The sequence below is a fragment of the Peromyscus maniculatus genome, chromosome 14, assembly GCF_049852395.1.
Source record: "Peromyscus maniculatus bairdii isolate BWxNUB_F1_BW_parent chromosome 14, HU_Pman_BW_mat_3.1, whole genome shotgun sequence".
Taxonomy (NCBI): domain Eukaryota; kingdom Metazoa; phylum Chordata; class Mammalia; order Rodentia; family Cricetidae; genus Peromyscus; species Peromyscus maniculatus.
In genome coordinates, this window is record NC_134865.1 from 72,713,210 (window position 1) to 73,275,042 (window position 561,833).

A 561,833-nucleotide genomic window follows, 5' to 3' on the forward strand; every position below is an offset into this window, starting at 1 on the left:
CTCCATGATGGAGTTATCGTCCCCTCTTATTAGGTACCACAAACAATTTGGCCTTCTTTAAAAAACCGAAATGACTTGTTCTTTTTTATTTCCTACAAGGCTTTGAAAACATCCACTGATTAGTCTCTCCATGTCTGACTCCCACGGTGTAATGGTACCCTCATTGTACCACTATTCTATCTAGAACCTGGCCCTACAAAATGAACTCTAGACCATATGAGCTGAATAATGAAGAAAACCCATTGCACAGAGAATTGGTTATCATTTTATATTTTCCAAAACAATCTAAAAAAAAGAAAACCATGTAAGTGCTAAAGTAATTTTCTATGTATTAAAAATAAGAAAATGGAAATTGGAACTACTGACTAACAGCAACTAGAATTATAATAGTATAATAACTCAATAGCATTGTGCCTAATGTGCATTTATAAAATATAAATATATTGTATGGACATGTTTAATAGAACTAGGAAATAGATATAATTATCATTTGTTCACTATCCAGACTTTCCCTTCTGAGCTGATACTTATAGTTGATGGGTTTGCAGTATCTCTTTTAAGGTATCTCTGGAATGCTCTCAATGGGTGGATGTTACGGAGTTGCAATATAAATGCTACAAAAATTAATCCCCCTAGAACTACAGATGTTGCAACAGCAATTAGCATATGTCCTGGAAAAGGCAATGGTACTTCATCGACATAAATCTGAAAAGAAAAAGCAAAGTGGTTACATTTTCTGGATGCGGTAATGTAAAATACTGGTCATTGTGATACCACAATAAACCACACAGAAGAATTCTACCCAGAATTCTGTGGACATTCAGCATCCTCTACCACCCACACTCTCATTCTTGGCCACAGTCTGGCCAAGCCGGACTTGGCACACAAATTCTACCCATGTTTTCATCCTGATCCATAACTTGGATTGACAAGTGCTGTGCCACTTTCTCAGTCATTATCTCATTCCATACTTTATGAATTTACTGTACCTGAAATTCTTCTTCTAAGTTACAAAAGCTGACCCCAGGAACCACAGACACCTTGAAATGAAACAGCTCAGAGCCCTGTGGAACAAACACAGATGGTCATTATCAATGTGTGTGTTCCTTAAACAAAAATATCGATGGGAGCCACATTCATAGATGTCATTTATAAGGACTGCCAAGGATTCTGACATGAACATCATGTGTAAAATGAAGAGGTATTAAAACAGGAACTCAATGATGTAGTTTTATTTTCAGATTGATACTAAAACGTAAAACAATTTGGCTTTCATGAACACTTTGAGTTAGCCTTCATATCTTTGGTTTTAACATATCTCTGCATTTTCACTGTTTTTCACACTTACCTGTGCTTTAGATATCCCTGTGACCCCAACTTTTGGACACAACTTTTCTGCTTCCCTTTAGCCAATTGATCTGACCTATCTCTTAGAAAACAGTCAATTAATGTTCTGTTCAGCATTCAGATTCCTTTAGAAATGGGACAGCCAGGGAATGAAGAAAAAAGAAACCCTTTTTATATATCTAAAGCTGTTCTTCCCACCAATCACCAACATCTAAACGCCAAGTCTTCCTTTAGCATACATGTTTAACTCTAAACTCTACATGGTAAAAATGAAAATGCTGTCAACTCACCCTTATACTTATGTTGAGACCTAAAGGATTATACACTGAAGTGTTAAGCAGTGGCTCTAAGTAATCCTTCATTTTCTTAACGTTTTCTGGCATATTATGTTCTGAAATATATGAAAAATGTTTAAAGCACACTTACATTTTCATATTTTACCTAAAAGTTGTTATAGATAGTAAAGAGCAATGAAATTTTCTATTGTGTAATATGGTGATATTTTATTTGGGCTGAAACATTATTTTATTTGTATGTTAAATAATAAAGTTGCCTGGGGGTCAGAGCTAAGAGCAAGCCATTTAGCAGAAGTCTGGCAGTGGTAGCACACACCCTTAATCTGATCACATGGTAGGCAGAGGCTGTGTATTCAAGGACATAGCCTGTTTGGTGACATATGCCTTCAATCCAACTACCAACCATAGAGACCTGGAGGTCTGTATAGACAGGCAGTGAAGAAGAAGTCATGTAGTTGGTTTTAGAACCAATGAGAAGGCAGAACAGAAAGTCAATAAAAAATACAGACACACAGGAAGTAGCTCTCTTTTCTCACGGGAAGGACAGCAGCAGCTGGTAAGCTTAAGGCTATTTGCTAGTGCTCTGACCTCTTGAGCTTTTAACTTTTTATTTGGCTCTGTGATTCTTATTTAATAAGACTGTTTAGAATTACATCTACAGTGTCACATTGCAAAGGTAACTCATACTCTTAATTTTGGCTGACTTTGTAAGGACCTTTAGAGTTGCATTTTACTAAAGAATGCTTAAGCAGAAGAGCTAAGAGAGAAAAAGAGACACTCAGAGGAAAGCAAACTGTATACCCCAGATCATGGGTATGGACATCTCAAAGAGTTACAGAAAATAAGATATACCCAAGTGTGGGTATGGGCTCAAGGGAGAATTTCCTATTTTCATTTTTAAAAAGTATTTGGTACTTAGAGGCTGGAGAGATGGTTGAGTGGTTAAGAGCATGTGCTGCTCTTGTAGAGGACCTGGGTTTGATTCTCAGCAGCCATGTAGCAACTCACAATCATCTATGACTCCAGTTCTAGATGGCCTCTTCTGGCCTCTGAGTGTACCAGGCATGCAAGTGATGCACAGACATGTAGCAAAAACACCCATATTCAGAAAAACATAATAAATTTTCTGGTACTGGGTATTGAACCCCAGTGCCTTGTTCACACTAGAAAACACTCTACCACTAAACTTTATCCTCACTTCTCTTCAGGGAGATTAGACTGACTGCCTCCCATTGCTCCAGTGCCCTCCTCAAGAAGGAGAGAGTGTCTGACTACCTAGCTGTACTCTGAGTTCCTTCTAGCCTTTGACTCATGAGAAACCAATCCTGACACGTCATGGTTAGGGTTTTTCATAGTGGTAGGCAAATGACTTTCCTAAGATGGCGGTGGAGTTGCACCATAGGATCGCTTGAGGGTTCTCCAGGAGAAGTAAGCAGCTCTTCCTACCCACCTTGTCATTCTTTCTAAACAAGTGAACCGATGTACGTGTTATCAATTCTCGTGGTATAATGGTGAGAGGAGCTAACATGAATAACTCAAGCCCTGACTCTCTCCTTAGCTAATTTCCATTGGGAATATTCTCACCATGGCTAACTTAATAGTTTCAGAGTCAGCTTGTAAAATGCTTCCATTAAAAGTCAATGCTCCAAACCTGGTAAGAGCCACCAGGATACCACAGAAACTATAAATATTAATCATGGAATATGGGAGTTTTACTTTCTTTCCTGGAGTTTTCACTTCAAGAAGGTATTAAATTTGCAGACTAACATTTCTGAAGAGAATGGAGAAAGAGTGGATGGTGGGGGAAGAGGGGATCATGTGAGGAGCGACTGAGAGGAGAGGAGGGATGGGAAACTGTGATCAGGCTGGGGAAAGAGAAAAACATTAAAGAGAAAAAGAACAAAAATTAAATCTATCAGAGTAAGACTCACTGACTACCAAATGTCTGCAAACTCAGTAATACAGTGATGATTAATCAAAATTCCAATTAACTTCATCTACCCACTTCACCAGACCTATCTGCCACCTCCCTGTCTTACTGTGGGACAACAATGGGGATTGAACCTAAGGCTGCAAACATTCTAGGCAAGCATTCCTACCACTGAGCTATAGGCCCAGCCCTTACATATCTGTCTGTCTGTGTGCCTATCTATCTATCTATCTATCTATCTATCTATCTATCTATCTATCTATCATCTATCTATCTATCTATCTATCTATCTATCTATCTATCTATCTATCTATCTATCTATCATCACCTGAAAATAGTCACACAAGAATAAGCACAAAATATATAACTAAATGTTGTATTTTGAGGTAAAACTGAATTTAAGTAAATTTCCTTTTTTATTTTAAAATATGTCTGTCTCTTTTTAGCTCTTTACCATAAAAGCCAAACTTTCTTTCTGTTCTTTCTTCTTTTTGAGACACTGTCTCATGTAGCCCAGGTTGGTCACATCTCACTATAAAACTGAAACTGTCCTTGAATGCCTGCCTCTACCTAGTAGGTACTGGGAATACCACTGCATATTACCATATTCAGCTAAAAAACATAGTCACCAAACTTCCCTTACATAATTAGAAATATCCTACAGGATATCTGGCAACACCTAGAACATTTAGTAACTGTTGTCATAGTAAATAATAAAGACACTCAACTGCTATACTGCACAAACTTCATCATTGTCACTACTGATCCACAACAGGACTTTCAGATTCATTTTATGCTACAAATTATTTGTTAGAGAATTATTTTTTTAAATTTATTTAATTTTATTTTATGTGCATTGGTCTGAAGGTTTCAGATCCCCTGGAACTGGTGTTACAGACAGTTGTGCACTGTCATGTGGATGCTGGGAATTGAACCCAGGTCCTCTGGAAGCACAGCCAGTGCTTATAACTACTGAACTATCTCTCCCGTCCCAGAGATTTATTTGTGATTATGTTTGTATGTGGGTATGTACAGGCTCCTGCAGATATATAGGCATAAGATGCACTGGAGCTGGAGTTACAGTTATGTCATCTGCTTGACATGGGTCCTCTGCAAGCAGTTTACTCTTTTAAGCACTGAGTATTTTCTTCAGCCCTGCAGTTCAAATAAAAAAATCTGGCCTTATACCACTGAATCTAGGATACTGGAAGTGATGAGAACATAAAAGGAGATGAGGGAGGTAAATGTCAACATGCCAATGATTCAAATCCTTTTCTACAAAACTCCTGGCTATTTTTCCTGTGAACAGGCTTTGTAATCCACTCATTAAAAAACACGCTAATGATATAATGGCTTGTGAGATAAGCATAGGAGACAGAAAACCATACTTAGTTGCCAGTTTTGCCTCATATTCACTTCGGTCATGGTAACCAAATATGGAGGTTCCACCGCAAATTTTTCTTTTTCAGTGAAAATTTCCAAAGCAACTGGGTATTGTATGACTGGAAACTTGAAACGATGAACCTAAAATACAAATTCCATGAATTCATATAAGTCTGGAGAACTCAATACTATTATTCCTCATCAAGTAATGAATGGCATTTTCACAAAATCTTGGCTATTCTAAGGGGAGTGCTTCTTAGGGTCTCTGTCTTTCAGACATGAAAATAGACTACCACAACACAATCCATACATTCCAAGGCAGCAAACATGGTAATGAGATTCACAACTTTTAGAAACAATGTTTATAAAGTTAGCATACAAAGTGATAGGTGTCATTATGGAATTTTCCATATATATTTATCATGGAATAAATAAAGTCATTATACTTTAGGTGTTTTTTTTTTTTCACTCCTCTTCAGGTCCCCTTCTTCTTTCCAGACAGATTTCTCTTCTGCTTTTTCTTTATTTTTCCAGACAGGATTTTTCTGTGTAGCCTTGGCTGTCCTGGAACTCATTCTGTAGACCAGGCTGGCCTGAAACTCACAGATATCCACCTGTCTCTGCCACCAGAGCACTAGGATTAAAGGTGTGTGCCACCACCACCTGACTTCTCTTCTGCTCTTAGGTTACATCAATTCTCTTAAACACCCCATTTAAGATCTCTTCCTCCTCTTGTGTGGTCTCTATTCTACTTTCTACTCCCCCAATATAAATTTAAGTGTGGAGTCTTTGTATGAGGAAAAAATAGCACTTCTCTTCTAAGTGGGACTTTCTTTACTTAACATAATGATTTCCAGTACATTCCATCTTCCTGCAAATGTCATGATTTAATGTTTCCTTATAACTGAAAAATACACTTGTACAACATTGTAGCTGGAAGGTTTCTCTGGTCCTGCCTGGTCTGCGGTTCCACAGCCACTTATAAAGTAATCACTCAGAGGCTTAATATTAATTAATTGCTTGCTAGGTCTTATATCTTAAATTAACCCATTTCTACTAATTTATGTTTTGCCACATGTTCTGTGGCTTTACTACTCTGCTGGCATCTTGCTCCTTGGGTGGTTGGCTAGCATGTCCCCCATTCCATTTTTGTTTTCCTGTCTCTCTCCTTGGATTTCCCACCTGCCTCTAAGCTGCCTTGCCATAGGCCAAAACAGCTTTATTTATTAGCCAGTAGGAGCGACACATATTCACAGCATTCAGAAAGACATCCCTTAGCACAACATATTGTTTATCCATGTGTCGATTGTTTCATTTCTTAGTTATTGTGAATATTGCAGTAATAAACATGCTTGTGCATGCATCTCTGGTGGTATAGTGACCAAGTTCTTTGGGTTTATATCCAGGTGTGGTACATCTAGGTCACACAGTTCTTAACAATTACATTAAGTTAAATTAATTTATTATTATTATTATTATTATTATTATTATTATTAATTGTGTGTGTATGCATGTGTATGCAAGTGCTTAAGTGCTCAAGTGTCACAGAATGCATGTGAAGGTCAGAGGATAACTTGGAGAAGTAAATCTTTCTTTTTACCTGGTGGATCCCACAGACTGAACTCAGCTTGTCAGCCTTGGTGACAAACTCAACAGATGCCCCTGTCCACTGATCCACCTCATTAGTATTGATTTTAATATAAACTGAGATGAGGCATTATGATCTCTTCATCGATGCTCTTTATGCTTAAGCTGCCTGTGGCTATTCGAGAGTGTTAGAGCATATCTATGGAATTTTGGAGTGGTTCCTACTTCTGTAAAGAATGTCATTGAATTCTGATGGGGATTACATTGAATTTGTAGATTGCTTTGGGTAAGCGCCACTTCACAACATGAATCACATCAGTTCATGAGCATGGGAGACACTTCCATCTTCTGGTGTCTTCTTCAGTTTCAGTCTTCATTGTCTTATAAGTTTTTAATTAAGAGCTCTTTTATTTTTTAGGTTAAGTATCCTTCCTTCCTTCCTTCCTTCCTTCCTTCCTTCCTTCCTTCCTTCCTTCCTTCCTTCCTTCCTTCCTTCCTTCCTTCCATTCTTCCTCTATCTCTCCCTCTTTCCATCCCTTCCCTCTTCTCTTTGTTTCTTCAGATACTATAAATAGGACTTTTTTTCTCAGAAAGCTTATTATTGGTATAATAAGCCAGAACTGTGCAGTAAAAGCTTATCTCAAACAAAACAAAACATCTTTGTGTGTTCATATGTATGTGTTTGTGTATTGGTGCACTTGTGTGCAGGTGTCTCTGTGTGGATGGCAGGAGTCAAGGTCCAGTGTTATCCACAAGCACTTCTTATATTATTTTTGGAAGAAAGGTCTCTGATTGAACCTGGGCCTCAGTGATTTGGTTAGACTAGCTGGCCAGTGAGGCTCTGGGAGCCTCCTGTGTCTGTCTTGACAGGTGAGTGCCCTCATGCCTAGGACTTTTTTAAGTGGGTGCTTGCAAGGAAAAGTTTATTGATTTAGCCACCTCCTAGACCATCCCCCATTATATTCATTTATTTGAGACAGGTTCTCTCTATGTAATTCTATATGGCCTGGGACTTGTTACATAGACCACACTGGCCGCAGACTCTCAGAAATATGCCTGCCTCTGCCTCCCAAGTGCAGAGATTAAAAGCATGTACCAAGAAACCCAATACTTTGTACATGTTAAACAGGCACTCTACCATTGAGCTAAATCTCAATCTTCCTCACCTTCTTTAAAGATACAAACCGTGCAGTGGTAGCTCATGCCTTGAATCCCAGCACATGGGAGGCAGAGGCAGGGGGATCTTTGTGAGTTTGAGGTCAGCCTGATTACAGAGAGTGAGATCCAGGAAAGGCGCAAAGCTACACAGAGAAACCCTGTCCCCCCAAAAAAGATACAAATAGTCTTATATAGACAAGGCTAGCCTTGAACTTGCTATGTAGCCAAGGCTGGCCTTGAACTCTTGATCCTCCTTTTTCCATTTTCCTAGAGCTGAGTGTACAGGCATCAGTTACCAATGACTGGATTTGATCAGCTGTCACTTGAGGGTTCAATTTCCCATACCACTTTTAGATGAGACTTCTGTCCCCTCCCTCCCTGCTGAGAAGCCATAGTTGGAGCTGCATGTGACTTGGCTTCTTTATATTGTATCTCTCACTCATCTTTTTCTCGGTAGTTTTCAGGTGTGCTTTGTGAATTTTCAGAACTTTTTTTGTTTTTCTCTTTGTCTAGTATTTAGTCTTAGTCTAGTATTTCTCTTGCTGACTCTTCCACTTAACTAGGCCACACAGAGGTATTTTCTAGTCTTTCATCTCATGTAGAAATTCCCCAAAAAACTTTTTTCAAAGGGAGATCTTTTAAGACAGGGTCTTGCAATGTAGTCTATGCTGGACTGTAACTCACTAGTTAGCCTATGCAGGCCTTGAACTTATAGCAATATCCCTTCTCAGATTCCCAGGTGCTGAGATTACAGATGTGTGCCATCATATATGTTGAAACTCATAACTTTTTGTTTTCCTTTTTCACAATGATTACTATGAAGAAACTTGAACTATTTTGGCTAAATCATATCTTATACAGCCCTCAATCAATGGAGTCTTTCCTGTCTCTTTTATACCTTACCCCATGTCTCTGCTTGTCACACTCTCTCACACATACTTGGTAACTCAGGCTCTGGATTCAGCATTCAAATCCAGCTTTGGTGCCTGTTAACAGTATGGTTTGCCTGAAGAATGTATAAGGAAAATGTAGTACATTTACACAATGGAGTATTACTCAGATGTAAAAAACAATAACCTGACCCATCTCTGCCCCAGTTGCCAGCCAGCAGGGAAAACTCCTGTGGCCAGACCCTCCACCGAAACCCCCTAGTGGACTCTTCCAGCTACAAGACCCACACCCTAACCCAACACCCATCTGCCTGCTACCTAGTAACTTCCTGAGATAAGGAATCCACCAGCTCTCATTGGACCAAGAGGTGAGTGACTCTTCTCCTACCCAAAGAGTCCTGCCTCTAGGACCCAGGCCCTGGGACACAGCCAGTCCTCAGGAATCCCCAACCATCTCTGCCTGAGTTGTCAGCCAGCAGGGAAGATTACTGCAGGCAGACCTCCCCACCAAAATCCCCCATTGAACCAAGCAATCTATAAGACCCATGCCCTATCCCAATACCCATCCTCCTGAGATACCAGTGGCTTCTTGAGACAGAGAATCTGCCAGTTCTCATTGAACGAAGAGAGGCTTCCTGAGACACAGATCCACCAGCTCTGACTGGACCAAAAGCCTTGATAAGACCAAGAGCAGCTCCCTGAGTCAAAGAATCAGCTAGCTTGGATTGGACCAAGAGCAGCTCTCTGAGATACAGAATCTGCCAGCTCCAATTAGACCAAGAGCTAAGATTGGTCCCAGAGGGGCCCCCTGAGACACAGACACAGCAAACACAGAGTAAACAATAGCAGCTTACTAAGACACAAGCACCTCTTACACCTATTAGAGGAAGAGATGGGTAGACGTCAGTGCAAAAATATATACAACAACATAAAGAACAATATGGCATCACCAGAACATAGCCCTCCTACAATAGCAAGACCTGAACATCACAATGTAGAAAAGAAAAAAGTGACCTTAAAAATAACTTCATGGAGATGCTAGAGGCCTTTAAAACAGAAATGAAAAATTCCCTTAAAGAAATTGAGGAAAAGAAAAACAAAAAATTGGAAGAAATCAATAAAGAAACTGAGGAAAAGATGAATAACAAATGGGAAGAAATCAATAAATCCCATGTAGAAAGCAAAGAAAACCATGAAAAACCAATTAAACATGTGAAGGAAACATTTCAAGAACTGAAAAGTGAAATAGAAACAATGAAGAAGACACAAACAGAGGGAATTCTGGAAATAGAAAATCTGAGCAAATGAACAGGAGACACAGATGCAAGCATAAGCAACAGAATACAAGAGATGGAAGAAAGAATCTCTGGTGTAGAGGATACAATAGAGGAAATAGATTTGTCAGTCCAAGAAAACAACAAAGCCAAAAAAGTCACAACATAAAATGTCCAAGAAATCTGGGACACCATGAAAAGGCCAAATCTAAGAATAATAAAGATAGAAGAAGGAGAAGAATATCTACTAAAAGGCACAGAAAATATATTTTAAAAATTCATACAAGAAAACTTTCACAACTTAAAGAAATACCTATGAAGATACAAGAAGCTTATAGAACTCCAAACAGACTAGACTCTCAAAAAGTCCCCTCACCACAAAATAATTAAACCACTAAACATACAGAATAAAGAATATTAAGTGCAGCAAAGGAAAAATGCCGAGTGACTTATAAAGCCAGCCCTGTCAGAATAACTCCCGACTTCTCAATGGAGACTTTGAAAGCCAGAAGGTCCTGGACAGATGTAATGCTGACACTAAGAGACCATGGATGCCAGCCTAGACTAATGTTAATATACCCAGGAAAATCACCATACACAGAGTGAACAAGACATCCCAAGACAAAACCATTTAAACAATACCTATCCATAAATCCTGCCCTAAAGAAAGAACTAGAAGGAAAAATCCAAAATAAGGAAGTCAGATACACCCACAAAACACAGGCAATAGATAACCCCACAGCAGTAAATCCCAGGGAGCAGAAATACTCACACTCTACCACCAAAAGATAACAGTAATTAACAATCACTGGTCATTAATAACCCTTAATATCAGGGAACTTGGTTTACCTATAAAAGCACACAGGATAACATAATGGATATGAAATCAGGACCCATCCTTCTGCTGTATACAAGAAACACACCTCAACTTAAAGACAGACACTAACTCAGAGAAAAAGGCTGGGAAAAGACTTTCCAATCAAATGGACGTAAGAAGAAAGCTGGTGTAGCTATACTAATATCTAACAAAATAGACTTCAAACTAAAATCAATCAAAAGAAATAGGGAAGGACATTACATACTCATCACAGGAAAGATCCACCAAGATGAAGTTTCAATTCTGAACATTTATATCCCAAATGCAAGAGCACCAAAATATGTAAAAGAAACATTAATAAATATGGTGATATTTTATTTGTGCTGAAATGTGATTTTATTTATATGTTAATAATGTTGCCTGGGGATCAGAGCTAAGAGTAAGCCATTAACCAGAAATCTGGTAGTGGTAGCACAAGCCATTAATCTGATCACATGGCAGGCAAAATCACTGTGTTCAAGGACATAGCCATCATGGTGGTACACATCTTTAATCCCAGTACCAACCATAGAGTCCTGGAGGTCTGTGTAGACAGGCAGTGACGAAGAAGTCATGTAGTTGTGTTTAGAACTAATGAGAAGGCAGAACAGAAAGTCAATAAAAAGACAGGACACAGGAAAAGTTCTCTCTCTCAGGGGAAGTGACATCAGTGAGTGCTAAGATAAGGTGGTCTTAGCTCTTGGCTATTGCTCAGTCTCTGAGCTTTTAACTCTTTATTTGGCTCTGTGTTTCTTATTTAATAAGACCATTTAGAATTACATCTACATTTGGCACCCATGTGGCAAGAATTCATTAAAAACCATTGGTGGTTACAGGCCAGGCTCAGCATTGCTCACCCCAATTGGGTCTGGTCTGGCCCCGACTGGGCCAGAGTTTACAGGCCCTAGGCCTGGCCAAAGTTACTTGTCCGGTTGCACTTAGTACTTAGAGCTGTACTCGATCCTAGCTGCAGCTGAAGCTGCTTGTGGCCAAATTACCAACTCATGTGGTCAGAGCTTAAGGAAGCCGCAGCTCAGGCTTTAATCGGCTGAAGCGGGAGCACGTGACTGGATTTCAGCTTTTAGCCAGAACGCATGGCTACCTTTCCTTCCTTCCTTCCTTCCTTCCTTCCTTCCTTCCTTCCTTCCTTCCTTCCTTCTTTCCTTCCTTTTTCTTTCTTTCTTTCTTTCTTTCTTTCTTTCTTTCTTTCTTTCTTTCTTTCTTTCTTTCTTTCTTTCTTTCTTTCTTTCTTTCTTTCTTTCTCTCTTGCTCTTTGGATTCCTAACTCAGACACTAGGTAGCTGTTTGGAAATTCCCTCAGATTTCTACTGTTCTACACAGACTTGGTAAGTTAATTAAGATATCAGATAGTTTAAAAGGAAAACTACTTAAAAGAGAAAATTTTTTCCACATTAAAAAAATGGGTATTATTTGTACATTAGAAGGAAATTGGTCTTTGTTTGATAAAACTTTAGGCAGTCTGAAAATGGAACAATTATATGAGAAGCATAATGTTGATGGGATATACATTACATTAATTTTGCATATTATTCCTTTCCTTATCCTTATTTTACTATTTAAAAAGATAGTCAATTTAAGTGCCAGGATAAAAGCTTAGAAAAATATGTTACAATGAATTATAGAGAAATTCAGACTCAGACAGAAGAATTTAATGGTGAAATTATTACAGGATTGGATTATAAGCTTATAGAAAGAAAGCCTGTTTTCAAACAATCAAACTTAATTTACGCAATGACCATACAGCAGCTACCTGATCAAGTGAATGCACAAAATAATTGACTCCCATTGAAATGTTAGATTTAAGAAGGTTTAAGGAGGCAATAGTATCTTATGGTATGCATTCCCCATTTGTAAAGCAAATGTTAAACTCCTGGTCAACTTGTAATAAGATTAATCCACAGGACTGGAAAGAGCTGGTAAATGCTGTCCTGGATTCCAGTACACAGCTGCAGTGAAAAATGTGGTTCAGAGATGATGTTAAAACTATAGAAAGTCAGTGGAGGGCTAGAGGTGTGGAAATGTTCCAGGGTCAGCTTGTTGGAGAAGGCCAATATGCTGCAATACAAAGACGATGTTTATATGATAACCAAACCCTAATTCTATGTCGAATGGCAGCCTTGAATGGGCCTGAATTGAGGAAGCAGGAAAGAAAACTTAATCATTCACAAAAGCTATACAGGGCCTAAAAGAAACCTTCATGGATTTCTTACAAAGACTGACTTCAGCAGTAAATAGAATGGTCCTGAATTCAGAAGCTAGCCAGATAATAACAAAATCTTTGACTTTTGAGAATGTGAATGCAGCATGCAAGAGAATAATCAGGCCATTAAAGGCAAGAGCTTTGCCATTGGAAGATTGGATTAGAGACATGTTTAATGATGAGGCTCATGACCATGATGATATGTGGATAGGAGAAGCAATTTCAAGAGGTTTGAGGAATGTCAGATGTTTTGGATGTGGAAAGCAAGGACATTTGAAAAGGGACTGTAAACAAGGCATTCCTAGAAACAATGTTTCTCCAAGGAACAATGGCAACAGAATGCCCCTTCCTTCTGGAATATGCAGAAAGTGTGGTAAGGGTAAACTTTGGACCAACGAATGTAGATCAACAAGGGACAGACAAGGTAATCCTTTACCTCAGTCTTCCGGAAACTCCCAGAAGGGCCTCAGACAGGCCCCTAAAGCAAATCCAGTTCAGACCTTTCCTGCAGTCATAGAAGAAACCTCTACTCAGAGCAATTAAATAACCAAATGCCTATTGGAATAAACCAGGCTACTTGGGGTGATGGAACAGCTAAGACAGAGAAAACAGAAAATTCAGGAGAAACCATAAAGAAAATTTTTGGCAAACTTCTATAAAGAACAAGTACCAAAATTACCAATAAGAATAAATGATGATCCCAGGAAGTGATGACAGAAAGCAGAAAGGTATATAAGGCATGAAGACCAGGAACTAGCCTGGTTAAGATTCAGGTTTTCAAGAAGAACAGTTCAGCTGAGATCCATTTGGATGAGCACTCAGAAGCTTCCAGTCTGAGGAAATAGGATCAGCTGAGGAATTGGCAAGGTGAGGTAGCTGTGGCTTGTTCTGCTTCTCTGATATTCCAGCATTCACACCAATACCTGGCTCTGGGTTTATTTTTATTACTAAGAACTTTTAAGATTCATGATACAGCATAATGCTCTATTAACTTTGAATTTTCTCAGTGCTAATGAGAAAGGAACAACAGTTGCAAAGAGATATTGGAAAATAGAAAAAAACTACAGATTTAAATCAGCCCATATACTTTAAGGATGTGCTGACCTCAGAATGGAAACCAGGATATGTGTTACGTTGGGGATGGGGTTTGGCTTTTGTTTCTATAGGAGAAGATAAGCTGTGGATATCATCAAAATTGATAAAGGTTTGATCTGAACAAGAGAGACCTCTTAATTAGAGGAGGTGATAGTTCATCAGCCAGCGTGACCATCCAATTTAAACTAACTTACAATTAATACATGCCTTTTCAATTAATCAGATATAACTTGCCAAAAGGGAACCTCTCCAAAGTTAGTTTTGAGGAAAGGTTTTTGTTTTTATCTTTTAGGAGAATGAAGGCTAAGAAATCTGAAGAACCCTGGACAAATGAAACATCTGAAGAAAAAGGACAAATCCCCTAAAATAAAGGTCCCAAGAAAAAGATTAAAATGGCCTATTGGTCTATCATCTATAAAATTTCATAAGTCTTCCTAAGTGTTTGTTTCTGCTCTTCTCTAAAGACATTGAACACTATTGGTCTTCTTGTAGTCCCAATTCAATTAAAAATTAAAGCTGGCTTTGGAGTTGGAGAATTGCTGTCTCCTTCTTTAAACCCAAGCATGTTGTTAAAAGGAAAATACAAACTCCCTGTATCATGCCAGAAGAAAGAGCCATCTTCTGATATGGGACAGGAGGAAACAAACAAACAAACAAACAAACAAAAATTTAAGGGACTATTCTATTACTATTAATCTCAATTCTTTCATTCTATTCTGATTCTTTAAACTTTTATTAAAGTATGAATTTTATATCAATTTACAAGATATATATATATATATATATTAAACTTCTTTAAGATATTAATGGTTATACAGAGTGTTAACTAATTCTAGAAAAAAAAGGCTGTCTATACATGTATTTGTGTTCGATTCTTTATCAGTGTTCTTCAGGAAATCATGGCCAGGCCTAATATCAAATTTGAAGTCTCCAGGAAGAAGATGGGGCCCCACAATAACAACAAGTATTCTACGTGGACAATAATAATACCACTAAGCTGACAAACATCATCTACAGAGCAGCTTTGGACTACAAACTACTAAGAGCAAATTGAGATGGCTAGCTGAGATGATCCAGTTTCACAGACTACTTGAATAAAGACTTGAAATAAGCCCTGAACTTTGGCATTACACACAGACTGGACAACACAGGATATAGCCACCTTTCCTAGAATTTGACAATTAACCCAAAATTTTTCTTTTCATAATAAAGATACCTTTGCCCATATCCAGCTTGAAGCAATTTTAAGAATATGATACCCACATTCCCAAAAAGGTGGTATGGGATGCATGTTTTCTTGGTCTTTTAATGGGTTTTGTGTCTGGGATAATTTTCATTGTTTTGGAGGGTTGGCCACAAGTTGTTGTTAAGGGTTAGGAAAAGGGCTAAGCAAAGGAGATTAGATTTAAGGTTCTTGTTAAAAAAAAAAAAAGGATATTTGGAAATGATGGAATAGAGGATAGGTTAGTGAATCTACTTGGAAAAATAAAGAGAAGATATAGATACGATATAGATAAAAAGATAGATTTTTGAATCTACTTTTAAAAAACAATTACTAGTTTTAAATACTTTACATTGGATTGGATTTTTGTATATTGTATACAAATTATATATATTGAGATTGATATTTTTAGAAAATGCTATACTTACATATCTAATCCTGTTCAAGATATTGTACTTACACCATTCAGTTAACAATAAAATGCAATTTGCTGATCCTTGAATGTTATTAGTACCGACTCTTAGGATATAAAAGAATGAAAGTTTTTAGTTAGACATTACAATCGAACTTATAGTCATATTAGATAAGTTTTCAAATCAAACAGATATATTTTATATAGACAAGTCATCTTCAAACCCTTCAGAGATCTGCAGAATATGGCACTTAAAATGTTTTAATAACTTAGAGATTTTTTCTTTTTTTATGACTATGAGATATGTAGACTCCTGGCAGTACCAATCTACTTCAGAAAAAATATGAGCCATTGAAGAAACTGCATATCGAATTAACTTTCATTGTGGCAAAAGTCAGCCACTAGACAACAGAGTATCCTCAAATTGACTGCTGACAAACAGGACAAAATGGACAGACAGGACACAAAACAAAGGACTACTGATTCTAGCCAAGACAAGTGTGGTTGTGGCTTTAACAAAAGGCATCTTCTGAGGCCAGGACAATGTGGTACCATCCCTGAAGTGGCCTTTACAATCCAGAAAAGGTACATTGCCCCTTTCTTTGAAGGCAGCTGAACTGGCAGTGGACCGATGGCTTCTGATGTACAGTGCAACAGCAGCTGAAACAGTTATTCTTGAAAGAGTAACTAAGCTGACAGAGTCTAACCTCTCAATGGTAGACTGACATTTAATAGAGGGATGTAGAGAAGGATGGGATGCCGAGATGAAGCCATACACACATACCAAGAACAATGGACAGCTGAATTAAAAAACATCAACAATTTCCAGAATTTAAAATCCTAAATCATGACAGGACACTAGTAGAATTCAGGTGTTTCTGGTACATGGACTACTCTCACCAAATGTGAGGTTGAACTGTTGGCCTTGTGTACATTCTACTAGTATCACAAATGAGTCTGTCAGGTATGCTAAGCCTATAGGCTGAAGATGATGCCCCAACACTGCAGAGGAACCTCAGGTGACTGTCCAGGCAGCTGGATGTTTCTGTCAACTCACATTTTTTTGGAAGCTGTTTATGTGCACCTCCTGTTTTTTTAGGTAATATTATTTCCTTCTTCGGTCTCTGAGGGAGTTGAAGATTAGAAAGTTATGATTATAGTTATAGTTAGTTAAAGATTAGATAGTTATAGTTATAGTTTTCCTTGTTAAGAATTTTAGAAAAGGAACTCACTAAAGAGGTGTAAATGTATAAATTTGAAAGACATTATAAGATAGTTTTGTTAGTAATATAGGTTAGGATAGAAAGTGAATCAGGTACATTTTGGATTTACCAAAAGAGGATAGATAATGGAATATTTTCTATGAATTTGTCAAATGCAAATGGACTAGACATTGTTTAGGTATTTATTGCTTATAATTATTGTACTTATTGTATATAGTTTTTCTTATATTAGTTATAACTTTTTTCCTTTTTTTATTAGGATAGAAGCGGGAATTATGGTGATATTTTATTTGTGCTGAAATTGATTTTATTTATATGTTAATAAAGTTGCCTGGGGATCAGAGCTAAGAGCAAGCCATTAAGCAGAAATCTGGTAGTGATAGCACATGCCTTTACTCTTATCCCATGGCAGGCAGCATCTCTGTGTGTTCAAGGACACAGCCAGCATGGTGACACACGTCTTTAATCCTAGTACCAACCATAGAGACCTGGAGGTCTGTTTGACAGGCAGTGATGAAGAAGTCATGTAGTTGTGTTTAGAACTAATGAGAAGGTAGAACAGAAAGTCAATAAAAAATACAGACACACAAGAAGTAGCTCTCTTTTCTCATGGGAAGGACGGCAGTGGCTGGTAAGCTTAAGGCTATTTGCTAGTGCTCTGACCTCTTGGGCTTTTAACTCTTTATTTGGCTCTGTGTTTCTTATTTAATAAGACCATTTAGAATTACATCAACAACTAAAGCTTACATCACACATCAAAACCCACACATTAATAGTGAGAGACTTCAACACCACACTTTCATCAGATTGAAACTTAACAGAGAAATAAGGGACCTAAAAGATGTTATGACTCAAATGGACTCAGTTTTTATCTACAGAACACTGCACCCTAACAAAAAAGAATATACCTTCTTCTCAACACCCCACGGAACCTTCTCTAAAATTGATCACATACTCAGTCACAAAGCAAATCTCAACAGATACAAAAAAATTGGGAAAAGTTTCAGTATTTTATCGGACCACAATGGTTAAAAGTTAGATTTCAATGACAACAAAAATTACAGAAATCCTACAATCTCATGGAAAATGAATAATGCTCAACTGAATGCCAATGGGTCAAGGAAAAAATAAAGAAAGAAATTAAAGACTTCCTATAATTCAATGAAAATGGATGTACTACATACCCAAAAGTTATGGAACATTGTGAAAGCAGTGCTAAGAGGAAAATTCATAGCACTAAATGCCCACATAAAGAAGTTGGAGAAATCTCACACTAGTGACTTAACAGCACACCTAAAGTTCTAGAACAAAAAGAAGCAAACTCACCCCGGAGGAATAGAGGCCAGGAAATAATCAAATTGAGAACCAAAATCAATAAAATAGAAACAAAGAGCACAATACAAAGAATCAATGAAACAAAGAGTTGGTTCTTTGAGAAAATCAACAAGATAGATAAACCCTTATCCAAACCAACCAAAAGGCAGAGAGAGGCATCTGAATTAACAAAATCAGAAATGAAAAGGGAGACATCACCACAGAGATGGAGGAAATCCAAAGAATCATCAGGCCATACTTCAAACACCTGTACTCTACAAAACTGGAATATCTAAAATAAAAGGACAATTTTTTTGATAGATACCACATACCAAAGTTAAATCAAAGCCAGATAAACTATTTAAATAGACCAACAACCCCCAAAGAATAGAAAAAGTCATTAAAAGTCTCCCAACCAAAAAAAAAAAATGCCCTGGACAAGATGGTTTCAACACAGAATTCTACCAGATTTTAAAAAAATAGTTAATACCAATACTCTTCAAATTCTTCCACACAATAGAAACAGAAGGAATGTTACCTAACTCCTTTTATGAGGCTACAGTTATTCTGATTCCCAAGCCAAATAAACATGCAACAAGGAAAGAGAATTATAGACCAATATCTCTCATGAACACTGATGCAAAAATACTCAATAAAATATTGGCAAACCAACTCCAAGAACACATCAAAAAATTATATATTTTGGAGATCAGCCATTTGTCAGATGTGGGGTAGTCTCCATCCTCAAGATGCAAGGATGGTTCAACATATGAAAGTTTGTCAATGTAATACATCATATAAACAAACTGAAAGGAAAAAGCTACATGATTATTTCATTAAATGATGAAAAGGCCTTTGACAAATTCCAACACCTCTTCATGATAAAGGTCTTGGAGATATCAGGGATACAAGGAACATACCTAAACATAATAAAGGCAATTTATAGCAAGCCAAAAGCCAACATTATATTAAGTGGAGAGAAATTCAAACTGATGCCAATAAATCAGGAACAAGACAAGGCTGTACACTCTTCCCATATTTATTCAATATAGTACTTGAAGTTCTAGCTTGAGAAATATAACAACAAAAGGAGATCATGGGGATACAAACTGAAAAGGAAGAAATCAAACTTTTACTATTTGCAGATGATATGATAGTACATATATGTGACACTAAAAACTCTACCAGGGAACTCCTACAGCTGATAAACACCTTCAGTATTGTGGCAGGATACAAGATTAACTAAAAAAAAAATCAGTAACCCTCCTATGTACAAATGATAAATGGGCTTAGAAAGAAGTCAGAGAAACATCACCCTTTAAAACAGCCACAAATAATATAGAATACCTTGGGGCAGCTCTGACTAAGCAAGTGAAAGACCTGTATGACAAAAACTTTAAATCTCTGAAGAAAGAAATTGAAGAAGATATCAGAAAATGGAAAGATCTCCCATCCTCCTGAACAGGTAGGATTAATATAAAAAATGGCAATTTACCAAGAGCAATCAACAGATTCAATGCCATTCCTATCAAAATCCCAACACAATTCTTCACATATCAGGAGAGAACAATATTAAGCTTCATTTGGAAAAATGGAAAACCCAGGATAGCAAAAAAAATCTGCACAACAAAGCCACCTCTGGAGACATCACCATTGCTGACTTCAAGCTCTACTATAGAGCTATAGTAATAAAAACAGCTTGGTATTGGCATAAGAATCGCCATGTGGAACAATGAAATCAAATTGAAGACCCTGACATTTACCCACACACCTATGAACACCTGATTTTTGACATAGAAGGCAAAACTGTAAAATGGAAAAAGAAAACATCTTCAACAAATGGTGCTGGCATAACTGGACATCAACATGTAGAAGATTGAAAATATATCCATATCTGTCACTGTGCACAAAACTCAATTCTAAGTGGATCAAAGACCTCAATATAAACACAATTACACTGACCAGCAGAAGAGAAAGTAGGAAATAGTCTTGAATGCATTGGCACAGGAGAGCATTTCCTAAATATAACAACAGTAGCACGGACACTGAGAACAATTAATAAATGGGACCTCCTGAAACTCAAAGGCTTCTGTAAGGCAAAAGAAGCAGCAAATAAGACAAAGTGACAGCCTACAAAATGGGAAAAGATTTTCACCAACCCCACATCTGACAGAGGGCTGATCTCCAAAATATATAAAGAACTCAAGAAACTAGGTATCAAAATACTGAACAATCCAATTAATAAATGGGCTATAGAGCTAAACAGAGAATTCTCAAAGGAGGAATTTCAAAAGGCTGAAAGACATTTAAGGAATTGCTCAGCATCCTTAGTCATCAGGGTCATCAATGCAAATTAAAATGATCCTGAGATACCATCTTCCAACTGTCTGAATGGGTAAGATCAATAGCATAGCACTGCAGATAGCTTATGTTGGAGAGGATATGAAGCAAGGGGAACACTTCTCCACTGTTGGCGGGAGTGCAAAATTGTACAGCAACTTTGGAAATCAATGTGGCAGCTTCTCAGAAAATTGGGAATCAATCTTCCTCAAGACCCAAGGATACCACTCTTGGGCATATACCCAAGGAATGCTCAATCATACCACAGGGACACATGCTCAACTATGTTCATAGCAGCACCATTCATAATAGCCAGAACCTGGAAACAACCTAGATGCCCCTCAACTGAAGAATGGATTAAGAAAATGTGCTACATATACACAATGGAGTAGTACTCAGCAGAAGAAAACAACACCACCATGAAATTTGCAGGCAAATGGATGGAACTAGAAAATGTCATCCTGAGTGAGGTAATCCAGACTCACTCATAAGTGTTTACTCACTCATAAGTGGATACTAGATGAAAAGCAAAGGATAACTTGACAACAACCCACAACTCCAGAGGAGCTAACAAGAAAGACCCAAAGAGGGATACATGGACCACCCTGGGAAGGGGACATAGATAAGATCTCCCTGAGTAAGTTGGGGATGAGGGGTGGGCAATGGACGGTAGGGGATAGGGTATGAGAACATAAGGGAATGGAATGGTTGAGCAGGAACAGGGATGGAATGGGAAAGCAGTGAAGGAGATACCATGATTGAGGGAGATATCATGGGGATAGACAAACCTGGTGCTAGGGAAACCCCAAGGATGACCCCAACTTGGACTACTAGAAATAGTGGAGTGGGTACATGAACTGAACTGGCTTACCCCAGAGATCAGACTGGTGAATACCCTAACTGTGATCACAGAGCCTTTCTCCAATGACTGATGGAAGCAGATGTAGATATCCACAACCAAACACCAGGCAGAGTCCAGAAGTCCAGTCAAAGAGAGAGAAGAGGGATTCTATGAGCAAGTACATCAGGATCATGATGGGGAAACCTGCAAAGATGACCAAACCAAACTCGTGGGAACTAATGAAGGTTGGATCAATGGCTGTGGGGCCTGCATGAGACTGGATTAGGCCCTCTGTATGGTGAGACAGTTGTGTACCTTCATCTGCTTGGGTGGCCCCCTGGCGGTACGATCACAATCCATCTCTGGTGCATGAGTGGGCTTCTTGGAGCCTACTAACTATGATGGAACAACTTGTACCGCTTTGAGGCAGAGGGAGGACTTGCCTCTACTGGATGTGCCTCCCCATGGGAGGCCCTTGCTTTCTTGTGGTGAACATTGGGGAGTAGGTTGGGAGTCAGAAGCTGGGGTGGCAGAAAGGAAGAGGAGGTCTTTGATTGGTGTGTAAAATGAATGAAAAAATTTTCTTAATTAAAAGAAAAAAACAATGACCCTAGGAAATTTTCAGACAAATAGATGAAAGTAGAAAAAAATCATTCTGAGTGAGATAACTCAGACCCAGAGAGACAAACATGGTATGTTCTCACTCATAAGTAGATATATATATATATATAAAGCAAATGATAACCAGCCTATAATCCACAGCCCCAGAGAGGCTAGATAACAAGGAGTGTCCAAAGAGGGATGCATGGATTTCTCTGGGAAGGGGAAATAAAAGACCTACTTAGGGTAAACCAAGGGTGAGTGTTGGGAGTTGGTGATGGGAACTTGCGGGGGCAGGTTGCTTAGGCTGGGTAAGGGAGGCAGGTTGGGAGCAGGATGGAGGGGGAGAGTAATGAAAGATTCATCTTGATGGGGGAGCATTTCAGGGTTAGGGAGGAACTTGAAGCCAGGGAATCTCCCAGTAGACTTCAAGGATGACCCCAGCTAAGACCCTAACAATAATAGAGAGGGTTCCTGAACTGACAATCTACTGTAATCAGATTGGTGACTATCCTAATTGTCATCAGAGAGCATTCATCCAGTACCTGAATGAAGCAGATGCAGGGATCCACAGCCAAGCACTGGGCTGAGCTCCAGGAGTCTTGCTGAAGAAAGGGAGGAGGGATTGTATGATCCAAGGGTTCAAGGTCATGACAGCTGACCTGAGCTCTTGAAAGCTCATAGATTCTGGACCAACAGTTAGGGAGCCTGCATGGGACTGACCTAGGCCCTCTGCATGTATGTGACAGTTGTGTAGCTTGGTTTGCTTGTGGGTCTCCTAGCGGTGAGATCAGGACCTTTCCTTGGTCCTTGAGCTGGCTTTTGGGAACCTATTCCCCATGCTGGATTACCTTGTTCAACCTTGATGCAGGGGGAAGAGCTTAGTCCTGCCTCAGCTTGATATGCCATGCTTTGTTAACTCCCATGGGAGGCCTGCCTATTTCTGAATGGAGACTGAGGAGGACTGGATGGGGAAGGGGATAGATGGGAGGAAGAGAGAGAACAGGAGGAGAGGAGGGAGGGAAAATTATAGTCATATATAAAATAAATGAAAAATGTTAATTAAATAAAAAGAACAGTATGGTTTTCAGTCTGCCTTCTCTGTAACTCAAATACAATGAGTTAAATAAATTATAGGGGAGACTTGAAGAAATGTATAGTAGGTAGAAAATGCTCAATTATTCTTTCTGGATTTAGGAGGTTGTAGCAGGATGATTAAGAATTCAAGGCCAGCCTGGGTTACATATCAAAACTCTATCTCAAAACCACAAAAGAACAGGGCTAGAGAGATGGCTCACTGGGTGAAACACTCACTGTTTAATCAGGAGGACCTGAGTTTGGAATCCCAGTACCCACTTATAGTCTGTAATTCCAGTGATGCTGTGGTGGGATGAAGCACAGACGGGATCACTGAGAAGCTTGAGGGACAGCTTGTCTTCCATGTGCAGTGACAAGTGACAGCAAAATGGAAGGTAAGTACTGACACCCAAGGCTGTCTTCTGAATACCACACATGTACTACAGCATATGTGCAAATATGCACACCACATCACACATCCACACACAGATAACAAAGGAAATACTAATCTAAGTTAGTGTGTAAAGTGACAACCACCATGATATCTGACTGCTAACTTTATGCCCAACCCTATATGTTGTCTAAAATCAGAGTCTTATTTGTAGTCATATGTGTACTTTCCATAAAACATGAACATTTACATAAAACTCCATCATTAGGTAATTACAAATTGTTTTACCTTTTCTTTGCAGTCTGAGAAAGCAACAGCATGTGAAAACTTTTGATGTTCTGTGCAGTTGCACATTTCCCTACTGGGAACATTATTACACTGCTTGAGTTGGCCTGTTACCTGTAGACAGAGGAACATAGGTTGACTTGTTTTCATACTTTGGAGTTTTTCCAAATTAAGTGTTTAGGAAATATTTATTATCTGAAGAATAAAATTGCAAGAAGAAAAGAAAATTCATTAATGATAAAATAAGAGGCACTGAGAGTGTAGATCTGCATACAGTGCTTGTCCAGGAGGTGAGATTATGAAAATCATAATGCAACAATATTTCTGAAATGTAATTTAACAATTCCATTAGGTTACACATGGACATTCTGTTCAGAAACACTGCACAAAAACACAACTTCCTCTTGGTAACTTTTTATTTCATAGCGAGTTTCTCTGACTAGAGTGAAAGCCCATAAAGATACCATATATCATGCATATATCATGTCCACAGTCAGGACAAATCTTTGTCACCCGCCAGTCCCACAGCCGCCCAACCAAGTAAACACAGAGACTTATTTTGCTTACACACTGTATGGCCATGGCAGGCTTCTTACTAACTGTTCTTATAGCTTAAATTAATCCATTTCCACAAATCTATACCCTGCCACGTGGCTTGTGGCTTACTGGTACTTTACATCTTCCTTGTCCTGGTGGCGGCTCCAGGCAGTGACTCCTTCTGCCTTCCTGTTCTTTTATTTATCCTCTCTGTTAGTGCCGCCTATACTTCCTGCTTAGCCACAGGCCAATCAGTGTTTTATTTATTGACCAATCAGAGCAACTTGACATACAGACCATCCCCAGCATAGCCAAGTGCAGACCATCTCAGACACCTGCACTCAGGCCCATGGTCCTAATCATCCTCTATGTGGACCTGCTGGGTAAAGCCACGAGGAACCCGAGTACAGGCTCCCATAGGACATACAGAACATCCCACAGCATGCATGTGCAGGGCTGTAACTTAGAGGATGCTGATCAGTGCCTGATAACACCAGAAGTGCTGACATGTACAGCTGTCACAGCCCCCAAATCCTGCATTATAAACCCTCTTCAGGGGTAGCTGAGGCAACACATGTCAGCAAACTCAGCACTTTGATCAGGAGTTCTAAGTCAGCGTGGACTGTACAGCAAGTTTGATCCAGCCTGGACTATACAGCAAGACCTTCCTCAATTATACAAAACAAAATAAAAAGTCAAATCTCCCTCTTAATTACTTGGTATGAATTAAATATATTTCCTACTTAGCACAGGGAAACCATGGAGGAGGGGGACCCTAGGAATGCAAGGATATACAAGCAAAAATGTCTTATGTCCATAGATGGAATGGTATAGTAACAAAACAGATTTATCTTTGGGAGAAAATGGAGTTGGAGAACTCAGTGTCCTAGTGGCTCACTGCTTGGAGCAGAATTTCTTGCCCTTAAATCCAAGATTCAGCAAGGAGTTGTTTACCTCTGAATATTTTGTGTATATAAAAACATGCATACAATGTGTATTATTAGTTTGTTCAACTCTTGTTTTTTTTGAAACAGTGTCTGTTTATGTAACTAAAAGAGGCCTCAGATTTACCTTATCACCCATGCTAGCCTCAAACTCCCTATGTTCCTGACTTTGGCTCCTGAACTGCTGAGATTACATATGTGTGTGCCATCATGATAAACCCATTCAACAATTTCCGAACACTCCTTTGTCTGATGCGTGTTGGGATACTGGGGATATAGTAGGAACAGTTCAAAAAAAAACAAAACCCTGACTAGCATGTCCAAGGCTTTGCCTTGACCTTCAGTATCAGGAAAATAAAGTACACCAAAAAGAAATCAGTCTTGTTCCACATCTAGTGGAACAAGGATGACTGGACTGCTACTCACATCACCAGTGAGGGAGGCCACCTGGAAAACAGGACCCCAAGAAAGACACGGAGATCACCCAATGACCTAGAAATGGATGAGATCTACATGAACAGCCTGAACATGAGTGGGAGCAATGAAGGGCGAGGGTCGAGGGAAAGAGAGCAGGAGATCCCAGCTGGATCAAGAAAAGAGAGGGAGAACAAGGAATAGGAGGCCATGGTAAATAAAGACCACATGAGAAAAGGAAGAGACAAAGTGCTAAAGAGGCCCACAGAAATACACAAAGATACCCCCACAAAAGACTGCTGGCAATGGTCGAGAGACAGCCAGGACTGACCTACTCTGGTGATGGGATGGCCAAACACCCTAATAGTTGTGCCAGAAACCCCATCCAAGGACTGAGGAAACTGGATGCAGACATCCACAGCTAGGCGCTGGAAGTCTAATTAGTGAGAAAGAGGAGGGTTTATATGAGTGAGAATTGTTGAAACCAAGGTTGGATAAAGCACAGGGACAAATAGCCAAATGAATGGAAACACATGAACTATGAACCAAAGGCTGAGGGGCCCCCAACTAGATCAGGCCCTCTGAATAGGTGAGAGAGTTGATTGGTTTGATCTGTTTGGGAGGCATCTAGGCAGTGGTACCAGATCCTGGGCTCATTGCATGAGTTGGATGTGAAACCTGGGACTTATGCAGGGACGCTTGGCTCAATCTGGAAGGAGGGGACTGGACCTGCCTGGACTGAGTCTATCAGGTCGATCTCAGTCCTCGGGGGAGACCTTGATCTGGAGGAGGTGGGAATGGGGGTTGGGCTGGTGGGAAGGGGAGGGGGGCAGGAAGGGAGAGAACAAGGAAATCTGTGGCTGTTATGTAGAACTGAATAGTATTTTTTTTTTTAAAAAGAAAAATAAATAAATAAATAAAATTATAAAAAAAAAAAAAGAAACCAGTCTTGTTTGATTAGCTTACTTTCTTGTGGGGTCAGAAGGCACAAAAATAAAGCAAATAAGTAAAATGTATAGACAAATAATACATGATATGGAGAAAATGCGAGGAAATGGGGAACCAGGGATGGTAGAGGTGGGGTTATCATTCTATGTGGATTGGTCAGGGAAGGCCTCACTATAGCAGAGCATTAAAGTGGAAACCTGTCAAAGGTGACAGTGAGGTGTGACATCTGACAGAAGCAAGAAGGTTTTCCTGCAGCTGCAAAGGCCTGAGGTGAAACATATCAGAGAAACAGAAAAAGAGGCCAACATGGCTAGGATAGAGTGAGCTCAGGCACTCATGTCAAAGCATGGTGCAAGGACAGAGAATATTAAGGGAACAGGGGAAGGGGAAGTCCCTCACCCCAGAACCTAATCTGTATTTGTCTTTGGCTTAGTGTCAAGAACTTCGATACATCTGAAAGAAATCAAATCTCTATATGGATTTTGTACAGAGACAATAATCCTTCTTTTGAGTGATCTTTTCCACCAGAACAAAGTGTGATTCTATTTAGTCTTATCAATTAAAATCCAGGAGTCAAATATTGGGGTAATAACCAAAAGATCAGAGAAGGAAAGGAGTAGCTGCTAGTGGCTTCTTTCCTCTACAAATCCTTAGACCGATTAGGGGTGAGATCCTGTCTCCACCCACCTAATATTCCTGTCTCCACCTCCCGATTGTGCTGGGATTAAAGGCAGGCCTCCCAAGTGTTGGGATTAAAGGCAAGAGCCTCTACTGCCTGGCCTCTATGGTTAACTAGTGGCTTGCTCTACCCTCTGATCACCAGGCAAGCTTTATTTCTCAGAACACAAACAAAATTACACAACACCAGAATATTGAAACAAATGGGCCATGTGTGCTTAGGGCCAGAACTAATATGCTCTTTGAGTGGAACTATAGTAGCACACCATCCTCACCTTGAAACTTGAACAAGGAACCTCACAAAACGTCTTAATATTTCATTTACAAAAGGAAATTCTCTCACTTGACCACGCTGGACTGGTCAAGACCTTAGCTTGACACCTCACAGAGATTCATCTTCCTTTGCCTCTAGCATGCTGGGATGTTGGTCCCAACACATCAGGCCAAAAAGAAATACATAATGGAGATAAACCAACAAGTACATATGCTTTTTAAAAGCTTACTTTTAAAACTTGGCCTAATTTTAAATTTTACTGAGTCTTTGACATGGCTGTAAGTCACATCTTTTAGCAATGTAATATTGCAGGCCACAGAATCATGCATATGACACCTCAGGTCCCTCTCTGAGCAACAGTGCTTAACAATACCTAAGGCTAAGGTGTGCAGCATGTCTTGATTTCACTGAGCTCCAAACTGAGCTCTTCTCTCTTCTCGGTTCTGATTCATCCTGGAATGCTCTTCTGTGGCATAGTCAAGATTTCAGCTTCACTTAGTGGAGGTCCCTGAGGGGAAACTCCTCAGGCTTTGTCTCCCTGACTCTCATTGACAAGGGTCAGTGTGATGCCAAAGTCAAGTTTTCCCTTTGAAAGTAATGGGAAGACATTGACTTGTTTTCAGCAAGAGAAATGCTAATTTGTGTAGTGCTTGTGTATGTCCGTTTGCATATTAGGCACCATAGGTGTTCTCCAGATAATACACCTTTTCTCTGACCCCTAATGCTTCCCTGTGTTCTATCATGCTCACTTCACCCCCTGGTAGGTGTCAGCCAACTCCAGGGGGCCAGCCTACTTTCTACTAATAACACAGCAGGAGTTTAAATGTGCCTATGTCAGGACAAAGGGTGGCCTTTCCTTTTGGACACCATTCCTTTTACAAGGATGAAAGACCTGAGATGGTCCTAATTCCTCCTTTCATTTAAAAACAGAAGGGTATTCCTCTACCTATGTCCTTTGAAATCTACATGGGAGCCGAGAAGTCAAGGAGAGCATCCATATGAGCTTCTTGGCTGCTGTCTTAGTCAGTGTTCTATTGCTGTGAGGAGACACCATGACCACGACAACTCTTATAAAGAAAAACATTTCATTGAGGTGGCTGGTTTACAGTTCAGAGGTTCAGTCCATCATCACCATGAAGGGGAACATGGCAGCGTGCAGGCAGATGTGGTGCTGGAGCTGAGAGTGCTATATCTTACAGGGGACAGGAAGTCAACTGAGTATCACACTGAGTGAAGCTTGAGAAAAATACTTCAAATCCCACCCCCATAATGACACATTTCCAACAGAAGGTGTGGCCCACATTAAAGGTGTGCCCTTCAGCCTTAAGGTCTGGATTAAAGGTGTGTATCATCCAGCCTCCTCCAAGAAGACCACACTTCCTCCAACAAGGCCACATCTCCCTATGAGCTTATGGGGCACAGTTACATTCAAAAACTACCACAGCTGGAAAGTAGTGTGAGAGCAGTTGAAAGGGCCAAAGCTGGAGTAGCTGAAAAAGGGACAGCAGTAGTCCTGGAGTAATAAAAATGGATGCACTTTCTCATTAAATTCCCATAACTGTGCCATTGTACACTCTAAATAAAGGGTATCTCTTTTAAAATTGAAAGTAAACAAGTAAACACATATACATATTACATATATATGTTAATACGTATGTATCAGGCATGTATCTGTGTGTGTGTGTGAGGTGCATATGTCATGAAGTGGGTAGAGTTTAGAGCAAACTAGCAGGAATCATTTTTTTCCTTCTACTGCTTCCTGGGGGTCAGACTGAGGTTCAGGCTTGATGTCAAGTGCCTTTACCAGCTAACCCATGAAGTCAGCACAGTGATTTCTTAAATATAAAACAAACACTGCATTAGTTCATTTAGAGACAAATTATTTACCTTTGACTTGTGAAATAGACTTCTTGGTCTGGGTTTGCTAGGGTCTGCATGATAAATATTATCTGTGAGAGGAATAGAAATTCCCATATTGGATGGAGGTCTGTAGTTTATCTGCAAGTGTTTAAGCAAAGAAAGAGGGCCACGTGTTATTATTCATCAAGGCACAAATATTTTGTTTTTCTAGACAACTGTTTCATGCAAATATTTCACATTCAGCTCCACACATTACAGTAAACTTCTCCTCTTCATTATCTGTACCCCTAAGTTTCTATAGTTTCAAAAACCTTACCCTGTGATGATGTAATCCTGACCTGTAATGAGGTGAAAATGACTTTCACTACTTAAAACAGCTGTCATAAAGTTGATGCAGGTGTATCCAAGCATTTTACAGAAGAGGCTCCATAATGCACTTAGAACACACCTTCAAATTTTATTATTTTTTTTTTCTGTCACAAAACTAAAAGTAGTATATCAGCTAATTTTTAGTTTTAAAATGGTCATAGGAATCCCCAAATAAAACAAAACACAACAAAAATGGCTGATCAGATATTTCAGCTCTTAGTGTCTGCTACTCAAGTGTGATGGCCTGAGTTTGGATCCTAGTACCCAGGTGAAAATTAATTGTGGCGGTATGAACTGGTAACCCCAATGCTAAGGACAGAGACAGGCCTATCCTGGGAGCTTGTTGGCCAGTTTAGGGAAAATGGGAAATCTCTAGGCTCAGTGGGAGACCTTGCCTCAGAAATAAGGCAGAGAAACAATTGAGGAAGACATTCTGATGTTAACTGCTGGCCTCCACACCACATGGGCAAACATACCTGCACACACACTTGCACATGTGCACATTGGCCACTCTCATACACACAAAAACAAAATTATTTGTTGGACTCACAAGTCTAACAAAACAAAAGAAAAAATTACTATATTGAAATAATATTGTCTACAGCAGAACTGAAAGTTCAAGTTCAACATTTTGTAACTTTATCTGAGGAAAAAACAACAACAACAACAAAACCAAACAAACTTAAACCCAAAGAGAAATAGGACCAATCAGATGCATTAGTTTGAGACACGTTATTGTAAGTCAAAACAGCTGCATGTATCACAAAAGCCCAAGATTATACCATCATTGTATGATGATACTAATAGTGATGAGAGGAGTTAGTAAGAAACACCGTTAGTTCAGAAGGTTTTCTCAGTTTACAAATGGATCCTCACCATCATGTTCTCAAAATGACCCAGTTTGAAAATGATGGCAGTGCTAGAGCACCTCAGAGCAGAAATGCTAACACAGACTGTCCATGGGAGTACACAGGAGAAACACATCACTTGTTCTCTTAAAGGTGCTACAGTAAAATTCTTACCGGCAGAGTTTTGATCATATTGAAACCCTGACTGTCCTTGTGAACTCCACTAATCCAGTCTTCACGTGGTATTTGTCTGCCAGGAATGTGTTGTAGAGTCTTGAGGTAGCTGCAACTGCTCTTCATGATGGGCAACACTGTAGTTATAGAGCATGAAGTTGAGGCTTCCCATATAATCATTGATAGTGAAGTAGAACCCTGGAAAGATCAAGGAATGAAGGTTAGAATCCCTGGAACACCCCCAACATTGTTTGTAATGATCCAGAGAATGATCTATGGTAGTTGTGTTTTTGGTTTTGAATGAATGAGTTTATTAAGCATAGAGCAAGTCAACAAGTAGCAGATGCAAAACAACATTAAAAGAGCTATTTAAAACCCTTGACACAGACTGACTGAGGTAGTCTCATGCTTTGTGGTTAGTTTTTTCTACATTTACTTGTGTGTGTGTGTGTGTGTGTGTGTGTGTGTGTGTGTGTGTGTGTTGTACAGATCAGAGGGCAACTTGCACGAGTTGATTATTTTCTCCTGCCTCTACTTTCTAAGTGGTGGGACTATAAGTAAGTATTAATGTACCTGGTATATGTAACCCCAGGATTCATGCATGCCAGACAAGCACTTTACCAACTGAGCCACATTCCCAGCACCAAGGGTTTTTTGTCTTGATGATTGTTAATATTGTTTCTCTGTTTTCTCATATCCAGGGTGGGTATTGCCACCTCTGTTAACCTAATTAACAAAATTTTTCTTAGGTATGCTCATAGGCCAACGTGATCTAAACAAGATTATTGAGACACCTTTCCCAGGTGATTGTAGATTATGCCAAGTTGGTAGTTAAAGCTGACCATTAGACCCTAGCAGGACGTAGGCGGAGGGAAATAAACTGACATATGCATAGCATTATCAAACTAAATCAGATATAGGAATATAACAAAATATATTAAAGCCATGTACTATGTTATCAATAACCATATACAATAAAATGGCTAAAAATAATTTGGAGTGTGGTTTGAGGTTCAAAACATTTAAGGTAAAATATGGAAACAGGAAGGGGCATGGGACAGAAATAAGAAATCAAAAGAAGAAAAAGAAAAAGAAAATGAACTGGAAGGGCACAAAAGAGCAAGAGAGAAATTCTGATTATCAATAAAGAGAACACAAAAGATAAAATTATAAAAAAGACTTAAAAATGTAAAAATATAAAAGCTTTTTAATTTTTATTCTTTTAAGATTCTCTTACTACATAGTGCTGACTGGTCTGTAACTCACTATATACACCAGGCTGGCTTCAATCTCTCAGATATCTCTGCCTGCTCCTGCCCCCCAGAGTGCTGATATTAAAGGTGTACAACACTCCTGAGCAGAACTCATGTGTCTAGCCATTATCAAAACATCCACCCTGCCTTATAAAATATCATACATGTTAAGTGTACTTTATACCCTTGATGGAAGGATTAAGCTTGTCTTTCATAGCTACTAAGTCTATATTTTCTATTTTAATAGATTGCTTTGTAATTTAAAAAACTCTTACTTTATGGAAAAATTTGCTAGCTACATGAGTATTCAAATTGTAACTATCAGTGACATCATAATAGCCTTCCGTCTTAACTTCCAGTAAGGCTGGGTTTCCAACAATCACAATGACTGGTGGGACTTGAAGTAGTTTCATACCTATGGAAACAGTGCCAACAGCTAACATTACATAATGAAAATCGTAGAAACAACTCAATAATGATTGGCAATTTAATAGTTCTTAGAAAAGTTTACCTTCACAGATATTTCCCTCAGAACATGGATTTCCCTTCCACTCCTCACTTCTCATCCAGGTTCTCAAATGGATAGCAAGGTCACTTGGATACTACTGGTTATGTTTGGTACCAGGCAGGTATTTGTACATTACATACAACTATGGAGCTGAGGAAGCTGATGCCCTTTAAATGACTATTGATATCCCTGCAAAGTTTTTGTGTGTGCTGGGAACTGAACTCAGTTCTATAAAGAGCCATGTGAGCCGTCTCTCTAGTGCTCCTTCAGAGACTTGTAGGTGATACTTACTGGTTTGGGAAAATCTCCTCCAGAGAAACCTAGGAATCAGAAAACATCCCAGTCTCTCTGACTCACTCTTTTTAGGCAACCTAGGGTAAACTTTGCCCACTGTAATACTACATTTTCTGCCCTGTAGAATTCCTAGATGCCACCCCCTCTTTTGAACAACTCATGACCTTGAGCTTGAACTGAGAATACTCAAGGATGTTTCCATCTAACAACATACCTATGTAAGTATGGATACGTTTTCTCAGTAAAGGAAAAGAAAAGTACAGCTTTTTGCCTTTTTTCCCTGGGAGAAATTGCTTTGGAAATTATTCCCAGTGTGTTCTTTCTTGCTGGAAGAAGAAAGCCTTTCCTTCACTCTGTTATCTCCTGGCATCGTTTACTGGATTTGTACCCATACAGAGGCAAAGCCAAGGCAGTTAGTGACAGCCAGGGGATAGAAGACAAAGAAACTCTGGGCCCCTTACCTCTTAATAGATAGGTGGCACCTATAGAAATTAAGATAGTATGAATTTTGGATGTCATACATTAGTGTCTTCACATTTGTCTTTATGTGGATAAGACCTCTGCTATGTGAGCTCTAACAGTTGTGCATGCCACTTTGTAGGGCTTCAAAGCTTTGCTAAAACTTGCAGACATCTGAAGAGTGACTCAAATGGGATAAAAAGTTTGACATCTCTGACTTGATGTCGGATAAAAACGGGCACCTAGAAACTGCTTTTGTTAAAAAGCATCAACTTTCACTAGGGTTCACCAGGAAACCAAAAAGACAAAAGCTTGGCATTCCCATCTTCATTTTAGATCTGTCCTTTACTTTGGGCCAGACTGTTGCAGCTTTTTAATCACACTATGTAAAGATGTGTCACTGTTTTACCTTGCCTGCTTAAGGCACCTATTGTTTTAATAAAGAGCTGAATCATATAATAAAGTGCTGGCCAATAGTTAGACAGGTGAGTATAGGCACACAGAGAAAGGAACTCTGGGAAAGACTCTGAGGTGCATGGAATTGGCCATCCAGACACTGAGGAATTTGGATGCAGGTACAGAGGAGAGGTAATGAGCCATAGGAAAGAATGTAGATTAATATAAATCAGTTAATAAGTTATAAGAGCTAGTTGGGAACTAGCCTAATTAAGGCCAAGCTTTCATAATTAATAAAAAGCTTCTGAGTCATTATTTGGAGTCTGGCAGTTCAAAGAAAGTCTGACATCACCAGACTCCTGTTTAACTATATATGTACATATTAACTATTCAAAGAGTGTACATATACAAATAAGGAATATTATAAGAAATAAAATATGTTTCATTTTCAATACACAGATGTCTTATGGCTTCAGAGAAACATCAGATGCTGGGTCTCCCATCCCAAAGGCTGACATCTGCTTGTCTGCCTTTTGGTGAACTTCTTTCAAGGTTTATCTCCAGTGGGAAAATACAGGGTTAGGGTAAAGGCACTTGCCCTTTACAATACAGATGACCTGAGTTCCATTCTAGGGAACCATAGTGTAGATGGAGAGACCTTACTCCTGAAAGTTGTTCCCTGATGTTCACACATGCACTGTAGTCCATGTATGGAATGATATACCCTCACAAACACAAACAAAATGCAGCTTAATAAAATAAAAAAAAATCCAGACAGCATACTCTGTGACTAAGTGCATGCATCAAAAGAGGTCAGGGGTGGGGCCATGACTAAAGCAGATTCTGGGCCAGTTACATCACAGGACAACTTCACAATAGCTGATTTATAAGACTGAACATCTGCAAAACAGGATTAGGGAAAGAATTTGGAATGGTGAGAGATGGGGGGCATGAGGGATGATGAAGCTGAGGTGTCAGATGGGAAAGTCTTTACCTTCTGCAATATCCAACCAATGGGAAAGAGGGGGAGTGGACTTGCACTCAGTGATGGAATGGATGTTTCACACTCAGTGTGGCACCTGCCACTTTGGGTTGGCAACTGACTTTGCCAGAATTTCACTGCATCTCCAGGGCCTCTTATTATGAGGCAGGAGGCCTGAAGCCCCCACAGCATCTAATCTGTCTCAGGTCCTTTCAAAGATGAAGTAAGAGTAACTGAAGCATTTTTCCCTGAGCCTTTCCATGTGCTGTTCAGAACTCCATTCCCAATCATTGTCCTAAACCTGACGTTACTGGGAATAACAGGAGCTGTGCACACAACAGGAGCAATCATCTCACAGGAACTGGTTTGTCTCTTCTGGCTTTGGCAGCAGTATGAACTCTGAAGGAACATGTAGGCCCAGAACTGAGGATGAGCAACCAGACCACACCTTGACTGAAATTGTTAGATTATTTCTACTGCTCCAACTCATCCTCTATAAAAACCTGAAACATGTCAGTTCTCAAAGACAGACCTAGGCCTCTTTATCTAATTTCTTCTCAATGTGCCACACTGACTGCACATCTCTCTTCTGATTTCTCCAGTACTCATCTCTTCAGTCATATTTAGACTTCTAGCCCTTCCTTAGCAAACTAGTATAAGGGCAAAATCCATTATGATGTTCTAGAGAAGACACAGACTCTTCCTTACCAAGCCTGTCCAGCCTGCAGCCTCACTGACTCTGCCCATAAAAACATCCTTTGGCCCTGTCTTAGCTCTTCCTTGTTGCTATGATAGAAACTCTGACAAGAGCAGCATACAAAAAGAAGAGTTTATTTCAGCCCACGGCTCAAGGTACAGTCCATGCTGGTAGAGAAGTCAAGTTGAAGCAGCTGGGCATTTCATCCACAGCCAAGAAGCAGAGAACAGTACGGCTTGCTGCTCCACTTCCCACAGTCCAGGTGAATGGGCCCACCAAAATTAAGATGGGTCTTCCCACATCAATTAAGGTAATCAAGATAATCCCTCACATGCATGCTCAGGCCTTTTTCCCCAGGTGAATCTTATTTGTCAAGTTGACAACAGAAACCATCACAAGCTCTGAGCCTGAGATGACAGCTTTAAGGAACTAGCTCTTCCTTCTTCAGGGTACATAATAAACCTGATTCTTACCTGCCAACACTTGTCTCCTGAACACTGGAGATTCTTTCACAATGACAATACATGCATATACATTGGAAACTTAGTTAAATCATAATGGTTACCAGCAGGTGCAACTCTGTCCTGCATATGGATATAATTTCCATGTTATTAACTCTAACCAGCAAAGAGGTCTGGCAACCTCAAGCAACAATTACTTCTTGTTGATGATCGATCTCCCTCAAAACTGCCCCTGTTTTGAGTTCTCTCACTGCTCTTATCTATAATCTATGTCATTTCAATGTACAGAACTTATGCTTTCCTTTCTCCAATTGCTATCTAGCCCTGCTGCTGGTAGTTGTCCCAGGACTTGGTCCTTTGCTGGCTAGTATCTGTAATGATTCAGCAAATCCTATTACTACAGAGAAACTTTAGCCCTGACAGTTGTGGTTTTGAATACTTTAAATTCTTAAAAGTTCTTATATTGTTATTTTTTACTAATTCATTATTATTGTGTGTATATGATGTGTGTGTATGTGTGTGTGTGTGTCTGTGTGTGTGTGTGTGTCTGTGTGTGTCTGTGTGTGTGGGAGTGTGTCTTGCATAATAATGTGGATATGTGTGTGAGATGGTGCTCTTTGGAAAGTTGGAGGACCACCTGTGGGACTTGGTTCTTAGTTCTTTCTCTTTACTATGTTGAATTGTGGTTCTGAGGTAACAGTCTTGGTGGAAAGTGCCCTAATTTCGACTCGTGTTGCAGCCGTAGAGACTAGAAGGAGGACTTTGGATCTGGCTTGGCGCTTGCCCTCACTCGCCATGGAGAAGACTGAGCTTATCCAGAAGGCCAAGCTGGCCGAGCAGGCCAAGTGCTATGACAACATGGCCACTTGCATTAAAGCCGTGAGTGAGCAGGGCACTTAGCTGTCCAAAGATGAGCACAACCTGCTGTAGGCTGCTGTGGATGACTGATTGATAAATAAAGCTCTGATTGTCCAGTAGCCAGGCAGGAAGTATAGGCTGGACAAGGAGAGAGGAGAATTCTGGGAAGTGGAAGGCTGAGGCAGAGAGATGCTGCCAGCTGCCTCCAGGAGTAACAAGATGTAACATACCGGTAAACCATAAGACATATGGCAAGCTATAGATTTATAGAAATGGGTTAATTTAAGATGTAAGAGCTGGTCAATAGTTAGCCTGAGCTAAGGACCAAACAATTTTAATTAATACGAGCTTCTGAGTGATTATTTTATAAATGGGCTGCAGAACTGCCCCCCCCCCAGCAGGACTGGAGAAATCTCCAGCTAGTGAGTGGCCTACAAGAAAGTGGTCTGGGGCCGCAGAACTGCCTGAAGGGTCATCTTGAGCATCGAGAAGAAGACCGAAACTTTCGAGAAGAAGTTGCAGCTGATCAAGGACTATCGGGAGAAAGTGGAGTTGGAGCTGAGGTCCAACTGCACCACAGTCCTGGAATTGTTGGATAAGTAGTTAATAGCCAATGCAACTAATCCAGAGAGTAAGGTCTTCTATCTGAAGAGGAAGGGAGATTATTTCCAGTATCTTGCTGAAGTAGCATGTTGCGATGATCGAAAACAAATGATAGATAATTCCCAAGGAGCCTACCAAGAGGCATTTGATATAAGCAAGAAAGAGAAGCAACGTACACATCCAATCCTCATGGGGCTGGCTCTTAACTTTTCTGTTTTTTTTTTTTTTTTTTTTTTTTTTTTTTTTTTTTTTTTTTTTTTTTTGGCTTTTTGAGACAGGGTTTTTCTGTGTAGCTTTGTGCCCATGCTGGCCTTGAACTCACAGAGATCTGCCTGGCTCTGCCTCCCAAGTGCTGTGATTAAAGGCATGTGCCACCACCGCCCGGCTAACTTTTCTGTGTTTTACTGTGAGATCCTTAATAATCCAGAGCTTGCCTGCACATTGGCTAAAATGGCTTTTGATGAGGCTATTGCAGAGCTTCTTACACTAAATGAAGACTCCTACAGAGACAGCCCTCTCATCATGCAGTTGCTAAGAGACAACATAACATTATGGACATAGGACAGGAAAAGAATGTGATGCAGCGGATGGGGCTGAAAACTAAAGGCATGCCAGGTGTTGTCCTCTGTCCCCTCAAGAAAACCTTTTTACATTTCCATTCCTTATTCCACTTGGATTTCCTCTAGCAAGGAAGCCCGTTCATGTGTATGGGATCAACTGTTTATAGTCTTTTCACACTTCAGCTTTGGGAAAACTCTATCCCTTGATTTGTGTTGTCTTGGCATTCCTGGTGTGCAGTTACTGCTATAGAAAAGTATCAATAGTTTTATTTCATACACACACAAGTAAGTTCCAGACACTTGTGCAGAGGACTGACAGTGCATTTGGTATTTATGGCATCTGAACCAGTTCTGCAAGTGGCCATGTTTGTTTTACTGTGAAGATATGGAAATGTAGTGCATTGTAATCAAAAGTACTCTGTGTGTTCCAGGCCAGCCTGGTCTACAGAGCGAGATTCAGGACAGGCACCAAACCTACACAGAAAAACCCTGTCTTTAACGCCCCCCACCGCCCCCCGCAAAAAAAAGAAAGAAAGTAATTGTAATAATAACTTCCTGATTTCTACATTCCCTCTCTGACCCTTCTTTAGAGAATTCCTTTCAGAAGCAACCTTTCAGTACTCTTCCTGCATACTCCTTTTTAGTAGGAATCCAGAAGTGTTAGATAAATGGGAAAAGCTCTTAATGCATTCAGTCTTGAGGTCACAGATGGAAATGTCTCCTGTGTCACATATCCTTGGGGTCATGTCTGTGACAACAGAGTTTCCTTCATGCATTCTTCATTTGCTGCTGTTTGAGTTGACAACTTCCTTCCCAATAAAAATTCACTTACACCTCCTGCCTTTGTAGCTCTGGTATTCCCTTTACCTTGTAATAGAAGTAGCATGTTGCTGCCAGAACATAAGCATTGCTTTGGGCAAATTAAAATGCATGTCCTTTCTTAATACACTAAAAAGGAGAAATAAGAACACAAGTCCAAGTCTAAAGTTGAGTACTTTTCCATGCAGATTCACACACATGTGAGAGGGTGTCCAGTGTGTCCAGTGACTGTTCTTCAGAGAGCTGTGTGTTTGCTAATCATTGACTGTAGTCCCAGAAAAGCCTTGTGAAATGTTATGCCCTAAGTAACAGCAGAGTAACATAAAATAAAACTACATTTTATAAAACCAAAAAAAGAGAAAGTGCCCTAATTTGCTGAGACATCCTACCAGCCTAGCTTTACATGTTTTTACAATAAATATGCCGAAATATAAGACATAATATAGCATTTTATGTAAAATCCATTTTGCTTGAATTCAATACCTGAAATAGGGGCTAGAGAGATGGTTAAGGGCACTTGATGTTCTTGTAGAGGATCTTGGTTTGATTCCCAGCACTCACAGGTTATCTTACACATGTGTCACTGAGTTCCAGGGTATTTGATACCCTCTATTAGCCTCCATGCACAGACTTATGGGGAAGATATTGCAGGCAATACACTCATAGACCCAAAATAAAAATAAATCTATTTAAAAATACCTAAGAGAAATTTTGCCATAACAAAGAAATTAAAAGGGTTTCATTTAGAAGGACAACAACAACAAAAAAACTATGCTACAATTTACCTTCATTTTCTGGTTTATAAAATTATTATTATCTAGACTTTTAGGGTGACTGCAAACATTAAAAATGTCTAGAAAACATTTAATACAGAGCCTAGAATGTAGTCATCAACCATAATTAGAATTAACTCTGTTAGTAGTAGAATCCTAGCATCACAGAGCCAAACTGAATATCAAAGAGTTATGTTTTATACTTAAGAAAAGAAATAACTCCTTTTTCCTTTTCTATAAATGAGAACTTACCTCTTGTATTAGGGATCAACTTAAGTCCATAATTTGCTTTGTTTCCCACATCAAGATACTTCACAACATTGAGGGATACAATATCATGATCATCTTGTTGAACCCAATAATTACATGGTTTTAAACTTATGGTCCAATTCCGTCCTTTTGTTGAGCCAAAGCTGTATAAGAACCAAGAATTTTCTGGGAAGTTCAAAGGTGATTTTATTTTATGAGGCATAGTAGCCAGGGATAAAACATTCTTTAGATCTCTAACTTCTGTGATCAGGAAGCTACTGTAGCCCGGTCTCACCACAGTCTTTTCTACATCTGCATCTGAAAAATTTGCTAGGGAACCTTGAGATAAAACAGAAGATTTGGTATAAAAGAAAACAGTTAATGTTGACTCAGCAAATATGACCATAATTAGCAATGTTTCATCTGAATTTTAAAAATATGATAATGGCTTGAGAACACATTTTCCAAACTTCAACTACAATTAAAACACAACATTTCATAGAAAGTTCATTAAGAATATGTGGTACACAAAGCTATACTTTAATGTTTACCATTTTTCTATAAAATTCTCGGCAGAAACCTGGAGAGATGGGTCAGTAGTCAAGAGCTTTTGCTATTCTTCATAGGACCCAGGTCTGGTTCCCAAAACCCACATGGTGGTTACAACCATTTGTCACTCCAGTCCTAGGGACTCAACTTCCAAAGGTAATGTGTGGATAGCACACATATGTAGATGTAATTCTGAATGGTCTTCTTAAATAAGAAACACAGAGTCAAATGCAGAGTTAAAAGCCCAAGAGGTCAGAGCAGCAGCCAAGAGCTAAGACCAAGACTGCCTTCTTACCCCTCGCTGTCCCGGTCATCCTTCCCCTCAAAAAGAGACCTACTTCCTGTGTGTCTGTCTTTATATTGATTTTCTGTTCTGCCTTCTCATTGGTTCTAAACCTAACCGCATGACTTCTTATTCACTGCCTGTCTATAAGACCTCCAGGTCTCTATGGTTGGTACTTGGATTAAAGGCATGTGTCATCAAGCTGGCCATGTCCTTGAACACACAGACTTTGCCTGCCATGTGATTGAATTAAGGGCATGTGCTATCATCACCCAGCTCCTGCTATGGCTTGCTATTAGCTCTGATGCCCAGGTAAATTTATTTATTAACATGCAAATAAAATCACATTTCAGCACAAATAAAATATCATCATATTTTCTCCTTCTATTCTAATAAAAAGAAAAAAAGAAAAAAGTTATAACTAATATAAAAAAACTATGTGCAATAAGTATAATAACTATATTTAATATATACAAGCAATAAATACCTAAACAATGTCTAGTACATTTGCATGTGACAAAGTCAGAGAAAATATTCCATTATCTATCCTATTTTGGTAAGTCCAAAATATACCTAATTCACTTTCTATTCTAACTTATATTACTAACAGAACTATGTCTTTCAATACACTTACACCTCATTAGTGAATTTCTTTTCTAAAATTCTTAACAAGGGCCCGGCGGTGGTGGTGCACACCTTTAATCCCAGCACTCAGGAGGCAGAGGCAGGGGGATCTCTGTGAGTTCGAGGCCAGCCTGATCTCCAAAGCGAGTTCCAGGAAAGGCACAAAGCTACACAGAGAAACCCTGTCTCGTAAAACAAAAAAACAAAAAACAAAACAAAAATTCTTAACAAGGAAAACTATAACTATCTAATCTTTAACTATAATTGATTTTGAACTATAACTATAACTAATCTTTAACTCCCTCAGAGACCTAAGAAGGAAATAATATTACCTAAAAAAAATAAAAACAGGAAGTGCATGCAAGCAGCTTCCAAAAAATTGTGAGTTGACAGAAACAGCCAGATGCCTGGACAGTCACCAGAGGTTTCTCTGCAGTGTTGGGGCATCATCTTCAGCCTATAGGCTTAGCGTATCTGACAGACTCATTTGTGAAGTAGAATGTATACAAGGCCAACAGTTCAACCTCACATTTGGTGAGAGTATTCCATGTACCAGAAACACCTGAATTCTACTAGTGTCCTGTCATGATTCAGGATTTTAAATTTTGGAAATTGTTGATGTTTTTTTAATTCAGCTGTCCATTGTTCTTCGCTTGTGTGTGTGGCTTCATCTCAGCATCCCATCCTTCTCTGCATCTCTCTATTAAATGCCAGTCTACCACTGAGAGGTTAGACTCTGTCAGCTTAGTTACTCTTTCAAGAATAACTGTTTCAGCTGCTGTTGTACTGCACATCAGAAGCCATAGGTCCACTGCCAGTTTAGCTGCCTTCAAAGAAAAGGGCACTGTACTTTTTCCGGATTGCGAAGGCCACTTCAGGGAGGGTGCCATATTGTCCTGGCCTCAGAAGATGGCTTTTGTTAAAGCCACAACCACACTTATCTTGCCAAGAATCAGTAGTCCTTTGTTTTGTGTCCTGTCTGTCCATTTTGTCCTGTTTGTCAGCAGTCAATTCAAGGATATTTTGTTATCCAGTAGCTAAATTTTGCCACAAAGAAAGTTAACTCCATGTGCAGTTTCTTCAATGCTCATATTTTCTCTGAAGTAGATTGGTACTGCCAGGAGTCAACATGTCTCATAGTCATAAAAAAAGAAAAAAATCTCTAAGTTATTAAAACATTTTAAGTGCCATATTCTGTAGATCTCTGAAGGATTTGAAGATGACCTATCTAAAATATATCTGCTAGATCTTGAAAACATACCTAATATGACTACTAGTTCGATTGTAATGTCTAACTATTAACTTCCATTTCTTTATGTCCTAATAGTTGGTAAAAATAACATTCAAGAATTTGCAAATTGCATAACATTGATAAAAGAATGGCCTAAGTACAATATCTTGAACAAGATTAGAAATATATGTATGGCATTTTCTGACAATATCAATCTCTCTCTCTCTCTCTCTCTCTATATATATATATATATGTATATATATATATATATATAATTTGTACACAATATACAAAAATCCAATCCAATGTAAAGTATTTAAAACTAGTAATTGTCTTTTAAAAGTAGATTCAAAAATCTATCTTTTTATCTGTATTGTATCTTCTCTTTATTTTTCTGAATAGATTCACTAATCTACCCTCTATGCTATCATTTCCACATATCCTTTTTTTTTAAACAAGAACCTTAAATCTAATCTCCTTTGCTTAGCCCTTTTCCTAACCCTTAACAACAACTTGTAACCAAACCTCCTAAACAATGAAAATTATCCCAGACACAAAACCCATTAAAAGACCAAGAAAACACGCATCCCATACCACCTTTTTGGGAATGTGGGCGTCATATTCTTAAAATTGCTTCAGGCTGGATATGGGCAAAGGTATCTTTATTCTGAAAAGAAAAATTTTGGGTTAATTGTCAAATTCTAGGAAAGGTAGCTATATCCTTTGTTGTCCAGTCTGTGCATAATGCCAAAGTTCAGGGCTTATTTCAAGTCTTTATTCAAGTAGTCTGTGAAACTGGATCATCTCAGCTAGCCATCTCAAAATTGCTCTTAGTAGTTTGTAGTCCAAAGCTGATCTGTAGATGATGTTTGTCAGCTTAGTGGTATTATTATTGTCCACATAGAATACTTGTTGTTGTGGAGCCCCATCTTGTTCCTGGAGACTTCAAATTTGATGTTAGGCATAGCCATGATTTCCTGCAGAACACTGATAAAGACTCAAATACAAAGACATGTATTGGCAGCTAATTGAAGCCCCTTTTCTAGAATTAGTTAGTACTCTGTATGACCATTGATATCTTAACAAAGTTAATATATATATATATGTATATCTTGTAAATTGATATAAAATTCATACTTTAATAAAAGTTTAAAGAATCAGAATAGAATGAAAGAATTGAGATTAGTAGTAATAGAATAGTCCCTTAAATTTTATTTGTTTGTCTGTTTCTTTCCTTTGGTCCCATATCAGAACATGGCTCTTTTTTCTGGTATGATACAGGGAGTTTGTATTTTCCTTTTAACAACATGCTTGGGTTTAAAAAGGAGAGAGCCATTCTCCAACTCCAAAACCAGCTTCAAATTTTAATTGAACTGGCACTACAAGAAGACCAATAGTGTTCTATGTCTTTAGAGAAGTGTGGAAAAAAAACATTTAGGAAGACTTATGAAATTTTATAGATGATAGACCAATAGGCCATTTTAATCTTTTTCTCTGGACATTTTTTTTGAGGATTTGTTCTTTTTCTTCAGATGTCTCATTTGTCCAGTGTTCTTCAGATTACTTAACCTTCATTCTCCTAAAAGACAAAAACAAAAACCTTTCCCCAAGACTAATTTTGGGGAGGTTCCCTTTTGGCAAGTTATATCTGATTAAATGAAAAGGCATATGTTATGGTATAAGTTAGTTTCAATTGGATGATCATGCTGGTTCATGAACTATCACCTCTTCTAATTAAGAAGTCTCTCTTGTTCAAATCGAACCTTATCAATTTTGATGGTATCCACAGCTTATCTTCTCCTGTAGAAGCAAAAGCAAAACCTCGTCCCCAATGTAACACATATCCTGGTTTCCATTCTGAGGTCAGCACATCCTTAAAGTATATAGGCTGACTTAATTCTGTAGTTTTTTTCTATTATCTAATGTCTCTTTGCTGTTGTTCCTTACTCATTAGCATTGAGAAAATCCAAAGTTAATAGAGCATTATGTAGTCTATTTCTGGGGGTTTTTGTTACTGCTTTCTGTTTATTTAGCATATCCTTTAGAGTTCTGTTTGCTCTATCTATAACTGCTTGGCCTGTAGGATTATGTGGTATACCTATAATATGCTTTATATTGTAATAAGCAAAGAACTGTTTCATTTTAACAGAGACATATGCTGGAGCATTGTCAGTTTTGATTTTTGCAGGTATACCCATGATGGCCATAACTTCTAGCAAATGATTGATTACAGAATCAGCTTTTTTTCAGAGCTCAAAGCAGTTGCCCATTGAAATCCTGAACAAGTATCAATGTTATGGTGTACATATTTCAATTTTCCAAATTCTGCAAAGTGAAACACATCCATCTGCCAGATTTCATTCCTCTGAGTACCCTTTGGGTTACATCCTGCTGGTAATGGAGTCTGATTGTAAAAGGAACAAGTAGGATATTTTCTTACAATTTCCTTGGCTTGTTGCCAAGTTATGGAAAAATCCTTTTTTAAACCATTACTATTGACTGATGCTTTTTATCAATTTCTGAGGCCTCCAGCGCATTTTTTATCAATAATTTATCAATCTCATCATTACCTTGTGCTAGAGGGCCTGGCAGACCCATATGGGATCAAATGTGAGTCATATATAAAGGATGACTGCTTTTCCTGACTATATAATGTAACTGAGTAAATAGTGAAGTTAATTCTCATGTGTCAGGGATAAATTCTGTAGTCTCAACATGTAATACCACTGTTTCATCATACTTAGAGTCAGTAACTATGTTGAGAGGTTCTGAAAAATCCATTATTACCAACAGAATAGCATACTATTTTGAATTTGGAACTGCATTATACCATCTTCTGGATTATATGGTCTTCTTCCCTTTGCATTAAAATCCTGGAGGGTAAAATGACAAAAATGCAGTCGAGCTTTGGATCGATATGATCCACCTGTCCTTCATGTACTTTCTTTTCTACCAAGGCCAATTCTTTCTCGGCTTCAGGTGATAATTCTCTTGGACTATTTTAGTCCTTGTCACCTTTTAAGGTTTTGAACAAATTATTCCGATCATCATTTTTTTACTCCAACAATAGTTTGTAGATGAGAAATGTCTCCAAATAATCTTTGAAAGTCATTAAGAGTCTGTAATTGATCTCTTCTAATTTGCACCTTTGGGGATCTAATTTTTTGTAGACCTATTTTATATCCTAAATAATTAATAAAATCTCCTCTTTATATCTTTTCAGGAGCAATTAATAATCCCCAGCAAGGCAAATTTTCTTTATTTCTTCACATGTTCTTTCTAAAGTATCTGCATTTGCATCAGCTAGTAAAATATAATCCATATAATGATAAATTTTGAATTTAGAAAATGTTATTACGTATCACTTCCAATGGCTGTTGTACAAAATATTGGCACAGGGTTGGGCTTTTCAACATTCCCTGTGGGAGGACTCTCCATTGATATCTTTTAACCGGTTGAGAATTATAAGTATGCACCGTGAAGGCAAATATTTCTCTGTCTTTTTCTTGTAAAGGTATTGAAAAGAAACAGTCTTTTAAATGAGCAACTACAAGAGGCCATCCTTTAGATAACAGAGTAGGCAAAGGAATTCCAGATTGTAGAGAGCCCATTGGCTGAGTTACTTTGTTGAATGTTCTAAGGTCTGTTACCATTTTCCATTTACCAGATTTCTTTTTAATAACAAATACAGGAGAATTCCAAGGACTGGTTGGTTGATTCTTCAATATGCAGAGCATTTAACTGCTCTTCTACCAGCTTTTCTAAAGCCTGGAGTTTCTCTGTTGTTAAAGGCCATTGCTAAACCCATATAGGATTGTCTGTCAACCATTTTAAAGGTAGAGCTGTTGGTGTCTTTGGAAGATCATCAATTGTTTTGCCCTGTTCTTGTACATTCTGGATGGCTGGTGACCACTCATTAGAATAATACCTTCTAATATTTCTCTCAGAAACATGTGTTAATTTATGGTTTGTTTCTGAGGTTGGAGGGATGCTAATCTGTGTATTCCATTGTTGTAATAGGTCTTGACCCCACAAGTTCATATCTATGTTAGCCACATAGGATTTTAATTTTCCTCTCTGTCCTTCTGGACCTATACATTAGAGCCATCTTGCATTCTGTTTCACTTGACATAATGTTCCAATTCCTAACAGCTGAACGTTTACCTCCTGAAGATGGTTTATTCCAATTGGCATTTGGTTATTTAATTGCTCTGAGTTAGGTTTCTTCTACAACTGCAGGAAAGGAAGGAACTGTATTTGTTGAGGGGTCCTGCCTGAGGCCCCTCTGGGAATTTCCCAAAGACCAAGGCAAAGATTACCTTGTCTGTCTCTTGTTGATCTATGTTTGTTGGTTCAATGTTTACCCTTACCACACTTTCTGCATATTCCAGAAGGAAGGGGCATTCTGTTGCCACTGTTCCTTGAATAAACATTCTTTCTAGGAATGCCCTGTTTACAGTCCCTTTTCAAATGTCCTTGTTTTCCACATCCAAAACATCTGACATTCCTCAAACCTCTTGAAATTGCTTCTCCTATACACATATCATCATGGCCATGAGACTCAACATTAAACATGTCTCTTATCCAAACTTAGAAGGGTGCAGATCTTGCATTTAACAGCTGATTATTCTCTTGTATGCTGCATTCGCATTCTCAAAAGCCAAAGATTCAAATATTATCTGGCTAACTTCTGAATTCGGGTCCATTCTATTTACTGCTGAAGTCAGTCTTTGTAAGAAATCCATGAAGGATTCTTTTGGGCCCTGTATAACTTTTGTGAATGACTCAGTTTTCTTTCCTGCTTCCTCAATTCTGTCCCATGCATTCAAGGTTGCCATTCGACATAGAATTAGGGTTTGGATATCATATAAACATTGTCTTTGTATTGCGGCATATTGGCCTTCTCCAACAAGCTGATCCTGGAACATTTCTACACCTCTAGCCCTCCACTGACTTTCTATGGTTTTAACTTCATCTCTGAACCACATTTTCCACTGCAGCTGTGTACTGGCATCCAGGACAGCATTTAGCAGCTCTTTCCAGTCCTGTGGATTAATCTTATTACAAGTTGACCAGGAGTTTAACATTTGCTTTACAAATGGGGAATGCATGCCATAAGATACTATTGCCTCCTTAAACCTTCTTAAATCTAACATTTCAATGGGAGTCAATTATTTTTTGCATTCACTTGACCAGTTAGCTGCTGTATGGTTAATACATAAATTAAGTTTGATTGTTTGAAAACAGGCTTTCTTTCTATAAGCTTATAATCCAATCCTGTAATAATTTCATGATTAAATTCTTCTGTCTGAGTCTGAATTTCTCTATAATTCATTGTAACAGGTTTTTCTAAAGCTGTTTTTATCTGTAGCTAGAGTTTTCCTGCCTTGCCTACAGTCAGGACAAATCCTTGTCACCTGCCAGTCCCATAGCTGCTCAGACCCAACCAAGTAAGCACAGAGACTTATATTGTTTACAAACTGTATGGCCATGGCAGGCTTCTTACTAACTGTTCTTATAGCTTAAATTAATCCATTTCCATAAATCTATACCTTGCCACATGGCTCGTGGCTTACTGGCATCTTCACATTCTGTTTGTACTAGCGGCAGCTGGCAGTGACTCCTTCTGCCTTCCTGTTCTTTCTTTTCCTCTCTCTGTTAGCCCCTCCTATCATTCCTGCCTAGCCACTGGCCAGTCAGTGTTTTATTTATTGACCAATCAGAGAAATTTGACATACAGACCATCCCACAACACAGCCAAGTGTGGACCCTCTCAGATACCTGCACTCAGGCCCGTGGTCCTAATCATCCTCTCTGCGGACCTGCTGGCTAAAGTCAAGAGGAACCCGAGAACGGGCTCCCACAGGACATACACAACATCCCACAGCACTCCCCCCTTTTTTTCAAAAAGGAAGCTTCTAACCTTAACAAAGTAAAATTACATATAATTTGGGAATTTGGGTGCAGCTTCTCTTACTACTTCCTGTTGGAGGGTGGCGCTGTATCTTATGGGGATACAAAGAAAATGTTAGGATTATGGAATAGTCCATGAAGCTGTATTGTCTGAGCCAGTTGTCTTGAATCCGATCTGGATGTTGGATCATCTGGGCCATGGTGACATTGGAAAACTTTCAGGGAGTCTTGGTTGGTCAAACCTGATATATCTTAATCTGGAACAAATCCATAGCCTTTGGCTTTCTGTGGGAACAAAAGCAGAGTCTCTTTTCCAAAGCAACACATCCTTACATCCAACTTTTGAAGTCAAGGTATCTTTAATATATACATATTGGTTTAACTCAATATCTTTTACGATCAAATGTTTTTCTGCAGCTAAAATTCCCAAAGACAACACAATCCAGATTCTCTGTGTAATATTCATCTTTACATGGCTTATTTTTATATTAATTTTACTGTCTCTTTAAAGATTTTATTTTTAATACCATGTATTTGTTTATATAACTGTATATATCACTTTTTTTGTCTCTTTCAAGCCTACGTATATTTTACACACATTGTAAAGCATTTAAAGTCTTGTTCCATCTGAATCTGTCTTATTGTGAATCTAATCTGTCTTATTGTGAATCTATTGCTTTAAACTGCAGCATTTGTAAGACTGAATCAGTGCTATGGCTGCTGGCTCTGCCCACCTCAGCTTCCCAACATGGCACGTTTACCGCCAGCTCTGGGAGCTATCATGGGTCTATGCTTTTATCCAAACAGCATGTAGTCCAGAAACCTCTTGTTTTGTTTTGTACAAGCAAAGGCTAATTCTACCACGCAGCTTAATGTGCCACTTGCAGAGGCCTCCTTCCCACAATACAGCAGATCGAACATACACGCTAGGAATGCACCAGTAGCTCAAACTGGCAAGCTGCTGCTCATTTGAGAGAGATAATTAGGAAACTGTTTTTAGCTCTGTTTTAGAATCCTTTCTCAGGTTTTAGGTGGAAACTCTTGCTAACACATTGGGCACCATTTGTAGCTAGAGTTTTCCTGCCTTGCCCACAGTTAGGACAAATCTTTGTCACCTGCCAGTCCCACAGCTGCTAAGACCCAACCAAGTAAACACAGAGACTTATTTTGCTTACAAACTGTATGGCCGTGGCAGGCTTCTTACTAACTGTTCTTATAGCTTAAATTAATCCATTTTCATAAATCTATACCTTGCCATGTGGCTCATGGCTTACTGGCATCTTCACATTCTGCTTGTCCTGGCGACAACTGGCAGTGACTCCTTTTGCCTTCCTGTTCTTTCTTTTCTCCTCTCTGTTAGTCCCTCCTATACTTTCTGCCTAGCTACTGGCCAGTCAGTGTTTTATTTATTGACCAATCAGAGAAATTTGACATACAGACCATCCCACAGCACATCCAAGTGTAGACCATCTCAGACACCTGCACTCAGGCCCATGGTCCTAATCATCCTCTATGCGGACCTGCTGGGTAAAGCCAGGAGGAACCCAAGAATGGGCTCCCACAGGACATACAGAACATCCCACAGCATTTATCCTGGCACTTAAATTGTCTATCTTTTTAAATAGTAAAATAAGGATAAGGAAAGGAATAATATGCAAAATTGGTGTAATGTATATCCCATCAACATTATGCTTCTCATATAATTGTTCCATTTTCAGACTGCCTAAAGTTTTATCAAACAAAGACCAATTTCCTTCTAATGTACAAATAATACCCCTTTTTTTAATATGGAAAATTTTTTTCTCTTTTAAGTAGTTTTTTCTTTTAAAATATCTGATATCTTAATTGACTTACCAAGTCTGTGTAGAACAGTAGAAATCTGAGGGAATTTCAAAACAGCTACCTAGTGTCTGAGATGGGAATCCAAAGACCAAGAGAGAAAGAAAGAAAGAAAGAAAGAGAGAGAGAGAGAGAGAGAGAGAGAGAGAGAGAGAGAGAGAGAGAGAGGAAGAAAGGAAGGAAGGAAGGAAGGAAGGAAGGAAGGAAGGAAGGAAGGAAGGAAGGAAGGAAGGAAGGAAGGGTAGCCACGCGTTCTGGCTAAAAGCTTAAATCTATTCACGTGCTCCCTCTTGAGCTGATTAAAGCCTGAGCTATGGCTTCCTTAAGCTATGATCACATGAGTTGGTGATTTGGCCTCAAGCAGCTTCAGCTGCAGCTATGGTCTAGTGCAGCTGTGACTGAGTGCAATCGGACAAGTAACTTTGGCCAGGCTTAGGGCCTGTAAACTCTGGCTAAGTTGGGGCCAAGCCGGACCCAGCTGGGCTGAGCTGGGCTGAGCTGGGCCAAGCCTGACCTGTATCCACCAATGGTTTTTAATGAATTCTTGACACATGGGTGACAAATGTAGATGTAATTCTAAATGGTCTTATTAAATAAGAAACACAGAGCCAAATAAAGAGTTAAAAGCTCAGAGATTGAGCAATAGCCAAGAGCTAAGACAACCTTATCTTAGCACTCACTGATGTCACTTCCCCTGAGAGAGAGAACTTTTCCTGTGTCCTGTCTTTTTATTGACTTTCTGTTCTGCCTTCTCGTTAGTTCTAAACACAACTAAATGACTTCTTAGTCACTGCCTGTCTATACAGACCTCCAGGTCTCTATGGTTGGTACTGGGATTAAAGACATGTGCCACCATGATGGCTATGTCCTTGAACACAGTGATTTCGCCTGCCATGTTTTGGGTTAAGGGCATGTGCTACCACTACCAGACTTCTGCTTAATGGCTTACTCTTAGCTCTGATCCCCAGGCAATATTATTAACATATAAATAAAATCACATTTCAGCACAAATAAAATATCACCATATTTATTAATGTTTCTTTTGCATATTTTGGTGCTCTTATATTTCGGGTATAAATGTCCAAAATTGAAACTTCATCTTGGTGGATCTTTCCTGTGATGAGTATGTAATGTCCTTCCCTATTTCTTTTGATTGATTTTAGTTTGAAGTCTATTTTGTTAGATATTAGGATAGCTACACCAGCTTGCTCCTTAAGTCCATTTGATTAAAAAGTATTTTCCCAGCCTTTTTCTCTGAGTTAGTGTCTGTCTTTAAGTTGAGGTGTGTTTCTTGTATGCAGCAGAAGGATGGGTCCTGATTTCATATCCATTCTGTTATCGTGTGTGTGTGTGTGTGTGTGTGTGTGTGTGTGTGTGTGTGTGTGTGTTTGGTTTTTCGAGACAGGGTTTCTCTGTGTAGCTTTGCGCCTTTCCTGCAACTCACTTTGGAGACCAGGCTGGCCTCGAACTCACAGAGATCTGCCTGCCTCTGCCTCCCAAGTGCTGGGATTAAAGGCTTGTGCCACCACCACCCGGCCTGTGTGTTTTTTATAGGTAAATTAAGTCCCTTGATATTAAGGGTTATTAATGACCAGTGACTGTTAATTACTATTATCTTTTGGTGGTAGAGTGTGTGTATTTCTCTTCTTTGGGATCTACTGCTGTGGGGTTATCTATTTCCTGTGTTTTCATGGATGTATCTGATTTCCTTAGTTTGGATTTTTCCTTCTAGTTCTTTCTGTAGGGCTGAATTTATGAATAGGTATTGTTTAAATAGTTTTGTCTTGAGATGTCTTGTTCACTCTGTCTATGGTGATTTTCCTGGGTATATTAGTCTAGGCTGGTATCCATGGTCTCTTAGTGTCAGCATTACATCTGTCCAGGACCTTCTGGCTTTCAAAGTCTCCATTGAGAAGTCGGGAGTTATTCTGATGGGTTTGGCTTTATAAGTCACTTGGCATTTTTTCTTTGCTGCTCTTAATATTCTTTATTCTTTATGTTTAGTGGTGAGGGGACCTTTTTTGGGTCTAGTCTCCTTGGAGTTCTATAAGCTTCTTGTATCTTCATAGGTATTTCTTTAAGTTGTGAAAGTTTTCTTGTATGATTTTTTTAAAATATATTTTCTGTGCCTTTGAGTAGATATTCTTCTCCTTTTTCTATCCCTATTATTCTTAGATTTGGCCTTTTCATCGTGTCCCTGATTTAAATAGGAAACGTAGTCAAATGCAGAGTTAAATGCCCAAGAGGTCAGAGTAGCAGCCAAGAGCTAAGACCAAGACCGCCTTCTTATCCCTCGCTGTCATCCTTCCCCTCAGAAAGAGACCTACTTTCTGTGTGTCTGTCTTTTTATTGACTTTCTGTTCTGCCTTCTCATTGTTTCTAAACCTAACCACAAGACTTCTTCCTCACTGCCTGTCTATACAGACCTCCAGGTCTCTATAGTTGGTACTTGGATTAAAGGCATGTGTCACAAAGCTGGCTGTGTCCTTGAACACACAGACTTTTCCTGCCATGTGATAGGATTAAGGGCATGTGCTACCACTGCCAGACTTCTGCCATATGGCTTGCTATTAGCTCTGATGCCCACGTAACTTTATTTATTAACATGCAAATAAAATCACATTTCCCCACAAATAAAATATCAGTATACACATACATGTGTGCAAGCAAGATGCGTACACATTAGCTAAACAATATAAATCTAAAACAAGTTTCCAGCAGGTAAAAACAAAACAAAACAAAACAAAACAAAACAAAACAAAACAAAACACCCAGAAGAATCTTCCTTTTCTCTCCCCCTTCATTCTTTACCTGTCTTTTTCTTCCTTCCTTGTGTTCTTTTTCAATAATTTCCTGTATTTCAACCATGAATATTTAGACTTCTAATTTAAATGAAAAAAATTAGATTTATTATGCGTATTATTGTTTTGGCTGCATGTATGTAAGTATACCATGTACATGCCTGGTGCTAGCAGAAGCATAAGAGGATGTCAGGGCTTCTGGGACTGGAGTTACAGATGGCTATGAGCCACCATATGGATGCTGCAAATCAAACTGGTTCTTCTGTAAGAAACACAAATGCTTTTAACTGCTGAGCTAACTTTGCAGCTCTAGATTTCAAATTAAAACTATAGCATCAATCATGTAACATCAAGAAAAAAGGAGAAAGCAGAGAAATTTGATTCTGAGGCTGAACTTGGATATATAGAAAAATATGGGAGAGAGGGAGAGTTTGAAAGATTGATATTTAATACAATTCCAAATAAATCCTAAAAATTAATTTTATCAATATTCAAAATTTAGTTATAAATGTTACATGGACAGACAAAAGATGAGAATAATTAAAATAATAATATACTGTAATACTATAACATAATATCAATTCTATAAGTTTATAAAACAAATTTTTAGAATTGTTACTAACATTTTCAGGACTTACCATATAGCTACAGTCATTTAGACTGTGTGTTTTGAGGGGCAGACCGGACATTAAGGAAATTGAACAGAAAATCTAGAAGTAAACTCATACGAATACTGACACTAATCTCTCAGAAAGAAGCAAAGGAAATTGAAGAAATTAAGTATAGTCTTTTTAACACATGGCTGGAAGACTAGGACATTCAGAAGCAAAGAAACAACTTAGATAAAGAACTTACAAATTCATAAAATTTAGTCAAATGGGCCATTAATATAGATGTGAAGTGCCACAGTTAGATCTTTTTTTTAATTTTTAATTTTTTATTTATTTATTTTTTTTTGAGACAGTGTTTCTCTGTGTAGCTTTGTGCCGTTCCTGGAACTTACTTGGTAGCCCAGGCTGGCCTCGAACTCACAGAGATTCACCTGCCTCTGCCTTCCAAGTGCTGGGATTAAAGGCGTGCAACACCACTGCCCAGGTATATCTTTTCAAAGATAACTCTAGACACGTTTTAGTTTGGCAATAAGGTAACAGATGGACAGCTAACAACAGGTCTATGAGCAAGATACTTAATTTCATTGAAATTAAGTTTCTGTTTCATGACATTGTTAACTGAATTACTAGACAAGTCATAGACTGGGAAAAATTTTGCAATACACATATCTGATAATAGACTCATATCTCAAACATACAAAGAATTCTTTGAAAAGTTTAAAAAATATTTTTAATTACTGGAGCATCTGTGTGCCTCTGCATGTGTATGAACATACATGTATGTCTAGGTTTCCAGAGAGGATAGAAGAGGTCATTAGATTCCCTGGTGCTTGAGTTACAGACAGTAGTGAGACAACTGACATGGGTACTGAGATCTGAACTTTGGTCCTCACCAATAGACAGGTCATCCAGACAAAATTAAACAGAGAAATGCTGGAGATGAATATCATAAATCAAATGAACCCAAAAGACATATACAGAGTAATTCACCCCCACACAAAGAATATACTTTCTTCTCAGCAACTCATGGAACTTTCTCCACAATTGACCACGTACTTGGATACAAAGAAAGTCTCAACAGATATAATAAAAGTGAAATAACACCATGCATCCTATCTGACTGCCATGGATTACAGCTGGATATCATCAACAACAGGAAGTATACAAACTCATGGACACCAACTCACCACTGAATGAAAAAATGGGTTAAGACAGCTATTAAGAAAGAAATAATAAAAATGAAAACACAACATACCCAAACCTATGGGACACAATGAAAGCAGTTATAAGAGGCAAGTTCACAGCACTAAGTGCCTACATTAAAAATTGGAGAGACCTCATATTAGTAACTTAGTGGCACAGCTGAAAGCTCTAGAACAACAAGAAGAATTAACACCCCAAAGGAACAGACAGCAAGAAATAATCAACCTCAGGACTGAAATCAAAACAAGAGAAACAATACAAAAATCCTGAAATGAAGAGTTGGTTCTTAGAGAAAATAGAAGATTGAAAAATCATTAGCCAAATTAGCTAGAAGATGGAGAAAGAAGATCCAAATATATAGAATATATTGTTATGGAGAGACAAAGGGAAACAAAAATAGGAAGATTAAATAGGGATATGGATTAAAGAGAAGGGTAAAAGGAGGGAATACATGGGAGGAATAATTAACATCAAAGTTCATTTAAAAATCATATGGAAACCTACTACTGTGCCTAAACTATATTCATATATAAAAGGAATCTAAATGGAGTCAACAAATAATAAGGAGGACAATGTTCCAACTAGACATCTTATGCCACCATGTAAAACCTTCAGTGCCAAGAATGGGTTACATCTTGTTGAGTTGTTGGCTAAAGGGCCCCATGAAAAGCCACAAGCATCACAGGCTATCACCAAGGGCATTGGATACTCTCCACAAAGTGCTGGTAAGGCCTTTTGATGAAGACAACATTTAATATATCTCATTAAACACAGAGAAGACAAGCTGGTACCTAACTAGAAGCTTCATACCTACCGATTAGTGTTCATGGTACTAGAAGGTACTCTGTGTGCATGCTACCAGAGGAGATAGTTAATTATCAACCCTGCTACAAATCCTGTGATTTACAACAGTGACCTGTCTGCAAGACATAGTGGCACTACACTGCCACAAACATTATGGAAGTAATTAACCACTTTTTGAATGGATTTATGGCCCACTCCATGAGATGGAAGTCACACCTGACACTGATAAAGTGGTGAAGAACTTGAAACTATATATGCTATGGCCTAGGGGAAAATCAAATACTATTATTCTGCTAAAGGAACATAGCAATAAAATGACTTTCAGTGACATTCTTCTATACACACATGTTAGTGCCTCACTACTATAGACACTTCCTGTAGTAGATATGGGAACACACCCACACACAGAGCCTGTTCAGGCAGGGTAGGTCTCATGCCCAGGAAGAGTCAGCAAACACAAAACAAACTCAACAGTATTTTTGTAGATTTTTTTTGTCTTATTTTGTTTTGTTTGGGCATTTTTTCTTATTGTTCCTTTGTATATTTTGGTTTCTGTTTTTGTGGGGGAGTATTGTGTGTTTGTTGTTTGTTTTTAGGGGGGAACATAAAGTTGGAAGAATAGATTGTTATGGAATATCTGGGAAGAATTGATCAAAATGTATTTTTTGAGGGGAAACTTGATCAAAATATATTTTGATTTTTTTCAATAAAAGAGAAAAACAGTAAGGCTCTTGCTTTGTAGCTGAGGCTTACCCCAAATTAATGATATTCCTGTCTCAGAATCCCAAGTGCTAGGGTTCAGAAGTGAACCACCTGGTGGCCTTCAGATTTACCGCAGTCCTTCCTCCTCTCTTTTTACCCCTCCCTTCATGTGCTGGAGATTGAACCCAGAGCCTTGTGCCTGCTTGGCCTGACAAGGTGCAGGTTTGACAATTGGAGAAGAAATAGGAACCTAAGGTTTGACATGATCTCCCACCCAATGACTTGCCTTTGGCTGGCTTCTCTGCCTTCCTCTGTGGCCTGTCTATATTACCTGCCTAGTCACAAAGACAAAGTGATCTTGTTAACCTCAAGTCAGACCAGTCATTTTCTAGCAAAACCTTAACAGTTACTCAGAGTAAAAACTAAATCCTTCACTAAATTAAAAAGGTTTTAATTTGCCGGGTGGTGGTGGCTCATGCCTTTAATCTCAGCACTTGGGAGACAGAGGCAGGCAGATCTCTGTGAGTTTGAGGCCAGCCTGTTCTTCAGAGTGAGTTCCAGCACAGGCTCCAAAGCCACACAGAGAAACTCTGTCTTGAAAGACTAAAAAACAAATTAATTATGTGTAGTTATTATGCGTTTGTGTATGTGGGTATAGGTACCCTCAGAGAGCAGAGGCATCGAATCTCCTGGAGTTGGAGTTTCAAGTTGTTCTGAGTGCCTGAGGTTGGTGATGGGAACTGAACTTGAGTTTTCCACAAAAGCAGTATATACTTTTAATCATTGAGCTACCTATCTAGCCTCAAACCCTATTAACTTTGGTTTTGTGTCTATCAGATAATACTTAGAAACAGAAACATCCTTTATGACAAAGATTCAAATTCTCTCTCTCTCTCCCTCTCTCTCTCTCTCTCCCTCCTTCTCTCTCTCTCTCTCTCTCTCTCTCTCTCTCTCTCTCTCTCTCTCTCTCTCTCTCTCTCTCTCTCTTCACTTTTGTGTTTTGTTTTTGAGACAGGGTTTCTCTGTGTAGCCATTTGTCTTGGAACTCACTCTATAGATCAGGTTGGCCTTGAACTCCCAGTAATATCCCTGCCTCTGCCTCCAGAGTGGTAGGATTAAGGGCGTTCATCACCACCAACCTGTTCAAATTCATTTATATTATGTAGGGCAAAATTGTCATATTCTTTGAAAAAAATTGACACAAAGTCTCTCTATACCTCCTTGTCTAGCTTGGAACTTGATATCTATACCAGATTGACGTGAAACTCACAAAGATCTTCCATCCTCTTCCTCCTAAGTGCTTAGATTAAAGGTGTTACATCATCACTCCTGGCCTCTTTTATAAAAAATTTTTTAAAAAATGCATTCCAAATGTATTTTTAATTGACACAAAAATCCTATTTTCTCTTACTTCTTCTGATCACTGTTTAAGACAAAGTGTGACTGTAATGCATAATAAACACTACTTCTGAGGACATAGTAGTGAAGTTGTAGGTATGTTTTATTATATTATGAACAACTGATCTTGCAACCTAAGTATCTGTAAATTTTGGTTAACTGCCAGTTGAAAAAGAATTTGAGAGTAAGGATAATACTGTAGTGGTAGAGTACTTGCCTAGTATATTCAAGGCTTTAGGGTCAATATTCAGACACACACACACACACACACACACACACACACACACACACTTTAAAACATAAAAGAACATGATGTCTTCTCAAAAGGTGACTTTATTTTTTATAACCATCAGAGATAGATTATATTTTTATACTTACCTGCTGTTGTAATTTCAATGTGGTAGAAAACATTTCCAGTATATGAGATTTTAAGAGAACCAGTTACAGAAGAACTCTTCACAGATTCTTCTACTCCAAATGGTTCTATTATTTCTGTGAGAACTGAGGTATGAAATCCCAAAGGACCATTGGCATGTACTAGCAATTTTCTGATATAAGCATTTCCATTTTTACTAAAAGCAAACCAACAAACATATAAAATGGATATGCCAGTGGCTTAAATAAGTAGGCATATTAACATATAGTTTACAAATAAAATATACCAATACTAGGATTGATGATAGTAATATACCAGCTAACAAATGACTATTTAGCAAACAGTTGTTCAAAGTTTTTAGATGCCAACAAAATGGCCTATACAACATACATTTTTACACTTAAAATGGACAAAGATTATCTATCTATCTATCTATCTATCTATCTATCTATCTATCTATCATCTATCTATCTACCATCTATGTACCTACACTCTATGTGCCATCTATCAATCATCTACCTATTTATCATCTATCAACTATCTACATATCTATCTATGTATCTATCTATATCTATCTATTTATCTATTATCTATCTATCCATCATCTGTGTATCTATTTATCATCTCTTTTGTGTTGGAGATAAAACCTAGCATCATGACTGTTAGGCCAATGCTATACCTCTGATCCACATCCCCAACCTATAAATATCTTTAGCTGTCAGAATTCCACAGAGATAATATTTTAATGGAAATAGCTGCACATTCACTACTGCTGTGATTGTAAATTAAGACAAGTTTCCTAGAAAGCAATTTGACACTTTACATTCGAATGAAAAAAATAAAAAATGAAGAAACATGACTCCTCCTAGGTATGGTGAAGGAGATTTAGTGTAGCTAAGGAGAGAATAATCAGAGGCATCTGGAAGAGTCCAGACGAAAAGAGAGAGTGGAGAGTGAGAAGAGAAGAAAGAGGGAGCAAACAGAATAAGGTAGAGAGGTCTTATAATTCCAACACTGTGGAGATGGGTTCAGACACACACACACACACACACACACACACACACACACACACACACACACACACACACGAGAGAGAGAGAGAGAGAGAGAGAGAGAGAGAGAGAGAGAGAGAGAGAGAGAGAGAGAGAGAGAGAGAGAAGGGGTAGATGGCAAGCAAGCACAGAAAGAGCAACACATCATAAATCATCAGGGGTTGGAAATTTAAAATAACAAAGCCTTAAAACACTAACAATGTCAAATGTTGGTAAGAATGTATGAAAGAAATTCTAATTCATTGCTGGTGGGAATGTAGAAAGGTATGGTGAGTTAGGCATTTTCCTTTAATTTCAAACATATTCTTACCACATGCCATATTCTTAGGTATTTACCTAAGTGAATTGAAAAGATATGTCTATATCAAAGACTGCATGTGGATACTGCTAGCATTTTGTTCATCAGGAGCAGCCGGAATGTCTTTCAGTTGGTGAATAGGTTGGGGCTGGGGAGATGCTCAGCATTTAAGAACACCAACTGCTCTTCCAGAGGACCTGGTTTGATTCCCAACACCCACATGGCAGTTCATAAACATCTATAACTTCAGTTCCTGGAGATTCAATGTCCTCTTCTGGCCTCCATGGGCACTGCATGCACATAGTGCACAGATAGATGCATATATAGGTAAAAAACCCACACATAAAACAATAAAAATAAATTAAAACATTGGGTGAATCCTATATAATGTTTTCAAACACACAATGGAATACTAGTCATCACTAAATAATTATCAAGTCATTAGAAAGTAATAGGTATCTTTTAATTTTTTGAAATTAAAAAATAATGAAAACCTTTCCCACTTTCTTTTCCTCCCTCCAACTCCTCTCACATTAGCTCCTCTCTCATCTTTCTCCCTTTCAAATTCATTACCTCTTTTCCTCTATTTGTTGTATATTTATAATCTGCTTAGTCCATTTAGTATGTACATGATGTCAAGGCTGACAATTTGGTATTGGATGACCAATTGAGGGGCTCATGCCTTAGGAAGGTGATTTTCCCACCTCTCTAGTTGCCGCTAGTTCTTTATTTACTAGTGGGGCCCTATGATATTTCCCCTTCTGTGTTAGCATGTTTAGTGATGTAATAACTGTTCAGGTCTTGTTTAAGCAGGGTAATAGGAATCTTACAGGCATATTTCAAGAGGAAGAAGCAAATCTCAAAGGGGTGTGTAATCCAATTGTGTGTCATTCTAGAAATGGCAAAACTAAGGAGACAACAACAACAACAACAACAAAGAAGTTCCCAGGAGCTGGGGAGGCAAGGGTTAATAGATGAGACACAGAGGAATTTTAGTACACCAAGACTGTTATGTATGTGCTATAATGCCGCCAGACATTTGTTCCAACACTGAGAATGGGTATCAAGAGTGAAGCCTGGGGGGGGATTGTGGTACATGCCTGTTACACTGGCACTCAGAAGGATGAGGCAGGAGGATTGAGGGTTTGAGACCAGCTTTGGGCTACAGAGCAATTTCCTCTCTCTCTCTCTCTCTCTCTCTCTCTCTCTCTCTCTCTCTCTCTCTCTCTCTCTCTCTCTCAAAAAAAAAAAAAAAAAGTGAACCCTGCCACAAATGTTGAACTCTGGGTGAAGTTAGGTCTGTATAAGTTATCAGTTGGAGCAACTGTACAACTTTGGGGCTGTGGACAGTGTGGAAAACAAAAGAGTAGTGGTGGAATCCATGAGAACTTTCTGTTCTTTCTTCTCAATTGTGTTGTAAAGCTCTGATAAATTAATAAAAACCACAGTTCATGAATTTTTAAGAAGTTAAGCTCTTTGTGTCTGAAGTCAATGGCCAGGGCCAGCAGCCAACTCTATTACCAAAGCTGTCCTCCAACCCCTCTCATTTGGAGTCTCTAAGTGTCAAGAATTGCTTTAGGTGAGCACATTCTGTGTAGTTCAAGGGGAGGAGAAAAATAATCCTTTAAAGAAGAAAGAAAGGGGACTTGGGCAGTAAAGGATGGGCTTACATTTAGGGGTCAGTGTGTTCTGGAGGTAGAGTGGAATAACTATTGAGTGGGCAAACACTGGATAAAGTTGACTGTCAGCAGTGTGAATGGGTGCATTGGAGGCTCCCATCCAATAACTGCTCTATCTCTCTAGCTCCTTCTATCTTCTGCACCTCACATCAATGAAATTGCTTTCAGCCAGGTTACTCTACTCCAGAGTGCCTCCGATTCCAAAGTGACTTCTTGGTCTTTATTTTAGCTACTCCAAGCACTGGAAAGCTATTTGAAGCATTTCTTGTTCTGGGTTTAGAGGCCTCCTTTTTCTAGGCTTTTCTACCCTTGACTGCTCATCTTCAGCCTTCACTCCAGGTGCCAATCTCTGTTCCTGGAATGCCTCTTCTGTATTTACACAATCTCCTGCAGTACAACTACCCATACGTATGTGAACAACTGCCACATGCTGGGTATCTGATCTTTCCTGCACAACAAATTCATACATCCAATTGTCCATGTTGTCTTCGTCTCATCTTTTAAATACCCAACAGGCATTTGGAACTGCATATGTCTAATGTGAAATTTACAGTTATCCTGCTGAATATCCATGCTCTTCACCTCAGAAAATGACAACATTCACTTGAGCTGCAGACCAAACGCCTATATGACTATTTTTGAAAATGGACTTATTAGGATGCTTAGTGTGTGTGAGGTGTGTGTGACTATGCCACCTGTGTGTGAATCTCAGAGGATAACTTTTTGAAATGGGTTCTCTCCATCCCTTGTGGGATACAGAGATCAAGTGCAAGTCATTAGGCTTATACAGCAAGTGTTTTACTGGCTGCGCCATCTTGTCTGCCACCTACATGGCTCTTGACGCCTCTTCTCATAACTACCATAGTCCATCAGGGCCTCCCTTCTCACAGACGCACCTGTTTCAGCACCATTAATTCTCTTTTCATAGGTCCTAAGGTGTCAGACACCTTTTACTCTTATCTTGTTTCATCCTTTCCATTACAGTCAGAGTGAATTTTCAAAAAATGCGAATGTTTCATTCTCCAACATAACATTGTACAGTGGTTTCTGATGACATCCGCATGTAGCCTATACTATCTGTCTTAGTTTTGGTTTTTATTGCTGTGATAAAACACCATGACCGAATAGCAAGTTGGAGAGAAAAGGGTTTGTTTGGCTTACACTTCCATATTGCTATTCATCATTGAAGGAAGTCAGGATAGGATCTCAAATAGGGAAAGATCCTGGAGATGGGATCTGATGCAGAGGTCATGGAGGGGTGCTGCTTACTTCTTGTTCCCCTGGCTTGCTCAGCCTGCCTTCTTATAGAACTGAGGACCACTATCTTAGGGATGGCACTGCCCCATCAATCACTAATTGAGAAAATGGCTTACAGTATTAGACCTATATATGAAATATTCCTAAAAGGGCAAAAGGAAAAAATGCTACTCCCCTCAAATATATTCACAATAATTGACTGTATAATAGTTTTATTCCTGAGACATAGAGTAAATTTCAATTTCCACAAGCAACCTTTCAAAGCACAGAAAATTACTATCCTGATTTTTCTAGAAGATAATATTTATGAGGTTTTATAATCTTGTTAACAGACCATAAAATATTTCAAGGACAAAAATATTTGTCTAAAATTGTAACTTCATTTTTGAACAGAGATCTAAAATTCTATGTTAGCAAACTAGTCCATAAGTGTATGATGGATAACACAAAATGACTGAGATAATATCGTTAAATCCAGACTATATCTCATAATATTCATCAAAACTAAATGTAAAAATTGAGTGGATTAGCTCAATATATGCTTAAAAAAATTAAAAACCCAAGTATTCAAATCTTTGGCAATTGTGAGCTGCCTCCTGATTGGCGTGGAACTAGTAACTAGACTCGGGCCTTTTGCAACAGCAGTGGGAGCTCTTAATTACTGAGCCATCTCTCCAGCCTCATCTCCCTCTTTGAAGGGGGCAGGGTCTCTCCATGAAAGTAGAGATTATGAATGGACTAGACTGATTGGCCAGTGAGCCTCTGGGTTTCTCCTGCCTCTGCCTTCCTGAGCTGGAATCTCAGGTACACCATTACATGCCTGGATTTTCACATGACTGCTGGAGACCTGGCCTCAGACCCTCATACTTGTTCAGCAAGTTTCTTACTCACTGATCCATCTCTCCAGCTACCAAATCACAAATCTCTTAACAAGAAAAAGCTTTTTAAAGGGTGAAAAACTAGAAAAATCACATCATGGTGAAATGTTAAAACTATTCTTTTTTTTTTTTTTTTTTTTTTTTTTTGATTTTTCAAGACAGGGTTTCTCTGTGTAGCTTTGTGCCTTTCCTGGAACTCACTTGGTAGCTCAGGCTGGCCTTGAACTCACAGAGATCCACCTGGCTCTGCCTCCTGAGTGCTGGGATTAAAGGCGTGCGCCACCACTGCCCGGGTAAAACTATTCTTTTAAAAATCAGGAGCAACAAGGAAACCAGTTTCTACTTAAGGTGCTTATTATTAGACCTGCAGACTGTAATAGGAAAAAACTATAATATGCTAGGAATGTTAAGAAAGAAGCAGAAATTATTTGCAGGTGATGTGATTATTTACTTAGAAGTATATCTATGCCTACTAGGAAAATCTAAAGGAATATGTAGAAAAAGCACCAGAATTATTAAAAGAATTTAGCAATAAAAGATTACAATATAAAGGGAAACAAAAGTTTTGCTTTTATTTCAATTACAGGAAAAGAAAATATTAATTCGTCTCTTCCCTTATAGCCATTCGATAGACATACTTTGAATATTATTTGTGGCCACTGAGACTCATGCTGAGACTTTATCCTCCACATAGCAGTGCTGTAGAGTGGAGTCCAGTGGAGATGAGATGGCTTTTGTTTTCAACTTGACTACATCTGTATTCAACTAAAACCCAAGTGGCTGTGTACACCAGTGAGGGATTATTTTCTTAACTAAATAATTTGAAGTGAGAAGACTCACTTTTAATCTGGATCTTTTGAGGTGGGAAGATACACTTTTAATCAGGGTTACACCTTCTGGTTGCAGCCTTTATAAACAAACAACATGGAAGAGAAATATTTTAGCTTTTTTGCCTGCTTGCTCTTGCTCTCATTGGCAATTCCTTCCTGGCATTAGAGTGTACTTCTTTGAAATTCTGGAATATACTGAAGACCTGCTGAGACATCCAGCCTCGTGGGCTGAAACAGCTCTTGGATTATTGAACCTTCCATTAGTAGATTGTTGGACTAGCTGGACCACAGCCTGTAAGACATTCTAATACAAAGACTGCGGCAAGACAGTGACTAGAGACACTGGCAGCCCAGTCAACCTGGGAACAATCAGAGAACAGGAAGAAGCAGGCTACTGCATCACCTGATTCTCTGAACTTTATTTCATGGAAAGCAAAACCAGTAATCCACAGAGTATTGGGTATCAGAAACTTGCACACAGGCTTCAGAAAGTCAATCAGGGCTGTCTGAGGATTCTCACTCTCCAACTCTGCCTTCCTCCTCCCCCTGCCCTTCTTCCCTAGGAAGAAGGTGTAAGAGGTGTAAGAAAATGAAGAAAATCCCCTCGAGTGCACAGGCTAGTACACTTTACAGAAGAGGGAAGTGTAACACAATTCTTGACCCACTAAAGAGTATCAGGAATGTGTCTTGTTTCTAAATTTTTAAGGGAATTAAGTAGAATTAGCAGCCAGCAAGATGGCTCAGTAGTTGAATCCCTGAAAGTTGTCATCTGATGCCACATGTGTTGTACACACACACACACACACACACACACACACACACACACACACACACCCTCAGAGTGAATAAAAATTTCAAAATAAAAGAAAAATAAATAAATAAATGGAATGATTAAGGCATTTGAGAAAGATTATTTCTACTCACAAACTAATTACAGACATAAAGCAGAATTTAGTTGCTTCAAGATATAATTTCTGTTAAGTGACTTTTTTCTTCCTTATGGAAACCTGACAAACTGAATCTCATAGTCACACAGATAATCAAAAGCCAAGGAAATCCAGTAATAGGCAGAGGTAAGGAGATCTCAGAGAAATTCGGGCCAGCCTGGCCAACATAGAAAGTTCTAGGTCAGCAAAGACTATATAGTGAGATTCTGTCTCAAAATGTATTTTGTCAGGAAAGATATTAAAAAACTTATTAAAACAAAAAAATCCTAAAAAAGTAGGTTATACTTTTAGATCTGAAAACCAGTATGTATTCTAAGTAAGCATGAAGAAATCATCAATTACCTGTAGTTTATCACTTTCCCAATGTGAATATTTTTGAACTTCCTTTTGTATATCATGTTTTTAGGTTCATTCAGAGGTACGTATGCAAAGAAAATCATTTCATTGGGGGAGAGATACTGTGGAGCTAGTGCAGTATCAAATCCCAAATCAGGTGGCTGAAATTGGAGAAAAGGAAATATTGTATGTTGAATATCTTATGCTTCAATTATAATGCAATTCGAACAGCAAACTTGTTTCCCATTCATATCAAAACAATTCTGCTTTGCTTATTGGTTGGAGCAATATACCTATATGCTCTTTGGATATTTTTGAATATTTATATATGTGAAAGGGAAAACTCAGTTTTCTGCAGTGGAGGAAAAGGAAGTCTGATAATTAAGACACAGTTTGAAGTTCTTGTGCCCTTTGTAGGAGGCTGAGGTGATGAGTTTGGAGGTGCAGATTTTAGAGTTGGGTCACCATCATGAACACAGAAGATCTTGTCATAATGGGGTTCTTCCTGGGAGTTTTAACTGGGTCCAATAAAGGGCCTCTCCTTTGAGCACTGCTGCTCTGAGTCTCAAGGTCTGTGCCTTGAGCCTCCTGGTTCTGCTCTCTGCTAGTATATCCTACTCCTTGGACTTTCATAACTTACAGACTCCCTTAAGGCAAGATTTTCCTAGATTTCTGAACTCTAATTCTTTCATTATGAACTGTCCAGTTCTGGGATTTTTAGTTCATGAAAATAGAGATGAATACTAGCTTCAAAATGGTTTTTGGAGTTGTTCCTGTTGCTTAGGAGACCAAGTGTGTGTGTGTGTGTGTGTGTGTGTGTGTGTGTGTGTGTGTGTGTGTGTGTGTTTGGGCTTGCAGATACTGTAGTCTCTTTTGGGTTATATCCATCAAGTACTGCCTCCAACAAACATTTTGTCACATTTTCCTTCCAGTGTTTGAATTTAGGGTACTCACCAAGAATGAAAGAGATAGGAAAATAGGGTGGCTGAAAGCAATCAACTGCCTCAGTGCAAAGTTTGATTCTAATATCCCAAAATAATTTGGGTAGTTATTTACTCTGTGTGCCTTGCTTACCTCCTAAGTAAATGAGGACAAATAGTTGTTATAAAATAAAGAGTCCACAACAGTGCCTGACACAGTAAGAGTTAATGATTGCTTTTTTTCCAGAGAGGATGGATGCATGTATCATTTGCAGAGAAATATATAAAAAGAAATAGAGCTGTTGAATCATTGTTCTTCAAATTTGTTCTGAGTATAAGAATTTCTATAGTTTCTCCATCTTAACAATTTCAACTTTCACTTAAGGGAACTAAGGTACTTTCTGCAAAACTGTGATGTTAGTGAACTTTGACATGGCTGTTTTTTAGGTTATGTCTAGCAGACTGCTCACATCATCTACTGTGCACATTTGCAGAATCCAGACCCAAGGATCAGAGAACATGTTGGCAATCCCTCTCATGGATTCCTCTCTTTCATTTGTGTGCATGTCTCAGACAGAGGACGCGAGAGCACCTTCCTCTCCGCCTGTAGCCTTGGCTTGGTATACAGATTGATCTTTTATATAATGTATATTTTAATATAATTATTCTTATCATATGTGTATGATTACTTTGCTTGTGTGCTAGTTTATTTTCTCATGCTGATCATAAGCAACTTGGGAGGAAATGGTTTATTTCAGATTATAGCTTATAGTGCACCAGGAAGGAAAAATAGGGAATGGCCTTGTCAGGAACCTAGAGGCAGAAAATGAAGCAGAGGATATGAAAGAATGCTTCTTGCTGTGACTGCCCACATTAATCAGTTATCAAGAAAATGTCCCAAATATCTTGCTCCAAGCCAGTCTGATGAGACCAATTCCTCAAATGACATTATTCTTCCCAGATGTCTCTGGTTGACAAAACCCAACTAGCACAGCTTGCATATATGTGCCACATATGTGCACTTACTGCTCTTAGAGGTAATAAATGTGTATTGGATTTTCTGGAGCTATAGTTATGAATGATTGAGTCATCATGTGGGTTCTGAGCACCAAATTCCGGTCCTTTGAAAGAGTGGTAAGTGCTCTTAGGCACAGAGTTACCTCTCTATGCCTGGACTTACATATAAAGAGACCCATTCTATTTTCTGTTTTTTGTTTTTTTGTTTTTTTTTGTTTTGTTTTTTTAAGACAAATGACAGTTTTACCAACCCCTACTAAAACACATTTTACTCTGGGCTGCTTTCTTGATGAGTGTTCATTTTCTTTTTCTTTCTTTCTTTCTTTCTTTCTTTCTTTCTTTCTTTCTTTCTTTCTTTCTTTCTTTCTTTCTTTCTTTCTCTCTCTCTCTCTCTCTCTCTCTCTCTCCCTTCCTTCCTTTCCTTCCTTCCTTCCTTCCTTCCTTCCTTCCTTCCTTCCTTCCTTCCTTCCTTCTTTCTTTCTTTCTCTCTCTCTCTCTCTCTCTCTCTCTCTCTCTCTCTTTCTTTCTTTCTTTCTTTCTTTCTTTCTTTCTATTTGGTTTTTCAAGACAGGCCCCAGGTTGGACTGCAGCTAGAGCTACTTGGAGCCAGAAGGCTTAAAATAAAATAAGCCGGTGCTACGAACAACTCATGCCCTGCCAGAGCTACCAGTCCGGGTGCACTCCACTGTAATTGCAGCAGCTACATGCAACTGCAGATAGAGCTGGTTTTGGCCAAAACAACAACTCATGTGGTTAGAGCTTAAGGAAGCCAGAGCCCAGGTTCAACTCAGCTCAAGCGGGAACATGTGGCTGGGTTTAGGCTTTTAGCCAGAACTTGTGGCTACTCTTTCTTTCTTTCTTTCTTTCTTTCTTTCTTTCTTTCTTTCTTTCTTTCTTTCTTTCTTTCTTTCTTCCTTTCTTCCTTTCTTCCTTTCTTCCTTTCTTCCTTTCTTTCTGTCTCTGTCTTTCTCTGTGTCTCTCTCTGTGTCTCTCTCTCTCTGTCTCTCTCTCTCTCTCTCTCCACCTCCCCTCTCTGGATTCCCACCTCGGATGCTAGGTAGCTGTTTTGAAATTTCCTCAGATTTCTACTGTTCTATGCAGACTTTGTAAGTCAATAAAATATCAGACCTTTTAAAGGAAAAAACTATTTAAAAGAGAAAAAATTTCTTTTCCACATTAAAAAAAATGGGTATTATGTGTACATTAGAAGAAAACTGGACTATGTTTGATAAAATTAGGCAGTCTGAAAATGGAACAACTATATGAGAAGGTGAATGTTGATGGGATTATGCACATTATTACTTTCCTTATCCTTATTTTACTATTTAAAAAGATAGTCAATTTAATTGCCAGGATAAAAGTTAACTGAAATGTTAGATTTACAAAGGTTTAAGGAGGCAATAGTATCTTATGGCATGCATTCCCTATTTGTAAAGCAAATGTTAAAGTCTTGGTCAACTTGTAAAAAGATTATACCACGGAATTGGCAAGAGCTGGCAAATGCTGTCCTGGAACCCAGGGCACAGCTGCAGTGGCATATGTGGTTCAGAGATGAAGCTAAAAACATAGAAAATCAATGGAGAGCTAGAGGTGTACAAATCTCCCAGGATCAGCTATTTGGAGAAGGCCAATATGCTACAATACAAAGACAATGTTTATATGATAACCAAACCCTAATTCTATGTCAAATGGCAGCCTTGAATGGGCCCGAATTGAGGAAGCAGGAAAGAAAACTTGATCATTCACAAAAGCTATACAGGGCCTAAAAAAAAACCTTCATGGATTTCTTACAAAGACTGACTTCAGCAGTAAATAGAATGGTCCTGAATTCAGAAGCTAGCCAGATAATAATAAAATCTTTGACTTTTGAGAATTTGAATGCAGCATGCAAGAGAATAATCAGGCCATTAAAGGCAAGAGCTTTGCCCTTGGAAGATTGGATTAGAGACATGTTTAATGATGAGGCTCATGACCATGATGATATGTGGATAGGAGAAGCAATTTCAAGAGGTTTGAGGAATGTCAGATGTTTTGGATGTGGAAAGCAAGGACATTTGAAAAGGGACTATAAACATGGCATTCCTAGAAACAATGTTTCTTCAAGGAACAATGGCACCAGAATGTCCCTTCCTTCTGGAATATGCAGAAAGTGTGGTAAGGGAGAATATTGGATCCAGGAATGTAGATTAACAAGGGACAGACAAGGTAATCTTTGCCTCAGGCATCAGGGAATTCCCAGAGGGTCCTCAGGCATCAGGAAATTCCCAGAGGGGCCTCAGGCAGGCCTCCACAGAAAATCCAGCTCAGACCTTTCCTGCAGCTATAGAGGAAACCCCTATTCAGAGCAATTAAACAACCAAATGCTGATTGAAATAAACCAGGCTGCTTGGGGTGATGGAACAGCTGAGACAGAGAGAACAGAAAATTCAGGAGAAAACATAATGAAATTTTTTTGGAAAACTTCTATAAATGAACAAAGACCAAAATTAACAATAAAAATAAATGGTGTTTTGTTGTCTGGTCTGATAGACACAGGTGCTGATGTGACCATAATTGCACCAGAATTGTGGCATCTTCAGGAGGTAAACGTTCAGCTGTTAGGAACTGGGACATTATGTCAAGTGAAACAGAATGCAAGATGGCTCTAATGTATAGGTCCAGAAGGACAGAGAGGAAAATTAAAATCCTATGTGGCTAACATAGCTATGAACTTGTGGAGTCGAGATCTGTTACAACAATGGAATACTCAGATTAAAATCCCTCCAACCTCAGAAACAAATCTTAAACTAGCACATGTTTCTGAGAGAAACATTAGAAGGTATGATTCTAATGAGTGGTCACCAGTCATGCAGAATGTACAAGAACAGGGCAAAACAATTGATGATCTTCCAAAGACACCAACAGCTCTACCTTTAAAATGGTTGACAGACAATCCTATATGGGTTTAGCAATGGCCTTTAACAACAGAGAAACTCCAGGCTTTAGAAAAGCTGGTAGAAGAGCAGTTAAATGCTCTGCATATTGAAGATCAACCAGTCCTTGGAATTCTCCTGTATTTGTTATTAAAAAAAATCTGGTAAATGGAAAATGGTAACAGACCTTAGAGCAATTAACAAAGTAACTCAGCCAATGGGCTCTCTACAATCTGGAATTCCTTTGCCTACTCTGTTACCTAAAGGATGGCTTCTTATAGTTACTGATATAAAAGACTGTTTCTTTTCAATAACCTTACAAGAAAAAGACAGAGAAATATTTGCCTTCACAGTGCCTACTTATAATAATTCTCAACTGGATAAGACATATCAATGGAGAGTCCTCCCACAGGGAATGTGCCAATATTTTGTACAACAGCCAATGGAAGTGATACGTAAAAAATTTCCTAAGTCTATAATTCATCATTATATGAAGTATATTTTACTAGCTGATGCAAATGCAGATACTTTAGAAAGAGCATGTGAAGAAATAAAGAAAATTTTGCCTTGCTGGGGATTAGTAATTGCTCCTGAAAAGATACACAGAGAGGAGCGCTCTCTGTGCGCTCTCTGTGCTGGGACGCTGAATGGTGAAGGTGGACTGTGCAGAGCTCCGGAGAACACCGCTGGACTGCCATACACCTTCCCCAGACCCTGCGACCTACCTATTACTTAATTTATGAGTTACGCCATTAAATAAATATCCTTTTAACTACATGGAGTGGCCAAAATAATTTCTCCAATAGAATATGGCATTTAAAATGTTTCAGTAACTTAGAGATTTTTTCTTTTTTATGATTATGAGATATTTCAGATCCTGGCAGTACCAATCTACTCCAGAGAATATATGGGCATTGAAGAAACTGCACATGGAGTTAACTTTCTTTGTGGCAAAATTTAGCCACTGGATAACAAAATATCCTTAAATTGACTGCTGACAAACAGGACAAAATGGACAGACAGGGCACAAAACAAAGGACTATTGATTCTTGGCAAGATAAGTGTGGTTGTGGCTTTAACAAAAGGCATCTTCTGAGGCCAGGACAATATGGTACCATCCCTGAAGTGGCCTTTGCAATCTGGAAAAGGTACAGTGCTCTTTTCTTCGAAGGCAGCTGAACTGGCAGTGGACCAATAGCTTCTGATGTGCAGTGAAACAGCAGCTTAACAGTTATTCTTGAAAGAGTAATTAAGCTAAAGGAGTCTAACCTCTCAATGGTAGACTGGCATATAAAAAAAGATTTGAAGCAACTACAAGCTGAGAAGAAAGGGATGTGGAGAAGAATGGGATGCTGAGATGAAGCCACATACACACAGCCAAGAAGAATGAACAGCTGAATTCTAAAAAAAAAAAAAAAATCAACAATTTCAAGAATTTAAAATCCTGAATCATGGCAGGACACTAGTGGAATTCAGCTGTTTCTGGTACATGGACTGTTGTCACCAAATATGAGGTCGAACTGTTGGCCTTGTGTACATCCCACTTCACAAATTAGTCTGTCAGATACACTAAGCCTATAGGCTGAAGATGATGCCCCAACGCTGCAGAAAAACCTCGGGTGACTGTCCAGGCAGCTGGCTGTTTCTGTCAACTCACATTTTTTTGGGAAGCCACTTGCGTGCACTTCCTGTTTTTATTTTTTTGGTAATATTATTTCCTTTTTGGGTTTCTGAGGGAATTGAAGATTATACAGTTATATTTAGTTAAAGTTTAGATAGTTATAGTTTTCCTTGTTAAGAATTTTAGAAAAGAAACTCACTAAAGAGGTATAAGTGTATAAATTTGAAAGACATTATAAAATAGTTCTGTTAGTAATATAAGTTAGGATAGAAAGTGAATCAGGTACATTTTGGACTTACCAAAATAGGTAGATAATGGAATTATTTTCTCTGAATTTGTCAAATGCAAATGGACTAGACATTGTGTAGGTATTTATTGCTTGTATATATTGTATATAGTTATTGTACTTTTTGTATATATTTTTTCTTATATTAATTATAACTTTTTTCCTTTTTTCTTTTTATTAAAATAGAAGAGCAATATATGGTGATATTTTATTTGTGCTGAAGTGTGATTTTATTTGTATGTTAATAAATAAAAGTGCCTGGGGTTCAGAGCTAATAGCAAGCCATAACAGAAATCTGGGAGTGGTAGCACATGCCCTTAATCCTGATCACATGACAGGCAGATCTCTGTGTGTTCAAGGACACCACCATCATGGAGACACATGCCTTTAATCTCTATAACAACCATAGAAGACCTGGAGGTCTGTATAGACAGGCAGTGACAAGGAGGTCATGTCCTTGGGTTAACAACCAATGAGAAGGCAGAACAAAAAGTCAATAAAAAAGACAGGCACACAGAAAGTATGTCTATTTTTCAGGGGAATGACAGAAGCAGCAGTGAGGGGTAAGAAGGCAGTTTTAGTCTCAGCTGTTAGCTACTGCTCTGAACTCTTAGGCCTTTAACTCTACATTTGGCTCTGTGTTTCTTATTTAATAAGACTGTTACATCTACAGAGCCGAAAAATGGCATTAAATAAGGAATAAACTAGGGAACAGGACTATTAACATGCAGGTGAAAGTTGAGTCAAAAATAATATTTCTTCAAGACTAACATTGGAAGGTAGAAAATAAACTCCACCAGGAGCTGAGTTGCATGTAACAGATCTGTTTTAGACATGTTGTTATTCTGCTGTGAAATCTTGTATGAGTATACCTGTGGGGCTCAGAGAAGATTTTGGAGGTGTTCAATGTTATAGACAAATTTTTCCCTTAGCAAAGAGTATTTGTCCTGATGGTTCTGGAGATATGGCTCAGCTGTTAAGAGTACATACTTGCTCTTGCAATGGACTTGAGTTTGGCTTGCAGGTACCCTGCCAAGTGGCTCACAACTGCCTGTAACTCCAGCTTTAGGGCAGACCCAGCACCTCAAAGAAACACCTGTCCTTATATGTACATACACACACATACATAATTTAAAAACTGTACAAGGGTTTGTACTAAGGAAAACACGGTCTCATCGGCCTGCACATAGAATGTAGCATCTTTGTTCTAAAAAAAAAAGGCAATCAGCTTTAGTGCATCATGTTACTGACCGTTCCAAAAATAGTAGAAGACATTCCAGAGCCTGAAGATGATGAATCAGTGTCAAAGCGTTCTGGAGTCAGTTTGTGTATGAATCCCAAATGATCATAGTATAATGTGAAAATATTATCCCCAAGTCTTCCACTCTTAGTGTATCTTGTCAATCCTGTTAGGAAACAAACAGAACTCTCTTGATACTGCTAAAATATAACTAGAAGAAATTTTATATTATACCCGTAAATATTTTGCTCATTTAAATTAAGGGTAAGAGCAGGGCTATGAGACTTCTAAATTAGTAAAAATACATGCTACTTTGTGTTACATCCTTGGACAATCTTTTGCAGTTCCACTTCATTACAGAACATGTCCAGCAAAGTGGGCAGGTAGAATGGAACAAAGGGATTGTCTCATCAAAGCATATGGAAGAAAGATGTTGAGTCTCCCTTGGTGGTGTTTCCTCTTCCCAAAACTATCAAACTAGATTTCTGTCTATCTAGGATCCCTTGTGCTTCTGTATGAACTTTTTTTTTTCGGTTTCTGTGATGAACAGAACTGGACTTTGATTGTGATTGTATGGAATATGTAGATAGCTTTTGGTAGGGTAGCCAGTTTCAAAACATTGATTCTTCTAATTCATGAACAATTAGAGCAACTCTTTCCATTCTCTAGTGTTTTTCTCAATTTAATTCTTAAGTGTTTTAAAATTTTCATTGTAGAGATCCTTCACATCCTTTGTTAAATTTATTACAACATAGGGCTACCATGAATGGTATTCTTCCATTTTTTTAATATGTTGCCCATAGGCTTTTTATATATATTCCTTATTATATTGATATATGTTCCACTGTATTCTCAGATCGTTAGGACTTTAAAAATGAAGGGATGTTGGATTTTGTCAAATAATTTTTATGGTGACCATGTAATTTCTATACTAGAGTCCATTATGTGATTTTTTTTTTTTTTTTTTGGTTTTTCGAGACAGGGTTTCTCTGTGTAGCTTTGCGCCTTTCCTGGAGCTCACTTGGTAGCCCAGGCTGGCCTCGAACTCACAGAGATCCGCCTGCCTCTGCCTCCCGAGTGGCAGAGACTGGGATTAAAGGCGTGCGCCACCAACGCCCGGCTCCATTATGTGATTTTTAATATTTATAGCATTACATATACTGAGCCATTCCAGAATCTCTGTAGTAAACCAACTTTGATGATGGTGAGCAATATTTTTGATGAGTTCTTAAATTTTGTTTGCAAGTGCTTTTTTTGAGAATATTTTTAGTCTACGTTCATCAGATAAATTTGTGCTTTTGTTGTATCTTTATTTGCTTTGTTATCAGGGAATACTAGTTTCAATAGGAATTGAGAAGGCTTGGCATAGTGGTGCACACATTTAAACACAGCACTTGGGAGGGACAAGAATGTGTATTTCTGTGAGTTGAGGCCAGCCTGGTATATTTCTTGGGTTCTAGGTCAGTCAGAGCTACATCAAATGAGGCCCTGTTTTTTAAAAGAGAGAAAGACTGCCCCTGACTTCCCTTCTGGACCAGAGGTGAGTATCCGGGCCCAACCCAGACCACATACCTGGGCACCAGCCACTCCGGGAAGACCTGCCCAACTTGGCCCCAGGTTCTGGCCACCGGGCAGGTCCCCTTCTAGCCCCACTGGGAGGGATCCCCTTTTCTAAGCCCCCCTGCCCCCGGCAGCCCCTGCAATCTCCGCACCCTGCCCCCACACCCATCTGCCTGAGACCCCAGCCACTTCCTGAGACTTAGAGACCGGCCCCCAGCTCCCATCCTGCCCCCGACTTCCCTTCTGGACCAGAGGTGAGTATCCGGGTCCAACCCGGACCCCATCGCTGGGCACCAGCCACTCCTGGAAGACCTGCCCAACTTGGCCTCAGGTTCTGGCCACCAGGCAGGTCCCCTTCTAGCCCCACTGGGAGGGATCCCCTTTTCCAAGCCCCCCCCACAGCCCCTGCAATCTCCGTGCCCTGCCCCCACGCCTACCTGCCCGAGACCCCAGCCACTTCCTGAGACTTAGAGACCGGCCCCCAGCTCCCATCCTACCCCCAACTTCCCTTCTGGACCAGAGGTGAGTATCCGGGCCCAACCCGAACCCCATCCCTGGGCACCAGCCACTCTGGGAAGACCTGCCCAACTTGGCCCCAGGTTCTGGCCACCAGGCAGGTCCCCTTCTAGCCCCACTGGGAGGGATCCCCCTTCTCCAAGCCCCCCAGCAGCCCCTGTAATCTCCACGCCAGACCCCCATGCCCATCTGCCCGAGACCCCAGCCACCTCCTGAGACTTAGAGACCGGCCCCCAGCTCCAATCCTGCTCCCAACTTCCCTTCTGGACCAGAGACTTCCAGTCCAGATAAGAACTTCCATCCTGCCTGGGAGTTCCCATTTGGACAAGTGAACTCCCTTTTGGACAAGAGAGAGAGACTTCCTGAATCTGTCAGCTCTTTCTGAAATAAGTACACTGATAAGACCAAGAAGGAACCACAAGGAGATGGGCAGACGTCAAGGCAGAAGTACTTACAACAAAATGAAGAGCAATACAACATCACCAGAACCTAGCCCACCTCCAACATCTAGACCTGAACATCAAAAATTGGAAGAAGTAGAAGAAAGTAGCCTTATGAGTAACATCATGAAGAAGGTAGAGGCTTGTGTAGAAGAAAAGACAAGAAAATTGGAAGAATGCTGTAAACAACTAGAGGAAAGGGCAAACAAATTAGAAGAAAACAATAAAGCCCTGCAAGAAAACAATAAAGTCCTGGAAGAAAACAATAAAGTACTGGAAGAAAACAATAAAGCACTGAAAGAAAATCATGAAAAAGCAATGAAACAAACAAAGGAAACAGTCCAAGACCTGGAAAGGGAAATTGAAAAAATAAAGAAGACACAAACAGAGGGAATGCTGGAAATAGAAAACCTGAGTAAAAGATCGGGAACTTCAGATGCAAGTATAACCAACAGAATGCAAGAGATGGAAGAGAGGATTTCTGGCATTGAAGATACAGTAGAAGAAATAGTTTCATTAGTCAAAGGAAACACTAAAGCCAACAAAGTCATGAACCAAAATGTCCAAGAAATTTGGGACACCATGAAAAGACCAAACCTACGAATTATAGGGATAGAAGAAGGGGAAGAATACCTACTCAAAGGCACAGAAAATATATTCAACAAAATTATAGAAGAAAACTTTCCCAACTTAAAGAAGGAAATGCCTATGAAGATACAAGAAGCCTATAGAACACCAAACAGACTAGACCCCCCAAAAAAGTCCCCTCGACACATAATAATTAAACAACTAAATGTACAGAATAAAGAAAGAATATTAAGAGCAGCAAAGGAAAAAGGCCAAGTGACCTATAAAGGTAAACCCATCAGAATAACACCCAATTTCTCAATGGAGACTTTGAAAGCCAGAAGGACCTGGACAGATGTAATGCAGACACTAAGAGACCATGGATGTCAGCCCAGACTAATATACCCAGCAAAACTTTCAATCATCATAGACGGAAGGAACAAGACATTCGAAGACAAAGCCAGATTTAAACAATACCTATCCACAAACCCAGACCTACAGAAAGCACTAGAAGGAAAATTCCAATGGAGGGAAGTCAGATACACGCTCGAAAACACAGGCAATAGATAAAGCCACAACAGTAAACCCCAAAGAAGAGAAGTACACACACACTACCACCAAAAATAACAGGGATGAACAATCACTGGTCATTAATATCCCTTAATATCAACGGACTTAATTCACCTATAAAAAGACATAGACTTACAGAATAGATACAAAAGTAGGACACATCTTTCTGCTGCATACAAGAAACACATCTCAAATTCAAAGACAGACACTACCTAAGAATAAAAGGCTGGGAAAAGACTTTCCAATCAAATGGTCTTAAGAAACAAGCAGGGGTAGCCATCCTGATATCCAACAAAATAGACTTCAAACTAAAATCAATCAAAAGAGATCAAGAAGGACATTACATACTCATCACAGGAAAGATCCACCAAGATGAAGTTTCAATTCTGAACATTTATGCCCCAAACACAAGGGCACCCACATATGTAAAAGAAACATTACTAAAGCTTAAACCACATATAAAACCCCACACATTAATAGTGGGAGACCTCAACACCCCACTTTCACCACTGGACAGATCTCCCAAATCGAAACTGAACAGAGAAATAAAGGACTTAACTGATGTCATGACCCAATTGGACCTAATAGATATCTACAGAACATTCCATCCTAACAAAAAAGAATATACCTTCTCAGCACCCCATGGAACTTTCTCTAAAATCAACCACATACTTGGCCACAAAGCAAATCTCAACAGATACAAAACAATTAGAATAACCTCCTGTGTTCTATCAGACCACCATGGTTTAAAGTTAGATTTCAACAACAACAAAAACTACAGAAAACCTACAATCTCATGGAAACTGAATAATGCTCAACTGAATCACCAATGGGTTAAGGAAGAAATAAAGAAAGAAATTAAAGACTTCCTAGAGATCAATGAAAATGAAGACACCACATACCCAAACTTATGGGACACTATGAAAGCAGTGTTAAGAGGGAAATTCATAGCACTAAATGCCCACATAAAGAAGTTGGAGAAATCCCACAATAGTGACTTAACAGCATACCTGAAAGCTCTAGAACAAGAAGAAGCAAAGTCTCCCAGGAAGAATAGACGCCAGGAAATTATCAAAGTGAGAGGTGAAATTAATAAATTAGAAACTAAGAGAATAATACAAAAAATTAATGAAACAAAGAGTTGGTTCTTTGAGAAAATCAACAAGATAGACAAGCCCTTATCCAAACTAATCAAAAGACACACTAGAGAATCCAAATCAACAAAATCAGAAATGAAAAGGGGGACATAACAACAGACTTTGAGGAAATCCAGAGAATTATAAGGTCATATTTCAAAAACCTCTACTCCACAAAACTGGAAAACCTAAAAGAAATGGACATTTTTCTGGATAGATACCACATACCTAAGTTAAATCAAGACCAGATAAATTATTTAAATAGTCCAATAACCCCTAAGGAAATAGAAACAGTCATTAAAAGTCTCCCAACCAAAAAAAGCCCAGGACCAGATGGTTTCAGTGCAGAATTATATCAGATCTTCAAAGAAGAGTTAATACCAATACTCTCTAAATTGTTCCACATAATAGAAACAGAAGGAACATTACCAAACTCCTTCTATGAGGCTACAATTACCCTGATTCCTAAACCAAACAAGGATGCAACAAAGAAAGAGAACTACGGACCAATCTCCTTCATGAACATTGATGCAAAAATACTCAATAAAATACTGGCAAACAGACTCCAAGAACACATCAGAACAATTATCCACCATGATCAAGTAGGCTTCATCCTAGGGATGCAAGGGTGGTTCAACATACGAAAGTCCATCAATGTAATACACCATATAAACAAACTCAAAGAAAAAAACCACATGATCATCTCACTAGATGCAGAAAAGGCATTTGACAAAATCCAACACCCCTTCATGATAAAAGTCTTGGAGCGATCAGGAATACAGGGAACATACCTAAACATAATAAAGGCAATATATAGCAAACCAACAGCCAACATCAAATTAAATGGAGAGAAACTCAAAGCAATTCCACTAAAATCAGGAACGAGGCAAGGCTGTCCACTCTCCCCATACTTATTCAATATAGTACTTGAAGTTGTAGCCAGAGCAATAAGACAACATAAGGAGATTAAGGGGATACAAATTGGAAAGGAAGAAGTCAAGCTTTCCCTATTTGCAGATGACATGATAGTATACTTGAGTGACCCCAAAGATTCCACCCAGGAATTGATAAAGCTTGTAAACACCTTCAGCAACATAGCAGGATACAAGATCAACTAAAAAAAATCAGTAGCCCTCCTATATACAATGGACAAAGAAGCTGAGAAGGCAATTAGAGATACATCACCCTTTACAATAGCCAAAAATGACATAAAATACCTTGGGGTAACACTAACCAAGCAAGTGAAGGACCTATATGACAAGAACTTTAAGTCCCTGAAAAAAGAAATTGAAGAAGATTTCAGAAAATGGAAAGATCTCCCATGCTCATGGATAGGCAGGGTTAACATAGTAAAAATGGCAATTTTACCAAAAGTAATTTACAGATTCAATGCAATCCCCATCAAAATACCAACACAATTCTTCACAGACCTGGAAAGAAGAATACTCAACTTCATATGGAAAAACAAAAAACCCAGGATAGCTGAAAGAAACCTGTACAATAAAACAACTTCTGGAGGCATCACAATCCCTGACTTCAAGCTCTACTATAGAGCTACAGTAATAAAAACAGCTTGGTATTGGCATAAAAACCGACATGTGGACCAATGGAATCGAATTGAAGACCCTGACATTAACCCACACACCTATGGACATATAATTTTTGACAAAGAAGCCAAAAGTGTACAATGGAAAAAAGAAAGCATCTTCAACAAATGATGCTGGCATAACTGGATATCAACGTGTAGAAGGCTGCAAATAGATCCATATCTTTCACCGTGCACAAAACTTAAGTCCAAGTGGATCAAAGACCTCAACATAAATCCAGCTACTCAGAACCTGCTAGAAGAGAACGTAGGAAGTAGTCTTGAACACATTGGCATAAGAGATCACTTCCTAAATATAACACCAGTAGCACAGACACTGAGACAAACAGTCAAACAATGGGACCTCTTGAAACTGAGAAGCTTTTGTAGAGCAAAGGATACAGTCAACAAGGCAAAGCGACAGCCTACAGAATTGGAAAAGATCTTCACCAATCCCACATGTGACAGAGGACTGATATCCAGAATATATAAGGAACTCAAGAAATTAGACATCAAAACGACCAACAGTCCAATTGAGAAATGGGCTTTAGAACTAAACAGAGAATTCTCAACAGAGGAAACCCAAATGGCTGAAAGACGTTTAAGGAATTGCTCAACATCCCTAATCATCAGGGAAATGCAAATCAAAACAACTCTGAGATACCACCTTACGCCTGTCAGAGTGGCTAAGATCAAAAACACTGAAGACACTTTATGCTGGAGAGGATGTGGAACTAGGGGAACTCTCCTCCACTGCTGGTGGGAATGCAAGCTTGTACAACCACTTTGGAAATCAATATGGCGCTTTCTTAGAAAATTGGGAATCAATCTCCCCCAAGATCCAGCTATACCACTCCTGGGCATATACCCAAGAAATGCTCAATCATACCACAAGAGCACTTGCTCAGCTATGTTCATATCAGCATTGTTTGTAATAGCCAAAACCTGGAAACAACCTAGATGCCCTTCAACTGAAGAATGGATAAATAAATTGTGGCACATATACACAATGGATTACTACTCAGCAGAGAAAAACAATGACATCATACGGTTTGCAGGCAAATGGATGGATCTAGAAAAAATCATCCTGAGTGAGGTAACCCAGACTCAGAAAGACAAATATGGTATGTACTCACTCATAAGAAGATGCTAGATGTGGAACAAGGATGACTGGACTGCTACTCACATCACCAGTGAGGCTACTTGGAAAACGGGACCCCAAAAAAGACATGGAGAAATGGATGAGATCTACATGAACAGCCTGGACATGAGTGGGAACAATGAAGGGCGACGGTTGAGGGAAAGAGAGTGGGAGATCCTAGCTAGATCAAGAAAAGAGGGAGAACAAGGAATAGGAGACCATGGTAAATGAAGACCACATGAGAAGGGGAGGAAGCAGAGAGCTAGGGAGGCCCACGGAGATCCACAAAGATACCCCCGCAAAAGACTGCTGGCAATGGTTGAGAGACAGCAGGAACTGACCTACTCTGGTGATGGGATGGCCAGACACCCTGATAGTTGTGCCATAAACCCCATCCAAGGACTGAGGAATCTGGATGCAGACATCCACGGCTGGGCCCCTGGTGGAGCACTGGGAGTCTAATTAGTGAGAAAGAGGAGGGTTTATATGGGTGAGAATTGTTGAAGCCAAGGTTGGATAAAGCACAGGGACAAATAACCAAATGAATGGAAGCACAGGATCTATGAACCAAAGGCTGAGGGGCCCCCAACTGGATCAGGCCCTCTGAATGGGTGAGACTTTCATTTGGCTTGATCTGTTTGGGAGGCAGCTGTGCGGTGGTGCCGGGTCCTGGGCTCATTGCATGAGTTGGCTGTTTGAATCCTGTGACTTATGCAGGGACGCTTGGCTTGGTCTGGGAAGCGGGGATTGGATCTGCCTGGACTGAGTCTACCAGGTCGATCCCGGTCCTCAGGGGAGACCTTGATCTGGAGGAGGTGGGAATGGGGGGTGGGCTGGGGGGAGGGGGAGGGGGGCGAGAGGGGGAGAACAGGGGAATCTGTGGCTATTATGTGGAACTGAATGGTGTTGTAAAATAACAAAAAAATTCAAAAAAAAGAGAGAAAGAGAGAGAAAGTTTGGTAATATTTCTTCATTTCCATTTTATGGACTAGTTTGGGAAGCACTGGTGTTAGTCCTTTGAAGGTGTAGTAAAACAAACCAGTCAGTGCAACAGGGGCTGGGCATTTTGTTGTTGTTGTGGGAGGTTTTTATTAATTGCTTCAGTCTCATGACTTGTTATATATATTCAGACTGTTTATTTCATCTTGGCTTAATTTGGTTGGATACACATACCCAGAAATTTAAACATTTCCTTTAGATTGTCCAATTTAGTAGAATATATGTTTTTAAAGTAAGACCTGATGATTTTGTGAATTTCATTGGTATTTGTTGTAACAACCCCTTTTGTCTCTAATTTTGGTCTTCTCTTTCTTTTGGTTAGTTTTGTTAAGGGGTTGTAAATCTTGCTCATTTCTTTAATGAACTAACTCCTTGTTTCTTTGATTCTTGGTACTTGATTATTCACATTTTTATTAATTTCTATGTTGATCTTAGTGATTTCTCTCTGTATACTGATTTGGGGATTCCTTTCTTTTTGTTTTTCCTGGGCCCTAAATTGTATCATTATTTGAAACCTCTCTTGTTTGTCTGCTTGTTTATTTATTTATTTAAGATTTTTTATTCATTTCACATGCCACTACAGATATCCCCCTCATCCCTCCTCCTGCTCCCTGCCAGCCTCACAGACATTAAGAGCAACAATTAATAAATGGGACTCCTAAAACTGAGAAGCTTCTGTAAGGCAAAAGACATGGTAAATAAGATAAAATGACAGCCTACAGAATGGGAAAAGATCTTCACCAACCCCACATCTGACAGAGGGCTGATCTCCAAAATATATAAAGAACTCAAGAAACTAGACATCAAAATACCAAACAATCCAATTAAAAAAAATAGCTACAGGTCTAAGCAGAGAACTCTCAACAGAAGCATCTCAAATGACCCAAAGTCATTTAAGGAATTGTTCAACATCCTTAGTCATCAGGGAAATGTAAATCAAAATGACTCTGAGACACCACCTTACACCTGTCAGAATGGCTAAGATCCAAAACACAGATGACAGCTTATATTGGAGAGGATGTGGAGCAAGGGAAACATTCCTCCACTGTTGGTGGGAGTGCAAACTTGTTCAGCAACTTTAGAAGTCAGTATGGTGGTTTCTCAGAAAATTGAGAATCAATCTACCTTAAGACCCAATGATGCCACTCTTGGGAATATAACCAAGGAATGCTCAATCATACCACAAGGAAACTCTCTCAACTATATTCATAGCAGTTAGAAACTGGAAACAACCTAGATGCCCCTCAACCAAAGAATTGATAAAGAATATGTGGTACATATACACAGTGGAATGCTACTCAGCAGTAAAAAAAATTACACCATGAAATTTGGAGGCAAATGGGTGGAAGTAGAAAATATCATCCTGAGTGAAGTAACCCAGACTCGGAAAGACATACATGGTATGTACTCACACATAAGTGGATACTAGATATAAAGCAAGGGATAACCAGACTACAACTCACAGCTCCAGAGAAGCTAGGTAACAAAGAGGACTCTCTCTGGTTTTTAGGTACTTAGAGCTATAAATTCCTCAGTTAGGACCATTTTCAGAAACACTGTATCCCATAAATTTTGATATGCTATGTTTTCATTTTTATTTGATTCTATTTTATTTTTTTCTACTTATAGGGGCAGGAGAGATGGTTCAATGAAAAAAGATCACTGGCTGGACTTCCATAAGGATCAGTTTTGATTCCCAGCACCTACAGGACAGCCCACAAACATTTGTAACTCCAGTCCCAAGAGGTCTAAGACCCTTTTCTGCCTCTGGGTACCAAACATGCAACTTGTACACAGATATACATGCATGCAAAACCCCCATACATATAAACTATAAAATTCTAAATTAAAAAAAATTAAAATGTTCTCCTTTGTTTTCTTCATTCATTAGTATGTTACTCAGTCTTCATGAGTTTTTGTATGTTCTATGGTTCTTCTTGACGTTGATTAAAATTCTTATTCCATTGTGATCAGGTATAATACATAGAACAATTTCAGTTTTCCTGTAATGGTTGAGATTGCTTTGTGTGGTATATTTGGAGCAAGTTCCATGGATTGCTGAGAAGAATGTATTCTGGAGCATTTGGATAGGACATACTGCATTGTGTGCTCAGTTCTTTTGACTTATGGTGTCATTGAATTAGCATGCTTTTCTGTCTAATTTTTGTTGGGAAGACTTGTTAGTTGGCAAGAATGAGCTAGAGAAGTTGCCCTCTACTTCTGTTTTAGGGTTAATCTGTGGCTTAACAGCTAATAGTATTTGTTTGATGTATGTTGTGGAATATTACTTTAACTGTGTAAGGGTGTGTTACATTTGTTTATGCTGCATTTGTTTAATGATGCAAAGATGTGTTGCTTTACCTGCCTAAGGCACTTGATTATTCTAATAAAAAGCTGAATGGCCTATAGCTAGGCAGTAGAGGGATAGGCGGGACTAATGGGCAGAGAGACTAAATAGGAGGAGGAATCTAGCCTCAAAAACAGAGGAGGAGAACAAGGGAGAAAAAGAAGGAGATGCCTGGGGCCAGACTCTTCAGTATGAAGGAATCCTTCAAGTATTTGCTGTAGAGTTGACTTAGTGGTCATACGTTATGCTAGCCTATTTTTATCAATGAAAACTTTATTTATTTTCCATGCAATTATTACAGATAGCTTTGCTGGAAAAAGTAGTCTGGGGTTGGCAGCTATTGTTTTTTAAAACTTACAATACATCTTACCAAGCCATCTTTGCTTTTAAAGTCTTAGGTGAATAATTTGTTCTTATTTTGATGGGCTTGACTTTATATGTGACTTGGTCTTTCTTTCTTGATAGTTTCTTTTGTTATGTATTTTTAATATTTTAATTATAATCAAATGGGTAGTTTCCTTTCAAGTCTGTCTGTTTAGTGTCTAAATGCTTCATGGATCAACTGCCATTTCTTTTCCTACCTCAGAGAAGTTTTTGTTATGATTCTTTAAAATTGGTTTCTATGTCTTTAGAACCAGATTCTTCTACCTCTATGCCTATTATCAACAAATTTGGTCTTTTTCAGAGTATTGTATATAACTTGAAATTGCAACTGGTGTCCTTTTATTATTTCATTTTGTTCTTGTTTTATTTTTTTAGTTTTATCACTTGTCTTCAAGCTCAGCTATTTCATCTTCCTCTTAATCTATTCTATTGGAGAGATTTTGTGTAGGGCTTTTTATTTGACTTAAGTTTTTCATTTCTGGCAATTCAGATTGTTTTACTACCTTTGTTGACTTCATCTTTTATATCTTGTATTGCCTTCCTTATTTTCATTCATCTGTTTATGTACACAATCGGGAATTCATTTTATTCTTTGAACATACTTAAACCATTCTATTGAATTCTCTGTCTGGGAATTGAAATAACTCACTCTAACTACATGCCAGAACTGTAGGATTAAGAAATTTTGAGTTATGTTGTCATGCGTTTGTGTGTTTCTTATGCTATTGAATTGGGATTTACTCATCTGGTGTTATTTGCTTGTTAAATTCATTTTTTATCAGCTCTATCATTTTAGTTGAAATACTTGTAATGTTCACATGGGACTTGGATGTGGTAGAATTGGGTAAGCTAACTGAAGACCTTCAGCACTCCCTTCTCTCTTCCAAATCCTCTCCCCTAGTCTCATCCCTAGCTCAGCATCCCTATAACACCTGCTGTAACACTTTACCCCCACCACCTCCATCTACTGTGGATCCCACAGATCTTCCCCTCCTAATGCCCCTCTTGGACTTGTTGCTTTATCTCAGCCTGCAACTTCAGCAGGCACTCCCTGATTACCCACAGGCCATTCCTGCCAGGGAAGTAGGTAGGCTGACTGTAGATCTATCTTCCTCTTTCCTTCTGTTTCTCCAGATCCAATCTCCCCAGTCTCATCCCTAGCACTATAGCAGACTTTCTGTGACTTCTCTTCACTGTCTACCCCCATTCCAAGAAGACTAAATAAGAAAAGCCTGGTTGAAGACTCTGTTCGCCTCTCTCCCTTCAAACCCCTAGCCTATCCTCATTCCTAAAGGTCAGCACCCAATACCCAGAAACACATTTACCTGGAACCCCCAGTGCCCACACCTATGAGGTCCACAGAAAATTTTCTACCAGGTAACACACAACCATCACACGCTCCTAAAATCCAGAGAGGAAACAGAAACGGAACAAAACACTAACCCAACAAAGACAATCAGAAATCATCACCTAGACCTGTAATTATCCCAATCCCAAAAGCTGCCATGCCAGTGTGAAAATATAATCAATAATGGTCAGGACAATATTCTCCAATAAGAGCCCAGCAAACCTACCACAGCAGGCTATTAATATTCTAAGAGCTGAGGCACAAGAAAAAGACCTTAAAACTGCCTGTATGAAGATGATAGTGGTCTTTTAAAAGGACATGAAGAAATCCCTTAAAGAAATCCTGGAAAACACAAACAAATAGAAGAAGGAAACAAATTAAACCCAGCACTCAGGAGACAGATCTCTGTGAGTTTAAAGGCAGCCTCATCTACAAAGCGATATCCAGGACAGGCAGCAAAACTACACAGAAAAACCCTGTCTCGAAAAACAAAAAGCAAACAAACAAACAAAAAAACTGTTCAAGACTGGAAAATGCTACTTCCTTCAGCAGCAATCTACTAAAACTGGAATGATACAGAAAAGAATAGCATGGCCCCTATGCAAGGATGACACACAAATTTGTGAAGCATTCAATATTTTTATAGATAATAGCACACTAGCAAAACCCAAAGAAAGGAAACACACACACACATACACACACACACACACACCAACCACCAGAACCAAAACCAAAAATTAACAGGAATTAATAATCAGTGGTCATTAATATCTCTTAATATCAATGGACTCAATTCACCAATAAAAAGACACAGGCTTACAGAATGGATATGAAAACAGGATTCATCCTTCTCTGCATACAAGAAACATACCTTAACTTCAAAGACAGACATTACCTCATCGTAAAGAGTTTGGAAAAGATTTTCTGACAAATGGATCTAAGAAGCAAGCTGGTATAGCTATCCTAATATCTAACAAAATAGACTTCAAACTAAAATTAATCAAAGGAGACAGAGAAAGACATTTCATATTCATCAAAGGTAAAACACATGGAGATGAAGTCTCAATTCTAAACATCTATGCCTCAAATACAAGGGCATCCACATTTGTAAAAGAAATATTACTAAAGCTTAAATCACAATCAAACCCCACATGTTAATAGTGGGAGACTTCAACACCCCACTCTCACCAATGGACAGGTCTGTATGACAGAAACTTAACAAAGAAACAAGGGAACTAACAGTTGTTATGACCCAAATGGACTTAACATACATCTACAGAACATTTCACCCAAACACAAAAGAATATACCTTTTTTTTAGCACCTCATGGAACCATCTCTAAAATTGACCACATACTTAGTCACAAATAAAGTCTCAACAGATATAAAAAAATTGGAATAATCTCCTGTATTCATTGGATCACCATGGTTTCAAGTTGGAATTCAACAACAACACAAACTACAGAAATCCTACAAACTAATGGAAACTGAACAACTCTCTACTGAATCATCACTGGGTCAAGGAAGAAATAAAGAAAGACACTAAAGACTTTCTAGAATTTAATGAAAATGAATGTACAACATACCCAAAATTATGGGACACTATGAAAGTGGTGCTAAGAGGAAAGTTCATAACACTAAGTGCCTATATAAAGAATTTGGAGAAATCCCACAATATTGACTTAACAGTACACCTGAAAGTTCAGAACAAAAAGAAGTAAACTCACCCAGGAGGAGTAGACAGCAGGAAACAATCAAATTAAGGGCTGAAATCAATGAAAGGAAACAATACAAAGAATCAATGAAACAAAGAGTTGGTTCTTTGAGAAAATCAACAAGATAGACAAGCCTTTATCCAAATTAACCAAAGGCAGAGAGAGAATACCCAAATCAAGAAAATTCAAAAATGAAAAGGAATACATAACAACAAACATGGAGAATATCCAGAGAATCATTAGGTCATACTTCAAAAACCTGTACTCCATAATGTAGGAAAATCTAAAAGAAATGGACAATTTTCTTGATTGCTATCACATACCTAAGTAAAAATCAAGACCAGACAAACAATTTAAATAGACCTATAACCCCTAAGGAAATAGAAGCAGCTAGTAAATGTCTCCCAAACCAAAAAAGAAAAAAAAGGCACAGGGCCAGATGGTTTCAGTGCAGAATTCTACCACAATTTCAAAGAACTATACCGATACTCCTCAAATTGTTCCACACAATAGAAACAAGAAACATTGCCAAACTCTTTTTATTAGGCTACAGTTACCATGATACCCAAACCACACAAAGACCCAATAAAGAAAGAGAATTACAGACCAATCTCCTTCATGAACATTGATACAAAAATACTCAATAGAAACTGGCAAACCGAATCAAAGAACATGTCAGAAAAAAAAATCAACCACTATGATCAAGTACACTTCATCCCAGAGATGCAGGGTTGGTTCAACATTTGAAAATCTGTCAATGTAATCCACCATATAAACAAACTAAAAGAAAAAAACCGCATAATCATTTCATGAGATATTAAAAAAGCCTTTGACAAAATCAACACCCCTTCATGATAAAAGTCTTGGAGAGATCAGGAATACAAGGTACATACCTAAACAGAATAAAGGCAATTTACAGCAGGCCAACTGTCTACAAAGCTGACACATATCAGGACACAAAGCAAGTCTAAACAGATATATAAAAAAACAACAAAATAGTACCATGCATCCTGTTTGACCACCATGGATTAAAGCTGGCAAAAGAAATGGCAGAAAGTACAAAACTCATAGAAGCTGAACAATTCACTAATGAAAAAACCAGTTCATTACAGAAATGAGTAAAAAAATGTAAAACTTTTTAGAATTGAAGAAAATAAAAACACAGGCAAACTCAAAACTATGGGGCACACTGAAGGCAGTTCTAAGAGGCAAATTCATAATCCTAAGAGACTACATAAAATACTATAGAATTCTAATATCAATAACTTAGATACACTTGAAAGCTCTAGAAAAACAAGAAGATATACTTTTTTAAAAAAGTAGATGGGAAGAAATAAACTCGGGCTGAAATCACTGAAATTTAAACAAACAAAAACAACACAAGGAATCAAAGATATGAAGAGTTGGTTCTTTGAAAAAAATAAAAAAGAATGACAAACCAATAGCTAAATTAGTCAAAATATGGAAAAGATACAAAATAATAAAATTAAAGATGAAAAGTGAGACATTACAATAGATGCTAAGGAAATTCAGAGAATTATGACATATAAATCTGCATACACCAAACTGAAAAACCTAAGATAAATGAATGAATGTCTGATATATATATATATATATATATATATATATATATATATATTAAATCAAGATTAAATAAATAATTTAAACAAGCTTATAACACCTAGTGATATAGAAGCAATAATTAAAAATAAGCCAAAAAAAGCCCAGGATGGATTGAGTGCAGAATTCTACCAGATCTTCAAAGAAGAACTAATGCCAAAGAGTCCTTAAATTATTCTGAAAACAGAAACTGAATAAACATTCCCCAATTAATTTTATGAAGCCACTATTACCCTGATATCAAAGCCATGTAAATATCCAACAACTAAAAGAAAATTATATGACCAATATTCCTTATGAACATATATGTAAAAATTCTCAGTCTGTCATGGCACTGGGTGGGAACATGCTTTCTCTTCGGAGCCCAGGGTGGTCCACTCCCGGCCTGAGTGAGGGTCTCTTGACCCTACTCATAGCTGGCCACACCCCCTTGTCTGCCATGTGGTGGTGAGGGCAAGGGAAAGATGCCCTCATGTACCACAAATCTTAAAAGGTCTTATTAATAAAAACAAACCCGGAGCCAGGTATTGGAGTGAATGATGAAAAATCACAGAAACAGAACAAGTCACATTCAACCTCACCTTGCCAACCTCTCAGCTGATCTTGTTTCTTCAAACTGGAAGCCTCTGAGTCCTCACCTGAATAGATCTCAGCTAAACTGCTGCTAAAAGCCTAAAAGCTTAAAAGAGCCCTAGTTCCTGGTCCTCATGCCTTATATAACTTTCTGTTTCCTGCCATCACTTCCTGGGATTAAAGGCATGTGTCTTTCCCAGGCAAGAAATGAGATCTCAAATGCTGGGATTAAAGGTGTGTGTCACCTTGCCTAGCCGTTTCCAGTGTGGCTTTGAACTCACAGAGATCCAGATGGATCTCTGCCTTCGAAATGCTAGGATTACAGGTGTGTGTCTATCTAGTGGCTGTTCTGTCCTCTGTCCCCTAAATAATTTTATTGGGGTACACAATATATCAGTCTCCCCCCCACCCCCGCCTTGTCCCTGCCAGCTGTGGTGAGTGAAGGAGCTGACCCTCCCCCATACCAGCTACAGCACTAGGGAATGTGGACCCTGTACCTTGCCTGGGCAGCAAAGTAGAACTGACTTTATTGATGGGGGTGCAGATGAAGTGCCTGAGAATGTGAGCATAGGAGATCTGCTCCGCCCCTCATCTATCATATGGTGGTGTGGTTGTCTCCCCTCAGCCCCTGGCTGCCTGAGGCAGGTGGAAGTGCTGGGTCTGAGGTCATGAGAGCAGGAAAGCTGTCCCTGCCCCTCAACAGCTGCAGCACTTGGGAGAGTGGCCCCTATACCTCACCTGGGCAACATAATAGAGCTAGCCCTGAAGGTACAGGTGTGGGAGAATTGGCTCTGAGGATCTGAAAACAGAAGAACTGGCCCTGCCCCTTGCTCATTGCTGCAAGGCATGAACTAGCAAGGGGAATTCTGGAGAGCTCACCCTAGTGGTGAAGACAGGGGAGAGCTGGCAGACCCTGCAACTATCCAGGCCCAGAAAGAACTAGGGATATGAGGTGGCCTACCCCAATATCCACCCCATCTGCTGGAGCATGTGAAGGGGATGTTTCTGTAGGCTCATCTCAGAGATGCAGAGACCATTCAACATATGTAAATCAGTAAACAAAATCTACCACACAAATAAACAATAAGACAAAAATTACACAATCATATCATTAGATACAGAAATGGGCTTTGACAAAATCCAACATACCTTCATGATAAAAATCTTGGAGAGACCAAATATACAAGGGACATATCTCAACATAAGAAAGGCAATTTATAGCAAGCCCACAGCCAACATAAATCGAAATGAAGAGAAAGTCAAAGCATTTCCATTAAAATCTCAGTCCTATGAGACAAGGATGTCCATTCATCTCCATACCTAACCAATGTAGTAATTGAAAGTACTTAAAGTCAAAGCTACAGCAATAAGAGAAGTGAAAGAGAGCAAATAGTATAAAAGCAGGAAGGGAAGAAGTCCAGGTATCATAATTTGAAATTATATACATACATATATATATATATATATATATATATATATATATATATATAAAACCTAAATATTCCAATAGGAAATTTCTACAGCTGGTAAACACTTTTAGAAAAATTAGGATATAAAATTAACACATCAAATCAGTATCCTTCCTATATGCAATGACAAACATACTGAGAAAGAAATAAGAGAAACAGTACCTTTCATAAGTGTCTGAAAAAATATCTTGGGATAACTGTATCCAAACAAGTGAAAAACCCATGTTATAAAAAATTTAAGACATTGAAGAAAGGAACTGAAGAAGATAAAAGCATATGGAAAGATCTCTTATGCTCATGATTGGTAAGATTAATTCTGTGAAAATTGCTATCCTATCAAAAGCAATCTACAGATTCAATGCAATCCCCATCAAAATTCCAACACAATTCTTCACAGAAATTGAAAGAAAAATCTTCAACTTCATATAGAAACACATACACACATACACACAAACCAGGATGGATAAAACAATCCTAAATAATCTAAGAACTGCTAAAGGTATAAGCACCCCAGACTTCACGATGGACTACAGAACTATAGCATGGTATTGGAATAAAAACAGACACATTGATCAATGGAATCAAGTTGAAGACCAAGACATAATTCTACAACTTATGAACACCTTATGAACACCTTTTTTTTTGTTTACAAAATTGGAAGCCAAAAATACACAGTGGAGAAAAGACAGCATCTTCAATAAATGGTGCTGGTCAACCTGGATAGCTCCATGTAGAAGAATGAAAATAGATCCATATTTATTACTCTGTACAAAACTCAACTCCGAATTGATCAAGGACCTCAAAGAAGATAAATTTTGGTAGATGCTTTAACTCATTGGCAAAGGAAAAGTGTTTCTGAACAGAACACTAATAGGTACTAGGGCCAACAATTAATAAATGGGACCTTGTGAAGCCGGAAGCCTTTTGTATCACAAAGGACACTATCATTCAGAAAAAAACAGCCGTCTACAGAATGGGAAAAGATCTTAACCAATTATACATCTGATAGAGGGTAAGTATCTAGAATATATAAAGAACTAAAAAAAAGTTCAACAAGAAAAAAATTTAAAAAAGGGGTATTAAAACTAAACAGTTCTCTCAAAAGATGATGTCTGAGAAACACATAAAGGAATGTTCATCATCCTTAGACATCAGGGAAATGCAAATCAAAACTACTTTGAGATTCTAAAAGATGAAACACAAATGGCTGAGAACACCTTTTAAAAATGTTCAGCATCTTCAGTCATGAAAGAAATACAAATTAAAACTACTTTGATATTTCCTCTTACACAGCTTGTACTGGCGAGGATGTGGGGAAAGAGGAACACTTAATCATTACTGATGGGAGTGCAAACATATATAGTCACTATGGAAATCAATGTTGCAGTTCTTCAGAAAGCTGGGAATAGATCTACAGGAAGATCCAGCTATACCACTTTTGGGCATATATCCAAAGGACTCTACATCTTACTCCAGAAATATTTGCTCATCCATGTTCATTGCTGCTCTATTTATAATAGCCAGAAATTGGACCTCCTTTCCCACCAGTTCCCTTAAAGGCTACCTAACCTCTGTGGTTATTCAAGTTGAAACACACATGTCCAAAGCTTAAAAGCTAACCTCCACATATAAAGGAGAATATGCTATATTTGTCTTTTTGGTTCTGGGTTAACTCACTCAGAATGATTCTTTTAGCTCCATCTGGTTTTCTAAAAATTTAATTGTTCTTAACAGCTCAATAATATTTTTTTATTGTGCAAATGTTGCATGTTTTCAATATTCATTCATCAGTTGATGGACATCTAGATTCTATCCAATTTCTGGCAGGTGCCTTGCCTAGGAGTAGTTGGTCAACATAAAACAGACTCCATTTGTGTGTGTGTGTGTGTTTATTGTTTCATTTTGGCATTTTGTCTTAATTTTTATTTTAATTTTTGGGTTTTATTAAGAGAGGGAGAGAGAAAGAGAGAGACAGAAGGAACATGAAGTTGGATGGGTAGGGAGGTGGATAGAATCTGGGAGGAGTTGGGAAAGGTAAAGAATATAATAAGATATTTTGTATGTTAACATTTTTTCTTTTTTATAGTATTATTATTTATAATTAACTTAATTTCATATATCAGCCACGGATTCCCCCGTTCTCCCTCCTCCCAACCCCCAGCCTCCCTGCCCCCCCAATCCACCCACCCACCCATTTCTACCTCCTCCAAGGCAAGGTCTCCCCTGGGGAGTCAGCCCAGCCTGGTAGACTCAGTCAAGGCAGGTCCAGTCCCCTCCTCCCTACACTAAGGCTGAGTAAAGTGTCCCAGCATGGGCTCCAGGTTCCAAAAAGCCAGCCCCTGCACCAAGGACAGGTCCTCGCTCCACTACCTAGGGGCCACCGAAACAGTTCAAGGTAATCAACTGTCTCACTGTTCCAGAGGGCCTGGTCCAGTTTCATGGGGGTTCCTCTGCCATTGGTTCACAGTTCATGGGTTTCCACTAGTTTGGCTTTTTTCCCTATGCTTTTTCCAATCATGGTCTCAATATCTCTTGCTCATGCAATCCCTCCTCTCTCTTGCTGTATGGACACCTATAGCTCCACCTAGGGCTCGGCCACTGATCTCTGCATCAGCTTCCATCAGACACTGGATGAGAATTCTATCATGACAGCCAGGGTGTTCGGCCATCATATCACCAGAGCAGGTCAGCTCAGGCACTCTCTTGACCATTGCCAGTAGTCTACAGTGGAAGTATCTTTGTGGATTTCTGGGGACTTCTCTAGCACTCTGCTTCTTCCTATTCCCATGTGGTCTTCATTTATCATGGATTCTCTTTCCTTGTTCTCCTACTCTGTTCCTGATCCAGCTGGGACCTCCCGCTCCCTTAAGCTCTCTTTCCCACAACCATTGCCCTCCATTACCTCACCCCCACCCCCAGTTTGCTCATGTAGATCTCATGTATTTCTCTGTTGTTGGGTGATCCCTGTGTCTTTCTTAGGGTCCTCTTTACTAGGTAGCCTCCCTGGAGTTGTGAGTTGCAGTCTGGTTATCCTTTGATTTACATCTAGTATCCACTTATGAGTGAGTACATACCATGTTTGTTTTTCTGAGTCTGGGTTACCTCACTCAGGATGATTTTTTCTAGTCCCATCCATTTGTCTGCAAACCTCATGATGTCATTGTTTTTTGGTGCTGAGTAGTACTCCATTTTGTATATGTACCACATCTTGTATGTTAGCATTTTTAATAAAAATTAATTAATAAAAAATGTCCATTTGGCCGGGCGGTGGTGGCGCACGCCTTTAATCCCAGTCTCTGCCACTCGGGAGGCAGAGCCAGGCGGATCTCTGTGAGTTTGAGGCCAGCCTGGGCTACCAAGTGAGTCCCAGGAAAGGCGCAAAACTACACAGAGAAACCCTGTCTCGAAAAAATCAAAAAAAAAATGTCCATTTGAAACCAAGCATATCCAACAATAAAAGGTAATCTTTCCTCAATATTTTGCATTAAAGGACCTTCATTAATGAATTCATTACAGAGGACCTTGACACCTCTTATGCCACAACCAACCTCTTCACATCTTATGGCAGGCACTAACTGGGTGAGTACACCTGATCTTTCCTTCCATTCACCCTCCCCAGCCCCCAGATCTACCCCCAAACTCTAGGCTTGAACTAGGATGTACATCCTGCAGAGCAGCCTTGCCCCTGAGTCTGAATTCATTCCATCTAAGCCATATCCAATCTGCAGCCTAAACCTGACCCACATATTCTGTATTCTGTAACAGTCTTTGACATCTAATATAGACACAGAACTAACAAAAGAAGTCCACATTCCTAGATCTTACTGCAAAAATACATACTATGAAAGATCTGGGCAGTATTTCCTTCTCCCAAATCCACCAGTTCCATACAAATGTTATCCAACAAAAAATACCTAGCCAAACCCCAGGACACAGAATTTAAAAGGACAATCATAAACGTCACCAAGAGTTCAAGGAGTTTAAAGAAGGCACACAACCTACTTGGTAAACTCATAGAGAAACTGTAAGAGAGTAAGTGCCAGAGTGATGCCAAGAAAACACAAACATTAAGGATTGTGGAAATGGTGAGGAAACCCAGAACTTGAGAACATAATTCAATAAAGAGAATCGGTGAAGAGGAGTCATGCTAAAATGATTATGGAATTGAAAAACCCAATAACACAACTAGAACATTGTAAAGCCTTGCAAGTAAAGTGAATCAAGCAGAAGAAAGACTATCAGGATCTGAAGATAAAATAGAGGATCTAGACCAAATAAGAAAAAATAGGAAGACATTTTTAAAACACAGGAAAATAATGTAGAGGAAGTGTGGAACACTATGAAAAGACCAAATCTTAGAATTCCAGATAAGGGAGAAGAATCCCAGCAATGGTACAGACCAAATTGTCTATAAGATCATAGAAAAAAACTTCCTCAAACTAAGAAAAGACACACACATACAAATACAAGGAGCACACAGAACACCAAATCAACAAAAGAGACCAGAAAAGAAAATCCACACAGCATATTATAGTTAAAACACTAAGTATACATAATAAAGGTAGTCTATTGAAACCTACAAGAGAGAGAGAGAAAAAGAAGTCATATATAAAAGAAAACTTACTAGGATAATAGCTAATTTCAGTTGTAACTTAAAAATCCAGAATAGCCTGGAACAATGTATTCCAAGTTCGAAAAGACCACAACTGCCAGCCTAGATAACTGTACCCAGTAAAACTAGCTGCCATAGTTGAAGGAGAAAGAAAATCTTTCCGTAATCCAAACAGCCTTAAAGAACTTATACCCAGTGGACCAATCCTAAACAAAATACAGGAAGCAGTACTTTCAGCTGAAGAGAGGAATAAGCACAGCCAGGAGACTTTACAAAGAAAATAAAAGAAGCTATAACTACTGAAACACAAAACACAAACAGTATCACTGCAAACAACACATAGATTTTTTTCAAGAATAATTTCAAATATTAACGGCTTAAATTCTTCAATCGAAAGATAGAGGCTGGTGGAATGGATCAAGAAACAAAATGCACCTATTTGTTGTCTACAAGAAACTCACTTTAGCATTAAGGATAGGTACCACCATAAAGTGAAATGGTGATAGAAAGTCAAATAAGACCAGGAATCAAATAAGTGCAGCCATACTAATATTTGACAAAATAGACTTGAAACTAAAACTAACCAGAAGAGATAAAGAGAGAAACTTCATTCTAATCAAGGGCACAATTAACTGAGAAGATACTATCCTCCTAAGCATAGGCATACCAAACTCAAATGCATACACCTTCATAAAAAGTATACTATTGGAATTAAAGATACAGATTAACATCAATCCATCCATAGTAGGTGATTTCAAAACCCATTTGTCCAACAGACAGGTCATTTGGATGTAAAATAAATGCAGAAACATCAGAATTAAATGGCATCATACATCAAATGGACTTAACAGATATCTACATCACATTCTGCCTAAACACTGAGGAATACACTTTCTACTCAGCAGTATTGTGAAAGCTTTTCTAAAATGACCACATCATAAAAAATCATATTATTATCTATTTACAAAAATTGTGTGTGTGTGTGTGTGTGTGTGTGTGTATGTGTATGCGTATGTCTGTACATACATATAATTTTTGAAATGAAATTTCTCACCTGGGCTGATAATGCTCCAAGAGCCACAGACTATCTAACAAAAACCCCAATACTAGGCATGAGAAACTCTCAATTTGTTGGTCTGGGAAGCCCCAAAATCTCCCAAGCATTATAGGCTATTGCTGTTGCCCTTGGTTGCTTCCCAGAGGTTGATGGTAAGTCCTATTGCTGAAGCCACCTTGCAGTTTGAACAGAGGATCCATGCTGGATCTGACTTGAAAGCATTTAGAAGGTATCATGCAAGCTTCCAAGGGAGGGAAGCAGCCATTAGTTCCACATAGCTATCAAACCTTTATAGCAATTGCAACAATTACCAGCATGACATGATAACCCTAAGGGTACAATAGTGGCATGTGGTTTGAAGGAAAATGGCCTCCAAAGGGAGTGGCATTATTAGGAGGTGTGACTTTGTTGGAGGAAGTGTGTCCCTGTGGGGGTGAGCTTTAGGTCTCCTATGTGTGGTGATATTTTATTTGTATGATAATAAATAAAGTTTGCCTGGAGATCAGAGGAAATAGCAAGCCATTTTATGTAAACATAGAAGTCAGGCAGTGGTAGCACATGCCCTTAATCTGATCACTTATCAGGCAGGGTCTCTGTGTATTCAAGGCCATACTAGAGGACAGAGCCAAGAGTGGTGACACATGCCTTTAATCACAGTATCAACCATAGAGACCTGGAGGTCTGTACAGACAGGCAGTGACAAGGAAGTAAGGTCGCTGGGCTAAGAGCCAATGAGAGGGCAGAACAGCAAAGCAATAAAGTCACAGGTAGATAGGAAGTAACTCACTTTGGAAGCTGTGGAGTGGTGAGGTAAATTTAGCTGGTGGCTATTCCTATTTCCCTAATCTCTAAGGCTTTCACCCCTATATTTGGCTCAATGTTTTTTTTTTTTATTTAATAAGACCACTTAGAAATTCGCTATACCTATGCTCAAGCTACTCCCAGTGAATCAGACCATTTCCTGTTGTCTGCAAGATGTAGGACTCTCAAGCAACATGTCTGCCTACATGCCACCATATCCCACCATGACGATAATGGACTGAACCTCTCTCTCATCTGTGAACTGCTACAATTAAATGTATTCCTTTATAAGATTTGCCTTGGTCATGGTGTCACTTCACAGCAATAGAAACACTAAGACACATATCTTGGTGGTAATCAACAGCTCTTTTACTATTCCTATCAATAAGAGGAAAGACACGACTGGTAGAAATCTAAGTAACTACTCTGGGTTTCTGAGATCATGGATCTTGGATGGGAATTTATAACCACCACTTTACTAAACCAGCATAATTCCTAATTGTATTCTAAATATTTATCATTAAATCCATAGTTAAATGTAGCTTTCAGCCCTTGTCAAAGAAATTTCTATTTTCAATGGACAGCCATTACAGGGAAGCAAACTAATCAAAAGGCAGAGAACAATGGCCATGTGGTTCTCAGCTACAACTGATATACTGACAATACAACTCTTGCACCATATGCTCAGGTAGTATTGTGGAAGAAAGACTGGAAGAGCCAGAAAAGGGAGTGAGGGTATCTTCTGTGTGTTATTTCTACCCACTAGAAATATCAGGTGAGATACACCTATGAAGTCCCAACAATATGACTCCCAAACAAAACTCGAACAAATTACCAACAGAGGAAGAACTACAGGCAAGTAAGGAATACTGAGAGAAGGAGAAATAGCCTTCCCCAAGAAAGAGTATCCTGATACATTTGTCCATATCAAGTGGTCAGTGGTAAATTTATATGTATATATGTATATGTATATATGTAGTATCACATTATATATTATTATATACAGTATATGGACTGAACAGATTGTGTGCCTGTGGGTATACATTTCACAACACTTAATGAATGATAGAATTTGAGAGAAAGAGGGGCAACATACATGATAGGGATTAGAGGGAAGAAAGGGAAGGGAAAATCATGTAATCATATTTTAATAAAAATCATTAACAAAATAGAAAAATAATTCACTACAAGAAGATTTCAAAAACTCAATGAGAGAATAAGAAAATGAAAATGCAGATCAGATGGATACAGAGATATGAGGACCATTCCCTTCATGATTCAGGTCCTGAGTCTGGTTGGCAGCATTCAACTGTATTGGAAGGGAACAGGCAACAGTAGGTTAGTTCAGTCACTACTAGCTGTTTTTTTCACTGTGCAATTAGCTGACAGCCTTGTTGCTTGATGAAGGACTGTGAGAAGATGGAGGCAAATAATCATTCGTATAGTGCCACCTCTTAAGTTTCTGTGACCTAAAATGATCTACTTTATCAGCAAGATCAAAGCAAACACCACCTTCTTTTACACTGTGTTTGTGAGTATTAAATGATATGTTGTCTATAACATGTGGAGCAAATATCTATCTCCATTATGGCATGTACAATTATTTGGTTTGGGAAAAGTACACAGCACTGAGAATACAGCATGCTAACCCAGGGTTCTTCTTTTATTATGGCTATTTATATGATTTGTCTCTGTAGATACAACAAATCCATTACCCACTATATTTGTGGCCTTATTATTATTTGGTTAATACAATATTTTTTTAAACATTTGTGACCCACATGTTGAGTGAATTTAGAACCCTAAATTGAAAAATCCTTACCTGCCTTTGTCATGTAAATCTTTCCATTTTTTGTAATCAAAGATATTTCTGAAGTATAAAAACTATGAGCAGTCTTCCTTACATAGTTACTTAGAAAGTCACACACTAATTCAAAAGTATTGCCACCATCCATTGAAAGCCATACCTAAAGGAATAAAGAGATAATACCTTGCTAACAACTGCCTCTAATTTTCAAATTTAGCTATTAGCCTAATTTTCCTACAAAAGAAAAACCATGCAGTACTATTTTCTTCATATCTCTATATCCATCACAAACTCAGTCACACATATACAGATGGGCATGTGTGTGTGTGTGTGTGTGTGTGTGTGTTACATGCATGGGAAAACTACAGGATGACGTTGAATGGATACCTCTATTTTGCTCTCTACCTTACTGAGGGAAAGTCTTTTACTGAACAGAAAGTTTATTGCTTTGGACGCATTGGCTGGACAGTGACCTCTCTGGATCTGTCTGTCTCTGCTCCCTAGTGCAGTTGTTTTATATATATATATATATATATATATATATATATATATATATATATATATATATATATATATATATATAGGCACAGTCATGCTTTTTACATGCCTTTTACATGGGTGTTGGGGATCTGAACTCAGGTCCTCATGCTTTCAGAGCAAGTGAAACCAGCTGAGCCAACTTCCGAGCCCCACATACTGCATTTTCTATTTGTATTTTTATGATACTTAGGAACTGTACTACCTCTGCACATGTTTATTAATATTTTCATTTCACTGAAATGCCTCTTCATGTCATTTCTCTTTTTAGCTATTAAGTTTTCCTGTTAAAAATATTTTGCATGAATTCTTTCATTATTGTTATTTTTTAATTTTCCCCTCCATTGTCAAGCCTATATCCTTGAATTCCTTAAATATTGTGGCATCTATATTGTGGTTTTTCATCTCTCCAAGCTGGGGATAGAGTTACAATTCTATAATCCTAGCATTTGGGAGGCTGAGGCAGGCAAGTTCAAGACTAGCTTTATCTGTATATTGCTGTCCAGGCTAGCCTGTACTAGAGTGTAATACTCTGTCTCAAAGAAAAACAAAATATAGGAACACAAGCCCAAGTGACTAGTAATACACCAGATCTTTTATTCCCAATATAAGTGTCATTCACAGTATAGCTTATGTTAACAGGGCTTTTTTTGTCAGCATTCTTAAAATCACATCAATATTAGCCATTACATATTTGTTTCCACAAAAGTTGTTCTGATTATTTGGACTCTTAATTCCTCAGTCCATAATGAGGGTTGGGACTCTGTCTCATCTCTTAGACTAGTTTTGTTGAACAGCATCTAAAGCCTTTTCAATTCACTTCCAGCTATTTATTGCCCATAGTCAAAATATATATATGAAAAATTTGAATCATAGAGTCTATTGGCAATATCCCTGATTTACATACATTCTAGCCATGAAATCTGACAGGTACATTAAACTCTTCCAAAAATAAGTTTTATACACACAGCCTAAGAATTCTAGAACAAAATACAATGAAGCAGTCACAAGGAAAAAAATGAGAGCAAAATTAGCTAAAGTTGGAATTCTACCTCAGTCAGGGTAATACAGAGAAATAAAAATGGACAGAGATTGAGATAAAGCAAGCTCAGGGGTGTTAGACATTTGCTTAAAGGATGTGTGAAGCAATCTAGACACAGTAGGATGTATGGGTAAAATGAAAATGGCCAGTGGAGAAATTAGAGGTTCTGAACTGTTAGTATAGGAACTAAAATAAGGGAGTTTCAAGAAGCCCTAATGCCAGGATGTCACCTTATACATCTGCAATTTTGTATACAGTAGAGACTGTAAGCCAAGAAATCATAAGCATTGTTAAAATGAAAATGGTTTCTATGCACATATACACTAGACTTGTAAGTTGGGAGACACAGATCCAGTAGAAATCAAGTATGTGTTATGTCAAGGTGACAGAGACTGAATGAATTAACAATGAGGTAAGGTGCTAAAAATCAACCTGAACAACTTCTGGTAGGCCTTGTCAGTTGCCCAAGTTGTTTTTCTTTGAGACAGAATCTCATACTGGAGCCCAAACTGGCCTTGGACTGACAGCAGTCCACCCACCTCAGCCTCCAGTCTGCTGGGATCGCAGGTGGGAGGCACTGTGTTTTGCTTCTCTGTTTTCAGTGAGTTTAGAATGGTACTGCTTGTCTTTCCGTATGTGTGATTCCTAGAGGGAGTTACTTATAAGAAATAGATGTCCTGAGATAGCCATCAAGTTAACAGCAATTCTAGATTAGACTGTCAATCTAGGGAGTCTTTAGCCACTTTCTATCAAAATAGAAATCACACTTTAAAGTTAATGATTGAGGAGCTTGTATCCTTCAAGTAAAACTGTAACCTGTCATGTGGATCTCACAATCTCACAGAGAAACTCTGTTCCCTTTCTTGACTAAACTGCAGCCATCATAATTTTCATTTCCAGGGGAGAAATCCCACTGTGCAAATGAACTGTGTGCATTCACTGGAAGTCACCACAGTGCTTTCTTGGTACTGAATTTCTTCATGTGTCATATTTTGTGCTCCTGACTTTGAACACGGCTGTTGACAGAGGTGTTTTGCCAAGCTTTACAAAGCTTTCAGGCTATCAAGACTGGAGGCCCAAGAATGGAGAACATCACCAGAAAGAGCTCAGATAGCAGTAGAGTCAGAAGAGAATGTATAGGCAAAGTCAGAGAGAGAGAAGGCAATGTCAAGTGCCAGAAATACCAGATAAAACATACTTTCAGTGGATTAATGGCAACATCTAGGTCCTAGAGTTGTAAATAGATTACACCTGACAATATTCAGAACCATGGTGCACCATGGCTCATTTTTATTATCCAGTGATTATCCAGTGAACAAATTGAAAGTTTACAACTGACTACAGACCACTAAGCTTAACCCAAACAAACAGTTGATAAACATGTATTGTATTCCTGTTGCAGGAATCTTAAAAGTTCTTATTAATAAAATCAAACCTGAGGCCAGTTATTGGGGTGAATACTGGAAGGTCAGAGAGACAGAACAAGCCACAGCTATCTCACCTTGCCAATTCCTCAGCTGGTCCTGTTTCCTCAGACTGGAAACTTCTGTGTCCTCATCCCAATGGCTCTCAGCTGAACTGCTGCTCAAAAGCTTGAAGCTTAACCAGGCCAAATGCTTAACCAGCCAAATGCTTAGCCAGCCAAATGCTTAACCAGCCAAATGCCTCTAGTTTCTTGTCCTGACGCCTTATATATCTTTCTGCTTTCTACCACCACTCTCTGGGATTAAAGGCGTGTGTCACCATGCTTGGCTGTTTCCAATGTGGCCTTGAACTCACAGAGATCCAGAGGGATTTCTATCTCTGGAATGCTAGGATTAAAGGTGTGAGTGCCACCATTTTCTAGCCTTTGTATCTAGTGGCTGTCTGTTCTCTGACCCCAGATAAATTTATTAGAGTACACAATATTTTGGGGAACACAATACCACCACATATTCCCATCTACTTCTCCCCTCCATATCAGCAGAGTCCTCCTGTTCCTTATGTACATAGTCACCCAGTCTAAAGAAGCTGGACTACTTACTCTAATTACAAAAGAATAAATTTTATGGCTTCATACCTGATTGCCATAAACATACAGAAAGTGGCTTCGGGGATGGAACACCATTCCAACTGGATGATAGAATGAGGAGGGAAATTGGAAATTTGGAAATTTTGGTTGAGAATTTGGTATCTCATTCTTGAGCACTGACACAGAGACAGAGATTCTTTTGGAATTCTAGATAAAACACAAGAAGTCATAAGACTTATTTTGTCATACTTTGTCCACGTTATAACTTCTAGACTTTCTCATGATTCAGTTTAAATTAAGATCGGGGCATACCCTCTATCATATCAAAGAAATGGAAAGATTAGCAATGACTGGTAACTCTACTCATTAACCCCACCTGTCCATTTTATAGATGCTGAGATATAGTATAGGAAACTAAGGAATTTGTTCAAAGTTGTATCATAAATGGCATTGAGAGGTTTGTAAGTCATTACTAAAATAACCAGATAAACTCCAGTGTCCATACTCATGCCTTGCATGATGCATGTGGGTACCTGGCAAAAATCCCAATTCCATTGGGTCATAGTCTTGGAAGGAATAAGACTGTGACACCCTGTAAATACCATCTTGGTATAAAGATAAAGTTAAGATGAAATCTTTCACTGATACCACAGCGGGGAAAGCTGTCTTAGCTCTTTTCTTGTTTGACTAAAAGCAGCAAATTCTTGGAAATGAAACTTCCATCCATTTTCACAGCAGATCTACTCTCAGAAAAAAAGAGAGCAAATAAGATCTATCTTAAATCCTTTTTCCAGGGAGTCTTAGGGCTCTGAGAGAGATAGTTACATGGACAAACACTACTATCTGCTCCTCTTCTGTTGTTCTCCTGAAAGCTTTCTACCATAAAAGTAACACTTTTTCCCCAGGAAAACATCAGTTTAATCTAAAGCATGTTCATCATAGGCAGGCATGGTGGCACATGCCTTTAATCCTAACACTCAGACTCAGGAGAAGGCTTATTACTGTGAGCTTGAGGATACCCAGTGCTGCATAGGGAGACCCTACCTTAAAAACAGTGCAGATGAAAAAGCAGCTTATTTTAATGTTACATGGCCTTTTGAGGGGTGATCTATATGTCACACTTAGAAATGAGTGAACAGCCACTTAAAGAACCCCTAAATTTTCTAACGATTCTGAGAATAATTCTCATTAATAGCCACATTTAAGGACTTATACAACAGAAAATATGTATCTGTGACATGGGTTCCCTTTTTTTATTGTTGTTCATCTAAACTAACCCTTTCAAGGAACTTTAGAATTGTGTGAAAAATATTCGTTGTATACTCCTCTGGAGATTGAGTGTAGAACAATCAGGAAGCAACTGGCATCATGACTTTAATTTTCACCACCTTGAATGACAAATAATTAAAAAAAAACTTCAGTGCCAAACTATTCTATAGAACTTAAGTGATTTTTTTCAGTTTCTATTCCTGAGATCATGACAAATTGGAAATGATGTCTGCTAAGACAATTTGCAGTGCTTGGTGATAGAGCAAACAGCTCTGAGCTGTAAGACTTACCTGATTATGGAAGAAATAAATTCCAGTTCTAGTTTCTTGGTCAATAAGAAATGTTATTACATATGGAAGTAATCTTGTACTTTTTGAAGTAGAAGGTAAGCAAGGCAACCAGTGAAGAAATGGTTCTTTACTATAAAAACAAGAACTGGACTATAAACAGAGAAAAGAAGAGTTAATATTGTTAACACAACTAGTTATTGTAGAAAATAAGCTAATGAATCATTAAGTTGTTCTGACAGGCCACATATAAATCAGTCACTCTCTTTCTCTCTCTCTCTCTCTCTCTCTCTCTCTCTCTCTCTCTCTCTCTCTCTCTCTCTCTTTCTCTCTCACATGCACATGTGCGTGTGCGCGCGCGCGCGCGCGCACACACACACACACACACACACACACGTATACAGAGACTTTTTAAGACATGTTCTTACTATGTGAACCTAGGCTGGCCTAGTTTGTAATCCAAGTTCATATTGAATTCATGATTCTCCTGCCTCCACCTACTGATTGCTAGAATTACAGCTGTGTGCCACCACACCTGGCTCACAAATCATAGTCTTAATTCTTTAATATCTATTCCTTTCTTCAGGGTGGATTCAATTTCAGAAAACACTTTAGAGAAACTTTCTTCTCTGGTATGGATCATTTGGCTAGACTCACTGGGTTTTAACAAAAGTAGGTATCTGCTATTAAGTCTACCAGGAGACACCACTGGGGGTGGTTAAGTTTTCCTGTGTGTTTAAGTACCATAGTTTAGATGAATTGTTATTCTTGAAATTATGCTTAACAATATGTCCTACCTTTGAAAGTGTTCTATGTCATACCTCACTTAGGGTCCTGTTTCTGTCGAAAGTGATAGTAACATAATCAACTGTAAGTACAAAGGTGAAGAAATTATGAATGACATCTACACGTACAGCCTTAGGAAGAGTTAGTGTTAGTAAAGCTGCCCATGAAAAACCAATGCCAGTAGTGCACCATCTATTAATGGATCATTTAGGCAGGAGTGTCACTCCCATTCGTTTTTAGAAAAGCTGTCAGTTTGTAGCCCAGGGTAGCCTCAAGTCTGCAGTGTCCTGTTTGTGCCTCCAGAGTGTTAAAGGAATAACAAGTATAAACCACTTCCAAGCTTGGCTTTATCATTTTAAGGTCACTAATTCATATATAATCATTATCACATTTTATTAAATTTTGAATTTAATGCATTTATGTAATCTATAGTGATAAAAGTCTGCTAACATGACATAAAATTTACCTTCAAAACTTTCTCTGTTTGCAAAACATTTTTCATTATACCACAGTTTTCCCTTGATATAGTCAACCTATAAAAATACATAAATGAAAACAGTAATTGGGACATATCTGAAGTTAGGATTTTAAACAGAAAGAAATTTATGATGGGCGAATGTCTTTCTTTAATGCTGTGATGATACATTGCTGTGATTGGTTGATAAATACAGCCATTTGGCTTATGGCATGGCAGCTTAAAGGCAGGCAGAAAATCCAAACAGGTAGAGAGGAAGGAGAAAGACAGAGCAGAGGATACCTTGCCATCCACTGCCATGAGAAGCAAGATGTAAAATTACTGGCAAGCTACAAGCCACATGACAGAGTATAGATTTATAAAAATGGGTTAATTTAAGATATAAGAACTAGATAACAAGAAGCCTGGCATGGCCATAGTTTCAAAATAATATTAGCCTGTGTGTGTTTATTTGGGTCCGAGTGGCTGTGGGACTGGAGAGTTAGGGAGACATTTGTCCTGGCTGCAGGCCAGGTGGGACACAGGAAAACTTTAGTTACAAATTTACTTTAAAAATTCCAAGGATTTGATAATCTGTGGCCGTGAGGCAAATTAAGATAGAAAAACTGTGCACATGTAAGAGGTTGCAGAATGGAGACAAGAAACTGGAATGCACATTGTCAACAGTCACTAAAGGAAATACAAAGGCATGATGATGTTCTTGGCTATGAATTATCTTTCTGACTCCCCCACAAGAAACTCCTTAAGCCTTTCACCACAAACTCTGCCTCAGTTGCCACCCAGCAGGGTAAACTCCTGCGGGAAGCCTCCCCCACCAAAACCCCACATCGAACCAACCCTGCAGCCTAGACACCCTGCCCTAATACCCATCTGCCTGTGAATCCTGGAATATTCTGACACATGGAAACCAAACCGCCAGCTCTCATTGGACCAAGAGGTGAGTGACTCTTCTCAAACCCAGAGAGTCCTGCCCCTAGGACCCAGGCCCTAGGACATAGTCAGCTCCCCAGGAATCCCTACCCAACTCTGCCCTAGTTGCTGGCCAGCAGGGTAAACTCCTGTGGGAAGACCACACCCCACAACCCCCCCATAGGACCCTGCAATCTAAAAGTTCCACACCCTGCTGAAATACCCAACAGCCTGTGACCCCAGTAACTTCCTGAGGTAGGGAAACCATACCACCAGGTAACATTAGAACCAGAGTAACTTCCTGAGACAGGGAATCCACCAGACCTCATTAGACCAAGAGTGGTTTCTGAGAGACAGAATCTGCCAGCTCTCATTGGACCAAGAGAGGCTTCCTGAGACACAGAATCTGTCATCTCTGAATGGACCAAGAGCCCCAATAAGACCAAGAATGGCTCCATGAGTCACAGTATCGACTAACTTGGGTTGAGTTATGAGCAGCTCCCCGAAACACAGAATCTGCCAGCTCCAATTAGACCAAGAGCTAAGTAAGATTGGACCCAGAGGTGCCCCTGAGACACAGACACACAATAACAGAGTGGACCAATAGCAACTTGTTCAGACACAAGCACCTCTTATACCTATTAAAGGAAGAGAGGGGTAGATGTCAATGCAAAAATACATGCAACATAAACAGTAATACAGCATCACCAGAATCTAGCCCTCCTCCAACAGCAAGACCTGAACATCACAATGTAGAAGAAGCAGAAGAAAGCAACCACAAAAATAGCGTCATGAAGATGGTAGAGGCCTTTCAAGAAAAAAATGAAAAATTCTCTTAAAGAAATTGAGGAAAATGCAAACAAAAAGTTAGAAGAAATCAATAAAGAAATTGAGGAAAAGGCAAACAAAAAATTGGAAGAAATCAATAAATCCCTTTAAAAAAGCCAAGAAAATCATGAAAAAGAAACTAATCATATGAGGAAAACAATTAAAGACCTGAAAAGTGAAACAGAAACAATGAAGAAGACACAAACAGAAGGAATGCTGGAAATAGAAAATCTGAGTAAATGAACAGGAAACACAGATGGCAAGCATAACCAACAGCATAGAAGAGATGAAAGAGAGAATTTCTGGTGTAGAGGATACAATACAGGAAACAGATTCAACAGTCAAAGAAAATACCCAAAGCCAAAAAAATAATAACACAAAATGTCCAGGAAATCTGGGACACTGTGAAAAGGCCAAACCTAAAAGTAATAGGATTAGAAGAAGGAAAAGAAGACTAACTCAAAGGCACAGAAAGTATATTCAAAAAAATGGCAGAGAAAACTTTCCCAACTTTTTCTGGTGGAAATACCTATGAAGATGGAAATACCTATGAAGATATAAGAAGCCTATAGAACACCAAACAGACTAGATCCCCCCAAAAAAGTCTCCTTGACACATAATAATTAAATAACTAAACATACAGGATAAAGAAATAATATTAAGAGCAGCAAAGGAAAAAGGCCATCTGACTTAAAAAGGCAGCCCCATCAGAATAACACCCAACTTCTCAATGGATACTGTGAAAGCCAGGAAGACCTGGACAGATATAATACAGGCACTAAGAGACCATGGATGCCAGCATAGACTAATACACTCAGCAAAACTTTCAGTCATCTTAGACAGAATGAACAAGACATTCCAAGACAGAACCAGATTTAAATAATACCTGTCCACAAATCCAGCCCTATAGAAAGCACTAGAATGAAAATTCCACCCTGAGGAATTCAGATACACCCATGAAAACACAGGCAATAGATAACCCCACAGCAGTAAATTCCAAAGAAAAGAAGCACACACACACACACACACACACACACCCCAAAAGATGCCAGGAAGTAACAATCACTGGTCATTAATATCCCTTAATATCAATGGAATTAATTCACCTATAAAAAGACACACGATAACAGAATGGATATGAAATCAGGTCCCATCCTTCTGCTGCACACAAGAAACACAACTCAAATTCAAAGATAGACACTACCTCAAGTAAAAGGCTTGGAAATGACTTTCCAATCAAATGGTATTAAGAAGCAAGCTGGTGTAGCTATCCTAATATCCAACAAAACAGACTTCAAAGTAAAATCAATCAAAAGAGGTTGAGAAGGACATTATATACTACTCATCACAGGAAAGATCCAACAAGATGAAATTTGAATTCTGAACATTTATGCCCCAAAGGCAGCCACATATGTAAAAGAAACATTACTAAAGCTTAAATCACACATAAAACTCCACACATTAATAGTGGGAGACTTCAATACCCTACTCTCGCCACTGGACAGATCTGCTAGATCGAAACATAACAGAGAAATAAGGAGCTTAATGTTATGACTCAAATGGACTTAATTGATATCTACAGAACATTCCAACCTTAAAAAAAAAGAATGTACCTTCTTCTCATCACCTCATGGAATCTTCTCTAAAATCAACCACATACTCGGTCACAATGCAAATCTCAACAGATAAAAAAAAATGGAATAACCTCCATTAGACAACCATGATTTAAAGTAAGATTTCAACAACAACAAAAATTACAGAAATCCTACAATCTCATAGATACTGAATAATGCTCAGCTGAATCACCAATAGGTCAAGGAAGAAATAAAGAAAGAAATTAAAGACTTCCTAGAGATCAATGAAAAAGAAAGTACTACATACCTGAACTTATAGGACACTATGAAAGCAGTGCTAAGAGGAAAAGTCATAACACTAAATGCCCACATAAAGAAGTTGGAGAAATCTCACACTAGTGACTTAACAGCACATCTGAAAGCTCTAGAAGAAGAAGAAGCAAAGTCACCCAGGTAGAATAAAGACCAGGAAATAATCAAATTGAGAGCTGAAATCATTAAAATAGAAATAAAGAGAACAATACAAAGAACTGATGAAACAAAGAGTTGGTTCTTTGAGAAAATCAACAAGATAGACAAGCCCTTATCCAGACTAGCCAAAAGGCAGAGAGAGCATCCAAATTAACAAAATCAGAAGTGAAAAGGGAGATATAACAAATGACATGGAGGAAATCCAGAGAATCACCAGGTCATACTTCAAACACCTGTACTCAAAAAAAAATTGGAAAATCTAAAAGAAATGAATAATTTTTCTGGATATCTACCACATACCTAAGTAAACTCAAGACCAGATAAACTATTTAAATAGACCAATAAGCCATAAGGAAATAGAATCAGTCATTAAAAGTCTCCCAACCAAAAAAAGCCCAGGACCAGATGGTTTCAAAACAGAATTCTACTAGATTTTCAAAGAATAGTTAATACCAAACTCTTCAAATTCTTCAACACAATAGAAACAGAAGGAACATTACCAAACTCCTTCTATGAGGCTACAGTTACTCTGATTCCCAAGCCAAACAAAGATGCAACAAAGAAAGAGAATTATAGACCAATCTTCCTCATGAACATTGATGCAAAAATACTCAATAAAATATTGGCAAACAAACTCCAAGAACACATAAAAAATTTATCCACCATGATCAAGTAGGCTTTATCCCAGAGATGAAAGTTTCATTCATCATACAAAAATCTGTCAATCTGTCACCATATAAACAAATTGAATATGCCAATATGTTCAAGACTACTTCCTACTTTCTCTTCTAGCAGGTTCAGAGTAGCTGGCTTTATGTTGAGGTTCTTGATCCACTTAGACTTAAGTTTTGTGCACGGTGACAGATATGGATCTATTTGCAGCCTTCTACATGCTGATATCCAATTATGCCAGCGCCATTTGTTGCAGATGCTTTCTTTTTTCCATTGTACACTTTTGGCTTCTTTTTCAAAAATTATATGTTCATAGGTGTGAGGATTAATGTCAGGGTCTTCAATTTGATTCCATTGGTCCACATGTCAGTTTTTATGACAGTACCAAGCTGTTTTTATTACTGTAGCTCTATAGTAGAGCTTGAAGTCAGGGATCGTGATGCCTCCAGAGGTTGTTTTGTTGTACAGGATTCTTTTGGCTATCCTGGGTTTTTTGTTTTTCCATATGAAGTTGAGTATTATTCTTTCCAGGTCTGTGAAGAATTGTGTTGGTATTTTGATGGGAATTGCATTGAATCTGATGATTGCTTTTGATAAAATTGCCATTTTTACTATGTTAGTCCGGCCTATCCATGAGCATGGGAGATCTTTCCATTTTCTGACATCTTCTTCAACTTCTTTTTTCAGGGACTTAAAGTTCTTGTCATATAGGTCCTTCACTTGCTTGGTTAGTGTTACCCCAAGGTATTTTATGTCTTTTGTGACTATTGTAAAGGGTGATGTATCTCTGATTTCCTTCTCAGCTTCTTTGTCAATTGTATATAGGAGGGCTACTGATTTTTTTGAGTTGATCTTGTATCCTGCTATGTTGCTGAAGGTGTTTATAAGCTGTATCAGTTCCTTGGTGGAATCTTTGGGGTCCCTCAAGTATAGTATCATGTCATCTGCAAATAGGAAAAGCTTGACTTCTTCCTTTCCAATTTGTATCCCCTTAATCTCCTTATGTTGTCTTATTGCTCTGGCTAGAACTTCAAGTACTATATTGAATAAGTATGGGGAGAGCAGACAGCCTTGCCTCGTTCCTGATTTTAGTGGAATTGCTTTGAGTTTCTCTCTATTTAATTTGATGTTGGCTGTTGGCTTGCTGTAAATTGCCTTTATTATGGTTAGGTATGTTCCCTGTATTCCTGATGTTTCCAAGACTTTTATTAAGAAGTGGTGTTGGATTTTGTCAAATGCCTTTTCTGCATCTAGTGAGATGATCATGTGGTTTTTTTCTTTGAGTTTGTTTACATGGTGTATTACATTGACGGACTTTCGTATGTTGAACCACCCTTGCATCCTTAGGATGAAGCCTACTTGATCATGGTGGATAATTGTTTTGATGTGTTCTTGGAGTTTGTTTGTCAGTATTTTATTGAGTATTTTTGCATCAATGTTCATGAGGGAGATCGGTCTGTAGTTCTCTTTCGTTGTTGTATCCTTGTTTGGTTTAGAAATCAAGGTAATTGCAGCCTCATAGAAGGAGTTTGGTAATGTTCCTTCTGTTTCTATTGTGTGAAACAATTTAGAGAGTATTGGTGTTAACTCTTCTTTGAAGATCTGGTAGAATTCTGCGCTGAAACCATCTGGTCCTGGTTTTTTTTTTTTTTTTTTTTTTTTTGGTTGGGAGACTTTTAATGACTGTTTCTATTTCCTTAGGGGTTATTGGACTATTTAAATAGTTTATCTGGTCTTGATTTAACTTAGATATGTGGTACCTATCCAGAAAATTATCCATTTTTTTTAGATTTTCCAGTTTTGTGGAGTAGAGGTTTTTGAAATATGACCTGATGATACTCTGGATTTCCTCAATGTCTGTTGTTATGTCCCCCTTTTCATTTCTGATTTTGTTGATTTGGATTCTTGCTCTGTGTCTTTTGGTTAATTTGGATAAGGGCTTGTCTATCTTGTTGATTTTCTCAAAGAACCAACTCTTTGTTTCATTAATTTTTTGTATTGTTCTCTTTGTTTCTATTTTATTGATTTCACTTCTCACTTTGATAATTTCCTGGCATCCATTCTTCCTTGGAGACTTTGGTTCTTCTTTTTCTAGAGCTTTCAGGTGTGCTGTCATGTCACTAGTGTGAAACTTCTCCAATTCTTTATGTGGGCATTTAGTGCTATGAATTTCCCTCTTAGCACTGCTTTCATCATGTTCCATAAGTTTGGGTATGTGGTGTCTTCATTTTCATTGATCTCTAGGAAGTCTTTAATTTCTTTCTTTCTTAACCCATTGGTGATTCAGTTGAGCATTATTCAGTTTCCATGAGATTGTAGGTTTTCTGTAGTTTTTGTTGTTGTTGAAATCTTACTTTAAATCATGGTTGTCTAATAGAACACAGGAGGTTATTCCAATTGTTTTGTATCTGTTGAGATTTGCTTTGTGGCCAAGAATGTTTTTGATTTTAGAAAAGGTTCCATGAGGTGCTGAGAAGAAGGTATATTCTTGTTTGTTAGGATGGAATGTTGTGTAGATATATATTAGGTCCATTTGAGTCATGACATCAGTTAAGTCCTTTATTTCTCTGTTAAGTTTCGATTTGGGAGATCTGTCCAGTGGTGAAAGTGGGGTGTTGAGGTCTCCCACTATTAATGTGTGGGGTTTTATATGTGGTTTAAGCTTTAGTAATGTTTCTTTTACATATGTGAGTACCCTTGTATTTGGGGCATAAATGTTCAGAATTGAAACTTCATCTTGGTGGATCTTTCCTGTGATGAGTATGTAATACCCTTCTTGATCTCTTTTGATTGATTTTAGTTTGAAGTCTATTTTGCTGGATATCAGGATGGCTACACCCACTTGTTTCTTAAGGCTGTTTGATTGGAAAGACTTTTCCCAGCCTTTTATTCTTAGGTAGTGTCTATCTTTGAATTTGAGATGTGTTTCTTGTATGCAGCAGAAAGATGGGTCCTACTTTTGTATCCATTGTGTAAGCCTATGTCTTTTTATAGGTGAATTAAATCCATTGATATTAAGGGATATTTATGACCAGTGATTGTTCATTCCTGTTATTTTTTGGTGGTAGTGTGTGTGTACTTCTCTTCTTTGGGGTTTACTGCTGTGGCTTTTTCTATTGCCTGTGTTTTTGAGGGTGTATCTGACTTCCTTAGGTTGGGATTTCCCTTCTAGTGCTTTCTGTAGGGCTGGGTTTGTGGATAAGTATTGTTTAAATTTGGCTTTGGCTTGGAATGTCTTGTTCACTCCATCTATGATGATTGAAAGTTTTGATTGGTATGTTAGTCTGGGCTGGCATCCATGGTCTCTTGGTGTCTGCATTACATCTGTCCAGGTCCTTCTGGCTTTCAAAGTCTCCATTGAGAAATCGGGTGTTATTCTGATGGGTTTGCCTTTATAAGTCACTTGGCCTTTTTCCTTTGCTGCTCTTAATATTCTTTCTTTATTCTGTACGTTCAGTTGTTTAATTATTATGTGGCTAGGGGACTTTTTTTGGGGGGGCGTCTAGCCTGTTTGGTGTTCTTTATGCTTCTTGTATCTTCATAGGCATTTCCTTCTTTAAGCTGGGAAAGTTTTCTTCTATGATCTTGTTGAATATATTTTCTGTGCCTTTGAGTTGGTATTCTTCTCCTTCTTCTATCCCTATTATTTGTAGGTTTGGTCTTTTCATGGTGTCCCAAATTTCTTGGACATTTTGGTTCATGACTTTGTTGGCTTTAGTGTTTTCTTTGACTGATGAATCTATTTCTTCTACCGCATCTTCAATGCCAGAGATCCTCTCTTCCATCTCTTGCATTCTGTTGGTTATACTTGCATTTGAATTTCCCGATCGTTTACTCAGATTTTCTATTTCCAGCATTCCCTCTGTTTATGTCTTTTTCATTTTTTCTATTTCCCTTTTCAGGTCTTGGACTGTTTCCTTCATTTGTTTCATTGCTTTTTCATGGTTTTCTTTCAGTGATTTATTGTTTTCTTCTAGGACTTTATTGTTTTCTTCTACTTTATTTGTCCTTTCCTCTAGTTTTTTTTATAGCATTCTTCCCAATTTTTATTTTGTCTTATCCTCTATATAAGCCTCTACCTTCTTCATGATGTTATTCATAATGCTGTTTTCTTCTGCTTCTTCCAATTTTTGATGTTCATGTCTACTGTTGGAGGAGGGCTAGGTTCTGGTGATGCTGTATTGCTCTTCATTTTGTTGTATGTACTTCTGCCTTGATATCTGCCCATCTCCTTGTAGTTCGTTCTTGGTCTTATCAGCGCACTTGGTTCAGACAGAGCTGACAGATTCAGTAAGTCTCTCTCTTGTCCAGATGGGAGCTCTCTTGTCCAAATGGGAAGTCCAGAGCAGGATGGGAGCTCTTGTCCAGACGGGACGTCCGGGGCAGGATGGGAGCTCTTGTCCAGACAGGAAATCCAGGGCAGAATGGGAGCTGGGGGCTGGTCTCTAAGTCTCAGGAAGTGGCCGGGGGTCTTGGGCGGATGGGTTTTGGGGCAGGGTGAGGAGATTGCAGTGTCTGCCAGGGGTCTTGGAGAAGGGGATCCTTCCTGGTAGGGCTAGAAGGGAACCTGCCCAGTGGCCAGAACCTGGGAACAAGTTGAGCAGATCTTCCCCGGAGTGGCTGGTGCCCAGGGATGGGGTCTAGGCTGAGCCTGGACACTCACTGCTGGTCCAGAAGAGAAGTCCGGGGCAGGATCGAGAAGTGTGTTTTACCAAATGCTTTAGAAATCTATCATATCAGTCAAGTTGACAATCAAAATCAATGATCACAAGAAACTTGTGTACCATTTCTCTCTAGTCTTCCAGTTTAGGAGAATTACTAGAATTTGAGCATATGTGCTTTTTCCCCTCAAGCTTGCCATTCATTCAATATTTTTAAAGACTGAATCTCATGCCACCTAGGTTGGTCTTTAACTTGCCATGAGGATGACCTTGTAATCTGAGTGCTGGGATCACAATTATGCATAATCATGCCTAATATATGAAGTGCTGGGAATGGAACCCAGAGCTTACTGTATATCAGCCACATATCCTACCAACTGATCTAGATCCCTAGACTCAGATCATTTTCAATTTCAGTGCAATTGTCTTCTATTATTTTGTTGCTCTTTGTTTTCTTTTCTTTCTGAAAATTCTATTTCTCTTCCAAAGTAAACTGCTAATCCATTTGTTCAACAGTGTTTACTGAGTGCTTACTTTAGCATGACTCTGTTGCCAAGTCAGTGGGTTCCTTCATCATCACAAGAATCAGACAGAGATGCAATTCACAGGAAGAAGGAAAAAAACACGTTGTCTTCTACTCGAACATAAAAGAACCAACACGCAGGGACAAAGAACTTCCAATCATATTCAAATCAGAAACAGGCAAGCAAAGGTTTTACGATGTTCTCAGGTGTGAGGGACCTGGTCTCCCTTCTGAGAACTGTATCACTCATCTTGTAGAACTTCTGGACCTCTTCTTGAAGGATCATCACTGCTCTGAAATTTCTAGCAACTTCCCCCAAATATGGAGATGTTTCTTCATCTTCACCTTCTATGGCACTAGTCTGAATCTACTCAACGGCTATGTTATCCGTCACTTTATTTTACTTTTAACTACAATTGTGGAATTTAGTCCCAGAATGTGTTTTTGTGCTACAAAAACTCCTAATGCATGTTGTTTGCCTTTCTTTTCTGTTCCTCCTTTCTTTTTCTCTCTTCTGCTTCTTCCTTTTTTGTTTGTTTTGAGACAGTGTTTCAGTCCTGACTGTCCTGGAACTCATCATGTAGATGAGACCAGGCTGGCTTTGAACTCACAGAGATCTTGCCTGCCTCTGCTTCCCAAGTACTGGGATTAAAGACATGTACCACCATGTCATGCTTCCTTTATTCTTTTAACATCTCAGAGTCAATAACAATGAGCATGGTAGTAACCCTGTTTTTATTTATTTTAATATCACAGAGTCAGTAACAATGAGCATAGTAGTTACTCTGTGTATGATCATGATTTTGCTAACTAAATTTTGTTGCTCTGCTTCACCACTACCATTCTCAAACATCCTTGATTTTAGTGACTGTGTTCTGCTGGAACCCCAGATGAGCTCAGACATAGTTTTGAAGGGAGAACTCAAGAGTGCTTTTCTGAATACATCAAACTCTGGCAATGCCTGAATATGAGAAGGCAGTGATCTCTACTCCTTTGAGTGGCTGTATCCACACATTGGAATTTCACCATGGAAAGCCTTCTTTCCCTGAAGGTGTCCTTCAGCCTGTCACATGAGGCTCCAAAAAAACTCAGCTCTCCTTTGTAGTAGTCTTCTCTCTTGTCTCTCAAAGTCATTCCCACCCAACCCATTGATAAGAAAAGCCATTTGATAGTTTCTGGAGTTCTGAGGGTGAGTTCTCTCTGCAGGATCCTCTACTTGCCTTTTCTTTGCTGCCCTGTGTTGCCACGAGCCATGATCTCATTATTGTAGTTCATATTCTACTGTTTAAACAGAGTGCCCTGAGTTTGGGAAAATAATTTCCACATTCTATTTTAGTAAAACCACAAGTCAATGTTTGTATACACTGAATACATTGGTATTGTTGATAATTGAACCCAGAGCCCGAGCATGCAAGACAAAGTCTCTACCATTTAGCTACATCACTAGCACACTAACATTTTTGATTGGCAGTTGGCTGAATCAGCATGCAAATTTGAGATAAGACATAAACTATTTCCATTTGTTCTTTTCATCGTTTATTTGTTTTCTCTACTGATTTCCCAGTTCTCTATTTCACTTTTCCTCCCACCAATACTTAGATATCACAGTTAGTTCTATTTGGTTCCTGAGAAATAAGTTTGGTTTCTTTCTTGTAGTGACTGTGCACAACACAGGACAGAATGGAAGGGGACATCCCAAGGCCTGAGAATGAATATTTTTAATTTTCCTTGCAGTTTCAAAACTGACAATGCATGCTTATGTTTTGAGAATGGCCTCATATGGCAGACTGATTTTGTAACAGAGAAGCAAACTAATAGAGGAAAGAGTGCCCCCAAAAGACAGAAATAGAGTTGTGGTTAGATCCCATGGCAGTTTTTGTCCAAAATGGCAGGGCTCCTTTTTCTGGGTAGAGTCAGGGCAGGTGGATTGGGAAGTAAAACTTTTGCCAGATTCAGGCCTCACCCCTCTCCTTCTGGTCATCTTTGTGTAGAGCATGGCCTGAGCAATCTCCACAAGCCAAGAGAGAACCCATTAGAGTAAAGATGCCCGCTGAGATGACCAGGGTCTGATAGTTATGGAAGTATGTTTTTAGTATAAACTGAAAACAATTTTATGGTAGCAAGAAATATCTAGATTGTGAATTATTGCTTCGAAAGTTACCAAGTGAATGTGTATCTTCTAAACCATATTAGGAAATCAAAAGTCTTACCCTTTCAAAACCACAAAAGTCTGCTCTTGAAAGCTGGAGGAAGAAGAGGAGGAAAGAGGAAGAAAAAAAAGAAAGTTAAAAATTTAGTTGCGTTTCAAAAGGTGTAACTGTAAGGAGTCTGTCCTTAATTATGTCATCAGCCTGTGATGGCGTCCCAGCCTAAAAAGCAGGTGGGCCCTCTGTGTGTTCTCTCTTTCCTTTCAGCTCCTTCAGTCTGTCCTCTCTCTCCCTGTCTCTCCCTCTCTCTCCCCTTGCCAATAAAGCTCTAAAAAAGTAACCATGGCTGTGATTCTTCCAATCAGCACTGTCCTCTGCCAGTATGGCTGCCTCTGGCAGCAGCCAGCCAGGAGCAGTGCACCATTTAGCCAACAGTAACAAACCTTTTTATTTAAGGCTGCACCACACACTCACACAAAAACACCCCTTGCTTTCTTTTGTATTCCAGCAGGTATATGGCCAAATGTTAATGTAGCTTCTCATCCAGTCTCTTGATGGAACTTCATTGTATTCTTCTCTCTGTCCTACAGTTATGTTATCTTTTTTTCTTCCTATTCTTCCACAGATAGATGATGTCTTTCCCATTGTACATGTTTAAAATTTACTGTAAATGTACGCAATAAGACTAATGCCAATTTCAACTTATACTTCAAATACTATGAAGCAAAGGAAAAGGTTGTGGTATCATGCTATGCATCTTTTTAGTTTTTAGTTCTAAGATATACTATTCACAACTAAATTGAACACTATTTCTTTTTATACCACAGAAGATATTAAGAATTATCAATGAATTACAAAGAAATTTTCATACCTGTATGTGTGAAGTTTCTGGATAACGAAGATCACTACTTACATAAAGACCCAAAGAGGTGAGGATGACTAAAAAATGATTTGTTAAAACCATATCTATTATTGTAAGCCCTTGGTGTTCTGAAGAAAGAAATCAAATCATACCATAGGTTAGAAACAGAGAGATCTTTAGAACATTTCAGAAATACTGAATGAGTTTCAAAATAAATAAAATGATGAAGATAACCTTGATATCCTCCCTATGCTAATTTCCTGCAGGGTTCCACCCTCCTGAATGCTTAAGGGAAGTTCCTTGTCTGTGTATCTGCATGGTCGTTAACAGCTTAGATGCAAGATTGTAAGCAGCGATCTTCTGCCCTCTGGGGTTCTCCCATTGTGCTGTAAGCCTGTATTTAAGACCTCCTCCCTCCAATAAACTGCATTCTGTATTAAATAAATAAATAAAAGAAAATAAAAAAATTAAAAAAAAAAGACAGCCAGAAAAGTTACCATCTTTAAGTTGTGAATAGATGATATCTGTCAGGTCATACCATATGGTTTCATTATATTTCCTAAATCCAGAAATGGTTTTGCCTATGTAAACACCTACCATGAAAGAAAAAAAATATAGTCAGGCAACTTTACAGACCTCAATTCTGTGAACACAACCTACTCCATCTTCTAACCCAGGTTCCTCCATGCTGAATTAGTCAAGGTTCTCTAGAACTGATAGAATGAATCTATTATCTATCTATCTATCTATCTATCTATCTATCTATCTATCTATCTATCTATCTAACTAACTAACTAACTAACTATCTATTGAACATATATTTAGCCATCAAAAATCCATGTTTCCAAATGAAAATAATGTATAGTTATAAATACATACATATTATATTAGGGGGATTTATTAGAATGGTATATGGCTGTAGTCTGGTTAGTCTAACAATGACTGTCTACCAATGAAAAGTCCAGAAATGCAGTAGTTGTTCAGTCCACCAGGCTGGATGTCCCAGCTGGTCTTGAGTATATGCCAGAATCCTGAAGAAGTAGGCTATAATGCCAGGGAAGGAATGCACTTGCTACAATTGTGATGGCAAGCAGGTGAGGAACAAAAGTTTCCTTCTTTCATGTCCTTTATATAGGATGCCATCAGAAGTTGTGGCTCTCAATAAAGGTGAGTCTACTACTTCAAATGATTTAATTAAGAATAATCCTTCACAGGTATACCCGGTACTTTGGGTTTTAATTTTAGATGTAATGAGGCTGACAACCAAGAATAGCCATCATGAGTCTACCCTCTGTCAACTTCACAAACAATCATATCTCCTATGTCATGCTTAATTTTGAAATAAAACCAATAACCAGGTCATAATTATGCCTCACATAATATAACTTTTCTACCCACAACCACAAACACATTGTATATTTAACCAGGTCATAATTAGTCCTAACATACTGTAATAATGCCTCACACAACTGCAAACACATTCTAAATATTAGGATAGGTGGTAATGGCTCTTGAGGGACATTCAAACAAGGAATGAAAATCCAGTGGCCCACTAAACTTTGAGCTTCATTCTTGGTGTTTCAAAGGTATAATAACTTATCCTTCACTTTAGATGTAATATTTCTGTGTGGTTCACACCACTACACTTCTAAAAATTTCACTGAGGTAGAAGGCCCTTGAATGTGCAGCAGCAGTGCATTTCTGGATGGTGCCTGCATAATGTGCAGAATCATTGGTAAACCAGGCCCTAGTCTTCCCTTCCTTTTTCTGCTGATCACAGGGCACACCCCATAAAGCTGTAGGAGCAGCCGGGCGGTGGTGGCGCACACCTTTAATCCCAGCACTGGGGAGGCAGAGGCAGGGGATCTCTGTGAGTTTGAGGCCAGCCTGGTCTCCAAAGCGAGTTCCAGGAAAGGCGCAAAGCTACACAGAGAAACCCTGCCTCGAAAAAATAAAACAAAACAAAACAAAACAAAAACAACAACAACAACAACAAAAGCTGTAGGAGCATACTTAGGAGCAAGTAGCATGTGATGAAAGTAGAAACCACAGGAATTTCGGAAACGTCTTCATGTAACTTGCTTGTGCATTCACAACCTACTCAGGCTTGCTTATATATATTCCACTTCCATTTGCTAATAGATTGACCTGTGCATATCTTACTTTATGGCTTGTTGGATCACTCAGATCATAACGAGCAGCTCAGTTTGCATGGTAATTTGGTGGCCTATTGTCAAATGTTCAGTTTCCACTAAAGTCCATTAGCATGCCAAGAGGTGTCTCTCAAAGAGAGAATGGTTGTCTACAGATGATGGTAGAGCCTTGCTCCAAAATCCCAAAGGTGCCTTTTGTGATTCTCCTGTAGGGGTCTGCCAAAGGCTCCAAACAGCATCCCCATCTGGCACTGACACCTCAAGTATCATTGGGTATGCTGCATCATATTGTCTATGTGGTAGAGCAGTCTTTCAAGCAACCTTGACCTGTTGAAGAGCCTCTCCTGTTTCAGGCCCCACACAAAGCTAACTGCTCTCTGAGTCATTTGGTATATGGGAAAGAGTAACACATTCAAACAAGGAATGGGAATCCAGAGGCCCACTAAACTTTGCACTTCATTCTTGGTGTTTGAAGGGGCCAGGTATGATAACTTATCCCTCACCTTAGACAGAATATTTCTGTGTGTCTCACACCACTGCACTTCTAAAAATTTCACTGAGGTAGAAGCCCCTTGAATTTGGATTTATTTTCCATCCTCTGATATGCATATGTGTTATCAACAAGTCCAAAATGACTGCTACCTCCTGCTCACTTGGTCCAATCAGCATAATGTCATCAAGATAGTGGACCAATGTGATATTTTATGGAAGAGACAGATGATTTAGTTCCCTTCTAAGTTATGACACAGGATGGGAGAGTTAATATGTCCTTGAGACAGAACTGTAAATGTATACTGCTGGCCTTTATTGAAAGCAAATTGCTTCTGGTGGTCCTTATGGACAGGTACTATGAAAAGGGCATTTGCTAGATAAATAGATGCATACCATGTACCAGGAGATGTGTTAATCTGCTCAAGTAAGGATACAATATCTGATACAGCGGTTGCAATCAGAGTCATTACTGACAGCTTTTGATAGGTAACTGTCATTCTCCAAGATACATCTGTCTTCTGCATTGACCAGTTAGGAGAGTAAAAGGGGGATGAGGTGGGAACCACCACCCCTGCATCTTTCAAGTTTTTGATACCAGCACTAACTTCTGCAGTTTCTCCTGGGCTGTCATAATTGTCTTTGATTCACTATTTTCCCTGGCAGTGGCAACTCCAGGATATTCCATTTGGCCTTTACAACCATAATAGCTATCCTTCCACAAATAGGGAACCAGTGGGAATTCTGGCAACTTCTAAGTATCTATCCCAATTATACATTCTGAAGTGGAGAATAACAATAGGATGATTCAGGAACCTACTGTATTCCTGTCTTCAGTCAAAACTCTATTAATCACCTGACCTTCCTAAACCCCTTCTTTAACTGGAGCACCACAATGCCTCATGGGCTCACTGGGAATCAGTGTCAATTCTGAACCAGTATCCAATAGACCCTGAAAAGTCTGATATTTTCTCTTTTTCCTAGTGTACAGTTGTCCTTGAAAAGGGCCATATGTTGCTTTGGGGAAAGACTGAAGAAAGGCTAATAGTAAAAACTCCCAAGTATTTTAGCAAAGTCCTTCCTAAGGAGGACTTGGCCTTCTCTTCATTCAAGGGGTTCTGGGTCTGTAAACTGGCTCAACTCTGGAACTTGGTTACCAGCTGAAGATTTCTTTTATCCACAATCCAGAAAGAATGTATGTAGTGGGTAGCCATTCCAGCTTTGATATGGAAGTTCCAATATCCATTGAGACTTCGGTAACTGTCATACCTACAAGGTGGGGCTGAGAGAGGACCCTGAAGACCCAATATCCAGATGCACTGCCTTTCTTTGTTCCTGGATCGTGGAGGCTGGAGGTAGACCGAGCAGAGTTCTCCAGAGAACACCGCCTGACTGCGCCATGCCTTTGCTAGACCCTGCAACCTACCTATCCCTTCATTTGTAAGTTACGCTGCTAAATAAACCTCCTTTTTAACTATGTGGAGTGGCCTTAATAATTTCACCAATAAATGTAGCCTTTCTTTCATTTAAGAATGTTTCCTCTTACATAGATCAAACAAAATTGCAGTAGGCCTCTTATCTATTTCATACCTGGAAATATCATGATTGATTAACCAGTATTAAAGATCCACACCAGTCATACCATCATAAAAATGATCCTGCCTGTGCTGCCCATTATGGGTCAGGTTATAATGGCTATTGCTTTGTCTATGCTGTCCATTATGATAACTAGGATCACCTTGTCTTTGGCAATTCATTGCTACTACAGTCCCCCTGCTACTCAAGTCCCAACTAAACCCACTGCATTTAATTTATCCAACTGAGCAGGCAATGTTTCTAACCCAAAGACCTGGCACAAGAAAAGGGGTGTCAACAAAGCTCTTCAAATGTGCTGGTGCCCCCTCCCCATTTTACATCTTAAAAGATCACTAGTGGGCATTCTGGGTTTTCAATTGTGAAGGATTAAGTTTTACACAGCATACCCACTCTAACATTGCAATTTCCCTGAGCCTTAAAAGCCCTTTATTAACTCTAAGACAAGCAGTATCAGGCATCCCCAACCCCTTTCAGGTAGGCCATCAGGTAGACAAATGCCTCAGCCTACCATTCCAAAAAACATTTGACACCTTTCTTTTGAACTGTGTGAGCTTCTATTTTAAACCTAGAATCTCCACCCAATGGGCCCATATTGATAACCTCAACCTGATCCAGTTTTATGTTCTTTCCACCATTATTCTACACCCTTAAAATCCACTCCCACACATATTCCCTAGACTTCTGATTGAATGAATTAGCAAACTCATTTAATTCTTTAGTAGTGTAGAACACCTTCTCATGGACTACACTTTCTACCTCCCCTCTAGAAGCCTGCTTGGCCTTAAATCTGGCTCTAGGTCTAGAGGTAACTTTTGGACCCTGGTGTCTTACCTGGCATATTCTTCAGGGAAAGTCACTGCTGATTTAGCAGACTATTATAGAAGAGGATACGACTATTTAAAGGAGGATAAGGCAATTTTGGAGGAGTTAGGTTAGGAATATATCTTCTGCTGAGGGTGGAGAGACTACTTCCTTGGGTAAGATAAACCCTTGAGAATCTGAGGCTTCAAAGTTCCCAGCCTCAGTAGGGTCCTCCCATGCATCTCAATCATAAGATACAGAACCCCATTCTTTACCAATTAATGCCCCTATTTTAATCACCAATCCTGCCCCCTCCCCCTGCAGCTGGGACATGAATTTTTGTTGTAATCATGTCACTCTTATGATGAGGCTTCATTTTAATTTTCTGTAACTTGAGCTCTGTGACTGCTGGAGAAAAGATTCTCTTCTAGGGCAAACTTAGAAATCTTTAAACTGTTAATGCACATCTGAAGTTAGTCAATTTTACATTTAGTTTATTGCTCTTTCAACACATTCCTAGATGCTCCAAGTTGGTTTATCTTATCATGAAGCTCATTCTTTTCCTTTGTCAATTTATCCAGACATCTTGAATCAACCAATCAGCATCATTATTTTCCCTTTTTTCAAAAATTGTCAGAAGTTTTATTTACAGTCACTAAATTCCTTGCATTGTTAAATCAGCAAAGCAGTATAATCAAATGCATTAATTTCAATAAGTGTAAAATAATTCACACCAGGGCTTTCAGCATTCTCTGACCTTCTAGGGAAACCTTCAGTAACTGTAGGTGTCAGTAAATTGGAAAGCCTGTTCCAGATACTTAAAGAATCCATCTATTTCAGTTGCTCTAGAACTATTTCTGTTACGAAAATCTGTATTGGTCATGGTTCTCTAGAGGAGCCAAACTTTATATGTTGATATTTTATATCTATCTATCTATCTATCTATCTATCTATCTATCTATCTATCTATCTAATGCAGGCTGTGGTGTAGTTAGTCTAACAAAGGCTATCTACCAACAGGAAGTTTAAGAATCCAGTAGTTGTTCACTCCATGAGTCTGAATGTGTCAGCTGGTTTTCAGTGTATACCAGAATCCTAAAGAAGTTGGGTCTAATGTCAGTGAAAGAATAGAGTTGACAGTGACAGCAAGGGCAAGCAGGAAAGGAGGAAAACTTCCTTCTTTTGTGTCCTTTACAAAGGCTGCCATCAGGAGGTATGGCCCAGATTAAAGGTGGATCTTCCCTCCTCACATAATCTGGATTATAGGTGGGTCTAGTTACTTCCAATGATTTATTTAAGAAAAATCTTTCACAGAAGTACCCATCTACTTGGGTTTTAGTTTATTACATATGCAGTTAAGTTGGCAACCAAGAATAACCATCATAACAACTCATATCTTGTCTTTGAATCTCACTTTCATCCTCCCAAGGTATTGAGAGGATGAAGTAGTTGCAGGGTACACCATAGGATTTTATGAATCACCTCATTGATTCCTAGAATAGTTATCTCTGTGAGTACTACTTTCTTAGGATAAATCCTCTTAATGTATTGGTTAATTCTAAAAATATCATTTCAGCTATATTTTAGTAAGTATTTGTTTATGTTGGAGAAGACCACAATGTGCCACTATAGACTATGCAACTCTGGCTTAATGATTATTTTGAGGTAAAAGCAACAGAATCAAGAAATGAAGGCTCTGACCACATAAAAATATGGCATAAATTACCTCTTGTGGGAAATAAAGAGGACTTTCATTCCTGGACACAGAGGATAGGCAGTGGAGCACTTACTTTCCCTGTTGCTGTGATTAAGGGAGAACGGGTTTATTTGGCCAGATTGGTTTATTTGATGGTAGAAAAGTAAACTTGAAGAGGCAGATGGTCATGAAGCAGAGATATATAACACCTGTGCTCAGTTTATTTCCTTGTTTTAATTCTGTATAGGACCCCAACCTGTGGAATGGTACCACCCACAGCTCAGGTGTATCTTTCCACATCAGTTACCCTAATCTAATAATCCCTTAAAGGCATGCCCAGAGGTTCTTCCTTCCTGTGATTCCAAATCTTATCAAGATCATTGTCTGGTCCAAAAGAAACTGGGAACAAATGGCTAACTGTGATGTCTGTCAACATACCAAAGAGCATGCTGACTCCTCCATCTCTCAACTCTTCTTTACACAATATCTCTCTACCCTACATTTCTCCAGCTCACAGGCTTCCCTTCTCCCAGCTTCTCCTTCCTCTATAAACCTGACATTTTGGCCATGTGCCCTCTTGGTCCTCTCTCTTACCCCCCTCTCTTGGTACTTCTCTCTTGCTCTCTCCTAATCCCCCTAATGGCCTACTCCATTCTTCTGACAATGTTCAATCTACTACTTTCTCTTCCTGCTCTTTATTCCTGCAAATGCTTCTGGCTATACTCTCCTTCATATCTACAATAAAAACCTTCCCTTCAACCATACTTTAGAGTAGTCATGTCCTCATTTTAAACAATCAATCAATTTCAACTATCACAGACACAAAGACAAGTTGGCATAAACAGATTTTACTAAAATAATCCCCATTCACTCATTCATTCATTTATATGTTTATTCCTCTTGAGGAAATATTAATATCTTTTGGATGGTGTGCATCTGAATTACTGTTCCTTTTGCTGTGATAAACACTGTCCAGAAGCAACTTTGGAAGGAAAGAGTTTATTTAATCTTACATTTCCAGGTAACAGTCCATTACTGAGAGGTAATAAGGGTAGGAACTCAAGCAGGAACTTGAAAGCAGAAACTGAAGCAGAAGCCATGAAAATGTGCTTCTTATCAGCTTGCTCCTCATGGCTTGTTCATCCTGTTTTCTTATATGACTCAATGCCATCTTCCCAGGGTTTGCACTTCTCACAGTGGATTGAGTACTCAAACATAAACCATTTATTAAGAAACTGCTCAACAGAGTTGTCTATAGGCCAATCCTATAGAAGCATTTTCTCAATTGAGAGTCCTTTTTCTCAAATGAATTTGGTGTGTGATGTTAACATGAAATCAGTCAGAATGGGAGGTAGGGGAAGGGTCTTATGTAGCTACAGCTGACTTTAAACTTGATATATAGGCAGAGATAACCTTTAACACCTGATTTTCTCATTATCACCTGTCAAGTGGTGTGGTTACATATGTCTGTATTTCCCACTAGTTTTCTCACATACAGACAAGTTACTTCTATTAACAAAATATTGTCCCTTCAACAGAGATACATTTCCTTTGTTTTGCATAAATTCAGATTTAATCACTTTATTTTTATTTTATGTGAATTCTTCTTTATGTAAATATCCATAAAAATTTGTGCCCTGTTTTTTGACCTGTTAGTCTATCTTGTTATAATAATTTGTAGTCCCCATTTAGTGCACATATGGGTACAAAGAAAATCCTTTCTCCCTGGAAACATAAAGATACTCCTAGTTTAAGAATTCAATTTAGTCAGCAGTTTAAGAATTCAAGGGAAAAATCTGAATAAGAGTATCAAAGAGGGATTTTAATATTTTTGATTAAAAACATTAAAGAGTTGTGGCGAGAGCTCAATCAGTAGGATACTTTCCACGCATGGTTGATAATTTGAGTTCTATTCCTTGTGCCCACCTAAAAAATAACCAGGTATAGTGGCATACCTATAATCCCAGACTAGGGAGGCACAGAGAAGATCATCAGTTCAGCCAAATTGGTGAGAACTAGGTTCAGTGAGAGACCATGTCGCAAAAAGAACTTGAAGAGCAACTGAGTAAGTGTACTTCTTATGGTCTATCTCTGGCCTTTCTCTATATAACTGCACACAGTGGAATATGTACACACACACACACACACACACACACACACACACTCCAAAAAAGAAAGATATTTGCTAAATCCTTTCCTCTTCACTCCTTTCCTCTCATACTATTTGTTCTTATTTGTTCTCTCTCTCTCTCTCTCTCTCTCTCTCTCTCTCTCTCTCTCTCTCTCTCTCTCTCTCTCTCTCTCATTCACTTGCTTGCTCTTCCCCTCTTACTGTTGCGGTATTGTGGCTCAGGATAGCCTAGAATTCACTAAGTCAGATAAGCTGCCTGCAATAATACTTCTGCTTCAGGCTCTGAGTGCTGGACACCATCCTTATATAACAGAACTGTCTTAGTGAGGGTTTCTATTGCTGTGAAGAGACACCATTGCCATGGCAACTCCTATAAAGGAAAATATTTAATTGGGGTGGCTTTCTTACAGTTTAGAGGTTCAGTCCATTATCATCAGGGTGCGACATGGCAGCATACTGGAAGACATGGTGCTGGAGAAGTAGCTGAGAGGCAACAGGAAATGGTGTGTCTCACTGGGTGGTATCTTGAGCATATATGAGACCTCAAAGCCTGCCCCCAAAGTGACACACTTCCTTTAACAAAGACACACCTCCTAATAATGCCATTCCCTATGAGCTTATAGGGGCCAGTTAAATTCGAAATATGTCATTACACTCCCCACCCCCCATAAGCCTGTAACAATATCATAATGAAAAATGCATTTAGTCAAACTACAAAAGTCCCCATAGTCTATAACAGTCTCAATAATGTTTAAAAGTTCCAAGTTCAAAATCTCTTCTGAGATTCATGTAATCTCTTAACTGTAATTTGCTATAAAATCAAAATAGAAAAAACAGATCACATATTTCCAACATATAATGGCACATGATATATATTACCATTCCAAAATGTAGGGAAGAGAACACAGTGAGGAAATATTGGACCAAAGCAAGAACAGAAACCAGCTGGGCAAACTCCAAACTCTGCAACTCCATATCTGATGTCTAAGAGCTCTTCACATCTCTAACTCTTTTCAGCTTTGTTAATGGCAACATAGTTCTTTCCCTTGGTCTCTAGTGTCAGCACGTGACACAGACCTCAGTATGGTCTCTAGGCAGTACAGACCTCTGACATTGCATGGGGCATGGACCCCCATCATAGCCCTCAGCAGCAGCACAGACCATGGACATCTGCATAACCTTCAATGGTACAACAGGCCATGGATATCAATACAGATGTTGGCTCCAGTAGGACCATTGACTCAGACATGATCCTTGGCAGCAGCCCAGACCCAAACATCTCCATGGCCTTAGGTGTCAGTGCAGACCACCCACATCAATATGGCCCCCAGCAGTTGCATAGCCAGAAGATATCAACATCACTTCAAGCTGCAGCACAGACTACAGACATCCTCATGGCCTTTGGTGGCAACATGGGTCACAGAAATCAACACAGACTTAGCCTGCCATAGGGCCACAGACCCAAACATGGCCCTCTGAGGCAGCCCAGACCTGAACATTACCATGGCTTCAAAAGGCAGCACAGACTACCCACATCAACATGGCCCCTGGCAGAAGCACTGCTCACAGACTTCAGAATGGCCTTAGATAGCTTACCAGACCAAGGACATCTTTCTGGTCTTGAGTGGTATCTCTGGCTGGGATATCAACCTAGCTTCCTGCTGCTGTAAGACCATGGGTACCCACAAGAACCTCCAGCTTCATCAGGGCCTGGGGCAGTGGATCATAGGTACTAAAGTGGCCTCTAGGGCCATCATGTGTCATAGTGGTCGTTTGAGAAGGTCCAAATGAGAAAACGAACCATTCTTCATCTTGGAAATCCTGTCATTTCTCAGAACCAGGATGATTATGCGGCTGGGAAGCTCTTGAGGGGCTGGATGAGAATATAAGCTCCAGACTGATGTATACAATTCTGTTGGCCCTATTCAGTCATGACATGTTCCCCCATCCTCTGAAACCTTCTATCACAATTACCACCACTGTTGAGTCTCTAGTTCCACTTTTCTTCACCACTTAATCACCACTCCATTCCTCTATTTTCCCACCTCCCCTGAAAATATTCATTCATCATAGTGGCATTGGAAACTGTAGTATATTACATTATATATATATATATATATATATATATATATATATATATATTTGCACAGACAGCTTTGCAAGCAAATATTAGTCTATGTTTCTGGTTTCTGAAGCAGCATAAATACTGGACCATTGCCAAGATACTGGTTTCAGATATTCTGCTGTTGTCCACAGTCAAGGTGATGTTGCAGCTAGGCAGGGCATCTTGGGGCAGGTTCTGTGCAAGCTCCTGGCTGTCACATACTTTTCTGCCCTCTATGTCTGCCACCCCGAGACTCATCAGGCTTGACCTTTATGCTTGTAGCCTGCAGACAGCTCTGTTACCCAGCACTCTCCATCCCCCAGCAGGGCAAGCACTTCAGGCTGCAGCTGCAATGGCTCCATACTGGGGGTTGACTGTCCTATTCAGTTATGACGTATTTCTGAGTGAGAGCCAGGACATCTCCCTGTCATAGGTGCTGACCACTGGACAGGATTTCTGTGCTTGTTGCCTGTGGGGCAAGCAGCACAGGTCACAGCTTCAGTGGCTCCATGCCAGGAGCTGGCCAGCGGGCCTAAGCCTGGCCCCATTCCCAGATTACAATTTCTAATGAAAGGATTTGAATAGTCAGAAAGGTAAGAAATGTGAATCAGATTAAAGAATGCCCCATGTGCAATGGGATGTAGCAAGTGATCTGAGAGGCTGAGATTTCTGGTGGTGACTGCTGGGGGACTCAAGGGGATATTTTAAGAGTGTTATAGAGGGAATGCTGGTAAGAGTTTACTATTCTCACCACTGACTCCAAGTGGTATAAAGGTCAGGAGGATTAACCAGGGCCTCATCAAGGAACTGTTGGGTAGGCTGTGGCAACTTGATTTGACTTCAGAACAATGGTGGATATCTGGGCAGGGGAATAAGATTTATCTAACAAATAAGTTACAGAAGCTGATTATGTTCTTAAAAGGTGAGTTGGACTCAGGATGTCAAGACTAGTCCTTGACTCCTCTTACTACCACATGGATACTCTGATAGAACATGAGGAGATGAGCATGGCTGCTCTACTTTGGTACATGGACAGCTAGTATCTGTGGCTAGATAAAGAGAAAGAGGTATCCATGGAACAAAGGAGGAAGTGGGCTGAGTTTCCATCTGGATTGACAGTGTCTAGTAAAGGGACAGCAGAGGTAAGTAAGACAACATGATTTATGACTAAACTGATTCAGAAGCAGAAAACATTTAGACCTAGAGGTATGTAACAGACTCTAAGACATTAGGAAATCATACTAATTTGGAAGAAGACTCTTTTTCTCTTACTATGCTATATACATTGACTGAATCTATTACTATATTGCAAGGTACACTAAGGAAAGTTTTTATGTTTTGTTCTCAATTTTTTCAAGGTTTGATCATTTATTTGTTACTGTTAAAGATTCTTAATTTTGACTGCATTCAGATTTAGAAGGAGAAACTATTCCTTGGATTGGTGGCATGTGTCTTTAATCTCAGGATTTGAGAGCAGAGGCAGGTGGATCTCTGAGTTTAAAGCCAGCCTGGACTGCAGAGTGAGCTCCAGGCCAGGCAAGGCTACCTACTAAGATCCTGTCTCAGAACAACAACAAATGAAGCAAAAGCTTTCATTGAGGACTATCTATATTTCCAGGAAATCTGTTGCAGGTATTTTTCTTTGACTTTCTTTGTTCTTTTATACCAAAGTTTCATTTGTTTTACAGCCTCTGCCTCACTTTTCTTGGTGTGTTGATTTTTGTTTTTTTTTTATTTAGCAATTTAATAGTGTTTTTGTTGCAGGGCACATGTAGTAAAAGACAATGAATGTTGGGAGCTTCAATCTAGGCTTCTTACCTTAAAGGCTTTTTGACACAACACTGAGGGAAACTATCTTCTTTAGAGAGATTGAAAAGTGTACATATTCTGCTAGCTCTTTAGAGCCTCAACTGGAAAAGTAGAATAGTATCTATCAGACCAGCAATCAACTCTCTCTCTCTCTCTCTCTCTCTCTCTCTCTCTCTCTCTCTCTCTCTCTCTCTCTCTCTCTGTGTGTGTGTGTGTGTGTGTGTGTGTGTGTGTGTGTGTGTGTCTTCCAATTGATACGACTCAGATTGGCATCCACAAAGCATCTTTGAACAGATTTGCACATTTTCTCCTCCATTCTTTTTGGCCTATAACATGAATGTCCCTTACTCAATAGCAGGCATACTCTGCATTGGGTTCAGACACCTTGCTTAATGAGAAAACTTTGTCATTCTGATAATATAATCCTTTCATTCTTCACCCAGAGCATCAGCAGCAACTTTTGTGATTATGTACTTCTCATAGGAAGTACGAAGATTGCATTCACTGTCTACTTTGATGAGTTTCTGAAAACTGGTAGCTAGAAAGGAGATATTCAGCTTCATTTTGACAAAACCAAGAATAAGCCATATCTTGAGTTGAAACTTGTAGATTCATACATATTCTGACTCAGGAAGGGGAGAGAGGTTAGAGTTGAGTCAATGATTGATCATTCCTATGAAGTAAAGCCTTCATGAGATTCTGTAAATTATAGGATTTGGGAACTTCTAGGTTAACATATATATCCTTGTCCTGAGAGATGGTATAATACAATGCCATGGAGCAGAACTCTTGTGATTGGAATCTGTCTAGATCTTACTCTTGGTACCTTTTTGTTTGGTTCTTAACCTGCATTCTTTGTAACATCCTTGACAATACCCTGATAAATGTGCATGAGAGTTACCCTACGTTTTTTGAACAGTCTAACAAAATCTTGAATTTAACAAGGGACTTATGGAATTCTTCAATTTATAACAGCCAGGTTAGAAGCACAGGTCACAACCTGGCACTTGTGACTGGAATCTGAAATAGGAGGTGGAGTCTTTTTGACTTGTGAGAGTTGATGCTGACTCTACCTATTGCCAGAGTTGTAGTGAATCACAGGATACCCACTTGGCATCTTCAGTAAACAGAAAAATTGCTCAGTGTGAGAAATCCATATATTTGATGCCACAAGTGTGATAAATAAGCATCTAGAGAAAAACAGCCATTTTTCCTCCATATGCCATTAGATATTTAACAATAATTGAAAAATACATATGTATAAATACAATAAGATAGTGTCTCAGGAATAACAATATTGATTTATGCATAGAAGAAATAAGGAGACAGACTAGAAGCAATAAACAAGCTCTGGGAAGATGCAACAAACTTACAAAGAACAGAGGACAGGTGAATCAAGGTAGCTACCGACTGGTTGATTGATTTGGTTAATTGGTTTTGAAACAAGCTCTAATAAGTAGCTCAGGTTAACCTTAAACTCAACTCAACCGCTCTGCCTTAGACTGCCAAATAGCTGGGATTATAGGCATACACCATCATGCCCAGTTTGAAGTCATCATTCAAATGACAAAAGGCCACAACAAAGGAGTATCTCTCCTAGCATATCAAACTGGCAAGTAGAAGAGGTAGAGTGACAAACATAGATTTTACTCTCTGTATGCATTTAGTGTGTATTTCCACTTAAAACCAACTTAACAAATATAAAACAACTGGCTATTTCTAACATCCAATCAGACTGTAAACTTACCATTATATGTTGAGTTCAAAATAAAGCCAAATAATGCCACATCATTGGCACAGGGGCACTTTGCCACTTTGATGTCTATCACGTGCGGAAACAATTTTTTGACCTGTGAGTTACTCATTTTAGATCCAAGAGTCCACTGTAGAATAGGCTCTGTGGGAGACAAATTTAGGCATTTAAACATGGCAGTACTCTTGAAACTGGAACATCAGTATTTTTCTTTAACGGTTTTGGAAAAACTATGTAAAGGAAATATTATGTTGTCCAAAGCAGGTAGGGGATATAGTAGAGGCTGGAGAGATAGTTCAGTGGTTAAGAACACTGGCTGCTCTTTGAGGGGACCTAGGTTTGGTTCCCAGCACCCACAGAGCAGCTCAGTATTGTCTGAAGATCCAGTTCTAGCAGATTCAGTACTCTCTTCTGACATCCCAGGGCACCAGGTATACAGCTGATGCAGATATGTGTACTGGCAAAACACCTATAAGCATAAAAACCTTATACATGGGTATAATATGATCTCACTCTTTATCAGTTAAAAATGGGCCAGTTTTTATTATGCAAAGGAAGAAGAATTAAATTATCTCGATAATATTCTTGAGAAAGGTCATACTGCTGAAGAACACTTAGGATGAAAATTAGTAATTTAGACATATATGGAAAATACATTGTCACATGGTCTGTGCTTAGCATAACAAGAGCTGGAACACAGAACAGGGATATTTATAATTGAGGGATCTGTTTCAAAAGCATACATTTCCTTTTGTTCCTTTTGCAATCCCATCAAAACAACAGTAGGCAAATAAAAAGGCGAATAAACCCAGAGTATATACAGTGAAAAAGAGGCGTTTTCATCAGTGAACAAGAGACCAACGTCTCTAGGGAATAGGTAGAAGTTGGGAATGGACTTACAGTACAAAAAAAATCCAATGTGAGACATCTTCAGCCTATCAAACACTGCATATCACCTTCCTGTGGAAAATCAGGGTTTTTTGTTTGTTTGTTTGTTTTTTAATTTCCCTGCTTTTGTTTTCACCAAGCTCTAACTTAGAAGTTTCCTGCTTTTCTCCATATCTGTTCTTCCCTCTCTGAGAAGCATTCTATGAAATGAAAGAATGGGTGGGGCTCTCCTCAGGATCTCCGTGTAGCCTTGAGCATCACTGAATTCTTATTTACCAGGCTGGAGTAGGCAATGATTCTCTTTGGAAGACTTACTCAGACAAGTGCTACAGTTTTAAAACTTACAATACCTACATGCATATGAAATTACTTGAAGCTAAAGTCAAATTTCCATATATAAAAACAGGAATTCTCTTTTTTCCTGGGGAAAAGGAACATTGAAAACACACACACACACACACACACACACACACACACACACACACACACACACACAAACCCTTTCTTATTTAAAAATTTCAAAAGAATAACAATTTTCCTGTGTTGGAAAAATCAGAGATCAAAGTAACAGAAAAGTACAAAAGTGGTCCAGGTCAACTTGAAAGAATACTACTATGTGATTTAAAAAGCAGTCAAAGAACTTGTAACAACAGAGATAGTTAATAATCAGCTCTTAGCTGTTTATATTCTACAATGCAGTTCTACCTCCTCAAACTTTCAGAAAAAAAATCAACAACTGTGTCTAGACCCAAATACCTTGGGAAACTTCCTCTTCCCTTCCCCCTACTTTGTGTAAAGCAAGAAAAGCAGTTCCATTTCTCTCTGTTTGCTTATTATACAGTCTAGCTACAGCCAGAAGGGGAAAGAAACAATGTCAACTAAAGTAAATCATCAGGAAGTTGCTCAGGACTTCAGAGAATCTTCTGGTAAGGAGCTGACTTCATAGGCTACAATGTGTTTGCAGGCCATTCACACCAGACCTTAGAGAACAAGGAAGTTTGATTCCTCTTGGACTGACAGTGCCTCTGACCTTAAGGAAAAGCTGCTTGGGGTCAGATGCTGTATTTTAAGTCATAAGAACTAGAGAGTGTTAGTGATCTAAAAGCCTCAGGTGAGCAAGAAATTGGTCAGGAAAGTTGATTTGACTGATAAACACCTTTGGTAAGCTTCTGGTAGGATCAACACACTGACCCTTTTTGGTATTTACCACTTTTCAGCTGTAGGGGAACTGACTTGCCTATGGAAATTTACATTCCCAATGTCCCCCTTTTTGTCCTATAAAGTCCCTAATCCCTCATCTGCCACTTGCACAGTCTCCACTCCTGAAGAGACTGAGGCTCTTCAATTGTTCTGATTAAAGAACAGTTCTGTTTCTGGGAAAAAAAAACAACAACTAGAGAGCAATTACGGTTTGTTTGCTTTCAAGTAAGAGAGAGAAAAGTAGTGACCAATGTGAAGGTAACTGTTGACCTGTGATTAAAAACAGTTTATGTATACGATACAGAATTTAGACTCACAGCTTGGATCTATTGCAGTCTGTATTACATATGAAGCAGCACAGACAGGATTTTTAAGCATCTCTTGTGAGGTTCATAGTGAATAAAGACTTAGAACCACACCCTCACCTTTCTCCTTGACTCCCACCTCCTTGTGTTGCCCCTCCTATCTCTAACTTCCAGGAACTGATGATGCTCTACTTGATTGCTCCAGAAGAAGCAGAGGGTTCATCCTTGATGCTCCACTTCCCTCACCCCTGGCTGTCAGGAATCCCATCTGCTCTACTTACAAAGTGTTTTCTTTGGGCTGCTACTGCTCACTTTCTGCACTGCATGCACCACAGCCTGAGGCTTACAGGCAGCTCTTGGGTGTGGTGATACAACAGCTGCTAGCCATGGCCTTTATTCCATTCTTGCCATCCTTCCCCAAGAGTAGGTCTCTGGCTGACAAGCCCCCAACCTTGGAACCTTTTCCAAAGCTTAAATCAGAATGTATCACCTTCCTGCTCAATGTACTCAGTTGATGCCTTTTTGTTATAGCTAGTAAAAAGCCCCCACTTTTCCCACAATCCCTGCCAGCCTTTCCAAACTCAGGGGACACCAACCATGCCATCATTTTCTGTGCTTCAGCAAGAAGGGATCCTCTCAGCTCCTCAAACAGACCAATCTCATTTCTGCATACTGCCATACATGTGTTTGTGTGTATTCCTTGTTTGTGCCATCAGACTGTGGTTGTGGCCCTCTAGGATTTGGTGCTGTGTGGTAGTCATCAAAGTTTGTCCAAACAGTATGTGAATTCCGTTCTACTTTATGTGCTGATATTTACCTCGGACAAGATCCAGTAGGGTCCCTTCAGTATTATAAATGTTTAATCCTTCATGCATGGTGACCTTTATTATCCATTCTTCTATAGCTGCGATGTCTAAAAATAAAAGATAAACAACTTTTTACATGTCATGGAAATGGAAGAGTGTGAACACTACCAACAATACTTTTTCTTTTTACAGTCATTTTCACTACATCTATGTGTCACATTTTGCATATTTTTCTGAAACTTATTTTCTGATGAAATATGGAAAAAATCATGATATGATTTTACTGCCACAGCAATGTATCTTAGTGCTAATAAATTTAGATCCTAAATTCTCTCCAACAGCTACAGTGAGGAAAAAATACCATATCCTTTTTGTGAAAACAGTATAATATTATTTTAAAGTACCTGTCAAAGAAAAGTACAGGACCTGAGGGTGGCAATTTGAATTTGACTAAATGTGTAAGGAAGGATTAACAATAATTTCTTATCAAACTAGTGCCCATAATGAAGCAGAAGGAATACTTCTAAACACTTTGTACAAGGTCAGTATCACCCTGATAACAAATCAGATAAGGGGTGACCATAAAGAGAAAATGCCAAGTCAACATTCCTGATAAAGCTTAAGGTAACATGTCCTCAAAAAAATACCAGGAGCTGAAGAGATTGTTCAGTGGTTAAAAGCATTTGTTGCTCTTCTAGAGGATTTAGCTTCAGTTGGCAGCAACCACAGGGCCACCACAGCCACCTGAACCTCCATTTCCAGGGTTTCAAACACTCTATTCAGGCCTATGTGAGCTCTATACCCACATGGTTCACATGCATATGTGTAGACAAAACACTCACATAAAATAAGAATAAATAAATCTTTAAAAAGACTAGAAAACGTAAGTCACTAGCACAGTAAAATGATCATTCACCATTGGATTTATCCCACAGTTTCAATGATAGTTCAATAACAAGAAAGCAAATAGATTTTAAGATGGGCAGTTCTCAGAAGACATGTAAATGGCCAGCTAGTATATAAAACATTACTAATATCCATGGATATGTGATTCAAAACCATGACACGATATCATTTTATGAATAATAGAATATCCATAACCAAAAAGACAAAAGATAATAAGTGCTGGTAAGAATGTTGGGAACTAGTAACCCTTCAACACTGTTATAGGCATATAAATTAATGTAGCCATCAGGGAAAACAGTGTGGATACTTCTCAAAATACTAAAAAATAAGCCAGCAATCCTGAGTATGTGGCCAAAGGCAGTGAGATCAATGTGTCAAGGAGATGCCTGTCTGCTGCCATCTTTTTTTTGTAGTACTGTTCACCATAATTAGAACAGTCACCCAAAATGTCCATTTTCATTGGCATGAATACCAAAAATGTAGTATACCCACACTCATATGAATACTATGAAATCTTATTATTTGAGATAACATGGATGAATCTATGGAACATTATATTAGGTGAAATAACCCAGGCATACTCATTTATATGTAGAATGTAAAGAAGTTGCTTTTATAGAGCAGAACTGAATGGTGGTTCCCAGAGACTTGGGTGTTTAGGTGCTAGGGAGAGATAAGAGGTTGTCATGGGCACATAATTATACTATTATATTATAAATAGGAGGATGGAAAGGGCCAGAATATGAAGACAAAAGACAGAAATAAATGAGATATTGTTGGGGTTAGATATCCTTGGGAGAGATGATACGTCGTGAGGAGAGAAGACTTGGTGATGACTACAGATGGCCATAGAGTTTCTGCCCTTGGTGATGAAATGATCTAAAATTGAACTGAAAGATAATTGTACAATTGTGCAGTAAGTCTGTTTTAAAAATAAAATACTGCTAGGTGTGTTTGGCACATGCCTTTAATCCTAGCAATCTGGAGGCAGAGGCAGGAAGATCTCTGTGTCTTTGAAGCCAAATTCCAGGTCAATCTGAGCTACATAGTTAGACCCAGTTTCAAAATAAAATAAAATATGAAGGGCTAATATTTCACTGAGGATAAACCCTGAAATATATTGTATAAGAGTAGATGGTAATTAGTTAAAATATATAGTAAAACATTGAAAAAATGAAGACATAATGTCCCAATAGTAGAGGTAAATGGAATCACAAAATGAATTAACATAAAATGAAGACAGAAAAATAGAAATAGTAAATCTGAAGGTAACTGACAAGTGAGTAAAACTTTGTTTGTTCCAGTCACAAGATGGTAGATTTCAATAGAATCAAATAAACAATTATGTTAAGTGTAAATGGTCTATAATAACAATTGAAAAACTGAGTTCTCAAAAGATAAAACAGAAATAGCTGAGAAATACTTTAAAATGTTCAAAGTATGTAGATATCAGGGAAATGCAAATTAAATCTACTTCTAGATTTCATCTTACCCCTGTCAGATGGCCTAAGCTATGGATACACAATAGAAGAACTCATTGTCAAAATTGTGTCTATAGTAATAATATTTCACTTTACACTAATGAAAGTACAATTTAAGGAGTAAATTTTAAGATGAGCATTTAGTAAAAAAAAAATAATAAATAAACCACAAAAAATTTAACGAAAAGTCCATTAGTTCAGACATACAGGTTCCATGCAGTATGGCTGTATGAGGACAACCTTGGGTATCAATCTGTGACTTTCACCTTGTTTGAAGCATGTTATCTTTTTTGATATTTTGTAGGGCAAAGAAGTCTCTGGGGATTCTCCTGTTTCTACTGTCATCTCTCCATAGGAACATTGGAATACAGGTGCACACTACAAAGTCAAGCTTTACATGGCTCCTAGGGATCTGACCTCAGCTCCTAATGCCTGTGAGGAAAGCATGAGCAGACAGGCATCTTTGATATCAACCTTGACACATTGATCTCACTGCCTTTGGCTACATACCCAGTGTAGGATTGCTGGATTATTTTTAATATTTTGAGAAGTATCCACACTGTTTTCCCTGATGGCTACATTAATTTACATGCCTATAACAGTGTTAAAGGGTTACTAGTTCCCAACATCCTTACTAACACTTATTACCTTTTGTCTTTTTGGTTATGGACATTCTATTATTCATAAAATGATATTGTGTCATGGTTTTGAATCACATTTCCATGGATATTAGTAATGTTTTATATACTAGCTGGCCATTTACATGTCTTCTGAGAACTGCCCATATGAGGAAAGCATTTACTGTAGAGTCAATTTTTAGTAGATGAATAAAGGATAAAAATAGTGATATAGTCCATGTCATCTCTCATAGCTACAGCTTCTGTCTTTATTGCTGACCTTTCCTTATCTGTCACTTCTACCCTATCCTCACCCCTCATCATTTAGTAGGGCACACTATTACCCCATAGTTAGAGAGGTAGGTCTGCACAAGTCCTATTCCACTCTCCCCATGTTCATTTGGCTGCATATTTTATTGGCACATAAGTAAATTTTGGACCAACAATGAGCAAAGTGATGATAGTCTCCTGGGAATCTGGAATTGGGCTGACCTCTAGGAAAAATATATAAAGATTCAAAACTTCTAAGTTAGCTTTAGATAGCCAGTTTTCAGAGAAAGAAAATAGATTCTAGAAAACATAAAAAGTTAAGCAAGGCATGGTGACAGTATTTCCTGGGTTCCCAATTGCTTTCTATTTCTTATTTGTATTTCCTTTGTGTAACGTGGCTGCATTTTTGTCATTGGTTTTTACAAACTAAAATTTCTTAGCTGGGTGTGGTATGTGCCCTTGGAAGGCAGATGAAGGCAGATCTTTGTAAATTCCAGGCCAGCCAGGGCTACATACGGAGATCATGTCCCTAAAAAATATAAGCAAATAAGTAAATGAAATAGTGTGCCCTACTAAATGATGAGGGGTGAGGATAGAGGCTTAGGCTTGTTTGATGGGAAAGTGTAGAGATGATCTGAACTCTTGGCTGGAATACTCTGTGAGGCTGGACCATCTTGGCTAGCAGCTTTGAAGTTGTTCTGGATGCAGAATTTTGAGAAAACTGCAACTGAGGCATTCTGAGAGGCTGGATCATCTGGGCTACTTGCTTTTATTGGTGTAAAGTCCTGTTCTTCTTTTTCTAAAAACACAAAAACTTTTCTTTCTTTTTTTCTTTTTTTGGTTTTTCAAGACAATGTTTCTCTGTGTAACAGTTCTGACTGTCCTAGAACTCATTTTGTAGATGAGGCTGCATTGAACTTAGAGATCCACCTGCCTCTGCATCCCTACATGCTTGGAATAAAGCATGTGCTCCCACCACTCAGCAACACAAAAATATTTAAAGGTAACACATATATCTGTATTAATACAAGTATGGAATGTTTAGTGTGTACAAGTCAGCTAAAGATGATTTTTTTGTTTCATGTTTGAGCAGGTAAAAGGCATTTGCTAACTTTATGTTTGTTTGTACCATATAACCAAACTGTAATATAAAAGTATGGCATGTAATTAATAAGTCATAATGACTCTGTAACAAACAAGATTTATTATGTCTCATCCAGTCTCAGAGCTGTTCCCAAGCTGAGGTATCAGCATACATGTCACTTGTCTTGTATTCTTTTCTGTCTTCCTTTCTTATGTCTGTAGCCAAGATCATCAGGACGTCTCCCCTGATCAAATCTGATCTCTACTTACTTTGAAGGAATCCACAGCCTTTTGTTTCCTGTGGAAACAAAGGCATAGCCTCTCCCCTAACACAATACATTTCACGACTTCCATCCTAAAGCCAAAACATTTCTAAAATATATAGGTTGGTTTAATCCAGCAGTCCTTTCCATAATCCAAAGTCTCTCAGCAGCTGTCATTTGCCCATCAACATTCAAAAAATTCCAAGTCAATAAAGTACCATGCAGGATCCAGATGCTCTGTATTTCCCATCTTTATGTGGCTTATTTTTTATATTACTTTACTCTTACTTTAAAAATTTTACTTTATTATTTTTAAACCATTTTTTCTATGATTGTTTATACTCATTTTCTTTTCTTTCTTCAATATCTTAGCATGCTTTTATACATACTTTCCCTTTTTAGAGGTTTGCTGTGTCTGGACCTGGCTTTACTAAGTGCCTGCATCTTAATCCGACCACATGAGACAGATCTTAAACTGCTGTCAGCTGCTGAGTGACTCAGCTTATCACATGGCACTGGTACATGGGGATGGCAGCTAGCAGCTAGCTCCAGGCTTCAGGCAGCAGACAGGAATCTCTGTATGCTGCTGAGTACTGGCCCACCTGAGAGACTGCAGGACTAGGAATCCACATCTGGCTCCTTGTCCAGAACTTTTCTTAGCTTTTTCAGGCTCTATATTTGGATATTCAAACCCCACGTTAGGTGTCATATGTAACAAGATTTCTCTGTCCCACCAGCCAGCTCCAAAATAATGTCATAGAGATTTCTTATTAATTATGAAAGCTCAGCCTAGTAGGCTTGTTCTTAACTAGCTCTTATAACTTAAATTAACCCATTTATATTAATTTATGTTCTATCACATGGCATTATCTTTCTTCCATCTTGTACCTCCTATTTCCATTCTGTGTATCTTGGCTTCTCCTGCCCCTAGATTCCTCCTCCTCTTCCATTCTCTCCCCAGAAATCCCACCGATACCTCCTGCCAAGCTATTGGCCATTCAACTCTTCATTAAATCAATCACAGCAATATATCTTCACATAGTGTACAAACATTCCAAAACAACTTGAAGGAATAAAAGTGGATCTGATCCAAAGGTTCCTCCTTGAGGACTACCCATCATAGTAATGGAAGGAGTTATGCAAACTGCCAAGAGAGAAACCCGATCAATAGTCCTACCAAGTTGTGATTAGTGTAAATCACAACAATGACCAGCACAGCAAAGCTATCCCTAGAGGTGCCAGAGTGGCGCTTGTATCTTGGTAGTAGCTAACAGCTGACTAATTGGACTAAAAGTTCACACAGTAGTAGGGAAATAATGCTGGGAATCGTGCACTTAGCTAACTACCTATGGCTGATGAAGCCATGGAATCTAGAGGAGGACCTATTACTACTATTTTTCCAAATCACTATAATCTCTAACTTCATTCTCTTCTTCTTCTTCCTCTTCTTCTTCTTCTTCTTCTTCTTCTTCTTCTTCTTCTTCTTCTTCTTCTTCTTCTTCTTCTTCTTCTTCTTCCTCCACCTCCTCCTTCTCCTCCTCCTCCTCTTCCTCCTCCTCCTCTTCCTCCTCCTCCTCCTCCTCCTCCTCCTCCTCCACCTCCTCCTTCTCCTCCCCTCCCTCTCCTCCTCCTTCTTCTTCCTCTTCTCCTCCTCCTCTTCCTCATTCTTTTGAGACAAATTTCTCTGTGTAACAGTTCTGGCTGTCCTGGAACTCTCTTTGTAGACTAGATTGGTCTCAAATTCACAGAGATCTGCCAGCCCATGCCTCCTTAGTGCTGAGATTAAAGGTGTGTGCCACTATGCCTGACTTCTAACTGCATTCTTAATACTTTTCCTTACAGCCACAGATACATGTAGCTCTTGCCTCTTATCAAAGAAGCTTCTTTTCGCAGCAAAAACTATTAGAGAAAGTCATATTGGTCAAAATGTAGAGAACAACAGACCATAGAGTCCTGAGGGATGGTCTTGCTGTACACTGTGAATATGTGTTGTTACTATTGGTTAATAAAGAAGCTGTTTGGGCTTATGGCAAAATAAGATATAGCCACGTGAGAAATCCAAGAGAGATACAGGGAGAAGAAAGGTGGAATCAGAGAAACACTGAGTGCTGCCAGGGGAACAAGATGAAATGGAACACTGGTAAAGCCATGAGACATGTGGCAATACCCAGATTAATAGAATTGGGTAAATCCAAGATAAACAAGCTAGATAGCTATATGCCTGAGCCATAGACCAAATAGTTTGTAATTAATATAAGCCTCTGTGTGCTTATTTGGAACCAAGTGGCTGCAGGACACAGGAAAACTTCTGGATGCACATAGAGTGCCCAGCCACATGTATAACACAACCCCTACACCTAAGGCTCAGAGAACATTGTGGAACCACTGGTGTGGTGGTGGAAAGATTGTGAGAGCTAGTAAGGACCAGGATGTTACTTGCAAGATTGCATCTTCTATATAACAGGAAAAATGCACTCATGAAATCAAAAATATATGGTTGCCAAAACAAATCTGAATAATAAATAACAGCACCAATCACCCAACAACTTTTGAAGGGATAATTATGTTCCATCCTTAGACAAATGGCTATAGGCAATTATGATGGCTGAGGCAGGGAGATGTTGAAATAAAAAATAAAATAAAAAATATTTTCATTTCTATAGGCAAAATTAATTCAGTATTTATTTTGCACATATCATTAGAGTTCCACCATTTTTCAAATATGGGAATATATCCCCTACTGAAAAGATATTAATTTGGTCCACTAGCTCAATATTCCCAACTCCTGGAATTTGATATTCCTCCTTTTCTCCCTCTGGGTATTACAGCAGTATGTGATGTTATACTTCCACACACCACTTATGAGTAGGTTCCATAACAAAATAATACATCACATATTACATCCTGTAACATTTTCAGATTAATTCCACTTCAATATAATATATCAAGGCCCAATTTCCCCAGTATTACAATTTCCACTTTCTGGAAAATGGGTTTGTTTTAAATAAGGAATGGTACAAAAATACATACTGCTATATAATACAAACATGTTAGTCCAGTCAACTTGTAAGACTGCCAGAGAAAATGCCCAGCTAAATTTGAATTTTAGATAAACCACAAATAATTATTAGTATGTCCTATACAAGTATATGAGGCATTTATATGATGTCGTATGGAACATTCCTCCAAATTATAATGTTCTCTCCAAACTGAAACATTTCCTCAAGGGGGCAGGCCTTGGCTCACCAGTTTCAGTAGGTAAACCAAAGGGTACAAATCCAGAACAGAACTGTGGAAGATTCTTCGTGCCTCCCCCCACTATGTAAGGGGGAGTAACAGCTGCAGAGGGTAGAGACGGACTAGACATCCCAGGAAAGAGAGATGTCCAACTGTGGAGCTGCAGCAGGCTTGTAGAAAGCTACAGGGCTGCAGGTTTGGGGAGTCACAACCCAAGTGAGGGTGAGCTTTCCGGTGATGCAGCCACACTTGAGTTATCCCTGTTCCTCATGAGGAACCCCTCACAGCTTGCTTCGGAACCCCCTGAAAAAAACTCAGTGGTTCCCCAAAATGGACACTGGTACAATAGTTACTTCAGTCTGCTGCTGGCTCCCTTTCTGGGGTGAGTAGACAGAGTAGACACATGTGTTGCATCTCCCCAGGAAATGTCTGTCAACAACACATGAGATAAGGCATAATTTATTACATGAAGTCAATGCTTTTATTTGCTAAATATGGCAATCCAGACCCATGAGTACAAGAATTACTTCAGATCCCTCTTACCTGTGTTTACTGTGATGCTTTCTCTAGGAATATCAATGAACCAGAGAGCCCGATTGTTGAACTTGAAGAAAGAAGAAATCAGCATACATTATTTTACAACATTAAGAACAACACTTACTTTGGCATCCTGCCCAATAATTTAAAAATTAAATTAGTTAAAAATAACCAAATATATATACATATGTCCACTTATAGATAAAGGGTTTTCAATAGCAAATTTCACTCTTAGGGATTATCCCCATGTTATACTCACATGTGAGTGAAATCACACACACACACACACACACACAAACACACACATTGCATTGTTTGTAATAGCATATTGTTGGCAATGCTAGTAATATATATATATATATATATATATATATATATATATATATATATATATATACATATATATATATTCACATGTTAGAACACCCCAGGAAGCACAAAGCTGAATCATTACAGAATCAAGGCATGGGACTGGCAAAACATTTCAAAATTTAAAATGGAAATGCCAGGAACAGGAGAGCATTACGAATGGGGAGCTTTAAAATTCACATCAAAAACATGTCTAAACCTCCTGCTACACCAGTGTAGAAAACACTCCCAGAACAGCTTTAAAAAGAAAAGTATGAGGGTAGGGGAGCCCTGACAGGTTTCTAACAGCCCTGTCAAAAACCAGGCTTTAGTTTCGGTTTACTGAAGTTGAACAAGCAGTTCTCAGGAAGACCACAACTCAGGGGCCACCAATCAACAGGTACCCCACAGTCATCTGCTAGCTAAAGATGGCTCTCCCTACTCTGTTGCTGGAAAGTCCCTAACCACTAGAGCCACCCACCAATAAGCCCCCAGACTAATCTTTTCTCCACCAATCATCCTCCAGACGAATTTCTCCTCCCAGAAATTCCCCTAGCCCTGCTTAAAAGGAGCTGAGAAGCTTCTCTTGGTGTCACCAATTGCTACTTTGTCAGATGGTCAGTCCCCAACATGTTGGTAATTTTAATAAATGCTCTTGTTGATTGCATATGTGAGTGGTGGTCTTTTGTGAGATTTCTCATGGAACCTAACAAAAAGCAGTGGAAGAAAAAAAAACCTAGCAGCATATTAACCATCAGAACTACAGGTAAGACAGTTTGCAGTTTTTTTCTTTTTTACCAAGGAAATTATCTGCTTTAGACTAACAGTAAAATCTGTTTCTTAGAAGAATGAACCAGAATCCAGAGTTGCCACATGCTGCCTACCATGTCCAGTTTTCAACCAAAACAATGACAATAGGGGAAAAAAGGCAAATGTAACTGATTGAGAGGGCCAGCCAGATATCATGAAAGCCTGCCCTAATAACTCAATTAAGAACTAGGTCTCAGTTCCTGCTTCTTGGAACCGAGGAGACAGTTTCTGAGCAAGAGCCATGAACAAAGAACAATCAATCTTCAACACCTCTGACAGCAGGGATGAGGGAGATAGTACATACCAGGCCTGAGCCAGCCCCAACAGTCAACACATACTAGGCAAGCCAGCCTCTGCAGTCAATAGCTCAAGGTAATAACCAAATAAGGACAAAGCCTGGGACTCATCCAGGCTTGCCCCCAAAAGGAAAAGCTATAGCCTTAACCAGTCTGTGACTAGCCCTAGCCCATTAGAACATACTACTATGATTGCCACTTGCTTAAGCCAATCATATCTGAGATGGCCTAACTGCCCTAGGAACTCCCCTTGGTTGTGCTTAAAAGAAGCCTGGGAGCTTCTCTTGGGGTCATTGCCATTTTGCCTTTGAGTAGGATGGACGGCCCCAGGATACTAGAAAATAAATGGTCTTGCTGATTGCATATGTAGATGGTGGTCTTTTGTGGGACTTCTCCAGGACCCTAACACTGATATTATGGGGGCAAATGTAGAGTCAGTTGACTCAGTTTGGCTAACAGGTTGTAGGAAAAAGGGCCAGCTAAAGAAACCCATCTTCACCCTGGAGCCCAGAACCAGTGAAAGAAACACACCCTGGATCTGAGACCCAAGCCAGTGAAAAAATTACTTTATCCCTGAACCCATAATCAAAGGGGCATGCCTTGACCCTGAAACCAGTACCAAAGAAGCATACTTTTTCCCTAGAATCACAGTCAGTGAAAGAAATATGCTGAACTTAATCATCTGAAGTATCAGGTTCAACAGCTACAATTCTTACTGCTCCAGGCCCCGGGGAAGTAGTCTGCCTGTATCTATAAACATAGAACCAAAAGAGACTCTTCAATCTCTGATGTAAAAGAATCAGTCCCTGGTAGACGAGAATGAAAATTTAAGTCACGTTCTGAGCAAGGCAGCTGGTCAGAGATTGCAGATGTTGGAAAGGATCATTACTACAGAACAAGCAAATGAGAAAATTAACACCAAGCTACAAGAGCTCAGGCATCACGCAGCCTGTAAACTGGATCTTCAAAAGCTAATGGAGACTTTGGAAAACCAGAAATTAATAGAAAATGCAGAGCTAATTTGCAGTCTGCAACAAGTTATTATTTTTCTGTCGGATGAAACCATTGCTTTTGTAGCTGCAGCCACAGAATCGGCAATGGAACTAGATGGTCAAGTTACCATTAGTCCAGAGACTAGTAGGTCTTCTGATGCATTCACCACACAGCACACTCTATATCAATGCTGCAGGCCTCAGGAATATATCATAAGAACTCAGCTGGTTATGGCAAAGTCCATACATGGAGGAATCAGAGAATTCCTCCAGAGGAAGCCAAATCCCAAGGAGTTTTTGGTGCTACTTGACTTGTTATATATCAGCTGTATTCTGTTATGAAAATCACGTGTGCCTTCATAGTTTTCCCAATTGACTTTTCCCTAAGAAGGGCTAACAGTGTGGATTGGTCATTCTTTGGACATACACATTCTAGGTATTTGGAGAACAGCCTCGGGAAAGGCTTTCTCTGGAATCAGGTATCTTCCTTAGCCACTTTCAAGGAATACAGGAAATACCACCCAGGTGGGGGCCCAACTTCCAAGGACTAACAATGATAGCAGCCCACGTGCAAGTCTCCTGACTTAAGGTAAATTCCACAAGGAGACACTGCCTAGGAGAAGTGGACATTAAGGAATAGCTTTACACAATTTAGCTCGGATCCTCCCTTTATATACCGGGACTTCCACAGCACAGGACAGAGAAGAAAAAAGAGAATGGAAGAACTAGATGGGCTAGATTGAAGGGCTAGAAGAGAGGACTAGAGGAATGAGATGGAAGATGAGGAAGAGCCAGATGGGGAAGAACAACATGAGGAAGACCCAGATGAGAGAGAAGGAGATGGGAGAGGAGCTCATAGAGGAAAGAACTAGATAGATGAGAGCCTAGAAGAAACAGAACTAGATGAAGGAATTAAGATAGAACCTAGAGGGGACAGTAAATAAATATAGAGAGAAATCAGGCAAGCAAGGAGCTAGACATAAGAGCAGAATAGAAGCTGTATACAAAGAGAACTATCACAGAAGAATAAAGTGTATGAACTAAGGAGTTTTGTGTACATAGATTAATTTCTTTTCATCAAAGATAAATTATCAGCTTGTTGTAGATTCTTCCCAGACCCTGGGAGGGGACTATCAAGGGGCTGGACCCCCCATGGTCCCTGATACATCAAGCTCAGATGTCTAAGGAACTCTGCTGAGTTTAATAAAGCTCTTGCACTGAAAGAGGACCTGGCTAGGAAGATAACTTTCAGTGATGGCCAACAACAGTCCATTCAGTGCCTGTATGAGGCTAACATCAAAAGTCTAAAACCAGAAGTCAGCAGTCTGCAGAAGGAAAAGGAACAATTGCTTCTGGAACTTCAGGCAGCCAAGAAGGATGTCAACCAGCCCAAGTTGAATGAGCTTCACAACAAATGTCTACAAGAGCTGGAGGCTCAAATAGCTGATTTGAAGAAGAAACTAAATGAACAGTCCAAGCTTCTTAAACTGAAAGAGTCCACTGAGAGGACTGGCTCCAAATTGACTCTGGAGATACAGATGATGAAAACCCAGCGAGCACAGTTAATGCGTCAGATGAAGAAAGATGCTGAGAAGTCTAAACAGTAGAAGAAACCAAAGGACAAAGAAGTAATCCAGTTAAAAGAACAAGACTGTAAAAAGGCGATACAAACTGCTCAAACTTGGAAGAGACTTCCAGAAACAATCCAATGTCCTCAGGCAGAAAACTGAAAAGGTAGCAGCTGCCAACAAGTACCTCAAGGATGCCCTCAAAAAGCAATAGGAAGCTGCAGATAAATTGAAAGAAACTCAGAGCCATGGACAGAAGGCACAGAAGCATGAGTGAAGAACTGGCTTAGAAATGAAATTGAAGTTATGGTCAGTACGGAGGAAGTCAAACACCATCTGAATGACCTTCTTGAAGAGTGAAAGATCCTAGGCCTGGATGCGGGTCAACTTAAAGAAAACAAGGAACCTGGGGAGAACCCACCCCCTACACTCCCCTGAGGAGCACATTCACTAGTGATGAAGTATGTGGTCATGTTTCAGATCCAGAGGATTCTATTACAGAGCAGATTAAAAGCCTAGAGTCTGAAATGGAACTCAGGAGTGCTCAGATTGCTGACCTACAGCAAAAGCTCCTGGATGCAGAAAGTGAAGACAGGTCAAAAAGACACTAGGAGAATATCACTACTATTCTGGAAGCCAAATGTGCTCAAAATATTTGGTTGGAGAGCTGGTCTCCTCTAAACTATGGGTCATCAAGCTTGAAAGCAACCTGAAACAGAGCCAGGCCGGCTATTCTAAAATGCAGAAGGAGCAGAGGCACGTTGTGGTAGAGACAGAATGGAAAACTGAGTTGTTCAAGGTAGGGTAAATGTACCAAGAGAAGGTGCTCTATCTTATCAGTCAGCTGCAGCAAATCCAAAGAGCAGAGAAGCAGCTGGAGGTGTCGATCAGTGGAAAGGAGCAGCAGCTGCTGAAGACACTGCAGTGTCAGGAGGAACAGTTTAGGAAAATGCAGGAAGTGTGTGAGCAAAAGCAGCAGCTTTTGCAAGAGAATGAAGCCATCAGACAAAAACTTAGCATCTTTCAAGGTGCCAAAGGCCAGAAATCTCATCTTCCTAAGGAAGACCTTCCATCTCCAAATTCTTCCTTTGACTACATTCCACCTCCACCCAAACCATCCCGTGTTGGAGACAAGTTCCTGGAACACAGCATAGACATTGATTATCTAATATATCTTTCAGAGGATTCTGTAAATGAGTCTGAAGATGGTGATGCCAATGATGAAGAGTGGAAACCAAGGAAACAGGCTAAGGTGTCCAGGAAGACCATCTAAGGGTGTTCCTGCAGAGGATGGTATAGGAACAAACACTAATGGGTGCAGGAAACAAGGGTTGGACTGCAGTGTGGCCTGTGGATATGACCCCACCAAGTGCCAGAATCGCCAGCAAGAACAAGATAGCTTGGGCACTATTGAGTGGAACCAGGATTCTTAAGCTCTTTCAAACTGGAGGATCCTACAGAGGTGACCCCAAACTGTGCTTCTTCAACCCTGTCTGTGCCACTCCCGATACTAAGATCCTAAAAGAGATGAGTGATATGGATTGGGTTCTGTCAAGGAAGCCTGCTCTTGCCGTTTCTTCAGATCTCCCAGACATAAAACATAGAGCAACAGAATCCCAAGAAAATAAGACTGCAGGGAAGAAGAGGAAATGAGCTCTGGCCAGCAATAGCAGCTTCTCAATGTTGTCTGCTCACATAGATGGGGCTGAGGTCTTCCTCTCTTGAACCTATCTCAGCTTGAAGGAGAAGCCTGTTCCAGATGGAGGCTGGGCTCAAGTCCTTCACCCCACCTCAGGAATTGGGCTGAGATCATTCCTGTCCTGACTGTGTCTGTAATTTAAATATTTTAACAGGACCCACAAATTGTTTTCACTTTTCAATGTTAAATATATCAACCGTAGCTATTCGAAAATGAGTCTTATGTATTGTAATATACAAAAATGGATGACAAAATTTTCAATGTGCAAAAAGGAAAGCAAAAGCTATAGAATCCTGGAACAAAGATAGGGATAAACCTGTAAGATCTTGGATCAGAAAATGGTTTTTCTACACATGACACAAAATGCACAAGTGACAAAACTTTTAACTTTTAGAGTAGAAGAAAATATTTGCAAATCACCTATCTTATAAGTGAGCTGTACCTGGAATATATAAATAACTGTGATAATTTATCAATGTAAACAGAAACCCCATTAACAGTGGGCAAGGAATTGGAATAACCATTTCCCCTAAGAAGAATTTCAAGTGCCCAATAAGCCCAAGAAGTGATAGACAGCATTAAAGACATGCACATCAAAACCATGATGAGGTAGCATTTTGTATGTTCTTGGAGATTATAGTAAACCTTGGTGAGGATGTAGACAAATTGTGACCAAGTAGTCAGGGGTATGAAAAGAAAAGAGTACTAATACCTTCGAAAACAGCGGTTCCTCACCATATAACCCAACAATTCCATTCCTGGCTATGTATCTCAAATAAATGAAAACCTATTTCCGCAGCAGCAGTTATAAGAGCCACAGATAGAAAGTAGTCCAATATTCACCTTCTGAAGGATAAACAAAATGTGCTACGTCTACAGTAGTGAATTACTTACCCATAGAAAGAACAAAGCATTGACATTTCCCATGCTGTATATGGAACTTGAGCACACTATGAAAACTGAAGTAGGTGGCTACCAATACTAAGTATTGTATTTTATTCATATTGGCTATGAAGAATTAGAAAATCTATGGATAGGGAGAGAGAACATGAGCAGAATAGTGGTTGCTTAGGGCTGGAAATTGGAAGAAGTGTGAGGAGTGACAGTTAATGACTTCATGTTGTCTTTCAAGATGATGAAATGTTCTGGAATTATATACTAGTGAGCCTGTACAACCCTGAATATACTAAAAACCAATGAACTATATATAGACTTTCAGTGGGTGAGTTGAATGGTATATGAATTTATCTTGATAAATTGGTTTAAAATTAAGGTACAATTTTTATAGATGGTAGGGATCAACACTAGTTCACTGCCATTTGACTGCCACTGAAAATGCTGGAAGAAATTGAAGCTAGCAGAAAAGATGTCAGATCTTCAAAAGCAACAGAAGTATTAATTACTTCAAATGTTTTTCTTCTAAGTGATTTATTTTTTAAAGGGGGTGGAGAGAAAGGATTTTGCTCTGTATTCCAGGATGGCCTTGAACTTACAGCAATCCTCATGTCTCTACCTACCAAATGCTGGAATTATAGGCATGTGCCATTATCATCATCACCATCACCACCACCACCATCATTTTCTTTTTTAATGTGTTCTAAGTACTTGCAAAATATGTGACTTCTTAATTAACAACTTATACTGTATTTGTAGGCAGATTTTTCTGTCTTGCATGCAAGTTTCCAAAACCACATGGAGACTTTGTATTAATTATGAAGCTAGCTTAGCTGATAGCTTAGGCTTGTTTCTAACTAGTTTTTGTAATTTAAATTAACTCATATCTTCTAGTCTACGTTCTTTTATGTAGTTTGATTACCTTTACTTTGTAAAGGCCATGCTGCTTGCTCTGCATCCCTGACATCTCCTTGCAATTCTACCCTTCTCTTCCCAGCATTATCTCTGCCCCCAAATCCTGCCAAGCCACAGCCATTTAGCTTTTTATTAAACCAGTCACATGACATATCTTCACATAGTGTAAGCGAATATTCCATAACATGTATTACTGGATTTAAACATGTGTAGAAATACAACATTACTTAATTTCTAACTTGTAAAAAGATATCCAATAAGTGACACTATGCTTCTTCTCATTAACATAACAGTATAAAATAAAGAATAGTTACCAGAGATAAGTTAAAGTGGAATTCTTCATGGTATGTACTGTTAGAGATTATCAGTGTGGGAGCAAGGCCTCCTGATGTAAATACACCCAAAAAAGCCCTTGAAGTATCTTCACTTTCACTTCGGAAGCGACAGTAGATTTTCTTTAGGGAAGAAAGAAATACAACAAGTAATGAGAAATTGATATAGAGAAGCATATTACATTATTAGTGAGGAAAAGTTTGAGAAAAATAATTGCTGATAAAAAATTCTATCTTTAATAATTACCATCTCCAGTGAGGAAAACCTATTTTTATAAGCATGTCCTTGGAACTCAGTAACCTATCTAGTGTCCTAAGGTTTTTCAATTCATCCTTATGAGAGTGTTTTAGTCATAAAAATGGTAAGTTTATATTTTTCATAACCATAAAATGAAAACCAACTAGACTCACATGTAGAAAATATGATTTTATTTAAATATTGTTTTGTGACTAAATTGAAAGTATTTAAATTTATTGTCCACTTCCCAACTTTAAAAGGGACGTGGAGAGCAGGCAGAGATGGACATACACATGCCTTCTCGGGGCTGTTTGCCTTGGGCAGGGAGAAGAAACTACAGGCCTGAGAGGTGCCATTAGGACCGAGTGGGCAGTGATGAACACACACACACACACACACACACACACACACACACACACACACACACACACCTGCCTAAGGTGATTTGCCTTAGGCAGGGAGAGATAACTACAGGCTCACACAGTGCCTTACTGTGCCAGGCAGTTGAGCACAATTATGGTGAGCAAACACATGGTGGAATATGAGGAAGAGAGAGAGGCTGAATGGTCCCTGTCCGTTGGAGAGACACAGATGTGAAGAGGTGAAGGCGATGAGGAACAGGATACTATAGGAGTCCTGCTTGTCACCAGGGGCCATGGTAGTGTTGGGTCCTGGACTGCTGCCAAAGGCTATGTCCAGGTTTATGGCCCTGCGCCAGCCAGTCTATGTTGATATCCATAACTCCTATTACTACCAAAGGCCCTGAGGATGCCCAAGGTCTGGAATACCACCACATATGGCCATATTGGTGTCTGAGGGCCATGCCATAGCAGAAGCCATCCCAATCTGCATGGCTTAGGCTGCCATCTGGAGCCATGGAGGCAGGTGATGGCCATTTTGGGGTCTATAGACCTACCACAGCAAAGGCACCTGTTACCTTTGAAGGTCATATGGATGCCGGGGTCTGGGCCCCCATCTGAGGCCATTTTGTTATCTGAGGGCCACCCTGCCACCAGATTGATGCAGATCTGAGTGGCCTGTGAAGCCACCTGGGGCTATGGTGGCATCCAGGCCTGGGGTTTTGTCTAGGACCATATCTAGGTCTGTGGTCCTACTGCAGCTGGGGTCTGTGTTGAGGTCACTGAAGGCTATGGCACTGCCTGTGGTCTGAGGTAACACATGGGGCCATGTTGGAGTCTGGGGACCAGGCTGAGGCCAAGTATATGCCAATCTAAGAGGCCTGCACTGCTACCCGGGGCCATGGTAACATCCATACCTAAGCTGGGGCTGATGGCATATCTAGGTCCATGGTTCTGCTGCAGCTGGGGTCTGTGTTGATCTCTATTGTCTGTGTTATCACAGGGATCCATGAGTAGTGTAGGGAAAAGGGCTGGCAAAAGAAACCCACCCGCCCAGATACAGGGAAAGAAGGCTCAGATAAGGCCAGTGAAATAAATACAATTTGGCTCAAATCAGAGCCATATCTGCTCCTGGCTAAGGGACTTGTGAACCAACAGATCACAGAGCAAGACAGTAGAATCCTGACCCTGGGGCCCAGGACTGGGGAAAGAAACACCTGGGTTTGGGACCTGAGCCAGAGAAATGAACCAAGGAAACATGCCCTGACTTTGAAACCAATACCAAAAAAATAATCTTGGCCCCTAGAATCAGAGTCAGTGAAAGAAATGTGCCCTGGCCTTAGAGGTAGTGTCAAAAAGCCAAGAAAGGCCAATGAAAGAATACAGTTTTGTCCTGAAATCAGGGCCATTTCTGTCCCTAGCCCACAAAACTGGCCAACCCCTGGGCAGAAAAAAACTAACCAATCACTGGTTGACTCCACTCCCAAGACATCTTATATAAACCGTCCTGCCTGGTCAGTTGTGAGCTGTTCTCTCCACCCTGCTAGAGGCAGCTACTCTCCTGGACTCCTCTTTCCCAAATAAATCTTTTTCTCCAAAGAGTTTTGGGTGTGAAGACCTTCATTTACTGGCATAGAGAAGAACCTTGCTGAGACGTCCCATATTGTACTGAGAAAGGGGGAGATGAACAGATTCTTGTTGAGATGTCCCTCAGTGGACAGAGCAAGAGAGAGCTGAAATGTAACACTTTTCTCTGGAGTAGATCGCTACATTTTTGCAATTTCTTAGGCCAGAGAAGCAGAGCTCTGCTAGGAAGCCCCCTTAGGAGCAAAAGACCCTAACCCTTCAGGCTTACACTGCCCCCCCCCAAGCCCCAGGAAATGAGAAACTAAAAATCTAGTTCCAAGGGCAAGCTGACTGAGCCATTGTTTAACCACCCCTGCCACAATGTAGCAAAGTAAAAAGATTTCTGTTAAGAGATGTGCTCAACTGTGACTGGGATAGTAGCAGGTGTCCCAGGAAGGACCACCGACACCTGCATGTAAACTCCACTCCCGCCCTGATACCCCCCCCTTGAGGTTTCAAGAAAAATGTGCACACTGACGTAATTGTATGCCCCTCTGTGATCACTCTGTAACCAGACAATGATTTTATGAAATTAGCTTCTAGACATAAATCAATTGAAATGACATTATGTGGAAATTGTAATCTTGTGGGGTTTGTGGGTTTTTCCTTTAAAAACCCCAATGTGGCTGCAGTAAGATGCGACTCTTTCTCTCAGGACAAGAGTTTGCCCATCTGTACAGATGCTTCAATAAATCCACGTGCTGTTGCATTATCTGGACTGGAGTCTGGGTTCTTGGGGTGCCCACGTGAGACTCTAAACATTGGGGTCCAAAAGGTGGAGGCTGAGAAATCTCAGCTGTAGCATCTGTCAAGGAGAGGAGCAGGATTGCTATATCCTGTGGAGAGACCATCCCCCATCACACCAGGTATAGCCTGATTCCCCAACAGTCAGGATACCCTTCCCTACTGAAGCAGTTCCAGGTGTGACTCTCCTGAGCAGTCAGAAAATTTCCCTTCCAGGGTTGGGCTGCTTCATTGCAGTTCCAGCCATCAGAGCTGTCCTAACCAGCTCCAGGTGTCCAGGATACTTCACCCATCTAGGGTTGGGCTGCCTCCTTGTAGCTCCAGCCACCAGAGCTGTTCTAAGCAGCTCAAGGTGTTGCCTGAATCCTAGGTAGTCAGGACCCCTTTCCTCAGAGTTGCAAAACTCACATTTTGGTTTAAAACCTGGGACCAAATCCACGGAGTTACAACAAATTTACTTATAAGAACCATGTTTTGAAACATGTGTTGAAGTACAAGGACCCATGCTGAGCTAGCCCCACCCCTCACCAGCCCTGGGATAAGAGACCTTGATTGCCCTGGCACTGAAAATTTGGCCCCACCCCTAATAGGAAAGCCTGCTCCCCACTTCCCCTGACACACACACACTTGGGAAAGTTGGTCCCACTCATCACCATGGGTGCAGGAGAGCTAGCTCTACTCCTAAGCTGCAGAGGGTGGTTCCAGCAGCCTAGTCAGAATAACCCGACTACCACCCAGACACACATCCATGGCTTTGAGTGGACACTCTCCAACATCTACCCCATGTATAATCCCCCTGGAGCATGGGAATGGACTAGTCCTATGGAATCATAATTGCAGGATATCTGAGAGGAGTTTCAGTGAGAGTCCAGTATTGATGGAGTATCAGAAGCCAGAGGCCTTGAACCTGACCAACAACACATTACACAATTAACATTTGCAAGTAAAGCTGTTTGGATAAAAGGGCATGATACACAGCAGGTACCAAGGCCACCAAGACAAATGAAGAGTTGATGGAGAGGTGGGAAAGATGGAGGAATGAAGTGGAGTTTGTTTCCTTCTGTTTATTTTTTAATTAATATTCTTATTTGCATTTTTATTTTATTTATTTACTATTTTTATCTTATTATTTCTTTTTTTAGTTTTTCTTTGAGGGGAGACACTACAAAGGTGAAGGGTAGATACCGAGGAACTGAGAAATAAGTGGATTTGGGGTGCATGATGTGAAATTCCCAAAGAATCAATAAAAAATGCATTAATAAAAAATTTTAAAAAGGAATGTGGCAATGTCACATCATGAATGCTGAATTTTACTGAAAACCTAAGGCAGACACTGAGATTTATCTCTTGTCTCTCCTACTAATTGAGAATACTTTGTCTGGGACTGGCAAGATAGTGTGGCAGTTAGAAGCACTTGCTCCTCATGCAGAAAATTTGGGTTCCGTTCACAGCACACACATGGAAGTCCACAACAGTTTGTCACTACAGTAATGGGAACCAAAACACCCTCTTCTGACCTCTCAAAGCACCAGGCATGTACATGATACACATACATACATGAAGTGAAAACATGCATGCAGAAAAAATGAAATAAGTGAATCTTAATTGAAAAGAATACTTTGGCAGCTTCCCAAATTTCAAGTTCTCTCCTTTAGAAATGGGGAATGGCTCAGAGGTACACACCTATAATTCTACTACTCAGAAGGCCGAGGTAGAAGAATACCCAATTCCAGGCTTTTCTATTCCAGGTAGACCCTGTCCTGCCTAAATAATGAAAATAAAGGGGGAGGCCTTGACAACAACATTAAAAATATCTACCATATGTTGGGCAGAGTAGGTGGTAGGGATACGGAGGAGAATAAACTGACATAATCCCTGTCACTCAAGAACTTACAGTCTAGTGGGGATTTTCAGGCAGACAAACTGGTTAGATGGAGTAGTGGGGGAAGTTATAGATAGATAAAGGGAAAGACAGACCAAGAGAGTAAATACAGCATCAATCATAGAATAAAACAGTGAAGGGGGAATGGGAACACAGGTGCTGGGGAAGTACATCTGATTTAAAATTTTAATTACGTGTGTGTGTGTGTGTGTGTGTGTGTGTGTGTGTGTGTGTGTGTACGTATGCATGTATGAGCACCTCTGCCACAGCATGCATGTGGAGGTCAGAGAACAATTTGTGGCCGTCAGTTCTGTCTACCATGTGGGATCTATTAATCAAACCCAGGCCATCAGGCTTGGTGGCAACTGCCTTTACTTATTAGATATCTTACTGATCTGGTCTGGAAAGTCCTATTTTTAATAGAGTCATCAGAGCAAAAGATTTCCCTCAGAAAAGGCCCTGCATGAAATTAAGTTTCATAATGAACACAGAGAACTTTGATTGTACACACAAACACTTTAAAGATTTAAGTAATGATTTAAAACAATGCCAAGGTGACATGTCCTTCACTATGACTATGTAAAAATGGGCTAGAATACTAATTGTAAAACTAAAAATGGAAACTAGAGATGGCTCAGTGGTTAAGAGCCTTGTTGCTCTTCCACAGGACCTAGAACCCACATTGTGGCTGACAACTCTGTAACTCCAACAGATTCAATGAACTCTTCTGGATCAGGCATGCATGTATATATGTGCACCTATGTAGTACACATGAGGAGATGCAGGCAAAGCTTCTATACAAATAAAATAAAATAAATAATTCTACAAATGATTTTTTAAATAAAAAACTAAAACCAAAGTGTTAAGCAATCTGGTTCTAGCTTTGTAAGTCTACCTTTCCTTTCCTATAGTACAAAACCACAAACAAAAAGGGCACAGGATTCTCATGCGCTGTTACTTCAAAACCTAAATTAAGTATATATTTTGTATATTGAATAGAATTAGGGACAAAGTTATAGGGGACTTAGGGATAAATTATGTGTCATCCTGGAAAGTTATTCTGTGTTTCAATTGTATTTGTCATTGATTTTTAGATAATCTGTGGGTTTTTTTTAATTAACATTTGTTTTTGCTAGCAATTGCTACATGGATTTTCAAGTGTGTGTGTGTGTGTGTGTGTGTGTGTGTGTGTGTGTGTGTAACTCAAGGCTTTGAGCACAGTAGGTAAGCACTCTCTCACTGAGCCATTATACATGGCCATAGCCCATGACTATTTTAATATTCTGTTTTATTTTATGTTGTTGTTTGATTGCTTAAAAATGCCCCATCTCTTGAATGGAAAGGTCATACTATCGCTTACACAAAATGACAACCACAACATGGTCCTTGTTATACAAGAACTATTTCTTAAGGTCATGTGAGGTATGTTTCTCTGACATGCTACTTCTGTCAAACTTCAAAAGAACTAATTGGTTTCATATCAGTTGAAGATGGTTGCAGCTGGTCTAGAAAAAGGAGGTAGGCATCATTTATTAACAACCATCGCAGAGCATGGCTACCCAGGATGCTCAATGGCTAAATGAAATATACTTCCCTATCCAGCTACAGACACAATTCCATAGAATCTCACCTTCCTGTCTGGACAGTAGAAAGCACTTGAGTGCCATTGCATTTGTATCAGGCCTTAAAAGGACCCAAAGGGCTATAATACATACAGTTAGTGGACTTTACCAAACTGTCCATGGACAGAAACAACTTGATTTGATTGTCTGTGGGGACCTCTTCACTTGAACAAACAAAGTGGTTCTCCTTCTCACCTAAACAACAACAACAAACAGGTCAAAATACAAGGACTTACATGAAAAGTACCACATTTTTCAAACTGATAAAACATGTTTCTTTTCCTTATTTTTTTTTTATTATTCCTGAGACAGAGTTTCTCTGTGTACCCTCTGCTGTCCTGGAACTCACTTTGTAAACGAGGCTGGCCTTGAACTCAGTGATATGTCAAGTGCTGTGATTGAAAGTGTGTGCCACCACTGTTGGGTGATAAAATCACTTTTTAAAGAACAAACATTAATAGCTGGGCAGTGATGGTGCACACCTTCAGTCCCAGTACTTAAGAAGCAGAGGAAGGCCAGTCTCTGTGAGTTCAAAGCCAGCATGGTCTACAAAGTGAGTTCCAGGACAGGCAAGGCTACACAGAAGATCCCTGTCTTAAAAAAGAAAAGATTTATTTATTTAAACCTGGGCGCGGAGTTGCACATATGCAATTCTAGGTCTCAAGAAATGGAGGCAGGAGGGTCAACAGTCAGAAGCCATCCTAGGCTACATGAGATTCTGTCTAAATTACCTTCCCATCCTCTACAGAACAGAATTGTAATTTTGAACTCACTGTGTTTAGAGAAAACCCAATCTGTGCACATTTTTTCTTCTTAAAGATATGTTATTAGGATTCATAAAAGGAGGGGTTGGCTAAAGCATTAAAATATAGTGCAGGGTATGCTAGACCATGATGCCAAGAGTGCGCAAGGTGACAAAAACTATGGACTTCACCAAACACTCGAGTTCCTCACTCTTGTTATAAGCATAAGATGATTAAAAACTGGAGCAGAGAAAGTTTTGGTGCTTTTGAGACAGGATTTCATAATTTTGTCTTGGATTGTCTTGAACTTTCTATGTTACCCAGGATGTACTCAAAATAAGTGCCATCTTCCTATCTTCACCTACTGAGGGCTGGAGTTGCAGATTTACACCATCACACCAGGCTAGAGATGGAGTTTTTTTCTCTCATAGAGAGCCACAGAGGTTGGAAGGAGGATCCCTTCATCTTATCTTGGACTAAAGAGGTTATAATGGGTACAGTGGAAAATGTAACATGTAACCCTATAGTTTGAAACACAGGCTTGGACTCCTACTTAGCAAAAGAACTGGGTTCATTAGTCTGACAGGACAAAGCATGGCATTGTGAGAAAGAATTATTGTAGGAGCCTTGTTATGGAATATTCCTTTACACTGTATGAAGATGTGTCACAGTGATTAGTTTAATAAAAAGCTAAATGGCTAAGAGCTAGGCAGCAGGTATAGCTGGGACTTCTGGACAGAGATCTCTGGGAAGAAGAAAGGTAGAGTCTCCAACCAGATGGAGAGAAAGCCGGATAGGCAGTACAGAGTAAAGGTAACCAAGTCATGTAAAAGAATGTAGATTAAAAGATATGGCTTAATGTGAGTTATAAAAACTAGTTAGGAACAAATCTAAGCTAAGAGTGAGCTTTCATAATCAATAGTAAGTCTGTGTCATTTTTGTCAAAGAAAAATCTGTCTACATATGGTGTTAAACATCCAGCCAGCCACATGTATCAACATAAGGCCTGAGAAAACTAAAAAAAAAAAAATCAAAACATTGAGTCATATGTACCTTCCTGGCAGGGCATCCTGGTGACCAAGGTTTCTTGGATAGGCTCAGTGTACAGAGACTGCCTGTAGGCTGGAGTTGGCCTCCAGTGCCATGTACCAGCACCATGCACTAAGGTGAGCCACACTGATGGCAGACATAGCTATTTAAGATTCATCTCATGTGATCAGAGAACATTGTAGATGTTTAGTAAAGCCAGGCACAGACACACAAAACACCTAAAAAGGTACAATATGTTTAAAAATGTGCTTAGAGGCTGAAGAGAGAAAAGAAAATGGGTATAGACAGTCATAGAAAAATAGCTTAAAATAATAAAGTCTTTAAAAATCCCTCTATTATAGAACAGAGCTGTGTTTGGACTGTCCCATTGAGTTGGAGACTGTAGTTGCAACTGCTAGAACTCAAACCCATGCTTACACTACTTGGAAAAGGATTGGATTGTTTAAAAAAAATCCCTGGAAGGACCCGAATTTTAGACCAGAATTAGAAAACTCACGATTAGTGTCATTTATTATATGCACTCATTGTTCTGCTCACAGTTACACAGGTATAACAATGAAGATGTAACCAGAAGCAACAAAACTCCCATCACCAATTTAGTTCACATACTGCTGCTGGAAGAGATCAGAACATGCTACCCTGCACATAAGCCACTTTACCACTGAAATGATTTCAAGCTAAAAGAAACCATACTTTTCCAATCAACAGCAAAAGAGTTGATACCGAGTCTCTTCAAATGTATTAAAAGTGTTTATCTTCCATCATTTCCCTCCTATATATTTCTTAACAGACTTCCTCTGTTTATCATCCCCAAACCCTTTTTCTTCTTTTGTCCTCTCTCTCCAACTTGTTACTTTTCATGGAATAGTACATTAATCCATGGGTTTAACCACTTCCTTGGAATCTCACTTCTTTCTACAAAGATCTCAATAACACATAGAATATTGAAATCAAGTGAAATTACATGCTTTTTCTCCTGTTTGTCTGTCTTTCCTTAGATCACAAACATCAGCCATAGAATCTAACAGGATAGGATAAAAGTATTTCTCACCCTATTCTGCCATATTGATCCAAACTATAGCTGTTGTATGTTACTCTTCCACTTACTTAATTAGATTTATGTAAGAACTAAGAATAAGTTTATTTTATACTGCATATTGTTTGTACAACATATTTTTAGTGTTATTATTACATTTGTCTATGTAAGCATATCAGTGTAAACAGCCTCCCGATGATTATAGTTTGAAATCAGTATTTCTTTGCCTCATGTGCAAGCACCTCTATCAAATGCACCAGCTCACAGTCTTTCAGAATAGTTTGATTGTATCCCTTCTTTCACATCAGATTGAACTATGCACTGCTTCCCTCACATATTCTGCAATTTACTACTTCCAAACTATTGTTTATCATGTGTCCTGATACTGCTTTTGAAACATATACTTTCTCATATGTGCATATGCAAATTTTACCCACTTTAAAGACCTAGACAGATTGTTTTCTTTTATATAAAGCTGGCCTTAACAACCTGCTTTTCCACAGCCAGATACAATCACTCTTTTCTCTGACACCTCTCCTTCTATGACTCTCCAATGTTGGCTTATATCCACAGATATGTCAGAAAACCCCTACTACAATGTTTTGAACTAAAAACTGGAACAATTCATATCTCATCAAATTCTGCAACACATTTGTGAATAGAAAGTCTTAATTCTTCTATCTATCCATTTATCAAACACCACTGTATTCTGGCATGCATTCTAGGATGCAGAACGCTCTCAAAAATGTGTACATGATGAAAGTGCATTTTTTCCCTTAACAAATTTTTTCTATTCTTAAAGTTTTGTGAACTAATTCTATCCATATAATTTTTTTAGGAAAATTTACTTTTACTTTGACAGACTGAGAATTCATACATCAAGGAAAAAAATTTATATCTGTCCAAATAATAAAATATTTACCATGATTCATCTGCTATTAATGAACATTCTATGACTTGGAAGTGACAAAGTATTATTTAAAAAAGTTTTAATACACAACTTGGTAATAATGGGTTCACAATGACATTACTAGACACCCAGGCCACAGAAAATAGGTAATACATGAAAACAATGTGAAAATACTGTCAAGAAAAAAATATTAAATGGATAATATTAGAACTGTAAATGAGGAAAGGTTATGAATAAGAACTCCTGAAAAGGAGAGAGTCTGATACTTACGTTTATTATATACAATTCCTGATGAAAATTCAAACACATTCAAAAGTAAAATCATAACATATATAAATGGTGATTCCATCTGTTGGAATAAATATAAGTTATTTCTATTCAGTTACTCTGAAAATATTATTTTGCATTTTAGATATGAAAACAACTACACAGAGGTGAAGAAAACACCCCTTCAAGTGAATAATATTTTTTATCATGGGACAAAAGCAGATGATAAAGAGGGAGGTAGAGTGTTTGCCTAGCAAGCACACAGCCCTGGGTTTAGTCCCCAGCACCCAATTAACAATTGGCCAACCAACAAATCCCTGAAATACACACGCAACATGACAACATTCTAGTTTATCTCCTACTGTGTATTTAAAATATGTAAAATATGGTCTTCCTGAGAGACAGAGAGGTTGGGGCTTGGGATTTTCTTCAATATAGGTAACAGTGGGAGAAGTGATATTCATGATATTAGATTAATTATAAGATCCAGAACCTGCCTAGATCAGTAAATGCTCTAAGGATGATAAAACTGACAATCTTTTTTTTTCTTTTACTATTTTGACAGTATTTTTAATACCTAGATTTAGATTAAGTCTACATGGTCCCAAACTTTCCTTGCATATTCTTGCTGAGTATAGTAAGAATGCAAGTCTCTGGTGCTCTTGATTCAGGACTTTTCTCAGGGTTATGTTTGCAGCCAAAAGATGTGAGGGAGTTGCAACAGCAGGCCAGTTTCCATGGTGACTCTCCTAAAGTCAGTGTTCTTCCTCTGTGATGCATTTCATGGCTTGTGTAAGTATCTGTTATTGACTGAGTCATTTATAACAAAACTCACATATTGAAGTCCTAACCCCTAGAATGAGATCCTATTTAGAGAATGAGGTCGTTGAAAGACGCTCTTAACTGAAAACGTCTAGTATCCTTAAAAGTTGAGTAAACTTGGGCACAGAGTTACACAAAGAGAAGATAAAGCAAAGACAGGGACAAGACAATCATCTATAAACTCATGGGAGAGGCCAGACTAGATCATTCTCTCAGGGCCCTCAGTAGAAATCAACCATGGTAACACTTTGACCTCAGGCTTCTGACCTCCAGAATTGTGAAAAAGCATTCTGTTGCTTAATCTACCCAGTGTATGGTACTTTGTTATGGAACCCTAGGAAATGGTGTTGGACTTTGGGAGTGAAGGAATTAGAAAGAGCTTCACGTTGATACTCTGGCTATGCTTCTCTCTGTGAGCAATGATGCCTTTTGTCTCTAACCCTAGCAATCTTATGTCTACTGTCAGAAACCAAGAAATAGGTATAAGCCTGAATTGACACCTTCAAGTAGACTAAAATCTCAGACTCTGGAGGGCTCCTGATAACATCTCAACTAATTAGTATGCTCCCTCCTTCAAAATTTGCTTTGCTTCTTTAGGAATATTTATTGGCAGAATGTTCAAATATCCATTGGATTTTGAATTTGCCACTTTTATAAGGTCTCTTATAAAAGAAGTCCTGTCAGGAAGGTCTATTTTTTCTTTATTTACTTGGTTAATTTTAGAGAAAGGGTCTCACTGTGCTTGCCTGCAGGTTACTATGGATACCAGTCTATTCTTCAACCCACAGAGTTCCACCTGCCTCTGCCTCCTTTGCCAGGATCAAAGGCATGCACCATCAGAACAACCTTGGAAAAATTGAAAAAAAAACATGTATTATTTGTTCTCCAGAAACTAATGTCAAGTTGAAGACAACACTTTCATATCTTAGTGAATACAGAGATGATGAGCTGATCCCTAACTAGAGACTTCACCCCTACTCTCTAGAGTTCATGGTAATAAAAGATACTTATCAAACTAACAGTAGAGAAAGGTAACCATGAATCCAGCTACAAACCCTGTGATCTACAAAGGTGATCTGCCTGCATGATCACTTTTCTGATTGGATGTAAAGGCTACTCCATGAGATGGAACCCTAACACTGTTCAGCTTGTCAAGAGCCTGAGACTGTCATAGGTCTACCATAAAACCAAATAATATTGTTCTGCTAAAGGAACATAGCAATAAAATGACTCCTATCAACATTCTGATATACCTATAGATCAGTGCTTCACTCAATCATCATCAGAGAAACTTTCTCTTGCAATAGATGGGAACTAACACAGAGACCCACAATTAGACAATGCACTGAGAGTGAGAGATTTTGGAATATTTAGTCCTAAATGGGATATCTTCATCAAAACACTCCCCTTAGGGCTTAAGGAGCTCTGCACATGAGGAGGTGGGAAGATTTTAAGAGCTAGAGCAGATGGATCACTCCAAGCAATATCTTCCAGGCACAACAGAACAGATCCACAGGATATGAACTCACAGAAATTATGGCAGCATGCCCAGGACCTGGACAGGTTTAAGCCAGATAGGATCACAGTATGAAGGAGGGGAGTGGACATGGGCTCCCATCCCTAACCAAAAAGCTATCACCCATTGACATCAGCTTGCAAGGAAAAATTAGTTTCCTTCAATGGAGTCTTGCTGAGTATATTAACCAAACTTAAGGGTAGGTCCCATGCTTAGTAGTAGATGGCCAACACAAAACAATACAAACTCAATGGTATTTTTGTGGACTTTTGGTCTCATATTGCTTTGTTTAGGCATTTTTTTTGGTCCTACTTATCTTTGGCTTATATATTATGTTTTCCAATTTTGGGGTTTTATGGTTTTGTGTATCTGTGTGTGTGTGTTTCTTGTGTTTTTTTCTCTTTCATTTACTTGTCTGATTTTTAAAGGGAGAGAGGCTAAAAAGGCATGGAGTTGGGTGGAGAGATGAGAAGGTTTAAGGAGGAGATGGGGGAGGGGAAACGCTGATCATATTTTGTATGAAAACATTTTTTTTCAATTAAAAAAAGGCCATGTTTTCAGTCACCTTAAGAAACAAGTTTTCACAGGGAAGAATAAACAACTAGTATGATAAAGTATACCAGCATGGTGCTTGCTCAATTATATTTTTTGTAAGAATAATTTGAGTGTTAAGTTGAGATATGGTCATTGTTTAATTTAGAAAACAATGCTCTTATCAAAATCTTGTATTATTTACATAAACATTCAAATTAAATGATATAACACCATTATATCCCATAAGGTTTTCTCATTCATTTAATAGAAATGCATTGTACTCTAAGTCTCCAGTTTGCTTGACCTATATTATTGTTATCCTCAATATTTCTCTAATTCCTTTTATTAAGTAGGCATAAAATTGTTATTTTAATTTTATAGAATTAGGGTATGGTTTATCTTTGACCAAAAACCAAGAACCTTCTGTGAAAGATTTTAAACACTCAGGGAAGAAACAGGTTTGAGAGAGTTAATTCAAGGGAGACACAGCAGAAGTGGTTCCCTATAGCTCTGTTACTAACTGCATACCCCTTTTTTCAGGATTCAACATTATTTACTTACTCTTTTAGTTTAGTGACAGAATACACTTTAGGATCCATGGTGGTTTGAATGATTTGCCCCTTATAGTCTCAGACATTTGAACACTTGGTCCTCAATTGATGGCACTGTTTAAGAGGTTTATGTTGGAGGACGTATGTCACTCAAGTCAGGCTTTGAGAATTCAATCTTTCTCTTTTATACTTGCAGGTCAAGATGTGAGCCCTCAGCTTCCTGCTCTTGCCCTATGCTTTTGCTCTGCCATCATAGTGTCTAAGCCTCTGGAAGTAGAAGCCCAAATACACTCTTTCTTCTGTAAGTTGCTTTGGCAATGGCATTTTATCACAGTAATAAAAAAATAACTAATAAAAGCATGTTTCAAGATCATTACTACCTAGTGACAGATTAGCTTAGAAACAAGATCTTTGGACTCAACACATTCATTCAACACATGAAGGTACCACAAAATAAAAAATTCAAGTGCATCAGGAATAATTATATTTGAACTATCATTAAACTGGTGATACATATCTTTATCTCATTTTTCCTTCAATATAACCATTTTTTCCTAAGTAGATATTCCCCTTTTTCAACTGGCACCTCATATATAGAGAGATTTTAGTTTGAGTGAATCTTGAACAATTGAAATTTTTTTCAGTTAGTTGTTTCTCTAAGTTCATATTTTTCAGTATTAATAGTAATACTGAATATTTGATTACCTCTACAACTTCTTTCTTCAGTTACATAAATTTCCATTTATTAAATTCAGATGTCTCATCTTATCAGACAATTAGACTATCTTTTTTACTAGTCAGAGTCAAACTTGGAATCTACAGAACAGTAAATGGGAATGCCTTTTACTTTTTTTTCATTAACAGTTAAACTGACAACAGTTAGTACTCTAGTTACCCATACCTTTAATTATTATGAGCTTTACATACCTGTCTATGACAAACCAGACATTTGGAATTTCCCTCTTCTCTGGCACCAAACACTGCTAATTGTATCAAAGATGGATCCTACCTTCTCCCCATCCAGTTCATCTGTAACTATTCCATTGTCATAGAAAAGTGATTACACTAAATTAAGATTATAGCAGGGAGCTTATTTTAATATTCATTATTATAATTACCTCTAATTCCTCCCTAGTTGCCTTTTCTTTTTATGTTTCACTCCTGTTTCTTCTGTGTAGAGTCTACACTGTAGACTGCAGAGACAGTATCAAGAACTGAATTTACAAAACTGTCTGAGACAGTGTGTTTGAGGTGTTTCTCTTCTGTGACAACAAACATTGTGAATTCAACCAAAGAACAAGCCTATCTCCTCCCCATTTGTCTCATTTGTAGCTATTTGACTGTCACAGAAAAGTGATTACATCAATTAATATTATTGCAGGAAGCTTATTTTAGTATTCATTACTATATTTACCTTTACTTGTATGTCTCCCTTGTTGTCTTTTGTTTTGTTGTTTACATTTTAGCCTTGTTTCTTCTGTATAGATTAAAGATCCAACTATCAAGAGCTGAGTTTTCACAGTTGACTGCCTTAGCTGATTTTTACAGTTGACTCCCTTAACAGTCCACTTAACTTTGGTAACAGCCAATCAGCTGCTACTAAGTACAGAAGCCTGCTAAGAAAAATCTAAAGGATAGGCAGTTGGAATTTCCAACTAACTGCCTCCATCAAGAGTATAGCAGATTTTCTTCGAAAATCTATGAGAAGTAGTAGTTTTCCAAACCTATCATCTTTAATATAATATCCATTTTAGAGTGTTCAGATGCTTATTTGAGTACATAAGTGAAAACATAACAGTCAAAAGGTCATCCTGTCTCTGTACATTGACACTCAAGGCAACCTGTCATAAAGAGCTTCACACTAGTCTTGAAAAATAAATAGGACTTAAAAGGTATGACTGAAAACTGATCTTACTGCAAGATAAACAAGTAAACTCACAGGGTGCAAAGGTTACAAAGAGCTGTGTGTGCACAGAATTTTCTAATTTTCTCCCATATTCACTGCTGTGTGGATGCTCTTTGTTGGGTGTCAGACTCAGGTTGCCAGAATGAATCTGAACGACTTCCCCAGTACCAAACAGTCACAAATGAATGTAAAGCTAGCAAGTAATGTTGTAATGATGCTAGTTAATTCCATTTTATAACCATGCTGTTTTTCAAAAGAGGCTTCACATGGCCTCAGTTTTGTATACCTATCACAGAAGTAAACTGGTCACAGTTTAATGTATTCCTGGGAAAGCCTGTGTAAGAAATATTCTTTTCTTCTTCTCTGGTGACCTTGAATGAAAGAAGTTAGTCCTCTATCTGAAAGAAAGTGCAGAACACAACAAAGTATTATCATTAGTAGTACACAAGTGTTATTATTTAGTAGTAATAGTCTTTTCCCAGACACTGGAGACTCCTTTTGTTGTAGGTTGTTTCTTGCAATAAAAGATGGTAAATATTTTTCCCAGGCATGGTCTCTCACTGAACCCAGAGCTCACAGATTAACTAGAGTGAGTGGCCAATAGGATCTAGAAATCTGCCTGTTGCTGCCTTCCCAGTGACTTTTTATAATGGTCCTGGAGACTAGAACTCAGGTCCTTGTGCTTGTCTGACAAGCACTCTTTTGAATGAATTATTTCCCAACACCCACCCCATTGTTCAGTGCTAAGAGGAGAAGTCTTTTTCTAACAATGAAACAAAACTGTATCATGTCTTGCCTACAAATAATAATGATCCCTGTATATCTACTCAGTGTCTGCTTATGTTTCCTCAGTGGTTGTAGGAATCAAGATCTAATAAAATCTATACTTTGCCCCTGGTTGATGTGTAGTTATAGTCATGTGTCACTTCATGTAGTGGTGCATCCTAAAAATGTGTCCTTAGGCAACTTCATCCTTGAGCAAAAAACATAGAGTACTTACACAAACTTACATTGTAGAAGACAATCAATCGTTTTGTGTGGCCTCTTGATGTAATCAAGAAACAGCATAAACACAAGCTAAATTAGACTTCTGTGAGCATATTGCAGCCTAGTATTACACAAATAACTTTCATTTATAAGTAGGAGTACACACTAATAGAATAATAAATAGTTATAATATAGTAAATACACAAACCAGTCATGTAATCATCTATTGTCACCATTAAGTATTACATTCTATCCATAAGTGCAGGTGCTGTACTTTATATGACTGATAGCATGGAGGGTTTGGCTACACCATCACCATCACCAACATTGGTAATATATGGTGTTATAATATTAAATCAACTATAATATAAGTAGCCTACAAGAATCTTTTAGTCCCATTATAGTCTTATAGAACACTGTCATCCATACCGCCCATTATTGAGTGTGACACTGAAAGGCGTCATGTGTCTGTACTTTTCAAGAATTTAAATCTGTAAGCAGATCATTTTTTTCCCTCCAATCATTGTCTCGATTTTCCCTTGTACCTGGCTAGTTGAAGAAGAATTATCTCTGTTTTCATAGTCTAGATTTTGATGATTGTACAGTTTTGATGCTGATGATTTTATAATAACAATATATTTTTATACCATAAGGCTACCACATTTATCCAGTAAATTGTTGGAGATTTAGAAGGTTGATGGTTGTCTTATTACTTTTTTATTGCTGTGATAAGATACCATGACCAAGGCAACTTATAAAAGAAAGCATTTAATTTGAGACTCATGATCCATGACCCTCATGGCAGGAAGTGTAGCAACAAGCAGGCAGGCATAGTGTTGAGCAATAAATTAGGGCTTACATCTTATCCACAAGTACCAGACAGAGAGAGATAATTGGGAATTGTATGGGCTTTTGAAACCTCAAAGCCCACCCCCCATTGACACACCTCCTCCAACAAGACTATAGCTCCAAATACTTCCCAAACAGTTCCACCAACTGGGGACCCAAGTATTAAGACATATAATCTATAGAGAAACCAATGCAATTTCTTCCTTCCCTCCCTCCCTCCCTCCCTCCCTCCCTCCCTCCCTCCCTCCCTCCCTCCCTCCCTCTCTTCCTTCCTGTGTGTGGGATGACTCTGTTAGTAAGCATATGATGTCAAGCAGCTTTCTTCTTTCATTCCCTGATGTAGCAGTTACTTATTGGCTAGATGGATTGAACTCATCAGTGGTTATAGCACAGTGATATTTTATAATATTTTTTCACTGCTCTTTCTTTCTTAATTTCTCTCTCTCTCTCTTTCTCTCTCTCTCTCTCTCTCTCTCTCTCTCTCTCACACACACACACACACACACACACACACACACACACACACACACACATAGGATCTTCCTACAGTCTAGGCTCACCTCAAACATGCCATGCTATCCTCCTGTGTCAGCCTCTTGTGTGCTGGGATTACAGGAATGTGCCACCATGCTTGACCTCTGAGTACAAATATTTCTATGGAGATAAAATTTGCTTCATCCACTATGAATTTGGTCACCCAGAGGTACTGTGTTTAAGGAAAGACAAAAGAAATACTTCATTCCTTTCCTTCAGTAGGTGGTAGCCATAATTTTGGTTATAGGTCCATAAGTCTACCACCTTAATTTCCTTGTAGTTCAAAAGAAATTAGGAAACAAAGGTTAGTAAAGGAAAATGTATTATTTACAACTTAGTCTAACTTCAGGGTGGAAGACTCCTAATGTCTGTTTTTCCTGCACCACTGTCAGAATCCCATACACTTGATGAAACAAATGCCAGAAAGTGTGCATATATTAATTTAACTGGATAAGCTTTTAAAATTGTGGTAAGTCTATCTCTTCCCATGAGGCAAAGTCCTCCTTTGCTCCAGAGCTTTGTAACACCCACACCCACACCCACATACCCCCCCACACCCTCGGCCAGCATGGGGTTACTGAGGAAATCTTAATTTGGGGCTCCAATGTTTTATGGAATCTAGTTCAGCTAGGCCAATCTTTTTTCTTCATTAAACACAAAAGGGATGTACAAATGGTTCAGTGGTTCAGAATACTTGTTTCTTTTCTAGAAGAACTAAGTCTGGTTCCCAGCACCCACCTCAGACTGCTCAAAATCATCTGTAACTCTAGCTCTAGGGGATTGACACCCTCTTCTGGACCATGCAGTCATCCGTACTCACAAATGCATATCGTCACACAGAGACATACATTCTCCTAATATTTTTTTCAACATTGTTTCTGTGTGTAGCCCTCGCTGTTCTAGAACTCACTCGTTAGACCATGCTGCCTTTGAACTCACAGAGATCCTCCTGCCTCTGGCTCCTGAGTGCTGGCATTAAAGGCATGTGCCACCAACACTTGGCTTTAAAATAAAATCTTTAATAAACATATAAAACTCTATAGGAGATAAATGGTAGCTACCTATAATGGAATTTCTTCATATGTTCTAAAAAAGCCATAAAGACAATAAAATAATCTGTAACAACCAAGAGGCAAAAATTACTAACATGTTCAACTTACACAAAAGCTGGAATATAAGCATCTAAAACTGAAGTACCAGCTCCAGTGTCCACACAAAACAATGGCCATAGCTAAGGACAGCATGCTACCAAGGCAGCTGGAGTCCCAAAGTGATGAGACACATAGAAGTTCCTCAAGTAGATTTCTGGCTAAGAGGGGATAGTCCAAGCAAAGCTGAAACCTAGAAGAGCTGAACATTCAGCCTTGAAAATATTTGTGAAGTTTAAGAAGGCATCATTACAAAGAAAAGTTAGCTGCTCTTGAAGGAGAAGAGATTCTCAGATATTTGAGGTGAAGATAAAGTAAAGAAATCAAATAGTGGTAAGTAAAGGTCTTTTAAAAAATATAAAGAACAACAAACTTGAAAATGTACCACCTCCATGATCAAATATTCCATCTACTTAAACACTGAACTTCAAGCCACTCCTGAATTAAGAAAGTTGGATTGACAATCAAATTCTGTCCTTTTCCTGTAGGCTTGCCAAAAACAAGCAAACAAATAAACAAACAAACCAAAAACAAAAAAACCGAAAAAACCCAAACCCCAAACCACACAACTACATAGTCTGAAAAGATCTCCATAGTAAAAAGATGTTCATACCTTGCTATTTCATATGAGATGTCAGAGTAAGGGTAAGTATTCCTTTAAGCTTTCAGGGAAAATATCCTAGGAAGGGAAAAGACATACTTCCATAAATTAGCAGTACAGAATTCTGGAAGAAAATGAAGCAACATTTGAAGGGTTTACTTTTCACCTAGAACTTCAAAACAAAACAAATTATATCTATTTCTGTCTCTATATATCTATGTATCTATGTATCTATCTATAATCTATCATCTATCTATCTATCTATCTATCTATCTATCTCTTATAAAACAATTTCCATTTCCTATTTCCTGGCAGGCAGGTGCCTGGCACAGGTGTTTCTGTCTTTTTCTTCATACTCAGTCTATGCTGTACCCAGTCAAGAGTGCTGTGGGTTGGAGGAGCTGGGCAGGCCTTTGCACTGTAGTTATTTTCCTTGACCTGGGTGTGGGTAAAGGATTTGTAGAAGTTCCTGTCTTAGTTAGGGTGGTTATTGCTGCTATGAAACACCATGAACACGTTGGGGAGGAAAGGATTTATTTATCTTACAGGCCTATATCACTTCTTACCACTGAAAGAAGTCAGGATAGGAACTCAAACAGGGCAGGATCCTTGAGGGAGAAGCTGATGCAGAGGGCATGGAGGAGAGCTGCTTACTGGCTTGCTTTCCTTGGCTTGCTCAGCCCACCTTCTTAGAGGACCCAGGACCACCAGTCCAGATATGACCCCACCCATCCACCATGGGTTTGGCCCTCCCCCATTGATCACTACTTGGGAAAATGCCTTACAAAACCAGCCAGTACAGTTCTACATAAATCATTTAAAGAAAATTGGAAAGATAGCATGCAGCTTGTTGATACATTGCTTCAGAGTTTGGATTTTGGAGTTATCCAACAATAAGCTATTAAATCGAGACTTGATATAAAATTACAAAGGACCATGGAGTAAAGATGATATATTATTGAGTTTGCTCACAGAGTGGGATACTGATTCGGTCACTTCCACATCAGCAAATGTTTGTCCTTGTATCAAAGACACATCATATGTTTTTGGTGTATATTGGTGGGAGAATCACGTTTGAAAGAGAAATACATAGATGTTGTTTGGGAATTAATTGTGTTTGCATATTTCTGTCTCAGAAGCTCCTGAGTTTGTGGCACTAAAATAGATGGCTGCTGTGATTTTTTTACCCTGTATACAATGAGTATGAAGATGGACCCCATCTATCAGCGGGGATTTTACTTGATTCCAGAACTACCTAACTATGGATGGCTTCCTCCTGTATGATCTTGGAGACTTGGGAAAGCTTGTGGTCATTGTAGTAATTGATAAGAAAAAGACATCTCTCAAATATACCATACTAAATTCAGTTATTCAGGAAGATGTTAGAGATAACAGAGAACACTTCCATAGAGATTTTTAGTTTGGTTATATGGGTGGAAATGACTAAATATCACCTTGCTCTAGGTTGAACTGACAAGACAATCCCAACTGCAGTTGTACTGAACACTTCAAACCAACAATACTTTTTTCAACATAGGCATGGTAAGGAAGCCAGTGATAGGGTCCAGTTCATTAAGAGCATTTTGGACAGTACAACACCAGTCCAAGGAAGGGATAGCATTTTGCAGAGATTGAAAATAATAGTATTTGGTGCCAAATATTCAATTGCATCTGTATTCAAGATTTGTCCATTTATGGGCTGCATTCTCTTTGGCTTGCCACTGGGTATCATCAGCATCATGTGCTAGGGAATGTGTACAGCTAATAGAGAGGGGAAGGATGATAGGAGAGTGATATGAAGTATCTGTCTAAAGGCTCAATGAAAGACTAGGAACACATAGAAGAGGGAAAAAAACTGTCAAGCAGTGAAGGACCGCTATTGCAGAGTCGAAGGATATATTAGAAAAGAAGCAAGATTGAGTCTTTACAGATATGAAATATTGATAGGATTTCAAATAATTCGAGTCTATTTATTGAATTTAGATATTTAGTCATGATCTATTTAAAGAAGAGCTCAAGGCCAGATTGGTCTACAAAGTTAGTTCCAGGACAGGCAGGGCTATATATAGAGACTCTGTCTCATAAAACCAAAATAATAGTAATGATAATAATAACAATGTAAAAGTGTGATTTATAGAATAGTATTTCCACCCACAATATCAACTTTTCTATATTTCGGATAAAATTTATACAAAAAAAAAACAAGTCTTTAAAACTGAGGCACTTAAAAAAAACTAGCAACTTTTTCTATGAGTCAAATTTAAGATCTTGAAGTTAAAAATGGTGTGATTTTTTTATGGCATAGAGTGCTTATCTTACTAGTTTTTTTAAAAGAAGAATGGTTACTTTTTAACTTTATACTTAGTTTTATTGTTATAATATTGGCATATGGACCCACAAAAAGAGGGAATAGTCCTGCCATTGATCTTTGTAAACTGACTAGGCTATACAGAGAGAGGCAGCTTCTGCTCGTGTCTTTGTAGCACTCAGCGGTCAGATTGGACAGCACTGCAGGAAGGAGAGGTCCCTTTAGTCCACCCTGCCTTAGCCAAAACAGCCTAGTATTTTGTTTCATTTCACTTTTACTTTAAATACTGACATTACTTCTAAAAAGGGATGTTTTAAAAAGTTATATATATATATATATATCATATATTTATTTAAGTTATGTAAACTTTACTTATAATTTAAAGTCTAGAATGTGGGTATATACATGTTGTATTAGTTGGTGTTTCTATTGCTGTGAAGAGACACCATGACCATGGCAACTCTTATAAAGGAAACATTTAATTGAGGTGGCAACTTACAGTTTCAGAGCTTTAGCCCATTATTATTACAGTGAGGAGCATGGTGGCATGCAGGCAGACATGCTTCTGGAGAAGGAGCTGCTACATGCAGATATGCAGGCAACAGGAAATGGACTGTCTTATTGAACATGGCTCAAGCATATATGAGATCTCAAGGTCTGCCTCCACAGTGACACACTTCCTCCAATAAGGCCACACCTACTCCACAAAGCCATACCTCCTAATAGTGCCACTCTCTTTGGGGGCCATTTTTTTTTAAACCACCACAATCTACTCCCTGGACCCAAAAGGCTTGTAGATTTATCATAATGCAAAAATGCATTCAGTCCAACTTTGAAAGTCCCCATAGTTATCTGTAACAGTCTCATGCTTGTTTTAAAGTCCAAAGTCTCTTCTCAGACTGATGGCAATCTCTTAACTGTAATCTCCCTGTAAAATCAAAATGAAAAACTAGATCACATTCTTCCAATATATAATGGCACAGGATCTACATGACAGTTCCAAAACATAGGGCAGTGAGGAAATACTGGACCAAAGCAAGACTGAGAACTAGCTGGCAAACTCCACACCTTGTGTCTCCATGTCTGATGCCAAAATGCTCTTCAGATCTCCAACTTCTTTCATCTTTGTTGACTGCAACACACTTCTTTCTCTTGGGCTGGTTCTCATCCCTGTTAGCAGCTTTCTTCAGCAGGTATCCAATGGCTCTGGCATTTCTAACATCTTGGGGTCTCCAAGGCAATCCAGGCTTCAACTTCATAGCTTCATGAAATAACCTCTCTAGTCCTTTATTCAGGGACACCTGTAACATATACCTGGCCTCAGCAGTTTTCTTTTATAAGCTGCTTCAGAGCCATGCATGACATAATAAGGCTTCTGGTTACATTTGGCACCCACCATCAGGCATTGATTCACCTAGACCTGAAAAAGCTTTAAAAAAATTCTGAACACACAGAAACAGAGCCACACTGGGCTTTCTAGCCTCACAGTCTCATGCCAGTAGCAGTGTAGACAAGTGTTTCCCAACAGCTGTCATGGGATGACCATCATGGCAGGCTTCTGCAGTCTTTCCCACAGGCTATATGGTAGAGAGAGGCTTTTCCCAGCCACTGCTGCTGCCACTGCTGCACAGATGCAGGCTTAAGAATATAGCTACAGTTGCAGGCAGCAGGCAAGACTCCTATGGGCAGGCCTTCCCACCACTACCCCCCATTGAACCCTTCAATCTACAAGTCCCACTCTGTCCCCCAAACCCACTCACCTCCCTGAGACTTCAGTAGGTACCTGAGACACAAAACCCACCAGTGCCAATTGGACCAAGAGCAGTTTCCTAAGACACAGATGCCATTTGCACTGGTTGTTTGAAGAGATGGGTAGATGCCAGTGCAAGAAAATGTTCAAAACAAAGAGCAAGCAAAATGGCACCACCAGAAACTAGCGGTTCTATCATAGCAAGACCTAAACATACCAACACAGAAGAAGCAGACTTTATGAAGATGATAGAGGCCTTTAAAGAGGAAATTTAAAATTCCCTTAAAGAAATTAAGGAAAAGACAAACAAAAAATTGGAAGAAATCAACAAATCCCTTAAAGAAAGTCAAGAAAACCAAGAAAGAGCTATCAAACAGGTAAAGGAAACAGTTCAAGACTTGAAAATTGAAATAGAGGCAGTAAAGAAGACACAAACTGAGGGAATGCTAGAAATGGAAAATCTGAGTAAATGAACAGGAACTACAGATGTAAGCATAACCAACAGAATATGAGATGGAAGAGAGAAATGCTGGCATTGAAAATATGATAGAGGAAGAGATTAATCAGTCAAAGAAAACATTAAAGCCAATAAAGTCATAACACAAAATGTTCAGGAAATTTGGAACACCATGAAAAGACCAAACCGAAGAATAATAGGGATAGAAGAATGAGAAGAACACCAGCTCAAAGGCACAGAAATATATTCAACAAAATCATAGAAGAAAACTTTCCCAACCTAAAGAATAAAAAGCCTATGAAGATACAAGAGGCTGATAGAACACCAGGTAGACTGGACCCCCCCCCCCAAAGTCTCCTCACCACATAATAATCAAACCACTAAACATACAGAATAAAAAAGAACATTAAGAGCTGCAAAGAAAAAGACCAAGTATCACATAAAGGCAGACCCATCAAACTAATACCCAACAACTCAATGGAAACTCTAAAAGCCAGAAGACCTTGAATAGACATTCTGCAGACATTAAGATACCACAGAAGCCAGCCTAGACAATTATATCTAGCAAAACTCTCAATCACCATATATGGAGTGAACAAGATATTTCATGACAAAACCAGATTTAAAAAATACCTATCCACAAATCCAGCCCTACAGAAAGTACTAGAAGAAAATCCAACCTAAGGAAGCTAGATACACTCACAAAAATACAGGCAATAGATAATACCACACCAAAAAAATCCCAAAGAAGGGAAACACACACACACACACACACACACACACACACACACACACACACCAAAAAAATAACAGGAATTAAAAATCAGTGGTCATTAATATCCCTTAATATCAATGGACTCCATTCAACAATAAAAATACACAGGCTAACACAATGGATAAAAAAAACAGGATTCATCTTTCTGCTGCATACAAGAAACACACCTCAACTTCAAAGATAGATATTACCTCAGAATAAGGGGTTGGGAAAAGTCTTTTCAATCAAATGAACTTAAGAAGCAAGCTGGTGTAGCTATCCTAATATCTAACAAAATAGACTTCAAATTAAAATTAATCAAAAGAGATCCAGAAGGACATTATATGTACATCACAGGAAAAATCCATCAAGATGAAGTCTGAACATTTATGCTCCAAATACAAGGGCACCCACATATGTAAAAGAAACATTGCTAGAGCTTAAATCCCACATCAAATCCCACATATGAAGAGGGGGAGATATCAGCACCCCATTCTCACCAATGGACAGGTCTGTCAGACAGGAACTAAACAGAGAAATAAGGTAACTAATAGTTGTCATGACTCAAATGGGCATAATAGACATCTACAAGACATTCCGCCCAAACACAAAAGAATATACAGTCCATGGAACCTTCTCTAAAATTGTCTACATACTCAGTCACACAGCAAATCTCATAAGATACAAAAAAAAAAGGAATAACCTCCTGTATTCTATTGGACCACCATGGCTTAAAGTTAGATTTCAACAACAACAAAAACTACAGAAAACCTACAATCTCATGGAAACTGAATAGTGCTCAACTGAATCATCACTGGGTCAAGGAAAAAATAAAGAAATTAAAGACTTCCTAGGATTCAATGTAAATGAACATACAACATACCCAAACTAATGGGATACTATGAAAGCAGTACTAAGAGGAAAAGTCATAGCTCTAAATGTCTACATAAAGATTTTGGAAAATTTAAATTAGTGACTTAACAGTACACCTGAAAGCTCTAGAAAAAAAGAAGGAAACTTACCTAGGAGGAGTAGACGCCAAGAAATAATCAAATTGAGGGCTAAAATCAATAAAATAGAAACAAAGAGAACAATACAAAGAATCAATGAAACAAAGAGTTGGTTCTTTGAGAAAATAAACAAGATAGACAAGCCCTATCCAAACTAACCAAAAGGCAGAGAAAGAGCATCCAAATTAGCAAAATCAGAAATGAAAAGGGAGACGTAACAACTAACACTGAGGAAATCCAGAGAATCATTAGGTCATACTTCAAAAACCTCTACTCCACAAAACTGGAAAATCAAAAACCAACTGATAATTTTCTGGATAGGTACCACATACTTAAGTTAAATCAAGACCAAATGAACTATGTAAATAGTCCAATAACCACTAAGGAAATAGAATCAGTCATTAAAAGTCTCCTAACCAAAAAAAAAAAAAAAAGCCCAGGACCAGATGGTTTCAGCACAGAATTCTACCAGATCTTCAAGAAGAGTTAATATTAATACTCTTTAAATTGTTCCACAAAATAGAAACAGAAGGAAGATTACCAAACTCCTTCTATGAGGCTACAATTACCCCGATCCCCAAGCCAAACAAAGACGCAACAAAGAGAACTTACAGACCAATCTCTCTAATGAACATTGATGCAAAAATACTCAATAAAATACTGGCAAACAGACTACAAGAACACATCAAAGCAATTATCCACCATGATCAAGTAGGCTTCATCCCAGGGATGCAAGGGTGGTTCAACATAAGAAAGTCTCTCAATGTACTACACTATATAAACAAACTAAAAGAAAAATACCACATGATTATCTCACTAGATGCAGAAAAGGCATTTGACAAAATCCAACAGCCCTTCATGATAAAGGTCTTGGAGAGAGCAGGAATACAGGGAACATACTTAAACATAATAAAAACAATTTACATCAAGTCAACAGCCAACATCAAATTAAATAGAGAGAAACTAGAAGTGATTCCATTAAAATCAGGAACAAAACAAGGCTGTCTGCTAACACATACTTATTCAATATAGTACTTAAAGTTCTAGCCAGAGCAATAAGACAACATAAGGAAATCAAGGTGATACAAATTGGAAAGGAAGAAGTCAAGCTTTTGCTATTTGCAGATGACATGATAGTATACATAAGTGACCCCAAAAATTCGACCAAGGAACTCATACAGCTTATAAACACCTACAGCAATGTAGCAAGATACAAGATTAACTAAAAAAAATCAGTAGCCCTCCTATATACAATTGACAAAAAAAGGCTGAGAAGGACATCAGGGATACATCACGCTTTACAATAGCCACAAATGATAGAAAATACCTTGGGGTAACTCTAACTAAGCAAGTGAAGTACCTGTATGACAAGCACTTTAAGTCCCTGAAAAAAGAAATTGAAGAAGATGTCAGAAAATGGAAAGATCTCACATGCTCATGTGTAGGCAGGATTAACATAGTAAAAATGGTAATCCTATCAAAAGCAATCTACAGATTCAATGATATCCCCATCAAAATCCCAACACAATTCTTCACAGACCTGGAAAGAACAATATTCAACTTCATATGGAAAAACAAAAAACTCAGGATAGCCAAAAGAATCCTGTACAATAAAACAACCTCTGGTGGCATCTTGATCCCTGACTTCAAGCTCTACTATAAAGCTACAGTAATAAAAACAGCTTGGTACTGGCATAAAAACCGACATGTGGACCAATGGAATCAGATTGAAGACCCTGACATTAATCCACACACCTATGAATATTTAATTTTTGACCAAGAAGCCAAAAATGGACAATGGAAAAAAGAAAGCATCTTCAACAAATGGTGCTGGCATAACTAGATGTCAACAAGTAGAAGGCTACAAATAGATCCATATCTGTCACTGTGCACAAAATTTAGTCCAAGTGGATTAGAACCTCAACATAAATCCAGTTACTCTGAACCTGATAGAAGAGAAAGTAGGAAGTAGTCTTGAACGCATTGGTACCAGAAATCACTTCCTAAATATAACACTAGTGGCACAGACACTGAGAGAAACAATTAATAAATGGGACCTCTTGAATCTGAGAAGCTTTTGTAGAGCAAAGGACACCGTCAACAAGACAAAGTGACAGCCTACAGAATTGGAAAAGATCTTCACCAACTCCACATCTGACAGAGGACTGATATCCAGAATATGTAAAGAACTCAAGAAATTAGACATCAAAATGCCCAACAGTCCAATGAAGAAACGAGCTATAGAGCTAAACAGAGAATTCTCAACAGAAGAAACTCAAATGGCTGAATGACATTTAAGGGATTGCTCAACATCCTTAGTCATCAGGGAAATGCAAATCAAAACGACTTTGAGATACCATCTTATACCTGACAAAATGGCTAAGATCAAAAACACTCAAGACACCTTATGCTGGAGAGGATGTGGAGCAAGGGAAATACTCCTACACTGTTGGTAGCAATGCAAACTTGTACAGCCACTTTGGAAATCAATATGGCGCTTTCTTAGAAAATTGGGAATCAATCTCCCCCAAGACCCAGCTATACCACTCTTGGGCATTATACCCAAGGAATGCTCAATCATACCACAAGGTCACATGCTCAACTATGCTCATAGCAGCATTGTATGTAATAGCCAGAACCTGAAAACAACCGAGATGCCCTTCAACTGAAGAATGGATAAATAAAATGTGGTACATATACACAATGGAGTACTACTCAGCAGAAAAAAAACAATGACATCATGAGGTTTGCAGGCAAATGAACGGATCTAGAAAAAAATCATACTGAGTGAGGTACCCCAGACTCAGAAAGACAAACATGATAAGTACTCACTCATAGATGGATACTAGATGTAAAGCAAAGGATGACTAGACTGCTACTCACAACTCCAGGGAGGCTACCTAGTAAAGAGGACCTTAAGAAAGACACAGGGTTCTCCCAATGACAGAGAAATAAATGAGATCTACATGAGCAAACTGGAAATGAGGGAGACGTAATGAAGGGCAAGAGGGCTTAGGGAAGCAGGAGATCCCAGCTGGATCAAGAACAGAGAGGGAGAAAAGGAAAGAGATACCATGATAAATGAAGACCCCATGGGAATAGGATGAGACAAAGTGCTAGAGAGGTCCCCAGAAATCCACAAAGAAACCTCCACAATAGACTACTGGCAATGGTCAAGAGAAAGCCTGAACTGATCTACTCTGGTGATCGGATGTTCCCACACCCTAACTGTCGTGATAGAACTCGAATCCAGTGACTAATGGAAACAGATGCAGAGATCCATGGCCAAGCCCCAGGTGGAGATCCAGGAGTCCAGCTGGTGGGAGAGGGGAGGGATTATATGAGAAGAGATATTGAGAGCATGATTGGAAAAAGCACAGGGACAAATAGCCAAACTAGTAGAAACACATGAACTATGAACCAATAGCTGAGGACCCCCACCCCCACCCCCCGGAACTGGATCAGGCCCTCTGGATAAGTGAAATAGTTGATTAGCTTGAACTATTTAGGAGGCCCCCAGGCAGTAGGACTGGGACCTATCCTTAGGGCATGAGCTGGCTTTTTGGAACCTAGGACCTATGCTGGGACACTTTGCTCAGCCTAAGTGAAGGGAGGAAGGGACTGGATCTGCCTCAACTGAATCTACCAGGCTGAGCTGAATGACTCCCAGGGGAGTCCTTGCCTTTGAGGAGCTGGGAATGGGGGGGTGGATTGGGGAGAGGATGGGGTGGGTGAGAGAAGGGAAGACAGGGGAATCCGTGGCTGATATGTAAAATTAAATGAATTATAAAAAAAAATCAATGAAACAAAAGGTTGGGTCTTTGAGAAAATCAAAAATATAGTCAAACTCTTATCCAAACTAACCAAAAGGCAGAGAGAGAATATCCAAATTAACAAAATCAAAAATGAAAAGGGAGAAATAACAACAGACAATGAGGAAATCCAGAGAATCATCAGGTCATACATTCAAAATCTGTACTCCACAAGATTGGAAAAATCTAAAAGAAATGGACAATTTTCTGGATAGGCACCCCATACCCAAATTAAATCAAGACCAGATAAACAATTTAAATAGACCTATTACCCCTATGGAAATAGAAGCAGTCATTAAAAGTCTCACAACAACAAGAACAACAAGAAAAAAAAAACAGGGCCAGATGGTTTCAGTGCAGAATTCACCCAGAACTTCAAGGAAGAGCTAATACCAAAATTCTTCAAATGGGTCCACACAATAGAAACAGAAGGAACATTGTCTAACTCTGTCTATGAGGCTAGAGTTATCCTGATACCAAACCACACAAAGATGTAACAAAGAAAAAGAATTACAGACCAATCACCCTCATGAACATTGATGCAAAAATACTCAATAAAATATTGACAAACCATGCTCATAGGAACTCATGAACTTTAGACCAACAGCTATGGAACCTGTATGGGACTGGTCTAGGACCTCTGCATGAGGGAGACAGTTGTGCAGCTTTGTCTGTCTGAGAGGCCCCTGGCAGTGGGATCAGGATCTATCCCTGGCCCATGTGCTGCTTTTCTGGAGCCCATTACCTATGGACGGGTGCCTTGCTCAACCTTGATGCAGGGATGAGAGGATTGGTCCTGCCTCAACTGAACATAACAGGTTTGCTGAGTAAAGATGTATGGGAGTTGGGTCAGGGGAGGTAGCCAGAGGAGGGAGCAGGAGGAGGGATGAGAAGTAGATTTAGGACTGGTATGTAAACTGAATAATTTTTTAATAAAAAAAAGAAGATACATAAAAATGATTTTTTAAAAAAGAACATAGTTACATGCTACTTAATAGTAATTCCTAGAATTGGGGTGGTGAGCATGTTTCCCAGAGCTGGTGGTAAATGTACATCTGCTATATTGGAAAGCTGAGCACTTAGCAGTTTAAAACAGTGGTCAGAAAAGGATTGCAGATACACAATAAAACAGAAGGAAAAAAAACCCTCTAAATGGGTCACAGTCTGTTTAAAATATGCCTAGGCTTGAGAGAGAAAAGAGAAGGTATAGTCATAAAAAAAGAGATTTATAGTTTTAAAGTAATAGTGAAATCCTTAAAAAAGGAAAAAAGTACTCAGATTGGTGACTACCCTAATCATCATCATAGAACCTACATCCAGTGACTAATGGAAGAAGATGCAGAGACCTTCAGCCAAGAACTTGGCTGTGCTCCTGGAGTTCAGTTGGAGATAGAGCATGGACCATATGAGCAAAGGGGGTCAAGATCATGATGGGAAAAACCACAGAGATTGCTGACAGGAGCTAGTGAGAGCTCATTGACTCTGGACTGACAGCTGGGGAGCCTGCATGGAACTGAACTCAGCCCTCTGAATGTGAGTGACAGTTGTGTGGCTTGATCTCTTTGTGGGGCTCCTGGCAATGGGACTAGGACATATCTTGGGTACACCAACTGAAAGTTTAGAGCCCATTCCCTATGCTGAGATGTCTTACTGAGCCTTGATGCAGGGGTGAGGGGATTAGTCCTGTCAACTTGGTATGCCAGCTGGTATTGACTACCCAAGGGAGGCCTTACCCCCATGAGGAGTGAATGGAGTGTGTAATGGCGGGAGGTGGTGGTGGGTAATGGGAGAAGTGGAGTGAGGGGGAATAGTGGTTGGTATGTAAAATGAAATAAAATAAGTCACATAAAGATGGAAAATACACAGAGAGACTGGATACTATATATTATTGTCTTTGGGATTTTTAATTGCAAAGAGATGCTGCAATCTGCCAGGGGAGCAAGATAAATTAGAACACAGATAAAATCACAAGACACATGGTGATACATAGATTAATAAAAATGGGTTAATTTAAGATGTAATAGCTAGCTAACAATAAGCCTGAGCCACATACAAAATAGTTTATAATTAATATTAAGCCTCTGAATGATTCTTTTATAAGGTGCTACAGGGTCTGGGCAGGACACAGAAAAGCTTCTGGTTACAGCTTTTCTTAGACATGGAGGAAAATTCCATTGACCTCTTCTTCTATTCTTAACTCAAGAACCATGTGGCCAATGCTACCAAGTTCTGCTGCTTACTGGGGCTGGAATATGGTCCATTTGTTCAATTACATCTTCACCAGCTTTCAATGGTTTCTTTTGCTGCCTAAGCTTGGCTGTCCTGGAACTCGATCTGTAGACCAGGCTGGCCTCCAACTTGGAGATCTGCTTGCCTCTGTCTCCAGAGTACTGGGATTAAAAGCATGCACCACCACACCCTGCTATAAATTTTTCTTTAGTTCCTTTTCACAAGTTGGAATTTAGCTGGGTGGGATCTTGCCCTGAGGTCACCACTCCCTTTATTCCATTTCTTAATCCGTTTATGTCCTTGAACACAGGACTTAGCTCCATTCCACTTCTTGACACTCCTTTTCTCCTTAGCTTTTACATTTCATAATTTACCCTGCTCAGCTTGCTCCTCTTTATTATAAATCTTCATTAGAGTTACCACTAAACACAACAGAATCTATGCTAGGCTGTTTTGAGATTTCCTCTGACAATGGAATTAATCCAAATCTCTTCACTTTAGCCTCAGCTAGACTCTTTGGACAACGGTAAAAGGCAGCCACTTTCTTCACCAAAATATCACAAGAACAATTGATCTGTTAGCATTCAGGCATTATACTGGCCTGCTCTCAGGGACCTAGCAGGACATGTTATCAGCAGCAGCTAAGATGTGACACTGTAGCTACTGCAGCCACTGAGTAGAGCACTCTCCCTATGTGCGTGCACTATATCCCATTATAAAAGGCAAGCCCTTCTTGCCTCCCTCTCTCTTTTCTTCTGCTCTAGTTCAGAGGTTGCTTTTGCATCTTCCCCCAATAAACCTCCCATGTGAACTCTGTTGCATGGTGTGACTTTGTGATGCCTCTTGGCTCCAACCTGTCAAGGTTGCCTTCCACCACTAAACTATTACATTGGTGCTGTGACTCTGGCAGGCTCTTTTAAAGGGTGCACATGACAGTGCAAAGGCACCTAGTGACAGGTCATGATGTAACTAGTCCCCCTTCTACTTTGATCTATGTGTGTTTCACTGACTTTCATTGGGATTGCTTATAGGAACATAGGTGAAGGGTTAGAGTATAGACACTTTAAAAGTGTCAACACCACACACTACTGAAGAAAATTTCTCTTTCTTCCCCAGAAAGCATTATACTGTCTGTCTACAAGCTCTATGGTACCCTCTCCCTCCATGACAGGGTCTTTATGGAACCAATCTTTTGCAGGTCTTGTAGCCACAGCTGTTATGAGTTCAAGTACAGTGGTTTTGTCATCCCTGAAAGATCACATTCTATAACCCTCCCCCCACTCCTGTAGTTTTTAAATTCTGCCCCCTCTTTATGATGTTGCATGAACCTCAAAGAAGCTTGTACAGGTTTCATTTATGGCTGAGCATTCATTAGTCACTTATTCTTATTATTTTGACCAATTGTGAATCTCTTCAGTTACCAAGGCCCCCTGCAAAAGAAGCTTTCTTTGACTGAATGTGACTGCAGCACTAATCTATGAAACTATCACCATAAACAAACCTTCAGAAGGTAATCTGAGAAGCATATCATAACCATTTAGCAACACAACATTAGGAGTTTCCCTGCTAGACCCTATTGTCCTCTTTATCCTCAGGATTTGGACCAGGTTTAGAGTACCAGACATGATTCCAGCTACAAAGCAGAGAAAAGGGAATGCAATGCTCAGCTGCCCCTCCCCTGCCTTTTACTCAGTCTGGGACTCTAACCCATGGTTTGGTAACACCACAGGGTTTCCTTTTTTCTGTTAATGCTCCCTGGAAGAGCCATCATAGGCACTCTCGAAGGTGTGCCTGATTGATTCCATAATAGGTATTTATTTATGAGTAGATGGGCACATTTGTGTATATGCGTTCTTTTCCTCTACCCCTCTACACCTCTTCTTCCAAGCAGGATCTCTCACTGAACTCAGCACTAGTTTTCTCAGCCTATTCCTCTTGCCTCCCAGCTGTAAATGACCTTGGAAGGACTAGGGTATACTATTGGTGAAATTATTAAGGACACTCCACATAGTTAAAAGGGAGGTTTATTTAGTGGTGTAACTTACAAATCAAGGGATAGGTAGGTTGTAGGGTCTAGGAAAGGTGTGGCACAGTCCAGCAGTGTTCTCTGGAGAATTCTGCTTGGTCTACCTCCAGCCTCCAGGATCCAGGAACAAAGAGAGACAGTGCATCCGGATCTCAGGTCTTTAGGGTCCTCTCTTGGTCCCACCTTGTAGGCATGACAGTTACTGAAGCCTCAATGGGGGTTGGAACTTCAAGATCAAGGTTGGAATGGCTGCCCACTACATCTCCCCCTTTTGTCTAAATAAGAAGGTTCTAATCTAATACAAGACTATATACAAGGAAAGGTTATCAAATATTGTCCAGGGGTAAAGAGGGTTAATGACCTAGATAAGATGGAACTACAACCAATGCGAACAATATTGAGCAAGAAACACTAAATCCAGCAAAGTCTAGAGCATAGGTAAATGGCATGTTACAAAGATCATTCCAAAAGGTGTCCTATCTAAAGAACCTGAATCTAATACTTAATATATTCTATCTAAGATAATATATATATACACACACACATACATACACTAAGTTGTAACTATAACTGCTAGTCTTTAATCCCATCAAAGACCTGAGAAGGAATATAATGGTACCTGAGAAATGGAAGATGGATGTAAGTAACTTTCGGGAATCTTGCAAGAGTAGACAGAGACAGCTGAAGAGTTACATAATTTTTTTTTTAGCATTGTTGGTGCATTCAAATTGGCTACAGGCCTAGAGTATTTGACAGACCATTTCATGCTCTACCATCCTCATCACCAGCCAGGCTAGCTCAGTTGGTAGAGCATGAGTCTCTTAATCTCAGGGTCGTGGGTTCATGCCCCACATTGGGCACCAGATATTGGTGAAATTATTAAGGCCACTCCATGTAGTTAAAAGGGAGGTTTATTTAGTGGCATAACTTACAAATGAAGGGATAGGTAGGTTGCAGAGTCTAGGAAAGGCATGACACAGTCTGACGATGTTCTCTAGAGAACTCTGCTCGGTCTACCTTCAGCGTCCAGGGTCCAGGAACCAAGAGAGATGGCGCATCCGGATCTCGAGTCTTCAGGGTCCTCTCTTAACCCTGCCGCCTTGTAAGCATGACACTTACCTAAGCCTAAATGGGGGTTGGAACTTCCAGATCAAGGTTGGAATTGCTACCCACTATAGTATACATAGGGAGTTAAAGTTAACTGAGGGTAAGACTCTAGTACCAACTCTACATCTGTCCAGGAAAACTCATGAAACTCATACAATCCAAATAAAAATACCAATGACAATTTTCTCAGAGACACATGCTCAATTATGTTCATAGCAGCATTATTCATAATAGTCAGAACCTGGAAACAACCTAGATGCCCCTCAACTGAAGAATGGATAAAGAAAATGTGGTACATATATACAATGGAGTAGTACTCAGCAGAGAAAAATAATGACATCAGGAAATTTGCAGGCAAATGGATGGAACTAGAAAATATCATCCTGAGTGAGGTAACCCAGACTCAAAAAGACAAACATGGTATGTACTCAATCAAGTGGATACTAGATGTAAAGCAAACAATAACCAGACTGCAATCCACAGCTCCAGGGAGGCTAGCTAGTAAAGAGGACCCTAGGAAGGACTCATAGATAGCCCAACGAAAGAGAAATAGATGAGATCTCCATGAGCAAACTTCGAATGGGGGGTAATAGAGAGCAAAGGATGGGGGATGAGAACATAGGGGAACAAGAGGTTCAAGCTGGAGCAGGGACAGAGTGGGAGAGCAAGGAAAGAGATGCCATGATAAATGAAGACAACATGGGAATAGGGAGAAACTCTGCTAGAGAAGTTCCCAGGAATCCCTAAAGATGACCCTACCATAGACTACTAGCAATAGTCAAGAGGGTGCCTGAACTGGCCTACTCTATTGATCAGATGGCTGAATACCCTAAGTGTCATCATAGAACCCTCATCTAGTGACTGATGGAGGCAGATGCAGAGATCCATGGGTGGGTGTCAGGAACAGCTCCAGGAGTCCAATCAGTGAGAGAGAAGAGGGATTCTATGAGCAAGGGACATCGAGACCATGATAGGAAAAAGTACTGAGAAAACTAGCCAAACTAGTGGAAATGCATGTACTGTGGACCAATAGCTGAAGAACCCTTATGGTACTAGACTAGGCCATCTGGATAGGCAAGACAGTTGTTTAGCTTAAACTGTATAGGGGGCCCCCAGACAGTGGGAACGGAAACCGGTCCCTAGTGCATGAGCCCACTTTTTGGAGCATAGTGCCTATGGTGAAACACTTTGCGCAGCCTTGGTGCAGGGAGGAGGAGATTGGACCTGCCTCAACTGAATGTAGCAGGCTCTGCTGACTCCCTATTGGAGATCTTGCCTTGGAGGAGGTGAGAATGGGGTATGAGTTAGGAGGGAAAGCTGGGGGGCAGGAGGAGGGAAGACAGAGGAATCTGTGGTTGGTATGTAAAATGAATAGAAAATTTCTTAATAATAAATAGTAAAAAAAAAAAAAGAAACAGAAAAAAACCCTTAAAACTTTGTATGCAAAGTATGGAAAGACAGGAAAAATCTTGGGGACAGGAGAAGGGAAAGGAGTCCTTCACCGAGACATCTAGTTGAAGCCTTCCACTAACAAAGAAGCATGGATTTTGACACAATAAACAACTGTTTAAGGCCTTTCTCCCTCCCTATCTGTAAACCTGAATTTTTCCAGGAATTGTACCAGAAACCCCATTAGTAGGGAAAGAACATTTATGAAACTCCTTGTGACTTCTGCTTTTACCTTATCCGATTATAAATCTGTCCAATGTACCTATATATCTATCCGATGTTTTACTTATTAAAAGAGAGAAAGATTCCTTAGCAATCTTTTGAGCTACAACCCAAAAGTCATCCAAATGGTACATATGGGTGATGTTAAGATTGTGACTCTGCCTTAAGGAGCCAACACCTAAACTTGCATATGTCATACTTTCCCTTGAGGAAACATGTGTATACTAGGATGTCTTACTTTCATGACTCTCCCTTAGAGAAGCCTATATCCATGCTCTTTGGTGTCATCTTTTTGAGTGACATTTTTCTTAATATCTTTAATATAAATCTTTATCTCCACTTCATCGTGTTGGCTAGGCCTGAAACTCTTTTCTGTGTTGAAACTACAAATCCCAGCTTAAGCTGTGTTGAGGTCTCTAAAACATTAGGGAACTCCTCAGGTTGCTGAGGGTTACAGTATAGAACTGTTGACAGAAATAGAAACCATTTCAAATGGCTAAAGCAATCTTGAACACAAAGGGCAAAACTGGAGGCTATACTAATGAAAACAGGGGATGCTGGTGTACAGACACACTTCCTAATGAAAGAGGGCAGGGATCCTAGAAATAAATTCTTTCAATGAGATGTGTTTTTGACAAAGGTGCCAAGAATCCACAAAGGAGTAATGTCCCTCTATTCTATAAACAGTGCAGAGAAAACTAGACCCCCGCACACAGAAGAAAAAATGGTGATCCTCATATCATTCTATATGACATCAACACAAGGTGATTAAATACTTAAATGTATCATCTGAAAGTATAAAACCAGTAAAAGGTGAAAATCTCTTGAGAAATGCTTTTTTAGATGAGGCAAAAAAAAAAAAAGCAAAACTATACCATTAAGATTAGTCACAGACTCTCTAACTTATATTCATTTCAGCAATGCAATAAAGTTCTCTCCCCAACCCTGTCTTTGTCAGCATTCTTATTCTTGATGATAGCTATTCCAACTGAGGTGAGATGGAATTCCAATACAGTTTTGGCTTGCAGTTAATTTCCTGATAACTAAGATTGTTGAATATTTTCATGTATTAATTGGCCATTTGTACTTTTTTCCCCACTTATAGGTTGTTCTTTTAGATTTTCATTTAAAAAAAATGTGTATGTGTGGTTTCCCCAGACTCTTGGATCTGCAGGGGCCACAATCATGTAGGAGCTGCTTGCCCAACCTGGGCCTGAATGAGTGATGGACACAATGCAACTAAGCCGGGGCAGGGTATTCTAACCTTGGCCTGCAGTGGAACTCCAGCCAAGTGCCCACCCCTCGCCATGTTGCCAGGGTGGACAGAGTGCAGCTAAACATACCAACCAGGAGCCTACCTGGTGCCATATACTCTCATGATGAGGAAGCATGACCCAGCCCAGTGTCATGGCAACCTGAATGAAGCAGGGAGACCTACACGCAGGCCTGGGGCTGCCCACTCTGGACTCCAAAGAGAAAATATGAGCCCACCCAGCCAGATGGACACTATCAGAGTGAACAGAGCTGTGGTAGGTATGGTGTCTTATGGGCAGAGGAGACAGAGAGTGAGGGGAGGGGGGGGAGGGAAGGAGGAGGAGGAGGGAGAGAGGGAGAGGGAGAAGGAAAGAAAGGAGAGAATATGGTTCATATCTGAAGATACAAGAGAGGGAGGGAGTGAGATGAGATGGTGATGGAGCTGATCCCTTGACTATCAGCAACACACAGAAACAGGAAAGTGAGCCTGGTACCTTAGGTGGGCAACACAGCAGATGACCTTGTTGATGAGAGCACAGGTGAGCCAACCCTGAGAATGTGAGCATGGTAGATCTAGTCCCAACCCTTATCTGCCACATAGTGGCATGGGCTGGGGAGAGATGCCCCAACCCCACCAAAAACTGGAGTAGGTAGGAGAGCTGCCCTGTGGTCATAAGAGTGGGAAAGCTGTCCCTAACCTCCACCAGGTCCAACCCTTGGGAGAGCAGGCCCTGTACCTCACCAGGGCAGCACAATAGAGCCAATCCTATTGGTGAAGATGTGAGTAAGCTAGCCCTGAAGATGTGAGCATGGGAGAACTGTCCCCATTTCCTATCTGGTTAACCAACCATAGAGCTTCTCAGGCCAAGACCCAGGATTACGATTTGGCCTGCCCCAACATTCACTCCATCTATGATCTATTGGAGCATGGGAAGGAATCTGACCCACAGACCCAAAGCTGCAGGATTTCCACAACAGGATGTCCAGGAAGAGTCCTAGTTGGGGCTCAGCATCAAACCTGTAGTGGATACCAGGGGCCTCGACCCAGACCAATGACTCTGCAATGAATACTCGCAAGCAGAGATGTATGGGCAAACGGGTATTTGGTGTGAATTGTTGGGTCTCACTGCAGCTTCCCATGATGAAATTTTTAATTTCTTCCCTTCTTGTATTTTTCTCATTTTATTTTATTTTCTTCCTTTTTTCTCTTGATTTGTGTTTTATTTGAGTGGGGTGCAGGGGTTCAGGGCAGATGAGAAGGGAAAGGGAATTAATGTGATTAAGATACACAATAAAGACACATTTTTAAAAATTAAAAAAGTGTGTGTGTTTGTGTGTATCTGTGTATATGTATAGTCAATACTAGATAGTTTCCCTCCTAGGAGGCTCTATGAGGCCATTCCATGAAGCTGAGAAATTAAGTCTAAACTTCTTTGCCTCCTGAGTGCTAGGATTAAATGTGTTTGACAGTGTGCTCAGGGAAAATGTGCATATGTTTTTAAAAACAGAGCTGCCAGATTTCACCAGGTACTTTGTCTTAGGATTTTATTGCTCTGAAGAGACATCATGATCATGGCAAGTCTTATAAAGGAAACATTTAATTGAGGGTGGCTCACTTATAGTTTCAGAAGCTCAGTCCATTATGATCATGAAGGGGAGAATAGCAGCATGGAGGCAGACATGGTGCTGGAGCTGAGAGTCCTACATCTTGACTCAGAGGCAATAGGAAGTCGACACACTGTGTGCTATCCTGAGTATATGAAACCTCAAAGCCTGCCCCCATAGTGATACAATCCCAACAGAAAGTGTGGCCCAGATTAAAGGTGTGTCCTCCAGCCTCAAGGTCTGGGTTAAAAGGTGTGTGTCATTCAGCCTCCTCTAACAAGACCACACTTCCTTCAACAAGGCCACATCTCCTAATAGTGCCACTCCCTATGATCTTATAGGGACCAAATACATTCAAACTACCACATACTTCTTAAGTGTAGGTGCAAAGAACCAAACTCAGGTCTTCTGCAAGAGCAGCAAGAAGAATTGACTGCTGAGCTATATCTCCAACTCTCTAATGATCCCTTTTAATAATAATAGTAACAAAATGTTTATTTTGGGTCAGTGTTTTAGCGGTTTCATCCCATGACTTGGCAGAACCATTGCTTTTAGATCTCTGGCAGTAGAGTTGATGGATGGCAATGGTAGGGAGGAGTATGTGATGGAGCCACCCATTTGCTCTATGTCCAGGTAAAGTGAAGAAAGGACCAATATTCCAAAATAATTTCTTATTTTTTTTAAACGGACAAAAGGGTAATTTTATTTTTTTTACATTTAATATGTATTTATCTTGAATATTTAAATTTAAATGTTTTATATATATATATATATAGTATATATATATATATTTTATTTTACAATACCATTCAGTTCTACATATCAGCCATGGGTTCCCCTATTCTCCCCCCTCCCACCCCCTCCCCTTATCCCCAGCCTACCCCCCATTCACACCTCCTCCAGGACAAGTCCTCCCCCGAGGACTGCGATCAACCTGGTAGACTCAGTCCAGGCAGGTCCAGTCCTTCCTCCCAGACTGAGCCAAGTGTCCCTGCATAAGCTCCAGGTTTCAAACAGCCAACTCATGCAATGAGCACAGGACTTGGTCACACTGCCTAGTTGCTTCCCAAACTGATCAAGCCAATCAACTGTCTCACCTTTTCAGAGGGCCTGATCCAGCTGGGGGCCCCTCAGCCTTTGGTTCATAGTTCATGTGTTTCCATTCATTTGGCTATTTTTTTTCAATAATTGAGTAAAACTGAAATTTATTATAAGCCACAGTTGTCCTAGGGACCTCCATGCTATATATATAGCCTCTATGGTTCTATGGGTTGTGGTCTGATTGTACTTTATTTTATATCCAGAATCCACCTATGATTGAATATATACCATGACTGTCTTTGTGGGTTTGGGTTACCTCACTCAGGATGATTTTTTCTAGTTCCATCCATTTGCCTGCAAATTTCATGCTTTCATTGTTTTCTCTGCTGAGTAGTACTCCATTGTGTATATGTACCACATTTTTTTCATCCATTCTTCCGTTGATGGGCATCTAGGTTGTTTCCAGGTTCTGGCTATTACAAATAGTGCTACTATGAACATAGCTGAGCATGTATCTTTATGGTATGAATCAGCATTCCTTGGGTATATGCCCAAGAGTGGGATGGCTGGGTCTTGAGGTAGTTCGATTCCTAATTTTCTGAGAAACCGCCATACTGATTTCCACAGTGGTTGTACAAGTTTACATTCCCACCAACAGTAGAGGAGTGTTCCCTTTGCTCCACATCCTCTCCAACATTGGTAGTCATTGGTGTTTTTGATCTTAGCCATTCTAACAGGTGTAAGGTGGTATCTCAGAGTCGTTTTGATTTGCATTTCTCTGATTAAGGATGTTGAGCATTTCTTTAAATGTCTTTCAGCCATTTGTAGTTCTTGTTTTGTGAATTCTGTTTAGCTCTTTAGCCCATTTTTTAATTGGACTGTTCAGTACTTTGATGTCTAGTTTCTTGAGTTCTTTATATATTGTGGAGATCAATCCTCTGTCAGATGTGGGGTTGGTGAAGATCTTTTCCCATTCTGTTGGCTGTCTTTTTGTCTTATTGACTGTGTCTTTTGCCCTGCAAAAGCTTCTCAGTTTTGAGAGGTCCCATTTATTAATTGTTGTGCTCAGGGTCTGTGCTGTTGGTGTTTTATTTAGGAAATGGTCTCTGGTGCCAATGCGTTCAAGAGTGCTTCCTATTTTCTTTTCTATTAAGTTTAGTGTAACTGGATTTATGTTTAGGTCTTTGATCCACTTGGACTTGAGTTTTGTGCATGGTGACAGATATGGATCTATTTGTAATCTTTTACATATTGACATCCAGTTATGCCAGCACCATTTGTTGAAGATACTTTCTTTTTTCCATTGTATAGTTTTGGCTCCTCTGTCAAAAACCAGGTGTTCATATGTGCATGGATTAATGTCAGGGTCTTCAATTCGATTTCATTGGTCCGTATGTTGGTTTTTATACCAGTACCAAGCTGTTTTTTTTTTTTTTTTTTTTTTTTTTTTTTTGGTTTTTCGAGACAGGGTTTCTCTGTGTAGCTTTGCGCCTTTCCTGGAACTCACTTGGTAGCCCAGGCTGGCCTCGAACTCACAGAGATCCTCCTGGCTCTGCCTCCCGAGTGCTGGGATTAAAGGCGTGCGCCACCACCGCCCGGCTACCAAGCTGTTTTTATTACTATAGCTCTATAGTAGAGTTTGAGGTCAGGGATGGTGATGCCTCCAAGGGTTGCTTTATCGTATAGAATTCTTTTAGCTATCCTGGGTCTTTTGTTTTTCCATATAAAGTTGAGTATTTTTCTTTCCAAGTCTGTGAAGAATTCTGTTGGGATTTTGATGGGGATTGCATTGAATCTGTAGAACACTTTTGGTAAGATTGCCATTTTTACTATGTTAATCCTACCTATCCATGAGCATGGGAGATCCTTCCATTTTCTGATATCTTCTTCAATTTCTTTCTTTAGAGATTTAAAGTTCTTATCAAAAAGTTCCTTCACTTGTTTAGTTAGTGTTATCCCAAGGTATTTTATATTATTTGTGGCTATTGTAAAGCGTGATGTTTCTCTGACTTCTTTCTCATCCCTTTTGTCATTTGTGTATAGGAGGGCTACTGATTTTTTTGAGTTGATCTTGTATCCTGCCACTTTACTGAAGGAGCTTATCAGCTGTAGGAGTTCCCTGGTAGAGTTTTTGGGGTCACTTATGTGTACTATCATATCATCGGCAAATAGTGAAAGTTTGACTTCTTCCTTGCCAATTTGTATCCCTTTGATCTCCTTTTGTTGTCTTATTGCTCTAGCTAGAACTTCTAGTACTATATTGAATAAATATGGGGAGAGTGGACAGCCTTGTCTTGTTCCTGAATTTAGTGGTATCACTTTGAGTTTCTCTCCATTTAATTTGATGTTTGCTGTTGACTTGCTATAATTGCTTTTATTATGTTTAGAAATGTTCCTTGTATTCCTGATCTTTCTAAGACCTTTATCATGAAGGGGTGTTGGATTTTGTCAAAGGCTTTTTCAGCATCTAAGGAGATGATCATGTGGATTTTTTCTTTCGGTTTGTTTATATGGTATATTACATTGACTGATTTTCGTATGTTGAACCACCCTTGCATCCTAGGGATGAATCCTACTTGGTCGTGATGGATGATTGTTTTGATGTATTCTTGGATTCGGTTTGCCAATATTTTGTTGAGTATTTTTGCATCAATGTTCATGAGGGAGATTGGTCTGTAGTTCTCTTTCTTTGTTGCATCTTTGTGTGGTTTGAGTATCAGGGTAATTGTAGCCTCATAAAAAGAGTTTGGTAGTGTTCCTTCTGTTTCTATTGTGTGGAACAATTTGAAGAGGATTGGTATTAGTTCTTCTTTGAAAGTCTGGTAGAATTCCGCACTGAAACCATTTGGTCCTGGGCTTTTTTTTGGTTGGGAGACTTTTGATGACTGTTTCTATTTCTTTAGGGGTTATTGGCCTATTTAAATGGTTTATCTGGTCTTGATTTAATTTTGGTATGTGGTATTTATCCAGAAAATTGTCCATTTCTTCCTGGTTTTCCATTTTGGTGGAGTACAGGTTTTTGAAGTATGATCTGATTATTCTCTGGATTTCCTCATTGTCTGTTGTTATGTCTCCCTTTTCATTTCTGATTTTGTGAATTTGGGTGGTCTCTCTTTGCCTTTTGGTTAATTTGACTAGGGGTTTGTCTATCTTGTTGATTTTTTCAAAGAACCAACTCTTTGTTTCATTGATTTTCTGTATTGTTCTCTTGTTTTCTATTTCGTTGATTTCAGCCCTCAATCTGATTATTTCCTGTCTATTTCTCCTTGGTGAGTTTGTTTCTTCTAGAGCTTCCTGTTGTGCTGTTACTTCATTGGTATGGGATTGCTCCATCTTCTTTATGTGTGCATTTAGAACTATGAATTTTCCTCGTAGCCCTGCTTTCATAGTATCCCATAAGTTTGGGTATGTTGTACTTTCATTTTCATTGAGTTCTAGGAAATCTTTAATTTCTTTCTTTATTTCTTCCTTGACCCATTGATGTTTCAGGTGGGCATTATTCAGTTTCCATGAGTTTGTGGGTTTTCTATAATTTTTGTTGTTGTTGAGGTCTAACTTTAAGGCATGGTGGTCTGATAAGATACAGAAAGTTATTCCAATTTTTTTTATATCTGTTGAGATTTGTTTTGTGTCCAAGCATGTGGTCAATTTTTGAGATGGTTCCATTGGGTGCTGAGAAGAAGGTATATTCTTTTGTGTTAGGATGGAATATTCTGTAGATATCTATTAGGTCCATTTGAGTCATAACATCTGTTAGGTCCTTTATTTCTTTGTTAAGTTTCAGTCTGGTAGATCTATCTTTTGGTGAGAGTGGTGTGTTAAAATCTCCCACTACTACTAATGTGTGGGGTTTGATGTGCATTTTAAACTTTAGTAGTGTTTCTTTTATGAATGTGGGTGCTTTTGTATTTGGAGCATAAATGTTTAGAATCGAGACTTCATCTTGATGGATTTTTCCCGTGATAAATATGTAATGTCTATCCTGATCTCTTTTGATTGATTTTAGTTTGAAGTCTATTTTATTAGATATTAGGATAGCTACACCAGCTTGTTTCTTAGGTCCATTTGCTTGGAAAGCCTTTTCCCAGCCCTTTACTCAGAGGTAGTGTCTGTCTTTGGAGTTAAGGTGTGTTTCTTGTATGCAGCAAATGGATGGGTCCTGTTTTCTTATCCATTCTGTTAGCCTGTGTCTTTTTATAGGTGAGTTGAGACCATTGATATTGATGGATATTAATGACCAGTGGTTGTTAATTCCTGTTATTTTTTGTGGTTGTGTTGTGTTGTCCTTCTGTGGTGTATGTTGGTGTGGGATTATCTATTGCTTGATTTTCATGGATGTGTTTAGCTTCTTTGGGTTGAATTTTCCCTTCTAGTGCTTTCTGTAGGGCTGGGTTTGTGGACAGGTATTGATTAAATCTGGTTTTATCCTGGAATATTTTGTTTACTCCGCCTATGGTGATTGAGAGCTTTGCTGGGTATAATAGTCTGGGTTGGCATCCGTGGTCTCTTAGTGTCTTCATGAGGTTTTTCCATGATCTTTTCGCTTTCATAGTCTCTATTGAGTAGTGTGGTGTTATTCTGATGGGTTTGCCTTTATATGTTACTTGGTCTTTTTCCTTTGAGGCTCTTAATATTTTTTCTTTGTTCTGTGTGTTTAGTGTTTTGATTATTATGTGGCGAGGGGACTTTTTTTGGATCCAGCCTATTTGGTGTTCTGTAAGCTTCTTGTATCTTCATAGGTATTTCTTTCTTTAGGTTAAGAAAGTTTTCTTCTATGATTTTGTTGAATATATTTTCTGTGCCTTTGAGTTGTTATTCTTCTCCTTCTTCTATCCCTATTATTCTTAGGTTTGGTCTTTTCATGGTGTCCCAAATTTCCTGGACGTTTTGTGTTACGACTTTTTTGTCTTTAGTGTTTTCTTTGACTGACGAATCTATTTTCTCTATCGTGTCTTCAGTGTCAGAGATTCTCTGTTCCATCTCTTGCAATCGGTTGGTTATGCTTGTTTCTGTAGTTCCTGTTCGTTTAGTCAGGATTTCTATTTCCAGCATTCCCTCAGCATGTGTTTTCTTTATTGTCTCAAATTCATTTTTCAGATCTTGGAATGTTTCTTTCATCTGTTTAATTGCTTTTTCTTGGCTTGATTTGATTTCTTCCCTTTTTTTGTTCGTTTTTTCTTCCATTTCTTTAAGGGAGTTTTTCATTTCCTCTTTAAGGGAAGTTTTTATTTCCTCTTTAAGGGAGTTTTTCATTTCCTCTTTAAGGAAAGTTTTTATTTCCTCTTTGAGGGAATGTTTTATTTCTTCTTTAAGGGCCTCTATCATCTTCTTAAAGTCATTTTTAGGGTTGATTTCTTCTGTCTTGGTATGTTCAGGTCTTGCAGGTGTAGAATCACTAGGTTCTGATGTTGCCATATAGGTCTTTATGTTGTTGCCTGTATTTTTGCACTGGCGTCTACTCATCTCTTCCTCTGCGCGGTGGAGGTGGTGTGTGTCTGAGAGTGCCTCTCTTGTTCTAATTTTTAGTCTTGGTTTAGTAGGGGTTCTTGGTTAAATTGGTGCTATTGGGCTATTTCTTCAGGGGCAGCTGATCTCAGTCGGTGAAGTATATACTTATGATTCTGGTGATCTGGTTTGGTGGCTGGGTAACACCTTCTTCTGTGTTCCCAGGTCACGTTTTGTTCATTTGTCAACTCCTCAGCTGATCTTGTTTCTTCAGACTTCAAACTGTAGGCATCTGAATCCTCTCCCAGATGGGTTTCAGCTGAGCGGGGTAGTCTCACCAACACCTCCAAGTTGTTGGGTTTCACAGGATCAGCAGCTGGGCCCTGGGTTGTCCTCAGACAGAGTGTTCAGATTCGTTCTGGTTCCGTCCCACGGAGATAGCTTCTTCCCCAGGTGTTGGGGTTAGAGGCATCCCTGTTCCAAGCTGCGCCTGCTTGTCTCCATCCCTGGGCCTGTCTACCTCTGCGGTCCGTGGCAGGGCCTGTATGTCCCTGTCAGCTGCCGCTGGGTCTGTCTGCCTCTGTGGGCCGTGCCGGGCCTGTATGTTCCTGTCAGCCACCGCCACCGGGTCCGTCTACCTCTGCAGGCCGCAGCCACAGGCCTACCTGCGTCTGCTTGTCTCCGCCGCTGGGCCTGTCTACCTCTGTGGGCTGCTGCTGGACCTGAATGTCTCTGCCCGCTGCCGCCGGGCCTGAATATAATTTCTTATTTTTAAAATTTATTTGTATGAGTGTTTTGCATGCATGTATGTATTTGCATCATATGCAGGCCTGGTGCCCATGGAGATCAAAAGAGGTCATCAAACACCTTGGAAATGGACAGTTGTGAGCCACCATGTGGGTGCAGGCAATGTAACCTAGGTCCTGTGAAAAAGCAACAAGTGCTTTTAACCACTGAGCCATGTTTCCAGCTTCAAAACTCCCATTTTAAGGGCATATGCTCCAAGACCTAAGAACATCCTGCTAGGCACCATCTCTCAAACTACTTCCTCTTCTTCTTCCTCCTCCTTCTTTTCTTTTCTTTCTTTCTTTTTTTTTTGATATGGGTTCTCACTGTGTAGCCCAGGCTTGCCCAGAACTCATAGAGGTCCACCTGTCTTTGCCTTCTGAGTACTGGGATTAAAGGCATCCCACCACACCCAGCATTCAAAGGTTTTTTTTCATTTAGTTCCCAACATTACCAGCTTTTAACAAATAGGTTTTTGGGGAAGAGTGGAATTTAGGATCCACACTACAGACTCATGTTTTTATTTTCCTGCTGAAGTATATGCTCAACTAATTGTCCTTTTAAAAACAAGATTTTTTTAGTTTCTTATTATTCATATTTGAGAATTGTTAAAAAATATGCTGGGTATATGTCTTAGTTAAGATTTCTATTGCTGTGAAGAGACATCATGACCACAGCAACTCTTATAAAGGAAACATTTAATTGGGGTGGCTTGCTTACAATTCAGAGGTTTAGTCCTCTGTCATCATGATTGGACATGGTGGCATGTAGGCAGACAGACTATGGAGAAGTAGCTGAGAGTTCTACATCTTGTAGGCAACAAGAAGTGTTCTGTCTAACTGGGCATGGCTTGAGCATATATGAACCCTCAAAGCCTGCCTCCACCGTGACATATTTCCTCCAGCAAGGCCATACTCACTCTCCAACAAAGCCACACCTCCTAACAGTACCACTCCCTTTGGGGGCCATTTTTTTTCATACCACCACAATCTACTCCCTGGACCCCAAGCCTTGTAGCCATACCCTAGTGCAAATATGCATTCAGTTCAGCTTCAAAAGTCCCCATAGTAATCAGTAACAGTCTCACACTTGTTTTAAAGTCCAAATTCTCTTCTGAGACTCATGGCAATCTAACTGTAATCCCCCTCTAAAATCAAAATAAAAAAGCAGACCTCATACTTCCAACATATAATAGCACAGGATATACATTACCATTCCAAAAAAAGAGGGAAGGGAGCATAGTGAGGAAATACTAGACCAAAGAAAGGCTAAAAACCAGCTGGGTACCTGCAAACTGCATTTCCATGTCTGATGTCAAAACACTTGACTGCAGCACACTTCTTTTTGGGGGCTGGTTCCAATCCCTGTTAGCAGCTTTTCTTGGCAGGTATCCCACAACTCTGCCATCTCTAACATCTTGGGGTCTCCAAGGTAATCCAGGCTTCAACTTCACAGCTTCACAAAATGACCTGTCTAGGCCTCAATTCAGGGACACTCCTGATACATGCCAAACCTCAGCAGCTTTTCTCAGCTGCAGAGGCAAATTCTATAACCAGTTTCTTCTTTCCTTACCTCTAAAGCCAGAACCACGTGGCCATAGCTGTCAAGTTCTGCTGCTTGCTGGGGCTGGAAGATGACCCCCCTCTTTCAATTATAGTTCACCAGATTTTCATTGTTACCTTTACTGCCTAAGCTCGGCTCTCTTTGAACTTGCTCTGTAGATCAGGCTCATCTTAAATTCAAGAGATCTCCCAGCCTCAGTCTTCCCAGTGATGGGATCAAAGGTGTGCAACAACATACCTGGCTCTAAGCTTTTTAAATTCCTTTCCACAAGCTGGAAACTTAGCTAGGTAGGACCTTGCTCTGAGGTTACCACTCCCATTATTCCATTTCTTAATCTGTTTATCTCCTTGAACACAGGATTTAGCTTTATTCCACTTCTTGATGCCCCTTTTCTCAATCTATACATTTTGTATTTTCATTTGCTCAGCTTGCTCTTTTTCATTATAAATCCTCATCAGAATTAACATTAATGATCACATGACAGAGTCTATACTAGGCTGTTTTGAGATTTCTTCTGCCAACGGAATTAATCCAAAAGTTTTCACTTTAGTCTCAGGTAGACTTTTGGCTACTTGGCAAAAGTAGCCAAACTCTTCACCAAAATATCACCAGAACAATATATAGGCAACATACTAAAATTCTTCTCCTTTGAAACCACTTGGGTGAGCTCCCAACAGCTCAAATAATTCTTAGCATCACTCTCCTACATGCTCCTACTAATATGGCCTGTTAAGCAGTGCTTAAAGCATTCCACTGCTTTCCTAACTCAAAGTACCAAAGTCCAAATTCCTCCAAACAAAACTATAGTTAGGCCTATTCTAGAAATACTCCAGTCCCTGGTACCAACTTTTCCCTTAGTTAGGGTTCCTATTGCTGTGAAGAGATATCATGACCACAGCAACTGTTATAAAGGGAACATTTAATTGGGGTAGCTCACTTATAGTTCAGAGGTTCAGTCCATTATCATCATGCTGGGACATGGTGGCATTCTGGCAGATACAGTGGAGAAGTAGCTAAGAGTCCTACATCTTGCAGGCAACAGGAAGTATTCTATCTCACTGGGCATGGCTTGGGCATATAAGAGCCCTCAAAGCCTGCCTCCACAGTGACACATTTCCTCCAACAAGGCCACACCTACTCCAATATAGCCACACCTCCTAATAGTGCCACTCCTTTTGGAGGCCATTTTCTTTCAAACCACCACAATATAAATTCTCTGTCAAATACCTGTTTTACAAAAACTATGTCAGCATGTACTGGCAAGAGAGGAAAATAGTGATGGCATTAGATTCTGAGAGTGTTCAATGACAGGTACCAGAATATATAAAAAGAAATAAGAAAAACTAGGTCAGGGAAAAGTTCAAAAAATAACAACTTTTTTCTTTTTTCTTTTCTTTTTTTTTTTTTTTTTTTTGTTTTGTTTTGAGACAGGGGCTTATTGTATAGTCCAGGCTGTCACCAAATCTTCCTGCTTTAGCCTCTTGATTGCTGGGATTCCATGTGTTATGTGACCATACAGGTGAGGGAAAATTAAATAAACTTACCATGATGGATTCTGGGAATATCTCAAAACATGGTATGTATCCAGTAGCAGGATGGTTCCACGTGATTGTCCAATGCAAATGAGCATGTTAGCAAAAGAGATAAAAAACATAGCATAGTTCAGACCAAATGGGGCTATTCAATTACTTAGTGATGATTTGGATTGTGTTTTGAAGGTCACTCACAGGCCTCTAGTTGATAACCTGGTCTCCAGCTGCTGGCATTGTTTTGGGAGCAGAGGAAATGTTTGGACACAGGGCACAGATGGTGGACACAGTATCAGGTTATAGATAGACCGCACTTGTGGTTAACTTTCTGTTACACATCTGTTGATAGGACCAGCTGCTTTATTCTCCAGCCAACATGGAGAGGAGCTCATTTCACTACCATGTTTTTCCTAACATGCTCGACTACTCTAGGGAGCTGTGAGCCCCAGGAAGTTTTTCTTCCTTTCTTTATGTCAGCTATCCGGTCACAGTGATGAGAAAACATAGCTGAGGCAAGCAGTTATGTATGCTTAGAACAGAGAAGAACCAGATGATTGTGAGCTACCACACGGGTGCTGAAATTCAACCCACACCCTCCGCAAGAGCAACAAGTGCTCTAAGGCACTGAACCATCACTCCAGCCCCAAGACTCCTTAAGCTTCTCTTCCTACTAAGTGCCCATGACTCTTGGGGCTCTGAGACCTCTTCTCATTCATGGTAATCTTATTTTGCTTAGTGAGAGGTGATTATAAAACAAGGGAATGCTCCTGAACTTAAACTCTACAGTTCCTGAGGGGCTGGCCATTTCTGAGTAGTTCGCCCTGTTCCTCCTCCATGCCCAAATGAACCCATAGCACTGTCCTCCCTCACAAACCTCTGCCATGTGTGCCAGGCCTGATACCTGGGTGTAGCCATCACTTTCTGGATCCTGGGGACAAGTTCACCAGAAGCACACAGAACCAGAAGCACACAGAACCAGAAGCACACAGAAGCATATCCTTTGGAGTTCTGTTCACTGCATGTTTGAAACTAACACCCGGCTCAACCACTATATTCTTTGAGTACTCCATGATGGAGTCATCGTCCCCTCTTATTAGGTACCACAAACCATTTGGCCTTCTTTAAAAAACCAAAATGACTTCTTCTTTTTTATTTCCTACAAGGCTCTGAAAACATCCACTGATTAGTCTCTCTATGTCTAACTCCCGCGGTGTAATGGTACCCTCATTGTACCACTATTCTATCTAGAACCTGGCCCTACAAAATGAACTCTAGACCATATGAGCTGAATAAGGAAGAAAACCCATCGCACAGAAAATTGATTATCATTTTATATTTTCCAAAACAATCTAAAAAAAAAAGAAAACCATGTAAGTGCTAAAGTAATTTTCTATGTATTAAAAATAAGAAAATGGAAATTGGAACTACTGATTAACAGCAACTAGAATTATAATAGTATAACTCAATAGCATTGTGCCTAATGTGCATTTATAAAATATAAATATATTGTATGGACATGTTTAGTAGAACTAGGAAATAGATATAATTATCATTTGTTCACTATCTAGACTTTCCCTTCTGAGCTGATACTTATAGTTGATGGGTTTGCAGTCTCTCTTTAAGGTATCTACAGAATGCTCTCCATAGGTGGATGTTATGCATTTGGAATATAAATGCTACAAAAATTAATCCCCCTAGAACTACAGATGTTGCAACAGCAATTAGCATATGTCCTGGAAAAGGCAACGGTACTTCATCGACATAAATCTGAAAAGAAAAAGCAAAGTGGTTACATTTTCTGGATGCGGTAATGTAAAAATACTGCTCATTGTGATACCACAATAAACCACACAGAAGAATTCTACCCAGAATTCTGTGAACATTCAGCATCCTCTACCACCCACACTCTCATTCTTGGCCACAGTCTGTCCAAGCCGGACTTGGCACACAAATTCTACCCATGTTTTCATCCTGATCCATAACTTGGATTGACAAATGCTGTGCCATTTTCCCAGTCATTATCCCATTCCATACTTTATGCATTTACTGTACCTGAAATTCTTCTTCTAAGTTACAAAAGCTGACCCCAGGCACCACAGACACCTTGAAGTGAAACAGCTCAGAGCCCTGTGGAACAAACACAGATGGTCATTATCAATGTGTGTGTTCCTTAAACAAAAATATCAATGGGAGCCACATTAATAGATGTCATTTATAAGGAGTGTCAAGGATTCTGACATGAACATCATGTGTAAAATGAAGAGGTATTAAAACAGGAACTCAATGATGTAGTTTTATTTTCAGATTGATACTAAAACGTAAAACAATTTGGCTTTCATGAACACTTTGAGTTAGCCTTCATATATGTGGTTTTAACATATCTCTGCATTTTCACTGTTTTTCACACTTACCTGTGCTTTAGGTATCCCTGTGACCCCAACTTTTGGAAACAACTTTTCTGCTTCCCTTTAGCCAATTGATCTGACCTATCTCTTAGAAAATAGTCAATTAATGTTCTGTTCAGCATTCAGATTCCTTTAGAAATAAGACAACCAGGGAATAAAAAAAGAAACCCTTTTTATATATCTAAAGCTGCTCTTCCCACCAATCACCAACATCTAAACGCCAAGTCTTCCTTTAGCATACATGTTTAACTCTAAACTCTACATGGTAAAAATGAAAATCTGTCAACTCACCCTTATACTTATGTTGAGACCTAAAGGATTATACACTGAAGTGTTAAGCAGTGGCTCTAAAAAATCCTTCATTTTCTTAACGTTTTCTGGCATATTGTGTTCTGAAATATATGAAATACATTTAAAGCACACTTACATTTTCATATTTTACCTAAAAGTTGTTATAGATAGTAAAGAACAATGAAATTTTCTCTTGTGTAATATGGTGATATTTTATTTGTGCTGAAATGTGATTTTATTTGTATGTTAAATAATAAAGTTGCCTGGGGGTCAGAGCTAACAGCAAGCCATTTAGCAGAAGTCTGGCAGTGGTAGCATATACCCTTAATCTGATCACATGGCAGGCAGAGTCTGTGTATTCAAGGACATAGCCTGTTTGGTGACATATGCCTTCAATCCAAGAACCAACCATAGAGACCTGTATGTCTGTATAGACAGGCAGTGAAGAAGTCATGTGGTTGGGTTTAGAACCAATGAGAAGGCCGAACAGAAAGTCAATAAAAAATAAAGACACACAGGAAGTAGCTCTCTTTTCTCATGGGAAGGACGGCAGCGGCTGGTAAGCTTAAGGCTATTTGCTAGTGCTCTGACCTCTTGGGCTTTTAACTCATTTGGCTCTGTGATTCTTATTTAATAAGACTTTTTATTATTAAATAAGACTTATTTAATAAGACTGTTTAGAATTACATCTACAGTGTCACATTGCAAAGGTAATTCATACTCTTAATTTTGGCTGACTTTGTAAGGACCTTTAGAGTTGCATTTTACTAAAGAATGCTTAAGCAGAAGAGTTAAGAGAGGAAAAGAGACACTCAGAGGAAAGCAAACTGTATACCCCAGATCATGGGTATGGACATCTCAAAGAGTTAGAGAAAATAAGATACACTCAAGTGTGGGTATGGGCTCCAGGGAGAATTTCCTATTTTCATTTTTAAAAAGTGTCTGGTACTTAGAGGCTGGAGAGATGGTTGAGTGGTTAAGAGCATGGGCTGCTCTTGTAGAGGACCTGGGTTTGATTCCCAGCAGCCATGTAGCAACTCACAATCATCTGTGACTCCAGTTCTAGATGGCTTCTTCTGGCCTCTGAGTGTACCAGGCATGCAAGTGATGCACAGACATGTAGCAAAAACACCCATATTCAAAAAAACATAATAAAGTTTCTAATACTGGGTATTGAACCCCAGTGCCTTGTTCACACTAGAAAGCACTCTACCACCAAACTTTATCCTCACTTCTCTTCAGGGAGATTAGACTGACTGCCTCCCATTGCTCCAGTGCCCTCCTCAAGAAGGAGAGAGTGTCTGACTACCTAGCTGTATTCTGAGTTCCTTCTAGCCTCTGACTCATGAGAAACCAATCCTTACATGTCATGGTTTGTGTTTTTCATAGTGGTAGGCAAATAACTTTCCTAAGATGGCGGTGGAGCTGCACCATAGGATCGCGTGAGGGTTCTCCAGGAGAAGTAAGCAGCTCTTCCCACCCACCTTGTCATTCTTTCTAAACAAGTGAACTGATGTATGTGTTATAAATTCTCGTGGTATAATGGTGAGAGGAGCTAACATGAATAACTCAAGCCCTGACTCTCTCCTTAGCTTATTTCCATTGGGAATATTCTCACCATGGCTAACTTAATCGTTTCAGAGTCAGCTTGTAAAATGCTTCCAAATTTAAAAGTCAATGCTCCAAACCTGGTAAGAGCCACCAGGATACCACAGAAACTATAAATATTAATCAAGGAATATGGGAGTTTTACTTTCTTTCTTGGAGTTTTCACTTCAAGAAGGTATTAAATTTGCAGACTAACACTTCTGAAGAGAATGGAGAAAGAGTGGATGGTGGGGGAAGAGGGGATCATGTGAGGAGTGACTGAGAGGAGAGGAGGGATGGGAAACTGTGATCAGGCTAGGGAAAAGAGAAAAACATTAAAGAGAAAAAGAACAAAAATTAAATCTATCAGAGTAAGACTCAATGACTACCAAATGTCTGCAAACTCAGTAATACAGTGATGATTAATCAAAATTCCAATTAACTTCATCTACCCACTTCACCAGACCTATCTGCCACCTCCCTGTCTTACTGTGGGACAACAATGGGGATTGAACCTAAGGCTGCAAACATTCTAGGCAAGCATTCTACCACTGAGCTATAGGCCCAGCCCTTACATATCTTTCTGTCTGTGTGCCAGTCTGTCTATCTATCTATCTATCTATCTATCTATCTATCTATCTATCTATCTATCTATCATCACCTGAAAATATTCACACATGAATAAGCACAAAATATATAACTAAATGTTGTATTTTGAGGTAAAACTGAATTTAAGTAAATTTCCTTTTGTATTGTAAAATATGTCTGTCTCTTTTCAGCTCTTTACCATAAAAAACCACACTTTCTTTCCGTTCTTTCTTCTTTTTGGGACACTGTCTCATGTAGCCCAGGTTGGTCACATCTCACTATAAAACTGAAACTGTCCTTGAATGCCTGCCTCTACCTACTAGGTACTGGGATTACCACTGCATATTACCACATTCAGCTAAAAAACATAGTCACCAAACTTCCCTTACATAATTAAAAGTATCCTACAGGATATCTGGCAACACCTAGAACATTTACATAACTGTTGTTGTAGTAAATAATAAAGACACTTAACTGGTACACCGCACAAACTTCATCATTGTCACTACTAATCCACAACAGGACTTTCAGATTCATTTTATGCTACAAATTATTTGTTAGAGATTTATTTTTTAAATTTATTTAATTTTATTTTATGTGCATTGGTCTGAAGGTTTCAGATCTCCTGGAACTGGTGTTACAGACAGTTGTGCACTGTCATGTGGATGCTGGGAATTGAACCCAGGTCCTCTGAAAGCATAGCCAGTGCTTATAACTACTGAGCTATCTCTTCCATCCCAGAGATTTATCTGTAATTATGTTTGTATGTGGGTATGTACAGGCTCCTGCAGATATATAGGCATAAGATGCACTGGAGCTGGAGTTACAGTTATGTGATCTGCTTGACATGGGTCCACTGCAAGAGCAGTTTACTCTTTTAAGCACTGAGTAGTCTCTTCAGCCCTGCAGTTCAAATAAAAAAATCTAGCCTTATACCACTGAATCTAGGATACTGGAAGTGATGAGAACATAAAAGGAGATGATGGAGGTATATATCAACATGCCAATGATTCAAATCCTTTTCTACAAAACTCCTGGCTATTTTTCCTATGAACAGGCTTTGTAATCCACTCATTTAAAAACACACTAATGATATAATGGCTTGTGAGATAAGCATAGGAGACAGAAAACCATACTTAGTTGCCAGTTTTGCCTCATATTCACTTCAGTCATGGTAACCAAATATGGAGGCTTCACCGCGAATTTTTCTTTTTCAGTGAAAATTTCCAAAGCAACTGGGTATTGTATGACTGGAAACTTGAAACGATGAACCTAAAATATAAATTCCATGAATGCATATAAGTCTGGAAAACTCAATACTATTATTCCTCATCAAGTAATGAATGGCATTTTCACAAAATCTTGGCTATTCTAAAAGGAGTGCTTCTTAGTGTCTCTGCCTTTCAGACATGAAAACAGTCTACGACAACACAATCCATACATTCCAAGGCAGCAAACATGGTAATGAGATTCACAACTTTTAGAAACAATGTTTATAAAGTTAGCATACAAAGTGATAGGTGTCATTATGGAATTTCCATATATATATTTATCATGGAATAAATAAAGTCATTATACTTTAGGTGTTTGTTTTTCTTCACTCCTCTTGCAGGTCCCCTTCTTCTTTCCAGACAGACTTCTCTTCTGCTTTTTCTTTATTTTTCCAGACAGGGTTTGTCTGTGTAGCCTTGGCTGTCCTGGAACTCATTCTGTAGACCAGGCTGGCCTCAAACTCACAGATATAAACCTGCCTCTTCCTTTAGAGCACTAGGATTAAAGGTGTGTGCCACCACCACCTGACTTCTCTTTTGCTTTTAGGTCACATAAATTCTCTTAAACATCCCATTTAAGATCTCTTCCTCCTCTTGCGTGGTCTCTATTCTACTTTCTATTCTTCCAATATAAATTTAAGTGTGGAGCCTTTGTATGAGGAAAAACATAGCACTTCTCTTCTAAGTGGGACTTACTTTACTTAACATAATGATTTCCAGTACTATCCATCTTCCTGCAAATGTCATGATTTAATGTTTCTTTATAACTGAAAAACATACTTGTACAACTTTGTAGCTGGAAGGTTTCTCTGGTCCTGCCTGGTCTGCGGTTCCACAGCCACTTAATAAAGTTATTACTCAGAGGCTTAACATTAATTAACTGCTAGCTAGGTCTTATATATTAAATTAACTCATTTCTACTAATCTATGTTTTGCCACATGTTCTGTGGCTTTACTGCTCTGCTGGCATCTTGCTCCTTGGGTGGCTGGTTAGCATGTCCCCTTTCCATCTTTGTCTTCCTGTCTCTCTCCTTGGTTTTCCCACCTGCCTCTAAGCTGCCTTGTCATAGGCCAAAACAGCTTTATTTATTAGCCAATAGGAGCGACACATATTCACAGCATTCAGAAAGACATCCCATTGCACAACATATTGTTTATCCATGTGTCGATTGTTTCATTTCTTAGTTATTGTGAATATTGCAGCAATAAACATGCTTGTGAATGCATCTCTGGTGGTATAGTGACTAAGTTCTTTGGGTTTATATCCTGGTGTGGTAGATCTAGGTCATACGGTTCTTAGCAATTACATTAGGTTAAATTAATTGATTACTATTATTATTAATTGTGCGTGTATGCATGTGTGTGCAAGTGCCCAAGTGCTCAAATGTCACAGAATGCATGTGAAGGTCAGAGGATAACTTGGAGAAGCAAATCTTTCTTTCTACCTGGTGGATCCCACAGACTGAACTCAGCTTGTCAGCCTTGGTGACAAACTCAACAGATGCCCCTGTGCACTGAGCCACCTCATTAGTATTGATTTTAATATAAACTGAGATGAGGCATTATGATCTCTTCATCACTGCTCTTTATGCTTAAGGTGCCCGTGGCTATTCGAGAGTGTTTCAGCTTACCTATGGATTTTTGTATTGTTTCCTACTTCTGTATAGAACGTCACTGGATTCTGATGGGGACTGCATTGAATTTGTAGACTACTTTGGGCAAGAGCCATTTCAATACATGAATCACATCAGTTCATGAGCATGTGAGACACTTCCATCTTCTGGTGTCTTCTTCAGTTTCAGTCTTCATTGTCTTATAAGTTTTTAATTAAGACCTCTTTTACTTCTTAGGTTAAGTTTCCTTCCTTCCTTCCTTCCTCCTTTCTCTCTCCCTCCCTTCCTTTCTCCCTCCATCAATACCTCTTTCCATCCCTCCCCCTTCTTTGTTTCTTCACATTTTATAAATAGGACTTTTTTCTCAGAAATTTTATCATTGGTATAATAAACCAGAACTGTGCAATGAAAGCTTATCTCAAACAAAACAAAACATCTTTGTGTGTTCATATGTATATGTGTTTATATATTTGTGCACTTGTGTGCAGGTGTCTCTGTGTGGATGGCAGGAGTCAAGGTCCAGTGTTATCCACAAACACCTCTTATATTATTTTTGAGGAAGGGTCTCTGATTGAACCTGGGCCTCAGTGATTTGGTTAGACTAGCTGGCCAGCAAGGCTCTGGGAGCCTACTGTGTCTGTCTTGACAGGTGAGTGCCCTGGTGCCTAGGACTTTTTTAAGTGGGTGTTTGCAAGGAAAAGTTTATTGACTTAGCCACCTCCTAGACTATCCCCCATTATATTCATTTATTTGAGACAGGTTCTCTCTATGTAGTTCTATATGGCGTGGGACTTGTTATATAGACCACACTGGCCGTAGACTCTCAGAAATATGCCTACCTCTGCCTCCCAAGTGCAGAGATTAAAGTCATGTACCAAGAAACCCAATACTTTGTACATGTTAAACAGGCACTCTACCATTGAGGTAAATCTCAGTCTTCCTCACCCTCTTTAAAGATACAAACAGTCGCCGGGAGGTGCTGGCACACGCCTTTAATCCCAGCACTTGGAAGGCAGAGGCAGGCAGATCTTTGTGAGTTCAAGGCCAGCCTGGTTTACAGAGAGTGAGATCCAGGAAAGGCGCAAAGCTACACAGAGAAACCCTGTCTCGAAAAACAAAACAAAAACAAAAACAAAAACAACAACAAAAGATACAAACAGTCTTATATAGACAAGGCTAGCCTTGAACTTGCTATGTAGCCAAGGCTGGCCTTCAACTCTTGGTCCTCCTGTTTCCATTTTCCTAGAGCTGAGTGTAATGACTGGATTTGTTTAGCTGTCATTTGAGGGTTCAATTTCCCATACCACTTTTAAATGAGACTTCTGTCCCCTCCCTCCCTGCTGAGAAGCCATAGTTGGATCTGCATGTGACTTGCCTTCTTTACACTGTATCTCTCACTCATCTTTTTCTTGGTAGTTTTCAGGTATGCTTTGTGAATTTTCAGAACTTTTTTTTGTTTTTCTCTTTGTCTAGTATTTAGTCTTAGTCTAATATTTCTCTTGCTGACTCTTCCCCTTAACTAGGCCACACAGAGGTATTTTCTAGTCTGTCATCTTATCTAGAAATCTCCCAAACAACTTTTTTCAAAGGGAAGTCTTTTAAGACAGGGTCTTGAAATGTAGTCTATGCTGGACTGTAGCTCACTAGGTAGCCTATGCAGGCCTCGAACTTATAGCAATCCCCTGTCTCATATTCCCAGTTGCTGAGATTACAGATGTGTGCCATCATATATGTTGAAACTCATAACTTTTTGTTTTCCTTTTTCACAATGATTACTATGAAGAAATTTGAACTATTTTGGCTAAATCATATCCTATATGGCCCTCAATCAATGGAGTCTTTCTTGTCTCTTTTATACCTTACCCCATGTCTCTGCTTGTCACACTCTCTCACACATACTTGGTAACTCAGGCTCTGGATTCAGCATTCAAACCCAGCTTTGGTGCCTGTTAACAGTATGGTTTACCTGAAGAATGTCTAAGGAAAATGTAGTACATTTACACAATGGAGTATTACTCAGATGTAAAAAAAACAATAACCTGACCCATCTCCGCCCCAGATGCCAGCCAGCAGGGAAAACTCCTGTGGCCAGGCCCCCCACCGAAACCCCCTAGTGGACCCTTCCAGCTACAAGACCCATACCCTACCCCAACACCCATCTGCCTGCTACCTAGTAACTTCCTGAGATAAGGAATCCACCAACTCTCATTGGACCAAGAGGTGAGTGACTCTTCTACCCAAAGAGTCCTGCCTCTAGGACCCAGGCCCTGGGACACAGCCAGTCCTCAGGAATCCCCAACTATCTCTGCCTGAGTTGTCAGCCAGCAGGGAAGATTACTGCAGGGAGACTTCCCCACAAAAATCCCCCATTGAACCAAGCAATCTACAAGACCTATGCCCTACTTCAATACACATCCTCCTGAGACACCAGTGGCTTCTTGAGACAGAGAATCTGTCAGTTCTCATTGAACAAAGAGAGGCTTCCTGAGATACAGATCCACCAGCTCTAACTGGACCAAGAGCCTTGATAAGACCAAGAGCAGCTCCCTGAGTCAAAGAATCAGCTAGCTTGGATTGGACCAAGAGCAGCTCTCTGAGATACAGAATCTGCCAGCTCCAATTAGACTAAGAGCTAAGATTGGTCCCATAGGGGCCCCCTGAGACACAGACACAGCAAGCACAGAGTGGACCAATAGCAGCTCACTAAGACACAAGCACCTCTTACACCTATTAGAGGAAGAGATGGGTAGATGTCAGTGCAAAAATACATACAACAACATAAAGAACAATATGGCATCACCAGAACCTAGCCCTCCTACAATAGCAAGACCTGAATATCACAATGTAGAAAAGGAGAAGAAAGTGACCTTAAAAATAACTTCATGGAGATGCTAGAGGCCTTTAAAACAGAAATGAAAAATTCCCTTAAAGAAATTAAAGAAAAGAAAAACAAAAAATTGGAAGAAATCAATAAAGAAACTGAGGAAAAGATGAATAACAAATTGGAAGAAATCAATAAATCCCATAAAGAAAGCAAAGAAAACCATGAAAAACCAATTAAACATGTGAAGAAAACAGTAAGAACTGAAAAGTGAAATAGAAACAATGAAGAAGACACAAACAGAGGGAATTCTGGAAATAGAAAATCTGAGTAAATGACCAGGAAACACAGATGCAAACATCAGCAACAGAATACAAGCGTTGGAAGAAAGAATCTCTGGTGTAGAGGATACAATAGAGAAAATAGATTTGTCAGTCAAAGAAAACACCGGAGCCAAAAAAGTCATAACACAAAATGTCCAGGAAATCTGGGACACCATGAAAAGGCCAAACCTAAGAATAATATGGATAGAAGTAGGAGAAGAATATCTACTCAAATGCACAGAAAATATACTTAAAAAATCATGCAAGAAAATTTTCCCAACTTAAAGAAGGAAATACCTATGAAGATACAAGAAGCCTATAGAACACTAAATAGACTAGACCCCCAGAAAAGTTCCCTCACCACAAAATAATTAAACCATGAAGAATACAGAATAAAGAAAGAATATTAAGAGCAGCAAAGGAAAAAGGCCAAGTGACTTATAAAGGCAGGCCCATCAGAATAACACCTGACCTCTCAATGGAGAATGTGAAAGCCAGAAGGTCCTAGACAGATGTAATGCAGACACCAAGAGACCATGGATGCCAGCCTAGACTAATATACCCAGCAAAACTTTCAATTACCATAGACAGAATGAATAAGACATCCCAAGACAAAACCATTTAAACAATACCTATCCATAAATCCAGCCCAACAGAAAGCACTAGAAAAAAAATCCAGGAGGTCAGATACACCCAGAAAAATACAGGCAATAGATAACCTCACAACAGTAAATCCCCCCCAAAAAAGAAATACACACACTCTACCATCAAAAGATAACAAGAATTAACAATCACTTGTGGTGGTATTCTAATTGTACTGAAATGTGATTTTAATTGTATGTTAATAAATAAAGTTGCCCGGGTCTTGTTCCTTCTACAATCAAACGCCATTACCAGCAGGATGTAACCCAAAAGGTACTCAGAGGAATGAAATCTGGCAGATGGACATGTTTCACTTTGCAGAATTTAGAAAATTGAAATATGTACACCACACCATCCATACTTATTCAGGATTTCAATGGGAAACTGCTTTGAGTTCTGAAAAAGCTGATTCTGTGATCACTCATTTGCTATAAGTTATGTCCATCATGGGTATATCTGCACAAATCAAAACTGACAATGCTCCATCATATGTCTCTGTTAAAATGAAACAGTTTTTTGCTTATAATATAAAGCATATTACAGGTATACCACATAATCCTATAGGTCAAGCAGTTATAGAAAGATCAAACAGAACTCTAAAGAATATGCTAAATAAACAGAAAGGGGTAACAAAAAAACCCAGAAATAGACTGCATAATGCTCTATTAACTTTGAATTTTCTCAGTGCCAATGAGAAAGGAACAACAGCTGCAGAGAGACATTGGATAATAGAAAAAACTACAGAATTAAATCAGCCTATATACTTTAAGGATGTGCTGACTTCAGAATGGAATCCAGGGTATGTATTACGTTGGGGACGAGGTTTTGCTTTTATTTCTACAGGAGAAGATAAGCTGTGGGTACCATCAAAATTGATAAAGGTTTGATTTGAACAAGAGAGACCTCTTAATTAGCGGAGGTGATAGTTCATCAACCAGCATGAACATCCAATTTAAACTAACTTGTACCAGTAACACATGCCTTTTCATTTAATCAGATAATAACTTGCCAAAAAGAAACATCCCCAAAATTAGTCTTGGGGAAAGGTTTTTGTTTTTGTCTTTTAGGAGAATGAAGGTTAAGGAATCTGTAGAACACTGGACAAATGAGAAAACTGAAGAAAAGGGACAAATCATCTATCACAGGAAACAGAGTGAAATGGCGTATGGGTATATATTATCTAAAAAATTTTATGTCTTCCCAAATGTTTGTTTCTGCTTTTCTCTAAAGATTTAACACTATTGGTCTTCTAATAGTCCCAGTTCAATTAAAATTTAAAGCTGACTTTGGAGTTGGAGAATGGCTCTCTCCTTCTTTAAACTCAAGCATGTTGTTAAAAGGAAAATGCAAACTCCCTGTATCATGCCAGAATAAAAGAGCCATCTTCTGCTATGAGACAGGACAAAAGCCAAATTAATTAAGGGACTATTTTATTACTAATCTCAACTCTTTGATTCTATTCTGATTCTTTAAACTTTTCTTAAAGTATGAATTTTATATCAAAATTTACAAGATTTATATATATAGATATATATACATTTTAAACTTTGTTAAGATATGAATGGTCATATAGAGTACTAACTAATTCTAGACAAAAGGCTTCAATTAGCTGCATATATATGTCTTTGTGTTCGAGTCTCTTATCAGTTTTCTGCAGGAAATCACGGCCAGGCCTAACATCAACTGAAGTCTCCAGAAAGAAGATGGGGCCCCACAACAACAACAATTCCACATGGACAATAATAATATCACTAAGCTGACAAACATTATCTACAGATCAACTTTGAACTACAAGGTGCTCAGAGCAATTTTGAGATGACTAGCTGAGATGATCCAGTCTCAAAGACTACTTGAATAAGGACTTGAGATAAACCCTGAACTTTGGCATTATACACAGACTGGATAATGAAGTATATAGTTACCTTTCCTAGAATTTGACAATTAACCTAAAATTTTTCTTTCAGGATAAAGATAACTTCGCCCATACCCAGCAGGAAGCAATTTTAAGAATACGACGCCCACATTCCCAAAGAGGTGATGTGGGGCAGGTGGTTTTTTGGTCTTTTTAATGGGTTTTGGGTCTGGAATAATTTTCATTGTTTAGGGGGGTTGGTTACAAGTTGTTGTCAAGGGTTAGGAAAAAGGCTAAGCAAAAGAGATTAGATTTAAGGTTCTTGTTTAAAAAGAAAGAAAGGAAGGAAGGAAGGAAGGAAGGAAGGAAGGAAGGAAGGAAGGAAGGAAGAAAGAAAGAAAGAAAGAAAGAAAGAAAGAAAGAAAGAAAGAAAGAAAGAAAGAAAGAAAGAAAGAAAGAAAAGAAAAAGACAATTACTAGAATTACTAGTTTTAAATACTTTACATTGGATTGGATTGTTTTATATTGAATAAAAATTTGAAATTGATATTGTTAGAAAATGCTATATGTATATTTCTAATTGTATTTATACCATTCATTTAACAATGTAATGCAATTTTCTGATCCTTGAATGTTATTATTACCAACTATTAGGATATAAAGAAATGAAAGTTAGTAGTTAGACATTACAATAGAACTTGTAGTCATATTAGATATGTTTTAAAAATTGAGCAGAGATGTTTTAGACAGGTCATCTTCAAACCCTTCAGAGATCTACAGAATATGGCATTTAAAATGTTTTAATAACTTAGGGACAAATAACCAAATGAATGGAAGCACAGGGTCTATGAACCAAAGGCTGAGGGGCCCCCAACTGGATCAGGCACCCTGAATGGGTGAGACAGTCTTTTGGCTTGATCTGTTTGGGAGGCAGCTGTGCATTGGTGCTGGGTCCTGAGCTCATTGCATGAGTTGGCTGTTTGAATCCTGGGACTTATGCAGGGACGCTTGGCTCGGTCTGGGAGGGGGGGACTGGACCTGCCTGGACTGAGTCTACCAGGTCGACCCCGGTCCTCGGGGGGAGACCTTGATCTGGAGGAGGTGGGAATGGGGGGTGGGCTGGGGGAAGGGGGAGGGGGGCGAGAGGGGGAGAACAGGGGAATCTGTGGCTATTATGTTGAACTGAATGGTGTTGTAAAATAAATTAAAAAAAAAAAGAAATTTTTCTTTTTTGAGACATGTCAGCTCCTGGCAGTACCAATCTACTTCAGAGAAAATAAGGGCATTGAAGAAACTGCATATGGAGTCAACTTTCATTGTGGCAAAAGTTAGCCACTGGACAACAAAGTATCCTCGAATCAACAGGACAAAATGGACAGCAGAACACGAAACAAAGGACTACTGATTGTTGCCAAAACAAGCATGGTTATGGCTTTATCAAAAGGCATCTTCTGAGGCCAGGACAATATGGCACCATCCCTGAAGTGGCATTCGCAATCCAGAAAAGGTATAGTGCCCTTTTCTTCGAAGACACCTGAACAGGCAGTGGGCCAATGGCTTCTGTTGTGCAATGGAACAGCAGCTGAAAGCTCACGCCTCTCGATAGTAGACTGGCATTTAATAGAGGGATGTGGAGAAGAAGGGGATGCTGAGATGAAGCCATATATACACAGCCAAGAAGAATGGACAGCTGAATTAAAAAACCATCAACAAATCCAGAATTTAAAATCCTGAATCATGACAGGACACTAGTGGAATTCAGGTGTTTCTGGTACATGGACTGCTCTCACCCAATGTGAGGTTGAACTGTTGCCCTTGTGTACATCCTACTTCACAAATGAGTCTGTCAGATACGCTAAGCCTATAGGCTGAAGATGATGCCCCAACACTGCGGAGAAACCTCAGGTGACTGCCCAGGCAGCTGGCTGTTTCTGTCAACTCACAAATTTTTTGGAAGTTGCTTGCATGCACTTCCTGTTTTGATTTTTGTTAGCTAATATTATTTCCTTCTTGGGTCTCTGAGGGAGTTGAAGATTATTTAGTTATAGTTGAAGATTAGTTAGTTATACTTGAAGATTAACTAAGATAGAAAGTGAATTAGATACATTTTGGACTTACCAAAATAGGATAGATAATGGAATTATTTTCTCTGATTTGTCAAATACAAATGGACTAGACATTGTTTAGGTATTTATTACTTGTATATATTGTATATAGTTATTGTACTTTTGTATATAGTTTTTCTTTTGTTAGTTATAACCTTTTGCTTTTTTTTCTTTTTATTAAAATAGAAAAGGGGAAATGTGGTGGTATTCAAATTGTACTGAAATGTGATTTTAATTGTATGTTAATAAATAAAGGCTGGGTGGTGGTGGCGCATGCCTTTAATCCCAGCATTCGGGAGGCAGAGCCAGGCAGATCTCTGTGAGTTCGAGGCCAGCCTGGGCTACCAAGTGAGTTCCAGGAAAGGCGCAAAGCTACACAGAGAAACCCTGTCTTGAAAAACAAAAACAAAAATAAATAAATAAATAAATAAATAAATAAATAAAGTTGCCCGGGGGGTCAGAGCTATTAGAGCCATAGACAGAGCGTGGCAGTGGTGGCACACACCTTTAATCCCATAGATCTCTGTGTGTTCAGGGATACAGCCAGCATTGGAGACATACGCCTTTAAGACCTAGAGGGCTGTACATACAGACGGTGACAAGGCAGTCATGTGTGTGGGTTTACAACCAATGAGACGGCAGAACAAAAAGACTATGAAAAGACATACACACAGGAAGTAGCTCCCTTTCGGAGAGCTAGGACCACCGCAGGAGGAAGGGTGAGATTTAGCTCTGAGCTCTGACCTCTTGGCTTTCTCTTTTACATTGGTTCTGTGTTTCTTATTTAATAAGACGGTTGGTTACATCTACAATCACTGATCATTAATAACCCTTAATATCAATGGACTTAATTTACCTATAAAAACACACAGGATACCAGAATGGATATGAAATCAGTACTCATTTTTCTGCTGCATACAAGAAACACACCTCAACTTCAAAGACAGACACTAACTCAGAGAAAAAGGCTGAGGAAAGACTGTCCAATCAAATGGACTTAAGAAGCAAGCTGGTGTAGCTATCCTAATATCTAACAAAATAGACTTCAAACTAAAATCAATCAAAAGAGATTGAGAAGGATATTACATATTCATCACAGGAAAGATCCACCAAGATGAAGGTTCAATTCTGAACATTTATGCCCCAAATACAAGGGTTCCCACATTTGTATAAGAAATATTACTGAAGCTTAAATCACACACCCAACCCCATACGTTAATAGTGGGAGACTTCAACACCCCACTCACACCACTGGACAGATCTGCCAGATCGAAAACTTAACAGAGAAATAAAAAAAAAAAACGTTATGACTCAAATGGACTTAACTGATATCTACAGAACATTCCACCCTTAAAAAAAAAAAAGAATATATGAGCCTTCTCAGCACCCCATGGAACCTTCTCTAAAATCGATCACATACTCAGTCACAAAGCAAATCTCAACAGATACAAAAAAATTGGGAAAACCTCCTGTATTTTTCAGACTACCATGGTTTAAAGTTAGATTTCAACAACAAAAACTACAAAAATCCTACAATCTCATGGAAACTGAATAATGCTCAACTGAATTGCCAATGGGTCAAGGAGGAAATAAAGAAATTAAAGACTTCCTAGAATCCAATGAAAATGGATGTACTACATACCCAAACTTATGGGACACTGTGAAAGCAGTGCTAAGAGGAAAATTCATAGCACTAAATGCCCACATAAAGAAGTTGGAGAAATCTCACACTAGTGACTTAATAGCACACCTAAAAGTTCTAGAACAAAAAGAATCAAAGTCACCCAGGAGGAACAGAGGTCAGGAAATAATAAAATTGAGATCTGAAATCAATAAAATAGAAACAAGGAAAATAATACAAAGAATCAATGGAACAAAGAGTTGGTTCTTTGAGAAAAACAACAAGATAGACAAACCCTTATCCAAACCAACCAAAAGGCAGATAGAGCATCCCAATTAACAAAATCAGAAATGAAAAGGATGACATAACAACAGACATAGAGGAAATCCAGAGAATCATCAGGCCATACTTCAAACACCTATACAACACAAAACTGGAAAATCTAAAATAAAAGGACAATTTTTTGATAGATACCACATACCAAAGTAAAATCAAGAACAGATAAACTATTTAAATAGATCAATAACCCCCAAAGAAATAGAAATGTCATTAAAAGTCTCCCAACCAAAAAAAAAAAAAAAAGCCCTGGACAACATGGTTTCAACACAGAATTTCACTAGATTTTCAAAGAAGAGTTAATACCAATACCCTTCAAATACTTCCACACAGTAGAAACAGGACTGTTACCTAACTCCTTTTATGACGCTACAGTTACTCTAATTCCCAAGCCAAATATACATGCAGCTAGGGAAGAGAATTATAGACCAATATCCCTCATGAACACTGATGTAAAAATACTCAATAAAATATTGGCAAACCAACTCCAAGAACACATCAAAAAATTATATATTTTGGAGATCAGCCCTTTGTCAGATGTGGGTAGTCTTCATCCTAGATATGCAAGGATGGTTCCACATACAAAAGTCTGTCAATGTAATACATCATATAAACAAACTGAAAGAAAAAAACTACATGATTATTTCACTAGATGCCAAAAAGGCTATTGACAAAATCCAACACCTCTTTATGATAAAGGTCTTGGAGAAATCAGGGATACAAGGAAACATACCTAAACATAATAAAGGCAATTACAGCAAGCTAAAAGCCAACATTATATTAAATGGAGAGAAACTCAAACTGATTCCAATAAATCAGGAGCAAGACAAGGCTGTCCACTCTCTCCATATTTATTCAATATAGTACTTGAAGTTCTAGCTAGAGCAATATAACAACAAAAGGAGATCATGGGGATACAAATTGAAAAGGAAGAAATCAAACTTTCACTATTTGCAGATGATATGATAATACATATAAGTGACCCTAAAAACTCTACCAGGGAACTCCTACAGCTGATAAACTCCTTCAGTATTGTGGCAGGATACAAGATTAACTAAAAAAAAAATCAGTAGCCCTCCTATGTACAAATGATAAATGGGCTTAGAAAGAAGTCAGAGAAACATCACCCTTAAAACAGCCACAAATAATATAAAATACCTTGGGGCAGCTCTGACTAAGCAAGTGAAAGACCTGTATGACAGAAACTTTAAATCTCTGATGAAAGAAATTGAAGAAGATATCAGAAAATGAAAAGATCACCCATGCTCATGGGTAGGCAGGATTAACATAGTAAAAATGGCAATCTTACCAAAAGCAATCTACAAATTTAATGCAATTCCCATCAAAATCCCAACACAATTCTTCACACACCTAGAAAGAACAATACTCAAATTCATTTGAAAAAAACAGAAAACCCAGGATAGCTAAAAGAATCCTGCACACACACAAAAAGGTACCTCTGGAGACATCACCACTGCTGACATCAAGCTCTACTATAGAGGTATAGTAATAAAAACAGCTTGGTATTGGCTGAAAACCAACATATGGACCAATGGAATCTAATTGAAGACCATGACATTAACCCACATATCTATGAACACCTGATTTTTGTCATAGAAGCCAAAACTGTACAATGGAAAAAAGAAAGCATCTTCAACAAATGGTGCTGGCATAACTGGACATCAACATGTAGAAGATTGTTAATATATCCATATCTATTGCCATGCACAAAACTCAAGTCCTGGTGGATCAAAGACCTCAATATAAAACCAGTTACACTGAGTGATAGAAGAGAAAGTAGGAAATAGTTAGAATGCATAGGAGACCATTCCCTAAATATAACACCAGTAGCACAGACACTAAGATCAATGTTTAATAAACAGGACCTCCTGAAACTGAGAAGCTTCTGTAAGGCAAAGGACACAGTAAATAAGACAAAATGACAGCCTATAGAATGGGAAAAGTTTTTCACCAACTCCACATCTGACAGAGGGCTGATCTCCAAATATATAAAGAAGTCAAGAAACTAAACATCAAAATACTGAACAATCCAATTTAAAAATGAGCTATAGAGCTAAACAGAGAATTCTCAAAGGATGAATACAAATGGTTGAAAGACATTCAAGGAATTGCTCAGGTTCCTTAGTCATCAGGGAGATGCAAATCCATACAACTCTGAGATACCATCTTATACCTGTCAGAATGGCTAAGATCAAAAGCACTGAAGACAGCTTATGTTGGAGAGGATGTGGAGCAAGGGGAATACTCCTCCACTATTGTTGGGAGTGCAAACTTCTACAGCTACTTTGGAAATCAGTGTGGCAGTTTCTCAGAAAATTGGGAATCAATCTTCCTCAAGACCCAGCTATACCCCTCTTGGGCATATACCCAAGAAATGCTCAATCATAGCACACGGACATATGCTCAACTATGTTCACAGCAGCATTATTAGTTATAGCCAGAACCTGGAAACAAACCTAGATGTCCCTCACCTGAAGAACAGATTTGGAAAATGTGGTACATATGCAAAATGGAGTAGTACTCAGCAGAGAAAAAAATGACATCATGAAATTTGCAGGCAAATGGATGGAACTAGAAAATATCATCCTGAGTGAGGTAACCCAGACTTAGAAGGACATAGTATGTACTCACTCATAAGTGGATACTAGATGTAAAGCAAATGATAACTAGACAATTGCCCACAACTCCAGAGAAGCTAGATAACAAGGAGCCCACTACCTATGATGGGACAACTTGTGCAGCCTTGAGGCTGAGGGAAGGGCTTGGACTTGCCTCTACTGGATGTGCCTCCCCATGGGAGGCCATTGCCTTCTTGTGGGGCACATTGGAGAGTAGGTTGGGAGTCGGAGGCTGGGGTGGCAGGAGGAGGGAAGAAGGAGTCTTTGATTGGTGTGTAAAATGAATGAAAATTTTTCTTAATTAAAAAAAAATGAGCCTATGAAATTTTCAGACAAATGGATGAAAGTACAAAAAAAAATCATTCTGAGTGAGAAAACTCAGACCCAGAGAGACAAACATGGTATGTTTTCACTCATAAGTGGATATCATATGTAAAGCAAATGATAACCAGGCTATAATCCACAGCCCCAGAGAGGCTAGATAACAAGGAATGTCCAAAGAGGGATGCATGGATTCCCCTGGGGAAATAAAAGACCTACTTAGGGCAAACAAAGGGTGAGTGTGGGGAGTGGGTGATGGAAACTTGAGGGGGCAGGTTGCTTAGGCTGGGTAAGGGAGCAGGATGGAGGGGGAGAGTAATGAAAGATTCATCTTGATGGGGGAGCATTTCAGGGTTAGGGGGGAACTTGGAGCCAGGGAAACTCCCAGTAGTCCTCAAAGATGACCCCAGCTAAGACCCTAGCAATAATAGAGAGGGTTCCTGAACTGACAATCTACTGTAATCATATTGGTGACTATCCTAATTGTCATCAGAGAGCATTCATCCAGTACCTGAATGAAGCAGATGCAGAGATCCACAGCTAAGCACTGGGTTGCGCTCCAGGAGTCCTGCTGAAGAAAGGGAGGAGGGATTGTATGATCTAAGGGTTCAAGGTCATGACAGCTGACCTGAGCTCTTGAAAGCTCATAGATTCTGGATCAATAGTTAGGGAGCCTGCATGGGACTGACCTGGGCCCTCTGCATGTATGTGACAGTTGTGTAGCTTGGTCTGCTTGTGGGTCTCCTAGCGGTGAGATCAGGACCTTTCCTTGTTCCTTGAGCTGGCTTTTGGGAACCTATTCCCCATGCTGGATTACCTTGCTCAACCTTGATGCAGGGGGAAGAGCTTAGTCCTGCCTCAGCTTGATATGCCATGCTTTGTTAACTCCCATGGGAGGCCTGCCCATTTCTGAATGGAGACTGAGGAGGAGTGGATAGGGAAGGGGATAGATGGGAGGCAGAGAGAGAACCAGAGGAGAGGAGGGAGGAGAAATTATAGTCAGTATATAAAATAAATGAAAAATGTTAATTAAATAAAAAGAACAGTATGATTTTCAGTCTGCCTTCTCTGTAACTCAAATACAGTGAGTTAAATAAATTATAGGGGAGACTTGAAGAAATGTATAGTAGGTAGAAAATTCTCAATTATTCTTTCTGGATTTAGGAGGTTGTAGCAGGATGATTAAGAATTCAAGGCCAGCCTGGGTTACATATCAAAACTCATATCAAAACTCTATCTCAAAACCACAAAAGAACAGGGCTAGAGAGATAGCTTACTGGGTGAAACGCTCACTGTTTAATCAGGAGGACCTGAGTTTGGAGTCCCAGCACCCACCTATAGTCTGTAATTCCAGTGCGGCTGTGGTGGGATGAAGCACAGACGGGAACACTGAGAAGCTTGAGGGACAGCTTGTCTTCCATGTGCAGTGACAAGTGACAGCAAAATGGAAGGTAAGTACTGACACCCAAGGCTGTCTTCTGAATACCACACACGTACTACAGCATATGTGCAAATATGCACACCACATCACACATCCACACACAGATAACAAAGGAAATACTAATCTAAGTTAGTGTGTAAAGTGACAACCACCATGATATCTGACTGCTAACTTTATGCCCAACCCTATATGTTGTCTAAAATCAGAGTCTAATTTGTAGTCATATGTGTACTTTCAATAAAACATGAACATTTACATAAAACTCGTTCATCAGGTAATTACAAATTGTTTTACCTTTTCTTTGCAGTCTGAGAAAGCAACAGCATGTGAAAACTTTTGATGTTCTGTGCAGTTGCACATTTCCCGACTGGGAACATTATCACACTGCTTGAATTTGCCTGTTACCTGTAGACAGAGGAACATAGGTTGACTTGTTTTCATACTTTGGAGTTTTTCCAAATTAAGTGTTTAGGAAATACTTATTATCTGAATAATAAAATTGCAAAAAGAAAAGAAAATTCATTAATGATAAAAATAAGAGGCACTGAGAGTATAGATCTGCATACAGTGCTTGTCCAGGAGGTGAGATTATGAAAGGCGTAATGCAACAATATTTCTATAATGTAATTTAACAATTCCATCAGGTTACAAGTGGACATTCTGTTCAGAAACACTGCACAAAAACACAACTTCCTCTTGGTAACTTTTCATTTCATAGCGAGTTTCTCTGACTAGAGTGAAAGCCCATAAAGATACCATATGTCATGCATGTGCAGGACTGTAACTTAGAGAATGCTGATCAGTGCCTGATAACACCAGAAGTGCTGACATGTACAGCTGTCACAGCCCCCAAATCCTGCATTATAAACCCTCTTCAGGAGTAGCTGTGGCGACACATGTCAGCAAACTCAGCACTTTGATCAGGAGTTCTAAGTCAGCGTGGACTGTACAGCAAGTTTGATCCAGCCTGGACTATACAGCAAGACCTTCCTCAACTATACAAAACAAAATAAACAAAGGGTCAAATTTCCCTCTTAATTATGAATTAGATATATTTCCTACTTAGCACAGGGAAACCATGGAGGAGGGGGACCCTAGGAATGCAAGGATATACAAGCAAAAATGTCTTATGTCCATAGATGGAATGGTATAGTAACAAAACAGATTTATCTTTGGGAGAAAATGGAGTTGGACAACTCAGTGTCTTAGTGGCTCACTGCTTGGAGCAGAATTTCTTGCCCTTAAATCCAAGATTCAGCAAGGAGTTGTTTACCTCTGAATATTTTGTGTGTATAAAAACATGCATACAATGTGTATTATTAGTTTGTTCAACTCTTGTTTTTTGTTTTTGTTTTTGTTTTTGAAACAGTGTCTATTTATGTAACTAAAAGAAGACTCGGATTTACTGTATCACCCCAGCTAACCTCAAACTCCCTATGTTCCTGACTTTGGCTCCTGAACTGCTGAGATTACATATGTGTGTGCCATCATGATAAAACCATTCAACAATTTCTAAACACTCCTTTGTCTGATGCGTGTTGGGATATTGGGGATATAGTAGGAACAGGTCAAAAACAAACAAAACCCTGACGAGCATGTCCAAGGCTTTGCCTTGACCTTCAGTATCAGGAAAATAAAGTACACCAAAAAGATATCAGTCTGATTAGCTTCCTTTCTTATGGGGTCAGAAGGCACAAAAATAAAGCAAATAAGTAAAATGTATAGACAAGTAATACATGATATGGAGAAAATAGGAAGAATTAGGGAACCAGGGATGGTAGAGGTGGCATTATCATTCTATGTGGATTGGTCAGGGAAGGCCTCACTGTAGCAGAGCATTAAAGTGGAAACCTGTCAAAAATGACAGTGAGGTGTGACATCTGACAGAAACTAGAAGGCTTTCCTGCAGCTGCAAAGGCCTGAGGTGAAACATAACAGAGAAACGGAAAAAGAGGCCAACATGGCTAGGATAGAGTAAGCTCAGGCACTCATGTCGAAGCATGGTTCATGGACAGAGAATATTAAGGGAACAGGGGAAGGGGAAGTCCCTCACCCCAGAATCTAATCTGTATTTGTCTTTAGCTTAGTGTCAAAAACTCTAATACATCTGAAAAAAAAAATCAAATCTCTATATGGATTTTGTACAGAGACAATAATCCATTTTTTGAGTGATCTTTTACACCAGAACAAAGTGTGATTCTATTTAGTCTTATCAATTTAAAACCAGGAGTCAAATATTGGGGTAATAACCTGAAAAATCAGAGAAGAAAAGGAGTAGCTGCTAGTGACTTCTTTCCTCTACAAATCCTCAGACCGATTGGGGGCAAGATCCTGTCTCTAACCACCTTATATTCCTGTCTCTACCTCCTGATAGTACTGGGATTACAGGCATGAGCCTCCCAAGTGTTGGGATTAAAGGCAAGAGCCTCTACTGCCTGGCATCTATGGTTAACTAGTGGCTAGCTCCACCCTCTGATCACCAGGCAAGCTTTATTTCTCAGAACACAAGAGAAATGCTAATTTGTGTAGTGCTTGTGTATGTCCGTTTGCATATTAGGCACCATAGCTGTTCTCCAGATAATACACCTTTTCTCTGACCCCTAATGCTTCCCTGTGTTCTATCATGCTCACTTTACCTCCAGGTAGGTGTCTGCCAACTCCAGAGAGCCAGCCTACTTTCTACTAATAACACAGCAGGAGTTTAAATGTGCCTATGTCAGGACAAAGGGTGACCTTTCCTTTTGGACACCATTCCTTTTACAAGGATGAAAGACCTGAGATGGTCCTAATTCCTCCTTTCATTTAAAAACAGAAGGGTATTCCTCTACCTATGTCCTTTGAAATCTACATGTGAGCCGAGAAGTCAAGAACATCCATATGAGCTTCTTGGCTGCTGTCTTAGTTGGTGTTTTATTGTTGTGAGGAGACTCCATGACCACAACAACTCTTATTAAGAAAAACATTTCATTGAGGTGGCTGGCTTACAGTTTAGAGGTTCAGTCCATCATCATCATGAAGGCAAACATGGCAGCGTGCAGGCAGATATGGTGCTGGAGCTGATGGTGCTATATCTTACAGGGGACAGGAAGTCGACTGACTGTCACACTGAGTGAAGCTTGAGAAAAAGACTTCAAATCCCACCCCCATAATGACACACTTCCAACAGAAGGTGTGGCCCACATTAAAAGTTTGCCCTCCATCCTTAATGTCTAGATTAAAGGTGTGTATCACCCAGCCTCCTCCAACAAGACCACACTTCCTCCATCAAGGAAACTTCTCCTAATAGGGCCACTCCCTATGAGCTTATGGGGGCCAATTACATTCAAAAAGTAACATAGCTGGAAAGTAGTGTGAGAGCAGCTGAAAGGGTCAAAGCTGGAGTAGCTGAAAAAGAGACAGCAGTAGTCCTGGAGTAATAAAAATGGCTGCACTTTCTCATTAAATTCCCATAACTGTGCCCATGTACACTCTAAATAAAGGGTATCTCTTTTAAAATTGAAAGTAAACAATATATATATATATATATATAATTATATATATATATATATACATATTACATATATATGTTAATAAGTATGTATCAGGCGTGTATCTGTGTGTGTATGTGTGAGGCGCATATGTCATGAAGTGGGTAGAGTTTAGAGCAAACTAGCAGGAATCATTTTTTTCCTTCTACGGCTTCCTGGGGGTCAGACTGAGGTTCAGGCTTGATGTCAAGTGCCTTTACCAGCTAACCCATGAAGTCAGCACAGTGATTTCTTAAATATAAAACAAACACTGCATTAGTTCATTTAGAGACATATTATTTACCTTTGACTTGTGAAATAGACTTCTTGGTCTGGGTTTGCTAGGGTCTGCATGATAAATATTATCTGTGAGTGGAATAGAAATTCCCATATTGGATGGAGGTCTGTAGTTTATCTGCAAGTGTTTAAGCAAAGAAAGAGGGCTATGTGTTATTATTCATCAAGGCACAAATATTTTGTTTTTCTAGACAACTGTTCCATGCAAATATTTCACATTCAGCTCCACACATCACAGTAAACTTCTCCTCTTCATTATCTGTACCCCTAAGTTTCTGTACCTTCAAAAAACCTTACCCTGTGATGATGTAATCCTGACCTGTAATGAGGTGAAATGACTTTCACTACTTAAAACAGCTGTCATAAAGTTAATGCAGGTGTGTCCAAGCATTTTAGAGAAGAGGCTCTGTGACACAGTTATAACACACCTTCAATTTTTTTTTCTGTCACAAACTAAAACTAATTTTTAGTTTTAAAATGGTCAAAAGAATCCCCATATAAAACAAAATACAACAAAAATGGCTGATCAGATATCTCAGCTGTTAATGTCTGCTACTCAAGTGTGATGGCCTGAGTTTGGATCCTAGTACCCAGGTAAAAAAACCAATTGTGGCAGTATGAACTGGTAACCCCAATACTGGGGACAGAGACAGGCCTATCCTGGGAGCTTGTTGGCCAGTTTAGGGAAAATGGGAAATCTCTAGGCTCAGTGAGAGACCTTGCCTCAGAAATAAGGCAGAGAAACAATTGAGGAAGACATTCTGATGTTAACTGCTGGCCTCCACACCACATGGGCAAACATACCTACATACACACTTGCACATGTGCATATTAGCCACTCTCATACACACAAAAATAAAATTATTTGTTAGACTCACAAGTCTAACAAAACAAAAGCAAAAATTACTATATTAAAATAATATTGTCTACAGCAGAACTGAAAGTTCAAGTTCAACATTTTGTAACTTTATCTGAAGAAAAAACAACAACAAAAAACCCAAACAAACCTAAACCCAAAGAGAAATAGAACCAATCAGATGCATTAGTTCGAGACACGTCATTGTAAGTCAAAACAGCTGCACGTATCACAAAAGCCCATGATTATACCATCATCGTATGATGATACTAATAGTGATGAGAGGAGTTAGTAAGAAACACCGTTAGTTCAGAAGGTTTTCTCAGTTTACAAATGGATCCTCACCATCATGTTCTCAAAATGACCCAGTTTGAAAATGATGGCAGTGCTAGAGCACCTCAGAGCAGAAATGCTAACACAGACTGTCCATGGGAGTACACAGGAGAAACACATCACTTGTTCTCTTAAAGGTGCTACAACTAGATTTCTTACCGGCAGAGTTTTGATCATATTGAAACCTCGACTGTCCTTGTGAACTCCACTAATCCAGTCTTCACGTGGTATTTGTCTGCCAGGAATGTGGTGTAGAGTCTTGAGGTAGCTGCAACTGCTCTTCATGATGGGCAATAATGTAGTTACAGAGCATGAAGTGGAGGCTTCCCACATAATCATTGATAGTGAAGTGGAACCCTGGAAACATCAAGGAATGAAGGTTAGAATTCTAGGAACACCTCAATACATTGTTTGTAATGATCCAGAGAATCATCTATGGTAGTTGTGTTTTTGGTTTTGATTGAATGAGTTTATTAAGCATAGAGCAAGCCAGCCAAAGGAAGAGAATAAATATCAACAAGTAGTAGATGCAAAACAACATTAAATGAGCTATTTAAAACCCTTGACACAGACTGACTGAGGTAGTCTCGTGCTTTGTGGTTAGTTTTTTCTACATTTTTTGTGCGTGCGTGCGTGTGTGTGTGTGTGTGTGTGTGTGTGTGTGTGTGTGTGTGTGTGTTGTACAGATCAGAGGACAACTTGCACGAGTTGATTTTTTTCTCCTGCCTCCACCTTCTAAGTCCTGGGACTATAAGTATGCAATAATGTACCTCGTATATGTAACCCCAGGATTCATGCATGCCAGACAAGCACTTTACCAACTGAGCCACATCCCCAACAACGAGTGTTTTTATCTTGAAGTTTGTTAATTTTGTTTTTTAATATCCAGGGTTGGTATTGCCACCTCTGTTAACCTAATTAACAAAATTTTTCTTAGGTATGCTCATAGGCCAATGTGATTTAGACAAGTTCATTGAGACACCTTTCCCAGGTGATTGTAGATTATGCCAAGTTGGTAGTTAAAGCTGACCATTAGAACACTAGCAGCACGTAGGTGGAGGGAAATAAACTGACATATAAGTAGCACAACCAAACTAAATCAGATATAGGAATATAATAAAACATATTAAAGCCAAGTACTATGCTATCAATAACCATATAAAATAAAATGGCCAAAAATGTGGTAATATATTGTGTCCCCCAATAAATTGTGCACCCTAATAAAGCTTATCTGAGGATCAGAGGAATAAGCCAGCTACTATATTAAAAATAGAAGTCAGGCAATAGCAGCACACACCTTTAATCCTAGCATTTGGGAGGCAGAGATCCATCTAGATCCCTGTGAGTTCAAAGTCACATTGGGGAACAAAACGAGGCATGGTGACACACACCTTTAATCACAGCACTAACCATAGAGGTCTGGAGGTCTTTACAGCCAGACAGGAAGTGATGTAGCTAGGCAGAGAGAAGAAGTGAGATGCAGAACAGAAAGGCATATAGGCATGGGTATACAGGAAGTAGCTCTCTTTGGCCGAGGATCTCTAAGTGGTAGGCATATGGCTGGCTTCTTTCTGCTTTTCTGATCTCTCAGTTTTTACCCCAATATCTCGCTCCAGAGGTTTTTATTATTATTAATAAGACTGTTTAGCAATTTGTCTTACACAAAAATTATGTGGTTTGAGGTTCAAAACATTTAAGATAAATATGGAATAAGGAAGGTGTAGGGAACAGGAAAAAGAAAGAAAAAAAGAAAATGAAAATGAACTGGAGGAGCAGAAAAGTACAAGAGAGAAAATTTGATTAACAATGAAGAGAAAACAAAAGAAAAAATTAGAAAAAAGTTTAAAAATGTAAAAATATACAAGCTTTTCATTTTTTATTTTTCTAAGATTCTCTTACTATATAGCCTTGGTTGGTCTGGAACACACTATATAGACCAGGCTGGCCTCAATTCTCAGATATCTCTGCCTGCTCCTGCCCACAGAGTGCTGAAATTAAAGGTGTACAGCACACTTGATAAGAACCCATATGGTTAACCTTTATCAAAACCTCCATTCTACCTTATAAAATATCACACATGTGAAGTGTACTTACTTACCCTTAATGGAAAGTTTAAGTTTGACTTTCATAGTTACTAAGTTTATATTTTCTATATCTAATAGATTGTTTTGAAATAAAAAAACTTACTTTTTGGAAAAATTTGCTAGCTATGTGAACCTTCAAATGGTAACTATCAGTGACATCATAATAGCCTTCCGTCTTAACTTCCAGTAAGGCTGGGTTTCCAACAACCACAATGACTGGTGGGACTTGAAGTAGTTTCATACCTATGGAAACAGTGCCAACAGCTAACATTACATAATGAAAATCGTAGAAACAACTCAATAATGATTGGCAACTTAATAGTTCTTAGAAAAGTTTACCTTCACAGATATTTCCCTCAGAACATGGATTTCCCTTCCACTCCTCACTTCTCATCCAGGTTCTCAAATGGATAGCAAGGTCACTTGGGTACTACTGGTTATGTTTGGTACCAGGCAGGTATTTGTACATTACATACAACTATGGAGCTGAGGAAGCTGATGCCCTTTAAATGACTATTGATATCCCTGCAAAGTTTTTGTGTGTGCTGGGAACTGAACTCAGTTCTATAAAAAGCCATGTGAGCCGTCTCTCTAGTGCTCCTTCAGAGACTTGTAGGTGATACTTACTGGTTTGGGAAAATCTCCTCCAGAGAAACCTAGGAATCAGAAAACATCCCAGTCTCTCTGACTCACTCATTTTAGGCAACCTAGGGTAAACTTTGCTCACTGTAATACTACATTTTCTGCCCTGTGGAATTCCTAGCTCCTCTTTTGAACAACTCATGACCTTGAACTTGACCTGAGCATACTCAAGGATGTTTCCATCTAACAACACACCTATGAAAGTATGGATACATTTTCTCAGTAAAGGAAAAGAAAGGTACAGCTTTTTGCCTTTTTTCCCTGGGAGAAATTGCTTTGGAAATTATTCCCAGTGTATTCTTTCTTGCTGGAAGAAGAAAGCCTTTCCTTCACTCTGTTATCTCCTGGCATTGTTTACTGGATTTGTACCCACACAGAGGCAAAGCCTAGGCAGTTAGTGACAGCCAGGGGATAGAAGACAAAGAAACTCTGGGCCCCTTACCTCTTAATAGATAAGTGGCACCTATAGAAATTAAGATATTATGAATTTTGGATGTCATACATTAGTGTCTTCACATTTGTCTTTATGTGGATAAGACCTCTGCTATGTGAGCTCTAACAGTTGTGCATGCCACTTTGTAGGGCCTCAAAACTTTGCTAAAAGCATTAAGTCTTTACATGAACTTGCAGACATCTGAAGAGTGACTCAAATGGGATAAAAAGTTTGACGTCTCTGACTTGATGTCGGATAACGGACACCTAGAAACTGCTTTTGTTAAAAAGCATCAACTTTCACTAGGGTTCACCAGGAAACCAAAAAGACAAAAGCCTGGCATTCCCATCTTCATTTCAGATCTGTCCTTTACTTTGGGCCAGACCGTTTCGGCTATTTAATCACACTATGTAAAGATGTGTCACTGTGTTACCTTGCCTGCCTAAGGCACCTGACTGTTTTAATAAAGATCTGAATGTCCAATAGCCAGGCAGGAGAGGATAGGCAGGACTTCCAGGGAGAGAGAGAAACTCTGGGACAGAATCTGAGGTGCATAACATTCGCTAGCCAGACACTGAGGGATTTGGACATAAGTACAGAGGTAATAAGCCACATGACAGAATGTAGATTAATATAAATCAGTTAAATTAAGTTATAGGAGCTATCTGGGAACAAGCCTAAGCTAAAACCAAGCTTTCATAATTAATAAAACATTTCCAAGTTGTTATTTGGAAGTTGGCAGTCCAAAGAAAGTCCAACATCACCAGACTCCTGTTTAACTTTATATGTACATATTAATTATTCAAAGAGTGTACATAAACAAATTAGGAATATTATAAGAAATAAAATATGTTCTATTTTCAATACACAGATGTCCTATGGCTTCAGAGAAACATCAGGTGCTGGATCTCCCATCCCAAAGGCTGACATCTGCTTGTCTGCCTTTTGGTGAACTACTTTCAAGGTTTATCTCCAGTGGGAAAATACAGGGTTAGGGTAAAGGCACTTGCCCTTTACAATACAGATGACCTGAGTTCCATTCTAGGGAACCATAGTGTAGATGGAGAGTCCTTACTCCTGAAAGTTGTTCCCTGATGTCCACACATGCACTATAGACCATGTGTGGAATGATATACCCTCACAAACACAAACAAAATGCAGCTTAATAAAATAAAAAAAAATCCAGACAGTGTACTATGTGACTAAGTGCATGTATCAAAGGAGGCCAGGGGTGGGGCCATGACTAAAGCAGATTCTGGGGCAGTTACATCACAATAGACAACTTCACAAAAACTGACTTTGCCCGAGTTTCACTGCATCTCCAGGGCCTCTTATTATGAGGCAGGGGGCCTGAAACCCCACAGCACCTAATCTGTCTCAGGCCCTTTCAAAGATGAAGTAAGAGAAACTGAAACATTTTTCCTTGAGCCTTTCCATGTGCTGTCCAGAACTCCATTCCCAATCATTGTCCTAAACCTGACATTACTGGGAATAACAGGAGCTGTGCACACAAGCAGGAGCAATCATCTCACAGGAACTGGTTTGTCTCTTCTGGCTTTGGCAGCAGTAGGAACTCTGAAGGAACATGTAGGCCCAGAACTGAGGATGAGCAACAAGACCACACCTTGATTGAAATTGTTAGATTATTTCTACTGCTCCAACTCATCCTCTATAAAAACCTGAAACATGTCAGTACTCAAAGACAGACCTAGGCTTCTTTATCTAATTTCGTCTCAATGTGCCACACTGACTGCACATCTCTCTTCTGCTTTCTCCAGTACTCATCTCTTGAGTCATATTTAGACTTCTAGCCCTTCCTTAGCAAACTAGTATAAGGGCAAAATCCATTATGATGTTCTAGAGAAGACACAGACTCTTCCTTACCAAGCCTGTCCAGCCTGCAGCCTCACTGACTCTGCCCATAAAAACATCCTTTGGCCCTGTCTTAGCTCTTCCTTGTTGCTATGATAGAAACTCTGACAAGAGCAGCATACAAAAACAAGAGTTTATTTCAGCCCACAGCTCAAGGTACAGTCCATCCTGGTAGAGAAGTCAAGTTGAAGCAGCTGGGCATTTCATCCACAGCCAAGAAGCAGAGAACAGTACACTAATGCACACCAGTACTCAGCTTGCTTGCTCCACTTCCCACAGTCCAGGTGAATGGGCCCACCTACAATTAAGATGGGTCTTTCCACATCAATTAAAGTAATCAAGATATCCCTCACATGCATGCATAGGCCTTTTTTCCCAGGTGAGTCTTATTTGTCAAGTTGACAACAGAAACCATCACAAGCTTTGAGCCTGGGATGACAGCTTTAAGGAACTAGCTCTTCCTTCTTCAGGGTACATAATAAACCTGATTCTTACCTACCAACACTTGTCTCAACAAATCCTATTACCACAGAGAAACTTTAGCCCTGACAGTTTTGGTTTTGCATACTTTAAATTCTTAAAAGTTCTTATATTGTTATTTTTTACTAATTCATTATTATTGTGTGTATATGATGTGTGTGTGTGTGTGTGTGTGTGTGTGTGTGTGTGTGTGTGTGTGTGTGTGTGTGTTCTTGGATGCCATGGTGGGCATGAGCAGGACAGAGGACCACTTTTGGGAGTCAATTCTCTCTTTCCATTGTGAGATCCAGAGACCAAACTTGGGTTGTCTGAGTTGCATGGCAAGTGTTCATATCCACTGAGCCATCTCATTAACCCTCAGATTTTTCATTATTATTGTATTTTTATTTATTTATTTACGTATTTAGTAATATGTGTGTGAGTAAGTGTCATGCATATTAATGTGGATCTGTGCATGAGATGGTGCTCTTTGGAAGGTTGGAGGACCACCTGTGGGACTTGGTTCTTACTTCTCTCCCTTTACTATGTTGATTGTGGTTCTCAGGTAACAGTCTTGGTGGAAAGTGCCCTAATTTGCTGAGACATCTTGCCAGTCTAGCTTCACATGTTTTTATAATAAATATGCTGAAATATAAGATATAGTATAGTATTTTATGTAAAATCCATTTTGGCTTGAATTCAATACCTGAAATAGGGGCTAGAGAGATGACTCAGTGGTTAAGGGCACTTGATGTTCTTGTAGAGGAACTTGGTTTGATTTCTAGCACTCACATGGTATCTCACACATGTGTCACTGAGTTCCAGGGGATTTGATACCCTCTTCTAGCCTCCATGCACAGACACATGGGGCAGTTATTGCAGGCAATACACTCATAGACACAAAATAAAAAATAACTAAGATAAATATTGCCACACCAAAGAAATTAAAAGGGTTTCATTTAGAAGGACAACAAAAAAATATGCTACAATATGATATAAGCTTTGACTGTTAATTTACCTTTATTTCCTCATTGATAAAATGAATATTATCTAGACTTTTAGGGTGACTGCAAACATTAAAAATATCTATAAGGGCTAGAGAGATGGCTCAGAAGTTAAGAACACTGACTGCTCTTCCAAAGGTCCTGAGTTCAATTCTCAGCACCCACATGGTGGCTCACAATCATCTGTAATGAGATCTGGCACCCTCTTCTGTGCACATAATAAATAAATCTTTTTTTAAAAATCTATAAAACATTTAATACAGAGCCTAGAATGCAGTCATTAACCATAATTAGAACATAATTCTGTTACTAGTGGAATCCTAGCAATCACAGAAGCCAAACTGAATATCAAAGAATTATGTTTTGTACTTAAAAAAATATAACTCCTTTTTACTTTTTCTATAAAAGAGAACTTACCTCTTGTATTAGGGATCAACTTAAGTTCATAATTCTCTTTGTTTCCCACATCAAGATACTTCACAACATTGAGGGATAAAATATTATGATCATCTTGTTGAACCCAATAATTACATGGTTTTAAACTTATGGTCCAATTCCGTCCTTTAGTTGAGCCAAAGTTATATAAGAACCAAGACCTTACTGGGAATAGCAAAGTTGATTTTATTTGATTAGGCATAGTAGCCAGGGATAAAACATTCTTTAGATCTCTAAATTCTGTGATCAGGAAGCTGCTGTAGCCAGGTCTCACCACAGTCTTTTCTACATCTTCAACTGTAAATTTTGCATAGGAAGCTGGAGATAAAGCAGAAGATTTGGTATAAAAGAAAACAGTTAATGTTGACTCAGCAAATGTGACCATAATTAACAAATGTTTTATCTGAGTTTTAAAAATATGACATGGCGCCGGGCGGTGGTGGTGCACGCCTTTAGTCCCAGCACTCAGGAGGCAGAGCCAGGTGGATCTTTGTGAGTTCAAGGCCAGCCTGGTCTACAGAGTAAGATCCAGGAAAAGGCGCAAAGCTACACAAAGAAACCCTGTCTCAACCCCCTCCCCCCCCCCAAAAAAAATGACATGGCTTGAGAACACATTTTCCAAACTTGTTACAATTAAAACACATCATTTTATAGAAAGTTCATTAAGACTATGTGGTACACAAAGCTATACTTTAATGTTTACCATTTTTCTATAAAAATTCTCAGCAGAAAGCCTGGAGAGATGGGTTAGTAGTCAAAGGCTTTTGCTATTCTTCATAGGACCCAGGTCTGGTTCCCAAAACCCACATGGTGGTTACAACCATTTGTCACTCCAGTCCTGGGGACTCAGCTGTGTCCTCTGACTTCCACAAGTACTGTGTGCATAGTACACATACCTATGTGCAAGCAAAATTCATACACATTAGCTGAAAGATACAAATCTAAAACAAGTTTATAGCAGGGGAAAAAAACAGAAGAATCTTCCTTCTCTCTCTCTGCCTTCATTCTTTACCTGTCTTTTCCTTCCTTTCTTTTGTTCTTTGTCAATAATTTCCTGTGTTTCAACCATGAATATTTAGACTTCTAATTTAAATGGAAAAATTAGATTTATTGTGTGTATTATTGTTTTGGTTGCATGTATGTAAGTATACCATGTACATGCCTGGTGTTAGCAGAGGCAGAAGAGGATGTCGGGTCCTCTGGGACTGGAGTTACAGATGGCTATGAGCCACCATGTGGGTGCTGCAAAACAAACCTGGGTCCTCTGTAAGAAACACAAATGTTTTTAACTGCTGAGCTAACTTCCCAGCCCTAGATTTCAAATTAAAATCATAGCATCAATCATGTACCATCAAGAAAAAAGAAGAAGACAGGAATCTGATTCTGATGCTGAACTTGGCTATATAGTAAGAAAAATATGGGAGAGAGGGAGAGTTTGAAAGATTGATATTTAATACAATTCCAATTAAAATCCTAAAAAGTAATTTTTATCAATATTCAAAATTTAGTTATAAATGTTACATGGACAGACAAAAGATGAGAATGGTTAATATAATAATATACTATAACTATAACATTACCGTAATTTTATAAGTTTATAAAACAAATTTATAGAATTGTTACTATCATTTTCAAACTTACCATATAGCTGCAGTCATTCAGAGTATGTGTTTTGGGGGAAAGACTGGACATTAAGGAAATTGAACAGAAAAATCTAGAAATAAACTCACAGAAATACTGATACTACTCGTCAGAAAAAAGCAAAGAAAATTGAAGAGATTAAGTACAGTCTTCTTAATACATGGCAGGAAGACTAGGATATGCAGAAGCAAAGGAATGATGTAGACAAAGAACTTACAACTTCATAAAATTTATAATTCTCGATGTAAATGCCACAGTTAGATCTTTTCAAAGATAAATCTAGACAGTTTTTAGTTTGGCAATAAGGTTACAGATAGACAGCTAACAACAGGTCTATAAGCAAGATACTTAATTTCATTGGAATTAAGTTTCTGTTTCATGACATTGTTAACTGAATTAATAGACAAATACACTGGGACAAATTTTGTAATACACATGTCTGATAATAGACTCATATCTCAAACATACAAAGAATCCTTTGAAATATTTAAAAATTATTTTTATTTACTTGTGCATCTGTGTGCCTCTGCATGTGTATGAACATACATGTGTGTCTAGGTTTCCAGAGAGGATAGAAGAGGTCATTAGATCCCTTGGTGCGTGAGTTACAGACAGTAGTGAGACAACTGACATGGATACTGAGATCTGAACTTTGGTCCTCACCAATAGACAGGTCATCCAGACAAAAACTAAAAAGAGAAATGCTGGAGATGAATATCATAAATCAAATGAACCTAACAGACATATACAGAGTATTTCACCCCCACACAAAGAATATAATTTCTTCTCAGCAGCTCATGAAACTTTCTCCACAATTGACCACATCCTTAGATACAAAGAAAGTCTCAACAGATATAAGAAAAGTGAAGTAATACCATGCATCCTATCTGACTGCCATGAATTACAGTTGGATATCAACAACAACAGGAAGTATACAAACTCATGGACACCAACTCACAACTGAGTGAAAAATAGGTCAAGACAGATATTAAGAAAGAAATAATGAAAATGAAAACACAACATAGCCAAACCTATGGGACACAATGAAGGCAGTTGTAAGAGGCAAGTTCACAGCACTAAGTGCCTACATTAAAATTTGGAGAGACCTCATATTAGTAACTGAATGGCACAGCTGAAAGCTCTAGAACAACAAGAACAATTAACACCCCCAAAGGAACAGACAGCAAGAAATAACCAACCTCAGGACTGAAATCAAAACAAACAACAATAAAAACAATACAAAAAAAATCCTGAAATGAAGAGTTGGTTCTTAGAGAAAATAGATTGAAAAATCATTAGCCAAATTAACTAGAAGATGGAGAAAGAAGATGTAAATATATAGAATATATTGTTATGGAGAGACAAAGGGAAACTAAAATAGGATTAAATAGGGATACGGATTAAAGAGAAGGGTAAAAGAGGTAATACACGGAAGGAATAATTAACATCAAAGGTCATTTAAAAATCATATGGAAACCTACTACTGTGCCTAAACTATATTCATATATAAAAGGAATCTAAATGGAGTCACCAAATAATAAGGAGGACAATGTTCCAACTAGACATCTTATGCCACCATGTAAAACCTTCAGTGCCAGGAATGGGTTACATCTTGTTGAATTGTTGCCTAAAGGGCCCCATGAAAAGCCACAAGCATCACAGGCTATCACCAAGGACATTGGATACTCTCCACAAAGTGTTGGTAAGGCCCTTTGATGAAGACAACATTTAATATATCTCATTAAACACAGAGAAAACAAGCTGGTACCTAACTAGAAGCTTCATACCTAGTGATTAGTGTTCATGGTACTAGAAGGTACTCTGCGTGCATGCTACCAGAGGAGATAGTTAATTATTAACCCTGCTACAAATCCTGTGATTTACAACAGTGATCTGTCTGCAAGACATACTGGCACAACACTGCCACAAACATTATGGAAGTAATTAACCACTTTTTGAATGGATTTAAGGCCCACTCTATGAGACAGAAGTCACACCTGACACTGATAAAGTGGTGAAGAACTTGAGACTATATATGCTGTGGCCTAAGGGGAAAATCAAATACTATTATTCTGCTAAAGGAACATAGCAATAAAATGACTTTCAGTGATATTCGTCTATATACACGTGTTAGTGCCTCACTACTATAGACACTTCCTGTAGTAGATATGAACACACACACACACACACACACACACACACACACACACACACACACACACACAGAGCCTGTTCAGGCAGGGTAGGTCTCATGCCCAGGAAGAGTCAGCAAACACAAAAACAAACTCAATGGCATTTTTGTAGATTTTTTTTGTCTTATTTTGTTTTGTTTGGGCATTTTGTCTTATTGTTCCTTTGTATATTTTGGTTTCTATTTTTGTGGGGGAGTATTGTCTGTTGTTTGTTTTTAGGGGGAACATAAAGTTGGAAGAATAGAGTGCTAGGGAGTATCTGGGAAGAATTGGGGGGAGAGGAAACTTGATCAAAATATATTTTATAATTTTTTTCAATAACAAAGGAAAACAATACAGGCTCTTGCTATGTAGCTGAGGCTCACCCCAAATTAATGATTTTCCTGTCTCAGAATCCCAAGTGCTAGGGTTCAGAAGTGAACCACCTGGTGGCCTTCAGATTTACCACAGTCCTTCTTCCTCTCTTTTTACCCCTCTCTTTGTGTGCTGGAGATTGAACCCAGAGCCTTGTGCATGCTTGGCCTGACAAGGTGCAGGTTTGACAATTGGAGAAGAAATAGGAACCTAAGGTTTGACATGATCTCCCACCCAATGACTTGCCTTTGGCTGGCTTCTCTGCCTTCCTGTGTGGCCTATCTATGTCTCCTGCCTAGTCACAAAGACAAAGTGATCCTGTTAAATTCAAATCAGACCAGTCATTTTCTAGCAATACCTTCCTTTACAGTTACTCAGAGCGAAAACTAAATCCTTCACTAAATTAAAAAGGTTTTAATTTGCCGGGTGGTGGTGTCTCTTGCCTTTAATCTCAGCACTTGGGAGACAGAGGCAGGCAGATCTCTGTGAGTTTGAGGCCAGCCTGTTCTACAGAGCCAGTTCCAGGACAGGATCCAAAGGCATTCAAAGAAACTCTGTCTTTAAAGACTTTTAAAAAAGATTTTAATTATGTGTAGTTATTATGCGTTTGTGTATGTGGGTATAGGTGCCCTCAGAGAGCAGAGGCATTGAATCCCCTGGAGTTGGAGTTCCAAGTTGTTCTGAGTGCCTGAGGTTGGTGATGGGAACTGAACTTGGGTTTTCCACAAAAGCAATATATACTTTTAATCATTGAGCTACCTATCTAGCCCCAAACCCTATTAACTTTGGTTGTGTATCTATCAGATAATACTTAGAAACAGAAACATCCTTTATGACAGAGATTCAAATTCTCTCTTTTTTGTTTTTCACTTTTGGTTTTTGAAACAGGGTTTCTCTGTGTAGCCCTGTTTGTCTTAGAACTCACTCTATAGACCAGATTGGCCTTGAATTCACAGTGATATGCCTGCCTCTGCCTCCAGAGTGCTAGGATTAAGGGTGTGCATCACCACCGCTCTGTTAAAATTCATTTTTATTAAGTAGGGCAAAATAGTCATATTCTATGAAAAAAATTGACACAAAGTCTCTCTATACCACCTTACCTAGCTTGGAACTTGATATCTATATCAGATTGGCATGAAACTCACAAAGATCTTCCAGCCTCTGCCTCCTAAGTGCTTAGATTAAAGGTGTTGCATCATCATCCCTGGCCACTTTTTAAAAAAGTTTTTTACATCTAGTATCCTCCTATGAGTGAGTACATACCATATTTGTGTTTCTGAGTCTGGGTTACCTCACTCAGGATGATTTTTTTCTAGATCCATCCATTTGCCTGCAAACCTCATGATGTCATTGTTTTTCTCTGCTGAGTAGTATTCCATTGGGTATATGTGCCACATTTTATTTATCCATTCTTCAGTTGAAGGGCATCTAGGTTGTTTCCAGGTTTTGGCTATTACAAACAATGATGATATGAACATAGTTGAGCAAGTGCTCTTGTGGTATGATTCAGCATTCCTTGGGTTTATGCCCAAGAGTGGTATAGCTGGATCTTGGAGGAGATTGATTCCCAATTTTCTAAGAAAGTGCCATATTGATTTCCTAAGTGGTTGTACAAGCTTGTATTCCCACCAGCAGTGGAGGAGAGTTCCCCTAGTTCCACATCCTCTCCAGCATAAGTTGTCTTCAGTGTTTTTGATCTTAGCCATTCTGACAGGCATAAGGTTGTTTTGATTTGCATTTCCCTGATGATTAGGGATGTTGAGCAATTCCTTAAATGTCTTTCAGCCATTTGAGTTTCCTCTGTTTAGTTCTATAGGCAATTCTGTTTAGTTCTATAGCCCATTTCTTAATTGGACTGTTGGTCGTTTTGATGTCTAATTTCTTGAGTTCCTTATATATTCTGGATATCAGTCCTCTGTCAGACATGGGGTTGGTGAAGACCTTTTCCCATTCTGTAGGGAACAAGGATGACTGGACTGCTATTCACATCACCAGGGAGTCTGCCTGGAAAACAGGACCCCAAGAAAGACATGGGGATCGCCCAATGACGAAGAAATGGCTGAGATCTACATGAACAACCTGGACATGAGTGGGGGTAATAAAGGCCAGGGGTCGAGGGAAAGAGAGCTATGGGGAGCAGGAGATCCCAGCTAGATCAAGAACAGAGATGGAGAACAAGGAATAGGAGACCATGGTAAATGAAAACCACATGAGAAAAGAAAGAAACAAAGTGCTAAAGAGGCCCACAGAAATCCACAGATACCCCAACAATAGACTGCTGGCAATGGTCGAGAGACAGCCCAACTGACCTACTCTGGTGATGGGATGGCCATACACCCTAATAGTCGTGCCAGAAATTCCACCCAATAACTGAGGAATCTGGATGCAGAGATCCATGGCTAGGTCCCAGGTGGAGCTCCGGGAGTCTAATTAGCAAGAAAGAAGAGGGTTTACATGAGCAAGAATTGTTGAAACCAAGGTTGGATAAAGCACAGGGACAAATAGCCAAACGAATGGAAACACATGAACTATGAACCAACGGCTGAGGGGCCCCCAAGTGGATCAGGCCCTCTGAATGGGTGAGACAGTTGATTGGCTTGATCTGTTTGGGAGGCATCCAGGCAGTGGGACCGGGTCCTGTGCTCATTGCATGAGTTGGCTGTTTGAAACCTGGGGCTTATGCAGGGACGCTTGGCTCAGTCTGGGAGGAGGGGACTGGACCTGCCTCAACTGAGTTTACCAGGTTGATCTCAGTCCTTGGGGGAGGCTTTGCCTTGGGGGAGGTGGGAATGGGGGGGTAACCTGGGGGGAAGGGGAGGGGTGCAGGAGGGGGGAGAACAAGGGAATCCATGGCTGATACGTAGAACTGAATGGTATTGTAAAATAAAATAAAAGGAAAAAAGTTTTTTAAAAATGCATTCCAAATGTATTTTTAGTTGACAGAAAAATCCTATTTTCTCTTACTTCTTCTGATCACTATTTAGGATAAAATAAGTCTCACGGTAATAAATAATACACACTACTTCTGAGGACATAGTAGTGAAGTTGTAGGTATGTTTTATTATATTATGAACAACTAATCCTGCAACCTAAGTATCTGGAAACTATGGTTAATTGCCAGTTGAACTAGAATTTGAGAGTAAGGATAGTACTGTAGTGGTAGAGTACTTGCCTAGTATATTCAAGGCTTTAGGTTCAATATTCAGATACACACACACACACACACACACACACACACACACACACACACGCACTAAAACATAAAGGAACATGAAGTCTTCTCAAAAGGTAACTTTATTTTTTGTAACCATCAGAGATAGATTATATTTTTATACTTACCTCTTGTTGTAATTTCAATGTGGTAGAAAATGTTTCCAGTATATGAAATTTTAAGAGAAGCATATACACAAGGACTGTCCTTAAAATTTTCTGCTCCAAAATGTTCTGTTATTTCTGTAAGAACCGAGGTATGAAATCCCAAAGGACCATTGGTATGTACTAGCAATTTTCTGATGTAAGCATTTCCATTTTTACTAAAAGCAAAATGACAAACATATAAAATGGATATCCCAGTGGCTTAAATAAGCAGGCATATTGACATATAGTTTACAAATAAAATATACCAATACTAGGATTGATGATAGGAATATACCAGCTAACAAATGAATATTTGGCAAACAGTTGTTCAAAGTTTCTAGATGTCAAGAAAATGGCCTATACAACATATGTTTTCATACTTAAAATGGGCAAAGATTATCTATCATCTATCCATCGATCTGTCTACTATCTAATTATCTATCTATCTATCTATCTATCTATCTATCTATCAATCAATCATCTATCTATCTACCATCTATGTACCTAACCATCTATGTACCATCTATCAAACATCTACCTATTTATCATCTATCATTATCTATCTATCATTATCTATCTATCTATCTATCTATCTATCTATCTATTTATCTATCTATCTATCTATTTATTATCTATCATCTGCATATCTATCTATCATCTCTTTTGTGTTGGAGATCAAACCTAGAACATCATGACTGTTAGGCCAATGCTATACCTCGGATCCACATCCCCAGCCTATAAATATCTTTAGCTGTCAGAGTTCCACAGAGATGATACTTGAATGGAAATAGCGGCACATTCACTACTGCTATGATTGTAAATTAAGACAAGTTTCCTAGAAACACTTTACATTTGACACTTTACATTTGAATAAAAAAATAAAAAATGAAGAGACATGACTGCTCCTGGGTATGGTGGAGGAGAATTATTGTAGTTAAGAGGGAGAGAATAATCAGAGGCATCTGGAAGGGTCCAGACTAAACATGGCCATGAAAAGAGAGAGTGGAGAGTGAGAAGAGAAGAAAGAGGGAGCAAACAGAGTAAGGTAGAGAGGTCTTATAATCACAACACTGAGGAGATGGGTTCAGACACACACACACACACACACACACACACACACACACACACACGCAGAAGAGAGAGAGGGGGAAGGGAGGGAGAGGAAGAGAGAGAGAGAGGAGGAGGTAGATATCAAGTAAGCACAGAAAGAGCAACACATCATACATCATCACAGGACTAGAAATTAAAATAACAAAACCTTAAACACTAATAATGTCAAATGTTGGTAAGGATGCATGAAAGGAATTCTAATTCATTGCTGGTGGGAATGCAGAAAGGTATGGTGAGCTAGGCAGTTTCTTTTAATTTCACACATATTCTTACCATATGCAATAGTCCTAGGTATTTACCTGAGTGAACTGAAAAGATATGTCAAAATCAAAGCCTGCATGTGATACTACTAGCATTTTGTTCATCAGGAGCAACTGGGATGTCTTTCAGTTGGTGAATAGGTTGGGGCTGGGGAAATGCTCAGCATTTAAGAACACCACCTGCTCTTCCACAGGACCTGGTTTGATTCCCAACACCCACATGGCAGCTCACAAACATCTGTACCTTCAGTTCCTGGAGACTGAATGACCTCTTCTGGCCTCCATGGGCACTGAATGCACATAGTGCACAAACAGATGCATGTATAGGTAAAAAAAAAAAATACATAAAGCAATAAAAATAAATTAAAACAATGGGTGAATGCTATATAACAGTTTCAAACACATAATGGAATACTAGTCATCACTAAATAATTATCAAGTCATTAGAAAGTAATAGGTATCTTTTAATTTTTTTGAAATTAAAATATAATGAAAACATTTCCCACTTTCTTTTCCTCCCTCCAACTCCTCTCACATTAGCTCCTCTCTCATCTTTCTCCCTTTCAAATTCATTACCTCTTTTCCTCTATTTGTTGTATATTTATAATCTGCTTAGTCCATTTAGTATGTACATGATGTCAAGGCTGACAACTTGGTATTGGATAACCAATTGAGGGGCACATGCCTTAGGAAGGTGATTTTCCCACTTCTCTAGTTGCCTCTAGTTCTTTATTTATTAGTGGGGCCCTATGATATTTCCCCTTCTATGTTAGCATGTTTAGTGATGGAATAACTGTTCAGGTCTTGTTTAAGCAGGGTAATAGGAATCTTACAGGCATATTTCAAGAGGAAGAAGCAAATCTCAAAGTGGTGTGTAATCCAATTATGTGGTATTCTAGAAATGGCAAAACTAAGGAGACAGAAACAACAACAAAGAAGTTCCCAGGAGCTGGGGAGGCAAGGGTTAATAGATGAGACACAGAGGAATTTTAGTACACCAAGACTGTTATGTATGTGCTATAATGCCGCCAGACATTTGTTCCAACACTGAGAATGGGTATCGAGAGTGAAGCCTGGAGGGGCATTGTGGTACATGCCTGTTACGTTGACACTCAGGAAAATGAGGCAGGAGGATTGAGGGTTTGAGGCCAGCTTTAGGGTACAGAGCAATTTCCTCTCTCTCAAAAAAAAAAAAAAAGTGAATACTGCCACAAATGATGAACTCTGATTCAAGTTAGGTCTGTATAAGTTATCAGTTGGAACAACTGTACAACTCTGGGGCCACGTGTGGACAGTATGCAAAACAAAATTGTGGTGGAGTCCATGAGAACTTTCGGTTCTTCTCAATTGCGTTGTAAAGCTCAAATAAATTAACAGAAACCATGTTTTTTTTTTTCTTTTGGTTTTTCGAGACAGGGTTTCTCTGTGTAGCTTTGCGCCTTTCCTGGGACTCACTTGGTAGTCCAGGCTGGCCTCAAATTCACCAGAGATCCGCCTGGCTCTGCCTCCCGAGTGCTGGGATTAAAGGTGTGCGCCACCACCACCCGGCTATCATTAATTTTTAAGAAGTTAAGCTCTTTGTGTCTGAAGTCAATGGCCAGGGCCAGCAGCCAACTCAATTACCAAAGCTGTCCTCCAACCTCTCTCATTTGGAGTCTCTAAGTGTCAAGAATTGCTTTAGGTGAGCACATTCTGTGTAGTTCAAGGGGAGGAGAAAAATAATTCTTTAAAGAAGAAAGAAAGGGGACTCGGGCAGTAAAGGATGGGCTTACATTTAGGGGTCAGTGTGTTCTGGAGGTAGAGTGGAATAACTATTGAGTGGGCCAATACTGGATAAAGTTGACTGTCAGCAGTGTGAATGGGTGCATTGGAGGCTCCCATCCAATAACTGCTCTATCTCTCTAGCTTTCTATCTTCTGCACCTCACATCAATGAAACTGCTTTCAGCCAGGTCACTCTACTCCAGAGTGTCTCCAAATCCAAAGTGATTTCTTGATCCTTATTTTAGCTACTCCAAGCACTGGAAAGCTATTGGAAGCATTTCTTGTTCTGGGTTTAGAGGCCTCCTTTTTCTAGGCTTTTCTACCCCTGACTGGTCATCTTCAGCCTTCACTCCAGGGGCCAATCTCTGTTCCTGGAATGCCTCTTCTGCATTTACATAATCTCCTGCAGTACAACTACCCATACATATGTGAACAACTGCCACATGCTGGGTATCTGATCTTTCCTGCACAACAAATTCATACATCCAATTGTCCATGTTGTCTTCGTCTCATCTTTTAAATACCCAACAGACATTTGGAACTGCATATGTCTAATGTGAAATTTACAGTTATCCTGCTGAATGTCCATGCTCTTCATCTCAGAAAATGACAATATTCACTTGAGCTGCAGACCAAACGCCTATACGACTATTTTTGAAAATGGACTTATTAGGATGCTTAGTGTGTGTGACTATGCCACCTGTGTGTGAATCTCAGAGGATAACTTTTTGAAATGGGTTCTCTCCATCCCTTGTGGGATGCAGAGATCAAGTGCAAGTCATTAGGCTTGTACAGCAAGTGTTTTACTGGCTGCTCCATCTTGTCTGCCACCTACATGGCTCTTGACTCCTCTTCTCATAACTACCATAGTCCATCAGGGCCTCCCTTCTTACAGACGCACCTGTTTCAGCACCATTAATTCTCTTTTCATAGGTCCTAAGGTGTCAGACACCTTTTACTCTTATCTTGTTTCATCCTTTCCATTACAGTCAGAGTGAATTTTCAAAAAATGTGAATGTTTCATTCTCCAACATAACATTGTACAATGGTTTCTGATGACATCCTCATGTAGCCTATACTATCTGTCTTAGTTTTGGTTTTTATTGCTGTGATAAAACACCCTGACCGAATAGCAAGTTGGAGAGAAAGGGGTTTGTTTGGCTTACACTTCCATATTGCTGTTCATCATTGGAGGAAGTCAGGATAGGATCTCAAATAGGGAAAGATCCTGGAGATGAGAGCTGATGCAGAGGTCATGGAGGGGTGCTGCTTACATGCTTGCTTCCCCTGGCTTGCTCAGCCTGCTTTCTTATAGAACTCAGGACCACCAGCCCAGGGATGGCACCACCTACAATGGGCTGGGCCCTGCCCTATCAATCACTAGTTGAGAAAATGCCTTACAGCATTAGACCTATATATGAAATATTTCTAAAAGGGCAAAAGTAAAAAATGTTCCTCCCCTCAAATGTATTCACAAGAATTGACTGTATAAGTAGTTTTATTCCCAGGACATAGAGTAAATTTCAATCAATTTCCAAAAGCAAACTTTCAAAGCACAGAAAATTACTATCCTAAGAATATTCTAGAAAACAATATTTATGAGGTTTTATAATTTTGTTAACAGACCATAAAATATTTCAAGGGCAAAAATATATGTGAAAAATTGTAACTTCATTTTTGAACACAGATCTAAAATTGTAAATGTTAGCAAACCAGTGTATGATAGATAACACAAAATGACCAAGATAACATTGTTACATCTATACTATAACTCATAACATTCATCAAAACTAAATGGGAAAATTGGGCAGATTAGCTTAACATATGCTTTAAAAAAATTAAAAACTCAAATATCCAAATCTTTGGCAATTGTGAGCTGCCTCCTGAATGACGTGGAACTAGTAACTAGACTCGGGCCTTCTGCAACAGCAGTGGGAGCTCTTAATTTCTGAGCCATCTCTCCAGCCTCATCTACCTCTTTGAAGGGGGAAGGGTCTCTCCATGAAAGTAGAGATTATAAATGGACTAGACTGATTGGCCAGTGAGCCTCTGCCTTCCAGAGCTGGGATCTCAGGTACACCATTCACATGACTGCTGGAGACCTAACCTCAGACCCTCATACTTGTTCAGCAAGTTTCTTACTCACTGATCCATCTCTCCAGCTACCAAATCACAAATCTCTTAACAAGAAAAAGCTTTTTAAAGGGTGAAAAACTGTAGAAAGATCACGTCATGGTGAAATGTTAAAACTATTCTTTTAAAAATCAGGAGCAACAAGGAAGCCAGATAGTTTCTTCTTAAGGTGCTTATTATTAGACCTGTAGACTATAATAGGAAAAATCTATAATATGCTAAGAATGTTAAGAAAGAAACAGAAATTATTTGCAAGTGATGTGATTATTTACTTAGAAGTATATCTATGCCTAATAGGAAAATCTAAAAGAATATGTAGAAAGGCACCAGAATTATTAAAAGAATTTAGCGAATACAAGATTATCATACAAAGGGATATGAAATTTTTGCTTTTATTTCAATTACAGGAAAAGAAAATATTAACTTGTCTCTTCCCTTATAGCCATTAGATAGACATACTTTGAAAATTATTTGTGCCCACCAAGACTCATGCTGAGACTTTATCCTCCACATAGCAGTGCTGTAGAGTGGAGTCCAGTGGAGATGGGATGGCTTTTCTTGTTGTAAACTTGACTACATCTGTAAGCAACTCAAACCCAAGTAGCTGTGTATACCAGTGGGGGATTTTTTCTTAACTAAATAATTTGAAGTGAGAAGACTCACTTTTAATCTGCATCTTTTGAGGTGGGAAGATACACTTTTAATCAGGGGTAAGACTTCTGGTTGCAGCCTTTAAAAACAACATGGAAGAAAAATATTTTAGCTTTTTGCCTGCTTGCTCTTGTTCTCATTGGCAAGTCCATTCCTTCCTGGCGTTAGAGCATACTTATTTGAAATTCTGGAATATACTGAAGACCAGCTGAGACATACAGCCTCGTGGGCTGAAACAACTATTGGATTATTGAAACTTCTATTAGTATATTGTGGGACTATCTGGACCACAGCCTATAAGACATTCTAATACCACCCTCACAGCCATTCTATAAGTCCTGTTTCTCTAGAGAACACTGACTAATACAGAAGGTATTTGCATCATGGGAGTAGAGCCCTATCTAAGGAATGGAATAGTTAGGAAGAGACATCAGGTTTCATTTTCTTAAACATCCAGTTGTCCTTCAATCTACCTTCCACCATCAAGTAAGGCCACTGTCCTGACCACAGTTAGACATCTTAACCTGGATATTCTAGTGGCTGAAATAAAAAACCCAGGTAAACCACCTTTCTCTATAAATCACCCAGTTTCAAGTGTTTTTCGTAGCAATAGAAAATGAACTAAGCCAGAACTAACCTGAAATACAGTGGGATTAGCAACTGGAAGGAAAGACCAAACACCATGGAAGAAGAGTATGGGGAAAGGAAACAGTACTGACCATGGCACAAGAAAGTAAGCATCAGCCTAAACTGTTACAAATGCCAAAGGCTGAGCCTAGACCCCATCCTTGGGCACCAGCCACTCTGGGGAAGGCCTGCCCAACTTGGCCCCAGGTTCTGGCCACTGGACAGGTTCCCTTCTAGCCCTACCGGGAAGGATCCCCTTCTCCAAGACCCCCAGTAGACACTGCAATCTCCAGGTGCTGACCCCAGGCCCATCTGTCCGAGCCACTTCCTGAGACTTAGAGACCGGCCCCCAGCTCCCATCCTGCCCAGGACTTCCCGTCTGGACAAGAGCTCCCATTCTGCCCCAGACTTCCCATTAGGACAAGAGAGCTCCCATCTGGACAAGAGAGAGAGACTTCCTGAATCTGTCTGCTCTGTCTGAACCAAGTGTGCTGATAAGATCAAGAACGAACCACAATGAGATGGGCAGACGTCAAGGCAGAAGTACATACAACAAAATGAAGAGCAATACAGCATCACCAGAACCTAGCCCTCCAAAAAACAGCTAGACCTGAACATCAAAAATTGGAAGAAGCAGAAGAAAACAGCCTTATGAATAACATCATGAAGAAGGTAGAGGCTTGTATAGAGGAAAAGACAAAAAAATGGGAAGAACGCTATAAAAAAAAAAAAACTAGAGGAAAGGACAAATAAAGTAGAAGAAAACAATAAAGTCCTGGAAGAAAACAATAAAGCACTGAAAGAAAATCATGAAAAAGCAATGAAACAAATGAAGGAACCAGTCCAAGACCTGAAAAGGGAAATAGAAAAAATGAAGACACTAACAGAGGGAATGCTGGAAATAGAAAATCTGAGAAAACCATCAGGAACTTCAGATGCAAGTATAACCAACAGAATGAAAGAGATAGAAGAGAGAATCTCTGGCATTGAAGATACGGTAGAAGAAATAGATTCATCAGTCAAAAAAAAAACAAACAAACAAACAAAACACTGAAGCCAACAAAGTCAAGACACAAAATATCCAAGAAATTTGGGACACCAGGAAAAGACCAACCCTACAAATAATAGAGATAGAAGAAGGAGAAGAATAACAACTCAAATGCACAGAAAATATATTCAACAAGATCATAGAAGAAAACTTTCCCAACTTAAAGAAGGAAATGCTTATGAAGATACAAGAAGCCTATAGAACACCAAACAGACTAGACCCCCAAAAAAAGTCCCCTCACCACATAATAATTAAACAACTGAATGTACAGAATAAAGAAAGAATATTAAGAGCAGCAAAGGAAAAAGGCCAAGTGACTTATAAAGGCAAACCCATCAGAATAACACCCGATTTCTCAATGGAGACTTCGAAAGCCAGAAGGACCTGGACAGATGTAATGCAGACACTAAGAGAAAATGGATGCCAGCCCAGAATAATATACCCAGCAAAACTTTCAATCATCATAGACAGAGTGAACAAGATATTCCAAGACAAAACCAGATTTAAAAAATAAAACCCAGTCCTACAAAAAGCATTGGAAGGAAAATTCTAACCTAAGGAAGTCATATATACCCTCGAAAACACAGGCAATAGATAAAGCCACAGCAGTAAACCCCAAAGAAGAGAAATACACACACACTACCACCAAAAAATAACAGGAATGAACAATCACTGGTCATAAATATCCCTTAATATCAATGGACTTAATTCGCCTATAAAAAGACATAGGCTTACAGAATAGATATGAAAGCAGGACCCATCTTTCTGCTGCATACAAGAAACACATCTCAAATTCAAAGATAGATACTACCTAAGAATAAAAGGCTGGGAAAAGACTTTCCAATCAAACAGTCTTAAGAAACAAGTGGGTGTAGTCATCCTGATCTCCAGCAAAATAGACTTCAAACTAAAATCAATCAAAAGAGATCAACAAGAGCATTACATACTCATCACAGGAATGATCCACCAAGATGAAGTTTCAATTCTGAACATTTATGCCCCAAATACAAGGGCACCCACATATGTAAAAGAAGCATTACTAAAGCTTAAACCACATATAAAACCCCACACATTAATAGTGGGAGACCTCAACACCCCACTTTCACCACTGGACAGATCTCCCAAATCGAAACTGAACAGAGAAATAAAGGACTTAACTGATGTCATGACTCAAATGGACCTAATAGGTATCTACAGAACATTCCATCCTAACAAAAAAGAATATACCTTCTTCTCAGCACCCCATGGAACCTTCTCTAAAATTGACCACATACTTGGCCACAAAGCAAATCTCAACAGATACAAAACAACTGGAATAACCTCCTGTGTTGTATCAGACAACCATGATTTAAAGTAAGATTTCAACAACAAAAGCTACAGAAAACCTACAATCTCATGGAAACTGAATAATGCTCAACTGAATCACCAATGGGTTAAGGAAGAAATAAAGAAAGAAATTAAAGACTTCCTAGAGATCAGTGAAAATGAAGACACCACATATCCAAATTTATGGGACACGATGAAAGTTGTGCTAAGAGGGCAATTCATAGCACTAAATGCCCACATAAAGAAGTTGGAGAAATCTCACATTAGTGACTTAACAGCACACCTAAAAGCACTAGAACAAGAAGAAGCAAAGTATTCCAGGAAGAATAGACGCCAGGAAGTTATCAAAGTGAGAGGTGAAATCAATAAAATAGAAACAAAGAGAACAATACAAAAAATTAATGAAACCAAGAGTTGGTTCTTTGAGAAAATCAACAATATAGACAAGCCCTTGTCCAAACTAACCAAAAGACAGAGAGAGAGAATACAAATCAACAAAATCAGAAATGAAAAGGGGGACATAACAACAGACATTGAGGAAATCCAGAGAATTATAAGGTCATACTTCAAAAACCTCTACTCCACAAAACTGTAAAATCTAAAAGAAATGGATAATTTTCTGGATAGGTACAACATACCTAAGGTAAATCAAGACCAGATAAACTATTTAAATAGTCCAATAACCCCTAAGGAAATAGAAACAGTCATTAAAAGTCTCCCAACCAAAAAAAGCCCAGGACCAGATGGTTTCAACACAGAATTCTACCAGATCTTCAAAGAAGAGTTAATACTCTCTCTCTAAATTGTTCCACACAATAGAAACAGAAGGAAGATTACCAAACTCCTTCCATGAGGCTACAATTACCTTGATTCCTAAACCAAACAAGGATACAACAAAGAGAGCTACAGACTGATCTCCCTCATGAACATTGATGCAAAAATACTCAATAAAATACTGGCAAACAGACTCCAAGAACACATCAAAACAATTATCCAACATGATCAAGTAGGCTTCATGCCAGGGATGCAAGGATGGTTCAACATACGAAAATCCATCAATGTAATACATCACATAAACAAACTCAAAGAAAAAAACCACATGATCATTTCACTAGATGCAGAAAAGGCATTTGACAAAATCTAACACCCCTTCATGATAAAGGTCTTGGAGCGATCAAGAATACAGGGAACATACCTAAACATAATAAAGGCAATTTACAACAAGTCAACTGCCAACATCAAATTAAATGGAGAGAAACTGAAAGCAATTCCACTAAAATCAGGAACGAGGCAAGGCTGTCCGCTCTCCCCATACTTATTCAATATAGTACTTGAAGTTCTAGCCAGAGCAATAAGAAAACATAAGGAGATTAAAGGGATACAAATTGGAAAGGAAGAAGTGAAGTCAAGCTTTCCCTATTTGCAGATGACATGATACTATACTTGAAGGACCCCAAAGATTCCACCAAGGAACTGATACAGCTTATAAACACCTTCAGCAACATAGCAGGATACAAGATCAACTCAAAAAAAAAAAATCAGTAGCCCTTCTATATACAATTGACAAAGAAGTTGAGAAGGAAATCAGAGATACATCACCCTTTACAATAGCCACAAAAGACATAAAATATCTTGGGGTAACACTAACCAAGCAAGTGAAGGACTTATATGACAAGAACTTCAAGTCCCTGAAAAAAGAAGTTGAAGAAGATATCAGAAAATGGAAAGATCTCACATGCTCATAGATAGGCAGGACTAACATAGTAAAAATGGCAATTCTACCAAAAGTAATCTACAGATTCAATGCAATCCCCATCAAAATACCAACACAATTCTTCACAGACCTGGAAAGAATAATACTCAACTTCATATGGAAAAACAAAAAACCCAGGATAGCCAAAAGAATCCTGTACAATAAAACAACCTCTGTAGTCATCACGATCCCTGACTTCAAGCTCTACTATAGAGCTACAGTAATAAAAACAGCTTGGTATTGGCATAAAAACTGACACGTGGACCAATGAAATCGAATTGAAGACCCTGACATTAATCTGCACACCTATGAACATATAATTTTTGACAAAGAAGCCAAAAGTGTACAATGGAAAAAAGAAAGCATCTTCAACAAATGGTGCTGGCATAACTGGATATCAACGTGTAGAAGGCTGCAAATAGATCCATATCTGTCACCGTGTACAAAACTTAAGTCCAAGTGGATCAAGGACCTCAACATAAATCCAGCTACTCTGAACCTGCTAGAAGAGAAAATAGAAAGTAGTCTTGAACGCATTGGCATAGGAGATCACTTCCTAAATATAACACCAGTAGCACAGACACTGAGAGAAACAATCGATCAATGGGACCTCTTGAAACTGAGAATCTTTTGTAGAGCAAAGGATACAGTCAACAAGGCAAAGTGACAGCCTACAGAATGGGAAAAGTCTTCACCAACCCCACATCTGACAGAGGATTGATATCCAGAATATATAAGGAACTCAAGAAATTAGACATCAAAATGCCCAACAGTCCAATTAAGAAATGGGCTATAGAACTAAACAGAGAATTCTCAACAGAGGAAACTCAAATGGCTGAAAGACATTTAAGGAATTGCTCAACTTCCCTAATCATCAGGGAAATGCAAATCAAAACAACTCTGAGATACCACCTTACACCTGTCAGAATGGCTAAGATAAAAAACACTGAAGACACCTTATGCTGGAGAGGGTATGGAACTAGGGGAACTCTCCTCCACTGATGGTGGGAATGCAAGCTTGTACAACCACTTTGGAAATCAATATGGCGCTTTCTTAGAAAATTGGGAATCAATCTCCCCCAAGATCCAGCTATACCACTCCTGGGCATATACCCAAGAAATGCTCAATCATACCACAAGAGCACTTGCTCAGCTATGTTCATATCATATTGTTTGTAATAGCTAAAACCTGGAAACAACCTAGATGCCCTTCAACTGAAGAATGGATAAATAAAATGTGGCACATATACACAATGGAATACTACTCAGCAGAGAAAAACAATGACATCATAAGGTTTACAGGCAAATGGATGGATCTAGAAAAAATCATCCTGAGTGAGGTAACCCAGACTCAGAAAAACAAACATGGTATGTACTCACGCAAAGGAGGATACTAGATGTGAAACAAGGATGACTAGACTGCTACTCACATCACCAGGGAGGCTACCTGGAAAACAGGACCCCAAGAAAGACACGGGGATCACCCAATAACGGAGAAATGGATGAGATCTACATGAACAGCCTGGACATGAGTGGGGGTAAAGAAGGGCGAGGGTCAAGGGAAAGAGAGGTAGGGGGAGCCGGATATCCTAGCTGGATCAAGAACAGAGAGGGAGAATAAGGAATAGACCATGGTAAATTAAGACCACATGAGAATAGGAAGAAGCAAAGTGCATGAGAGGCTCACAGAAATCCACAGATACCCCCACAATAGACTGCTGGCAATGGCCAAGAGACAGCCCAACTGACCTACTCTGGTGATGGGATGGCCAAACACCCTAATTGTCGTGCTAGAAACCCCATCCAATGACTGAGGGATCTGGATGCAGAGATCCATGGCTAGGCCCCAGGTGGAGCTCCGGGAGTCTAATTAGCAAGAAAGAAGAGGGTTTACATGAGCAAGAGTTGTTGAAACCAAGGTTGGATAAAGCACAGGGACAAATAGCCAAACGAATGGAAACACATGAACTATGAACCAATGGCTGAGGGGCCCCCAACTGGATCAGGCCCTCTGAATAGGTGAGACAGTTGATTGGCTTGATCTCTTTGGGAGGCATCCAGGCAGTGGGACCGGGTCCTGTGCTCATTGCATGAGTTGGCTGTTTGAAACCTGGGGCTTATGCAGTGACACTTGGCTCAGTCTGAGAGGAGGGGACTGGACCTGCCTCAACTGAGTTTACCAGATTGATCTCAGTGCTCGGGGGAGGCTTTGCCCTGGAGGAGGTGGGAATGGAGAGTGGGCGGGGGGGGGGGGGGGGGGGGGGGGGGGGGGGAGGAGAGGGGGAGGAGGGGAGAGAACAAGGGAATCCGTGGCTGATATGTAGAACTGAATTGTATTGTAAAATATAATAAAATAAAGAAAGAAAAAAACTAGAAAAAAATGCCAAAGGCCAAGTCTTTGCCAACATGTGAGTCTGGAAAGGCTAGAGCACTTGGGCAAAGGGACTTCGTACTCAGTGAGAGCTCCATGGGTTTCTTTTGGAGGTTCATGACAAAGACTGGGGTAAGAGAGTGACTAGAGACACTGGCTGCACAGTCAACCTGGGGAGAATCAGAGAACAGGAAGAAGCAGGCCACTGCATCACCTGATTCTCTGAACTTTATTTCATGGAAAGCAAAACCAGTAATCCACAGAATATTGAGTATCAGAAACTTGCACACAGGCTTCAAAAAGTCAGTCAGTGCTGTCTGAGGATTCTCACTCTCCAACTCTGCCTTCCTCCTCCCCCTGCCCTTCTTCCCTAGGAAGAGGAAGCTGTAAGTGATGGTGTAAGAAAATGAAGACAGTTTTCTGGAGTGCAAAGGCTAGTACACTTTACAGAAGAGGGAAGTGAAACACAATTCTTGACCCACTAAAGAGTATCAGGAATGTGTCTCAATTCTAAATTTCTAAGGGAATTGAGTAGAACTAGCTGCCAGCAAGATGGCTCAGTAGTTGAATCTCTGTGGGTTGTCTTCTGATTCCACATGTGGTACACAGAAAGAGAGAGAGAGAGAGAGAGAGAGAGAGAGAGAGAGAGAGAGAGAGAGAGAGAGAGAGAGAGAGAGAGAATAAAAATTTCAAAATAAAAGAAAAAAAATTAAATGGAATGATTAAGGCTCTTGAGAAAGATAAATAAATTCTACTCACAAACTAATTACAGACATAAAGCAGAATTTAGTTGCTTCAAGATATAATTTCTGTTAAGAGACTTTTTTCTCCCTTATGGAAACCTGACAAACTGAATCTCATAGTCACACAGATAATCAAAAGCCAAGGAAATCCAGTAAGAGGCAGATGCATGGATATCTCAGGGAGTTCAGGCCAGCTTGTTCAACATAGAAAGTTCTAGGTCAGCAAAGACTATATAGTGAGAATCTGTCATAAAATGTATTTTGTCATGAAAGATATATAAAAAATTAATTAAAATAAAAAAATCCTCAAAACAGTTGGTTAAAGTGTTGGATCTGAAAGCCAGTATGTATTCTAAGTAAGTGTGAACAAATCATCAATTACCTGTAGTTTATCACTTTCCCAATGTGAATATTTTTGAACTTCCTTTTGTATAGCTTGCTGTTAGGTTCACTCAGCGGTACATATGCAAAGAAAATCATTTCATTGGGGGAGAGAAACTGTGGAGCTAGTGCAGTATCAAATCCCAAATCAGGTGGCTGAAATTGGAGAAAAGGAAATATTGTATGTTGAATATCTTATGCTTCAATTATAATGCAATTCAAACAGCAAACTTGTTTCCCATTCATATCAAAACAATTCTGCTTTGCTTATTGGTTGAAGCAATATACCTATATGCTCTTTGGATATCTTTGAATATTTATATATGTGAAAGGGAAAACTCAGTTTTCTGCAGTGGAGGAAAAGGAAGTCTGATAATTAAGACACAGTTTGAAGTTCTTGTGCCCTTTGTAGGAGGCTGAGGTGATGAGTTTGGAGATGCAGATTTTAGATTTGGGTCACCATCCTAAACACAGAAGATCTTGTCATAATGGGGTTCTTCCTGGGAGTTTTTACTGGGTCCAATAAAGGGCCTCTCCTTTGAGCACTGCTGCTCTGAGTCTCAAGGTCTGTACCTTGAGCCTCCTGGTTCTGGTCTCTGCTAGTATATCCTACTCCTTGGACTTTCATAACTTACAGACTCCCTTAAGGCAACATTTTCCTAGATTTCTGACATCTAATTCTTTCATCCTGAACTGTCCAGTTCCAGGATGTTTTAGTCAATGAAAATAGAGATGAATACTAGCTTCAAAATGGTTGTTGGAGTTGATCCTGTTGCTTAGGAGACAAAGAGTGTGTGTGTGTGTGTGTGTGTGTGTGTGTGTGTGTGTGTGTGTGTGTGTGTGTGTATTCAGTCTTGTAGATACTGTAGTCTGTTTTGGGTTATATCCATCAAGTACTGCCTCCAATAATCATTTTCTGTCATACTTTCCTCCCAGTGTTTGAATTTAGGGTACTCACCAAGAATGAAAGAGATAGGGAAATAGGGTTGCTAAGAGGAATCAACTGCCTCAGTGAAAAATCTAATTCTAATATCCCAACATAATTTGGGTAGTTATTTACTCTGTGTGCCTTGCTTACATCCTAAGTAATTGAGGACAAATAGTTGTTATAAAATGAAGAGTCCACAGCAGTGTCTGACACAGTAAGAGTTAATAATTGCTTTTTTCCAGAGAGGATGGATGCATGTATCATTTGTAGAGAGAAAGAAATAAAGCTGTTGAATCACTGTTCTTCAAATTTGTCCTGAATATAAGAATTTCTATAGTTTCTCCATCTTAACAATTTCAACTTTCACTTAAGGGAACTAAGCTACTTATAGCAAAACTGTGATGTTAGTGAAATTTGACATGCCTGCTTTTTTAGGTTATGTCTGGCAGACTGCTCACATCATCTACTGTGCATATTTGCAGAATCCAGACCCAATGATCAGAGAACATGTTGGCAATCCCTCTCATGGATTCCTCTCTTTCATTTGTGTGCATGTCTCAGACAGAGGATGTGAGAGCACCTTCCTCTCCACCTGTAGTCTTGGCCTGGTATACAGATTGATCTTTTAACTACTGTATATTTTAATATATTTATTCTTATCATATGTGTATGATTACTTTGCTTGTGTGCTAGTTTATTTTCTCATGCTGATCATAAGCAACTTGAGAGGAAATGGTTTATTTCAGATTATAGCTTATAGTCCACTAGGAAGGAAAACTAGGGAACAGACTTGTCAGGAACCTAGAGGCAGGAAACGAAGCAGAGGACATAAAAGAATGCTTCTTGCTGTTACTACCCACATAAATCATTTACCAAGAAAATGCCTCAAAGACCTTACTCCAAGCCAGTCTGATGTAACCAATTCCTCAAATGACATTATTCTTCCCAGATGTCTCTGGGTTTATATCAAGTTGACAAAACCCAACCAGCACAGCTTGCATATATGTGCCACATATGTGTACTTACTGCTCTTAGAGGTAATAAATGTGTATTGGATGTTCTGAAGCTATAGTTATGGATGATTGAGTCACCATGTGGGTTCTGAGCACCAAATTCTAGTCCTCTGGAAGAGTGGCAAATGTTCTTAGGCACAGAGTTACCTCTCTAGGCCTGGACTGACTTATTAAGAGACTCATTCTATTTTCTGTTTTTTAAAGACAAATGACAGTTTTACCAACCCCTCTGAAACACATTTTAGTCTTGGCTGCTTTCTTTTTTTTTTTTTTTTTTTTTTGGTTTTTCGAGACAGGGTTTCTCTGTGTAGCTTTGCGCCTTTTTTTCTGGAACTCACTTGGTAGCCCAGGCTGGCCTCGAACTCACAGAGATCCGCCTGGCTCTGCCTCCCGAGTGCTGGGATTAAAGGTATGCGCCACCGCCGCCCGGCTTGGCTGCTTTCTTGATGTGTATTCATTTTCTATCTAGCTGCCAGTAATATATATATTACACATTATATATTGTAATTATTAAAAATAGGTATTTATTATCATCTGTGAAGGGTAATAAAACTGTGCTCTGTCGGCATTAAACAAGGAATAAACTAGGGAGCATGACTATTTAACATGGAAGGTGAAAGGTTAATCAAAAACCATATTTCTTCAAGGCCAACATTGGAAGGTAGAAAATAAACCAGGAGCTGAGTTGCTTGTAACAGATCTGTTTTAGACATGTTGTTCTTCTGCTGTGAAATCTTGTATGAGGATACCTGTGGGGCTTAGAGAAGATTTTGTTGGTGTTCAATGTTGTATACAAAGTTTTCCCCGAGCAAAGAGTGTCCTGAGAGGTCTGGAGATATGGCTCAGCTGTTAAGAGCACATACTTGCTCTTGCAATGGACCTGAGTTTGGTTTGCAGGTACCCTGCCAAGTGGTTTACAACTGCCTTTAGATCCAGCTTTAGGGTAGACCCACCACCTCAAACAAACACCTGCATCCACAAACACCTGCCCTCATATGTATACACACACATACACACACACACACACACACACACACACACACACACACACACACACACAATTTTGAAACCTTAAAAGGGTTTGTATTAAGGTAAACACTGTTTCATTGGCCTGCACATAGAATGTGGCATCTGTTCTCAAAATAAGGCAAACAGTTTCAGTGCATCATGTTACTGACCGTTCCAAAAATATTAGAAGACGATCCAGAGCCTGAACGTGATAAATCAGTGTCAAAGCGTTCTGGAGTCAGTTTGTGTATGAATCCCAAATGATCATAGTATAATGTGAAAATATTATCCACAAATCTTCCACTCTTAGTGTATCTTGTTAATCCTGTTAGGAAACAAACAGAACTCTCTTGATACTACTAAAATATAGCTAGAAGAAATTTTATATTATACCCGTAAATATTTTGCTCATTTAAATTAAGAGTGAGAGTAGGGATTTGAGACTTCTAAATTAGTAAAAATACATGCTACTTTGTGTTACATCCTTGGACAGTCTTTTGCAGTTAATCTTCATGACAGAACATGTCCAGCAAAGTGGGCAGGTAGAACAGAACAAAGGGGTTGTCTAATCAAAGCATATGGAAGAAAGGTGTTGAGTCTCCCTTGGTGGTGTTTCCTCTTCCCAAAACTATCAAATTAGATTTCTGTCTATCTAGGATCTCTTGTGCTTCTCTAAGTATTTTTTTTTTCTGTTTCTGTGATGAACAGAACTAGACTTTGATTGTGATTGTGTGGAATATGTAGATTGTTTTTGGTATGATAGCCTATTTCAAAACATTGATTCTTCCAATTCATGAGCATTGGAAGCCTTTCCATTCTCTAGTGTTTTTCCCAACTCAATTCTTCAGTGTTTTAAAATTTTTATTGTAGAGATCATTCACATTCATTGTTAGATTTATTACAACATATTTCATTTTTAAGGGCTACTGTGAATGGGATACTTTGATTTATTTTAACATGTTGTCCATAGACTTTTTATATATACTCCTTATTATATTGATATATGTTCACTGTGTTCTCAGATTTTTAGGACTTTAAACATGAAGGGATGTTGGATTTTGTCAAATAATTTTTTGTGTGTCTGATGACCATGTAATTTCTATGCTAGAGTCCATTTTGTGATTTATAACATTTATAGCTTTACATATACTAAGCCATTCCAGAATCTCTGAAGTAAACCAAACTTGATGATGGTGAGCAATATTTTTTATGAGTTCTTACATTTTGTTTGCAAGTGCTTTTTTGAGAATTTTTTTAGTCTAAGTTCATCAGATAAATTTGTACTTTTGTTGTTGTTGTATCCTTATTTGCTTTGTTATCAGAGAATACCAGTTTCAATAAGAATTAAAAAGGCTTGGCATAGTGGTGCACACATTTAAACCCAGTACTTGGGAGGCAGAGGAAGGTGTATTTCTGTGACTCTGAGGCCAATCTGGTACATTTCTTGTATTCCAGGTCAGTCAGAGCTACATCAAATGAGGTCCTGTTTTCTGTTTTTAAAAAGAGAAAAGGTTTGGTAATATTTCTTCATTTCTATTTTATGGACTAGTTTTGGAAGCATTGGTGTTAGTCCTTTGAAGGTGTAGTAAAACAAACCCGTCAATTCAACAGGGGCTGGACATTTGCTGTTGTTGTGGGAGATTTTTATTAATTGCTTCAGTCTCATGGCTTGTTATATACATTCAAATTGTGTATCTCATCTTGGCTTAATTTTGGTTGGTCACACATACCAAGAAATTTAAACATTTCCTTTAGATTGTTCAATTTAGTAGAATGTTCTTATATGTTTTTAAAGTAAGACCTAATTATTTTGTGAATTTCATTGGTATTTGTTGTAATACCCCCTTTTGTCTCTAATTTTGGTCTTCTCTTTCTTTTGGTAAGTTTTGTTAAGGGTTTGTCAATCTTGCTCATTTCTTTAATGAACCAACTCTTTGTTTCATTGATTCTTGGCACTTGTTTGTTTGCATTTTTATGAATTTCTGTGTTGATCTTAGTGATTTCTCTCTGTATAGTGATTTGGTGTTTGCCTTCTTCTTGTTTTTCTAGGGCCCAAAGGTGTTTCATTATTTGAAATCTCTCTGGTTTTTAAGCACTTAGAGCTACAAACTCCTCACTTAGGATCATTTTCATCGTATCACTGCATCCCATATTTTGATATTTTGTGTTTCCATTTTTATTTGATTCTAGGGTTTTAAAGTTTTTTTCTTACAGGGGCAGGAGAGAGGGCTCAGTGGTAAAAAATCACTGGCTGGTCTTCCATAAGGATCAGTTTTGATTCCCACTACCTACATGGCAGCTCACCATCATTTATAACTCCAGTCCCAGGAGATCCAAGACCCTCTTCTGGCCTCTGTGGACACCATGACATGCAACTTGCACACAGACATACATGCAATCAAAACATTCATACAGATAAACTATAAAAATCGAAATAAAATAAAACAAAAATGTTCTTCTTGTTTTCTTCATTCATTAGTATGTTACTTAGTCTTCATGATTTTGTGTAAGCTCTATGGTTCTTCTTTATGTTGATTCAAATTCGTATTCCATTGTGATCAGGTAGAATACATAGAATTATTTCAATTTTCCTGTAATGGTTGAGATTGCTTTGTGTGGTCTTCTTGGAGAAAGTTCTATGGATTGCTGAGAAGAATGTATTCTGGAACATTTGGATAGGAAATTCTGCAGTGTCTACTCAGATCTTTTGGCCTATGGTGTCATTGAATTTGCATACTTTTCTGTCTAATTTGTTGGGAAGACTTGTCAGTTGGCAATAATGAGATAGTGAAGTCACCCTCTACTTCTGTGCTAGGGTTAATCTGTGACTTAACAGCTAATAGTATTTGCTTAATGTATGTATTACTTTAACTATGTAGTGGTGTGTTACATCTGTTTATGCTGCAGTTGTTTAATGATGTAAAGATGTATTGCTTTGCCAGCCTAAGGCTCCTGATTAGTCTAATAAAAAGCTGAATGGCCAATAGTTAGGCAGTAGAGGGATAGGTGGGGATGGTGTACAGAGAGAATAAATAGGAGGAGGAATCTAGGCTTGAGAAGAAAGGAGAACAAGGGAGAAAGAGAGGGAGATTCCCAAGACTAGACAGCCAGGAAGCTGACAGACAGACAGACATGGAGTAAGCAGGGAAATAGAACATACAGAAAGAAAGGTAAAAAGCCATGAGACAAAATGTAGATGAAGAGACACAGATTAAAATAAATTATAAGAGCTAGTGAGACAAGCATAACATAAGGCCAAGCATTGATAACTAATAATAAGTCTCCATGTCATGTTTTGGGAGCTGGTTGGTGGCACAAAAGAAAGCCTGCTATAGATGTAATTGTCTGCACCTATATTTGGGGCATATCACAATGTCCACTTGAAGGATCATTCCTTAAATCAGTGTGAAGTAGCCATCTTCATCTTTTCTCACTAGATGCTTTGAAATCTATTTTACCAGGTATTATAAGAGAAACACCTGATCATCTTCTAGGCATATCTGTATGAAACATCTTTTCCTATCTTTTCACTATATAGTGCCATCTGTTTAAGGTATATTAAGTAGGCTGTGTTTTTAGATTGGAGAATTAAACCAATAATAATTAGAATAATTACTGAAAGATATGTATTAATTGTTATTTTGTAGATTTTGAGTGTCTAGTTTTTAATCTCTTCTTGTCTTACTTAACTATTATTCTAGCATGGCTTATTCATTCCTCTGGCTCCATGGATATATATGTTTAACTCTTCAGTCTGAAGAATTCCTTCATGTATTGTCTGTAGAGTTGACTTAGTGCTTCTGTAGGATGTTCTGTATGTTAAATGTGTTGCTCTGATTGGTTAATAAATAAAACACTGATTGTCCAGTAGCAAGGCAGGAAGTATAGGCAGGACAAGTATGAAGAGAACTGTGGGAACAGGAAGGCTGAGGAGAGAGACGCTGCCAGCCACCGCCATGACAAGCAAGATGTAAGGTACTGGTAAGCCACGAGCCACATAGAAACTTATAGACTAATAGAAATGGGTTAATTTAAGATATAAGAGCAGCTAGCAAGAAGCCTGAGCCATTAGGCCAAACAGTTTGAATAATATTAGCGTCTGAGTGATTATTTTATAAGTGGGCTGTTGGACTGCCAGGACTTGGCAGGACTCAGAGAGAAAACTCTAGCTACATAGTGGTCATACATTATTCTAGCCTATTTTCCCATTGAAAGTTTTAATTTTTTTCCTGAAATTATGACAGATACCTTTGCTAGAAATAATAGTCTGGGTTTGTCTGCTATTGTCTTTTAAAATTTGCAATACATCTTACCAAGTCTCAGGTGAGTTGCTCTTATTCTGATGGGCTTGACTTTATATGTGACTTGGTGTTTCACTGTTGCTAGGTTTTTTGCTATGTATTTTTAATGTTTTGATTATAATGTAGAAGACTGCAAATAGACCCATATCTGTCACCGTGCACAAAACTTCAGTCCAAGTGGATCAAAGACCTCAACATAAATCTAGTTACTCTGAACCTGATAGAAGAGAAAGTAGGAAGTAGTCCTGAATACATTGGTACAAAGATAGACAGAAGACAGAAACAGCTTGGTACTCGTTGCCCAGTCTGACAATGGAATAAGATAATTCAATAGAAGCAACTGGAGTAAAACTGAGCAATAATTGGTTTCTTCATTCTAATCACTGGTATTTCTTAAATAAACACTTGTTGTTTTCAATATCATAGATATAACATACATATTCTACAAAAAAATACTATATAAATAAAGCATTAGAAATGCAAGTAATATAAAATAAAAAATTATACCCAGTGGACCAATCCTAAACAAAATACAGGAAGCAATACTTTCAGCTGAAGAGAGGAATAAGCACAGCCAGGAGAGTCTACAAAGAAAATAAATGATGCTATAATTACTAAAACACAAAAACACAAACAGTATCACTGCAAACAACACATAGTTTTTTAAGAATGATTTTAAATATTAATGGCTTAAATTCTCCAATCAAAAGAAAGAGGCTGGTGGACTGGATCAAGAAACAAAATCCACCTATTTGTTGTCTACAAGAAACTCACTTTAGCATTAAAGATGGATACCACCATAAAGTGATAGAAAGTGAAATGAGACCAGGAATAAAATAAGTGTGGCCATACTAATTTCTGACAAAATAGACTTGAAACTAAAACTAACCAGAAGAGATAAAGAGAGACACTTCATTCTAATCAAGGTCACAATTAACTGAGAAAATACTACCCTCCTAAGCATAGGCATACCAAACTCAAATGCTTACACTATCCTAAAAAGTATACTAGTAAAATTAAAGACACAGATTGTCATCAACCCATCAATAGTAGGTGATTTCAAAAACCATTTTGTCAAACAGACAGGTCATCTAGATGTAAAATAAGCAGAGAAACATTAGAATTAAATGACATCATGCATCAAATGGACTTAACAGATCTCTACATTACATTCTGCCTAAACACTGAGAAATACACTTTCTACTCAGCAGTATTTTAAAGCTTTTCTAAAAATATCCTATCATAAGGAAACATACTATTATGTATTATCCATTTACCAAAATTTACATATATATGTGTTTATATGTGTGTGTGTACATACATGTAATTTTGAAATGAAATTTCTCACCTGGGCTAATAATGCTCCAAGAGCCACAGACTATCTAACAAAAACCTAATACTAGACATGAGAAACTCTCAAGTTGTTGGTCTGGGAAGCCCCAAAATTTCCCAAGCATTATAGGCTATTGCTGTTGCCCTTGGTTGCTTCCCAGAGATTGATGATAACTCCTATTGCTGAAGTCACCTTGCAGTTTGAACAGAGGATCCATGCTGAATCTGACTTGAAAGCATCCTTCTTTGAGAACTAGCTTTCACAGTACCAAGAAGGTACCATGTAAGCTTCCAAGGGAGGGAAGCAGTCATTAGTTCCATGCAGCTATCAAACCTATGAATTACACAAGTGCCAACATGACATGATAACCCTAAGAGTGAAATAGTGGCATGTGGTTTGAAGGAAAATGGCCTTTAAAGGGAGTGGCTTTGTTGAAGGAAGTGTGCCACTGTGGGGGTGAGCTTTGAGGTCTCCAATGCTCAAGCTACTCCCAGTGAGTCAGATAATTTCCTGTTGTCTGCAAGATGTAGCACAATGTCTGCCTGCATGCCACCATGTCCCACCATGATGATAATGGACTGAACCTCTCAACTGTAAATGAACTGCCACAATTAAACGTATTTCTTTATAAGAGTTGCCTTGGTCATGGTGTCACTTCACAGCAATAGAATCCCTAAGACATATACCTCGGTGGTAACCAACAGCTCTCTTACTATTCTTATCAACAAGAGGAAAGTCATGACTGGTAGAAACCTAAGGAACTACTCTGGGTTTCTGAGATCATGGATCTTGGATGGGAATTTATAACCACCACTTTACTAAACCAGCATAATTCCTAATTGTATTCTAAATGTTTATCATTAAATCCATAGTTAAATGTAGCTTTCACCCTTTGTCAAAGAAATTTCTATTTTCAATGAACAGCCATTACAGGGAAGCACAACTAATCAAAAGGCAGACAACAATGGTCATGTGGTTCTCAGCTACAACTGATACACTGACAATACAACTCTTGCACCATATGCTCAGGTAGTATTGTGGAAGAAAGACTGGAAGAGCCAGAAAGGGGAGTCAGGGTATCTTCTGTGTGTACCCACTAGAAATATCAGGGGATATAGACCTATGAAGTCCCAACAATATGACTCCCAAACAAGACTCGAACAAATTACCAACAGAGAAAGAACTACAGGCAAGTAAGGAATGCTGAGAGGAGAAGAAATAGCCTTCACCAATAAACAGTATCCTGATATGTTTGCCCATATCAAGTGGTCAGTGTTGAAATTATATATTATATAATTGTGTGTATATGTGTGTGTGTGTGTGTGTGTGTGTGTGTGTAGTATCACATTATATATTATTATATACAGTATATGGACTGAACAGATTGTGTGCCTGTGGGTATATATTTCACAACACTTAATGAAAGATAGGAATTTCAGAGAAAGAGAGGCAACATACATGGAAGATGCTAGAGAGAAGAAAGGGAAGGGGAAATCATGCAATCATATTTTAATAAAAATCATTTACAAAATAGAAAAAAATAATTCACTACAAGATTTCAAAAACTCAATGAGAGAATGAGAAAATGAAAATGCAGATCAGGGGCTGGAGAGATGGCTCAGCAGTTAAGAGCACTGGCTGCTCTTCCAGAGGTCCTGAGTTCAATTCCTAGCAACCACATGGTGGCTCACAACCATCCGTAGTGAGATCTGGTGCCCTCTTCTGGCCTGCAAACATTCATGTAGGCAGAACACTGTATACATAATAGATAAATAAATCTTAAAAAGAAAGAAAGAAAGAAAGGAAGGAAGGAAGGAAGGAAGGAAGGAAGGAAGGAAGGAAGGAAGAAGGAAAGAAGGAAGGAAGGAAGGAAGGAAGGAAGGAAGGAAGGAAGGAAGGAAGGAAGGAAGGAAGGAAGGAAAGAAGGAAAGAAGGAAAGAAGGAAAGAAGGAAAGAAGGAAAGAAGGAAAGAAGGAAAGAAGGAAAGAAGGAAAGAAGGAAAGAAGGAAAGAAGGAAAGAAGGAAAGAAGGAAAGAAGGAAAAAGAAGGAAAGAAGGAAAGAAGGAAAGAAAGAAAGAAAGAAAGAAAGAAAGAAAGAAAGAAAGAAAGAAAGAAAGAAAGAAAGAAAGAAAGAAAGAAAGAAAATGCAGATCAGAGGGATACAGAGATATGAGGACCATTCCCTTCATGATTCAGGTCCCGAGTCTGGTTAGCAGCATTCAACTGTATTGGAAGGGAACAGGCAATGGTAGGTTAGGTCAGTCACTACTAGCTGTTTCTTTCATTGTGGAACTAGCTGACAGCCTTGTTGCTTGATCAAGGACACTGTGAGAAGATGGAGGGCAAACAATCATTCATATAGTGCCACCTCTTAAGTTTCTGTGACCTAAGATGATTTACTTTTCAGCAAGCTCAAAGCAAACACCACCTTCTTTTGCATTGTGTTTGTGAGTATTAAAATATGCTGTCTATAACATGTGGAGCAAAATCTATCTCCGCTGTGGCATGTACAATTATTTGGTTTGGGAAAAGTACACAGCACTGAGAATACACCATGCTAACTCAGGGTTCTTCTTTTTTATGGCTGTTCATATGATTTGTCTCTGTAGATCCAACAAATCCATTACCCACATGTAGAACAAATTTACAATTCCAAATAGAAATTTCCTTACCTGCCTTTGTCATGTAAATCCTTCCATTTTGTGTAATCAAAGATATTTCTGAAGTATAAAAACTATGAGCAGTCTTCCTTACATAGTTACTTAGAAAGTCACACACTAATTCAAAAGTATTGCCACCATCCATTGAAATCCATACCTAAAGGAATAAAGAGATAATACCTTACTAACAACTGCCTCTAATTTTCAAAATTAGCTATTAACTTGATCTTCCTACAGAAGAAAAACCATGCAGTACTATTTTCCTCACATCTCTATATCCATCACGAACTCAGTCACACACTGACTACCTTCCCACTCACACACTTGATTTAACTTTCCAATGTTTTGTATTGTCAGAAGTAATTAGATCAACTAAGTGGCTAGGGATATTGTATTCTCATTCTCTCCCCCCTCTGTTTTGCTCTGTCTCTGTGTCTCTCTCTGTCTGTCTCTGTCTCTGTCTCTGTCTCTCTCTCTCTCTCTCTCTCTCTCTCTCTCTCTCTCTCTCTCTCTCTCTCGTGTGTGTGTGTGTGTGTGTGTGTGTGTGTGTGTGTGTGTGTGTGTGTGTTTTACATGCATGGGGAGACTACAGGATAAAATTGAATGGATACCTCTATTGTGCTCTCTACCTTACTGAGACAAAGTCTTTTATTGAACAGGAAGTTTATTGTTTTGGACACACTGGCTGGGCAGTGAGCCCTCTGGATCTGTCTGTCTCTGCTCCCTAACGCAGTTGTTATATATGCACAGTCATGCTCAGCCTTTTACATGGGTGTTGGAGATTTGAACTCAGGTCCTCGTGCTTTCAGAGCAAGTGAAACCAGCTGAGCCAACTTCCCAGCCCCATACATTGCATTTTCGATTTGTATTTTTATGACACTTAGGAACTGTACCATCTCTTTACATGTTTGTTTCTATTTTCATTTCAATGAAATGACTCTTCGTGTCATTTCTTTTTTTTAGCTATTAGGTTTTCCGGTTGAAAATACTTTCTATGAATTCTTTCATTATTGTTATTTAATTCTTCCTTCCATTATCAGGCCTATATCCTTGTATTCCTTAAATATTGTGGAGTCTATATTGTATTTTTTTTCATCTCTCCAAGCTGGGGATAGAGGTACAATTCTATAATCACTTGGGAGGCTGAGGCAGGCAAGTTCAAGACTAGCTTGAGCTATATAGTGCAATCCAGGATAACCTGGACTAGAGTGTAAGACTCTATCTCAAAGGAAACAGGGCTTTTTATGCTAGTACTCTTAAAAATCACATCAATATTAGCCATTACATATTTGTTTCCACAAAAGTTGTTCTGATGGTTTAGTCCCTTAATTTCTCAGAGGAATGAGACTCTATCTCATTTCTTAGACTAGTTTTGTTGAACACCATCTATGGTGATATTTTATTTGTGCTGAAATGTGATTTTATTTGTATGTCAATAAATAAAGTTGCCTGGAGATCAGAGGTCATAGCCATTAAGAAGAAGTCTGGCAGTGGTAGCACACACCTTTAATCTGGTCACATGGCAGGCAGAGTCTCTATGTGTTCAAGGACATGGCCAGCATGGTGACACACACATTTAATCTCAGTACCAACCATAGAGATCTGGAGGTCTGTATAGACAGGCAGTGACGATGAAGTCATGTGGTTGGGTTTAAGCCAATGAGAAGGCAGAACAGAAAGGCAATTAAAAAGACAGGACAGAGGAAGGTGTCTCTCTCAGGGAAAGGACAGCATCCAGTGGTAAGATAAGGTGATCTTAGCTCTTGGCTACTGCTCTGATCTCTGGGCTTTGAAATCTTTATTTGGCTGTGTTTCTTATTTAATAAGACAATTTAAAATTACATCTACAGCCATCTAAAGCTTTTTCACTTCAATTCCAGCTAATTATTGACCATAGTCAAAATATACATATGAAAAATTTGAATCATAGAGTCTATTGGCAATATTCCTGATTTACATGCTTTCTAGCCATGAAATCATGACAGGTACAGTAAACGCTTCCAAAAATCAGTTTTCTATACACAGCCTAAGAATTCTAGAACAAAAAAATTATGAAGCAGTCACACTGGCAAAAAAAATGAGAGCAAATTGTTAGCTAAAGTCTCAGAATTCTAATACAGTCAGGGTTATACAAAGAAAACAAAATGGACAGATTGAGATAAGCAAGCTCAGGGATGATAGATATTTGACTACAGGATGTGTGAAGCAATATAGACACAGTAGGATGCATGGGTAAAAATATCAATGGACAGAAGAGGAATCAGAGGTTCTGAACTGTTAGTATAGGAACTAAAATAAAAGAGTTTCAAGAAGCGCTAATGCCAGGATGTCACCTTATACATCTGCAATTCTGTATACAGTAGAGACTGTAAGCCAAGAAATCATAAGCATTGTTAAAATAAAAATGGTTTCTATGCACATATACACTAGATTTGTAAGTTGGGAGGCACAGATCCAGTAGAAATCAAGTATGTGTTATGTCAAGGTGACAGAGACTGAATGAATTAACAATGAGGTAAGGTGCTAAAAATCAACCTGAACAACTTTTGGTAGGCTTTGTCAGTTGCCCAAGTTGTTTTTCTTTGAGACAGAATCTCACACTGGAGCCAAAACTGGCCTTGGACTGACAGCAGTCCACCCACCTCTGCTCCAGTCTGCTGGGATCACAGGTGGAAGTCACTGTGTTTTGCTTCTCTGATTGTTTTCAGTGAGTTTAGATTGGTACTGCTTGTCTTTCCATATGTGTGATTGCTAGAGGGAGTTATTCATAAGCAATAGATGTCCTGAGACAGTCATCAAGTGAACAGCAATTCTAGATTAGACTGTCAATCTTGGGAATCTTTAGCTACTTTCTATCAAAATAAAAATCACACTTTGAAGTTAATGATTGAGGAGCTTGTATCTTTCAAGTAAAACTGAAACCTGTCATGTGGATCTCACAATCTCACAGAGAAACTCTGTTCTCTTTCTTGACTAAACTGCAACCATCATAATTTTCATTTCCAGGGAAGAAATCCCACTGTGAAAGTGAACTGTGTGCATTCACTGGAAGTCACCACAGTGCTTTCTTGTTACTGAATTTCTTCATGTGTCATATTTTGTGCTCCTGACCTTTGAACACGGCTGTTGACAGAGGTGTTTTGCCAAGCTTTACAAAGCTTTCAGGCTACCAAGACTGGAGGCCTGAGAATGGAGAACATCACCAGGATTGATGGCAAAATCTAGGTTCTAGAGTTGTAACGACTTGTAAATAGATTACACCTGACAATATTCAGAACCATGGTGCACTATTGCTCATTTTTATCAGCCAGTGAACAAACTGAAAGGTTACAGCTAACTACAGACCACTAAGCTTAACCCAAACAAACAGTTGATAAACAGTGTATTGTAGTCACGTCTACTTCTCCCCTCCAGATCAGCAGAGAACTCCTGTTCTTTATGTACATAGTCACCCAGTCTAAAGAAGCTGGACCACTTACTCTAATTACAAAAGAATAAATTTTATGGCTCCATACCTGATTGCCATAAACATACAGAAAGTGGCTTCGGGGATGGAACACCATTCCAACTGGATTAGAGAATGAGATGGGAAATTGGAAATTTGGAAATTTTGGTTGAGAATTTGGTATCTCATTCTTGAGCACTGACACAGAGACATAGGTTCTTTTGGAATTCTAGATAAAACACAAGGAAGTCATAAGATTTATTCCATCATTCTTTGTCCATGTTATAATTTCTAGACTTTCTCATGATTCAGTTTAATTTAAGACCAGGGCATACCCATTATCACATCAAAGAAATGGAAAGATTAGCAATCACTGGTAACTCTACTCATTACTCCCACCTGTCCATTTTAAAGATGCTGAGATGTAGTATAGGAAACTAAGGAATTTGTTCAAAGTTGTATAATAAATGGCATTGAGAGGTTTGTAAGTCATTACTAAAATAATCAGATAGACTCCAGTGTCCATGCTCATGCCTTTCATGATACATGTGGGTACCTGGCAAAAATCCCAATTGTATTAAGTCATAGTCTTGAAAAGAACAAGACTATGACACCCTATAAATGCCATCTTGGTATAAAGATAAAGTTAAGAAGAAGACTTTCACTGATACACAGTGGGGAAAGCTGTCTTAGCTCTTTTTTTGTTTGACTAAAAGCAGTAAATTCTTGAAAATGAAACTGCCAACCATTTTCACAGCAGATATACTCAGAAAAAAAGAGAGCAAATAAGATCTATCCTAAATCCTTTTTCTAGGGGAGTCTTATGGCTCTGAGAGAGATACCTACATGGACAAACACTATCACCTGCTCCTGTCCTGTTGTTCCCCTGAAACCTTTCTACCATAAAAGTAACTTTTTTACCCAGGAAAACACCAGTTTAATCTAAAGCATGCTCAGCATAGGCAGGCATGGTGGCACATGCCTTTAATCCTAACACTCAGACTCAGAAGCAGGCATATTACTGTGAGTTCAAGGATATCCAGTGCTACATAGGGAAATCCTGCCTTAAAAACGATGCAGATGAAAAAGCAGCTTATTTTAATGTTACATGGGCCTTTGAGGGGTGATGTATATATATATCTCACACTTAGAAGTGAGTGCTAAACAGCCACTTAGAGAACCCCTAAAATTTCTAACAACTCTGATAATAATTCTAATTAATAGCCACAGTTAAGGACTTATACAAGAGAAAATATGTATCTGTGACATGGGTTCCCTGTTTTGTTGTTGTTGTTCATCTAAACTCACCCTTTCAAAACTTTAGATTTATATGGAAAATATTCACCTTTTATTCCCCTGGAGAATGAGTAAATAATAATCAGGAAGCAATTTTTAAAAAACTTCAGTGCCAAACTATTCTATAGATCTTAAGTAATTTTATCAGTTTCTATTCCTGAGATCATGACAAATTGGAAATGATGTCTGCTAAGACAATTTGCAGTGCTTGGTGATAGAACAAACAGCTCTGAGCTATAAGACTTACCCGATTATGGAAGAGATAAATTCCAGTTTTAGTTTCTTGGTCAATAAGAAATGTTACCACATGTGGAAGAAATCTTGCACTTGTAATAATAGAAGGTAAGCAAGGCAACCAGTGAAGAAATGGTTCTTTACTATAAAAACAAGAACTGGACTATAAACAGAGAAAAGAAGTGTTAATATTGTTAACACAACTAGTTATTGTAGAAAATAAGCTAATGAATTGTTATGTTGTTCTGACAGGCCACATATAAATCAGTCACTCTCTCTCTCTCACACACATGCACATGTGCGCACATGTACACACACATACACACACACACACATACACACACACACACACACACACACACACACACACACACACACACACGTATACAGAAACTTTTTAAGACATGTTCTTACTATGTGAAGCTAGGCTGGCCAAAAACTCTGTAATCCAAGTTCATATTGAAATCATGATTCTCCTGCCTCCATCTACTGATTGCTAGAATTACAGCTGTGTGCCATCACACCTGGCTCACAAATCATAGTTTTAATTCTTTAATAACTATTGCTTTCTTCAGGGTGGATTCAATTTCAGAAAACACTTTAAAGAAACTTTCTTCTCTGGTATGGATCATTTGGCTAGACTCACTGGGTTTTAACAAATGTAGGTATCTGCTATTAAGTCTACCAGGAGACACCACTGGGGGTGGTTAAGTTTTCCTGTGTGTTTAAGTACCATAGTTTAGATATATAGTTTAAATTATGCTTAACAAAAATGTCATGCCTTTGAAAGTGTTCTATGTCATACCTCACTTAGGGTCCTTTTTCTGTCGAAAGTGATAGTAACATAATCAACTGTAAAGTACAAAGGTGAAGAAATTATGAATGACATCTACACATACAGCCTTAGGAAGAGTTAGTGTTAGTAAACCTGCCCACATAAAACCAATGCCAGTTGTGCACCATCTATTAATGGATCATTTAGGCAGGAGTGTCACTCCCATTCATTTTTAGAAAAGCTGTCAGTATGTAGTCCAGAGTAGCCTCAAGCCTGTAGTGTTCCTATTTATGCCTCCAGAGTGTTAAAGGAAGAGTAAGTATAAACCACTACCGAGCCTGGCTTTATCATTTTTAGGCCACTAATTCAATATGATAGTTATCTTCACATTTTATTAAATGTTGAGTTTAATGCATTTTATTTAATCTATATATGTAATCTATAGTGATAAAAATCTGCTAACATGTCATAAAATTTACCTTCAAAACTTTCTTTGTTTGCAAAACATTTTTCATTATACCACAGTTTTCCCTTGATATAGTCAACCTATACAAATACATAAATGAAAACAGCAATTGGGTCATATCTGAAGTTAAGATTTTAAACAGAAAGAAATTTATGATGGGGGAATGTCTTTCTTTTATGCTGTGATAATATGTTGCTATGATTGGTTGATAAATAAAGCCATTTGGCCTATGGCATGGCAGCTTAGAATCGGGCAGAAAATCCAAACAGGTAGAGAGGAAGGAGAAAGACAGAGCAGAGGAGACCCTGCCAGCCACTGCCATGAGAAGCAAGATGTAAAAGTACTGGTAAACCACAAGCCACATGGCAAAATAAAGATTTATAAAAATGGGTTAATTTAAGATATAAGAACTAGGTAACAAGAAGCCTGCCATGGCCATAGTTTAAAAATAATATTAGCTTGTGTGTGTTTATTTGGGTCTGAGTGATTGCGGGACTGGCGAGTGAGAGACATTTGTCCTGGCCGCAGGCCAGGTGAGACACAGGAAAACTTTCAGTTACAAATTTACTTTAAAAAATCCAAGGTTTTGATCATTTGTGGGTGTGAGGCAAATTAAGATAGAAAAACTGTGCACATGTAAGAGGTTGCAGAATGGGGACAAGAAACTGGAATGCACATTGTCAACAGTCACTAAAGGAAATACAAAGGCATGAAGATGTTCTTGGTTATGAATTATCTTTCTCACCAGAAGCTCCTTGAACCTTTCACCTCAGTTAGAATGGGGCATACACGTATTTTTTTATTCCACATTAGCTGCAACATGGCATAAGGAAACTGAACAGAAGCCTGACAATGGCAAGTAGCAGCAATAGAAAGACACTGCAAACTGATCATAAGGGAGAAGCAGTGAACAAAGTAACATTATTTTTGTTGGATATTAACTGTAATAAGATGAGAAGGTTTTCTAGGGGAAGATTTTGACTTTTCAGCTGCTATTGAGACAAGGAAATCCTTATACTTTTATAGGTGGGCCAGTGATAAAATCGATATAACTTGTTCATGGAAACATTTAAAATGTCCTAAAACTGATCCTGGTAGTAGTTGATACAAAATACCATAGGGCTGAACATGAAAAAGATAAAGATTATACCATGTGAATTAGACCTTCATAAAATGCTAAACAAACAAAAAAATTTTTTCAGAATGAATGGCCCATGACTTTTTTATATTATTCTATGTCATCACTCAAATTAAATTGTTAAAATAAAACTTTTGAGATCTCATAAAAACCTCCACATTTCAGGATAGCATAATCATTATTATTAATCTGGGAAATTTTAATATAGAACCTTTTTGGGCATTGAACTATGCCTCTTCCTTTTCTTCGGATTTTATTCCTGCATTTTTTTCTATATGAATCCAAACTGAAATAGCCAAGAGATTGACCTTAGGGATAATTTAATTTATACAAGGCTGACCTCATGCCAAGGATGAGTCCAGAATACTCTCCTGACCCAGAGTCACAGGTTAGGAATGAACACATGACTTGGATCACATGAGCAATGAAAACCACTCTTAGAGATGAAGGAAAGACTTTATTCCTTTTGGGATAGCCAAAGGTGGCTACAAGCCTGGCAGCTATTCTTACTAATGGCTGGAGAACAGTTACTTAGAATAAAGCTAGTATAAAGAACAGCACAGCCAAATTTGAGGACATAACCCCATGGACATCTGATATTCAAGAGAATCCAGCTAGTCAGGAAGCCAGCCACCCTTTAAATTCCCTATGATTTCAAAGAGCCAACAGCTTCCTCTCTTTTGCTGAAATCAGTTTAGTTTGGTTTCTGTCATTTGTCCTCAAGAAGATACTTGGAGGCAAGCCTTTGGGAGGTGATTAGGTAGAAGAGTTTGATGCCTTTCCTGATTTGAAGGAGACTGGATAGGTAAGACCAGTGCCCTTATTACAGAGAATCCAGAGATCTATACCCACCCCTTCTGACAAGTAAGGTCACAGGGAAGGGACAGCTGTCTGTGAACCAGGAAGCAGTCCCTCACCAGACACTTAACCAGCCAGTCACTGCTCATCACTATTTCCTCAACTTTTTGCCTTTTACTTAATTGAAGCTCCCATTCTCGTTCATTTCTTTTGTTCTGGACTTTGGTTCTTTTGTATCAATGGTGTGTAGATACTGATTTCACTGTCTTTGAGTGTCAGCGATTCTTTTAATGGGATCTAACAGTGAGGCATGTTTTGCTTTTGAGCCCCCTATTTAGAACAACATTAGGTGAGGTTTCCTAAGGGAACAGAATCAATATAACATACACAACAGGCGATTTATTAGATTGTGTTATACAGTCAGAGACTAATTTGTCCCACATGGCTCCACACATTAGAGAGCTAGAATATCAGTTGTTTCTCAGACTAAGAAGCTGGAAGCTTCAGAACAAAAAGAACCAATGACACAACCCAAGTCCAAGGAGAAGACCTAGAAGCAACCTGGGGAGTTGTTGATGCAAGTCCAAGTTCACAGGCTAGAGAATCTGCTATCTGATGTTCTCCTATAGTCCATAGTGGCAAAGAAAAAAGTGCACAAATACCTGCTCCCCACCAAGAAGAGTTCAGCCTGTCTTCATGTGAGTTTGTCTTTCTACCTTTTAGTTCAACTCAGGCTACTGTGTGGCTCGACATGCCTTCAGGGTGGATCTCCCCCTCTTAGGATCTGCACTGAAGCACTCTGGAAACACCCTCACAGATATATTGAGAAGTGTGTTTTACCAAATGCTTTAGGAATCTATCAGATCAGTCAAGTTGACAACCAAAATCAACTATCACAGGAAACTTGTGTACCATTTCTCTCTAATCTTCCAGTTTAGAAGCATTAGTAGAATTTGAGCATATGTGCTTTTTTCCCCTCAGGCTTGCCATTCATTCAATATTTTTAAAGACAGAATCTCATGTCACCTAGGTTGGCCTTTAACTTGCTATGAGGATGACCTTGTATGTCTCATCCTCTTCTCTCCACCTCCTGAGTGCTGGGATCACAGCTGTGCATAATCATGCCTAATATATAAAGTGCTGGGGATGGAACCCAGGGCTTAGTGTATATCAGCCACATATTCTACCAACTGATCTAGATCCTTAGACTCAGATCATTTTCAATTTCAGTGCAATTATCTTCTATTATTTTGTTGCTCTTTGTTTTCTTTTCTCTCTGAAAATTCTATTTCTCCTCCAAAGTAAACTGCTAGTCTACTTGTTCAACAATGTTTACTGAGTGCTTACTTTAGCATGACTCTGTTACCAAGTCAATGGGTTCCTTCATCATCACAAGAATCAGACAGAGATGCAATTCACAGGAAGAAGGAAAAAGACACTTTGTCTTCTACTTGAATATAAAAGAAACAACATGCAGGGAGAAAAAACAACTTTCCAATCATATTCAAAACAGAGACAGGCAAGCAAAGGTTTTATGATGTTCTCAGGTGTGAGGGACCTGGTCTCACGTCTGAGAACTGAATCACTCACCTTGTAGAACTTCTGGAACACTTCTTGAAAGATCATCACTGCTCTGAAATTTCTAGCAACTTCTCCCAAACATATGGAGATGTTTCTTCATCTTCACCTTCTGTGGCACTAGTTTGCATCTACTCAATGACTATGCTATCCATCATTTTATTTTACTTTTAATTACAATTGTGGAATTTAGTTCTAGAAAGTCTTTTTGTGCTACAAAAACTCCTAATGGATGTTGGTTGCCTTTCTTTTCTGTTCCTCCTTTCTTTTTCTCTCTTCTGCTACTTCTTTTTTGTTTGTTTTGAGACAGTGTTTCAGTTATGGCTGTCCTAGAACTCATCATGTAGATGAGATCAGGCTGGTTTTGAACTCACAGAGATCTTGCCTGCCTCTTCTTCCCAAGTACTGAGATTAAAGACATGTGCCACCATGTCATGCTTCCTTTTTTTAATATCTCAGAGTCTATAATAATGAGCATAGTTGTAGCTGGAGTTTTCCTGGTCCTGCCTGGCCCACGGTGAGGACAAATCTCTCTCACCCACCAGTCCCACAGCCAAGTAAACACACAGAGACTTATATTACTTATAAACTGTATGGCTGTGGCAGGCTTCTTGCTATCTGTTCTTATATCTTAAATTAACCCATTTCTATAAATTTATACCTTGCCACATGGCTTGTGGTTTACCAGTATTTAATGTGTTGGTATTCATGGTGGTGGTTGGCAGTGTCTCCTGACTCTTCTCTGCTTGTACTGCCTATACTTCCTACCTGGCTACTGGCCAATCAGCATTTTATTTATACAGAGCTATAGCCACAGCACTTCGCCTTTTCTTTTTTTTTTTTTTCAAAAAGGGAGGTTTTAACTTTCACGTAGTAAAATTACATATAACAAGACAATTACCAAGTAAGAATTACAGTTATACTATCTAGTCTATTTATAATATCTAGTCTATTTGTATTTGGCAAAATTAAAGAAGATATCCTATCTATCTTATGTTTGTGAGTCTAAGGTTTCATCTCTAACTTACCTTTTATCATAGCTAATGAAAAATTATAACTATCTAGTCTTCAACTACATCAAAGACCTCAGAAGGATATAATTACCTGAGAAATGGTAGAAGGATGCAAGAAACTTTCAAGAGTCTTGCTAAAGAGGACAGAGACAGCTGGCAGCCTGGACAGTCATCCAAAGTTTTTTTGTAAAGTTAGGGCATCTGTCTTCAGCCCACAGGCCTAGAGTATCTCAGTCACTTTTCTCTGTGTCCCGTAGAATGTCTGGCAGTTTCCTCTGCAAAGCAGGAATCTGAAGGACAATTTTGCCAAGCAAAGTTCAGTGGTCACCTGAATGTCCTGCATGTCCAGTTGATCAAGCAGTCCAGGCAAGAACACTTTCTTGCCCAAATGGCCATTTTTGCCAAAAGAAGATAAACACTGTATAGAGTGTCTTCACTGCCAATCCTCCTCTCTGTGGTAAGTCCGGTGCTGCCAGGAGCAGACATGTCTCACTGTTTAGAAAGTCTAAATTTTTAAAACATTTTAAATGCCATATTCTGTAGGTCTTTGAAGTATTTGAAGATTACCTATCTATCTGAAATATATCTATGTATTCCTAGAAAACTTAACTAATATGGCTACAAGTATGATTATCACAGATGACTAATTATTAATCGATTTCTTAATTGTCCATTACAATTTTAAATGAGCTGTACAAACATAATACCTTAAACAAGAGTAGAAATATACACATAGTATAACAAAAACTTTAAATTTATATCAATACTCTAAAATCTATACCAATGTAAAACATTTCAAACAAGTTGTTGCTCTTTAAAAGTAGGTTCTTAAATCTACCCTTTCATTCTATCATATCTATATCATATCCCCTTTTTTTCTTTAAAAAGAGATTGCATTTAGAATCAACCTGTTTTAAATAAAAATACTGGTTTTTCCCTGTTCCATACCAGAGGGCTCTTCTGATTTGGGACACAAGAATATCTTAACCTTTTCTTTTAGCAATATGCCTGGGTTTAGAGAAGGAGTGAGCCAATTCCATCTCCAAAGCCAGCTTAGTATATTTGGGAATTTGGGCGTAGCTTCTCTTACTACTTCCTGTTGGATGGGGGCACTGTATCTTATGGGGACACAGAGAAAATTTTAGGCTTATGGTGTAGTCCATGAGACTGTATTGTTTGAGCCAGTTGCCTTGAAACCATTCTGGATGTTGGATCTTCTGGGCCATGGTGTCATCAGAGACCTTTCAGGGGGTCTTTACTGATCAAAACTGATGTATCTTAATCTGGAACAAATCCATATCCTCTGGCTTTCTGTGGAAACAAAAGCAGAGTCTCCTTTCCAAAGTAACATATCCTTACATCCAAATTTTGAAGTCAAGGTACCTTTAATATATATATATTATATTATATGCATATATATATATATATATATATATATATATATATATATATATGCTTAACTCAACAGCTTTTCAATCAAATGTCTTTCTGCAGTTAAGAATCCCAAAGACAACACAATCCAGATTCTCTGTGTGATATCCATCTTTACATGGCTTATTTTCTATACTACCTTTACTGTCTCTTTACTTTATTTTTAAAAACTATTTGTAAATGTAACCAACCATCTTATTAAATAAGAAACACAGAACCAATGTAAAAGAGAAAGCCAAGAGGTTAGAGCTCAGAGCTAAAACCTTACCCTTCCTCTTGCGGTGCTCCTACCTCTCCAAAAGAGACCTACTTCCTGTGTGTATGTCTTTACATAGTCTTTCTGTTCTGCCTTCTCATTGGTTGTAAACCCAAACACGTGACTGCCTCATCACTGCCTGTATGTACAGCCTTACAGGTCTTAAAGGCATGTGTCTCTAATGCTGGCTGTATCCCTGAACACACAGAGATCTACCTAGCTCTTCTACCAAGTGCTGGGTTGCTATGGCTCTAATAGCTCTGACCCCCAGGCAACTTTATTTATTAACATACAATTAAAATCACATTTCAGTACAAATAAAATACCACCATAACTATTTCTTTATATAACTGTATACATTACTTTTTTCTCTCTTCCCAGCCAATGTGCATTTTTACACACAATGTAAAGCATTTAAAGTCCTGTTCCATCTGAATCTGTCTTATTGTGAATCTATTGTTTTAAACTGCAGCACTTTTAAGACCAAAACAGTTGCTGTGGCTGGTGGCTCTCGGCTCTGCCACCTCAGCTTCCCAACATGGCAGTGACACATTTACTGCCAGCTCTGGCAGCCATCAACTCTCAGAAACAGTTTGTCTATGCTTTTATCAAAGCAGCATATAGCCCAGAAACCTCTTTTTTTTTTTTAAACTAGCAAAAACTATATCCAACACACAGCATAGTGGGCATCTTGGAGACAGCTCTATGTAACATAGCATAGGTCAACCCCGCACGCATGCCTGAACCCACCATAGAGTAGTAGCTCAAACCCGCAGGGTACCGCTAACTTGAGAGAGACACCTAGGAAGCTGTTTTTAGCTCCATTTTAGGATCTTTTTTTTCTCAGGTTTTAGGTGGAAACTCTTGCCAATCCTTTGGGCACCATTTGTAGCTGGAGTTTTCCTGGTCCTGCCTGGCCCACGGTGAGGACAAATCTCTCTCACTCACCAGTCCCACAGCCAAGTAAACACACAGAGACTTATATTACTTATAAACTGTATGGCTGTGGCAGGCTTCTTGCTATCTGTTCTTATATTTTAAATTAACACATTTCTATAAATTTATACCTTGCCACATGGCTCGTGGCTTATCTTATATGTTGGTACTCATGGTGGTGGCTGGCAGTGTCTCCTGACTCAGCCTTCCTATTCCCAGAATTCTCTTCTCTGCTTGTACTGCCTATACTTCCTGCCTGACTATTGGCCAATCAGCATTTTATTTATACACAGCAATATCCACAGCACATGGTAGGAACTCAGTGTTCCTTTGTTCTTTTAACATCTCAGAGTCAATAACAATGAGCATGGTAGTAACTCAGTGTTCCTTTTTTCTTTAGTATCTCAGAGCCAATAACAATGAGCATGGTAGTACTCAGTGTTCATTTTTCTTTAAAATCTCAGAGTCAATAACAATGAGCATGGTAGTAACTCTGTGTTCTTTTTTCTTTTAATATCTCAGAGTCAATAACAATGAGCATAGTAGTTATTCTGTGTATGCTCATGATTTGTTAGCTAAATTTTGTTGCTCTACTTTACCACTACCATTCTCAAACATCCTTGATTTTAATGACTGTGTTCTGCTGGAACCCCAGATGAGCTCAGACATAGTTTTGAAGGGAGAACTCAAGAGTGCTTTTCAGAATACATCAAACTCTGGCTATGTCAGAATGTGAGAAGGCAATGCTCTCTACTTCTTTGAGTGGCTGTTTTCACACATTTTAATTTCACCATGGAAAGCCTTTCCCTGAAGGTGTCCTTCAGCCTGTCACATGAGGCTCCAAAAAAACTCAGCTCTCCCTTCTAGCAGTCTTCTCTCTGGTCTCTCAAAGCCACCTCCCCAACCCCATTAATAAGAAAAACCATTTGATAGTTTCTGGAGTTCTGAGGGTGAGCTCTCTCTGCAGGATCCTCTACTTGCCTTTCCTTTGCTGCCCTGTGTTGCCATGAGCCATGATCTCATTATTGTAGTTCATATTCTACTGTTTAAACTCAGAGTGACCTGAGTTTGGGAAAATAATTTCCACATTCTATTTTAGTAAAACCACAAGTCAATGTTTGTATACACTGAATTCATTGGTGTTGTTGGTAATTGAACCCAGAGCCTGAGCATGCAAGGCAAAGACTCTACCATTGAGCTATATGACTAGCACACTAACATTTTTGATTGGCAGTTAACTGAATCAGCATGCAAATTTGAGATAAGAGATAAACTATTTCCATTTGTTCTTTCCATAGTTTATTTGTTTTCTCTACTGATTTCCCGGTTCTCTGTTTCACTTTTCCTCCCACCAATACTTTGATATCACAGTTAGTTCTACTTGGTTCCTGAGAAGTAAGTTTGGTTTCTTTCTTGTAGCGACTGTGTACAACACAGGACAGAATAGAAGGGGACAACTTAAGGCCTGGGAATGAATATATATAATTTTCCTTGCACTTTCAAAACTGACATGCATGATTATGTGTTGAGAATGGCCTTATATGGCAGACTGATTTTGTAACAGAGAAGCAAACTAATAGAGGAAAGAGTGCCCCCAAAAGACAGAAATAGAGTTGTGGTCAGATCCCATGGCAGTTTTTGTCCAAAATGGCAGGGCTCCTTTTTCTGGGTAGAGTCAGGGCAGGTGGATTGAGAAGTAAATCTTTTGCCAGATTCAGGCCTCACCCTCTCCTTCTGGTCATGTTTGTGTAGAGCATGGCCTGAGCAATCTCCACAAGCCAAGAGAGAACCCATTAGAGGAAAGATGCCCGCTGAAATGACAAGGGCCTGATAGTTATGGAATTATGTTTTTAGTATAAACTGAAAATAAGTTTATGGTAGCAAGAAATATCTAGATTGTGAACTGTTGCTTTGCAAGTTACCAAGTGAGTATGTATCTTCTCAACCATATTAGGAAATCAAAAGTCTTACCCTTTCAAAACCACAAAAGTCTGCTCTTGAAAGCTGGAGGAAGAAGAGGAGGAAAAAAAGAAAAAAAAGAAAGTTAAAAATTTAGTTGCTTTTCAGAAGGTGTAAAAAACCTTTTTATTTAAGGCTGCACCACACACTCACACAAAAAATACCCTTTGTTTTCTTTTGTATTCCAGCAGGCATATGGCCAAACGTTAATGTAGCTTCTCATCCAGTCTCTTGATGGAACTTCATGGTATGTATATATTTTTCTTCTCTTTGTCCCACAGTTAGGTTACCTTTTCATTACTTCCTCTGTCTTTTTGCCTGTGGAAACTTTCTAATCCCTATAGCTAGGCCTGGATAAACAGTCTCAACCTCACTTTTACTTGCTTCTTGGTGGAATCATTTTCATTTGCTATCACAAATTTCCCAACGGGATTGATTCCCAGGTATATGAAAAATATTGGAGTCTGCTTTATTTTTGATTAACTTGTAATTTTACACATGCATAGGAACAGCATGACATTTCAATATATTTGTACAGTAATTATCTTATCAGGGTAGTTGTCATCTCCATCATCTTACACATGTATCATTTCTTTTGACATTTAATTTCTGTTCATTTTAATATAACATTTAGCTATATAAATTACCTTACAGCAGGTGACTGGCCCTGCCTCAACTGAATCTACCATGCTGGGCTGACTCCCCAGGGGAGACCTTGCCTTGGAGGAGGTGGGAATGGGAGGTAGATGTGGGGGGGGCAAAGGCTGGGGGTAGGAAGAGGGAAGACAGGGGAATCTGTGGCTGATATGTAAAATTAAATAAATTGTAAAATAAAAATATTTTTTAAAAAATTACCTTACAGCATTTTGGAAATATATTAGCCAATAAATAAATAGACAAGTAGATAGATGATGCCTTTTCCATTGCATATGTTTAAATTTTGCTATAAATGGTACAGCAATAAAACTAATGACAATTAAAACTTATAATTCAAATACTATGAAGCAAAGGAAAAGGTTGTGGTATCATGAATTACCAAACAATTACAAAGAAATTTTCATACCTGCATTTGTGAAGTGACTGGATAACGAAGATCACTACTTACAAAAAGACCCAAAGAGGTGAGGATGACTAAAAAATGATTTGTTAAAACCATATCTATTATTGTAAGCCCTTGGTGTTCTGAAGAAAGAAATAAAATCACACCATAGGTTAGAAACAGAGAGATCATTACAAAGACATTTCAGAAATACTGAATGAGTTTCAAAATAAATGAAATGATGAAGATAAAGACAGCCAGAAAAGTTACCATCTTTAAGTTGTGAATAGATGATATCTGTCAGGTCATACCATGTGGTTTCATTATATTCCCAAAATCCAGAAGAAGTTTTGCCTATGTAAACACCTACCATGAAAGAAAAATAAATTATTGTCAGGCAAGTTTGCAGACCTCAATTCTGTAAATTCAAACCTGTTCCATCTTCTAACCCAGGTTCTTCCGTGCTGAATTAGTCAAGGTTCTCTAGAACTGATAGAATGAATCTATCTATCTATCTATCTATCTATCTATCTATCTATCTATCTATGGAATATACATTTAGTCAACAAAAATCCAAATTTACAAATAAAAGCAAACACATATGTGTATATGTTATAAATACATACATATTATATGGGGGGTTATTAGAATGACATACAGGCTGTAATCCAGTTAGTCCAACAATGACTGTCTACCAATGGAAAGTCCAGAAATACAGTAGTTGTTCAGCCCACTAGGCTGGATGTCCAAGCTGGGCTTGAGTATATGCCAGAATCCTAAAGGAGTAGGCTATAATGCCAATGAAGGAATGGACTTACTAGTGAGGGTAAGGGCAAGCAGGCCAGGAACAAAAGCTTTCTTCTTCCATGTCCTTTATAAGGATGCCACCAGAAGTTGTGGCTCTGATTAAAGGTGAGTCTATCTACTTAAAATGATTTAATTAAGACTAATGCATCAGAAGTTTACCTGGTACTTTGGGTTTTAGTTGATTCTCAATGTAGTGAGGCTGACAACCAAGAATAGCCATCACAAGTCCACCCCTTGTCAACTCTACAAACAATCATATCTCCTATGTCATGCTTAATTTCCAAATGAAACCAATAACCAGGTTATAATTATGCCTCACATGATACAACTTTTCCACCCACAACCACAAACACATTATAAACTTAACCAGGTAATAATTAGGCCTAACATGCTTTAATAATGCCTTATGCAACTGCAAACACATTCTAAATATGAGGAAAGGTAGTAATGACTCTTGAGGGACATTCTTTTAGTATCTCAAAACTTAAAAATACAATAACAATTAATATTTCTTAATTGGTATTATATTGCATATAAAGAAATCAAGAAAGAAAACACAAATATCTACAAAAATATATTCTTTTTTTCTGTTTTTTTATTAAGAGATTTTCTATTCATTTTACATATCAACCACAGATTCCCCTGTCCCTCCTTGCTCATCGCCCAGCCTTCTCCCTAACCCACCCACACCCAATTCCCACCTCCGCCAAGACAAGGCCTCCCATGGGGAGACAGCAGGCCCTCGGACATTCAGTTAAATGGGACTTCTTGAAACTAAGAAAGTTTTGTAGGGAAAAGTACACAGTCAATAAAACAAAACAACAGACTACAGAATGGGAAAAGATTTTCACCAATCCCACATCTGACAGAGGGCTGATCTCCAGAATATATAAAGAACTCACAAAACTAGACATCAAAATACCTAACAGTCCAATTAAAAAATGGGCCATAGAGATAAACAGAGAATTCTCAACAGAAGAATCTCAAATGGCTGAAAGACATTTAAGGAATTGCTCAACATCCTTAATCATCAGGGAAATACAAATCAAAACGACTCTGAGATACCATCTTATACCTGTCAGAATGGCTAAGATCAAAAACACTGAAGACAGCTTATGTTGGAGAGGATGTGGAACAAGGGGAACACTCCTACACTGTTGGTAGGAATGCAAACTTATACAGCCACTTTGGAAATCAGTATGGTGGTTTCTCAGAAAATTGGGAATCAACCTGCCTCAAGACCCAGCTATACCACTCTTGGGCATATACCCAAGAAATGCTCAATCATAGCATAAGGACACATGCTCAACTATATTCATAGCAGTATTATTTGTAATAGCCAGAGCCTGAGAACAACCTAGATGCCCTTCAACTGAAGAATGGATAAATAAAATGTGGTACATATACACAATGGAGAACTACTCAGCAGAGAAAAACAATGACATCATAAGTTTTGCAAGCAAATGGATGGAAGTAGAAAGTATAATCCTGAGTGAGGTAACCCAGACTCAGAAAGACAAACATGGTATGTATTCACTCTAAGTGGATACTAGATATAAAGCAAAGGATAACCAGACTGCAACCCACAGTTCCAGGGAGGCTAGTTAGTAAGGAGGAACCTAGAAAAAACACAGGGATCACCGTGCAACAGAGAAATGGATGAGTCTACATGAGCAAACCTATATTCTCAAAATAACACAGAAACACCAATTATAATCCTTATTTCTTCAACTGGTCATATGGCCAGAGCTGGTATTTATAACTGTCTTCATCTACTACCCTTTCTGTATTTCCTCTAAACCTTGGCTATTTTCCTGGAGGATTGACCCATACTCTCCTTCTTGAAGGTCCTGTGTCCTTTGTCATCAACCTGCCTGGATTAGGTTGTTGCAGTTTCCCCTTGACAGTATTCAAAGGACACGGTAGTGCCAAGAGACACCCTAAAGGATCTTCTGCATTCCACACATAATTTTTCTTACATCTATTATGGAGAAGCAATCCAATTTTCCCTTGGTGATCTGAATCAATCACCTTTCTAATATTGTTATTACCTTCTTAGTCTGTAAGCTTACAGGCATCACAACCCAAAGTGGCCAGGGGATAGCCTGAGCTTCCAGCTCAATGGAATGCTTGTTGTGCATCCTGACAGGAGCACTCCTCTCTCTAGAACCAAAATTTCTAAGCTAGCAGAACTTAAAGTCATGGGAATAGGAAGCAAAATATTTCCTATTGGGATACTAGGGGTGATAGTGAATGGGACTATTCCCTTTCCCCCCCCCCCTCTGATCCCTGTATCCATGGATCCAGGCTATGGGAGAGCCAATACCATATATTTGATGTTGATTCAAAGCATATATCACCTTCTGGAGATTCTTGCCCCAGCCCTCCAGGCTACTGCCACCTAATCTGTGCTATAACTTTGTCTCCAAAAGGTCATCCCATCATTCTATTAGGCAAGATACTTCAGGATGCTGAGGAACCTTTTAAGACCAGTGGATTTCAGGATCATAGACCCACTGTCACACTTCTCTGGCTGTGAAGTAAGTTCCTTGGTCAGAAGCAATACTGTGTGGAATATCATAATGGTGGATAAGGCATTCTGTAGGTTCACAGATGGTGGTTTTGGCAGAAGTATTGCATGCAGGAAAGGCAAATGCATAGCTAGAATAAGTAGCTACTCCAGGAAGACAAAACTCTGTCCTTTCTCTTGACGAAGTTGTTCAGTGTAATCAATCTGCCACCAGCCAATAGCTGCTCATCCTGGGGAATGCTGCCATATGGGACACTGTGTTGTTCTCTGCTGTTGGCAGATCTGGTACTCAGCAGCAGCTGTGTCCAGGTCAGCCTTGGTGAGTGGCAGTCCATGTTGTCAAACTCATGTATAACCTCCATCTCTACCACCACAGCCACTTTGTTCATGTGATCATTGGGTAATGAAAAGGATGGAAGGGAAAAGAGGCGAACTGTTCATAGAATGAATTGTTCTATCTACTTGATTATTGAATCCCTCCCTTCTGAAGTAACTTTTAGAAGGGCATTCATATGGGGTACAAGTATCTTCACATCCTTTACCCATTTGGAGAGATCTATCCACATATTTCTTCCCCAGATGTCTTTCTCACAAAGATTTCAACCATACTCTTTCCAGTCCCTGACATCTAGCCAATCCATTGGCCATGGCGCATGAACCAGTGAACAATCACACATCTGGCTATTTCTCCTTCTAAACAAAATATATGAACATGTGTGCTGCTGGAAGTTCTGCCAACTGAGAACATTACCTTTGCTGGTGCCTTCAGGATTGTCCCACAAACAGGTTGTAATGCAGTAGTGGTCCACTTCTAAATGGTACATGCATAATGTACAGAATCATTGGTAAACCAGGCCCTAGTCTTCTCTTTCTTATTCAACTGATCACAGGGACCACTGCATAAAGCTGTATGAGCCACTTAGGAGCAAGTAGAATGTAATGAAAATAGAAACTGCAAGCATTTGGGAAACATCTTAATGTAACTTGTGCTTTACAACTTGATCAGGCTTGATCACATATGTTCTACTTCCATTTGATAATAGATTGACTTGTGCATATCTTACTTTATGGCTTGATAGGTCACCCAGCTCATGATGGGCAGCTCAGTTTGTATGGTAACTATTTTCAAATGTTCAATTTCCATTAAAGTCCATTTATCATGCCAAGAGGTGTCTCTCAAAGAGAGAATGGTTGTCTGCAGATGATGGTAGAGCCTTGCTCCAAAATCCCAAAGGTGACTTCTGTGATTCTCCTGTAGGGACCTGCCAAAGTCTACAAACAGCATCCCCATCTGCCACTTACACCTTAAGTATCACTGGCTATGCTGCATCATATACTCTATGTGGTACAGCAGCCTTTCAAGCAGCCTGGACCTGTTGAAGAGCCTTTCCTGTTTCAGGCCCCACACAAAGCTAACAGTTCTCTGAGACATTTGGTATATAGGCAAAAGTAACACATTCAAATGAGGAATGAGAATCCAGAGGCCCACTAAACTTTGCACTTTATTCTTGGTGTTTGAAGGGGCCAGGTACAATAACTTATCCTTCACTTTAGAAGGAATATTTATGTGTGTCTCACATCAGTGCACTCCTAAAAACTTCACTGAGGTAGAAGGTATTTGAATTTTGATTGGATTTATTTCCCATCTTCTGATATGCATATGTGTTATCAACATGTCCAAAATTGTTGCTACCTCCTGCTCATTTGGTCCAATCAGCATAATATCATCAAGATAGTGGACCTATGTGATATTTTATGGAAGAGACAGGCGATCAAGATTCCTTCTAATTTATGACACAGGATAGGAGAGTTAATATATCCTTGAGGGAGAACTGTAAATGTATTATGCTGGACTTTACAACTGAAAGCAAAATGCTTCTGGTGGTCCTTATGGACAGGTACCAAGAAAAAGGCATTTTATAGGTAAGTAGATGGATATCATGTACCAGGAGATGTTTTAATCTGTTCTAGTAAGGACATAATATCTGATATATCAGCTGCAATCAAAGTTATTACTGATAGATATTGATAGGCAACTGTCATTCTCCAAGATACATTTGTCTTCTGCACTGACCAGTTAGGAAAGTAAAAGGGAGATAAAGTGGGAACCACTACTCCTGCATCTTTCAAGTCTTTGATGCTGGCACTAACTTCCACAATTTCTCCTGGGCTGTCATAATTGTCTTTGATTCACTATTTTCCCTGGCAGTGGAAACTCCGATGGATTCCATTTGGCCTTTACAACCATAATAGCTATCCTTCCACAAATCAGGGAACCAATGGGAATTCTGGCAACTTCTAAGTATCTATCCCAATTATACATTCTGAAATGGAGAAAAACAACAGAATGATTCAGGAACCTACTGTATTCCTGTCTTCAGTCAAAACTCTATTAATCACCTGAACCCTAAACCCCTAAACCCCTTCTTTAACTGGAGCACCACAATGCTTCATGGCCTCACTGGGAATCAGTGTCAATTCTGAACCAGTATCCAATAGACCCTGAAAAGTCTGATATTTTCTCTTTTCCTCAGTATACAGTTGTCCTTGTAAAAAAAAAAAAAAAAAAAAAAAAAACCACATGTTGCTTTGGGGAAAGACTGGAGAAAGGCTAATAGTAAAACTCCTAGGTATTTTAGCAAAGTCCTTCCTAAGGAGGACTTGGCCTTCCCTTCATTCAAGGGGTTCTGGGTCTGTAAACTGGCTCAACTCTGGAACTTGGTTACCAGCTGGAGATTTCTTTTTGCCACAATCCAGAAAGAATGTAGCCTTTCTTTCATTTGAGAATGTTTCCACTTACATAGATGAAACAAAACTGCAGTAGGCATCTTATCTATTTCATACCTGGAAATATCATGATTGATTAACCAGTATTAAAGGTCCACATCAGTCATACCATCATAAAAATCATTCTGCCTGTGCTGCCCGTTATGGGTCCAGTTATTATGGATATTGCTTTGTCTATGCTGTCCATTATGATAACTACGATCACCTTGTCTTTGGCAATTTATCGCTACTACCAGTCCCCCTGCTACTCAAGTCCCAATTAAACCCACTGCATTTAATTCATCCAATTGAGCAAGCAATGTTTCTAACCCTAAGATCTGGCACAAGAAAAAGGGTGACAACAAAGCTCTTCAAATGTGCTGGTTCCCCCTCCCCATTTTACATCTTAAAAGATCACTGGTGGGCATTCTGGGTTTTCCATTGTGAAGGATTGAGTTTTACACAGTATACCCACTCTAACATTGCAATTTCCCTGAGCCTTAAAAGCCCTTTATTAACTCTAAGTCAAGCAGTATCAGGCATCCCCAACCCCTTTCAGGTAGGCCATCCTTTGACAAATGCCTCAGCCTACCATTCAAAAAAACATTTGACACCTTTCTTTTGAACTGTGTGAGCTTCCATATTAAACCTAGAATCTCCACCCAATGGGCCCATATTGATAACCTCAACCTGATCTAGTTTTATGTTCCTTCCACCATTATTCTACACCCTTAAAATCTACTCCCACACATATTCCCTAGACTTCTAATTAAATGAATTAGCAAACTCATTAAGCTCTTTAGTGGTGTAGAACACACTCTCATGGACTACACTTTCTGCCTCCCCTCTAGAAGTCTGCTTGGCCTTAAATCTGGCTCTAGGTCTAGGGGCAACTCTTGGACCCTGATGTTTTAGCTGGCATCTCCTTCAGGGAAAGTCACTGCTGGTTTAGCAGACTATTAAGGAATAATGTCCTCACTCAAAGGAGGATAAGGCAATTTTTGAGGAGTTAGGGTAGGAATATATCTTCTGCTGAGGGTGGAGAGACTACTTCCTTGGGTAAGATAAACCCTTGAGAATCTGAGGCTTCAAAGATCCCAGCCTCAGGAGGGTCCTCCCATGTTTCTCAATCCTAAAATACATAATCCCATTCTTTACAAATTAATGCTCCTATTTTAATCACCAATTCTGCCCCTCCCTTCCAGCTGGGACATGAATTTTTGTTGTAATCCTGTTAATCTTATGATGAGGCTTCAGTTCGATTTTCTGTAACTTGAGCTCTGTGACTTGTGCAGAAAAGATTCTCTTCTAGGGCAAAATTAGAAACCTTTAAACTGTTTATGCACATCTGAAGCTAGTCAGTATTACACTGAATTCATTGCTGTCTTTCAACACATTCTGAGATGTTACAAGTTGGTTGATCTTTCATAAAGCTCATTCTTTTTCTTTGTCAATTTATCCAGATATCTTGGATCAACCATCCAGCATCATTATTTTCCTTAATTTTTTCACAAATTGTCAGAAGTGTTATATATAGTCACTAAGTTCTTGCTTCTTGAAATCATCAGGGCATTATAATCAAATGCATTAATCTCAGTAAGTCTGTAAAATAGTTTACACTATGGACTTGTTCTCTGACCTTCTAGGGGAGCCTTCAGTAACTGTAGGTGTCAGTAAATTGGGAAGCCAATTCCAGATACTTAAAAAATTCATCCTTGTATTTCAGTTGCTCTAAAACCATTTCTGGTACCAAAGTCTGCATTAGTCAGTGTTCTCTAGAGGAACAAAACTTATAGGAACAAAACCTACACACACACACACACACACACAAACACACACACACACACACACACACAATTTAAAAGAGTGGCTTATAGGCTGTGGTGTAGCTAGTCTAAATCTACCAACAAAATGTCTAAGAATCCAGTACTTGTTCACTCCATGAGTCTGAATGTCTCAGCTGGTTTTCAGTGTATACCAGAATCCTAAAGAAATGGGGTCTATTGTCAGTGAAGGAATAGAGTTGACAGTGACAGCAAGGGCAAACAGGAAAGGGGGAAAACTTCCTTCTTTTGTGCCCTTTACAAAGGCTGCCATCAGGAGGTATGGCCCAGATTAAAGGTGGATCTTCCCTCCTCACATAATCTGGATTATAGGTGGGTCTAGCTACTTCCAATGATTAATTTAAGAAAAATCTTTCACAGAAGTACCCATCTACTTGGGTTTTAGTTTATTACATATACAGTTAAGTTGGCAACCAAGAATAACCATCACAATACCTCATCTCTTGTCTTTGAATCTCACTTTCACTTCCCAAGGTATTGAGAGGATGAAGTAGTTGCAGGGTACACCATAAGATTTTATGAATCACCTCATTGATTCCTAGAATAGTTATCTCTGTGAGTACTACTTTCTTAGGATAAATCCTCTTAATATATTGGTTTATTCTAAAAATATCATTTCAGCTATATTTTAGTTAAGTATTTGTTTATGTTGGAGAAGACCACAATGTGCCACTATAGACTATGCAACTCTGGCTTAATGATTATTTTGAGGTAAAAGCAACAGAATCAAGAGATGAAGGCTCTGACCTCCTAAAAATATGGCATAAATTACCTCTTATGGGAAATAAAGAGGACTTTCATTCCTGGACACAGAGGATAAGCAGTGGAGCACTTACTTTCCTTGTTGCTGTGATTAAGGGAGAACGGGTTTATTTGGCCAGATTGGTTTATTTGATGGTAGAAAAGTAAACTTGAAGAGGCAAATGGTCATGAAGCAGAGATATATAACACCTGTGCTCAGCTTACTTCCTTGTTTTTATTCCGTATAGGACCCCAACCTGTGGAATGGTACCACCCACAGCTCAGGTGGATCTTTCCACCTCAATTAACCTAATCTAAGTAATAATCCCTTACAGGCATCCCAGAGGTTCTTCCTTCCTGTGATTCCAAATCTTATCAAGATCATTGTCTGGTCCAAAAGAAACTGGGAACAAATGGCTAACTGTGATGTCTGTCAACATACCAAAGAGCGTGCTGACTCCTCCAGCTCTCAACTCTTCTTTACACAATATCTCTCTACCCTACATTTCTCCAGCTCACAGGCTTCCCTTCTCCCAGCTTCTCCTTCCTCTATAAACCTGACATTTTGGCCATGTGCCCCCTTGGTCCTCTCTCTTACCCCCGTCTCTTGGTACTCCTCTCTTGCTCTCTCCTAACCCCCCTAATGGCCTACTCCATTCTTCTGACCATGTTCAATCTACTACTTTCTCTTCCTGCTCTTTATTCCTGCAGATGCTTCTGGCTATACTCTCCTTCATATCTACAATAAAAACCTTCCCTTCAATCATACTTTAGAGTAGTCATGTCCTCATTTTAAACAACCAATCAATTTCAACTATCACAGACACAAAGACAAGTTGGCATAAACAGATTTTACTAAAATAATCCCACTCACTCATTCATTCATTTATATTTTTCCTTCCTACCTTCCTTCCTCTTGAGGAAAAAGTCAGTATCTTTTTAAGGGTGTGCATCTGAATTACTGGGGTTTTTTGTTGTTGTTGTTTTTGTTTCTTTTGCTGTGATAAACACTGTCCAGAAGCAACTTTGAAAGGAAAGAGTTTATTTAATCTTACATTTCCAGGTAACAGTCCATTACTGAGAGGTAATAAGGGTAGGAACTAAAGCAGGAACTTGAAAACAGAAACTGAAGCAGAAGCCATGAAAAAGTGCTTCTTACCAGCTTGCTCCTCATGGCTTCTTCATCCCGCTTTCTTATATGACTCAAGGCCATCTTTTCAGGGTTTGTACTTCTCACAGTGGATCGGGTACTCAAACATCAACCATTAATCAAGAAAATGCCCAACAGAGTTTCTTATAGGCCAATCCTATAAAAGCATTTTCTCAATTGAGAGTCCTTCTTCTCAAGTGAACTTTAGTATGTTATGTTAACATGAAATCAGTCAGCATGGGAGGTAGGGGAAGGAGGGTCTTACGTAGCTCCAGCTGACTTTAAACTTGATATGTAGATAGATATAACCTTGAATTACTGTTACCTCTCAAGTGGTGTGGTTACATATGTCTGTATTTTCCACTAGTTTTCTCACATATGGACAAGTTACTTCTATCAACAAAATACTGTCTCTTCAACAGAGATACATTTCCTCTGTTTAAGTAATGTATAAACATCAAGTTTAATCACTTTAAATTTATTTTCTGTGAATTTTTTATGCAAATATCAGTTAAAAAAAAAAAAACTTGTGCCTCTGACCTGTTAATCTTTGTTGTAGTAATATGTAGTCCCCAGTTAGTACACATATGAGTACAAAGAAAATCCTTTCTCCCTGAAAATATATTTCTAAACAAAAGATATGCCTACTATAAGAGCTCAATTTAGTCAGCAGTGCAAGACTTCAAGGGAAAAAAAACTGAATAAGAAAATCAAAGAGGGATTTTAACATTTTTGATTAAAAACATTAAAAAGAACTGTGGTGAGAGCTCAATTAGTAGGCTACTTTCCATGTATGAATGATAATTTGAGTTCTATCCCATGTGCCCATGTAAAAAATATTCAGGTAGTATAGTAACATACCTATAATCCCAGACTAGGGAGGCACAGAAAGGATCATCAGTTCAGCCAAATTGGTCAGATCTAGGTTCAGTGAGAGACCATGTCGCAAAAAGAACCTGAAGAGCAACTGAGTAAGTACACTTCTTATGATCAATCTGGCCTCTATATATACCTGCACACAGTGGAATGTGCATGTACACACACACACACACACACACACACACACACACACACACACACACCACACACACTCCAATAAGAAAGATATTTGCTAAATCCTTTCCTCTTCACTCCTTTCTCCTTTCCTCTCATACTATTTGTTCTCTCTCTCTCTCTCTCTCTCTCTCTCTCTCTCTCTCTCTCTCTCTCTCTCTCTCTCTTTCTCTCTCTCTCATTCACTTGCTTCCTCTTCCCCTTTTACTGTTGAGGTATTGTGGCTCAGGATAGCCTAGAATTCACTAAGTCAGATAAGCTGCCTGCAACAATACTCCTGCTTCAGGCTCTGAGTGCTGGACACCATCCTCATATAACAGAATTGTCTTAGTGAGGGTTTCTATTGCTGTGAAGAGACACCATGGCCATGGCAATTCCTATAAAGGAGAATATTTAATTGGGGTGGCTTACTTACAGTTTAGAGGTTCAGTCCATTTTCATCATGGTGAGACATGGCAGCATGCAGGCAGACAGGGTGCTAGAGAAGTGACTGAGAGTTCTACATCTTGCAGGCAATAGGAAGTGGTATGCTCACTTGGTTGGTATCTTGAGCATATATGAGACCTCAAAGCCTGCCCCCAAAGTGACACAATTCCTCTAACAAGGCCATATTTCTCAATAGTACCACTCCCTATGAGTGGCCAATTACATTCAAATTACCACATTACACTCCCCAGCCCCCATAAGCTTGTAACAATTTTATAATGCAAAATACATTTAGTTCAACTTCAAAAGTCCCCATAGTCTATAACAGTCTCAACAATGTTTAAAAGCCCAAAGTTCAAAGTCTCTTTTGTGATTCATGCAATCTCTTAACTGTAATCCCCTATAAATTCAAAATGAAAAAAAAAACAGATCACATATTTCCAATATAATGGAACAGGATATACATTACCATTCCAAAATGTAGGGAAGGGAGCACAGTGAGGAAATATTGGACCAAAGGAAGACCAAAAACCAGCTGGGCAAACTCCAAACTCTGCAACTCCATATCTGATGTCAAAGAGCTCTTCATATCTCTAACTCCTTCCAGCTTTGTTAACTGCAACACATTTCTTTCTCTTGGGCTTGTTCCACTCCCTGTTAGCAATTTTCCTTGGCAGGTATCCTTCAGCTCTGATATCTTTAATATCTTGGGGTCTCCAGGGCAATCTAGACTTCAACTTCACAGCTTCACGCGATGGCTTCTCTGGGCCTCCATTCAGGGATACCCTGACACATGCCTGGCCTTAGTGGTGTGAGGATAAATTCCATAGCCTGTTTTTTCTATCCTTAACTCTAAAGCCAGAACCACATGGCTAAAGCTGCCAAGTTCTGCTGCTTACTGGGGCTGGAACATGACCTCCTCTTTCAATAACATCTTCACCAGTTTTCTGCTTTTCACTGCCTAAATTCAGCTGTCCTAAAACTTGGTCTGTAGACCAGGCCTCAAACTCAGGGATCTGCCAGCCTCTGCCTTCTCAGTGTTGAGATTAAGGAATGCACCACCACACCCTACTCCAAACTTTTCTTTAATTTCTTTTCAGAAGTTGGTAACTTAGTTGGATAGGATAATGACCTGAGGTTACTACTCCCTTTATTCCATTTCTTAATCTGTTTATAACCTTGAACACAAGACTAAGCTCCATTCCACTTCCTAGTACTCCTTTCCTCCTCAAATTGTACATTTTGCATTATTCACTCAGCTTGCTCCTTTTCTTTTTTTCTTTTTTTTTTTTAAAGATTTATTTATTATGTATACAGCATATATGACTGCAGGCCAGAAGAGAGCACCAGATCTCACTACAGATGGTTGTAAGCCACCATGTGGTTGCTGGGAATTGAACTCAGGACCTTTGGAAGAACAGTCAGTGCTCTTAACCTCTGAGCCATCTCTCCAGCCCGCTCCTTTTCATTATAAATCATCATTAGAGTTACCATTAATAACCACATGACAGAGTCTATACTAGGCTGTTTTGAGATTTCCTCTGCCAATGGAATTAATCCAAAAGTCTTCACTTTAGCCTCAGGTAGACTCTTCAGACAAGGGCAAAAGGCAGCTACTTTCTTCACCAAGTCTCTAGGCCACATATTATTCTTTTTCTCCTCTGAAACATCTTGACATACACACACACACACACACACACACACACACACACACACACACAAACACACATTTCAAACAACTCTTAGCACTACTGTCTTCCATGCTCCTACTAGTAAGGCCCATTAAGTAGCACTTAAAGTGTTCAACTGCTTTTCTAATTCATAGTCCCAAAGTACACATTCCTTCAAACAAACAAACAAACAAAAAACAAAACAAAACAAAACCATGGTCCAGCCTATCACAGCAATACCCCAGTCCCTAGTATCAAGTTCTGTCTTAGTTAGGGTCCCTATTGCTATGAAGAGATACCACAACCATGGCAACTCTTATAGAGGAAAATATTAGATTGGGGTGGCTCGATTACATTTCAGAGGTTCAGTCCATTATTATCATGGTGGGATATGGTGACATTTAGGCAGACATGGTGCTGGAAAAGTATCTGAGAGTCCTACATCTTGCAGGCAACAGGAAGTGGTGTATCTCACTTGGTGCTATCTTGAGCATATATGAGAACTTAAAGCTTGCCCCCATGGTGACACACTTCCTCCAACAAGGCCACACTTATTCCACTCCCTATGAGCTTTTGGGGGCCAATTACATTCAAACTACCACAAGAATACAATTTCTTTTTTATTCCATTGTATTTTTATTGATTATTAGGAGATTTCACATTATGAACCCCAAGCATACCACTTCCCAGCCCTCCCAGGCCCATCCTCCCACCCTTGGGACCCCATGACCACCAAAATAAGAAGGAGGCAGAAGCAAAACAAAACCCCCAAAACATAAGAAAACAAAAACAAAATACAAAACAAAACAATTCCAATTTGTGTTGCCCATATACTCAATGGTGCATGGTCAAAATTCTGGTGGCCAGCCTTTTAGAGAAAACCCACACCCTTGCCAGAAGCCCTCAATAAGAGAGCTACACTTAAACACACCCATCACACTTTTTAAGAATTATCTTCAATAACTTCCTGTCTAAGTTGTTACTTTTTGGATGGGGTGGAGTGAGAGTAGGGGTTGTCATGGAAGCCTTCCATGTTTCTCTTTCTCACGATGAGTCTTAAGTCACCAATACCATGGCAAAAGTATCTCCCATGCCCTTCATAGTCAGCAGGGGCATGCATCATGGATTTCTACATGGTTTCTGGTGACCACTTGGACCACAGACATCCACATGGTCTCTAACATCAGTACATGACACAAACTGCAGCATGATCTCTGATGGCAGTATAGTTCTCTCCCATTGCATGGATCATGGAGCCAATCATAGCCCTCGGCAGCAGCATAAACCAAGGATGGACATCTGCATAGCCTTCAATGGTACCACAGGCCATGGACATCAATACAGATGTTGGCTGCATTAGGACCACAGACTCAGACGTGGCTATTGGCAGCAGCCCAGACACAAACATCCCTATGACTTTAGGTGGTGGTTCAAACCACCCATATCAATATGGCCCCCAGCAGCAGCATGACCAGTGGACATCAACATCATTCGAGGCTGTAGCACAGACCACAAAAATCCCCATGGCCATTGGTGGCAACATGGGTCACAGACATCAACACAGCCTCAGCCTACAACAGGACCACAGAACCAGACATGGCCCTCCAAAGCAGCTCAGACCTGAATATCAACATAGCTTCAGTAGGCAGCACAGGCTACCCACATCAACAAGGCCCCTGGTGAAAGCATAGCTCACAGACTTAAGAATGGTCTCAGACAGCAGCTCAGACCAAGGACATCTGTGTGGCCTCTAGTGGTATCTCTGGCCAGGGATATCAACATGGCTCCCAGCTGTAAGACCTTGGGCACCCACATGAACCTCCAGCTTCATCATGGCTTGGGGCTGTGGATCACAGGTACTAAAGTGGTTCCAGGGCATCATGGGCCATAGAGGTCTTACAAAGAGATCCAACAAGAAAATGGACCGTACTTCATCTTGGACATCATATCTTTGCTCAGAACCAGGATGATCATGTGGCTGGGGAACTGTTGAAGGGCTGAATGAGAATATAAGCTCCAGACTGCAGCATATCACTCTGTTGGCCCTTTCAATAATGACATGTTCCTCCATCCTCTGAAGCCTCTGTCACAATTACCACCACTGTTGAGTCTCTAGTTCCACTTTTCTCCACCACTTAATCACCACTCCATTCCTCTGTCTTCCCACCTCTCCTGAAAATATTCATTCATCATAGTCGCATTGAAAACTGTCCTGTATTACATTATATCTATCTATCTATCTATCTATCTATCTATCTATCTATCTATTATACATATATGTACATATATACACACAAACATATATACACATGTATATACATATGCATATATATAATATATACATTTATGTGTGTATATATGTTCAGGTCTGAGCTGCCTTGGAGGGCCATGTCTGGTTCTGTGGTCCTGTTGCAGGCTGAGGCTGTGTACAATATATATATATATATATATTGTACAGACAGCTTTGCAAGCAAATATTAGTCTACATTTATGGTTTCTGAAGAGCCATAAATACTAGATCATTGCCAAGATACTGGTTTCAGATATTCTGCTGTTGCCCACAGTCAAGGTGATGTTGCAGCTAGGCAGGGCATCTTGGGGCAGGTTCTGTGCAAGCTCCTGGCTGTCACATACTTTTCTGCCCTCTATGTCTGCCACCCTGAGGCTCATCAGGCTTGGCCTTTATACTTGTAGCCTGCAGACAGCTCTATTACCCAGCACTCTCCATCTCCCAGCAGGGCAAGCACCTCAGGCTGCAGCTGCAATAGCTCAATACTGGGGGTTGACTGTCCTATTCAGTTATGACATATTTCTGAGTGAGAGCCAGGACATCTCCCTGTCATAGGTGCTGACCACTAGGCAGGATTTCTGTGCTTGTTGCCTGTGGGGCAAGCAGCACAGGTCACAGCTTCAGTGGCTCCATGCCAAGAGCTGGCCAGCGGGCCTAAGCCTGGCCCCATTCCCAGATTACAATTCCTAATGAAAGGATTTGAATAGCCAGAAAGGTAAGAAATGTGAATCAGATTAAAGAATGCCCCATGTGCAATGGGATGTAGCAAGTGATCTGAGAGGCTGAGATTTCTGGTGGTGGCTGCTGGGGGACTCAAAGGGATATTTTAAGAGTGTTGTAGAAGGAATGCTGGTAAGAGTTTACTATTCTCACCACTGACTCCAAGTGGTACAAAGGCCAGAGGATTAACCCGGGCCTCATCAAGGAACTGTTGGGTAGGCTGTGGCAACTTGATTTGGCTTCAGAACAATGGTGAGTATCTGGCGGGGAGGAGAGTAGATTTATCTAACAAATAGGTTACAGAAGCTGATTTCATTCTTAAAAGGTGAGTTGTACTCAGGAAGTCAAGACTAGTCCTTGCCTCCTCTGACTACCACATGGATACTCCGATAGAACATGAGGAGATGAGCATGGCTGCTCTATGTTGGTGCATGGACAGCTAGTATCTGTGGCTGGGTAAAGAGAAAGAGGTATTCATGGGACAAAGTAGAAAATGGGCTGAGTTTCCATCTGGGTTAACATTGTGTCTAGTATAGGGACAGCAGAGGTAAGTAAGACAACATGATTTATGACTAAACTGATTCAGAAGCAGAAAACATTTAGACCTAGAGGTATGTAACAGACTCTAAGACATTAGGAAATCATACTAATTTAGAAGAAGACTACATTGACTGAATCTATTACTATATTACAAGGTACACTAAGGAAAGTTTTATGTTTTATTCTCAATTTTTTTAAGGTTTGATCATTTATTTGTTACTGTTAAGGATACTTAATACTGACTGCATTCAGATTTAGAAGAAACTATTCCTTGGATTAGTGGCTTGTGTCTTTAATCCCAGGATTTGAGAGCAGAGTCAGGTGGATCTCTTCTCTGAGTTTAAAGCCAGCCTGGACTACAGAGTGAGCTCCAGGCGAGCCAAGGCTACCTACTAAAATTCTGTCTCAAAACCACAACAAATGAAGCAAAAGCTTTCACTGAGGACTATCTATATTTCCAGGAAATCTGTTGCAGGTATTTTTCTTTGACTTTCTTCATTCTTTTATACCAAAGTTTTATTTGTTCTACAGCCTCTGCCTCACTTTTCTTGGTGTGTTGGTTTTTCATAGCAATTTCATAGAGTTTTTGTTGCAGGGCACATGTAGTAAAAGACAATGAATGTTAGGAGCTTTCAATGTAGGCTTCTTACCTTCTTTGTTTAAAGGCTTTTTGACACAACACGGAGGGAAACTATCTTCTTTACAGAGATTGAAAAGTGTACATATTCTGCTAGCTCTTTAAAGCATCAGCTGGAGAAGTCCATCAGACCAGCAATCAATTCTCATTCTCTCTCTCTCTCTCTCTCTCTCTCTCTCTCTCTCTCTCTCTCTCTCTCTCTCTCTCTCTCTCTCCCAATCTGATAAGACTTAGATGGGCATCCACAAAGCATCCCTGAACAGATTTGCACATTTTCTCCTCCATTCTTCTTGGCCTATAACATGAATACCCCTTACTCAACAGCAGGCACACCCTGCAGTGGGTTCAGACACCTTGCTTAATGAGAAAACTTTGTCATTCTGATAATATAATCCTTTCATTCTTCACCCAGAGCAGCAGCAACAACTTTTGTGATCATGTACTTCTCATAGGAAGTATGAAGTTTGCATTCACTGTCTACTTTGATGAGTTTCTGAAAACTGGTATCTAGAAAGGAGATATTCAGCTTCATTCTGAATAAGCCATACCTTGAGTTGACACTTGTAGCTTCATACATATTCTGACTCAGGAAGGGGAGAGAGGTTAGAGTTGAGTCAATGATTGATCATTCCTATGAAGTGAAGCCTTCATGAGATTTCTGTAAATTACAGGATTTGGAGCTTGTAGGTTGACATACATATCCAAGTCCTCAGAGATGGTATAATGCAATACCATGGAACAGAACTCCTGTGATTGGAAACTGTCTAGATCTTACTCTTGGTACCTCTTTGTTTGGCTCTTCACCTGCATTCTTTGTAACATCCTTGACAATACCCTGGTAAATGTGCATGAGAGTTACCCTATGTTTTTTGAACAGTCTAACAAAATCTTGAATTTAAGAAGGGACTTATGGGATTCTTCAATTTATATAAGCCAGGTTAGAAGCACAGGTCACAACCTGGCACTTGTGCCTGGAATCTGAAATAGGAGGTAGAGTCTTTTTGACTTGTGAGAGTTGATGCTGACTCGACCTATTGCCAGAGTTGAAGTGAATCACAGGATACCCACTTGGTATCTTCAGTAAACAGAAAAATTGCTCAGTGTGAGAAATCCATATATTTGATGCCACAAGTGTGATAAACAAGCATCTAGAGAAAAACAGCTATTTTTCCTCCATATGCCATTAGATATTTAACAATAATTGAAAAATACATATGTACAAATACAATAAGATAGTGTCTCAGGAATAACAATATTGATTTATGCATAGAAGAAATAAGGAGACAGACTAGAAGCAATAAACAAGCTCTGGGAAGATGCAACAAACTTACAAAGAACAGAGGACAGGTGAATCAAGGTAGCTACTGACTGGTTGATTGATTTGGTTAATTGGTTTTGAAACAAGCTCTAATAAGTAGCTCAGGTTAACCTTAAACTCAACGCAACTGCTCTGCCTTAGACTGCCAAATAGCTGGTATTATAGGCATACACCATCATGCCCAGTTTGAAGTCACCATTCAAATGACAAAAGGCCACAACAAAGGAGTATCTCTCCTAGCATATCAAACTGGCAAGTAGAAGAGGTAGAGTGACAAACAATAGATTTTACTCTCTATATGCATTTAGTGTGTATTTCCACTTAAAACCAACTTAACAAATATAAAACAACTGGCTATTTCTAACATCCAATCAGACTGTAAACTTACCATTATATGTCGAGTTCAAAATAAAGCCAAATAATGCCACATCATTGGCACAGGGGCACTTCACCACTTTGATGTCTATCAAGTGTGGAAACAAATTTTTGACCTGTGAGTTACTCATTTCAGGTCCAAGAGTCCACTGCAGAATAGGCTCTGTGGAAGACAAATTTAGGCATTTAAACTCTTGAAACTGGAACACCAGTATTTTTCTTTAAAGGTTTTGGAAAAACTATGTAAGGGAAATATTTGGTTGTCCAAAGCAGGTAGGGGATATAGTAGAGGCTGGAGAGATAGTTCAGTGGTTAAGAACACTGGCTGCTCTTTAAAGGGTTCTGGGTTTGATTCCCAGCACCCACAGAGCAGCTCAGTATTGTCTGAAGCTCCAGTTCTAGCAGATTCAGTACTCTCTTCTGACATCCCAGGGCACCAGGTATACAGCTGATGCAGATATGTGTACTGGCAAAACACCTACAAACATAAAAACTTTATACATGGGTATAATATGATCTCACTCTTCATCAGTTAAAAAAGGGCCAGTTTTTATTTTGCAAAGGAGAAAATGGAATTCTATTGATAACACTCTGGAGAAAGGTCATACTGCTGAAGAACATTTAGGATAAGAGATACTAATTTAGCCATACATAGAAAATACATGGTCACATGGTCTGTGCTTAGAATTACAAGAGCTGGAACACAGAACAGGGATATTTGTAACTAAGGGATCTACTTCAAAAGCATACATTTCCTTTTGCTCCTTTGCAATCCCATCAAAACAACAGCAGGTAAATAAAAAGAAGAAGAAACCTAGAGTATATGCAGAGAAAAGAGGCATTTTCATCAGTGAACAAGAGACCAAGGTCTCTAGAAAATAAGTAGAAGTTGGGAGTAGACTAACAGAAAAAAATCAATCCAGTGTGAGACATCTTCAGCCTATCAAACACTGCATATCACCTTTCTATTGAAATGAAAATCAGGTGTATTTTTTTCTTTTTTTTTTTAAATTCCCTTGCTTTTGCTTTTGCCAAGCTCTAACTCAGAAGTTTCCCACTTTTTTCCATATCTGTTCTTCCTTCTCTGAGAAGCATTCCATGAAATGCAAGAATGGGTGGGGCTCTCCTCAGGATCTCAGTGTAGCCCTGAGCATCACTGGAACTCTTACTCACCAGGCTGGATTAGGCAATGATCCTATTTGGAAGACTTACTCAGACAAGTGCTACAATTTTAAAACTTACAATACCTACATGCATATGAAATTACTTGAAGCTAAAGTCAAATTTCCATATATAAAAACAGGAATTCTCTTTTCTCCTGGGGAAAAGGAACATTGAAAACACACACACACACACACACACACACACACACAAATCCTTTCTTATTTAAAAATTTCAAAAGAATAACATTTTTCCTGTGTTGGAAAAAATCAGAGACCGGGGAGAAGCAAGAGAAGTGTGGATGAAAGACCAGCTTTGGGTACATATGGAGTTTGAGACTAGCCTGGGCTACCTGAGACCTGTCTTAAAAAGCAAAACAACGAGTCCCAGCGGCGGCCCACAGAGGTAGACAGGCCCGGCGGCAGAGACAAGCAGATGCAGGTAGGCCTGCGGCGGCGGCCCGCGGAGGTAGACGGGCCCAGCAGCAGCCCGCTGAGGTAGACGGGCCCAGCGGCGACAGCCTACAGGGATATTCAGGCCCGGAGGCAGCCGGCAGAGATATTCAGTCCCAGCGGCGGCCCACAGAGGTAGACAGGCCCGGCGGCAGAGACAAGCAGACGCAGGTAGGCCTGCGGCGGCGGCCCGCGGAGGTAGACGGGCCCAGCAGCAGCCCGCTGAGGTAGACGGGCCCAGCGGCGGCAGCCGACAGAGATATTCAGGCCCGGCGGCAGCCGGCAGAGACATTCAGTCCCAGCGGCGGTCCACAGAGGTAGACAGGCCCGGCGGCAGAGACAAGCAGACGCAGGTAGGCCTGCGGCGGGGGCCGGTGGAGGTAGACGGGCCCAGCGGCGGCAGCTGACAGGGATATTCAGACCCAGCGGCAGCCGGCAGAGACATTCAGGCCCAGCGGTGGCCCACAGAAGTAGACGGGCCCAGCGGCGGCCCGCTGAGGTAAACGGGCCTGGCGGCAGCGGCCAACAAGGACATTCAGGCCCGGCAGCAGCTGGCAGAGACATTCAGGCCCAGCGGCGGCCCACAGAGGTAGACAGGCCCGGCGGCAGAGACAAGCAGACGCAGGTAGGCCTGCGGCGGCGGCCCGCGGAGGTAGACGGGCCCAGCAGCAGCCCGCTGAGGTAGACGGGCCCAGCGGCGACAGCCTACAGGGATATTCAGGCCCGGAGGCAGCCGGCAGAGACATTCAGGCCCAGCGGCGGTCCACAGAGGTAGACAGGCCCGGCGGCGAAGACAAGCAGACGCAGGTAGGCCTGTGGCGGCGGCCTGTGGAGGAAGACGGGCCCAGCGGCAGCCCGCTGAGGTAGACTTGCAGCGGCCAACAGGGACATTCAGGCCCGGTGGCGGCCCCCAGAGGCAGACAGACCCAGCGGCAGCTGACAGGGACATACAGGCCCGGCGGCGGACCGCAGAGGTAAACAGGCCCAGGGACGGAGACAAGCAGACACAGCTTGGAACAGGGACGCCCCTAACCCCAACATCTGGGGAAGAAGCTATCTCCGTGGGTCAGAACCAGAACGAATCTGAACACTCCGTCTGAGGACAACCCAGGGCCCAGCTGCTGATCCTGTGAAACCCAACAACTTGGAGGTGTTGGTGAGACTACCCTGCTCAGCTGAAACCCATCTGGGAGAGGATTCAGATGCCTACAGTTTAAAGTCTGAAGAAACAAGATCAGCTGAGGAGTTGACAAATGAACAAAAAGTGACCTGAGAACACAGAAGAAGGCGCTACCCAGACACCAAACCAGATCACCAGAATCATAAGTATATAATTCACCGATCGAAATCAGCTGCCCCTGAAGAAATAGCCCAAAAGCACCAATTTAACCAAGAACCCCTACTAAACCAAGACTAAAAATTAGAACAAGAGAGGCACTCTCAGACACAGACACCACCTGCACCTCACAGAGGAAGAGATGAGTAGGCGCCAGTGCAAAAATACAGGCAACAACATAAAGACCTATATGGCAACATCAGAACCTAGTGATTCTACACCTGGAAGACCTAAACATACCATGACAGAAGAAACAGAAGAAATCAACCCTAAAAATGACATTAAGAAGATGATAGAGGCCCTTAAAGAAGAAATAAAACATTCCCTCAATGAGGAAATAAAAACTTTCCTTAAAGAGGAATTGAAAAACTACCTTAAAGAGGAAATAAAAACTTTCCTTAAAGAGGAAATAAAAAACTCCCTTAAAGAGGAAATAAAAACTTCCCTTAAAGAGGAAATGAAAAACTCCATTAAAGAGGAAATAAAAAACTCCCTTAAAGAAATGGAAGAAAAAACGAACAAAAAATGGGAAGAAATCAAAGAAAGCCAAGAAAAAGCAATTAAACAGATGAAAGAAACATTCCAAGATCTGAAAAATGAATTTGAGACAATAAAGAAAACACATGCTGAGGGAATGCTGGAAATAGAAATCCTGACAAAACAAACAGGAACTACAGAAACAAGCATAACCAACCGATTGCAAGAGATGGAACAGAGACTCTCTGACACTGAAGACACGATAGAGAAAATAGATTCGTCAGTCAAAGAAAACAATAAAGACAAAAAAGTCCTAACACAAAACGTCCAGGAAATTTGGGACACCATGAAAAGACCAAACCTAAGAATAATAGGGATAGAAGAAGGAGAAGAATACCAACTCAAAGGCACAGAAAATATATTCAACAAAATCATAGAAGAAAACTTTCCTAACCTAAAGAAAGAAATACCTATGAAGATACAAGAAGCTTACAGAACACCGAATAGGCTGGATCCAAAAAAAAAGTCCCCTCGCCACATAATAATCAAAACACTAAACACACAGAATAAAGAAAAAATATTAAGAGCTGCAAAGGAAAAGGACCAAGTAACATATAAAGGCAAACCCATCAGAATAACACCAGACTACTCAATAGAGACTATGAAAGATAGAAGATCATGGACAAACCTCATGCAGACACTAAGAGACCATGGATGCCAACCCACACTATTATACCCAGCAAAACTCTTAATCACCATAGGCGGAGTAAACAAAATATTCCAGGATAAAACCAGATTTAATCAATACCTGTCCACAAACCCAGCCCTACAGAAAGCACTAGAAGGGAAAATTCAACCCAAAGAAGCTAAACACATCCATGAAAAATCAAGCAATAGATAATCCTACACCAACATACACCACAGAAGGACAACACAACACAACCACAAAAAATAACAGGAATTAACAATCACTGGTCATTAATATCCATCAATATCAATGGTCTCAACTCACCTATAAAAAGACACAGACTAACAGAATGGATTAGAAAACAGGACCCATCCATATGCTGCATACAAGAAACACACCTTAACTCCAAAGACAGACACTACCTCCGAGTAAAGGGCTGGGAAAAGGTTTTCCAAGCAAATGGACCTAAGAAACAAGCTGGTGTAGCTATCCTAATATCTAATAAAATAGACTTCAAACTAAAATCAATCAAAAGAGACCAGGATGGACATTACATATTCATCACAGGAAAAATCCACCAAGATGAAGTCTCGATTCTAAACATTTATGCTCCAAATACAAAAGCACCCACATTCATAAAAGAAACACTACTAAAGTTTAAAACGCACATCAAACCCCACACATTAGTAGTGGGAGATTTTAACACACCACTCTCACCAAAAGATAGATCTACCAGACTGAAACTTAACAAAGAAATAAAGGACCTAACAGATGTTATGACTCAAATGGACCTAATAGATATATACAGAATATTCCATCCTAACACAAAAGAATATACCTTCTTCTCAGCACCCCATGGAACCTTCTCAAAAATTGACCACATGCTTGGACACAAAACAAATCTCAACAGATACAAAAAAATTGGAATAACCTCCTGTATTTTATCAGACCACCAAGCCTTAAAGTTAGAACTCAATAACAACAAAAATTATAGAAAACCCACAAACTCATGGAAACTGAATAATACCCACCTGAAACATCAATGGGTCAAGGAAGAAATAAAGACAGAAATTAAAGAGTTCCTAGAATTCAATGAAAATGAAAGTACAACATACCCAAACTTATGGGACACTATGAAAGCAGTGCTAAGAGGAAAATTCATAGCTCTAAATGCACACATAAAGAAGATGGAGCAATCCCATACCAATGAATTAACAGCACAACTGAAAGCTCTAGAACAAAAAGAAACAAACTCACCCAGGAGAAATAGACGCCAGGAAATAATCAAATTGAGGGCTGAAATCAACGAAATAGAAAACAAGAGAACAATACAAAAAATCAATGAAACAAAGAGTTGGTTCTTTGAAAAAATCAACAAGATAGACAAACCACTAGCCAAATTAACCAAAAGGCAAAGAGAGAACACCCAAATTCACAAAATCAGAAATGAAAAGGGAGACATAACAACAGACAATGAGGAAATCCAGAGAATCATCAGATCATACTTCAAAAACCTGTACTCCACAAAAATGGAAAACCAGGAAGAAATGGACAATTTTCTGGATAAATACCAAATACCAAAATTAAATCAAGACCAGATAAACCATTTAAATAGACCAATAACCCCTAAAGAAATAGAAACAGTTATCAAAAGTCTCCCAACTAAAAAAAGCCCAGGACCAGATGGTTTCAGTGCAGAATTCTACCTGACTTTCAAAGAAGAACTAATACCAATCCTCTTCAAAGTGTTCCACACAATAGAAACAGAAGGAACACTACCAAACTCTTTTTATGAGGCTACAATTACCCTGATACCCAAACCACACAAAGATGCAACAAAGAAAGAGAACTACAGACCAATCTCCCTCATGAACATTGATGCAAAAATACTCAACAAAATATTGGCAAACCGAATCCAAGAATACATCAAAACAATCATCCATCACGACCAAGTAGGATTCATCCCAGGGATGCAAGGATGGTTCAACATACGGAAATCAGTCAATGTAATACACCATATAAACAAACTGAAAGAAAAAAACCACATGATCATCTCCCTAGATGCTGAAAAAGCCTTTGACAAAATCCAACACCCCTTCATGATAAAGGTCTTAGAAAAAATAGGAATACAAGGAACATTTCTAAACATAATAAAAGCAATTTATAGCAAGCCAACAGCAAACATCAAATTAAATGGAGAGAAACTCAAAGCGATACCACTAAATTCAGGAACAAGACAAGGCTGTCCACTCTCCCCATATTTATTCAATATAGTACTAGAAGTTCTAGCTAGAGCAATAAGACAACAAAAGGAGATCAAAGGGATACAAATTGGCAAGGAAGAAGTCAAACTTTCACTATTTGCAGATGATATGATAGTATACATAAGTGACCCCAAAAACTCTACCAGGGAACTTCTACAGCTGATAAACTCCTTCAGTAAAGTGGCAGGATACAAGATCAACTCAAAAAAATCAGTAGCCCTCCTATACACAAATGATAAAAGGGCTGAGAAAGAAGTCAGAGAAACATCACCCTTTACAATAGCCACAAATAATATAAAATACCTTGGGATAACACTAACTAAACAAGTGAAAGACCTTTTTGATAAGAACATTAAATCTCTAAAGAAAGAAATTGAAGAAGATATCAGAAAATGGAAGGATCTCCCATGCTCATGGATAGGTAGGATTAACATAGTAAAAATGGCAATCTTACCAAAAGCAATCTACAGATTCAATGCAATCCCCATCAAAATCCCAACACAATTCTTCACAGACTTGGAAAGAAAAATACTCAACTTTATATGGAAAAACAAAAGACCCAGGATAGCTAAAAGAATCCTATACGATAAAGCAACCCTTGGAGGCATCACCATCCCGGACCTCAAACTCTACTATAGAGCTATAGTAATAAAAACAGCTTGGTACTGGTATAAAAACCGACATACAGACCAATGGAATCGAATTGAAGACCCTGACATTAATCCATGCACATATGAACACCTGGTTTTTGACAAAGGAGCCAAAACTATACAATGGAACAAAGAAAGTATCTTCAACAAATGGTGCTGGCATAACTGGATGTCAATATGTAAAAGATTACAAATAGATCCATATCTGTCACCATGCACAAAACTCAAGTCCAAGTGGATCAAAGACCTAAACATAAATCCAGTTACACTAAACTTAATAGAAAAGAAGATAGGAAGCACTCTTGAACGCATTGGCACTGGAGACCATTTCCTAAATAAAACACCGACAGCACAGACCCTGAGCACAACCATTAATAAATGGGACCTCTCAAAACTGAGAAGCTTTTGCAGGGCAAAAGACACAGTCAATAAGACAAAAAGACAGCCAACAGATTGGGAAAAGATCTTCACCAACCCCACATCTGACAGAGGATTGATCTCCACAATATATAAAGAACTCAAGAAACTAGACATCAAAGCACTGAACAGTCCAATTAAAAAATGGGCTAAAGAGCTAAACAGAGAATTCACAAAACAAGAACTACAAATGGCTGAAAGACATTTAAAGAAATGCTCAACATCCTTAATCATCAGAGAAATGCAAATCAAAACGACTCTGAGATACCACCTTACACCTGTTAGAATGGCTAAGATCAAAAACACCAATGACAACCAATGTTGGAGAGGATGTGGAGCAAAGGGAACACTCCTCTACTGTTGGTGGGAATGTAAACTTGTACAACCACTATGGAAATCAGTATGGCGGTTTCTCAGAAAATTAGGAATCAAACTACCTCAAGACCCAGCCATCCCACTCTTGGGCATATACCCAAAGAATGCTGATACATACCATAAAGATACATGCTCAGCTATGTTCATAGCAGCACTATTTGTAATAGCCAGAACCTGGAAACAACCTAGATGCCCATCAACGGAAGAATGGATGAAAAAAATGTGGTACATATACACAATGGAGTACTACTCAGCAGAGAAAAACAATGAAAGCATGAAATTTGCAGGCAAATGGATGGAACTAGAAAATATCATCCTGAGTGAGGTAACCCAAACCCAGAAAGACAGTTATGGTATGTACTCACTCATTGGTGGATTCTAGATATAAAATGAACAATCAGACCACAACCCATAGAACCATAGAGGCTATATATATATAGCATGGAGGTCCGTAGGACGACTGTGGCATATAATAAATTTCAGTTTTACTCAATTATTGAAAAAAAAATAGCCAAATGAATGGAAACACATGAACTATGAACCAAAGACTGAGGGGCTCCCAGCTGGATCAGGCCCTCTGAATAGGTGAGACAGTTGATTGGCTTGATCAGTTTGGGAGGCATTTAGGCAGTGGGACCAAGTCCTGTGCTCATTCCATGAGTTGGCTGTTTGAAACCAGGAACTTATGCAGGGACACTTGGCTCAGTCTGGGAGGAAGGGACTGGACCTCCCTGGACTGAGTCTACCAAGTTGATCACAGTCCTCGGGGGAGGACTTGTCCTGGAGGAGATGGGAATGGAGGGTGGGCTGGGGGTAAGGGGAGGGCGTGGGAGGGGGGAGAATAGGGGAACCCATGGCTGATATGTAGAACTGAATGGTATTGTAAAATAAAAAATATATATCACAAAAAAAAAAAAAAATCAGAGACCAAAGTAACAGAAAAGTACAAAAGTGGTCCAGGTCAACTTGAAAGAATACTACTGTGTGATTTAAAAAACAAAGAACTTCTAACAACAGAGACACTTAATAATCAGTTCTTAGCTGTTTATATTCTACAATGCAGTTCTAGCTCCTCAAACTTTCAGAAAAAGATCAACAACTGTCTAGACCCAAATACCTTGGGAAACTTCCTCTTCCCTTCCCCCTACTTTGTGTAAAACAAGAAAAGCAGTTCAATTTCTCTGTTTGCTTATTATGCAGTCTAGCTACAGCCAGAAGGGGAAAGAAACAATGTCAACTACAGTAACTCAGCAGGAAGTTGCTCAGGACTTCAGAGAATCTTCTGGTAAGGAGCTGACTTCATAGGCTGCAATGTGTTTGCAGGCCATTCACACCAGACCTTAGAGAACAATTAAGTTCTGGATTGACAGTGCCTCTGACTTTAAGAAAAAGCTGCTTGGGGTCAGATGCTGTATTTTAAGTCACAAGAACTAGAGAATGTTAGTGATCTAAAAGCATCAGGTAAGCGAGAAATTGATCAGAAAAGTTGATTTGACTGATAAACAACTTTGGTAAGCTTCTGGTAAGATCAACACACTGACCCGTTTTGGTAATTACCTATGGGGTGTTTACCCACCAACCTCACAGCTGCCCAGAGTTTTCTTGAGTGCAAGCAGCAGAAAATATTAGAAGGATTTAGGATGTGGAGATAGATAAACAGATAGTAAATATAGGATAGCCTCGAGAGGGCCTGGAACCTATTCCAAAGGGCCCTGACTGTCTCTGCCCCAGGGGATTAATAGAAATGTCAAGGGGTGGAGCAAAAGACCTCCCCTCCAGCACAGCCAAGTGAAGACCATCTCAGACACCTACACTCTGGCCCGTGATCCAATCATCCTCTCTATCAGACCTGCTGGGTAAAGCCACAAGGAACCAAAAAACAGGCCCCCACAAGTCAACCTTTCCTAATATATAAAAAATAACTAATTATTAATAGCTTACAGCAATCTCCATAGCTGTTATACCTCCTAGTATGGGAATAGAGGATGATATAGATGGTATTTCTTTTTTGGATTAGATCCAAGGTGACTACAGCAGTCTTTAGCTGCATCAAGCCCTTTCTAAACCAAAATCTCTTAATGTAATTTCAAGAATCCCTTAGCTTCATCATTACTAATAACAGGTTAACATAAATATTGCTGTACAGTTACAATTCTCTCAATCTTACATCTCAAAGCAAACTCTTAACAGAACTATTTGAATTAACATATATGGTGCTATATATAGTTACAATTTTCTCAGTCTTACAACTTTAACTCTTAATAGAATCATTTGAATTTTCTTGCTAACAGAACATAGAAAAAACTTAATGTTTTCATGTCAAACTTAAATATTTCCTTAACTTCACAAAACCAAGGTGCATTAATATCAATAGGTTAACATAATTTCTGCAAATATACATTCAACCTTAATTCACTCATAACTCCTCCTTTTCTTTACAATTTTTTAAACAAAATCTCGAACCCAGTTAGAAAAAACTCAAACTTAAACAATTTCTACTAACCCATATTGAAAAGCAGTATTCTCAATCTAACCATTAACACTTTGAAAATTTTTAGCAAAACATCCAAAAGCAGTTTCTTAATAAAACTCTTTACACTTCAAAGGAATCTCAGTGTACCAATTTGCATTTCTTACTAACAAAACGTAACATTAATTCACTCAAATACCAAATTTTTTTAATTAAATAGACTAAGGAATATCAACTCTCCCTTTTCTTTATAATTTTTTAAGCAAAATCTCAAGCCTAGTTAGAAAACCCAAACTTTTCCATTTAAACAGTTTCATTTGTAACACAAAACCAGTTCCATAAGTAATTCCATTTTTACATAAACAGTTCCATAAAACAGTTCCATTTTTAACACAAAACAATTCATGAATCACCAGCATATATGCATACACAAAACTGCATTTTGAGTCTAGGTAGAAACAATAAATTTCTTCATTTAAACAGTTCCATTTTAACACAAATAATTCCAGAAAACAGTTCTTAGGCCATTACTACAAGTAAATTCAAAATTGTCCCATAGCAATGAAATCACTTGTTCATTTCATTTTTAAGTCTCAAAATTTTAATAATAAATTCTGGTATGAGCTTTCCAAATATGAAAAAAAATCCCTAACAAAAATCTTTTTGTAGTTTTATCTCATTTTTTTAAGTTCAAAAAGTTTTTGTTTTTTTTTAAAAAGTAAATTCTGGTATTAGACTTTTACTTCCAAATATGAAGAAATGTTTTACAACCAAAAATTTTTTGTAGTTTAACAACTTTAGTTCAAACAAGTGTCTCTGCAACTTTCATTCTCAAGCCAGAGACCTTAGTTACAGTAATATTTTAAACTGCGCCGTTTTTGCTGTTAGCTCAGGTTTTTCTGTGTTGCCTTGATTTTCCATGGATCTTATCTGGGGATGCCTGTGCTGGTTCTGGCATTCACCATTCTTAGCTTCTTAGTGGCTTCTGGAGCTTTTGAAAACCGCTCAGACTGCCTGCTTTGCAGTCTGATAGGACACTAACGTCTGTGTCTCAGGTTCTTTTGCCATATACATTGAGAATAGACTCACATTTAACATTTACACTTTTTTACAAACTCACATATCTTGCAAAGCATTTAGACTCACATTCAACATTTACATTTTTTTTACAAACTCACATATAACATATTCACATCTACTTATTTATACTCCTTAAGGAAACTATAGAATTACTTTAGCAAATATATTTCTCATTTACTTATATTCATTTTATATTCTTATTTAAACTTACATTTACAACTAGCATCTTTACTTTTTACAAGCTTATTACTACATGTCTTAAGACTACCTTAGATAATTCTTGCAAGCTTATATTCTTAAAGAAACTCTATAGATCTATTTTACAAATTTATATTCATAAGAACTATTAAGCAAACTCTACAGGCCTACCATTAGCATATATCTAACTTAGAAAACACCTCAAGATTTCTTAACACTTAGAGGAGATTTAACATTTTCTAACAAGACAGAATTATTTTCTACTTCTTACTCTTAATTATCATCACTATCTCTATTAGAAAGATTCTCTTAACTAGACAGAGTACAAAAATCATTTCTAAAGTTCTGAGCTTATCATTCTGAAAGTTCTTGATTGAAACAAGAGTAATTCTTTAATGGCTATCTCTTAACTTTGGACTTAGTGACTTCTGTTGCTATGCATTTCAGATGTTTTATAACAACTCTATTAAGAGCTATGTCAGTTTACAGCAAACCCAAAAAGGAAGAAAAACCTGAATTTGCTTAGCTGGCAACTCAACAGGAGAAGACAGTTGTCTAAATTGGAGTCTGGTTCCAGACCTGCAGCTTTCAGCAGGCCTAAAAACATTGCTGAAACTTAGTTACAATTGTCTCAAACTCCTCAGCAGTCTGGAAGCTTCTTTATTCTCCTACTATCCCCAGACTGCAAGGTGGAACCTTAATATCAGGAAAATTGATTTAGTTGCTTTTTACACTCATCACCAAACTCTGATACAATTCCCCCTTTTTAGTTTTTTAAAGCTGTATGTGCCATGAGTTCTTTAACAATGTTGATGTTTGATATTTTATTAGCCCAATATTTTCACCAAAACTGCTACTATTCAAAAGAGTCAAGAACATAGCTGTTTTTTTTGTTTTTTTTTTTTTTCATGAAACCTCCTTCATTAGCTTACTCTGAGGAAAAGGCATTTTCAGGACTTAGTATTTTCACTTCATTAGCTTTAGCCCCTAATGTTATTGTTAGCAGCTGTGATATTTAGCATTTTTTTTTATAACTTTCAGGTGAAGCAACTCTATTTTTTAAGATGGCTAGATTTTCTGGTTTGTTCCCATCTATAAAGCAGTCATTTCTTTTTGAATGCCTGTTTCCTCTTCCTCTTAATTAGATTTGCAAAGGATTCATTCATTGCAGGTTGTTTGTTCAAAAGGCAAAGAACTTTCATTTCCCATAAGTTTCTTCATATCTAAGACAATGTTCAGTTTATGGACTGCTTTCCCTTGTTTTAAGGATTTTAAAGTGGCTTGTTGACAAACAATTTCTAGTTAGAGACTGTCCCTTTACTCAAATTCATCACTTCAGGATGAGAGTGAAATTCCTGTTGAACTATTCTAAAGCTCCTAACAAAAATCCAGGGAAAATAAGGTATTTTACACAAAGGTGCCCCAAACAGGGAATCTCCGAGTTCCGTATCCTTTCAATTTTTCATTGAAACTGACATTCAACAAACTCTGAGCTGATTTTGCTCCTTCTTATTCTTTTAAAAGCTGTATTTTAAGTTTACTATGAACGTATTTTCAAGCTGACAAAAGTCTTTCAGGGCAATTTCGACATCTTTAGCGGAAAAACTACCTTTCCCAGAATGCATTTCTCTTATTCAGTCCTTTGTTGCAAGCTACATTATGGACTTCATTTCCCATAGTTCTTTCCGGGTTGAGAGTGAACCTCCTGTTCTCTTTTACTGGGCTTATTTTCAAAGTTTTTTTCTTTTACAACGGGAGATTTGAACCAAGCATTTTATGTTTTCAATTACGGGACACTGGGAGATTTCTGTTCTGAGCTGGCATCAAAATGTATCTCTCCTTCATTTGACACTGGGCCTAAATCAGAACCACACCTGCTCCTTAGTGCACATTGAGGCTGGCATTTCTGATAGCAACTTTCCTCAAGGTTTGTGTTTGCCTTAGCCAGTCAGTGAAAAAAGCATTTACAACAGAGCTTTTCCAAAGCTCCTTAAGAGTCTTTTTTCTTCCCCTGATAGATCTTAATTATATTTTGCTTGTTCCTTCCCCTCCAGATGCAGAGCTTCAGATATCTTAGGCTGTGGCTCTGCTCCTCTGCTAGCGGCCTTTGGAGATAGGGGCCTTCCCCTTCTCCCCCCAATCTGCCTCAAACTCTAGCAGCTTTCTGGGGAGGAATCTGTCCCTTCTCCATTTCTTCAGAGTCTTTCTCCCTGACAGTTCCCAGTTTGGTCTCAGTTTATCCCCTCTGTCCCAGAAACAGTTTTCGACATTAAAATGGCAGCTTTTCCGGCTACTGAAGGTAGGGGCTTTTTGTCCGTTTCTGTTTTCAGGGTCTGTGAGGTTTGTGTTCATAAATCAAGCTTAGCAAAGGAGGTTTTTGCCATCTCTAAGATTGCATCAGGCCTTCACCAGGCCCAATCCCCCAGTGGATTGTTTTTGCTTGTCTACTCTCTCAAGAGCTTATCTCCTGAGGCAATCAATCCCTCAGGGCTGCACTCCCTTATATCACCAGGAGTCAAAATGAGCCATCTTAGAAATAAGACCAAAATGCTTTCACCCTAAAACTAAGGCCTAAGATTTCTCCTTTTGGGAATAGGCCATTAGTTACTGAAACCAGTCAGTTCAGATTCCAGAAACCAGGAAGTGTAAAAGTACAGAGTCACAAGATAGTCACGAGGTAATGCCTGCCAGACTATGGAATGTCCTCTCCCTGGTTTCCAGGGTAACTGACCATAGAAATGCCCCCACCTGAGGGCAGCCAATGAGAATGGTGGCAGGCAACCACTCCCTTAGAAGTAATTTCTAGAAGTTCCTAGAAGCGAGCCAATCAGAATTGTACCTGCACTAGCACCCCTAAATGATGTAACCTTGTGATTTTTCCCTTTAAAAGCTGAGCTTGCAGACAGGTGGGCACTTCCTCCAGCCTCCACTGCGCTGGATGTATTGGACGAAGTCCCTGCCTAGGCTTGTATTGCTTTTGGATATCCAGAATTAAACCTTGCTTTTGCATTCTGGTATGCTCGTCTTTGGTGGTCTCTCTGGGGGTCACGATCTGGGCACAACAAAAACAAACCTTTTCTCAAAAAGATGCTTTCTGATAGAAAAGAACTTTACTCCTGGATAGTTCTCCTTTCTGCCCTGGCTGGGCTGTTTCCCCAGGATGGGGCTCCTGACTCGGCAGTCCAACTGCAGATGCAGTTTGGCTTTACTGTTTTCCCAGAAAGATCCTTTCTCTAATTGGAAAGCTTTTCTCAGATTTCTTTTTGCAGCTGTGAACACTGCATAGTCCCACCTAACAACCCAGGACTTACAGGAAAGGGATAACTGTGCCATTCCCACCGGCTTTAGCTTTGTTTGTTCATTATCAATCTTCCCCTAGGTCCTGCACCTTCTTGCCTCAGCTCTGTGCACCAGGAAGTTATTTACAACTGCAGGAACTCTAGTATCCCCAAAATGCACTCCAACTCGGAGATGCTGGCTAGTTGCTTCTCTGTTGTTGGTTAGAAGCTAGGATACAATGCTTAACAGAGTTTGCATTGCTTCAGGGGATCTTTGGGTAAGCATGATTAGGAGCACCTTTTCATTCTGAAATGCTCAAACAAAACCCTTGATGCCTCAGCTCAGCTATAACTGGGAAGCTTGGCTTTTTTGCTTCTCTCAGGTAAACAATTCCTGCCCTATTGGGCTCTTTATGGCTCTTCACTCACACTCTCCCAAGCGTTTCCCTCAGGGGACTTTGACCCACTGTCTTTTAGTAGCTTAAAGAGACAGAGTTTAGAAGAGAGGTTTTTAGAACTCCACCCCTGCCTCCTGCATTGCAGGAAGGATTTTTCTGGCTTGAAAGACAGAACTTAGAGAGGTTTTGCTGTCCTAAGAAGTTTGTTGTTTTTCCCTTTGAGCTAATCTCAGGTGATTCCCATACTAATATCGTCAAGTGATTCTAATTTTTGTCCTGAGAGAGAATGTTAAAGGCTTTAGTTTTCTAAGTTTAAAGAGCTTTTTGTTTGAGAAAGAAAAATTAAGGCTTCTTAGAGAGATTTTTTCCCCAAATTTTCCAAGAAAATCTTTTCAGTTTAAGAGAAAGATTTTTTTTCCCCAAGAGAGAGAAAGACCAACTTTTCCCAAAACTTCTGAACTTTAAACTTTTTGGCTTCTTACACCCCCATTTTTGCCTCAGGGAGAAAACACTTTCTCCTGCTGCTTGGATTTAGCATTTCAGCTATCCCTAAGCCAAAAGCTTCCATAGGAAACTTTTTTCTACCCAATAAGGTCAAAGTAGAGCTTTTTTACTACCCATAAAGCTCAAAGAAAGATTTTTTTCCCAGTTTGCATTCATAGCCCCCAAAGTTAGAAAACTGAAGTTTTTCTATCTAGTTGCCTTACTTATCTTGAATTTTCCTACACTATCTTACACTTCTTAAGTTCTTATGACTTAAAATACAGCATCTGACCCCAAGCAGCTTTCTCTTTTTTTTAAATTTTCTTTAGTTTTATAATTTGATTTAATTTTACTTAACAGCCACGGATTCCACTGTCCTCCCTCCTCCCACCCGCCCTCCCCCAGCCCTCCCCCATTCCACCCCTCATTCCCATCTCCTCCAGGGCAATAACTCCCCTGGGGATTCAGCTCAACCTGGTGTATTCAGTCCAGGCAGGTCCTGTCCCCTCCTCCCAGGCTGAGCAAAGTGTCCCTGAATAGGCCCCAGGTTCCAAACAGCCAACTCATGCATTAAGGACAGGTCCATGCCCCACAGCCTGGTGATACAACAGCTGCTAGCCATGGCCTTTATTCCATTCCTGCCATCCTTCCCCAAGAGTAGGTCTCTGGCTGACAAGCCCCCAACCCTGGGACCTTTTCCAAAGCTTAAGTCAGAATGTATCACCTTCTTACTCAATGTACTCAGTTGATGCCTTTTTGTTATAGCTAGTAAAAAGCCCTCACATTTCCCACAATCCCTGCCAGCCTTTCCAAACTCAGAGGATACCAACCACGCCATCATTTTCTGTGCTTCAGCAAGAAGGGATCCTCTCAGCTCCTCAAACAGACCAATCGTATTTCTGCATATTACCCTATATATGTTCCTTGTTTCCTCCATCAGGCTGTGATCATGGCCATCTGGGATTTGGCACTGTGTGGTCATCATCAAAGTTTTCCCAAACAGTATGTGAATTCCATTCTACTTTATGTGCTGATATTTACCTCGGACAAGATCCAGTAGGGTCCCTTCAGTATCATAAATGTTTAATCCTTCATGCATGGTGACCTTTATTATCCATTCTTCTACAGCTGCAATGTCTAAAAACAAGAGATAAACAACTTTTTACATGTCATGCTGATGAAATGGAAGAATGTTAACACTACCAACAACACCTTTTCCTTTTACAGTCATTTTTCACTACATCTATGTGTCACATTTCACATCTTTTTCTGAAAACTTATTTTCTGGTGAAATAATTGAAAAGAATTATGAAATGATTTTACTGCCACAGCAATGTATCTTAATGCTAATAAATTTAGATCCTAATTTCTCTCCTAATCCTATTCTCTAATTATAGAGGTTCAGCTGTGTATTAAAGCTATACTTTGACCAAGCATCTGTCAAATGGAAAGTCATTTATCACTGAATATTTGGTGTTAATACAGCCTTAATATTCAGCTGTACCTTGCTATGAATTTCTTGTGGGTTCATATATTACTAGAACATTTGGCAAACAGTTCAGCTTCTCAAACCTGTTCAACCTCTAGGTAACTAACTCCCCTGCTGAGCCTATGAGACAAGCAGGCTGTATATGCATAGCTTTGCTTCTTGTGCAAATGAAGCTCAGACCATCCCTTGCCTTCAGGCCTATTGGCTTTCCAGAGAAATTGACTGAGAACAAAGGAGGTTTTTGCATAATCAGGTTCAGGAAAGACTGGAGCAGAATTCCAGAGGCAGACACAGAACTGCATGGCCAGAGAGAAGAGAGAAAGACAGAGATTCTGTAGAGGGTAAAACAGATCTCTTGTAGAGTTTATCAGAGCCAGGGGTAAGGAGTCATGAAGGATAGATGGAGGACTAAGGAACAAAGGACAAAGATCAGACCAAAAGCATAAGGGCTTAGTTATTACCAGAGCTATGAGGGGACAGAAAAAGTAGGTACAAAGAAGAACTGAGACTCAGGACAGAACTGAAGCTGTATAGATAGAGTTTTGTCATAAAGGAATACAGTTAACAGACAAAAGAGCATAGTGTACATAGATTCCTTTCCCTCAGATACTCCACTCTGAATGCAGTATCTTCCTCATGACTCTGGGAGGAATTTTCTCAGGGCTGGAACTGGGGAAAATTCCATTACTCTCTGACCACTACAGAGAGGAAAAAGAAAACCATATCCCTTTTGTGAACACAGTATATTATTTTAAAGTACCTGTCAAAGGAAAGTACAGGACCTGAGGGTGGCAATACTGAATTTGAGCAAATGTGTAAGGAAGAATTAACAGCATTTCTTATCAAACTAGTGCCCATAAATGAAATAGAAGGAATACTTTTAAACACATTCTGCAAGGTCAGTATCACCCTGATACCAAACCAGATAAGGGCAGACCATAAAGAGAAAATGCCAAGTCAACATTCCTGATGAATCTTAAGGTAACATATCCTCAAACAAATACCAGGAGCTGAAGAGATTGCTCAGTGGTTAAAAGCACTGGCTGCTCTTCTAGAGGATCCAGGTTCAGCTGGCAGCAACCACAGGGCCACCACAGGCACCTCTACCTCCAGTTCCAGGGCTTCAAACACTCACTTTTGGCCTCTGTGAACTCTGTACTCACATGGTGCACGTGCATATGTGTAGACAAGACACTCAGATAAAATAATAATAAGTAAATCTTTGAAAATACTAGAAAACATAAATCATTAGCACAGTAAAATGATCATTCACCATGGGATTCATCCCAAAGATTCAATGATAGTTCAATAACAAGAAAGCAAATAGATTTTAAGATGGGCAGTTCTCAGAAGACATGCAAATGACCAGCTGGTATATTAAACATTACTAATCACCATGGAAATGTGATTCAAACCATGACATGATATTATTTTATGCATGATAGAATATCCATAACCAAAAAGACAAAATATAATAAGTATTGGTAAAGATGTTGGGAACTAGCAACCCTTTAACACTGTTATAGTCATGTAAATTAATGCAGCCATCAGGATAAACAGTGTGGAGACTTCTCAAAATATTAAAAATAATCCAGCAATCCTGGGTATGTAGCCAAAGGCAGTGAGATCAATGTGTCAAGGAGATGCCTGTCTGCTGCCATCTTTTTTTTTTTTTTTTGTAGTACTGTTTACCATAATCAGAACAGTCACCCAAAATGTCCATTTTCATTGGCATGAATACTGAAAATGTAGTATATTGCTGGGTGTTTACCCACCAACCCCACAGCTCCCCCAGAGTTTTCTTGAATGCAAACAGCAGGAAATATTAGATAGAAGGATTTAGAATGTGGAGATAAACAGATAGAAAATATAGGATAGCCTCGAGAGGGCCTGGAACCTATTCCAATAGGCCCTGACTATCTCTTCCCTAAGTATTTATAGAAATGCCAAGGGGGTGAAGCAAAAGACCTCCTCCCAGCACAGCCTAGTGCAGACCATCTCAGACACCTGCACTCAGGCCCATGGTCCAATCATCCTCTCTATGCAGACCTGCTTGGTAAAGCCACAAGGAACCTGAAAACGGCTCCCACGGTATACCCACACTCATATGAATACTATGAAATCTTGTTATTTGAGACAACATGGATGAATCTAGAGAACAGTATATTAGATGAAATAACCTATGCATAGAATGACAAATACTAGCATTGTCTACTTTACATGTAAATATAAAGAAGTTGCTTTTATAGGATAGAACTGAATGGTGGTTCCCAGAGTCTTGGGTATTTAGGTTCTAGGGAGAGATGGGAGGATGTTTGTCATGGGCACATAATTATACTTAAATAGGAGGATGGAAAGGGCCAGAATATGAAGACAAACAGAGACAGAAATAAATGAGATATTGTTGTTGTTAGGTATTTGGGAAGGATGATAGGTAGTGAGGAGAAAAGACTTGGTGATGACTACAGATGGCCATAGAGTTTCTGCCCTTAGTGATGAAATGAACTAAAATTGAACTGAAGAATTATTGTACAATTATGCAGTAAGGCTGTTTTAAAAATAAAATACTGCCGGGTGTGTTTGGCACATGCCTTTAATCCCAGCACTCTGGAGGCAGAGGCAGGAAGATCTTTGGGTCCTCAAAGCCAAATTCCAGGACAGTCAGAGCTACATAGTTAGATCCAGTTTCAAAATTAAATATTAAGGGCTAATGTTTCACTAAGTATAAAATCCCTGAAATATATTTTAGCCTCTGTGTGTTTATTTAGGATCACTTTGCTGTGGGACACAGGAAAACTTCTGGCTGCACACAGAGTGCCCAGCTACATGTCTAACACAACTCCTACACCTAAGGCTCAGAGAACATTTGTGGAACCACTGGTGTGGTGGTGGAAAGATTGTGAGAGCTAGAGTGGACCAGGATGTTACTTGCAAGATTGCATCTTCTATATGACAGGAAAGATGCACTCATGAAATCTCAAATATATAATTGCCAAAACAAATCTGAATAATAAATAACAGCACCAGTCCACATGACAACTTTTGAAGGGAGAATTATGTTCCATCCCTAGATGAATGGCTTATAGGCAATTATGATGGCTAAGGCAGGGAGATGTTGAAATTTTAAAAAAATGAAATAAAAAAAATAAATACTTTTATTTTCTATAGGCACAATTAATTCAGTATTTATTTTGCATATGTCATAAGAGTCCCACCATTTTTCACATATGGGAGTATATCCCATGACTGAAAAGGTATTAATTTGGTCCACTAGCTCAATATTCCCAACTCCTGGAATTTGATATTCCTCCTCTTCTCCCTCTGGGTATTTACAGCAGTATGTGATGTTGTTCCTCCACATACCACTTATGAGTAGATTCCATAACAAAATAATACATCACATATTACATCCTGTAACATTTTCAGATTAATTCCACTTCAATAAAATATATCAAGGCCCAATTTTCTCAATATTACAATTTCAAACTTCTAGAAAATGAGTTTGTTTTAAATAAAGCATGGTATAAAAATATATTGCTATGTAATATAAACATATTATCCCACACAACTTGTAAGACTGCCAGATAAAATACCCAGTTAAATTTGAATTTCAGATAAACCACAAATAATAATTAGTACGTCCCACACAACTATATGGGGGCATTTATATGATGTTGTATGGAACATTCCTCCAAATTATAATGTTCTCTCCAAATTGAAACATTTCCTCAAGGGGGCAAGCCTTGGCTCACCAGTTTCAGTAGGTAAACCAAAGGGTACAAATCCAGAACAGAATTGTGGAAGATTCTTGCATGCCTCCACCCAATTATGTAAGGGGGAGTAACAGCTGCAGAGGGTAGAGACTGACTAGACATCCCAGGAAAGAGAGATGTCCAACTGTGGAGCTGCAGCAGGCTTGTAGAAATCTACAGGGCTGCAGGTTTGGGGAGTCACAACCCAAGTTAGGGTGAGCTTTCTGGTGCTGCAGCCACACTTGAGTTATCCCTGTTCCTCATGAGGAACCCCTCACAACTTGCTTAGGAAACCCCTGAAAAAACTCAGTGGTTCCCCAAAATGGACCAAAATGTTACTTCGGTCTGCTGCTGGCTCCCTTTCTGGGGTGAGTACACATGTGTTTTGCATCTCCCCAGGAAATACCTGTCACATGACACATGAGATAAGATGTGATTTATTACATTAACTCAATGCTTTTATTTGCTAAATTTGGCAAATACAGACCCATGAGTACAAGAATTACTTCAGATCCCTCTTACCTGTGTTTACTGTGATGCTTTCTCTAGGAATATCAATGAACCAAAGAGCCCGATTGTTGAACTTGAAGAAAGAAGAAATCAGCATACATTATTTTACAACATTAATAACAACACTTATTTTGGTATATCCTGCCCAATAATTTAAAAATAAAATTAGTCAAAAATATCCAAATATATATACATATGGTCCACTTATAGATAAAAGGTTTTCAATAGCAAATTTCACTGTTAGGGATGTTTCCCATGTTACAGTCACATATGAGTAAAATCACACACACACACACACACACACACACACACACACACACACATATTCAAGGATATTTTGCATCATTGTTTGTAGATTTATGCCCACATGTTGGAACAGCCCAGCAAGCACAAAGTTAATGCATTACTGACTAGATAAGTCACAGTCAAGTCATGGGGCTGGCAGAGCATTTGGAAATTTAAGAGGGAAATCCCAGGAACAAAAGAGCAATAAATATGGGGAGCTCTGAAATTTACATAGAAAACATGTCTAAATACTCCTGCTACACCAATGTAGAGAACACTCCCAGAACAGCTCTAAAAAGAAAAAGCAGTGGAAGCTAAAAACTAGCAGGATAATCAAAACTACAGGTAAAATAGTTTGCAGGTTTTTTTTTCTTTTCTTTTTTTTTAACCAAGGAAATTATCTGTTTTTCAGACTAGCAGTTAAAAATAAAATTTCTTAGAAGAACCAGAATCCAGAGTTGCCACAAGATATTACCTACAGTGTCCAGTTTTCAAACAAAACAATGACAATAGGCAAATGTAACTGATATTATAGGGGCAAATGTAGACAGTCAGTTGACTCAGTTTGGCTAACAGGTAATGGATTAAATACTATTTTTACAAATCTGTGCATAGACTGAAGGAAACTGTCCCAGTAAATTAATGCATAGATAATTCCAAACAGAGTAGAAAAGACATAACGAAAATAGATGAGAGAGAGGAGGGATTATATGAGCAAGAGATATCAAGACTATGATTGGAAAAAGTATGTACAGAAAGTACAACTAGCCAAACTAGTGGAAACACATGAACTGTGAACCAATAGCTGAGGAGGCCCCATAGCACTGGACTAGGCCCTCTGGATAAGTGAGACAGTTATTTAGCTTGAACTGTTTAGGGGGCCCCCAGGTAGTGAGAATGGAAACTGTCCTTAGTGCATGAGCCGGCTTTTTGGAACCCAGTGCTTATGCTGAGACACTTTGCTCAACCTTGGTGCTAGGAGGAGGGGATTGGACCTGCCTCAACTGAATGTACCAGGCTCTGCTGACTCCCAAGGGGAGACCTTGCCTTGGAGGAGATGGGAGTAGGGGGTAGGTTGGGGAGGGAAGGCTGGATTTGGGAGGAGGGAGGACAGGGGAATCTGTGGTTGATATGTAAAACGAATAGAAAATCTCTTAATAAAATGGAAAAAAAAAGGAAAAGAAATGGAAAAAATAAGGCTGTAAGTAGAACAACTGAAGTACAATAAACACTAAGTAGCCTCAATAGAAGATTGAATAAACTAGACAAGGAAAAAGGGAATTCAGGGATATACAATTGACTCAATCATAAAAGAGAAGGAAGCAGTAGCATGGCTGGAGATAGTAATAATATATATTATGTATCTCAAAAAGTTAAAAAAAAATAGGACTTTAATATATTTACCATAAGACATGAGATGCTATCTCAAATAAAAGAAACAACAATCCAAAACAAAAACAAGAACAAACATGATACCTATTTGAGAAGAAAGTAATTTAATCTAATGCAAATACTGTGCAATATGTACATTTATTGAAATACCATCTGATACCCCACTTACACATACAGATTTTATATTTTCATGTATCTGTCAAATTTAGAAAAAAAAAAAACGAAAGTGACTAAAGAAACTTAATAGTTTTAGAGACTTGTAGGACAATATCTTGCTTTCTAAGACTTCTAAAATTAAGAGTCCCAAGAAGAAGACAAAACAAAAGAGCAAAAAACAATGCAGAAATAATTACTGAAGACTTTCAAAATTTGGCAGACACAAAATATGCAACTCAGATACCCAGTCAGGAGAGTACAAAGAGAAAAATGTAAACATGTGCAGAGAAGAATAACACAGTACATACAGAGAGAATGACTGCAATTTAAAGCTAACTTCTTATCTAGAAACAATAATGCCATGTGACTTTAGAATGTTCCAAATTCTGGAAGAAAATTAAGCCACTGAAAAATGGTACATTTGGAAAAATTATCTTTTGAAATTTAGGTGACTAATAAATATGTTAGAACTCACAATATGTTTAGCAAAATTAAAAAACGAAAGAAAATTATATGTTGGGAGTAGATTTAATGGAACAAATGTAAAAGGAATACTCTTGACGACCACATGACATTGTTGGCAGAAACCAAAGATCTAAATAAATGCAAAGATGTCACATAATTATCATTTGGAAACTCTACATTATTAAAATGGCAATATTAACCAATTTACTTACATATTGAACACAATCTCAGGAGACTATTTTGTAGTCACTGGCACAGTTATCCTAAAACTTAGGGAACCAAAGGGACTCAGACTGGGAAAAAAGCAGTCAATTGAAGAAAAGTGAATTGAGGCTTTGTCAAAATTTAGCACAATGCCGTGCTATCAAGACAATGTGGCATTAACATAAGGGTTAGGATCACAGATCAAAGCAGTAGTGTAGTTTTCGACAGAGATGCTAAAACAATTCCATCAGGAAAAAACAACATTCCTCTGTAGCTGAAGAGCTTCTCTCCAGGTTCCACCAAACCCCGCAGTCCCACAATCCACGTATAAAATAATCACTCAGACGCTTATAATACTTATAAACTGTATGGCCGTGGCAGGCTTCTTGCTAACTGTTCTTATATCTTAAAATTAACCCATATTTATAAATCTGTACCTTGCCACATCGCTGGTGGCTTACCAGAGTCTTACATGCTGCTTGTCCTGGCAGTGGCTGCAATGTCTCCTCCCTCAGCCTTCTGCTTCCCAGAATTCTCCTCTCTCCTTGTCCCACCTACTTCCTGCCTGTCAACCTACTTCCTGCCTGGTCACTGGCCATCAGTGTTTTATTTATTGACCAATCAGAGTAATTTGACATACAGACCATCCCACAGCACTTCCCCTTTTCTTTTTTTTAAAAAGGAAGGTCTTAACTTTTACACATCTACAAAGCCAGCTTGGTATATTTGGGAATTTGGGCGTAGCTTCTCTTACTACTTCCTGCTGGATGGGGGTGCTGTATCTTATGGGGACACAAAGAAAATTTAAGGATCATGGAGTAGTCCATGAGGCTGTATCATCTGAGCCAGTTGCCTTGAAACAATTCTAGATGTTGGATCATCTGGGCCATGGTGTCATTGGAGACCTTTCAGGGGGTCTTGGCTGGTGAAACCTGATGTATCCTAATCTGGAACAAATCCATAGCCTCTGGCTTTCTGTAGAAACAAAAGCAGAGCCTCTTTTCCAAAGCAACATATCCTTATAGCCAAATTTTGAAGTCAAGGTACCTTTAAAATATACATTTCGGCATAACTCAACAGCTTTTGCAATCAAATGTTTTTCTTCAGTTACAAATATCAAAGAGAACATAATCCAGATTCTCTGTGTGGTAGCCATCTTTACGTGGCTTATGTTTTATATTACCTTGAGCCTATTGCTTTAAACCACAGCCTTTTAAGCCTGAAAGGGCGCTGTGGCTACTGGCTCTGCCCACTTCAGCTTCCCAACATGGCGGTAGTACGTTTTCCACCAGCTCTGGGAGCCATCCTGGGTCTATGCTTTTATCCAAGCAGCGTGTAGCCCAGAAACCTCTTTTTTTGTTTTGTACTAGCAAAGGCTAAATCCACCACACACCTTAATGTGCCACTTGCCGAGGCCTAATTCCCACCATACTGCAGGTCAAGCGCACACGCTAGGAACCTGCCAGTAGCTCAAACCGTCAGCTGCCGCTCATTTGAGAGAGACAATTAGGAAGCTGTTTTTAGCTCCATTTTAGAATCTTTTCTCAGTTTTAAGGTAGAAACTCTTGCCAACACGTTGGGCGCCATTTGTAGCTAGAGTTTTCCTGCCTTGCCCACAGTCAGGACAAATCTTTGTCATCCGCCAGTCCCACAGCCGCTCAGACCCAACCAAGTAAACACAGAGTCTTATATTGCTTACAAACTGTATGGCCGTGGCAGGCTTCTTGCTAACTGTTCTTATATCTTAAAATTAACCCATTTTTATAAATCTGTACCTTGCCACATCGCTGGTGGCTTACCAGAGTCTTTACATGCTGCTTGTCCTGGCGGTGGCTGCAATGTCTCCTCCCTCAGCCTTCTGCTTCCCAGAATTCTCCTCTCTCCTTGTCCCACCTACTTCCTGCCTGGCAACCTACTTCCTGCCTGGTCACTGGCCATCAGTGTTTTATTTATTGACCAATCAGAACAATTTGACATACATACCATCCCACAGCATTCCTCAATGTAAGGTGCTGGAGTGCACGCAAAACAATAACTGTAGCACTCTTGGGCCATGCCCACAGATGCCTGCTCTCTGATTGGCTGGCAGAAACAGAAGTTAAAACTCCAGTTGGGAGGGGGCCAGGAGAGAGAGAAGACCAATTGAAGGGTGATTAGTTTGAGCAGATGCTCAACTAGGATCATGAAAGAAGAGATAAAGGGAATTCCTGTGAGAGAGTGGCCTTGTGTTGCTACCCTCTGGTCCCTAAAGAGATTGGTGAGGGCTGTCGGATGTGCCTGTCCTTTGTGCCTGGGAAGACTCAGGTGGTGATTGCTACTAGTAAATCCTTTACCTACGATTTTGACCCCTTCACTGAACTGGAGGAGGTCTTCAACAGAGCAGTAGCACCACCCCGTGAAGGCATATTTAAAGGTCACAATGCCTCTGTCCTGGCTTATGGACAGACTGGCTCTGGAAAAAACTATTCTATGGGAGGTACATATAGTACAGACCAAGACAATGAACTAACCATCAGCATCATTCCTAGGGTAATACAGCTTCTTTTTAAAGAAATGGATGAAGAGAGAGACTCTGAGTTTACACTGAGAGTGTCTTGGAGATTTGCAATGAAGAAATTTTGGACCTTTTTGCTCACCTCCTGAGAAAGCTTCTCAAATACATATCTGAAAAAAATCCCAAGACAGGAGTAAAGATTGTGGGACTCATGGAGAAGATGGTTCCAGCTGCCTTTGACATGGTTTTCTTCGGGCCCACAGATCACCCCACAAAAGACCACCATTCACATATGCAAAAGCAAGAGCATTTATTTTTTGAGAGAATTCCTGCATGCAGGGGTCAGCCATACAACAAAATGGTGATGACCCCCCGACCCCCTCAGATGCTCCAAGGCTCCTTTCATAGACAACTATGAGGGGATTAGGTCATCCTAAACATGATTGTCCAAACGAGCAGCAGTCACACTAATATGTTTTTGATTGGCTGGTGCTATAAGAGCTGTATTGTGGCTGATAGGCAGTATGTCCCTCACCTGCCTTATCAGAAACTGAAACTGAAACAGAAACTGAGACCTAAACAGATACCAAAACTTAACTGAAAATCAGACCTAGTAGAGGCTGGGGACTGGAGAAGCCCACCATGGTACTACTGTGGCCTCTCATTCCCTCCTTGAGTAGTGGTTCATTTTGAATCCTAGGGATGACTCTGCGTCAGGGCCTACCAGGTCCTGACTTAGTGGTTTGTACTGCTGTCTTAGGACCAGCAGCTGTACTATCGAAATCTTTTTGATAAACTTGACCAGAGCATTGATTATACAGTGTCCACAAGTTAGGACCAGCATCAGAAGGACCAAGGGACCCACCAAGGCAGATACCAAAGTCTAGGGTGACCAGTTAAATAGAGATTCATTCATCCCTCATTCTGTTGCTTTTTCTGAGGAGAGTCATAGAGTCTTTGATAACACCTGAGTGGCTGGCAGGGTGGTTCACTTGCCCTTTTTAGTTTGATAAGGTCCCCATTCTTAGAAGCCTTCCACCAGGTGTGGTCTGTGGAGACACAACTCTGCAAGGCACAGAAATAGTCTCTTCCTTCCTCTCCCACAGGGCCCCTTTTGAGTCTTCAGATTATATCTGGGAAAACATAGAAATGGTAGAAATGTTGTCGCATTCATGAATCAGAATAATAGGTTGCTAAGAGGGCCCCCAAGTCAAAGTACAGATCAGGAAACCAAGTCCCCTAAGTGGGCAGAGTGGGAGGTTTCATTCAAGATCTCCCCATCTGTGCCAATGACCTTCTAGGTAACTGTTAAAGGGCTTATGGGGATTTTGGCACCCTGCAAGGTCCTGGTTGGAAAACCCCAGCAGACATAAACCAAGGAAACCGAAGCATAGGAAGCATAGGTGCAAGCCCATCACTAAGCTGGTTCCATGACTTTCTGGATTCTTAATTTGAGAGGGTCCTGTGGATGTGTAACAATTCTCCACATTCCAGGGTTGGTCTCTTCCAGGGTGTAGTCCTCAGGGTCAGTGTGTGGATCTATGGGCTTCACATGGGATTGGTATATCCAGGCGAGGACCCCATCTACTTTGACAGCTGTGTTGTTGGAATGAATGATGGTGTAGGGTCCCTTCTAGCCAGGCTGCAAGGTCTCCTTGTCACCAAGTCCCCTGGCTGGAAACCTGTGAGGAGCAGACAGAGGTGCCTTCTCATAGACACCATGTATTTGGGGCCAAAGCTGTTTCTGCACCTGGAACAAGACTGAGAAATGAAAGCAGGTCCGATGTCTGAGCCTAATAAGACAGGAAGTCCATACCTGGAAGATGATATCTTCTAGAAGTTTCTGGGGTCTTATTTTTGGTAGGGTAAGCTTCAGTCTTTCTTAAAAAGGTATCTATAAAGACCAATAGGTACCTGTAGCCATAGAGCCCAGGCTTTCACCTCAATGAAGTCAATTTCCTACTTTGCACCCGGCCACGTTACTCTTTCTCTGCTTCCCATTGGCACTCCTGTGCTTGATTTGGCATTCACCAGACATGTTGGGCAGCAGGCTACAGCTTCCTCCTTTTTTTGGTCTCAGTTCAAATACCTTGAGGTTTGCTCTTCCTAGCAGGTCTTATATTTTCCTAGCCCCCAAATGAGTACTTTGATGTGTCTGCCAGACTAACTGGCTGGCAAAATGTGAAGGGAGGATATTACGCCCATCAGGAGTCCTATACCATCTGTCCTTTTTGTAGGCAATGATGCAAGTTCAAATCCTCTGAAGTTCCTTCTTGGTATAGGCAGGGTTTTAGGGCAAAGTTGGGGCTGCTAGTTAAGGCATGTTGATTATCAGGGCAGCTGCCACCTGAAAGCTGCTTCTTGTGTAGCTGCATCTGCCCTCTTGTTTCCCTTAGAAATAGAGTCCTCTCATTTTTGATGACCCAGGCAGTGCATGAAAGCCATTTGGGGGGGCAGCCATATGACTTGCAGGAGATTAAGGATCTCCTGCTTGTTCTTGATAGCCATTCCTTCTGCTGTCAGGAGGTCCCTTTACTTATAGATGGCAAAAGCATGTTGGCTATCTATCTATATATCTATATCTATATATCTATATATCTATATATCTATATCTATATCTATATCTATATCTATATAAAATCTCTTCCCTTGCACTGTCTGTAAGACCTTGGTTAGGGTCATTAGTTCAACCCTTTGGGCCAAGGTACCTGGAGGCAGGGTTTCTGTCCAGACAACTGCCTCTTCCATAGTCACTGCTGCCCATGCATACCTGGTGCCATCCTTCATGAAGCTACTGCCATCCATGTATTGGGTGATGTTGGCCTCCTTTAAAGGTGAGTCACCAAGGTCTGGCCTTGTGCCTTGTGGGTGGCTCAAAATTTCCTGGCAGTCATGTAGAGGGCTATCTTGGTCTGGGTCTGGGAGTAGGGTGGCTGGGTTGAGAGCAATATTGGAGGTAAAATGGATTTAGGGGGGATTAAAGAGCAAAGTCTTGTAGTGAGTCAGCCTAGCATTGGCCAGCAATCTATCATGTGGGTGTTTGAGGACCCCTTCTTTAGTATGTGGTGTGGTTACCTATAAGGGCCAGGCCAAGAGTCAGTTTGTCTGAGTCATTGACCAGCAAGGCTGTTGCCCCTATTATGTGGAGGTATGGGAGCCATCCTATTGCCACCAATCTAGCTTCTTTGACAAATAGGCCACTAGCCTCTTCCAAGGTATGAGAGTCTGGGTTATGACTCCTTTGGCTATCCCTTTCTTTTTATCCATATATAGGTGAAATGGCTTTGTGACAAGCAGCAAGACCAATGCTGGTGCCTCTAGCAAGGCTGTTTTGATTTTGTTGAAGACTACTTCCATTTGCTCAGTCCATTCTAGGGAAATCTCTCTGCACTGGGTTGCTCTGTATAATGGTCTAGCCAATTGAGCAAATTCAGGTATCTAAAACCTACAGAATCCAGCCGACCCCAAAAATTCTCTCACCTCATGATGTTTAGTGGGCTGGGGGATTCTTAGAATGGTCTCTTTTCTTGCCTTTGACAGCCATCTTCTACCCACCCTGAGTAGGTACCTCAGGGACATTACCTCAATCTAGCAGAGCTGAGGTTTCCTCATAGGCACATGGTCCCCAGAGTCCCCATAGTTTTAAACAATCCCTCAGTAGCAGTCTCACAGGCCTTCTAGAGAATCTGCAGCAATCAGCAAGTCATCCACATTCAGGTAGGCCTGTCTACACTCACTCAAATCCTCATGGAGGGCTTCATTGAAAATAGTGGGGGAATTCTTGAATCATTGGAGAAGCCTTGTCCAGGTCAGTTGTCCATTGAACCAGTCATTTGGATTCGACTATTCAAAGGCAAACAGATGCTGACTGGCTGGCAAGCTGAAGAAGGCATCCTTGAGGTCTAGTACTGTATAGACAACCCATTCAGGTGGCAGGGTACTAAGAAGGGTATATGGGTTGGGCACAGTGGGATAAATGTCCTCTATCCACTTGTTTACTTCTGCGAGGTCTTGGATAGGCCTATAGTCAGTGGAGTTGAGCTTTTTGACAAGCAGCAGGGGTGTATTCCAGGCAAGGGACAAGGGTGCCTAGGTCCTCAGGTAACTGATGTGGGAGGCAATCCCTTGCTTAGCATCTCTGGGCATTGGATATTACCTGATGCAGGCTGGCATAGCACTGGCCTTCAGTTGTACCACCACAGGGGGCCATTTTGGCAAGTTTGGCCAGTTCTGACCCTCCAATCTCCACCCAGGCTTAGAGAATTTCCTGAAGCCATTATCATAGCAAGCTCCTTGCCTCCTCATATCTTTCCCATTCTGAGAGATCTGTAAACAGCGTCCACTCATCTACAAGGGCCATAGTAAGGATATTTAGGGGTTCCCCTTTTTGGTCAGTTACCATGATCCCAGCCTTTCAAAGTGGATGTGAGCTCCCACTTTGGCCAGCAGGTCCCTCAAGGGGTACGGGCACTCGGGAATGACCATGAAGGAGTGGGTTACCAGTCCCTTCCCTTTGTCTACTGATCTTCAGGTAATCCATGAATATCAGCTCATTCCTGTGGCCCCTTGTACCCGTGATTATTTTGGGGACATTTGGCTCAGAAGTTGTTTTAGGATGGAGTGTTGTGCTCCTGTGTCCACTAGGAAGACAGTGGGCCTCCCCTCCACTCTTAGGGTTATCCAAGGCTCAGGGAGGGTGGCCAAGCCCCATCCCCTTTAATCACTCAATTCTCTCAGCTCTTGTACCTTGGTCCCTGAGCACTGTTGTTCAGGGCATTCATTTTTCCAGTGTCCCAGCTTTTTGTAGTAGGTATAATGGTCTTTTTTGTAGACAGTGCCTATTGCCCAGTCTCTGCTTCACATTTTTTCTTCAGGCCATCTTCCACTGAGAGTTGGCCATTTGTTCCTGAAAAAGCTAGAGAGCTTTCCTTTCTGGGCAACAAGTCCTAGGTTAGTGGCTTGAGTCTAGAAGTCCTTATAGTAGTTCAGTAAAAGGCTCAAAGAGATCAAATTTGTCTGCCCCATCTCTTCTAGAAGAATAAAAGTAGTTACAAGACAAAAACACAGAAAGACAACAACACATCAGACAATATACCAGTACTACACACAAAAAAGGAGCCGAAATCAGAATGAAAACCTCTTTTACTATAAGCAAGCCCTGTCTGGCAGGAGCAACCTGCTCTGTCCCACTTGAATTTCAAATAGGACCTAGTCCTCCTCTAGTGGGTCCAAGATGTCTCTTGAACCACCTGGTGCAGGTACCACTAGTATGTCTGCCTGTTGCACCCAGCCTCCAGGATTGGCTCGAGAGTTACAAAGTTACATATAACAGAAATGAACAAAGACAGAGAACTCTCATTTACTGGCCCAGTTCCTTAAACATTCAATGTGTTGGGGGTCTTTGGGGGGGGTGCCTATCCCAGAGGAGCCCCTAAAAGTTAGAGTTTGCAGATCAACCCAAAAAAGAACACCATTCACATATGCAAAAGCAAGATCAATTTATTTCTTGAGAGAAAAATTCCTGCATGCAGGGGTCAGCCACACAACAAAATGGTGATGAATTCCAGAGAAGCTCGAAGGCTCCTTTTATAGACAACCAGGAGGGGATTAGGTCATCCTAAACATGATTGTCTAAACAAGTAGCAGCCACACTAATGTTTCTGATTGACTGGTGCTATAAGTGCTGAATCATGCCTGGTATGCAATATCTCCTTCACCTGCCTCATCAGAAACTGAAACTGAAACAGAAATTGAGAACTAAACAGATACCAAAACTTAACTGAAAATCAGGCCTCTAGAGGTTGGAGGCAGGAGAAGTCCTGTATGGTGCCACTGTGGCCCCTCAGTTTCCTTTTTAGAGCAGGGAAACAACTCTAGGACTGTGGCTGCCACAGCTATGAATTCAGTCTTCCTGATCTCATGCCATCTTCACAATTCCCATAAGGCAAAGCAAGAAAACTGATAAGAACAGCAGCTTTCATCTAAGCTGTGTCTTGTAGATCTTGCTGGATCAGAAAGAAGAAAACCAAGGCTGAAGGGGACCGCCTGAAAGAGGGTATTCATATTAATGGAGGACTCCTATGCTTGGGAAATGTAATCAGTGCTCTTGGAGATGGCAAAAAGGGTAGCTTTGTGCCCTACAGAGATTCCAGGTTAACTTGCCTGCTTCAAGATTCTCTGGGAGGCAACAGGCACACTCTGATGATTGCTTGTATGAGTCCTCCTGACCCCAGTCTACAGGAAACATTAAATACTGTTTACACTGTGCTGACAGAACTAGAAAAATCAAGAACAAATCTATTCTTAATACTGAACTTAATCATCTGAAGCATCAGTTTCATCAGCTACAGGTCTTGTTGCTACAGGATCATGCAGGTAGCTTGCATAGATCTATAAATGTAGAACCATCAGAGACTCTCCAATCTCTGATGGAAAAAGAACCAGTCCCTGGTAGGAGAGAATGAAAATTTAAGTCATGTTCTGATTGAGGCAGCTAGTCAGAGAGTGCAGATATTGGAAAGGATCATTGCTACAGAACAAAAAAAATGAGAAAGTTAACACCAAGCTACCAGAGCTCATGCATCATGCAGCCTGTAAACTGGATCTTCAAAAGCTAATGGAGACTTTGGAAGACCAGGAATTAATAGAAATGTAGAGATAATTTATAGTCTGCAACAAGTTGTTATTCATCTATCAGACAAAACCTGTTGCTTTCCAAGCTGCAGCCACTGAATAGGCAGTGGAACTAGATGGTCAGGTGGTCATCAGTCCAGAGACTAGTAGGTCTGCTGATGCGTTCACCACACAGCACATTCTACATCAATCTCAGATGTCTAAGGAACTCACTGAGTTGAATAAAGCTCTTGCACTAAAAGAGGCCCTAGCTAGGAAGATAACTTTCAGTGGTGGCCAACAACAGCCCATTCAGTGCCAGTATGAGGCTAATATCAAAAGTCTAGAATTAGAAGTCAGCAGTCTGCAGTAAGAAAAGGAACAATTGCTTCTGGAACTTTGGGCGACCAAGAAGGATGTCAACCAGGCCACGTTGAATGAGCATTACAACAAATGTCTACAAGAGCTGAAGGCTCAAATAGCTGATTTGAAGAAGAAACTAAATGAACAGTCCAAGCTTCTGAAACTGAGAGAATCCACTGAGAAGACTGTCTCCAAACTGACTCTGGAGATACAGATGATGAAAACCCAGTGAGTAAAGTTAGTGTGTCAGATAAAGGAAGATGCTGAGAAGCCTAAACAGTAGAAGAAACCAAAGGACAAAGAAGTAATCCAGTTAAAAGAACAAGACTGTAAAAGGCCATACAAGCTGCTCAGACTTGAAAGAGACTTCCAGAAACAGTCCAGTGTGCTCAGGAGTAAAACTGAAGAGGCAGCCAGCAGCAACCAACAAACGCCTCAAGGATGCCCTCCAAAAGCAACAGGAAGCCACAGATAAACAGAAAGAAACTCAGAGCTGTGGAACAGAAGGCACAGAAACATGAGTGAAGAACTGGCTTAGAAATGAAATTGAAGTTATGGTCAGTACTGAGGAAGTCAAACATCATCTAAATGACCTTCTTGAAGAGCGAAAGATCCTAGCCCTGGCTGTGGGTCAACTTAAAGAAAACAAGGAACCTGGGGAGAACCCACCCCCTAAGCACCAGAGGAGCACATTTGCTAGTGATGAAGTATGTGGTCCTGCTTCAGAGCCAAAGGATTCTATTACAAAGCAGATTAAAAGCCTAGAGTCTGAAATGGAACTCAGGAGTACTCAGATTGCTGATTTACAGCAAAAGCTCCAGGATGCAGAAAGTGAAGACAGGTCAAAACGACACTGGGAGAATATCGATACTATTCTGGAAGCCAAATGTGCCCTAATATATTTGGTTGGAGAGCTGTTATCCTCTAAACTATGGGTCATCAAGCTTGAAAACAACCTGAAACAGAGCCAGGATGGCTATTCTAAAATGCAGAAGGTGCTGGTTGAGGAGCAGAGTCATGTTGTTGTGGTAGAGACAGAACGGAAAGCTGAGTTGCTCAAGGTAGAGCAAATGCACCAAGAGAAGGTGCTCTACCTTCTCAGTCAGCTACAGCAAAGCCAAAGAGCAGAGAAGCAGCTGGAGGTGTCGATCAGTGGAAAGGAGCAGCAGCTGCTGAAGACACTGCAGTGTCAGGAGGAAGATTTTAGGAAAATGGAAGAACTGTGTGAAAAAAAAGCTGCAGCTTCTCCAAGAGAATGAAGCCATGAGACAGAAACTTTGCATCCTTCAAGGTGCAAAAGGCCAGAAATCTCATCTTCCTAAGGATGACCTTCAATCTCCAGATTCTTCCGTTGACTACATTCCACCTCCACCCAAACCATTCCGTGTTGGAGACAAGTTCCTGGAACAGAGCATAGACATTGAGTATCTAACATATCTTTCAGAGCAATCTGTAAATGAGTCTGAAGATGGTGAGGCCAATGATGAAGAGTGGAAACCAAGGAAACAGTCTAAGATGTTTAGGAAGACCATCCAAGAGTGTTCCAGCAGAGGATGGTATAGTAACAAACACTATGGGTGCAGGAAACAAGGGTTGGATTGCAGTGTGGCCTGTGGCTGTGACCCCACAAAATGCCAGAACCACTAGCAAGAACAAGACAGCTTGGGTACTACTGAGTGGAACCAGGATCCTGAAAGCTCCTTCAAACTGGAGGATCCTACAGAGGTGACCCCAGGACTGAGCTTCTTCAACTCCATCTGTGCCACTCCCAATACCAAAATCCTAAGAGATGAGCGATATGGATTGGGTTCTGTTAAGGAAGACTGCACTTGCCGTTTCCTTAGACCTCCCAGACACAAAACACAAAGCAACAGAATCCCAAGAAAGTAAGGCCAAAGGAAGAAGAAATGATCTCTGGCCAGCAACAGCAGCTTCTTCTCTGGCTGCTCTCCTACCAAAGAAGAGCCCCACTGAGAGTGTAGTCAGCTCTTCTCTTCATCTTCCCTGGCAGTCACTTTAAAGGTACAGCAGGAGAGAAGATTATTTCTAATGACTTCCCTGGATTTTTGTTTTTTTCCTATTGGGAAAAAGGGACACAGTGTTCCTCTAAGAAAGAGGACCTTTGTTGGATGTTGGCTCTTTGTTTTCAGACACCCACCCAGGACCACTATTCTCTTCTTCAGAATTGAAGCCACCTACAGAAGACCCTGAAGGGACACTTCAGGAACCAATCCTCACTCAATGCAGCTCTTTCTTTGTGATCACTCAATGCTGTCTGCTCACAGAGATAGGGCTGGGATCTTCCTGTCTTGAGACTGTCTTAGCTTGAAGGAGAAGCCTGTTCCAGATAGAGGCTGGGCTCAACTCCTTCACCCCACCTCAGGAATTGGGCTGAGATCATTCCTGTCCTGACTGTGTCTGTATTTTAAATGTTTTAACAGGACCCCCAAATTGTTTTCCTTTGTCAACATTAAATAAATCAACCACAGCTACTCCAAAAATGACTCTTATGTACTGTAGTATACAAAAAATGGACAACAAAGTTATTCAAAGTGCAAAAAATAAAGCAAAAACTATAGAATCCTGGAACAAAGATAGGGGTAAGCTTTTAAGACCTTGGATCAGGAGATGATTTTTCTACACATGACACAAAATGCACAAGTAACAAAAAGTCCTCAAAAGAAAAAAAACTTTCTTGTATTGGATGATGTGAAAATATAAACCATAGAGAAGAAAATATTTGCCTATTACATATCTTATGAGCAAACTCATATATAAATAACATCTATAAATTATCTATGAAAACATAAAAGTCTCCATTAACAATGGACCCTAAGGAATCAGAATAGCCATTTCCCCTAATAAGATATTAAGTGGCCAATAAGCATAAGAATTGATAGACAGCATTAAAGACATGCAAATCAAACCATGATGATGTAGCATTTTATATATTCTAGGATATTATAATAACCATTGCTGAGGACAGAGACAAATTGTGACCAAGTAGTCAGGGTTAGAAAAAGAAAAGAGTACTACTACCTTGGAAAACAGTTCCTCACCATATAACCCAACAATTTCATTCCTGGATATGTATCCTAAATAAACAAAAACCTATTTTCACAAAAAGAACCATATACACAGCAGCAGCAGTTATAAGAACCACAGATAGGAATAAGTCCAATATTTACCTTCTGATAGACAAATTTGCTATGTCTATAGTAAAGTATTATTTACTCGTAGAAAGAATAATGCGTTGACATTTCCCTTGCTATGTATGGAGCTTGGGTACATTATGAAAACTGAAGTAGGCAGCTACCAATACTAGATAATATATTTTATTTATATGGGCTATGCAGATTTAGAAAATCTATGTAAAGGGAGAGAGAACATGAGCAGAACAGTGGTTGCTTAGGGCTGAAGAATTAGAAGTATGAGAAGTGACTGTTAATGACTTCATGTTGTCTTTCAAGATGATGAATGTTCTGGAATTATATACTAGTGAGCCTGTACAACTCTGAATATACTAAAAACCAATGAACTTTCAGTGGGTGAGTTGAATGGTATGTGAATTCATCATGATAACTTCGTTTAAAATTAGGTACAATTTTTATAGATGGTGGGGATCAACTCGAGTTCACTGCCATTTGACTGCCACTGAAAATGCTGCAAGAAATTGAAGCTAGCAGAAATGATGTTAGATCTTCAAAAGCAACAGAAATAATTAATTGCTTCAAATGCATTTCTTCTAAGTGATTTATTTATTTATTTATTTATTTATTTTTTCCAGAGCTGAGGACCGAACCCAGGGCCTTGCGCTTGCTAGGCAAGCACTCTACCACTGAGCTAAATCCCAACCCCAAGTGATTTATTTTTTAAAGGGGGTGCAGAGAAAGGATTTTGCTCTGTATTCCAGGATGGCCTTGAACTTACAGCAATTCTCATATCTCTACCTCCTGAGTGCTGGAACTATAGGCACGTGACATTATGCCTAGCTAATGTGTTTTTATCATCATCAACATCACCACCACCATCATCATTTTCTTTTTTAATGTGTTTTAAGTACTTGAAAAAATATGACTTCTTAATTAACAACATATGCTGTATTTGTAGGCAGATTTTCTGTCTTGCCTGCCAGCTCCCAAAACTACATGGAGATTTCATATTAATTATCAAGCTAGCTTAGCTGATAGCTTAGGCTTGTTTCTAACTAGTTTTTATAAATTAAATTAATCCATATCTTTTAGTCTATATTCTTTAATGTAGATTGGTTACCTTTACTTAGCAAAGCCCATGCTGCTTGCTCTGCATTCCTGGTATCTCCTTGCAACTCGACCCTTCTCTTTCCAGCATTCTCTCTGTCCCCAAAATTATGCCAAGCTGTTGGCCATTTAGCTTTTTATTAAACTAGTCACAGTGACATATCTTTTTCATACAGTGTAAAGAAATATTCCAATAATCCAACATGTATTATTGAATTTAAAACATTTTTAGAGATACATTAATTTCCAACTTGTAAAAAGATATCCAATAAGAGAAAGTGTGCTTCTTCTCAATAACATACCATAGTATAAAACAAAGCATAATTACCAGAGATAAGTTAAAGTGGAAGTCTTCAAGGTATGTACTGTTAGAGATTATCAGTTTGGGAGCAAGGCCTCCTGATGTAAATACACTCAAACGTGCCCTTGAAGTATCTTTGTTTTCATGTCGGATTGAACAGTAGACTTTCTTTAGGAAAGAAAGAAATATAACAAGTAATGAGAATTTGACATGGAGAAGCATATTACATTAATTTATTAGTGAGGGTAAGTTTGTGAAAAATAATTGCTGATAAAAATTTTTAGTAATTACCATCTCCAGTGAGGAAGACCTATTTTTATAAGCATATCCTTGAACTCAGTAACTTATTTAGTGTCCTAAGGTTTTTCAATTCATCTTTATTAGAGTGTTTTAGACATAAAAATGGTAAGTTTATATTTTTCATAACCATAAAATGAAAACCAACTAGTCTCACATGTAGAAAATATTATTAGCTAGATGGTGGTGGTACATGCCTTTAATCCTAGCACTCGGGAGGCAGAGGCAGGTGGATCTCTATGAGTTGGAGGCCACCCTGGTCTACAAAGTGAGTTCCAGGAAAGGAACAAAGCTACACAGAGAAAACCTGTCTTGAAAAACCAAAGGAAAATATCATTTTATTAAAAGTATTGTTTTGTGACTAAATTAAAAAGGATTTAAATTTATTGTCCACTTCCCAGTTTTAAAAGGGATATGGAGAATAGGCAGAGATGGACATACACATGCCTTCTCAGGGCTGTTTGCCCTGGGAAGGAAGAAGAAACTACCGACCTGAGAGGTGCCATTAGGACTGAGCGGGCAGAGATGGGGACACACACACACACACACACACACACACACACACACACACACACACACTCACCTAAGGCTGGTACCCAATGTTCGTGGTATGAATTCACAAAAAAGCCTCTTGCCTATGGCCTTGTAGGCCCCAGCTCAGACCCAAGCTACACTCAGCCAGTTGTGGTGACACACTGGTTGGATTTACTGAAGAAGGCAGGCAGGAAGATTCTGAGTTTAAGGCCAACCTAGAAGAAGCTTAGGCCAGGGCTGAGCCACAGTGGTGGGACCATGGAGGCAGTGGCTGCTGCTCCAAGTTGCTGGCTCCTTCTCTTCGTGTTGGTGACTGCGGTGATGATACCTGGGATGAGGAGTTTACTGCTGCTTGTTCAGAGAAGAATTGCAAGGACCATCATGTTACAAGAAAGCATGGGCAAAGGTCGGTTTGGAAAAGTTTGGCAAGACAAATGGTGGGGAGAAATTGTTGTGAAGATTTTCTCTTCCAGGGAAGAACACTCATGGTTCTGAGAGACAGACATTTATCAGACTGTGATTGCTCCAAACCACAAAGGAGGCACAAAAATAAATAAATAAATAGATAAATAAATAAATAAATAAATAAATAAATAAATAAATAAATCTGCAGGGAACCATGATCACGCCTAACAGCAACTTTGAAATCTTCAAAAGGAAGACAGGACTCCACAAAGATGATTCCACATGGACTATGGTAAAAACATTAAGCTGATTAACACCACCAAAAGTTCAACTTTGGACTACAAAATGGTCAGGACAATTTCGAGATGACTAGCTGAGATGATCCAGCTTGACTAGACTACTCGAACAAAGACTTGTGACAAGCCCTGAAATTTCCTATTATACAGAGACTGGACAAATGATACAGGACTTGACAATTAACCCCAAAATTTTCTTTCCAGAATTCCCTAAAGATGTCTTCACCCTCAGAAAGCAGGAAGTAATTTTAAGAAAATGATGCCCACATTCCCATGAGGTAGGATGGGAGGTTTTGGTTGTTTAATGAGTTTTGGATATTGTCATTGTTTACAATGGTTGGTTACAAGTTGTTAATTGTTAACGGTCAGGAAAAAAGCTGAACATTAGATTCAGGGGTTTTGTTTAAAAAAAAGGAAAAAGAAAGAAGAGAATATAGATATGAGGTAGATCTACTCTGAGGAAAAAGGTGAAAAATATAGGATAAATGGGTAGATCATTGAATCTATTCTATAAAGAAAAAGGGGAAGATATCAAAATGACAAAAGGGAGATTACTGAATTTATTATGAAAAGAAAAAATACTTTTAAAAAGAAACTACTTGTTTTAAATAGGATAAGTAATGAAAAAGTTTTGTCTGAGTTTATCAAATGTTACTGGACTGGACATTGTTAATATATATAATGGAGTTTTTTGTCTGAATCTGTCAAATGTTAATGGACTAGACATTGTTAATGTAATTCTTGACTATATATTGTATATACTTATTGGATATAATTTTTCTTGTATTAGTTATAAGCTTTTTTAATTTTAGACAAAAAATATTAGGGTGCCCAAAATATTGTGCACCCTAATAAACTTATCTAGGGTCAGAGAACAGGATAGCCACAATATTAAACATAGAGGATAGGCAGTGGTAGCACACACCTTTAATCCCAGCATTCTAGAGGCAGAAATCCCTCTGGATCTCTGTGAGTTCAAGGCCACATTGCCAGGCATGGTGACACATGCCTTCAATCCCAAGAAGTGAGCCTTTAATCCCAAGAAATGATGGCAAAAACAGTAAGGCATGGAGACCAGAAACTAGAAGCATTTGGCCAGTTAAGCTTTTAGGCTTTTGAGCAGCAGTTCAGATGAGACCCATCCATTTTGGATAAGGATTTAGCTTCCAGTCTGAGGAACTGGCAAGTTGAGGTAGCTGTGGCTTGTTCTTCTCTGATCTTCCAGCATTCACCCCAATACCTGGCCTTAGGTCTGACTTTATTAATAATAACTTTTAAGATTCCTGCTAAATAAGGCAATTTTCCCTAGGCAGGGAGAGATAACTACAGGCTCACAACTGCCTTACTGTGCCAGGCAGTTGAGCAGCATTATGGTGAGCAAACACATGGTGAAATATGGAGAGAGAGAGAGAGAGAGAGAGAGAGAGAGAGAGAGAGAGAGAGAGAGAGAGAGAGAGAGAGAGGCTTAATGGTTCCTGTCCTAAGGAGAGGCACAGATGTGAAGAGGCCAAGGCAATGAGGAACAAAGTACTGTGGGAGGCCTGCTTGCCACCAGGGGCCACAGTGGTGTTGGGTCCTGGACTGCTGTCAAAGGCTATGTCCAGGTTCGTGGCCCTGCAGCACCCAGTCTATGTTGATATTTATAACTCCTGTTACCACCAAAGGCCCTGAGGATGCCCAAGGTCTGGAACACTACCACATATGGCCACATTGGTGTCTGAGGGCCATGTCACAGCAGAAGCCATCCCAATCTGCATAGACAGGGATGCCACCCCGAGCTATGGAGAGAGGTGAGGGCTATCTTTGGGTCTGTAGAACTATCACAGCAAAGATCTGTGTTGATATCCATGGAACCTGTTACCTTCGAAGGTCATGAGGATGCCAGGGTCTGGGCCCCCACCTGGGGCCATTTTGTTATCAGAGGGCCACCTTGCCACCAGATTGATGCAGATCTGAGTGGCCTGTGAAGCCACCTGGGGCTATGATGGCATCCAGGCCTGGGTTTCTGTCTAGGACCATATCTAGGTCTGTGGTCCTACTGCACCTGGGATCTGTGTTGATGTCCATGGCCCACATTGTCACCAAAGGCCACAAGGATGCCCAACTTCTGGGCTGCCACCTATGGCCATGTTGAGGTCCAAGGGCTGTGTTGCTGCTGAGGCCATCTGGACATGAGTGGCCTGTGCTGCCACCAGTGGCCATGTTGTCATTTGGGCCTGAGCTGCTGCTGGGGGCCATGTCTGGGCCCATGGCTCTATTGCAGCCACGGTCTGCATTAATGTTCATGGCTCTGGTTACCACCAAAGGCAGTACAGATGCCTTGGGTCTGGGCCAACACCTGAGGCTATGTGGGTGCCTGTGGGTCATGCTGTCACCAGGGCCTTGCTGCCACTGGGGACTGTGTTGATGTATGGGCCCAAGATATGGGAGGGGCCATGTCTGGGTCTGTAATCCTACAGCAGCTGGGGTCTGTGTTGAGGTCACTGAAGGCTATGCCACTGCCTGTGGTCTGAGGTGACACATGTGGCCATGTTGGAGTCTGGGAACAAGTCAATCCGAGAGGCCTGCACTGCTCCCCAGGGCCATGGTAACATCCAGGCCTAGGCTGGGGTTGATGGCATATCTAGGTCCATGGTTCTGCTGCAGTTGGGGTCTGTGTTGATCTCTCTTGCCTGTGTTATCACAGGGGTCCATGAGTAGTGTAGGAAAAAGGGCTGGCAAAAGGAACCCACGTTGACCCTAGAGCACAGAACTAGGTAAAGACTGCTCAGATAAGGCCAGTGAAAAAAATACAGTTTGGCTCAAATCAGAGCCATATCTGCTCCTGGCTAAAGGACTTGTGAAAACAACAGATCACAGAGCAAGGCAATAGAATCATGACCCTTGTACCCAGGACCAGGGAAGGAAACATCGCCTGGGTTTGGGACCTGAGCCAGAGAAATGAACCAAGGAAACATACCCTGACTTTGAAACCAGTACCAAAGAAACAATCTTGGCCCCTAGAATCAGAGTCAGTGAAAGAAATGTGCCCTGGCCTTAGAGGTAGTGTCAAAAAGCCAAGAAAGGCCAGTGAAAGAAATACAGTTTGGTCCTGAAATCAGGGCCATTTCTGTCCCTAGCCCACAAAACTGGCCAATCCCTGGGCAGAAAAAAACTAACCAATCACTGGTTGACTCCACCCCCAAGACATCTTATATAAACCGCCCTGCCTGGTCAGTTGTGAGTTGTTCTCTTCACCCTGGTAGAAGCAGCTACTCTCCTGGACTCCTCTTTCCCAAATAAATCTCTTTCTCAAAAGAGTTTTGGGTGTGAAGACCTTCATTCACTGGCATAGAGAAGAACCTTGCTGTGACATTTCATAGCAGACTGAGAAAGGGGAAGCTGAACAGAAGATCCTTGCTGAGATGTTCCTCAGTGGACAGAGCAAGAACAGAAAAAGTAACACTTTTCTCTGGAGCCTGAGGAGACTGCTTCATTTGTGCAATTTCTTAGGCCAGAGAAGCAGAGCTCTGCTAGGAAGCCCCCCTTAGGTGGGGGCTGAGCAAAGCTCAGCTGTAGCGGCTTTCCAAGAGAGGAGAAGGATTGCTATATGCTGTGGGGAGACCATCCCCCATCACACCAGGTATAGACTGACTCTCAATGACTCAGGATATCCTTCCCTGCAGAGATCCTGGCAGCTCCAGGACTGACTTTCCCAAACAGTCAGGACACCCTTCCCTGCTGAAGCAGTTTCAGGTGTGACTCTCCTGAGCAGTCAGAAAAATTCCCTTCCAGGGTTGGGCTGCTTCTTTGCAGCACCAGCCATCTGAGCTATCCTATGCAGCTCCAGGTGTCCAGGATACCTCCAGAGCAGAGGTGTCCAGGATACCTCACCCATCTAGGGTTTGGCTGCCTCCTTGTAGCTCCAACCACCAGAGCTGTTCTAAGCAGCTCGAGGTGTTGCCTGACTCCCAGGTAGTCAGGACGCAAAACTCACATTTTGGTTTCAAAACCTGGGACCAAATCCTCAGAATTACAACAGATTTACTTATAAGAATCATGTGTTGAAACCTGTGTTGAAGTACAAGGGTCCGTGCTGAGCTAACCCCACCCCTCACCAGCCCTGGGATAAGGGACCCTGATTATCCTGGCACTGGAAAGGTGGCCCCACCCCTAATAGGAAAGCCTCTTCCCCACTTTTCCTGACATATAGACACTTGGGAAAGTTGCTCCCAGCCCTCACCTCAGGTGTAGGAGAGCTAGCTCTACTCCTAAGCTGCAGAGGGTGGTTCCAGCAGCCTAGTCAGAATAACCCGACTACCACCCAGACACACATCCATGGCTTTGAGTGGACACTCTCCAACATCTACCCCATGTATAATCCCCCTGGAGCATGGGAATGGACTAGTCCTATGGAATCATAATTGCAGGATATCTGAGAGGAGTTTCAGTGAGAGTCCAGTGTTGATGGAGTATCAGAAGCCAGAGGCCTTGAACCTGACCAACAACACATTACACAATTAACATTTGCAAGTAAAGCTGTTTGGTTAAAAGGGCATGATACACAGCAGGTACCAAGGCCACCAAGACAAATGAAGAGTTGATGGAGAGGTGGGAAAGATGGAGGAATGAAGTGGAGTTTGTTTCCTTCTGTTTGTTTTTTAATTAATATTCTTATTTGCATTTTTATATTCTTATTTTATTTATTTACTATTTTTATCTTATTATTTCTTTTTTTAGTTTTTCTTTGGGGGGAGACACTACAAAGGTGAAGGGCAGATACCGAGGAACTGAGAAATAAGTGGAATTGGGGTGCATGATGTGAATTTCCCAAAGAATCTATAAAAAAAGTGCATTAATAAAAAATTTTAAAAAGGGATGTGGCAATGTCACATCATGAATGCTGAATTTTACTGAAAACCTAAAACAGACACTGAGATTTATCTCTTGTCTCTCCTACTAATTGAGAATACTTTGTCTGGGACTGGCAAGATGGTGTGGCAGTTAGAAGCACTTGCTCCTCATGCAGAAAATTTGGGTTCCGTTCACAGCACACATATGGAAGTCCACAACAGTTTGTCACTACAGTAATGGGAACCAAAACACCCTCTTCTGACCTCTCAAAGCACCAGGCATATACATGATACGCACATGTGCAGTGAAAACATGCATACACAGAATCTTAATTGAAAAGAATACTTTGGGATCTTCCCAAATTTCAAGTTCTCTCCCTTGAAAATGGGGAAATGGCTCAGAGGTACACCTATAATTCCACTACTCAGAAGGCTGAGGCAGAAGAATACCCAATTCCAGGATTTTCTGAGCTAAGTGGTAGACCCTGTCCTGCCTAAATAATGAAAATATTAGGGGGAGGCCTTGAAAACATTAAAAATATCTACCATACATTGGGCAGAGTAGAAGGTGTTAGGGATATGGAGGAGAATAAACTGACACAATCCCTGCCACTCAAGAATTTACAGTCTAGTGGGGGTTGTCAGGCAGACAAACTGGTTAGATGGAGTAGTGGGGGAAGTTATAGATAGACAAAGGGAAAGACAGACCAAGAGAGTAAATACATCATCAATCATAGAATAAAACAGTGAAGGGGGAGTGGGAACACAGGTGCTGGGGAAGTACATCTGATTTAAAATTTTAATTACGTGTGTGTGTTCGCGTGTGTGTGTGTGCATGCGTGCATGCGTGCGTGCGTGTGTGCGTGTGTGTACGTATGCATGTATGAGCACCTCTGCCACAGCATGCATGTGGAGGTCAGAGAACAATTTGTGGCCATCAGTTCTGTCTACCATGTGGGATCTATTAATCAAACCCAGGTCATCAGGCTTGGTGGCAACTGCCTTTACTTATTAGATATCTTACTGATCTGGTCTGGAAAGTCCTATTTTTAAGAGTCATCAGAGCAAAAGATTTCCCTCAGAAAAGGCCCTGAATGAAATTAAGTTTCATAATGAACACAGAGCACTTTGATTATACACACAAACACTTTAAAGATGTAAGTAATGATTTAAAACAATGCCAAGGTGACATGTACTTCACTATAACTATGTAAAAATGGGCTTGAATACTAATTGTAAAACTAAAAATGGAAACTAGAGATGGCTCAGTGGTTAAGAGCCTTGTTGCTCTTCCACAGGACCTAGAACCCACATTATGGCTGACAACTCTGTAACTCCAACAGATTCAATGAACTCTTCTGGATCAGGCATGCATGTATATATGTGCTCCTATGTAGTACACATGAGGAGATGCAGGCAAAGCTTCTATACAAATAAAATAAAATGAATAATTCTACAAATAATTTTTTAAATAAAAAACTGAAACCAAAGTGTTAAGCAATCTGGTCCTAGCTTTGTAAGTCTACCTTTCCTTTCCTATAGTACAAAATCACAAACAAAAAGGGCACAGGCCTCTCATGCACTGTTACTTCAAAACCTAAATTAAGTATATATTTTGTATATCGAATAGAATTAGGGACAAAGTTAAAGGAGACTTAGGGATAAATTATGTGTCTTCCTGGAAAGTAATTCTGGGTTTCAATTGTATTTGTCATTGATTTTTAGATAATCTGTGGGTTTTTATTTTATTAACATCTGTTTTTGCTAGCAATTGCTACATGGATTTTCAAGTGTGTGTGTGTGTGTGTGTGTGTGTGTGTGTGTGTGTGTGTGTGTGTGTGTAACTCAAGGCTTTGAGCACAGTAGGTAAGCACTCTCTCACTGAGCCATTATACATGGCCATAGTCCATGACTATTTTAATATTCTGTTTTATTTTATGTTGTTGTTTTATTGCTTAAAAATGCCCCATCTCTTGAATGGAAAGGCCATACTATGGCTTACACAAAATGACAACCACAACATGGTCATTGTTATACAAGAACTATTTCTTAAGGTCATGTGAGGTATGTTTCTCTGACATGCTACTTCTGTCAAACTTCAAAAGAACTAATTGGTTTCATATCAGTTGAAGATGGTTGCAGCTGGTCTAGAAAAGGGAGGTAGGCATCATTTATTAACAACACTCGCAGAGCATGGCTACCCAGGATGCTCAATGGCTAAATGAAATATACTTCCCTATCCAGCTACAGACACAATTCCATAGAATCTCACCTTCCTGTCTGGACAGTAGAAAGCACTTGAGAGACTATAGTGCCATTGCATTTGTATCAGGCCTTAAAAGGGCCCAAAGGGTTATAATACATACAGTTAGTGGACTTTACCAAACTGTCCATGGAAAGAAACAACTTGATTATTTGACTGTCTGTGGGGACCTCTTCACTGGAACAAACAAAGTGGTTCTCCTTCTCACCTAAACAATAACAACAACAAACATGTCAAGATAGAAGGACTTACATGAAAAGTACCACATTTTTCAAACTGATAAAACATGTTTCTTTTCCCTTTTTTTTTTTAATTATTCCTGAGACAGGGTTTCTCTGTGTACCCTCTGCTGTCCTGGAACTCACTTTGTAAACAAGGCTGGCCTTGAACTCAGAGATATGTCAAGTACTGGGATTGAAAGTGTGTGCCACCACTGCTGGGTCATAAATCACTTTTTAAAAAACAAACATTAATAGCTGGGCAGTGATGGTGCACACCTTCAGTTCCAGTACTTAAGAAGCAGAGGAAGGCCATTCTCTGAGAGTTCAAGGCCAGCATGGTCTACAAAGTGAGTTCCAGGACAGGCAAGGCTACACAGAAGATCCCTGTCTTAAAAAAGAAAAGATTTATATATTTAAACCTGGGCATGGAGTTGCACATATGCAATTCTAGGTCTCAAGAAATGGAGGCAGGAGGGTCAACAGTCAGAAGCCATACTAGACTACATGAGATTCTGTCTAAATTACCTTCCCATCCTCTACAGAACAGAATTGTAATTTTGAACTCATTGTATTTAGAGAAAACCCAATCTGTGCACATTTTTTTCTTCTTAAACATATGTTATTAGGAGTCATAAAAGGAGGGGTTGGCTAAAGCATTAAAATATAGTGCAGGGTATGCTCGACCATGATGTCAAGTGTGCAGAAGGTGACAAAAACTATGGACTTCACCAAACTCTCAAGTTCCTCACTCTTGTTATAAGCATAAGATGATTAAAAACTGGAGCAGAGAAAGTTTTGGTGCTTTTGAGACAGGATTTCATAATTTTGTCCTGGATTGTCTTGAACTTGCTGTATTGCCCAGGATGTACTCAAATTAAGTGCCATCTTCCTATCTTCACCTACTAAGTGCTGGAATTGCAGATTTACACCATCACACCAGGCTAGAGATGGAGTTTTTTCTCATAGAGAGCTACTGGCAGGAAGAGGTTGGAAGGAGGATCCCTTCATCTTACCTTGGAGAAAAGAGGTTGTAATGGGTACAGTGGAAAAGGTAACATGTAACCCTATAGTTTGAAACACAGGCTTGGACTCCTACTTAGCAAAAGAACAGGGTTCATTAGCCTGACAGGACAAAGCAAGGCATTGTGAGAAAGAATGATTTTAGGAGCCTTGTTATGGAATATTCCTTTACACTGTATGAAGATGTGTCACAGTGATTGGCTTCATAAAAAGCTAAATGGCTAAGAGCTAGGCAGCAGGTATAGCAGGGACTTCTGGACAGAGATCTCTGGGAAGAAGAAAGGTAGAGTCTCCAGACAGATGGAGAGGAAGCAGGATGGACAGTACAGAGTAAAGGTAACCAAGTCGTGTAAAAGAATGTAGATTAAAAGATATGGCTTATTGTAAGTTATAAAAACTAGTTAGGAACAAATCTAAGCTAAGGGTGAGCTTTCATAATTAATAGTAAGTCTGTGTCATTTTTTTTTTTTTTTTGTGAGCTGGTGCCTCAAAGAAAAATCTGTCTACATATGGTGTTAAACATCCAGCCAGCCACCTGTATCCACATAAGGCCTGAGAAAACTAAAAAAAAAAATCAAAACATTGAGTCAAATGTACCTTCCTGGCAGGGCATCCTGGTGACCAAGGTCTCTTGGATAGGCTCAGTGTACAGAGGCACCATGCACTAATGTGAGCCACACCAGATGGCAGACATAGCTATTTAAGATTCATCTCATGTGATCAGAGAACACTGTAGATGTTTAGTAAGGCCAGGTATAGACACAGAAAACACCTAAAAAGGTTCAATGTGTTTAAAAATGTGCTTAGAGCCTGAAGAGAGAAAAGAAAATGGGTATAGACAGTCGTAGAAAAAATAGCTTAAAATAATAAAGTCTTTAAAATCCCTCTATTATAGAACAGAGCTGTGTTTGGACTGTCCCATTGGGTTGGAGACTGTAGTTGCAACTGCTAGAACTCAAACCCATGCTTCCACTACTTGGAAAAGGATTGGATTGTTTAAAAAAATTCCCTGGAAGGACCCGAATTTTAGACCAGAATTAGAAAACTCAGGATTAATTTATTATATGCATAATTGCTCTGCTCACAGTTACACAGGTATATCAATGAAGATGTAACCAGAAGCAACAAAACTCCTCCCACCAACAATTTAGTTCACATACTGCTGCTGGAAGAGATCAGAACATGCTACCCTGCACATAAGCCACTTTACCACTGGGATGATTTCAAGCTAAAAGAAACCATGCTTTTCCCATCAACAACAAAAGAGTTGATACTGAGTCTGCTCAAATGTATTAAAAGTGTTTATGTTCCATCATTTCCCTCCTATATATTTCTTAACAGACTTCCTCTGTTTATGATCCCCAAACCCTTTTTCTTCTCTTATCCTCTCTCTCCAACTTGTTACTTTTCGTTGAATAGTACATTAACCCATGGGTTTAACCACTTCTTTGGAATCTCACTTCTTTCTACAAAGATCTCAATAACACATAAAATAATGAAATCAAGTGAAATTACATGCTTTTTCTCCTGTTTGTCTATCTTTCATTAGATCACAAACATCAGCCATAGAATCTAACAGGATAAGATAAAAGTGTTTCTCACCCTATTCTGCCATATTGACCCAAACTATAGCTGTAGTATGTTACTCTTCCACTTACTTAATTAGATTTATGTAAGAACTAAGAATAAGTTTATTTTATACTGCATATTGTTTGTACAACATAATTTTTCAGTGTTATTATTAAATTTGTCTATGTAAGCATCAGTGTAAACAGCCTCCCGATGATTATAGTTTGAAATCAGTATTTCTTTGCCTCATGTGCAAGCACCTCTATGAAATGCACCAGCTCCCAGTCTTTCAGAATAGTTTGATTGTATCCCTTCTTTCACATCAGATTGAACTATGCACTGCTTCCCTCACATATTCTGCAATTTACTACCTCCAAACTATTGTTTATCATGTGTCCTGATACTGCTTTTGAAACATACACTTTCTCATATGTGCATATGCAAATTTTACCCACTTTAAAGACCTAGACAGACTGTTTGCTTTTATATAAAGCTGGCCCTAACAACCTGCTTTTCCACAGCCAGATACAATCACTCTTTTCTCTGACACCTCTCCTTCTATGACTCTCCAATGTTGGCTTATATCTACAGATATGTCAGAAATCCCCTACTACAAAGTTTGGAACTAAAAACTGGAACAATTCATATCTCATCAAATTCTGCAACACATTTGTGAATAGAAAGTCTCAATTCTTCTATCTATCCATTTATTAAACACCACTGTATTCTAGCATGCATTCTAGGATGCAGAAAGAACTCAAAAATGTGTACACAATGGAAGGAGGTTTTTTTTTCCTTAACAAATTTTTTCTATTCTGAATGTTTTGTGAACTAATTCTTTTTGTTTGTTTCTTTGGTTGTTTGGGTTTTTTATTGGTTTGTTTTGTTTTGTTTTTATGGGACTGTCTCAAATCTTTTTTTATTCATTTCTATTCATTTTACATATCAACCACAGATTCCCCTGTCTTGCCTCCTCCCAACTCCAGCCTTCCCCCAAAGCCCACCCTCCATTCCCACCTCCTCCAAGGCAAGGTCTCCCCTTGGGAGTCAGCCAAGCCTGGTATATTCAGATGAGACAGGTCCAGTCTCTTCCTCCCTGCACCAAGGCTGCACAAAGTGTCTCAGCATAGGCACTAGGTGCCAAAATCAGGCTCATGCACTAAGGACAGTTTCCATTCTCACTGCCTGGGGGCCCCCTAAACAGTTCAAGCTAAACAACTTTTTCACTTATCCAGAGGGCCTAGGGGCTCCTCAGCTATTGGTTCACAGTTCACGTGTTTCCACTAGTTTAGCTAGTTGTCTCTGTATTTTTTCCAATCATGGTCTCTATATCTCTTGCTTATAGAATCCATCGATTGGACTCCTGGAGCTCTGCCGGGGGGTTGGCTGTGGATGTCTTCATCTGCTTCCATCAGTCACTGGATGAGGGTTCTATCATGACAGGGTGTTCAACCATCCGATCACCAGAGTAGGTCAGCTCAGGCACCCTCTCAACCATTGCCAGTAGTCTACAGTGGAGTCATCTTTGTGGATTTATCATGGTATCTCTTTCCTTGTTCTCCTACCTTGTTCCTGATCCAGCTAGGATCTCCCACTCCCCTAAGCTCTCTTTCCCACAACCTTTACCCTCCATTACCCCCTCACACACCCAGTTTGATCATGTAGATCTCATCCATTTCTCTGTTGCTGTGCCATCCCTGTGTCTTTCCTAGGGTCCTCTTTACTAGATAGCCTCCCTGGAGCTGTGAGTTACAGTCTGGTTATCTTTGCTTCACATCTAGTATCCACTACGAGTGAGTACATACCATGTTTGTCTTTCTGAGTCTGGGTTACCTCACTCAGGATATTTTCTAGTTTCATCCATTTGCCTGCAAACCTCATAATGTCATTGTTTTGAGTAGTACTCCATTGTGTATGTACCACATTTTATTTATTCATTCTTCAGTTGAAGGGCATCTAGGTTGTTTCCAGATTCTGGCTATTACAAATAATGCTGCTATGAACATAACTGAGCATGTGTCCTTGTGGTAAGATTGAGCATTTCTTAGGTATATGCCCAAGAGCGGTATAGCTGGATCTTCAGAGAGAGTGATTTCCAATTTTCTGAGAAAGCATCATACTGATTTCCAAAGTGGTTGTACTGAGTTTGCATTCCCACCAACAGTGTAGCAGTGTTCCCCTTGCTCCACATCCTCTCCAATGGAAGCTGTCTTCAGTGTTTTTGATCTTAGCATTCTGACAGGTGTAAGATGGTATCTCAGAGTCGTTTTGATTTGCATTTCCCTGATGACTAAGGATGTTGAGCAATTCCTTAAATGTCTTTCAGCCATTTGAGATTCTTCTGTTGAGATTTCTCTGTTTAGCTCTATAGCCCATTTTTAAATTGGACTGTTAAGTATTTTGCTGTCTAGTTTCTTGAGTTCTTTAGAAATTCTGGAGATCAGCTCTCTGTCAGATGTGGGGTTGGTGAAAAACTTCCCATTCTGTAGGCGGTCATTTTTGTCTTATTGATCATGTCCTTTGCCCTACAAAACCTTCTCAGTTTCAGGAGGTCCCATTTATTAATTGTGCCTCTCAGTGTCTGTGCTACTGGTGTTACATTTAGGAAGTTATCTCCAGTGCCAATGTGTTCAAGACTACTTCCTACTTTCTCTTCTATCATGTTCAGAGTAACCAGATTTATGTTGAGGTCTTTGATCCACTTGGACTAAAGTTTTGTGTGCAGTGACAGATACAGAAATATTTGCAATCATCTACATGTTGACATCCAGTTATGCCAGCACCATTTGTTGAAGATGCTTTCTTTTTTCCATTGTACAGTTTTGGCTTCTTGGTCAAAAATGAGGTGTTCATACATGTGCAAATTAATGTCAGCGTCTTCAATTCGATTCCATTGGGTCACATATAGGTTTTTATGCCAGTACCAAGCTGTTTTTATTACTGTAGCTCTATATTAGAGCTTGAAGTCAGGTATCGAGATGCCTCCAGAGGTTGTTTTATTATATAGGATTCTTTTGGCTATTGTGGGTTTTTGTTTTTCCAAATGAAGTTGAGGATTGTTCTTTCCAGGTCTGTGAAGAATTGTGTTGGGATTTTGACAGAGATTGCCTTGAATTTATAGATTGCTTTTGGCAAGATTGCCATTTTTACTATGTTAATCCTACCTATCCATGAGCATGGGAGATCTTTCCATTTTGTGACATCTTCAATTTCTTTCTTCAGGGACTTAAAGTTCTTGTCATACAGGTCCTTTGCTTGCTTAGAGTTACCCCAAGGTATTTTGTATCATTTGTGGCTATTGTAAATGGTGATGTATCTCTGATTACCTTCTCAGCCTTTTTGCCAGTTGTATATAGGAGGGCTACTGATTTTTTTGAGTTAATCTTGTATCCTGCCATGTTATTGAAGGTGTTTATCAGCTATAAGAGCTCCTTGGTCAAATTTTTGGGGTCACTTATGTATACTAACATGTCATCTGCAAATAGTGAAAGTTTGATTTCTTCCTTTCTAATTTGTATTGCCTTTATCTCTTTTTGCTGTCTTATTGCTCTAGCTACAACCTCAAGTACTATATTGGATAAATATGGGGAGAGCAGACAGCCTTGTTTTGTTCCTGATTTTAATGGAATCACTTTGAGTTTCTCTCCATTTAATTTGATGTTGGCTGTGGGCTTGCTGTAAATTGCCTTAATTATGTTTAGGTATGTTCCCTGTATTCCTGATGTTTCCAAGACTTTTATCATAAAGGGGTGTAGGATTTTGTCAAATGCCTTTTCAACATCTCATGAAATGATCATGTGGTTTTTTTCTTTCAGTTTGTTTATATGGTGTATTACATTGACTAAATTTTATATGTTGAACCACTCTTGAATCTCTGGGATGAAGCCTACTTGATAATGATGGGTAACTGTTTTGATGTGTTCTTGGAGTCTGTCAATATTTTATTGAGTATTTTTGCATCAATGTTCATGAGGAAGATTGGTCTGTAATTGGTCTGTTGCATCTTTGTTTTGCTTGGGAATCAGAGTAACTGTAGCCTTATAGAAGGAGTTTTGTAACATTCCTTCTGTTTCTATTGTATGGAAAATCTTAAAGAGTATTGGTATTAACTCTTCTTTGAAGATCTGGTAGAATTCTGTGTTGAATCCATCTGGTCCTGGGATTTTTTTGGTTGGGAGACTTTTAATGACTGTTTCTATTTCTTTAGGGGTTATTGGTCTATTTAAATAGTTTATCTGGTCTTGATTTAACTTAGGTATGTGGTACCTATCCAGAAAATTGTCCATTTCTTTCAGATTTTCCAATTTTGTGGAATACAGGTTTTTGAAGTATGACCTGATGATTCTCTGGATTCCCTCCATGTCTGTTGTTATGTCTCCCTTTTCATTTCTGATTGTGTTAATTTGGATGCTCTCTCTGCCTTCTGGCTAGTCTGGATAAGGGCTTATCTATCTTGTTGATTTTCTCAAAGAACCAACTCTTTGTATTGTTCTGTTTCTACTTTATTGATTTCATATCTCAATTTTATTATTTCCTGGCCTCTAATCCTCCTCGGTGACTTTGCTTCTCCTTGTTCTAGAGCTTTCAAGTGTGTTGTTTAGTCACTAGTGTAAGATTTCTCCAACTTCTTTATGTGGGCATTTAGTGGTATGAATTTTCCTCTTAGCACTGCTTTCATAGTGTCCCATAAGTTTGGTTATGTAGTATATTCATTTTCATTGATCTCTAGGAAGTCTTTAATTTCTTTATTTCTTCCTTGACCAACTGGTGATTAAGTTGAGCATTATTCAGTTTCCATGAGATTGTAGGCTTTCTGTAATTTTTATTGTTGTTGATGTCTAACTTTAAACCATGGTGGTCTGATAGAATACAGGAGGTTATTCCAATTTTTTTGTTGTGTTAGATTTGCTTTGTGACTGAGTATGTGGTCATTTTTTTGAGAAGGTTCCGTGGGGTGCTGAGAAGAAGGTATATTCTTTTTTGTTAGGGTGGAATGTTCTGTATATATCAATTAAGTCCATTTGAGTCATAACATCAGTTAAACCCATTATTTCTCTGTTAAGTTTCCATTTGGCAGATCTGTCCAGTGGTGAGAGTAGGTTGTTGAAGTCTCCCACTATTAATGTGTGGGGTTTAATGTGTGATTTGAGCTTTAATGATATTTCTTTTACATATACGGCTGCCCTTGTGTTTGGAACATAAATGTTCTGAATTGAAACTTCATCTTGGTGAATCTTTCCTGTGATGAGTATGTAACGTCCTTCTTGACCTCTTTTGATTGATTTTAGTTTGAGGTCTACTTTATCATATATTAGGATAGCTACACCAGCTTGCTTAAGACCATTTGATTGGAAAGACCTTTCCCAGCCTTTTATTCTGAGGTACTGTCTATCTTTGAAATCGAGGTGTGTTTCTTGTATGCAGCAGAAAGATGGGTCCTGCCTTTGTATCCATTCTGTTAGCTTGTGTCTTTTTATAGGTGAATCAATTCCATTGATATTAAAGGATATTAATGACCAGTGATTGTTAATTCATGTTATTTTCTTGGTGGTAGTATGTGTATATTTCTGTTCTTTGGGATTTACTGCTGTGGGGTTATCTATTGCCTTGGTTTGTGTGGGTGTATCTGAATTCTTTAGGTTGGAATTTTCCTTCTAGAGCTTTCTGTAGGGCTGGATTTGTGGATAGGTATTGTTTAAATCTGGTTTTTGTCTTGGAATGTCTTGTTCACTCTGTCTATGATGATTGAATGTTTTGCTGAGTATATTATTCTAGCCTGGCATCCATGGTCTCTTAGGGTCTCCATTATATCTGTCTAGGTCCTTCTGACTTTCAAAGTCTCCATTGAGAAGTCAGGTGTTATTCTGATGGGTTTGCCTTTATAAGTCACTTGGGCTTTTTTCCTTTGCTGCTCTTAATGTTCTTTCTTCATTCTGTAGGTTTAGTTGTTTATTATGTGGCAACGGGACTTCTGGGGGACGTTTAATCTGTTTGGTGTTCTGTAGACTTCCTGCGTCTTCATAGTTATTTTCTTCTTTAAGTTGGGCAAGTTTTCTTCTATGATCCTTTTTTTTTTTTTTTTTTTTTTGGTTTTTCGAGACAGGGTTTCTCTGTGTAGCTTTGCGCCTTTCCTGGAGCTCACTTGGTAGCCCAGGCTGGCCTCGAACTCACAGAGATCCGCCTGGCTCTGCCTCCCAAGTGCTGGGATTAAAGGCATGCGCCACCAACGCCCGGCCTTCTTCTATGATCTTGTTGAATATATTTTATGTGCCTTTGAGTTGGTATTCTTCTCCTCCTTTTATCCCTATTATTCTTAGCTTTGGCCTTTTCATGGTGTCCCAGATTTCCTGGACGTTTTGTGTTATGACTTTTTTTGGCTTTGGTATTTCCTTTGACAAATATATTTCCTCTATTGTATCCTCTACACCAGTTATTCTTCTCTCTTCCATCTCTTGTATTCTGTTGGTTATGCTTGCATCTGTGTTTCCTGTTCGTTTACTCATATTTTCTATTTCCAGCATTTCCTCTGTGTCTTCTTCATTGTTTCTATTTCCCTTTTCAGGTCTTGACCTGTTTCCTTCACATGTTTAATTGCTTTTTTCGTGGTTTTCTTGGCTTTCTTTAAGGGTTTATTAATTTCTTCCAAAGTTTAATTGTCTTTTCCTCTATTTCTTTATTGGTTTCTTCCAATTTTTTGTTCGTCTTTTCCTCAATTTCATTCTTCATTTTTCCTTGAACGGCCTCTAGCATCTTCACGATGCTATTCTTAAGGTTACTTTCTTCTGCTTCTTCTACATTGTGATGTTCAGGTCTTGCTGTTGAAAGAGGCCTAGGTTCTGGTGATGCTGTATTGCTCTTTATGTTATTATATGTATTTTTGCTTTGACGTCTGCCCATCTCCTCCTCTCTTGGTCCAATGAGAGCTGGTGGTTTGGTTTCTGTGCCTCAGGAAGTTGCTGGGGTCTCAGGCGAATGGGTATGAGGGCAGGGCATGTAGGTTGCAAGATCCAGTGGGAGGTTTTCATTGGGGGGGCCTTCCTTCAGGAGTTTTGCCTGCTGGCCAGCAACTCTTGATCCAATGAGAGCTGGTGGTTTGCTTTCCGTGCCTCTGGAAGTTTCTGGGGACTCAGGCAGATGGATATAGGGGCAGGGCATGCAGATTGTAGGGTCTGGTGGGGGAATTTTGGTGTGTGTGTGGGCCTTCCTGCAGGAGTTTTGCCTGCTGGCTAGCAACTGGGACAAAGTTGGGTGGGTGTTCCTGGGGACTGGTTGTGTCCCAGGGAAGGGTCCTGGGGTAAGACTCTCTGGGTATGAGTGAAGTAACTCACTTGTGAACTAATTCTATCCATATATTTGTTTTTTCAGGAAATTATCCTTTTAATTTGATAGCCTAAGAGTTCATACATCAAGGAAAAAAATTATATCTGTTCAAATAATAAAGTATTTGCCATGATTAATCTGCTGTTAATGGTGAACATTCAATGACTTAGAAGTGACAATATGTTATTTAAAAAAGTTGGAATACACAACTTGGTAATAATGGGTTCACAATGACAATACTATACACCTGGGCCATAACAAATAGATACTGTATAAAAACAATGGGAAAATACTGTCAAGAAAAAATATTAAATGGATAATATTTGAACTGTAAATGAGAAAAGGTTATGAATAAGAACTCCTGAAAAAGAGTCTGATACTTACGTTTATTATATACAATTCCTGATGAAAATTCAAACACATTCAAAAGTAAAATCATAACATATATAAGCAGTGATTCCATCTGTTGGAATAAATATAAGTTATTTCTATTCAGTTACTCTGAAAATATTATTTTGCATTTTTAGACATAAAAACAACTACACAAAGGTGAAGGAAGCATCTCTTCAAATTAAGACTATTTTTTTATCATGTGAAAAAAGCAGATGATAGAGAGGGAGGTAGAGTACTTGCTTAGCAAGCACACAGCCCTGGATTTAATCCCCAGCACCCAATTAACAATTGGCCAACCAACAAATCCCTGAAATAGACACACAACATGACTACATTCTAATTTATCTCCTACTGTGTATTTAAAATATGTAAAAGTATGGTCATAGTGAGAAACAGAGAGGTTGGGGCTTGGGATTTTCTTCAATATTAGTAACAGTGGGAGAAGTGAGAGTCATGATATTAGATTAAGATCTATATGATCTGTATAAGATATACAGATCAAGAATCTGCCTAGATCAGTAAATGCTCTAAGGATGATAAAACTGACAATCTTTTTTTTTTTTCTTTTACTATTTTGACAATATTTTGAATACCTAGATTTAGATGAAGTCTACATGGTCCCAAGCCTTCCTTGCATGTTCTTGCTGAGTATAGTAAGAATGCAAGTCTCTGGTGCTCTTGATTCAGGGCTTTTCTCAGGGTTGTGTTTGCTGCCAAAAGATGTGAAGGAGTTGCAACAGCAGGCCAGTTTCCATGATGATTCTCCTAATGTTAGTGTTCTTCCCCTGTGATGCATCTCATGACCTGTGTAAGTATCTGTTATAACAAAATTCACATATTGAAGTCCTAACCCCTAGAATGAGATCCTATTTAGAGAATGAGGTCATTGAAAGATGCTCTAACTGAAAGTGTATAGTATCCTTAAAAGCTGAGTAAACTTGGGCACAGAGTTACAAAAAGAGGAGATAAAGCAAAGACAGGGACAAGACAATCATCTATAAACTCATGGGAGAGGCCAGACTAGATTATTCTCTCAGGGACTTCAGTAGAAATCAACCATGGTAACACTTTGACCTTAGGCTTCTGGCCCCCAGAATTGTGAAAAAACATTCTGTTGCTTAATCTACCCAGTGTATGCTACTTTGTTATGGAACCCTAGGAAATGCTGTTGGACTTTGGGAGTGAAGGAATTAGAAAAAGCTTCATGCTGATACTATGGCTATGCTTCTCTCTGTGAGCAATGATACCTTTTGTCTCTAACCTAGGAATTTCATTTCTATTGCCAGGATCCAAGAAAACAGGTATAAGCCTGACTTGACAACTTCAAGTAGACTAAAATCTCAGACTCTGGAGGGCCCTTGATAACGTCTCAACTAATTAGCGTGTTCCCTCCCTCAAAATCTGCTTTGCTTATTTAAAAATATTTATTGGCAAAATGTTCAAATATCCATTGGATTTTGAATTTGCCATTTTTATATTTCCAAAAAAGTCTATTTTTTATTTACTTGGTTATTTTTAGAGAAAGGGTCTCACTGTGCTGGCCTGCAAGTCACTATGGATACCAGTCTGTTTTTCAACCCACAGAGATCCACTTGCCTCTGCCTCCTTGTGCCAGAATCAAAGGCATGCACCATCACAACAACCTTGGAAAAATTGAAAAATTCATGTATTATTTGTTCTCCACAAATTAATGGCAAGGCCCTATTGTTGAAGACAATGCTTACATATCTCAGTGACTACAGATATACTGAGCTGATCCTAACTAGAGATTTTACCCCTACTCTCTAGAGTTCATGGTACTGAAAGGTACTTATCAAGCTACCAGTAGAAAAAGGTAACCACAAATCCAGCTACAAACTCTGTGATCTACAAAGGTGATCTGCCTGGATGATCACTTTTCTGATTGGATTTAAAGCCTACTCCATGAGATGGAACTCTAACACTGCTCAGCTTGCCAAGAGCCTGAGACTAGATAGGTCATAGGCCTACCGTAAAACCAAATAATATTGTTCTGCTAAAGGAACGTAACAATAAAATGACTCCTATCAATATTGTGATATACCCATAGATCAGTACTTCACTCAGTCATCATCAGAGAAACTTTTTCTTGCAATAGATGGGAACTAACACAGAGACCCACAACTAGACAATGCACCAAGAGTGAGAGATTTTGGAATATTCAGTCCTAAATGGGATGTCTTCATCAAACACTCCCCTTGGGGATCAGGGAGCTCTGCAAAAGAGGAGGTAGAAAGATTTTAAGAGCTAGAATGGATGGATGATTCCAAGCAGTGTCTTCCAGACACAACACAACTGATCCACATATGAACTCACAGAGATTAGGTAGCATGCCCAGGAGCTGGACAGGTTTAAGCCAGATGGGATCACAGTGTGAAGGAGGGAAGAGGACATGGTCTGCCATCCCTAACCAAAAAGCTATCGCCCATTGACATCAGCTTGCAAAGGAAAAATTAGTTTCCTTCAATGGAGTCTCACTGGGTATATTAACCAAACTTAAGGTTAGGTTCTATGCTTAGTAGTAGATGGCCAACACAAAACAAAACAAACTCAATGGCATTTTTGTGGCCTTTTGATCTCAAATTGCTTTGTTTAGAAATTTTGGGCTTTTTTTGTTTGTTTGTTTGTTTGTTTGTTTGTTTTTTGGTGCTACTGGCTTTGGCTTATATGTTATAGTTTCCAATTTGGGGATTTTATGGCTTTGTGTATTTGTGTTTCTTGTGTTTTTTTCTCTTTCATTTACTTGTCTGAATTTTAAAGGGAGAGAGTCTAAAAGGGCATGGAGTTGGGTGGGGAATTGAGGATTAAAGAGAAGTTGGGGGAGGGGAAACTGTGATCATACTATTTTGTATGAAAACATTTTTTTTCAATTAAAAAAAATTCACGCTTTCAGTCACCTTAAGAAACAAGTTGTCACAGGGAAGAGGAAACAACTAGCATGATAAAGTATACCATCATGGTGCTTGCTCAATTATATTTTTTGTAAGAATAATTTGAGCGTTGAGATATGGTCATTGTTTAATTTAGAAAACAATATTCTTATCAAAATCTTGTATTATTTACCTAAACATTCAAATTAAATGATATAACACCATTAGAACCCATAAGCTTTTCTCATTAGTTTAACAGAAATGCATTATACTCTAGGTCTCCAGTTTGGTTGACCTATATTATTGTTATCCTCAATACTTCTCTAATTCCTTTTATTAAGTAGGCATAAAATAGCTAATTTAATTTTATTGGATTAGGCTATGGTTTATCTTTGACCAAAGAACTAAGAACTTACTGTGAAAGATTTTAAACACACAGGGAGGAAAGAGATTTGAGAGAGTTAATTCAAAGGAGACACAGCAGAATTGGTCTCAGGTTCCCTATGGCTCTGTTACTAAATGCATACCCCTGTTTTCAGGATTCAAGATTATTTACATACTCTTTTAGTTTAGTGACAGAATGAACTTTAGGGTCCATGGTGGTTTGGATGATTTGCCCCTTATAGTCACAGACATTTGAACACTTGGTCCTCAACTGATGGCACTGTTTAGGAGGCTTATGAGGTATCACCTTTGTTGGAGGAAGTATGTCACTCAAGGCAGGCTTTGAGAGTTCCATCTTTCCCTTTTATACTTGCAGGTCAAGATATGAGCCCTCAGCTTCCTGCTCTTGCCCTATGGTTTTGCTCTGCCATCATAGAGTATAACCCTCTGGAACCAGAAGCCCAAATACACTCTCTTCTGTAAGATGTTTGCAATGGCATTTTATCACAGTAATAAAAAAGTAACTAATAAAAGCATGTTAAAGATCATTACTACCTAGTACCAGATTAGCTTAGAAACGAGATCTTTGGACTTAACAAATTCAGTCAACACATGAAGATGCCACAAAATAAAAAAATTCAAGTGTATCAGGAATTATTATATTTAACCTATCATTAAACTGGTAACACATATCTTTATCTCATTTTACCATCAATATAACCTTTTTTCTTATGTTGATATTCATTTTTCCAACTGGAACTTCGTATCTAGAGAAATTTTGGTTTGAGTGAATCTTGAACAATTAAAATTTTTTTCAGTAAGCTGTTTCTCTAAGTTCACATTTTATTCAGTATTAATATCAATACTGAATATTACTATTAATATTAATTCAGACTAATATCACAGTTATTCTACACTGTCTGTGCTTGTTATATCTGATAGCTTCTTTACAGTGAAGTATTTGATTACCTCTACAACTTCTTTCTTCAGTTACATAAATTTCAATTTATTAAATTCAGATGTTTCATCTTATCAGACAATTATACTATCTTTTTTACTAGTCAGAGTCAACTTGGAAGCTACACAATGATAAATGGCAATGTCTTTTTATTTTTTTTCCAACTCACTTAACAGTTAAACTGACAACAGTTAGACAACTTTAATTATTATGGGCTTTATATAGCTGTCTTCGACAAACCAGACATTTGGAATTTCCCTCTTCTCTGGTATCAAACACTGCAAATTGTATCAAAGATGGATCCTACCTTCTCCCCATCCAGTTCATTTGTAACTCTTCCATTGTCATAGAAAAGTGATTACACTAAATTAATATTATAGCAGGGAGCTTATTTTAATATTCATTATTATAATAATTACCTCTAATTCCTCCCTGGTTGCCTTTCCTTTTTACATTTTACTCCTGTTTCTTCTGTGTAGAGTCTACACTGTAGACTGCAGAGACAGTATCAAGAATTGAATTTACACAACTGTCTGAGACAGTGTGTTTGAGGTGTTTCTTGTCTGTGACAACAAACATTGTGAATTCAACCAAAGAACAAGCCTATCTCCTCCCCATTTGTCTCATTTGTAGCTATTTGATTGTCACAGAAAAGTGATTACATCGATTAATATTATTGCAGGAAGCTTATTTTAGTATTCATTACTATATTTACCTTTAATTGTATGTCTCCCTTGTCTTTTGTTTTGTTGTTTACATTTTAGCCTTGTTTCTTCTGTAGATTAAAGATCCAACTATCAAGAGCTGAGTTTTCACAGTTGACTGCCTTAGCTGAGTTTTTACAGTTGACTACCTTAACAGTCTTCTTAACTTTGGTAACAGCCAATCAGCTGCTACTAAGTACAGAAGCCTGCTAAGAAAAATCTAAAGGATAGGCAGTTGGAATTTCCAACTAACTGCCTCCATCAAGAGTATAGCAGATTTTCTTTGAAAATCTATGAGAAGTAATAGTTTTCCAAATCTATCATCTTTAATATAATATCCATTTTAGAGTGTTCAGATGCTTATTTGAGTACATAAGTGAAAACATAACAGTCAAAAGGCCATCCTGTCTCTATACATTGACACTTAGGGCAACCTGTCATTGAAGAGCTTCATACTTGTCTTGAAAAATAAATAGGACTTAAAAGGTATGACTGACAAATGAACTTACTGCAAGATAAACAAGTAAACTCACAGGGTAAAAAGGTTACAAAGAGATGTGTGTGCATAGAATTTGCTAATTTTCTCCCATATTCATTGCTGTGTGGCTACTCTTTGTTGGGTGTCAGACTCAGGTTGCCAGAATGAATCTGAACAACTTCCCCAGTACCAAATAGTCACAAATGAATGTAAAGCTAGCAAGTAATGTTGTAATGACGCTAGTTAATTCCATTTTATATCCATGCTTTCCTTCAAAAGAGGATTCACGTGGCTTCTGTTTTGTATACCTATCACAGAAGTAAACTGGTCACAGTTTAATGTATATCCTGGGAAAGCCTGTGTAAGAAATATTCTTTTCCTCTTTTCTGGTGACTGTAAATGAAAAAGTTAGTCATCCATTTAAAAGAAAGAGCAGAACACAACAAAGTATTATCAATATTATTAGTACACAATAAAAGATTATTATTTAGTAGTAATAACTCTTTTCCCAGAAACTGGAGACTCCTTTTTGTTAGAGGTTGTTTCTTGCACTAGAAGGGGCTTAAGATTTTGCATGGAAGCAAATTACAAGCTTCAGACAATTGTGGCAATGCAGCAATAAGTTGTTTCTCCACACAGTATCAGGACAGAAATGTCTGAGCAAGGCTGAAAGTGCATATTGATAGTCCTATAGAAAATTATGGTTGGGCAGTGTTGGTGCACAACTTTAAACCCAGCACTCAGAAAGCAGAGGCAGACAGATTTCTGACTTTGAGGCCAGCCTGGTCTACAAATTGAGTTCCAGAGCAGTCAGGGATACACAGAGAAACCCTGTCTTGAAAAATAAAAACAAAAACAAAAATTATAAAGCTGGTCACAATGGCCTTCTCCTACCCTCACAGTCTTTTGTTTGTTTTCTCTCTTTGGATGCCCTGACATGTCTCTCTCTTCTACGGACAAAGGACTTGCTTTCAAGCAGACACTGATGTATAGCATTTTGATATGGATGAGCACTCTGAGTGACCTTCTAGTGCATCGTTATCTGTACCTATGCAATAAAAGATGAAATTCTTCCTCCTGATAAACACATCAGACTCCAGGCATCCAGTCAGGAGCTGCTGGGATAAGGAAAGGGGCTATGACTTTTTTTTTGTCCTGACTAAAAGAGTTCACTGAAAACTGCAAACAAATACAGAGAGAGTATTTCCACACAAATCAGCAATTGTGTTCAACAAATGATAACAAACATATTGGTATTTCTTGAATCTAATTCCTCACACATGTATATATTACATGAAGGATCCTTCTCCATGCAGTTCACACTTCTCAATTACTCTCACCATTTTGTAATGGAACGTGATTTTTCAAAAGCTTAAAACAGTTATTCATACAAAATGAGTACATGTAATTTACTCAAATACACAACATTCTCCTGTTCCAAGCTTTCTTATACAAATAATGAGAAAATGAATAATCATAAATAAAAATTCTTTAATGTATTTAAAAGCAATTCTTTTGCCAGAACTAACAGAGCATGCCTGTATTCTAATACTTAGAAGAAAGAGACAGGAATATCTTAAATTCAAATCCAACAGAAGCTCTATAAATGACACCTTGCTCAGATAAAACAAACAAGCAAACAAAAAACATGTATAGTTTAGTGGCAGATTGTTTGCATAAGAACCTGGGCTTAATTTCTAACAACACGTACATGCACACACACACACATACAAACTCATATGCACACATATTTTAGGATATGAACATGCTTAAGACTCAAGATAAATAATGAGAAATTTTTTTCCAGTAATTCAACATTGAAGATTATATTTACCTATAATATTTAACATTTAATTTTAATATATTTAATACATAAAAAGTAGTATCTTGCCACATATTATGGGAAACACCTGTGATCCCAAGGAGGCAGAGATAGAGTAATGAGTTAAGGCCAGTCTGGGCCACATAGTGGAACCTTGTCTTAACAACAAAACAAAAAGTGTCTCATTGTCTCATTTTTTAAAATGGTGTAATTAAACACATTAAAATGTGCTGTTGCTACCTAAAATTGTATACAATACATAAGTGCATGTGAAGTTAAGTCACTTGGGCTCACAATGCTCCCCACAAGAACTATAAACTAACAAAAACACCAGTATCAGACATGAGAAACCTTCTTTCAAATGGTTGGCCAGGGTAGTCCTTGTGACTGCTAAAACAATATAGATTATCAATGAAGCCCTTGGTTACCTCTCAGGGATTTAAGGTAAGCTACGTATTGCTGAAGACACAGTACACTTAGGACACAGAACTTGAATGATTCAATCTGGATGTAAGCTGAAAGCTCTTAGGTCCAAAGGGAACCCCTATCATTTTAAAAGGCAGTGCATATGTCCCAAATGACTGTCTGTGCTTAACTGGGGCTGAAGGCTAGCAAGGTAAACAAAAGGATTGCTGGTGGATAGATGAAAGTTTATTCTCAGCACTCCTCAGAGACCTGTAAAACTGGTTTCTGTATGCCAAGAAGAGCCACTTCCCTATCTCCCCTTGCCTCTGGCAGATGAGGCATCTGGTTCCCTATTGACAGGTACCTGAGGTGCATATCCAAGCCCAAGCTAACCTCCAGGCTCCTTTCTCCCCTACTGACATGTACCTATAGTATATACCAAAGCCACTGGGCTCTTCTAGTCTAAACTCCCCAGGTTGTTCCAGCTCCCTCCCTCCAATTACCTGTTCCCTTTAGATGAGGTTCTTTCTTGCCCTGCTCTTCTTTCTGCTTGTAAGAGACAGCCCCAGCCATGACTACTTTGCTCCTCTCTCTGTACCCAAGAGGTAGCCATAGCAGCTTTAGACTTCTGCAGATGCTTCTGGCTATTTTCTCCTCCAGATTTACAATAAACATTTTCTTTCAAAGGCACCCATGGAGCAATCCAGTTTGATAGTTTCAACGTGCCCTCACTTACAAAAGCCTCCTTCCTGGAATTCAACTTCCATGATTCCAGAAATACTATGTAAGTTGTCAAGGGAAGCAATTAAACACCTATCCAGCTGTAAAACCTATGAAACAGGACAATTACCAGCATGGCAAGATATGCATAAAGATGCAAGAAATGGCACTCGTGTTGATGGCAACCAACAACGGTCTAATTGGACCTAAGGCCCATTCAACAGAAGAGAAGTCATGCCTGGTACTGGAAATCTAGTACCTGGGACCATGCCTGGGACTAGTAATGTTATGGACCTTAGAAAAATACCTACTATACTATTTCACTAGACCAGCATTAATTCCTAACTACAATCTGAATCTTATCCTTATATCTACAGATAAGTATAGCTATCACTCCTTACCAAAGAAGCCTTTCTTTATAGCAAATGAAGGCTATTACAGAAATCCACAACTGGACAAATACACAGATCAACCGTTCACGGGGAACCTAGTCCCAGTGGATACTTCTATGTTATATCTCCTTCATCTATGGGTCAAGGGACATCAAGGAAGAAAGAAGGGGAAAGATTGTTGTTAAGAATCAGAATACCAGGGAGTCTGCTGTGATACAGTCTCTTCTAGAAATGGCTACATAAACAAGATTAGAACAATGACAATATCAATGGACATGTTAACATGGAAGGAGGAAGTTTCAGAGGGCCCCACCTCTATATACAAAGAACTACAGGCAACTAACAACTGAAAGGAAAATTAGCCTCTCCTCAGGATTGGCTGTCCAATGGAGAATAGTCAGTCCTGAAACTATATACACGAACAACAAAATATGACTCAGTCAGTTATAATTCTATATATTTGTGCATGCACATATATATCGTATATACATATGGAGGCACACAAGAATAATAATCCAAGAAAAGGGTTATCAACTTGATAGTTGGGGGTTTTAAAAGGGATTTGAGGGAGGGTACCTTGGAGAGGCTAAAAGGAGAAAAGGGGTATAGGATGTAAGGGAGTGTAATTCTATTTCAACTAAAAGCATATTTAAAAAATATGAACCAAAAAAAAAGAAATACAAAAAAGTGTTCAATAACACAAAGTTTACTAAATATAGTTCACTAAATTACATTGATGAATGCCTGTGTCAAGTTTTTCATAGAAAAATATATTTAATATATATTTAATATAATGTTAAAAATTCTCTTAAACATAAGCATTGCTAAAGAATTCACATTGTAAGAAACTTGAGGGCAAAGGTAGAGAGAGAGATATTGGGATCATTTGAATTTAATGAGGTATTGCAGCTACACGCAGCATGACACAAAAAAAATCTACAGTTTTTGGTATCTCACAAATAGATAATAATACATTACATAAAATATTATGATGGTTAAACTTCCAAGTACAACAGAAATAGGTATCAGACATTTATTTGAGCTATTTTCTACCAATAAAAATATATGCAATAAAATTTCAAGTGGAATCACAAAAGACTGAATAGTGAAGCAGTCTTGAACTAAGAACAAAACTGATAATTGTAGACCAGAGCCTAGTATAATTGTCATTAAAGAGGCTTCATCCAGCAACCAATGGAAGCCAATGCAGAGACTCATGACCAAACATTAGTCAGAGCTTGAGGAATTCTGTGGAAGAGGAGGAAGGACTGTAAAAACCAGAGGGGTCAGGGACACAAGAAAACGGCCCACAGAATCAACTCATCTGGGCTTGTAGGGGTCCACAGAGACTGAACCAACAATCAGAGAGCCTGTATGAGTCTGACCCAGGTTCTCTGCATATATGTTATGGTTGTGTAGCTTGGTGCTCTTGTGGGAAACCTAACAGTGGGGTCAGGGGCTGTCTCTCACTTTTTGCCTGCTTATGGGACACTTTTTTTCCTACTGAGTTGCCTCATCCAACCTCAATATGAGGGGATGTGCCCAGTCTTACTGCAATTTGATATTTGTTCATTAGTGATCAATCAAGGAGAGGCACATTGTCAACTCTATAGTATCTTTGGTAGACACACTCATTTACTACAAGAATCAAGATATTGCCTAATATGTTCCACCAAAAGGTACTCTGACTATTTACTATTAATTGTCAAGCTAATTTCTGTTTAGAAGAAATGAAGTTTGGACTGTAGATTAAGGTTTCAAAGGTGAATATTTGCTCTTAATAATACAATGCAGTGTTTTAGTCAGCAGCAAAGCACACATTTTAAACCAACTCACAATGTTTACAGTAAAACTACCTGTAAACTTAAAAATAGAGAAATTTCTTCACATGTTATCATGATTTCTCACAGGATCACTATAAAGAAAAGTAGAATTAACATCCAACCAACCAACAAACATCCACTAAAATCCTACTCCAACTTTTCCAATATATTTAAATGAAATATATTTTCACCCTCAAAGTAAGGGGGCACAACAGAAGGCACCAACAAATGAAGGTCATTTTACTGAAACTTATGTGTGTTTAAAAACAAGGAACAAAAATCCTTTGGCTGGAGATGTAGCTCATTATAGGGCACTTGCATGTGCCAAGTCCTAGGTTCAGTCCCCAGTATAAAAATGAAACAAACACACTAAAAGTAAGATGCCTTTTTCTTTTTTTTTTTTTTTAACATGATCGAGAAACAACAAAGCATCACAGCAAAGTAAAAACTCCTAATAAGTTATATTTCCTTTCTAGACATATCAAAAAACCTGATTTTTACCACTTAAGACAAGGAAAGGAATGAATACAATTGAGTATGTTGGCTTCTAACTGGTTATGTAATGGTAAAACAGATGATCCAAATATACATTAAAAGACAGTTCTTAGAAACAGGCAAACATCCCTACCCTGACAGCTTTAACAACGTTATTAACAATGAAACCAAATGTTGTTGATCATGCCTATACTTCCAGCAGCTGAGAAGGGTAGTCAGAAGGACCAAGAGTTTAGCATTCTTTGCAACATAATTAGTTCAAACCAGCCTAGGCTACATGAGATCTTGTCTCACAAACAAAACAAAATAACAAACAATAAACCGTTCATAAAAATAAAAAATAGTTTGATCAATAACTATGGTAAAGATAACAAACTGATCAAATTTTAATTATATAAAAACATAAGCCTCTTATCTGGATAAATGATATTTTACATTTCCTTTTTTCCTACTAAAATTGACTGTGACTTATGTTATAATGCTGTTATATATTCTAAAATTATTTAATCAAATATATTGCTCAACATATTTCCTCTAGATACAAGTACTTGCTATCTGTTAAATCATTGATTACTAAACCTAATATCTAAGAATCATTGACTCAACTCTGTTATTAATTACCTAATAAATCATGTAAGCCATTTATTTGAATCAAGGTTTCTTTTTTAGGTGCCATCATTCATCTTTTTTTTTTTTAAATTTCTATTAATTAATTAATTAATTTCCCAGACTGATCACAGTTTCCTCTCCCTCCTTCCTCTCCTCCAGTCTCTTCCCACTCCATCCACTCCCTCTTCCTTCCCTTCCGAAAAGTACAGGCTTTCCATGTGTATCAGCCAGCCATGGAATATCAAGTTGCAGTGAGACTATGCACCTTATCTCTTACCAAGGCTAGGCAAGGCAACCCAGAAGGAGGAAAGGGTCCTAAGAACAGGCAACAGCATCCAAAACAGCCCCTGCTCCCTCTGCCAGGAGTCCCACAAGAAGACCAAGCCATGCAACTGCAACACATGTACAGAGGGCCCAACTCTAACCAAGCAAGTGAAAGATCTGTATATCAAGAATGTCAAATGTTTGAAGAAACTGAAGATATCAAAAGATGGAAAGATCTCCCATGCTCATGGATTGGCAGGATTAATATAGTAAAAATGGCCATCCTACCAAAAACAATCTACAGATTCAACACAATTTCCATCAAAATTCCAACATAATTCTTTACAGAACTTGAAATACAATACTCATATGGAAAAAAAAAACCAGGGTAGCTAAAACAATCCTGCACAATAGAAGAACTTCTGGAGATATCACCATCCCTGATTTCATACTGTACTACTGAGCTGTAGTAATAAAAACTACATGGTATTGGCATTAAAAACAGACACATTGATCAATGGAAATGAATCGAAGACCCAGATATAAATCCACATACCTATAGACACCAAATTTTTGATAAAGAAGCCAGAAATACACAATGAAATAATAGCAACTTTAACAAATGATGCTGGTATAACTGGATGTCAGGTTGTAGAAGAATGCAAATAGATCCATATCTATCACCCTGCACAAAATTCAAGTCCAAGTGGATCAAAGACCTCAACATAAAACTGGATACATTGAATGTAATAGAAGAGAAAGTGATGAACAGTCTTGAGCACATTGGCACAGGAGACAACTTCCTTAATAGAACATCAATCATGCAGGGACTAAGATCAACAAATAATAAATGGGACCTCATGAAACTGAAAAGCTTCTATAAGGCAAAGGACACCATTAATAGAACAAAAATGGCAGCCTAGAGAATGGGAAAAGATCTTCAGCAACCCCATATCTGACAGAGGGCTGATTTCCAAAATATATTTTTAAAAAAATCAAGAAACTAGACATCAACAAACCAAATAACCCAATTAAATGGGGTACAGATCTAAACAGGGAATTCTCAATAAAAGAATCTCAAATAAATAAGAAATGTTTAACATGCTTAGCCATCAGGGAAATGCAAATCAAAAGGACTCTGAGATTCCATCTTACAGCTGTCAGAATGGCTAAGATAAAAAATACAAGCGACAGCTCATGCTGACAAGGATATGAAACAAGGGGATCACTCCTCAATTGTTAGTGGGAATAAAAACCTGACAGCCACTTTGGAAATCAATACGGTGGTTTCTCAGAAAAATGGGCATCAATTTACCTCAAGACTCAGATATACCAGTCCTGGGCATATATCGAAAGTACACTCTACCACAACACAAGGGCACTTGCTCAACTATGTTCATAGAAGCTCTATTTGTAATAGTCAGAAACTGGAAACACCCTAGAATTGTTGGTCCCTCAACCAAAGAATTGATAAAGAAAATGTGATACATTTACACAATGGAGTATTAAAAATAACATCATGAAATTTGCTGGCAAATGGATGGAACTAGAAAAGATCATCCTGAGTGTGGTAACTCAAAGCCAGAAAGACAAACGTGGTTATGTACTTACTTATAGGTGGATATTAGCTGTAAAGGATAACCATGTTGTGATATTTTATTTATGCTGAAATGTGCTTTTATTTGTATGTTAATAAATAAAGTTGCCTGGAGATCAGTGGTAAAAGCAAGCCATTAAGCAAAAGTCCAGCGGTGTTGGCACACACCCTTAATCTGATCACATGCCAGGCAGAGTCTCTGTGTGGTCAAGGACACAGCCAAGCATAGTGACCAGAACCTTTGATCCCAGTACCAATCATATAGACCTGGAGGTCTGTATAGACAGGTAGTGATGAGAAAGTCACTTTGTTGGGTGTAGAGCCAATGAGAAGGCAGAACAGAAAGGCAATAAAAAGACAAGTCACACAGGAAGAAGGTCTCTCTCTCGTGTGGGAAACTACAACTTGGTGATAAGCTAAAGAGTAGTCAGTGGCTCTTTGCTAATTCTCTGATTTCTTCAGCTATTACCCATGTATTTGGCTCTATGTTTCTTATTCACTAAGACTATTTAGAATTTCATCTACATAACCATGCTACAATCCACAGATCCAAAGAAGCTAAGTAACAAGGAAGATCCTGTGGGGCGGAGGTGGGTAGGGAGGCATGTGTAATCTCACTGTAAAGAGGAAAGAGAATAGACTTCAAAGGTGGATGGAGGAGAGGTCTGAATGGGGGTGGGTGGGCATAGAAACAGGAGGAATCAGGTTGGGGGAGGATGGAGGGAGAGAGTACTGGAAAGGACAACTGGAAGCAGAGGCATCTCTGAGATGAGCTAGAAACCTAGTGCAATGGAAACTCCCAAGAAGTTATGAGGGTGACCCTAGCTAAGAATCTTAGTAATGGGAGATATGATGACTGAACCAGCCATTTCCTATAACCAGACAAGACTCCCAGTGGAGGGATTGGGACCCCAACCCGCCCATATAACCTCTGACCTACAATTTGCCCTGCCTACAAGATGTGCTGAGACAAAGGTGGCATGGAAATTATGGGAGAGGCTAACCAATGACTGGTTCAGCTTGAGACCCATACTATAAGAGAGAGCCCACCCACGACAATGCCTTGAGCACCAGGACACAGAAGGTGGATAACCCAGAGACCTAGGATAGAACCAAACATGATTGCAAAAAAGAAAAGTCAATGAAATGATTCCTAATGATATTCTGCTATACTCATAAATCATTGCCCAGTCCAATTGTCATCAGAGAGGCTTCACCCAGAAACTGATAGAAACAGATGCAGAGACCCACAGCCAAACATTAGGTGAACATTGGGAAATCCTGTGGAAAAGAGAAAAGAAGGATTATGGGAGCCAGACGGGCCAAAGACACCACAGGAAAACATACAGAATCAACTGACCTGGGCTCATGGGGGCTCACAGAGACCGAACCTCCAGAAAACTTGCATGGGACTGACAAGGTTTTTAATTTTTTTTAATATGGAACATTTATTTTGGCTCTAAGGGCCTATGTTTCTCAGATCAACCACATGGTTAAAACTAAAAGAGAAAGAAGAAGCCACTAGGAAAAGCATTTTGAGCAAAAGAAAACAATTTCAGTCCTAAAGGACAATACTGCATTCAAGGTATCCACATACAAATTCTGAGACCAAAGGTAATGCTTTCAGGTACTGAGATTTTATTATTCAATTTTAAAACTATCTTTGGTCCAGAAATACATATTGTATTTCTAATATATTATTATTACTGAATTCCCATTCTAACCCAAAGGTCACTCCTGCCAGGGAAGTGGTAGGCTGACTGAAGATCTTCACCTCTCCTTCTGCTCCTCAAGACCCAGAAAAATAAATATGGTATATATTTGCTTATATGTGGACATTAGCTGTTAAGTAAATAACATCCAAACTATTATTCATAAACCCAGAGAGGTTAGGTATAGAGGAAGGAACTTTGGGGGGGACACATGGATCTCCCTGGAGGAGGAAAATAGAATAGATTTTATGGGGAGGCTGAGGTAGGAAAAACAGGAATGGGATGATCAGATGGGGAGGGAAAGGAGAAGTTGGGGTTAAGGGAGGAATGTGGTCAGAGACAGCTAGAATTGTGAGGCATATGAGGGTACTATGGAAACCTGATGCCGTGGAAGCTTCCTAAAATATATGAAGGTGATGCTAATAAAATCTTCAAATAATGGAGAAGATAGGAGTACCACTCTGATATACTTATAGATCAGTGTCTTATTCAGCTGTCATCAGAAAAACTTCCTCCCACAGCATATGGGAACAAATATAGAGACCCACAGCCAGACGTAACACATGGGAGAACACACAGCTCTAAATGGGGTGTCTCCATTAAATCCCTTTCCTAAAAACTCAGGGAATCCCTCAGAAGAGGATGCAGAAAGTGTAAGAGCCAGAGGTGATGAAGAACATACATCAGGAGAACAAGGCTCTCAAAATCCAACAAGCAAAGCTCCAATGAACTGACAGAGACCCAGGCGACAAGCATAGGGTTGACATGGGTCTGCAGTAGGTCTTCTGCATATGTATTTTAGAAATAAAAATAAAACATAGCAAAATAAAATATAATAAGACAAAACAAAAACCATCATTTCAAAGCTGGACAAGGCAAGCTAACAGAAGGAAAAGAGCCCCAAGAGAAGACACAATAAGAAACAAAGACCCACTGGTTCACACAGAAAGCTAAAATACATATGCTCCATATAATGAGGAATAAGAGAATTGAACCATTGTGTGTTGCTTTATCCATGTTCTGTATAAGTCCATAATCTGTATGACTTTCAAATGGCTGGGACTGCTCATATACAGACTAGAGTGTATTTTTGACATGTTCATATTTTTTTTTTTTTTTTTTTTTTTTTTTTGGTTTTTCGAGACAGGGTTTCTCTGTGTAGCTTTGCGCCTTTCCTGGAGCTCACTTGGTAGCCCAGGCTGGCCTCGAACTCACAGAGATCCGCCTGGCTCTGCCTCCCGAGTGCTGGGATTAAAGGCGTGCGCCACCACCGCCCGGCAGACATGTTCATATTTTTATAACTTGAAAATTACAATAAAAATTGCATTTTCATAAAAATGCAGATAGTCATTTTCTTTCAAATAAATTTTTAGTACCCTTGCCCCCAGGAAAAGGTAAGAAAGATAGTATTCTTCCTTAAATTTTAGGTAACATTATGGATCTTATTTTGAGGAAATGATAGAAGTTACAGAAAATATTGTAATATAGACTGTGTCTATAGTATCCATAAATTTTTAGAATACTGGAAAGACTACATTTCTTCCACCAGTCTTGGACTGCAAACTCTAATCACTTTCTTCCTCAAACAGAAAAATGACAAAACAGTGACACCTTCAAATAAAAACATTAAAGTGCCAGGTTGTACCAAAAGTGCACTTGTAACACCTTCAAATGTCCCTGCAGTATAACTCAAAATTTTGTTAGAGTGTGACAAACACATAAAAACACAAATAGACCTTTCTATAAGAACAAATTTCCCTGTCTTTGGAAAGCAGATCACTATTTGGAAACTCTCAGCTCCAGTCATCCAAAGTCCAAAATGACATGTTGTTGGGCTGTAGATTCACATAACTGTTATGATGACCTGAGATTTTCTTTGGCAAGGTAGAAACTGATCATTTTCTCTTATTTTTCTTGGGGGTAAGGAGCCTACCAACTAGCAATCAAAACTCTGCCTGGCTTCTTTATGAATGATGTCATACTTTCTAGTTCAGAAATCTAGAAATAAAGTACATTACCACCACCCCTCTGCAAAACAACCAAAACCAAAAACAAAACAAAACAACTTTCTCAGGTGTGTACTAAACTGGTAAGGAAGAGAATATTAATTGTATCAAACATTTTAAATACTTCTAATAAAAAGTTAGAAACAGAGATTTTAACATATAATTATTAGCAAAAGAGGAAAATTCCTAAATCTGCATTTAGGATGAACTAGTAAAAAGTTTGGGAGTCATAAAATGTGATTCTAATTTTGTAGGCTGAAATCTCATCAATAAAATGGTAACTCGCCTGACCAAAGACTATGTAAACAGGTGGGAATGGTTATAATGAAATATAGCAAAAGGAAAGATCAAAGAGGCAAATGTGCTATGTGAGGACTGCACTCTCCATGAGAAAGGCACTAAATATGGGTATCTGATGGAAAGGCTCTTTAGTAGATGCCTGTATAGGGCAGGATGTTACAATGGCCACAGCTACAGCCTGGATAATGTCTGTCTCCAGTCTCCTTCCCTTTGCTTTGATTTTAAATTACCCAAACAATGGCATGACTTCTAAGATTAAAATTCATACATGCCTTGAAATAAAACAGAAGCATTGTGAAGACAGACATAAATATTTGTCATTGGAGAGAATAACTTCCATTTATACATTAGTAAACTGATATTTGTACATGAGACTTGGAAAGTGTTGTTAGTTGAGTCAATTCTTATTAGCTTTTTAAGAAAATTAAAATTTAAGCATTACATAACTAGACCCAGACTACACCTAGAGACTTTTCTTAAGTGAAGCATCCCTAGAAGTCTTGGTCTCCCAAGTTAACCCCACCTACTTTCTCAAACAACAATCAGGCTCATATGCTGTCTATATAAGGCAAGCAATACCAATCACACAGGTTTCTGAAAAGAATTATTTCTATTTTACAAAGGAATAGTTTGACTTATTAACCCAATGTTTTCTAAATGTAAACCAAAGGCCAAAAGTTTACATCTCTCAACATCCTGATTTTTAAAATAATATGCCTAGCTCATTTCCCTTACTCCTGAGGTATGAAAAATGTTAAGATAGTAATATAAATAAGGAAAATGTGATGGTAAAATTTTAAAATCTTGGCTATAAATTATTTTATTACTTAGTGTGTGTGTGTGTGTGTGTGTGTGTGTGTGTGTGTGTGTGTGTGTGTGTGTGGTGTGTTGTGGTGTGGTGGATGCACACATGCCATGGTGTGTATACAGAAATCAGAGGACAGCTTGTAGTAATCAGTTCTCTTCTCCTACTATGTAAGTCCCAGGAATCAAACTCAGGTCATCAGGTTTAGTGGCAAGTGTTTTTACTCTCTAAGCCATCTCGTTGAGCCCTCTTAATTACATTTTAAAGTGTGAACTCCCTAAAAAGAAACTGTAATATATAGTTGAACACAGGTATGCATTTTATCATGGTTTACTTATTTCAGTTATTCTCAAACGAGCAGCCTAGAGGACTTTTTCAAAAGTTACAACCTGAGTGGAAATGGTTGCCAATGTTATTTACTTTAGTGATGGAGTACATGATATCCCTCACATATACTGAAGAAAAAAAAAACAGTGACAAACAATTGTTTTACTTATAGATCCATGTAAAACTATCAGGAAAAACTTCAAACTCATCTTTCCAGAAAGAACCAAGAATAGAAATCCATAGAACATTTTATTTATTATCTGTATAGCAGAGGGAGAATGCTAGACAGGATGAGCAAATCCTATTTTTTCAAACCATATGCAATCTAAGCCAAAAACTAAGGCATTATTCCAAACATTTTATTCTTCTCTTGTTTCTGTGAGTTACTGTCTTCTGAACTAAGAAAGCAGCGGTTTGAATGAAAATGACCCCCATAAGCCCATAGGGAGTGGCACTATCAGGAGGTGTGTCTTTGTTGGAGGAATAGGTATGGCCTAGTGTGTCACTAGGGGTAGGCTTTGCGGTTTCAGATGTTCAAACCAGGTCTGGTGTTTCATTCTCTCTTCCTGCTGCCTGCCAATCCAGATGCAGAACTCTCAGCTACCTCTCCACCAGTACCATGTCTGCCTACATGCAACCATGCCTCCCACCATGATGACAATGGACTAAACCCCTGAACTGTAAGCCAGCACCCAATTAAATATTTTCCTTTATAAGATTGACATGGTCATAGTGTCTCTTCACAGCAATAGAAACCCGAAGACATCCATTTTTCTAGCAATGTTACTAGAAACTTCATTTACTCTATAAGAACATAGTCAAACTTTCTTATGAAACACTAGTGGGTTCTGGTTTTATTTGGTAAGATTATAATCCCATCCAAGTCAACCCTAGATATATCTATAATGATCTATATTTTATATATGATCTGTTTATATAATTATATATATAATCTATAATGTGCAATTATTGAAAAGGAGAAAAAAGGAGAAAAGATCCCTTAGAATCCTATTAAGCAAGGAAATGCCAAGTCTCTAAAATCCTGTATATAGTCATGTGGTGGTATTCTAATTGTACTGAAATGTGATTTTGATTGTATGTTAATAAATAAAGTTGCCTGGGGGTCAGAGCTATTAGAGCCATAGACAGAGTGTGGCAGTGGTGGCACATGCCTTTAATCCCATAGATCTCTGTGTGTTCAGGGATACAGTCAGCATTGGAGACATATGCCTTTAAGACCTGGGGGGCTGTACATTCAGACAGTGATGAGGCAGTCACGTGTTTGGGTTTATAACCAATGAGAAGGCAGAACAATAATACTATAAAAAAGGCGTACAGACAGGAAGTAGCTCTCTTTTCGGGAAGCTGGGACACCGCAGGCGGAAGGGTGAGATTTTAGCTCTGAGCTCTGACCTCTCGGCTTTCTCTTTTACATTGTTTCTGTGTTTCTTATCTAATAAGACGGTTAGTTACATCTACATAGTCACCACTAGGACATCAAAAAGCCACTCTTATTTGAAAAACACAACTATACTCTTGGGTGTGCCCTGCACTTTCCCTGGGTGTTTTCATTCTATTTTTAATAAACTTCAACTCTACTTAATACTGGCTCATTCTAAAATTTTTTTCTGTAGCAAAGTTTAGGATTCCTCCTTATCCAAGTGGAGGTCCCTAAAAAATTCAGAGAACTTGGGCTGATGGCCTCACTTTTAGGTTGTGCCTCTTGTTTATTTCCACTGATGATTTCCATAATGCTATACAGAAAAAGGCATGTGTGTTGTACACCCAGGTATGACCATGCACACAAAAAGTAAACAGAAAACTGAAAATATTTTTTCTTTAGTCTTCTAAAGAAAATTTCCTATAATCAAAAGATGGTTATGGTCACTTTTTGGTTCAAGGTCACTAACATTAAATTAATATTTATAAAACCAACTTCATCTCTACCAACTTTTAAAGCCATCAAATTCCAAATATAAAAGTAATCCAGATTTTTAAAAAATGACTTTCAAATGAGCATTTTTTAAAACAATCACAACAATTTGTTTCCGAACAGTGGGAGTAGGGGGTGTCTAACTCATCTGCCTGCTTTTGGGACCCCTTTCCTCCTATTGTGTTGCCTCATCCACCCTTGATATAAAGGTATGTGCCTAGTCTTATTGTAACTTGTTCTGCCATGTTCAGTTGATATCCCTGGGGAGCCTGCTCTTTTCTGAAGAGAAATTGAGAAGGAGGAAGAGGAGGAGGAGGAGGAGGAGGAGGAGGAGGAGGAGGAGGAGGAGGAGGAGGAGGAGTGATCTTAGGGGAGAGGAGAGAGGGGAGTTGGGGAGGGAGGGACTGGGAGGAGTGAGGGGAGGGAAAACTGTGGTCAGGATACAATATATGAGAGGAGAAAATATAAACAGAAAGAAAGAGAAAGAGAGAAAGGGGAGGGAAGGAGGGAGGGAGGGAAAGAGAATTCTGAGATGATTCTTTTCAATCCTTTGATATATGTTTTTTTTTCCTTTGTGGATTAAATACATATTCCTTCTCCAACTCTACCTTCACCTCCTTCTCTGTGGGCCATACTAGCATGCAACTTCCTATGTAACCAAAACTGGACTTGAACTCTGGATCCTCCTTCCTTAGCCTCTCAGGTGCTGGAACTATAGACATGACCTGCCATGCCCAGTTTCTAATCATGTATTTAAATGTACTCATTTTTTAAAAAAGAAAAAATCTGGATAATAACCTAATAACATCATTGATATGAACATTTGAAGATCAAAAATTAAACAATGCTACCTTGAAGTCCAAAAGGGGTCTAACCAAAGTGCAATTACGGAAAGCAAGATTATCTTTAATTTTTCACCTAAAATTATTTTTGACACAACCTGAACATCTGTTATATCCGACTGTTTACAAAGTATAATAAATTAGAGCCTTCCAACAAGTTTTTATTCTGTAAAACTGTTATACTTTGATATTGTTCACATTTTTTGTCTCATTTACAGTATCAGCTGAATGTAAACTTCCATGGTTACATGGAAAAACTCAATTGTCTTCTACAGTATTTTCTGTGAATATTTTTCTATTACTTCAGAATATCCTATTACCTAATAAATTCTTGAGTTCAAAATTAAAATTGTCCTAAATTTAAAAAAAAAATTAAACAAATGAAGATTAGCATTTCTGTGAAGAATTTTTGAATTATGAGTTTCATAATCTAATATGTGTTATATAAATTTATATAGTAATAAGCACATAAGTTCACTGCACAAATGTACTTTTGTCTTCCTACTTTTCCATCCTTAACTGTTTTTTTTTTTTTTTTTTTTTTTTTTTTTTGATTTTTCGAGACAGAGTTTCTCTGTGTAGCTTTGTGCCTTTCCTGGAACTCACTTGGCAGCCCAGGCTGGCCTTGAATTTACAGAGATCCGCCTGGCTCTGCCTCCCAAGTGCTGGGATTAAAGGCGTGAGCCACCACTGCCCAGCCCCATCCTTAACTCTTTCTCAATAGCTTTTCTTCATTTTACAAGTCTCTTTCTGGCCAGTTTTATCTGAAAAGTTTTCTTTCATTATGAGGTAAGACATTACTCAGTTCTTCCCACCTTGGTTACCTCTGACTTAATCAGTTGTCCTAGATAAGAAAAGATTGTCCTTAGTAGTGAGACCTGCATGGTCATGCTTTGCTTTTCTTACAGTCTCGTAGCTAAATCCAATGAACTCCAAAATGCTCATTCTGTTTCACCAGGAACTGAACTATCATATTACTATCCTATTCACCCTCTTTCCTATAGAAATCTTCTGAACTCTGTTGAGACCAATAAATAACAACCATTTGTTTACTAAGTTTCCTTCTACTTAAATAGGCCATTTACATATTAAAGTTTTTTACACTGGACTCGAATCTAAGTATTCATTCTATTTTGTACAGAAATGAAATTTAACTCATTCCTTGCAAAATGTATTTTAAATAAATTAACAAGGTTTTATTCTTGAAAATGATAACTATGAAGCTTCTACCAAATAATAATAAGGTAAAATTTTATGGCTATCTCAGCAATCTAGAATTTCAAGATTTTTAAGTCTTGATAATTTGAAGTAAAATACGAAGCAATCACCTTTCACCTTTCTTTTTTTTTTTTTCTTTTCTGTTTTTTTTTTTTTTTTTTTTTTGGTTTTTTTGAGACAGGGTTTCTCTGTGTAGTTTTGCACCATTCCTGGATCTCGCTCTGTAGACCAGACTGGCCTCCAACTCACAGAAATCCGCCTGCCTCTGCCTCCCGAGTGCTGGGATTAAAGGCGTGCGCCACCACTGCCCAGCAGTCGTTCTCCTTTCTATAATTAAGAATACTTCAATAAAAATTTTAAAGTAGATGTAATAATGATACATAATTTAGCATTATCTCTCTCAAGATACTGGCTTTTTCACTCATAAAATCTGACTCATTATATTTGTTCATTTTTTTTCTGTTTGTTCACTGTTATAGCCCCAACATCCCAAACACTACCTATCAGTTAAATCAGTAAATAAATATTGACTATGTACCTCTTATGACCAGGTACTGTGCTAGGCTTAGAGTACAGCAAAGAATTCTCTACTTTCATAGAAATGCAGGAGAGACATTAAAGTTTTGCAATTAAATATTGGTATTAGTACTTTTCTGTTGCAATGACAAAATACCATGACTAAAATCAATCTATGGAAGAGTTTATTTTGGCTTAAAATTCCAGAGGGCTAGAGACCATATTGGCAAGGAAGGTATGTTATTGGCATGCCAACAGGAACAGGAAGCTGATTATCATATTTTACACACAGAGAGAAAGAAGAGGAAGTGAGGCAAGATTATAAATCCTCCAAGCCTTCCCCCAAAGATGCACTTCCTCCAGCAAGGTTACACCTCCTAAATGTTCCATAACCTCCTCAAATAGCACCACTAACTGAGGACCAAATATTCAAATACATGAGCCTACTGGGGACCATTTCTCACTCAAGCCACAATTGTAATAGAGAAAAACAATAAAACATATTAAAACAGAACCAAGTATTACTTGAAAGTAAAAAAAATGATTTTTTTGAGGGACAGACTTAAGTGGGCTACTGAGAAAGAGGAAATGGGGGCAATCAAGCAAAGGGAAGAGTGAAGAGGAAAAATATTCCACATAGATGAAACAAGCACTAATAAGATCTCAATCTAGATCTGGACTGTGTTCCAAGCACTGAAAACTGAGGAAGTGGGTAGTTTATAATGGAATGAGAACAGAAAGCAGAGCTAGATTATGCAGGGCTATTGTAAATGTTTGAAATTTTCTATTTTCCTGGTGCCTCAAATCCCTATACTCCCAGTGTATGAATACTCTGCACAGGCAATGACATGCTACCTGTGGCAGGTCTCTGCCATAAATCCTTCTATTTGCTATTCTGTGATCTAGTTTTATGTAAACATGAGTGAAATCCTATCACCATTCACTTGTGTACTCTTTGTTCCCCAATAAAAAGCACTTGCCTACCAGTCCTCTTCCAAACTCTGTTCCCCACCTGCTTGGTTAAGCCTGTTTCCTTCTATAAGGCTCCTTATGTGGCATACCTCCTTATCTCAGGACCTTTAAGCATAACTTTTCATTTTCACAAGCTTCTCTGTGGTTTATTCTATGCCACATGATTGATCATTAAAAACAAACAATATACCTCTCATAATTCTAAGTAATTCAATAATTCTTTAGAGCATGACATGCTAAAAGGGATAATATTTGGAACCTGACAATAAGCCACTTTGGCATAAGAATTATTTGATCTGAAGGTATTTGAGAATCAATAGATAGAGGAAGAGTTTTTGTGGTTTGAATGACAGTCCCCATAGGCTCTGATGTTTGAATATTTGGCCCCAGTTTATTGTGTTGTTTTGGTAAATTTAAGGGATATGCCCTTGCTGGAAGAAGTATGCCACTGGTGGGTTTTGAGGTTTAAAAGCTATGCACTATTCCCAGTTCATTTTGTCTGCATCCTGCTTAGTTCAAGATATGAGCTCTCAGCTTGTTGCTACAGCCACCATGTATGTTTCCCTACTGAGATAGCAACAGTCTTATCCTCCTGGAACTGTAAGTCCAAATAAACTCATCCTTCTATAAGTTGCCTTGGTCATGGTGTTTCATCACAGCAACAGAAAATAACTAATACAGTTCTCTACCATTATCTTACCTAGAAAAAAAAAAGTAGGACATAAATTATCCTTTATAATGTCTCCATTACTACCAGTTAAAGGAATGACTATTACTAGAGGTAAAGAGTTAACATCAAGAGTTTATGTAAACAGAACTAACTGAAAGAACACTTACCTTCTATTATAATTAACATATCCTAGTCATATTTCCACATTTTATCTACCTTGAAGCTCAGCCTCTAGGTTCATTAAAAAGGTGGCGCACGCCTTTAATCCCAGCACTCGGGAGGCAGAGCCAGGCAGATCTCTGTGAGTTCGAGGCTACCCTGGTCTACAAAGCAAGTTTCAGGAAAGGCGCAAAGCTACACAGAGAAACCCTGTCTCGAAAAACCAAAAAAAAAAAAAAAAAAAAAGGTTGTTTATAAACCCAAATTCTGTTTTCTAATAACAGCTATGTAAATATTATTAAAATGTATGTGCCTTTGCTTTTCCTCCTTCTAATCAATCATTTGCTAGCATAATAAACAAGTCCCTTTATATTGATCCCCAAAGAATAAACAAACTTGGTAGACTGCTAAGGATTTTGGAGTTCATACTAAGAATAATGGAAACTAAAGTATGGCAATTATATTTGTATTTAAAAAGCATTCCTCTGGCTGCTGGGATAAATTACAGGAGGGGAACAAAAGGCAGGCAACAGGTCAATTATGGATAAACTACAATACCTAAATGGAAGATAATGTTGCCACTGAATAAGGAAAAGACACTTGAGATGAAGAATGGGTGGATTCAAGACCTATTAAGAATGTATATTTCTTAGCCAAATGAATGGAAACACATGAACTATGAACCAAAGGCTGAGGGGCCCCCAGCTGGATCAGGCCCTCTGAATAGGTGAGACAGTTGATTGGCTTGATCAGTTTGGGAGGCAACTAGGCAGTGGGACCAAGTCCTGTGCTCATTGAATGAGTTGGCTGTTTGAAACCTGGAGCTTATGCAGGGACACTTGGCTCAGTCTGGGAGGAAGGGACTGGACCTGCCTGGACTGAGTCTACCAGGTTGATCGCAGTCCTTGGGGGAGGATTTGCCCTGGAGGAGGTGGGAATGGGGGGTGGGCTGGGGGTAAAGGGAGGGGGTGGGAGGGGGGAGAATAGGGGAACCCGTGGCTGATATGTAGAACTGAATGGTATTGTAAAATAAAATAAAATAAAAAATAAAAAATGTATATTTCTAAATACAATAAATACCAGAGATGAGAGGAAAAGGTTCCAATATGTAACACTGATATAATACATATTTAATTTTTCCCTAGCCAGTGCCACATAACTCTTAAAGCCCTTAAGTTCACAAAATAATCCTGTTGCACTTTTTTTTAAAAGCCTAGCTTTTGATGTAGCTTCAAAACAATTAAGGTGAACGAATCATCTTCTTAATCACAGCAAACCCTTCTCAATGTGCCCTGAAGTTAATGAGTTGGCTTTTGGAAATCTCCTAAATATGGAGTTGGGACTGAATCACTGGGAAACCAATCATGTGATCTGGAGGCTGGAACTTTCAGTACCACCTAGTAACTCCTGGGGAAGGAAAAGGGCCTAGAGATTGAGTTCATTCAGCTATAGCCAATGCTTGTAATTGATCAAGGCCTGTATAATAAACCAAACAGTTTCAGAGATACTCTTAATTGGTGAACATAGTAAGTACCAAGAAGATGGTGTAAGAAGGTTTATGTCTTGGTTTGGGTTACTATTGCTATGATGAAACACTATGACCAAAAGCAAGTTGTGTGTGTGGTGGGGGAGGGGTTATTTGGCTTATGCTTCCACATCCATAGTCCATCCCTGAAGGAAGTCAGGGCAGGAACTCAAACAGGGTAGGAACCTGGAGGCAGGAACTGATGCAGAAGCCAAGGAGAGATACTGTTTATTGGCTTGCTCCCCATGTAACTCAGGGTCACCAGACTAGGGTGGACCTCCCCTATCAATCACTAATTGAGAAAATTAATTAGTGCCTACAGCCCAATCTTATGGAGATTTCTTCTCAAATGGGAGTCCTTCCTCTCAGATAACTGTGTCAAGTTGACATAAAATCAGCCAGTACAGTACATATAAAGTCCATAATCATGGCCTATACTTTATGTATCTCTCTTCTGTGATGGCTCCTAAATTTTGTCCTTTATAACACACTGCTATGTAAATAAAATATTTCCCTGGATTCTGTGAACTATCCTAAGAAAAATTACAAGGAAGAGTTATAGCAAGTTGTAACACAAAACCAAATAAGACATTTATTATGGCTAACCTGAAACCTTACCGCTTTGATTAGCATATAAAATGGGGCTAGGGCTGGGGCTGGGACAGGGTGCCAGCAGCTTGTGAAACTGAGGCCTTAACCTGTAGGCTCTGCATTAATTCAAGGTAATGCCAGCAAATTTGTGCCCAAAAAATTGGAGAATTATTATACTTGGTATGGAAAACACATATTTGGTGTTGTAAGTGTTTAAAATAGATAAATGTTTTTTTTTTCTGTTCAGAAGGAGACCCCTAAGTTGGATGGCCAACCAGACAGATGATAATCTTTTACTCAGATGGGGAAAAGTGAATACCAAATTTGTGGAAAAAGAAGGGGGCGGGAATTAGTTTACAATGTGTTAAAAAAAATATGTGCATATTAGCTAATAGTAGAAATGGAAAACAAGATTTGAATAAATATATACATTTGGAAGCTTTCAGTCCATAAGCAACCATCCATGGAAATGGATGAGGTTGCTTGAATCAATGTAGAATTTAAAAAAAAAAATTAGGTTTGAGCCCTGAGAAATAGCTAAATTAAGGTCAGGTACATGAAGGTGAGTCAACAGAAAGGAAAAGGAAGGGCTAGAAAGGTGCTAAGAAAATAAGCAGAACATAACAGCATTCAAGCTAAGAGAAGAGATGATTTCAAAGCAGGAGATAGCTACTGTTCAGAAAGGTTACAGAGTGAGGGAAAAAAATGTTGAGAGGCATTTGGTAAGACCAGCAGAAGATGGGCTTGGTCATTGGTGCATGTCAATCCTAGCACTCAGGAGGCAAGACAGAGGGATCTCTGTAAAGTCCAGCCTTGTCTACATAAAGAATTCAAAGCCAGTCAGGGCTACATAGTGAAATGAAACCCTGTCTCAAAAAACAAACAAACAAATACCAGCAGAATAGTAAGGCAACAGCACTGCCATTGCTTAAAAACAGGCTGAGGACAGAGCAGCTTGAAGTTATCTGTGAAGAAGAAACTAGGCAAGGCAGAACTTAACAACATGGTTGGAGATCTTAAAAGAAAAAAAGTTAAGGGACATAGACCATGTTATTCTATTCACATAATAGAAAGATGTGAAACATAAATGACCTAACAGCTGTCATGCTGAGAAACTAACCTCTTGTTAAATAATTAATTACACATAAATTATCAGAATTGACACATAAATGACTCAGGTATTTGTTAAAATTGTTTTCTACTGGTATTAACATACTTGTCCGGTAAGCAAACAAGGTGTGTGTTTAGAAATAATCAGGTGAACTAGTTCAGGCACCCTCTCTGCTATAGCTAATAGTCTAAGGTGGGGTCATCCTTGTGGATTTCTGGGAACTTCCCTAGCACCCAGTTTCTCCCTATCCCCATGGTGTCTCCCTCTATCATGGTATCTCTTTCATTGCTCTCCCACTCTTTCCCTGTTCTGGCTCGGCCATCCTGTTCCCTTATGTTCTCACCCCCATTCCCTATCCTCCATTGTCTCCCTCACCCCCAGACTACTCATGGAGATCTCATCCATTTCCCCTTCCCAGGGCAACCCATGCATCACCCTTGGGATTCTCCTTAGCTAGCCTCTCTGGAGCTTTGGGTTGTAGTCTGGTTATCTTTTGCTTTACATCTAGTATCCACTTAAGACTGAGTAATCAGATTGGTGAATACCCTGTCATCATAGAGCCTTCTAGTAACTGATGGAAGTAGATGCAGAAATCTGCAGCCAAGTACCAGGCGGAGCTCCAGGAGTCCAGTCCAAGTGAGAGAAGAGGGATTCTATGAGCAAGGGGCATCAAGATCATGATGGGGAAACATACAGAGATAACCAAACCAAACTAGTGGGAACTCATGAACTGTGGACCAATAGCTGTGGAGCCTCCATGGGACTGGTCTAGACCCTCTGCATAGGTGAGGCAGTTATGTAGCTTGATCTGCTTAAGGGGACCCCTGGGAGTGGGATCAGGACCCACCCCTAGGACATGAACAGGCTTTTTGGAGCCTGCTGCCTATGGTGGGACAATTTGCACAGCCTTGGTGCAGGGGGTGGGAGGGTTTGGACCTGCCTCAACTGAGTGTATCAGTCTTTGCTGACTCCCCACAGGAGGCCTTGCCTTGGAGGAGGTGTGAATGGGGATGGGGATGAGGGTGAAGGCTGGGTGTGGAAGGAGGGAGGGGAAGGGATCTGTAGTTAGTATGTAAATAGAATAGAAATTTTCTTTTAAAAAAAAGAATCAGGTGGGAGGAAAATAAGGAAAGAACAGAAATTCTTGTGAGAATGGATAAAAGAACTCCAATATGAGTGAAGATTCTCCCTACTTATAGAGTCACTCATAAAGACTCATAAAGAGTGCCTTAGGGGATTTTGGGAACCTGAGAGAACACACTTTTGAGAAGCATACTGCATTCTTTGCTGTTTTATGAAATGTTTCTCCTAGTCTATTGAGCTGATATAACAAAATAAATGGTGTTGGTAGAATTCCATCCCTAGGGATAGGTGTGTGTGTGTGTGTGTGTGTGTGTGTGTGTGTGTGTGTGTGTGTGATTTATATGTTCTCAACGACAAACTAAAATCCATCAAAGTTCAACCCAGGGAACCAATGGATTTATTGGGCTCACCTACAGAGCATGCTCATGGTTGCTTATAGGTATACAGGTGGCCCCAAGGCTGCTGGACTGGAAAGTTTTCATGTAGCACATATGATAATTTCCCCATAACCACAAGGATGGAGCCCCAGTTAACCTTCTCCAGCCTATATACTTAGCATTTCTACTGCCACTCCATGCCACTAGCTCAGAATTGTACAAATGGCTGACAGGAGGACCTGGAATCTCAGATGAGGGGCCCAATGACCCATCACATACACCCCTCCCCTCAAGAAATGTCAACAGTCAACAGATCCAAACATGATGCTCACTCAAAAGTAGACATAGCTGATCTGAGGAAGACTGTGGCTTGTTCTGGTTGGAAGACTGTGTTCTATAACAACCATGTAGCTTACAAACAGTTTTGAAGGCTAAGAAACCTGATACCAAGGTACTGCCAAATTGGTTTCTGGTAAAGGCATGCTGCCTCAGCCATATTCTTACATAATGTCCCGTGGCAGGAAGGGCAAGAGATCAATCACTTGTGGCTCTCTTTTAAAAGAATACTAATCCCGCCGGGCGGTGGTGGTGCACGCCTTTAATCCCAGCACTCGGGAGGCAGAGGTAGGCGGATCTCTGTGAGTTCGAGGCCAGCCTGGGCTGCCAAGTGAGTTCCAGGAAAGGCGAAAAACTACACAGAGAAACCCTGTCTTGAAAAACCAAAAAAAAAAAAAAAAAAAAAAAGAATACGAATCCCATCCATGAGGGCTCCATTCTAAATACCTAAGCACCTCCCAAAGGACCACTTCCCATACCACGCATCTTATAGGGGTTGGATTTTCAACATAAGAATTTGGATATTCCTTCCTCTGCAATTTACATAGATTCCTTTGTCCATACTGAAACCTAAACTACAAAATTATGCCTATATAGTTCATGGAATCCAGTAGGAGAGCGACATCAAATGGGGAAACCTGGGTCTAATAAATAAAATGTGAGCCTAGAAAGGGCTAAGAGGAATGGATTCAGAATTTATAATGTCTAGAATTCCAACATGAGGTAGAAAGAATGGATAGAGGCAAAAATAAACTTGTAGATATGGAAGTAGGTAGTTGAAGGAATCCAATCATGTTTCCTTCACAATCTGGAAATAAGACATATTAAGTAATAAAAGGGGAGGTATGTTAAAGATTGAAACAAGTAGAAGTATAATTGCTTTTCAGTGAGTCAGCTGACAAAAGAAATCAAGATTTTCACATGGGCAAGTCAGTAATGATGATTAGTGCTACCACATTGATTGCATATGCATGTATCAGACAAGGGATCAACCAAGCCTTTCCTATTTCCTTCATTTGCATTTAATTCTTCCTTTATTAGACACTCCAGAGCATTTTATTCATACCTCTAATCTTTTTATTATAACTCTGATTTCTATGGTTTTATTTCACAAATAAAATACAAAATCTCAGTATAAACAATGATGGCTTATTATATCTAAGTATATATGGTGACTCATTTACAATTTTTGTCACTTCATGATCAAAAGTTCATACATTATATAATCAAGGCAGTTGAAAGACCAAGAAATTAAACTGAAGGCCAACTTAGCACTACAATCAATTAAACTTACTTTTGCTGAAAAAATCACTATATCATAAGAAGTAGATTTAAAAAAAAAATCATCTTCCAGCCTCAAAAACTAAAGAATGATGACCTTAAAATCCCATGACATGAGAATATTAAAAGCAATACTGAATTATTATCAATACCATTTAAAAGAATACCTTATTTGATGTAGCATGGATTAGTTATCTCTTTACCGTCTAAGAAAGCATGAAGAAACTTCGTTCCAGATTATCTAATGCCTTTACAAAAGTCCTATTGATTTAATGGAAATACTATTACCATTTGTTTTAAAGATCAGATTTTTTAATAGATGACAATATTAAAAATGATGGCCAAGAAAAAAATTTACTAGGAAATCACCAAAACTAGACAGCATTCACTTTCGTCTATAATAAAATAAAATCTAGTTTTGGAGAACCATAATAATTATTTTAATAGCTTTAAAATCATAAACCTATATTTTAAATAGACAGGATAATTCATAGTTCAAAATTCTTTTAATTCAGTGTTTCATCTAAAACTGGAAGCATTTGAAATTTTTTCTGAATAAGACAGGTTCTGAAGAAGACATATTCTGAAGAGACAATTAGAAAAGCATCATTGTAGCCATCACAGACATGTATATTTTATTCACATTTTCTTTCATATGCGCTGGAGAAACACTCAGTATATTTCCAAACATTAAAAAAAAAAAAAGAGGCATTTGCAAAATGCTGGAGTTCAGTTGAAGAGAGAGAGGAAGGATTATAGGAGCAAGGGGGATCAGGATCATGATGGGAAAAACCACAGAGATGGCTGACTTAAGATAGTAGGAGCTCATGGACTGTGGACTGACAGCTGGGGAGCCTACAGGGAACCTAAATAGGCCCTCTGAATGTGGGTGACTGTTGCATGGCTTGATGTGTTTGTAGGTCCCCTGGCAATGGGACCAGGACTTATCGAGGGTACATGAACTGACTTTTTAGAACCCATTCCCTACGGTGTAATGCCTTACTCAGCCTTGATACAGGGGAAGGGACTAGGTCCAGCCCCAACTTGGTGTGCCAGCCTATGTTGACTATCAAAGGGAAGCCTTACTCTCTATGAGGGGATGGAGGTGAGATGTGGGGAGGTGGGAGGGAACGGGAGAAGGGGAGGGAGAGGGAACAGGGGTTGGTATGTAAAAGGAAAAAAAATTTAATTAAATAAATAAATGATAGTTAAATAAATAAAAAGAAAAACGAGGCATCTGAAATATCCATTATTACCATGATAAGAAGTTTTAATTTATTCCAAGTTTCTGAAATCTTTCATACATGTGCAAATATTTGAACATATAAACAATGAAAATTTTTGTTGGAAAATGAATTCTAACTGGCTGATGAGTTTATTAGTATCAAAGAAATTTGCAAAACTATATTCAAAGAAAACTTCAGGTTAGTTTACTTTTAGACCACAATTACATATGTTCAGAAATCCCAATGGTTTCTTCTCAACAGTCTGGTAAGAGTTGACATTAATACACTTGAGTCATTTTTATGATTCCTGCTTTAAAAATTATGCAAAATTAAATGAATGCCAAATAATGTTTTGACATAAGCTGTAACTTTCTTTGTTATCTAAGATTTTATAAAGACATTGTTGACTAATCTCCCTCCTGTTGCAGAAAGCAGCTGTAATCTGGCAGAATTTATTCCTTCCAATGCCTCAGAATGTATATGAGAAACTAACAAAGTTCCTATGGGATCAGAGTAATATTTTATAATAATATAATAACATTTTATAATAGCATAATGGATGGAGAAGAAAACCTACTGTGGCTGTGAAGGCCTTAATGCCATGTATATCAAATTAATACCTTCAGGTGGTAATAAATTTATTGTAAAAATAGAACATGCACTAATATCACAAAAAATAAAGGCCATGTTGAGTGGACCAGGTCAGTTTGCTGAGAATGAAACCAATGAGGTCAATTTTAGAGAAAGTCCTTCACATGTGCTATTGAAAGATGCATATATTTTACCTACAAGGTCTGCTACACTAACAGCTCCATCAAGATTCCTGAATTCCCAACTGCATCTGAAATTGCCACTGGAACTGCTGATGGCTTCAAACTTCCTAGATTGTTAAATAGAAATCATAATAAACTGTTAGACTGTTTAATATATAATTTAGTCAGCAAGTTTTTTTTTTTATATAGAGCATGTTGTTTGTATGCAATTGAGCAAGTTAATTGCAGAACCAATTACTTCGGTTCTACATAAAAATCAAAGTTTATATTTGAATGTGTTTGTTATACCAAATTAAGGAAATTTGAACAAGCTGGGAAGTAAACAAGTTTGCCAATTCACTAAAAGAAGAAGAAAAAAGAAAGAAAAGAACCATTGTAAAGAGAATAGCATCATGCAAAACTAAATGAATGCCAAATAGTGATGCTATATTCAGACATGGGCTGTAACTTTTTGTGTTATCTGAGAGTTTATAAATATATTTTATAAGTGATATAATTTATAAATGACTAATATCCCCCTGTTATGATGTTTCCTTGGTTTCCATTTGCTTCCCAGCATTATTTTGGTTCCTTTTTTGTTGTTGTTGTTGTTGTTGTTGTTGTTGTTACAACAAGTAAAGGTCAAGAATAGCCTAAACAAATACAAAAGAAAATGATTTTTGAATAGTATTTCAGTTTTTATTATTGGTTCCTAATTGTTTTTCTCACCAAGAGTGCCTATTAATAAAAGAGTTCTTGCATCTACATTTTCACATAAAAATTTCAAGGACACAATAAACATACATGTTTACATTCAGTACATCTTCAGCTGAAAAATGCTTAAGGAAGACTGATGAAAACATTAGAAATCTTCACCTATCAATACTTTCTTACCTGAAAATTCTTTTAAATGAAATTTTTTTTTATTAATTTATCTTGGCTACCTCGGAGTCTGGAAAACCAAGAAAGTATATCTTTACCTCAAATTACATGTTATATATATGCTTGAAAAATTAAAAATTAATCATTAAAATTGAATTAAATAAATGACATGTATTAAATTTAGGAATTAAAAGTAGCAAACACAGAAAATGGTGAAAGTAAAATTCTAGTTTTTAAAAATAGCAAAGCCTGTGATATGTCAATGTAGGTTGATCAATTCTGACACGTCATATTTGAGTGTAGAATGTTGATAGTGCAGAAGGCTGTGCCTATGCTGACAATGGAAGATTACATGTAGGAAATTTCTGTTCCTACTTTAAAAAGTAAAATCTATTAAACAAACAAACTAAACTAAAAGAAAGTTTAAGTCTCAATGTTCAAAATACTATCACTATCACAAAGGATGGTTTCTCCTAAAGGACCATGAGAGTACTGACCAACACTCCATTTCTCATAAGTCTAGAAATATTATTTCAAAATTCACAGTGGTGAAGAATTGTGGTTAATACCACTGGTACCATAAAAATCTAGGCAATAAAAGCAAAGGGAATGCAATATATATATATATATATATATATATATATATATATATATATTGAGAAGATACCTAGATAACAGCTCAATTTAGATTCTAATTAAATGTCTAGACTATAAAGAACAGAAATAAAAAGGTTATTCCTACATTATAACAAAGTATCCTCTAGCCTAAAATGTGTGGAACAAAGAAAGAAAGAGAGAGAGAAGGAGGCAGGCAGTTAGAGGGAGAGAGAGAGGATGATCGGGAATATAGATCTCATTATTTACTTATTGGCAAAAATAAAATCATTATTTGTAAGGTTAGAAACTGTTACACCTTCCTAAAAATTGTTTTGTCTTAGCCGCAACTCTTATAGCCATCCAAGCAGAAATAATCTCCATATGCTAAATTCTAATACATACCCGAAAAAACCTGCAGTAGAAAAATATTACATTCTATACATTGCTACCAAGTATGGCTATTAAAAATGGGAAAATACTTTAACATTGTAGATTACATAACAAGTAACTTACATAAAAAACTAAAACAAAGAACTAATGATCAAAATACTGAATTTACTATTTAAGATCATTAAATTAAGTTGGCCTGAATATAAAATGTTATTTAACTCCAAAGAAAATAAAGGATAAGAATGATGAAGATAGCAAAATTATATATTTTGGCTTTCAAATAAACTTTATTTATTTTTTTAAACACGTTTAGTGTGTGTGTGTGTGTGTGTGTGTGTGTGTGTGTGTATGTGTGTGTGTGCGTGTGCGCGCGCCATGATATATATGTGGATTTCAGAGAACAAATTAAAGGAATCAGTTCTCGTCTTCCATTCATGCTGAGTTCTAGGAATGAAACTCAGGTGTGATGACAAGCTCCTTTATCCACTGAGCCATCCTAGTAGCTCCAAGCCTCATTTATTCTTGGAAAAATGGTAATAATTCTCTAATTCTGGAGATAAGCAGCCTATAAGATGGTCATGAAATGACTTATAGATAAGAAATTGTAAGCATGGGGTACCAACTTTCCTCAAATACAAAAAAAGAAAAATCAGTAGAAATGGTTCTAATTCATTTTTGCTCTAAAAAAAAATACATATGAAGATATGAACAGTGTAATCAAGATCTAATCAATTATTCCTAGCACTGGAAAAGTGGTAAATTCTTGTAAATGCCTAATAATACAAACAGGGATTGGTATGCTAGGTAATGAAGTCCAATAGCACAAGATAATGAAAGGATTACGGCCATGTGGATAGTACTGCAATCCTTGCTACTAAGAAGATTCTGGTCTGTTAAATGTACCCTGTGAAATGCTGAAGAATTGCAAGCAGTTGCTTGTTCAATTGTTTCTTATTTTTTCTATGTTTACTTTAGAGCCTCAAAAGACTTGGATTTATTTACTTGAAAAGTAAGTTTTCAGTATTTAAAATTAAAGTTTACAAAGCACAAAAACAAAATAAAACAAAATCAAAACCAATACAGAAAAACCTATCTAGGATTGCTATTTTCATAGATTCTAAAATCTATTTAGTTGGCCTAATAAAGTACATTTTATCTTATCATCTGTTTTGGCACCATTTTAAAACGTTTCATTCATTTTGTATACCTAATAGAATGTATTACAATCTTTAGAAAACTGAAATTATGTTTCTTCTAAAAGACTGTCAAGTTGTTTCTTCACTAAATTAATGCCTGAAGTCTTCAAGATGGAATTAACTTGTGCCACTTGATAACAACCTTTTCTGGATTTGTAATTGTCTCTTTCCATTGGTTCACTGCTTCAACATTATTACTGTCTTCACTTATCCAGAGCTGTAAAGGAACAGAACAATCATTCAACTGAGTTTAAGGAATTACTCTTATTGTTAAAAGATATGGACAAGTTTGAATAATATATTTTTAAATAAATATCATTCCAATTTTTTCAAAAGTTGTTTGGTGATTTGATCCTTAAATGTTAAAATATTTAACCTGTTGAATCATTCTGGATTATGTGATCCAATTCAATTTTAGAATTAAAAATGTAAAAATAAAATATTATTTAAAACATCACTTGTGAGTATTCTTTCTTGTTCAATCAATCTAGGAGCTCAACTAAAATTAATCCTTATTATTCAAAAACATTTTTCCATGATTTCTAAATTAAGACAAACAATGATTTTAACTTAGGAATGTGTACTTAAGCACACTTTTACATTACATGAAACTATAATCTTAATTGAAATCTAATAGTCATTCTTAATCCATAATAATTTCATTATATCTATTTTTATATAACTATAGATAATACATGTGAATGATCTTGGGGAAATTGTAGTACTGTGCAAATACAAGACATCAAAATGAGTATATAACATGGAGACAATGTAAACAGACAATTAAAAAAATTGAATCTTAGTTTTGGCTGTAACATTAACAAATGGTATAACCTTAGATTTAACTTACTTGAGATCCAGTTTCTAATTCTTCTAAAAGATTTGGTTTTCAATTCTTTTTCTTACCTTGGTCTAAAAAAAAACCTTTCCTCCAAACAACATCTTACACAGACCCCAATACATAACACAGACAACATTAGAGTTTCTGGATTGACAAAGTGGGACCACTTGAACCCACATATGATTCCCTCATGGTGACTGACACCTGAGGCCACCAAAGAAGCTTTCCAGATTTATTATCCTATAAATCATCTCTCAAATTAAATTTACATTAATTCTTTAACTCAAACTCCTTTCCAAATAAGAATACAGAAAACTGCAACATTTTAAATCAGCAGTCTAATTATATGAAATGAGAGGTGATACCAGTTTTTGAAAATTCCTATACACAATCTGAAGATCTCACATAGACTGTTACTAGCAGCTTTTTGTCAAGAGAAAACTTTAACATCAGTTAAAGACTTCAAGATTTAAATGTGACACAAACAGTTGTAATTAAGATAAAAAAAATAACTAACATCTGCCACAAATCAGAATAAAAAAGATGTAAAAAAATTTATGATTGATAAGCAATTGTTATATAGCCCTATACAAATTACTCAGAAATTTTAATTAATCCAGACAGCAGAACTGGCTATCTAAATAATATCACAAACATTGTTAAAATTTGATATTTTCTAGAAATTCAAATCTATCACAATTATGTTAATAAAATACATAAAAGGCCCATTTAAATATAAAATTAAAGATGAAACAGAATAAAATAAATGTGATACCCAAAGTTTTAAGTTTGATTTATATATCTACTGTGGATAATCCTCTGTACACTGAGTAAATTACACTGTGATTGGTTTAATAAACAAGCTGACTGGCCAATAGCTGGACAGGATAAAGTTAGATCAGAAAACCAGACTAAGGACACTGAGAAGGGCAGAGTCAGAGGAGTCATCAGTTGGATGCAGAGGGAGCAGGATGTATACAAGATGAGAGAACAAGCCAAAACCACATGGCAGCATATAGATTAATATAAATTGGTTAATTTAAGCTATGAGAGCTAGATAAAAAAAAACAAGCCTAAGCTATCAGCTAAGCATTCATAATTAATAAATAGTCTCTGAGTGATTATTTGGGAAGCAGCTGGCAGAACAGAGCTGACTGAGGTCCTGATGAAAAACTCCACCTACACATATTTAGGGTTCCCTCTTTTACTGATTTTATATTTTAAAGTTGAAAGTTCAGAAGGCTTAAAAAAGAAGCCTGGTTGCTTAGAAATGTTATCTATCTTATTAAAGCAAAACATCTGACAAAATTTCATTCTGAGGCAACAATGAATTATAATTCAGAAGTTTGAAGAATCTTCCTGTATTCATTATTAATTTTATCTTTTTTCCTTTGCTAGTTAACTACATAGTAACACACAGCAATATACCATGAAGAAATTCAGGGTAACACATACTAACCTGGCCTACAAAATGTTTTCTTCTTACAGAACTTCGACTGTAAAGTTTAATGAGGAAAAGAATTTCTTTTTCAGTCTGTGTAAGTGGAAAAATCATAGTTTCTCCCCATTTTACTCTTCCACTGGATGCCTTCAATAAGCGTGTCTTCTTTTTATAAATCAGCTCTCCTGAGCTAAACATCCCCACCTTCACAAAAAAACCTAGGAAACAGAAACTATAGTTTATAAATTTTATGTGAAATACCACATAATGATTTTTATCTATATAGGTTATAAAAATATAAATAATCAACTTTAAATGTCTTCTGGGCTATTGTTTGACAAAAGAACACACAGAAAGTTTACCACAGTTTACAAATAACTACTGTGGCCTCGAATAAACTTAATATTTCTCTAGTCTGAATGACATCAACCAAAATAACAGTCATCAGCAAAGGAAAACACATTGAAATGAATTACACCGAAAAAGGTGTCAATTCTCTGGACAGCTAGAGGTACTAATTTCTCGATGTTATAGGTAAATTTCTTTGCTTGTGATGCCAGAATATATGTGCACTAGAATAAAACAAGTAAATATCCTTAAGTAAATCTGAGATCTAGCACTTCCAACAATGATAAAATAGTTTGTATAAACTATAACCAAACATAACAATTATGAACTTTAGAGGAAGAAAACAGTAAAGATCCTCTAAAATCAACTGTGCTGGCTCTTTTTTTTTTTTCTTCATTTTTCTTTAAGAAATTTTCTACTCACTCCACATACTATTTACAGATTCCCCCCTCCTCCCTCCTCCCACTCCCCAGCCCTCTTTGTCAAGCCACCCCGCATCCCCACATCCCCCGAATTGAGGTCTCCCATGGGGAGTCAGCAGAGCCCAGCTCACTGAGCCTAGGCAGGTCCAAGCCCCTTCCCACTGCACCAAGGCTGTGCAAGGAGTCACACCACAGGCACCGGATTCCAGAAGCCTGCCCATAGACCAGGGACAGATCCCGATCCATCCCCCTGCCTGGGTGCCCCCAAACAGTTCAAGCCAAATAACCATCTTCCATATCCAGAGGGTCTAGTCCAGTCCCATGGGGGTTCCACAGCCACAAGTCCACAGGGCTTCCACTAGTGTGGCTGGTCATCTCTGCACGTCCTCCCATCATGATGTCGATATCCCTCGCCTGCAGTATCTCTCCTCTCTCTCATCAATTGGATTCCTGGAGTTCAGCCTGGTGTCTGGCTGTGGATCTCTGCATCTGCTTCCATCAGTCACTGGACAAAGGCTCTATGATGACAGCTAAGTTATTTGCTAGGCTGGTCACCAGAGCAGACCGGCCGAGGCACCCTCTGGACCACTGTGTGCTAGCTCTTAATATTGAACTATTTAGTCTGTAGAGATTTGAGAAAATAAACTTCATTATTCAAGCCAAAAGGAAGAAAGGAGTACTAAAGAAGTTGGAGCAGGAATATCAACTTGGAAACTGCCCTGCATAAAATTATGGGTAATGTATCTTTTCATCTAAACATGGTTTTCAATGTGATATCGTTGGGAATAGACAAAAAGCACCTTGTCTTAAGTGCGGCCATTTTGACTTCAGACTCCATTTTACCTGTAGAGTGAAACAAAGTTCAGGTTCCCAAGCCCTAGGGAGCTTGAAAAATTCTAATAACTGGCCCACCTCATCCTTAAACCATAGAAATATTCATCATGCATTTTCAGTTCTCTAGAAACATTATGGCTGTTCGTAACAACAGAAAAAACAAATTAATCAGGTTGGACTAAAAGACTTGTGTGGTATTGTATTCCCCCAAATATTGTGCATGCTAATAAACTTATCTGGGGTCAGAGACAGAGCAGCCACAATATTAAACATAAAGGATAGGCAGTGGTAGCACACGCCTTTAATCCTAGCATTCCAGAGGCAGAAATCCGTGTGTTCAAGAATACAGACAGGCATGATGACTCATCACGCCTTTAATCCCAGGGAGTGATGGTAGAAAGCAGAAAGGTATATAAGGCATGGGGACTAGAAACTAGAAGCATTTGGCTGGTTAAGCATTTGGCTGGTTAAGCATTCAGGCTTTTGAGCAGCAATTCAGCTGAGACCCATTCTGGATGAGAACTCAGAGGCCTCCAGTCTGAGGAGACAAGACCAGCTGAGGATCCAGCGAGGTGAGGTAGCTATGGCTTGTTATGTCTCTCCGACCATCCAGCATTTCACCCCAATAATTGGCCTCAGGTTTGATTTTATTAATAAGACTCTTTAAGATTCCTGCTACAGACTTGCATTGTAGATTAATGATGGAATGAACATTCGAGGAAGTCCCTAATCTCTAAATCCTGATTGGTGAAAACTGTAACTATAACTTGACAACAAATATTTGTAATTTTTGTGCTTAAATTTTGCTTCAACTGACATTTGGAGTCACAATTCAGCTCCTGAGTCTGTTCTGCATCCCTGACTGATCATCCTCCTCCTTATCCCCTTCTTTTGTGCTGTGATGCATTAAATCTTGCCTTGTATCTGCTTGGGTTGATTGGGAGCCTCAAGACTGCAACAATACAAAATGACTACAGCTTAAGCAGCAAGTATTGTCTGGCTACTGTGAGGAGTCAGTTAATATAACTGAGTCTAAAAGGCAGTAAGAAAGGCAAGAGGGAACTGCCAGAAAGGAAGAGCCACAGGATGAGGAATGAGATCTACTAAATTATAAAATGGCAATCATTAACAATCCTAAGTAGTAGTTTTGCTTAAGTGAAGCCATCCATTTATATATTACATCTGCATAGACTTCCACTATTGTTTCTGTTTCATAGAATTATGAGAGGGAGCCATCCCTGACACTGACTGGGGGGCCAAGATCCAGAGTCCACATAGCCCAGAGTTCTGGGATAGAACTAAATATGACTGGGGAATAAAAAGTCAATGAAATGATTCTTTATGATACTCCACTATACTCCTAGATCATTGCCCAGCCCAATTGTCATCAGAGAGGATTCACCCAGCAACTAATGGAAACAGATGCAGAGACCCACAGCCAAACATTAGGCAGATCTTGGGGAATCCTGTGGAAGAGGGAGAGGAAGGATTATGGGAGCCAGGGGGGTCAAGGATAACAGAAGAAAACCCACAGAATCAACTAACTTGGGCACATAAGGGCACAAAGGGACTGAACCACCAACCAGATAGCTTACAGGGGACTGATCTAGGCCCTCTTCATATATATTACAGTTGTGTAGCTTGGTCTTCTTGTGGGACTCCTAACAGTGGGAGCAGGAGCTGTCTCTGACTCTGTTACCTGCTTTTGGGACCCCTTCCTCCTACTGGGTTGCCTCATCCAGCCTTAATAGGAGTGGAGATGCCTAGTCATACCACAACTTGATATATGCCATGGCTAGCTGGTGGTATACATGAGAGGCCTGCCCTTTTCTGAAGAGGAAGAGGAAGGTATGGGGGGAAAGAGGGAAGATTGGGAGAGGGTCTGGAAGGAGAGGAGGGAGGAAGGGGAAACTGATCAGGCTGGGAAAAATTAATGAATCAATTAATTAATAAAAAAGAATTAACTAGATGTAATCTTAATGACTTACTTTTGTAACTTGGATTTTATTTGTCTACTTTTAATTATAATTCTCCATCTAGCTATATAAGTGATATTAATTTATAGTTACTTTTTATGGGCTATTCATTCTATTTTAATATCAAAAGTACACTAACATCATAGAGTTATTTTTGCATGCTTCAGAATAGCTTATGTTAAATAGGAATTTACATGTTCTTCAATGGTTTGGTAGACTCTATCAGTCAAATGATCGTAGCCTTAGTGCTATGAAACACTAAAATGTTATCTGTCTTAGTTAGTTTCTTTTGATGTGATAAAATTCCATGACCAAAGCAACTAAAATTTACATTCCGATTCATAACAGTAGTAAAATTACAATTATGAAGTCACAACAAAAATAATTTTATGGTGGGGGACACCACATAAGGAACTGTATTAGAGTCACAGCATTGGGAAGGTTGAGGACCACTGCTCCAAAGCTACCTGCCCAGGGATGGTACTTACCACAGTAAGCTGGGTTCTCCCTCCCACATCAATCACTAAATTAAGATAATTCCCCACAGGCTTGACTGACTACAGGCAAATCTGATGGAGGCATTTTTATTAATTGAAAAGTCTCTCTTGTGTCAAGTTAACAACAACAAAAAAGGACAATATCTTATTTGTATATGTAAGTTATCGTATATATGTAGGTGTGTGTATACATGCATGTGGAGGCCAGAGGCAAATACTAGGTATCCTTTTCCTCAGTCATTCTTTGTCTTATCTTTTGAGAGAGGGTCTCTCACTGAATCTGGCACTCACTGACAGGCTAGACAAGCTGTCCAGCAAACACCTCTTCATCCCCTCAAGGTTACAAGCATGTATGACCAACCCCAGATTTTTATATGGGTCCTAGGGATCAGAACTCAGGTCCTAATGTTTGTACAAAACCATCTCCCAAGACCTACTTAGTACTTTTTTCTTTTTTTTTTTTTTGGAGCTGAGGACCAAACCCAGGGCCTTATGCTTGCTAGGCAAGTGCTCTACTACCACTGAGCTGAATCCCCAACCCCTACTTAGTGATTCTTACAAAAAATTCTTCACTTTTTCATGGTTATTATTCTTCTAAGATTCTTCCTCTTCTTTAGTGAATTTTTAAGGAACTCATTTACTTTCTGTACATGTGCAAATGAATTAGTATAGTTGGTACATGGAATTATTTTACATATTGTTAATTTTCTTCTGACTTAGAAATTTCTTCTGAATTTAAAATTATATAATCTTCACTGTTCAGAATACCAATGTTTTCTCTACTTTGCCTTATCCATCTTCTTACAAATTTTCCTATTTTAATGGTCCTTTTAAAGAAAAAAGTTTTTTGTTTTATGTCTATTGTCAACTTCAGCTTTCCTAATATTTGTTATTTTTCTGACTTCTTGAGTGCCCAGTTTTATATGTTTTTAGTCTTTTTTAGTTAGGGAACTTTTACTTGCCTAGATAATTCCCTTCCACTCTTAGCCCTTTAAGTAGGATTGATCTCAAATCTTTAGCTCTAAGCATAGTCCACCAACATATCATAGTCCCTAGCTGTTTATCCAGAGAAGGGCACAGTTCTTGATGAATACTGGTCTCTTGATTCTTACCCTACTGGAACCTCTTTACACTGGATGCACTTTGAACAACTGATACACTTACTTAAAGTCAGAGGTGTTGATGAACTTGGAAGGTACTGTGCCTGAAGAATTTGCAGCTGAATCCTGCTATTTACTGCTTGAAAACAAGTGCCCAGTTCAAGTTCCGAATGGCAAACCTATATATGAAAAAATATCATTTAGTAGTTCACAATAGTTTGGAGATATTTCAAAAATTCTAACATGAAAAGCTAGAATGAAAATTTTTTCAAAGTGCTATTTTCTACTGACACTAAAAACCACAAGTTATGAGTTTTGAGGATAAATATTATGGATTCCAAAAATATATTCACTTGCATCAAATCTGAAAATACAAAGCATTGTCTACATACTGAACTTCAAAATTACTGATATCAAAAGATAATTTGACTAAAACTTAAAACACAAACTAAGTTTCTAAGCACTATTGGAGGAACTGCTTAACCTAAAGGAACATATCTTCAAAAGAATTAAAAATAACCCAATCACATTATTTTAAAAAATATATGAAATAGGATGTTTTTTGGTTTTGGTTAGTTGGTTTGGGTTTTTTGAGACAGGAGTTCTCTGTGTAGCTGTGGCTATGTTTTGTTGTTGGGTTTTTGGTTCTTTCATTGGGGGCGGGGGCACCCAGCTCACAAATAAATCATGTGCAGAGGCTTATTAATTATAGATGCCCAGCCTTAGCTTGGCTTGTTTCTTGCTAGCTCTTCTTAACTTAAATTATCCTCTCTCTCTTTTGCCTCTGGGCTCTTCCTGTTCTCTACTTCTGTAAATCTTGCTCTTACACAGGTTTGCTGTGTAGCTAGGTAGCTGGCCCCTAGAGTCTTCTCTGGCTACTTCTTTTCTTCTTCTTTCTTTTCTTCTTTCTTTTCTTCTTTCTTTCTTCTTTCTTTTCTCCTTTCTTCTTTCTTTCTTCTCTTTCTTCTTCCTCCTCCTCCTCCTCCTCCTCCTCCTCCTCCTCCTCCTCCTCCTCCTCCTCCTTCTTCTTCTTCTTCTTCTTCTTCTTCTTTTTCTTCTTCTATATATTCCCTCTGCCTGTCTTCTCTGGCTCCTTCTTTTCTTCATTCATCTTCTTTCTTCTTGTTTCTTGTTTCTTCTTCTTCTTCTTCTTCTTCTTCTTCTTCTTCTTCTTCTTCTTCTTCTTCTTCTTCTTCTTCTTCTTCTTCTTCTTCTTCTTCTTCTTCTTCTATATATTCTCTCTGCCTGCCAGCCCCGCCTATCCTTTCTCCTGCCTTGCTATTGGCCATTCAGTTCTTTATTAGACCATCAGGTGTTCTAGACAGGCACAGTAACACAGCTTCACAGAGTTAAACAAATGCAACAAAAACAAAAGTAATACACCTTTAAATAATATTCTACAACAATGTTGGAACTTGCTCTGTAGACCAGGCTGGCCTCAAACTCAGAGATTTGCCAGCCTCTACCTCACGAATGCTAGGTCCACCACCAGCAGCTGAAATATGATTTTTAAAGTAACAGAGGATAACAGGATAACTTTTTTTCTAACTTTGGAAATCTGTATAGTTGCTACCAAAGTCAGAAGGCAAAGGATTACTACAATAAACATATTTGTGGACTCAGAGTTGCATTACTATTCCAAATAGATGTAAGCCAAGAAAATCTGACAAGAAAGAAGCTAGTAAAAGCAATGAGGAAAAGGTCAAAGAAAACCTGAGGCAAACAGTAAAATAAAAAATACTTATGGGCAGAAAATAAAATATACTCCACAATATTGCTGATCAACAGAAAAAAAAACACTGGTGATTTGTTTGTGAAATGTAACATAAGACAGCCCACTTTATTGATTCTAAGGTCCTTGAAGTGAAAAAAAGTTTTCCAAATACAAAAAAACTATTGCTATTAATGATCTGAAAAGAACCCTATGACATATACTGCAGTTATAACACAGGAATATGGCACTGAAGATCTTGCCAGGGCTTAGCATAGACAACTATAATACTGATTCAAATAAAGTTGCAGAATGTTTAACACTTCTCAAAGAGTTTTATATAGTATTTGATAATTGCCAAACATTCTGCAATAATGGCCCATTGGAAACAAAAGAAAAATAACTTTCTATGTACATGCTATTGACTGAAGTATGAGTATTTTCTTAAAACATGATTTTGTTTTAATAAGAATTTGAAAGCTTATGATTCTATTTTTTTTTTGGTTTTTGTTTGTTTGTTTGTTGTTGTTGTTGTTGTTGTTTGTTTTTTTGAGACAGGGTTTCTCTGTGTAGTTTTGGTGCCTGTCCTGGATCTCGCTCTGCAGACCAGGCTGGCCTTGAACTCACAGACATCCACCTGGCTCTGCCTCCCAATTGCTAGGATTAAAGGCTTGTGCCACCACCGCCTGGCATGATTCTATGTTTTAACATTATTATGCAATAAGAAATTGAAAGCTTCATTGAAAAACAAATTGCTTAGAAAATATAAACTACACTGTGGTGGTTTGAAAGAAAATGGCCCCCAAAGGGAATGGCATCATTAGGAGGTGTGGCTTTGTTAGAATAGGTATGGCCTAGTGGAGGAAGTGTGTCACTGTGTGGGTGGACTCTGAGATCTCCTATGTTCAAGCTACACCCAATGACACAGTTCACTTTGTGAACTGCAGATCAAGATGTAGGACTCTCAGCTTCTTCTTCAACACCATGTCTGCCCACACATTGCCATGTCCTGCCATGATGATAATGAACTAAATCAACTGTAAGCCACCCAAATTAAATGTTTTCCTTTATAAGAGTTGGCGTGGTCATGGTGTTTCTTCACAGCAATAGGAACCCTATGACATATACTGTGGTTATTTAACTACAGCAGTTCTCAACCTCTGGATCAGGACTATCAAAAAACACATATTTCCAATGGACTTAGGAACCAAGACACCACTCAGTAGCAAAACTAGTTATGAAGTAGCCATGAAAATAATTTTATGGTTGGGGGGGTCACCACATGATGAACTGTATTAAAGTTCACAACAATAGGAAGGTTGAGAATCACTGTTTTTACTATGATGATAAAATGTGTTTATTTTTGCAACAAATGATGATTCCTAAGAAATAAGCAAATCTAGTGCTTGAGGTTTAAGAATGAGAATGGATCAATAACTCAAGAATTCAAACACCATGTACAAAATAAAACCTTTACTGATTAAAATAAAAGTGTCTTTGAAGGTAGGAGGATAGTGAATTTGAGACTAATCTGGACTATATAGTGGAATCCTATCTGAAAACAAAAGTTTCTGCTCATGGCATTTAAATTAGTACATTTAAAAATACAGCTGAGAATGGTAATGTAGACCTGAAATCTCAGCTACTGAGGAGGCTAAGGCAGGAACATTGCAAGTTCAATACAAGCTGCAGCAACTTATTGAAAAATCTATCTTTTTTTTTTTAAAAAAAAGGAGCGGTATAGTATAGAGTGCTTGCTTAGCATGGACAAGGTCTTAAATTTAATTCCTAATACTGAAGGAAGAAAAAACGTACAGACACAACTGTTTACAAAACACAAAAGAAATGATGATTAAGTTATCTCATCAATTCTTTTTCATTATTATTTTATATTCATAATTAAACACTTACTATGAGACTACCAGAAGTTGGCAAAAATTTATCATTGTTACACTATTATAGAGATCACTCTCATAAAACACAGCAGATTGCCGGGCGGTGGTGGCGCACGCCTTTAATCCCAGCACTCGGGAGGCAGAGCCAGGCGGATCTCTGTGAGTTCGAGGCCAGCCTGGGCTACCAAGTGAGCTTCAGGAAAGGCGCAAAGCTACGCAGAGAAACCCTGTCTCGAAAAACCAAAAAAAACACAGCAGATCTTGACAGTGGACTTGACAACTTCTACTTGCCAAAGTTATTTCACAAATACGAGTTATATTCCAGGACATTAATTCATTTCTTGAAAAACTATTTAAAGTGATTGATTTATTAAATCCCCAAATTAAAAATTCTAGTTAGCAGGTATATATTGACTATATTTAATGAGCACAAAACTATGGAAGATCTCTGCTTCTAAATAGTGTATCACTTTTGTAAAGAAAACTTTATTAGCTTCCTAGAATTGTTAAAACTGAAAAAGTAAAAGAATACTAGAGAAAACATGATCTGGTGATGTTTGAGAATATTTTTGTGTGAAGGGAAAGTAATAAATACATGGTAGAACCCAAAGAGCTGGCTCTGAAAACAAATCCTATTCTCCAACTGCTAGTTCCATGAACTCAAGCAAGTTTCACTATTTCCACTATTTCCAGAGATAACATGAGCACATGCTCATAAGCATGGTATGAAAATTTTGTACTTTAGCAACAAGTGAGACATAAATCTCTGTAATGGTCAGTTATTTCTTCAGGTAAATTCTGTCTCATCTACATTATTGAGCCCAGAAACTTGAGCTCTAAAATAAATATGTAATATTATTAATGATCAAGGTCAAGAAGTCCATCAAGAAAAAATACAAAACAAATCCTTAGAAAATCAGAAAGATGGTGATGACTCCATGTATTCTTTATGACTACAATGTAAAAAAAATTATAATTCACAGCAAATCTCTAATAAATACATAAATTCATGGAGATTATGCAACTCATTACTGAAAATAAATGGTTCAAAGAAAAAAAGAAAGAACTAAATGAAAATGAAAAACACTATACAAAACCTCTAGGATACATTTCAAGTAGTTCTACAAAGGAAATTTACAGCTCTAAGTACCTATATTTAAAAAATCAAAAAGAACAAAAATTAATGACTTAATGATGCAAGTCAAAAATCTGGAGAAAGAAGAACAAATCAAACCTAAATTCAGTAGATGGCAAGAAATAATAAAAATCAAAGCAGAAATTCATGAAATAGAAACAAAGAAAATAATACAAAGAATCAATGAATCTTAGGGCTGGTTCATTTTGAAAGTAAACAAAATTGACAGACCATTGATCAACTAACCAAAAGAGAAAGCGATGACCTAAGTTAGCAGAATCAGAAATAAACAGGGAACTATCACAACAGACAATAAAGAAATTCAGAATATTATGAAGGAATACTTTAAAACAAAACCTTTATTCATTAAGATGTAAAAATCTAAAAGAAATGGATGAATTTCTTGATTCATCCAAACCACAATTAAACCAAGAAGAAATCAACACCCTAAACAAACCTATAACAAATGAGAAGCTTCAAATAGTAATAAAAAGCCTTCCAACTTAAAAAAAAAAAAGTGCCAGATAGATTCATAGCAGAATTCTACCAGACTTTCAATGAAGATCTACACCCAATCCTTCTTAAATTTTTCAAAAACCAGGCAAAAACACAACAAAAGAAAATGAGAGTCCAATATCCTTGATGAACATGAATTAAAAAATCCTCAGTAATTTATTTGTAAACTGAATATAGACATACCTCAAAAAGATTATCTATCATAACCAAGTTGGCATTATCCCAGAGAAGCAGAGATGGTTCAACATGTACAAGGCAATAAATATAATAAATCACAAAAATGGAATCAACTTAGTTGTCTACCAATAGATGAATGTATGAAAATTTTATATGTGTAGAAAATGGAACATCATTCAGCTCTAAAGAAAAATGTAATTATAAAATTTGCAGGAAAATGTGTAGGCTTATAATGTATAATATTAAATAAGATCAACAATCTCAGAAAGAAAATAATTACATAGTTTCCTCATACGCAGAACCTGGCCAATAAAATAAGTAAACATATACATAAGGGGGTACAGTATAACATGTAGATAAGAGAACAAGAAAAGCTAAATATTAGGTGATGAACAAGGACTGACTACAGGTAATAGACATGAGTTATGAGTAACAATAGTTGTTTTTCTAGTTCTAATTCTGTCATTTGATTTTTTTATTTAGTGCTTAAAACATATTCAATAGTAAAAGTGCAAAATCTAATGAGTACCTCCACAGCTTTATAATAGCTACTTTAACTGTATAAAAGCTCACTGATATAAAGACTTAATTTCAATATGTAATGTTTTTATTTGAATTTTTATATAAAGTTTATTTTTAAAAGATAAGAATGTAGCTGTAACCATTCCTTCAAATTTTTCAAAGAAAGTAATTTCTCAATTTCCTTCGCTAAATTATCTTCTGACATACTAGTACTATCTTTAGCATTTAATATATGAAATATGCGTTTGACATTTGTATCTTCTGTAAAATATGACTGCATATTACTATCTACTAAGCTTTTATAAAAGAATGACAAACTGCTGTCATAATTACTGTGTTTTAACAGCAAAAAAAAAGTAACTTAGATAAGTTTTAAAAAATGCAGCAAATGTTATAAACACACACACTGGCATCTGAGATTGAAAATATAGTCAAGAAACAAGGAGAAAGAAATTTTAATTCTTCAGACCACTTTAGTAATTTTTTGTTTTTTAATATTTTAATCTCTTAATTTCTCCCTTCCAATTTGGTGGTTCTTAAGCCAGGCAATACATAAAACTCACTATTGGGAAAGCTATTGAAGACTACAAATGTCTCTGTCATAACTCTCAAGAAAATTTAATTTTATTGGTTTAGATGTAGACATGCTTTTAAAGTACCAAATGATACCAATGCATAGCTAGGGCTCTTTTAGTTAGTACTTCAAGTCATTGTCATATTTTTAGAGAAGTAAAATATAAATCCTACATAAATTTAAAATCATACAAGATTTGTTCTTATAAAGAGTAAGACTAATTTCTATAAATGTTATCCCCACAGAGAAACTATACAGTTAAATCATTAGAAATTTCTAAGTACTTTAATGACAGTGTTGGGCTCGTTAAGAGAAATAAATATCAGGTCTCAAAATCAACCAAGCACTTTTTCTATGAAGTAATGTCAACAAAAAAATAATAATAAATTTAAAATCTTCAATTCTTGGTACAAAGAGATGGCTCAGTCTGAAGGAGGTTGTTACCTAGCTTGACAATCAGAGTTTGATCCACAGGACCTACATAATGAAGAGAACCATTTCCTACAAGTTGTCCTCTGACCTCCATACACATGCCATAGAATACATCCTATTCCCCAAAATAAATGAATATAAAAAAGTGTGGTGATATTTTAATTGTGCTGAAATGTGATTTATTTGTATGTCAATAAATAAAGTTTGCCTGGAGATCAGAGGTCACCTAGCAAGCCATAAGCAGAAGTCCGGAAGGGCGTGGTAGCACACGCCCTTAATCCAACCACATGGCAGGCAGGGTCTCTGTGTGGTCAAGGACACAGCCAAGCATGGTGTCATAAGCCTTTAATCCTAGTACCAACCACAGAGACCTGGAGGTCTGTATAGACGGGCAATGATGAGGAAGTCATGTGGCTGGGCTTAGAGCCAATGAGAAAGCAGAACAGAAAGGCAATAAAAACACAGGTTACACTGGAAGAAGCTCTCTCTGGGGAAGCAAGGTGGTAAGATAAGGTAGTCGTGGCTCTTTGCTAGTTCTCTGATCTCTGTATTTGGCTCTGTGTTTCTTATTTAATAAGACTGTTTAGAAATTTGACTACAAAAAAGTTTTTATGTAAAAGGAAAAATGTATTAGAATAAAAACAAATTTTCATTCTATGATGGGGGTAGGTTGTAGCTCAACAACAAATTCCATTCTAGCCAATTTGTGAACAGATATACAGCTTACCTATAGTTAAAACCATTTTCTTAATTCTACTTTATAGTAATCTCAGATTCCATATGGATTTTATGATTTATACTTATTTTTTCTGAGTCCTCAGCTACTAAAAGTTTTTAAAAATGAAATTATTTAAAGTTATTCATACTTCATGATTATTTCCTTTTGGGGTTGTTACTCCTACAGTATGAAACATTAGTGAAAAACATACTAGAAAAGAATAACATGATGTTATTTTGGAGAAAATAAAGAAAATGGTTATGTTAATGTTTTATAAATTATTTCTAAAATATTATTTTAAAATGATATTCCTTCTTGAGAGCTTTCGTGGTCTTTTAACTTATTATACTATTCAAATTAACCTCCAACAAATAAAAGTCATTCATTAAACCATTTTAAGTGTGAAATATGTTTAGTATTGGATACTATTATCACTTACAGAAATTTTTGAAGGTGGTATTATTTCCAACGAGTAATCCATTTCCTGTGTACTGAGAGTTCTGAGTGACAGAGAACATTCTCCAATGGTTTTCTTCCTGGGAGTCTGGGTTTGAATCTTAAATACAAGCCTCACAGTTTGTAGATTTTGTAGTTTAATAGCAAATACAAAAGTTTCCATAAATTCAATAGCCTTAAAAAACAAGAAAACAATAAATATAAATGCTAAAAAGGTTGATATGCCATTATGAAATAAGCTTTATACCTAAGAAAGATATTGAGAATGTGTTTTACAAGTATATTTTTCATTAAAAAATGCAAATGGATGTGTCTTGTTTTATTATTTTCCTTAGCTTCACAAATTATCCTTATAATTACTTAGGAATTAAGATAAATGTTAACAACAACCCCACTAGAACATGGCTTTCCCTTTTTAAAAATTAGGCTGTTTTCCCATCCTTGGTTTTCTAATACATCTGTCTTCCTATTCATCACAATTTTTCAAAAGTTAATGAGAACAGTTCGAGAATTTCGTATACAAGTTTACTAAGCATCCAGAATTTAAACTGTTCACATAAAGAGACTTTAAGTCTCTCTTTAAAAGAGACCGAACACTAGATTGTTCTGTGATATATACTTTACATCTTTAGTGTAGCTTTTTTAAAAAATCAAGGTTATCTAGTCAACTAACAAATATGATGGATATTATCTCCAAACTTTAATTCATATTATAATAATATCTCATCAGACAGAATTATGTTCCTTTTGGCCTCCCAATCACTGAGGTTCTTCTTTTAAATTATCTAGCTACAGAACTATACCAATAAAATATTACACATAAACTATTTAACAATCTTACACAGTGCAAGTGTGCTGGTACACTTCATATTTTCCATAATAAGGATCTCCCAAACCATGATGTGTGAAAATAAATTTTGAAAATTAAAGATTGATGAAAGTTTTTTTAACTTTTGCTAAGTTAAATTACTTTTATTTGGAAATCATAAAGTAAAATTGTTTAATTCAGAAAACGTGCATCCTTGAATGCATCATTTCTCCATAGAGACATTTAGGTTTTTTTTTTTTCAATTTTTCTACTACGTACAAAATTACCAACATTTTATGTATGTTTTGTTTGCATTTTATAATATTTTCCTGAAACAGATTTGAAGTAAAATAGCCATGTTAATAACCATAAATATTTTCAGGTTTTGACATATGTTGCCAAAATAATTTTCTAAAAGCAGTGGTTCTCAACCTTCCCAATGCTGCAACCCTTTAATACAGGTCCTCATGCTGTGGTGACCCCTGCAACCATAAAACTTTTTGCTAGTTCATAACTGTAATTTTGCTACTGTCATGAGTTGTAATGTAAATATCTGATGTTCAGGATATCCGATATGCAACCCTAAGGAGTTGCAACACACATATTAAGAATCACTGTTTTAGAGTAATTAAAAAATATTTCCTGTATAGAATTGGGTAGGTTCAGAGGATTTGGGAAGAGTTGAGGAAGGTGAAAAGCATGATTAGAATACATTGTGTGAAAAAAATTTCAATAAAATACTTCCTAATCATATTAAGTAAAAATATCAATATGTATTTTATTATTAATAATTAAAATGAATTTTCTTAATTCTATTATTTTAAGATGACACATTCTTTTAAAAAGCTATCTTTTCAAGGCTGGAAAGATGGCTTAGAGATGCATATTGTTCTAACAGTGGACCTGAGTTCAAGTCTCAGCACCCACATAAAGTGGCTTACAGCCACCTGTTAACCCCAGCTCCAGGAGATGCAATCTTCTGGCCTCAATGTGCACTGCACTTATGTGCACAAAGCAACACATACACAATTAAACATGAAGAATTTTAAAATATCTTTTCATTTCCATATGACCATATCATATCATCATATTATACCAAAAGACAACAATGGGCATGTATTTAAATTAATGTGAAAACAATCTATAAAACAAAACTCAAGATAATAAACCTTCTAGTTACAACAATTGGAAGATTTTGGGAATAAGATTAACTGCAATTCTGAAAATACTTTTCAAAGCCAAAGAGTGTTGAGAGCAAGAAAAGTAAAGAAGTTTCTTTTTTTTTTTTTTTTTTTTTTTTTTTTTTTTTTTTTTTTGGTTTTTCCGAGACAGGGTTTCTCTGTGTAGCTTTGCGCCTTTCCTGGAACTCACTTGGTAGCCCAGGCTGGCCTCGAACTCACAGAGATCCGCCTGCCTCTGCCTCCCGAGTGCTGGGATTAAAGGCGTGCGCCACCACCGCCCGGCAAGAAGTTTCTTACTTATTATTAATCTTCTACATATTCTAGTAATCACAGTTTTCTTTTTAAACTCATCTTGATACTGGACAATGAAATAGCAAATACTTAGGATTTAAAATTATGTTTTAAAAGCAAGGGTATATCATTTTAGCTTCTCCAAAACAAAACACTTTATTATTCTCACATTTTACATAAATAAAAGAGATAAATATGAGAAAAATGAAAAAAATGCAAACACACAGAGCCACTTACATTGGAACCTTCTTTTGCTGAAGATTTGAAATGCACTGGTTTGGACAAAGTTAAAATTCCTTTTATAGAAATTGTGGGAGTATCTCCACAACTAGAGGGCCAAATTATATCTCTGCACTAAAAACAAAAATAAATTAAAAGCATAATTTATGTTTTTACAAAGGACTCTGACAATACAAATATTTATGTTATATTTATTGAGTTAATAACTTTTTTGAGAATATCTATATAGCCTATCTACATAGCCCTGGTTTTGGGACTCACTATGTAGATCAGGCTGGCCTCAAAGATCCACCTGCCTCTGCCTCCAGAGTGCTGGGATTAAAGATGTGTACCACCATGCCCTACTGCGTTAATGATTTTTTATTAAATTTTTAAATAAATTTTAGAACACTAAGAGTTCATGTTTCAGCCATATTAATATTTTGACATTATTCTAGAGTCCCATTAAGTTTCCTTCATGACATTTTCATACATATCTTGTTTTAGTTATTACTCTTCCTCTACTCCTCTCCCTGCCATGCCTCTCATTTGTACCTAACAGTCCTCTTCTAGCTTTTAAGTAACATGTATCCCATTATCATCCCTAACCCCTTTCCTTAAAATCTCTTTTCCATAACAATTAATGAAAACAGAAGTCATAAACAGCCCTCTTTATGGTCCTCTTTCTAATTTCCCAACTTATGTCCATACAAGCACAAATATAAAAATTAAAATCAAGGACCAAATATGAAAGAGAACATGTACTATTTGTCTTCTGAGTCTTGTTTATCACACTTGTTAATTTCCAGATATACCCTTTTCCCTGAAATTTTCACAATTTCATTAATATGGTTAAATAAAATCCATTATGTATATGTACCATGTTTTTATAATCAATTCATATGCTGACAGACATCTAGGTTGATTTAATTTCCTTGCTACTGTGAATAGAAAAGCAATAAACATGAATGAACAAGTATATCTATAATAAGATTTATATATTCCTTCAGTATAAGCCTTGGACTTGAGTCTTATGGTAATTTTATTTTTTGTTTGTCTGTCTGTTTTCTGAGACCTCTCCACAATGATTTACATGGTGGTTACACCAGTTTACACTCCCACAAAGGGTTCCTTTTCCTCAACATCCTCACCATCAGTATTTGTTCTCATTTGCTTTTGATGATAGCCATTTCCCTGATGGCTGAGGATACTGAACATTACTTAAGAATATATTATCCTTTTGTACTCCTTCTTTCAAGGGCTATCTGTCAGTTCTTTAGTTCACTTATTGATTGGCAGTTTGAGGGTTTGGGTGTCTAATATGTTCAGTCCTTTACATATTAAAGATATTAACTCCTTGTCTAAAGTACAACTGGCAAAAACTGAACCATTCTATAGGCTGTCCATTCACTCTGCTGATAGTTTCTTTTGCTGTTCAGAAACTTTTAAATTTTGTGAAATTCTACTTGTTAATCCTTGGAGTTATTTCCTGTACTTTTAGAGTCCTAATCAAACAGTTTTTACCTATGCCTGTATCTTGAAGCTTTCCCTGTTTTCTTCCAGCACTTTCAGTGTTAAGAGCTTTATTAAACAATCTACTCTGCAAAATACAATAGAATCCTATATTAGGAAGATAGTTACTGACTCCTTCTCCAGGAGGAAGCAATACTAGATACTTGTAGGTTATAAATATTGAATTTAATAATAAAAATCAGTATTAACTACACTAATTTACCTGTAAAACTGTGATCCAGATCTGCTCTGCTGAAGAATTATAAAACAGTTTCACATTCAATCTCCCCAAGTCTCTTTCATCTCCTGATAGGGTAATTGTATCTGAATTATAAAGGACAAAAAAAATAAAAATTCCATGCAATCTTTTTAACCCAGTTAAGCTTTGATATAAACCAGTTTTAAAAGATATATATACATATATATATATATATATATATATATATATTATATATATATATATATATATATATTGAATATATATTGAATTTTTGAGACAAGATTTTACTATGTAGCTCTGCCTATTCTGGAACTCATTATGTAGACCAGGCTAGCCTTGAACTCACAGAAATATGCCTGCCTCTGCCTCTAAAGCACTGGGATTAAAGGAATGTGCCACCATACCTGGCAAAAACTGATATATTTATTTTTTTAAGTGTCCAATGTAATAAGACAAAAATCACACTTTTATGTTTTTAGTAAAGTTCTAGACATTAAATATACTAAGAATGCATATAGTTTAGGAATTTTAAAAAATTGCAATGTGAGGAATTGAGTTAAAACTGCAAGCCTTTGTAAACCACACTTATAAGGTCTATGTGCTTCTGAAAGTTCCTTAATCCATATACTTTAAAACACAAATAAACTGTGTGGTGGTGGTGCATACCTTTAATCCCAGCACTCGGGAGCCAGAGGATAGCAGATCTCTGTGAGTTGGAAGCCAGTCTGGTCTACAGGACAGCCAAGGCTATCCAGAGAAACCCTGTCTAAACAAACAAACAAACAAACAAACAAACGCCAATATATAAAACAAATAAAAAATATGTAACAGCTTACTTTAAAAAATATTCTTTCTTGCCTGAACACTGAGCCATGGTCTATCTGATCTGAGTTTGTGATAATACTGTCAACATAGGTTCAATAACCAACATATAAAATGAATAGGACATTTTATTCCTTTATCCAATTATAACACTGTCAAACTATTACTGAATAGTAATAACCTGATGAACAATATAAATAGGATACTGCATTCCTTACCCAGACTTCTGTTGCTGCCCTGAGAATTTTTCCTTGAAGAAGAACTACTAGGCACACTGGACAATGAGTCATGTCTCTGCAACAACAACAACAACAACATGCTTCAGTCAGAAACTGCATATCAAACTTTAAAAACTTTCATATTTATGCCCCAATAAATACCTTGATATCAAACTCCATGTTAATCACTTTATCAATGTTATCAGTCAGAAAGTCCCACTTTTGTAGGAGAGGAAACTAACATGCATTAAAAAAAAATGCCTTAGTAGGTAACACTGGAAAAGCCTTTAGTAGTTTTGGTTTAGTCTTAATTTCCATATTGCATACATTACTAGACGTGTCCAGTAACCTATAAAAGTGTAAAACGTGATTATCAAAGCATAGTCCCCTCTAGACCAGGAGCATCTGTATCATGCAAACTTCATACAAATAAAAATTCAGAACCCATCACAGGACTACTGAATTAAAATTCTAGGGAGTGAAGCTTTGACAGTTTTATCTAACAAAATCATCAAACAACTCAGATGTATGTTAAATGACTGCTGTTGTAAAGCATTAAGTATTTAAAATTAATAATAGCGTTATTAAGGCTAATTTAGAATACATGCCCATTTTACAAGGCATACCTTCTCCACCAACATAAAGCAAAGTATATATACAAAGATGATCAAGGTGCTTTTCCTCTCATTTACAGAAAGACACATAATTTGTCTTTAAATTTTGCTTATTTATATCGCTGTCTCTCTTTTTTATTTATTGGTGCTTACGGACATGGTTTTACTATGTGGCCTAGGCTAGCCTCATATTCTTAAATGATCCTCCTGCCTCAGCCCTCTAGTGGGATTACAAACATGAGACACCATTTCTGGCTTATTCCCTAATTTCAAACAGAACTCAGCTAAACAAAGAATGAAACATTTTAAACTATCAAAGGATGTTATATTAGCATAATTGAAAAATTAAAGTCTTATACCTCAATAGAATACTAATTTTAGTAACTGCCCAATTACATTCAATAAGCAAAGAAGTACTTTTAACTATATGATTACAAATCTCAATTGCCTCAGGAACTTTAAGCTCATACCAACTGAGAGATATAAAATTATACAAAATGAAGCAAATATAATTATTTTTATTAATCACTGAGATTTTCCTAAAATAATGAAAATAGGAAGCGTCAAGTATTTACTCCTCAGGTATTGTAACACACATAGTCACAGAAATACATGTGATTCCTAATGTAATTCATACAGTTCTGATGTTTTTATTTGAAAAGTTCATATATAATGAAATTTATGTAATTATATAACATTATATACCTGGATGAATCGTTGAGGTGATGTTGTAAGATCAAACATAGATTTGCTTAGCCCGGGGGAACCAGGAAGTTTACTGGTCCTTAAATCACAAACTAAAAAGGGATAAAAGTATTTTTTTCAGTAATAAGAATGACATAGTGACATTCTACCTAATTGTCATAAGTCAAATCTCTATAGGAATTCATCATGTATATTATATACAAATTTATATAAACAGAAATTCTGATAAAAATCTTTAAAAGTTCAATTATTTTAATCTTTAAAACAGAAGTATATCAATCAAATAATATATTCTTATATCCACATCAAATTTTAAGCACCTTTTTGCTTATATTTCCTAGTCCTTCGTCCAGAAAAAATAATTTAATACAATGTAAGTACTCTTTGTTAAATGTAATTCAACTACTATTTAATGAGCACATATAACATTATAACATTTCAATCCTGAATTCTATGTGCTCTTATATTTCTAGTTCTCCCCCCTCAAACCGTAAGATCTTTTTAAAAAACATACTGCACACTAAGTGTGTATTCTAACACAGTGCTAAGTAGAGAGCAGCCCTGGAAAATATTTTGTTTTCATTGATGCTGATATATGCATGCATATAGACCTGTAAAACCTAAAAATCTAAAAAAATTATGAATCTGAGATACATATGGTAGTTTATACAATTGATAGAGTCTAAAATATCAAACTAAAAAATTCTAGTTATTTTCTATTATATGTGTCTACCTCCAATCATGAGTTCTTCAATTCATTTAGCTGATTGGAAAAGAAAAATAAAATATTATAAATATCTGTTGTAAAATTTATTAAAATATAACAAAATATATGTAAATTTTATACCAATAACACCAAAGAGAAGTCCTATCACACACTTGTGAAGTTTGCTTTGCTCTTATTTTAAAACTGCTCATAATAACTATTTCTGCTAGGGCCTTTGATTTAATTTCTAAATCTCTTAAAGATAAGCCCAGAGGAAAAGCACAAAAATGTTTTCTTACCAGATCCATACTTTTTTGTTGTTTCAAAATGAGGAGGAAAGCGCCTACTTAAATCAGGTGAAAAGTGCTGATACATATAGCATGGATTATACACATCATAGCTGGGTCCATGGTAGAATGAATTGCAAAGTTCTGCCTTTTGATCTCCAAAAGATGCTCTGGCAGATCCTAAAAGCAAGTGTTTCTATGAGCCAACAGCTGATACACTGAAGGAATGGGTTAAAAATACTTCATCACAAATGATACTAAAACATATTCCTTAACCAGCACACATTTATAGAATTGTAATTGCATGATTTATATAAGGAATGAACCAAGAATCCTGCTCTTAAGACAGACTGGCAAATTTTCAGTATTTTTCTTTGCCCTATAGACATTCTGTAGTTCATGATCTGAAATTCATCTTATGTTTCTACTTAAATATATAACTTCTTTTAAATGATTTTTAGATACATTTTTTAAAGAAGACAACATTTAAAAAATTGACCACATGCAATAAGATACACTAAACAGATCTTTTATTTGAAGGGATAGTCAAACAAAGCATTTTTGACCACAGTACAATTAAGTTGGAAATCAACAACAACAAAATTAATAGAAAATATTTATAGAAATACTAAGAACCAAGAATATTTTTAGCATAACCTTTAAGAATAAAAGCAAGGGACTTGAGAGATAGCTCAGCTGCTAAAAGCACTTGCTGCTTTCCCAGAGGACTCAGAACCCAGCACCCATGTCAGGCAGCTCACAACTACCTGTAACACCAGCTCCAGGGGATCTGACTTCCTCTTCTGGATTCCTCAGGCACCCAAACTTTTACCCATGGCAAACACAGAGACAAATAAACACATACATATAAATAAAAATTAACTTTTAATACACAAAGGAACAAGAAGAAAAACAAAAATTAAAACTTATTTTTGTACTGGGTATAAAGAATTGAATTTTGGTATAATGATAGAAAAGCAGATTAATGCAACAGAATACAAGACCCTGAGAGAGTGATTATTTTATGGATATTTAATATATAAACAGTATGACCTCACATAGCAGTGGAAAAAAAGATGATCTTTTCACTACAATGTTAGTTGAATACTGACATGGGGGGAAAGAATTTAATCTTAATTATTTTTTTAAATTATATGTAGGTCACAGATCTAAACTAAACATCAAATACAAATAAACCTTCTATAGTTAAGTTATTTGTAAGAAAGGTTTCAAGCACAGAACATTAATCATAAAAGTATTTTAACTATATTAAATTTTAAAAGACTTTTGTCAAAAGGCTACTTAAGAAAGTATACAGGAAACCCAGAGTGGGAGAAGATACATGTAATCAAATATAATTGGCCTATTATGTGAGAAGCCTCTAAAAGTCAAGAAGGGAACAGATAAGCCTCTACACAAATTGGTTTACAACTTAAACAGGCACTTAGAAGGAAGGCTATAAGTCTTAAATCATAAAAGAAACATGATTTTAAAGTCTAGAAAGATACACACGTAAGCAAAATGGTTAAAGATAAAAAGAGTGACAATAACTTGTTGGCAAGAAAATCAAACAATATAAACAGTTGTATTCTGCTGGTGGTAATGTAAATCTATACAATCATTGTGAAAGAGTTTGGTAATTTCTACTAAAGCTGAAGATACTTATACTCTATGACCCAAAAATATCATTCCAAAACATATATAGAGCTGAAATTGCCATATATGTGTAAGACACATATACAAGAGGGTTCACAACTATTGTTATCCTTAGTAGCCAAAAATTGCAAAAAAAACTCCTCCAATGCCTACCAAAAGTAAAATAAGGAAAATTAATATATATTTGCCACAAGAAGTACTTTACAGTGGTATTTTATATACATATATATATAATGATATATTATGTAATTTATAACAAATAATAGATAATAAGGCATACTTATATTTGGATATGAAAACACTAAAATTACTAGCTACTTGAATGAAATCTCATAAGCATGATGTAGAATAAAAATACATAAACAAAAGAATACTGACTAGGTCATTTCATTTAAATAAAGACCAGAACAAGAAAAGACTTTCTGAACAAAACACTGATAGCACAGATGCTAAGAACAACCATTAATAATGGGACTTAAAGAAACTAAAAAGCTTCTGTACAGCAAAGGATACTATCATTCAGACAAAGCAGCAGGCTACAGAATGGGAAGAGATTTTTTTTTCTTTTTTACTAACTACACATCTGATAGAGGGCTAATATCCAAAATGCATAAAGAACTCAAAAAATGGACAGCAAGAAAACAAATAACCCAGTTAAGAAATGAAGTACCTATCTAAACAGAGAATTCTCAAAGGAGGAAAGTTAAATAGCTGAGTAGCACTTAAAGAAGTACTCAACATCTTTAGTCATCAGAAAAATACAAATCAAAATTACTTTGAGATTTCATCTTACTCCAATCAGAATGGCCAAGATAAATAAAACAAATGACAGTTCATGCTGGTGAGGATATGGAGTATGGGGAACACTCATCCATTGCTGGTGGGAGTGTGAACTTCTACTGGCAATATGGAAATCAGTGTGGCAGTTCCTCAGAAAGACGGGAATTGATCTACCTCAAGATTTATCTATACCACGTTGGGGCATATACCCAAATGATGCTTCATCCTACTTCCTCAACCATGTTCATTGTTGCTCTGTTCATAATAACCAGAAATTGGGCAAAGCCAGCTTAGATGTTCATCAACAGAAGAATGGATAAAGATAATGTGGTACATTTACACAATGGAGGTAGAAAGAGTGTAAGAGCCAAAGGTGGATAACGGAGGATTCCCAGAGCCCATTGGCCAGCCAACGCAGCAAGTTGGTGAGCTCTTGGGAGAGCTCTCAGGGAGAGACAATGTCTCAAAAATAGGATGGAAAGCATTAGAAGACAACCAATGTCAACCTCTGACCTCCACAAGCATGTGCACAGGTATACACACACACACGCGCGCACACACACACACACACACACACACACAAATATGCACTCACACATAGTTTATACACACAAAACACACAAAAAATTATTTAAAAGTTTAAATTATTATCATCTTTGATTCTCTGTCCTACTTTGTCCTACTTAAAATTGAACCCACAAAATGAATTGTGTATTTTCTGAATTAAGCTAAATGATACAACAATTTATTTACACTGAGTTCAAAAAAGAAAAATAAAATGAGATATGAGGTGAAATTTTATCTTCACTCTGGTTCAAATACTGCATGATCAATAACAGTACAGAGGCAAGGAGATTCTGAAGAGTTGTGATGTCTTAGAGCCATTATTTATATACCTTATAAACTAACACTTAAATCATTTAGCACATAAACAAAATGTTACTAGAAGTCTTAGTTTATGGCAACAAGAGTAGCAACAAACCTAAGGGCATTATTTTATTATTATAACATAAAATATAAATATATTCATATACAAAATGTATATATGTGTTATATTATATATAAATAAAGTATATTTGTATATAATACAATATATAAATTTGTTATCATTATTATTACTAAAGATCCTCAGTACCACAAAAGATGGTTCCTTATTTTTATAAGCTATCTCTAAAATGTAGGAGTATTCTCATTTCATCTTTTTTATATTAAGTAAAGCACTAGGGAATTTAAATTTTTCCTTCAGACAGTATACAATGATATCTAAGGCTCATCTGGAATTTCTCTCAGTTTACTAAACCACAGTGCTATAAAATGAAATATAATGCTACATGATAGCTTACCCCTCTTAAAAACCACAGTTAAAAAATTTTAAACCAAAATGTCTATCATCTTTAGTGGATATGTAGGTAGGCATTGATTTTTTTTATTCAAAATTTAATGATAAAATCTTCTGTCAGTGAAGTAAGGACATAGAAAGGGACAGCTGCAATCAGACCCATTAGCTGGTAAATGATGGGACAAAACAAATTTCTAGTACTTAAAAAAGTTTTAGTTATTATTGATAGTGGTCTGTTGTTTCCAAATTGCCTCCTCCATCTCGTTTCATCAATCATACATACACACAAATATACATATATTTGACTTCTACAATTGGGTTCCAAGAGGACTTTCTTGCATTTAATTAAGTAATTTTCATATATATGTATGGATAAATGGATAGATGTATATATATGTATATATATATATATGTGTTTCCAATGTCCTCAATGAGCCTATAATTTAAGAATTAAGCAATTTTTATCTATGCAATTCAAAATTCAATCTGTTTTCTGGTAAGTACATTAGAAGAACAAAAGAAAACCTGTCATCTATTGCTATATATTTCTTACTTTTTTAACTATGAAAACAATACTAAAGCATAAAGTTGTGGTTTGAATGAAAAATGTCCCCATTCACTCATGTATTTGGACTATTGGTCCCCAACTGGTAGCACTGGTTGGGAGGTTATGGAACCTTTAAGAGCTACTGCTTTGCTGGAGAAGTATATTACCATTGTCACCAGGAGAGAGATTTGAGGGTTTGTGCCCTACTTTGTGATCATTCTTTCTGCTTCCTGTATGTGATTAAAATGTCATCAGCCAGCTTCCTGCTCTGTTCACTTGCTGCCATGTTTCTCCTACCATTATGATTCATTTTCACTCTTACTCTAAAGCCAATATAAACTCTTCCTCCTTTTTATCATAGTATTTATCACAGCAACAGAAAAGTAACTAATACCTCATATGCCTAGAAATATATTTTAAATCAAGTATGGAACATTCATAGAATGAGATACTATAGATCCATTAAAATCAATTAATATTAAAACATGGTTACTATATATCATATATATACACATATATATGTGTGTATATGATTATAATATATATATGATTATAAGCCTGAAAGTATGGTTGTGCTGGCCAGACTTATGTAAACTTGACACAAGCTAGTCATCTGAAAGGAAAGAAACTCAACTGAGAAAATGCCTCCATAAAATTCAGCTGTGGGGCATTTTTTTAATTAGCTGTTGATGTGGGAGAGTCCAGCCCATTGTAGGTGGTGTCATCCCTGGGCTGGTGGTCCTGGCTTCTATAAGAAAGCAGGCTGAGAAAATCATCATAGGAAGTAAGCCAATAAGTAGCTCCCCTCCATGGCCTCTGCATCAGCTCCTGCCTTCAGGTTCTAGCGCTGTTTGAGTTACTGTCCTGTCTTTCTTCATCAATGAACAGAGATCTGAAAGTATAAGCCAAATAAATCCTTTCCTCCCTAACTTGCTTTTTTGTCATGGTGTTTCACTGCAGCAATAGAAACCCTAACTAATACAACAGTTTAATTTCAATAATTTTAACATACATGAATGAAAAGAGAAAGAGAATCCTGACAAGAAAGAAAGGTACTTTCCCCCAAGCCTGACAACATGGGTCCAATCTCTAAAACCTTTTGGTAGAAAGAGAGAACTGACGCCTACAAGTTGTCTTCTGACTTCTGCATGTGCACCCAAATACACACATACATTAGTAAATAAATGAGGGGGTAATCGATCAACTGATTGATTACTCTGTGAGTCACATGTTTTTAAAACTATTTTTTGAGAAACATTTGATATGTGCAAAGTGAAGTGGTAGGGCCATGCACTGGGTTCATTTTTCTTCCGTAAGGGAAAAAAAAAATCACTTCCATTCAAACAAATCCAGTATGTCCTACAGACAGCAATAAATTATAAAATGAAACCCAACCAAACAGGTAAAATCCCTAAAAGTAATGCAGTATAAAGAAGTGTGTAACACACAAACCGAGCTTTCTGTTTCAGATGACTAATTTTGGCTTCAGTGTAAGCCAAAGCCAACACTATGCAGAATACACAAAACTCAAAGAGCAACAGGCAGATAAACTAGAGAGCAGTCTTCCAGACAACAAGGGAATGTTAAAAAGAAAGGTTAGAATCCTGGGAAGAAGAAATTCTAAATTTTGATAGTTTGATCAACTATTTTTGAACCAAAAATCTAGGGATGACACCTAAGGCAGTAGTCCAAGTTCAACCATGTTACAACTCTGGAGGTAGACAGGAAGGGGTTGAAAAGGGAAATAGGACTTGTCAAATCAATATAAGCAAATCTAGAGATTCCACAATATCATTAAATATCCATAATATAAACTAAAATTAGTCCACATACAAAGTAACTGAAACATGTGATCCATTTTCAAGGGAAAAGGGGCAACAAACAGAACCTAAATCTAAATGGATGATCTAGGTATTGAAATTAACACAGATACACAACTATAACTAGCTAAAAGACATAAAATATGTTCACAATACTATAATGGTAAATCACAAGTAAGAAATGAAATATGCAAAAAAGAACCAAGTACAAATTCTAATATATAATGTCTAAAATATTCAGAAAAGATACTTAGGAGCAGAATGAGGATGACAAATGAGAGAGACTATGAACTTGAAAATGGGCCATTTATTCTAAAACTGAAGAAAAAAATAATAGTCTCAGAGACCCACAGAACAATACCAAAAAGTCAAACTATGTATAATCAGAATCCCAAAGGAGAAAGAAGACAAAACAGAAAAATATGTGGACAAGTATTATACTTCTTGACATGGGTTTGAACTATATTATATGTATTTGTCAATATTCAACAAATAACATATTTGAAACTCAGCAAATATGCACAAAATTCAAAAATACCTTAAGAATGTACATTGTATCTAAGACTTATGTTAAAATAAAGTTCTAAATAGATCACTAAACTTCAGTAAATGATATGTATAAGTATTTAGAAGGAGTATGCTGATGGCTTCAATTTATTCTTAAATGTTTGTCCATTCCCTGCCAAAAAAGAGTATTAATATTGAATAGAAGGGTGGAGTTATATAGATTAAAGATAAAAATATATAATAAAATGCTAATGGGACAATTTAAGTGTTAGGCATAGAGGTATTACTGTTATGTTCTTTCAATTCCTTAATATGCTTGAAATATTTCTAATAAAATTTTTTGGGGGAAAGACACTATGACTGATAGTATTTCAATGGGCTCATACAAATTATTTTTTAAAATAAGAGTTATGTGTTGTTTCATTTTTATCCTTACTAATTAACCTCTACAACATGAGCCAAATTTCAGCCAATGAATCTACCTTATTCATGTACCTATTCAGTCTGGGAAGTATAAGGAGGAAAGAGGGAGTAAGGGGAGGAGGAGGAGAATAGCAGAGTGGGGAAGAAGGAGGAAAGACAGACAGCCAGGAAGCGGGAGAGCAGGCAGATTGCTTGTTCCCTGTGTCTTATTGTACCAAATTTTAGAAAACAGTAAGTAAAACTGTTTCTGTTTCATTGTTTACTGATTAAATTCTTTTACTTTTTTTTTTCTAGGTTCATATATATTTTTAAGTCAAATTGGAGGAGCTGGAGATATGGCTCAACAGTTAAAAGTATTTGTTGCTCTTCCAGAGGACTCAAGTTCAGTGTCCAGCACCCACACTAGGCAGCTCACAACCACTTGTAACTCTAGTTCTAGAAGATCCAATACTCTTTTCTAGCCTCCACAGGCATTTAAAAAAAAAAAACATGTGGTATACACAGACATAAACACATACACATATTTAAAAAAGATACTATTTTTAAGCCAAACAATAACTATATATAAATGTGCCATGCTATACTGTGATCAGTTTCTACAACAGGACAATTCAAAAATACTGTTCATTAAGCCATTCTACAGAAAAGAACTTATAAAACTCAAAATATAAATATTTGTATAAATTTTGTTTAAAAGATATGAAAAAAGAAAATAACACCATTAATAGCATTTAAATGGTCCATGTTGACTTTTAAATCATGATTATTTTATTGATTACCTTCTAGTTCATCCAGGTGTGATGGAGTTCCTTGTGTTCTAGGCTGAATATAAGATAATTTAAACCTGGGCACCACAAATGGTACTTCTTTGCCATCGCATGGTAATTTGGAAAGCAAATAATCCTCACTACAGCCAATTTGGGGCTTTACTGAAACAGAAGTTAATGGAGGTGTACAGATGGTGTTTGGGCTATTTGAGACTGATGCTTTAAAGTCCCTTTCCACAGAAACTGCATTCAAAAGGAAGAAAAAGATCAGAAGTCAGTCACAATTATGTATATAGATTACATGTAACAATCTAAACCCAGAATTATTAGTACTTTTTAAATATCTTTATTTTATTTTTTATTTTCATTATATTTTGTTATTTTGTTTTGAGACAAGGTCTTACTAGGTATCCCTAGCTGACCTGGAACTTGTTATGTACACCACACTTTCCTGGAATTCACAGAGATCTACTGGCTTCTGTCACTTGCTTATGCCTCTTGAATGCTAGGGCTAATGGTGTGTGACACCATGCCTGGCCTTTTAAAATAGTTTTTTAAAAACATTCCAATACGGGCTGGAGAGATGGCTCAGAGGTTAAGAGCACTTGACTCTTCTTCCAGAGGTCCTGAGTTCAATTCCCAGCAACCACATGGTGGCTCATAACCATCTACAGGAGATCTGGTGCCCTCTTCTGGCCTGCAGACCAAACACTCATTGTATACATAATAAATAAATTTAAAAAAAAAAAAAAAAAACGATTCCAATACAAGCTACTCTTGAGTTGTAACAAGCTCTTCTGCACTCTACATTAATCTTGGTGGACTAAGATTTGATCATTAATATGTTGATCAAATTTGATCAATTAACATTTATCCTATTAGAATGGGAAAAGCAGTTTTTAAGAGTCATTCCCATAAGAGCTCATTGATGGATAGCAAGTTTATTTCACAGTTTAATTAACTATGTCTTCAAATAAAAACTGAGTCATTTAAAAAAAAAACTGAGTCATTTTAAAGTGCTATAACAAAGCAATTTATGTTGTTAATGCTAGGGGTAAACTGGAGTCAATTCTGAGAAGGCAGCAAAAGTCTTCAAGTCTACAAAACTCTCCAACAAATCACAAAATAAAATGCATACTGACTAAATATTTATCATACTAGCAGTTCCCCCTGCCTGAGCATCTATACATCATTTTATTTATTTCTAAAATAGTATATTCATAGCTATATAACCTAAGATAGGGTGGAAAAGGATAGTTGATCTTTATGTATAGTTAGTATTATCTGTAGAATAATGTAAAATGTACATTACTACATTTTTAATGTAAAAACAGAAACTTTCTGCTATAGATATGGTTTAAGTGATCCCCCATGTGCTGACATTTAATCCCTACTGTAAGGATATTAACCCACAGTCCACATTGTAAGGAAAGTAAAACTATTTATGGAAACTTAAACCAAATCATGTGTTTAGATAAGGGGCTTTTGGGATTCAGTTCCTTTGGGAGGGTAGAGAATCCACGGTTGAATCTGGTGGCTTTGTATGAGACACAGAGAAATCAAGTTACACATGTTCATTCCCTGCTTTTCTATTAAGTGATACTCTGTACTGGCTCAGGATACTACCAGCAAGAAAACCATCATCACCTTTGACCTTCAGAGTTGTGGACCAAAATAAACCTCTTATCCAGTATGTAATAAGCAGATTATTATGTGTATCCCAATAAAGCTTGCCTGGGGATCAGAGGACAAAGCCAGCCACTAAATTAGACATAGAGGTCAGGCAGTGGTGGCACATACCCTTAATCCTATTACTGGAGGCAGAGATCCATCTGGATCTCTATGAGTTCAAGGCCACAATGGGAATGGAGCCAGGCATGGTAGCATACACCTTTAATCCCAGCACTTGAGATCTAATGCCTTTGCTTGGGAAGGACACAAGCCTTTAATCTCAGGAAGTAATACGGCAGGACATAGGAAGATATAAGGCTTGAGGAAACAGGAACTCACGTTCTTGGGCTGAGGATTTCCTAGAGGTAAGAACTTGTGGCTGGCTTGTTCTATTCCTCTGATCTTTCAACTTCACCCCAATATCTGGCTCCAGGTTTTTTTTATTATTATTATTATTAAGACTGTTAAGCAATTCGTGTTATAGTACTGTGTTATTGGCATAAAAAAATAGACTAATAAAACTTCATGTCCAAATATATACTACGAAGCTCTACCCTACAAGAAATAAAAGAACCAGAGAAAAGTAAAGTTATAATCTTAACCCTGAAGAGATAAGAAACTATATAACATAAAAGGAAATAGCTCGTATAGGAATCTTTCCTAAATGAAGATCCTGATAAAGTTATAAGTTTCTTCTTCAGTGACTGACTTATATGGGTTTCTACTGCTGTGATAAAACATCATGACCAAAATCAATTTAGGGAGGAAAGGGTTACAGCTTGTAGTCCATCATCCAGGAAACTCAAGGCAAGAACTAAAGCAGAAGCCATGGAGGAGTGTTGCTCACTGGCTTACAGCACCCAGGGCCACCAGTACCACCCACAGTGAGCTGCCCCACACAAACACATAAATAATCAATCAAGAAAATACATTACAGTATTGTCTACAGGAAAATCTGGTGGAGGGAATTTCTCAATTGAGGTTCCCTCTTCCCAAATGACTCTAGCTTGTGTCAAGTTAACATAAAACTAGCCAGCACAGTGATCATTCATCCACAAGATATTTGTAATGTACTGAACATAAAGTGGAAGTGTCTTTATTTGCACCCAAACACTTATCAGAGTTTATTGTTTCCCAAGCACACTTCTCTCCTTACCTTGACTATCTTATTCCATTCACCTATCTATGTCAAACTCTTAGATTTTTATACTCCCTTCTTCCCACAGCTTGCCAAATCCCATTCAGGCTCCCACAGCAAATGCTACCTTCTTTATAGTGATGTCCAGGGATGTTTCATGATTTGAATTAATCTCTCCACTATACTTCAGGATCCCTAGGAGTTCTGAAGTAACAACCTAGTATGCCTTCCCTTTTGGCCTTTCCATCAAAGTCAGAAAATATTCCTAATTTACTCAAATATTATTAAATGCCACAAAGAAGGTACTAAGTAAGTGCTTACCAATATCAAAATAATACTCACACTTGTGCTTTTCTGTTTCACCATAGAAACATCCTCTACAGCAACTCTTTATAAATTCTGCTGCCATTACATTCAATTTCTAATAACCAGAAAACTTCCAATATCAACCTGATAGTAAAAGAGAAAGCATAAGATTTCATTGTTAATGTCACTATCACTAAACAAGTCATACTATCTGTCTTTCTAATGCATGAGGGCTCTGAAGAAAAATATTTAAGAGGAAGATAAATTTTTACTCTTTTGTATGATTTTATACAATCTAGGATCTTTATAACTTATCAGAACAGCGTACTTAAAATTATTAAATTAACAATTTCAATGTTACAATTTAAGAAAGAAAAATGCCCTTACCAATATTCTCTTATATCTGATATATCTAGGTTTATGTCCAAGCAAAACTTGAAAGAAAATATGAATGCCATAAAAAGTATGACAGAAAAATTTCATTCTCTAGATCAATTATTTTGATAATCCAAAATCTTTTATAATTGTGGCCTAATAAGCAAATCACTATAAACATTGTAAGTTACCTTAATCCTTAGAATTAAACTAACAGAAAAATATCTCTTAAATATGATATCATTGACACATACTTACAGAGGTAGGAGGTTAGGCAAGCATACAAATAGGATATATTGCAAATGGATTATGTATTATATCAGGAACATGGTGCATGAGGACTTTTGTCCAATTTTCTACCCTGAAAGGCAAAAGAAACAAATGTGTTTGTTCCTAAGGAACTCTCTTCATTTATACCTACTTAAAATCTATGCATTTTATGGGAAATTTAAACATAAAGAGAACCTACAATAACAAAATCACCAAAATTAAATAATTTTCAACTCATTGCAAATCTTATTTCATCTCTACCTTTCACTTGCCCTATACTTTTAGCTTACTTTTAAATAAATTCCAATCATATAATTTAATCTAACATACTTAAATAGTAATCATTAAAAGATGTGATGGGCCTCAGAAGTTAACTTTTGAGATGCCCTCACTAGCTGAAGTATAAACAAACAATATCTGAAATGGATTATAACATTTCTAAAATGTACTCTTTTTTAAAAAATAATAATAGCATTATCACATACAAAAATTTAACATGAGCAACATGAAAAATTTATTATACTTTTATCTAGTTTCACCTACAGTTTCTATTTTTTAAGAGTTGTTTTGTTGAATTCAAGATAACATTTAGATTGTTGTAACTTTTGCTATTAGAAATAGTAGCACTCGTTATGTGTACATATATTACTCAGATATTTCTTAGTATATATATGTAAGATATAGGACTACTGGGTCAAAAAGTACATATGTGTAATTCTGCTTGTAGTGCTAAAATTTCTCTGAATCACTACCACTTCATATTCACAACAAAAGTATATAAAATCACGTTTGTCGCCAACAAAATGTCATTCAAATGCTGCAATTTTGTTGGTGTGATAGGAAAGAAATGATTGGCCTTCGTTGTCCTACGTTGCATCTCCCTTATTAAAAAATGATGTTGGGAAGGGCTGGAGAGATAATGGCTAGGGGGTTAAGAACACTAGTTGCTCTTTCAGAGGATTGGCATTCAATTCTCAACACCCATATGGCAGTTAACAGCCTGTAACTCCAACACCTTCTTCTGGCACTTCACTCATGTGGTACACATATATACATGTGGGCAAAACACCAATACACATAAAATAAAAATAACAATCTTTAAAAATTGATGTTGGGAGCCAGGCGTGGTGGCACACACCTTTAATCCCAGCACTGGGAGGCAGAGGCAGGAGGATCTCTGTGAGTTCAAGGCCAGCCTGGGCTACAGAGTGAGTTCCAGGAAAGGCGCAAAGAAGCTACACAGAGAAACCCTGTCTCAAAAAACAAAAACAAAACAAACAAACAAAAAGACAAATACTGTGTGGTTCCACTTATTTTGCCGGGCGGTGGTGGCGCACGCCTTTAATCCCAGCACTCGGGAGGCAGAGCCAGGCGGATCTCTGTGAGTTCAAGGCCAGCCTGGGCTACCAAGTGAGTTCCAGGAAAGGCGCAAAGCTACACAGAGAAACCCTGTCTCGAAAAACCAAAAAAAAAAAAAAAAAAAAAAAAAAAATTGATGTTGGACATCATTTAACACATAAGGCTAAACTATAGTTATTTCTATGAATTATCTGTGTTCATAAGTTCCCATTTATCTAGTTTAGAGGGTTTTTTTTAATTATTTCAGAGATTAACTCATGTTCATCATATAAGCGAGAAATGTTCTTTTTATCTGTCATTTGCTTCTTGCTTTGATTACTATTATGCAAAAGTGTTTCTTTAAGCGTGGGATGTAGCTCAATGGCAGAGCATTTGCCTAACATGTGGCAAAAAAGTCCTAGATGCATGCACACACACACACACACACACACACACACACACACACACAGATTGAGTACCTGTTGTCTAAAATGCTTGATATCAAAAGTGTTTCAGATTTTGGATTTTACAATATTTACACATACATAACGAGATACCTAGGGGAGAAACCAGATCTAAGTATGAAATGTATTTTTTCATATATATTTTATATATACAAAAGTAATTTTGTCTATGAAACAAAGTTTTATGATGTGAAATTTTCTACTTACAGCATTATATTAGCACTGAAGTGTCAGATTCTGAAGCACCTTGGATATATAAACATATGAACATATATACACCTACATACATAATTATATCTATGATTTTAATTTTTGCAGCTAGACTAAGTCATAATAAAGTTTCTCCATATCTAGGTCATAAATAATTGATCCATCTTTTCAAGTTTTTTGCTTGTTTGTTTTTGTTTGTTTGTTTATCAAGGCAGGGTTTCTCTTGTAGCCCTGACTGTCCTGAAACTCACTTTGTAGACCAGGCTGGCCTAAAACTCAGAGATCTGCCTGCCTCTATCTTCCAAGTGCTGGGATTAAGGCATGCACCATGCCACCTGGCATCTTCAAGTTATTTTAATTATTTTTTATATGGTCATCATGGTGCATGGTATAAAAAATGTATCCAAACCTATTTTATACCAGTGTATACTACAAACACCACAAACTCAAAATTCCATGTGCTCACTTCAGCAGCACATATATTAAAACTAGAATGATAAAGAGATTAGCATGGCCCTTATGTAGAATAACATGTAAACTGGTGAAGCATTCTGTATTTTTACCTCTATACTTGAAACTCACACACATCTATGCACACACTTAAAAAATAATAAATAGATAGATAAATAAAGTACAATTTAAAAAAAAATTCTTAATTTCTCCACTACTGTTAGGATGTTCACTTTATTAAAATATTAAATTTCCATGTGTAATTGGGTGTGTTTCCATATTTTTTATTCTCTTCCACTGGTCAATATATTCCTATATAAACACCATGTGATTTTAGTTTTGAATTAAAATGTACAGCAGGAGTAGCCATACTTATTGCTCTTCACTTTCAGCTTTTCCTTAGCTACCCATGCTTGTCTGATCTTACCAATTAACTCTGCAGTCTGGTCTATCTCCAAGAGAAAAAAAAAGTCTAATGATACTTTCATTGGGAACATAAAAAACTTCTATCTTATAAAAACTGACATCTTTAAGGACATGTATTTGTATGTAATTGTTTACTTGATTGTTTTAAATTCATGTTTTAAATTCAGGTTCTTTGTGGCGTTACCCAGCAGGTCCGTATAGAGGATGATTAGGACCATGGGCCTGAGTGCAGGTGTTTGAGATGGTCTGCACTTGGCTGTGCTGGGGGATGGTCTGTATGTCAAGTTGCTCTGATTAGTTAATAAATAAAACCTGATCGGCCGTGGCTAGGCAGGATAAAAGGACAGAAAGGCAGAAGGAGACGCTGCAGCTGCCGCCATGACCAGAGACACTGCAGCCGCCGCCATGACCAGCAGCATGTGAAGACGCCAGTAAGCCACCGGCCACATGGCAAGGTATAGATGTATGGAAATGGATCAATTTAAGATAAAAGCACAGTTAGCAAGATAAGGACAGTTAGCAGGAAGCCTGCCACGGCCATGCAGTTTGAAAGCAAAATAAGTCTCTGTGTTTACTTGGTTGGGTCTGAGCGGCTGTGGGACTGGCGGGTGGCAGAGATTTGTCCTGACTGTGGGCAAGGCAGGAAAAATCAAGCGACAGATACTTTCATTGGGAACATAAAAAACTTCTATCTTATAAAAACTGACATCTTTAAGGACATGTATTTGTATGTAATTGTTTACTTGATTGTTTTAAATTCATGTTTTGACAACTAGCCAAAAACCATGTGGACAAAGAATTTGGTATTTCTCTAAGATTAAAAAAAATTGACCAATAAACATGAAAAGGGAATCAACTTCAATGACTATAAGGGAACTACCAATAAAATTACAATGAAATGTCACTTTACAAGCAGTAATTGAAAACACACACAAAATATATGAAGTAAAACTGGAACCATCACACATTGCTGGTAAGAATGTAAAATGGTGTAGATGTATTGTTAAAAATACCATGGTATTCACCAAAAATGTCACTAAAAGTTACCATATGACCCAGGAATTCCATTTCTGGTTTAATATACCTATGAAAATGAAAACCATATTTTCATGCAAAAAAAAAAAAAACTTGAACACAAATGTTCATACTTAACCTTACTCAGAAAAGTAAAGAAATAGGAACAGTCAACCATCCATCAGTAAAAAGATAAAGTGTGACATATATTTGTCTATACAATTGGTACTATTTAACAATAATAACAAAAAAAGAATGAAGTACCAATTCATGCTATATCATGGATAAACCTTGGAAATAATATGCTAATAAGTAAAAGAAGACATGAAGATCACATTATATGATTCTATTTATAGGTAAATTCAGACACAAGATAAATTAGTGTTGCCAGAAACTAGAGGAAAGAAAATAAGAAGTTACTATAGTACAAATGGATACAAGGTTCCGTTTAGGGTGGTGATTCTCAACCTGTGGGTCGTAATCCTTTAGGATTATATATCATATCCTGCATATCAGATATTCGTATTACAATTCATAACAGTAGAAAAATTAAAGTTATGAAATAATATTATTGTTGGGAGCCACTACAACATGAGGAACTGTATTAATGGGTCACAGCATTAGGAAGGTTGAGAGCCACTGTTTTAGGAGGAACCACAAGATTGTTCCTGAATGGTATACTTTAACAGAGTGATAACTAAAAAGAGATCTCTTGTAAGCTTATCAAGGATAACTATCTCCTTATACCCCCACAGCCCCACCCCCATCCCCACTTAGTTTATTGAATGGTTACAACTTGCCAAGGACAGGCTTTTCTCCCTTCTGTTTTAGATAGCATCAAGGTAACTTCCCTTACAATGTTTTTTGTTTTGTTTCTTTGAAGATGGTAGAGTAATTTTTTGCTCCTTTCTCAACAAATTGGCCCTTTGGGATCTTTGAATTAGAGACAGAAGCTCTCTCTTTAGCTTATCTTCAAGGTGCTCTGATTGAATTCCAAGTGTTCTTAGCACTACAAATACCCTAAGTATTTCATAGCCATTAAGTTCCCCTAGCTAAGCAAATACCCTTTGAGTAAATAGAACTTAAGAGCTCCTTACTCTCATATTTCCAGCATTCTCTTAGCTTTTTGACGTGTTAATTCACATTTCTTAAGATACAATATTCTTAGTTGTTTTCAGTGTAAAATTTGTTCCAAATACTGCAACTTACTATGTTTCCAAAATAAAATCTCATGTTTACTTTTTAACTTAAAATTAGTTTTGGTGAAATAGGACAAGATTTACAGCTAATATGCTTTACATTAGAGTATCATAAGGTTTTTGTTTATTTTTTTTGTTTTGTTTTAGTCACTAAGGTGATTATAGTACTTGTTTAAAAATAAAGCAATATATTATAAAAAGTAAAAGTTTACTTCTAAAAGGGAAAAGGAAAAACAGAACAATTTGAGAAGTCTAATTTTACAAGAAACATGGCATAGTGTCAAGGTTCTTTCTACAACTAAAGCAAGACTATAAAGAAGGATATATAAAGAGTTCAAAGAAACAGTAACTTCAAAACACACTCACAGATACAAAGAAATATGATACATGACAGGATCACTAGGATAAAAATTAGAGCATTCAATAAATGATTAGCCATATTGGGGGGGGGAACAAAACTAGATCTTCCCACTTCACATACACACATTAAAATAATTACACATAGGTTAAGGCTATAAATACAAAAGGATTTTTTTTCCCTTTTTGTGGTACTGAGGATGAAACCCATGACTTTGCCTATACTTAGCAAGCACTTAACCACTAAGCTATACCCCTAAGCTATGGTTTTTTGAGGCAAAGTCTTGCTACTTGGTAGTTTAAGATGGTCTTGGAGAGGCCGGGCGGTGGTGGCGCACGCCTTTAATCCCAGCACTCGGGAGGCAGAGGCAGGCGGATCTTTGTGAGTTCGAGGCCAGCCTGGGCTACCAAGTGAGTTCCAGGAAAGGCGCAAAGCTACACAGAGAAACCCTGTCTCGAAAAACCAAAAAAAAAAAAAAAAAAAAAAAAAAAAAAAAAAAAAAAAAAAGATGGTCTTGGAGTAGCTACATAGTTTAGCTGGCTTCCTGCTATGGGCTCAGGTGCTAAGTATGATACCATTTTTCAAAACTAACTCATTTATTGTATGTGTACATGAGGGTACACTTATGCCATTCTGTGCTTGTGGAAGTCAAAGAACAACCGCTGAAGAGTTGTTTCTCTCCTTCCATCTTGTTTTGAGGCAGGATCTCTCTCACTATACTCTATATACTCCAGACTAGCTGGCCCACAAGCTACTGGCAGATTTTCGGTGTTTGCCTCTTATCTCACCATAGAAGTACTGGAATTATAAATGCATCAGCTTTCTACTTGTGTTCCCCAGGATCAAAACTTAGGCCAAAAAACTTGCAGAACAAGTATTTTCACTCCCCAAACCATTTCCTTGGCCCTAATATCAGTTTTTTAATATTTTTTATTGTAGTTTTAGGTGTTACAGAAAAATTGAGAGATACACACCTTAGAAAGATAACATTTTAAAGCTTCCAGCAAAAAATATAAAACTACATTTTTATAAGATGGAGGGAGGGAAAGATTAAACAAGACACCAAAAGTAGAAAACAAAAAGAAGTTGACACAGCCAGCTATATTAAAATATAAGGTAAGTTCTTCAAAAGCACTACAAACTAAGGAGACAGCTATTTACTGAAAAAGAACACATGCATAACCGATAAAGGATCAATTTCAAAAATAGACAAAGAACTTCTAGAAGATAAAGAAGAAAAGGATATAAACAGACTGCATAGAACTACATAAAGTTCAACAATTAAATAGTTGTTGATATTTAAATAATAATTAAAGAAATGTAAATTAAACTCCCCCAATAGGATACTATTTTTCACTCACTAGGTCATCAAAAGGAAATTTTCAGGCAAAATACAAATGTACAAATGTCTTACATGGTAATAAGAATGAGAACACTTACTTATGATGGTATAACTGATACAAGCAACATATAAAATAACAGTATTATCCAGCAAAAATAAAGACCCACAGCTCTACTTGTGGTGGTATTGTGTTCCCCAAAATATTGTGCACCCTAATAAACTTATCTGGGGTCAGAGACAGAATAGCCACTAGATAACTGTTCTGAAAAAAACTGCACATTTTTAAAATTTACAATTAAATAAGTCATATATGAATATTTTGGGGGAAAGTATTATTACAATCCAGTAAATTAACACATCCAACATTCCCAAAGGTTACCCAATGCCTCCTTTTAATCCATCCACTTACTTTCTTTCACTGTAACAATTTAACGTGTTTTCTGTCGTGTTTACATTTTCTAGAATTTTGTTGGGTAACTGTTTGCACACAATTTATGTGTGTTTCACCTTATTAAATACTGCTGAAAAGGTTTTTTTAATGATTTAGCCAAATTAAACTCCCACCAGCACAACTATCGGAGATTCATATATAATACTTGGTAGTCAGACTTTCCCTCTGAACTATCCTTTCCATATTCCTAAATAATATATTCATTAAAGTACTATCTGAACTTCAGAATAACAAAACTTCCAAAGTGGAGATCAAAGTGAAACCCATTATACAGAAAATTTAATCCAAGAGCATTTTTGTTTAAATGCACATTAAACCCAAAGCTCTAATATATGCAGCAATTGTAATTGAGTAAAAACATCTGATTTCCACATAAGTTATCTAGAGGAATCATTAGGATATACCTGAAGAAGTCAAATAACTTAAAAGCAAGTTTGGAGTATCACAGTACTGGACTTCAAATGAAATAGTCTGACATAGTCATATTTGTAGCTTAAATACTAATAGCAACTGCTGAACCCAAACTGCTGAATGTAAAATGTACTAAAATAGTATTCACAATTTATAAATAGTGCTATTCATTATGACCAGCTATTTGTTCTCAGCTTCCACAGTTTGAGAGAGGCCAATGAATGTTAAAAGCAATTCTATAGTCTTCACATTCTTTCCAATTCCACAATAAGATCCCCTCTAATAACCACTGCTGTCACCATTCCTAATCTTTCTCTAAATATAGATTCTACACCCAATATTTTTACTTCTTTATCCTCTATTCACAGCTCGAATTCATTCAAACTTGGCTTCTGTCCTTACTATTTTACTCAAATTAGGTTTGCTGAAGGCAAAGACCCTCTCCTTAGCTACCTAAGTCAATAGGCACTTTATTTCCTGATCCATTTGATTCGTGTCACTTGAAGGCTTCATTAAAACTCTCCTCTCCTGACTCCTTAAGTCCCACTGTCTCTTAGAATTTCTCATTTTTTTTCTCAAGGCTCCTCGGTCTCCTTGGCTCTCTCTACACATCACTTAAGTATTCATAATTCCCATAGCCTTCCTCTCTTCTGATTCTGTACTTACTAGAACGATCTATACCCTTACACGGTTTCTGAGTCTGGTTTCAGAAAAACCTAATACCAATAAATCTTAATGCCGACTAGACAACACTTGCCAGATGTCCTAACAGAATCTCAAATTCATTTTCTCTCAATCTGCCTTCATTTCTTCATCGATAAGTTCTATTCATGAATATTTATAAATTAAACAAAGCAAAATTCAAGACCTATTTAAATTTTCGTGAAGGATTAAAAAAAAGTGTTTCTCTTCTAGTTATAGGGGCAAAATGTTCCTTAGCAACCCCTACACAAAAATTTACAAAGGAGATGATAAGAAACAAATCTCGAATCTCAGAGGCAAATACTAATAACATTGCCGTCTAGAAATGGTTTTAGCCAAGTTGAATAAACAAGTAGGGGGAAAAAACGGGAATTGTTGTAAATTCTGTTACAGTAAAAGGGAAAACACAACTCTATTGACTGCCTACCTGCAATGAGTCAAGATATTTTAATTACAAAAGCAAAAAACTTTTACGTACTTCCTTTAAAGAAATCTATGTTTGGCTTGGCATCTGTCCCACAACTTAACTATTCCAGCTCCCTATATTAAAGGAGAATCATAGAAGAGAGAAAAGCACAGAAGAGGTAGAAATGCCATTGCAGTGTGCAAAACACGGGAAAAGGACGCTTTCGCCCCCTTTCCTCCATTCAAGGAGTCTCCCAGGTAAACGCTAGGCTGCTCACCTCACTCGCCCGCCCGGAGAAGCACCTGGGGCTCGCGAAGCAGCGCGGGCAGGGGCAGGCTTGAGGCCGCACTCGCCTGGGCTCAGGCGTCTTCACCGAGACCACGGGCCACGCCGGGCGGGTCCGGCCTCACCTCCACCGCACCCTGCTGGCGTCCTGAGGAGACTTGGGAACAGCCGGGCGCACCTAGGCCAACCGCGACCCTTGACAGAAAGTAAAAGACTCAAGAGACGGAGACCCGTCCGGAAGGAGAAGCGCACCTGAGCCGAGGCAGCTCCCGGCCGACGTCTCGCGCTCTCCTTGGCGTCTTCACCTAAGGCTCCCGAGGCGCGGGCGCCCTCGCCGCACCCAGCGCTGCGGAGGCGCCCCCGTCACCCCTCCCGGCCACCTGTAACTGACGCCCAGCGCTCGGTCTCCTCAGCGCTCGGCTCCGCCCAGCACCTCGCCAAGCCACGCCCTGCGCCCCGCCCCTCACACCCGGTCAGCCCACGGCCGCTCCTGGCCCACAGAGCCGCTCCACCCCCTTCAGGGGCCCCTCCCCCAGGACAGTCAGGCTCCTTCTTAAGGAAGCCCCGCCTCTGCTCTTCAGTTACTGTTCCCCCTCCACCCTCTCAGGTGTCCCCACCTCCCCGCCCCCTCGGAGAACACACTCAGACACACACACACACACTCTCTCTCTCTCTTCAGGTACCCCTCCCCACCCCCTCAGGAATCCCCGCCCCCCCCAGCATAGTCCCGCCCCTCCTCACGTCCGTCCTGCCCCTCTGGGTGGGAATTTCACCCACCACCCTCACCCCGCACCTAAATGAGTGGTGGTTCTCCTGCTTTCTCGGCTTCTCAGCGCCATGCTGAATGTCATTGCCTGCTTACTCAAAAAGATCTAACCCAGCCAGGCAGAGCCTGAAGTGTGCTGAATGAGAAAAAGAGGGAAAGATACTGTCCTGGTGAACTCTGAACAAGTCTTTTCTTGCTGGAGGTGTTTCTGTACCCCTATTGTTCCAAACGGAGTTGGTTTTTATGACTTTTAATGTTTTATAGAAAGTTTAATTAGAAGCAGAAAAACTGTTTCAGTGGCTCTCTTATAGAGGACCGGGGTTTGATTCCCAGGTGGCAGCTCACAGCCATCTGTAACTCCAGTTCCAGGGAATCCAGCACTCTCTCTGACCCCCGCAGGCAGACATATGTATATGCAGGCAAGACACCCATAGATATAAAATAATAAAATAAACTTTAAGTCTAATTATATAAAATCTTTCAGATTCAGTTCAAGTCTCTTCACTTTTATTGCTTTGTATGTCCTACTGCCCTGCTAATATTAATACCAATATTAACACCAATATTAATATTAAATGTGTCCACTACAGCACCATATGTCCCCCAATTTTATGGAGGAATCCTCTCTAATTTTGTCAAAGAGTTGGCTGGCCCTTTCCTTTTAAGTATCTCAGTGCTGGGGAAATTATCACATAAATTTACAGAATTTTTGGTAAGGCTTCCAGGTTACCAAAAATAATACTTATCTTTTTCAAAGTGAGACTTGTGAATCTCACAACCCTGGAGATCCTGGTCCAAGAGAGGTTCAAGTGTTCCAAGAGCAGTGTAATTTAAGAAAATAGACAGTACAGTTGCTTTCCTTGAGATCCACAGTGCATATTAGCATCTTAACAACCTAAGAACCATGTTTTATTTTTTCATATTTAATCACAGAACTCTCTTCTTGAGAAATATATATTACCATCCTTGGACATAAGTGGTTTTGCCCCCACACACCTTGCTAAACACTGCTAGAGAGTACTAGAGCACTTACCTTCAATAATTTAAACCAATGTGCAGTTCTTTAGAGAGTCATCTTATCTAATCCTGGTAATTGTAGTGTAGCTGAAAGCATTTTCATTTTAAAGTGAAAATTACAGGTCAACCAGTTACTAGTTGCCCAAGTATTGACAGTTAATCTGGACTTTGGACTTGAAGGCTAATACATATGTATGTACATGAGTGTATACATATTATGTACATCTATTTTAATCTTTAAATAGAGTACCTCCTTTGTTAGAAACTTCCAGATCCATGTGATAGCTGTAACTTCTTAAAGACAAGAGTATATCCTTACCTATCTTTTACCTTCCTGAAACACTTGATATAATTCAGGATACAAATATGTGATTCACACGTACTGAGTGCATGCATGAATGCTCAACAGATATCAATTGTACTGGGATGAATACCTGGTCCCCTGACTGAACAATTTTAACATCTTCAATGATGCAGAACTTGCTCCTGGAATTGTTTCTAGGGTTTTGTTCCCCATGGTCCATCTAAAAATACATTCTTAGAAGTGTCCACTCCGTGGATAAATAGAATTCTTGCAAAATCATGAATCACTTCTCTTGTTTTATTTCAAAAGGGACTCTTTGCTTTTCCACTCTCAACGGCAAGATTGTGTGGAGACGGAGGTTATTGCACTTTTGTGTGGTCTCTTGTGTTTAACTTCTTCCCATGAAAGAGTTGTTATTATGACACTGAGCAGGCATTGTGTTTGCTTCTCCAATATTATCAGTCATTTATCTGAAACAGATCTTTGGATGAAAAATAGATTTGGATAGAGGTAGATGGTACAACTTCTGTTTAGATATTATTGTGTGTCAATTATTTCATTCAGTAGAGGTTTGCCTTATCATTCCTATTCATTCCTATCTCTATTCATTCCTTTCTCATCTAATGCAGTTGGTAAGTATTTCATGACTCAATTTAGACCTATCCCTGCAGCCTCATCCCTTACCATCACTGCCTCCAAGAGTTGACCTCCAAGAGTTCCCTAAATTGTCAGATTTGCATATACCCTTCCCTTTACCTCTCTCTTATGGGTATCATGACAATTACACTCAAGTATTTCTAATCTGGCCAATGAACCCCAGTAATGCCCATCTCTGACTGAATCACATGTCCTTTTTCAATATCCCACAACAGTTCATCCATTTTCCTAACATGGCACCCACAAAATTAGTAATCATTGACTTCTTTTCTCTCTTCCCACAAAAATCATTCTAGGTGAACTACTAGTTGGCAGAAATTATGAATTGTACTCTATCTTCTGTGCAACATACCATAGCACCTAACACATAGAAGGCACTGGAATATTTGTTGAATAAACTAAAACGTGTCTTCAAGAGACCATGGTCCTTGTGAAATAACTTTGCAAATACAAATTGTCATGTGACTATAACAGGTATGGCAGATAAATATCTGCATTCCCCTAGAATTATTTCCTTTTCATTTACCCTCTATGAAAAACATAACAGCAGAAGCCTACAGACACACCCATTCATTTACTTGTTCAGTGAACATTTTTAAGTGCTTACAGTATAACAGGTGCATCCTGGACATTTCAACAGTGTTGCAATTGCTTACCAATGTCAAGTTCCCTTCCTGGGCACAAAACTAAACTGTTCTGTCCATTCTCCTTGTATCTAGGTAACATTAGGTGACTAGTTCAATGACATTTCAGCCAAAGTAATTTCCATTCTAGATCAGGACAAATAAAACTAAGTAAGCCTCAACTCCACTCTTTCCTATTCCTGGCAACCTTGCAACATTACCTAGCACACTGACACTGACAGTGCAATTAATAACATGAGAGAGGGTTGCCGGGCGGTGGTGGCGCACGCCTTTAATCCCAGCACTCGGGAGGCAGAGCCAGGCGGATCTCTGTGAGTTCGAGGCCAGCCTGGGCTACCAAGTGAGCTCCAGGAAAGGCGCAAAGCTACGCAGAGAAACCCTGTCTCGAAAAACCAAAAAAAAAAAAAAAAAAAAAAAAAACATGAGAGAGGGTTAAATCCTAGACTGACTTCATGGAACTAGGCTATTCCTACCACCCACTAACTTTTAATTTGGCTATTATGTGAATGAAAACTAAACCTAGCTGTGCTGACCCACTGTCTGCAGATTTTTTTTTTCTAGTAGCTAGCATTGCTTACTCTGATTACCATTATCAAGAATGATGATATGTAGACTACATAGAACATCAGAAGACTTACCTCCTGCTCTAGACATTGTAGAGAAAAGATGAAATATGGGCATGTATCAAAGAAAGCATTAAGGTTTGTCCCAAGTATGTAAAGAAAAGTCTTTGTGGATACAGAAGGCTTTCTGTTTTTTCTCAATGGTCACATGATCATAATGCTGCCATCTTATTCTGAAAGCAAGCAAAGTGTCACTACCCCATCATCTCTGTCAGTCTTTCTCAGACTTTCTCAAGCATATTGAAATATTTCCCTAGGTGGTCTTCAGGGACTCAAGTGTTACACAATGTCAAGTATATCCTGGGGAATAGGAAAAGATAGGAGTTAGGTAGTAGGCTTTGAAGGCTCTTAAAGGTCTTATTAAATGTTTTGCATATTCATCGGCAGGACATATAATTGAATAAATGAGGGACTACTGACAGCAACTGAGTTTCTTTCTTCCTTCTTTCTCCTGTCATCTTTCTTGCATTCCTGGATCACACTGAACTAATGTCACCATGGGAAAATGGAGGATCATCGGTGTTTCACTATGAAATCTATTTACGATGAGGCCTCTAATATCAGTGCCTGCCCTTCCAACAAATCACCTTTTTCTCTAATATCACATCACCCTCCTCCAAACCCACAAGTCAATAAAACTTGGAGTACTATGAAGCTGGTAGTTTCACCGAAGGTCTAATAAGAAAATATTCAGTATTTAAGGTAAGATGCAAGAGTGCTGACAGGATCCGATGAAGTATGTGATCCCAAATAAAAGAAGGCTGCCTACCAGTACCACAATCACTTCATAGGGATGAGCAACTGGTCAAATAGGGTGCAAGAACATGGAGCAGGCCATATGACACTTCCCAGGATTCCAGAGCAAAGTTCAGGCCTCTTGAGTACAGCAGAGAAAACTGTAAGGCCCTACTTCAAGTAAATTCTATGTGAATTACAAAAACAAAATGACTGGACCCAAGTCCCATTCTCTAGAACCCATGTGGACTTGCCTAAGATAAACTTACATTCACCCAAGACTTTTATCTTGTATCTTATAGTTCAGTTAAATTGGTCAAAATGAAGCTGGATGTGGTAGTATATGCCTTTAATTCAAACACTCATGAGACAGAGGCAGTCAGGTCTCTGTCAGTTCAAGGCCAGCGTGGTCTACATAGCAATTTCCAGGACAGCTATATAGAGATCACTGTCTCAAAAAGGGGAGGCAGTGTCAGAAAGAGGGATTTGGCCAAATTTTGGATGGTAGAAGTGAAAGAGAGCTTCTAGTCCCTGACAACCACTATATTTAGACAATAGTAGACATCTACAAAGAGGCTGACAGAGTCTACCTTGTCCTTGATTCCAATCACTCTTCTTTCCAACTTTTGGTGCGTTTGACCACCAGAGGGCTTAGGTCTGTCTGAAGAGCTTGATGGAAGCCCCTTCCTGAGAAGTGACAGTGACCCACAGACCTTTCTTTGAAGATACCACTTCAGCAATTAGATGTCTATGGTTTTCTAGATTCATTGCAAATTCTGATCTATCAAATTCACCCTGTACCAGAGCATCAGAAAGGCTTTCTAGTGGCTTTCTTCTAGTATGTCAATTCCACTTCCAGACATGGCCGGTTCTTCTCATAATTCTGTAAGATATTACTCATTGGGCTGGTGAAATGGATTAGTGGGAGTCTTAGTTAGAATTTCTATTGCCATGATGAAACACCATGACCAAAAAGCAAGTTGGGGAGGAAAGGGTTTATTTGGCTTACACTTCCACATCACTGTTCATCACTGAAGGAAGTCAGGACAGGAACTCAAAAGAGCAGGAACCTGGAGGCAGGAGCTGATACAGAGGCCATGGAGGGATGCTGCTTACTAGCTTCCTTCCCCTGGTCTGTTCAGCCTGCTTTCTTATAGAACCCAGGACCACTAGCCCAGGAATGGCACCACCCTCAATGGGCTGGGCCCTCCTCCATTGATCACTAATTGAGAAAAATGCCTTACAGCTGTATCTCATGGAGAGAGTTCCTCAACTGAGGTTCCTTCCTCTTTGATGACTCTAGCTTTCATCATGTTGATACACAAAACCAGCCAGAACAGTGGACAAGGGCATTTGCCATTATTCTTGATGTTATAAATTTGATTTCCAAGCCTTACATGGTAGAAAGAGAAAAACAACTCTGAAAGTTGTCCTCTGATGCTCAAACACATGTGCATTTGTGCACATGCACACACTGTACACACACACAGACACACACACACCACACCAATCTTTTAAAAGATGTTATTCAAACATTATGCATCAGTGAAACCCCATTGCTTCCCTGTGAGCCCTTCTGAGGAACAATACATGTGTTTAGCTGCCCAACTTTAAAATTATATGTCTTCTACCACCTTTCCTTTCCCCTATTGACTACAAAGTTATGGGGCTAAATAGGAACTATAGGAATTTGGGTTTAAAAAATCATATCATGATAGTGGACTCCTTAAAAGAGTGGTGGCTATATACTGCCTTTAAATTGTGAGTTTATCATCAGAGAACAGACTTTCAGCTTTTCAAACTGAGAACGTTGTTTTCCCCTGTCAGCAGGTTAAGTATCTGTCATAAAGAAAGCTCTGTCCAGCTTGCTATGAGTAGTTGACAATCTGCTTATCTAATAATACATACCAAGAAACAGAATTACTACTGTGCTCAAATATTTGCATCTTATGGCTCAAATACTATGCCAAAAACCATCAGAGCATTGCCTGGAATAGGGCTTAGAACCCAAACTCAGGAGTTAGGAAGAAAACCAGTGCTTAGTAGCTTCAAGTCATAATACACATCATCAATTCCAAAAAAGGGACTCACCTCCCACAATTGCAGACAAGTTGTATGGACCCACTCTCTGAAGGAACAAGTCCTAAACTTAAGCCTTCTCCTCTGAAGGAGATCCCAGAATTAGCACAGGACTTCATCCTGAACTACATCTATGCCCTTTGCAATGAATCAATGAATTTCAAGTTCCTTTTGTAAGAGTGGGGTGCATTTTCCTACCCTGAATACTTGGGTTCAGTTATGTAATTTGTTTTTCTCAAGCGAATGAAGGGGAAGTAAAAGTCCTGAGCTTGAGCCTTAAGTAACTATGTTTTCTGGCTCTTGTGCTCCTTAACCAGATTTGCCCAGGTCACACCAGAGACCCAGCCTGGATCAGCTCCTGCCCAGACAACCAACAGACCCATAAGAAATAATAAAGGTATGATTGAGCATCCTTTGGATATGTGCCCAAGATAAGTATTGCTGGGTCTTGAGGTAGATTGATTCCCAATTTTCTGAGAAACCACCATACTGATTTCCAAAGTGACTGTACAAGTTTGCATTCCCAACAGCAGTGGAGGAGTGTTCCCTTTACTCCATATCCTCTCCAACATAGGCTGTCATTACCATTTTTTATCTTAGCCTGTCACTTTAGAAATTCTGACAGGTTTAAGATGGTATCTCAGAGTCATTTTTATTGGCATTTCTGTAATAGCTAAGGATGTTGAACACTTCTTTAAGTGTTTCTTGACCATTTGAGATTTTTTTCTGTTGAGAATTCTCTGTTTAAGTCCATACCCCAATTTTTAATTGGATTATTTTGGTATTTTGATGTCCAGCTTCCATATGTATTTTGCAGGTCAACCCTCTGTCAAATACAGGGTTGGTGAAGATCTTTTCCCATTCTGTAGGCTGCTGTTATGTCTTATTGACAGTGTCCTTTACCTTACAGAAGCTTTTCAGTTTTAGGAGATCCCATTTATTTATTGTCGATCTCAGTGTCTGTGCTACTGGTGTTATATTCAGGAAGTAGTCTCCTGTGCCAATGTGTTCAAGGCTACTTCCCACTTTCTCCTCTATCAAGGTCAGTGTAACTGGTTTTATATTGAGGTCTTTGATCCACTTGGACTTTAGTTTTGTGCAAGGCAATAGATATAGATTGATTTATATTCTTCTACATACTGCCATTCAGTTATGCCAGCACCATTTGTTGAAGGTGCTTTCTTTTTTCTGTTGTATATTTTTGGCTTCTTTGTCAAAAATCAAGTGTTCACAGGTGTGTGGATTAATGTCAGTGTCTTCAATTTGATTCCATTGATCCCTGTGTTTGCTCAACTATGTTCATAGCAGCATTATTTTGTAATAACCAGAACCTGGAAACAACCTAGATGTTCCTTAACAGAGGAATGAATGAAGAAAATGTGGTACATTTACATAATTTACTCAGCAGTAAAAAAACAATGGCATTATGAAATTTGCAGGCAAATGGGTGGAACTAGAAAAAATCTGAGTGAGGTAACCCAAACCCAGAAATACAAACATGGTATGTACTCACTCATAAGTGGATATTAGATGCAAAGCAAAGGATAACCAGGCTACAATCCACAGCTCCAGAGAAGCTAAGTAACAAGGAGGACCCTAAGAAAAATTCATAGATCGCCCTGGAAAGGGGAAATAGATGAGATCTCCTGGGTAAACTGGGGGTTGGGGTTACAGGGGAGGGAATGGGGAGATGGGAACATGAGGGATCAGGATGGTTGAGTTGGAGGCAGGACAGAGGGGGAAGAGTAATAAAAAAGATATCTTGATAGGTGGGGCCATTATGGGATTAGGGAGAAACTTGGTGCCAGGGGAACTCCCAGGAATCCACAAGGATAACCCCAGCTAAGACTCCTAGCAATAGTTGAGAGGGTGTCTGAATTGGCCCTGTCCTGTAATCAGATTGGTGACTACCCTAATTGTCATCATAGAACCTTCATCTAGTAACTGATGGGAGCAGATGCAGCGATCCACAGTCAAGCACTGGGCTGAACTCCATGATTCCAGTTGAAGAGAAGAAAGAGGGATTATATGAGCAAGGGAGGTCAGGATCATGATGGGGAAACCCATAGAGACAGCTGATCCGAGCTCATGGGAGCTCATGGACCAACATCTAGGGAGCTTGCATGGGACCGACCTAAGCCCTCTGCATGTGGGTGACAGTTGTGTAGCTTGGTCTGTTTGTGGGTCCCCTAGCAGTGGGACAAGGACCTGTCCCTGGCACATAAGCTGGCTTTTTGGAACCTATTCCCTATGGTGGGATGCCTTGCTCAGCCTTGATGCAGCGGGGAGGAACTTGGTCCTGCCTCAACTTGATATGCCATGCTTTGTTGACTCCCATGGGAGATCTTACCCTTTCTGAATGGAGATGGAGGAGGAGTGGATGGCAGGGGGAGGGGGAAGCAAAAGGGAAGTGGAGAGAGGGAACAGGAAGAAAGGAAGGAGGACAAACTGTAGTTGGTTTGTAAAATAAATTTAAAAATGTAATAAAAATGAAAAAAGAAATAGATAACTATTCTTTTATAACAGAGCAACTGGAAACTAATCTTATACTAAATAATTCCTTGACATATCCTTCAACCATGATTTTTCTGTTATGGGGTAATAGACATGTGCCAGTATCCAGACTGGTATACCCAGAACATTCAAGTCACTAGGGAGTATCTGTTGAGCCAATGGCAATTTAAGGAATTTAACTTCTCACCCTCAGTAAAATTCCATTCTGATATTTGGGTTTAATATATAAAATCTATATATTTATCACAGTAGAAGAAAGATTTGAAAACTCTTCAGAAGCCAACTTCAAAATATTAGTAATTGTAATTCACCTTTACACTCATTATCTAGGGTCATAAAACACAGAGGAATCAGTGGTGTTAACTTGCAAGTGTCATCTCTACAGGATAGCTTTCATAATGCAGGAAGGTACCTATGCACACTACAAGAAAAGGTAATCATCAATCTTACACAGCTATGAATGCTATTAGCTACAATAATGGCTGTCCTGGTAAGATATGCCCACTGGTACAATAGTGGTGCAAATGTTATTATATGTTATAACCAATCATTCTCTGGATATAAGTCCCACTCCACATGATGGAACCTATGTCTGGCACAATTACTGGGGTCAAGAATCTGTGACTAGGTAGGTCATAGGTCCAAGGAAAGGATATACTACCATTATTCCACTAAATGGACATAGTATTAAAATGAGTCCTATACTTATTGCTATGCTCATGGATTAATGTATCTTTCAGTCTTCATCAGAAACACTTCTTTCAGTAGATGGCAATTAACATGGAGACCCATATGATCAACATGTAGAGGATAAGAGACTGCAGGTTCCTCAGCCCTAAATGGGAAGCCTCCTCACAAAGCTCAGGGATCTTCATGGAAGTGTGAACAGAGAGATTGTAGGAACCAGAAGTGGCAGATGACTACAGGGAAGCAGTGTTCTCCAGACACAATGGGGCAGTTACACAACATGAACTCACAGCAGACAAAGGTTCAAACCAGACAAAATCCCAACGTGGGGAGGAGGGTGAAGGGGTAGAGATATGAGACAAAGTCCCACCCCTGGCTGAGGAACTATTAGCATTTGATAGCGCTGGGAGAGGGAGAGTCAGTTTTCTTTAAGGGTGTGGCCCCTGGTAGGCTGACCACAATCCAGGGAAGGCCCCACACCCAGAAGTATAGGCAACATAAATTGAACTCAGTGGGTTTTGAGAGAGAGACAAAGAGAGAGAGAGAGAGAGAGAGAGAGAGAGAGAGAGAGAGAGAGAGAGAGAGAGAGAACGTGTAGTATGAGGTAGGGCAGATAAGAAGGTTGGATCTGGGAGGAGTTGGGGGAGAAGTGAACATCATCAAAATATATTAATGGAATTCTCAAAGAATTAATAAAAATATTATTTAAAAATGTTTAATTACTATCTGAAATACAATTTGAAACCTATTGTTTGTAATTTTTACTTTCAGCAGTTAGGACTGCCAAGCAAAATCCTTAGGCAGTTTAGAATGCCAAGGCTTTCTTCCTCTTACTTTAAATCTATTCCAAGGCCATAAGGAAAATTCATGAATAAATGTGGTTGACACATTAACCAACAATCCGCAGACATTTTTTTCAGACACTTGTGTGTTTAGTTTGTTCATTTAAAGTACACATTGGTTTCTGAATGAATTGGGAGCATGGAGAGGGTCATCAAAACACTCTATAATCCTGCTTTTTCAGACATTCCTTCTTCCTTTAGAATTCCCAGCTTTTCACTGGCTTCCGTTCTTCCAGCTTATAAAAGAATTGGTGTACTTTTTGAGGAAGCGTGGGAGGTCTGTAATCCGTCTCCTAGCTGATGCAGATTTCATTTACCAGAAAAAAATAAACAATGAAATACATTTCTAGCACAACTGGATAGCAGCTCCATAAAGTTACTTTTTTTTTTTTTTTTTTTTGGTTTTCTGAGACAGGTTTTGTGTAGTTTGGGTGCCTGTCCTGGATCTCACTCTGTAGACCAGGCTGGCCTCGAACTCACTGGCTCTGCCTCCTGAGTGCTGGAATTAAAGTTGTGCGACACTGCCACCCAGCCATAAAGTTACTTCTAATGAGCTATCATATTGCCCTATTATGTGACAGTGCTCAAGGGATGGGACAAGATCTTTGAGGACCAGTGAAGCATGTCCTTCCATTCCTGAAAAACGTGTCCTCAGGAAACAATTTGATGCTGCCTGCAAAACATGAACTTGCTTAGTTGCACAAGCAACTCATCACCCGTCCATCTCATAGCACATGCCTGATTAATAACAATAGCTCTTCTGGGAATACAGTGACTACAACTCCCATAGCAAGTGGGGTAAGGGGAACAAAACAACACCCTCGCCAAATAAACATGCATGTACACACGCCCATACACAACTCTTGAAACAGTGGGAAGTATAAGTGCTTCTACCAAAACTACCTTCTGTAAACCAGGAACCAAGCAGAAAATGACTTCCCTTCTCCAATCCAAATGTAAACATAAGCATACATTGGAATGATAATATCTGCAACATGCCAAGCAGTGTGCTTCTAGCTCATCTGAGTCTTGCAACCACACTGGAAGAACTAGTGGGTATTACTGCCTAGACTTTATGGATAAGAAACTTTTCCAAGGTCACAAAGATTGATCAAGGAGCCAAAATTTGAACCGAAGTATGTATGTGACAAAGGCTAAAGATCTTTTTCCCTAGGAGAGTCGTGGGATATACCTATAATTCTAGCACTCAGTGGGAAGAAGCAAGACAAGTCTGTGAGTTTGAGGCCAGCCTTACCTTCATAGCAAGTAAAAAATTCTTTTCCCAAATCACAGACTGGGTTTGGAAACCGTAAAGCTGTCTTTACATAAACCCAGTTCATCACTTAAAGCCCACAAGAACCATCATCTTGTTCATCTTCTGATCTGTGACTGTTCTAAAGAGAGTTTTGATGCTACAATAAGCAAAAAACTCCCTCAAATTAGCTCTCATAAAAGACAGAGAATGGGCTTCTAATCCTAAGCCCCAACTTGGGTAAGAATGACAGGACATATTCAGGAACCTGACCAAGTGGTGCTCAGAAATGCTCACCTCATCTTGTGAAAAGTGGGCCATCTGTGTACCTGAACATTCTAGCAAACATCTTTGAGTCTCTAATCCATTGGAACCAGCAGACCTTAGGCTCAGAGCCCACCACTTAAAACATGACTGCTTCTCCATGATCAGATACATAGGAAAGGAATCTGATTGTCTGTCTCTGTTCCTGTTTCCCATCCAGGTAATACCCAAAGTGTGGGTTATAGATGCTCTAGTGTCAGATATCCCTGGGTCAAATGTTCACTCTGGTCCAATCATCAAGCATTCTACTGCTGTACCTTCTGAATTTAAGATACACTTAGCTCTCCTTTGCTCCCCTTTCCTCTTACAGGCTGCAACACGTGGCTTCACATTTAAATTTTAATGAACTCCTTATTGCTCTCCAATTGTCCTCTGATTTGAAGATTGTTGCAGACCCACATCTTATTAATGTATCTGTGCTGCCTACCAGAGTGCTAAGAAGACAGCAGACAATTCCAAACAATTTCTTGTTTTAGACAGAGTTTATTGAGGGGCAGGACAATGTGAAAATCGAGACAAAATTCTTTATTCTTGCCCTTGTGTACATAACTGGGCAGATCATCAGAACTAGAAAGAGAATAGGAGAAGTCTACAGTCTTGGTTACTTAAATGGAATACATGTTGGGAAGGAAAAGAATTTGCCCCGAGCCAAAAAACCTTTTATTCTCTTACCAAAAAAGGTATCGAAGCCAACAGCCCAGCTCCTAGACTCCATATTGGACTCCTTGTTTTGAGCCCATATTTTTTCTTTCTGTTCAGGAGAATTCTATAAGAAATATTCTGGGAATGTAAATTAGTACAGCCAATATGGAAAATAATATGAAAGTTTCTCAAAATATTTAAAATAGAACTATCACATGATCTAGAAATCTAACTATGAGTTATATAAAAATTAGAATGTTAGAGAAACACCTGTGCTCTCATGTTTTTTATATCATTATCTACAATTGTGAAGACAAAATCAACCTAGGTCTTCTTCAATGGGTGAAAGAATTAAAGAAAATGTGAGATATATATATATATATATGTGTGTGTGTGTGTGTGTGTGTGTGTGTGTGTGTGTGTGTGTGTACAATATAATGCTATTCTGCTATATTTAAAAAACCTAATCATTTGCAACAGCAAATATGAACCCAGAGAAAATTATATTAAGCAAAATATCCCAGATGCAAAAAGACAAGAATTTCATGATCTCAATCATATATGGAATCTTTAAAAGCTTATGTCTTAGGAAAGAGCAGAATCACAGTTATCAGGAGCTTGAGGGATTGGTGGAGGCAGGCAGATTAGTCAACAGATATAAAAGTACAGTTATATAGGAGAAGGGGAAGGTCCAGGACAGGCAAATATGTAGAGATCAGTGGTTGTCTAAGACTTGGGGTGAGGAGAAAAGATGTGAGAAGAAAAATGGAAATTATTGTTAATATTTAAAGAGCTCCTTTCTTGGGTGACTAAATATTCCAAAAGTCAATGTGATGATGCTTAGAGAATTCTGTAAACACACTAGATTGGATAGTTTAAGTGGGTGGATTACTGCTGTGTAAATTCTACTCAATAAAATTGTTTTTATTTTCTTTTATTTCTTACCAGAATTGAATGATAAGATATTGTAAGAGGTAGGCTTAATTCTGCTGTAATTTAAAGGAAAATGAAAAGTAAATAATTCCAAAACCTTACTGTTAAATTTTGGTAACTGTGAAAATTGATTCTGTAATTGAGAGGCACTTATCTAGGACATTCTGCTGTCCATGACTGGGATGACAATAACTATATTAGTAACGATGCTTTCAGTTAAAAATAATGGAAGGCCAAAGACAAATGGTCATGAGAGTAAGGGAATGTTGCTACTCAGTTCATGTCCACATTTTTTTTGAAGTGCCTATCAATGAAAGTTGGACTTTAGGGTCTCTTAACTTTGTCTAGGCTGATCACAGTAACTGCCCAACAGGGTAGTAAAACAGAAATGATAACATAGGACAGCCAAGCCCTTCATCAATCAAAGACACCAGAGAGAGGAGGTCTAATAAGACCCTCAGGAGTGGCCATCCCACAGGCACAATAGCTGGGAGAAAACTCACAGGATTTGAGCCACCCTGAAAAAGCCAATGGAATCTGCTGTGTGCAGGTGATCTACTGCCAAAGACTTCTAAAGTCCGTTTTTAAAGCCCATTGCCTCAATTCTTCCCTTTTCTGAAATCTTCCTTTTATCATCAGTTCCACCTCCAAGAGCCTCCTGAATATTTATTTATACTTGCTCTCTTGCAATGATTATCCTAGTGGGGGAAATGCACTATTCACATTCTGGTACAGATGAGTACTACCTACTGAAGAAAAACCTCATGACATATGCAAGGGAAGATACCAATATTTCCTTTAGTTTTCGCCAATGAAATAACTATCATAGTCTGAGGTAGATTATTTTCCATCCCTGGATATCCAGTCACAGGAAAAATGAAAGTAATAGAATGGACTTATAAGCTTCCTAGCTCCAGAAGTTTCTCCGCTGTTCCTTCTAGCTTCTCTGATAGAGAACCACAGCCCACCATGAAAATCTACAGTTCTGCTATAGCTCTGCTACATGCTTAGATATTCCCACACAGTTTGAAGATCCCATCTCTCAGGAGGTTGATCACACTGCTCTGGAAGACCTTCTGTCTTCCCTCTTTACCTCTTGGGCTTGCCACCATGAAAAACAATGAGGATCCCTTCTCCAAACAGTTTTTCCTATTTTTCATCTTTTTAACACTGGGCTGACTCCTGATTTTTTATTTTGTCTTGTTTTGTTTTTTATGGTCCTGGGGATCAAATGCCTCTCCAACTTGCTCTTTGGTCATGGTGTTTCATCTCAGCAACAGAGATAGAAGCTATTAGTTCGTAAAAGTGTATCTGTGATAGTATTGTGTTCCCCAAAATATTGTGCACCCTAATAAACTTATCTGGGGTCAGGGAACAGAACAGCCACTAGATACAGAGGCTAGAAAATGGTGGCACTCACGCCTTTAATCCTGGCATTCCAGAGGCAGAGATCTACCTGGATCTCTGTGTGTTCAAGGATACAGCCAAGCATGGTGACTCAAGCCTTTAATCCCGGAAAGTAAGCCTTTAATCCCAGGGAGTGATGGCAGAGACCAGAAACTAGAAGCTTTTAGCCTGGTTAAGCATTCAGGCTTTCGAGAAGCAGTTCAGCTGAGATTCATTTGGATAAGGACTCAGAGGCTTCCAGTCTGAGGAAACAGGATCAGCTGAGGAATTGGTGAGGTGGGGTAGCTGTGGCTTGTTCTGCTTCTCTGATCTTCCAGCATTCACCCCAATACCTGGCCTCAGGTTTGTTTTTATTAATAAGACTCTTTAAGATTCATGCTACATGTATCCAACTCAGGATGGGTCAATCAAAATCTTTCCCTAGAGTTTTTTTTTTTTTTCCAAATTTTGACTAGGCAAAAATCAGCCAATCCCGTCTTTAGTGATAGAAGGCACATTAGGGTTCAAATTTCCTAGGTAGAAGCCAATCTCTCATTAGGATGAATGAAGTTGATATTTTAAGAAAAGCAGTGCTAAAATAGTATAAGAGACTCTAAAGGTATCTGGTTTCATGACTACATTCAACTGTTGGGACAGTTAGCTGCATGGTATTAGCATAGAAGCCAAATCACTTACAATTCTAAATTTCTCCTTTTCCTTGAGTTAGAACACAGTTTCTGATACTTAAATGTAAGAGATTGGCATGAGTTTTGAATAGTGTCCCTAAGAGATGCTTCAGAACTGGGATTTTAATGTTTTCATTTTATTGTAATTTGCATGCATTTTTATTTGCTTTAAATGTCTGGTACTTCATGTTTTTTGTGGCATAGAACACTGGGAAAGAGTGAGATTTAGAGGCAGAAAGAAATCCTGAGGTTAAGCTCTTGCTTGAATTTTTTTTATATGTGACAGTGTCTTAGTTAGGGTTTCTATTACTGCAAAGAAACACCATAACCAAAGAGCAAGTTGGGGAGGAAAGTGTTCATTAGGCTTACATTTCAGCATTGCTGTTCATCACTGAAGGAAGTCAGGACAGGAACTTGAAACAGGGCAGGATCCCAGAGCAAGAGTTGATACAGAGGTCATGTAGGAGGGTTTGTGTCCCCTGGTTCCTCAGCCCACATTCTTATAGAACATAGGGATGGCACCACCCACCATGGGCTGGGCCCTCTCCCATCAACTACTCACTAAATGAGAAAACGCCTTATAGCTGGATCTCAAGAAGGCATTTCCTCAGCTGAGGCTCCTTCCGCTGATAACTTGAGCTTGTGTCAAGTTAACACACAAAACCACCCGGTACGAACAGTGTAACAGACTTCCTGGACCTCAGTTTCTTACCTCTGAAATGTAGGAAATAAGTAAGCTGTGTCCTAGCATCTACTTGGGATCATTGTAATGATCAACATAAGAAACGGGAGAGATGGAGCTGTGTCCACATCTGCATTTCTAAAGTTTACCATCAGGCATGGCACAGTCATGGAGACATTGAACAAACATTGAATGAACATAACAGAAAGAAACACAGAAACCTATTTAAATGTGGCTCTATTATGAAGACTGTTTTATGATAGATGAGTGTGTGTATAAAGGTTTATGATGGCAAGACTCGTCTGTCTTCGGCTGAATAACAGTGTCAATGTCATGAACAGAACTTTCTAGAAACAAAGTATAAGAGAAAACAATTTGTGTTCCATGGCTCTTTATCTTATTGTTGGTCCTCTCCCTGTTTGGTCCAAACTCTGTGATAAAGTGCCTCTGGCCCCAAATTCTTCAAGTGGCCAATTCTCCAGACCTAAAGATGCTCTTGTGGAAGCATCAGAGTTGGGAAAAAGGGCTTTTAAAACTCATCTATGATCCTTTCACTGACAAACATCCCTCCTTTTTAAATATTTTATTTTATTTTATGTGTAGGGGTGTTTTGCCTGCATGTATATCTGTGAACCACATGCCTGCCTGGTACCCATAGAGACCAAAATAGAGCACTGGATCCCTGGAATAGGAGTTAGATGGTTGTGAGCCACTATGTGGGTGCTGGAAATCAAACCCAGGTCCTCTGGAAGAACAGCCAGTGCTCTCAACTAATGAGCCATCTCTCCAGTCCTCTGGCCTCTCCTTTTAAAGTATTGCCATGCTAAGGAGTCTAGACAACTCCAGAAATATAAAATGCCTATTTGTGGCTCCTGATTCCCATGTAAATTTATGCAAAGGACTCACGAAGTGTGGTAATCTGCAGTGTAGCAGTAAATATACCTATTACTACTCAACATTGTGATATGACAGGGACAGCCACGGATATTCATAATGATAATCCTGATTTTACACATAGTATACTGTGACTACTAAGACAAAAAGTCATCAATACTATGCGACCATGCTAATGAGTGAGGCCAGAGATAATCTTAGATGTCATTCATCAGGTGCTATCCACCTTGGTTTTTGAAATAGGTTCTCATTGGGGCCTGGAATTCAACAATTAGGTTTAATGGGCTGGCCCATGAGCCCGAGATAGCCATCTGTCTCTATTTCCACAGAGCTGGGATTACAAATATACACCATCGTGCCTGGCGTGTGTGTGTGTGTGTGTGTGTGTGTGTGTGTGTGTGTGTGTGTGTGTGTGCTGCAGATTAAACTCAGGTCTTCATGTTTGTGCAGCAAATGCTTTACTGATAGAAGTATCCCCCTACTCTATGTTTTATTTCCAATACCTGTTAAATTAAAAAAATTATTTTAAAGATTTTATGATTTTAAAAATACTTTCTAAGCTGGGTGTGGTAGTGCACACCTTTGATCCCAGCACTTTTGAAGCAGGGACAGGGGGATCTCTATGAGTTCCAGGCTAGTGAGAACTACATAGTAAGACTCTGTCTCGATATATAAATTAATTTTTCTGAATTACCTGAAACATAGTTCCCTAAATGAGTCCTTTTCCAACCATGCAAGACAGCCTTGGTTTTCAGGTGTCATTTGCTCACTCAGTGGGACAAGTTGATCACAGTCATTGGATCACAGACCACACAGTAGATAAAAACAAACAACCTCATAACAACAGGCGTTTCTACTTTCAATTTCTAAGTCCATTTGGGCCAATTTTGCTACAGCAAAGATTACTAGGGGAAAATAGAATATCATGTACTTTCGGGGTGTGTTGTTGCTAATTATTTGAAACAAAAGGAATCCTCCTTTCTTACCTGGAGAGAGAGAGCAGGTGTGCTTTAGCCTTTGCCTGACCAGTGAACCATGCCAAAGGAACCTGCCTGGCATGTTTAAGAAGTACTAAGAAGTATAACAAGAGAAAGGCAGGAAGGAAGATAAACACTGACGCCAAAGGATCATGAGCTGGTGATTGTTGCAAAGGACACAGAATGAGCTAGTTCAAAAACATTTGCCTTTATTTGATTAGGCTGAGAAGTCACTGGAGAGTTTGGAGAGGAAGCATAACATGAAGTGAATTGTCATGTATGCAGATCATTCCAGCTCTTGGGTGATAAGAGACTGCAAGGGGCAGAGGGCAGAAAGAGAAGCAGACAGACCATGTGTCTGACTGACCTTCATCAGGGAGAGAGAGGAAGATGTTCAGGATGGCAGTGGAAACAATGAAAATGACAGGTATGAGGAATAAAGGTGTACCATAGACAAAACACTGTAATGGTTGCAGTTAATTCCCAGTAGATGGTCACTACTATCACAGCATTCTGAATCCAACACTAGACACTGGACTAGAACATGAATTTTTTAACACTTCTGTATATTGAATTAAGGTGGAACTGGATCAAAGCTAGAAATCTTATATTTTCTCCTATTATACTCTCTGCTTTAGCTGTTTTAAAAATTAAATACACACACACACACACACACACACACACACACACACACACACACACAAATCTGGGATGAGAATGTTTGTTAAAGTGCTGTAGTTGCCCAGAACTCAGCCTGACCCTACAGCACTCCCGCTTCTTAAAAATCATCTCTAAGGACTCACATATTTTGGTTTAATAAGCACAAGAGGCCATGAACTCTAATATCTCAAGCAAATGTGTTAGACATCTGGAATCTGGCATAAGTTTTTCCTGTGGGATGCATTGTTTGTGCAAACTTTTATTGAATTAAAAAAAATAAAGACAGAGTTTCAAAATACTCATGTAACCTACTAAGACTATTTTTTCTGAAGCCAGAGTCGTGATGCAGAGTTCTCCAAACTGATAAATAACGTTGCTTTTTAAAATAGGGCTAGAAATCTAGTTGAACACAATGTGATTTCAAAACTGAGTCAAGCTTGCACACTCAGAGCTCTAGTTTAAACTAGGAAAGGGCTAGCCTAAAGGACACAGCTCTTCCAGGCTAAAGCCAGCAGCTCTCCTCTGAGAAAACCATGGATTTTGCAGGAAGAAAACATCCCAGGGCTAAGGCCAACTCGGCCATGTAAATGCAGATCATGTTATGATGTTGGGCAACTTAATTTACCACTGGGCTTCATTTTCCTTAAGTCTTATTTAAAAAAAATTTTTTTGGGGGAAGAAAAATACTGCCCCATGGGTCTTAGATATGAGCATGCATTGAGAAAATAGAATAACAAATACAGTCAAATTTAAAAAGAAATCTTTATACATGTAAACACAAATGAGATCAAATACAGAGGACACAAAGGAGAAAGTAGAACTTAAAAGACTCATTCAACAGTGGGGAAAAAACAAGCTAACTGAAAAGGTTTAAAGAAGAAAGCTAAGGATAGTCTTCTAGAGTGTTCCTCCCAGGGAGGGCAACCTCACCTCTTAAATTCCTTTAGTACAATGACCCTTTAATACAGTTCATCTTGCTGTGGTGACCCCCAACCGTAAAATTATCTTGTTGCTATGTCACAGCTGTAACTTTACTACTGTTATGAATCATAATGTAAATATCTGCTATGAAACCCCTGTGAAAGGATTATTTGACGCCTGCCAAGGGGTCATGATCCAGAGGTTGAGAACCACTGCTTTAATATCTTCCTGAAGAGCCCAAGCTTTGACCGACAGACACTTCTCTCTTGACTTCTACTCTGTGTAACTTGAATCCTCGATGAGGTAGGTTAAGGCTACCCCATTGCCTCTGCAGAGCTGAAAACAGGAAGTAGAGAATGGTTATATTTTCCACAAGGGGAGAGATGATATGAACAGCTCTTAAAGCCCTTGTCTCACTTTCAAGAAGGGGTTTAATTCTTTGCAAAGGACCTTGGTGCAGCCTAGCATCTTGGGAGTCTTTGACCTACTAGCAGGTTGAGAGCTTGAGTCCTTCAGAGTAGAGTCAAGTGAATTTGAAGTCTGGGGACCTCAGGGGGAGGAGGAATTAAAATGCATATTGGATGAGGGGGAGGAAGGATGGGTGGTGGAAGAGGAAGCCAGTAGAATACAGGAGTGGAAAGCTGAAATGTCCCTGCCTTCCCTCCCACCCTCCACTCCCAACTCCTCAGGGAAGCTGGCCACACACCCGGATGAGCATGGCGTGTGTTTGTTTCCTGACGTTGTCATGACAGTGTCACAAACTGGGCAGCTTAAAACAACAAAAATTTAATCTCTTACAGTTCAGAGGGCTATAAGTCCCCTAGTCAAGATGTTTGTGGGGCAACTCTCCTCTGAAGGCTTGATGATCCCTCCTTGCCTCTTCCTAGCTTCTGGTGACTCCCAGAAATCCTTGCTATTTTTGGCATATAGCTGTCACTCCAGCTCTGCCCAGTCTTCTCGCTGCCCCCTTTCTCTCTGAATCCCTCTGGATATCTTCTTTTCTTGTAAGAACTTCAGGACTGGGTTGTTGGTTCATCCTACCCCGTTAAAAATTTATCTTCATTTGACTAACCATGTGTGTGAATACCCCATTTCTAATAGGGTCACGTCCCCATGTTCCAAGTAGACATGAATTGTGGGTGGACACTATTCATGTTGTCTTTGTAGAAGTCAAGCAAGAAGTATCATGTCATATCAGGGTCCACAGGTAAGGGTCTCTAGTAGGTGATGGGCTCGTGAAACAAAGAGATTGGAGAAAAGTTGAGAATTGGGAGTCAGAAATGACTATGGAAATTATAGACTCCCTGCATCCCCAATGAGGGCTTTGGAACTGTGAAAGGTCTCTACTTCTACATGTGACAAAGATATCACAGCAACATTCTCTAGATCTCACGGGAGTCAGGGTCTGCAGCTGACTTCTGAGTTACAAGAAATGGAGACATAGCCGGGTGGTGGTGGCGCACACCTTTAATTCCAGCACTTGGGAGGCAGAGGCAGGCGGATCTCTGTGAGTTTGAGGCTGGCCTGGGCTACAGAGTGAGCTCCAGGAAAGGTGCAAAGCTACACAGAGAAACCCGGAACCCAGTCTCGAAAAATCAAAAAAAAAAAAAAAGAAAGAGAGAGAGAGAGAGAGAGAGAGAGAGAGAGAGAGAGAGAGAGAGAAAGAAAGAAAGAAAGAAAGAAAGAAAGAAAGAAAGAAAGAAAGAAAGAAAGAAAGAAAGAAAGAAAGAAAGAAAGAAAGAAAGGGAGACATGAAGGTGAAGGAGAGGACAGGACGAAAGGTAGGCAGTGACCTGGTGAGGTTTTAAAGGGAGACCAAGGACAAAAATAGCACTAGCCCTTTGGATCACAGTTAAACACTTAGCACAGTCCTGGTTCAGGTGCTTATTTAAAGTTTGTGAAAGAAAGAAATGCAGAGAAGTCAAGGGGTTGGGGGATATGTGTGTTGTGCCACCAACAATTGTTCTGATGGCCCATAGAGCTACCCACACTTATACTGTGGTCATAGTCCTAATGAACTTTAGCACCCAGAGTGTCTCCTAAAGTGCTCTGGGCATCACTAACCTGTAGCTGAAGAAGCAGCCATTACTTCATACCGAATGGTTTTGGAACCCTCTGGTCCTTGGCCCATGATGCTTATTCTGTCTGAGCTGAGTTGAATTGCCATTCATTTCTAGCCACTCTGGGTTCATCGGTCTCTGACAATGTCCATTAACTCACTGAATACTCATGAAAAGTCTCTAATGTGTCTAAATGAATGACTACACCTCTCCTTACCCTGCCCTACAGATTGAGCAAGTGACTCTTTTATCCCTTGAAACACAAGCTAACAAATAACTTTAGACTGGAGACATGCTGTGGGCTAGGGGAAGGATACTAGACCAAAAGCAACAGCAAGAAGTTCATTGCCAATGTTTCACTCCCTGTTGTGTGACTATTGCTGGGGAGACGTGAAAAAAGCATCTATTCACCCCAGATGAGACACTGATGACAGAGGAGAGAAACAGCTCTACCCATCTAGCTCTGGGAACTAATTCGTTTCTTGATGTTACTTACAGGAGTGTGGGTGACTTCAATGCTGTGTCACCAAAAACCCCATCTCAGCGTTGGTGACAATTCACAGAAGCCGCTCCCCTGCCCAGCTTGTAGGCATCGCCACTGTTAAATTTATTCTCAGTAACTGTTTCCTCCTTTTATAGTTTTGGGGAGGGAGCATCTTGTGAATCTTGTCATTGTCTGATCTTCCTCAGTCTTACGAACCTCCTTCATTCCTCCAAATGAGGTCCAGAATGAATAAAAAGGAGACAGCCAGCTGAGCACTAGCATTCACCTGTTTCTGAACTACGCAAACAATATGACCGATTGCCTCATATTTATGCTGCCATGACTTCCCTTCCTTGACAGGTTCTACCTCCAACTCCAAACTAAAATAAAACCTTCCTTCTTTCAGTTGCTTCTGTTAAGTGTTCTGTCACACCAAAAAGAAGAATAACTGATAGGCTGGGTAACCAGTCCAGTTGACAATTACTAATGGGTAAAGTTGAGACTCCAGTTCAGGTCTAGTCAAGGCTGGTCCTGGCATCTCATAAATCTCACTGGTATATCCCTATCCTGAGGCTGGTCACCTGGACTAGAACATAGCTCTTCTAAAGACCATGGATAGTTATCAGCACATGTTCATGTCCCTTGGCACCAAGTATGAAACAAAACAAAACAAATAAACAAACAAAAACCACAGGTGTGTTTTTGAAATAAGACTGATTGCTGGGCATGGTGATTCACATATGCAATCCCAGCTCTTGGGAGGCTAAAGCAATTGTTCCAGGCTAGTCTAAGCTACAAAGTGATGCTGTCAAAACAAGAATGGTGGCTGATGGAAAGAAGTGTTAGATCAGTGTTTTTTTTTTCCTTTGTGTATATGGTATATACATATGAGTATATGGGTGTGCAGGCATGGATGTATGTATGCATGCAGAGGCCAGCACAAGACATTGAATGTCCTCTTCTATCATAATTCAACTTACTGCCTTGAAACAGGGTCTCTCACTGAACTGGAAATTCACAATTTTGGCTAGATTGTCTGGCTCATGAGGTGTGCATAGCCACCTATTTCTGCTACCCAGTATTGGGGTTGCGATTATACACCTGGCTATTCCTGGCCTTTTACATGAATGTCAGGGATTGGACTCCAGTGGTCATGCTTGCACAGAACACACTCTTAACACTGAACGCTCTCTCTCTCTGGCCCCCATAGCAAGAATCTTTAAATAAGCCAGTATCAGGCATAGAGTGGAAGCTAAGAAGTTAGGTGAATAATGGCTCAGGTTCAGCATTTCTGATTTAAGGCTCAGAGAGGCCAAAGGACTTGCTTTATGTCACAGATAGGAAAGAACTAGAAAAAAATCTATTTCAAAAAGGAGAGAGAAAGAGAAAGAGAATGCACGCATTGGCTCAGCAGGTAAAGGCACTTACCACCAAACTTGATGACCCTGAGTTCAGTCCCCAGAATCAATATGGTAGAAGACTTAGAACTAACTCCAGAAAACTGTCCTCCAACATCTAACTGCATGGTATAGAACATGTGCATGCACACACACACACACACACACACACACACACACACACACACACACGATAAAAATTTTAAAGATTTATTTTTAATTATGTATTACAGGTGCTTATTTGCCACCCAGTGGGGATGTGGGAATCAAGCTCTGGCCTTCTGCTTGTACTGCAGGAGCAGTACAAACCCTTACTGCTTAGTCATCTCCGTAGCCTGTAATGAAAAAGCTTAAAATCTAAAGCTTTCTAAAACTTTCCAACTAGGCATCTTCCTTCCCATCATGCTACAACTCCTCTGGCCAAGATAGTTTCCCCATGTATTTAAATGAATGCAGTATGTTTCCAGGAGAATATGGCTGAAGAACATTTATTTCCCTAACTTGCTAGCTAGTGATGCTTCAGGAAGCTAGGAGGTAGCAGGGTTAACACAATTTTCAGTTTTCATATTTGGTTGCTAATCATTTTTTCTAATTTCAGAATTCTTTCTTTGTGTAGGAGCTGTAGTAACTAAAGTCCCTAGGGATAGGAGCCTCACTGCTTACTCTGGAAGCCATTGCCTGCCCAGCTGTGAGAAAATGAAGAAACCCTGCTTTCATAAGAGTCTATGGCTTAGTAGATCAAAGAATGGTCCTGGTGAACTCTGAGCATCTCCATTCCCCTCCTGCCTCCTACACACTCTCCAACCCGTTCACATTCTAAACAGTAAAAAGTCCAAACCAGCCAAACGTGGAAGGAAATATTCCTCTGGCTGCCCTGAGAGAGGGTCCAGATGTCCAAACATCACCGGCCTTAGCTGCTAATCTGCACCCGGTCCCCTTCTCAAAGGCTGCTGCTATCTGTGTCCCCCAGCAAGCTGCCCTCCAGTCCCCAGGGCACACTGCTGAATCTTTAACACCTCCACCTGGGGTTCATGCTGAATGTCTCTATTTATCTTGTCCAACGGCATTGTCAAACTTCGTGTATTCTACTCTGTGTACATTTTACCTTAACAACAACAAAGAAGAAAGGAAGTGTGTTTAAGGTAAGGTACATAAGTCCCTGTCTCAACAACACTTCCTTTGCAGCTGAAGATGGTCCTGCTGCCTCCACCATCTGAGGACTGGGATTACAAGGTTGGACCACCACTCTCAGATTCTGTGGTGCTGGGGGTCAAACCTAGGACTTTGTGCAGGCTAAGCAAGCACTCTACCAACTAAACTACATTTCCAGCCCCAAAAAGATTAGAGGTGTTTGCAACCCATAGAACCATAGAGGCTATATATATAGCAAGGAGGTCCCTAGGACGACTGTGGCATATAATAAATTTCAGTTTTACTCAATTATTGAAAAAAAATAGCCAAATGAATGGAAACACATGAACTATGAACCAAAGACTGAGGGGCTCCCAGCTGGATCAGGCCCTCTGAATAGGTGAGACAGTTGATTGGCTTGATCAGTTTGGGAGGCATCTAGGCAGTGGGACCAAGTCCTGTGCTCATTCCATGAGTTGGCTGTTTGAAACCAGGAACTTATGCAGGGACACTTGGCTTAGTCTGGGAGGAAGGGACTGGACCTCCCTGGACTGAGTCTACCAAGTCGATCACAGTCCTCGGGGGAGGACTTGTCCTGGAGGAGGTGGGAATGGAGGGTGGGCTGGGGGTAAGGGGAGGGCGTGGGAGGGGGGAGAATAGGGGAACCCATGGCTGATATGTAGAACTGAATGGTATTGTAAAATAAAAAATATATATCAAAAAAAAAAAAAAAGATTAGAGGTGTTTGTTTGTTTGTGTTTTGTTTGGTTTGGCTTTTGGAAACAAGGTCTCTCTAAGTAGCCTTGGCTGTCCTGGAACTCACTATGTAAATCAGACTGGCCTTGAACTCAAAGAGATTCACCTGCCTCCTCAGCACTGGGATTAAAGGTTCATGCCACTGTACCCAGCCATGATTTCAATAGTGCCTTTGCCCAAGAAAAATGCAGCCCTGTTATGGTCCATAGGATTGCTTCTTAGGAAGATTGGCAAAGTACTATGTAGAAATGCCAGCTTGAAGCCTGGAATTAGAGTTGAAGTCTTTGCATGTACCATAGCTTGAATTTAATCGTGTTGCTTTTGGTAAAAGTTTTAAGAGCAGGAAGGCAGAGCATTTGAAAATATAACAGGAATCCAGATACCTTCCTTTAAAAGATAAGTTCAGAATTGTTTGTATATTAAAATTCAGAAGAACTCCAAGCACCCATGTTAAAGTGTAGCAGCTCTCTGGGACACACATTTGTTTTATAACATTATATTTCTCCGGGGCAGAGGCATAAGGGGTTCAGTGGGTAAAGGTACTTGCTGTGCAAGTTGAGACACCTGAGTTTTTTCCCCTCAACCAAGAGAAATACAGAAGGAGAGTACCAACTCCACAAAGTTGTCCTCTGACCTCTGAACACATGACATGGTGGATATGCACCCACACACATACTTTATGCACACACAATAATAAAGGAAAAAAATTCAAAAGTTTGCTTTGAGTAGAAACTTGAAAAGTAAGAATTAGAAAAAGGTCTAGGTTCAAACCAAAACACTCCTTCCTAAACCAAAACGACTTTTAAGTGCAGTCAACCTATCTGATAGCTTGCTGGCCCAGATCAATGTTAATAACTTATAGAATCTTTGTCAATGGTTGTCAGAGTAGTGTTTGTATTTGCATCCATGTACAGCTTATGCCTGCCTTCATTTTCACATTATTCATCAAGATGGGGGTGAGGCGGAGAGATGGCTAAGTGATTAAGAGCACTGACTGCAGTTGGTTGCTCTTCCAGAGGACCCAGGTTCAATTCCCAGCACCCACATAGCAGCTCACAGCTGTCTGTAACTCCAGTTCTAGGGAATCCAATGCCATCACACAGACATACATGCAGGCCTGCTAAGATGCTGTTCCCCACTGTAAGACACCAGTAATGCTCATTTGTGGGTTGACACTTACCTTCTCATGTCACAGTTTATTTCTCTGTTAGATGCTGGCTAAGAGTCACAATAAAGACCCATTAGCAAATCAGAGATGCTGATGCAGTCATCTCCAGAAAATCCACTTGAATGATGAATCTTGCCTCTGTGTGCTGTGGATATCGTTCTGTATAAATAAAGTGGCCAGGCAGGAAGTATAGGCAGGACAAGGAGAGAGAAGAATTCTGGGAAGTAGAAGGCTGAAAGGAAGGGAGACGCTGCCATGACAAGCAGCATGTGAAGATGCTGGTAAGCCACGAGTCATGTGGCAAGGTATAGATTTATAGAAATGGATTAATTTAAGTTATAAGAACAGTTACCAAGAAGACTGCCACGGCCATACAGTTTGTAAGCAATATAAGTCTCTGTGTTTACTTGGTTGGGTCTGAGCAGCTGTGGGACTGGCGGGTGACAAAGATTTGTCCTGACTGTGGGCAAGGCAGGAAAACTCTAGTTACATCTGTGCATCAATTTATTCTGGTTGTTTTCTTGATTTTTTTTTTTGCAAGCATCTTTTAGTTATCTTCAGGGACTCCAACCATCTGCTAAATAAAATGACTAAGAAATTTCAGCACAAAACTCCCATGTAAAGAACAAAGTGTGCATTTGCTTGTGGTTGATGAGTATGAACAGGTTTGGAACTAATGGGTTTTGCTAAATGTTCACTTTAGAGCAGGAAAGAAATAAAAAAATGCATACATACAGGCCAAATAAAAAATAAATTACCTTGCCGGGCAGTGGTGGCGCACGCCTTTAATCCCAGCACTAGGGAGGCAGAGCCAGGCGGATCTCTGTGAGTTCGAGGCCAGCCTGGGCTACCAAGTGAGTTCCAGGAAAGGCGCAAAGCTATACAGAGAAACCCTGTCTCGAAAAACCAAAAAAATAAATAAATAAATAAATTACCTTTTAATGTTTTTAACCTTTATTTGTCTATGTGAGTGCATGTGCTATGGCACCTGTATAAACATGCATGTATGGGTATACCTGTGGAGGACTGATTGAAACCCTCAGGGTCAGTTCTCTTCTTCCATCATATAGATTCCAAGGATTAGACTCCGGTGGTCAGAGTTGGAGGCAAGCACCTTTACCCATTGAGCCATCCCACTGGCCTGAAAGAAATTTCTTTACCTGACATGTATTTTGTGTTTCTACTAAATGCATTTAATATTTACAAACAGAGGGTGGTTATTCCAAACTTCGAACACATATCCACGAATGCTCATAAGAGTTTTGGTTGTATAAAATAGATTCAGCTTCGCCAGGCAGTGGTGGATCACGCCTTTAATCCCAGCACTCGAGAGGCAGAGGCAGACAGATCTCTGTGAGTTCGAGGCTAGCCTGGTCTACAAAGCGAGTTCCAGGAAAGACACAAAGCTACACAGAGAAACCCTGTCTCGAAAAAAAAAAAAAAAAAAAGATTCAGCTTAGTAACTATTAAAATTAAACTAAAATAGGTTAAGTTCTAGGTTTGTCTGGTGATTCATAGATCCTCATATAAATGTGTCACTAGTGAACCGTGTACCATGTTCATCTCTCTGAAGCCAGCGATAAGCTCAACTACAGTTCTTTCCCTGTGGAATAGAGGTGGAAAAAATAAAAGAGGCAGAGGATGAAGGGGGACTGCTCTGAAATGCTGTCTTATGGACAGGGCATGGCTAGCATGCTCATGAACTCAGGGTAGCTAATGTTATCCACACAAGACCTGTAGGAGATCAAGCCATCAAAATTCCAGTGTAGATAGGGGAGGTGCTCTCCAGCCCCCACCCATGGCATCTCCCTCTTTCTTGTGGTTTATTGGCCACCAGGCTATGAGGTTTGTCTTCCCTTTGTGGGAGCAGAGGCATCGTACAGGGCTTTATATGGCCTGTAAGTATGGTGGAAAAAGCTTTCAGGAGGCAGCTTCAGTGTTACAGTTCAACTTTATCCCAGAGTGAAGGGAGATAGAGAGGATGGGGACAGTGGCTGGGGAATCACCTCATTTGCATTAAACAGCAAACTCCTATCATAAGGCTGGGATGCAATGCCTAGTTATCATACAGTAGCACGCTCCTATCAAAACAACCAAATCGCAAAGCCTAATTCCCATGTGTGGCAGCAGCAGGAGAGTGTCTGCAGGGAATTGTGTCAAGAGTCATGCCTGAGATAAGTCAGGCATCCATGCTCATGGTCAGCGTCCAAATCCTGTCAGGCAGAGAGTAGGAAGCCTGTGCTGGGGGAAGGGAGTCCTCCCATCTTGCACAGGTCTTGGAGAGAGCTATTCTGACATGGTGGATGGCAACCTTAGTCCAGCAGAGCTCCCCATCACCCACCTTTACTGAGGAGCTATTGGCAGTTGATAGCCACTTGGGGAGGGAGAAGGAGAGGCATTCTTTTTTGGAGGGTGTGGCTACTGGTAGGTTTCCCATGTTCCAGTGGATGGTCCCACACTGTGCACATGTGGGCAATACTAATTGGACTTTGTGGGTTATCAAAACAATACAAACTTTAAAAAGACACAAAGCTGGGAGGAGGATGTATTGGAGAAATAAGGGGGAGCAGAGGAGGAGATAGGGGGAATATGGTTCTAGTTCATTGTATACATATATTAAATTCGCAAGAATAAGGAAAAATATTTTTAAACAATAAAATAAAGTATGATATTCTCTTAAATAAAGACCTTTTACCATTCAGATTTCATCTGGAAAGATGAGAAGAAACGTTTTTTGTTTGTTTGTTTGTTTAGTTGTGTTTGTCATGCTGTCTCTTTCTGGGTGACCTTTTTGGCTAGGGATGAACAATTTGTGCACATTACAGTTAACACCCCGGCCACAAAAATACATTTAAATCATTGAAAATGAAGCAATCGGACCCTCTTAAACATTTCACCATCTGGGCAAATAACACTCCCAGGGCCAAGACTGTTACCTAAGAAAATTTTTGAGTGTGTTACTCGAGATTTCAAGGCAACAGGTAGGTGGATTTTGTGCCAATTAGAAAGTGTTATGATTGGCATGCTTCTGGGAAACTCTAAAACTGCTCTTTAATGGAAATGCTGGCTGCCATCCTCAAAGTACATTGTGAGGCCTCTCAGAACTTCAGAATTAGAAGCAACTGAATGGAAGTATTCGTCTGCGAGGAACTCAGATGGTCAGGTGGTAGGTAACATGAGGATTTAGGCTGGTCTCTTGAACCTTAATCTGGTGCCCTCTTTTCACGGGCTCCTTCATGTTGCAGGGTATGATGGAACCAGGGTTCACTTGACAAACTCAACCCCAGCTACAGGATGGGGCCACACTGACAAGAGATAAGCCTGGGGAGCCCATATATATTAGGATCTCCAAAACAGCCAATCCACTGGGCTTCCCAAATGCTGAAATCCTGCTAGCAGGCCAACACCCCCAGCCATGGGAGAAAAAAAAAATACCCACCTATTCCCAGCAAATGGGTGAAGCAAGCAGTCTTTTGAGTTCTGGGAGCCTCTAGAACCATCCTGAATGTTTTGGGTTTGGTCCTACAGCACACACTCTGCCCCAGGTGCTCTTCCCTTGAACTTTGAGGCCCGGGTGTATTTAAGATAAATTGATCCCACATGCTTCTTATTCATTTAAACTGAACTCATCAGTGATGTTTTGAAAGAGTGACCCAGAGGCCAAAGGCCCTCTGAACCTGCTTTTGTAAAGCCTCTAGGTGCCTTTTTTCTTAGAAACAGGAAACTATACTTAGACAATGACAACTACAATGTAAACCCGAGGGACCTGGGTCTGGTTCCAAATGTGGCACCTTGGAAAAAAAGAGTGGGTTCAAAAACCACAGGCCAAATCGTCTCAGTCTTCTGCGTCATGAGGAAAGTTGAGCCCATGCTGTGCTGAGCCTGGGTCAATGGTTCCGGCTGCTGCGTCAGTGCCGAAGCTCCGCATGCATCTCTAACCCTGCCCTGTCTCCCCCTCCTAAGCCTCCTCACAAGCAGAGTACCTGCACCAGATGGTGCCTTCTGGCCTTTGCTCTGCAGAGAGTCTCACTGAAGGAATTTGTCCTTTTCTCCAAGCTTCCAAACTGAAGCTTCTATGCCACTTGGGTGGGTGTTATTAATGCTACCTGAACCTGCCAGAAGGCTCACTATTGGATATGGTTTGGATGAACTTAGTTTTAGTTAGAGAAAACAATGAACCAGAGCTGTGTTGTGTGAGTGAGACACATTCTGTGGGTAAGAAGATAGGCCAGGGCTGCTCAGATGTGGGTGGTCAGGCCTTTTGCCTCTGCTGAAGAATCTGAAAACCCATGAATTTGGTGGTGGTGTATGCCTTTAATCTCAGGACCAGGAGGCCTGAGGCCAACCTAGTCTACATAATGAGTTTGAGGCCAACCAGGGCTACATAACAAGATTCTGTCTCAAAAACAAATAAACAAACAAAACATGCCCAAATATCTATGAATTGCCCATTAACCTGGGTCCAGGGTACAGCTGAGCACCTTAGAGGCATTTAAGTACATCACTAAGGGGTGGGATAGGAGCCTCCATAGGCTGACCCTACAGATGTGTCTTTGGGAGTCCATTTTCTCCTTCTGTAGCCTCCTATCCATTCTCAGAACTGATCATGGGGGCAGCTGTCTACTCGGTCTCTTTTCTGGAGCTTGTGTTCTTTACCTCTGCCTGGTGAAAACCCAGAGCTCCTGATCAGGGAAGGGATGACAAGATGAACGTTCTGAAAGAGACCGCACAGGTGCTGAAGGCAAAGTGGCCTCACTAACTGCACTTGGGCCTCACTAACCCACCTCTCTCTAACAATGCATCTTCAACTCTGCTATTTATTGTTTTAACAAATTCTGGTGCCCAGGCCCTGTCCAGGACCAAGAGCATCCGTCTCTAGAGATGGGTCCTACCTAATCAGTTTTCATTCTACACGGAGCCAAGGGCCACTCACTGGTTTACAGGGATGTGAATACAGTCTGCCTCTGCTCTCTGCCCTCTGCCCTCTGCCCTCTGCCCTACCCTTGAAGAGTACCTACAACAGACCATATGAGAGAGCAAACATAAAAAAAAAAAAAACTTGGGGTTGATGCTGACCCTCGCTCTTCCACTACCCCCACTTCACATTCCCCCACCTTTTACCCAATCTTTGGCCCAGTTGTGGAGGAGGTTTTAGTCCCTTGGAGACCTTTCCAAACCACTGCAGAGAATTAAAACCAACCCCAAGCACTAAATTATCCATGATGTCAAAATTAACCAAACACAAGATTTCTTCAAATATTTAATCAGTCTGGATACCTCTGTCTTCCAACCCAGTTGGGTAAAAATTCTTAAGAAAGCATGAATAAGGGGTCGTCATGAAAACCAGGCTAAGATGGAGGGAAGGCTGGGGTTGGGAAGACAGATCATAACATGTATCTGAGGCCTTTTTGAAGGAACTCTACCACTTTAAAAACTCAAAATGCACAAGAAAAGGTTAAACAGTCATACAAATTTTAAGAACAATTAAAAACTTCTTTTATGCTGAACATACCAGATGTGGTTTTAAAATAGACTCTTTAGAAACCTTAGATTCTGCTGTGGTGTGTTTCCACATAGCCTTCTCTGCACACGCAAGAAGCAAACTAGCTATATCCAGCCTTTCCCATGAGCCCATGGGGGCTTTTGCAAAGCAGCAATGCAGCAAGAGCTGGAGGAAGGAGCAGAAGAGACGAGAGCAGGCTGATCAGTCTTTGAACACAGACTCAAACCCCAGCAAACCTAATCTGTTGTCTTTGAAAAAAGATGGAAATACATGGAAGGCTTTGAAGAGTCACTGGCAACCTCACCTCGGGGGGCCAAGGAGAATACTTTTGGATAACTGCATCGTGGGAACTGGGGGCAGGGTGTCCTTCAGAGTGACAGTTGGCAATAGTACAGGTAGGGGTCAGGACACTGGGCTGATGCCCCAGGGAGATGTTCAGCAGGAAAGGTGCAATGTCCGTCTTGCTCTCATTCTTGCTGGTTTCCTCCTCCTATCCTTTGGTGCTAGTGAAAGGCAGTGTCAGAGGCCTTAGCCCGAGGCTCAGAACGGGTACTGTGACACATATATCCGCAGTCGGATCACGGAGCTGCCTCTGAAGTTGATGACAGTGTTGACAGTGATCATCTCCAAGTCCAGCTGGATGTCCCGAGGCCCTTTGATGGGGCGTGTCATCACCAGAGTGGCACTGATAGGCCCTGTTTGCTGTGGACAGAACGAGGGTGGGGGCACTAGTTAGAAAAGATATGGTGTTGACAAAAGGGATGGCTAGGGGGACAGCAGCCTGAGCCAGGATGCTCAGTCTAGCCTACTTCAGTGTCACCATGACCATGGTGTCATCCATGCTCCTCAGTGGTGCTGAGCTCTTTTCCCAGCTTTGCCCACTCTTTACCTGAAAGGTCATTTCCTAAGGCAAGCCTCCGCTGACCCCACCCCCACCCCTGCAGGCCCTTAACTTTGCACATGAGAGAAAGGATGTACTACTACATACAGTTGTATATGCTACTGCCTTGGTCCACGTCTGCTGTCAAGTTCCCTGCTAGACAGTGCAAACATCCCTGACATAGCATGGTACCATTGTTTAGAAAATGCCTTCCATATCTGTGGGTTCTACATCCTGAGATTCAACCAAATACAGATTTAAAATATTCAGGAAAAAAAATTCTGCACTTTTACTGAGTATGTACAGACACTTTCCTTGTCAGTGTTCCCTAAGTGAAACAGTCTAACAACTACTTGCATAGCAATAACATTAGTAATTTCCAAACAAATGACATCAAAAATCACCTGAGCTACTAAAACGACACTGATGATGATGATGATGATAAATAATTCCAAGAGCCATTTCAGGATTTTCTAGTTATTGTGGAAGTTTAAATAAGACTAATGCTTGGTCCTCAGTTGGTGGAACTGTCTGGGAAGGATTAGCAGGTGTGGCCTCATTGGAGGAGGTGTGTCACTGGGAGTGGGCTTGGAGAGTTCAAAAGCCACTCTGTTCCCAGTTAGCTCTCTCTTCCTCATATTTGTGGATCAAGATGTGAGCTCTCAGCTACTGCTCCAGCATCGTGCTTGCCTACCTGCTGTCATGCTCACCACTGTGATGGTCATGCACTCTATCTGCAACTGTGAGCCCCAAATTAAATGCTTTTTTAATAAGTTGTCTTGGTTATGATGTCTTATCCCAGCAATTAAAAAGAAAAACTAAGACAAGAACATTTTTAGGAAAAGTGAAATCTGTTAAAAGCCAACCTCTGGGCACCCATAGTCTCCTCCAAAGTCACCCTTCTGTGACCCTATCAATGACATCCTATTGAAGTCATGTGAACTTTTCTCTAGCACAGAACCTTCCTAGGACTTCCAAAGTGGCATCCAAGAGAGGGTGCTAGCATCAATTGGGTACCAAGTGGGGGCATGCTCCTGTTCTTTCTTATATATGTCTACTTATTCAGTTCACCTCAAGGGCCTTGGATTAGCAGCATCAGTGTCTACAGATACAGTCAGAAATGTGGACTCCTGGGCTCCACCCAAGCTTTATTGAGCCAGAATCTGTAGCTTAACAGAGTCCCAGGTGATTGGTGGACACACGAACAATTGAAAGGTGCTGATATAGAAGCACCGGATCCTGGGGGTTGGGAGACAGCTGCCCTTACATAAAGACTATCCTAAAGATATGTCTCATTATTCCATTCTGTAAACAAGCAAACTGGGGACAACTGGGTTAAATAATCGCTTGGGGTCATCCAGGGGTAGAGCTAAGGACTTTCATTTGGATTTTCTGCCTGGGTGCAAACCTCAGCCCCTCTTTTCATTATTCAACAATTATCAGAAGAGACTATGGGCTTTGAGTGTTCTCCTTAGTGATGTCCTAAATCTGTGAATCCCAGGGCCAGTGAAACACACAGACACAGGATGTCTGCAGAGGAAATAGCACAGGGGAGAACATGGATAGGCTGGAAAATAACTTCCCAGAAGCTGCAGTACCCAGAAAAATGAAAGGAACAGCCTCCACGAAATCAAGGAACTTGGCCCGGATAAAGTCATATAAGGCATTTACTTTGCCTCCATAAAGGGAAGACTCCCCATAAAATTTGGCACCTCCCCTAAGAATGGCCACTGAAATGACAGAGGTGAGGCTGGCAGACAGGTATGGGCTAAGCAGTAGACCTGCCTTGTCCATCAGGCTATCAGCAATTACAGTCATGCAATTTCCTCCTGGCACTGTCTCTCTGTATTCAAGTCAGCACCCACGTAATCAGTATCTCTGTGTGCAGAGGATCTCTCAGACTTCCTTCTTGACCCTTTCAAAATATCAGCACCCAGGGCCAGGACTTCAGCAGGGACAGCCATGCAGGGAAATGGCCACAGCATCCACATATTCATTCATTTTTATCCATTTGCTTAAACAAAGGCTAAGGGTATTAAGGACCTTAACCTGTAGGTGGCTGTGAGGAGAGCAATTTGCAGAGATGCGTATCTGAATGGGGAGTGGAGCAAAGAGAAGCTGCTAGGCTATTCTTTTGAGCAATGTCTTAAATGTTTTAGGTAGTGCTAGACCCTCTCATCTAGAAGCAACCTTGGAAGTCATGAGTTCAGATTCTGGTAGGACCAGAGCCTTTGAAACCTGATAAAGGTTTGCCCACAGCACCTGGGAGTACTCAAGTGCCAGCCAGCACTGAAGACAGCCACCACTCCCACCAAATTCGTCTTTTCAGGCATTACTGAAATACCTGCCCTAAGAATACTGGTCATTAGTAGTTTTGGTAACTACTGATTCAAAACAACAGTGATAAGGCTGGGGACATATCTCAGAGATGGAACACTTGCCTAGTATGTATGAGGCTGTGGGTTTGATCCCTAAGATCTTACATACCCCAAAATGATGATCATGAGGCTAGGCATTTGACTATAACTTTAGCCCATTTCTTATTTATCTCTGTAAACAGGTTAAGGGTTATGACCGTTATGACACATAAGGTCATAAGACTAGTACAATACTAGAAGATCTGACTCTAAAAGGCTTGTTTTCAATCACTTGCTTCTCTGTCTCTCCATTTCCTACCATTGCATGGCATGTATTTGGCTTTGTTAGTTGGTCCCCCATGTCTACCTCAGAGTGTGTGCTTGAACAGAAGCCATATCCTGTTGGTGTCTGAATTCAGTGCCCAGCTCAAATCTGCATGAAGGATGCAGGTGTATGACTTAGGAAAGCTGGCAGAATTGACCCAAAGGAAAATGAGCTACACACAGCCCACCTGATCCCTCTCACCATGGACTAAACATAATTTGGCACAGTCTAAACTCTATGATCCTTCTCTTTTTTCTAGCTCTAACTGTGCCTCCAAGCCCCCTGATAAAAGCCAATCCAGGCTTCTGTGCAGGGCTCCACTCTAGAAAGACTGCTCCCAGGGTTTGTGGAAGGGCTATGCCTGTGCAGATGCATAGGTATGCATACCTATGTATGTAACTTGTAAAATGAGTAATGTGTGTTTGCATGTACCTGTGAGCAAGTATATATATATGTTTGCATGTGGATGTGGATGTGCATGTGTGATTGGCTGAAACTGTCTGTGCTGCTCCCAAGTGCTTCTTACAAAACCCAATGAACCTCAGTATAGAAGAACCTGAATGGCCACATGATGCTCCACCCCCCTGGGTAGCATTCCCAACTTTTTCAAGGCCTGGGAGGTCATGGCAGTGGCAACAGCAGTGTCTATATCAATAATTATACACTGATTGAATGCTTTCTATTGCTACATGATGCTCTTTTGAGACCCTAACACCAGGGGCGGGCAGAAACTTGACACTGAAAGAGCCTGGAGGTTGTCGCTTCCATGTAAGTCATCAGGGGCTTTGGTGAAAGAGAAAGGGACAGTAGGATAGTAGTCAGGGAATGTCCCTAGAGTCCTACCGAAGCAGGCTGAGGTGTCACCTAGGAGTGCACAGGTTTGAGGCAACAAGGAAGAGAATGGGCGCAGTGCTTGACAGTTTCACACCCTTCAGCCCTGAACATTTGACAAAAAGTCCTTCTGTGCTCCAGATGCTGTGCTAAGTGAATGGCTTCAGCTAATCCAAAAGTCAACGTTAGGATCTTTTCTAGAGATCAGGGAATTGAGACTGACAACATGCCCAAAATCACAGGGCTGGGAGAAACTGGAGACCACCAAGGTACAGTACTCAGCCTGGCCTACAATAAATATCAATGAGTGGCCCCTGGGGAGGGTCCCCTGTTCTGGTCCCAGGTGCAGTCTTGGGGACTTTGGCTATCTCCTCCATCCTTTAGTTTCTTTGGTCATTTTTATGACAGGCCTATATCCCTTTGTCCCTTCTATATCTCTTCTGAATAAAAATGATAAAGCTTGCAGGTCTTCCTTAGCTTTCTCAGAGAGACACAAGCTACATGCCATTTTGAGCTCAGTGTCCTGTGTTCCTTAGCTGCTGTGACAGTCTGGGCCCAGAGGAAGTTCTAAGGAATAGGGTCTCCCTCCTGTCCACTCCATCAATAGGACAAAAGTCTTTTCCCACATCCCTGGGTACCTCTCGGGCTGACCACCAGAGTGACTGTGGGGCCTGGGGGACTTGACTGGGTGGTGTTCAGTGGACTGACCTGTTGCCTAGACAAGATGGCCTCTACAGAACTCCTGTCCTGCTTAGGGCTGAAGGGAAACTCAGGCAGGAAGAATCAGTGATGGAGTCTTAAATCCCTAAAGGGGAGAGCCATCTCTTTACTCTGTAACTGGGATGCCTGTGTCTCCTGATGAAGGACACTGGTGGCTTAGCAGTAATTGAGAGGACAGTCAGCCCACCAAGACTTGGTAAGGGCAAGTTTCTGACAGACACCAGTGCTTATGAGCTCAAGAATGACACACACACACACACACACACACACACACACACACACACACACACACCACTCCATCTTTTTCATCTTTCAGAAGGTCCTCTCACTTCTCATGTCAGCTTCTTTCCAAGCCTTTGATTCTTCTGCTTTGGTCTAAGCCAGCTCTAAACCAGTTCCACAAGTCACACATGACCTGATTCTGAGAGGATATCACTGACAGTGGATAATGTTAGTGAGAATAGTCCTGAGATTAATAGCCCCAGAGGCAAGGACTGAAAGATTCTGTCAAGGGGTTGGGGAAAGGCATGAAGTACAGAGATACAGCTCTGTCACAGGCCCTTGCATAGGTCTCAGGTCAAGGGGGTAAGATGCCCATTGGCCTATCCTTCTGAGTATAACTCCCTATGGTGACATATATACTCCTGGGTTCAGTGGGTCAAATTGTGACCCTAAAGACAGTTAGGTCCCAATCCTGGCCAAGTGAGGATGAGATTAAGGTCTGAACCCAGGGAAATGGGTGTTCCTAAGTCAAATCACAAGAGTCTCCATATGAGCATGGCAGAGGGCACTCCACCAAATGCAGAAGAGGAGGCAAGAAGGAAATGCATAAGTGATGCTGGAGTAATGTGGCTATAGTAAGGATGTGTTGGCCAGTTTTACATCAACACGACACAAGCAAGCATCACTTGAGAGGAAGGAGCCTCAGCTGAAAAGATGCCTCCATAATATTGGGCTGTAGGTAAGTCTGTAGAGCATTTTCTTAATTAATGATTTATGGGGAAGGATCAAACCCCATAATGGGTGGTGCCATCCCTGGGCTGGTGGTCCTGGGTTCTATAAGAAAGCAAGGTGAGTAAGCCATTAGGTGCAAGCCAGTAAGCAGCACCCCTTTGTGGCCTCTGCATCAGCTCCTGCCTTTAGGCTCCTACCCTGTTTTGAGTTCCTGCCATGACTTCCTTCAGTGATGGACTATGATGCGGAAGTATAAGCTGAATAAACCCTTTCCTCCCCAACTCACTTTGGTCATATTGTTTCATCTCAGCAATAGAAACCCTAACTGAAACACAGGACATGAGGCAGCCACCAGAAGCTAGAAGACACAGGAAATGCTTCTCTAGACATGGGACAGCCCTACAATGCTTTGGTGTGGATGCAAATAATTTAAGATACTGTGGTTTTCAAGACTATGAAGAAATAGATTTCTGTTGTCTTAAGCCACCAGGTTTGTGGTCACTTGCTACAACAGCCACAGAACGGAATATCTTGGGCCCTTCTGGTTGCCGTGTGTGTGCATATGTTTGTGTGTGTGTATGGATTCATGTACATGCAGGTGTTGTGCATATGTGTGTACATGCATGTAAAAATCAGGGGTCAACATCAAGTGTCTTTCTCTTTTTCAGTTGCTTTTTTTTTTCTTTTGAGACAAGGTCTCACTATAACCCTGGCTGGCCTGGAACTTGCTATATAGACCAGGCTAGCCTGAACTCACAGAGATTCACCTGTCTCTGTCTCTACTATGATGAGTTCTGGGATTAAAGATATTTGCCACCAAGCCTCATTCTAGTTCTTTTTTGAGATAGGGTCTCTCACTGCGATAGAAGTTCACCAATTCAGCTAGGCTAGCTGGCCTGGAATCCTCCTGTCTCCACCTCCCAGAACTGGGATCTTAGGAACACATTGCTCTGGTTCACCACTGAAACAAGTTATCTACAGATGAAGCTCTAGAATCTTCCCCCTGGACAAGTGCCTACATACATGATACAATATGACAAAGATCAATGGTCTGTAAGGAGGTAAGTCACTCTTCCTTTTAGCTAGCATGTAAGTACTACAAGAGTGAGGGTTTGGGGTGTTTTGTTTGTTTGTTTGTTTGTCTGGTTGGTTTTGGTGTTTTGTTTTTTTTTTGTTTGTTTGTTTGTTTTTTTTTTTTTTTTTGAGACAGAGTTTCCCTGTATAACAGTCCTGGCTATCTGGAACTTGCTCTGTAGACCAGGCTATCCTCGAACTCAGCTTCTGTCTCTTGAGTGCTGAGATTAAAGGTGTGCACCATCATGCCTAGCTGGGGTGGTTTTTGTTGTTGGTGGTGGTTTTTAAATGCTGTATTCTCAGCTTCTAAACATGCACAGTATGTATATAATATACTTGTCAAGTTAGTAAATGAACGAATGTGTAAGCAAAGGTGTGCAGTCTCTTCCATAGTTTTACACTAAGACAGTGTCATGGCCTAACTTCTCATTTCACAGAGGAGGCTCCTGAGACACATGAAGGAAAAGCACCTTTCACAAGACCATGCAGAAAGTGATAGAAGAGAGACCTTGAACCCTGAACTCCTATCGCTTTTCTGCTTTCCACACTTGCCCCTCTGGTCTATATCCTTAACCCTGAAACATGATTGTAGACTACACCACACAAAGCTGTTATTAAAGACAGAAACCACTAGGCAGCGAGTGACTGAGGAAAAAGGAAGAGAGCAATAGAATGAAGACACCATTGACCTCTGGCCTTGATATGCATACATACACACACACACCCCACAAACAAAAAGAGAGTGGCCTTTGCTAAAGATGGTGGCCATTGTTAAAGATGGCAGGCACGGCTCACACTCCCTCTTACCCGCATGTAGAACTCTCGACCCTCATTGCCAGATTTGATCTGGAAAATATAATAGGCGCCAGGATAGCGGGTTGTTGCTTGCATCTGGAAGATGTCAGCAGGAACAGAGCGTCCTGACACTACATCCATGTCCCGAAACAAGATGGTAAAGGGCTGGTCTCTGCAGCCAGTATTCTCAGCAGGACACATACAGCGGCTGGTAGGAGAGAAATCATGTGAGTGCTCAGGGAATCCTTTTCAGGCACTAGCTGTGCCTACTCCCTCACTTTAAACCCCTGGAAACAAAGCCATGTCATTCTTACCACCCAGTGGAGCAACTGGGGAACATCTCCACTCCTGGTTCTCATCTGAGGGCTCTCTAGAATGTAGATGAGATAGATCTGCCTCCTAGACAGTAGCCTTCCCTGGTATCAGATATTCTGGCTGCTAAAGGATTTCATTGGACCTCTGGTCATCAGAACACTGGGACATTCTCCAGTGCACTTCACATGTGTCATGTATTTAGACATGTGCTGATGGCCATATAGTCCTCGCTTCCCAATCAAGGACGCTCACTGAGAATATTTAAAGTGGAGGTTGGAGAGATGCATCAGCAGTTAAGAGTACTGGTTGCTCTTCCAGAGAACCCAGGTTTGATTCCCAATACCCTCACGGCAGCTCACAACTATCTGTACTCCATTCCCAGACATGGCAGCTCACAATTGTCTGTAACTTCACTCCCAGGGTGATCTGATGCTGGCTTCTGGCTTCTTCAGGCACCAGGCAGACATATGGTGGATAGACACACATTCAGGCAAAATACCCATACTTATTTAAAAACTTTTAAGAATATGTAAAAATGAAAATTATATTAGACTGATGGTTCTCAAGGGTCCTTCACACTCTCTATTACACTCAGCCCAGTATGTGTGGACTATAATTGAGTCTTTTTATCCAGTCTACAAGAGCTCAGAACTCACTGGACACTTCAGAAATTCAATATTAAGTAACATCATGACCTCAAGCTATTTACCTTCCAGTAGGAAAAATACAAATATTTAAACACAAATATTTCTAATGCGGAGCAGATAGTTTCAAACCCTAGGAATAACATCACCTAACAGAACCGTCGGCATCTGTTGCCAAAGAATGCCTGCTGGAGACTCCTGCTGGCTTACCCATCTCTCCTCCCGTCCTTCCTCCAGTCCGCTTACTGAGCAGAGTTCACAGCAGGAGGCACATGTAAAGAGGCTTCTGGACACAGGACTTAGTTTGGAATTGGAACTAACAGTTTTTGCAAGTAGAAGGGATGTTAGGGAACAATGACCTAGAATCAACAGTGTTGACACCTCAGTGCTGGCCACTGGGTCAGGTGTCTCCTTCTCTCACCGGGGCCTCGGTGACGGCCTCCTAACAGACTGCCCTTTGTCAAACTAAGTTAGACTCCATCTGTCCCCTGCACACTCTTCAGTGGCCCTTCAGTGGTGCTTGAATGAAAACTGAACACAAGGTTTAGCCTCTGTGGGCCTCTATGAGCCTGCTGGGTCTGCCTGCCCCACCAACTGCTCTAAGGCTTCATCGGGCCGCTGTTCTTCACACCTCCCTATGCTGTAGGAGCTCAACTTCATGGGTTCCTCGTAGGCTTAAAGGCCACCCTTGCCTTAGCTGCCCGTGTACATGCTGTTCCCTTTGCTCTTCCAGTCTCTGTTCAGTTAAGGTCAACTCAACTTCCAGCCCTACCCAAAGGTCATTTTCTCTGTGGCCTTTAGATTCCTGGAACAGGTTCAATCTCCTCTTTCTTCTACAAACTCCTTACTCAGTCTATCATTATGTATCCACTCTTACACCAATTTGTTTAATGTCTTTCTAGACTTTTGGTAGGTCTCAGGTAGTCCACATATCCAGAAAGGAGCTCAGAGAAGGGTTTCTGGTTAAGAACAAGCCAGCATTTCTCAGGAACTTGTGGAACGGGTTTTGCCTCCCCCAAAGGAGTCCTTCCTTGTCCTTGTGATTTGCCCACTCCCTGCCGCTCATGCTTTCTCTCACACTTTCTCCCACCCTTTCACTCACCCTTGCTATCACCATTATTCTCTCTCACTATCTGGCTTCCCTAGAACTGGCCATATCCAACCTGTTTCTCTTTTCTCTCTGTTCTGGACCCTTCCAGATGTCTCCGGATGTTTTCTCTCTGTTATTCACACACACACACACACACACAAAAAAAAAAAAAAAAAGGTCCCCCTAATGGAGCAGTTGTGGCCGCAGTTTCTTTCTCATTCTCGATCCCATACAAGCTTAAGCTCCACAAGAGCAAAGTCACACCACCCAGCCCAGAACAGGGGCACCACTCAGAGTTAACAAGTCAAAGACTACAAAGAATCATCAAAGTATCATGTTGTTAAAGCCGCATCAAAACAGCCAAGTACCAGCAGCCCTGGTGCCAAACTGATCGCATTAAAATGTCACATGTCAGAGAGAAAATAATTGTTTCCTAAAAGAAATTTGGAAGACGACGTGATGGCTCCCAGCTGAAGAGGATCGTGAACAGCTGGGGGAGAGGCACCGACTGAGCAGAGATCTAAAAGATGGGCTGGGTCCGGCCACAAGGAGATGGAAGAAATGCCTTCCATCTGGCAGGAAGTATGTGCACAAAAGCTGGGAGGCTGGGCCCTCTGAGTGTCGGTCAAGGTGAGAGCAAATGCGGTTCCAGCTGGCAGGAGCACAGGACACCTGAGCAGACAAGGAGCTGGAAGGGGGTGACCATCACATGGGCCTGGGGCTTTAAAGGAGGAAGTCTCCAAGCTTTTTCAGGGCAGAGACTTCACTGGTAACATCTGCTCAAGGCTGCCAGTTGGATGGGATCAGTTTCCAGCCAGACAAACCCATAGAGACCCACGCATGGAGAGTAGCCTAATGCTCTGTTGGGCTACTTGGGGATTTGGAATCAGAAACTGAAGATCCCTGTTCTAAAGAATTACTTGGAAGCACAGCTCCTAGCAACACATGACAAGAGTTCCAAAGGAACCCCCAATCCTGACTTTGTCATCTTCTTTTGTCCATTTTTTTTTTTTATCACAGCGGGAATCACATTGGTAAGCCCTGAAGTCCCTTTGAGAGAAGAATGGGATGGGTGTGGCTGACCCAGTCATTCATCCCCACTGTGAGGGTTTGCAGTTGCTGGGGGACTGGGAATATAGCAGACTGAGGAGAGGATGGCAGATGTACAAGCATGTGTGTACGCTCTGTGTGCTGTATGTTGTGCATGTATGCTCTGCGTGCAGGATGAGGAACTGAGATGGGCCAGCAGAGGGTGGGGTTAGAGTGAGGATAAAGGGAAAGGAAAGAGACACAGGACCCCAGGGCTGGGAAACACATCACGGTGCCGCCATCTTGTTGAGGCTACCTTCTCAACAATATTATTTGCCATTTGATGATTTAGTAATTGATCTGTCTTTAGGACTTCAGAAACTTGACTAGGGCAAGCTAGTTATCCTTGGGTATTGAGAACTCCAGAATTCTCCAGCAGCTTACCACTCACAGAGCAGGACTGGAAATCTTCATTTTTCCTGAGGCTTGCCAGAAGAGCAAAATCACAGCCCTCTCCCAGGTTACACTCTTGCATCTGAGCCCACACACTCTAAGATCCTCAGGTGAGGCCTGTGTGCCACATTTAAGAAGCTCATCTCTGAAAGACCTTAGGTATCTAGAATGTTCATTGGTAGCAGAATCAGATTCATGAATTCTGCCTCTCTACTGGCTGTCTAGATAATCTTTGTATAGTTCTGACATGCACTGAGGAGCAACAGAGAACACTGTATGTAGGCATGGACCCATCTGCATAAAGTAAGAAGCAGGCCAGATCTCCTGACTCCTTGGCTCGAGTAACCTCCTTTACAAGATACTGACTGTCTCCTAAGCCAGGGCCCCACCCCTTCCACTTCCAAAGGACTAGCCTTGACTTACTTATCACCAATCAGCAGATAAGGCTCCTCACAGCGGATGGGGTCAATACATTTGAAGCCCCCTTGTAAATTGTAGCACGTCTGCAGTGGAGTGCATGTGTGGTTTCTATGCTCACATTCATTGATATCTGAAATGCAGGGTGGAGAAGAAGCATGGTGTTAGCCCTGGACCAAGGGGGGTTGGGAGTAGGCTGAGGATGAGAGGCCCTTGCATCTTACTATCCAATATAGCAGCCATTGGCTCCACACAGTTATTGGGCACTCAGAATGTGGGTAGTAAAAATTGAGATGTTTGCAACAGGAAATAGACACCTGATTTCTATGGTTTAGTAAAAAGAAAGAATTTATAGTATTTATCAGTGACTTTTATATTGAGTACATATTAAAACTACAAAATGTTTGGATCGGTTGCTTTAAATAAAATATAGCATTAAAAGTAACTTCATCTGTTTGTCTTCGTTATTTTTAATGTAGCTACTAGATGAATTAAGTTAGATGGCTCATGTTTATAGTAATTCACATGACATTTCTAATGCCCAGTACCACTGTGGATAAATTCTAGTTTGGTGTTGGGATAAAATTAATAATGAGGCAGTCATTCTGCAAGACCCTGGTAGTTATAGTGTAGGACTACCAATCTGGAGAAGACTTGGCCTTTTCATATTTAGGCTCTGGACCCTGTGAGGGACCTAGCAGTCAGTCCCCCAGAATTCAATCTCTAGGAAGTCATAGAAGGCCAGCAGGGCAAGCTGGTCTCAAGGAAACATGAGAAAGCCAACACTGATGCATTAGTGGGGCCTAGCTATAAGAAGCCTTGGTTAGGCCTGAAATAATCATTCTTGGCGTTGTAGAGATCTATCTGCCTGGAAGGACAGAAAGCAGCTCTCAGAAAGCGCCATCTACCACTCCAGGGTTCACTGTAGACATGTAAGTAGCCCAGGTCCTGGTCAAAGGACTAGTTACAGGAGAGAGGAGGGAGCCACCCACTCAGACGCCTTGCCCATAGCTGCCAGGCCCCACCACACCCAACCCTGACATCTTCATAAGTTACAAGAACCCACAGGAGGAGACAGGTAGATGACCATCAGAGGCAGCCCCATCCAGCCCCTCTGGACAGTCTTACCCTGGCAGCTTCGGTTGTCATCCAACAGGACGTAGCCTAGAGGGCACGAGCAGAAGTATGAGCCTGGCTGGTTCACACACTCATGTTGACAGAGGAACTCGGAGAAGCTGCACTCATCCATATCTGAGAGCGACAAGGTAGAGCTGGTGTTTATTTTCACAAACTATCTCCAACACCCACTCTTTCCCAAGAGAGACAATGACTTCAAGGCTGTGAGGTTGCCAATTTGCTTCTTGATCACCTTTGCTGATGGTGAGCTTACTCCCTGTGAGGTTAACACATGGATAGCTCTACTAGGGTGGCAGGAAGCAAGGCAGGCACAATGTCTCTGGTGGCCTGACTGCCTCAGATGTTCCCTGGGACAAGAGATACAGCAGTCTTCAGCCAGCCTGGAACCATCCTGCAGAAGATGACTGGGAGGAGCATTGTCCCAGTGATGCTACCATTAGTCTGCATAGACCTTGGCAGCTGACACAGGACCAGGCGTTCCAGAAAAGCCAACTCTTCCTCACACACAGAATTTGGCAATGCAGGCCCCATTTGCGCCTCACTCGACAGGCATGCCAAAGAAAACATGTTTTTCTTGCATTTGTTGTTGTTTCCCGAAAATCGCTTTCACTAGTTTCCCCATGTGACATGTCCTCGGATTACTCTGTAACTCACAGACCACTGGTGGCTCAGATCACCCAGAGAGAGTGTTGGCATGAAGGAGGCTGCTGCTTTGTCTTTGGAGAATCCACATGTCACATGGCCAATGCCTTCTGTGTCCAAGAAGGGAACCTCTCCCCATCTTTCTGAGCTGTCTCCCAGCCATGGGTGAAGGGTCAGGGGACTTATGATATGATCCCCTAACTGGAGTTAGCATACTCCAGTATTAATCCAACCCTCCACCAGCTTTGCAGAGAAATCTAGGGACTCTGGCCCCAGCCTATCATAGCATAATGCCATCATTTGCTTCTGTGTAGCTGGCAGTTCCATTAATTCCTTTACTTGGTATTAGTAGTGATGTCTATCGATTCCCAAGGACTCCTTTGTGTCAACAGCCATGTTAAAGGCTCAACCTGTCTCATCGTATTTAATCCCCGCCTCTACCCTGGAAGGTGCTGTGACCATCTGGGTTTAAATACATAAATACATAAATGAATAAATAAACAAACAAACAAATGGGGCTCACAGGGCTTAGGAAACTAGACAAGTTCATAGATTAAATGATTACATATAAAATCATAGATCTGAATGTGGCCTCTCAGTATGACTCCGGTGAGCATGGTGAGGTAACATCCTGTTCAGGACCTAATATCATCAGATCTGGGAGGGCCAGTGTGGGAGAAATACATCAGCATAGTTCCAGTGAAGAATGGGAGGGAAACCCCAGCCCTGCTTCTACTGGGTGAAGGGGGGTCACCAACCCACTACACTCTGGTTTGTCTTAGCATCTGCAATTCCAAAATCCCAGAAAGTTTTTGTGTGGTCCTCCCCTCCCCATAAAGGGCCGTGGCTCCACCCTTCACTGAAATAGAAGCCAGGTGTTAGGCAGGGAGCACGCCTTAGGCCATTTTCATTCTTCTTTGTTAAAAACCCCATCTCACTTCTAGAATCAGCATGGCTTAGGAAATCCCCAGAGGACATGAGGACAAGACTTGGGAGGGTCTAGTGCTGCAAAGAGGGGCTACCCCAGCTTTGAGAACCAAATAAGGATGATAGTGCCCCAGCATCTAGGGAAAGTGCAGAAAACAAATTCCTGAGGCCGGCCACCTCTAGCCTTCTACAAGGCCTGCTGGAGCCAGGACACCCAGTAAAAATAGTAGAAGGTGGTATCCAGTGACCACGTGGGAAATGAAAGTCATTTAGAGTCAAGTGAGAAAATCTTGCCAAACTAGAAAGGATTTGAGCTCCTCATGAAGCCCAGTCCTTAAAATTTAGAGAAGATTCATTATGTGGTCACGCCATTGAGGAACACCAATTTGTCTAGTCCTTATGACCACGCCATGAAGACAGTTATCCATCAGTGAGGAAGCTGAGACTTGGGGCAGCACCCTGGCCAAGGAAAGCAGGGACTAACTGAGGCTTTGAACCCAGCCCCACCTGGCTCCAGAGTCCCCACCTCAGTGCCCTGACTATGATCAATAAATGTCTATGGGATTGCAGGTAATTCTGGAAAAAGTACTAATCCCATCCCGCAATGCAAAGCTTTCCACACTTCTCAGTTCTTTGGCCCAGATCCCTAAAGAATGTCATGAGGGGAATTGAAATCTAGGAAGAAAGGGGCCTTTCATGCCTCTGAGTGGGGCTGGTATTTAACCAGGCTGAGGCTCTGGAACTGTTTGCTGTGGCTCCGAGGACCCTGGCCCTGAAGAGAGGTGGCCATTTGTTTCTGAGAACTCTGTCCCTAGAACATTCCAGTCCCAAGGGAAGCTGGTAAACAAGTCTCATTCACAGCCTTGGTAGGTTCCTGTTACAGTGAAACCCAAGACTGGGAATCTTTCCATTCTTCTGGGTCATTTTTACACCTAAAGTACCACCTCCTTTCATTTTGAAAATTACAAGAAACATTCATGTGGACAGAGCTAATTCACAACTGCAGAGGAGATTAAAACTGGTGGAATGGCTTTACTTTAATAAAACATTTACAAAGAACAAAGAGACAGAGACAGAGACAGAGAGACAGAGACATACAGGTGAGCCCATAGCTCTATGTTGTATGAGAGGCCACAGACTAAATATAAATAAATAAAATGTGTTTCTTAGTTTCAATAAGTTCTTACCTTCATAATAGTTTTTTTTTTTAACTATCTAGGAATTTAACACTCTTGGGGGAAAAAGAGGAGGTTAATAAGATAATTACAACAGACTCAGGAAACTAGACTGAGCAGAGAATGAGAGCAATTGGGGCTTGGATGGAATTTGTTTAAAAAAAAAAAAGTCAACTAAACCACACCTATGTTCTTGAAACACATGGCTAAGATCTCACTCCCTCGACAGTCACGCTTCTACTTACTGATTCAAGACCTGTTTACTGCGTGCTCACTGTGTGCCAGGCCTAGAGCTGGGCTGTGCTTATTTGATGACATTCCCAAAGTACACAAAGTATATGCACTTATAGGTATGATTTATTTACTCAATGTCCTCCTCATCTAGTGGCAAAAGAGATTATTCCGAGATCACTGTCCTCTATAAATATTATCTATACCATTTTCAGGTCTTGGGTCAGTGCTGGGAAAGGACAGATAACTCTCAGACCAACAAGCAAAACTGGGGGAGTTCTCCCTCCCCCAACTCTCTCTCAGATCCAGAGAGAAGCCCTGAGTTTGCATTAAAGATCAGATGACCAGGAAGGTAAGACTGAACTCCACATCTCAGGAAGTGACTCATCTTTGTTCTGTGTGGTTATGTTCCCATGACACTGGAAAATATCTCTAACTAGATACACAACCAGGACATGAGAGGAAACACCTGGGATGAATCCCTTGCCCCAGCCCCGGCTCTCTGAACAGGTGGACAGCTCCAATGCCAAGCTCATTACCACTGCAATGAATGCCATCTTCCTCAAGTTCATATCCTGGGTCACAGCGACAGATGAAAGAGCCATAGGTGTTGACACAGGTTTGAACGCAGGGGTTCTCAGTTTCACATTCATTCACATCTGTACAAAACCAAAGCACATCACTATTATCATGACAGAAAAAAACACAAACAAGGAAACATGAATGAGCAGCAAAATCTAATATCACCAAGAGCCCAGATTCCCAGGTACCAAGGATTCCCCAGCCAGGACCTATCAGATCATGACCTCACACTCTGTGAGATTGTGTTAACTGTCAATTTACTGGCTCCAGTTGAGCCTTCAGGTACATCTGTGAGGGATTATGTCACCTCTGATCATGCCTATGAGGGATGATGTTGAGTAAATTAACTGAAGTGAGCAGCACCATTCCCTGGACTGGATTCTGGGCTGAATAAATGGAGAAAGTGAGTGTGAACTAGCTCTCATCACTCTGTTCTTAACTATGGGTGCCACATGACTAGCTGCCTCCAGCTGTCGCTGCTGTGACAGCTTTCCCAGCATGATAGAGTGTAACCTTGAACTGTGAGTCAAAGTGAGCTCTTTCTCTCTTAAGTCTATCAGGGTGCTTTATCATAACCACAGGAAAAGTAACTAAGACAGTCTCCAACATGTAACCTGAAGATCTACAGCCTCCATATGCATGCCCCTTCTGGAGTAGCAAGCCACAAAGGAGATAAATGGAACCCACACAGCACCTATGTGCATGTATACTTGCACCTCCCAGGAAGGCTGCTCTCCCAGATTCACCCATAGAATTTCCATGCAGAACCCACTCTCCCAACTCCAATTTTCTCCTCTCTCATCCTCACTGACTTTGAAGTTTTAGATAAACAATCATGGCAATGCTGAGAAATATGTTTATTATGAATAAATAGCCTCACTGATGATTCTTGCAACAATTCTGCTTTCAGACCATTGTCCTTCATTCTGCATGTTACACAGGTAAAGGGGGGCATTATAAAGGGCACAAAGAGTAACAGTGGATGCCTCCTTCTGAGTGTGGTAATGGTTTTATGTCAGTATTTACAGAATTGTGTGCCTACACACAATTACACATCGGCAGAGCTATTTTGATCTTTCTGAAAATTGAGATACATGTCCCAACTCACATTCTAGCAAGGGCCTGGTTAGAACTACAATATAAGTCAGTACTCCCTTCATAATCCATGGGATTCATTCTGTACAGCTCATGAGGGGAGGGGGCAGAGGAAGATCCTCTGGCACAGGCATTAGCTGACCATTTGCAAGAACACCATCCCAAGCTTCATATGCCCATGTTTCTAGTTGAGAGAGATTTTCTCCACCTCAAAAGTCCAGTTAAGCCTTTTTAAAGCTCTGAAAAGAGCTTTGAATGTTCTCAGAAGTAAAGGCCTTTGTGGTAAGCAGCTTCTGAGGGGCCTTGCACAGGGGAAGGCTAATCCCATGCCCACAAAGTGCCTGCTTCCTGCCAACTCTGGAGCCCTCAGAGGAAAAACAAACAAATTAACAGCCATAGGAAGGAGCTGGTGAGATACCAGTCTGCCCTGGTGCCCATGCACCCAGCACTCAGGGGAGGCTGGCATCTCTCCATCCAGACTGGGGCAGGGCTGGCCAGGAGAGTGTCCCTGGTGTACTAAACCACATACCAGTTTAGATAGGCCAATGCTGCTGCACATTAGGGCTGGCATCCTTAGTTTCTGGCCAGACACTTGCCACGTGGTGATGAATGAGCTCAATACTGTTTCCATAGCCCAAAGCTACTTTTGAAAGGACAGAAAGGGCTATATCCCTTGAGCCCTAGCAGCATCTCTCTGCTAGATTTTTCCAACGAGTACTTAATCCTGAAGGCAAGGACTGAGGAGACAGTTCAGTCAGCAAAGGGTTTGTTGTGTATGCGTGACAATCTGTGTTCAGCTCCCCAGCACCCATATAAAAAGCCAGGCATGGTTGCATACCCACCAAGGTAGGCTGGCACAGCTATAAACCCAGCGCTGGAGAGGTGGAGATAGGAGTCTCCCTGGGGCTTAGTGGCCAGCAGTCTGAATCCTGAGGACAAGGTGCCCCAAGCTGACTCACTGAGCCCTTGGCCTTTCTCTCAACTCTGACACCACCAAGCCACCTGACTCTGACTAACTGGCTTCACCTCTGTGAAGTTCAACTTCTTTATCTGTGGATCATGGCCACAAACACTCTCCTGTCTACTTCATAAGACTATTGCAGGGGTCAGTGAGGTTAACAGACACAGGCACTTTGAGGAGACACGAGGTACTACCATTGCAAAAGCTTGACAGGACCCGTCACAGCCTGTGTGACCCATGGGCCCTGCTGATGCAATATCCTGGTGGCGGAGTGCCCATGTCCAAGCTCAAGTGCCGCCTACAGACACTGTGCCAGACTCTGAGGGAAAACCTGGGCTGGCACCTCCAACCCCAGCCTTGGCCCCAAGAAATCATCATCAGCCCTAAGCCGCTTATCTCAGCAGCAAGGGAGCCAGGCGCCTGCTCCCTGTTCCAGTGGGAAGGAAGGGCTCTGTTTTATTTATTTCCTCAACCTCTTGGCCCAGCTCCGCTCTCAAACACATACCCATACAAAATTACTGCTTCTTGCAAAGGGAGCCCAGTCAGGGGCTTCTTGGAACAATTAGCAGGACCAGCTTTAAAGGAGAGAGAGCCTCACAAAGAACCCAGGATCAACCCCTTGAATGCTGATGCCTTCCTGTTTATCCAGTGATTTAGATATGGTTAAACTAATGCAGACACAATATCCTCTGAATAGCTGGCCAGGAGCCTGCACGCCAGAACTCACTCAAATGGTGTGACAAGGAAATGGGCCCTGTAAAACCTGGTGGTAGACTCCAACAAAGGCTTCATTCTGTGTCTCTATCCAGATCGGCTAGGGACTGGAGGCTGGAGCCAGAGGTGGATCCCAGGCCAGATCATGACTTACATTCATTCTTTGGGTCTTAAGGCCTTCATTGACTTCCTGAGCGGAAGAAGCCTTCCAATAGGAACCACAATGGACACATAGCTTACTGATCATTATCAGAAACAATCGGGTGAAAACCAGAAAGCACCTTTCTTTTATTCTGCTTTTGTGGAGACTTTTGAGGAGCCAGGGAAGGTAACTCACCCTTGACTGTGTTGGGCAATGGGTGTTCCTGACATAGATCAGAGGAAACATTCCTGAGAGAGATCGGGAAATGGCACAGGAAAGATTCTCAGAGTGCCTATGTGTTTGTTTTGTGATTCATCAGGGTCAGGAGCTCTGAAAGCCACTCCTGCTAGCAGACACAGAATGATAGGAGGATCACAAACCCAGAGAGTCCTTCTGATGGGTGACTATGGCTCTGCCCTCTGAAATCCTCGGAGTACTTTTTTAGCTGTTTCATATACACCACCAGCTCTAGTTTCAGGTTTCCATAAGCAATGGGGATGAGTGAGAAGTGACTAGGAATGAGGACACACATTAATGGCAAGTGTTCTGCAGACATCAACTGTCAGGCTCCAAAGGTGACTGCGTCTAGTGTTTCATATTGTGTCCAAGTTATCACACATGTCACATACCTTGGCAAGATCTTCCATCTTCATTGAGGGTGAAACCAGGGTTGCATGTGCAGGAATAGGATCCGGGAACATTTGCACATAGCTGCTGGCAGTAACCATAGCGACATTCATCAATGTCTGGAAACAGATACAGGCAAGGTAAGACAGGTAAGGTAAGGTCCTCTCTGACACCACCATCATCAGCATGGTACCATTGCCCTCTTCCTCTAGGATGGAACTAGAAAGGGCAGTCAGGAATTATGATGCCCTTCGGATCACAGTGCTCAGCTTCCCTACAATTCTCTACTTCCCCCAAAACAGTCTTCCTTCCATCTGAACCTATCATGAAATTTGTGACAAAATTTTTCTGCTTTGATTGGGATATCACACCAGATGTCTTCTCAGAACTTAACCAACTCAGATTTAACAAAGACTTATGCAATATTAAGGTTCAATGCTATGATTCTCTATGATCTTTTCAGTACCCTGAATATGAACAAGTTACCATGTAAAAAGAAGTGCTCTGGTGAACTGTCTGCCAGCTCCACTGACAATGACTATGTCCAGCTGGCAGGAATAGGATCCCAGGCATCGGGATGAGCTGGGCAGTGCTACAGTAAGACCTATGAATGCAACAATGCAAGGATGCTTGTGCTCACCTTGGTTCTTAGCCTTACACTGGAGTGGACACAAAAGTCCAGATAAATACACTCCTGAGCCATGGAAAGCAGCAATGTGGTAGGGAGTGTATGCTTCTGGCAGAGCTGTGCCTTATAACCTCTCTGTAACATGTGCCAGCCCATGAGGAGCTTGATGTCATTGGGAAAGCACTTTATAACATCCCAGGCTAAAAGAGTGATGGTCTGAGCAACTCACTCCTAGTAGGCAGGGTTCCTCCATTGAAACCTGCATTCTCCAGGAGGACAGTGTCCTTACACAGGCTCAGCTGAGACCAGCTGATCTGACTGTGCTCTAAATTCTAATGTCCCCTCCCTGGAACCTCAGCTCTTAGAAAGGTATAGGTAGCAGTCTTTGTGCCTTGATCCTTGTGCCCAGTTTCTACTACCTACAGCTAGAAAGAACTCTTCCATCCCCCAGCCCAACCCATTGCCTATTTTTCAGCCCTCACTGGAGTCTGTGTCCTGCCTTGTGATTCTGTTTTATCTCAGTCCCATTGGCTTCTAACATGGCCCAACAACATTCCCCTGAGATGGGCAGCTCCTATTTGGAAAGCCTTTTGGTTTGTATAGTTGCTAATCCTGACCTCTTCCCAAGACACAGCTGGAAATATCACCAATGCTGCCTGGAGAGGCATCAGAGGCAGAGAGGGTACCCTCTCCTTTGGAGTATGTAGGAAGAAAGGCAGCCCCATCCTTTGTTTTTCTGAAAAAAAAAAAAAGGCAAGGTCTCCCACAGTGCACAGAAGGGACAGTAGGTGGCTGTAGAATGTTGAAAGAAGAATTTGGCCAAGGGAAGGCATGGGATCAGCCAAAATTAAGGAAGGTCCCCTATGTCAGAGGTTACTACTACTGGACCATGTCATATCGGCACATTCTACACCAATGAGCATCCCTCCAATGGTGCTCTGTGGAAGAGAACAACCTTCACAAGCAGAGGAGCAACATCTTTTGACATTTCTCAGATGGAGAAATCTGCCCTCTAGGTATCAATGATGGACCCATGTACCATGCCTCACATCTCTCTAAGTGCCCTTTGTGGTAAGAAAATATCTGGCCGGGGGAGCCAGAGACATCAATATTAGACCCAATTTGTTTTAAGTTTATCCAAAATGTTCCTCCTCTTTGAGTTTGTCTCCAACTCTATAAAAGCTAGATGACATAATATCTAACATCCTTTCCAGCTCTGGAGTCCTACATAAGAAGTTCCTGTACAAATAACTCTCTCTTGCTGGTCTGCTTACATTCAGACCAGTAGCATCACATTTTCCATTAGAGCAGAGGTTGGTTTAAATGCATAGGGACTATCATATTCCCAGATGCCCTCACACATCAGCTCTTTTGTGCCTCCCTGCAAAGGAGAGCCGTGCCAAGACCAGGCAGTTTATCATGCCTCAAGGACACTTCATACAGGGCACAGAGTAAACCCAAATTCAGCCTCAATCCAGAGACCTGGAAGGAAAGGATTTGGATTTTTGTTCTGTTCCATTTCATTTTTCCCCCCATAATGTTGTTTGAATCTAACTTTGAGGCAACTTGTCTAAATGTAAATCCAGAGAATAGGAAAGAAATAGTCCTAGCCAATGCCAACTACAAGGGATAAAACTGCCAGTCAATGATGATTGACACCTCTGGAGTAAAAAGAAAGAACACAGCTGTGGGGTGGGCCGTGGAGTGGCAGGGTAGCAGTGCTAGGCTGAGATGATTCTGGAACATTCCTGGTCTACCCTTGAGATTTAGAACATTTCTATATCTAAGCAAAAGTATTCCCTTGCCTTAGTACTATTTCTAACCAGGGTAGAATAACTCTCATTTCTACTACTTCCTGGCATAGCTGTAAACTTCCTGAAGACAGGAAGATCTCATCAAACTTAGGCGAAAGCCCTTAAAATGTAATTTCAAAAAATATATATGAAATGCTAGTGATGGTGAAAACGTACTTTAATGGATGGTAACACATGTAAAATAATTTAATAGCTTTCTATACATACCCAAAGAAAAGCTTCCTTGGACCTCCCTAGTGCACCCACATTGTACTGTATCCTTGACACTCATCAACTCCCCCTGAGTTCCTAGGAGCCACAGGGAGCTCTTACCTAGGCACTGGCCTTCCAGAAGCCAGTAACCATCGGTGCAGGAACAGGTGTACCCTCCTTCCGTGTTGATACAGATCTGGGTAGGGTTGCACTGGTGTGAGTCTGTTGCACACTCATCTACATCTGTAACACAAAAATTATTCCAGACAGTGTCACACACACATCTAAGAACCCTGTATTCACCTGCTGCTGGGCTGGGAGACAGTTGATAATATCACTGGGTTATACCAAGAGACAGAATCACCTCCCTGATAGGTACTTTTGAGACACACTGACCTTGAATTAGAATGGGCAGAGCTGGTCTTGCTCAAAGAAATACACAAAGGGGAGGAAACATGACCATATGTACTCTTCACCAGCCATTGCCAACCTTTTCTTAACATATGCTATACCAACAATGACTCATCTGTGTCGATCCTGCCCTCTCCTGCCTACCCCTTCCTGTAGTCATGACTGCAGCAGGTTTTGCTCATTGACATATTCCCTCTACCTCTGCCGAATGGACCATCAGGCAGTCAGAAGTATTGTTAAAAGTTGCAATTCACTGTGTGGTGTGCCCGACCCCACACTTACCCTCATGGGACTCCATGATCCCAATTTACAGCTGGGCAAACAGAGGCGAGGGATCAGTAAGCACCAAGCCACAAGCTTAGGCCACACCCCCTCCTGCCTGACTCAAGTCTTCTCTGTGAGGAGGTGACAGAGGACACAGCTGGAACCAGGTAGATGCAGGAGGGGCTGGCCAAGAGGACTGAGCTTTCAGTACCTTTTCCATGTCCCAATTCACATATCTGCCTGTTGATGCTACAGACTGTAGACTTTCTCCCCATTCACTCAAATGTCATCTTTGGGCCAAGGACACAGCTCTGTGTTAGTGAATCTGCCTGGGATACCTAAGGTCCTGGATTCAATCACAGCTAAACATATTTGCGTGTGTGTGTGTAGTGGAGGTCAGGGGCTCCAGGACCCAGAAGTGTCAGCTCTTTGAGACAAGCCTTTGCATGGCACTGGTTTTGGCATGCTTTGTGCTCAGGAAGCCAGCACAGCTGAGTGTGACATTCAGCCACATAAGCAGTGGTATCTTTGGGTTAAATGATACAGCCATGATACTTCCACAACCCACTATCCACAACAACTGAACACTAAGAGAATTGATGAATCCCTGCCAGACTCCAAAGTGACAAGGTGTCTGGGTTCCTCTGGGGAGCCAACCTTCACTGCTCTAAGCATGGATATCCTCCAAGAGTCTGGGTCTAAGGTAGTGGCACCTCCATTCCACCCTGACACTGTGACAACATGCAAAGCTCCAGCCCAGTTTTCTGCTGCAAACTCCTGCCTCTGCCCTTTGCCTCCCTTCCACCCAAGCTCTGCCCGTACAGCCCAGCCACCCAGGGGAGCCAGGGAATAATGCTTGGCCAGTGTCCACTCTTGTCCCAATCCCCATCCAAGCTTATGACAATAAATAATTCCACCATTGGCCAGGACATATTTACATTTCCCCAGCAGGAACTGATGATGAATGGTGATTATACCCTGTGAACAACGCTGCCTTTGGAGTCTCAGCTCTTGTCCTGATGTGAGGCGAATGGGGAAGTGAGAGTGATCGAAAGGAAGGACGGAGCTGAGGTGACAAGTCCCCAAGCCTCTGCCTTTGTGTGACATGCAACATAAACAACAATCCAACAGAACCCAAGCACAGGAGACTGATCGCAGAAGCACGTGGGGGACCTCAAAACGGGCCTACTGTCCATGCGAACAAATGTGAACATGCTTTTCAATGCTCTGCTGCTTTACCAAACTAAAGACTTCACTCTGTGATACCCCGTTTCTGTGTATGTATCTATAACTGGAAATTTAGGGCCAGCAAGATGGTTCAGTGAGTAAAAAGGTGCCTGCCACCAAGCTTGACAACTTGAGTTCAATTTCTAGAACTCAAATGGTGGATGGACAAGACTGACTCACACAGTTTGTCCTTTGAGCTCTGCATGCATGCCCTGGCATGACCACCTACCTACACATGCACTACATAAATGGATAAAGTAACTTTTTAAATTTCATTTTCACTTAATTTAATTAGCTTTCACTATATTTTTTATACAGAATTGTCAATATAAAGTCTGTTTTGAGAACCTAGTGAATTAGTAGGTCCCTAGACTAAGAGTGCCCTTAAGCCCCAGCCAGGCTTCCTCAGCCAGTTAACTACCGGATGGGATTTGGGGATGTGAGATTTAAAAGCAGCCACTACCCTGCACACCACTGTCAGCTTACCCACCTACCAGAGGAGCCCAAACTGGAAGTGTGTGCTCTGTGTTTCCACAAGGGGGTGAATGAGGCCTTGCAGATTCCAGCACACAGCTGAATTGCTTACATTAAATACATCTGACTTAAATAACAGAAGGAAAAAATACATAGAATGGCTCCAAGGACATTCTTTGGCAGGGCGTCCTTTTCTGCATCAGTGGAAAAGCATAAGTTACGGCAACCTGAGCAGGTGTCATTATCCTTGTGTGCAATCATGTCTATTTCCTTTCCTGTGTGATAGTTAGGAATGGTCTCCTTAAAGAAAAAAAAAATGCCGAGTAAGTACAATCACTTTATTCATTCTTTATGCTCAATGGGCTGTCTGTGTGTGTGTGTGTGTGTGTGTGTGTGTGAGAGAGAGAGAGAGAGAGAGAGAGAGAGAGAGAGAGAGAGAGAGAGAGAGAGAGAGAGAGAGAGAGAGAGAAGGAGGGAGGGAGGGAGGGAGGGAGGGAGGGAGGGAGGGAGGGAGGGAGGGAGGGAGCCATTTGGGGAGCTGACGTCAAGCATAGCCCTCTGTCACAGGACTAAGCATCATCTGCTGGCTCCCTGCTTCCTCCCAGGAGCTGCAGCCAGTCAGCTGCCCAGCACCTGGAGGAGTCTACCACAGCAATTGTGGCTGGTTCCTCCCCAGCTGGGACAAAGTCTAACTGCTTTCCAGGTGACCAGCCCCTTAGCAACTGGAGGAAAGCTCTTGTGACATTTTCTGGAACCTGGAAAAGCCCAGTGTTGCTCCTGCCCAGAAAGAAATCCTCATCTGCATCGAGCTCCACAGCTTTGTTGTCCCGTGAGGCATTGGTTAGGCTGCCACTGCGTCTTCATGAGTCCCCCATGGAGTAGTCTTTAGTTGCAGACAACTGTTCATCAGAAAAGGCATCAAACCAGTCAATTCTGTGCTTTGATGCCTTTTGAGGAACCCACAGGCAGAGCGGGTTCCTGGGCCCAGGACAATGTCTACATGAGGTATGCTACTCACTGCATCCCATCTTCTCAGCCAGAGGATGAGCTGACATGGGCAGGTGGGCCACGGCAGTATGAAGGAAGGAAGACTCTCTGAGTCTAGTCAAGGTCTCACAGAGGCACCAAATGAAGTTACTGGCTTCTCCCATCACTACACAACTGTCAACCTTCCTGGAGACAACAAAATATTCTCTCAAGAGGCAGTATGAGAAGGGGGCTGCCTCCTACAAACTACGACAGGCACTAGGCCCTGGAGCAAAGGTGTGCAGTGGAGGCCACCCTACTCTTCAAGTTCTCTGAAGACTTTGTGGGTATCCTACTGCTGTTCTGTGTCCAGTTGATGTCCCTTCTCACAAAGCACCACATAACACTTTTTTTTCCTGTCTAAAATGGTTTCAAGAGCAACCTTTGTATTGATTCTCAGTTAATTAGCTAATAATTCCTATACATAAGCACAACAGACAATGTGCTGTCATAGATACATTGCAGCACAAATAGCATGCAAATGTATGCCTGCTGTTGCCATATGGAGTGTTCCTATAGACACGCACATCTACATTTCAACATTTACTACTTAAAGTTAACAGGGAAATATTTAGACTATTTTCATGTCATAAATTCTAACTAAAAGAAAATGTTCTTTCAGCTTTCAGGGCAGGAAAGCTGACTCAGTGGTTAAGAGTACTTGCTCTCTTTCTAGACCTGAGTTTGGGTCCCAGAACTCTAGCTCTAAGGAATTTGATCCCCTCTTCTGGCCTCTGTGGGCATTCCCACACACGTGGCATATACTTACACAGACACATATGCATAAATAAAAATAAAACTTTTAAAAATTTTACATAGGCTGAATATGGTGGCACATGTCTGTAATCTCAGTACCTGGGAGGCCGAGGCAGGAGAATTGCCAAAAGTTCAAAGTCAGCCTGGGCTACAAACTGAGTATTACACTAACCAGCACTACATAGCAAAACACTGTGGGAAAGGAAAATAAAAAGAAACACTGAATTAAAATTTAAAAATATAAATGACAGGACTGGCAAGATGGTAAAGGTGTGTGCTCCCAAGCCTGACGGCCTGGGTTTGAGTCCCAGGACCCATGTGGTAAAAGGAGAGTATGGACTCACATAAGATATTCTCGGACCTCCACATAGGCACCATAACACGTGGAGGTGAAAGGACATATACATACATGAAACTTTTTTTTTTTTTTTTTTTTTTTGTTTTTTTGAGACAGGGTTTCTCTGTGTAGAAACTTTTAAAAGTTAAAACTATAAAACGGCCGGGCGGTGGTGGCGAACACCTTTAATCCCAGCACTCGGGAGGCAGAGCCAGGCGGATCTCTGTGAGTTCGAGGCCAGCCTGAGCTACCAAGTGAGCTCCAGGAAAGGCGCAAAGCTACGCAGAGAAACCCTGTCTCGAAAAACCAAAAAAAAAAAAAAAAAAAAAAAACAATAAAACGGAACAATCATGGCTCCCCATGCCACCGGGAGAACATTTTCTGAGCCATTCTCTCGGCACCAAAGTTTAAGACGGGAAATAAAACCACCCATAGACCCCTTCAGAAAAGGCTAGCATGGGAAAGAATAGGAACTTGAGGGGCTAGCATTGATAAGGGTGGATTAGGGTTCCTGCACTGATAACTGAGGAGTGCAGATATAGACAACACCTAATAGCTGCTGAGGCAGCTGCCTCAAAGGCTGCTGGGAGATTATTAAATGACCAAGCATACTCACCCCATCATCACTGCCTGCCACAGAGTGGGTGCTCTGACATTACAGTTCATTTCTCAGTGACAAGCTGTCCCTACCAACCATGGAAGATGGGGAAGTCCGGCTTCTGCCTCCTGCAGAACTTAACAGAGACTCCCAGACCTTAGCACTGAGGCTCAGTGAGCTGTGTGGACCTGGTCAGGGCCTCTCTCCCTCCCATCCCACACACTACCCAGTAGGAGATTATGGCAAGAGAGGGAAATGACAGACAGAGACCTTCAACAGCATCTCACTTTCTACCTCCGCACTCCGGCATCTGGGGGACCTTTCTAGGATGACAGGCAACTGAGACATGAAGAGACGAGTCTTACAGAATTCCACAGCCATTCTTCAACCCTGCAGGATCTGACTTTTCCCTTTCTGCACCCAAGCTCCAATTCTGTGGCCAAGTGAAGCTGACGTAGGGAGCCTCTGCTGAACGTGCCTGTTCTAGTGTGAGAAAAACCATCAGGCAAAGTGAAACATTCTTGCTGGGCAACAGTGGGAGAAGCTGTCCAAGAGTACTTCAAGTCCACACCTTTCCAAGGGTTCCTTCCGCTCTTCCTTTGTGGACATGGCAGAAATCATTTCTGCGGTAGTGAATTTTTAGCCGGTGAAACAACATGTTTTTCCAGCCCATTTTTTGTTCCTTCCTTGCCCAAGCTAATGGGGTCTGATAAGAAAGAGAATAATACTGCCACATTCCTGCGTCTCTATGTGAAGGCTATTTCAACCCTGCTGCTGGGCTGGGTCACTGCCATTTTTCAGGCAGCCCAACCCAGCCAAGGCTGGAAGCCACACAGGACCTACTTCCCAAACACCTGCTTAATTAAAGACCTCAGCATTTGAGAACTCACTTGCAAAATTCCTAGCACATCTGCACTCCATGTGCCTGATGCTCTTGCATGATCATTAGGAGTCAGATCCTTCTGTGTTTATGACCCTTTTCTCAATGCTCGATATTAAGCATTGTACCACTAATTAGGCAACAAATATGTAGTCCATTTTCCAAACAACAACAAAAGATTCCTTCCATCTCACATGGAACCAGCTGGAATCTGAGACCCAGACTCTCCCTGGTTGCTTTTCATCTCCCCATAAAGTGAGAGCTTAGAGGAGCATTCTCAGATGGCCTTAGCTCTGATCTAAGTATGTAAGTAATGAGGATCATATTGGCTGGTGGGTAATTATTTTCATCCACAGGATGCATGGGAAACAGCAACTGTCTGGCCTTGCTTTCGAACTGGGCAGTGAATTGGCCAAGTCCATTCAACCCGTGCCAGAGTATGGGTGGCCACAGCAGCCAGGGAGAGACAACACACGGGTCTTTGTTAGCATCATGAGTCAAGATGTTCTCAAAGAGGGCAGGCCTGCTGATTGGCAATCTGGACATGGCTTTGATTGGCAATCTGGACATGGTTTTTAGGGGTTCTAAGGCTTAGGACACTATTGTGACTACAAAGCAAACAGCATAACACTCAAATTAGATTTTCATTTATTAAATTCTTCCCATTTGCCCATCAACAGAGAAGAGTTTGGGATGTATACCAGGCAGCACTTTCCAAACTTAACTATCTGCAAGAACCATTGACTATATAAGAATGTCTGGGGCTATATTATTCTGAAGTGATCTAAGTGAATGTGGGGTGGAGGAATCGGTACAGGAGCAATGCTTTTCAACCTTCATGTCTATACAAATCAGTGTGGATCTTTTTAAAAGGGAATGGAATCTCAGATTCTGCACACATAACAGCTCCCAGATGACATCACTGCTTCTGGCCCAGGGACTTCACTTTGCATAAGAAGGTACTAGACTCCTCTGAGTGATTCTGAGTTCTGTACCCAGGCAATAAAGCCTGCGGGCTACAACAGCACACTCAGTCCTCTGTACCCCTGGGTTCTGCAGCCACACACTCTACCAGCTGCTGCTTTAGGACGTAAGGACATTGGAAGTACACCAATTTTATCTCCCACCCACCCCACCCCACACTTTAACAGAGTTTTACTATGTTGCCATGGCTGGCCTCAGAGGCTCAATTCTTCTGCTCTTTCCACATGCTAGGGTGATACCCAGACACCAATCAGCTTTTTGTCTTATCATCATTTTCCACCCAAACAACACAATATAGTCTCTACTCAAATAGCAATTTGTTGTATTGGGTATCATAAGCAGTCTAGAGATGGTTTAGGGTTTTTGGTGGATGAGCAGATTATATGAAAATATTAGGCAACTTTGTAACAAGAGACATGAGTATCTGTGGATTCTGATATCCGAAGAGCTCTTGTAACCAACCCCTTCCCCCAAAAATGCACTGAAGATTTGGAGTCTTCTTAGAGCCCCTTAAGGCTGGAGAGATGGCTTAAAGGTTAAAAGTGAATATAGTGTTCTTACAGAGGACCTAAGTATGGGATGTAGGACCCACATCTGGCAACTCACAATCACCTGTAACCCCAGCTCTGTGGGATCCAGTGTCTTCTTCTGGCTATCATGGGCACCGTACTCACTCACATCTTTTGGCTGTCATGGGCACCAGTACTCACATGCTCACACATGTACATTTCCACACAACATACACACACAGAGACATAATTAAAAATAAAATAAATCTTTAAAAATAAATAAATAAAATTCCTAGTATAGCCTGACCTACACAGATTACTACTCCAGTACACATCCATCTCCATGATTCAATCTTGACCTGTAGTGGTGGATGCCTACTGTAGTACTGTGTACCAAGGCTTTGACCTACAGGGTAACGGGCCTTGAAAGGCCCTCCTTCCTATTAGTTCACTGGTAGTGTTATGTTTCCCATGAGTAAATCAATTCCCCAAATCTTAACTAAATTCTTAGAAACACCGCCCCCAAGGTGACAACCAAAGCACAGAGATCCCAAGTAGGAGAAAGGTCAAGACTTTCCTACAACACATGGCCTTATTTTTCACCAAATCGGCAAGATCACAGCTCATAAATGCATGGATCTTGAATCCTGAAATTTTCCTGGCTCCCCACATGTACTGTTTCCTCATTCTCTCTGAGCCAATTCCTGCACCTCATTTTTCTTTTTTCATTTCATTTTGAGACAGGTTCTCACTATGTATCCCTGGCTGGCTTGGAACAGAAATCCACCTGCCTCTGCCTCCAGAGTGCTGGGATTAAAATCATACACCACCATGGCCAGTGTCCTCCTGTCTTCTTTTTCTCAGTGTTACAGTCTGTGAACTTCTTTTACACACACACACACACACACACACACACCAACTCCTCCCAGTGCTGTTCTTAGTTAATGGCACCACCATTTTTCAGTGTCTGGAGAAAGTCCTCACATGTTGAAGCCCTCAAGGCTCTTTGTCCCCTTGTAAGTCCCAACAGAGAGTTTCACCCTCATGACCTTATCCAAACAACATCACTTCCCAAGATCTCACTTCCTGTTCCATCAACATATTAATTAGGCAGGGCATGGACTTTCATAGCAATGCCTGATATAGCTTCCTCTTTCTTTCTCAGAAGGCTTGATATCCCAGAGAAAGTTTACTCTGAGAAGTGTCAGAGGAAGAAAATGATGAACCACCCTGCCCTGAAAGCAGATGTCAGCAGGACCATTTAGGACACAAGTAGAAATCCAATCTATTTTTCCATCCAAAACAAAACCCTCATGAGGCCTGGTACTTGTGTGAGAATACGCAGGTGTGCAAATCCACCCCAAGGAATTAATCAGTCCAGCAGCAGCAACAAACATTCCCTTCTGGGCCACCCTCAGAGCTCCACTGGTAAGGAAATCTGCAGGTGTGCCCTTCCCATCCCTGAGGTGAGAAGGCCCTGGATCAAACTCTGAGTCTCTTGCCAATTTACCAGGACAAGCCTGTACATATCACTGACCTTCTGTATCTCAGCATCCCTATCTCTGGTCAGAGTTACCTCACCTGCCCTCTTAGAGCTTGTACAAGTACAGAAGACAGGCATAGCTCATAAACAAGTATGTAAGTGGGACTGGGGCATGGCTCAAATGGTAAAGTGCTTGCCTTGGAAACACAAGGACCTGAGTTCGATCCCGAGAACCTACATAAAAATGTTGGGCATGGGGCACAGGCTTGAATCCCAGTGCTAGGGAGATGGGTTGGAGGATCCCTAATTGGTCAGCTACAAGTCAATGAGAGAGCCTGTCTCAAAGAAAAGGAACATGGCACTAAAAATGACACCCAAGATAATCCTCCAGCCTCCATACACATACATTCACATGTGCATGGCACAAACATCAAAATGCACTACAAAATCCACAATTGTTTTAATTAAAAAGAAATGTGTGAGCAGAACATGTGACGTGGAGTGTCTTAGCTCTGGGATATGGGGACAGATATGGATGCTGAGGGATGGAGGAGAATCTTTCTTACCTACATCCATTCCTGTAAGCCCATTTCCTAGGGCAAGGCGGGGTTGAGGAAGTGACAGACAGCTCTTTTGATATAACACACTTCAAGAAGTAGGACAGTCAGTGGAGAGTTCAGTACCTCATCGGGGACCTGCCCATTCTGCCGTTCTCTCCTGCTGCTTCTGCTCTACCCTGGAAGGAGCCAATGAGCTCCCCTTTCTAGTAGATCAGAAAGTAACTTTCAGCCTGGCAGTGGTGGTGCACACCTTTAATCCCAGCACTCGGGAGGCAGAGCCAGATAAATCTCTGTGAGTTCGAGTCCAGCCTGGTCTACAAAGTGAGATCCAGGGCAGCTCCAAAGCTATACTGAGAAACCCTGTCTCAAACACACACACACACACACACACACACACACACACACACACAACAAATAAATAAATAAATAAATAAATAAATAAATAAATAAATAAATAAATAAATAAATATAAAAATTTTAAAAAAGAAAGTAACTTTCCTATCACCAAGAGGGGGTAAAACCTTAGTGGATGGGAGGAAGAGGTGAGGATGCACAGGAATCACAGAAGCAGACTGAGGGTGCCATAGACAGCCAGAGTCTTGGGAGACACTGGCTTTTGGTGAGGAGTGGCCATGAGCCCTAACCTAGAAGCAGGAGCTACCCACTCAGCCCAGGGATGAAGCCTCGCCCTGTTTCTCACCACCCTTTGCACTTAATACGAACTGCATTATATCACTGAAAAGTAAAATAAATGCTGAAACTGAGTAAACACTTTTCAGGATTGAGTATTTACCTGGCCTATGGAATGGGTACCGCCCTTTATGCCCACCCTCTGAGGTCAGCAGCAGCCTGGGTTTCTCTAGTAAGGACACAGGACATCGAAGGAGCTGCATGGGGCAGTCAACCAGCTGGCCATCCAGCTCCCCTCACCAGCCCTCCCCCCTGCCACTAAGGGCATGGTTCCCGGAGCCCAACACCCACTGTGCATCTGTGCCACGTGCATATGCCATGAGTCAACACTGTCCTAGGTTCTAGGGATTCAAAGACAAAGGACACATGGGCTTATCTTTGAGAACACACAGGGGTCAGACAATCCCCATTTAGATAACAAAGGGGGTGTGGGGGGGAAATGTAGGGCATCCCCAGCAGGGACAGGTTTGTGTGTGGACATGTGAGGGAATGCACAGGAGGCTGCTATGACAGAGACCGCAGGCATCCCTTAGGAACCATTCTCCCAGCTGGGAGGAAACAGTGTCCAATCCCGAGCTTCTCCCCCTCACCTGCAGGTTGGGAACCTCTGGGAGGCTCTGGATTAGAACACGTGTCAGAGGCCTATCCTGGCCAATTAAGTGGGAACCCCAGCAAGATTTAACACGTAGCCCCATGAAGAGCTGCTAACCTTGCCAATGGTATGTGTAAGAGTCTCCTTGCAAGTTTTGTTCTTTTTCTGAATAGAGCTCCTATCTCAGGACATCTGGAGAGAGTTCCAGTGGCCAGTATTCTGAACTGACACCCTAAGTGATATTGATGAAAGTGTTCGTGTGTTTAGAAATGTGGATCTTGTGTCACCAATAGACCAGTTTTAACATTGTCTTTGGAGGCTGCCCCCATGCCAAGAACAGGACTGGGCACAGAATGTTCATTTCAAAGCTAATTGCTTCATATCCACTAAGATGGCTACCACAATAAACAAACAAACAAACAAATAAATAGGTGGGTTCTCTCCTGCAGAACAGGAGTTCCCGAGTCAAAGACCAGGGCTTTTCTGCATCTCAGTACAGTGCCTGACACATACAGTTGCTGACAACCCGAAACAGGACATAACCATCTCAATAACAATGAACAGCCACGTTTGTAAAGGACTTGCACATGCTGAGTTCTTCACCACCAACATGTCACCACATCTTTTCAACTGCTCTCTGAGGTTCTGCTGTGCTAGCTCAGTGTAACAAATGAGTGAAGGCACATGCCCCAGCCAGCAGAGCAAATTATCAGTGGAGCAAGGATTGGGTACTGTCGCCCACACTCACTCATCTTCAGGATGATAAACCCTCATGGGACATAAGTAGGCTGAGTCTCCTTGTCTTAGGGCATTGGGGGGCGGGGGGTTACTAGAGCTACACCATAGTTACACGTGATGACCTGGGGGAATCCTGAGGACATTCTATTAAGAAAAATAGGCCAATTGCAAAGGACAACTACTAGCTGACTCTTCTTCTGTGACATGCTCACCAGGAGTCAAATAGAGACAGAGAGTAGAATGATGGTTTCCAGGGGAAGAGACCATCGTTCAATGGGTGCAGAGTTTTCAAGTTGAAAGATGAAGTTCTGAGATCTGAGGTCTGTTTCACAACATGGCTGAGCTATAACCCTGAAGACGGACAAGGCAGCACATTTTGTATTGTATGTGTTTTACTGAAATACAAACATTGATGGCTGATAATTAAAGCCTATTTCTTCACTGGGCTTCATTCCAAATTTTACAAACTGTTCCTAATCAGAGAGATAAACAAGTGACCTGTGATCTACAGCTAAACCCCAGAAGGAAGACCACAGCGACCATGCTGTGCCCTGAGGATCCCAGCTCTGTGCTCAAACAGACCCCATCTTTCTGCAACTTAGTGTTACTGCATGGGACCTGAGAACCAGGGGGGAAGTGGCTGGAGAGGAAAACCATGAAGGCAGAGGGGCAACAGGAAGAAAGTAGGTACAAAGAGCTCTGAATTATAATGGAGTGTTGGGGTGAATCCAGCCTCTTAATATCTAGGTTCAAAGAGCAACAGTAGCCACAGGGGAGCTAGGCCGGACCTGGTTCAAATCCCCTGCCCCCACTTTTTAGAGACATGATATAAAAACAGATTCTGAGAGATTCTTTTTATCAGCCCCTAAAACACGGATTTTTCTCAAGTATAACAAGAATTAGTGACCATAGTAACTGGGTAGGACCAAGTAAGTATAATCCAAGTCCTTACCACAGTGCCAGTCGGGGGAACTGGTCTTCCCAGTCAGGGACTGGTCTTTAGATAAGAAGACTGTGGAGTTTCACTAGCAGAGGAGCGGGGAGAGGAGGAGGAACGGCAGGAGGCTCTATCTTCTAAATGGAAGAGAGAAAGGGTTTGAAAGCCAGGCTCGAATCCCCCAAACTGGCTCCAGAGTGGCCTTCAGGGAAGTCTTCCTACACACCCACCTCCTTTGAGAAAACAGGTCTCCTGACTTGTGTCCTAAGAGGCAGACAAATCGGAATCTTCTGAGGGCCAGGTGCCTACCCAAGCTGAGACAGGCAGAGGAGGCCCCCTGGAGGACACAAGAAGAAGGGACACCAACAATGAGGGAGAAGTCCATGGCTTGCCTCAGCACACAAAGCAGGTATTACATACCTCACTATAGGCAGGGAGGGCAAAAGTTAAGACAAGAGGTAGCCTGATGGGGGAGATCCACCTGATGTCACTTTAGAAAGAGATCATAGTGTGGTGTCCTCTGCTTTTTGGTTGGCCTGGCATACCTCCATCATAAATACTGCTTCTACAAACATTGTAATTATGGTTATATAATGTACATAAAGAGGGTTAAATTATGTGAGTATATTACAATATAGGAAGTTTGTTGCAATATAGAAACATGTGGTGTATGAACGCCATATAAACACTGCCATGTTTCCTAGGATTTGCTCTGAAATCAGAATGTTCTGGTATTTCTAGACCCGTTTAACAGGCTTATCAAAAGGGGCTGCTTAAAAGACAGAGCAGTGGTGATTTATTCTTCCCACTTTAATGCGCCAGAGTGGTTATTGACTCAAAAGGGGATGTGTGCTGGTCAGAGCCAAGGCTTCGCGTTCTTCCTTCCTTCATCAGCCAACTGTAGTGACTAGTGCTGACCAGATCACAAGTTTTTATTCTTTTGTCTACTGCTCTTCATGAGCAGAGCTAAGTCTGGTTTTTATTCACTTACATCCTTTTAGGCAAGTCTCTGACATTACCACATTGTTATAAATGATAAAAGAAGCCAGAGATGGTTAGCAGATAACTCAAGAATTTAACTGGCCCACTACTAACTAGGTTGATGTCAATCTCCTATGTTCTTTTTTTTTTTTTTTTTAAATAAAAGCATCATGCTTATGTTTGGGGGATTCAATAAGGTAAGAAATTCCCTTGATGGGCTGGGTAGATGGTTCAGTTGATAAAATGCCTGTTATGTAAACATGAGATCCCAAGTTTAGATCCCACGCATCCATGTAAAAGGTAATCATAGTTATGTGTGTCTGTAACCCCAACACAGGGCAGGCAGAGACAAGAGGATCCCCAGGGCTTACTGACCAGGCAGTCTGGCCCAATCAACTCCAGGTCCAATGAGAGACCCTGTCTCAAAAAATAAGGTAGAGAGCAACTGAGAGGGGCACCTGATGTCTGCCTTTGGCTTCTTCATCACATGCAATCATGCATAGTCATATATATATATGTGTGTGTGTGTGTGTGTGTGTGTGTGTGTGTGTGTGTGTGTAAAGATATACATATAACACACACACAAAGAGGAAAAGAGAGAGATTCACTGGAAGACATGCCATCTTTAATGAATTAATAGAATTATTGCCATTCTGGAAAAATTGCCTCTCTGCAGGTCATACAGTAATTACTTATATGGGAAGATCACTATCTACATCTGTGAAGTTTAAGACTGTGGTAGAGTCTCAGGTCTCCAATTTTGCAAGCAGAAAACCCTCCGTGTCTGCCAGAGGACAGTTCTTCAAATCATCACATTTTGGAATGTGTAGGATATTCCATGATTCAATCTGGCTGACAGAATTAGATGGTCTGTCTTCAAGAGAAGACAACTCCTGGGATAAATGGTCAACAGACAGCCATTCATTCATCATTCACTATCTCTGCAATATCAACCAAGCAAATTCTGTGTTCTTGGCACTGGGCAGGGCACCATAAACACTAAAGTAACAAACATATTCCAAATGAACTTCACAGAATCAGTGTCAGGCAGACCATGCTTCCTGATGAGAATGCAATTAAATAGAAATCAACATGAAAAGATAAATCCCAACCTCTGTGTCGTTTGACAAACTCACCACTACATACACCACAGACTCTCAGATGTAATCACAATGAAAACTAGAATATTCTTCAATTTTAATGGAATGAAAATGCTGTGTGCTCTATGACAAATGTCATTTCGGTCAACAACAAGCCACCATACTATGGTGGGCCCAAAAGATTGAAACGGAGCTTAAAAAAAATTCTATCACTTTTTTTTAACTCTTTAATCATTTATTTGCAATTAAACACAGCTTTCCCTCAGATTATGGACAGAGCATGCTCTGTAGTGATGACACCAACTCAATACCATCCCACTCCAGATTCTGTAGGATCCAGTGAGGACCAGAGTTCCTCAGGTTCCACTTCACCACCCCCTGTCTTTATAATACCTTTCTAGTTTTAGATCCACAGATGCTTACAGCTTCTCACAACCCCCTCTCACGGAGAGGATATAAAGTAATGCTTATATATTACAGTAGCATGGGAACAAGGCTATACCATGTAGTCCAGATGTGGAAGAGGCCATCTGTGGTGGCTTGGATGAGAAATGGCCCCCATAGGCTCATATATCTGAATACTTGTGTCCCCAGTTATGGAACTGTTTAGGAAGGATTAGAAGATGTGGCCTTGTTGAAGGATGTGTGTAGCTAGAGTTTTCCTGCCTGGGCCATGGTCTGGACAAATCTCTCTCACCTGCCAGTCCTGCAGCCATTCAGACCCAACCAAGTAAACACACAGAGACTTATATTGCTTACAAACTGTATGGCCATAGCAGGCTTCTTGCTATCTAATTATTTTATCTTAAATTAACCCATGTCTATTAGTCTATAAGTTGCCACGTGGCTCACGGCCTTCCGGTACCTTACATCTTGTTTGTCATGGCAGCGGCTGGCAGCATCTCTCTGACTCAGCCTTCCACTTCCCAGAATTCTCCTCTCTCCTTGTCCTGCCTATACTCCCTGTCTGGCTACTGGCCAATCAGTGTTTTTATTAACCAATCAGAGCAACACATTTAACATACAGAACATCCCTCAGCAGAAGTGTGTGGTGATATGTTGTGTCCCCCAATATATTGTGCATCCTAATAAACTTATCTGGGGTCAGAGGACAGAACGGCCACTAGATAGACATAGAGGCCAGAAAATGGTGGCATACACACCTTTAATCCTAGCATTCCAAAGGCAGAGATCTGTCTGGATCTCTGTGAGTTCAAAGCCACACTGGAAACAGCCAGGCATAGTGACTTTAATCCCAGGAAGTGATGGCAGAAAGCAGAAATGTATTTAAGGCATGAGGACCAGGAACTAGAGCCTGGTTAAACTTTTAGGCTTTTTAGCAGCAATTCAGCTGAGATTCATTTTGGATGAGGACTCAGAGGCTTCCAGTCTGAGGAAACAGGATCAGCTGAGGAATTGGCAAGGTGAGGCGGCTGTGGCTTGTTCTGTCTCTCTGATCATTCAGCTTTCACTCCCAATACCTGGCTCTGGATTTGATTTTATTAATAAGACCTTTTAAGATTTGTGCTACAGAGATGTGTCACTGGAGGTGGGTTTTAAGCTTTCAAAAGCCCATGCCATTCCCAGTTAGCTTTCTCTGCCTCATGCTTGTGTCCCAAGATTTAAGCTGTTTGTTGCTCCAGTGCCATGCCTGCTTGCCTGCCTGCTGCCATGCTTGCTCCCCACCATGATGGTCATAGACTCTAGCCCTCTGAAACTATAAGCCCCAAATAAACTCTTACTTTTATAACGTGCCTTGGTCATGGTGTCTTATCACAGCAATAGAAAAGTAACTAAGACATTATCCCATCTTGATTTGTATATGTACACTCTAAAATGTCCACACAAAGACAAAATTGCCTGATAACACATTTCTCAGGACACATCCCCATTGTTAAATAACACATAACTATATATTCAAACTTGTGGAACAGACAGGGAGTGTGTGTGTGTGTGTGTGTGTGTGTGTGTGTGTGTGTTCTTGAGTGCTGATAATCAAGAAAAATTTTAACATTTAAAATTAATGAGTTATGTATCAAGTCTAAGGAATTATAAAAGGGGAAAAATCCAACATTTAAAAAGAGGACGATAAAGATCACAACAAAGGGCCAGACAGATGAGTCAACAGTTGAGAATGTGTGCTGCTTTTGCAGAGGTCCTGGGTTCAGTTCCCAGCACCAACAGATGCCTGTGACTCCAGCTCCAGGAGACCAATGATCTCTTCTGTGGGGGCATGTACATACCTACCCAAACACAGACACACACATACTGGTCACGTATGTGCCTATCTAAACATAGACACACACATACACACAATTTAAAACAATATTTTTGAAAGGTAATAGCAGAAAAAATAAAAAAGAAGGAAAACAAGAACAGAAATGAGATTAGCAAAGCTGAGGGTTGGTTCTTTAAAATTGCTCTATGACTTGTCAATATTTGACCTCATAAAAACAAGTTAGAGGGCTGGAGAGGTGGCTCAGCTGTGAGGAGCATGTGCTGCTCTGTGGAGGACTGGAGTTTGGTTCATGCCACCAACCGGCAGCTCACATACACCTGTACCGCCAATTCCAGGTCATCTGATGACTCCGGCCTCAGCAGGCTCACGTGCTCATACATATAATTTAAAATAATAAAAATTAACCTTTAAGAGAAAACTAAGTTAGCACAAATATATTAGGAATGAAAATAAAAGAGAAACTATGGATGCAGCAGAGAATAAAAAGATCATTCAGAGAATGTAGGAGAAAGTTCATTCAAATGAATCTAAAAATAGAAACGCAGTAATCTTTAGAGAAACATAACTTTGCAAAAGTATTGAGGAAGGAATTAAGAGTCAAATATAGTGATGCCTGTCTGGAATCCCGGCACCCACAATTTGGAGGTGGAGTCCTGCCCATTTGTGAACAGCCTGGATTACATAGTGAGTCTGAGCCAAGTCTACATTACATAGTAAAACCATGCCTGGAAAAAGAAAGTGACTAGAAAGTCCAAATGGTCAAATTGCCCCATAATTGTAAAGAATTTATATTGGCAGCTGAAAACCTTCCCATTCACACACACAAAAAAAATACCAGACCTCAATGATCTTACAAGCACATTCTAATGAAGTTTCCATGAAACAGTCCATGAATAGATCAGTTTAACTTTCCAGAGAATAAGAAAGAAAAAACATCTCACTCTATCAAGATGATATGATAGCAGAATCAGCCAGAATAATTCAAAACAGGAATGTGAGAGGCCACTTTAATTTGTAGCTATTACTATCCAAAATCCTAAACAAAATGCTAGCCAAACAAATCAGACAGATATTTTAAACAAATTATGCTATGCTGTGACCAAAGCGGTCATCTCATAAATGAATATGCAAAATGGATAATAAGAAAATCTACCAGGGGCTGGAGAGGTGGCTCAGCAGCTAAGAGCACTCACTGGCTGCTTTTCCAGAGGACCCGGGTTCAATTCCCAGCACCAATATGGCAGCTCACAACTGTCTGTATCTCCATTTCCAGAGGGATTGACACCCTCCTACAGACATACATGCAAGCAGAACACCAATGTACATAAAATAAAAATAAATAAATCTTTGAAAGAAGAAGGGAGAGAGAGAAGAAAACCTACCAGGAACTGGAGAGGAAGCTCGCTCAGTAAAGTCTTTGGTGCCTCATGTTTAGGCCTAAACTTGAAGACCCATGTAAGAGAGCCAGGTGTGGCCATTTATGCCTGCAACCCCAGTGCTGGGTGGCAGACAGTCAGATCATTAGAGCTCACTACCCTGCCAGTCTAGATGGACTGGAAAGATCTAGATTCAGAGAAAGACTCTGTCTCAAAAAAATGCTGTGAAGAGTGACTGTGGAAGACAACAGACATCAACCTCTAGAAATCAAAACATTTATATATATAATATATATATATATAAATAGCTATATATAACATACATAACACTATGCATACAACACACAAGCTACAATGTAAGCAATCACATAAACACATTTTAAAGCATATAATTGTGGTGACATATTGTGTACTCTAATAAACTTTGCCTGAAGATCAGAGAACAGAACAAGCCACTAGATTAAATGTAGAGGCCAGGCAGTGGTGGCACACACCTTTAATCCCAGCACTTGGGAGACTACAGCCAAACTTGTAGTCAGGTTAGGTATGTTTACAAGGTCAAACAGATATATTTTAGATAGACAGGTCATCTTCAAACACTTCAGAGATCTACAGAATATGTCATTTAAGATGTTTTAATAACGTATTTTTATTTTTATGACAATGAGATATGTCTGCTCCTGGCAAAACCAATCTACTTCAGAGAAGATAATGGGCATTGAAAAAAACTCTGTATGAAGTTTACTTTCTTTGTGGCAAAACTTAGTCACTAGGCAAGAAAGTACCCTTGCCTCAACTGCTGACAGTATGCTGTCCAAATGGACAAGTGGGACACAAAAGAAAGGACTACCAAACCTTGCTAAGACAAAGTAAAACCAGCCCTCCAGAAAATCCTGCTTCACAGAAAAGTCTGTCAGACATGATAAGCCTGTAGGCCGAAAACGGATGCCCCAATGTTGCAAAGGAACCTTAGGTGACTGTCCAGGCAGCCAGCTGTTTCTGTCATTTCTCACATTTTTTGGAAATCACTTGTTTGCACTTCCTGCTTACTCAGTTAATATTATTTCCTTCTTGGTTCTCTGATGGAGTTGAAGATTAGATAGTTATAGTTTTTTTTGTTAACAAATTCAGAAAAGAAACTAAACATGTGTAAAGTGTATAAATTTGAAAGACATCAAAAGATAGTTTTAGGTCAGTAATACAAGATAGGATAGAAAGTGAATTAGGTTCAACATTTTGGACTCACCAAAATAGGATAAATAATGGAATATTTTCTCTAAATCTGTCAAATGTTAATGGAGTAGACATTGTTAATGTAATTCTTGACTGTATATATTGTATACACTTATTGTATATAATTTTTCTTATATTAGTTATAACCTTTTATTATTTTAAACAAAAAAGGGGAAATGTGTGATATATTGTGTACCCTAATAAACTTTGCCTGAAGATCAGAGAACCGAACAAGCCACTAGATTAAACATAGAGGCCAGGCAGTGATGGCACACACCTTTAATCTTAGTACTGGATCTCTGGGAGTTCAAAGCCACCCTGGACTACATGAGATTGACTCAGTCTAGGAGAGAAACAGAGCCAGGCAGTGGTAGCACACACCTTTAATCCCAACACTTGAGATCTCATACCTTTGCTTGAGAAACACACATACCTTTAATCCCAGGAAGTGATGGCTGGGCAGAGAAAGGTTTATAAGGCGTGAGGAGACAGAAATTAGAGGCCTTTCAGGCTGAGTTCTAGAGGTAAGAGGTGGCTGTAGCTTTTTCCTTTGTCTCTCTGATCTTTCAGCAGTTACACTAATATCTGGTTCCAGGCTTTTTATTATTAAAAGACCAATTAAAATTCATGTTAAAATAATTTTCACAGTATTTGCATTAAAAGCATTTGATAAGTTCAACACCCACTCATTATCATCATCATCATCTTATTATTATTATTATTAATGTTATTTGCAATGCTGGGGATAGAACCCAGGGGGTCTTGCCTTTACTAGGCAAGTACTCTATCACTGAGATACATTATGATTTTTGCATGAGTGTATGTGTGTGATATGCATATATGCCTACGTGTATATGGGGACACATGTGTGGGGTGTGTGTGTGTGTGTGTGTGTGTGTGTGTGTGTGTGTGTGTGTGTGGTGTATGTGTGGAGGCCAGAGGTTGGTGCCAGGTGTCTTCCTCAAACACTCTCCACCTTATATATTGAAGCAGTCTCTCACTTGAACCCAGAGATTGCTGACTCAGCTTAGTGTAGCCAGGCAACTTGCCTAAGGATGCCTGTCTCAGTCTCCTGATTACAGATGGGCTATCATACCTGCATTTATAGTGCTGCTAGGGACCCAAGCTCCCATCCTCCTGATTGTATGGTAAGTACTGTCCCCCGGAGCCACCTCCCTGGCCATCATCATGAATTTTTTAAAATTATTTATTTATTTTTATTTTATGTGCATTGGTGTTTTGCGTGCATGTCTGTCTGTGTGAGGGTGTCAGATCTTGGAGTTACAGACAGGTGTGAGCTGCCATGTGGGTGCTAGGAGTCGAACCTGGGTCCTCTGGAAGAGCAGTCAGTGCTCTTAACTACTGAGCCATCTCTCCAGCACCTCATCATAAATTTTTTAAACAAGAAAAAGACAGCTCAGTAAGTATTACTCTTCACCATGAAGCAGTCAACGTGACCCTTTTACTACCCAGAGACACACAATGCCCACTGCCACTTTCTACTCTACATTATGCTAAAAATCTCAACCAGGACATAAACCATGAGAAATAAGTGAAAAATCATAAGGATTAGAAGATAAGAGGGAAAAAAAAAAACCTCCCATTACCCTTGGATAATGTGATTGTCAGAATAGCCAAAAGGATCCTGCCAAGGACTAGACATGATAAAAGAACTTGACATAAGATCAACACTCAGAAATAAGCTGTATTCCTATACATTTGCAACAAAGAGACTATTGTTTTTTTTAAGTACCATTTATAAAATAAACCACCAGACTGGCAGAAATCAAGAAGTTTGCCAATGTCAAGTGTTGGTGAGCTTTTAGATCAAAACATACTGATTAGCACTGCTGATTAGAGTGTGATCTGATATAGCTGTTTTGGCAAACAGTAAAGCATTATTGTGTGAAGTCCAAAGTACTGTGCATTATAACTTCATAGTATGCTGACCACCTCCCCTGAAAAATGCCTACAGCATCGTTCCTTTCAATAGCAAAGAGCTAGAAGCGACTCAAAGAACTTTTGACACAGGAATGTCAATGTCAATGACTGTGGTGCAGTCTAGCCTCTCAGTGAAGGAGTGGAAACTGACAACCACAGTCAGCAGCACAGAGGAGAATCTTGGAAGACCTCAGAATGGGCGGCGGGGGGGGGGGGGTGCAGTGGTGGGAAGCACACAGTAGCCTGAGTGCTAACTTCTCATGTGTGCATGCTACACAGCCTTCCAACTTCTGTGTGAGTTACATATAATTTGTGGCTATATCACATAATCAAATAGGGTCTATCTTTTCCACAGCTCAGCTCAGTTTCCTGGGAGATTGATGAGCAAACATCAGCCATCACAAACTCTGATTAACATTCTATAGGGGCAATTGGTTCAGATGCTCTGCAAGCATTGAGTTCTGCAGATTTTAAACAAGGAATTCCCCTGCCTATGAGGAACTAACCACCCTATGAGGTTGGCGGGGCAGGAATGGTTACCCCTGCTTTACAGAACTGAGACCCAGGAGCTCAAGACTTGCCCAAGGTCACACAGATAGTGAGGAGCAGAGCTGAGTGTCAGACCGAGACAGGCTGTGCCTGTCATCTCTCTGTGGTTGCTGCTCCATTTAGCCATTTACAGAGAAGATTCCACTCTCTCTGATACCTCGTTCCCAAGTACCTGGCCTGATTCTGAGCCGTTTTCAGCAAAACATTATTCAATTGCTGAAGAATTCATTCTTTCAGAGGTCAGTGATACATACTTCTTCAGACAAAAAGCCCTCAGAAGCCATATTTCACTTGTAAGTGACCAGAGATTTTTCTTTTTCCTAGTGTAGAAATTATCCTAATAAACATTGCTATAGAATATGTTCAGCTAGAGAAAGCCAAGCATCGCACTTAATGAACACCATCCAGTACAGCATGATTCACACACATCATCTCCTCTAGTCAGTGCAGAAAAACCTACAAGGTGAGCTATATGGCCATTCTAAGACACATAAACAAGACACCAAAGCCATTCCCACAATTTACTAAGACAGAGGATCAGGTGATAAGGAAGAGCACTTAGTTCTTTGTATATGAGTGGATGGAATGTGAATTCATGGCCAGAGGTTACCAGCACATTAAAATGAGGCCAGGGACTAGAGAAATGGTTCAGTGGGAGAAGACCAAGCATGAAGACTGGAGTCTGGATCCCCAGAGCCCATACAAATGCCAGGTGGGTGTGGTAGCCTGCCCCCCATAATCCCAGCACTCAAGGCAGAGATGTGGGATCCTTCAGGGCAAACTGGCTAGCTAGCCTAGCCAAATCGGCAAACTCTGGGTTCACATGAGAGACCCTGCCTTAGTAAATAAGGTGGAGACTGACTGAGCAAGATATCCAACATCAATCTCTGGTCTCCACACCCACATGGAACAGGGCACTGTGTATTGACTCCAAACATGGTAACAGCATGGAATTTACATAAAGAAGGATTCTTATTCAAGGATTTTTATTTCTGATTATTTCCCATGAACCTGAGAGGCACTTGCCTTTAAGGGGCAGTTTGGGTACCCTGTCTTTCTCCCTAAGGACAGGTAAGTAGTACAGGTGACTCCAGGCCCCCTCCCTCTTTACTGGTAACCATGTCTCAATGTCACAGAAGGATGTGTGCATATGACTGAATCAGGCAGTGAATGTATCCCTTCTTATCCTATAGAGGCCCAGGTCCCAGGCCCAGCTCCTGCCTATCTAACATCCAAACTGCTCCCAGGTAGTGACAGCACTCCAGTTTACTCTGAGGACACTTTGAAAAATCTTAGACACACATGTGTCCCCGGTGGCCTTAGACAAGGCCTTGCTTAGTCACAGCCCCACAGTAGCTGATCACAGCATGAGTTCCAGGACAGCAAGAGACCAGGCTAGCTAGCAGAGCCTGCCAATGTCCTCTTGCTGATACGCTGGGGATCAGAGGCCATCTCTCCAGGTTAACCATAAACATGGAAGTTTCCAGACTGCCAGATGCAGCGTTCTTTAAGAATGCAGAAGCATATGAACCTGAGATAAGAAAAGGCCAAGGCCCTTAGATCCAGCCATGTCTAGAATTCATATCCATAGGCTTTTTCAGTATTAAAACACATGATAGGGGGCTGGAGAGATGGCTCAGAGGTTAAGAGCACCGACTGCTCTTCCAAAGGTCCTGAGTTCAATTCCCAGCAACCACATGGTGGCTCACAACCATCTGTAATGAGAATGAGATCTGGCGCCTTCCTCTGTATACATAATAAATAAATAAATCTAAAAAAAAAAAAAAAAAAAACACATGATAGGCAGAGGAGAGGTTGGAGGAGGGGAAACTGTGGTCAAGACAGAAAATAAAATAAAACAAATTATACTAGGCGTGCCATGTTTTACATGAAGTGTTCTTTTGTTGTTTGGGTTTTTAAGCCAGGTGAGTTAGGTTTCTGTCACTGGCAGCATAGAACACAGCCTTCTCTAGCAGGGACCTTCTGAGGTCAGAAATCACTGAGACCTATCCTTTCATCTTCCCCTTAAAGACCAGCCTGGCTGTAATCCTCTAGAAGGCTTTGTTAGGTTTTTACTGTCCTCATTGAAGCCCCCCTTTTGGAGTTCCCTGGATGATTTATTCTAAAGTTCTAATCTGAGTTTAATTCAATTTCACTCCAGCCTCAAGGAACCAATGAGTTCTAGTGCTGTTTGCTTTGTCCAAACCAAAGCAGGCAGGCATGGTGCCACACACCTTCAATCCCAGCACTTGGGAGGCAGAGGCAGGTGGATCTCTATGAGTTCAAGGCCAGCTTGGTCTACATAGTGAGTTCTAGGGCAGCTAGGGCTACTTAGAGAGACCCTGTCTCAAAAGACAAAAACAAACAAACAAACAAAAAAACAAAGCATCAGTGGTGTCTGGGTAAATGCTTAAAGGTAATCCTGAGAAACCTGCTGAGTTACCAGAAATCCCTGAAGAACACAACAGTGGGAAGCTCTCCTCTTGCCTGCTGTCACTCAGGGCTCACAGGGAACATCCCAAGAGTGCTAACAGCACACAGTTAGCAAGTATGGATGGCCCAAGGACTCCAGCATCTGAAGTCCCTGGAACCAAAAGGGGAGACACCTTGGGCACCGTGTTGCTGTGTGCCAGGAGAGAAGCTTGGGTCTGAGGGAAGGCTGCGGTTGAGAAAAGATCTTCTGAATCAAACTCAGGTGAATGTTTTCTTAGTGGCACAGGTGACCTACCTTAGACAGCACCACACTCTTCCTTCTCCACGCTCCATTCTGGAACAAAGTGCTTTTAAGTCATATACTACTTTTTGAAGCCCTCCTGTGAACACCCAGTTGTTTGTGCAGAATCAGGCTTTCTGGGGAGTGTGGTTCTGCCTCTGTGGGAAGGACCCCAAGTGCTGCTGGAACTGCTATTGCTCTCTCCAGAAGACCCAGACTTTCAGCCAAGAACCAAGGGGCCAGAAGGTCACTGGGTTGGGGGAGGAAGGAGGAGTCTTCACAGAGTCGGGCCAGAAGAATGCCGTTATTTAAGAAATGATTGAAGACTTTCTTCAAAACTGGCCCAGAGAGCCAGAACTCTGGGGTTTCAAGAATGCTAAACACCCAGTTTGCAGATTCTTTTGTTGACCTGCTATGGTCAAGCCATGGGAGAAGAATGGCCAGAGTTCCTGCTCTTGACAAATTCAGTAGCTCCGTTTTGTCAGCAAGGGCAAAGAATTGAAGCAAAGGTTTGTCGCTGTGGCTTTTGCTAATAGCCTCATCTTCCTGTTTATTCAGTACTTATTACTCAACATTCTTGGACCACAGACCCATCCACAGGCCAACAAATATAAATGACCCCCCTCTGTGCTAGACAGGAGGTGAGGGACTCAAGAGATGCAAAGACAACCAAGATGGAGACTTTAGCATGGCCAGTGTGGGTGTGACTGTGGTCTAGAAGAAATGGTGAGAGATGTCCCAGTAAAGGTTCAAGCAAAGTATTTGGGAACTCAGAGGAGGAGGTTCTGAGGGGCTCAGTAGAGGGGCAGTAAAGACCCAAGAAGGCCTCCTAGAAGGGATCACATAGGGGATTATTAAAGACAAGAAGAAAAAAAATGGCTTCTTGATGGTCTCTGGCCTCAGAAGGGTCCCTGCTAGAGGAAAAGGCCATGTTTTCCTCCTCCTCTAATTCCTGGTTGAAGTCCTGACCTCCAGTGCCTCAGAATGGGCCTGCGTTTGGAGATGGGATCTTTGAAGACACACTGAAGTAAAGCAAAGCCCCAACCCACTACGACTGGTGCTCTTCTAGGAAGAGAAAACTGGACAGAGACAAGCACAGAGGGAGAGGGAGAGCAGACATGAGAGAAGATAGCTGGCTACAAGTCAGGAGGAGAGACACACACAGAACTACACTCTGTGGCCCTCAAAGTCCAGCCCCACAGCCTCCTTGCCTTGCTCTTCCCCTCCAGAATCGTGATGTGATACACCTGGCTCATTAAGACACCAAGTCTGTGGCACTCTGTTATGGACACACTTGCAAACAAACATTCTGCAAGCTATACACACACACACACACACACACAGAGAGAGAGAGAGAGAGAGAGAGAGAGAGAGAGAGAGAGAGAGAGGCTGCTCCCAGGCTTCAGGGAGGACAGTCTACCTCACCCTCCCCTCTTCATTTGCTCTCAACAACATTGTTGATGAGACCTTATTAGCTTGCGTGTGGCTAGGCAGTTTGATTTGGAATCCCATATCCTCTGCTTCACGGTCAGAAGGCTGCCCTGGAATGTGACCCTGGCAAGCCTTCCCTGCTCAAGAGAGCCAAGACCAAGTCCACACTGTCTCCTGTGGTCTTGATGACTTTGTTTCCTATTAACTCGTTGGTGACTTGTTCATCTGCAGAGGAACCAGGGTTTCCTACACCACGTTTTTGTATCTTTGGAGGGATAGAATATTAATAGTCAAATTTACTAAATTTACAACTATTTGCTGAGCTTATATAGGGGTAAAATGGAGCTCTATGGCTTACAAAGAGGGTTGTGCTTCATGTGTCCATATAGTGGTTTGGGAAAGAATTCAAAATTTTGTGAATCTAGACTCTCAGGGAAGGAACTGATCTTAAGAACCTACCTTAAAGAGATGGTTGTCCTTGGCTTACTGCGTCCTGACCAAACTCCTTAGAATATGAAAGTTGACAAGGGACAACAATTGCAGACCTCCCTGTATCGTCAACCTGAGGGTCTGCGTTGCTCACTGGTTCTCCGTCCTTCCCAGTAAACGAGACTCTACACTCACCTCAGAACATCCTCAGCCCATAGCCAAGCAAGGACATGCCCACACGTCATGGTTTCTGGACCCCATCTCTTTCCACAACACTGCATTTGTCTTGACAATAAAGAACCCAAAGGTTTTTAAGTGAACTGGGGACATATAACATCACACAGCAGTGCTAGTTCCTGAGCTCTCCATGAAGACTACCCACAGAAGAATCGGCTCTCGCCGGATACTCAGTCTCTGTGCAGCCACACTGTGGTCTCTGCAGGAGTTGGACTCCCTCTCCTCATTACATCCCATTTCCCATGGTCCCTTGAAGGAACTCAAAGGGGAGGAAGAAGGAGGGCTGGGCTGGCTGAGCCTGTCCTTAACAATTTTCCTGTCCACGGCCTCAGCTTTCAACTCCCTTTTGTCAATGAAGATAAAATTTTTATGGTTAAAACCTAATTGTAGTTTTGGAAGTATCAACTTTTTCTGTTGTGGAGTAGAATATTTGTTTAACTAAGTAAAAATGTGTTACATTTGTTTGGGCTGCAGAATAATTTTTTAACTATGTAAAGATGTGTTACATTTGTTTATGCTCTATTTGTTTAACCATGTAAAGATGTGTTGCATTTGTTTAACCTTGCCTGCCTAAGGTATCTGATTGGTCTAATAAAAAGCTGAACAGCCAATAGCTAGGCAGGAGAGAAATAGGTGGGGCTGGCAGGCAGAGAGAATAAGTAGTAGGAAGAATCTAGGCTCAAGAGAGAAAAAGAGGGAGATGCCCAGGGCCAGCCAGGAAGCCACCAGCCAGCCAGACACAGAGGAAGCAGGAGAAGCAGGACATATGGAATGAAAGAAAGGTAAAAAGCCCTGAGGCAAAATGTAGATGAAGAGAAACAGATTAATATAAGTTATAAGAACTAGCTAGAAACAAGCCTAAATTAAGGCCAAGCATACATAACTAATAACAAATCTCCATGTAATGATTTGGGGCTGGTGGTCCAAGAAAGTCTGCTACATTTGTCCTTCAGAAATCAAACTAGAGGGCCTCACCACTAAGAGCTCTCAAGATGCCACTTCAGGAAGTATAAGAAGTGCCCTCTGCAAGCAAGTCATAAAATGCTAACTCACCTAGAAAGTTCCCAAGAAGATTGCTGTGGTGACATCTGGGCTGGATTGCTCCAGTTTTCTCTTAGAGCACGGGGCTGACACACCCCAAATTAAGACTCCTCTTGGTACTAATCTGCTTGAATCAAAGGAAAGCCCTCACCCACAGTCAAGCTTCCTGTCCCCATATGGCTCTCCTGAAACTCCTGCTCTTTGTCCAGAAGGATGAGAAGGCACCTGCTCCTCCCCTCCTCCCTGCTGGAGAGCAAAGTGGGACTTCAAGGTTTAAACACAGCACCGCACAAGGACATGGCAGACTTGAACATCTGCACTTGACTAGATGTTCTGAGGCCTGGATGGGACTCTGTCTGTTTTAGAAGCTGAATATGATTGAGATAGCCTGGGCTGGGGATGTGGCTCAGTTGATAACAATGTTTGCCTAGCATATATAAGCACCTAGCACACATAACTGCTTGTGGTGGTACTCAAAATGTAATTCCACCATTCAGAAGTAGAGACAGAAGAAGCACACGTTGAAGGTCATCCTTGACTACATAGCAAATGCAAAGCCAGCCTCGATAAGTGAGCCTCTATCCTAAAACAAACAAACAAAAAAAAACTAAGCTATCCAAAGAAAGGTGTCCAGGAAGTCTAGAAACCTCTACCATTGTGGACCTCTTATACTCTTAAATACTGGTCAATCTCAGAAGGCCCTGGTTTTTCCAAGGGGCTGTGTTCTACTTGGATGCTGCAGACCCTCCTCACACTCTACACAGACAGTGCCAGAGTTCATGTAGAACCATGGCATGTGTTCATCATCCCCAGGGCTGGGTATATGGCCACCCACAGACGCCCCTTCCTAGAGGGGCTTGAAAGGGCACATCTCTGCTCTGTCTTAAAGGAGAGTTCAGATAAGGGGCCTGAGGACATAGAAACAGTGAGGTTATGAAGTGGCCTGTCACTAGTCACTAAGACTAAGACTCCAAGCCACTGTTCACCTGCCATCACAGCACATAACACATAGCACAGGAGTTTGTGGGGTGTTGGAGAACGCTAGCGAAAGCCAGTCTTAGCTTTGGGGAAGTTGGAGGAATCCTTAGCAACTATCCAGTTCCTCTCACATGTATGAGAAAGTAGAGTACCAAGAAGAGAGGAGACTGGAGCATGCCATCTTGCAAGCTTGTAGCCTTGCTATGACTCCATCCAGACCCCTATTGGCTAAGCCTCCAAAAAAGAAATCTGAAACCAATGTAAAAGTAACTTTTAATTTTCCATGTATAAAGCCCAAGTCAGCTGCATGGCTCTCAATACCAGACAGTCTAGTCCCAGCTAAGATCCAAAGCCTTGTCTTTTATTCTAAGTCAAACTGCTCTCAGCCTGTGCCTGTGTGGCATGCTGGGTAACATAAATAAGCAGGTTACCAGTGAACTCACAGCCAAGGCTGGCTCCCACTAGTGGTCCTGAACATATCATGAACTTCCTCTGCTCCACACTTTTGCTACTATTCGCAGCTTATTGCCTTTCTGCTCAAACCTCCACTGGTCCCCTGAAGATCAGCGGATCCCGTCTCAGCATGGAATTCACACAGGACACTCCTTTAGCACCTGGTTGATGTAGAGTCCGATGCTGAGAGGAAGTCTGTAGTTACCCCTCTAATGAAGTAGCTGTAGATGTATAGCACCGACCCTGGAAAGCTGTGACTACCCTAGCCAGGGCCATCCCAGGGTCCTGTACCTCTGTTATAGGCCCATTGTGTTGAGCTGTGATTACTATGTGTCAGATCTCCCAGTTCCCACCAACTCGGCCTGACTCCTGCCAAGAACTCAAGGAATGAATGAATTCATCAGCAATAACAAGTTGAGCCTATGAAGGCGTCTCTACCCATGATGCTATCAGTTCCTTTTTCTCATTTGAATCCTACTCACTCCTCTCATCGTGTGTGGCTCATCTACTCATTCAGCAAATTCTCATCAGGCACTAAAAATACAATGGTGAGCAAGACAGAAAGTTCCTGCTGGGCCTTGAGATGTTAAATAGCCAGGGTTGTCTATTTATCACTGTACAGAGTGTGAGCCAGAGGACAAGTATAGGATGCTATGGTCACTCCTGAGTTCCCATTGAGCTCATCAGTTACCCTAGCAGCCCTGCTCCATCATGCTTTATCCTGGTAATGGTGGCCCCAGAGAACATGGCCACTCCTCACTAGGCTCAGATACGGAAAATATATATCTGCTCTTTGTCCCCAACAGGAATGAAGCAGAGGCTGGAATTTTTTGCATCTTTGCATTGTTTCATATAACATCTCTCAAATTATTATCCCCCCTCCCACAGGAACTATGGAAGATGCCAATTTCATACTGATTCCGGATGGGAAGTCTGTTCTGTCTGACCTCAGTGATTCCTGGGGGATGTGTAAAGACCTGTGAAATATGCAGAGCTCATAAATCAAGTCTGGCTGCATTTCTGCAAATGTTCTAATTTGAAGGAGAGTCAGACAGCCCTGAAAATCCCCCAGGCATCATTGCCTCCCCAGCACTACCACGTCAGACGTCTCCAGAGCCTGCTCCAGATGCTGGCTGCCTGGGGCAGGACCAGCTCAGGCTGTCCCCATCTCCCCTCTGGCCCCACTCCAACAAGCTGGAGGGAATGGAAGGTCAGCCCTTGATTTCTTGTCTTCTGTCTGGAGTGCCACAGAGGGAAAGAATCCTGTGAATGTTCTTCCCTAGACAGACCCTGAGGAGATGGGCCCGAGACCCTTTCCCAGACATATTCCTCTGTGTCCAAGAAAAGCAGAAACCTCAGAGTGGCTGCAGGTTCCCAGGGCGTGTTGACATGAGATACGACTGAAAGACACTCTCGGGGACTGTATGAGGAGGGGCTCTAGGTGCTGGTGGATGTGTGGGAGCCGGTCTCTCCCATTAGAACCTCCCCTGCAAGAATGTCCTTAAGAAAAGGCCAGTAGAGGTAGAACTCCACAAGTCCGGCTAACCCACATCTCTTCATTGGCACCTGCTCCAATCATCCTCTCTGCTTCCTGATTCTGTCCACTGCTCCCAGTGCAGCCATATGCCAACACCATGCTGAGTGTAGGGTGTACACAGTGGCCATTGTGGTTAGCATGGTCTCTCTTGGCACTCAATGCAGTGTGAGAAATCACAGAGGGTAGAATTTATGTGAGGGCTGAGAGATCAAGGGAGAGGAGGAGGGAAGAAGCCTCACTTCCTTGGGTTGTCAGCACCAACACTTTCCTTCCTTCCTTCCATTCATTCATTCATTCATTCATTCATTCCTGTGATTATAACTTATTGAAAGATCACTCTACCATAGGCTGTGGACACATAGCAGATGCTGGTGTAGTGCCTGCCTGCCAGGAATGCTCCCACCAGGAATCCAACCCACTTCCTGAGCCCTACATCATGCCCTCAATATGAAAGATGTAAACAAGGCACATACCTGTTATAGGGAGCCCTTTCCTTCCTGCTTCCAGCTTGAGGTCCAAGGAAGCTGGTTAGAAATGGTACCCAGCCCACAAGCTTCACAAATAGCCTTCCATGCCAGAACACTGTGGAACCCATGTGTCCAGATAGACTGGCAGTCCAAGAGAGAAGGGAACAAGGGTATTCAAGTTGCTCTGGCACCAGCGGCTTAGTCACGAGGGTCCCAGAGAATGTGCAAGAGCTACTACTTCGGTGGGCACTGAGTAGACGGATGGAAGAGAAGAATCAGCATGCTTGCTTAGTGAGTCAGTGGCAGGCTGCATGTATCTGAAATCCGATGTGATTGTATCGCCTGGTGATGCTGGAGTAAGTAGATGCTATGACATTTACGCAATGACAAAACCACCAATAGTGTACCTCTCAGAACACACCCCCATCTCAAGCAATACACTACTGTATCTGCATAAACTGAAGGGAAACCCACCTCCCTTCCCTTCCCCTTTGCTACTCTCTCCCCGAGCCTCCCAGCCTGTGCTAAGAAGCGACCAAGCACGTGTGACCGGCCATCCACTGCTAAGTTACAAAGCAAGTATTGCTCTTACAGTGTAAAGAACCACAGGTTCCAAAGCAGGCACCAGAGAGGGCGTATCATTTGGTAGTACAGACCAGACTCTCAGACACATAGCATTATCTCTGCTAAACAACCAATCAGCCCACAGATAAGTACTAGTATCCTATCTTGCAGGCAAGATATTATCTGCAAGTGTTTAAATCAGGAGCCAGGCCATTGGGCAATGGCGGGATGTAAACCCTAGTTTGGGTGAATCGAAAATCCAGCCTTGTTCTGTGGCATCACACTGTCTCCCATTGTTTACTGGCATAGCAAGCCACTTGATCCAGGCCCTTCAAGAAATTAGAACCCTCTTTTCTTTTCCTAGAAGCAGAAATCATAACTGGGGGCTCTCGGCTGGCCCCTAGATGAAGCAGTTGTTGGCTATAGAGATAAGCTTCCTAATGTTTCTGGCCTCACACATGAAACGAATGACCTGCATTCATATGGTGTTTTCCCGTCTTATTTCATTTGTTCTGTGGCACACACAGCTCCCAGGTTGCAGTTTCTTGCAACACAGTGAGTGCAAGCAAGAGACAGAGATGCCCTGAAGATATCACCCAGAGCAGAGGAGAGCCACACAGGGCATGCCCAGAAACTGCTGTTACATTCCGAACCTACTTGGATAATTCGGTGCTACAGTTCACCAGTGAGAGACTCAATGTACTCTTAGGGAGAGAATGCTTGAAAAGACATCTGTGACTAGCCTTGACAATGAATAGGAAGGTGCAGTCACCATATCCCACTTGCACGTGCTTGGGGGGGCACTGTAGCCCTGGCCACCTCCAAGGCTGTGCTAGAAAAACCGCTTGAATCCTGAAGCTTGATACTAGACAGGACCACACAGTGAGACTGCCATCTTTACCATGCCCCTCCTACTAATTTCAAAACTGTATACTTAGTGCTTCTTCTGGCCATGGCAGGTGATCTTGACCCACAGTCATCCAGCAGGTTCTCTCTGGAGACCTGGTAGCACAGCCACTCTGGTCAGGACCATTACAGCAGAGCCAAGGGGGCCTGTTCGGCTGTAGCGTCCATACTTCATCTCTCCTCTTGCAAAATCCCTTTCTTTTCACACACAGCTGGATAATTTGAGAATGAAACACAATTAAAAGAAACATGACCAGACCAAAGAACCTAAGATAAGAGCCAAGAAAAGCATGTAGGTCATTAAGAAAACTGCCATGCTGGGCACAGAGGAAGTGACCTACTGCACAAAGACAACAGAGGCTGGTCCGTCCCAGCAGTGGAGTTTACCCAGCTCATGGAGGCTAGTCAGTGCACTGTGCCTCCCCCAGTAGGTCAGTACTGACTGCTAGAGCTATGGCTACAGAGGGAAGAGACGCATTCTCTGATGAATTCTGGATTAGTACCATCCAGCAGAAGGTGTCACTGTTGGCAACACATAAGTAGACCAGAGTTGCATTATCTAAACAATCCAGGTGAGAAAGTGTTACCAGAAAAATCTAGAGTGCATGCACCCATGCACCCATGCACACATACACATACATACACACACACACACACACACACACACACACACACACACACACACACACACACACACACCCCGTTGAGAAATTTGGAATGATAGAACATTCTGGAGCCAGAAGGGGCCTGACAAATCACATGATTCAGGGAGCTGTGTATGCATACCACAGACCTGTCTTGTATGATGGATTCCCCTTCTCAATGCTTTTAAACCACATGAAACAAAATCCATAGGATTACAGAGGAAACCTCTATACTAAAAAGACAATATCAAAAAATTTTTAAAGATAAATGTGTGATAGAGCTCTCTATATACTTTTTACTGTTGATTTAGGTAGTGCGTGTGTGTACATGTATGTGTGTCTGTGTGTGCATATATGTGAGCAGGCATCTAGAAGCCAAAGGTCAATGTCTGATGGCTTTCTCATTCACTCTCCATCTTACTTTGGAGATGCTGAGCCTGGCACTCACCAATTCATCTAGGCTGGCTGCTCAGTAGGCTCCAGAGACCCCATCTGTCTCTCCCGTGCTAGGGATAGAACCAAAGGTTGCCGCATCCAGCTTTTCCACATGAGTGCTGAGGTCAAACTTGATGCTCATGCATAGCAGGCATTTTACTGACCAAGCTATCTCCCCAGCTGGGTGTACACACACGTCCTTATTAATGCACTAAACAGCAAGGTTGAGCAACAGATCTAACGTCCGTCGGTAAATTCTGGAGGAGTGGCAAGCATGAATAAGATTTCAAAAGCAGCTCGGAGTAACTGTTCCAGCTGTGCTGTGATCTGTAAACACCTGGCTTTACACAGTCAAAGGTCCAACTAAGAGTCCCATGACAAATTACCGGCATACTAGGCGGAAATGCTAGCTTTCAATTACACATTAGCCAGGGGCTAGAAAATTAGAGGCCTTGATTTAAATGTACTGACCCCAGATTAAGAGGCTTAATATAACACTAACCCTCTTTATAGCTAGCAGCACTTAGATCAGAGGCCAACTGACTTTCTTAATGTCCTCAGCCAGTAAGTAGTAAATCTAGACCAAAGCCCAGCTCTTACACAGCTATCTTTTCTGTCCCTTTAACAATGTAGCGTGCTATCTCAATTCAGGCTTTAATATAATTTTTGGGGGGGCTGGTGTTTTTAAGTAATACATTTTCATAAAGTTAAGCAATTTAGTTATTGCAATTTTAAGAATGTTTCTGTCTTTCCTTATGTGAACGGATGGGTGGGCAAGGGCTTTGTGGCTTCAAACGTGGTCCTAGATTAACAACATTGCTCCTCTCCATGACAGACAGAGCTAACTCCAACTGCTGCCGATGAAGTGATAACTCAGCCCTCAGCCTCCGAAAGCGTGCAGTGTCCATGCTATATTCCAGGGGAAAGAACTCACCAGAGCAGAAACAACTTAGGGATCATGGAGACACAATAACAGGAGTAGGAGACAGCAACAGAAATGGTGAGGTTTGGAGTCATGACAGTAACTAACTTGTGAAGCCCCTGCCCAGAGCCAGCCTCCGGATTGGGCCATCCTTGTGCGTTATCCTATATAATTCTCAAAATAATCCTTGGACGTTGGTAGTGTTGTCCCTGTTTACAGTTAGAAAAATGGAGGTTTTGAGAGGGTGAGTGAGTGACCCAGCTCCCTACTCTATGTGAGGAAAAGACTGAGGCAGATGTAGAGCCCTGGGGGAGGGCTGCCAGTGCACAAGCTTGCTGAGCAGTTCAAGGACTTCTGACCAAAGCCAACAGCAGAGCCCCTGCTTCTATGTGGGATGCCGTTCCCTCCCCAAGCCTAGTTGGTCCTAAACCCCTCAGCGGCTAGGGAACCTTCCCCTCTTCACATTTCCTGAGCTCGAGGCCTGGGTTTCAAGTGACAACCCAAGCAGGAGGCCTGGAGAAAAAAAAAAAATGGAAAGAAGAAAAGTAAAAGGCGGCCTCCAGACGCTCCTCCATCTGTGCTGCCCACAGACCTGCCATCCTGTGGCTGAGGTTTCTCTGTGCTCTTGGCCTTGTCTTGGGGCTGGGAACAAATGCCACATTGGGCTGCCTTCCTGTGGCTTTGTCTCATAGCTTAAACAAACCAAGCATTTCTGGCACCTTGAAGCAGAGTCTGAGGAAAGTCTCCTCGAAGCCTTGAAGGCCTGCAAAGTGGGTGTGGTCAAGCTCAGCTTTAGGTCATTTTTAAGGTTTCTAAAGAGTTAGGCCTTCAGTACATTTCAGACTCTGAACCGTTGCTCTAGTTGCTCCTTCAGGAGCCCAGCAGCCTCCTCAATGAATCACTCCTAATTAACATTTGGTTGTGACACTCCATGCAGAAGACCCAGGCGAGCAGGCCTGGCCATACCTATTTTACAGTTTATAGACAAAGACATAGAACTCCAGGCCTCAGCAGTAGGAAGGGACCAACCAGAAAGAAATCCAGGGCCTGACTGACTTCAGAGCTTCAGACCCTCCACTCCACAGCCTTCCTGGCCCTGCCTTTTTGTGCCACATTAGCAACTCCCAGGCTCCCTTGTCTCTCAGCTGCTTGCATGGTATCTGACCTCCCTTCCTTGACCACAGACCCCTGGCTGTTCCCCTTTGTGCCTAAAGCAGAGAGCCTGGCAGGGATGAAGCACTCTGTGAGCTAAATCAGTCGACTAGATACTGGCTAGCTGTCAGGAAAAATAACTCAAGAGTGTCTTAGGCCAACTCCATGCATCTTCAGAAGTATCTGTTATTTGTTGCTCTCTGACTTACGTGGGTACCCTGATTACTAATAACAATGAGATGCCAGACAACTGAGGAATAAAAGGCCTTGGTTGTAGTCTTAGGAATGGCCAGGAGGATCCCTGAAGTCCCTGGAGCAGCAGAGCTCTGGAGAAACAGCTTTCTCAACTGCAGAACACATCATGAATCTCTGTTACTGGTAGAGTCCCTGGCTTGCTACTGAGCCAAGCTGGTTAGCAAAGCCAGGCTTATGTAGAACGTCACCCAGAGAGATGACATGTTGAAGGCCATAAGGAATAAACATTCAGAGACTGGTGGCAACTGCATTCCAAGGGATTGGTTCTCAGAGGTAATATGTCATGAGGAGAAGGCTCCAGAGTGACGGTCTGAATCCAGGAAGCCCTTCACTGAACCACCCCACTCCTTGCTTTTAGTTCAACATAGCCAGCCCCTACTTTTCCCAGATGGCTCCTAGCTGGCTCAGAACTCTTTGTGTATTGCTTGATCTGCACTATGTCTGGGTCCAGGTCAGTGACCTCAGCTCCACCAACCTTTCTTCCTTGCTAGTTAGCTATGTCTGACTGCCCTCAGCACCCATCTAGAGAATCAGGTTACCATGTCTGCCAAGGGTGGAAGATCTGGGTGACACATTGCATCCAGCCATGAGTCCCAGCAGCCTTGTGGAGCTAGTCACCCCCAAGCCAAGCTGTCATTTTTCTCAGTGCAAAGCATTCTTGGCTTGGGGACTATAATTCTTGGGTCACTATGCCCCTGTCTACAAAAATGCCCCAGGTGATCTAGACTTCTAACCATACACTCAAACCTGAGGCCACACTGTTCCAGAATAAACAGAGTTTAGTCATCACTGAAGTGGAACCCAAAACAGAGAGGTCAAGAAGGAAGCTCAGAGATACTGGGGGAACTGGAGGCCCAGGGCTCTGTCAGCCTACAGAAAGAGGACACGGGCTAAGTGGAATATAATGAAGATGGTTTCTGTGACAGTAAGTCAGACATGCTGCAAAGTTGGGCTCCAGGGGACAGAGACAGCCATTATCTTGCTCCAAGTGACTCTCACACTTTAGGAAAGGAAACCAGAGAATGAATGGAAGGGGCAGAAGACCAAAGGTATCACCTAAAAAGAGGTTTATCCCAAATATCACACCAGAACTGGGCCAAGTCTCTAGACCTATTTCCAGCTTCCAGAGCCCCGATGGGGAAGAAGGAAAGGGCTGTGCACAGCCACCCCAGATGAGCACCTTTACATCCACAAGGAAGCGGCAAGGAAGAGGGACAGAGCTAGCAACTGAGGCAGTTAGGAAAGCTGTCCAGATCAGACTCCATGAAAGCAACGGGGAACAGGCATTTACAGGGGGTGGGGAGATGCATGTGTGTACAGGTGGGTGCAGGTACGTGTGTGTGTGTGTGTGTGTGTGTGTGTGTGTGTGTGTTCATGTAAAGTTCAACATCAAGTAAGCCTTCCTTTTTATTATATTTTATTTCATGTTCATGTACACACACATGTTTATGCCACAATGCCTATGTGGAGGTCAGAAAACAATTTGATGGCATCTGTTCTCTCCTTACCAGACATGTAGGTAAGGTATTGTGGATCCCAGGAATCAATTCAAGTAGCAAGTACCCTTACCTGCTAAAGCATTTTGTTGGCCCTCACATTTTTTGTTTGTTTGTTTGGAGAGTCTCTGATTACAGTTGGAACTTGCTGATTAGGCTAGACTGGCTGGCCACCAAGCCCCAGGGATCTGCCCAACTCCACTTCCCCATTGCTGGGGTTAGAGGCATGTACAGTCATGCCTATCTCTTCTGCGTAGGTGCTGGGGATCTGAACTCAGGTTCTCATGCCTGTGAGGCAAGCATTTCGCTCACTAATCTATCCCTCCAGTGCTGGAAAAGGGGCATTTATGAGACAATCAAGCCAAATGCCATCTAGACATATCATGGTAAAAATGAATTCTTGCTGATATTCATAGGTTTGATAATGCATTTTAAGTTTTTAAGAGGGGATCTGGAGTTGTTTTGTGGCCTTCTTATAAAGAATCTTTGCCTTTTTTAGATAATTCTGCAATATTAAACTGATTTGGCATCCAGCATTTGCTTCAAATCACAGAACTAAGTGGAAGCTTAAGAAGAGCCTGTGTTGGTGACCAGTAACCTCAGGTGACAAGTAGAAAATCATCCACTGTGCTCTCTTAACTCTTGATCAGTTCAAAATTTTACAGAAAAAAAAAATTTCATGTACAAAGGAAGTGAGCAAGAACTTTGCTGTCAACACTGACTTCTACTCTGGTTGTCTAAAAGCCCTTCAGAAACCTTTGCAGCCCAAGTACCGGGTTCCTCATCCAGAGCCTGAGCAGTTCAGACTAGGACTCAACCTGACACACAGTGTGACCACAGACAGGTCTTTTAATTTCTCTGTGCTTTGGCTTCCTTATAGGCACAACATAAATGCCAGTTATACTTGCAGCATGCTGAGGGCCCATGACCCTGAGACACAAACACTGAACCAGGGCTTGGTGTCACAACTGTGGTTATGGCTAGAGATGCCATTAGGTTTGTTTTGATGGGGAGGAGATGCATTCTTCTCTCTATGCTCCACCAAAGCTTCAGAAATGTCCCCAGTTCTCACTGAATTCTCATCACTTCCTCAAGAAGAAGTCCTTTGTTCCAGGAATGCCTGTTCTCTCCTTCCAAGGCCTTCTTCCCTGCACACACCTGCCCATCTCTTCCCGGCTACCTTGCTCCCAGCCCCCTGCCTCCTGTCCCAGTTCCCTGGAGCATCAGTTAGAGAGCTGCCATTCCCAGCCCTTCCCCTGCTCTGGCCCCCTGCCACCACCTCTCACAATGCCCATAGGGGCCTCAGCCTTGGTAAGTCAGGAAACGGTGGGGTGGAAGGAAGGGAAGTCAGAACTCAGGACGTATGAATGCATAATGCTTAACATTTTGGAAATGGATGGGCCTGGTGCCAGTCCTTGCTAGGGTTCCCAGATTGTACTGCGCTTACAAAAGGGTCATTATTAAAGGCTCCACATGTCTATGTAACAGGTTCAGAACCACAAGCAGTATGACGTCAGAGGGATCACAAGATGAATAGGCTTCCCAGCCTTGTCCTCAGTGCCAAGAACCTTGAGTCCCTGGAAGGAGGTGTGTGGAAGGAAGGAGGGTACCCAAGGAGCCCTAAGGTAGTGAGTTCCCAGCTGTTCTACAGAAGAGGTTAGTGAGATGGCCCAAGACCCGTCCACAGGAGGACCAGATGAGACCCCTTTCCAATGTCTTCAAACTGTTATCACACCCCCTTCCTCGCTGCACATGTGGTTAGTCACTCAGCTCATCTGACCTCCGGGTGTCTCCTGAGAGAGCATCGCCCCCCTCTCTCTCCATATTTATATGTATTTACACACACACCCCTTCTTTGGACCATTTCTTGGCTCACATCCTAACTGTGCAATGACCTCACTTGCTGGAGTCCATATTCACCTTTCCAAAAAGTAAGAGGTTGTAGCTAAAGAACTTCCAAAAAGTCCTTTCCAGTTACAATGGCCTATTGTTCTGCAATGTGGCGTAAGGAAGCCTGACGCTGTCTCCTCCTCCAAAGCTGTGAAGCATGTGGTTTGATTAGGTTCCACGTTTTCTTCCCTAGCGTGTTCCTAGTTAAGGTAAATCTCAATCAGCACATACACATGTGCCCTGAAGTACACACCAAGTCCTTTGAGAGCAGTAACAATGCAAATTGTGAGCTCAGGTATATCCAGTTTTCCCCATAGCACTGAAGGACATATATTTACATACTGTTTGCATATATTTAAATGTAAATACACACTCATTTACATGAATGTATTTATATATTATAATCAGCACAGTCTCTCTAGCTGTTGGTTACAGACCAATACTCCAGAGCCCTGAAACCCACAAAATCTTATTAAATAGACTGATGGTCTCCCAAACTTTTAAGGCCATGGAAAGGAAATATTAGAATTTCAATTCATATTTATTTTTATTACATTCTTTTAAATTTCCTATTTCTTATGTGTCCTTTATATTCCTCAAACCACATGAATATAACAGGATACATGTGTTATATATAAATACGCCTGTAATGGGGATCCAAGCCCAAAAGGATTTGGCAGAGGGGGTACACAGTCAAAAAAGTTGGAGCCTTCACTGTCAATCTCTCTTCACTGTACCCTCCCAAAGCTGGAGACAATTACAAGGATTTAGTCCAACTACTGCCAAAGGACTGGGCAGGACCCCAGGCAACTGTCCTCCAAGGCAACACTGGCCAGTGGAACCTGAAGCTCTCCAGGGCGCTGCCAGTTTCTTTGGGGTTCGTGACATATGGTGTCTACTTTTCCCCAGAGTCCCCATCAGCAAGGCTCCTTTAGCCATAAGAACACTGGCTCTCATCTAAGAAACCCACTTTCTTTTCTAGATCAGCTTATGTTGGCCCTCAGGGCTTCTCTGCAGCAGGACTCAGTGAAAGGAAGGGAGGGAGGGAGGGAGGGAGGGAGGGAGGGAGGGAGGGAGGGAGGGAGGGAGGGAGGGTGGGAGGGATTATCAACTGATAGAAAGAGAGCAAATTGGCTTTCTAGAGAACTGTTAAGTAAATGGCAAAACTAAATTCCAGAGTCAGAAGAGGACCCAGAAATATATCTGGAGAACATTATGCCATCTATAGAGAGCAGACCATTGTCTGATGGGCACAGTCCATGACAGCTAGCTCCATTTGGGAAGATGCATTAGATTCTGACAGCACTCTTGAGAAAGTATGTGGTATGGGAGGACAGGCACTGGGCTACTCACCTACACACTGGTTGCCTTCATCCATCTGGTACCCAAAGCGACAGACAAGAGGCCTCGAAATTGTGGGGTAGTTGGAAGCTGGTACTGGTGGGGCAGCTGCTGGGTACGGGCCTGAGTAGGATGTAGAGTAGGGATTTGAGTAGGGCCCTCGATACACTGGGTTGGTTCGAGGGATGCACAAATACCCGCCATTCTGATTGACACACATCATGTCCCCACGGCAAGCCTCAGGGATGGTCCGGCATTCATCAATATCTGCAAAGGCCACAGAAAGGACAAGTGTCAGTGGCCGCCTCCACGATGCTGAGCATGTGCATACTGAAGCAGCGCAGACTGAGGGGAGGGACCCTCCAATACTTCACCTGACTCATCACAATCTGATCAGCTGAACTGACTCAAAGTGACTCGTGTTACCAAGCATTAGCTCTTTAAGCCCTCCCTCACCCACAGAAACCTGGACTATTATTGATTCATATTTTTCTTTAAAGAACACATTTGAAGCACAGGAAAATGTGCTCTTTAACACATGGGAATATAGTAAATAAAAACACCTTTGATTTACATGAAGAAAGGAGCAGTAAAAATAAATAGACAAGAGTGTGCATATAAAAACATGCCAGGTACTCTCCCGTGCATTTCCTATGTTCTGAAAACATGAGAGCAGGCCCAAGAACCATTCCTATTTTTATTCAAAGTAATAGCTGGGCAAGAGAGAAAGAGACTTTTGCACTCAAAAAGACAAGGCTTGGCTCAGACCTAGTACTTGCTGAGAAAGCAGAACATTGCTTTCAAGTCGGCTCACACAGTGCCAGCAAACAGGACCTCGTCTAGCCCTGCTGGAGATCAGCTCATGCTGGAAGGAGAGTGGTGGTCTGTCTAGAAAATCCAGGCTTGTTAGGGTGGAGGAAAGGGAGGCCCCAACTCTGGCTCCAGTGGGCGGCAGACCTGGCTTTGGGTGTCGGGCCCTGCCACCAGCTTTGGAGCCTGCTCTGTGTGGGACTAGAGTCCAGGGAGATGCCTGGATCCAGGCAGCTTGCCCACCATGTCATCTGAGAAATTTATGCCAACTCCCAGCTTGGGAATTGAGAATGCTGTGGTTCAGAATGCAATGGTCTATTCTCTAGTTAAAGTGATGAACTAGATGAGAAGGCCACTGCCCTCTTTGTCCTGCGGGGCATCCTTGAAGCAGAGTACTTTATGCTGTAAATCCAAGCATAAGTCTGGATTTACAAGCCATCTATCTCCCTTCTTATTCTCAGTTTATGTGACTCAGGAAAGACAAATGATTTGACCTAAAACAAATCTAATTAAAAAGCCAGTTATTCCCCCAATGTGGCGGGCCACGCCTTATCCTCTGCACATGCTCTATGCTCCGTCCACAACATGCCATGCCATGAACCTCCTTTTCGTGCCTGCTCTTTGCCTGTGCTGTTCCTTCCACTGTGGATTGAGATTTCTCAGGGGTTCTATTCATCCTTCAATGCCCAATTCAAACTGGACCTTTACCGCTCCTTGCTGAATATGGGCACAAGGCATCCCTCTGTCTCTGCTTCTTCAGGGTCCATTGCTGTTACCTCCGCTCAGTGATGACATGACCCCCCACCGACTTGTCACAACATCCACTGTGTCTAAGTTTCTCCCCACTAGATGGCATGTGAGAGAATGCCCTTCTTCAAAGTACTTCCTGGGAATCCATTAGATCACAGGGCTGATTCAATTCAGGTTACTTTGAGATGGGAGCATTCATCCCAGATTATGTATGGGATACACAGTGTGATTGTGGATAAAAGTAGAAAAGGCAGGAGACTTGGTCAGAGATGCTACAGTCAAAGAAGGGATCCATAAGTGTGAAAGGCACCTAACTGCTGAGGGTGGGGGAACAGGCTACCAACCAAGAAATTAACAGTTTCTAGAGTCTGGAAAGGGTCTCACAGACAACCAGCAAGGATGGAGGACCTGAAACCTACAACTTCAGGAGGCTGGATCCCACCAATCTCTCTCACAAGCAAAAAGATGTTCTCACTCCTTGAGCCCCAGAGAAACACAGCCCCGCCAATACTTTGATATTAACACGGTAGACAGATGTTGGGCCTCTGATCTAAAGGGCTCTGAGATCTGAAGTGTGCACCTTTTAAGCCACTTATGGAACCATGTGGAGGCAGCCCTGGGGAACAGATCTGACAGGAATGCTTGTTGAAGATAGAGATCAGTTCTTTGACCCTGGACAGTGTCTAGCACAAAGCACATGAGCAACAAGGATGCCATTGGCTCAGTCATTGCATCGCTGAGTTCTTCCATGAAGAAGGCAAATAAAGATTTGACAACACAGAACAGCTGTGACAGAAACATCATTGCAATTGGGCCCTCGCCAAATATCCCCGCTTACCAAGAGACTGTCAGTATCACATACCTAAACACTGTCCTGTCTGGCGGTCCAGGTCAAAGCCATTTGTGCACTGTTGCTGTAGAGAGGGGGAGAAGACACAGACCAGGTCACTGACTTGCATTCTTCATCACTACAAAGGCATCATAGAGCATTTGGGAAGTGGAGTAGGGGGGCAAGGCACACGGAATACGCACACGTGGAGTAGATCTCTCTTTGGAAATGTTTTCTTACAATCGTTGCACGCTTAGTGTTGTTTTTTCAAACCCCCTAAACCAGTGCTTTGTGAACCCCACTTTCAGCACTTGTAGATTTTGTCATGACCAAGTGATGAGGAGCAGTAGCGGCCTTGTATGAAGCCACCATGCAACAGCCCCTACTTCTAGGGAAGGAGACTCTCCAGTGCTGTCCACCTCTCCTTCATAGAACCCCCCCCAAAATAAACTCTTTGTTCCCTATGAAATTCTCCCCCTGAATCCAGCTGTATTCATAAAACAAAAGCTATTCAAAAAAGATGTGGCCCATTTTCTTAGCAAAGATGATTGGGGCATTCCTTTATTTCAATTTCAGCAAGACAGTGACATAAAGGACGCATTTTGGCAAATGCAGAGAGTTGTGATTTTATATGTAACTTGAGCTATAACCATACATACTTTTTTTGCTGTTTACTTTTGCTTTACTTTCAAGACAAAAGTTTCATTGTGCAGCCCAAGCTGGCCTTGAACCTGTGTTCTTCCTGCCTCTGCTTCTCAAGTGCTGTGAACGTTTGTGGTTTTGGTTGTGGGCTGAGCCATCTTTCCAGCCCTGACTTTGAACTTTGAAAATGCTGAACTGGGAACAATTTGAGGACCCCTTGCAGGTGACTGGAGGCTGACGCAGGAATGAGGTCAGGGTCTAGGATCATGGCACTCCCGTCTCTAGGCCCACCTCCAGCCTCCAGGTCAGGCTTCCCTGGCCTGTAGGGTGATTTGTGGAGATGCTGAGCTTGGCCTGTGCTACAGCTGAAGGTCCCAGATCTTAGAGCCTGGGGCAAAGGACCCAGAAGAGCCTGGGGTCTGTACCACAGAACCCTGGAGACCAGGTTCCAGCTCTGCTCTCCAACTCAGTGCCAGGGAAGGATGGGCTCAAGCCACTGGTTTAGCCACTGTGTTATTCTCACGCCCTTCCTATCTCCAATGGCCTGAGTGTATCTAATGGCCTTTGAATGTACGTCTTAATTCTTCTCCTTGCCTCACCCCAACACATTTTTCAGTGTTAGGATCAAACCTTGCTCATGCTGGGCAGGTGCCCTGCCCTTCCCCGCCTGCAGTCCCTCAGCCTTCCTCAGAGATGGAGCTGTCTTTATTTCTTCTCCAAGAAGGTACACAGAAGGACTACTCTGAGCCATCTAGATCAGTGCTTCTCAACCTTCCTCACGCTGTGACCCTTTAATACAGTTCCTCATGTTGTGGTGACCCCCAACCGTAAAAATTATTTTTGTTGCTCCTTCATAACTGTAATTTTGATACTGTTATGAATCTTAATGTAAATATCTGTGTTTTCCCGTGGTCTTGGGTGACCCCTGTGGAAAGATCTTTCAACATCCCCTCCAAACGAGGTTTCGACCCACAGGTTGAGAACTGCTGATCCAGAGGAACCCTCCCACATTGCTTAGGACTATCATGCCTGGTCCAGCCTTCCCTGTAGCTTTCCAAATGAGATGCTGCAAATTCTCTCAGACCCTCACCTTGAACCCAACCTTATTGCCCCTTTCATACTCCTTTCAGAAGGGATGTCCCTCACTCCAGGCAGCTGAATTACCCAATCCTGCACACTTACATTGGGATGTTTGGGTAAACTCCACTTCCTCCCCATTTCTTTCACTAGGTGTTGTGTGGGTGGAGACACACACTGACCTACCCCTGAGGACCCTTTTTGGGCATCCTAGGAGCACCCTAAAAAAAAAACACCACATTGAACTAATATTTAAGTTCAAGTGAGTCTCCCTGAGGGGCACAAATGAGGTGGCAAGATCTCATTTAAACACTATTGGTGTTGGATCCAGGATACTGAGATCCAATTCTGGCTTTGCCACTTGGAGCCTACATCACCCTGACCCAACCTCAGCCTCCTAGTGCTGAGGATATGATCTGTGAATATTATGGAGGGTATTGAGTGACCTGCAGAGTGCCTCTCATTCCTGTAATCCTGGGATTCTAAAACACATGCCTGGACTCCCTCACCCTAGCTTGGTGACATGCTTCTGGACAACTTGAAACCTTACCTGTGCATTCCCAGGGTGTGGAAGCCAGAGTGCCAAGATGGCAACCGTGAGTATCCTGTGGGAGGCAAGAAACTAAGAGTGAGTGCCAAGGGATGCTTATGTCTAGGAAGCCTGGATCTCCTGCTGCCCAGGCATTTAGATGGTGGCTTTACCATGTGCTTGCAAATGGAGAGGGCACACTCAGCAGAGCCCAAGGGGGCCTCCAGACCCCTAATCACACCACAAGAACCAGCCTCTTACACTTGCTTTATGTGTTAGGATAGTGAGTTAGGTCACGTGCTTGAATACAAGCGTTCACTACTTAGGAAGAAAAAACAGAGGCCCACAGCTGTAGCATCAACCAGTTGTCTTGGCCTTTCATCATTCTGCATGGAATCTGCCTGGGTTAAACATTATGTAGACATGACCACAGAGCCAAGAGCCACCGTGTCCTCAAACCACAAAAGCTAGAATGTGAGGTGCTTTGTGTTCAAAGGAAATCGCTGAACTAGAACTTGGAGCCCTCAGTCCGCACATGTGAATACCCAGGTTTGAGGGGCCCAAGAACCCAGAGTCCAGCCTAGCATGTAGTTCATGAGAACTGCCACCCCAGGGAGTAAAAGACCGAGAAACCCATGCAATCCCCAGAAGAAAGGCAGTGGGAAACAGCAGGAAATGCCATGACACCATGGCGCAGCCAACATGGCCACCCACAAGCCAGTAAACATCTTTGCCTGTGGGTAATTTGGTTCTTTACTGTGGCCAAGCTTTTGTCTGGTAAAACTGTAGTCACCAGTATGCTTTAAAACTTCAAAGTCTATTCAAAGTCTAGTCACTCACACCCATTAAGATGGCTGTTTGTGCACTGTGCTCATAGTGTGTGTGTGTGTGTGTGTGTGTGTTTGTGTGTGTGTTGACATGTGTGGGTGCATATGTGTAAGTGCATATGCACATGTGTGTGTGTTCAGATGAAGGCCAGAGGCTGGCAACCAGTGCCCTCCTCAAACACTCTTTACCTTACACACTGAAGCAGGGCCTCTCACTTGCACCCAGAGCAATCAAACACTCATACACATAAAACAATGTTTTTAATCTTAAAAAAATTACAGAACAGAAAACAGCCAGTCCAGGAGGATGTGGACAGATCACAGCTCTTGTGCATTGCTGATGGGAATGTAAAACTGGTGATCCAGCAGGCCCAGAGCATGTTCCCCAGAAAATTGAGTCCAGGACCAGACAGATACATGTACACTCATGTTCACAGCAGTATTTTGTACAATAACCAAAAGGTAGATACAATGCAAACGTCCACACAGGAATGACTAAACAAAATGTGCACATGCACGCATGCACACCACACACACACACACACACACACACACGCATGCACACATGCATGAGCAAGTATTATGCAGACTTAAACTAAGTGGGACATGACACAATATGGAAAGCTGGGTACATTACTATGTGCCTGTAGTCCTAGCTGCTCCAGAAGGCCAAAGTGGGAAGGTCACTGAAGCCTAGGAGTTCAAGGCTAGCCTGAGCAATATAATGAGAGCCTATCTAAAAAATAAATAAATAAATAAATAAATAAATAAATAAATAAATAAATAAATAAACAAACAGTGCGAAAAGCCAAATGGTGGCTCAGCAGGCAAGGGAGCTTGTTGTCAAACATGATGACCTGATGACCAGGACCCACATAGCAGAAGGAGAGAACCAAGTCTTAAAAGTTATCCTTTGACCTCCACACATGCACCATAACAATATGCCCCCCATAAATAAATAATAAATAAATAAATAAATAAATAAATGTAATTAAAATAAAATGAAGAAAAGGTGCAACAAGAGGGATGAACCATGAGGACATCACACTGTGGAATAAGTGACTCACACAAAACAGTGTAGAATTCAACTTGTATCACGGACCCAGAGTTGTTAGACTCTGAAATAGAAAGCAAAATGGTAGCTCCCAGGGCCATGAGTGTTTATAGGTGCATTATTTCTTTCATTTTCTCCCCTTCTTTCTTCTGTTTGTTTTGTGGCTTGGGGTGCTGTTTTGTTTTTGAAACAAGGTCTTACTCTGTAGCCCAGGCTGACCCACAACTCACAATATGGCCCAGGATGTCAATTTGTGACAGTTGTTCCTCAGCTTCCTGAATGCTGGGATTACAAGCCACAAGCCACTACAACCAGCTTTTTCTTTTCTTTCTTTTTTTTTTTTTCTTTCTAAGACAGGGTCTCATATGTAGCCCAGGCTAGCCTCCAACTGGCTATGCAGCCCTGTCTTTTTTTTTCTTTCTAAGACAGGGTCTCATATGTAGCCCAGGCTAGCCTCCAACTGGCTATGCAGCCAAAGCTGGCTCTGAACTCCTGATTCTCCTGCCTCTACCTCCCAGATGCCGGGGTTACAGATGTGCACCACGGCACAGGGGAGGGTATGAGACCTGTTTTGCAGGATAAAAAGTCATGGAGTCATCACATAGCCAAGTGAATGTATGCAGCTCAATACAAAAGGTGTGCAGATGCAGGGGTCTAGTCGGTTACTAGTGTTGTTCAGTTTGTTAGCATTTATGGACAACTATTGCTTGAGTGTAGATACTGGGCAGAAGAGCTCCAGAGCTGTGGCCCAGATGCCATCCACCTGAGCTGGCTGAAGTCTCGCTTTGATGAGAACGCCAGAAAAACCCAATGGGTGCTGAGAGTCAGGCTGAGAGAAAAGGAGGAAAGTCAGAAGAGGTGTCCTAGAGAAGATGATCTTGAATGTTTCTCAGCATGGCTTTGAACTTGGGGACCTGGTTGACCTGGTTGGAGTCTGAGGCTTGTTACTGCCACGCTACACCATGGCTCTATTGCCCCCCTGCCTTCTCAGAATGAGTGTTTAGGAGATTACTAGCTCATTGACATCCCTGTCACATGGCTCAGGAGAAACAGCAGTAGGTATGTAGAGAACTAAAGAGACACCCAGATAAAATTGAGCCTGATATACTGGAAGATGCAAGCCCACTTCCTTCATGTAGTCCCAGATCCAATCCTGAGGAGACAAGTTTTCCGTTTCATCTAATCGCCTATGTGAGCCAGGTTCTCCAACACTGGAGACAGCTCTGACCTTATAAAGTACAGAGCCAAATCCAGGGCTTTTTGATATTTGCAAGAGCCAGACTTTATATCTGGAAGGAATGAGAGAGAACAATAACAAATTTATTTTCCAGTCTGTATATTATGAATTTCAATGTTTTCCTGTTTCTTCACATCAAGTTTCCTTTCAGGTGGTTATAAAATCCTGTCTCGTTTATGTTGGAGACGGAACAGCTTGACTGTATGCAGTGGAGTTCAAGAGCGACTGGAAAAGGCATGCTAATCCTACCAGCTTCTCCCCTACCCGACTCCCCATTCCTTTTGGCTAGAGCCAGCCCAGGGCCAGCCAGCCCCAAGTCCAGCCTCCTGGAAGAGCCATGGTTGGGTCCTGGGGGCCAAATAAGCTCCAGGCTAATGGAGAGGCTTTCCAGAAGGAAATAGTACCCAGCTCTGCTGCTCTCGCATCAAGAATAGCTGTACCTTGTCATGAAAGCCCTAAAAAGAACTCCAAAAATGAAGCATAATTAATACCAGAGAGGGGAATCTGTGTCTCAAAGCTTTTCTTTTGAATCTGGGTCTGCCGTCCCCCTCCCCCACGAGCCCCTCCTCCCAAAAAAGAAAGTGAATGAAGACAGACCCTCCAACTCTCCAAACTGTCTGTCATTGACAGACATTGCTGGCCTGGGATGCAGAATGACTATATTACTATGGCTTACCATAATACGGCTCAGTTTGTAATAGCATGCATGCACCCCTCCCACATGCAAACACACACAGAAAAAGTGTGTAGTTCTGTGCAGGGCAGCTACGTTTTCAAGAGACGCTGGAGAAAGGCAGAACAGATGTCATCCTTAAAGTTCCTCAAGGCTCAAGGATTACTTGACTGGAATTGCAATTTCCGCAAAGAACAGCAAAACATTTGCTTACATTCGTCTCTGTCTGCAGTGTCCGCTGTTCATTGGCTCCAAACTTCTGGGTCCCATGCCCTCTGTGAATCGCACACATAGAGCAAACGCAGCCAGGAGTGTTCTGAGACTCCCTCTGCTTCTCTCGCAGCCTTCGCAGCAAAGCGATTGCTGGTGCCGTAGCCAGCGGTTTCCCAAATTTAAAAAATATGTAGTGTGATGTTTTGTAAAGTGCGCAAAAAGTTGCTGCTCTTTCCAAAAAAAAAAAAGAAGAATGACACAAGAGAGGTTGTCTGCAGCCCTCTCTCGAGATGCTGGCTCCTGACACTGTTAGAAAAATCCCCACTCCCAAACGAAGGCTTCGAGATGGAACCTTGAGCGGGCGCAGCTTTTTGTAATTAACAGTGTCATTGCATCACTAGCTAAACTCTTTTCCAGTGCTCTGACACGGGCGGAATCTCAGCCATAGCCATTTTCCACCCATCAGGTCTGGAGTTAGGTTTCCCGAGCCTGGAGAGAGACAGACCCTGGAGCCTCCGGACCTACCTTTTGAATGCTGGCATGTCCAAGATGCGCGGGTGGAGAGGCGACGCGAGCAAGACAGGCTCTGCAGCGGGAGCGGGGCGGCTTGGTTCCGGAGGGGCCGAGCGGGCTGCGCGGAGGGCTGGGGCAGTGCCGGGTGCTGGGAGCCACTGCAGAGCCCTCGCCGCCGGCACCTGGTTTCGCTTAACCCCCTTCAGTAATTCAGCATTAAACCAATTGGAGGAGGAATGTTAAAAATGAACACTTCATTTTCTAAGTATGTTAAACAATGCAAATGGGGCCTCGGTCTGGACACAGCTGGTTCAGATTACAGCGCTCACCAACTGGCTAGACTCCTCACAACAATCTTGGGGCGTCTGCCAGGGCCAAGTGCTTGCTCGGCGGCGCTGGGAGGGGAGCCCGACAGAGCGCGGTACTGGGGGGCGCCCGGCCTCCCCTGGGCGGAGCAGGAGCGCGAGGGGGAGTGTCATCAGGCCCTGTAGCAGTACGGACTTGAACTCACTACCAAGGGCTGGGACATATGGGGCAGGAGAAGGGAGGCCGTAGGAGATCAGAACGTTTCTCCTTGGCGGCCCTCACCTGGTTCTCCTTGGCTTTTTCTCGCTTTCATTAGTGTCTCTGGCCTTCAAAGTAAATAAGAATGTTGAGCTATACATGCGCCCCGGAAGCCCTTTCCTCTTCTCTACTCTTCTCCCAGCCTCTACTCTTCTTCTTCTACCTTCCCCCCTTTTTGTTTTCTAGCACTGGAACCCGCTCTTTCAAGTGTAAAAGTGCCCAAGACACTACTCTCCAAAAGATGCGACCAGATGGCTGCGCAGCAATCCTTCCTAGTCTGCATCTTCTTTGGGGCCCCTCGGCTGCCCCCGACCCACAGTTCAGAAAGCTCACTCCAGAGGTCCCTTCTCCTTACTCCAGAGGTCCCTTCTCCTTACTCCAGTTCCGTGCAGTAGGAACTAGCTCTGTTTTCTTCGAGATGGGGATAAGAGAGGTTGGGTGACCTCTCCATTGCCACACAGCTATCAGAGACGCCAGCGAACCTCCGAAGTCCACGTCTTTATTTAGTCTTTTTGAAGAACACTCACTGTTTTAAGGAAATGGAATCCTACTCTAAAACCTCATTAGGCTAAACAAGAGCAGCTGGACATTAATGCTGTAGAAGCTCAGCATCCAACTGGCCTGATCTATCCCCCCCCCACGCCCTCCCCCGTGTGTGTGTGTAACGTCTAAGAATAAACCACTTTTAGGTACATCTCATTCACAAGGCTGTGCATCCTTCCTATTGTTCTAATAGCTAGGATTATAAACAACCTTAAGGTCCACCAATATGGCACCAGGGGAGCTAAATAAAGAGACTTTCAGGATTGGAAAATAAATGAGAGCAATCTAACAAAAATAGGCAGACGCCAAAGCGTGCACACTGGCCAGCTCCATCTACGGAAAATCCAAAGCCAGGCAACGACTGGGTGGAAGTACAAGGAAGCCTCTCAGGTGCTCCTGATGGTAACTTCTGACCAAGATGCAGACTCAGGCTTCATGAAATTGTGCTGCAACATTTTTTAACATGCTTAAGAGGCTCCCTATACACAAATATTGAAGGATTTCCAATATCTTTTATATTTTAAATAGTAGAATGTTGACAGTTGCATAGATCAATCTAGTAGATTAATAAAAAAAAATATGATTGTAGTGGATGAAGAGATGACTCAGCAGTTAAGAGCACTGGCTGTCTTGCAAAGGACCTGGGTTCAATTCCCAGTACCCACACCACATGATGGCTCAAAAACACCAATAACTTCAGTTCCAGGGGATCTGATGCCCTCTTCTAACCACCAGGGGCACTGTGTGCATGTTGTGCCCAGATATACACAGGCAAAAACAACCATACACATACAATAAAACTTTAAAAAATAAAAGTAAACAAATAAATATAATCTAAAACTTTGTAAAAGCATGATTGTGGAAGGAAAGAGTCAATGAGACCAAAACCATAAAAAGTAAGTTGCCTATACTTCCTGCCTAGCCACTGGCCAATCAGTGTTTTATTTATTGACCAATCAGAGTAATTTGACATACAGACCATCCCACAGCACTCCTCTCCTCCCATTCTCTTTCCTTTATTTCAAACCCCCGCACCACCCCCCAATCCACTCCTCCTCTGTTTCCGTTCAGAAAAGGGCAGGCCTCCCATGGGTATTAACAAAGGCAAGGTGTTCCACTTTCTCCCCAGTGTACAAATGGGTGCTTGATCATGCTAGGTAGGAGCTCTATCACTGAGCTACATCCCCAGCCCACATCCTGGGTTCTTTCAGCTAGTCAACAAGTATCACATGATGCAGAGGCAACCTTGTCTATCTTCTCCCCAGGCTGCATCCACCACCTGGTCCCTACTAAAACTGCACCAATGAAGACCAGCTGTGCTGCACTGACAGCCTCCTCCATCCGCTATTCTTAACTTTGGAGTGTTCTACATATGTGTCCTTATTACATTTTAATCTGTTATTCAAACTCTTTTTCTTTGCAAATTTTGTTATCAAAAGTACTAAGTGTGACCCCCACCTGTGACAGCCATACATCTCCACAAGGTAAGTCACCTTTGACATGGTCAGTTCCCTGTTGTGGAATATTAGTTGAAGATGTGTTACATTCGTTTATGTTGTGGCATACTTGTTTAACGATGCAAAGACGCATTGCATTCCTTTATGTTGCATTTGTTTAACTCTGTGAAGCTGTATTACTCTACCTGTCTAAAATACCTGATTGGGCTAATAAAGAGCTGAACGGCCAATAGCTAGGCAGGAGAGAAAAATGGGCAGGGCTTCCAGGCAGAAAGAATAAATAGGAGAAGAGAGGAGGACACCAGGGGCCAGCCACCCAGCCAACGGAGTAAGAAGGAAAGAAAAGTATATAGAATATAGAAAGGTAAAAGTCCAGAGACAAAAGGTAGATGGGATAATTTAAGTTAAGAAAAGCTGGTGAGAAATAAGCCAAGCTAAGGCTCGGCATCCATAAGTAAGAAGAAGTCTCTATCTCTGTGTATTTGTTTGGGAGCTGGGTAGTGAGCCCCTAAAGAGAGATAGAAGGGGCAGGGGAAAACAACTACAGCTCCCCATGAAGCTGTTGGAAGGGCAGTTTCCGGAGTGGAGTTCTCTGTCACTGGCCCCTTCTCTTTTTCCATGGCTTGGAGCTGCTGCTGCTGGTGCAATTCCAAGTACCACCACATCCTCACCTCGATGTCAGGTTGTTCAAGTGCCATCCCAGCTTCCCTGTGTGTGCCAGTCTCCACAATCCTGCCTCTCCTCTTCAGTCCATGCCAGGCCACTCCTTCTACCTCACAAGCATTGCACTTCCAAAAACTGGTCATCTGGTCCACAGACTGTGAGAGATTCTGTCAAGCATCTGATAACATCAAAGCACATTAGCTCCGGCACTTCCTGGTCACCCAAATCTATTTTTAACAATCAAAAGAGGATGTGGGTGTAGCAGCTCACACCCTCAACCCCAGCAGTAGAAGACTGAGCAGGAGGACCACTGGAAGTTGGAGCCAAGCCTGGGCTACATCGGGAGTTCCTGGCCATCTTGGATTACAGAGTGAAAGCTAGTTTCAAATACAACTTCCTGCCCTCCAGAGGAGACAGGGAGAGATAGAGAGGGTGGGGAGGGAAAGAGGGAGGGAGGGGAGGGGAAGAGAATGAAGAAGGGAGGGAAAAGAGAGAGAGAGACAGACAGACAGGGCAGAAATAGACAGCGGCAGAGACAAGGAAATGAGATCCTTTGATGTGAACAGCTTGGTGACCCTTGATGGCCTCTTAGATCACTTCCTTAACTTGGTGTTTTTCTTTTTCACTTGCAAAGTAGGGACCCCCATACCTTCCCACCTCCCACCATTAGAATCAAATGTCATCCTAGATATAAAACTGTGGCCTAAGCAGAAGAGCTCGGCATCTGCGGAAGGGTCCTTCGTGCCCTGTTTCAGTCCAATTTGTTCACCATGCTGAGGCTATAAGACAGATGAGTAACTTTTTTTTTTTTTTAAAGTGGCATGGCAGGTTTGGGGATACTCAGTTATACATTTCATAGTACAGATCACTATTAATGTAAACCATTACCTCACCCTCCATTGAAAATGAATTCCATCAAAATGCCCTTCTGGGAGTGAGTGTGGAAAGGGGGTTTACTGAGTGTCTGTCACTGTCTAGTTAGTCTCCGCTCCCTCTTCTCAGGTCTCCACTGCTTAACTGCTTAAAAGTGGAGCTTTATTTTACAGATGAAGAAACAAACCATTGGGTAGGAATGTAGAACAATGGTAGAATGCTGGCCTAGCTGCTCGAGGTCCTGGGTACCACCCCAGAAGAAGGAGGGAGGCAGGGAAGGAGGGAGGGAGGGAGGGAGGGAGGGAGGGAGGGAGGGAGGGAGGGAGGGAGGGAAGATAGAAGGTGTGCACCTGAGCAATGAGGGCTCACAGATACTGAGCACAGACTGCAGCCACAGGCCTGTTGGATCTGGAGCTCTCCCTCCTCCAAGATGGCTCAGCTATGTCTCTAAGAAACAGCTGTTAGTTTGCCGGTTCCTGTGACAGGCCTGCTTTATTTACTGTCATGCAGAACAAGCTGCTATCATTGCTCTTGCAGAAGACCCAAATTCAGTTCCCAGCACCCAGGAGGTGGCTTACAATGGTCTCCAGCTCCAGGAGATCCAGCGCCCTCTTCTGGCCTCCACAGGTACCAGGCATGCATGCAGTACACGAACATTCAGGCAAAATGCTCATACACACAAAATAAATCTTTTTAAAACCTTTTAAAATGGTATGCTGCTGACTACTTTTTGTTCCTGAGTATTGATCTGTTTAAAAGAATCCAGAGAATTGTCTATAGGTATTTATTCTTCCCATTTTCCAAAAACACCATATTGGATGTTAGAATTCTATTATTATTTTTTTTAAATTAGTCTTTTGGGGTGAATTGTCAATTCATTCATAGAGAGATCTCCCAAACAGGAACATACTGTAGTTATCCATTTACTAAGACTTTTTCAACACCCTCCATATGAAGCTTTATGGATTCTTTTCCGGAGTTACCTATCCACTCACTTGACCATTCACTCACCCAAGTGCTTCCTAAGTACAGTGACCTATGAACTCACAGGCTTTCCAAGTCAGACCAACTTGGCTTTGTCTTGTTCACTATTTCTTCTCTGTGAGACCCTAAGATAGTTCTTTAAGTTCATTGAGCTTCAGCTTTCTGCTGTAAAGTGGGACAAAGATGTATCAATGTTTAACAGATAGTGCCGATCAGCAGGCACCAGCACATAGGGCCCTCCGCAAAGGTATAGCAGGTACCAGTAGATGTGGCCCTCAGCAAGGAGTAAGTCCCACTCATTCTCTCTCTCTCTCTCTCTCTCTCTCTCTCTCTCTCTCTCTCTCTCTCTCTCTCTCTCTCTTCCTCTCTCTCCCTTCTTTCCCCTGTGTGTGCCTGGTACCCCTGGAGTCCAAAAGAAGGTATCAGGTCCCTGAAGCTGGAGTTACAGACACTAGTGAGCAGCCTGATAGGGTGCTGGGACCCAAACTTAGTCCTCTGTAAAAGCAGCAAGTGTTCTTAACCGCTGAGCCATCGCTCCAGCCCCTGCTTTCCTTTTTAAGCACAGGCAGGCACTGGTTGGTTGAAAGTTTAAGTAGAGGTGTCCAGGTCTCAGAGTGTTAAGAGAGGGTGGTATATACAAGGGACTGGCAATAAAAACTAATGTGCAGAGGGGCTAATTTACCCCAAATGGAAGACACCAAAGCTGTCAGAACCGGGTCTTCCAACCCCCCCGCCCCAGGATCCTTCTCCCACCACACTTTTGGGCTTCACCTGTGTGTGTTTGTTTGTTTTAATTCTGTTTATTTTTCTGGTGCTAGAGATTGAAGCCAGAGGCTCCAGCATCGCAAACATGAGCAGGATGTTGGGATGTCCTGCGCATGCCTGGAATTTCCTGGTAATTCGGCAAACCATGGAATGCTTTTCCCGAATTGTTTTGCCAACTGCGTTTTAACATATAGTTCTGTAAACAAAGAGGCTTCCATGGTGCTCCAGACTCAGGTTTAGGATTAGCCAAGGTCAGGCTTCCATTTGTAATCATGTCTGTTTCATTCCCGTCTGTCTGTTCTCTGACACAGCATAGATTGAGGTTTGGACATGTAACACATCTAACTGTTAAATGGTGTGATGTTCAAATGACTTCCTTACCTACCTACAATCCACATGGAATGAACCATATGAGTGGCTCCTAGATTCTTGAATTTACCAGCCCGGAAAGAGCATCCTCTTTAAAAAAAAAGGAAAAGAAAAAGAAAAGGAAAGCAGAAAAACTGGGCCGGGATACATCTTTGATCCCAGCACTTGGGAGGCAGAGGTAGGTAGAGCTCTGTAAGTTTAAGGCCAGCCTGGTCTACATATTGAGTTTCAGGACAGTCAGGGCTACATAGAGACCCTGTCCCAAACAGATAACAGCAACTGAGTGTGGGGCCCTGGGGAGATGGTTCAGTTAGTAAACCATGCATGAGTGCCGGAGCTCAGATCCCCAGGACCCAGGTAAAAAGCTGGGCATGACAGTATGCGCCTGTTACACCTAGAGCTGACAAGTCAGAAACAGAGAATTCTTGGGGTTTACCAGCCAGCCTTGTGAGCTCCAGGCTCAGTAAGAGACCCTGCCTCAAAAAGTAGAGAGCGGCAGTGGTACCAGGTCCTGGGCTCGTTGCATGAGATAGCTGTTTGAAACCTGGGACTTATACAGGGACGCTTGGCTCAATCTGGGAGGAGGGGACTGGACCTGCCTGGACTGAGTCTATCAAGTCGATCTCAATCCTCAGGGGAGGCCTTGATCTGGAGGTGGTGGGAATGGGGGGTGGGCTGGGGGGAAGGGGAGGGGGGCAGGAAGGGGGAGAACAAGGGAATCTGTGGCTGTTATGTAGAACTGAATAGTATTGTAAAATAAAAAAAAAAGTAGAGAGCAACTGAGGAAAGCACCCCAAGTTAACCTCTGACCCCCATACATACATGCACACATGTGCATACTCACTTGCATGTGCATACACAAAACCACACACATACACATATGTACATACTCACCTGCATACATACAAACACACACACACACACACACACACACACATACACACTCACCTGCATGGCAGACACACAAAGACATATACATACTCACTCACCTGCACACACACACACACACACACAAGAATACTAACGTACATGTACATACACGCAATACCCCCCACTCACGTAATGAACAATATTATGCTTTTTCTTTTGCCAAATAAAATTTAACATATAACAACTATTATATATGACATCATCATATTTCATGAGGGAGGCTTTCAGCACCAAATGTAGGAAGGACAGACTCTCTTAACTTGAATTTTTGACCTTATGAAACACACTGTGCTTATTTTTCTCATTCTTGCTGGGCTGAAGATCAGTCCAGGTTGGCATGCATTGTCCCAGTCGGCAAGCGTTCAATCATAAACAGTGAGTTCTGTCCTAATGTGTATCAGCTCCCCAAGAGTTACAGGCACCCCCAGCTGTTTCAAGCGGACCTCACAGCCTTGCCCACCCTGACTCTGTCCAGGCAGCTGTGCACAAATGTAAAGGTGTTCCCCATGTCTCTGCTTGCCCAGGAGTAGCAGTCTTTTGAGATGCCTGTTGCATTCATGCTCTCCAAGCCCTACCCCAACTGGTTCTTATCCTGTGATTGCAGGGGCGTAACCAAGGAACCTGCATTTTAACAAATACCCAGGCCATCCTTATTTCTCAGCAACTCTGAGAGCTTTTTTTTTAATCAATTATTAAGTTCTGAAATTTGGATCTCACTCAAACTAATTTAAGTTTTCATTTAATAGCCATATGTGGCTGGTAGCTTTCCTATTTCTCAGCATGGCTTTAGCCCTGATTTGATGATCAATTTGCTAGAAATAACACAGAATAGTAGGGGAAAAAATGAAAAGACCCATGAGAGGCCAGGTGTGACACTGCATATGTGTGATGCCATCATTCAAGAGGCTGAAGCCAGAAGACTGCCTTATGGGGTTCAAGGGCAGTCTAGGCTACAGAGTGAAATCTGGCTCAAAACCACTTTCTTTTAAAGTTACTTTTGGGTTATGGAAGTTGCTCTCAATAAGGTGCTTGCCTCACAAGCATAAGGGCCTGAGTTTGGACCCTCGGCACCCACATTAAGGCCTGGTAAGGTGGAACACACCTATAGCCCGTGTGTTGACTGGTGGAGATGGGGATGGGAATATCCCTGGTCAGCCAGCCTAGCTGAATCAATGAGCTCTAGGTTCAGGGAGATAACCTGTCTCAAAAAATAAGGTAGAGAGTAAATGAAAAGGATCCCCAACTTCATTCTTAGCAACCCCACCACACACACACACACACACACACACACACACACACACACACACACACACACAAGAGAGCAAGAGGGGGGAGGGAGAAAGAGAATTGACATTTCTCTCATCAAAAATGAAGCCTCCATGGAGATATGATGGTGCATACCTTGGTCCATCGCTGATGAGGCATAGGCAAGCTGATCTCTGAGTTCAAGACCAGTCTGGTATATATAGCAACTTCTAGGCTAGCCAAACTACATAATGAGATTCCATTAAAAAAAAATCACAAACAAAATGGACCCTCAAGTCAGGTATAATGGCACATACCTCCCAGCACTCCAGAGGCTAGAGAGGAGGATAACACATTCAAGGCCAGCCTGGGCTACATACTGAATTAAAAGCTAGACTGACTTACAATCTCTGTAATTCAATCAGACCTTGAATTTGTAAGACTACTTCCAACAAAACAAAAACCCACAACAAAGAACCCGTAAAACAGAATTGGGGAAATGTGGAAGGCAGGATCAAGAAACAGAGGTGGCCATGAGCCTGCAACCATCTCAATCTACCCAGGGGGAAAAAACAGCCAGCAGCGGTGGGATACTGCAGGGAGCTACTTACAAGTGTTGAAAGAGCGAAAGGCAAATGGGATGCTGAAGCAACCAGCCATATGCCACAGCAGACAGCCCCAGCCTGAAGGCTGGAAGGACCACTAGAGACCATGCCACAGAACCCAGGAGCCAGACCACCCACAGGAACCGGGATTGGAGTGAAAATCAGTCAGCCAAGGAGTCTGAGAAAGAATGTCTGTGGGACACAGAGTGAACACATCTAAACGTGGGGCCAAGGGGCAGCCACAGAAACCAAGCAACGTGGCATCTGGTGTGGAAAGGAAGACCTTTGATGCTGTCAGAAGCCTGAGCCCCATGAGTGCAGGACAATAAGGAGTGACTCAGAAGGCACACCAAAACACAGTGGGGAATAAATGAAGTCGGTGTTTAATCCTGAGTACAGGTTTGTGCAAGTTCTGTCTTCTTTAGTGTTCTGTTTGCGAAGAGCCATCTATTTTTTAATTAAAATTCGTTTTACATTTAGTTTGTGTGTGCATGTGTATGTGTGGGCACATGCATGCAACACAGCACACATGTGGACATCAGAGGACAACTAGTGGGAGACAGTTTTCTCCTTCCACTATGTGGGTTGCAGAGATCAATCCCAGGCACCAGGCTTGGCAGCAAGCACCTTTACCTGCTAAGCTATCTCTCCGACCCAGAATGGTATTTTAGTGAGCCAGGCTTGGTGGGGTTGAGACAGGAGTTTGGCCACTAAGATTGAGGCTAGCCTGGGCTAAGTAGTGAGTTCCAGGTGAGAGAAAGACTTTAAGTTTTCACTTATTTGTGACAAAATATGGCCTTGTCATTTCTCACTGTGTGTGTACATGCATGGAGGTCGGCAGACTGTACTGTGAAGTCAGTTCTTTCCTCCCACTTTTACTTGGGTTCTGGAGTTTAACTTAGGTACCCAGGCTTGCACAAGTGCCTTCACTCACTGAGCCACCCACTGGCTCCCCCTTTTAAGTATCCATCTGTGTGTGCACACTTGTTAGTGTATGTGCAAGTGTGTTTGAGAAAGCCTGTCAGGCAGAGACCAGCAGAGGAGGCTGGGCGTCCTCTATGACTCTTCATGTTTTCCTTTGAAGCAGAGTTGTTTCCCAGACCCCAGGGCTTATGTTATGGACGCCAACAGTCCCAGCAATCCTTCTGACTTCCACCCACTCAAGCTGGGATTACAACATGCAGTGGCTATCAGATTGTTTCATGGATGCTGAGATGTGAACTCCAGTCCGTGTGGCTGCATCATTGAGCCATCTTGCCAGACCAAAGTATGGCTTTCCTTTTTCTCTTCTCCCTGGATCTACTCTCCCTTTCTTTGGTCAACATGGTAATTGGTGGATCTGATGCCCAATTACTCTACCTGGCCCGCTCCATTCTAAAATGTCCATCTAACTGCACTGGATGCTTGCTGAATATGAAAAATTTACAACCATAAAAGGAGACATTTAATTTCAAGTTAGACTGTTTTGAGACAGTAGTGTTGAGGCAAGCTTTGCTGGGACAAGTCTTTCAGGGTCATAGCAAGATATTGATACCTGAGCCAGTCTTCTGCTCCTAGGACAACAGACGTGGGGCAACAGGAAATAGGATCAGATTATGAAATTCTAGTAAGAAGAGCCTGGGCTCAACCCAGGTGATAGGGGTTGGGAATCTGGGACCATGACTGGAACTCTAGAGAAGCTGAGGGTCAAAGAACACCTGGCCACCTTCTGCAGCATCCAACATTGTTACATAAGTGACTGTGGAGTCTCCTCATTTCTAGACTTAAACGTGGCCTGTGTGACCCATTTCCACCATCCCAGTTTGCTGAGAGGTACACCCATCCCTGCTTCTTCCTGTGAGCAATGGATACCGCTTGGTTTTAGAAGCTCATATCAAAGCAAAGAAGATGCTTCCGGCCCAGGCCACACCCACAGGCGCTACCACAGAAAGCGCCTCCCTAGATTTGGAGTTTCAATGGGAACAGTCCTAGAGAGGTCAGGACTGGGAGAAGCATTCACTGTTTGATGTCTATGTCATCCTACACAGAGGAACTCCAAGACTGCTTCCTTATTTGGTGTAGTTTGAAGATGTGCTGCTGTAAAAATGCTTTAAACAGAAAAAGGTAGATGGGAGTCTGAGATGAAACAAGAGCCGGTGGGCTTGGGATGATGTTGGTAAAGCTGGTGATGGGCATAGGACTTGCTGCTGTTCACTCCTTTTGCGTCTGTGTGCACAGCTCTCATTTCAAGCCTTTTCCAACAGCACTGTTACGATGTGACGAGGCCCACGAGCAAAAGCTCAGCACTGCTCTCTGCATTCTTTGGACACTCCTGAGGTTTCTGTACTTGCAATTACACTTTGAAGTTTTCATGGGCCAAATCCAACATTTTGACCCACAATTTTTCTGACCTTTTGTTAAATGTGGGTCATACTTTCTTCTTTACATTTCTCATTATTTCTGGTTGAAAACTGGACAATTTTGGTTATACTGTAGCAACTACTGATTGTGTGTGTGTGTGTGTGTGTATTTCTTCTAGCTTGACTAAATAATTTAACTTGGGCAGTCACAGGAAAGCATAGCTGCTCCTCCTGCTCAGTTTTACATTGTTTGAATTTCTAGTCTGACTTCCGGGGTCAATCATGCTGAGTAGTCAGCCATGTTTGTTCTTGCTCAACCTGCACTGCAGTCCCTGCAGTTTCCACATGTAGTGGAGGGCTCTGTGTGCAAGTGGAGCAACCCATCAGGTCCACACACGTTGGCCCAGATCTCCTGCCTCCCACCCCCAGTCAGGCTGTGTCTGCCCCCTGCACCTGGTGGCTTACCCCTACCCAAGATCGCATCACCCCAGACTAGCTACAACTCTCCCTGGCAGGGCTGTAGTGGATTCCAGCTGGCCCACCACCCATCTCCTGCCTTCATTCCCAGCCCTGAGCCTATACCATTCTGCAGCAAAGCAGCTGCTTTTCATGACCTGCTCAGAGTTTGGGAGAGAGGAGCCCAAGACAAGAAGAAAGGTCCTAGATTCCAAGAGTTCTTACCCAAGTGCACGCAGCTTTTCAGAAACTGTTTTCAACTTCTTGATTGCCCTTGTAAACTTTGAGACTGTTAATTCCCAGGGCCCTCAAGTGGTTGCCTTTTTGACAAGTCAGTTTGCTTTCTGCAGGAAAGACTGGTTGATCTCTTCATTATGGGCCATCCAGATCCCCCTAATGGGTCCTGGTATTTCACACACACACTGAAGATTGACAGCAGGGTAAATCTCAGCAAGTAAATCTGATGTCCAAGGTAGGAAATAGACTGGGTATGGTGACCCAGGCTTGTGACCCCAGCACTGTGGAGGCATGAAACAGGAGGATCTAGCAAGATCCTGTTCCATAAACAACACAACAGGCTGCTGCCTCCCTGGTTAGGAGTGCTGAGCACTCTTCCAGGGTACTCCAGCTCAGTTCCCAGCACACAGAGGAATAAAAGTAAATCTTCAAAAACAAAAGTTTAGAAAATGATCAAACAAATAACAAGAACAAAGAGAACAAGAGGCAGACGAACTTGGAATAAGGGAAGTCTTCCTTTCCTAAGTAGCAGTGCTGTGAAGAGCTGACTCACCAGCCTTACTACTTTTCCAACCCAGGTGCCAACTACCAAGGACCGTCCCGAGCAGAAGACACAGCTAAACAAATGTATCCGAGACTCCTTTGGCAGCAAGTTTATGAGGTGTGGAAATGCTTTGAGGAGAAAAACAAACCTCATAATGACTTTTTTCTTTTTTTCAAAATTTCAAAAGACTAAACACCTCGTGTAAATTTTACAACATAAATGAACTTGTTCATTTAGAATTTTACAAAGTAGTGAGCTGGCTCAGGAGGAAGAGGTGACTCCTGTCACCCTGACCCTTGAGTTTGATCCTTGGAACCCACATGATGAAAAAAAGAGCTCCCACATGCCACCCTGACATTCACACACATACACCCCACCCCACCCCCACAAAACTGTAATAAAAAGTTTCTAATTTTACCCTGACGGCCCCTTTTATTTGAGAAAATACCTGAAAACAGTCTTGGCTAAGGGGCTCACAGATGATGTCACAGTTCCTTCTACCCAAACAGGCCGCACAGGAAACACAAAGCAAATTTATACTGCTTTGTTTCTTGCTCTTTCAAAGAAATGACATCACCCTTCACCAGCTGTAGGGGACTGTGCCTTCTGGAAGTGGGTACAGTTAAGGACACGCACACTGTCACTGTGGCTCAAGGGTAGAGACTGACCCTGCACTGTGAGAGAACTCACATACCTTCACCATCTGCACGTCTTGTATTCCAAAGTGACAACAAAAAAATGTACCTTGGATTTTTAAGGGCTTCTGGGCTATCTAGAAACAAATTTAACAAACTATGAAATTCAGCCAAATACTTCAAATCACTGAGATTTAACTAAGGGCCAGAAATACCGAACTGAAGTTAAAGGTTGTTGAAGCCGAAAAAGAATGCGTAAAAAGACAGCTGAAAAGTCTCAGCTAGGCATCATTACAGGGCAAACTACTGATATCTTAACCCCAGCAGGTCTAAAAGGAAGACTCCATGTTAGGAGCCAACTAAGAGTTCAAATGTTTACCTTAAGTGATCTAAGAAACATTTTCAAAACTTCCTCTTATCTCCAAGATAAATATTGTTGCAATTATAAAAGATTATTAATTTATAGAGTATGCAAAGTTTTGACAACGTGCTTAAACCCCTCAGATACATCTCTATTCACGTGACTGGAGTCGAGGACAAGGTTCAGTTGCTAACATTCTGTACTCCACTACAACTGGTCAGGGTGAGAACCATTGTCTGGGGTTAGTTAATGTACTAGTTTGCTTCCTTCAAGACATGCTCTACCCAATTGTCTGACAGCCCCAAATCAGGGCCCCCTAGTCCTCAGCTTGTGTGACCCCATGGATGTTTCTCACACTTTCCCACTCACCTGTCTGTGTAACCCAGTCGGCTCAAGCCTCAGAACAGACCTCACGCCTTCCTTCTCAGAGACTCCCCTCAGCACACCGCCACACATCCCAGCTGCTATCCCATCTGAGAAGTCCTCCACCGGAAGGCCCATCTCCCTCTGCTGTCCTTTCTCCTGGGCTCCCCACCACCCTTCCCACAGCATCTACAGTCTTTCTGTTTTAAATTCCTCTCTTCACCCCTAATGTCAGCAGGGCTGTCTACCAACAACACTACTTCTACTACAAAAGTCTTTGTTCCCATGATTCCATCCGCACCACTCTAGTCAAATCTCCAACAGTTCCTGGTTCCTAA

At 39.9% G+C, this 561,833-nt stretch overlaps 4 protein-coding genes, 1 long non-coding RNA gene, 2 other non-coding genes and 4 pseudogenes across 28 annotated transcripts; 7 read left to right on the forward strand and 4 right to left on the reverse strand.

Moving 5' to 3' along the window:
- Nucleotides 1–254: 254 nt before the first annotated feature.
- On the reverse strand, nucleotides 255–168,093 carry LOC143266738 (cation channel sperm-associated auxiliary subunit beta-like). Of its 7 annotated transcripts, none has more exons than XM_076551262.1 (27): nucleotides 167,901–168,093; nucleotides 163,067–163,145; nucleotides 159,167–159,252; nucleotides 152,569–152,709; nucleotides 144,739–144,799; nucleotides 136,350–136,445; nucleotides 133,134–133,283; nucleotides 119,105–119,200; nucleotides 118,617–118,735; nucleotides 117,809–117,841; nucleotides 105,952–106,018; nucleotides 105,521–105,567; nucleotides 104,703–104,852; nucleotides 103,192–103,350; nucleotides 99,569–99,713; nucleotides 73,319–73,473; nucleotides 65,318–65,472; nucleotides 58,037–58,230; nucleotides 39,704–40,039; nucleotides 32,317–32,456; nucleotides 30,789–30,986; nucleotides 29,425–29,535; nucleotides 23,746–23,856; nucleotides 4,962–5,097; nucleotides 1,638–1,738; nucleotides 990–1,064; nucleotides 255–705 (listed from the first exon to the last, which is right to left on the reverse strand). In XM_076551262.1, exons 2-27 carry the CDS (start codon nucleotides 163,143–163,145, stop codon nucleotides 487–489), a joined length of 3,360 nt encoding a protein of 1,119 aa, XP_076407377.1. In that variant the 5' UTR covers nucleotides 167,901–168,093; the 3' UTR covers nucleotides 255–486. The 7 variants fall into 7 exon arrangements, with proteins under 7 accessions (XP_076407377.1, XP_076407379.1, XP_076407382.1 ...); XM_076551264.1 differs by having other exon boundaries at nucleotides 159,066–159,252; XM_076551267.1 differs by having other exon boundaries at nucleotides 159,151–159,252; nucleotides 167,901–168,053.
- On the forward strand, nucleotides 86,435–86,542 carry LOC121822656 (U6 spliceosomal RNA). Its single transcript, XR_006063825.1, has one exon. It is a non-coding gene; the product is annotated as a U6 spliceosomal RNA (small nuclear RNA).
- On the forward strand, nucleotides 131,070–139,167 carry LOC143268481 (uncharacterized). Its single transcript, XR_013044466.1, has 4 exons — nucleotides 131,070–131,209; nucleotides 132,699–132,785; nucleotides 134,869–134,953; nucleotides 139,030–139,167. It is a non-coding gene; the product is annotated as an uncharacterized LOC143268481 (long non-coding RNA).
- Nucleotides 146,603–150,471, forward strand: LOC102916353 (chromosome-associated kinesin KIF4A-like; annotated as a pseudogene).
- A 5,281-nt stretch (nucleotides 168,094–173,374) lies between the features above and the next one.
- Nucleotides 173,375–174,310, forward strand: LOC102917583 (protein disulfide-isomerase TMX3 pseudogene; annotated as a pseudogene).
- A 29,857-nt stretch (nucleotides 174,311–204,167) lies between these two features.
- LOC102917890 (cation channel sperm-associated auxiliary subunit beta-like) lies at nucleotides 204,168–393,537 on the reverse strand. Of its 11 annotated transcripts, none has more exons than XM_076551253.1 (29): nucleotides 393,449–393,537; nucleotides 362,572–362,794; nucleotides 361,970–362,048; nucleotides 351,575–351,663; nucleotides 342,856–342,996; nucleotides 326,310–326,370; nucleotides 321,588–321,683; nucleotides 304,833–304,982; nucleotides 286,223–286,318; nucleotides 285,977–286,095; nucleotides 284,926–284,958; nucleotides 275,818–275,884; nucleotides 275,369–275,415; nucleotides 274,577–274,726; nucleotides 273,104–273,262; nucleotides 269,601–269,745; nucleotides 261,465–261,619; nucleotides 258,347–258,501; nucleotides 244,162–244,355; nucleotides 236,618–236,953; nucleotides 231,894–232,033; nucleotides 229,866–230,063; nucleotides 228,525–228,635; nucleotides 225,009–225,119; nucleotides 223,785–223,844; nucleotides 208,866–209,001; nucleotides 205,555–205,655; nucleotides 204,911–204,985; nucleotides 204,168–204,625 (listed from the first exon to the last, which is right to left on the reverse strand). In XM_076551253.1, exons 3-29 carry the CDS (start codon nucleotides 362,046–362,048, stop codon nucleotides 204,449–204,451), a joined length of 3,381 nt encoding a protein of 1,126 aa, XP_076407368.1. In that variant the 5' UTR covers nucleotides 362,572–362,794; nucleotides 393,449–393,537; the 3' UTR covers nucleotides 204,168–204,448. The 11 variants fall into 11 exon arrangements, with proteins under 11 accessions (XP_076407368.1, XP_076407367.1, XP_076407369.1 ...); XM_076551252.1 differs by lacking the exon at nucleotides 393,449–393,537 and adding an exon at nucleotides 366,924–367,058; XM_076551254.1 differs by lacking the exons at nucleotides 362,572–362,794; nucleotides 393,449–393,537 and adding an exon at nucleotides 366,924–367,112 and having other exon boundaries at nucleotides 223,785–223,841.
- On the forward strand, nucleotides 330,982–340,242 carry LOC102916665 (chromosome-associated kinesin KIF4A-like; annotated as a pseudogene).
- A 1,383-nt stretch (nucleotides 393,538–394,920) lies between the features above and the next one.
- LOC121822454 (elongin-C pseudogene) lies at nucleotides 394,921–395,399 on the forward strand (annotated as a pseudogene).
- A 2,000-nt stretch (nucleotides 395,400–397,399) lies between these two features.
- Tc2n (tandem C2 domains, nuclear) lies at nucleotides 397,400–442,628 on the reverse strand. Of its 5 annotated transcripts, none has more exons than XM_042261064.2 (13): nucleotides 442,410–442,628; nucleotides 433,090–433,192; nucleotides 432,493–432,600; nucleotides 429,354–429,584; nucleotides 421,515–421,682; nucleotides 420,510–420,601; nucleotides 419,191–419,266; nucleotides 418,154–418,254; nucleotides 416,437–416,553; nucleotides 413,903–414,094; nucleotides 405,848–405,962; nucleotides 400,625–400,824; nucleotides 397,400–398,541 (listed from the first exon to the last, which is right to left on the reverse strand). In XM_042261064.2, the coding sequence occupies exons 3-13, from the start codon at nucleotides 432,557–432,559 to the stop codon at nucleotides 398,431–398,433; spliced, it is 1,470 nt and encodes a 489-aa protein (XP_042116998.1). In that variant the 5' UTR covers nucleotides 432,560–432,600; nucleotides 433,090–433,192; nucleotides 442,410–442,628; the 3' UTR covers nucleotides 397,400–398,430. The 5 variants fall into 5 exon arrangements, with proteins under 5 accessions (XP_042116998.1, XP_042116997.1, XP_076407393.1 ...); XM_042261063.2 differs by having other exon boundaries at nucleotides 442,150–442,571; XM_076551278.1 differs by lacking the exon at nucleotides 433,090–433,192 and having other exon boundaries at nucleotides 398,089–398,541; nucleotides 442,410–442,533.
- LOC121822559 (U6 spliceosomal RNA) lies at nucleotides 435,572–435,674 on the forward strand. The gene has a single exon (XR_006063745.1). It is a non-coding gene; the product is annotated as a U6 spliceosomal RNA (small nuclear RNA).
- A 31,997-nt stretch (nucleotides 442,629–474,625) lies between the features above and the next one.
- Fbln5 (fibulin 5) lies at nucleotides 474,626–548,173 on the reverse strand. Of its 2 annotated transcripts, none has more exons than XM_016009195.3 (11): nucleotides 547,575–548,173; nucleotides 543,067–543,121; nucleotides 540,831–540,882; nucleotides 538,421–538,675; nucleotides 497,753–497,875; nucleotides 495,001–495,117; nucleotides 491,417–491,536; nucleotides 487,894–488,016; nucleotides 486,772–486,898; nucleotides 482,830–483,025; nucleotides 474,626–475,583 (listed from the first exon to the last, which is right to left on the reverse strand). In XM_016009195.3, the coding sequence occupies exons 1-11, from the start codon at nucleotides 547,589–547,591 to the stop codon at nucleotides 475,422–475,424; spliced, it is 1,347 nt and encodes a 448-aa protein (XP_015864681.1). In that variant the 5' UTR covers nucleotides 547,592–548,173; the 3' UTR covers nucleotides 474,626–475,421. The 2 variants fall into 2 exon arrangements, with proteins under 2 accessions (XP_015864681.1, XP_006990942.1); XM_006990880.4 differs by lacking the exon at nucleotides 547,575–548,173 and adding an exon at nucleotides 547,051–547,340.
- Nucleotides 548,174–561,833: the final 13,660 nt, after the last annotated feature.

What these genes read in the sequence shown, in the direction of transcription:
- LOC143266738 (XM_076551262.1), bottom strand. Translation starts at nt 163,145, where the DNA reads ATGGAATCACCATTTATATATGTTATGATTTTACTTTTGAATGTGTTT. An exon ending in TTCTGTCCATGGACAGTTTG is followed by an intron (nt 152,710 to 159,166) that starts GTAAAGTCCACT and finishes TCTTCCCTAAAG; the next exon opens with AAAATCTACTGTCGCTTCCG. An exon ending in GGGAAAGTGATAAACTACAG is followed by an intron (nt 58,231 to 65,317) that starts GTAATTGATGAT and finishes GTTTGCTTTTAG; the next exon opens with TAAAAATGGAAATGCTTATA.
- LOC102917890 (XM_076551253.1), bottom strand. Translation starts at nt 362,048, where the DNA reads ATGGAATCACTGCTTATATATGTTATGATTTTACTTTTGAATGTGTTT. An exon ending in CTATTCACAACTTAAAGATG is followed by an intron (nt 286,096 to 286,222) that starts GTAACTTTTCTG and finishes TTCTTTCTTCAG; the next exon opens with AACACCAAGGGCTTACAATA. An exon ending in TTTATCTCTTCCATAATCGG is followed by an intron (nt 273,263 to 274,576) that starts GTAAGTCTTATA and finishes TGTTTTATCTAG; the next exon opens with AATTCCAAAAGAACCTATGT.
- Tc2n (XM_042261064.2), bottom strand. Translation starts at nt 432,559, where the DNA reads ATGGCAGCAGAATTTATAAAGAGTTGCTGTAGAGGATGTTTCTATGGT. An exon ending in CAGCAAAAGAAGGTTCCAAT is followed by an intron (nt 414,095 to 416,436) that starts GTAAGTGGCTCT and finishes TTGTTTTTTAAG; the next exon opens with GCTATTGAATTTATGGAAAC. An exon ending in TACCACCTTCAAAAATTTCT is followed by an intron (nt 405,963 to 413,902) that starts GTAAGTGATAAT and finishes TTTCATATATAG; the next exon opens with GTTTGCCATTCGGAACTTGA.
- Fbln5 (XM_006990880.4), bottom strand. Translation starts at nt 547,106, where the DNA reads ATGGGACCCAGAAGTTTGGAGCCAATGAACAGCGGACACTGCAGACAG. An exon ending in CACTGCAGACAGAGACGAAT is followed by an intron (nt 543,122 to 547,050) that starts GTAAGCAAATGT and finishes TGCCTCCCACAG; the next exon opens with GATACTCACGGTTGCCATCT. An exon ending in TATCTGCTGATTGGTGATAA is followed by an intron (nt 483,026 to 486,771) that starts GTAAGTCAAGGC and finishes CTCTCCTACCAG; the next exon opens with CCGCTGTATGTGTCCTGCTG.